General features: G+C 37.6%; 2 protein-coding genes and 2 pseudogenes across 7 annotated transcripts; 3 read left to right on the forward strand and 1 right to left on the reverse strand.

Moving 5' to 3' along the window:
• Positions 1–2,077: 2,077 nt before the first annotated feature.
• PGR (progesterone receptor) lies at positions 2,078–107,995 on the forward strand (the record flags this gene model as incomplete). 2 transcript variants are annotated; one of them, XM_081240798.1, is made up of 8 exons in its annotated part: positions 2,078–3,711; positions 4,957–5,108; positions 38,827–38,943; positions 79,897–80,202; positions 89,592–89,736; positions 91,219–91,349; positions 104,997–105,154; positions 107,795–107,995. In XM_081240798.1, 8 exons carry the CDS (start codon positions 2,078–2,080, stop codon positions 107,948–107,950), a joined length of 2,799 nt encoding a protein of 932 aa, XP_081096924.1. In that variant the 3' UTR covers positions 107,951–107,995. The 2 variants fall into 2 exon arrangements, with proteins under 2 accessions (XP_081096924.1, XP_081096925.1); XM_081240799.1 differs by lacking the exon at positions 79,897–80,202.
• A 38,644-nt stretch (positions 107,996–146,639) lies between these two features.
• Positions 146,640–446,664, reverse strand: ARHGAP42 (Rho GTPase activating protein 42; the record flags this gene model as incomplete). Of its 3 annotated transcripts, XM_081238751.1 has the most annotated exons (25): positions 446,036–446,664; positions 375,720–375,815; positions 349,581–349,642; positions 277,250–277,321; positions 267,564–267,629; positions 228,473–228,574; positions 218,636–218,746; positions 208,918–209,022; positions 206,779–206,908; positions 200,399–200,499; positions 198,590–198,699; positions 196,189–196,267; positions 193,061–193,100; positions 174,167–174,229; positions 173,146–173,220; positions 172,424–172,508; positions 171,764–171,822; positions 168,932–169,037; positions 164,168–164,327; positions 162,822–162,966; positions 161,174–161,554; positions 160,637–160,793; positions 158,638–158,700; positions 148,550–148,629; positions 146,640–148,184 (listed from the first exon to the last, which is right to left on the reverse strand). In XM_081238751.1, the coding sequence occupies exons 1-25, from the start codon at positions 446,187–446,189 to the stop codon at positions 148,096–148,098; spliced, it is 2,691 nt and encodes an 896-aa protein (XP_081094877.1). In that variant the 5' UTR covers positions 446,190–446,664. The 3 variants fall into 3 exon arrangements, with proteins under 3 accessions (XP_081094877.1, XP_081094878.1, XP_081094879.1); XM_081238752.1 differs by lacking the exon at positions 267,564–267,629; XM_081238753.1 differs by lacking the exons at positions 146,640–148,184; positions 148,550–148,629; positions 158,638–158,700; ... (3 more) ...; positions 164,168–164,327; positions 267,564–267,629 and having other exon boundaries at positions 168,928–169,037.
• On the forward strand, positions 364,641–365,735 carry LOC308620056 (importin subunit alpha-8-like; annotated as a pseudogene). Its single transcript has one exon. The product of its transcript is annotated as an importin subunit alpha-8-like (transcript).
• A 74,589-nt stretch (positions 446,665–521,253) lies between the features above and the next one.
• LOC308620751 (elongation factor 1-alpha, oocyte form-like) lies at positions 521,254–523,409 on the forward strand (annotated as a pseudogene). The gene is made up of 5 exons: positions 521,254–521,394; positions 521,587–521,778; positions 522,314–522,595; positions 522,732–522,887; positions 523,179–523,409. The product of its transcript is annotated as an elongation factor 1-alpha, oocyte form-like (transcript).
• Positions 523,410–576,716: the final 53,307 nt, after the last annotated feature.

The following is a 576,716-nucleotide window of genomic DNA, read 5'->3' on the forward strand; positions in this document are numbered from 1 at the left end:
ATATGAGTTATATCCAGTAAAGCATGTTAAGTGGTTTAAAATAGATGGGAAAAGGGAAAGCCCCAAAGCAACAATAACAGTATTAATAATAATAAATTAGTTCATCTCTCTAGCCTTATCCTCTTCCATGCCCACATTTACTCTATGCTCTATCCATAATGGCCTCCTTGCAGTCCCCATATTATGTCTTCCTATTTGATGTCCTGTGAACATACTATATCTGCTTTCTGGAGTTCTCTTCACCCCTCCTCTACCTGCCTAACTCCTTTATATTTAAAATTAGTCGGTCAGAGTAAGCTAATGGCTGGAAAAATGGATTCCAAAATCCAATGGCCTAACATGATAAAATTTATTTCTCACTCATGTAGACCCTCCCCAGGTGATTCAGGGATCCAGGATTCTTACCTCTAGTATCTCTGCCCATCCTGGAGTCTTGGAGTCTTCCAGTGTATTCTCTAAACCTAGCTGAGAGAATCTGTAGGGCATCATTACAGATAGAACTTAGAGGAATTTTCCAAATGATTAATTCACTTTTGAACATGGTATATTTAAGATGATGTCAGGATACCCAACGGTCTTGGGTTCAGCACAGAGATCATTAGCTTATAACTCTGCATCTCAAATATATTGCACTACTCCCCCCTCTCTCTACCATATCTTCAGGAGGCAGGAGGTGATCTGCTTAAAAAACTCAAAGATTATTTTAAAGAATAAGAATGCTGAGGGGAGAAAAATACAATTTAACATCTCTATTGAGGAATTTACGATGTAGCACAGGATATAAGCTGCAGCTAAAGAAAACTTTCCTTAAAGTGCTATTTGTTAAAAGTTGGAATGCATTCCTTAGGACAAATCAAAGTGTGACACACAACATCCAAACTTCCTGTACACGTAGGTAAGTGTTATCAACTATCTATCTCCCACTCCCAAATTTCTCTGCCACATTGAGGACTGTTCACGAGGAGCAGGACATGTTGGTTGTAGCAAGAGAAATTTGAAAATACTCACTTTTATGGTCATCCTTGATACGTTTATTCTAAAAAATAATACACATAGCCAAATATTTTCCTCTATGTAAAATCTTTACAAAACTGAAATCCCGAGAATTCAGCTTCTGATAGAATCCATTCGTTTTTCCAGTTAGATTGGGCATAATTCTTAATTGGTCGTACACAATCTAATATGCTTATGAAGTTCCATCCCACAGTACCTGTTATTCAGACTAGCGGTTGTAAATACCAGCTCCACAATTTCAGATCTGGTCCATAATTGGGGCAGGGAGGGACTTTGGGCGGGGCCTCCAGATAGGGAGGAGGCGTTGTTAGAAAGCGGTGGGGCTAGTCTACTGGCTGTCACTACTCCAGTTAAGCCTAGTAATATTTGAGTAAGCGAGGGTCTGGTGTGTGAGCAGCATTCTCAGTGAGAAGTTTCCCTTGGCATTTGAGTGGACTCTGCAACTATAGGCGTTTCGTCCCCCCGGACTGCCGAGAAATGTGAGAGCTGCAGAGATGGTTGTCGTCAGCTATAGGGAGCCGGCAGAAACAAGGCTGTTCCTGAGAATGGGCTCTGCCGAGAGGGCAAAGTAGCCCCAGGGTTTTAGTGAGAAGGAAAGTGGAATGCAGTCGGGGATTGGGAGCAACATGGCACTGAAGCGGGAGAAAGAGTCGAGAGAGAGAGCCGCTTTGCATCGCTTTCGAAGCCGCCGCCACTCGAGTGCCGACTTGTGAGTACTCTGCGTCTCCTGTCCGCAGACTGAAGTCGGGGAACTCTCTTGGAGAACTCTCCCAGTTAGGAAGCAAGATCCCTACAACTGCCTTCGCCTGCTCTCCCCACCTGCCTACGGAGCAACTGCCACCCCTCCCCTGCCTACCGGACCGAGGGCAAGGGCAGCTGATCGGTGCCGCCCCCTTCCGACCCAGGAGGTGGAGATTTCACGCCCCGTCTCCACCGTCCGGTCCAGCCAAATTCAACACCTATTTCCTCCCCCCGCTGCTCTTGTACTTCTGACACCCCCTCGTCCTTCCCCTATCCCTCCTCCCCAGAGACAGGGGAGGAGAAAAGGGGAGTCCGGGTCGTCATGACTGAGCGGAAGGCAAAGGATCCCCGGGCTCCCCACGTGGCGGGCAGAGCGCCCTCCCCGACCCAGGTCGGATCCCCTCTGCTGGGACGCCGGGACACAGGCCCCTATCAGGCGAGCGAGACCTCGGACGCGTCGCCTGCAGCCTCGGTCATACCCCTCTCCCTGGACGGGCTGCTCTTCCCTCGGCCCTGCCAGGGTCAAGACCCAGACGGGAAGACTCAGGACCAGCAGTCGCTGTCAGACGTGGAGGGGGCGTATTCCAGAATTGAAGCCACAGAGGGTGCTGGAGGTGGCACCTCTAGACCCCCAGAAAAGGACAGCGGACTGCTGGACAGTGTCTTGGACACGCTACTGGCGCCTTCGGTTCCTGGGCAGAGCCACGCCAGCCCGCCCGTCTGCGAGGCCACCAGCCCTTGGTGCCTCTTTAGCCCAGAGCTCCCCCAAGACGCCCGGACTGCCCCTGCCACCCAGGGGGTATTGACCACGCTCATGAGCCGACCAGAAGGCAAGGCTGGTGACAGCTCCGGGACGGCAGCTGCCCAGAAAGTGCTGCCCAGGGGCCTGGCACCGTCCCGGCAGCTGCTGCCCCCGACGGCCGGGAGCCATCACTGGCCCGGGGCCGCAGTGAAGCCCTCTCCGCAGCCCGCTGTGGTGGAGGTGGAGGAGGAGGATGCCTCCGAGTCCGAGGGCTCCTTGGGTCCGCCTCTGAAGGGCAAAGCCCGGCCTGCGGGAGGCCCGGCGGCCGGAGGAGGAGCCGCGACCGCTGCTCCAGGGTCGGCCGCAGGAGGCGTCGCCCTGGTCCCCAAGGAAGATTCCCGCTTCACGGCGCCCAGGGTCGCCCTGGCGGAGCACGACGCGCCAGCGGCGCCCGGGCGCTCCCCGCTGGCCACTACGGTGATGGATTTTATCCACGTGCCCATCCTGCCGCTCAACTCGGCCTTCCTGGCCGCCCGCACCCGGCAGCTGCTAGAGGGGGATAGCTATGACGGCGGGGCCACGGCAGTCAGCGCCTTTGCCCCGCCGCGGGGCCCGCCCTCGGCCTCGTCCGCCCAGGTCGCGTCCGGCGACTTCCCCGACTGCGCGTACCAGCCCGACGCCGAGCCCAAGGACGACGCATTCCCGCTCTATGGAGACTTCCAGCCGCCCGCCCTGAAGATCAAGGAGGAGGAGGAAGGCGCCGAGGCCGCCGCGCGCTCCCCGCGGCCGTACCTGGTGGCGGGTGCCAACCCCGCCGTCTTCCCGGATTTCCCGCTGGCGCCGCCGGCGCTGCCTACGCGAGCGCCGTCGTCCAGACCCGGGGAAGGGGCGGCCGCCGCCGCACCTGTCGGTGCGTCTGTCTCGTCCGCGTCCTCGTCGGGCTCGACCCTGGAGTGCATCCTGTACAAGGCGGAGGGCGCGCCGCCCCAGCAGGGCCCGTTCGCCCCGCCACCCTGCAAGGGGCCGGGCGCGGGCGCCTGCCTGCTGCCGCGGGACGGCCTGCCGTCCACCTCGGCCTCGGCCGCCGCCGCCGGGGCGGCCCCAGCGCTCTACCCGCCGCTCGGCCTCAACGGGCTCCCGCAGCTCGGCTACCAGGCCGCGGTGCTCAAGGAGGGCCTGCCGCAGGTCTACCAGCCCTATCTCAACTATCTGAGGTGAGGGCCCGGGGCGGGGCGCGCCCGGCGCGTCGCGAGAGTAGCGGTGCGGCCGCTGCCCGCCGCCAGCTCCCGGCCCTCAGCGCCCGGCTCCGGCTCCGGCTCCGGCTCCCCCGAGTGGCCGCGAGGGGTGGGTGGCCGGGGCGGGGTACAGCACAGGTTGGCTTCCTTTTCCTTACCTCTTCTCCTCATTTTTTGGGGGGACACCAAGGGGGCGCAGAATATGCTGTTTCTGGAGCGTACCTCCCCGAAAATATGTTTCTACACTTTTCAGATCTGCGCGATCCCAAGACGAGACCAGCCGTGATTTCTAAAAGTGCAGCGTCACTCTAGGTCCGCTGTAGCCCCGCGGAGCGGAAGGGGTGCGGCGAGTCGGGGGCCTTATAAAATGCTTTTCTTCGTAGAAGGACAATTACTGGGAATGTCTGTCTTGGAGAGGAGACATTAACGCCCCGTTCTCCCGGGAGGGGTGGCACTGGATGTTGGGTAGCGGGCCAGAACCCAAAGCAGAACGGTCTCAGGGGTCTGGACACTCAACCGCTTCATTTTCATACGAATCTCAAGATTAAAATTAATTTATGTGTAATATGTTTACATTACGGATTGAAACATCAATCACTGCAGTACCTTGTATTCTAATATTGTGTCGAGTTCGCTGCAACTTTTTTTCACACAGGTTTTTAAAAACATTTTAATTTACCTACGGGAGTAATGGAATTTTAAAGAAAAAAGAAAAAATGCTCTCGGTTTGGAATCTTGTGTTGTGAATAGTCAAAACAGTGGCAGTATACTGAACAATACTTTAAAATGACAAACACATATTCTTGTTTAATTACAGAGTTGAGTTTTAAAAACTCAGTAGCATCACTAAGTATGATTGTACTCTTAAAGCAAAACCACGTTTGTCGTTACCGAGCGTACAAGGTCATAGCATTTGATTTGTCAGAGACTGAATTGATTCTCTATAAGGAGTTTTGTAGAAAGATTTTTTTCTGGATATAAAATTATATATTAATTATTTATTATTCTTTCGTGTTGGTGCTCCTGATGAAAGGCTAATAACTTTGCCAGTCTGATGAATCCAGTAACAGGTAGTACATCAAGTTTAGTTTGCATGTCTTTCAAGTGTATTCGGTTCTATTTTCTAAAAACCCTTTCACTCTGTCAATTCTGGGTTAAGAAAACTTTAGTATTAGATAGTGGTGCACCTAAAAATAAATGGAGTACTTTGTTTTGCATTTCAAGGCCGGATTCAGAAGCCAGCCAGAGCCCACAGTACAGCTTCGAATCATTACCTCAGAAGATTTGTTTAATCTGTGGGGATGAAGCATCAGGCTGTCATTATGGTGTCCTTACCTGTGGGAGCTGTAAGGTCTTCTTTAAAAGGGCAATGGAAGGTAGGCTCCTTTCCCCGATCCTTTCTTGTTGGTTTAATTGTAAATGGAGACCATCTAATATTTTATAGATTTCAATCAGCCCTCGCTTCCTCTAAGAAATGGTGATATTTTCGTATAACTTATATGATGATGTTTTAACAATATATTTTTATTTATAATACTCCGTATTGAATGGGGTTGGATATTATAATTGCATACTATTTGACTAACGCTTTTAATATTAGACACAAGTCATACTAATCTTGGGAACAATGCGAACATTGTTCATTAACTATTTAACTTTAAAGAAACAGATTTGTTCTGATTGTATTTTTACATTTCTATCATATATATTATATATAATATATACCAAATTAAAATTTTCTTTCAAAAGAAAAACGGTAAAAGTTGTCAAAAGTCTATATGTACATATATATGATGCAGTTACAAATTTTCCTACATGATTTTGGCTTTTCCCTACATGCATGTTTATTTAATAATTATATAATGGTAATTCTAAACAAAGTTTAAAAGTTCCCTTTTTGTTTAGTATATTTTTGTAAGTGTATAGGAAATAGGTGTAAACAGCTTAAAGCAAAAGAAAAATTTAGACATCACAGTTATATAATTTCTGAAGAAGTATTTTCCTTTAAGTAAGGCTTTCATGTTTTTAAAATCATCTAAATTACATATTTACCTAATGATTTTGGATTGACTTGCATAGTGTATTTCAGACTTGAACTTTCATAGAATATATGTTTTAATTTCTCTTTCTATCTACACTAAACTCTAAGCAGCCAAACACATTTATATCTGAAGACAGAAATACATTTAAACATCATTTCACATTTGAATTCTAGCAATAAGTGTATTTTATAACAAGCTGACATGAGTTTAGGGTTCTCTCTGGAGTTCTGATATCACACCTACACAAGGAACCAAAAATCTGAATGTCTGCTTTTTTGCTTCCTGTTTGTGAGTTCTCTAATTTCAAGAGCCCTCTACTTATGAGCAGGAAAGGAGGGAGTGGGGAATTTTTACCTTAAGGGAGAGTTCAAAGGAGTTGACATGCATATTTAATACACATTTTAACCAAAAGAATATTAACCCAAAAGACATTTAACAAAAAAATTCACTATCCCTGTGGATAGCTAACATATAATTCTTTACAACTGCTATGCCCTTTTGATGAAAATGATTCCCAACTATTTATTAATGGTATGTGTACCCCTCCTACTGAAATTAATTCTTCATAAAAAAGAATCGCTTTGTGTATTTCTAGAACATGATTGTTTTCCCCAAAGAATGAATGTATTTAACTGATGTTGAACATATGTATTCAGTTTCAGGGGGTTTTAATTGCATTTTAAATTAGTTGAGGTACTGTGACAAGAGGTTATGTGAGAAAACGGGACAACTGACAGTAGCCTTAACTTTCCAACTGACATCATTTAGTCATAGTTAGAGTTTGAAGTCCTTTGTGTGGAAGAGTCAATTCTCCAGTGCGTAATTGGAATTACTATTCCCATCTGACTTTGGTTCTGGTTTCTTGAACATTCCCCCCTGCATTAATACGACTTTCTTTATGCTTACAGTCTCCTTAGTCTAATTCTTAAGTGAATGACCCCCTTGGAGTCCTCTAAAAGCCAGTTTATTCTAGCCCAGCTCCCTCATTTTACAGATACACAAGTCCCAAAGACATAATGAGTTTCTAAAGAGCATACAACTAGTCGGTAGCTGATTGCTACTCAACACAGGTTAGATTTTCTTTAATTGCAATGCTTATAAATCAGAGATGGTATGCAAAAGTAGATATATGACAAATGCTACTTCATTCTTGAAAGTTACTTCAAAAGTGCATATAGCACCAAGAATAATTAAAATATGAATGCTTTCACATCATTATTATCAGAATAGCATCCTAAACGTAAAGGAAGTCTTCCCAAATTTACTCTTAGAAAGCAGTTGTTGGACCACTACTGTTGGCGTGGTTCTGTTTTAGTTTTGAGTGATAGAAACGAAGTACCTTTATTCAGCAATATTTACAAAGAGGAGCTCAAGATAGATGTTGGTAAATCATTCATTTGGCTATTAAAGGACAAGTAAGATTATTGATCTCTGGACACTAAGGAGAGCTTGTAAGTGTGTATGTTCAAGGAAGAGTGAAGAGATTAAGATTAGACTGACTAAGACTCGAAGATTCATATTAGAAAATTATTAGAGTTAAAGATTAGGAAGTTTGATTGCCAGTGCTTGCTTGAATCAGTGATTTAAGGCAAGAAAAGAGAATGTTCTGGGAGTTTTCAAGAGTGAGAAAGATGAGGAGGAGAATTTTTGTAATTGGAGAAAAATACCAGGTTTGAAATCTTAAAGTAGGGCTGTGTGATAAGCTGCTTCAAGGTAGAACTATGTGTAGATGCCAATATGTCCAGAAATCGAAAGTCAATAGTCAAAAATATGGATATGAATGTTACCAAGGGTAATGGTAATACTGGCATTCGAGAGTGCTTTCCATGTGCCAGTGACTAAGTGTTTTATGGGTCTTAACTCATTTAAGCCTTATAATGTAGACATTATTATTACTTTCAATTTACAAATGAGGAAACTGAGGTTCAGAGATGTTAAATTGCCTTAATCACAGTTCAGAAGTGGTGGAGTAGGATTCAAATCCAAGGGGTGTGACTCCAGAATCTGTGCCCTCCACCACTATACTTCCGTTCTCATAATAGGAAATTCAGTTTAAATTCCAAAAAGAAACAATAGAGGGTTGGAAGAAAAAATGTGAGTCAAGTGATAAAACATCTAGGTAGGTAAAAATGAATCCTAATGGAGAATTCAAGATCAAGGGTGATTAGAAGTGTGTGACATAAATGGATGGGTGATACTAACTCCACATTTAAGGCAACAATGAGAAGACACAGTTAGGGGCCAAGAGGCAGTTTCCCCACCTTTCCTCCAAGTTAGAAGTGGGAGACAATAATGCCTATAAAGAAGTCACCCGGGAAAACTGGATTTCCCTTGGTATGAGACAGAAAAGAGAAGAGGCAGAGAAGAAAGATACCACTGAGGAAGTAGGGGTATGGGGTGGGGAGAAATGACCTCTCTTAAGCTGAGGGAAAAAAAATGAATTAGACAAAAAGTAATTGGATGAATAGCCCATTGCATTCCTTTACTAATACTAGGACTGAACCAGGAAGTGGTCAGAAATTGCCTTAATACCTTTCAAGGAGAAGTCATAATGACCTGCCAGTCCTATAAATGCAGGCTACTGGCCTTGTATTAAGAAGGAAAAGATCATTTCTCACTGGCTTACCTCTGTATGCACTGTGACTGGCTCAGTGCTAGGAATATACTAAATATTCAGAATATAACTGTTTGCTAAATGAATCAGTCATAACAGATGATGCCAAGCTATTATTCTTTGCATGTTTTACACTGTGACAGCATTTGTAGTGAATACATTTGATGGAATATGGTTGGGAAATATTGTAATACAGTTGAAACATACTATTTAGAAGATACTAGGCTAAGTAGGTATTGATGGATTTTTAATTATATTACATTGTTAGCCTCATTTTTTCTATCTTTATTGAGGTACAACTGACAAATAAAATTGTAAGATTATTTAAAGTGTACAATGTGATGATTTGGTGTATATGTGCATGGTAAAAGAAATTCCCCCCATCAAGTTAATTAATGTATCTATCACCTCACTTATTTGCCTTTCTTTTTGGCAAGAACGTTTAAGTTCTACTCTCCTAGCAAATTTCAATTATACGGTACTGTACAATGTTATCTATTATAGTCACGATATTATACATTAGACCCTCAGACCTTATTTATTTACCTTATACCTGAAAGTTTGTATCATTTTACCAATCTCTCCCTATTTCCCCATCCTACAGCCTCTGGTAACCACTTCTCTGCTCTCTGTTTCTATGAATTCAACTTATTTTTTTGATTCCACATGTAACTGATACCATGTGGTATTTGTCTTTCTCTGTCTGTCTTATTTCACTTAGCATAATTTACTCTATGTTTATCTAATTTTTTGTTCATGTATTAATTAACCAAATATTTATTGAGCACCTGCTGTATGCCAGGCACTATGCTAGGTGCTAGTTGAAAAGCAGTAAAACAGGACAGACCTAACTGGCTGCAGCACTAGTGGAGTTTTTAGTGTAGTGGAGGGAAGGGACATTCTATCAATTAGCATGCAGATATCAAGTTATAGATGTGCTAAATGAATGGGTTATGCCTGGACAGCTAGAGAATTGACCCTTCTGACAGAAGCTGGGGATGGTGGGAAAAGTCTTTTGGAATTAGAAAGACACCATCATAAGCAGACCACAGAAGGAACTGAACAGAAATGAAGTATTTTTTAAGAAAAACATATTTCTTTCTGAAGTTGAGTAGAGTTGGTGTCATAGTCTAAAAATGAAAACTGACTTGGTAGCATCTTTCTCCCTGGTATGGCTTCCAAAACAGAAACAATGAGCATTCAAACTTTTTAAAGGTTTTATTATTTTTTAGAGCAATTTTAGGTTTACAGCAAAATTGAGAGGAAGGTACAGAGATTTCCCATGTACCTCCTGCCATGACTCATACATAGCTTCCCCTATTATCACAGTCCTCCACTAGAGTGGTACAACTGATGAACCTACATCAACACGTCACAATCACTAAAAGTCCATAGTTTACATTAGGGTTCATTCTTGGTTTTGTAACATTCCTTGGGTTTGGACAAATGTATAATGACATGTATCCATGGTTAGAGTATCATACAGAGTATTTTTGCTGAGCTTCCAAATCCTCTGTGCTCTGCCTATTCGTCCCTTCCTCCTCCCCAACTCCTGTCAACCACTAATATTTATATTGTCACCATAGTATTTTGCCTTTTCCAGAATGTCATATAGTTGGAATCATACAGTAGGAAGTCTTTTCAAATTAGGTTTTTCCCTTAGCAATATGCATTTAACCTTCTTCCATGTGAAAAACTCATTTCTTTTTAGTGCTGTATAACATTCCATTGTCTGGTTATTCCATAGTTTATTTATCCATTCACCTACTAAAGGGCATCTTGGTTGCTTCCAGGTTTTGCCAATTACAAATAAAGCTGCTATAAAGATCTGTCTGCAGGTATTTGTGTGCACATCAATTTTCAACTCCTTAGGGCAAATAGCAAGGAGTGCAATTGCTTGGTAAGAGTATGTTTAGTTTTGTAAGAAACCACCAAATTGTCTTCCAAAGTGGCTGTACCATTTTACAGTCCCACTCTCAATAAATGAGAGTTCCTCTTGTTTCACGTCCTTGCCAGCATTTGTGTTTCTCAGTGCTTTAGATTTTGGCCATTCTAATAGGTGTGTAGTGGTAGCTCATTATTGTTTTGACTTAAATTTCCCTGATGACATATTATGTGAAGTATGTTCTCATATGCTTATTTGACATCTGTATATCTTCTTTGGTGAAGTGTTTGTTAAGGTCTTTGGCCTATTTTTTGTTTTCTTTCTGTTGAGTTTTAAGAGGGTTTTTTGTTCTTTGGGTTTTTTTTAATATATTTTGGATAACAGGCTTTATCAGATAGGTATCTTGCAAATATTTTGTCCCACTCTGTCTCTTTATCCTCTTGGCAGTGTCTTTCACATAGCAGAAAATTTTACTTTTAATGATATTTGGTTTCTCAGTTCTTTCTTTCCTGGATTATGACTTTGGTATTATATCTAAAAATTTATCACCAAACTCAAGGTCATCTGGATTTGTCCCTATGTTATCTTTCTTTTAGGAGTTTTATTGTTTTACATTTTATATTTAGTTCTGTGATACATTTTGAGTGGATTTTTGTAAAGGGTGTAATGTCTGTGTCTAGATTCACTTTTTTGCATATAGGTATCCAGTTATTCTAACACTACTTGTTGAAGAAACTGTCCTTTCTCCATTGTATTGCCTTTACTCCTTTGTTAAAGATAAGTTGACTATATTTATGTGGTTTTATTTTTAGGCTTTCTATTCTGTTCCATCTATCTATTAGTCTGTTCCTTCACCAATACCACAATGTCTTGATTATTGTAGCTTTATCATAAATCTTAAAGTCAGGTAGTGTCAGTCCTCCAACTTCAGTATTGTGTTTCCTACCTTGGATCTTTTGCCTCTCCATATAAACTTTAGAATCTTTTGTTAATATCCATAACATGGCCTTCTGGGATTTTGATTGGGCTTATATCTGTAGATCATTTTGGGAAGAACTGACATCTTGACAATATTGAATCTTCCTATCCATGAACATGGAATATCTCCCCATTTATTTAGTTCTTTTAGCCCATTTATTAGAGTTTTATGGTTTTCCCCATATAAACCTTATACATATTTTGTTACATTTATACCTAAGTACTTCATTTTGGGGGGTGCTACTGTAAATGTATTGTTTTTAATTTAAAATTTCACTTATTCATTTCTGGTACGTAGGAAAGAAACTGACTTTTGTATATTAGTCTTGTATCCTGTGACCCTGCTATAATTGCTTTTTTCTTCCAGGAGTTGTTCTGTCAATTCTTTGTGGATTTTCTACATAGAAGAACATATCATCTGCAAACAAAGACAGTCTTATCTTTTTCTTCCCAATGAGTATATCTCTTATATTCTTTTTTTGTCCTATTGCATTTGTAGGACTCCCACTACAGTGTTGAAAATGAGTGATGAGAGGAGATATCTTTGGCTTGTTCCTAATCTAATGGAAAGTCTTCTAGCTTCTCACCATTAAGTGTGACATTAGCTGTAGGTTTTTTGTAGATATTTTTATCAAGTTGAGAAAGTTCCTCTCTATTTCTAGTTCGCTAATAGATTTTTCATGAGTGATTGTTGGGTTTTGTCGAATGCTTTTTCTGCATCTGTTGATATGATCAAGTGATTTTTCTTTTTTAGCTTGTTAATGTGATGGAACACATTAATTTTCAAATGTTGAACCAGTCTTGCATACTTGGGTTGAATCCCATTTGGTCATGATGTACAATTCATTTTTATACTTTTTTGGATTTGATTTGCTAAGATTTTGTTGAGGTTTTTTGCATCTATATTCGTGAGAGATATTAGTCTATAGTTTTCTTTTCTTGTAATGTCTTTGTCTAGTTTTGTATTCGTATAATGCTGGCCTTATAGAATGAGTTAGGAAGCATTCTCTCTGTTTTCATCTCTGAAAGAGAATGTAGAGAATTGGTATAATTTCTTCCTTAAATCTTTGGTAGAATTCCTCATTGAACCCATCTGGGCATGGTGCTTTCTGTTTTGGAAAGTTATTAGTTATTGATTCAAATTCCTTAGTAGCTAAAGGCCTATTCAGATTGTCTGTTTTTTCTCATGTGAGTTTTGGCAGATTGTGACTCTCAAAGCATTGGTCCATTTCATCTAGGTTATCAAGTTTGTAAGCATAGAGTTGTTCATGGTATTCTTTATTGTTCAGTTAATGTCCATAGAATCTATAGTGATGTCTCCTCTTTCATTTCTGATATTAGTAATTTGTGTCCTCTCTCTCTTTTTGTTAGTTATCCTCTCTAGAGGCTTATTGATTTTATTGATCTTTTCAGAGAACCAGCTTTTGGTTTTGTTTATTTTCTTTATTCATTTCCTCTTTTCAATTTCATTGATTTCTGATCTAATTTATTATTTCTTTTCTTCTACTCATTTGGCTTAATTTACTCTTTTTTTCTAGTTTCCTAAGGTGAAAGTTTAGAAGATAGACCTTAGATCTTTTTTTATTTCCTAATATAATATTTAATGCAAAATATTTTCTTTTCTAATATATTTAATGCTAAAAATTTCCCTCCAAGCACTGCTTTTGATGTATACCACAGATTTTGATATTTGTGTTTTCATTTTCATTTAGTTCAAAATACTTTTAAATTTCTCTTGAGATTTCTTCTTTGAATCATGTGTTATTTAAAGTGTGTTGTTAAATCCCCATGTACTTTGAAATTTTCCAGTTGTCTTTCTTTTATTGATTTCTAGTTTAGTTTCTTTGTGGTATAAGAACAGACGTTGAATGCTTTCTGTTCTCTAAAGTTGTTAAGGTATGTTTTGTGGCCTAGTGTTATGGTGTGTTTTATGTGGCTTATCTTGATGAATATTTCACGTGAGCTTGAGAAGAAGGTGTATTCTGCTGTGTTGGATGAAGTAGTCTATAGATGTCAATTATGTCTAGTTGTTGTTGTTGAGTTCAACTATGTCCTTACTGATTTTGTGCTTGCTGGATCTATTTCCAATAGAGAGGTGTTGAAGTGGCTAACAATAATAGTGGACTCATCTATTTCTCCTTGCAGTTCTATCATTTTTACCTCACAAAATTTTGATGATATGTTGTTAGATGCATACACATTAAGAAGTGTTATGTCATCTTGGAAAATTGGCCCCTTTATCATTATATATTGCCCCTCTTTATTCCTAATAACTTTCCTTGCTTTGAAGTCTCCTTTGTTTGTTAAAATTGTTTTTTGGACAAACTCATGAATTATTTTTGCTGTCTTTAGAGCTCTGTAGTGCTTTCTCCATCTTTTTTAGTCCACAACATTATCCAACAATCCCTTCCACCATAATTTCTTTGATTTATATTTGGGCTCTTGAGAAGACAATTTGCCAATAATCTTATTTAATTTAACCTTCTCTCCATAAAGTCAACCCTATGGCAGTTTTCCTGTTACTCTAACAGTAAACGTGTAGTAATTCACTGGACTTCACTTCTAAACTCTATAAATAATAATAAATACTATTATTAATAGATAATAATTTGGATAATTTATTCTCAAGCAGCAGGTCTCTCAGTTTAATATTTAGCCTGAGTAGTAAGCTTGTTTTAAGCACAATTTTGCATTATGATCCATTGATATAATCCTCCACTTTACTGAAAAAGAAATGGTGAGAAAGATGGCTTTTGGTATCATCAGCTCAATATTTGGTTATGTAGGGTTCTTAATCCTACTGCAAGAACATGAAGGGGAAGTATTTGTATGAAGACATCCATGCCAATGCTAACAGATAGTGCCCTTGTCCAGCCTTTAAGTTATTGTACTTTAAGTATTCAAGTAATGCAACAATACATTCTCCTTAAAAAAAATCGAAACATCACCAATGAGACTTAAATTCTCTTTAACAATACCTCTAATCTGTTCCCTTCCCTACCATTCTGCTATACCTCTATCTCAGTTTTTTACAATTTTGTGTATATGTGTGTAATATGTTGGTTTAGATATGTTGATACATAAATGGTATCATATATCACAACTTGTGCATCACTCCTCATTTTTTTCATGAAACAATGACTTGAAGCCGTGTATGTTGATATATATTCCTAGCTTGTTCTTTTAACTATTACATAATACTTTATAAGATGAAAATCCTCTTAGCATTGCCATTACTTGAGTAAGCACTTTTTGTTCTTGTCTGCTTGGGTACATGCCTTGCTCCTCCTTCTAGAATATACTTAAGTATTTTGATACTCTAAAATAAATCTAAATGAATTAAATGATTAGCTTGCTTCATGCTGCTAAAATGATTTAATTCATTAATTTATTCACTCTACATACATGTATTGATACTTACTGCATTTAAAAGTTACTTGTACTGGAAATACAAAGATGAATGTGTATGCAGTCCATGTCTTTGACATGTACAAAACCAAGAAGAAAACAAAAACAAAAATCCTGTCAATCAATTAGTGAACATGAGAGTATATTGATATGAGTTATGCCAAAGCCATGCATGATCCACCCTAGGGTTCAGTTAGAGAAATCTAGAAGGATTGGAGTTTTTTCCACTATTATATCCTAATGTTGTGTGAGAAGCTTATTCATTAACAAACACTGTACTTACACTTGATTATGACCACCACTGTTCTGAGTGCTTTACTATATTAAGTCATTTAATTCCTCCAAAAGTCCCATAAGGTGGAGGTACTCTCATTATTTGTACTTCACCAGTGAGTATACAGAAAGGTCACTACACAGTGTAGGGACCAAGATTCAAACACAGGGCATCTGACTCCAACTTCTGTGTTTTGTGTGCTTCTACACTGTCTCTCCAGATTGTTTTGTACTTGAACAAATATTAATTATTTTATAATTTTTCAAACAAAAACATGATATTTTATGGGGGACTGGTTTTCAAGTTTTGCTCCTTAACTCAGTCCCATTCATTCTTAGCCCAGAAGAGCTCTGCTTTTGTCTGTTTACTTGGATGACTCTTCCACTTAAGATTTTATTTGAACAAAGAATTCTCTGACAACATTTTCGTTAAATACCACTGCATTATGACAGGAAACCCTCAGGCCGCAGTCAAGTGTTTATTCTGGTACTTGAGCCAATCCTACACAGTTTCTTGACTCTATTTGCTGAAAACTTTTTGACATCTGTGCAAAGAGAGGATGAACATTTGGTCAAGATTTCAAATCTAACTCTTCAGTATTCTAACAGAATATCAACATTGTCACATGGAAATCACATCTGAGTTATAGAGCTCTATCTTTTGTCAGCAAAACAAAGTAACTGCAGGAAATCTTTCAGCAATAACTTCTTTAAAGGACTGGTTGAAATAATTGATACTTAAGACAGAGACTCCAAAACAGGCACACACATTTTTTACTTGCCTGGATTTTTAAGTTTTATCCTCATTTACAACATTAGAAAATCACATATTCTTTCATCTTCCATACCTACCTAATTTGTGGAAGGGTAGATGAACACAATCTCTTTCTTGTTGCTAGATGACCTTCATGTAATAAACTACATAATGCATACTTCACCAAATTTATCAGCCTATTGTGTTTTCCTTTTTACTTTGACTTCTACAAAGCAAAGAAGTAAATTTTCATGCTCAATTTTTTAAAAATGTAATTAACTTAGGTTTCTGGTTTCATTCACAACTGCTACTACAGCCTTTGGTGTTATGTACTTTATACAACATTTTAAGAAATTGTATAATCTTTTTTGAAACACAGTACTCAATCATTATTTCTTAAGGGAAAAAATACTTCCTATGTTATTTTTCTCTTGTATGACGCAGTGAATTATTTACGAAATTGAATAAAAAAGTAGTGAGTATGGACAATGAGCTCAATATTGTGGTATAATATTTGTAGGAGACATAAAAATTAAAGTGTGAAAATAATGGTTATTATTTATTAAATGTTTACTAAATTTAGGCACTCTCCTAGTTTTTTTTACATGTACTAACTTATTTAACCCTCAGAACAATCCTCTCAGGCAGGTTCTGTTTTCCTCATTTTACAGATAAGGTTCATTGAGTTAGTGAAAAGTAGAGCAGAACTCAATTCCTGGAGCTCATGCTCTTACTCTTTCCTGAGTCCTTGTGGCCTGTACAGTAGAAGGTACAGTCCTTGATTTCAAGGAGCTTGTGGGCAGCCTACAGTTTAGTGTCTGTTTAAATTCTTTGATGCAGACTTGGAATGCTGAAGTGCATTGGGGAAGAAGGTACCAATATCTATCATTACTGACGGCCTGTGTAATAGAAATCATGCTAAATGCTGTATATTCATTATCTCTCTTCTTATCCCCACTTTTTACGTATCTGAACAGAGACTCACGAGTTAAGTAACTTACCAAAACTAGTAGGTAATGCTGGAAGAGCTTATTTATTTTGTCCTGTAATAGTTAGAAAAGGTGATTTATTGGAAATACTAGGATATTGATATTCACAACCTTTAAAAAATAGATAAAGGTTAGGAGTTAAGAAGCTTTCATTTTCAGATGGGTTATTCAATAAATGGTCTTGGAACTACTGGCTTATTATACAAAAGAAAAATTTCAGGTGGGTCAACAATTTAAGTGTTGGTTTTTTAAGGAAAAAATTCAAAAGCATGGAAAGAAAAGATGGAGGTATGTATTTATAATATTGGAATGGCAAAACTTTCTAATATTGACATGAAGTCCAGAATTCAAAATCAAATTTGGTCCATTTTGCTACATAAATAAATTTCAAACTTTTTCTATAAGGCAAAAAGCAAAGTCAAGGGACAAATTGTAAAACTATTTGTAACACATGTATAAATCAAAAGAATGTTATGCTAAAATGCAGAATGTTCTTACAAACCTTTGTTCTTACAAAGAAAAAAAGATGAACAGCCAAAAAGAAAAAGGAACAGAAGATATGAAGGCAATTCACAAAACATAGGCTATAGAGGGATGAAAAATGTTCAATGTGCTAATAATTATTACTGATTAAAATAATAGTGGGCATGCCAACAATCAGATTGATAAAACAATGAATAATGGCCATTTGAAAGTTGGAGGGCAATTTGATATTATCTAAAAGTATTCATCACTTTGGCCCAACAATTCTACTCCTAGAAACTCGTCCTTAAAAGAACTCTAGAAATGTGTAGAAATACCTCTAGGTAGATTTTGAGTACCACATTATTTGCAATACTGAGAAAATGAAAACAGTTCAAATGTCTGCTAATAGATTAAGAAATTATGATATACCCTTGCAATAAAATACACTGTGACATTAAAAAGAATGAGCTAGCTGTCTATATTTCAGATTGAAAAGGCATCTTAAATATATGATTTTGTGAAAAAGCAAGTAACAATATCATTTGGGGCAAAAATAATTTCACCCTTTTGATATTACTATATATAGAAAACTATATGAAAAAAATACACCAAACTGCTTACTGTTGGGATATGATATGGTGATATGTTTTGTTCTTTAAGCAAGAATTTCCTGAAGAGGCCACTCTTGCACATCTACCTAGTGCCTGACTTCTCTCCACACTAGCTCTACCTAGCATGAGCTGGGCTCTGCTCCCATTGTGCTATCTAGTGGCAGTAATGCACCACTTTTTACCTTCAGGCACCCAAGGAAATTGAAAGAGACCAACAAAAGGTGACACTTAAGGCAGAAATATTCAGGAGGAAAGCCTGTGGTCTCCCTGCATCATGAATTAAGGAATTCAGCCTGACTATATGGAGCTAAGAACTGACTGAGGCCCACAATTCCTCATCATGATCTCAGTATCCAAAAAGACCTGCAAACAAAAGTTTTGTTTTAGTCCCTTATCAGTAATTACCTGATCTGACCTGACCTGAATTCATTTGGCAGCAGAACCTGACCCAAATTCATATTTTATGGGCTGTGTGAATATTCATACATTTTTCTGCATAAGTATTAATGTGTTTCATTATGAAGTTTTGCTCAACTATCTAAAATCTAAACAATTTTGAATTCTGAAACATATCCTCAAAAGGTTTTAGCGAGGAGATTTGGACATGTTCTAAGAAGTATATTCATAGATGTTTTGAACACAGTGTCTGCTGGAGTTTTGCAATGTAGCAGCCCTGAAAATTACAATAAATATTTACTAAACAATTATTGATATTTATTCTTCCTATACTTTTACTACCACGCTGGGTCCTGCAGAAGGCTGCAAAAGATAAATAAAGTATAATACCTAACCTCACAGAATTTTTTTTTTTTTTTTTTTTTTTGTGATACACGGGCCTCTCACTGTTGTGGCCTCTCCTGTTGCTGAGCACAGGCTCCGTATGCACAGGCTCAACAACTCGGGCCCAGCCAACGCAGGCCCAGCCGCTCCACAGCATGTGGGATCTTCCCGGACTGGGGCACGAACCTGTGTCCCCTGCATCGGCAGGCGGACTCTCAACCACTGTGCCACCAGGGAAGCCCTCACAGAATTTTTAATTCCATCAGGGAGATAAGACAACCTCATAAGTGTAACATAGGTAACATAAACTGAATGTGGTTTGGATTTCGAGGGGAACAAAGATTATAATTAATTAGGGAGACCAAAATGTGTTTTGTGGGGAAGATAGCACATTAGATGGACTGCTGAGAATGCATTATTTTGATAGCAAGAGTTGTAATAATGGCTGTTACAAACAAAAAGTATGAGCAGAAGCACAATTCGGCTAAAGCATGGAGCATGGTCAGGAATACAAGAATCTTTTGTCATTATATATAACATTTTAATGGTTTTATCCCTGGGATGATTGCTTTCATGAGATTTTCAAAGGGAGATTTTCAGAGGGATCAGTGACACTCTCCAAAAAAGTTAGGTACCACTGCGATAGAGGAATGGTGAGAATTATTATTAAACAGAAGGTTGGAAAAATGTGGAATGACAAAATGTGTTGTTCGGCAGTTAACTGAGCAGAGAATGAGATACCCCTAAAAATTTTTGAGCACTGTAGTGACATATTCCAATATGTAGCTTAGGAAATTTAATATGTCAGCAGTGTATAGGAAGGATTGAGGTGGGGAAGCTATAAACCCATGAGAACAGTCTGGAGATGATACATTAAGGAACTGAGCCAGGATGGTTGCCCAGAAAAATGGCTTCAGTGGGTAGATGGGAGCCAAGATTAACCAAAGCTTCACAGATGAATTTTTTGGGGAAAAAAAGGTAGATAGAGGAACCCAGACCTAAAGAAAGAGAAAGTACATGATTATTTTATGAAGTAAAGGAGTGATGTTGAAAGTTGTGTTTAGAGAGGATTATCCTCAGAGCACCATGCAAAATGGATTTGAACAGAGGTTATATGCCTTTGAGTCAGAGGGAACACCTGTGGAGCTGATAAATAGATTATGAGATGTAGTTTAATTTCAAATTGTATATATTATATGCTACATAATGTACTTGCCAGGATCTTGAAATAATATAATCTTTTGTGCACAGCATAACTTCTGAGAATTGAGACATTCTGGTCTATAAATTCACTTATTTGTTCATTTATTCATTTATAAACAAAAACATGTATTCAGTGACTTCTTTGTGCCAGGATTTATAGTAGATATTGAAACTCAGAAATGAATGTCAAGTTTGTAACCTAGGGAGAAACAAATAGAAATACATTATTAAATACAGTCTAGTAATATTTAGGGGAGGTATGAACTACGAATTGTAGAAGCATAGGACAGTGGGCAGCTAACTCTGGTGTCTAGTGACTGGGGACAGAGGGGAGCAGTATGAATCTTGTGTAAGCATTGGCTGAACATATTCAATTTTTAAAATCTTTATAATTTCAAAGGTTGTGGCAGCTTTTGAGTTGTTAACAGTAGAGACCACGGTGGTTGATCTTTGATTAAGCAGAGCACTTTAGCGAATGTTTCTTTATGCAAAGGTCAGTCCAGAGCAAACTTGGGGTTGGGGGAGATGAACATGTGAAGAACTGAACCTCTCTGTGTACAAGTAGAATATTAAGAGGGTTGTCAGCTGGCAGCTGGTGCAAGAGGTAGGAAATAGAGAGAGGGCCTAACGACAGAGTAAAGGGCTAGGGTACAAACAGAAATAAATGCCTGTGAGAAATTCCTTGTTATAGGGGATGTTTGATAAATCCCTAGGAATGATAATGTCTGGCGGCAAATTTAGCATTATTTACTGACTTGTGTTTTCATTACCTCCAGCTACCCTGAAACCTTAAGTGAACTTTCACTTTACTTAATCACTGTATCTTCCTGTTGCTTTGGGGAAATGAAGGAAGGTGGTGATATCCAGTATGTGTGGCAAGGAGCCCAGAAAGAATGTACTGCAGAAAGAGCCACGAGCATTTATTAGGGCTGGAGTGAGCCATTTTTCCCCAAATATACTAGACCGCCAGTTTTCTAATATGATGCACCCACCCCAGGGGCTGTGCATTGAGATGTGTGAAGGAAATGTTATTTATTATTATTCAAAAATAAGAAATGAATCATTGATATCAATGGTATCTGTCCTGGCATGCTCTTTCAAAGCATACATCAGAGGCTTTTGGAGTGCAAGGCCTCCTAATGGAGGTGCCTAAGTTCCATGGTGCAGAGGTGTTGACGAATGCAAATTCCCACCTTAATTTATGCTTCCAGTATGGCAAATTACTGCAGCTTACCTGGATCTGCAAATAAACCACAGATTAAAGATAATACCAATTAATTAAGCACAGTGAACAAGAAAAATGGCAGGGCTGGAATCTCCCTAACTCCAGTAATAGTTCCTCAGATGTAGAGCTCTAGACAATATAGTCAGGGCTGTCACGAAATTGAAAAAATTAGAATTTATCAAGACAACAATTTGAAATATGGATTTATATACATTATCATAAAAAATGAACCTTGCTCTAAGAATATGTTTTGCTAGAGATCTTGGCTAATAACTGTGTGAAGCCATCATTGTAAAATAGGCATTAAAAATTTAGTATTCAGAACCTGAGGACAACCTGTACAAATTTTTAGCAATGTTTAAGGTCATGCAATACTCAATTTAGTCATTCACAAATTGCATCTAACCTAATGAAAAATGTTTAGAAGCCTCCTTTGAGAGTTTCTAAGGAAAAACTCACATACACAGGTTTTTGCTGTTCTTCCTACTATAGAATAAATGACTGAAATAGTACATCTAAAACAAAACAAAAAATACATGTAAAATAACTGAGTGGCCAGCTAAAATGCATTCAGCAAATACTTTTGGAAAATATATAGAAAACATTGCTCAAGATTTTAAAAAAATATATTAGAAAAATTACGGTGTGGGAGGTTTATTAGACAAAAGAAAGAACACAGAGTTTCACAGGTCTTGGCTGGTATTACAATGAGTTACTGCCAGAAGGTAATCACTAAAAAATTCAATGTAGTAAACTTTGCAGTTGTGTTACTCGAGGCTAATGAAATGATTGGATCTCAAGCAGTCCACTGTGCAGTCCAAATGCATCTAATCTCAATTGTTATTTTTACACCATGCTTAAACCAATGGTTTAAAACTAGTGCCTTTACACCAATGGAAAAGATTCTGGATCTCATGGGCAGAGAGTCCAGGAAATCTGGTTGGTTAGTGCCCATTTTGTTGGTCTACCTAGGGCGACTAGTACATATCAAGGTTGATGCAGTTGCCTGCCTTTTCTCTGCCCAGGCTCACTCTCCTCTTGATTTTTAAGAATAGGAGATGGCTGGAGGACAGGAGCTGTCTGAGAGTTAATCTGAGTTAACATTATCTCATTATCACTAGCTGCCTTATGATGGGATTTTACTGGTTGCTAGGTTTTATTTCAAGAATGAAGTATACAGAGAAAGTGGTTTTGATGAGTCTGTAAAGCAAAGATGGAGTCTCAATAGTAACTGCCTTCTTTACTAAATGAATGTTTTATGGAAAGGCTGCATAAACCACTGATAGGATTTTTGCGGTGATATTTAAAAAAAGGTTCAAGTTAAGGTTACAGGTAACATCATTTATGAAATTCATTTACTGCTTCCTTCATAGGTAAGGTATATGTTGCAGCAAATAAGTGGGAATTTTAAGTGAACAAAGCTCTGAAAGATGTCATTACTGTGGCAGATTTTTAACACAAGGCCCTTAAGATACAGTAGAATCATAACAATACTTTGCAACATAGTGAAGCGTGACAATGAAAATCTTTTACCACACAATGGTTTTCTCATTACACAGTACTTTAAAGGAGTTGTCAGGTTTAAAGATAAGCTACATATTTTCCTTTATAAAAGTATATGTGTTCCAAATTGCTGATGTTTCCTATGATAACAAGTGTTTCAATAGTATGCTACTTAGCAGAAGGGACACTTCATCTGCCCCTTCAAGTTAAAGACAATGTTTTGGATAGAAAAACAGAAGTGACTCCCTTTTGCAAGACCGCTTTGTGATGTAGAGAGCATTTTGAAAATCAGTTGTCTGTAGATGATTCTGTTATTTGATTTTGTTGTGAAGGCATCATGAGTACATTATAGATAAAAAGTTTCATAAGTACATACATTTGGAAATAGAATTTTCTAACTTCTTAAAAAATATCTTCCAGGGTGTCAATGGTTATTATATTTAGTAGTAATAGTGACATTTATATAACACTTATTACATACCAGGAACTTGGTTAAATGCATTACATGAAGCACAAGGTCGTTCACTCACTTGGACAGGCAAATAGTGAATAAATGGCAAAGCTGAGATTGGAACCCAGAGAACCTTCTCTCTTATCCATTTTGTTTCTTCTTATCCATTATTTAGTGACTCTTCGTCCTAACTATTTGTAACAAAAACTAATTTACATTAGGGAGGGTAAAAATTTGCTATCTGAATTTCAGGGGAAAAGAAACTTTGCAAAATTGGTAGGTAGGATTGAAAAAATGAATATTTGACTAAATAACCTGTCCTGCAAACAGTCCATTCATGGTTTCTGGATGACTGTCTTCCACCTTCTCCTTCTTCTCAGCCTTCCAACACTCTCCCATCCTCACTTTCAGCTGATGACCTGGCTTCCTAACTTTCTAAGAAAACTTCCAGAAACTGCTACCATCCCATGTACTCCTGGTGGCATCTAACCCATAATTGACTTTTCCTCCTGTTACTAGGGATCTGCACTCCTCCCCAAGGCCAGCCTTCTGCCCTTGTGCATTAGGTCCAGTCTTCTCCTGTTGACTCGAGGGCAGGCTCTAGCAACTTTTCTCCTCCCTGAATCATTTTTTCTCCTCTCTCATTGATCATTCTCATCAGCATGTAAACATGCTATTATTTCTCCCATCTTAAAATAAAATAAAACCAAAATACTTCTGTTGATTTTCTCAGCCTTCAGCTACCAACCATTTCTCTACTCCTTTTGCAGCCAAACTCCTCCAAAATTTTTTTTCTCCTATTCTCTCTTAAGCCTAAATCAATCAGTCTTTTGTCTCTTACACTTACTTCACCAAGACTTCCCTTGTCAAGATTACCACATTGCGAAATCTGGCAGGCAATGCTTAGTCCCATCCTACTTGATCTATTGGTGGCATTTGACAGTTGATCGCTCCACCTTCCTGGAAATGCTTTCTTCACTTGGCTTTCAGGACAGGACGCTCTTGATTTTCCTCACTTGTTCCTGTTCAATCTCCTCTTCTCCTTTAGCATTTAACATTGGAGGGCCCAGTGCTCAGTATTTGGAACCCGTCCTTTCTGTTTTTATACTTACTTCCTCAGAGAGCTAATCTAGTCTCATGACTTTAGATAAATCATCCATATCCTAATCACACCCAAATTTTTATCTCTAGTCCAGACTTTTCTGCTGAACTCTAGACTCATATATCTGGCTGTCAACTTGATATCTTCACAGATGACTACTGAACATCTTGAACTATTCTGTCCAAAAGTTATCTCCTAATTTACTTTGGATTTTGTTTGGTAAGCCAGTGTTCCTCCCATTTTGGTCTTCAAACCTTTCTGCCTGGGAATCAGTACCTGGAGTACTGGTTTAAAATGCAGATTTCTGAGCCTCAACCCAGATATGCTGAATCAAAATGTCTAGGAAAAGAACTCAGAAATCTGCATTTCAGTGACCTGCTCAGCTTCTTCTTATGCATAGTGAAGTACTGCTTTACTCAGAAGGGCAGCCAGAGTCTTTAATCTGGGAGGTAGCAAGATCAGCTTCGTTTTTGAGAAGATAACTATAGAAGCAATGGTGAAGATGGGCAAAAAGTTATGTCAGGAGGGCAGTTCTAAGATGATTTAAAATACTATTTGATCTAGATCAGGGGCCTTTACCTTTGCTGAGAAGCTACTTTTCATTCCCTGAAGCAGTGAAGTCAAAGTGTAGAAGGCAGATGGGCAGTTGCCCCTACCAAAAATACTCCCTTCTCCAGGAAGAATTCTAAAAAATGTGAGAGGAAAAGGAGCTAGTGTTACCAAGTCCAGGCTCGATCTGCTCACTGCACAACAGGCCAATAAATTGGGAGATGAGGTATTGAGGCAAGGAATAGTGACTTTATTTGGAAAGCCAGGTGTCTGAGAAGATGTTGGACTAGCATCCTAGAGTACCATCTTATCGGGGTCACCATGCTAGTTTCTTTTATAGAACAGAGAGGGGAAGAGGTGAGGAAGTAAAGTTAAAAAGTCCCCAGGTCTTGCAAAATATCTCCTGGTTTTGGCCAGCCTTGGGGAGGGCATGTGTTAATTTCTTATTTTCTGCAGCCATTCACAGGTGGGCAGGGTCAGGGTGTTTCCCTGTGAGCTGAACAAAGGCACTTTAGTTAACATTCAGGCAGAGGGTCAGGGTTCCCGGAGGCAGGACATTATGTATGCCTATAGCTATAGACAGAACAAAAGCAATGGAAAACAAAGGTCAAAGTAAAAGAAACAGATCCAACATGGAGTCAGACCTTGTTCTTCCCTGCTATAGAAGGGTGGAGACTCTTTGTGTCTTTATTCTATACCAGAAACAATAGTAGAAACATGGTACTGTTTCCATTATCTCCTTTAATTCTCAGTTAGGAGTTGTTTGAGGAGTTACTATTACCATCCCCACTCTGCCAATATGAGAATTGAGAAAGGGAGGGAAGATAACTTGCTAAGGTCACCCAGCCAGTTAGTAGTAGAGCTGGTTCTGCCAGACTCCAAAAACTAACCACACCATTCAGCACTATTTGAAGTAAGACACGATTAAGAGATTGATCATAAAACTCTTAACAATCTGGTAGTAGTACAGTCATATATTTGGGGGCCTAGACCCAAAAAACAAGTAGGAAAATGCTAATTAATTGTCCATATAATCCTAGTTTTTTACAAAGCCAATTTCAGGTGAGACTGGGGTGACTCCAGAGAATTATAACAGAATCTTAAGTGACTTGATATGCCTAAACAGAAATTTGAACATAATAATGAAGTTGAACAATGATAAATTCAGGATTACTATACTCAAGAGAAAAAATAAACTATAAAAATATGAGGGAAAGAAGCATTTACATGTGTGTAAAGAGTCATAATCTGGCATCAGAGCGGTACAGTGATTTAAACAACCTTGTTGACATAGAGTTTTGTGATTTTTTTTCATATTTTTTATTGATATATAGATGACTTAAATACCTCCTTTCTCAGTAGTATGTGAAATTTTCTTAAGGTCAAATAATTGTGTGACTTTTAAAAATTTTGTATGTAATCCCTTACCGCCCCTAAATGCCTACAGGTTTTCTAAATAGATAATTAAAAGTACCAGGTGTAACTAATTGGATGCTGCATACAATTTAGTGTTTTACAACTTTAAAGATAAGTGGATAATTAGGAGAGAGTTCAGAACAGATCTGGAGGCATCATTTTGTTTATAAAGAGAGCAGTAGAACTAGCCTCAGGAAGAATGGATGAGAAGCTGTTACACAGTCAGAAAGAATTTAAATTTAAAAGTGATGAAGAGAAGAAAGAAGAGGAAACAATTTTGAATAGTAGCATTGAGGCCTTTAAAAAATTAAATATTGGAATGTCACTTGGTAAGATTCTGTAAACTATTTAGTTCCTTTTTCAGATTATATCCAGAATCTGATCTCTTATCACCACCTCCACTGACCACTTGGTTTCAAGCCACAATTATTCTCCTTTGGATTTATTTCAACAGCCTCTTAACTGGTCTCATTTCTACTCTTGTCCTTATAGAGTCTATATTCAACCTAGAAGCCAAACTGATACTGTTAAAATTTAAGCCAGATCATGTAAGTCCTCTACTCAAAACTCTGCAATGGCACTGTATTTCTTTCAGAGAAAAAACAAAGTTCTTACAGTGCTCTCCAAGGCTCTAAAGGATCTGAGCCCCGTTACACTCTGACCTTCCTCTCCACTACGATTCTCCCTGACTGAGGCAGCTCTAACCTTACCAGTTTCCTCAGACAATCCAAGCCAACTCTCAGGATGTTGGCAATTGGCTCTTTCCATTCTAATTTCATTTCTTGACACTCTGCACTCATCCAACTCATTCTAACTTCCAGCTTCAGTGAACGTCCTGGAACAAACTTTGGTGACTTCCAATCTCTCATTTAACAGTCACATTCCTCCACTAGAGTGTTTCAAGTTGTTTAACACCTCTATCAGTAATACATAGATTTAACTTTAGGAAAAAGCTTATTTAAAATTGATCTGCTAAAAGAAACAGAAGAAAAATTTGGGTAATAATCTGCTTTCAGTTATTAAGACAAAAGATGACAGTGTCTGCAAAACAACAATGAATTTCATAGGAAAGAACTAGATGAGATGAAAATGTAGCTGGATGAGATAAGAAAATGCCACAGTAAGATCCAAAAATGTAATAGCAGATTTAAACTCTGTATTGGAATCCATAAAGAGCAGAAGATAAAATCAGTTATGTAGAGTTCATATTTAAAGAGTTATTTCACAATGAAGGAAAAATGGCAAATAGGTAAAAATTTCAACCTGTGATTTATTGTTTTGACTATGTAGTACTCTGTGTGCTATTTTATCTAATTTAGCTCATTTGATCCATATAACAGACTTTTATAGTGTTTATTTCCATTTTATAGGTGGGAAAACTATGATAATTTTCTTAAGGTGTAGCTAGTGATGGAACTAGAATTTGAGTGGAAGTCTATTTGACTATAAGGCATATGGTCTTATCACTGTGTTGTTGAATAACAGATATGATGAATAGAGAGCAGATATCCAACCTATAAATAATCAGTGTTTCTGAAAAATAAACTAAAAAACAAGTTAAACCAAATTATTAACTGATTATGAAAAGTAGGCTCCTGGGATTTTATCATCGTCACCTAGAATAATGCCAAGACATGGAAGATATTCAATAAGTATTTGTTTACTGAACTATCATAATTACTACCTATTAAGCATTTATCCTATGTTTGTCATAGTGGTATGTGTTAACACGTTATTTTATTCAACTCTCAAATAGCTTTTTATCTATTATATTATAGGTGTGGAAAATGAAGCACCAAGAAGTTAAATGATTTATTCAAGGATTTATAGTTAATAGGTGATAGAACTTGGATGACAGAAGTAGATTAAATAGTTAAATAAAAATTTTATTCTGTACATCAAAATAGCTCACTCTGCCCCAAACAGATATAACGTAAAAAGCTCTACCTTTGCATATATTGAAAAAGTTTTTCATTTTACATAGAAAAAATACAGGCTCCATGAGTTTAAACAAGAAAAAAATAACTGGTTAACTATCAGGAAATAAAAATTGGGCCGACGTTAGACTTCCTATTTGAAGCACTAAATTCTGGGATATTGCCATCAAGCTGAGTTGCTATTCTTGGGTGAAGGCAACATACATTCTCACATATGTGAAATTGGATCCCTGGGGTGCCCTCTGGTTCAGGATGAAGCTTAGCAACACTCTTGTTTAAGAGATGGAAGGTGCCTTTCTCTGGCCCTTGCTACATGCCAGGGTGATGTAACTCTCCAGAGCAGCCCTTGCAAGTGCCACGCTCATGTCTGGCGTCCAGTACAGGTGTCTCTGTTCTCAAAGAACATATTCTGTGCCCTCTTTGTTCCCAGCCTGAACCTCGTATATCTACTCTATCTTTAGGTATTTCCATGTATCTTACTAGCCATTTCCCCTTGGGAAAATTAAATACCTGTGTCATGTCTATTTTATTTATAAGGATTACATGAAATAAACCAGTTAAGTTCCTAGTGCACTTACCCATAGTGTGGGTCGATAAAATTTTGTCTCGGGCTTCCCTGGTGGCGCAGTCGTTAAGAGTCCGCCTGCCGATGCAGGGGACATAGGTTCATGCCCCGGTCCAGGAAGACCCCACATGCCGCGGAGCAGCTGGGCCCGTGAGCCATGGCCGCTGAGGCTGCGCGTCCAGAGCCTGTGCTCCGCAACGGGAGAGGCCACAACAGTGAGAGGCCCGAGTACCGCAAAAAAAAAAAAAAAAAAAAAAAAAAGTCTCCTTCCTTCTCCCCCTCCCCCCACACCTTTTTTCTTCACTTTACTCAAGAACCTTTGAATCTTACATTAAGATACTTTAAAATTTACTGGTTCATGATCGTCCAGCTTTTTCCACACTCTGTCAGATATTCATTATTCCCCCCTCTCTTCACCCTGGTTTTATATGACCAGCCCCTGTTTGGCTAATAGGAAAAACTGGTCCAAACCTTTATCTCATTCTGTATGGGTCTTCAGTATACTTTGCTTCTAGAAAATTCGAAAGAATACTGGTAAATGAATATCTGTACTCAACTATTTGCAAGTAAGTTGCAGACATAGTATTTCACCTCTCAAGATTTCAAAAATGTGCTCCTAAGGACAATAACAATATAACCACAATATTATTATCACACCACAAAGTATAACATTGGTATAATAATTTTATCTAATATATAGCTAGTATTCAAATTTTCCCAGTTGTTCCCAAAATGTCCCATATAGATTGTTTTTTCATGCAGGATCCAATCAAGAACTATGTATTTCATTAAGTCTTTAATCTAAAAAGATCTTCCACCTTTTTTTTTTCTCTTTCAGAACTTTAACATTTTTAAGGAGTCCAGGCCAGCTGTTGTAGAAATTTTCACAGTCTGGATTTGTCTGATTTTTTTTCCACATGATTAGATTCAGATTAAATATTTTGAGAAGTGTCATACATAGACCAGTGGTTCTCAAGCATTCTGGTCTCATAATCTTTTTACATGCCTAAAAATTATGGAGAACCGAAAGAGTTTTTGTTATGTGGATTATATCTATCAATATTTGTCATATTAGAATTAAAACCGATAATTTTAAAAACATTTTTTATTAACTGACTTAAAAAATAGCAAACCCATGAGATGTTAATTTTCCAAACCAAAAAAATTTAATGACAACAGTGACATAGTTTTACATTTTTAAGTCATTTTAATGTCTGCCTTAATAGAATGCAGCTGTGTCTCATACCTTCATCTACATTTAATCTGTTGCAATATGTTGTTTTGGTTGAAGCATATAAAGAAGACATGGCATCACACAGATATGTAATGGGAAAATGGAGGAGTTTTTTAACTGTCTTTTCATACTTCACAGGTGGTGGTGATTTCCTTAGAGATTGCAAAAGGGTTACATTCTACTTCTATTATTCCTTCTAATTTTATGAGCTATAAAATCTTTTATTCTTTCTCTCTTCCAAAAGGCAATTTAGTAATCTTAAAATTTATACTGGAAGACCTATTAGTTGCTTAATTATTTCTTTTTAATTTTCAACTTTCAAAGTAATGAGTTTATTCCCTAGCAATCTCCAGTAGTTTCCAGTGAGTTCATTTTGTACTCATGGCTTTTCATATAGTCAATGTGCTTTAATCACTTAAACTATATATAGTCAATGTGTTTTAATCACTTAAACTAAATTATTTTTGATGTAGAAATTGTCTTATCTTTGGTCAATGTGGCTTTGACACATTTCATTAACTCTCAATAACATGAAACTCTGTCACAACAAAGTATCCCAGTCCTGCATAAGCCACTTCTCCAAGGAGCCCTGGTTGCTTTCAGATGAAAATGATATTAGACCTGACGATCAGTCTGGATCCTAGTGTTTATTGCTGCTATGGTTGTTTTTGCTTCTGGGCATTTTCAGTGGACAGACCTAGAAAATACATCTTTTTGAAAAAGCGGGGCAATCATGAGTTAACACCAAGATATCTCAGGCTTGGCACTGTTACTATTTTGGGCCAGTTAATTCTTTATTGTGGGGATTATCCTGTGCATTGTAGGATGTTTAGCAACATCCCTGGCCTCTCCTCAGTAGCACCTAACCCCTCAGGTGTGTAAAACAAAAGTGTCCCCAGACATTGTGAAATGTCCCAGAGTGGAGGTGGGGAATGGAGGCAAAATTGCCTCTGTTTGAGAACCACTGGTTTACACTTACATTTCTAATAACATTAAAATAGTTCCCTGATTGTTTTAGACACACACACACATACATTTTTTTTCAAAATACCAATATTAGTATGACCTTTATTCTTCCATCCTCTGCATGAAATCTTAGTCCAATCATATAGTAGTTTTTAATCAGAAGAACAATCTTATCTCAGGATCAAAATGTGCAGGCCAGCAATACAGTAAAAATTACAAACTCTCATCTAATTTAGGATTTCTTCTTTGCCCCAGCTCAGCACTGCTTGGGGCCTGGTGTCTGAAGCCTGCAGGGAAGAAAGAACAAGATCACCTCCTTCTCACCCTGCTCACATGCATTAAGACCGATTAGCAGCTGATTTTGGCCTTTTCAGGGCTAAGGCATGGGAAGAGGGGTTGAAGGGAAAGGCACAGTTGTGCACGGCAGGTACATACATGACTGTCACTGGAGTTCTCTGTGTTTGGTGGATGTTTGTAGTTGACTCTTTCTCTGGCAAGATACTTTGGTAGGATTCTTGGGGATATTTCACTGGGAAGCCCCAACTGTAATCCTGCAATGCAGGTGATGCCTCTCTTCTTTTCTTGACTCCTTAGCCTCTGGACTTCCAGTGGTCAGCCCTATTCAGACTCCCTCTGTTGGACCACAATGCCTTCTAAGCTGTCCTCATAGGTGGAACCATTTTAAAAAAGAAAGAAGGAAATTTTTTATTGACATAAATAGCTTCAGAAGAGTGCTCAAATTAAAGGTGTAGATCTTAATGAATTATCACTAAGCAAACCATGGAAACCTTGTTACCATCACCCAGGTCAAAAAAATTTTCAAATCATTAGCTTTCCAAAAGTCCCCTTGCACCCCTTCTAATCACTCCCTAAAAGTAACTACCATCCTGGCTTCTAACATCATAGATAGTTTTAACTGTTTTGGAACTTTATATTAATGGAGTCATACATCTTCCTGTGTCTAATTCTTTCATGTAACATTATACTCATAGAGTCCATTCACATTTTTGCATGGGCTAGACATTCATTCTCATTACTGTATGATGCACTGAATGAGCAAAATAGAGTTTGTTTATACTTTATGCTGTAGATGATCATTTGGGTTGTTTTTAATTTGGGACTATTTATGAACACTGTTTCTATAAATATTCTGGTACAATTTTTTTATATGTGCATACCTATCCTTACAAGATAAGTTTTGTATGTGCCTCTCTGAGGATCCTGGGAATTTCACTGGTGCTGGACCAGTATTTGTTCCATGGCGCAGGTTTATACACCGTGTGGTAGTGAAAATCATCTCCCATAAAGACCAAGATTTTTGTTTTTTTGTTTGTTTGCTGTTTTTAGTCATGGATAATAACTCCTCTCCCAAGTCAAAGTTTTGGACAGATTCCTGGCTTTGATGAAATATTCTTTAAAAAATATTTTTAAAATATTCTTGGTAGTGTTTTTGAGCACTATTTTCATGAATAAGACAGCCTTTAGAGAGTCTCCATTTTGCGCAAACTTCAGTTCCTGCCCCTTTCTCCCATTAAGCCTGATGTCACATATCCCAAACACTCGTGGGCTTCAAACCCCAGCTCTTGGCTCCTAGATCCTATATCTGCATCTGAAATGTTTTTGCATTACTGCAAAGTTCACTCAAGTTTACCCCTCTGGCTTTCATATCTTTCTTTATCCTGACTTGTGAAATTCCCTTCCTTCCTCCCTCCCTCCCTCCCTCCCTTCCTTCCTTTGCTCTTCCTTGACTGTAATTTGACAGCATGCTTCTACCATAGTTTATCCACTATTTGTGTATTTGTGGTGGAAAGAGTGTTCTCGTTTGCACTAGCTTATATTATCACCTCAAGCCCAAATTTTGGTGGGTTATATCATACTTTTTCTTCTTTGCTCCTTTATCTGTTGAACATATACTCATTTCTCCTGTCATTTTGCTACATATTTACCTCTCCTTTTCATAAAAAGCCATGAAAAATTGTAACTTCTAGCAAACTAAATTGAAATGTGTTCACTTGTGCTCGGAGAGGCAACACAAATACTATAGATTTCTTATTTTAAAGGTAAATTTCTTTCTAGTTTATAATAGATTCATTTCAATTAAAATGGAATTATATTTGTCCTGTATCTAAAATTTTTGTACATCACTAGACAAATAAAATGATCATATTTTAATAGTGCTAATCACATTTTAATAGTGCTTTTATTTTCACAGAATATGATTTTTTAAATAATAGTAACACTTGGAGTTATATTAAAATGTTAAATATAGAGACCAATTAGAAACAGTATATAAATATAAACATTCAATAATCCCTATTTTACATTGTTAAACATACGTTTTTTCAGAGATAGTTTAAAATATTTATGTTTTTGCAAAGTTAGATATTAAAAATAAGCTTGTTAAAGGCTCTACATGTAACTTATTGTTTACTGGTATAAAAAGGCAAGGAATTTACTGAAATAAAAGGCATTCTGTAAGAAAAATAAATGTTGAAAGGTGGTAAATAAAAGTCTGGAGCAAGTGATTTTTATGACAATAAGTGAAATATTATTATAGATCTTATATTGTTGATTATAAATATATTTATGACTGTTGGTGAAATAATCCATATAATTAGGTTTACATGTATTCAACAAACATTTACCAAACTCTTATTAGACACAAGGATCTAAAGACCTAGTTTCTACTCTCACAGAGTGTAGGGGAAACAGGCACACAACATTTATAAGAGGAAGATATGGAATGTGCAGTTGCACAACAGAAGAAAATCCACACCTTTCTAGGATCAGTCAGTTAAGACCAGAATTGAAAGATGAGTAAGAGTTTGCCAAGCAGATAAATTTGGAAAAGGGAGGAGAGTCATAGAGACATTAGAGAGTTTGGGGAAATACAATGATGTTGTACAGTGTAGTACAACTGGAGCATAAAGAAAATAAGAGAGTAAGTAATTAAAAAGAAAAGACATAATAGTTAGTACTCACCTTTCACTTTTCCCACCATAAAGATGGTAAGAGGTTTTCCAAGGAGAAAGAAAAAATGGTGCTCTATTACAGACTTCAGGTCGTAGTTCTCTGGTTTTCAACAGGGGCAAATGCTGTATATATTAAGAGGGAGATGTAGATAGTATCTCTTAGTTGGGTAAACTCTTCTATTGTTGATCATTATGCCCCTCTTTCTCTTTGTGGTGACCCATAGCTTATAAATACTCCTGAATGTCTTGTAACTCCTGAGGGTGATGGTGTAGGTAGACAGCAAGGACGTTAGAAAGTAGAATGCATAGAGTAGTTTAATACAGTGACTTTTTATAGACTCATTGTATAGCGACAATGTTATGTTGGACTGTGGAGAAGCAGCAATATGCAATTTGAACCATCAATCTGTGACTTACGAGAAATCAGCAAGTGGATCTGGACGTGGATGGGTTTTTCAAAGCCAGGATATAAATTTGGGACTACTGTCTGAAGAAAACTGGTAGCAACATACATTATGTTGGATTTGCACCCACCAGAGTTTAGTATTTTGCAGACTTCCCGGATAATTTTGTAACAGAGCCAATGCTTTTAGGTGTGAACTTTCTTCATCTGCATATACAGCCAGGTACTTGGTGGATTGATGCATGTGATGGAGTGCTCCTTTCTACATCCCTTGCCTTCTTGGTGGCTCTGAGTCCAGGCCAAGTGTTGTGGTAGGAGGCAGGCCTGGGCCCCATGCCAGCTTATTTTAGTCATCTCTAGTTGGGATTGGCTGGCTGCAACATTTCTTAAGCCAAAAGATCTCTTAGAGAAGATTAACCTCTAACTATACCCCCTATATTCACTTGCATGATGCTGTAGCTGCTTTGCAGTTTCGATAGCCCAAAATTAGTGTTAAATGTAACCATAGCTTAGAGTGGACTGAGCGTCCAGATTTCATTGCCATTCCATTCTTTATATGAATCTATGTTGATATGAGTCATGCCAATTCCTCAAGGTAGTGACTTCATGCTGGTAGCTTTAATTACCAGAGATATTCCTTCCCATCAAACATCAAATCTTGAAATGCTTATCATTTTTGCCCCCAAGAGTTATAAGGATTGCATTCTAGATGGTAACTATAATTTCTTTATTTACACTTAAATATATATTTCAATTTATATAGAACTTGTTATCAATCCTTTCACACCAGACTTCTTCTCTCATGCATTCTCTATTATAACTCATCTATTGTTGGCTAGGTTACATCTTTAGGAATCTCTTTAGGAAGAGTAGTATATCAGGGCCTTATTTCCTGATTTTATGCATATTTGAGAATGTCTTTCAGTTGCCTTTAAAAGCGAATAACTTGGCTAGGTACAAAATTCTTGGGTCATATCTAGAACGGATCTACCTGTATTTGGCATTTAAGGATGTGATAATAATCATAATTGTAGTAGACAGTCATTAAGTACTTGCTATATACCAGACTATTCTAAGCTCTTACATGAGCTCATTTAGTCCCTAAATGTGGCCCAAGGTACTAACATTATCTTCCTTTTACTTGCCATAGGTCACCAAGCTAATAAGTAGTGAGGTTGAATTTCAAACTTAAGCAGTATTGCTCCAAAGTTCATACTCTTAACTTCCTATACAACTTCTTGGGTTAATTAAGCTAAAATGTCTAGTTGTGTGACCTTAAGCATGTTACTTAACTTATCTGTGCCTCAGTTAATTTTATAAAATGGGAGTAATAATACCTCCCAAGATTGTTGTGATGATTAAATGAGTTAATATATGCAAATAGATTGTAACAGTGCCTAGCACATAGTAAGTGCTTAGTAATTGTCTGTTGTTATTATTATTAGCTTACAGATTGTAGGTTTCAGATATGAGCTTTGAACAAGCAATCTGACTTCAGTAACTACTCTTCAGCACTGCAGTGTCAGCAGTTAAGATGGCATTTCAATTAATTGGGGAAAAGGGATTATTCAAAAACCAGTGTTGGGACATACTCAATAAACACTAAATATTTGTTGAATTAATGAGGATTTTGTAAAAGTGTATATATATTTACTTAACAAATGTTAACAAATAGATGTTAAATACCTTCTAGGTCTGTATAAGCAGACTGGAAGAAAACACAAAAATGAAAATAGTTGCATGATAATGAGATTGTAGATGATTTTCTGTTTTGAATTTCCTTAATTTGTTACAAAATTTCTCTGATGAGACAATTTATGAAATGAACAATTTGACCAGATAATCACTAAATTCTTTTTCATATATTTTAAGTTGAGGTACCTACAGAGAGGTAGTTGGAATGTCAGAGCTCAGGATGAGATTTTGGAGCCATGCAGAGATGAGACTACCCACCTAGTGTGTACAGTGGAGTACAACGTATAAGGAATAGACAAAGGAAGAGGGATCAGCAGTGGGAACTTAAACTGAACTGTTGTAAAGAAGATGAAAAGTCAGAAGAGACATGCTTCAAATAAAATGGGGGACAGTTGTGGAGAGAAATCACCCACGACAAATTGTACAGAAAGTCAAGGAAGAATTCACTGTATTTAGGAATGAAGAAATCTTTGACGACGTTACTCCACTTTATAAGAACAGTGAATGTATAAGCCAAATTACAGTATGCTGAGGAGTAAAGGAAATTGAATAAAGACTGCAAATGTAGATGACTTTTTCAACAACTTAGATGACAAAGAAAGGGATGAAGTCAAGGAGACTTTAGAGTGAGACAGTTTTTTTTTTTTCCTTGATGCTGGAATTTTTGAAATGGAAAAACTTGAGGAGAAAGGAGGGCATCATTGGAGGGGCAGAAAATAAAGATTTTAGGAGAGAAAGGGGGAAATGGATGGTGAAGATTTGAAAGCAGGTAGGAAAGAATGGTTTCAGGAACAGACTGAGTGCCCTCTAATGGGGACTCTTTGAAACACTGAAAGGAGTGCTGTTGTAAATCATTTAAGAAACAGAAATGAGAAAACTCAGCAGCATTGCAGCTGTTGATGGTTCAGGATTTTTTTCTGGATATTCATGACAGAGGAGTAGAGAGTAGAACAGCCTCCCTTCAAGCAACAATTACATCTCTGACACTGTTTGTTTAAGTTTGTTCTCTGGATAGCATGGAAAATCTTGCTTTCTATTGTCTGTTCTCTCATTCCTGGAATAAACCCCACTTGATCATGGTGTATGATCCTTTTAATGTGCTGTTGGATTCTGTTTGCTAGTATTTTGTTGAGGATTTTTGCATCTATGTTCATCAGTGATATTGGCCTGTAGTTTTCTTTCTTTGTGACATCCTTGCCTGGTTTTGGTATCAAGGTGATGGTGGCCTCGTAGAATGAGTTTGGGAGTGTTCCTTCCTCTGAAATTGTTTGGAAGAGTTTGAGAAGGATGGGTGTTAGCTCTTCTCTAAATGTTTGATAGAATTCGCCTGTGAAGCCATCTGGTCCTGGGCTTTTGTTTGTTGGAAGATTTTTAATCACAGTTTCAATTTCAGTGCTTGTGATTGGTCTATTCATATTTTCTATTTCTTCCTGAGTCAGTCTTGGCAGGTTGTGCATTTCTAAGAATTTGTCCATTTCTTCCAGGTTATCCATTTTATTGGCATAGAGTTGCTTGTTCTCTCTTCTTGTGAGAAATCAGTGTAGAGTCTAGATAAATGATGATAGATCAATAGATAAATAGATAGATAAGCTTACACACACTTTTACTTCCACACTCACACCTGCAGCCTGCAAATATAACTTGTGGAAAAAAATTAAACCATAGTTAGATCAGAAAGTAGCATGCAGTACATTCTGCTCATCTAGAGGGCATGGATGTGAAGCTTCATAACTGCCCTTTATTAGGAGGAAAGCTCAATGCCCAGGACTCCTAAACAAGAGAATGAACAGTAGTATGTGAGAATGCATGAATATAAGTTTGTGGAGGAATACATTTTTAAGAAAAGACTATCTGTTCTTATCCAAAAATGCCCCAGGTCAAGAACCATTTTGTTATTAGCTATCCCATAGACATGGCCTTTTTGCCATTCGCCATTGGAGCATAACCTTTTCCCTGCTCAGTTAAGCACACATTTAAGGTACCTCTGTGTTCCTGTATTACAAACTTTGGCCAAAAGAGTGGATCTGATTTTAATGTAGACTAATATAAAATACTATAGGAAAATTCCATAATTTTTAAAATTATTTTTTATGTTTAAGTATGCTGATGATGTTAAAAGTCTCACAGTCTGTTTCATAGGAATTTTTTGGAAAATAAGAAGTGCCAAAGCAGTAAATTTTCTAGTTAATAAATATTTACATGTTTAAGCTGAAATTTTTTTTTTCATTTTTGTTTAAGTAAGTTAGATTGCTCCATGCCTTATTAAATATAACATATTTTTGGTTTAAATAATCATCATCGTTGAATATTAAATTCTTATTCCAGACTTTTTGAAGGGTATAAGTGGTTTCCCCTACACAAAATGACCCCAGGATCACGTTTTACCCTTATTTTTTTATAATTCTTCTGTCCTCTTCTTAATTGAATTCTTCTCATTGTTTTAAATATTTCTCCCTTTGTCATTATTTCTATTATCCTGTTTTCTAATTTGTAGCCAAAATAAACCAGACAATAAAGTCAGTACAGTTAATGACATTTTTTTTACATGCTCTTCAAATTCATGAGGTCCTTTAAGAGTGAGCTAGCTCCAGGATTTTAAGAATTAAACACACAGGTTTTATAAAAAGCCTATTACAGAGACGTCTTTAATTGTCTGTATCTGTTTTCTTGAAGGTTTATATGTCAAAAAGAAAAGGTTTTACTAGAACTTGCCTATCTTAACACACTAATGCTTATCAGCCACATATAGCTAATCTTTAAATAACAATGATCTAAGAGAATTCTGATGCTGACGTCATTAGTAAGATGCACAGAAATTTTTTACAAAATATTTTAAAGGAGTCCTATAATTGGTTTCTAAGCTGTATTTCCCCTCATTTAGGCTCCTGAAGGCATGGGTAAAGTATTAAGCAAGTTTGGAGCATTACCAGCATTCAGCTATTCAAGCAAGAGGCTGGCTGAGACAGTCATGCACTTGCTAATGTGCACCTCTCCTCTTTTTCAGTTGTCACTGCATAAACTTTCCAGCGGTCTTTAGATATTATAAAAATAATTTTTACTTTTTTGTTTTTTAGGGCAGCATAACTACTTATGTGCTGGAAGAAACGACTGCATTGTTGATAAAATCCGCAGAAAAAACTGCCCAGCATGTCGCCTTAGAAAGTGCTGTCAGGCTGGCATGGTTCTTGGAGGTAATGATGATGTTTTCATCAATAACATACTGTCTGATATTTACATTATACGACGGTGGGTCAGAAAATCCTAGTTTTCTTATTTCTGTCTTGATTATTGGTGTCTGGATGAAGCAATCAATACCATCTCATTAATGCTGTGGATTTCCAGCATGTTGAAGTTTGTTATAGAGAAGTAGTAAACATCCATTTGTCTATAATGCCTATAAGAAGATGTTGTGGGATGTTCACCAACCTCTCACTAAGTGACATGGTTGGAGTTTAGGCTCTGCTACTCACTGCCTATGCAGTCTTGAGTAAGTCACCAACCCTTTCTGAGCATCAGTCTCTTTGTCTATAAAATGAGAATAATGAAGTCTCTTCCAGCTCAAAAACTGACTCCATGAATTGGTTAAGTATATTAATCTCCATCCCTTCCTCTCTCTATCAACCCCTCCCTTTCTATTTCCCTCCCCCATTCCCTTTAAGTAACTAGACATTGCACACTCACACTTACTGGGCACTATTTTAAGTTCTGGCAGTGTTAGCAGCAAACAAAATGGACCAAATCCCTGTCTTCATGGAGCTTACACTCTGGGGGGAGGAGCAATAAATACATATGTCAAATGATGATAAGTGTTGTGGAATGTGTTATGAAGGGTCAGTTAATGGGGAGTATCGGAGGAGAATCACTCCTGAGCCCTTTACTCTGATTAATATTTTCATTTTATTTAGTCATTTCCTAAAACAATAATGTCTCTGAAATCCTGAGTTGGATGTTGTAGTTATAATTTTCCTAACACAGGTTTAAAAAATTCGTAAGTATTTAAATATATATTCAGTATACCACCTAACACAGATCATGTACCGTAAATGGTATGTGTTACCTTCTGAGAAGGAGTGTATGAGACCAATATGTTTTGAATGCCCACTGTGTTAAGCACCCTGCTTCGTTCTGTCTTTGCTGCCTGTGAACATGATACAGTCTAATCAGTAATAAAATAATTATCAAACAGAACAGTAGGTGATTTAAGAGAAGTTCCAAACATTACTATGCAAGTATAGCAAAAGAATGAATTAATTCTATCTGAGGGAGTTGGCAAAAGCTTCAGAGAGGAGGCTTTCAAAGAGTGAATAGAAACTTTATAAGTGGAAAAGGAGAAAGGTATTTACAATGAAAAACAATGCATTCAGTGATGATTTTTCTGGAAAGTCAACTGTTTACTGGGAACAGCAAGAAATGAAGCTTGAAAACTATCTTGGGCCAGCTGGGATCTGGAGTTTGAACTCTATTCTGTATGCAGTGGAAAGAGTGATCTTTCTAATAAACCATCTGTGGACCATCCATGGGATAAAGCCCAGATTTCTAAATGCAGCACATGGGCCCTTTCATCACCTAGCAACTGCTCTCTCTTTTTTTAAGCCCTACTTTTTCTAAGCCCCACCAATCCTTGGGGAACCCAACACTCCAGTCACCAACTTTCACCAGTCTTTGCGCACATTTGACTTTTTCCTGCACCGTTCTCCTTTCACTCCTTGTGAACTGTAACATATCCTTCATATTAAGCTCAAGTGTCACAATTTTTGTGAAATCTTCCCATCACATCACCCCAGTCAGTGCAGGGGCAGGGGTTTTGTGGGGACACAGTTCAAAGTAGTGCTTTTCATATCTGGAGAGGTTGAAAGCCCTTGAGCCAGCCTGGATTGGACCTTGCCCTGATTGTACTTACTTCAGCATTCCTACCCTTGCAATGCAAGGTTGACCAAAGTGGAAGTCATGAGACCCAGCCACCCTACCCCAGCCCACATGAGGCACCAAGAATTCACTCTCTTCCCATAGCTTCTTGTATACTCTCGTTATAGTACTCACCTCATTGCTTTATAACTGTTTACTGGTATCCCATTCAAGGATTTTCTCCTAATCCAAGATGGAATTGTTTGCAAGCAGGAATTTCATTTTGGTGTTTTACCACCAAAGTACTTGTTTAAGAAGTGCTCACTAAAGATTTGTGACTATTATTTTTTTCGTTTCTTTTTATGGCTGAGTAATATTCCATTGTATATATGTGCCACATCTTCTTTATCCATTCATCCGATGATGGACACTTAGGTTGTTTCCATCTCCGGGCTATTGTGAATAGAGCTACAATGAACATTTTGGTACATGACTCTTTTTGAATTATGGTTTTCTCAGGGTATATGCCTAGTAGTGGCATTGCTGGGTCATATGGTAGTTCTATTTTTAGTTTTTTAAGGAACCTCCATACTGTTCTCCATAGTGGCTGTACCAATTCACATTCCCACCAGCAGTGCAAGAGTGTTCCCTTTTCTCCACACCCTCTCCAGCATTTGTTGTTTCTAGATTTCTTGATGATGGCCATTCTGACTGGTGTGAGATGATATCTCATTGTACTTTTGATTTGCATTTCTCTAATGATTAATGATGTTGAGCATTCTTTCATGTGTTTGTTGGCAGTCTGTATATCTTCTTTGGAGAAATGCCTATTTAAGTCTTCTGCCCATTTTTGGATTGGGTTGTTTGTTTTTTTGCTATTGAGCTGCATGACTATTATTTTGAAGTCATTTGAAGTTCAGGTCTCTATACATTCTTGAACATGAAGTCCAACTGTAGTCATTTCCAGGACACAAGAAAGAGTGTTTGGAGGAGACAAAGGGGATATGGTCTAATGTAGTGTTTTTCACTTTGAGGAAGCGTGCAAGCCCTTGAAGCAGTCTTCCATTCCATGATTGCATTTATTTTAATGGTCTTACTATTATAATGGAAACGTGATTTAAGATGGACCAAAGTAAAAATGATGAGACACCCAGCCACTGAGAAATTTGGGTTTGTTCAGAAGAGAAACTTGTGTTCCAGCCATCAACAAGACAGATGCTCAGTAAGAAATAGAGTAACAAGGAGAAGAGAACTTCAGAGAAGACTCAGAACTGGGATGAAAGGGGAGGATGTCCATTCCAGGGACATAGTCTAAAGTAGTATCAGAGCAGGGTCAGCAGCAAGACCACAGAGTTGTTGTAGTTGACTTCAGCCCCAGCCTCAGAGATTAGAAAGAGAAATAGGCAAAAATATGAGCATATTGTCCTTAATTTTCTTGTGTTCCCATCACGTTTGCAAGGTTCTCTGTTACCATCCTGTGTCTCAGTTCTCCTGAAATCTTATGGATTTTTCTCCCCTTGCATAATTTGTTTCAATCAGTAAACTACCTTTTATTGCTGGTGACCATAAAGTTTATCATTGAAATCAGGATACAGCTGAGAATAAAATGGAGCATAGGAATAATTAAACTAGTATAACAGATGTAATCCGAAACTGTCCCAGGCTATCTGGAACACAGGGCAAGTCCCCCATTTTTCCAATTAGAAGATGCAGATGTGTCCTGACTAAAATGAATACGTAAACTTCTGGGAATGTAGCTGAAATAATCGAGTGTTTACTTATATAATATTTCATTTATTATTTTAGTTAAACACAAATATTTTAATTACATACAAAAATCTATTGATTTTCTACTCTCACATTTTATAAACAGTTTTATACCAACTAATTTCACAAACCTTTGGCAGCAGGACCTTTGCTCCAGTAGAGCCATTTTTTAAGTCAGCTAATCATTTCCCAGAGTTCATCAGCATTTTATCTAAAATGTTTGATAGGTAGCACTTCTTGAATTCATATACAGTAATAATAATATAATTGGAAATCTATCCTAAGACAAAAATACCTATTCATATAACATAACAGTTTTAATGATTGTCCTCTAAGAGTTTTTTTTTTTGGCGATTTCCCCATAAAATAAACACTTGCTGTATTATTTAATTGTGGAATATATCAAGCCTCCCAAAATATTAAATGAATAAACACCTATGTGTCCATCACTCAATTTTTAATATCAGATCATTTTTCATATTTTCTTCATTTTTGTTGTATTTTATAAGGAATAAGACATTACAGGCATTTTGAAACTTTTGATTTGTCCTTCCCTAAACCCATTAAGTTCATTTCTTATTCACAGATAACCAATATGCTGAATTATTGCTCAACATATTCATACTTGTAATTCTTGTATATGAATTCTTGAGTAATGCAGTACAGTACTGAATATTTCTAAACTTTATATACATGACATTACACTGTACATGTACTTCTTCAATTTGCTTTTTCACTCCATGTTGTGTTTTTGAGATTTGTTCATATTTGTACATGTAGCTAGGGTTACATTTTAACTTCTCTATGATACTTCATTTTACAAACATTCCATGGTGCTTTTCACTTTCTTCTATTAATGGATATTTATTTCTAATTTTTCATAATTATAAAATATGCAGCAATAAACATTCTTGTACCTGTATCTTTATGCATATATTTGAGAAGTTCTCTAGGCTGTATATCTAGAAAGGAATTAAGTCTTGTTCACTAAGATATTATGTACCTTCAAACTTACTAAATGTTACCTAATCACCAAATTACCCTCTAGAGTCTTTGCTTCCACCACTGTTTGAGAGTTCTTGTTATTATGCATCTACCTGTACTTGGTATTTTCAGACTTAAAAAATTTTCTAATTCGATGGTCATAAAATTTGTATCCAATTTCAGTTTAATTTTTGTGTCCTGGATTAGTGGTGAAAGCAAATATTGCTATCTTTACTGGCCATTTATATTTCCTGTTCCATGAATTAGCTGTTCATATTTATTGGCCATTTTTCAACTGGATTGTTTGTCTTTTTTCTTATTGATCCATACAACTTACCTCTATACTCTCTACACTAGTCCTTTGCAATCTAAGTCTTAAATTTTTCCTTATTTATGATGTCTTTTTTCTAATTTTTATATAATCACGTGTCAGTATTCTCCCTTTATATCTCTTAACCCTGAAATCATACAGATAATCTACTAAAAATCATCTAAAGTCTTATAAGTCTGTTTTTCACACTCATGTCCTTAACCTACCTACAAGTATCTTCTTAGGTAGGGAGGCAAGAATAAAACCTTATTTTCTATATGGATGACCAGTTGCCAGAGTACATTTATTGACACATTGTCTTCAATATGTTTTTGATAGTTCACTCCTGTAGAAGTAAAAATGTTCTCAGCCTTCACCCCCAACTCAGGTCTATTTATAAGCAAATTATACATATGTGCTACTATCAAATTATATTATATATTAGTGATGCTTAATTTCTTTTTATTTCCTTACTGAAAATATAAAAAGTAATTGTAATATTTTCTGACAGTACTCCAATTACAAATTCCACTGGAATTTGTAATCCATTTCTGTTATATATCTAATTTCCTTATGTGTTTGCTTTTCTTTCTGGCTCCTCTGTTCTGTTCCATTGTATATACCTGCACCACTATCACACACTCTGAAATATTACAGGTATCTAGCTGCATATTGATACCTGGTAGAATAAGTCTCCGTAAGTTACACTTCTTCCAAATTGTTGGCTTTTGTTGTCCCTCTAAATTGTTCTTTTAAAATAATGCTTAAAAGGTTTATTCATAATGGTATCTAACACTTAAAACCATGAGTTCTTACCCCTGGGAATTAGCTAGATATCAAAATTCTTTGCCTCTTTTTTTTTCCATCAGATAACCTTTACAATCCTGTGGTCAGCATCACACGCTGAGAAATAGCATAGTGGTGCATTTAATTATTTCATAAGTAGGTTTGCACAGAGGTTTATTAGAAAGAAGCTGGCAGCACACCCTGATATGTTGCAGTCCTGATGTTGTTCTTCCTGGGATAGTCAGTGGTAAGAGTCTGCAAGTCAGTAACCTAACTCATGGAAACCAGGAAGAAGGTAGTCAATTTATTGGACTAGATACTAATTGCTAGTCCTGTAATAAATTTCTGAAGTAAGGGGGAGTGTACTTGTGGTCTACTGAGAATTACAACTTATTTTAAAAGACGATCGATAAGAGTTGCTTAAGGTTCAATTCTTCAATAATTAGAAGAGTTTCACCGAAGTAATAATTGCCTATACACTACTGAAAGTAGAGTCCATGTTCTCTTTCTCCCTTGTTTCCTTCCATCTTTCCTTCCTTTTTTCTTTCCTTCTTCATGTTTGTCACTTTTCTTAGGTTTCTCATTTCTAATAGAGTCCATTTGAATAACAAAAGATGTAACAGAAGAGAACGTTGACTATTGTAAATCATGCTGCAATGAGCATAGGAGTGCATATATCTTTTCAAGTAAGTATTTTTATTTTCTTCAGGTAAATACCCAGAAGTGGCATTGCTGGATAGTATGGTAGTTCTATTTTAGTTTATTTGAACACCTTCATACTGTTTTCCACAGTGGCTGTACCAATTTACATTCCCACCAACAGTGCATAAAGGTTCCCTTTTCTCCATATCCTTACCAACACTTGTTATTTCTTGTCTTTTTGATGATAGCCATCCTGACAGGTGCGAGGAGATATCTCACTGCGGTTTTGATTTTCATTTCCCTGATATTAGTGATGTTGAGCACCTTTTCGTGGCCATCTGTATGTCTTCTTTGGAAAAATGCCTATTCAGATCCTCTACCTATTTTTTAATTGGATACATGATTTGCAAATATTTTCTCCCTTTCAGGTAGTTGCCTTTTCATTGAAACATTATTTACAATAGCTACAACATGGAAACAACCTAAACTGTCCACTGGTGGGTGAATGGATAAAGAATATGTGGTGTATATTATATATATATACAATGGAACATTATTCAACAATAAAAAGGTGGAATCTTACCATTTTTGGCAACATGGATGTCATGGGACTTAAGGGTATTATTCTAAGTGAACTAAGTCAGACAGAGAAAGACAAATACTGTATAATCTCACTTATATGTGGACCCTAAAAAAAATGAGCTCAAAGATACAGAGGACAAATTGTTTGATGACAGAGGCAGGGGATGGGGGAGGGTGAAATGAATGAAAATGGCCAAAAGGTACAAACTTCCAGTTATGAAATAAATAAGTTATGGATATGTAATGTACAGCTTGGTGACTATAGCTCATAATACTGTATTGTATATTTGAAAGATTCTAAGAGAGTAGATCTTAAAAGTTCTTATCACAAAAAAAAAAATAGTTCCACAAATAATGAATCACCATGTGGTACGTCTAAAACTAATGTAATGTTATATGTCTATTTTATCTCATTAAAAAAAAGAGAGAGAACATTGAAAAACTTTTAAAAGAGTTAATAACCTTATGGTAGAATGTCAGAGATCAGAAATATTAATGTTTTTGACATGGCATGACATAGATTTACAGATAGTTCTTATTTGCTTCAGCAGCTATGTTCTGATTATGAGAATTATGTTTGAGTTATTTGGTCTCTTAGTTATGTATGATTCTTGTTTTTAATGACTCACTTCCCTTACCTTCACCAGGTCACAGTGAACTTTTGCATTTTGTTCATTGCTGTACAGTACTGAGTAGGAAAGAGAGTTCACTCTAAAGGATGGTAATATATCTTCTAATTTAGGTGTTCTGCTTCTAACTTATTTCCTTTAGAAAACATTTTGTGTAATGACTCAGAAAAACGTTTTTCTGAAATGAATACAGCTCTGTATTTTGTATTTGTGGTAAAAATGCTAAACTATTATAAAATAATTTCAAAAATAAGTAGCTTTCTACATAAAGGAGTGATTAAATGCATAGTTATATTTGCTGATTTTTTTTAAAGCTGGAGACTATTTTTATGGGTTTGTTTTTGTTTTGTTGGTAGAGAGCCTTATCCTCAAATTTTAAAAGGTTATGTTAGAAAGCAGTTTCTCTCTGACCTCCTCCTACACCTAGATTGGCCTCATTCTCTGGGCAAAGATAATAACTTTCTGGGCTGCAGAGTACAGGTTGTATGGTAAAGTTGGGTTTTTTTTTCTTTTTCTTTTTCTTTTTCCTCCTCCTACACTTGAAGACAACAAAGTCTCAATTTCTTTTCTGAAGAATTCCAAAATTCTTGAATTTGGGACACTTAACACCACCTTTTCTGGAAGTATAGATGCCTACTCTCTGCCTTTAATTACTATAAAAAATGAAATCTGCCCTCTCGAATGAAGGAATTGCTGTGGGTGATGCCTGCCACCTATCTCTTTAGAACTCTCCTGGTCTTCCTCTTATGAGCACCTCCTTTTCCAACCAAGCCCTCGTGTTTGCATCAGCACCCCCCAGATACAGTATCTCTCACACTGCTCCCCCACTCTACTGCATTGAAACCTGCAGCTAAATAATGTATTCTGGTCACTGTCTGATTGTTCACCCTAAACGCCATCCCATACACACTCGATAAGGATATTCCTTAGAATATTTATTCTCACTTCTTTGCTTGAAGTTTTATGGGAGTTTTCAGGGACTGCTTTTATGGCTGCCATCCTGAACTGTTCAATTGTATCTATCAGTATCTACTATTCTCTAGACACACAAAAAGTCAGGATTGAAGGGAACAAAGATTCCCTTCCACTTGCAGTCTGATTTGTTTGAAAGATGGAGGTGTTTACTCTTTTAAAAACAATTCTAGGGCTTCCCTGGTGGCGCAGTGGTTGAGGCTGCCTGCCGATGCAGGGGACACGGGGTTCGTGCTCCGGTCTGGGAAGATCCCACATGCCGCGGAGCGGCTAGACCCGTGAGCCCTGTCTGCTGAGCCTGCGCGTCTGGAGCCTGTGCTCTGCAACGGGAGAGGCCACAGCAGTGAGAGGCCCGCATACGGCAAAAAAATAAATAAATTAATTAATTAATTAAATTAAATAAAAACAACTCTAATATACTTGTTGGCAAGTACCTATTTTAATTTTATAGCTCCTATTCTCTAGTATTTTTTGAAGTATTTTGATATGGGAACTAGAATTAGATTCTGAAAAAGGGAAAGCAAGCTAAGTCAGTGCTGTAAGGGGTTGTGAGAGCATAGTCCCATCAGTTGTGTGAACTGATCCCAGCAACATCATCCTTTTGCTAATCCAAAGTAACAACATGTATCTAGACATAACCTAATATTGGAATAGTTGCCTGTAAGTTCACCCTAATTACAGCAATGCTTATTATGATTCTCATAATGTCAAAGGATTTGCACTATTACTTAATTGTCTGCTGAGCTTTACCCTCTATTTCCCCATTTGATTCTCAGAAAGCTTTCTGGCTGCCATGAAACTTACATTTCAGTATCCAACATAACATTCTTCTTTTGCTTCTCTGCAACAGGTCCAGTATTATCTCATGAGCACTTTATGTCTCCATTCAATATAAAATATTTTTGCCAAAAATAAAAAAAATAGCAGAAAGAGAGGCCATGGCAAAGTAAACAGCACTCATTTCAGAACATAATCTAGAAATACTACTCATTATTATTTTATTCAGTCTAATATGTTTACGTACACGTTTAACTATTTGCTTGATTTATTTTCCTAACTCAGTGCTTCATTCAGTTTCTTTATTTTTGAAATAAACTTTTTATTTCTTCTGTGGGAATTTGTTAAAGTCATTTTTTCCACAGAAAATATCTTTATTTCAGTTTTTTGTTTTTTTGTTTTTTGTTTTTTGGGTTTTTTTTCTTTTTCTTTTTGGTTTTTGGTTTGTTTGTTTGCAGTACGTGGGCCTCTCACTGTTGTGGCCTCTCCCGTTGCGGAGCACAGGCTCCGGACGTGCAGGCTCAGCGGCCATGGCTCACGGGCCCAGCCGCTCCGCGGCATGTGGGATCTTCCCGGACTGGGGCATGAACCCATGTCCTCTGCATCGGCAGGCGGACTCTCAACCACTGCGCCACCAGAGAAGACCCAGTTTTATTTTTGAATAATAATTTTGCTGGTTATAAAATTTGGGGTTGACTTTTTTTTCCCTCTACACCTTAACAGTGTCAGTCTACTGTCTTCCAGCTTGTATCATTTTTCCGAGAATTCTCCTGTATATCTAATATTTGTTTCTTTGAGGTAATATTTTCTCTATATTTGTAGAAAATGTTTTTATACTCGGTTCTTCAATTTCTCTGTAACATAACTAAGTTATAAATTTGGTTTTATTTGTTCTGCTTGGAAATCATTGTGATTTCTAAATCTGAGAATCAATGTCTTTTATAAATTCCAGGAGCATTAAAACCATCCCAGTATTCTTCAAATATTGCTTCCCTCCTCATTGCCTCTTCCTCCCTCCAGACCACCTGTTAGACGTGTATTAGACTAGCGCCTTTATCTTCCATATCTCTTTATCCTTTCTAACATTTCCTGTATCATTACCTTTCTGTGCTATGTTCTGTGAATTTCATCAGTTCTGTCTTCCAGTTCACCATTCTTTCATTTTAGTGATGGTAGTTTTTTTAAACATTCTACTTGGTTCTTTTATAAATGTGTCTATTTCTTTTTACTAGCTTTTCCATTTCTTGTGTTTTCATCCCTTATCATATATCTTTAATAATTATAAAATACCTATTGCAAATATTTGTATTCAATAATTTCAAGGTCTCATAACTCATGATTTGGTTTTGCCATTCTGGTGTGGTGGTTTAAAAATATCCCTGATCATTTATAGGGTTTCCCAATGATTCTGGTATAAATACTCGCCTACAGTAAATTTCAGGCTGCCAATGGTTTGAACAACTGACTCTCAAAATTCCTGAACACTTAACAATAAGTTTTCACAAGCCAGTATGAGTCAAATCCAGAACACTATTCATTCTTTCTGCTACTTCTCACTCATTGTGTCCTTTGTGATTTTAATGTGGTTATAAACTCATGTTTGGCAGAGTTTAATTTTTTTGTAAAAACCTATGTGGCCTTAATTGAGGGAGTTTCTCTCCAGAGAGAATTTTCATTTTATTCTTCCAGTTAACAGAGGGATTTCATCAGTGAAGGACCACTTTTCATATTCACTTTTTGCCTCTGGGTTTCCCATACCTTACAGATAGAATAATTTCAAGCTGCATATCTGGGTGAGGGAGGCCTATGATTAAAAATGATCAAAGAAGAATTTTTTCACATAATGAGCCAAGGATGAAACAGACATGCTTCCTTTTCATGTCCTTTTGTCAGGGGATAAAGATGTTCTTCATTTTGGACTCCTTGATGTTTTGCTGACTTTTTGAGGAGCTTAGATATACATTTAAAATAATCTTGGTTATGTTTTGTCCATCATTTTTAGGTGTTCTGGAGAATATTTATGTTATTTAATTTTCTACATTTCCAATAAGAGAAGTTTATATAAAATTTTTATGCCAATTATAATCAAATACATTAACTACACCTTAAAATTTTTAATTTTATCAACAGTTAGAAAAGGATTTTCAAAACACCTCTAAGAGATAGTATAACATTGTAATGAAGAGTAAGAGTATAGAGTCAGAACAAGTGGGGTTTTATTTTAATTTCCCCACTAATAGCTGCTGGACCTCAGGCACAGACATCTTTTATACCTCTTTATTTTCTTTTCTATTATGACCACATAATGAGAGTTATTATGAGGGTACATAAAATGATACATCTAAAGCATACAGCACAGTGGCTGGCATATAAAAATTTCTTAGTGGTACCTTAAAATATCCTTTATTCATAACATCATTTAATACAGACTCTATCATTGGCAGACTAAAGGTTTAACTAATGCAAAACAGATTCTTGTATCTTCTAAAAGTGTTTCATTATTTCTTTGCAAGAAGCATTGAAAAATCAGTGCAGGTATCTTGGAATTGAAATTAATTTACACAGTCATAGCTACTAGAGGTATTTAGTTAACATAATAGTTATTAAATAGTTATTGTATATACTTATTATCTCAAACCATGTTTCCCATGGGAACATAATCTGAAAGGAATGGTATATGTTTTCACATGGGAGAAAAATTTTCTGAATGATTGAAAATATTCATTAATTGAAGATTTTTTGTTTTGGTTGTTTTCCTTTAGAGGAGAATGTTCTATTTATTTTGATTTTTAGAATTGCTTTGATAAGCTGCTTGGGATAGAGCTGTGACCCTAGGAGCATGCTGGGTTACAAAAGATATTTGCTGATTTTATCCATCAAAGGCAAAGAGGAGAATTTGTGTGGCTTAAGATGAAGAGAAGGAGGTGGGAGAAGTGAGGTGAAAAAGGGAGGTGAAAGTGAGATGCTTACTGTGTGTACTACTTCCCTTGGCCTCCCAAATCTTCATGAAAATCCTATTACAGCACGGTAAATGTGTATATGGCCCTTCTCCCTCAAATCTGTGTATAATGTTGTTGTCTTTTTTTTTATTGAAGTGCAGTTGATTTACAATATCGTGTTATTTTCAGGTGATATAGCAAAGTGATTCAGTTATATGTATTTTTTCAGATTATCTTCCATTATAGGTTATTACAAGATGATGAATATAGTTCCCTGTGCTACACAGTAAATCCTTGTTGCTTATTTATTTTATGTACAGTAGTTTGTATCTGTTAATCTCATACTCCTAATTTATTCCTCTCTCCCTCCCTTTCCCCTTTGATAACCATAAGTTTGTTTTCTGTGCCTGTAAGTCTGCTTCTGTTTTGTATTTAGATTCATTTGTATTATTTTTTAGATTCCACATTTAAATGATATCATATAATATTTGTCTTTCTCTGACTTACTTCAATTAGTATGATATTCTCTAGGTCCATCCACATTGCTGCAAATGGCAATATTTCATTCCTTTTAGGGCTGAGTAGTATTCCATTGTGTACCACATCTTCTTTATCTATTCATCTGTTGAATGACATTTAGTCTGCTTCCATGTTTTGGCTGTTGTAAATAGTGTTGCTCTGAACATTGGGGTGTATGGATTTTTTTTAAATTAGGGTTTTTATCTTCTGACAAGAGCTTAATATCCAAAATATACAAGCAGCTCATATAACTCAATATCAAAAAAAAAAACAATCCAATCAAAAAAGGGCAGAAGACCTAAATAGACACTTCTCCATGATGGCCAACAAGCACATAAAAAGATGCTCAACATTGCTAATTATTAGAGAAATGCACATCAGAGCCACAAAGAGATATCACCTCATACTGGTCAGAAGGCTATCATCAAAAAGTCTACAAATAATAAATGCTGGAGAGGGTGTGGAGGAAAGGGAACCCTCTTACTCTGTTGGTTGGAATGAAATTGGTACAGTCACTATGGAAAACAGTATGGAGGTTTTTTAAAAAACTTAAAGCCACTAGGTGATCCATCAATCCCATTCCTGGGCATATAATGCCATTGTCTGTAGGCTTCTAAGTTAACTGAAAATAAATCTGACATTCCAATTTATTGTCCTTTGTTGAGACCTGCTTCTTTTGCCTGAATGTGTTTCTTAATCCTTGATTTTCAGTAACTTCATCAAGATTTAGCTCTCGCTTAATCTATTAATTTTCTTGAAACAAAGTAAGCCCCTTTTGATCTGAAAATTCAAGTCTTATATGTTAGCAAAGTATTCTCTTAATATTACTTCCAAATAATTTTTTCTGTTTCATGTCTTCTTTCTCTTTTTCATGGTCCCTAATAATAATCTGTACGTTGGCTCTCTGTTTTCTTCTGTCGTCCACACCAATCTTCTTTTCTTTATTCACATTTTAATCCTTTTAAACTTCATTTGACAATTTTTCTCAAAATGTCAGTCCAAACTTCATGTCCATGGTTTAGTATTTACACTAGCAGTTCTCCTTTCTTATTCTTATAATAAGGATTTAAAATCTACAATGACTTTATTTTTTTAATTTTTTAAATTTAAGAATAGTTGATGTACAATACTATGTAAGTTACAGGTGTACAGTGTAGTTATTCACAATTTTTAAAGCTTATACTCCATTTACAGTTAATATAAAAATTGGCAATATTACCCATGTTGTGCAATATATCCTTATAGGTTTTTTTTAAATATCTTTATTGAAGTATAATAGTTTTACAATGTTGTGTTATTTCCTACTGTACAACAAAGTGAATCATCTATGTATACATATATCCCCATATACCCTCCCTCTTAAGCCTCCTTCCCACCCTCCATATCCCACCCCTAGGTCATCATAAAACACTGAGCTGATCTCCCTGTGCTATGCAGCAGCTTCCCACTAGCCATCCATTTTCCATTTGATAGTATACATATGTCAATGCTACTCTGTCACTTCGTGCCAGCTTCCCCTTCCCCCACTGTGTCCTCAAATCCAATCTTGATGTCTGCGTCTTTATTCCTGCCCTGCCACTAGGTTCATCAGTACTGTTTTTTATACATTGCATATATATGTGTTAGCATAGAGTATTTGTTTATCTCATTCTGACTTACTTCACTCTGTATGACATAGTCTATGTCCATCCACCTCATTACAAATAACTCAGTTTTTTTCTTTTTATGACTGAGTAATATTCCATTGTATATATATGCCACAACTTCTTTATCCATTCATCTGTCGATGGACATTTGGGTTGCTTCCATGTTCTGGCTATTGTAAATAGTGCTGCAATGAACATTGTGGTACATGTCTCTTTTTGAATTGTGGTTGTCTCAGGGTATATGCCCAGTAGTGGGATTGCTGGGTCATACGGTAGTTCTATTTTTAATTTTTAAGGAACCTCCATACTGTTCTCCATAGTGGCTGTATCAATTTACATTCCCACGAACAGTGCAAGGGGGTTCCCTTTTCTCCACACCCTCTCCAGCATTTATTGTTTCTAGATTGTTTGATGATGGCCATTCTGACCAGTGTGAGGAGATACCTCATTGTGGTTTTGATTTGCATTTCTCTAACCATTAGTGATGTTGAGCATCTTTTCATGTGTTTGTTGACAGTCGGTATGTCTTCTTTGAAGAAATGTCTGTTTATGTCTTCCACCCATTTTTGGATTGGGTTGGTTTTTTTTTTATATATATTGAGCTGCATGAGTTGCTTGTATACTTTGGTGATGAGTCCTTTGTCAGTTGCTTCGTTTACAAATGTTTTCTACCATTCTGAGGGTTTTTTTGTCTTGTTTATGGTTTCCTTTGCTGTGCAAAAGCTTTTGAGTTTCATTAGGTCCCATTTGTTTATTTTTGTTTTTATTTCCATTTTCTTTTCTCCATTGTCTATTCTTGTCTCCTTTATCTTTTATTTTCTCCATTGTATATTCTTGCCTCCTTTATCAAAGATAAGGTCACCATATGTGCGTGGGTGTATCTCTGTGCTTTCTATCCTGTTCCATTGATCTATATTTCTGGTTTTGTGCCAGTACCATACTGTCTTGATTACTGTAGCTTTGTAGTATAGTAAGAAGTCAGGGAACCTGATTCCTCCAGCTCATGTTTCGTTCTCAAGATTGCTTTGGCTATTCGGGATTTTCTGTGTTTCCATACATATTGTGAAATTTTTTGTTCTAGTTCTATGAAAAATGCCATGGGTAATTTGACAGGGATTACAATGAATCTGTAGATTGCTTCTGGTAGTATAATCATTTTCACAATGATAATTCTTCCAATCCAAGAATATGGTATATCTCTCCATCTGTTTGTATCATCTTTGATTTCTTTCATCAGTGTCTTACAGTTTTCTGCATACAAGTCTTTTCCTCCTTATGTAGGTTTATTCCTAGGTATTTTAGTCTTTTCATTGCAGTGGTAAATGGGAGTATCTCCTTAATTTACCTTTCAGATTATTCATTGTTAGTGTGTAGGAATGCAAGAGATTTCTGTGCATTAATTTTGTATCCTGCTCCTTTACAAAATTCGTTGATTAGCTCTAGTAGTTTTCTGGTGGAATCCTTAGGATTTTCTATGTATAGTATCATGTCTTTTTTTTTAATATTTTGCTTTATAACAAATTTAATCAGTTATACATATACATATGTTTCCATATCCCCTCCCTTTTGCGTCTCCCTCCCACCCTCCCTATCCCACCCCTCCAGGCGGTCACAAAGCACCGAGCTGATCTCCCTGTGCTATGCGGCTGCTTCCCACTAGCTATCTACCTTACGTTTGGTAGTGTATATATGTCCATGCCGCTCTTTCACTTTGTCACAGCTTACCCTTCCCCCTCCCCATATCCTCAAGTCCATTCTCTAGTAGGTCTGTGTCTTTATTCCTGTCTTACCCCTATGTTCTTCATGACATTTTTTTTTCTTAAATTCCATATATATGTGTTAGCATACAGTATTTGTCTTTCTCTTTCTGACTTACTTCACTCTGTATGACAGACTCTAGGTCTATCCACGTCATTACAAATAGCTCAATTTCATTTCTTTTTATGGCTGAGTAATATTCCATTGTATATATGTGCCACATCTTCTTTATCCATTCATCCGATGATGGACACTTAGGTTGTTTCCATCTCCGGGCTATTGTAAACAGGGCTGCTATGAACATTTTGGTACATGTCTCTTTTTGAATTATGGTTTTCTCAGGGTATATGCCCAGTAGTGGGATTGCTGGGTCATATGGTAGTTCTATTTGTAGTTTTTTAAGGAACCTCCATACTGTTCTCCATAGGGGCTGTACCAATTCACATTCCCACCAGCAGTGCAAGAGTGTTCCCTTTTTTCCACACCCTCTCCAGCATTTATTGTTTCTAGATTTTTTGATGATGGCCATTCTGACTGGTGTGAGATGATATCTCATTGTACTTTTGATTTGCATTTCTCTAATGAGTAAAGATGTTGAGCATCCTTTCATGTGTTTGTTGGCAGTCTGTATATCTTCTGTGGAGAAATGTCTATTTAGGTCTTCTGCCCATTTTTGGATTGGGTTGTTTGTTTTTTTGTTATTGAGCTGCATGAGCTGCTTATAAATTTTGGAGATTAATCCTTTGTCAGTTGCTTCATTTGCAAATATTTTCTCCCATTCTGAGGGTTGTCTTTTGGTCTTGTTTATGGTTTCCTTCGCTGTGCAAAAGCTTTGAAGTTTCATTAGGTCCCATGTGTTTATTTTTGTCTTTATTTCCATTTCTCTAGGAGGTGGGTCAAAAAGGATCTTGCTGTGATTTATGTCATAGAGTGTTCTGCCTATGTTTTCCTCTAAGAGTTTTATAGTTTCTGGCCTTACATTTAGGTCTTTAATCCATTTTGAGCTTATTTTTGTGTATGGTGTTAGGGAGTGATCTAATCTCATACTTTTACATGTCCCTATCCAGTTTTCCCAGCACCACTTATTGAAGAGACTGTCCTTTCTCCACTGTACATTCCTGCCTCCTTTATCAAAGATAAGGTGACCATATGTGCGTGGGTTTAACTCTGGGCTTTCTATCCTGTTCCATTGATCTATCTTTCTGTTTTTGTGCCAGTACCATACTGTCTTGATTACTGTAGCTTTGTAGTATAGTCTGAAGTCAGGGAGCCTGATTCCTCCAGCTCCATGTTTCGTTCTCAAGATTGCTTTGGCTATTCGGGGTCTTTTGTGTTTCCATACAAATTGTGAAATTTTTTGTTCTAGTTCTGTGAAAAATGCCAGTGGTAGTTTGATAGGGATTGCATTGAATCTGTAGATTGCCTTGGGTAGTAGAGTCATTTTCACAATGTTGATTCTTCTAATCGAAGAACATGGTACATCTCTCCATCTATTTGTGTCATCTTTAATTTCTTTCATCAGTGTCTTATAATTTTCTGCATACAGGTCTTTTGTCTCCTTAGGTAGGTTTATTCCTAGATATTTTATTCTTTTTGTTGCAATGGTAAATGGGAGTGTTTCCTTGATTTCACTTTCAGATTTTTCATCACTAGTGTACAGGAATGCCACAGATTTCTGTGCATTAATTTTGTATCCTGCAACTTTACCAAATTCATTGATTAGCTCTAGTAGTTTTCTGGTAGCATCTTTAGGATTCTCTATGTATAGTATCATGTCATCTGCAAACAGTGACAGCTTTACTTCTTCTTTTCCAATTTGGATTCCTTTTATTTCCTTTTCTTCTCTGATTGCTGTGGCTAAAACTTCCAAAACTAGGTTGAATAAGAGTGGTGAGAGTGGGCAACCTTGTCTTGTTCCTGATCTTAGTGGAAATGGTTTCAGTTTTTCACCATTGAGGACGATGCTGGCTGTGGGTTTGTCATATATGGCCTTTATTATGTTGAGGAAAGTTCCCTCTATGCCTACTTTCTGCAGGGTTTTTATCATAAATGGGTGTTGAATTTTGTCGAAAGCTTTCTCTGCATCTATTGAGATGATCATATGGTTTTTCTCCTTCAATTTGTTAATATGGTGTATCACGTTGATTGATTTGCATATATTGAAGAATCCTTGCATTCCTGGAGTAAACCCCACTTGATCATGGTGTATGATCCTTTTAATGTGCTGTTGGATTCTGTTTACTAGTATTTTGTTGAGGATTTTTGCATCTATGTTCATCAGTGATATTGGCCTGGAGTTTTCTTTCTTTGTGACATCCTTGCCTGGTTTTGGTATCAAGGTGATGGTGGCCTCGTAGAATGAGTTTAGGAGTGTTCCTCCCTCTGCTATATTTTGGAAGAATTTGAGAAGGATAGGTGTTAGCTCTTCTCTAAATGCTTGATAGAATTCGCCTGTGAAGCCATCTGGTCCTGGGCTTTTGTTTGTTGGAAGATTTTTTATCACAGTTTCAATTTCAGTGCTTGTGATTGGTCTGTTCGTATTTTCTATTTCTTCCTGATTCAGTCTTGGCAGGTTGTGCATTTCTAAGAATTTGTCCATTTCTTCCAGGTTGTCCATTTTATTGGCATAGAGTTGCTTATAGTAATCTCTCCTGATCTTTTGTATTTCTGCAGTGTCATTTGTTACTTCTCCTTTTTCATTTCTAATCCTATTGATTTGAGTCTTCTCCCTTTTTTTCTTGATGAGTCTGGCTAATGGTTTATCAATTTTGTTTATCTTCTCAAAGAACCAGCTTTTAGTTTTATTGATCTTTGCTATCGTTTCCTTCATTTCTTTTTCATTTATTTCTGATCTGATTTTTATGATTTCTTTCCTTCTGCTAACTTTGGGATGTTTTTGTTCTTCTTTCTCTAATTGCTTTAGGTGCAAGGTTAGGTTGTTTATTCGAGATGTTTCCTGTTTCTTAAGGTGGGATTGTATTGCTATAAACTTCCCTCTTAGAACTGCTTTTGCTGCATCCCATAGGTTTTGGGTCGTCGTGTCTCCATTGTCATTTGTTTCTAGGTATTTTTTAATTTCCTCTTTGATTTCTTCAGTGATCACTTTGTTATTAAGTAGTGTATTGTTTAGCCTCCATGTGTTTGTATTTTTTTACAGCTCTTTTCCTGTCATTGATATCTAGTCTCATAGCATTGTGGTCGGAAAAGATACTTGATACAATTTCAATATTCTTAAATTTACCAAGGCTTGATTTGTGACCCAAGATATGATCTATCCTGGAGAATGTTCCATGAGCACTTGAGAAAAATGTGTATTCTGTTGTTTTTGGATGGAATGTCCTATAAATATCAATTAAGTCCATCTTGTTTAATGTATCATTTAAAGCTTGTGTTTCCTTATTTATTTTCATTTTGGATGATCTGTCCATTGGTGAATGTGGGGTGTTAAAGTCCCCTACTATGAGTGTGTTACTGTCGATATCCCCTTTTATGGCTGTTAGTATTTGCCTTATGTATTGAGGTGCTCCTATGTTGGGTGCATAAATATTTACAATTGTTATGTCTTCTTCTTGGATCGATCCCTTGATCATTATGTAGTGTCCTTCTTTGTCTCTTCTAGTAGTCTTTATTTTAAAGTCTATTTTGTTTGATATGAGAATTGCTACTCCAGCTTTCTTTTGGTTTCCATTTACATGGAATATCTTTTTCCATCCCCTTACTTTCAGTCTGTATGTGTCTCTAGGTCTGAAGTGGGTCTCTTGTAGACAGCATATATATGGGTCTTGTTTTTGTATCCATTCAGCCAATCTGTATCTTTTGGTGGGAGCATTTAGTCCATTTACATTTAAGGTAATTATCGATATGTATGTTCCTCTTCCCATTTTCTTAATTGTTTTGCGTTCGTTATTGTAGGTCTTTTACTTCTGTTGTGTTTCTTGCCTAGAGAAGTTCCTTTAGCATTTGTTGTAAAGCTGTTTTGGTGGTGCTGAACTCTCTCAGCTTTTGCTTGTCTGTAAAGGTTTTAATTTCTCCATCAAATCTGACTGAGATCCTTGCTGGGTAGAGTAATCTTGGTTGCAGGTTTTTCTCCTTCATCACTTTAATTATGTCCTGCCACTCCCTTCTGGCTTGTAGAGTTTCTGCTGAGAGATCAGCTGTTAACCTGATGGCGATTCCCTTGTGTGTTATTTGTTGTTTTTCCCTTGCTGCTTTTAATATGATTTCTTTGTGTTTAATTTTTGACAGTTTGATTAATATGTGTCTTGGCGTATTTCTCCTTGGATTTATTCTGTATGGGACTCTCTGTGCCTCCTGGACTTGATTAACTATTTCCTTTCCCATATTAGGGAAGTTTTCAACTATAATCTCTTCAAATATTTTCTCAGTCCCTTTCTTTTTCTCTTCTTCTTCTGGAACCCCTATAATTCGAATGTTGGTGCGTTTAATGTTGTCCCAGAGGTCTCTGAGACTGTCCTCTGTTCTTTTCATTCATTTTTCTTTATTTTGCTCTGCAGCAGTTATTTCCACTATTTTATCTTCCACCTCACTTATCCGTTCTTCTGCCTCAGTTATTCTGCTATTGATCCCATCTAGAGTATTTTTTATTTCATTTATTGTGTTTTTAATCGATGCTTGGTTCATCTTTAGTTCTTCTAGGTCCTTGTTAACTGTTTCTTGCATTTTGTGTATTCTATTTCCAAGATTTTGGATCTGGGAAATAGAATCTTGGATCATCTTTACCATCATTATTCTGAATTCTTTTTCAGGTAGACTGCCTATTACCTCTTCATTTGTTAGATCTGGTGGGTTTTTATCTTGCTCCTTCTCCTGCTGTGTGTTTTTCTGTCTTCTCATTTTGCTTATGTTACTGTGTTTGGGGTCTCCTTTTTGCAGGCTGCAGTTTCGTAGTTCCCGTTGTTTTTGGTGTCTGTCCCCAGTGGCTAAGGATGGTTTAGTGGGTTGTGTAAGCTTCCTGGTGGAGGGGACTAGTGCCTGTGTTCTGGTGGATGAGGCTGGATCTTGTCTTTCTGGTGGACAGGTCCACGTCTGGTGGTGTGTTTTGGGGTGTCTGCGGACTCTTTATGATTTTAGGCCACCTCTCTGCTAATGGGTGGCGTTGTGTTCCTGTCTTGCTAGTTGTTTGGCCTAGGGTGTCCAGCACTGTAGCTTGCTGGTCGTCGAGTGAAGCTGGGTGCTGGTGTTGAGATGGAGATCTCTGGAAGATTTTTGCCATTTGATATTATGTGGAGCTGGGAAGTCTCTTGTGGACCATTGTCCTGAAGTTGGCTCTCCCACCTCAGAGGCACAGCACTGACTCCGGGCTCCTAAATTTGGGATGATGTGTTGTCTATTCATGTATTCCACAGATGCAGGGTACATCAAGTTGATTGTGGAGCTTTAATCCGCTGCTTCTGAGGCTGCTGGGAGAGGTTTCCCTTTCTCTTCTTTGTTCTCACAGCTCCTGGGTCTCAGCTTTGGATTTGGCCCCGCCTCTGCATGTAGGTCACTGGAGGTAAATGGGAGTGTCTCCTTAATTTATCTTTCAGATTGTTCATTGTTAGTGTGTAGGAATGTAAGAGATTTCTGTGCATTAATTTTGTATCCTGCTACTTTACAAAATTCGTTGATTAGCTCTAGTAGTTTTCTGGTGGCATCCTTAGGATTTTCTATGTATAGTATCATGTCACCTGCAAACAGTGACAGTTTTATTTCTTCTTTTCCCCTTTGGATTCCTTTTATTTCTTTTTCTGCTCTGATTGCCATAGCTAAAACTTTCAAAACTATGTTGAATGATAGTGGTGAGAGTGGGAGCCCTTGTCTTCTTCCTGATCTTAGAGGAAATTTTTTCAGTTTTTCACCATTGAGAATGATGTTGGCTGTGGGTTTGTCATATATGGACTTTATTATGTTATAGGTTCCCTCTATGCCCACTTTCTGTATAGTTTTTATCATAAATGGGTGTTGGGTTTCGCCAAAAGATTTTTCTGCATCTCTTGTGATTATCATATGGTTTTTATCCTTCAGTTTGTTAATATGGTGTATCACACTTATTGATTTTCGTATATTGAAGAATCCTTGCATTCCTGAGATAAACCCCACTTGATCATGGTGTATGATCCTTTTAATGTGCTGTTGGATTCTGTTTGCTAGTATTTTGTTGAGGATTTTTGCATCTGTGTTCATCAGTGATATTGGCCAGCAGTTTTCTTTGTGACAACTTTGTCTGGTTTTGGTATCAGGGTGATGGTGGCCTGGTGGAATGTATTTGGAGTATTCCTCCCTCTGCTATATTTTGGAAGCATTTGAGAAGGTAGGTTTTAGCTCTTTTGTAAATGTTCAATAGAATTTGCCTGTGAAGCGATCTGGCCCTGGGCTTTTGTTTGTTGGAAGATTTTTTATCAGTTTCAATTTCAGTGCCTGTGATTTGTCTGTTCATATTATCTGTTTCTTCCTGGTTGAGTCTTGGAAGATTGTACTTTTCTAAGAATTTGTCCATTTCTTCCAGGTTGTTCATTTTATTGGCATACAGTTGCTTGTAGTAGTCTGTCTGATCCTTTGTATTTCTGCCATGTCAGTTGTTACTTCTCCTTTTTCATTTCTAATTCTGTTGATTTGAGTCTTCTCCCTTTTTATCCCAGTGAGTCTGGCTAGCAGTTTATCAATTTTATTTATCTTCTCAAAGAACCATCTTTTAGTTTTATTGATCTTTGCTATCATTTCCTTCATTTTTTTCATTTATTTCTGATCTGATCTTTATGATTTCTTTCCTTCTGTTAACTTTGGGTTTTTTTGTTGTTGTTCTTCTTCTTCTTTCTCTAATTGTTTTAGGTGTAAGGTTAGGTTGCTTATTTGAGATTTTTCTTGTTTCTTGAGGTAGGACTGTATTGCTATAAGCTTCCCTCTTAGAACTGCTTTTGCTGCATCCTGTAGGTTTTGGGTCATTGTATATTCATTGTCATTTGTTTCTAGGTATTTTTTTATTTCCTCTTTGATTTCTTCAGTAATCTCTTGGTTGTTTAGTAGTGTATATTTTAGCCTCCATGTGTTTATTTTCTTTACAATTTTTTTCCTGTAACTGATATCTAGTCTCATAGCATTGTAGTCAGAAAAGATGCTTGATATGATTTCAATTTTCTTAAATTTACTGAGGCTTGATTTGTAACCCAAGATATGATCTATCCTGGAGAATGTTCCATGTGCCTTTGATAAGAAAGTGTATTCTGTTGTTTTTGGATGGGATATCCTATAAATATCAGTTAGGTCCATCTGGTCAAATGAGTCATTTAAAATTAGTTTTTCCTTATTCATTTTGTGTTTGGGTGATCTGTCCATTGGTGTAAGTGGGGTGTTAAAATCTCCTACTATTTTTGTGTTATTGTCAATTTCTCCTTTTATGGCTGTTAGTATTTGCCTTATGTATTGAGGTTCTCCTATGTTGGGTGCACAGGTATTTACAATTGTTATACCCTCTTCTTGGATTGATCCCTTGATCATTATATAGTATCCTTCCTTGTCTCTTATAGTAGTCTTTATTCTAAAGTCTATTTTGTCTGATATGAGTATTGCTCCTCCAGCTTTCTTTTGATTTCCATTTTCAGGGAATATCTTTTTCCATCCCCTCACTTTCAGTCTGTATGTGTTCCTAGGTCTGAAGTGGGTCTCTTGTAGACAGCATATACACAGGTCTTATTTTTGTATGCATCGGCCTGTCTGTGTCTTTTGGTTGGGGCATTTAATCTGTCTACATTCCTGGTTATTATCGATATGTATGTTCCTATTACCATTTTCTTAATTGTTTTAGGTTTATTTTTGTAGGGCTTTTCCTTCTCTTGTGTTTCCTGCCTAGAGAAGTTCCTTTAGCATTTGTTGTAAAGGTGGTTTAGTGGTGCTGAATTCTCTTAACTTTTGCTTGTCTCTAAAGCTTTTGATTTCTCTGTTGAATCTGAATGAGATCCTTGCTGTAGAGTAATCTTGGTTGTAGTTTTTTCCCTTTCATTACTTTAAATATATCTTACCACTCCCTTCTTGCCTATAGAGTTTCTGCTTAAAGATCAGCTGTTAATGTTATGGGGATTCCCTTGTATGTTATTTGTTTCTTTTCCCTTGCTGCTTTTAATATTTTTTTCTTTCTGTTTAATTTTTGTTAGTTTGATTAATATCTGTCTCGGCATGTTTCTCCTTTGGTTTATCCTGTATGGGGCTCTCTGCTCTTACTGGACTTGATTGACTATTTCCTTTCCCTTTTGGGGGAAGTTTTCAACTATAAACTCTTCAGATATTTTCTCAGACCCTTTCTTTTTTTTCTTCTTTTTCTGGCGCCCCTGTAAGTTGAACACTGGTGCACTTAATGTTGTCCCAGAAGTCTCTGAAACTGTCCTCCATTCTTTTCATCCTTTTTTCTTTATTCTGCTCTGCAGCAGTTATTTCCACCATTCTATCTTCCAGCTCACTTATCCGTTCTTCTGCCTCAGTTATTCTGCTATTGATTCCTTCTAGAATATTTTTAATTTCAATTTTGTGTTGTTCATTACTGTTTGTTTGCTCTTTAGTTCTTCTCGGTCCTTGTTAAACGTTTCTAGTATTTCCTCTATTCTATTATTGAGATTTTGGATCATGTTTACTATCACTACTCTGAATTCTTTTTCAGGTAATTGGCCTATTTACTCTTCATTTATTTGGTCTTGTGGGTTTTTATCTTGCTCTTTTGCCTGCAAGATATTCCTCTGTCTTCTCATTTTGACTAATTTACAGCATTTGAGGTCTCCTTTCTTTAGGCTGCGGGGTTGTAGTTCCTCTTGCTTCTGTTCTCTGCCCCTGGTGGTGAGGTTGGTTCAGTGGCTTGCATAGGCTTTCTGATGGAAGAGACTGGTGCCTGCATTATAGTGGCTGAAACTGAGTTTGTGCCCTCTGATAAGCAGGGCTGTGTCAGGTGGTATGTTTTGTGGTGTCTGTGAGCTTAGTATGACTTTAGGTAGTCTGTGTGCTGTTGAATGGGTTTGTGTTCCTATCCTGTTTGTTGTTTCGTGTAAGGCATCCAGTGCTGGGAACAGTGGGCAGTTGAGTGGAGCTCCGTCTTGGATTCAGATAGAGGTCTCTGTGAGAGCTTTTGGTTATTAATCTTCACTGGGGCTAGGCATTCTCTAGTGGCCCAGAGTCCTGGACTTTGTGCTCCCACCCCAGAACCTCAGGCCCAACTTCTGGTCGAGGAACCAAGACCCCAGAAGTCTCTCATCCAAGCAATAAAGGGAATTAAAAGGAAAGAAAAGACTAACAAAACCCCAGACAAATGGTAAAAAGTAAAATCAAGCAAACAAAAACAAGAGCAAGGAAATACACATGCACACAAAAGAAATAAAAACAGAACCAAATAAGTAGAAAGGCAAGAGAACAACCAGACAAACAAAAGAACCCAAGAATGAAATCAAACAATTAAAAAGAAAACTGACAAAAAAACAAAACCAAAAAACAAAACCAAAGCAGGGTGCCAAGAGGAGAATGAAGCAAAGAAAGAAAACAGACAAAAATGATTAAAAAAATATAAAGAAAAACAGAAAAGAGTAAGGGGAAGGAAGACAGAACAACAGAAAAGCAATGTAGAAATAGAAATTAAAGTAATACAATAGAAAATATATTAAAGAAAAGGAAAAAAATATATACAAAACCCCAAAGAAATGGTAAAAACAAAATCAAACAAAAACAAGGAAACACACACATAAGAGAAACAAAAACAGAACCAAATAAAACAGAAAGCAAGAGAACAACCAGAGAAGTAGAAGAACTCAAAAACCAAATCAAACAATTAGATTAAAACTAACAAAAACACATAACCTAAAAACAAACCAAAGCAAAGTGCCAACTGAAGAATAAAGCAAGGAAATATAACAAGCCAATACACATGATTAAAGAAAAATAATAATAAAATAAATTAAAAAGGGAAAAAACACAGGACAACAGAAAAGCAAAGTAGAAATGGAAACATAAGAAAAATAAAAAATATATTAAAGAAAAAGAAGAAGAAAAAAATAAGGGAAAAGAACACAGAACAACAAAAAAGCAAAGTAAATATAGAAATATATCAAAAAAAATTAAAAATATGTTACAAAACACGGAGGTCATAAAAGACTAAATAAAAAAATACGAAAATAACAGGCAAACAAATTAAAAGAAAGAAAAAAACAAAGAAAGAAAAAAATCCAGAACCAACAAAAGAATGAATCAAAACATAATAAAATTAATAGTAATAATTATGTTTCCCTGGGGTCTCCACTTTAAGTGTCCTTGCACACACCGTGATCCACAGCCCACCTCTGTCTCGCCAAAAGGCCCTCCTCTGCCTCTGGGCTGGTCTCTGGACCTGCTCTGGGCCCTGTGGGCATCACTTAGACTCTGATCTGACCCAATTCCTGCGTGTGCTTGCCCCCAAAGTCCACAGCTGCCAGAACTAGACCATTTTCATTTGTGGGAACACTCATTGTCTGCTCAGATATTCCATAGACACAGGGTCTACGTATCTGATCACGAGGATTTAATCTGCAACTTGTACAGCTGATGGAAAGATTTTCAATCTTCTTCCTTAGTCGCCCCATCCCTGGAGTTCAGCTTTGGTTTTATTCCCATCTCTGCGTGTGGTCCACCCACAGGAGTCTGGTCCTGAGTCTGCCTTAGAGTTCTTGGGTCTGTCTCAGTGAGGACAGGGAGCAGAGGTGGTATGATGCTTGGATAACGGGAGCCCCTGTGGCACCAAATGCGCAGGGAAGCTTGTGGCCACAGGTGCAAGAGGTATTGCCCAAGTGAGGGCCTTTTCTGGTGCCCGGCATAAAGCATGTGAGAGCCAGCCCTGACCATGCTTTTTTTTTTTTTTTTTTAATTGCCTTGCAGCTGGCGCATGATGGCCAGCTCTGAGGGGGCTTTTTTTATTGCTCAGCAGCTGGCGCCAGTGTGTGGGGAGAGATAGGTTACAATAGTCGTTCCTCCCCTTGCCTGTGACTCAGCAGTAGTGCCCCGCTTCCATGGCAGTCCGGTCTTCGTCCACAGACATTCCCTGCTGCGGATTTCCTCCCTCCCATCCCCTCAGTCCATCTCCCCACAGCCAACAGCAGTTCTTGCTCCAGGCTTGTTCTCTAATCCCCATGCTCTAGCTCCCAAGCCTCTTGCACTCCTGTGAACTCACATCCCAGTCTGGGGCACGTAGGGCCATGGTACAGGCCTTCTGTATATTTCTCACTCTGTTCCATCTGCCACAGATTGGCTGCTTCACCCTCTTCCAAAAGCCTCAAATTCTTCCCTTCTGTCCCAATCGATTTCCCCTTCAGAGAGGGGGCTTCCCAGAATTCGGGAATCTCTTCTCTGCTTCATTTCCCCTGGCCCTGGGTGCAAGTCTCATTCTGCTTCCTCTACTCCTCCTTCTCCCTTCTTTTTTCCATCCTACCCAGTTATGCAGGGATCTTTGTAGTCCTTTCTGGTGTCCAAGGTCTTCTGCTAGTGTTCAGCCGGTGTTCTGTGAGAAATGTTACATCTATAGGTGTATTCTTGATGCATCTGTGGAGAGAGATGAACTCCATGTCCTCCTCTCTTTTGCCATCTTGAATCTTCTATAGTTTATTTTATACATACTAGTTTGTACCTCTTAATCTCCTATCCCTATGTTGCTCCTCCACCCTTTCCTCTCCCTACTGGTAACCATCAGTTTGTTCTCCATACCTGTGAGTCAGCTTCTTTTTTGCCATATTCACTAGTTTGTTGTATTTTTTAGATTCCACATATAAGTGATATCATGCAGTATTTGTCTTTCTATGACTTATTTCACTTAGTATGATACCCTCCAAGTCCATCCATGTTGCTGCAAATGACAATATTTCATTTTTTATGACTGAGTAATATTCCATTGTATATATATACCACATCTTTTTAATCCATTCATTTGTTGATGGGCACTTAAGTTGCTTTCATATCTTGGCAATTATAAGTAATGCTGCTATGAACATTAGGGTGCATGTACCCTTTCAAATTAGTGTTTTGTTGGGATTTTTTTCAGATATATACTCAGGAGTGGAATTGCTGGGTCATATGGTAGTTCTATTTTTAGTTTTTTGAGAGAAGTTCATACTGTTTTCCACAGTGGCTGCACCAATTTACATCCCCACCAAGAGTGTACAAGGGTTCCCTTTTCTCCACATCCTTGCCAGAATTTGTTACTTGTGTTCTGTTTGTTGATAGCCATTCTGACAGATTTGAGATGATACCTCATTGTGGTTTTGATTTGTATTACTACAATGATTAGCGATGTTGAGCATCTTTTTATGTTCCTATTGTACATCTGTGTTTCCTCTTTGGAAAAATGTCTATTCAGTTATTCTGTCCATTTCTTAATGGGGTTGTTTGTTTTTGATGATGAGTTGTATAAGCTGTTTATATATGTTGGATATTAACCCCTTATCAGTCAAATCATTTGCACATATTTTCTCCTGTTCAGTTGGTTGTCTTTTCATTTGGTTTATGGTTTCCTTTGCTGTGCAAAAGCTTTTAAGTTTAATTAGGTCCCATTTGTTTATTTTTGCTTTTATTTCCTTTGCTTTAGGAGACAGATCCAAAAAATATTGCTATGATTTTTGTCCAAGAGTGTTCTGCCTATGTTTTCTCATGAGTTTTAGGGTTTCTGGTCTAACATTTAGGTCTTTAATCCATTTTGAGTTTATTTTTGTATATGGTGTTAGAGAATGTTCTAATTTAATTCTTTTAGATGTAGGTGTCCAGTTTTCCCAGCACCACTTATTGAAGTGAGTGTATTTTCTCCATTGTATACTCTTGCCTCCTTTGTCATAGATTAATTGACCAAATTGCGTGGGTTTATTTCTGGGCTCTCTATTCTATTCCATTGATCTCTGTGTCTTTTTTTGTGCCAGTACCATGCTGTTTTGATTATTGTATATTTGTAGTGTAGTCTAAACTCAGGGAGCATGATTCTTCCAGCTCTGTTCTTTCTCAAGATTGTTTTGGCTATTTGGGGTCTTTTGTGTTTCCATACAAATTTTTAAAATATCTTCTAGTTCTGTGAAAAATGCCATTGACATTTTGATAGGGATTGCATTGAATCTGTAGATTACCTTGGGTAGTATGGTCCTTTTAACAATATTAATGCTTCTAACCCAAGAACATGGTATATCTTTCCATCTGTTTGTGTCATCATCAATTTCTTTCATCAGTGTTTTATAGTTTTCTGAGTACAGGTCTTTTACTTCCTTAGGTAGGTTTTTTCCTAGGTATTTCATTCTTTTTGATGCTATGGTAAATCAGATTGTTTCCTTAGTTTCTGTTTCTGATAGTTTCTTGTTAGTGTGTAAAAATGAAACATATTTTTGTATATTAATTTTCTTTATTTAAAATTTTTTTTCTGCCACCTCCCATTTTATCTTATTCTTTTTTGTAATTTATTTCATCTTTTATTTAATGTTGTGTTTCTCTTCTTTGATTTCTTGAAACTTAGATGCCACTTTATCTTTGAAATACAGTTGAAAGGATTGCTTCAGGCCATTTCCTACAACAATTCTTACTCTAATTTGTATTCATCTGATTTTTTATTTTACATTCTCTTTTTATCATTTCTAAAAATATTTTTGCTTAAATTCTGTACAATATGCCTACTACTTACTACACATTTAAGTCTATATAATTCTATCTTGGCCTGCTATTGGACTTAGTAATTGTTATCTGGTTCCCCTCATCTTCCTTCCTTGTTTGATTATCCCTTTATAATTTGAGCTAGAAGACATGAAATCTCAGCTATTTGATTTGGTATGGAAAGAGGGAAACAGTGGTTGGGGACATAAATGTAACTTTGAAAGGTGTCCACAGCTGGCTTGCAGGCATTTGTGAACCCAGACATTCACTATGTAATATACTAGACCTTCTGCACTAGATTATGTCTTTTACTAAAGGGAAATTCCACTTAGATTTATTCCTATTATTCAAGAAGTGGAAGTAATATTGCAGGAAGCCAGATTATTGTTCAAGCCTTTGTGGCAAAAAAGTTTTTTTGTTGCTGTGCAATTATTATTCAACAGAATGATTGAGTATTACTATATACAAGGGACTGTGCTATCATCAAGGAGCTTATGTTTTCGTTGAGGACAGACGTAATTACCAAAATAATTATATAACATAAAATACTGTAGCCTGATAGAAGATGATAAATGTAAAGAAGAAAAATAAAACAGGGAAGCAGGTTTGAAGATGTTATGGTAAGTGTACATTTGTCTCTGCTCAGTCAAATATGATCAGTAACTCCAAAATAATTCCCAGTTTTCCATTACTTCTCTCTCCTCTACCTCTTGTCTGGTCTTCAAATTTAGAAGACCAGGTCATGGGGTAAAAGTAGTTGGTGTGACCACACGGTCCTTATTCCATGCCATCCTTTTACCTTTCTATTATGAATATGGACTTAAGGACTTATGTTCTTTGCTTTCCCTGTAGCCTTCACATGTGCCAAGTGAAGTGCCTCTCACCCACCACTTTTAACTTACATTAAGGTGTACTACATGGATTTTGTAAATGTTCCTGGGTTCTGCATTCTATTCTGTTGATCCATATATTCATTCCAATAAACTATTAATAATTCAATATTTTGGTTTAATATCATGTTTGGATTATGGTAATATTATTATAAATTTTAATACATAGCATGGCATATATTAAAATCACAGTTTCTCTTTTAACAAAATTCTCTTGGCTACTCTAACACACATTTATTCTTCTCAATGAACAGTAAAACTATCGATTCTAATTCCAAAAAACATTGGATTCTGATTGAAACAGTATAAAAGTTATGTATTAATTTGAGCAGGATTGACACTTTAAGGTTTCCAATTCAGGAACATATGTCTTTTCCTTAATTCAAATTTTTGTTTTGTGTCCTGTGACAGCATTTTACAGTTTTAATACAGGTCCCATGCTTTTCTTCAATATATTCTTGAGTATTTTATAAATTTCATATATGTTGTGGTAGAATATCTTCTATTTTTCAAGTGGTAATTATTAGAAGTGGTAAACCTAGTGATTTTTATAAACTTATGTTCTTTCTAGCCATGTAACTAAATTATCCCAATACATGGATAGGTTATTAGTAATCCTTTGAGTTTTCTAGATATATAGTCATTTTATCTGAAAATAAAGTATTTCATTATTAATATAATGTTTGCTGTTGGGTTTTGATAAAGTCTTTATATCTTTATCTCTTTATTTTGCTTTGAGGTTTGCTAAAGTAATGATGACTCCTAATGTGGCTTGCAGGATCTTAGTTCCCTGACCAGGGATCGAACCTGTGCCCCCTGCAGTGGAAGCGGGTAGTCCTGACCACTGGACCACCAGGAAATTCCTGACTGTGGAATTAACGAAAAGCCTTTACATTAGTTTCCTACTGCTGCTGTAATAAATTACACAAATTTAGTGTCTTAAAACAACACAAATTTATTATCTTACAATTCTAGAAGTCAAGGTCCCAATGGACTAAAATCAAGGTGTCAGCAGGACTGCATCCTTTTGGAGGCTCCAGGGAAAAATCCATATCCTGGCATTTTCCAGCTTTAGAGGCTGCCCAAATTCTTTGGTTCATAGTTCCCATCGATGTTCAAAGTGAACAACAGTCAAGTCTTTGTCAATATGCCATTTCTCTTAATCTGAATCTTTTGCTTCCCTCTTCCCACAAGTACCCTTGTGATTCCATTAGGTCCACCACGGTAATGCAGGATACTCTTATGTGTAATGTCAGCTGATTAGCAACTTTAATTCCATCTGCAACTTTAATTTTCCTTTGATATCCAATGTAACATATTTACAGGTTCCTGAGATTATAACCTGGACATCTTTGAGGAGCAATTGTTCTGCCTTTCACAGCCTTTTTATCATCTCGTGATAAAAATCATGTGATTTTTTTCCCCTTTGATCTGATATGATGAATTATGGTGGTATATATTCAATGTTTAACCATACTTTTCTTAGAACAAGCTCTACTGAGACATAGTATAGGGTTCTGTTTTTAATTCTGCAGAATTCAACTTGCTGATGGCTTATTTAGAATTTTTAGCTATATAATCATAATTCAGTTTAATCTTTATTTCTAATATGATGTCTTTAAGGTTAAGGTTGCTTCATAAAATCTACAGGGAAGGTTTTGAGTTTTTCCTCTACTTAAAGATGGTATCAGAATTTTTTTGTTGATAAAGAAGATAAGACTTAGGCTGTGAAACTGGTATCAGAGCCAATTTTAGTAATTTATATTCTAGTATAAAACTCTCCATTACCTGAATTATCAAATTTATTTCAGGAGAGTTGCACTTAATATTTTTTTCTTGTTCTTCTAATTATTTTAGTATATGTAATTATATCTCCTTTACGATACATCGTATGATACATTTTTCTCCTTTTATTTATGGTTTATTTGACCTTTTCTTTATTATTAATGTCTTAACTGAATGCTTATTTATCTCATTTGCTTTCCGTCTTTTTCCACAACCAAATTATATACTCCTATGTGTATATTTTTTTATATTTGACTGCATTCCATGTTTTTTTTTAATATTTATTTATTTATTGGCTGTGTCATGTCTTAGTTATGGCACGCAGGATTTTTCATTGTGGCACGCGGGCTCTTTGCTTCTTTGTGGTGCACGGGTTTCTCTCCAGTTGTGGCATGTGGGCTCCAGAGTGCTTGGGCTCTGTAGTTGCAGCATGCGGGCTGTCTAGTTGTGGCATGAAGGCTCTCTAGTTGTGGCATGCGGGCTTAGTTGCCCTGCGGCATGTGGCATTAGTTCCCCAACAAGGGATCAAACCAGCGTCCCCTGCATTGCAAGACAGATTCTCAACCACTGGACCACCAGGGAAGTCCCCATGGGTTTTGATTTGAAGTGTTGTCTTCTTTTTGTTAATGTCTAGACAATTAATAACTTTTACATTAATTTCCTCTTTGATCAAGGACTTAATTAGAAAAGTGTGAAGTGCCAAGTTAATTAATTAATTCTGATTTTTAATTTTGATATTTTTAATGATAATATTTAATTTTTAATGATATTTAAGAATATAGTAAGCTTTCATTTTTTTAACAATTTATTAAGGATTCCCTGTATATATTTTATTTTTTAAATTCTCTATATCTGTGCTTATTAATTATCCTATTTACATACAAAATTTGAAAGTAATATATAGGTATTCCTACTTTGTGTTTTTATCAAGTTTTTCTTATTTGAGGATTTTTCTGTTTTAATTATTTGACTATTATGTTGTTTGCTATTAAAGGCATATACTTATATCATCTTTGAGGGCAGAGTACCTTTTATCCTTTCTTAATATCCCTACTTTGTCTCATTTTAATATCTTTGGACTTGAATTCTGTTTTATCTGTTATTATATTGTTACTCTGCTTGCCACATTTTGTATTTTCCTGGTTCACCTTTCTCATCTTTTAATTTTCAGCTTATTTTCCTATGTTTTTATTGTGTTTCTCGCATAAACTACAAACAGAATTTTGTAACCCAAGCTGACCTTCTTTGATGTCAACAGGGAAATTTAGTCCATTAATATTTGTTGATATAATCAGTATATAAAATTTTTATTTCTTCCAACACATTTTCGGTTCAGTGTGTGTGATACTTCCTCATTATTACCTCTTTTCCCTTTTCTTACTTTGCTGGCTTGGTCATATTTCTTTTCATTTAATTTTCCCCATTCAGTCCTCCTTGTTAAATTGGAAGTTTTACTCTGCTTTTCCATTTTGCTAGTGCTTACATTCCCATCCTGATGTCATAATTAAATCTATATTTCTCTTTTATTATATCAGAATTAAACAGTAACTATGACTGATCATTTCACCAATTTTATTAACACATACTAAAGAAGTTCAGAAACTGTCTTCCCTCTCCTCTCCAGTTTTTTTGCTAAAATAGTTCAGAATTTTTACTATTAGGCTATATTTAAGCTGTCATTTCTAATATGTCTCTTCTCTCTCAAGAACATTTCTTAACACTTGTCTGATAAATTCCTACTCATAGGAACATCATCCATTCAGATTCAGTCATATATACTGTAAGAATAATTATGCAATACTTTATCCTTTCTTTGCATGTTGTTTGAATGTCATATTCTTTCAGTTTTTCCAGGAAACTTCTAGCTTGAATTTAGGGTCCTTCATTCCCTTGTATAATTCTTAGGTTTTCTGATTTTCTATGTGTCTCTTAACAATATTCTTGTTTGTTTTGACTTTGAAGGCTACTACATACAGTTTAGCTATAAACATTCTTGCACATGTCTCCTGGTGTTCATGTGCAAGAGTTTCTGTAATCAAGGTATGCCCTGATTATAATATATGTTCATCTTGACTTTACTAGATAATGCCAAATTGTTTTCAATGTAGTTTTACCAGTTCACACCCCATATCAGCTCTGTATGAAAGTTCCTTTTTGTGTGTCTTTGCCATTCTGGATAGGTTGTATTTCATGGTGGTCTTAATTTGCATTTCTCTGGTTACTAATGAGATCAATTGTATTTTCTTGCCTATTTCTATTTTTCTTCCTCTATAAAATGTCTTTTCATGTCTTTTTTTTTATTTATAAGAATTCTTTGTATATTCTGGGTATATATGTTACAAATATCTAATTATAGGATGAGAAAGAACAGCCTATGTGATAAAGTGGTATTTGGGCATAAATTGAAATGAAATGAAGAACAAATCTTGCAAATATTTAGGGAAAGATCATTTCAGGCAAGGGAAACAGAGTAAAGGCCTGAGGTAGTAACATATTCAACAAGTTCCAAGAACATGGGCATCATTATGGATGGAGCTGGGGAGACTGTAAGAGAGACTGTCTGTGCAAGATTATGTTGGGCCTTGTAGAGCTTGGTAAAGAATTTGGACTTCATTCTAAATAGGCTGACTAGTCACTGAGAGTCTTGAGCCAGGAGTAAAATAATCTGTAGTTTTTAAAGGCTCACTCAGCTGGGTAGTGAATAGACTGTGGAAGTACAAGGATGAAGGCTGGGAAATCAGCCAGCACATGTAGCAATAATACAGCTCTGATCATGGTGGCTTAAATTATGGTGGAAGCAGTGGAAATGAGGAGAAATGATTGGATTTGGGTTATAATTTCATGGCATCCACCAGGATTTGCTGATGAATTGGATATGAAGTGACAGAATAAGTGAAGTATCAAGGATGACACCAGAGTTTTTGTCCAGAGCAAGAGTGTAAATGAAGTTAAAAGATGGAAGCTGCAGTTTTGGGGCAAGTGTATCAAAGTTTTGTTTTAAACATATTAAGTTTTGGGGGGTATTATTAGACATACAAGTAGAGATACTGAATAGACAATTAGATAGTTAAGTCTAGAGTTCCCAGAAAAAGTTGAGGCAGGAGTTATAAATTTGTAATCATTCCATATCTATGTGACATTAAAGATATAAGAGTAGATGCTAACACCTATAAAGAGAGTGTAGCTATCTAAGAGAAGTCTGAGGACTGAGCTCTGGAACTCCAAGATTTAGAAGTCAAGAAGATATAAAGAGCAAGCCTGAGAGACTAAAGGAGTGGCCACAAGAGTGAGTTATGTGGAAGCCAAGAGAATAGATGAAGGAAATGATGAACTGTGTCAAGTACAACTGATGGTTTGATTAAGATAAGTACTGAGTATTGACCATTGTATTTTGACCAGTGGAAATTATTGTTGCCCTTGCCAAGAACAATTTTATTGGAGTAGGGAGAAAAACCTGACTGGAATGGGTTCAAGGGAGAATGGGAGGAGAGGAGGTAGAGAGAGTAATTTCTCATCATAGGATGGATTGTGCATAAGAGGGACTATCAGAGGATGCAGACAAGAGGGCAGACGATTTCAGAGAAAAGTCATTGAGTAGGTGAGAAGGAATAAGATTTAGTGCTGAAATGGTAAGAGCATAGGCAGTTCATGCATTGTAACAGGAGGGAAGCAGAGTATAGGCGTACCAATATTATACATTGATTACGAAGAAAATGTTCTCCAGATGGATCTCCTCTTTCCCTAAGCCTCAAAAAATCAGTTCCTCTGCATCTGATACCATCTTCAAAATGATGTCCATCAGGTTGAATGAAAGACAACTATTAAGTCCTTCTCCCCATCTTCTTTCTTATACCCCCATGCCCACCGCTTGCATCTGAACCTGTCTTCCCTCCTTCTCACAAAACAATGAAAGCTTCTGAAGATACATGCAGCGGGGTGGTAGAATAGTGGTGGGAGGTGGTTACTGGGCCCACACACCTAGTCTCTACTTAGGTTACCAAACCACCAGGTGCTGTTATTTTTCAGAAGTACATGAGTAACATTGCAATAGAGTCATTCTAAATTTTTACTGAATTCTGAGTACTTTTTGCCATTATCTAGTTAATCAATCAACAATTATATAAGATTCTATAGATCTGTTTGTTATATTATTTAAAGGTGATTTTTATACATGAAGACTAGGAATCATTTCTTTGAAAGACTACCTTATATAAAATCCAGCATATCAGAAAAAAGAAATCACATTGCTGTTCACAGTATCTTTTTAGTACTCTTCCTGTGATATTCCTTTTTCAAGATCTATGTTAAGTCAAAATAATAACTTCAATAGCTCAACAAATATTTATTAATATTTATAATAACTTCAATAGCTCAACAAATATTAATAAATATTGTGTGGTATTATCTTACTCTTTATTTGTTTGTGGGCCCTCTCTGTCTTCCCACCAGAATATAAGCCCCATGAAAGCAGATACCTTGTTTGATTATTCAGAGCTGTAGTTTCAGGACCTTATCATACAAGTCCACTGTATGATAGATGGTTTGGAAAGCTTCAGATCTACACTGGTAAATAAAAGAGAACGGGCCCCTATCCTCATGGGGCAATTAGCCTAGCAGAGGAGGAGGCTGTGTGCTCTGAAGGAAACAAATGCAGCAATAGAGAATAACTACAGAAAGACATAATAATGTATTCTTTCATTCATTCAGCAGAGACTTATTGAGGCACTGCCGGACACTGGAGAGAATATACAAAGCTGACAAAGAGGTGGTATCTTCTCTGAAGGTCACTGTCAAGAACAGGGGAACTTTTTCATTAACCCTCTTCTTCTCTTAACATTATCTTCCCTTGGGGACTCTGATTTGTATCTACAAATGTGTATGTGGTTACAAAAATTATATATCTAAATTTTAATCTATTTCATCCTCTTTGGGGCTCTGGACCTTAACTTAAAGTTGCCAGTTGTGGTAGCAATAAAGGAAAACAATACTTTTTATATTTTACTCTATGATGAAACAAAGGCAATTTAAAATTAAGATTGGTGCAGATGTACATGTGTCTTTACAGTTCCTATTTTATATAATGTCAAGAGGAGTTAAGTTTAACTGTATTTTTAATAACAGCTAGTTTTTTTATGTAACTTGCTAAGAGAAAAATCAGTGACTGCATGCTAGACAATGGAACTAATGAGGTCCAAATCATAGGCTTGATCTCAAATGCAAACCTCATAGAGAAAAATATTCTAAAGTAGTGTTTTCCAAACTGTTAATCTCATGAGATACTAGCAGGTTTTTCATCAAGTGAAAAAGACAGATATACTTGGAAAACACTATATATTAATATTATTCTCTTAGAGATCCATAATCCATACAACGTATTGAAGGTTCTGAGATACAGTACTAAGTAAGGTAAGGATATCACTTTAACTTTTCTAATACAGCATTGCTTAAACATATGTGACCATAGAAGCCTTTGTCGTTCGTTTGTTTGCTTGGGTTTTGGAGGGAGGAGAAAATAAGTGATTAGGAACACTTTTTAATATCAGAAAATGCGAACTAAATGAAGTTATAGTTTCCCTTCCTCTCTCAATTCTTTCTAATCAAGTTCCAAAAGTCACAGCTAACATTAGTGAGTGTCTGCTATATGCCAAGCACCACATACTTTTACACATTATTTTACCTAGGCTAATGGTGATATTGTGAGGTAAATGCCCTGTTTAATAGGTGAGTAAACTGATACTTGGATAAATAAAATAATCCACTCCAGATATAATGTTTCTAAATGATAGGATTCATACCCAGATATGGCCAACCCAAAGTTCATTTTTCCCCCATGTCACATGTTCATAAGCTGTAGATAAATGGAAGAATTATTACATCTCTTAAAATGTATTTTGGGAAGACCAAACATATTCATTGTAGGGGATGGAGGGTAGAGGTGGCAAGATTGTAACAATTTAGCACTTTAGGAAAACATCTCTTAATAATACTTTACATTTATTCGGTTCTTTAAGTTAATTCTCCTGGTGTGCAAAGTTCTCCTTTGACATACACTGCTTGATTAGCTCCAGAAGAGTCATTAGCCTGCAGATTTAGAGAAATAAAGGCTATGTGAAGGGGCAGCAGCGTGGTCTAGTGGAAAGACCATAGTCTTTCCCTGACCGTTCTATTTAATGTCCTGTTCCCTCAAGTCACTCTCTGTTACATTACACGTTTCACTCAGAGTGCATACTATTGTGTGGTATTATCTTACTCTTTATTTGTTTGTGGGCCCTCTCTGTCTCCCCACCAGAATATAAGCCCCATGAAAGCAGATACCTTGTTTGATTACTCAGAGTTTCAGGACCTTAAACGGTGCCTGGTACATGAAACCACTCAATCAGTGTTTTATGAGTAAGTAAAAGAAAGAATAAAATAAATTAACCCTTGATTAATATCTCTGCTTTGGCATTTATTATCTCTATAAATTTGGCCAATTACTTAGCTTCTATAAACCTATTCCTCATCTTTAAAATGGAAATGCTAGTGTTTAGTTCAAACCCTTGAGCTGCAAGTTAAATTACATAAGATAGATATGTAAATGATCTAGTTCAATTGTAATTCATCCTTCAACTTTGCTTTTATCACATGTCCCCCCTTTTTTTCACTGGGACTCATGAAAAGACTGGATCACAAGTAGAAATGTGAACATTTCTATATTAATTCAAACTGCATTATATATAATCAGCATATTAGGAAATTGGAATTTATTTGGGGTGTAAGACTTTTTACACTGAACAAAATGTAAAACATTTGCTTTAGTTTTCAGTAAGATTCCATGGTTTCATAGTGTAATCAAATCCTGATAAAACCAGAACTGAAAGGGCATAAAAAAGAGAAAAGGGGTTAAAGTAAATGAAAAAGAAAACCATTTTGGAGTTATTATTGGGGAGGGAAGGGGCTGATAGGATGTATGTCTTATTTTCTGTTAACCACAGTATTTTAGGATTGGAAGGAATCAACCTTTGTGCTCTTTCCCACAATCTCTTGCCTAGACCTCTTTTCCAGAATCCCACCAAATGACCATGAAGTCCCTGCCTGAAACGTCAGAGAGATTGTTTGAGAAAAAGTTTGGACTTCAGAGTCTACATAATCCAAGCTCTATCACTCTAACATTGGGCATGCCATCTTCTTGACTCTTCATTTTCCCAATTTACAAATGGAATTAATAATACCTATTTGTTGTGAGGCATAAATGATACATATATAAAATTCCTGACATATAGTAGATACTCCACAAATATTACTTCCCTTCACTCTGGTAACTCATTCTTTCCCCAGGAAACTTGTTTGAACCATCTCCTTAAACATTTCTGGATCCTTTCTATATATTGACCCCTGGCATTTTTTTCTCTGTCACCTATCCATTCTAACACAACTTTAGAGGGGGGTGGTTTATAGAACAAGTGTAATCCTTTTTCTTTATGACAGTACTTGAGCTCAGAAATCACAAAGGCAAATGCTTGCAGAGACCAGGCAGGTATCTTAATTGGGCAGAGTGACCTGATTTAAGAAAATTGACCAATGGCCTACTACCAGTTTGTGGTGGGAACAGGGACGTGTTGGAGTGTCTGTCTGTGCCCCATTCAAAAGCAGCAGCTGTAGCTTGGCTTTAACAGATTGTCGCCACCCAGATAATTCAGAGATGCTTTCATAACTCTGAGAAGAATTGTGTGAGCCAAACAAAACATGTCTATGAGCCAGAACAGGGATTAGGTCCAGCAAACTACAGTCTCTGCTCAGATGATTGCAAAGCATTATCAAGCCTTCCTTAGCCTTTTTTCCTGGCTTAAACAGCACAGACACTTGATACTGTTAAGTAGCCCATGCCTGTCATAGAGCAGGTGGGAACTGGAGTCCAGCCTGCCCTCTGATCACCCCAAGGCACCTGGGAACCAGCAGTGGCCCAGTTGTACATCTTGGTCTCCTTCAACCACTCCTCATGAGGCAGATTTCTACTCATCTCCCTGTCAGACTGTTTTTCTTCCTAACACACGACAATTCAGCAAAATAGAAATTCTAGAAATTGTCCAGAAATACAAATGTGGCCTGACCAGCACGAGATGTAGACTCTCTCCTTCCTTAATTTAGAAATTAGATTCTTAACTTTGGGTCCTTATATCTCATAATAGTCCATGTATTGATTTCAAGGAATTTCAAATGATCACGAGCCCACTGAAATTGTGCACAAGATTTTGTGGGGTTTGCATATGTATATGCATATCTTTTAACAGATTCTTAAAAGAATAAAACTCAAAAGGAGATTCAACATCTACTAAACACTATGTTTTAATTATGTAGTCTGTAGCATTAACTTTGGGAAGGCAGTCCTGTCAGAATATTGACCAACACTGAGCTTGGTTTCTGCTAAAAGCCATTTGTCTTTTCTACATGTTACTGCGAAGCTCCATAACCTTGCATGGGATACTGGTGTAATTACCCACACCCATCAGCCCAGTGAATGCTGGTGTAATTAATTCTTTAATCCAAGTCTGAGACCTAACATTTTTACTTATTGTATCTCATTTTATGAGATAGATGCCAAAGCCTATAATGCTATAATTTTAAGAATTAAGAAAAATCATTCTCTGCTGGAATATTTAGTTTCTATGTATTTATATTACCTTCCTTTCTTTTCTTTTTTTTTTCCTTCTCTGTAGGTCGAAAGTTTAAAAAGTTCAATAAAGTTAGAGTTATGAGAGCACTAGATGCCGTTGCTCTCTCACAGCCGGTGGGCATTCCAAATGAAAGCCAAGCCCTAAGCCAGAGAATCACTTTTTCACCAAATCAAGACTTACAGTTGGTCCCCCCACTGATCAACTTGCTCATGAGCATTGAACCAGATGTGGTCTATGCAGGACACGACAACACCAAACCTGATACCTCCAGTTCTTTGCTGACAAGTCTGAATCAGCTAGGCGAGAGACAACTTCTTTCAGTAGTCAAGTGGTCTAAGTTACTGCCAGGTAATAATTATTTGTATATAATAGCATGTAATAAAAACTTTACTATGGCTTTTTACTAGTGGGTGGTTAAATAAAACAGTCTGTGCAATAAATTAAATATAGTGTAAACAGGGTGTTTTAGTATGTGTTTCAGCAGTTCAAAATATTTATCTAGGACCGTATATTATATGCTACTTGTCTAGGACCCTACAGTGTGCTGTGGAAATACAAAAGACATAGATAACATTTTGAGTCTTGTTGATGAATCAAGAATTACATAATGAAATAGTTAAGGATTAGCATAAATCAATATGTTAAACCAAAGATAATATAATAGTTCAGAAAAAAGACAAACTGACCATCTTCTTAGAAATGTCTAGTTCATTCCAAATCCTAATTTAACCAACCTCACATGGTTGAAAATAAAACTGAATGTACCTATTCATATAACAAATCAAAATAGTATTGAGTATAGCAGAGTATCTAAAGTCAATTAAGAAATAAAATTCCTAAACATAAACAAATAATTTGGACATAGAGAAACCTCCAGTCACTATTTTCTCGAATTTATACCTAGACAGTGAGAATTTGGATTATATCATCATGATAGGATTTCAGTCACTTTATTTATAAGCTACTTTTGCTCTCTCAGCACAGCTCCATAGGAGCCAAGCAGTTGAAAGAGCTTACAGGGGTGCAGTTCTCACCTGGCTAAACCTTAGAGTGCAAAGCCAAGAGAATACATGGGTAGTAATTACTTGTGGAAGCATTAATCCCATAATTAGAAATAGAACATTTTTGATCTTTGTGTCCTTTTCCAAAGTTACTTTCTCTTCACACCAATAATATCCTTATACTCCTTTAGACCAGTTTATTTTTCCAACATCTGATCAAGAATTAAACATAGTATGCCATTTTAGTCTCCAAGTAAATTTAATAGTCTTTTTAAAAAAGAATTCATTTCCCAATTTGCCTTAATATTATTTCTCAGTTATTATTCTACCTGAAAGGTTTAAAATACTATAGATGAATTGTTATTGAAAATTCAAGGTTACATGAGACAGAAAGAAAAATAGATTCCTGTTTGTTGAATCTTTTAAAAAATACATGTTGAGCAAAGTTAATTAGATTCACTATTCTAAGATAAAGTAAAATCAAAAATCACAGTGCCCAGGTTCTTATTAGCTTCATTCTTGCTGAAAAGCCTTGGACAGGTAATATTTTTTTCCACTAGGAAAGTTCTGAATGTCTTTTTTTAAGTTACTGTGGTTATCAAATTTGATAGATCTTTATTAAATTAAAATATTACAATAACATTGGCGAACATTTTCTGTTTAAAAATATGAGTGTTTATGTGTTTAAACTTTTCTGTTTATCTATGATTTGGAAAAGGTTATTTCTTTGATGTTTATTGATATAGTTTATATTTCTTTTGTTTGCATTTTGTACGTTCTCTATTGTTTAAAAAGATTCTACTGTCATTGGCAAAGTTAGAAAATAACCAGTCATAATTCCAACTATAATTTATTCATTTTGGGAAAAAAGCTAAGTGAGCTTCTTAAATTGAAACACTATTATCTCTCTAGATTTTTGATCCCCACACACCCTCAAAAAGAGTGAGAGAAAATTTTTACATTGTATTTGGTGGCAACATTTTTAATGTTACAAAATGTAATTTGTGTGTAAGTAAACAAGAACGATGGCATCCCCAGTATTACATGTACTGTTTTCACTAACTGTATAATAAGGGAAACATTAGGATTATTAAAGTATTGTGTGGTCCATGGTCTTTCAAATCATATTTTCATGGTGTGAATTCTGGGAATAACTCGAATGAATGCTGAAAATAATCAGTGAACTAGAGTGACTATATCAACCTCTGTGAAAGGACTCTGAAGGACATATATATATATATATATATATATATATATATATATATATATATATATATATATATATATATATATATATATATATATATATATATACAAAGTAATCTGGTATATCATTAGCTACTCAAAAACTTTCAGTTGACTTTAAATCAGAGTACAGTTTTTATTTACTTGATTCACTCAGTAAATGTCTGTTGCATACTTCCTGTGTGCAAGACTTAACAATTAAACAGTGGTGTTAGAAAGAGAAGCCAGAAGGCTGAGCACATGGTGTGAATGCATTTTGGTACAGCACATCCTAGCATCTGGTCATCAGTTTTATACATAAGAGAAACTTATTTTATCCATTCACTCACATGTTACTGGTCTGTGAAAGATGGCCTTGGTTAAATGAAGCTTATTAGTAGTCAGTTTACTTATTTACAGTGAAAAAAAAGATGCTGCTAGGAAAACATGTAGGTAGATCAGGTAATTCTTTCACAATAAGAAAGTGTAGTTGGGAAGTCAGCTTATGATCAGATTTCAGGCCCTCTGAAGCATAAAAGGAGAAAAATCTGCCTTGAAGATCTAGGTGAAAGGAATCATGGTCCTAAACTAAACAGGGACAACACTTCTTCACAGGATCATATGTTCTCTGGTTAAGCTCATTTGAATAGCAGACCTGTAGGAATTTGAAATTAAAATACTGTATATAATAAATGTTTGCTCAAGAACTAAAACTTGTAGATTATATGTGTTTATCCAAATAAACCAATGTCCTTTAACTTTGCCAAGAAATAAGATAATATTAAAAATTTCTCAGGAGAATAAAAAGATCAGATGCAGAATGATAATCATTACCAAGGTGACAGCATGCATGAGGGCCTCAAGGCATGTATCTGCAGGTCCCTGAGAGGATTTATGTAGCCTGGTCAGGGATTCTCATTTCATCTTTGTCTATGCTCTTCTTTTATCTTAGACCTGTTACAATAATTGCATTGTATTTAACATTGTTCCCATAGTATTTCAGAGATATCTTTGTTTCTATTTAATGGAGACTTGCAAGATACTTTAGCCTCATGACAGTACATTTACAAGTGATCTCTTAGGATACATTGCCTTTGACATATTGTACCTATACATGAATGATTTCACATTGACATTTAGCTATAATTTCAGTCGGTAATGCTTTCTTATTTGAAACTTGAAGCAACACAATATTTACAAAATTTAAAAAATGAACAAGGCATATTCCCTCTGTTAAGGAACATTCAATCCAACGGAATATAAGACACCCAAACAACTATACAGTTGACCCTAGTACAATGTGGGAGCTAGGGACACTGATCCTCCAAGCAGTCAAAAGTCCACATGTAACTTTACAGTGAGCCCAGTTCTGCATCCACAGATTCAGCCAACTGTGGATCATGTAGTACTATAGTATTGAAAAAAATCCTGGGTGAGTGGACCCAGTTCAAACCCATGTTGTTCAAAGGTCAACTATAGAAGTATGTGAAAGTGGCATAAGATAACAGATGTTTTAAAATGGGGACAGAAGAACATTTTTGGCTTCAGGGACAAGAGAAGGATTCAGAGACAAGGTATCAGTTAAAGTACACCGTGAAGGAGAAATGAGACTCTGATAAATCGTGATTAAGACGAGAAAGCATTCTGGATAGAAGGAATAGTGTGGCTGGTGGTGTAAAATAAGGAAGTCATGAGGTATGCTTGGTGAACAATGAATTAGACCAGCATAAGAATGGTTCTCAATCTTTTCAGGTGTGAAGGTCCCTTAGTAACATAAAAAATGTCATCATACCTTCCCCCACGGCATAGTAATTAAAACTTTTAATAGCTGTTGATTGAGAAAAAATACATTTGTGCATATGGTTTCTCAAACACTACTGGCCTCCTGGGGGTTTCATCATCCAAGTATTAAGAAACCACTGGCAATAAAGTTATATTGGGGAGAGTGGCAGAAAGTAAATTTAGAGGCATACATTATGGGCTGAGTCAGGGTAGGCTTTGGAAGTTAAATCATTGAGTACTCATTCCCAGTCCAATTTCATCTTTAAATATTCTTCATCCTGTGTATTAATACATTGTAGCAGAATTGATGTGACAGAGATGTTTGGGAGAAATATTTCCTTTTTATAAACGTTGTCTTGATTCTTCTATTTAGTTGGTGAAAAAAATCTATTCAGGTCAATGCTTTGACATTTTTAAACATACCTTACTTCTTGGTCTCAGCTAGCCAGACTACTTGCAATCATCAATATCAGAGGACTCGAACAGTCCTTTGTCTGGTTTTCTGCCTTTGAAGCATGCCAAAATATCTTTTGAGTCAGTGATAGCCATTGCATGTGTGACAAAAGATTTTTTTCTCTCGCCCCAAATCAAATGAATAAATTAAATTACTTTCCCCAACAAAGTGATAGAAAAGAAATGAGATTAGCCTTCTAAGAGTAAAGTCAGGCTTTGATAATACTTTATGAAGACTTTAAAAAATGATTTTTCTGATATCCTATTCCACTGACATTACTATTGCCAATGTCACCAAAATGTTTTACTTATCAAATAAAATGAATACTTGCAGCCCTTAACATGTTTCACATGCCTCTGGGGCCATTGACAAAGTAACCGTGTCTTACCGAAACTCTTCCTTTGGTGTTCATCACTTGCCTTCCAGGCAGATATGTTTCTCTCAATTTACGTATCTCCTGTTTCCTTTGTGGATTTGTTCTGCCACTCACACCATGAATTTAGCATTTCCTGGTTCCATCTTATATTCCAGTAGCTTCTCAGTCTGCAAGGCGGGATGTGCTCACTCATGGCCTTGTTTTCAACTACCACTATATTCCGATGACTCCTAATTACATAGTACCAACCCAGACCCTCTACGGAACTACTGGACAATATATTTCTACTGCTTATTGCACATTTCCACCTGAATGAACTTCCAAGCCAATATGACCTTCTGCTCTGTGAGCCTCAGGCCTTTTTCTGTATCTTGAAATGGCACCTCAGACAGAATCTTGATTATAACCCTTGGCTTACTTTTCTCCTGTCTAATTAGTTATCAAATTCTGTCAACTCTGCTTATTATAGATATGATTCATTATCCACGATATTTACAGTGCTACTGCCTTGAGCTAGTTTAGGTCCTCGTCATTTTTTCCTAGATTTCGGTCGTAGACCCCTGACTGACACTACTACCACAGTTTCACACTACCCCCAAACCATCCTCAATTCTGTCACCAGAATCATCATCAAAGCATCAGCAAGGCAATTATAATCAATTATGTTATTCCCTTCCCTTTACAGAACAAAGCCAGACTTCTTAGCCTTAGTACCCCAGGCCCTTCTGTGATCTGCCTCCTGAGTTTGCACATTTTCTCTCACTCTCCCACTTCAAGCACCTCTAAGCTTCAATTCCCACAAAGCTCTTTGCTCGATTTCCTGCCTTTCTTCGTCCATATTGTTTTCCCTACCTGGAGGCCCTTCTTTTCTCCTACATCTTCCCTGGCTAGTCCCTAACTAGCCTTCAGGATGCTAATCAACCTTCCCCTAGAAAGATTTTCCTGCGCCTTCCCAGAATGAAGCCAAAGGCCCCTTTTCTCTCCGAGTGCTTCACCCTTGCCTTTGTCAACCACACCACTGTCACGCTTGAGTGGTAATTATGTTCTACTTATCTGTCTGTCTCACAGACTACAAGTGTTAAAGGCAGAAACAGCATCTTTCTAATCCTTATGCTGAGTTGCAGATATAATGCTTCATCTCAAACAGGTGCTTAAAGAATATTTATAGAAATTTAAATTTTGGAATTGGTATGAAAGAACTATGCTACCTTAAATCATTACCCATCAAGTCCTTATTCATAATGTCTTCAAACTTATGTTGGTGATTACATTTATTGTGCTGAAGCTATTTTGTGTTCCTTAAAGTTCATGCTTTGTGTCATAAGGTGCTGAGGTAGTTAGTGCTCTACCCTTGTTGTAGATTAACTATTTCAGTATGAGACAGTTTTTAGAGGAGCACAGCCTGTATATTTTATTGAAACTCTGGAATTAAGCCAGGAGAACCTAGAAGGTCATATACGCCATGTGTTACTGTACACTTTCTTTTCAGTTTTTTCTTAGGCATTAAGGATTGGACAGCTTGTGACAAATTATCAAGTCAAGTCACTTTAAAGGAAAGGGCATTTTTCTTTACTACTTGTTGAACACAATTACGGGTCATCCATCACTTCTCTGTGTGAAGGTTTTCATTTTGATCCTCATCTCAAATGTACTGAGTTTACCTGATCATTATCATCAATGGGAATTTGATCTCAGTGTTCCCGTCTTTGTTTCAGTATAAAGTAATGAATGATATTACAGTTAATGGTAAAAAAAAAAATTGCACTTCTGTACCAAATATGTTCAAGTCAATTTAACATTGTACATTTATCTCAGATAAGCCCTCTAAAAGGGGGAGTAAATAAAGCTATTTTCTGAGTTGTTTTCCATTCTGTTAAATAGAAAGAATATACTTTCTGCTATAAATATTGGTAATTTCATAAGTTTTAAGTTATTTCAGCAAGATTTGCTTTTATATTATAATATACTAAAAATAGACCAAGTCTATATGTGCCTCCCTTGAGGGTGTCTTGCTTTGCAAAAATTAGCAAAGTTTATTTATTTCTTATCAAATGATCCTAAACTTGGTGGAAGAACTAATTACTATTACTATAAAATATTCAGTTTACAAGTGGCATTTCTGTATTAGATCTATTGTATTGGCTGACTCATAATTTTTTTAAAAAAACCAGAGAAGTTAAATATATAAACATGAACTTCAAGATGCATATATGACATATGAAAATAAAAAGAGAATTATGAAAATTGCATGCCAAATTTTTCTTGGCTAGTTATTTAGGGAGTCTTTCTACACCTGAATAAATCAGGATGTAAGCAATAAACACCAACTCTATTAATTTTAAAAAACAAAAACAAAATACCTCTGGCTATCAAAAACAAAACAAGGATGAATTGGGAGATTGGGACTGACATATATATACTAATATGTATAAAATAGATAACTAATAAGAACCTGCTGTATAGCACACAGGGAACTCCACTTCGCTGTACTAACAGCGAATGTTGTGTAGAAACTAACACAACATTGTAAAACAACTACAACCCCCCCCACAAAAAAACAGTTGAGCTTCACAAAAAACAAAAAGAAAAAATGAATTTTCTGAAAAGACATCAGGGGTTCACTGAATAGAAGCTAGAGGACAAGTCTGGAGAGTAGGCAGAAACCAAGGCATCTCTGGAGGGCCAATTAACAAATCACAAATGTCCCCACTGGATCCCACTGTCGTTAGGCACTACCACCATCACAAGTAAAGCCTAACCATATGTTAATCTTTGTTTTACTATTTTTTGCTTCAAAGTCCAGGTAGTAGGTGTTCCACAGATCAAACCTAGATCACAAGCCCAGGGAAAGAGGCCTTAGCCAACTTCCTTGATGGGAAAGTTGGGTACTTGCTCTCACAAAACTACAATCAATGGGAAACTCTATTTGCATAGAGGAAAAAAGGGAGGGAGAGAAGGAGGCAGGGGAGAAAGTGAAACACTGAAAAGTCACCCTCCCCCCAAAAAAGGGGCAAATATCTGCTATGGTACCATTATTTATGAATATGTGCTAGGGTTGTTTTTGGTTCATCTGAGACTAAGAATTTCTAGGAAGGGAATAGCAGTCTTCCTACTATTCACATGAAGTCGGGACTATCTGGAACGTATGGAGAGAAGATAGATAGCCTTTTCTGCTACCTGCCTTGAGGTAGTTAACTGAATCAGGAAATAAACTTCTTTTGCCCTTGAGATCTAAGGAATTAAGTTTTGCTTTGGTTTCTCTTTTGAAATAGGCCATTTGTAAGTGGACTTCAGTGAGAGTTTTTGAAGGAATAGACACTATTTAAAAAGCTGTACAGAAAGTGCTTGAGGTTCCTACCAAAACACTTGTTTTTCTTTATACCTTTAATGAAATATTTCATTCACTTTTATTGTTTCAGGTACACATAAATTAAATTTTATATCTTTTGCTCCAATAACTCCTCATACCTCTAATTCATATGTATATGGATATTCCATCAGTCCCTCAAACAGGTCCAAAAATTACTATTTTTTCTCTAGGCTGTTTCTCCTCCTTTATTTTGTCTCAGTAATGCTGTTATCATCACCCACCATTCAAGTAAAAAAACTGAAAGATCTATTTGACTCCCTCTTTCTCCTACCTATGTACTACCATTTGCCAGATTTCTTTGATTTTACTCTTTAAACATTTCTCTGATGCACTCTACCTTCTCTACTCCTACCTGTTGACTTATTTCAGGCTTTTACCATCTCTCACCTGGACTTTGGCCATAGCTCCCAATTTCTCTCCCTGACCTCAGACCTTTTCCCTTGAATCCATCCTCCACATGGCTATCAATGAGCTGTGCATAATATAAATCAGGCTATAACACTCCCATTGCTCCTTAATAGGAATACAAGACCATCCACGATCTGACCCCAGCCCATGCCTCCAAACACCTCTTTACCCCTCCCTCCTTTAAGCCCATCAGTGCTGAGCTGGTCATCTTCCCCCAAGTGGGCAAAAAGAGAATTAGAAAGAGATGGAGAGAAAACTTTGACTATGTAAATGAAGATACACTTGCCTTTTCCCTGCCATCCTTCCTCTGCCACCAACACCAGAGAAAGGTCTAAAAGAGGGAGGTTGTGAGTTGTGAAAGACCAGAGTATTCACACCACACACACACACACACACACACACACACACACACAGACTCTAAACCTCTTAAACCATATGGGAGTTTAAAATGAGGCTGGATTAAGCTTCAGAAGCAAAAGTGACCAGAAAACTATGGAATCTACCCAAAATTTAATTAAGGATTGTTAAAGAAAAACTAGATGTAGCATAATTGAAAGCAGTGATTTTACAAAATAAAACCAATTTATGTTTAAATCCCAAAGAATTAAGATTCCTCAACCAACTGACTCTATTCTGTTCAGGCATTATTTCTGTTTGGGGGCAATTTTCCTGATCTCCCTATTGCCTGGTGTATTCCCTCTTACCTTCTCTATCACAGTACTTATGTGCTTAACTCTCCTGTTGAGTTGCAAGCTTCTTTTAAGGGCAACGGTTGTGTCTTACTCATCTTCATAGCCCCAACATTTTACCACAGTTCCTGGCACACAATTGGCTCTCAATAAATGTGTTGCATGAATGAATGATAGATGTTTGATTTAATTAATGAATTCCCAGAAATGCTTAATCACAGTGACTAATTTTAATAAATTCCAGAGTCTCTTCTTCTTTTTAGTGTTTCAGACTCTATTATTATTTCCTGCTTTTTTTTTTTGTAAATATATTGAGATTGAAAACATTATATCACATTACCCTACTTACATCTATTTTCAAATTTTTATTTATTTTTAAGGTTTTTGACAAAGTGATTTTTGTGATCATTTTATATGTAAATTTATTTTGTAGGTTTTCGAAACTTACATATTGATGACCAGATAACTCTCATCCAGTATTCTTGGATGAGCTTAATGGTATTTGGACTAGGATGGAGATCTTATAAGCATGTCAGTGGACAGATGCTGTATTTTGCACCTGATCTAATACTAAATGAGTAAGTAGTAACTTGACATTTGTTGTTATTGTTATCAAAAGTATATATGTAGGATAATCTTGAAAATTACATGTCAATAGATGATCATACATCTAGTGTCCTAAATAATAAAATTTTCCTGAAAAGTTTCTTAGAACTACCTCGGGATATAGCTTTAAATGACAACATTAATAAAATTTTATTATTTTATCAGTGATGTGACATTTGGAGTTTTTTTCTTTTACTTCAATAGTTGTCACAAATCAAAAATTTTTAAACTTCAAAAATGTATCAAGAAATATACTTAAAGACAAAAGTGAATATTTAGTTTATCCAATTAAAATTTTTACATTGGTAGTAATGAAGATAATGAATTAAATGAGGAATATTTTTGCATGAAAGTATTGACTTACCTTCAAAAAGTAAAAATATTATCTCTCTTCCTAGAGGAAAAATTAGACTGGTAATTTATTTAAAATATTGAAAGATAAATATTGAAATTGAATTCAATTTGCTTCATTATATTGGAATTACTGTAATTAACTTTCTACATGTAACCTTAAACTGAGTAAGAATATTTTCATGAAAATATTTATACTGTCCTAATGGTGCATGCTGACTCAGAATTATATAACATGATAATTTATATTTGGATAAGTCTTTACAGATTACAGGTAACTTTCATATATTTTATTCCATTTTTTCCTACAATCCCTTGAAGTTGGTAAGGAATCAGCACCCTTTATTTCACAGTCCAGGAAACTGAGGCAGATGAGATTGCATAATTTGTCAAAGAATCTTAGCTCTTCTGAGTCAAAATCTAGTTTTTTTCCCGCTATTCCTGTTCACTTCTTTGACTAGCACAAATATTACAAAACAGTACAGAGTTGAAAAAATGCCTTCTTAAGTAAATTTTCTCAACATTCAGAATTTGTTTGTCTTGTCAATTATTTAATGCTTGTTAATGTTGTCTTTTCTATATCACCATACATTTCCTCTAGAATAGTTCACAGTGTAACTATTTTATACTGGATACTCTAAACTGAGTGCACTGAACTATTCTATACTATTCAATTTCTGTGAATTGAATTCACTCTCCCATTAGATTGCACACAAAATTTTATTTGTGTTTTTCACAGGAAAAAATCAGTAAATAAAGTATTTCCTGAGTGTTCCTCAGCACCACATTTTCAACTCCCACAACTTTGCTCTCCTTTCTTGGTTTAGGTTTTTTAAATGTGATAATAAAAGTGAGAAACAGCATTAATCTTAGTTAATGTATATTTAATATAATTTTCTAACTTCAAAAATCCAGTATTGTGACTAAATTTAGAAGACATTTAAAATTCCAAATATTGAGTTTGTTTATAAAAAGTCATTTTCAATAAGTCAGTTAATTACTAAATCTCATAATCTCTGATACATTACATAAACTGGCTAAGCTACTCTGTGTGTTTTTTTTTTCCTGTTGCTTTTTCTTTTGTGTGTTGTGTGTGGTGCAAGACAGCGGATGAAAGAATCATCATTCTATTCATTATGCCTTACCATGTGGCAGATCCCACAGGAGTTTGTGAAGCTTCAAGTTAGCCAAGAAGAGTTCCTCTGTATGAAAGTACTGCTACTTCTTAATACAAGTGAGTGAGCATAAGTAACTTAATACAAGATATTTCTTAATTTTTAATTCATTAGGAAAGTTTCAAACAACAATATGATTATATAATTACACATGAGCTATGAATCTTAGATAATAACTGCAAAAGAGAAACATCCATAGACTATAATAATATTACTTCATATTTCTCAGGTTTTACCTATCAATCACCTAATATTAAAATAGCCTATCAATTAAGCCAGTTTCTATCCTTTTTAGGTAAAACATAATTAAATGACTTTTTCATATTCATCCAATTAGATATTATAAACTAATTAATATTGCATAAATACAAACTATGCTTCCCTACGTCCCCACCTCACAGAGGATTTACTCTGTAAAATGCACAATTTTATTTGTAACTATTCTCTTTATGTCAGGATAGGCTAACGGTTATAACACATAACTGCAAAGATCAGTAGTATAGTACAATAGCAGTTTATTTATTACTCACAGTCAGTCCAGTGGGTTGGCAAGAAAACCCAGGCTCCTTACATCCAGGGGCTCTACCCTTTTCATCACCTTGGAGTCCTCCATTGGATCTGACTAGAAGATGAGCACTGCGTAAGAAAAGGTTTAGAGATGAGACCTTGAACTGTCTGCCACCCACATTCTATGGCTCACCTTAACTGCAGGAGAGGCTGGAAAATGCACCCTAGTTGCATACCCTGAAGAAAAAGGAAATGTTGTACTATAGAACAGCATTGGTAACCAGAAGAATGGGTAGATATCCATTCATTCTTTAATACACAAAGAACACATGCACCTCTGTTTCAGTGGATCCCCAAGGGTCTGGGAGGGAAATTTTTTTTTAATTTCTTCTAACTTTTACCCTTTTCTGTGGCATTTCCATGCACAGGTAGACTCAGCCTTTGAATGTCTGATCTGGCCCTTCCTTCACTCATAGTGATTTGAAAGGAAACCACAGAAAGCTAAGGCCTTAGGTAGAAAGTGAGCCAATAGTCTCTCATCAATGATTGTGCAGAGACTTCCTTCTAATGGCATAAATCTCGAATGGTGGGGCTGGGGAGTATATCAAGAGGAAAAGCAGAAAAGCTGAACTCTTAAGAAGAAAGTTTACCTCATGAACTCTATGTCCAGATACAGATTAATACAGGATCTAAGGATCCATAGCCTTATCCCCCACCCTTGCAAACCCTATCTGGAGCATAGCCCTGCAAGCCTAATTTGATGAAAAAGCATAAAAGGGGTTAAGGGAATTGATATGGGACTGGCCAAGAGAGTCAACTGGAATAAATGTAATAATACAGCAGTTAATGCCTGTCATTCTTTTCTTGACAGTAATGAATCCAATAACAGATATATCACAGGTAGTCCTAGATCTCCCAAATTAGTTGAAATCATTAACATAATTCTGTAATTATGGCTAGGCTACATTATGCTGGGGACCAAACAACCCTAAATCTCAGTAGGTTATCAAAAAAAATTTTTTTAAGTATTTATTCTTCTTACTATATTTCCAATGCAGATCTACAGGGAGGCTCATTGTCATCACTCAGGTGTTCCAGGCCAGTGGAGGCTACATCTTGATGCATGCTTCCATAATCACTAGAGCAGTGGTAAGGAAAGGGAGTGGTAAGGGAAGGAAGGGAGATACATATGACTTCCCCTCACATACCATAGAAGGCAAGGTTTTTGGCCACTTGCAACTTCAAGAAAAGGGAAAATTATATATTTAGGAATAGTACTATACATAATATATATATATATATATATATATATGTTATTATATGTAATTGTGTAATAAAATTTGCACAAATTTTAATGTGATTTTTGAGGAGAGACTTGGCAAAGTTATTGAAAATTCATCCTTAAGTCTTAAAAAATAGATAAGTATTACAAAAATCTGGGAGCAGAGAGATAATTAGAAAGCTACAATAATTAATAGAGTGTGGAAGAGAAATACATACACTGAATTAGTCAAGTCAGACTAGTATATACTAGAACTTAATATGCTGCATGGAAACATGACAGATCTTTGAGCATGGAACAAATAAATATTGTTGAGAAAAGTAGCTTTATATTTGGGGGAAACTTAGTTTGGATATTTAGTTCAAATTGTATCCTAAAATAAATGGCACATAATTATAAGGACCTTAATTGTTAAAAAGTAGCTAAAAGGAATATAAATGATTTAGAAATCTCAAATAAGGAATGCCTTTTAAAAAATAAATGCAATAGGAAAGTTGGCAAAGAAAAAGTTTAATGATTTGATGAGAATTTAAACCTCCCATTTGCCATTAAAAATTAAAATACAGATATCCAGGAAAATATGGCTGTTTGAACACACACTTTTACCATTGTTCCTAATAAAACTACATAAAAAATTAGTCAAGGGACTTCTTTAAGAAATAAAATAAAAGGGAAAGAAAATGAAAGAAAAATCAATAGCAATAAAATTCTGCAAGCCAGCAAGTAGAACTAATTTAGCATACCTGAGAAGATGGATTCTAAGCCTGAAGTAAGAAAAGTCAAAAAGCACCTTGACTTGCATCACTGAATCTCTAACATGTTTTGCAATTAGTGACAACAATGATTTTGTTTTTTGAAATGAGAATGAAAGTGGAATTTAAAACACCAAGTTCTGTTGAAAGTCTGTTTCCAAATATCACCCAACCATGCAATTGTTCTTCTGCAACTAAGGCAGAGATTGTAGGTTTATTCCCTGAAGAGGCCATAACAGAAGGCAGCTGGATTGGTGAACTGCAGGCACTGATGAGGGTGAGGGGTTCGATAGTGGAAACAAATTAAGTATATACTAAATGTTGAGACACCATCCTTGAAACCCACCTGTCTTCTGGAACACCGTCATCCAAGTTTCTATTCTCCAGATAGGAAAATGAAAGATTCTTCTCTAAAGAATGTGTTTAGCTGGAAAGAAAAAGAACTAAATATGCTTATAGCAAGAGGTTCTCTTTGAAATAGCTTAGCCAGATTGCCCTGTACTAAAGCTCACAGTCAATAAGCACTATCCATTCAAACAGAGCTATCAATCAGCTTTTTAATTTTCTACTCTAGAATATAAATAAACAACCAAGGCATCTGGGGAAGGCGTTTGATATCAAAGACAAAGACAAAAAAAAAAACAAAAAAAACTTGGAGGAAACAGAAACCATGTAGGGAGATGAGAACTTCAAAATAATTTAAAAGCCATCCTTCTTTAGAAAGATAAAAGAGCATATTCCAACCATAAAACAATGACTGGATACCTAAAAAAGGAATAACACAAAGAAAGAAAAGAGCTCTTGGAAATTTATATATATATATATATATATATATATATATATATATATATAAAATTTAAAAGTGAGTACTGCCATTGGATGACAGAGTTGAAAAACCTCTCAAAAGTAGAGCAAAAAAACAAAAAAAAAACAAAAAAAAAGAAAAATCACAGTTCAGAAGGAAGCCCAAATATAGAAAGAGAATAACAAAACATTAGAAAAAGAAACAGATATAAACATTAAGGGAATGTCTTTTCAGCAAATGGTATATGGAAAATTTCATTCAAAAAAATTAAGTTGTACCCTTACCTTATACTATATACAAAAATTAACTTGTCATTTTGGAGGGAGGTGGTCAAGATAATGGAGTAGGAAGAATATGAACTCACCTCCTCCCACAGACACACCAAAATTACAGCTATTTTTAGAGCAGATATCTATGAGAACAACCTGAAGATTATCAGAAAAGATTTTCCATAACAAAAGAGATAAATAAGGAAGCACAATGACTCAGGTAGGAGAAGTGGAAACATAGTATAGTCAGGACCCACATCCCTGGGTCAGCAACCCACAAATAGAAGAAATATCACAATTGTAGAGGTCCATTCAAAGAAGCAAGGGGTATGAGTCCTATATTAGGCTCCCCAGCTCTGGGTCCTGCAGCAAGAAGATGAGTCCCCAGAATATCTAGCTTTGAAAACCAGTGGGGCTTACGTTTGAGAGAGCTGGAAAGCTATAAGAAACAGAGGTGCTGCTTTTAAAAAACATATGCAAAATCTCGCATACTCCCAAGTCCTAGCATAATGTCAGTAGTCTGAAAGGAGCCTGGGTCGGACCCACTTGCTGATCTTGGAGAGCCCCCCAGGAAGGCAGGAGGCAACTGGGACTACCCCTAGAAACAAAGATGCTGGTGGCAGCCATTTTGGGGAGCTCATTCTACCATGATAACACAGGCGCTGGCAAACATCATTTTGGAATCTTCTCTCTGGATTAGCACAGGGGGCTTACCTGTCCTCCAGAAAGCAGGTACCAACCCCAAGCCACCCTGGGCTGCCCAGCTACACAGGGACCCAGCCCTGCCTGCCAGTGAGCCTGTAGCCACCACATGAGGCAGGGACTCACAGGGAACCAGCCCTCCCTACCAGTGCACCCACATTTGTCAGCCCCACCACAACAGAAGGACACACACAGTCCACATACTAGAGAATATAGCTCTGGTGGCCAGAGGGGAACATACTGCTGGGTCCCTAGAATGTCTCATTCATAAGGCCAGTTCTCCAAGATTGGGAAATGTAACGAACCTACATAACACATAGAAACAAACACAGAGAGTTGGGCAGAATGAGAATAAAGAGGAATATGTTCCAAACAGAAAAACAAAACAAAATCTCTGAAAAAGAACCAAATGAATTGGAGATAAGCAATCTACCCACCCTCCACCCCCCAAAAAAAGAGTTCAAGGTAATGATTGTAAAGATGCTCATGAACACAGTGAGAATTCCAACAAAGAGTTAAAAAATACAAAGAACCAATCAGAGCTGAAGAATACTATAACTGAAATAAAAAATACACTAGAAAGAAAGAATAGATTAGATGATACGGAGGAATGGATCAGTGATCTGGAAGATGAAGTAGTGTATATCCCCCAAACTGAACAGAAAAAAGAAAAATGAACTTTAAAAAATGAGGATAGTTTAAGAGACCTCTGGGGCAATATCAAGCATACTAATATTTGTATTACACAGTCCCAGAAAGAGAGAAGAGAGAGAAAGGGGTCAAGATCTTAAGAAATAATAGCTGGAAGAATTCATTAACCTGAGGAAGGAAACAGACATCCAGATCCAGGAAGCACAAAAACTATAAATAAGATGGACCCAAAGAGGTCCACACCAAGCCACATGATACTTAAAATGACAAAAATTAAAGATAAAGACAGAATCTTAAAAGCAGCAAGAAAAAGAACCAGCTAGTTATGTACAAGGGAACTTCCTTAAGACCATCTGCTAACTTTTCAGCAGAAACTTTGCAAGCAAGAAGAGAGTGGCATGATACATTCAAAGTGATGAAAGGAAAAAACCTACAACCAAGAATACTCTACCTAGCAAGGATATCATTCAGATTTAAAGGAAAGAAAAAGAATTTCACAGACGAGCAAAACCTAGAAGAGTTCAATACCAATAAACCAGCTTGACAAAAAATGTCAAAGAGACTCTGCTAAGCAGAAAAGAAAGGCCACAACTAGAAATATGAAACTATGAAAGGAAAATTCTTACCAGTAAAGACAGACATACAGTAAAGGTAGTAGATCACCACTTGTAAAGCTAGTAAATGGTTAAAAGACAAAAGTAGTAAAATCATCTATATACAATAAGTAGTTAAGGGATACACACATTAAAAAGGTATAAAATACCACCTAAATACATGAAGCAAATAATAACAAACAAAAAGGGAGAAATTGACAGTAATACAATAATACTAGGGGACTTTAACACCCCACTTACATCAATGTACAGAAAATCCAGACAGAAAGTCAATACGAAACATGGGCCTTAGATGAAACATTAGACTAGATGGACTTAATAGATATCTACAGAACATTCCATTAAAAAAACAAGAGTATACACATACTTTTCAAGTCCACATGGAACGTTGTCCAAGATAGATCTCATGCTAGGCCACAAAACAAGTCTCAATAAATTTAAGAAAAATGAAATCATATTAAGTGTCTATTCTGAACACAATGGTATGAGACTAGAAATCAACTACAAGGAAAAGAACTGGAAAAAATTACAGGGAGTCTAAACAATATGCTTCTAAACAACCAATGGTCACTGAAGAAATTGAGAGAAAATAAAAACATACCTTGAGACAAATGAAAGCGGAAAACAAATTGTTCCGGAATCTATGGGACACAGCCAAAGCAGTTCCAAGAGGGAAATTTATAACAATACAGGCCTACCTCAAGAAACAACAACAACAACAACAAAAAACAAATGAACAATCTAATCTACACCTAAAGGAACTAGAAAAAGAAGAGCAAACAAAACCCAAACTTAGTAGAAGAAAAGAAAGATCAGAGCAGAAATAAATGAAACAGAGATGAAAAAACAGTAGAAAATATCAATTAAGCTAAAAGCTGTTTCTTTAAAAAGATAAACAAAATTAATAAAACTTTAGCCAGAATCACCAAGAAAAAATGGAAGAGGGCCCATAAAAATAAAATCAGAATTGAAAAAGAAATTACAACTGTCACCACAGAAATACAAAGATTGTAAGAGGTTAGTGCAATATGTACCAATTAGCACAAATATGCCAATAAAATGGACAACCTAGAAGAAATGGATACATTGCTAGAAATGTGCAATCTCTGGGATTGAAATATGTACACTATTGATACTATGTGTAAAATAGATAACTAATGAGAACCTATTGTATAGCACAGGCAACTCTACTCAGTGCTCTGTGGTGACCTAAATGAGAAGGAAATCCAAAAAAGTGGGGATATATGTATACCTGCAGCTGATTCACTTTGCTGTACAGTATAAACTAACACAGTATTGTAAAGCAACTATACTCCAATAAAAAAATAAAGATAAATTTTTTAAAAACCTAAAAACAAAAACAAAAATTAAATGTACAATCTCTAAGAGTAAATTAGGAAGAAATAGAAAATATGGACAGAATGATTACTGTTAATGAAATTGAATCAATTATCCAAAAACTCCCAACAAACAATAGTCGAGGACCAGATGGCTTCACAGGCGAATTTTACCGGTATTATTCTCAAGTATTTAAAAAAAATTAAATAGGCCAGCATTCTATGAGGCCAGCATCACCTTGATACCAAAACCAGACAAAGATACCACAAAAAAAGAAAACTACAGGCCAATGATGAACGTAGATGCAAAAACGCTCAGCAAAGTATTAGCAAACTGAATTCAGTCATACATTAAAAGGATAATGCACCATGATGAGGTGGGATTTATCCTGGGGATGCAAGGAAGCTTCAGTATGTGCAAATCAATCAATATAATGAACCAAATTAAAGAATAAAATCCATATGATCATCTCAATAGATGCTGATAAAGCTCTGAAAAAATTCAACATCCATTTATGATAAAAACTCTTAACAAAATGGGTGTGGTGGGAACAGATCTCAACATAATAAAGGCCATATATGACAAACCCTCAGCCACTGTCATACTCAGTGGTGAAATCTGAAAGCATTTTCTCTGAGATCAGGAACAAGACAAAGATGCTCACTTTCATCACTTTTATTCAACATAGTATTGGAAGTTCTAGCCACAGTGTCAGACAAGAAAGCAATAAATACCATCCATACTGGAAAAGAAGAAGTAAAACTGCCACTGTTTGCAGATGACATGATACTATATGTAGAAAATCCTAAAGATGCTACCCAAAACTATTTAAACTAATAAATGATTTCAATAAAGTTGTAGGAGAGAAAATTAATATACAGAAATATGTTGCACTTCCATACACTTATAATAAACTATCAGGAGAAATTAATAAACAATTCCATTTATAATTGCATCAAAAAGAATAAAATACCTAGGAATAAATCTAACCAAAGAGATAAAAGGCAAGTAATCTAAAAACTTCAAGACATTGGTGAAAGAAATTGAAGATGACACAAACAAATGGAAAGATAGACCATGCTCATGGATTGGAAGAATTAACGTTGTTAAAATGATCATACTGCCCAAGGCTATCTATAGATTCAGTGCAAACCCTACCAAAATACTACAGGCATTTTCCACAGAACTAGAAAAAATAATTGTAAAATATGTGTGGAAACACATAGTCTTATGTGAATAGCCAAAGCAATTTTGAAAAAGAAGAATGAAGCTAGAGCTATCAAGAGCCCTGATTTCAAACTATACTACAAAGCTACAGTAATCAAAGCACTATGGTGTTGGCACAAAAACAGACACATAGATCAATGAAACACAATTGAGAGCCTAGAAATAAACCCATACTTGTAAGATCAACTAATCTAAGACAAAGGAGGCAAGAATATACAATGAAGATACAGTCTCTTCAATAAATGGTGTTGAGAAAAATGGACAGCTACATGCAAAAGAATTAAACTGGACTACTTTCTCACACCATGTACAAAAGTAAATTTCAAATCGGTTACAGACTTAAATGTAAGACCTGACACCATAAAATTCCTACAGTATGTTTTACTGCCTATGTTTGGCAGTATGCTCTTTGACATTGGTCTTAGCAATATTCTTTGGATCTATCTCCTCAGGCAAGGCCAACAAAAGTAAAAATAAACAAATGGGACTACATCAAACTAAAGAACTTTGCAAGGTGAAGGAAACTATCAGCAAAATGTAAAAGCATCTTACTGAATGGGAGAAGATATTCGCAAATTCTATATTTGATAAGGAGTTAGTATCCAAAATGTACAAAGAACTCATACAACTCAATATCAAAAAACAAACAACCTGATTAAAAAATGGGCAGAAGACCTGAAGAGACATTTTTCCAAAGAAGATACTCAGATGGCCAACAGATACATGAAAAGATGCTCAATGTCCCTAATCATCAAGGAAATACAAATCAAAACCACAATGAGATACTACTTCACACCTGTCAGAATGGCTTATTGTTAAAAAAGCAACAAATAACAAATGTTGGCGAGAATGTGGAGAACAGGGAACCCTTGTGCACCATTGGTAGCATTGTAAGTTGGTACAGCCACTATGATAAATAGTATGTAAGTTCTTCAAAAAATTAAAAATAGAATTGCCATATGGTCCAGCAATTTCACTTCTGGGTATTTACCTGAAGGAAACAAAAACACTAATTTGGAAAGATATATGCATACCACTGTTCATTGCAGCACTATTTATAATAGCTAAGATGTCCACTGATAAATAAATGGATAAAGAAGATGTGGTATATATATATATATATATATATATATATATATATATATATATATATGGCAATATATAATGGAATGTTACTCAGCCATGAAAAAAGAAATCTTGCCATTTGCAACAACATGGATGGATGTAGAGGGTATTGTGCTAAGTGAAATAATTCAGAGAAAGACAAATATTATGTGATCTCACTTACATGTGGAATCTAAAAAACAAAACAAACAAAACAAAATGAAAATAGACTCATAGATACTGAGAACAAATAGGTGGTTGCCAGAGGGGAGGGGATAGGGGGCAAAATAGGTGAAGGGGATTAAGAGGTAAAAACCTCCAATTACAAAATAAATAAGCCAAGGCATGTAATATATGGCATAAGGAATATTGCCAGTAATATAATAACTTTGTAAGTAATAACTTTGTATTGGGACAGATGTTTTCTATACTGATTGTGGTGATCATTTCATAATGTATGCAAATGTCAAATCATTATGTAGTACACCTGAAATTAATATATTGTACATCAACTATATTTCAACAAATATTTTAATTAACTTGAAATAAATCAAAGAACTAAATCTAAGAGCTAAAACTATGAAACCCTTAGAAGAAAACATAGAGGGCAAGTTTTGTGACATTGGATTTTGCAGTGATTTCTTGGATATAACACCCAAAACACAGGCAACAAAAGAAAAAGATAAATAGACTTTATCAAAATTTAAAGCCTCTGTGTATCAAAGGACACAACACAAAGAAAAGGCAATCCATTGAATTGGTGAAAATATTGAAAATCCTATGTCTGCTAAGGTAAAAGTATTAATATCCAGATGACATAAAGAACCTCTACAATTCAACAATAAAAAATTAAACCAATTCAAAAATAAATAAAAGTCTTGATAGACATTTCTCAAAAGAAGGTTTACAAACAACCATTAAAATGCTCAGCATCACTAGTCACTAGAGAAACACAAATAAAAAACACAATTAGATACCACTTCACGCCCATCAATATGGTTACTTACTCTCAGTAAAACAAAAAATTATACTAGAAAAGAAAAGAAATCATAGTAAATGTTATATGACTTGACTGTAGTAGCATTTTGCATAGCTAAAATAGTAAACACTGAATATTGATCTAACCAATATTATGAAAATGATATTAGGAAGAGGAGGAATAGGAAGTTCTACGTGTGTGAGTGTGTTTGTGGTGTGGGGGTAATAGTAGATCTGGAATATGGAAATAGAGCTACAGCCCCATTTTCCATACTGGAAAGTCAAAAGTTAAAAATAAAAACTCAAGGAGCAGCTCTATAAGGATGTTATTAAAAGCTATGGAAGGAAAGATCAAAAGAAATAGTTGCAATAATTGAAAGTGTTTGCCTCTGGAGCATGGCAAAATCTGGATTGCCTGGGCAGTACTCTTTGGCCTAATAAAGTTACAAAACTGATTAAATACTTTAAAACTAGGCTTTAAACCACAGACTGAGAAGAATATTTAAAATACAGCTTAGATCACTATAAACGAATACAAAACAGAAAAAAAAATCACTAAAAAGCTTAAGAAAATTGTTCAACCTCACTAATAATTAGAGAAGTGAAGATGAGATGGTATTTTATTTTTCTCTATACAAAGCAAAGATTACCTAAAATGAAAATAATCAGTACAAAGCACACAACAGTTAACTAGTAAGAAGTAGTTTAGAAATGTATATTATCAGTGTTAAGACAGGTAATATCTTTTACTCTAGTAATTCTACTTCTAAGAATATATCCATAAAAAATAAGACATTCATCATAAGTATTGTTTAGATTAGTAAAATATTCCAAATGTCAAATGATAAAACAATTAAATAAATTGTATGTCCTACACATTTTTGTGATATGAAATTTTATGTGAGAATTAAAACATTCATTTTTGAAGAATTTTGAATGATATAAGTAAATGTTCTCAATATAATATTAGGAAATGTCCTGAAATACTGGATTGTAGAATCTCAAGTGACTTGTAATTTTCCATGTATTTTCTGTATTTTCTAAAATTTTTCCAATGAATACACATTATTTTTAAATTAGCTAAACCAAAAATAAGTATTCTTTTTTTTAAAGTATTCTTATCTAAAATAGCATCTGGCTAACTGCCCTTCCCTTACTCTCTCCCACTTGCCACTAATATATTTACAAGAACTCCTAAAAACCCACATGTGGAATCAATAAGAATCTGAGAGAAAATTCTCCAATCATGTAATGCTGGGTGTAATAATTAAGAAAACAATTAATGTAAAGAGCTCAAAGGAAATAGAAATTTTTTGGAGAGCTGGTTCATCATAGATCTGAAATCTAGGGAAGAGAGTAGGAGAGGAGGATAATTTTCAGAGATATCCCAGAAGCATAAGATGAGAGCCTAGTGATTAGATTATCATATCCTAGGAGCATATTGTTAGTGTTGATACTGAAAGAATGAGGCAGTGTGGAATTAGGCCCGCTTCTTTTGTAAAGAGAATAATTGGTTCAAGTCTGGTCCTAAACACTTAGATGGATAGAGTGAGGGTTTTGGGTTACTAGTTTTCTAACTCTTTAAAGCCCAATGAAAAGACAGTGCTTCCGTAATCAGAAGAAAAAATAATTTTATAGTCATGTTTAAGAGTGAGGGAGATTTAGGGCTTCCCTGGTTGCGCAGTGGTTGAGAGTCCGCCTGCCGATGCAGGGGACGCAGGTTCATGCCTCGGTCTGGGAAGATCCCACATGCCGCGGAGTGGCTGGGCCCGTGAGTCATGGCCTCTGCCTGCGCGTCCGGAGCCTGTGCTCTGCAACGGGAGAGGCCACGACAGTGAGAGGCCCGCGTACCGCAAAAAAAAAAAAAAAAAAGAGTGAGGGAGATTTGAGGATTGGTTGGGAAGTGTAAAAAGAGTTATGGATGTTTAAAATAGCTGCTATAGGGATTTCCCTGGTGGTCCAGTGGTTAGGACTCTGAGCTTCCAATGCAGGGGGCATGGAACTAAGATCCCACATGCCATGTGTTGCATCCAAAAAAAAAAAAATTTTTTTTTAAGTAATAAAAGGTTAAAATGGTAAATTAAAAAAAAATAGCTGCCATATGAAGTAAAGGGACAAGATCATAGATACATATAGCATATACATACAAATGTATGTACAATAGTTAAGTTTTCAATTGGAGCAAAAATCTCATATTGCCAAGATTACCTTTCTAAATCCCTTTTATACTCAGGATGTGAGCTGTTGAAAACTCAAAACCAAAGAATTAACTTTTGGTTTCTATCAGTTTGTTATCTGCGGCCGTCTTTTTTCCAAGGGAAGTGGAAGTCAAGGTCTGATTCGGGTAGAGGGAATAAAGTAGGAGTTTTTGAAAAAGGATTATTTATTTCCCTTTGCTGGACACGTAAGGTTGGCCTTGCTCAAATGAAATACACTTCTCTATAGAAATACTGCTAAGGGTCAAGATCATAAATCCAGAGATTATGTGATTTTTCTTTCAGCAATCTGGATGTAGTTGCAGAAAAAGTCAGAAACTTCACTTCAGTTTGAAGATTTGTTTGTAGGACAAGTGAGACCAAAGTAAAAGGAAACAAGGAAATTGGGAGTTCTGGTAATAGAGTTGCTAAAGAAATCAACCAGGACATCTCAGACAAGCGACAGCAGAAGGACCGAAAAGATTTAAGAGAAAAGCAATAGGTAAATTGACTATGTAGTGGAAACAACAGAACTCGTCATAAGAGTAGGAAGTTGTGCCCAACATTTGGATGTATGAATTAAAGATTTCAGAGGTAGATATATGAATTACCAGTTAACATCATAATAGGAATGAGAGGCATTCTCAGTAAAATCAACGACAAAATAGGGGTATTTACCATTACTATTATTTTTTAATATTGTTCTGGAAGTCTTAAACAATGCATTGAACCATGAAGCAGAAATGAGAGCTACAACTGTTGGAAAGGAGAAAATGAAGCTATTATTTGAATATAGTATTGTTTTATACCAAAAAAAAAACCAAACAAAAGCTGTTAGATTTAAAAATATAAATAAATGAATAAGTAAAATAGAGTAAAACCAAGTGGCTGAATATAAGAGAAAATTCAAATATCAATGGCTTTCTCTCATATCAGCAGGAAGGGGACAAAGACAAAAAAGATCCAGCATACATGTAGTTGTAAACTAAATCAAACTAAGTATTTTAGACAGGAATGTAGAATAATGTCAGGTGCTCTTTTGAGCAAATGCTAATAGCTCTAAAATATGTAAGCTGAAATGTTCTTTAACTTACCTAGTTGTTCTTATCATATTCTTCAAAAGAACTATGAGTTTACATGGTCTAAAACTTTTCCTATTTAAGATGTTTTTATCTAGAGTTGCAAATCAAAATAAATCATTATAGAGCTCAGAAATTTAATTATAAACTGCTAGTGTCATCTTTTTTAAACATAACTGCCACTTGTGATTATCTTCTTACAGTTCCTTTGGAAGGACTAAGAAGTCAAAGCCAGTTTGAAGAGATGAGATCAAGCTACATTAGAGAGCTCATCAAGGCAATTGGTTTGAGGCAAAAAGGAGTTGTCCCTAGCTCACAGCGTTTCTACCAACTTACAAAACTTCTTGATAACTTGCATGATGTAAGTATTTTGTTTTCTAGAATATTAATGACTTTCTGAATTATATCTATAACTTCTTAAATGTGAAATATAAATTTTACTTCATGTGTTTTCTTCAAATTTATATTTGTACTTACATTTTAAAAACCTGCATCATACTGCTCAGAATTTATATTATGCTTTTTTCATTTTCAATGTAGATCACCCAAATATCCTTTTACTAGTATTTGTATAATTTGAGAGTAATTTAATGGTTGATAGGAATTGTGATACATTTTTCTGAATATGCTCTCAAATGTTTTTGTCTTAAGCTAGAAAAGATTTTATGTATACAGGAAAAGCAAAGATATGGATGTGGAGAATAAGACTCTCATACCATTTTGGATGGAGTTATAAGTCAGTAACAATGCTAATGGACAATCTGACAGCATGTAGCAGTAGTTAAAGTTTGTGTGATTTTCAAATTCCCACTTTTTAGGACTTATCTTAAATAAATAATTAGACAAGTATTTAAGATATGTATGCATAATTGCCTATACAAGAGGAAAAAAACCCTAGAAATACCTGACACCAAAACTGGGTAAATAAAATAAGATATATGGGGTTAGTCGAGACATATTGCATACAAGTTTTTATCACTACTGTGTTCAGAAACCACACTAAAATAACAACAAAGCATAAAAAACTTTCTACTCACCAGGTCAAATTTGAGGCCTCACACTGAATATGAACTGACAGCCAAGATTATTAGCCATTTAGATAAAGCCTCTAAAATGTAAGGCAGAGAGAAAAATAAACAGAAAAAAATGTAACTTAAAGAAAACAGCAAGAGTGCAGAAAATAGAAGAAAGCTTCAAAAAATTAAGATATTCCGAGAAATAAGATGATGTTGCATCCATGAAACAAGAATAGAAAACATTTAGACAGGAACATTTAGCAAGAAAACACTTTTGGATAATTAAAGAAGAGCAGAAATTAAAAATTCAATATAAATATAAAACTCAGGAAATATAAATCTCAGGAAAACCAAGAAAAAAATAACAAAAAAGATAAAGATATGAAAGAGTAGAGAGATAGCAAATTTAGGGGATTAATCCATGGGGTTCCATTCTCCAGTTAGTAGTAATTTCCAGAAGATAGAAGAGAGAAAATCAAGGTGAGGAAATTATGTAAGAAATCATAAAAGAAAAGTTGCTAGAGCTGAAGGATATGAGTTTTCTGAGTGTAAGGGCCCAGTATACAGGCACAGCACAACTGAACCAAGGCACATTGTAAAATTTCAGCACACCTGGAATAAAGAGGGTATCATAAAATATACCAATGAAAAAAGAAATAAGTCACATCAAATCATCAGGATTCAGAATGATGTCAGAGTTCTCAATAGCAGTACTGGAACCCAGAAAACAATGGAGCAATACCTTCAGAATTTTCAAGGAAAGAAAAATCTTCAACAAGTTTTTTTACCAGCCAAACCATCAAACAAATATGATGGCATCATAAAAGTATTTTCAGACTTGCAAGATCTCATAGAGATTACCTCAAATACAAACTTTCTCAAGGGCACCTGCAGGGTTTCTTACAACAAAACACTGGAGTAAGCCAAAGTAGAAGATTCAACCCAAGAGAGATGCAAAGGGGTGTCCCAGCACACTAACTAATGCAGAGGATTTCAGGACACTAATACCAAGAAAAAAATGGAAATGAGCTATTACCAATTGCATGAACATATTGAAGTGGGTCTTTACAATCCTGTCAGAAATTTTGACTATGACTTTGTGATATAGAAATAAAAAGGAACAGAAACATAAGGTGATTAGCCCTAGCAAAATTAAAGTAAGTCATATAAGAAAGAAAATGTAATCCAGTAGGAAAAAAAATCTTTGTAATATAAATGTTGGATATCGATTTAGCCAAAAATTGAGATATAACTATATAGAGAATGGAGGGAAGAGAAAGTGTGTGTAGTTGAAGAGGGGGGTGTATAGTACAAGACAGCTAAATCCTCATTTAATAGAAAATTAATCAATAATGTAAACTTTGGAAAATAAAATTTATTAGAAATACACAGGTAAATATCAAATGACACAGGCTAAAGAAGTTTAAAGTGGTTACATCTGTGTTGTTGCTGCTGTTGTTTTTGTTGCTATAGGTCTTCCAGTACTAGCTGACTTTCAAAATTATGTACGTGAATTACTTTGACAAAATTAAAATTAGATTAAAATGGATTATGCTGGGTTGTTTGTACTGAAATAGAAGAGTCTATATATTGTCTATATGTTGTTATATGAAAAAGCTGGATTAAGAAATAGACTATACAATAATTTCATTTATGGAAATATATATGCATGTGTGTATATTATGTGTATACCTGAGTATGTATTAAAATAAACCTTGGAATATACCAAAATGTGCACACTGGTTATCCTGTGGGATTACAGAATACTTTCATTTCTTTAAATCTTTCTATATATTAGGATATTTTGTCATGAATATGTAATATTTTACATATTATGCTAGAAAGTGGAAGGAGATGTTTTCAGTTTGGTAAGAAAAAAACATCTTAAGTATTTCTATTATTAGAAAAATAAGCTGCCATGTTTGTATAGTATATGAATATATTATTTTTCTTATATGTTTCTTATCCATTTGTTAAATCAACAGCTTGTCAAACAACTTCATCTGTACTGCTTGAATACATTTATCCAGTCCCGGGCACTGAGTGTTGAATTTCCAGAAATGATGTCTGAGGTTATTGCTGCACAATTACCCAAGATCTTGGCAGGGATGGTGAAACCTCTTCTCTTTCATAAAAAGTGAATGCCGTTTTTATCTTTAAAAAATTAAATTTTGTCTGTTTTTGTTTTGGTCAGGATTATGAGGTCTCGAGTTTCTACAACGTTCTTCTCAAAGCCTTACATTTATAACATATTGTACTGTGTAAATTTCAGATAAAAGTTGTGAGGTTTAATTGATTTCCTTTATAAAGCATAATTTGAATTTTTAGTGTTTTCGTGTACCCATATTTTAGAGTTTACAAGATTGAAAAAGTATTAGGTTGATTGTTAAAGTTAATCTTATTCATATCATTTCATACCATTTAGGTGAGATTTTTAACTTTCACATATAACAAATCTTAGAGAAAAAAAATCTTATACATAAAAATAAAAAGTTATTATATGTTCTTTCTATATAGCTCCCTTTGGCTCCCTAATTATAGTTACAAAAATGAAACCTTAAAATGGTATGCAAAATTCTGTCTATATGAGTGTATATACATTTTCATGAGAAGGAAATTTATAACCTTAATCAGATTCTCCAAAGTGTTTTTAATGCAAAAAATATACAGAAAAAGAGTTTAAAATTCTTCAAATAGATTGATGCTCCTCAAACTAGGATAACCAGCTTATATGTTAAGACTGTTTCCCAGATTGGAAACACAAATCTCTAAGAAAGTTATTAAGGAGAGCCATAGCATTATGACAAGAGCATTATGGTTTTTGTAGTATTTCACTAATCTTTTTTGGGGAATTGTCCTGTAATAAGGTATTCTGTATCAAAATAGGAAGTAGGAAGTCAGAGAGTCTGTGGCCTAACTCCACTCCTTACATCTAGGGCGTGTGGAAAGTCACTTAGCCTTACTGAGTCTCACCTTTAATATTGGTGTAATAATAACTTTCCAGTAGAATGTTCCTTTTGGTGAGAGCTTCTTATTCACTTCTCAAATCAAAGAAGAAAGGAAGGAAGGCAAGCAGGGAGGGAGGAAAGGTGGGAAGAAAAAAAAAAGGAGGGAAGAAAAAAAAAGAGAGAAATATTACTCTCTTTCTCCACTCAGTAGGACATATTGGACAAATCACAGTTAAAAATTTTTGAGTGTCTCTGATCCAATCTAAGAGATATTTCAGGAAACACTAGAAACTGGCTGAAAATAATACAACCAATTACAATAACTAGAAAACCCACAGTTCACATTGTTATATGAGCTGAAAATATCCCTTTAGGAGACAAACAAGAGTTCTTTTCTGAGGTGTCACTGGAGATCCATTAAAAAATATACACACACATATACATAAAACAGGAAGAACCACTGGTAAAAGTCAAAACCTATAACTTTTTTTCCTAGATAAAATAATTTATACCAATTTTAAGCATATATATAATTTTTAACAGCTTGGAGAAACTAGTACACAATTCTTTTTTGAAATTTCTTTAAAATTGGACGTTACCTTACAAATAAAACATCCTACCGTATGCAGATTAATAGTTGTTAATGAGAAAATCAAAGAAACTCTGAAAACAATATAGAAAACATTTACTGAAGAGTCTGATTTCTTAATGCATTTTTAAATTACCCATTCCCTTCAGCTGATAAATACTTGCAGTTTACCAAGGGAAAGTAATGTAGAATAATCTTAATGAATAGTAATATGACCCCTAAAACAAGATAAAGTGATTTCATCTGATCAAAAAAATTGGCATGATAATGTTACCATAAGCGTTTCTTGCCAATAACTTCTTCAATTTTCAAAATGAATTAACTATAGAGCATGTGTAAACAGTGAATCCTCACAAGGGATGTGAAATAGGGATTAAAACAGGTTCCAGCCAGGGACCTTGGCTTGGGTTCTTTAGGTCTATGTGGCAAATAGATAATATACAAATTTTATAATGCTTGGTTATAACTTTCAATAAGAGTTTAACCCAAGAATTCCCAATAGTCTTAACATTAGTATAAAAATGGTCTGTTCCTTAGTATGTCTACCTACATGTCTTTTTCTGTGACTACATATGTATTATAATAGGCTGTGGACTGCTCTTTAGTCCTTCAAAGTCTTAAACACACAAACTCATTCTGTCTCCATTTTCCAGGCCAAAGTTATTTTCCTAAAAAGGTCTAATTTTGCTATTACCTCACGTGAAAATGTTCACTGACTTCCAGTCACCTACTGCAGTGCTTCTCAACTATAGCTGCACATTACAGTCTCCAGGGGAGCTTTTTAACAATACCCTTTCCTGGGCTCCATCCTCAGAGATTATATTTTAATTGGTCCACTCTTCTTATTAATGCAGGCACATGGTAGTCACTCTGAAATGGTGTTGAATCATCAATTTCTGTAACTTTGCTCTCTTTATTTTCCTTTGTCACACATTCATCTTATGTTCCAGCCACACAAATCTTTTTACCACCAATCTTCTGCCTTAATTTCCTCCCTTTGATACCAGTCCTATCTCAACCTTCAAGACTCAGCCAAACATTACTTCTGTCGTGTGTTCCCTGCATCTTCCAGATAGTGACTTGTTTCCTCCTAAGGATCTGCGTGTATTTTGTGCACATCTGGATCTCAATAGTGGGTTATTCTGTATTGTTACTCTACTACTAGTCTGAGAGCCACTTTGAGATAGGACAATAGCGTTCCTCGGCTGGGAGTTGAATGACATGTTCTCTGGGTTTGGTATCGCCATGGATCTCTCTTTCTTTTGTTACATCCGGGCATATTTCTGTACGCATGGCTTTATCACGTTCTCTTTCCATGCTCCCTAACTTCATCTCGTTAAATTTTCCAACTTGCCTTCCTACTTTTTGAGCTCTCTCCTTGTACTGACTATAACATCGGAGAATATAAGTACATTATTTGTTTATTAATAACACACTTTATGCTCCCTGTTCTAAATTTTAAAACGGAATGGCGTATTAGTTCCCTCCCTAAGAAAAATTCCACAAACACAATTGTTTCTTATGTTTAAGTAGCCCTAAATTGTTTTGTATTATAAACCTCAGTATACAAATTTTCTCATCTCTGATTTCATTCAATAAATATTTATTGAGTGCCTGCTGTTAGCACAAGAAAACCTAGATGTCTAAATACTAGGATTTAATATTTCAGGTTAAGGTTTAAAAAATGAAAGAAAGCTTTTGGAAAAGAACATGACATCACCAAATGGAAGATATCTAGCCTCTAAATCTTTTTCTCTACAAATTCCTGCCAACTAATGTCTCCATCGCTATGTAGTAGCCATAACCTTTATCTTAATTTTATAGGTCATGTTCTTTCTGGTGGCTCTAAAGTGAGATTAAATCATAAGAAGACAGGTTATATATCAGAAAATACTTGAAGGGTACTGAAATAGATTATTGAGTTAATAAAAATATTTCCCTTAAAAAGGTTTGAGAAGCCATTTGAGTCTGAAGCAATTATACCTCCAGTGTCAGTTGTTACATAACAATTGTGTTTTTATTAAAAAACATGGCACTTTTATATTGGTCAGTAACATTATTTTTCACATTTAACATTAAAATAATTTGTTGCAACACAGATAACATGCAAATATGGTGGTCAATATGTTTTCTACAAAAACAATGCCTTTCAAATAGCCATACCAGGTCAAACTGTAACTTCTAAATTATCCACAGCTACAGTGATATATTTGACAATGAGTACCGTGTAGAGAGCTGAACCAGGCCTGCACTCCATTTCTCTGCCATTTAGTACCTGGATGAGCTTGAGCAAGTCATTAACCTCTCTGATTAAACCTGCCTTGCTAATTGTTTTGTGATTAAAGGAAATGAAAATGAAAAAGTGTACAGGTGTTCAGAAATAGTAACTGCTATTATTATGTTTTCATTAAGCCATAGTTCTGGTTATGATTTTATCAAATTAATCTGGTATATTCTATAGTGAAACCAAGGAATCTAGAAAATTAAGTTGCCTTATTGCTATCTGATGTACATATTAATATTTAATATATTTGATTTGAAATTAGAGCTCAAAAGTCTTCAATTAATTTTTTCCTCTGAAAAAATATAGTCTTTTGAGTTTGAGGCCTGCTTTATCAAAAATCTAAAGAGCCTATCACCCTTTGATTATAATATTAAGAGTAATAGTACTGATTTTGACCTTTTAAAAAAGTATTTCTTTAAAATATAGAAAGCTTGACTAAAGCCCTTCCAAAAATCTATGCTATATACTACATGCTTAGATGATTTTTACTATGGTACTAATTCTTCAAAAAGGAACAATGGGCCTAGAAATCATGATAAAGTCATCAACTCCCAAAATAACTTTCTATCCTTAAGACTATGGTATAAAATTCCCAGGAGAGATCTGTATGTCTGCCTTGATCTTGCATTCCTTTGGTGAGATAGCTATTAAATTTCTAGAGTTTTTTCTGTGCACACCTGAGCAATTTCTCTCATGTACATTTACCCTTTACACACCAGATTTCAGGATAGAATATGAATCCTTTTAAGTATCTTTACAATCTCCAGAGCATTATGTATAAGCACTCAAAATTTAAAAAAAAAATTGTTTTTAAATTTAAAGATACCTCATTTTTATACTCAAGAATTCAACAACCATGTCTCTACTGATAAAGTTAAATGGACAAGTAGACAACCCAAAAATGGGCATAACTATCTTTTCCTCAAAGTATGCCTTTTAAATACCCATTGGTTAGGGGGAATTTTCACATCTCAAATTTTACAGGAAATATATAGCCAGAAAATCTCACAAGTTTGCCAAGTCCTAAATTGCTTATCCACACTAGACTAAATCATGTAATGATTTTAATGAAGAGAAAATTGCTTGATTTCTGTGGTTTTGCTGTATTTTCCTTACTCAATGTTTAGTGAAAAGACAGTCTCTGTCTCCATCTAGCATCTATTATCTATTTAATGTACCATTATTCCATACTCCCTGGTCCTTTTCAAATCCAAAAATTGAATAAAAAGCAGTAAAATTAATGACTACTTACTTCATATTATGGAATCCAATCCAGCCTGGCTTGGTCTACATCCATAGTATGAATCAGGAATGTGAACTGGGCCAAGGTAATTGCATTCAGGTTGGATCACATCCCCATATAAGTTCAGGAAAAGTCCCTACAGACCATCAGTTACTTGGGGCCAATAAAACCTGTACCTCCAGAGTTAGGCATGAAACAGGGTGGGTTAAAAATTTGGAAAAAAAAAAGCCAAGAGTATTGTTCTTTAATTATTTTAATAATTAATTTCTTTAATTAATTCCTTAATAATTATTAATTTTCTTTAATAGTTCCTTCCTGTCATTAGAGAAGATTTGAGAATTTGGAGGGCATTGATGATAAGTTAAATAGCAGCAGTTCATAGTAGCAGTGATTTAACATGTACATTACCTAAGTATCCTATAGCCAAAGCAAAGACAAGTACAAAGGGATCTGCTCCTCTTCTTGGAGTTGATCACATTCCAAGGCATTGCTCCGGGCACTTGCCTGGAGGCTGCGCCTAGGCTTGTCCACAGCCCTGTGCAGCTGTGGAGTTTGGAAGAGTATTACAGGACTGCTGGATTAGTCCCAAAATGTCAACCTCATTTTCAGTTTACTGGCTCTTGTTGCTTTATGTCATGCTGACCTTACTGTTAAACACGTGTTTGTTTGCTTTCTTTCCACTCACGGAGAGAAGGGGAAAGCATTACTTTTAGCTAGTTGAAAGCTTTAACTGACAAAAGACTTTCAGAGAAATGTGAATTAAGCAGCTAAGAAAGCTTACCCTGTCCCTTGCTTTAAAGAAAATGAAATTGTTAACTGCAGTGTGACATCAGTATCACGGTCAACATTTAGATATATTTGAGCAAAATATTTAAATGGTATTGTAAATAGTTGTTAAGGCAGGCATACACTGTAGCTTATTTTTATAATTTTTTGAAATTGCTCTTAATACATCAAATCCTAATATATCCAATTTAGCAAACATAACTTATTCTAAATGAAACCTACTTAAATGTTTTCCTCTTGTCAATTATATATAAAGCTTAACATCTCTTTTTCTATGAAATTTACTTAACTGCGAGAGGTTTTTGTTGTTGTTATGAATTATTTATCGAAAGGAGTGTTTTAAAACTTTTTGCCATTAGTCTTTTACTAACCCCCTCCCTCAGAAAAGCTTATATTTTAAAGTATCTCCCCACTAAACTGTATTCCTGTTAAGAAATAGTTGCTTTGTTTTCTTCATGGTTTACTATTCAAAGACATATCAGGGTTGCTGAGTAGCATATCAGTTATGTCCACACTGATTTGATGGGTTTTGTGCAGCTTTAACTTGGTAAATTAAAAATTGGTTTTAAAAATATATAGTAACAAAATAATCAATGGACATGTATCATACTAAGGGCTCTAAAATTCATGAGAAACACCAAAAGTTTTATGTAGAGTTAATATAATCATATCATATTCTCGTCAAAACAGAGATAAGCGGCTCTGTTTGTTCTCATAGGGTAAAAATAGTATCCAAAATTTACTTAAAATGGTTAAGTCCTATATTTAATATAATTGGGGGTAGAAAGAGATTTTCACATAGCAGTCTTTAGAACCCATCACTTTAACCAATGAAGTATCTTCTTATGGCCTGAGTATTATGTGCATTTTAACTTTTTCTGATACATGCACAACCACAAGAAAAGTCAGGGCAAAGAGTTTTAAAAAAAGCTTTTCATTGGAATTTGGGAAAAAAAAAAACAGAAAAAAATATAAAAGTTCTTCATATTTTCCAAGGAGTAAATATAACTTACAAAAGTGAAATGGAGAACTTCTCTAAACAGTAGCTTAAATATTTTCCCTTGATTAGTGAGCAAACAATAATGCTAATGATACAAAAACACGGTGATTATCTACAGTGATAACAATGCTAAATGTTAGAGAAATAATCACGCAGTATCCAAGCATATAAAACATAAATTATGCTCACAGGCTTGTTTTTTGCTTTTTAAGAAAGATGTCCATTTTCTAATTTGAGGCTACATAGTTTAGAAAAAAATCACTGATCTCTAAGTTTCTGTTTAGCTGTCAATCAATTAGGTGTCTTAACACTTAAAAAAGCAGGGAGAGAAAGAGGAGGGGGAGAATGAGAGGGAGAGAGAGACAAAAAAGAGAAAGAAAGAGAAAAAGAGGGAAGGGAGGGAAGAATTAAAGAGGGAAGGAAGGAAGAAAGGAAAGAAGGAAGGAAGGAAGGGGGAAGGGAGGGAGGAAAAAGGTTAGGACCAAATTATCCATTTCAACTCTGAAACTACAAACTTTTTATTAATAGCTTATATCAACATAAAGTAGCTGACTCTCAGTTATCTATGTTAACAGAAGGAAAAAAAGCCCTGAAAACAACAACAAAAAATTGTGGGTTTTTTGCAAAGTTGAAAAGTCTTACTTTAGGAGTCATTTTTTTACATTTATTTATCTTTTTCATGAGTCATTTTATCCTTCAGCAACTAGTTACAAAGCATTATTGTGTGGTATGCCAGTCATTTAACCAGATTGTGAAGATAAGCAATGAAAACATTAGACAGCAATCTTACATTCTCTGAGTTTACAGTTGGATGGGAACTAGATACAGGTAGATAGAGAGTTACAATATTGTATGTCGAATGTCATGGTAGAGGAAGTACAGGGAGCCACTGGAGCACCTAAGAGGGGCACCTAGCTTGAATTTAAGAGTGGACAAAGGCATCTTGGAAAAAGGTCTAAGCTATGATCTAAAAGTGGTTTAATAATTAGCTAAGCATGCGGAATCAGAAAATGCCAAAGGCAGGAAGAGAAGAGCATTCCAAACAGTAGGTAACATCATATGCACAGACCTGATGGTGAGAGAGAGTATGGCGTGGGGGCTGATGATGAGGCTGAAGCAAACAAGGTCCAGGTCATTAATGGTCTTGTAAACCATGTTAAACTGTGTAGGCTTGATTCCTGTTTAAGCAGGAGAGCGGCATAATTCAGATTGGTGTATAAGAAAACTCACCCTCACTGCAATATGGAGAAGAGAGCTGGAGATGGGTAATACTGGAGGCAGAGAGAACATTTTTTAGGAAGTTGCAGTATTCTGGCGGAAAATGATGGTCATAAACATGAAGAGTTGGGGGTGATGATCACCTCCTCCCTAGTTTTCTAGAGGTTTTAAAAAAACATAACTTAGAAGTATTGACAGAATTTATGGAAATAGGTGAAATGTGCCATATAAATTGTCAAACACAAGGTCAGATGCCTATTTATTCTGCTGCTGTGTTGAAATTTCAAAATTTTCATCAATAAAGACAATAAAAACTAAGAAATTTAGTTTACCAAGTTCTAGAATCCTATCTACTCAAACAATCTCTACCCATAATATATCTACAGCTTTCAGTTTCCAAGAGCCTTATTTTGAATTACCTCATTCAGTTTCCATCAAGGGCTGTTCTTCCTTTTCACTTCCACTAATCAATGACAGATAGGAAGAGAAAGATGCTAATGTGCAGGCAGTGGCAGTGGGAAGGGGTCTTCTTTCTCCTGGTCCTCACTGGCCTTGCCAGTCCCTTGCCATGGCTCATCATAAGAACCCACTGCTATCACCTCATGTTTAAGTCACTGGCTCATAAACGCATCTGTTCTCTCTTCTCCAGTATTACAGGGTGCTAGGACTTGTCTGACTTTGTATCTTCCATTCCTTGCTGGCTCAGCCTATCCTTCTTAGGCCCAGCTGCTTTCCCCATCTGGCTTCCATGTGTGGTCACCTTGCCCCTTCAGGAGAGCCAGGGCTCACTACCTGCCTTCTAAGCCACCGTCCAGCTGGCACCATGCTGAATCCAAGCTTCTCTGAGATGCGTGTAGACATTACAGCGTCACAAAAGCCACAGTGTTTTTGGACCTCCCCTTACTTGTTTAGATGTTCTGCTGCCTATCTCACTTCCTTCAAAACTGGGACACTGTCATCTGATTTTCCTACCCTTCCTCTTCCTTCTTCTGAATCACAGAAGCCTCTCACTTCCTCTTCCTGTCTGTTGGAGTCTTCCCCTGGGTCTTTGAGTTTCCTTCATCTATTCCTAGGAACTCTCTCTTTTTGAGTCCACCTCTGAAGGAGATCTTTGAGATTTAGAAGACCATTTTTTTTCCTCTTGAGAAAGTCCCATTCTCCAGACTTGTGTTGCTCTAGATTTCAAAGACCAATTGTGGAAACACAAGCTAAACGTCAACTTCCTTTAAGCATTTCTGCTGTAACAATTCGAATTCTCCTTGGAGCAACATGGATGCTTCTAACTGACTAGGAAAAGGGTCAGGTGTCAAAAAGAAAAACACAAAGATGAATATTTTTCAATAACTATATTCTTTGGATGAGCTTTGGGAATTCACACGAAGTTATCTGTCAAGAGGATGAGACTCCCCCTGTGTATGCCTAACAGCTCTGGTACTGGCTGGTGACAAAGACATAGCTATAAAATTTATGGGATAATGGACTGGTAACAACATCACCACATACTTATTTTCAATCTAATGCTTTGTACTTCACCTGAAATATTTAGTAGACTTATTTGCACATAGTAGATTTTTACATTTTGTTATATTGAAATTGATGAAATATTCAGTTATCCTCTTTACTCCTTGATAGTAAAACTAGTGTAATATTTGGCAAGAGGTGCAGAGAATCATCATTTTCCTCTCTCAAGACCCACCCCCCTTTTGGTTCCCATTGCTTCTATCCTATTTTTAGTACATAGTAGGGTCCTAAGTTAATACACTAGACTTACACCTTTAAAGATATTTAGCCCCTATATACACCTTGAGTCCAGTTTCACACACCTAGCTCCTCATTTTTAAGTGGAGAAGACAATGTTTGAAATTTATCTGAGGTTTTTGCAGAAAGGGTGAGACTCTTCTTTGTATGCCTGGCACTGGTTCCCTGGTGGTGGTTAGGTGACAAATGCAAAGCCATAAAAATTAGGTGAAGTGGTCACCTAACAATATCGTTACATACTTATTTTCAATCTAATGTTCAAAATTCCATCTTTGTTTTTAAAACTGAAAGAGGACTTCAGAAAAAATATTTCATGATTCACATGAAAAAACTGAGTCAGTCTGCTCCATTTGACAGGTGTCTGACATTAAATTGGCTGGTAGTTTGAAGTGAATCATCTTCAAATAATATGTTCTCTTAAAAACAATTTACCACTAATTCTTATTATTCTTATTACTACTCTGTGTGATAACAAAAAATAAACATTTCTATATATGTCTTTATTAATGAATTAGAGCACCCAAAACCTCAATACAATTATATACAAGGTGCATAAGAATCATCAGTACATTCTTCTTTACCAGTCACTTTAAATTTATAATCAACATTTCAGATTGTGCAGTAATGTATGTGGCATATGGTGAGATCATATAGATAGTTCCGTGACTGTGTGTACATTTTAATGAAGCAAGGACTGATTCTCAGACAATTAAATTCAATCCAACTAATTGTTCGTGAAGACAAAATACACTCAACTGTTTTCTAATAAGATTCAATAATGCAGTGTTTTGGTTACTCACAATGGTAAAGTAAAAGTTTTGATATTTATTATACAAATATTATCTATCTTCATACAAAATTTAATGCAGTTAACATTAAAGTGAAAAGGAATGTAATCTGATTGTTAACAAAGTATTTCAGACAATTACTGTACATTTGGCTTCATTATTATGAATATCATTTAATATAGCACTGGAAATATGCAAATGTTCTCCTTTGGTAAATAAGTGCCTAGAGTATATAAGGAACTGTACTAAGCCTTTTGCAACACAAAGAGTAGAACAGATTTCTTGCTTTTAAGTTCCAGAAGTTAAGATGCCAGATGTTGTTTGAAAAGTCGACATACTTCTTTCTTATTCAGTCACCTACATTTGGAGTAGACTTGGAGAAACAAAATAGTTTTATTGAATTATTTGTCCATGAACATGTTCCTATAACATAAAAAAAGATTTCATTTATTCTCTCTTTTTTTTTTTTTTTTTGTGGTATGCGGGCCTCTCACTGTTGTGGCCTCTCCCGTTGCGGAGCACAGGCTCCGGACTCGCAGGCTCAGCGGCCATGGCTCACGGGCCCAGCCGCTCCGCGGCATGTGGGATCCCTCCCGAACCAGGGCACGAACCCATGTCCCCTGCATCGGCAGGCGGACTCTCACCCACTGCGCCACCAGGGAAGCCCATTTATTCTGTTTTAACACTGTATTTTCAGTTTTAAAATTAAACATATCCCCATATTCAGATTTACAAACTTAAATGATGTTGAGGAACTTCATATTTGTCTATAAAACCATATGCTATATTTTTATAAATATCTGATTTTTGTAGTTGATGAAGTTTTTCTAACTTACATTTAAGTTAACTTTTTTTTTTTTTTTTTTGCCGTACACGGGCTTCTTACTGTTGTGGCCTCTCCCGTTGCGGAGCACAGGCTCCGGACGCGCAGGCCCAGCGGCCATGGCTCACGGGCCCAGCCGCTCCGTGGCATGTGGGATCTTCCTGGACCGGGGCACGAACCCGTGTCCCCTGCATCTGCAGGTGGACTCTCAACCACTGCGCCACCAGGGAAGCCCTCAACCTACTTTTTAAAAGCAACATTTTATGTAAGTGGTAGAATATTATATTACCTGATCAGATGAGGTCAAATTTCATCTTATAAATGATCTATTTCAAACAAGTAGAATACTTTAACTTTATAAAATGCAGAGATCTGTCATCAGTTATTTGTGAGCAGTTTAGAATTCATAAGTTTAAACAACTATGAAAAGCAAACTTTTGATTCTGAATTAAATCAACTGCCCATAATTATGCTGTGATATGAGAAGTAGTTTACCGTAGTATTGAATAGCAAATGTTCCGGAGCCAGACACTCTCAGTCTGATTCCAGGCTGCACCACTTGCCAACTACTTCATGTCTCTGCTTCAGTTTCCTTCTTGTGAAATGGACACAGTATTGTATCTCTCTCATAGGATGTTATGAGGATTAAATGAGTTAGTATAAATAAAGTACTTGGAGTAGTGCCTGGCATGGTATGCACTATCTAGGTGTTTTGCCCAACTTAAATGGCTTTTTCTTTAATAGACAGATGATTAAGGGTACAGAGGACATTTAGATTTTTATCTTACATAAACTCCTCAACAACAGTAATTTTTAATTTTTTAGGTCATGTGAAATTCAGTAGTGTGGTACACATCAAAGTAAATTTTTTCAACAAATGAGATTAAGGATGGGCTTTTACAAGTGAAATGTGATCAGATATAAATCAATAAAATTATCAGTCTAAGTAGCCACAATTCTTCAATTCTCATACCTGAGACAGTTTCCCATATGAGGCAGATTGGACTAATCAAATCTGTATTATTTTTGTAGAACCAGACTAACAGCTTCTTTTTCTCCCCCCAATAAGTAATTTTCCCCAATATGTAGGAAAAGAAAAAACTTCTGAATTTCTTACATTTGCTTACTAAAACAATAATATTGGAAAATCTATTCATAAAATAGCTAAGTTTAGCTTTAACTTAAAATCTAAGATTTTATTCTTTCGGCATTAAAGGACTTCAATATTGCTTACATCTCAAAAATTACTATGGAACAAAAAAGTAAGGTCCTTATTTTGTGTAGTCCTTCTTCTGTCACATGAAGAACATCCTGAAAATTTTAAATATTCCATTTTTTTCCAAATAACACTTGAGTCAGATTTGTGAATGAAATATGTTTAAAAGGGGAATAAAATAAAATCCAACATTAACTATTTTTTTACCATTGTATGTAGTAAGGTAGGTAGTGTATTTCATGACCTGCCTAGTGTATTTTATTTTTTTTCCTATGGCAGAAGCTAGCTATCACTTATTTTCATTGATTTTTCACATTTTAAGATCATAAAACCAGGATGCATCTTATAATTCATGCTATCTTACAATGCCATTGGCCAAGTTGAAGTCATACACAATTGTGTGAAAATCTTCCTTTGACACCTCCTCATAAAGTCAGAAAACATCCCTAGCATCAATGAAATACAGTATGAGTATATATTCAATTCTTCATTCATAGAATCCCACTGCTTCTACTTCTTTTAATCTGTGTTGATATCAGTTCCTATTTATTTAGACCAGTATTCAATATGCATTCAATAAAAGCAGTTTTTTTAGCTTCTACTTATTTGAGTAGCTACTATGTACCAGGTCTTGCACTAGGGAGGAGCTTTACATATATTATCTCTAGCTCTTACTGTAATCTTTGCAAGCTAAATATTATGAGTTCCATTTTACAGAAGAGAAAATAGAGGTTCAGAGTAGTTCAGTAAATTTGAAAAACAATTTCTTGCACTATTGCTCTTACAAAAAGAAAAGGAGATTCTGTCACATTTTTCCAAATTAATTTAATTTTCCTGGCATACATATTAAATCTTTTGATTTAATTTGAGAAATTTGAGTTTTTATTTGAGAAATGAAGAAACTTTAAAAATCCTTATTAATAGATGTGCTGCTGTCTGTTTAAGCCTCATGAATGTGAATTGGCTTTGGCATTCTTAACAGAACTATAAAAAGCTCCTGGGGGAAAAACATCAATTTTTCTGAGGAAACCAAAATAAAAATAGCACTAATTTCCCAACATTATAGCCCCTGCTAAGGAATTCATTAAATATCATAAGAAACTCCACTCCTCCCCTACTAAATTTATGACTAAAGATTTGAATCAGATTTAATTACTGAAAAAAAATGTATGTATGTATGTGTGTGTGTATGTATGTATATATATATATATACATACATACACACAGAGAGAGAGAGAGAGAGAGAGAGAGAGAGAGATTTTTGTTCAAGCAATTCACTGACATGGTCTGTACAGTTCTAAAAACGGGTCTTTTTATTGACAGAAAATTATTTTGGATTAAACAGTTAACTGATAGCTTCTAGGTCTATAAAAATTACCAGAATACAGTGCCTTTTGATATATATATATGTATATATATATATATATATATACATATATATATATATATATGTATGTATCTCTTAAAGAAACTACACCTTAAAATCTTACTCAAAGTGAAATTAGGGAGTATTATATAAAGTATACATTCTTGAAAGTCAAAGTTTCTCTGATCTGTAGTCTCAGGGTGGCTCCAAGTGCCTTGGCAAGGAGTGTTTTTTAATGGTTGGAATTTTGAGGATAAATTCACATTCTCAATATTTCCATTATTATATTTATTAAATGGTTCTGATAAAATCAATGCCTTAGTGCCTCTTCTATTTCAAATATCTTTATGTTTTAATCCTTATGTACCAGAAAGTTAAGGTAAATAATCATCTAATCCTTATTTAAAAGTAAGATAGATATAGACACAAAATATTTCTGTTGAAAAATACTTAAAGTTGGACCATGTGCTAGGCAAAGAGAAAAAAATGTGGTAAATACAAAATTACTCATAGAATTCATATCTAAATTCTGAAATGAATTCTTCCTTAATTTATTAAGACAGTTTTAGCAGAACTACACAATGGAATTGTTTCCTTTAAATAAGATTTAAATCAGACCAACCTGGATGATACAGAATAGAGGAAATGTTTTTACTTGTCAGATTTATTTTGATCTTCACAAATCTTACACATTTCCTAATAACAACAATGATTTAAAGATGTACTGTTCTTGCTGAAACATTACAGAGTTATGAATAATTTATCAAAGGAAAGAATAATTTAAAGAATTTGAATCAATGTCAAAAAAACTGTTAGATTTTTGTGAAATTTTTTATAATTTACCAGCAAACCATTATTACAGTTATTCAAGTTCCTAAATGGCACTTAAATTATTGAAATTATGCATAGTAAGAGAAACATATTACCTAAATTTCCACAAAATGTGAGAAAATATAGAAAAGGGGGAAAATCTATAAATTATGCAACAAAATTTAAGCTGAGGGGAGTATTACTATGTGATATTCACATTAGTTGAGCCAGAGTATTTGTATCTAGCTTGGTCAAATTTCTGAATTCTGGTGGAAGTATATTTGTTTATTTGTTAAAGGATAATTACCACTAAGAATTTCTAAAAATTAAAAAAAAAACAATAATGACCTGATTGATAAAAGGTAAGCATGGAGGTAGAGTGAACCAGAACATGCATACCTGTGCATCTCATAGACAGAGATTGCCTAAGCACCAATTTCAAATAGTTGTTAATATTACCCAACTACATGTAGAAAAACAAACAGCAATACTGTACTTAGTTTTAAGACAGGTTTGACACTTCTCTGAAATGTAATGCTTTGTGATCTTAATCTGTGTTCAATTCTCTGAATCTCAATTTCTTCAATTATCTAGCAGAGAATATTTCAACAAAGAGCTTTGCTTTTAAAGGAGATATGGGGCGGGGGCTGTGACGGGGCGGGGGAGAGGCATGGACGTGTATACACTGCCGGGCGTGGGGTGGATGGTTGGTGGGGGGTGGCCGCGTGGCGCGGGGGGATCGGCTCGGTGCTTTGTGGCCGCCTGGAGGGGTGGGATGGGGAGGGTGGGAGGGAGGGAGACGCAGGAGGGAGGGGATGTGGGAACAGATGTATATGTATGACTGATTCACTTTGTTGTAAAGCAGAGACTAATAAAAAAATAAATAAATAAATAAAATAAAATAAAGGAGATAATGCCTATAAAATTCTTCTGCACACTATAAAACGCTATACAGACATATTTTCCTAAGAAATAGGTAAGTACATGCTAAAAATCCTTAATAGTTACAACATATATTCTACAATGTAGGTAGTTAACATTAATAAATTAATCTTGGTGACCAAGTATGATTTTTAATAACCAAAAGATAGTAAACTCACTGATATAGCTCCTTATTTGTTGAAAAGCCATAAAAAAATGAAAACCCTCCACCTGCAAATTAGAATGCTGTTCTGGCAAAGAAGCACATGAGAGAAGGCAGTTTGTGTGGAAGCCCATCTGAAGGCTGGGCTCCCCGAGTCCTCTCTGGGCCTTCAGCCTGCTCCCTCTCTGCAGAAGGAGAGCTTGCTGTCCATGTAGACCACTCCCTGTGACAGGCAATCGTTGAGGGGCTGCTTCTTGAAAAAAATATGTCAAAAGTGGTCGTTTGCACATCCCCGTGAATTTTTCCTCCTTCTAAATAGAGAATCATGTTCATGACTACTATTTAAAAGACCTTCATTTTAAAGAATATTTTATGAAAATAAAATTATTCCATGTTTAAAGTTCATGTATACTTAAAAAAATCTTCTCTACAAGTAGCTCAGTTAATAGAATGTTTTCTGAATAACAAATATGTTTTTGCAGTGAGGAAACTGGCCCAAGTAGAGGTGATCTGGGGACAGGAAGAGGTTATTGTTTGTTTCTAAATTATCTGATTTAGCTATCTGGGATTCGTGTCTGGTGGTTTATTTTACTTTTGCTATGGAGCTACAAAATATATTTCTTCCTAAAACTAAGAAAATGCTGAAATTACATTCAGAGGTTATTCATACTTTACATCATTTTCATATTTTTAAAAACTTTCTTGCATAGAATTAAGTTGCATATATCATATGGAGCTATAGTTCTTTAACTTACTGCAATCTCAAGTTATCGATACTTAAGTAGGGCTTACATTGAAATTATTCTGGGATATGAAATGTCTCTTCTTAACTCTGCATGCATGCATGCATGAGTGCAAGCTCATGTACACAGCAATCTAGAGAAAGATGTAGCTAAGTCGCTCTTACAAGAGAACAAAGGTTATCGGTGTAGGCTAAAATATAGGGGAAAGAGTTTGGAAGTTTGAATGAAAAAACGTGCGTTCCAAACTGTACTCTAACACTTCTTTATTGAGCCAGTGTGAGTTACCTAACCTATGTGAATCTCATTTTTCCTTTCTGAAAAATGAGGGCACATGATATATAGGTATTTCAAAAAGTTTGGAATTTATAGTACTATTCATTTCATTTTAGACTCTTTAACTTTGCCTTGTCTTTATATTGAAATCTGGACAACAGTAGTTCAATCTAACTTTTAACAGATTTTTATTTAATTTAGTCTATAAAGTCTTAGTGGTTGTCTTTGTTTAACCTCATGAAATTTGAACTTGAGTGTTTCCATTTAATTTCTGAAAAATGAAAGGACCATTTACTCTCTTTTTATTTCCTACATATCTATCAATAATCTGAAAATTATGGTACTTACAAATATTCTCCAGAGTTATTTTACCCTCTCAGTTATGAAATTGGATAACTATAGTATATAACACTAATGAATCTTAAAATGTTGATTTGTGATACTTTCAAATCTAATGTTATTTTACTGCATTAAAACTTATTTTTCTGTACTCTATTTTCAGTAAATTTTAATTATCTTTGAAACAGCAATTTTTGTTTTATATGCAAAAACAATGTTCCTTTTGTCTTCCTTTCCATCTCCTCTCTACACGTTCCCTTTAATAACACCTTCATTCTGAAAAACAAATTATTTTTTCCATTATACTTTCTTGAAGTTGAATTTAACATTATAATTTAAAGTGTTAATTTTCATTTTAATTCTTCCCAGTTATATTCATATAATCCTATTGTTATAATGGCTCAAAATAATAAGCAAATAGCTTCAAACCATACCCCAAGGATAAATGGTTTAAATGGAAATATGGAAGTTGTTTTATTAAGTCAAAATTAATTGTGAAATAATTTCAATTGAAGATTAACAGTGTGCATGATAAATGTAAAAATTAGTTATTTAAAAATCATCTTCAAAATATGTATTTCAAATTAATAGTATCTTCTGTATTAATTTGAAAGTCATTATGTTTTAATTGTTCTCCGAATCAGTATATTTTTCTATATGGGATTTTTGAATGACATGAAAAGAACATGTACCTCTAGAAGATGTATAAGTTATTTCATCTTATAATAAACAGCAATTTATCATTTAAAACATTACTGTTAAAATTCATTGTTAGTGCTGATATATTTTATTCACTTCTGCATATCGAATTCATTATTTTCACCACATTCCAAACATCACAATCTAGTATCTAAATTGATCCTCTTACTCAGATGTATGATGCACTTGAATTATCTTTTTGCTTATAAATATGTTTCTTCCTTTGTTTTTTTTCCTCTCATTATACTATTTAAACTGATTTAAAGTAAAAATATGTTCAGAGACTCATAGGATGTTAGAGTTACACCAGCCTTTAAAACTCCTCTGGTCCATGGGTTCTGTAATTGTGGTTCAAGGACTGGCTTTGAGGCAGCTTAAATCCCAATACAGTCTGTGTATAGTATTAGTGTCTGTGTGTACATATGTTTTCCCTTGCTTTCATTAACTTTTTAGAGGGCTCAACAACAACAACAACAAAACTTGTTAGGAAACAAATCAATTCCACCACCTCACTTTACAAATAAAGAGTCTGAGACTCCAGAGAGCATGCAACTCATCCAAGGTCACAGAGGTTGTGAATGTAAGAGTTGGAGCCATGTGCTGATTTGTAGGTTGACCACAGAATGTTATTGATCAGGTAGAACTCTCAACAGAAGTGGATTTTCAGCTCACATAGAGGCTAGTAAATTGTGGGTTCCCCTTAATTTTGTTTGCATAGAATTGAAGATGTAGGTTTTCATCTAAATGTTTGCTCCAGTGATCTTTAAAATAGAATCCGATTTTAATGAATGAAGACCTAAATGGGCTTAAAATGGTTAGGGAGAATGAAATAGAAAACATTTCTTCAGACCAACTAAGGACCTGAAAAATGACAAGAAGGAATGTCCCTCACTGTTCCCAAGGCATTAACCAACATACATCAAGGTTGTATCATGTGCCATTCAAGAACTTAGAGGGTTATCAAAGTAGAAGGCAATGTCCACCCACAATTAAATCATGATCTTATTAGAGCTGAAGAATATTGCACACATGATAAAAATGCAAGGAAATTTAAGCCATATTATAAGTAAATCTTAAATCACAGGTTTCAATTCTAGTGTTATAGTTCAGAGAAGAGAGAGAGGCTAGTGTAGCCCAAAGGAATCTAATCTGGAGCTGGGTCTATTGGGGTTGGATAGGTTGACAAAAAAGGAAATAGCAAGTCAAAGTTATAGCACGAAACTCTTCATAGTTGCAAACTTTCTTCAGACAAAGTCTTTGGAAACCAAGGGAGATGAAAAAGCCAATAAAAACAGAAAAAGTGCTTGAGTGTCAATTTGAGAACTTTATATTATAAAAGCAACAATTTAGTGAATTTAGCAAGGAAGAGTGGGCTTAAGACATGTATCTGAAGTAGGAAAACTACCATGGTTTGACAGTGTCATTAAAAAATGTTAAATACATAAGAAAAATAGGAAAGATTATTGAAAGAGAAAACTTAGAACTTGAAAAAACTTAAACTGTAATATCACATGAAAAATGCCACAATAAAAAATAAATAAATCTTGTCCCCACAGTTATCTGCAAGGGACTTTCATTTAGGAATTATTTAAGAACTAATTCTTTCTCAAAACTCTGTTGCTGCTATTATGACTTATTTTTATGTTTCTTTTCCAAATAAAAATTTCAACATCTGAGGAACTGAAACTAAAGTATATCAACAGAGCAGCAACTCACTTTATGAGGGCAGCCTACCCAAAGAGAGACAGAAAAAGAGAGTGAACACATGCTGGTGGGTGGGGGGAGGGGAGGGTGGGTTAGTCCCATAGCAGATTGTGGTCCCTTATATGGTCATATTTGATTCACTGCCAGGAACAGCAATTGAAAGAAAATGTAACAAATCAGCTTCTCAATTACATTAACAAAGGTTTCAGCTTCCTATGTACAGTACTTTTAAGGCTCCTCTGTGTTCTAGCTCTGAAGGTCAATGAGCATTCCCATGAATCTTTGTGTGTTTATATCAAAAGTACAACGTGAACTTTGGCAAAAGAGGTGGCTCTGGGTTAGTTGGGCTTTTTAGGTAGCTACTGTAAATACAATTGAAAGCTAGCTAATTTTACACTATTGCTAAAGAATTAAAGAACACATTTGTAAATGGCATCCAAAGACTCAGAAGTGATCCCGGAGAGAGTTGTGAAAGTAGAGATTTCTCTTTTGCACCCATAACTGCTCTTAGTTTTCTCCCATCTTCCTTAGGGCACCTTCCACATGTCTGCAGGGTCCTTGTGAACTCAGTCAGCCCCAGGCTACACTAGCCTCCCCCAGGCCAACTATTTGCTGCAGAACTGTACCTGTCCACACTCACTCCCTGCAAACCCACTTTCAGAGAACTGCCTCATTAGGAAGCAGCTGATCAATCAATAATCTAAGAAGCAAATAAATAAAAGAATACACCTTTTGTGACATCTATTTCATAAAGGAAAACATGTCTTATTCATAGGAAGTGGTGTGATTTCTGTTATCAGGCACAGGCCTCTGGGAGAGAGGTTTTTTGGGCGGTGAGGTCTTGGAATTTAGGTTAATAAAAAGGTATTTTTGAAAGTATTAAATTTTTTGTAGATGAGGGTGACTATGGCTAGAAATAGTTCGAGAGTAATTAAGGTCTAATGTCTCTCCAATTACAGCTATGAGAGAAGATGTAAATATTTTCCAATGAGACATAAACTGTTGCACAAGTGGGTCCTGATAACACTTCTACATAAATGTGTATTTATTTCTTAGGGGTCTGTTTGAGATTTGGAGAGATAAATAAGGCAGTAAATGTGTTAGAGTCCACAATTCATGTTTATTGTTGGAAGTGTCCAAACATTTTACAAATAACAGGCTTTAGGGCAGAAAAGGACTGGCACCATTCCTCTTTGCCCTTTAAGTAAAGAACTTAAAACTTTAAGAAGTTAAAGTTTAACGTCAAACCTTGTTTCTTCACCCTTGACAGATTTGTGGGTATTATGAGTTGGGTTTTGAAGGGACCAGATATAGTTCAGAGTGAATCAGTACTCAGCTCAGAGTTCCATGGGCCTGGCCAGCATCTACCATCTGCTCTGTCTATCCCTGGAGGTTTTGGTGCGCTCTGATTTTTTTCATTCTTCTTAGAAGGTCAAAAAGAAGTGCCTCAATTAGAAATATGCTTTTTAAGTTAATTCAAGGAATACTTGCATTCTGTTACATAAAAGAAAGTTTTAGCATATATCAATTGCCCATGTGACTAGGCAAATTGTACAACTAAGACATACTAAATTAAGTATAATTCTTAAGTTTAAAACAGGTAAAGAGAAATAAGAATGATGAAATCAATGGTAACAATCTCCTGTGAGTGTCAGAATACTTAAGTTATCTACACTTTGCCATTGACATTTACTGTGTCCTCCTCTGCTTTGCTATTTGTCTTTTAAAGCTTTTTTTATCTTTTAAGGATTGAATGGAAATCTCCTTTCCTATGATGATTTTCCTAATCCTTTTAGGAAGAAACAATCTCACCTTCCTAGGAAGACCTTTCTTTTTTTCTTTTCTTTTTTTTTTTTTTTTTTTGCGTTACGCTGGCCTCTCACTGTTATGGCCTCTCCCGTTGCGGAGCACAGGCTCGGGACTCGCAGGCTCAGCGGCCATGGCTTGTGGGCTTAGTCGCTCTGCGGAATGTGGGATCTTCCCAGACCGGGGCACAAACCCGCGTCCCCTGCATCGGCAGGCGGACTCTCAACCACTGCGCCACCAGGGAAGCTCGAAAGACCTTTTTAAATATGGCAGCCAAAGGAAGTTGACACAGAAGACTAAAGAACACTAGAGAGGTTTTGCTGAGAGCCAGAGGGCAAACGCTCCTTAGTTTTGCTTCTAACCATCACTGACTCTGCTAAAATATCACATGAAATATCTATTAAGCTCTATGGAAAGGCCGTAGTAAACAAGATTCTTAGCTTGGGTAAGAATTTTATAAATTTAAAGAAATTTAAAATCCAAATATTTGAAGATGTTCCTTCCTACCTCATACTATTTCTTCTAGCTTTCTATAAGCATTATATTTCCCATAGGATTACTCTTTCATCCTTAACAAGGCTCAGATACCTTGGAGGTTTAAAGCAACAGAAATAAAAATGAAATACGCATTAAATCTTATAATGCAATATGAAAAAGAATATATATGTATAACTGGATCACTTTGCCATGCAACAGAAATTAACACTACATTGTAAATCAACTATAAAATCAAAAAAAAAAAGAAAAAATCTTATATTGAAATAGAAGCAGTAATTCAACTTATGCCCCTAAATAATACCTATGGATTCTTATACCATTAGAATAAAACTTTAATTTAGCATGCCTTCTTCACTTGTTTCAAACTGCAACTAAAATATTAATAATCCTTCATATTTGAATTGAACTCTACCATTTGAAAAGCTTCCACAATCACTGTCTCATGTGCATTATCTCATCTGGAAAAACATCCCTGATAGAAAGCAGGCATTTATTACTACTACATTTTTGAAGCACAGAAAAGAAAGCTCAGAGAGATATTATGCTTCATCCAATGGTAACTAGCTGAGCTTGAGAAGGAAATGTGGTTTCAGCCACTCTCTTGGTCCATTTCCCTCCCCTTTTTTAGCTCCATGTTTGCTTAAGGTTAGGCTAGCCTCCTCTTTGTTACAGCGGGTCAGTTTGGAGAACAATCAGAATTCTCCATTCTTAACATTTGTAGAGATGCTGGCTGCCAGTCAGGCTGTCTACTACAGAGATTTAATTTTTAAATTTAAATTGTTTTCTAGAATTTTTTGAAAACAATGTTAAAAGCTTTGAACAAGTATACCTAGTAGTGTTGTTTTCTTACCCCATTAAATAAAAGTTTTGAAAGTCTGGTATTTAAAACTATGTTCATTAATCCTTGCTATCCCACCCAGCAGTGCTAGCAACATGGAAGGGTTTTTCATTTTCGTTTTTTTTTTTTTTTTTTTTGGCCACAGGATCTTGATTCCCCAGCCAGGGATCTAACCGTGCTCCTTCAGTGGAAGCACAAAGCCTTAACCTCTGGACCACCAGGGAAGTCCCAGAAGGTTTTTATTTAGTATTTTTGATCCTCCACCTGAGAATGCATACCTATTAAATTTGTATCTTGTAATGCATTTTTAAGCCAAATCACTGGATACAACCAAGAAACCCAGTACACTAGCCCAGTTCTGGCATCACGATGAAGAGGAAAATTATCATCAGTCTTGGAAACTATTCCTTACCTAGGGCTAAAAGAAGCTTCCCATGAGAGGCACCGGTTATGAAGAAAAATAAAGGCTTTTAAGCTTATTGTACTTTTTGTTGTTGCAGTTTCTTAAATTTGTTCCACATCTGTCAAACTTAGATAATATTTTTCTTTCTGGGATTGATATAAGAAAAAAAATAATAGCTACTATTTATTAAGGACCACTTCATGTAATATTAATAATCCATGAGGTATCTTATTAGTGTTCCCATGTTACAAGTTAGAATATTAAGGTTTAGAAAATCAGGATTCATCCAGAAAGTGCAACTTCAAGTTTAACCACAAGTCTCACTGCCTCCTGTAAGGCAATTATACTGACGTAGAGTAAAACCGTCAATACAGGTGACACTAACAAGAGGAAAAAAAATTCAAGCAGAATTCTATGAAAATGTACAGATATAGAAGTCCTTATCCAGAGAACAGAAAGTTCCTATGTTTTTCTTTTTTATTATTGATCCCTTCACCTATCCTTGTATGAAGAAAGAAACGAGCAGCTTACATAGTTTCTTCTCATGAGTCGGAAGGGTCCCAGAATCTACACACTTGAAATGGAATTACTAAAAAATATAGACTAGCATAGGGCCTAGGACAGAGTCAGCACCTAATAGGTCTGGTGCTTTTTATCTTTGCAGTGGCTACTCTCCACCCCATAACTGCTCCAGTCCTACTCAGAAACAAGCAATTCCACACCATGAGGAATTTTTAGTTTTGAAGAGTTGATTCTAATAGATTTAATCTATGTTTTAAGAAGCATTTGCCAAATCCCACCTTAGCATAAATATGTGGCCTCCCTCACCAGAACAAAGAAGCAGCAGAGGAAATTAAATTCTTCCCTCTCCCCCACTGCCCCCAAGATGATGCTCTTAATAATAAAACAAAAAATAGAGATAAGGATTAAGATGTTCAGGCAATAAGATTTCAATGAAGTATGTTTCATATTCGCAAAGACCTAATGGTATTGATAATGATTGGTCCTAAACCTAAGGATCTCAGACTAAAAGATGCTGGACATTGGGTAAAAAATTCAAGTTTTTTTCTGAGGCCCCAATAAGCCTATTTTAGATGACCTTTTAAAATGTTCATGTTCTTGGCCACTTCCTGGTCACCTCCAATCATCCTTACCTCACACACAAAACCAATATTTCCTTGGCCCACTCATTGTTCCAATGAGATAACGAAACTTTTCCTCAACACCTTTAGATTCTGCTGAGTTCTCCTGTTTTTTTGCAGCTGTCTGCATTCAACTCTGCCAAGAAGACTTTTTATTTTTTTTTAATGGATCCTCTCTGTTTACTTGTAAGGCAAATGAGGAAGCTGTGTTGCCTACAAGAGCCTCAGACATTGGTTAAGAGTTTCTACATCCAAGAGGACGTATTCTTCAGCCAGAAGAAAAGAACAGAAAAATTAAAGCCTTCCCCTAAATTTACTGAACCCAAAGATCACAAACTGGTATCCCACTAGCTACATCCAAAATTGTGTTGTTTGGTCCAATAAATCTTTTAACCTTCTGAAATACCTGCCAACATTTTGAAAGCAAGGGATTACACACAAACACCCAGATTTCGGCATCTCTCAAAAAATCAGAAAAGCTAAGCCTACATTTGTGCATAACAACAATCAGTTTGAGCTTAATAGGTCTGTGCCTTTTAACGACAACACTCTAAATCATCACAGCCTTACTTGGCTTACTTTGCACTTTTATATTACTTGCCTGAATTGTAAGTTCGACTATAAGAACCCTGCTAACCCATGCTGTCTTGACCATATAGCTGTCGGATGATTCTGTCTTTCATCTCTTAAATTTTGCTGAGGAGTATTGTGGGAGGAGAAGTACACTGTTTTATAAAAGTCTCATAACAAACTATACGATAGATAGTTATTACCTCTATGTTTTCTGATGGAGAAACTGATGCTTACAGATAAGAGTTGCACAAAATTATACAACTAAGTCCATGGCTTAACGAGGATTCCAACCAGGTTTTCTAACCCCAAGCCCAGCCTCATCTCCAGTAAACTATAATTCCTATTGACCAGCAAAGCTATAAGAACCAAATGTCCACAAGAATCAACATGTATCCTGACATACAATTTATATTTAGAAATTAGCAGGGCTTCCCTGGTGGCACAGTGGTTGAGAGTCCACCTGCCGATGCAGGGGACACGGGTTCGTGCCCCAGTCCGGGAAGATCCCACATGCCGCGGAGTGGCTGGGCCCATGAGCCATGGCCGCTGAGTCTGTGCGTGAAAGAAATTAGGGAGCTGAAATGTTCTGTAAAGCGAAGGAGGAATTAGGTCTTCCTTGACAAGGAGTGAACTGAGGCTTTGCACAACTGCATAGAGAAACACTGGACTGGGAGCTGGGGGAGACAGGGGTGCAGACCCCTCTACGACACTCACTCACAGGGTCACGTGAAAAGGTCTCCTGTTCATTCTGTGCCTCATGTGTGCTCAACATTTTATCACAGAGTCTGGACATAAGTGGCAGCATCCCTTGTTCAGAGCCTGTCACCGCTGTCACTCTGCTCCCCCTAACTGGTCTCTTCCTTCTCCCTCATCTCCATTGTCCCATCGTCTACATTTTCTGACTCCCACATTTCCCTGGTTTTTCTGCCATAACTCCATTTTGTCCATCTGAAGTAGAGCAGCCCGCTGGAAAGTGAGTGTTTAGAGATGGATAGAGAGAAAGCACTTATTATAGAGAATGCACTGTATCTAGATGAAGGGTGTTGCTATGGGCCATTTGCTGCAATGCATAACTTTTAAAGCAGATTCATCATATTCTTATGGAATCATGAACAAAACTCATTATTCACAAAACATTCATTTTTAAGGTTTACAAGTCTGTATTATATAGTCAGATTGGTGATTTCAGCCATTGAACATATAAATGGGGAGAAGATGACTCAGTGAAGGTCTGAAATGAGTACATTTATAAATCATACATATATATGGTAAGTCATATCTCACAAACACAGAGCCTTCTATATCAGGGTTTCTGGTTCCTTCCAAGACATGGGTGAAATTAACAGTACTCAGCCACCATGTATGTTAAGTACAGCATTTCTCCATGATTGATATTCTTCAGTTCTGCAAATGATTTGGGTTAGTAAAATGATGAGGAGGAAGGTATTTCATTTGGCTGACTGTAACTGAAACTCTACTACAGTGTCTAACCAAATACAAATACAGGTTTTTTCCTCAAAAAACAGCACAATTTGGAATTAGGTTCCATGATGATATAAACGCCCCAGGCTCTTTCTTGCTTTCACTTTTTAAAAAAAATTATTTATTTATTTATTTATTTATTTATTTATTTATTTATTTATGGCTGCATTGGGTCTTTGTTGCTGTGTGTGGCCTTCCTCTAGTTGCCTCGAGTGGGGGTTCCTCTTTGTTGTGGTGCGCGGGTTTCTCATTGCGGTGGCTTCTCTTGTTGCCGAGCAGGGCCTCTAGGCGCGTGGGCTTCAGTAGCTGTGGCCCACAGCTTAGTTGCTCCGAGGCATGTGGGATCTTCCCAGATCAGGGCTCAAAACCATGATCCTTACATTGGCAGGTGGATTCTTAACCACTGCACCACCAGGGAAGCCCCTTGCTTTCACTTTTATGGATGCAAAATAGTTGCTTCACCCCCAGGCTCTCATCCATTTCCCAGGCAGGAGGAATAAGAAGTGAAATCATGAGGAAGAATAGGGTAGCACTTATTCCAAAAAAAACCCCAAAACTTTCACAGAAATTTCCCATTTATAACTTTACTTACATCTCAGTGGCAGAAACTGTATCAGATAATCTTCATATTGCACAGGAATTCACGAAATACAGTTCTTCAACTGGGCATATTGTCACTTTAAATGAAGTCTAAATTTCATTAAGGAAGGAGGAAGACCAGATTTGGGGTAGGCAACTTATACAGAACTCCTTCCCTGGGCCCACAGAATGTGGTTTCCTGGAGCTCAGTCTAGTGGAGCACAAACAGGTAATGGGCAGATGCAGCCAAGGTATTATATGCTGTGATGAAATCATAATTCAGGTCTCAATACACACTCCTGAATGGAGAAGATCCAGAGTCCATTTCCTGAATTTAACCCACATGGAAGGCATATGTACTCAGCTGACGGACACAGCTCTTCTTTATCTGCGAGGATTACACTTGCTAGTGACAAACTCCCCAAGCTGAGTAGCCAATCACACCTACTTCCAACTACTCCCTTCCTTGGTAGCACTTTGACCTCATGGAAGCTACTAAGGAAGCCCCTGGGCTGATGGCCCTGTGTTTCTCCTCCTGGCATCACTGCTTCCAAGATCTGTAGGCCAGCAGAAACCGAATGTATTAGTTATCATACAAATGCGGACACATGCAACAGAGGACAAAGGATTTAAACAAAGTACAACTTTCTCTTTCATGTAACAAGCAGATGGTCTAGGAGGATGACAGTTCTGTTCTATGAGGTCATGTGGGACCCAGACTTTTATCTTGTTGCTCCATCCACACTTTCTGTGTGGTACAAAATCACTCATCTTCCAAGAAGCAGGATGAAGGAACAAGGTGAAGAAGAGCTTGCCTCCTAGCTTTAAGAACCAAAAGGAAGCAGTAATTACTTATTCTCTTATCACTTTTGTTGGAACTTAGCCACATGGCCACACATAACACCAAAGGAAGATGTAATCTTCCTTTTGAGCTGCTATGTCGCTAGCTAAAAAACTGGGGTTCCTATTACTGTGAGAGAAAGGAGAACATTGAGAGCCCTGGAAAACAACTGACAGGGTTCACCATACTCATGTACAAAGCAGAGGAACTCAGGGATTCTCATTGCTATGGTCCCATAATTATTGTTTCGATTATCTATAGTTAGACTGTGCCAAAATTTGGTGGCTTAAAAGGATTCATTATTTTTCATGATTTTATGTGTCAGGACTTGGGCACGTGCGTTTTTGTGTTCACAGTTGTTTTTTGGGGTCACACAGAGCTGGCTGGAGCATGTGATGGTGCTACTCCACATGACTTCTCCCTTTCCCTCTTCAAATAATTGATTACATTAGTCCCAGCTTCTTCACAGCGCAGTGAGTGGCTGGCTTCCCCAAGCTGTCCCAAAGATGGCAAAGCACTTCTACCATATTCTATTCGTCAAGGTAAGTCATAGGCTAGCCCAGATTTAGGAGGAGGATGACTTGCTCCAGTTCTTGATGGGTGGAGAGGCATGTACTTAGAGGGAGGGAAGGAATGGGTGGTGAAGACTGTCTGCCACTTCTGGAAGACTCCTTACCACACTCACCAAACATAATTTGGAATTTTGATTCTTTCTGCTCCTCCTTTCCCTCATCCCCTACAACTGTAAAAGGCAGAAGGTAGAGGCGAGCTGGTCCTTAAGCAATTCCCCACTGTTTTCATTAAGTTTCATTATCACTAAGAAAAGCAACTCTTTGAAAGCTTTAAGGGGCATTTGGTTTATTTAAAGCAATGTTTCTCACCTAAACAGACCTTATAGCTATGTATTTATTTTTAACATATATTAAGAAAAAATGGCTAACACGTCAAAACCATACTTCATAAATATTGCCACGACAAAACTAAAAGTAAAATCTAGTAGTAAATCTAGTAGCAAAGCCCAGCTCTGCCACCTTTGGCAGTTTCACTCACTCTACAACCCCTGAGCTTTGTGCTTCACACACTAAACACTCCCTGAGTAGAGGGAAGACTGACCTGCCCCTGGAGTCCTGGAGAGGCCCACCATGGAAGAGAGAATGAGAGGGCCCTTCAGTTCTGCAACGACCAGAAAATTTTTTCTGGCACAAGGATCTTGTGAGTTCACAAAGCCGAAGAAAGGCCACCTCCTCAGCTTCTAGGTCATAACTTGGCCCCAGGCAACAGACTGACACTGGGGTCTAAATGCTCTGTAACTTCCACTGGGCCCTCATTATGACTTTCCCCTAGGTACGTCCATGGTCTCTTCGAGCATTTCCTCATGAAGTAGGCACAGCAGTAGGCTGGCCTGAGCTTTTAAGCTTAGTCAGCTGAGCCTCATTCCTTAGGTCAAGCTGTCCCCAAGTCAAATTCCACTCCCAACTTCAGAGTCGACCCTTGGTTCCGACAGACACTATTGCCACAACTTTTAGCTACTATGTACACAGCAGCATTTGCAGCACTTGGTATTCTTGGTATTGGGAGGAGAGGGGTCAACAGTGGGGCTGAGATTCGAGAGTTTGGTCGTATCTATGGACCCTCTTCCTGAGGGGAAAAACATGCATATGCACAGAAAAACTAGGGAGTTTACAGCCTCCGCATCCCCTGAATTCCATCCTTGAATCCCAGGTTAAAGTCCCTGATTTTATGGGCAGCATGAAGCAATCAGTCTCTAAGCATTGCTACTAGTCAGTGCCTGCAGGGCTCCCCAAAACAAGAATGGCTCAGGCCAGGTGTGTCTATATCACCATGCCTACCAACCATTTCCAACCACTAAATGTGCCCGAGGCTTTGGGTTACTTCTTTCAGTCTTGGTAACTTTGCCTGTTGGTAGTATTGCCGATCCTTCCCCAGCACCCTACAGACATCTGCACCACATGTGAATCCCCTAAATTACTCATTGAAAACAGTGGCCATGTCATGTCACTTCGACCTCTGGAATGAATCATTCCATTGGTCTGGCCCTGTTTGTCTTTTCTAGGGTTGATGTAACATTGCCTTCTCAGCTTGCAGGGGCCAACACACACGCAACACAACACTCAGCCTCTGTTCTGGTCTTCCTAAAGGTAAATCTGATCACATCGTTCTCCCTAAGCCCTCTGTACCACCTCAGATTGGCCCTCATGCAATCAACCCTGCTCATTTGTACCTCATCCTATCTTTCCACCATCTCATGCCAATATATCAGTGCAAGCACTCGACTTCCCAGCTACTTAGAACTAGCTTTAATCCACGAGAAACCCCAATCAACTTTAAGTCTCTGGGTCTTTGCTCCCTTCATTCCCTGTTGATGTTCCATCCTTTAAGGTCTACTTAGGACGTTTCCCTTCATATGTAAAACCTTTCACAATTTGTGCCCCTATCACACTTACCTCATTTGTACTGTTTTTAATTCATGTCTCTCTCCCTTATTGAGCTATGAACTCCTTGAGAACAAAGATCATACCTAGTTTTTTGAGCAACTAGAACAGTGCTTGGCACTATGTTAGTTGAAAGGATGAAGACATGAAAAAAGAATAAGTGCAGCTCATCCCAGCCCTCTCCCATCCTCCACTCTATTCCTTCCCTCAGCCTGTCCCCTCTATGAGCTCCTTCCTCTGTACAAGGTGCAATCCCACCTGACTGCAGAGCCCTGCTCCCTTTAGCTTCTCAGTTCAGCCATACTTAGCTGGATGATGGCATTGTGCATCCAGGTACAATCATCCATGCTTCTTTCTCTGCATCCAATCTATATAATTTTTCATCGCCTCTGCCATCTCCTGGATTCAGAATAGTGCCCTATCTCTCTACCCCGATAACACTCAATACTTACTCTTTTTAGCATTTCATTATATTACATTTCATTGACTTTTATCTGTTATCCCATTAAACCATGGTCCTCTTGCAAGGAAGAATAATATCTAATTTACTTACGTGCTCCAATGACTTGCATAGGTCCTGGTGCTCAGTGACTGTCTTTAGATACTCGTCTAAACTCCCATTTAATTGTGCTATTTCCTCTGTGAAATCCTGACAAATGGTGAGTCCTCCCGATGCACTTAAACACTATGAAGGAAAGCTGTTTTTTGAGTTCTATGTTATGAAGAGCTAGTGATAAAACTTTTTTTTAACCTTTCTATCATCTTTTTTGACTTCTTCTAAGGGGTCCTGTCTTTGACTTTTGAAATAATAAGACATAAGTCCTATCTCTTCTTGCCCTTAGATCTCCCCAAAGCCCCACTGAAAGTTCCACTATACCAGTACTTTTCATACTGCAGTGTTGATACAAATGATCTTTTGATCTCATTAAAATGCAGATTCTGCTTCAGAAGGTCTGAGATTTTGCATTTCTAAATAGCTCTTGGATGGTCTGAAGATTACAAGTGGTGCAGCAACACTCTGGTCTTAAACTATTTTCACAGAATAGGGCATGAATCCCCTCACCTCACCGTCTTCATCTTTCTTCTGGGTAAGGTTGAGTTTGCCAAACACCTCTTTCAAATATGGTGGCATTTGAAGTTTTACCACACTCCACTTGGCGTAGTAAAAAAGTGGTTCATTGTAAAGAGTACCAGATTTTAAATAAGGACACATGGGCTTGAGCCCAAGCTCTGCCACTACCAACTATTTGATCTTAGGTAAGTTGGAGAAAATAACTTTTCAGTCTGTTTTCTTTTCTTAAAAAAAAATTGGCATCCAAGAGCTACGTCCAGTAGTTGGAAGGATCAGAGGATCATGTAACAGTGTAAGGGAGACCATCAGATTTGTGGCTGTGTACCATGTTTTTGGAGCCATTATTTAACTTCTATTATTGCAGTTTAAGGTTTCACTGGTTCTTTTGCCATTTACATTGAGAGTAGCAAAATCAGCTATCAAACACCTAAAGTCTTTAATAATAATTACTATCCAGTAATGTCTACTAGGTACAAGGCACTGGGCTAGATCTTTTATACCTACTTTTCAGAAATTTTCACACACCAAAAAGAAAAATAAATTTTTTTCTTCCTTTTTTTAATAGCCAAGGCTGGCTGAATATTACTTTTTGGCTTCTGTTCCATGTGTACCCATCAGGGAAGACATCCTTCATCAGAGGATATCCTTTTCAGATAAAGTTAGACTTTTTAAAGGTCAAAGCATGGGCCAAGTTGCCCTCCCCACACATCAAAAAATTAGTGGTCAGGTCACAGCAGAGAGAGAATTCCAGGATTCTGCTGAAAACATGTAGATATGGCCCTGAGTTTTCTAATTAGCGATATGAGAGATTTAGACTAAGTCATTTCCAAATCTTGCTCTCAAAAGCCGTAAGGATTCTAGGAGATGCCAAAAGCTGTGGGCCTGGATGGGGGAAGGGAAAACATTCCCTAACACACGTAGATGCACACACTAGCAGCTTGGCTCGTATCTGTTTAACATACTGGGTTCCAAGCATAATTTATTTGAAGAAATAATTCTGCTTTCGTTGCTCCAAAAATGTTTGAGAGCCATTTGAACTGTAGTTGCTACGGCAACTTATGACTCATTCATTCTGTGAAAAATCTGCTTGTCCATAGATATGTAACTTAGTGAATATCAAAATCCATGATGAGTATTGGGAGATATATGTTATTATTTTCCTTTCTCTAGCCCAGGCTGACCCAGGGACTCTTTTTTAGTAGATTGGCTGCTGGTAATTTGGAAAGGTAGAATGTTTCAGATAACATATTTCTATTAAAAGGCAGAGTTCCGCTGAATGCCATGCTTGGCTCATTGACCCTAAACACCCAGCAGCAGCACTTGTAAGTATTCAATCAGTATTTTGGGGATTTGTGTTCCCAAGGGTATCCCATATGAAGAGGTTTCAAATGTTCTCATCTACACATTTTCTTTTTTTAATAGGAAGAATTGCTGTGTAAGAAACTTAGAAAAGATTTTTGCTTCTCGATTTTTGGCTGTGCAAAATTTCAATTTTAAGAACTCAACTTCTCTGGCCCAAGAAATTCAACTGTAAGTTTAGTGTAGCTTAATTTTCAAAATTTGGGGTTATTTTGTATTTAATGGTTTAAAAAATTGAGTTCTTCAACATCATTCCCAAATCATCCAGCTTAATCAAGTATTGACAGTTCTAGCAGTGAGAAGATCAAATCTTGTGTAATCTCTATCCTTAAGAACATACAGTGTTCATGGGGGAAGGGTATGTTTTCTCCATTATAACTCCAAGGTAGAACCATGTATTCAGAGGGTGTTAAAAAATGAATTCCACTACTCCTGGGAAAGGAGACACACACACAAAAACAACACAAGCCTACAACTGTATTCTCTAAATTCTAGAAATGTTCATATGATTGTTTTTTTGTTAACAAATTCATTCATTTAAAGAAAGGGGCTGACCCTACTGTAGAACAAGCTGTGATCTACTGCCTGGACTCAGAGATGAACAGGCAACATGTCCCACATACAGAATACAATTTAGGGGGAAACAAGCAAAAGTATTTAAATCTTGAATAAAAGTATCTTAAATTCCAAAAAGGAAATAAGGTGTCCCCAGTACATGTCACTATCTTGTGGCTACTTTTTGTTACTGTTTTAATTTTTTACATTATTAACTAAACTTTAGATTTTATTTGGACATCACCAGTTTTTCCATTTATGTCTTGTTGCCTTTCCTGGATGTAATCCAGGGGTCCAGTCTCCCAAGTCTCCTCTGATCTGTGAGTTTCTCAGTATTTTCTTGTTTTTCATGACCTTGACAATCTTGAGAAGTACTGGCCTAGTATCTATCCTGTAGAATGTCCCCAATCTGGATGTGTCAGATTTTTTTTTTTTCTCTAATGATTAGACTGGAGTTATGGATTTTGGGGAAAAAAAAACATAGAGGTGATATGCTCTTCTCATTACATCATATTACGGGGTACAAGACAACCACATGATATCACTGATAATGTTAACTTTTATGAGTCGGTTAAAATTCTGTCTGCCAGGCTTCTCCTCTGTAAAGGTACAATAGTTTTTCTGAACTTTTCTTTTTAGAAGCTAGTCATTAAGTCTAGCACATCCTCAAGTGGGGAAGGGTTAAACTCTAATCCCTAGAGGGAAGGGTAATAAAATTCTAATGGTTATTTGAAATTCTTCTCTAAAGAATATTTGCCTCTTCTCTCCTATTTGACATTTATTTATATAAATGAAATTTACTGCCATTTCTTTATATCAGTGTGGATTCATGGATATTTTATACTTTGGATTATAATCCGATTATCCAATACTACATGACTTATTTTGTTGCTCAAATCATTGCAGCTTTGCCTGTTAGGAGATGGCTTGTTTTCATTATTTCTAAAATATCATTTATAAGAGATTCCGTCTAAGTCAGTTCCTTCTAATCCAATACTCTCAAACAGTAGCTGATCTACAATGATCTCTATTACCTATCCTAACAGTTCTTTCCTGCTTAATCATACTGGAATTTATTCACATTAATACCTTTTTAGCTCAACAGGTCTTTGTCATGAATTTATTTCTTCTCCTCTTGATATCGAAGAAAGTTACAATCCATTTGAACAAATCAGGTTATATGCCCAATGGTCCTGTTACTAAGCTGTCAGGCTTAGTTTTTGCAAGGATTTGTTACACTCTAATAATCCATTTAGCAGCGCAAAATAAATACACGATTCCCTTTTCTTTAATGAAGAAAAGAAAAATTTTAGCTAGAAGTCAAACAGTGACCAAAAGGGTCATAAAACTAATAAAAATGTAAGGGGATTATTTGTATGTTGATGCTTCTTCCATGGCACATTTGTAAACTTTCACAGACTTCTTTTCAGGTAAGCCTGCATACCTGTTTTTTAGATAATTTGTTTATGGTCTGTTTGCTTCTCTTTCCTGTAGACACCTGCATTATTAACATTTTCTTGATCTTTCATAATGCCAATTTCTCGGGAAAAGGTCCAATTATCAGGATCTAAAAGTTATCAATTCTGCTATGATTTTTTTCCATTCAGCCACACCCAAAATGACCATTCACAGTACCTGAAACTTTGTTTTTTTTCTATATGAATCCAAGATAGATGCCCTCCAACACACTGGGTCTTCAAGTACAAGGACTAAATTAAAATGTGCTTACATAGTTTATTTTTAACGTAATTTAAAATACAGTGTAAACATACATTAAAGATACTGTGGCAATTTAGATATGGAATAACATGAAGTTATTTACATGTTTGTATATGTATGCGTGCATATATATACATGAAGTGCAGATAAATACAAGACACTACAAAATAAACAAAAAATTCAATATGATAATTTACTGACAATCATTTTCATCATATTTATTACTTAATTTGTTATGTTAATGGCTGCAGACAAATTCCTAATACGGAAATATGTCATCTAAATATTTAGCTTTTATATAAACTATAGTACCTCAAATTTAACAGTATATAAATAGGATTCGAATTAAAAAACAAAACAAAACAGAACAAAAAAGAACAGTCATCTTCCCTGACACACTCCTTATTTACTTGTAAAAGCTTCAGCTCAGAGTTCAAAAAGACTCTTGAAATCACAGCCCTCAATATGTGATATCTCAGCTTTTAAGCATACATCATGACTGAAGATACAAAGGCAGATATAAAATCTCTAACCGCCATATAAAAAACAATGCACAGTTTTAATCTAAGAGGCAGTGGATTCAAGTCCAGGTTGGGCTCTGGAAGGGTAAAGACCATGGGAAACATTGCCAAGAGATGGTAAAAGGGGAGAAAGTGATCATCTAATTAAGGTGGGGTAGGCACCCTCCCCAACACTGAAGGTCCTCACGTGGCCCTGAACATGACCATCGTGGATGATGGAGGATATTTATGCTTGTGATAACCGTAAATGGCCCTGCCTTTTGAGACTCCTCAGCAAGCCCACAGAATCCATTTTCTCCCTATGGCACCAAGAAAGGAATGTTCAACCTCTGAACTTGGCATCTCTCCCATGAGTGCCAAGGAAAGAGTACAACCTGTTGGGTTCCCTAAGTCATGAAACAGCTTCTAAACTTTGGTCTAGAATATGCACATCAGTTTTCTGTCTGTGGCTTGCTGTGAGTGCTATCAACTTATTTGACATCTGTTATTTAAAACAGTGAATGCAACTACCTGAAAAAAAGTGAAAAATCCTATTCGTTGATCTGATCCTCTAAAAGTCCATGTCATTCCTAAGTGTGAATTTGTCTGAGGTCACTACCACATAGATATGAGGCACAGAGATACTGGTGACAACAAACGGATACAGTGAATATGGTTAGGAGATGTGAGACTCGTTGAGAAATACCTGAATTAAGTCTGTGGATCAACGGGAGACAGGCAGGATACAGACTATTCAGAAGTTTATTCAATAGACTATTCACCTGGAAAAAGTGTTTTGATTTTGGAAGGTAACCAAACAAGGTAGGAGGAAAAAGTAAATAGCAATTTCTACCCTAAGTGGGAAACTTTTACTAAAGAGAAAAGTAACTTCTAGACAATAATCATGTCTCTGCCTTTTTCTTTACCAGGAGATATGACTTTGGGGTCCAATTCCCTGATGTTAGGACATAGTAACAGCTGCAAATTACAAATGTATTGTAAAACCAAAGAATAAAATCTCTTCCTAAATTGGTCCCCCTCCTCTAACTTCAGTCAATAGAGTACAAATCAAGATGTGGTTCTAAATAATTAAGGCATCCCAAATACATAATTGGGGGGCATACTAAAAATTGAAGTTGTTTGAAGAAAGGCTCTGAGGGACTCTTCTAAATCAGCATCCATGTGAATGATATCCTCTGCACATCAGACACGGACAGACCTGAAGATGAGGCTGGGAGTGAAGAGGTCAGCAGGTGCTGTCTCCACAGGACTGCAGGGCCAGATTTAGTTTCCTTACATCATGGTGGAGTTTTAGGAGGCATGCCACAATATGTAAAGTCAATCATCACAGAATAGGAATAAACTCCAAATCATTATGTCTCTTTTCCTACTTTTGCTATTTGAGAACCTGGATAGTTTGGGATTGTAAGGTGCATTTAAACAAAAATCTCTACCCTTCCTGAAAGAGCCATCAAATGAGCCACTGTTGGGAAGCCTGATTATGGCCATTCACAGTGCAAGGCACAGAGACCCAACACAACTGGTAAAACCACTCTCGTCTAACAAGGATAAACGGCACTTTCTCATACTTCACAGATTTAGAGGAATACAAAGGTTATTTCACTGATCAGACATTTACACACAACAGAAAAAGCCTTCAGTTAACTGACTAGTTCCTGTAAGTTGGAGGCATTACAGCACAACAAAAGTCACCTGTAATATACATAAAAGTTTTGTACTCGAGGATTTTTTCACATAACAGATGAGATGATTGACTTGGACTCATCAGTCTCACTCTCATACTGATTATACTGTCAGCAGTGATTAGGACACCCACGTTGTGTGTTTCAAAGGTGTGCATGTGGCAGTTCTAACATATCTTTACTATGTCTCTGAAAAGCTAAGGTTTCATTATTGAAACACTGTTATCATTTCAAATGTGATCCTCTTTTAGTGACTGGCGTTACCTTCTTGTGTAATTAATATTCCATGTGATTTAGAGTATATATCCTGATTTTCTCAATGCTCATAAATACTTTTTCTGTTGGAAACATTTCTAGGGAAAAGCGGCTTCAGTCTTTCCCTAGCATATGGCCATGACTTGCTTCCACACACAATCAATATGAAGAAAAAAGACTATCCTCACAAATCTGTAAGATTAAAACTTCAAACAAAAGCACAATTTGAACAAGCATTTTTGTATCTTGTTTCAAAAAAGGGACCGTATCAGGTCCCTTTATTATTACTGCCATAATATATGCCTCACGATGAGAAAGGAGAGGGGCCTCACACCCATGTCTTTAAGAGCAAATGCTTTCATTCCCCACTGAGCATCTGTGGAATTAGCTCACAGACAACTCAGAGGCAGGAACACTCTGGCCTGTGTTAATATAAAATGAAGGCTGAGATTTCTCTATGCAGCAGCAAGTGAAGTAGGACTCTGAATCACTTTTTGGAGTCAAGTTGGTCTTTGAAAGAAAATCAATTTGTCTTAAGAGGCTCTAATTTAGTAGGATGCCAGATGCTTGCAAGGGTGCTTGAACTGAGGGTGTTGTAGACTAAGGGACTGGTCCACTAGAGAGATTACCTCTGTTCCAGCAGAGGGTAGTCAGGGTGTCAGCAATGCAATTACTATTACTAAGGGCCACCAAGGATCCAGAGACCAAGAAGCTCTAGCAACACAAAATTATAGTGTAAAAAATCAACACTAGCAGGTAAAAAAAAAAAAGGAGACAAATGTATCAGATTATTTCATTATATTGCTAATTTTTACAACATTAAATATTTTTTATTCCTTTATTTCAATGCACTGATATTTTTTTCTGGTTGTGATTCTGCCTACTTTATTCTCTTTACCTTTAAATCCTAACCCATTATTCCATTTTTAATTTTAAAAGCATAAATGCTCCAAGGCATAGTTGTATACTTGTGTGTGTATAATTTAACCTATTGACTCTAGAAACGTTAATTTAAAGTAGAAGAGATTGAGATTACAGATCATAATATCACGTAAAAAGAACTGTCTACAGTCAATACCTGAGTGTCTGTACAGTGAAGAACTCTGAAGTAAGAAGTAAAATACTGTGGCCAAGGGCGCCAGTGCTGTGGCAGTTGATGGCAGGGAACCAGCTTTTTGGAATCTTGAGAAGAAAGGCTCTTTGCCATATGCAGATACGTATAGAAATAATATGAGGATTATTAAAATAGAAATAATAGAAATAATGATTGATGAATGATCAGATGTTGATGGTAAATATAAATCGATAGTAAACACCTATTTCTATGCCCTATAAATTCAGTGAAATTCCTAATAAAGGCTGTAAATTGAAAGGCATAACAGAAAATTATGTATGACTTTATTCCTGCTAAAGATGATGAAACAATTTCAATCTCTGGTTCAAAATAATTTAAGAATCTTGTACCTTTATGTTTAGATTATGTTTCAACTAAGCATAGACTTTAGAAGGCATAGTGTCCCTACCACTGTCTTAAAACAGCATCTGCATCATTTGTAGGACAATTTCTCAAAAGCCAAAATTAGATGTCAATAAAATACTTCGACACTTTACAGAGTTACAAGTAGAATTTAAGTTGTATGCCTGTGTACTGCACTTTTACATTGTTTTCCTATTACTGTAATTATACATTTGTGATACCCCTATAATGCTACTAGCAGAGGGTATGTACATATGATTTATCAGTATTTATATGTTAATGGAATAAAATTTCATAAAATCTCAAAGTTATAAAGATAGTTTTACACATCCTCTAAACCAGGGGTCAGCAAACCATGACCCATGAGTCAAATCTGGCCTGTCACCTGTTTGTGTATGGCCCATCAGCTAAAAACATTTCTATTTTTAAATGGAATTTTAAAAGTCAAAGAAGCTTAATACTTCATGACACGTGATACTCATGATTTTCAGTGTCCTGAAAGAAAGCGGTATTGGTACACAGCCACAGCCGTTTACATGTTGTCTATGGCTGCTTTTTGCTGCAATGGCACAGTGGAGTAGTGTGATGGAGACCACATGACCTGTTAAGCCCAAAATATTTATTATCAGGCCCTTACAGAAATAGTTTGCTGAATCCTGCTCTAAGCCCAGAGAAGGCATTTGGAATGCTGGATAGAATGTTTACAGTGGAATCAGTGTATGGCCTAATTTGGTTTCATTTACAGACATCATATACATTACTCATTACTGCTTTTGAATATTATCATCTACTTGGTAAACAAATAAAAATAAACCTATGTTAAAAAAACTCCTTATTTCCTTGAAATGTTTAGGACCAGCAAAACAATCATATATAAAAGCAGTATATTTTTAAGAAAAATAATAAATGAACGATTTAAATTACATTTTTTAGTAATGATTTCAAGGTTTCTTAGAGAACACCAGACAGTAAAGGGTAGATTTCAAAAGTCTTATAGCAGATTTCTGGTTTCCAAATTTCTGGGATATAGTACTTAACACAGTATTTGAGATTCTATAATTATTATGAAAGAGACATTGTGGAGAGTTACTTTTCCAAAAAAAAAAGCGGGGGTGGGGAGGGGAGGATAAGCTATTTTAACATATGAAACTAGCCAAAATTAAAAAGAATGGCAAACAATTTAAACATTTTTTCCCTTTCCATTAATAGGGAGCTACATAGTCTGCTGGTGTAAAACTTGGTAGAAATTGACTGTTTTCATTTTAACAGGCTGATACCCATATCTGTGTCAGATAAAATCATAGCACTTATTATTTGTTACCATGGATACCATGAAGATACTGCCATCCACTAAAAAGTATTAGAGGAAGACAACATAATTTTCTGGGACGAGTCCTGTTTTGCCTTCATAAGTTGCCTTCAACCATCCTGGTTCCACTGATGGGTACACTGGCAAAAATTAAAATACATAAAGAAATATCACTCAGTCAACATTAGCTTCAAAAAATTCTAAACACAAATGGGTAAAAATCCACATCAGATTGTATGCATATATACTCAAGCTGTCAAAACAGTGTCACAGCACCTGTAAAGCTGGAAATGCCTGTTGCATTTATGTAATCAATCACTCTCTCTCTGACACAGGGGAGGAAACTGGGGTCTAGAGGGATTTGATGTGTTCACTTGTACAGGTATGAGAGGCTGGACTTGATTCTGAGTTTCCTGGCTTCTACTTTATACTCTTTTCGCTACACCACTCCTTCCTCCTCCTCCCCATGATGATAAACTTAAGCAAAGGGAATGGGTGTACTTACCATTAGAAAATATCGCTCCCTGTGGGAAGGAAAGCTCATGGCTGTGCTCTGCTTTACAGGAGTACATGGCTTTGGCTTGGCTGAAAGAGCAAAAGACAATTTGTGAAAACCACAACGCTCAAGTATATTTATACTTAAAACTATTCTTAAAAAAAGATACTGGTTTTAGTTATAAGTGAAGCATGATGTACATAATGTGCACATGTAAGTGTGCATAAGTGCATTTCACAAAGTGAACACATTTGTGCAACCAGAGAACACTGACAGCACAACCCGAAGCCTTTCTTGTGCTTCCAGGCAATGCCCCCAAGGGTAATCACCTGACTTACAACAAACAAAATAAGCTGGTTTTAAAGAACGCTATTATTTGTTAGTATTCCACTAAATAGGCTATTTTTCAGCCCTACAGAGGTTCTTAGGTACCTTAAAGCCCTATTTGTTTATTTGCTACTTTAATTTCAGACTATCAAAGGTGAGATCCACAAATTAAAAGGTCTATAGGGTATGGTAAATAAACTAAGTGGGCATGAAATAAGAAAAACAATAGGATAAGTTGATGATAAATGGCAACCAACATCAGCCTCACTGTCAGGGAGACATGGGGACATGTCTTTGTAAATCAGAGTATATCCATCTCTTAAAAAGGGAAGCCAGCACTCAGCTCTGACATCTGTTCTCATATGGGAGTTCAGGCTCCAAGTAGCCAGATACTCTGTATTTTTAAGGGAAGCCAGAATTTCAGAGTTTTATATGAGAGTTGTTTCAAACCATCTGAGCCAACACTAAAAATGCCATCATCTGAGGAGGCTAATCAAGTCACCAATGAAGTCGCCTTTACTCTGCAACATCCAATGACCTGACTCCACCTACTTCTCACCATCTCTACCACAACCAGAGTCCGAGCTAAGATCGTTTCTGGCATAGCTCACTGAACGGCTTCCTAACTTCCTAAATCCTCTGGGCTTCCTTTTCTCTCCCCTTGCAATCCATTCTATACAGAGCAGCCAGAGGGTAGTTTGAAAGGTTTTGATGATCACATGATGATCACATGATTTCCCTGAAAACAACCCTGAACTGGTTCCCAAATCTGGCCTCCATACCATATACAATCTGGCACCTGCCAGAATTTCCTACATCTTTTGTACCTGCCTCTACTCACCTACTATACGTCAGTCACACCGGCCCTCTTTCTCCTCCCAAAACATGCCAAACCCATCCCCACCTCAGGGCTGGTTGGGCCTCGCTCTGAGATATTTTCTTGATCTTCACTCGGCTATGGCCTTCTAGTTTATCTTAAATTTCTTGAGTTTCACTGATGGCCAGGTCTTCCCTGATCACACACTGTAAAACAGCTGCTCAGGAAAGTCTCATATTCTCCAGTTTAAAGTCTGCATGGTATTCTGGTGCCATTGTTGATATTTGTTGTCTTCTCCCCCAGTTAGAATGTAACCTCTGTGAGCAATGCCTGATGCTTAATAGTAACTCAGTAAATATTTGCTGAATTAATGAGTTAAAAAAAAGGGAAGATGCTCTGGACTCTTTTTCTACAGGATAAGTCCTCTTAAAGATTCAAGGCATCTTGTCTTTCCTCCCTGAGGTCCCAATCAATACTTCATCTGCAAAGAAGCATCAGCAGTATTTGCCATCTGAGGCCCTCAAAGTAACAGTGTTACATTATGATTACATTTCTCTATTGGAGCTAGACCCTAGGTCTTATCTCTAAACTTCCAGAATGAGGCTAGGTCACTTAAACTAGGGTTCCCAAGTGGCTACCTGAAGATGGGAAAGCTTACAGAGGAAAACTATGGCCCTGCCCCCAGAGTCTATTTCATATGAGGTGAGTCTCAGGCTGTACTTTCAGAAACTTTGCTAGGAGAGTCTGCGGTAGGCACACAACACCACTTCCCAATGAAACATGGTCTAAGGAAAAATTGATGAAGTGGAGGCACCCAGAGAAGGACAAGATATTACACTAAAGAACAGCCATGTGCTCACATGTGCATGTGAACGTGTACACATGGGTGTGTTGGTTGACATGGGTTGGGGGTGCGGGGAGAGGATGCTACCAAGTTATGAAGACTTCTGAGAATCAGACTATGGTGATCTTATATAGAAATGATACTAGTTTTTCCTATAAATCTTCTAGTCAAGTATAGACATTTGATCTGATATAATTTGGTGTAACTTGATCTAATTTGATATGATATAATGTGATCTGATATCTGATATAATTGAGGGTTGCAGAGCCTCTTCTCTAAAAATATGTAAAGATTTTTTAAAAAGTCAAATTTTCTAGCAGCAGTGATTTCCACCAATAATTACTGTCTTATTACTTTGAATCATTAAGATAAATTAAGGCATGCATAAGGAAACAAATTCCAGAGTTATAGAAATGATTAAGATATAATAATCCTTGCAATGACATAATTTTTCATATACTTTAAAATGCAACCAAATTATTTATATTAATATTTCAGACATGAGTGTTCTCCTTATAGTTTTTTATGGGATTGGATGGTGAGGGAACGCAGGCAGAATAATTACATCGCTAAATAAATGGATACTGTTAAATGTGTCAAAATATACAGCACAAAATAATATCTGTCATGACTTTTCAATTACCTGTTCATGTGACTAGACAGGTATAATTTTCTTCTGCTGAGCTCTGTAACTACAGGTGTTAACTCAGCAGAGAGCTTTGATGATTTAATGTAGAATTCTGTGTCAGTGAAGTTTTCTTTCCAGGTGCTAATGCTTCTTCTTTTACTGCCTTGGTGTATTGAAGAAGATGTGAAAATAACACTGTCACCTATTGAGTCTCTGTTCACAAGATTCTAATATCCTTTGAAAAGGATTTTGAGAATCCTGCTTCCTATCGCATTGGAAAGTAAGGTAATGATGCTCGCTGTCCTGAAAGCCATTTCTTCTCTTATCATTTGGAAGATGATCTGTTCACAAGCCCTATTCCTAATTCTAAACACTGCCTAATGCTGATGAGTAGACTTAAAGGTTTGACAAGGTCAGTGTGCAAAATTCTCAATACTCATCTTAATGATAAGCAAAATAAAAAATTCGCCAAATCAAAATTGATGTAATGTTTTCTGAAGGGCCACTTAACAATGTTAAACACACATACACACTCACTCTCTCTCACACACATTTTTTGTATGCTGAGAATTTCACTTCTGAAGGGGGTAGGAATGCCCTTCTGAGGGGAGTAGGAAGATATAGTCTAAAAGGTGCCAAAGCAGTAACATACAGAAAAACTAAAAACAAACAAATCACCACAATCTAATTACTCATCAGTAGAGGATTTAATAAACAAAATACACCAAATCCAATGAATTATTAGGTAGCTACTATGAATAATGCTATAGAAGAAAACATGACATGAAAAAGTGTCAGCATGCAAGGCAAAAATTTTACAGAAAAATTAGTCATTGGCAAGACCTCCAACTGCCTATGACAATTCGCAATAAGCGCTTATAAGTAATGCAATAAATGCACATTTGCGTCTTAGTCACTGATTGGAGATTTCTTAAAATTAGTTATATTACTCTTTTCTTAAGTTTTTGCCAACAAATATGGGCTGTTTCCGGCTTGGATGTCTGAGTATTGGATTTCTCAATGCTAAAAATCTCTTACACGAGCTTGTAGAGTCAAAGTTGCTTGTGTCAAAAACAAGAATATTGCAACTCCATTAAAAATGGAGTGAAAAACTGAATAAAAAAGTCTTTTTAGGTTAAAATGTGTATTTTATCTATTTGCCCAACAATTCTGTTGAGCATGTACTTTCTTGGGCACCATGGTGGGAACAATACCATGAACACCACTTTCATGGGTCCTTTTCTGTGTTTATCACAGAGGAGCGGTTCTCAAAGTGCAGTCAAGGTAAATCTGGAAGGAGGGGTAGGTGGGACCCTGAGAGGCACTACTCTGACAGCTAATGGAATGTGTATGAGAATCCATTTATTTCCTATTATGCCAGATATTAAGGAGATCTTCAGAAATGTAAAATCATGCCAGTTCCTGAGGTCCTGGCAGTGACCATCATTAAGGGGTAGAAGCTGACTGCAGCATGGCAGGTGTACGGCAACAGCAGAGGAGGGGGCTTCTGTGTGGCCAAGCTTAGGGGAAGATAAGAAACAACTCCTGTTGTCTTAAACACATTAGAAATGTGGTCTTTGGAAGAGGGAAGAGATGGGAAGGCAAGAACCTGTTATGACTTGGGGGTAGGCACATAAACTGTCTGACTTGGTTTTACAGAAAAGGGTGACCCCCGCCTATGCTGGGGGACTTGTGATCATCCAGGGGACTTGAGTCATATAATGAGTTTGGATTTTGAAAGGAAACCTGCATATTTCCTTGGTCCATCTTCTTTATGTTGAAATGAAGGCCAAGAGAAATGAATATTATGGCAGAGTCAGGCTAAGATCTACATCTCCTGATTGATAATCTAGTGCATATCTGGTGAATCCACTTAAATATCATTTGTAAAGTCTCAAGATAATGTCACTGAAAAATCACTTCTACTATTAATAATTGTTGACTGTTAATAAGAGTGAATAATCACACCTGCTTCTTGCTATTGTCACCCATTAGTTATGAGCTTATTTTTGTTAAATAAATTCATAAACATTTAAAAATTTTCTGTTTAAATTTCTAACACAAAAAATATTAATAGATATAACCCACATAAACAAAAGCTCTTTGGAGGTCCTCAAAAATGTTTTTAGTTGTATAAGTTGTTTGAGAACCACTGTCAACAGGTAAGATTAGATGGCTGTGCAACAAAATGTGGTTATCTTAAGGTGGCAAAATGAGAGGTGGCTTTAATTCACTTTTTTAGTTTATCAGTATTCTTTATATTCCCTAAAAAAAGAAAAAATGTTATTTTTAATAACCATGGCTTCCTTTGTCTTTCTTATGTGTGTCACAGTGCTTTATCTTATGTATGTCTTACATGTGTCAGTGTGCTCTGAACCAATGACTTACAGCCTTTTAAAAACTCAAATTTGGGCTTCCCTGGTGGCGCAGTGGTTGGGAGTCCGCCTGCTGATACAGGGGACACGGGTTCATGCCACGGTCTGGGAGGATCCCACATGCCACGGAGTGGCTGGGCCCGTGAGCCGTGGCCGCTGAGCCTGCGCGTCCGGAGCCTGTGCTCCGCAACGGGAGAGGCCACAGTGGTGAGAGGCCCACGTACCGCAAAAAAATAAATAAATAAAATAAAATAAGATCAAAACTCAAATTCACTAAACGAGAAGACTTTGCTGAGCTTTGTTTTGGTGTTTTGTAATTATAAACAAAATATTGGTTTTAAATTATAATAATAGAAAATGTGATTGTTTGTAATGGGCCAGGTACTCAATTATTAATTAATTCTAATTCTCAATTCAACCTTCAGAAAATATTGGTACAGCTTGCCTAAATTATATTACTTGAAAGTGGATTTCCCCACTGCCCAAGTATAACTCACTGAGACAGAGCTGAAAGCTTTAAAGGTACTGTTTTCCACAGGCCTTTGGAATCGTGAGACAGAGCCTAGTGACATTTGGCTCTTGAGAGCAAGTTACAAGTTAAGAGAAACAAGTATAAAATAACTAATATCTGCTTAGGGTCACGCTAAGTACCATGACATTCTTCTCTATTCCAGTGGTTCTCAAACTTTTTTTTGTACCTAAGAATCACTTGGGGAAGTTGTCAAAAATACATATTCTCTGGCCCTCAGTCTCAGATACTATGGTTTACCAAGTCTGTGGCAAATTCAGGAATATTCATTTTAACAAGTCTGGCAGGTTAAGTTCCCTTGCAGAGGGGCCCTTCCCACTCCACTGAACCTGATTTCTTAAAGATTTCCCGTGACGTCTTAGAGGTTAAAACCAGTGCCCTCCTCTCATGAGCTCCTTGACTTTTTGGTAGCTTCTACCACACTGACCTTGCTTCCTCCTTGTGATGATTCCTCCACCTTCTTATTTGCCTGACCCTTAAATGAAACCATTCCTCAAAGACCAATGCCCAGCCACTTTACCTTTTGCCTCAGTAAGCCCCATCGCTGGGTAAGTGCGCCTTCATCTATACAGTATAACTGCTGTGCAGAAGTTTCTGGCATCAAACTTCATGCTCTCTCCTGGTTCCAGCTGCAGGTTTCTAACTGCCTCTCAATGGTACTCAGGCTCCTCAAACACTGGGGCCAAAATGTTCCTTGCTCCTCTACATACCCTCATAAACTAAGCTCAGGAGCTAAATTAGCAATCACTCTTTCTGACAGTCAGTCTCGAAGACTTGGAATCTTCTTTACCTGTCTCTCATTCCCAGTATCAAAGCAGTTGCTCAATCCTAGTTCTAGCCATAAAATTCTCCTTACAGTTTTTCATGCTTTTGTTAATGCCCTAATTAAGGTCTTTAAAATATCACCAGTTCCACCTTAAATGGTTCTCTTCCCTTCAACAACCTCCTTGAAAAGCCACTTGAATGATCTGATCAAGTGCATCACTGATTAGATCACCTCTTTGCTCAATGACTCTCAGAGGCTGCAGTGAATCCAGAGGTGTTATTTTTCTGTTGCTCAAGACTATCCGCTAAAATCTCCCAACTGGTCTCTTTCCCAAATGTGGCTAGTCTCTCTACCACCCACTAACAGTTCTATCATTCTTCAAGGTCCAATTCAAGAGTATCCTAAGTTCCCTAGAAGGAAAGCAAAATATGCATTGTAGGAGGTTAGTAAGGGAAATACCCTCAACTTCTGTTGTTTAGTTGTATTTAATGGTACAAAAGGATTTCAAATGACTGTTAAGAGTTAATGTTCAAGTACCAAACACATATTAATTAGAGGCTTGACGATCTTAAGCAAGCAGTTTCAATAATAATAATTTTAACAATATTAGTTATTATTGTAGAGACAGTCTATGGAGAATTTACCATGTACTTCAAATACATCACTTTGTACACTGACAACAATTTGTCAGAAACAGAATTGTGACCTTCATTTTATAGATAAAGAAAATGGATTTCCCAGAATTCTGACCAAGATGGCAGAGTAAGAGAACATGGACCTCACCTCCACCCACGAACGCATCCAAAATACATCTACATGTGGAACAATTCTCACTGAAAATGAATTGGAAACTGGCAGGAGGACTCCTGTACAACCAAGAAAGATACACATGGAATTGAGTAGGAAGGGAAGAGAAGCATTTGGGTCAGGATCTGTACCCCTGGGAGGGAACTCAGAGGAAAAGAGAGATTAGACAGGCAGAGACCTATCCTGGGAAGTGAGCGATACAAGCCCCAGGTTGGGTGCCCCAGTCCTGAGGGCCTATGTGGGGGAGAAAAGTGCCCTTGGCTGGTTGGAGGACCAGTGGTACCAACAGGAGGGCTGTGGGAAGCGTGGATTCCTCTTGGGAAGAGCACATGCACACTGGCTTTTCCCCTGGCAGGGCGGAGAGAGGTCGATCCTAGCGGCTGCTGGGTTTCTGGCAGCTGCCTCACCACATGCACCCCAGCTCAATCCCAGCCAATGCTCCAGCCCCACAGACTCCACATCACAGTGCAGCACTGGACCTGGGACAACAAGGACTAGGGAGAAGACTTGACTGTGGGATGCAGAGGTGACCCGGTGCCAGGGCAGAGCCTGGGTGGGGCAGTGGCAGCCATTGGTGGCATTTACTCAAGGAGTGCATCAGAAGCGACCCAGATCTCTGACGGTGGCTACTCCACACTCTGTGTGTGTGTGGTGGCCCCCCATACACACAGAGAGTCCGTGTGCATCCTGCCTGCCTTGCGGAACAGTTCTATGACATGGTAGGGGCAGCAGAGGTCGGGACAGTGATTGGCTGTGAGGCATGAAGGTGACTTGCACCGGAGGCTGTGTCTGAGCAGAGCCATGGGCACCTGCACAGGCAGTGCATCGGACCTCTGTCTGCAGCTGACATGAGCTGAGAGCCTGCATGGGCCCCACCTGCTTTAGCACTTCCCCCTCTGGGGCAAGGGTCCTGGTGCAGGGAGAGGGAAAAACACACACTTAAAGGGAACAGAGCCAGTTCAGGCCATACCTTCAGGGCTTCTGCTCCAGCAACGTGGAATCAGACCCTGTCCCTGGTAGGACAGTGACAGTCGCTAAGCAGAGGCAAAGCCATGCCTCACGTCCTGTGGAGGCTCTAGTCCCTCCAGCACCAGCCACACCCCCTACCAAGGTGACAGCTGTCTGCACACCCTGAGAAAAGATGTGACTTGCATCTATATCAAATCCAGCTCTTTCACCAAAGTCATTGGGCAAACACAGTCTGTATGGGGACATTCCCACATAAGATCACCCCTTGAAGACCGCAACAGGTAACTGTTTTACCTAAACTGATAAAGGCAGACAAAGTTAAGCAAAATAAAAGGGGAGGTGAAAAGTTATGACACTGTCCACAAGTGCTGCGCACTGACTGACAGAGAAGACTTAACCTTCAATGTATCATTGAGTGAGCTCTAAGTTTATGCTGACAACTATTAGAAGTGGATTTAGAGTATTTGGAATGTAAAAGCATATTGCAAATGCACAGGTTGATTGTTGAACATCTGAGTAAGCTTACTGTATAACAGAGTAATTAATTTACTGTCATATTCTGATTTACTTCATTAATATCTTGCTGTCTTAAAGGTCTTAAAAGATTATCTCTGATTCCAGTACTTGAGTTCTTAAGATTGTTTAGAGCTTCCTAATAAAAGGGCTCCATCTAGTGGATCAATTCAATCATTTAGCAAGACAGACAGAAGTAGCAAGGTTAAATCCCTTACACTAAGGCCTAACAGTAGTGACAGTCTCAGAGAGATCATGTTTGCTTTGACATGCACAGTGCTTAGTTTTCACCATGCCTTGATAAAAAGGAAGAAGGTGAAGATGCTACAGACAGAGGTAAGGTACATGCAAGTACACTGGGATTTGCTGTATAAATGCAAGGCATTGACCATCATCCTAGTAAGATACCAAAGCGGCTCTACTCTGTGGAGTTAAAAACACTAACATAGGAGCACCCTTGCTAAGCTTTGGAAAAAAACAGAGTTTGAAGGTTACTGTTATCGCTAGTAACTAGGACAAAGCCCAATATTGTGTAGGTGCTTACAAAATGTTTGCTGAGAAAGTTCACATACTTTTTTTTACATGGTCAATAAAAGTTCTATGGTTGAATAACTTCTAAAAGAACTACACGGTAATACTTCAATTATATGTGATTCCTTTCTTTCACAGCCTCAATTAGCTGGATATGGGAAGCTCAAAATTTCCTCAGTACATCCAAAAAAAAAAAATCAATGTTTGTCCTTCAAGTGTTCTCACTTATATTCTCTTTCAACAAGCATTCACTGAATACTTCCAACCTGTACTAGTTGCTGATCGTAAAAAAAGAAAAAGAAAAAGAAAAAAATGACAAATAGCAAAATACTAAGAAATTCCATTAGTTTAGACATATTCAAAATTAAAACCCAAAGTCCACTGCAGATGAGAAGAATCAATTTGGACTGAGAGAAGAGGAAGCAGGTACCTTAGAAGCAAGCACATGAAGAGCAGCAAGATATAACAATTCTTGTCCTTTTAACAATGGAGCAGAAGGTAAAATCTGGAAACCTTGAATGAAGTACTGCACTCAAACACCAGAGCCGCCTGGGGCAATCAGCTCTACAGCACCGTAGTGGCCATTAAGAATAAGCACAGTCTTTAATGCATGTTCATGAAGCTTCTTCCAGAAAAAAAGTTCTATCAACTTTTACAAGTCAAAAATACACATTTGAAAAATTTCCACAAACTGTTATCAAAGAAGTCTTTGGTATGCAAAGGGTTACGGCAACTTGTGTCTTTCAGAAAACCTCTTTGTTTAAAACCCTTCCTTTGTGAAGGTTTTAGGAACAAGGCACCGCTGTAACATTTTGACATGCTAAATGCTGTATATGGTCATGATTCCCCGTGAAGACAAGACGGCGGAGGTAGATTTGACCATCTGCAGACCTGAGGGGCAGAGCTGTCAAAGATGACCCGCCATGTCAACATAAGGCAACAATGTCACCACTATTTTATGTTTTTTACTTGAAGAGTTTTGAGAACTTACCGCCCAGAAGAAACTGACTTAAGTGAACCAACGTTTTCAAACAGTTGGGCCTTTGCTGCCACACTGAAAAATAATTTTAAAATACAGGTTTCATTAAAATCCATTAGAAAATCATGCAGCTCAAAGCGAAATTCAGGGTTATCAGTTAACCCAAACAGAAAAATTAGCTAACATTTGTCCCCAAAATTTGACTTGAATTTTAATTGTTTTAAGCTTTAATGTAGAAGAAATTTTTAGATCTAGTCTCTAGCTCACCGAGTACCAGACAGTAATAAACCTATAGCTACTTCCTCTGGGGATCTTAGTGCCTGCATTTTTTGTACCTGAGAAAACCCTGGGAGCAGAAAAAAAGGAACACTTTTTTATTGACTCCCATGGAGCCACAAGGGAAGAGTCACATGAACAAGACAAAAGAAGAACTGTTTTGTGTTCTGATAGCTAAGACAAAACTAATTCTAAAATTGTTTCATGTATTTTTAAAATATTTGAACACAGTTCCTATAAAGTGAAAAGAGAGAACTCTGAAAATATGACCAATAAATAAATTTGTTTCAAATCATGATGAGGAAAAGGCATCTATTTGAAAAGTGAGACTATTGGGTAGAGAGTGAAAAGAACTAAAACTAAGGTAACCTAGATAATTAGAAAAATTCCTATATTTACTAGAAGAGAATATAAAATTCTTTGAATGATTTTTTAAACTAGGTATTTAAAAACTGTCTTATTTCTTTAAATGACAAACTTTTTTCCCAGAGCTGAGCCATTTGATAATCTGAAGGATCATTTTACGCCTAATACAGAACATACAGTCTCTACATTTTAATTTCTACTTTATGAGTAAAAATCACAAAACAGAAGCTCTTCTCTTTCCCCCAAAAAGGATAGAGTTTATATTCTCCCATTTTCCTTGACATATTTGGCTTAAAATTTAATTTCCCTTAAGGGCTAGAACTATACACACCAGAACTAGAGCAGACAGAGTTACAAATATACCTGCCTATATTGTGGTAGCTGGATTTCTGAACATGAGAGATAACATATGTGAAACGCACTCTGAAACCAAAGGTTCTTGTCAAAGAAAGGGATGGGCATGGCATAAGAGAAATAGCACAGACTCAAGTTGGAGAACCCTGGGTTACAATCCCAGCTCTGCCACTTACTAGCTGAGTGTGTGTGGACCTTAACTTTCCAATATTAGTTCTAATTATCTCTAAAACAAGATTTATACTACCTACTGCAGAAGGACACTGTGGACCTTAAAAGAAATAACAATATGCAAGGATGCTCAGTAATAGCTCATACAGCATTTGGAAAAGCTCAGCAAAAGTCAGCAAAATAAAATGAAAGGGAGAAAAACTTTCCTCTTTGGATTCTCTTACTTGCTTTTCCAGTTTCTCATTTTCTCCTCTTTGCCCCCTTTCTGTTCTCATCTATACACCCTACCCTCTCGGCCTTTACATCTCTGGGTCATTCCTTTCAATTAGAAGCACTCCCTCTTACCTTTCATGTTCCCTGTTCTCTCGGAGTTGTTTAAATCAGTGAGTACGCAGGTAGGGGAGACATATGATGGAGAGGAGAGAAAACCAACCCTCACCAGATAGAAAGCAGCTATATTTCTAACAAAGAGAGGGAGGACCAAGGATATGGGCAGTCCCCACAGCTGAGTGGTGGATGTTTAGCTTTTACAGGAAGGCGTCTAGTTTTCAAAACCCCAAACCACTATATTATACATCTGTTTTCATGTCTTTAAATTAAGCCATAGCTCTGCTTCTAAGGAAAGTGCCTGAAGAGTCTCCCCATGAGATTTTATATGTCTATCCTAAGCGTACTAACTTTCACGTCACTTGTAAAAGAGGACAGGGTCCTGCAGAAGTTGATGGCACCCACTCCACAGACGAGCATTTGGCTGTGGGAACCCTAAGGGTTCTTTTGCACACACTCAGCCCCTGTATACCCCTGGGAGGCACAGCAAATAGCAAACAAAGGCTCTCTCACTTACACGGAGCCGGGTCGCTGGTAACCATTGCTGGAGGCAGCGTCTAGCCTTAACCTCCTGCACATTTTGGGAGGCAGGTCTGGGTTTGGCGGGGCTTTGGGCGTCTCTTTGGAACCTATGGAAGTTAAGCTTTGAATGGATCCACTGTAGCTCTTGTTTCCTAAAGAGAAAGCCCAAGAAAAAAGGCAAGGTGCTATTAGACAAAATAAGAGCCATAACACGGTCCATGCGCATAACAAAAGGAGGCATTTTTCCCTGAGCCCAAATGAGAAGGGACGGAATGTTCTCTGAGCACAGCAGCCCATCACTCTGGGAGATCACAGTCTACCGTAATTACAAAGACATCACCTCACAGAGGTGGAAAGATCCAGGGAAAATATCACAGCATACAGGAGTTTTAAAAATCCGAGCTCAGGAACAAAGCAGTTAAGCATTGTCTGTCTCCCTTCACTATTAATTTGTCCCTCCTTAACCATGCTGAACAATCCAGCAGGTGACACAGGGACAACGACATCCTGCACAGGCTCTATGCTGGCTTACCTTCCGCTGCAGAGATGGATCTGAGAGAGGAAGCTGAGGCTCTTTTCAGTCCTGAAAGCCCATAAGGCCCTTTCTTGGTCAGGTCTATGGGTGGGGACACATCCCCTGGGCTAGCGACCGAAGTGACACTCTGGCAATCTGATTCTGCATCTGTTTTGGTTGCATCTTCTCTAGAACTTGACTCAGGACTAGTCGTCCAGAGACCAAGACTTTTCTGTCCATTGGAAGGTGATGGGGATGCAATCCAAGGAATCCCTCCAGATTTCTCCCTGGGAGGGCAGGAAGCGGACTTTGTCGTGCTGTTTTGTTCAGAGGAGTGAGAGGAAAGTGACTCAATGCTCCCCATGGGTGTGCTGTCCGGGCTGCTGCTATAGGAGTCGCCTGAGCAGGGGCAGGGGTGGGAGAGAAAAGAACAGTGGCTCTCTGTTGAAACCGGCACCCCCAAACCCTTCTGTTCTCCAGCTCTCATGTGCTCCGTGGCCACCTGACCCCACTGAAGTGATAGGCCTTTACGTGCTATGGAGGACTGTTCCTCAGTTCTGGAGAAAGGCTTTAAAATATGCATTTGAACTTGGTGAACACTTTTTTCAATACTATTCAAGGGAGCTTTTATATGTGCCCTGCCCGTATGAGATAATGTTATTTCTTGAAGCATTAGTGGGCTGACCTGAATTCAGACAAAATTTGCTTCTGAAACAGGACTCACAAGTATGAAAAATAAAATTTCTTGATGATATTAAAGAAATCAATGGAAGGGGGAAATGCTGAGACATATGTCTGCCTTCTTTTACTTTTCTGATCTTAGGTGATTCTGAGTTACAATGGTATCTGAGTCCTCCTTCATTCAAAGGCACCATTAACAGTCAGCTGCAAGCTATAAGCTCCTCAAAATTTTTAAAGAAAGGATTTTTCTCCTCTTTCTGCTAAGAATGTAGCAACATAAGAAAACTGGCTATTTTAACTGGCTGTATTTTTTAATGTTTCTACAAGTACGGTATAAGAAAAAAATCAGAGAAACTGTAATAAAGTATTCAAATAGTAGATCTAAATTAAAAATTAAACACTGATTGTGGGGAAAATTGGGAGTGTGGGGAGAGGGTTGGGAGTCGAAAATAAAATGAAAATGGCCACAGTTTAACACATGCTTTGGGCTCAAGCTGCCACCCACCTTATGGTGGGGCTTGGCTCAGAATAGTAAGTTAGCGATAATGTGTGGTGTAGATTCTCTTTTTATTTCTTTTCTCTCTGTTTCAGACCCTTTGATACCCAAGAGATGATGATTTAAGAACATAATGTGAAAGGAAGAAAGAAAATGACTGCCTCAGCCAGCCTTTCTCTTGCTTTCTTCTCTATGACTTTGACAATAGGACAAAACCTGCTACGAAGTAGCACCCGATGTACTTAATCACTGTTACAGAGAAAAAGGGCATTGCGCAAACTATTTTTTCCCTTTGTATCAGGAATGAATTTGCTTGTCCAAGGTACCTTCCAACTATACTGACAGAGACTATGTAATGTGGTGGGTGGGGGGGCAGGTGTTGGGACAGCAGCACCAGTAAGAATATCTTGTATTTCTACCTAAGTACTAATAAGCTGTGATAAAGCCGAATTAATGAAGAAGGCATCTCCCTGAGGCCAGTACACTTACTATCGGGTTCTGCCAAGCACGGGGTATACCTCCCTCTGGGCTTCCGGGAGCCTGTGGAAAGGCAGATTGCACGTGTCCTTCGGGATCCAGATCGAGACTGAGGCTGAGGAAGAGGGATGCTTGGGTCTGGGGCAGTATGAAAAATCTAAGTAGAAGAAAAATGGACCGAGGTCAATACAAAGGTGAAATTGACATTTTCGTCATAAAATTGGCTTTGAGAGCTATTAAATAATCTTAGAACTATACGTTACTTCATCAACTGCATGGAAAGAGATGCTTGATACAAAAAATAAATATCCTAGAGCGTTTATAACTTTTCCATTTACACTGAGTAATGCTTCCTCTGGGTTTTCTTTTTTATTCTTCCCCATTCCCCAACAGTGAAATTCAAATTTTCTGATAATTTTAAGAAATGTGTCAAATATTAACAAAAGTCTATGTCAAGACACACTGATTCTTTTTACTATGATATTTTCTTTCACCTTCATGCTGAACATAACCTGAGGGGAAGAGGCTCGTTTTGTACCATTCCCCAGCTGAGCAGCCCCTTGCCTCTCAGGAGAAGGTGCTGGCATGCTGTTGGCCCTGAACTGTCAAGAATATGACAAGCTGCAGGCAGAGGTCTGAGCACAGCTATAGGATGCAGCCATGCACTCTTGGGTTTTAAGAGCACTTACAGTCTTAGCTAGGTACCAAGGATATCCTTCTACAGGCACTAGAAAGGAACTGGGGAAGGAGAGAGGTGCTGCCATCCTCTCACAAGGACAAGATCAGACATAAATGGATCACAATGTTTAGACCTTCAATGGCTGAGTTTGCTTAATAATCCAATCAACTTGGCTCTCCCAATTTCTCACTTTTATAGTTATTCTAAGATCTCACTCTTTTAAAGAAAGCCTCCTTAGGGATTGGATATAGAGAGTTTCAAGACTGTTTCCTGATTATTTCTTTTGTTTTATCTAAAATATTAGATCTGCTGTATAAGGAGAGTCTAACTCCAAAAAGCTTAAAAAAGTTAAAATAGACTTAACCGCAAAATGATTCTATTTTCTGAGTATGAGTAAAAAACTAATTATATAAATACTAAAGAAGAAAATCTTGACAAGTAAATAATGTCAAAAGAAAGGAAATCATTTACTTAGAGGATTTTGAGAAGCACTTAAAAACTGAACAAGGAAAAAAGAAAATCAAAGTCCTCATGAAGAAGTAATTTATACAAAATTTACAAGACTGACACCAAATAGGAATCTGAGATCACAATGTGAGGATCATAGATGATACAAATGCAAAATTTCTTCTTAGAAGCCAGATAAAATTTTATACTTTCACATGAAAATTCAGTCTACCTTTTCATAGTGCTCTATCAGAATTTCAACCACAATATTCTGAAATTTAATATTCATCATGGCAGCCACAGTTTCTTCCTGTGCTCTCATTAGAGTCGGACCAAATATGACACCAAGGTTTGAGACAGTCATGAGATTTTGCTGGCTATGTAGTGACACTCTGCAAATAAGAGGAACAAAATATTTAAGTTATATGTTTAATAATTATTAAATGTTCTCATCCACTTAACTTATGGCATAAAGTATAAACATGCCATTACAGGCTAACTTTCCCAAATAGTCAGGTTCCGCTACTCCCAACTGGCATTAGTGGGTATAGTCTAAAAAGATGTAAAAAGTTAACACTGGCCAAAGTAAAACATAATTACAAAGGTTAATCTATTGAAGGAAAAAATCTTGATTTCCTAAATTGGGTTCAATCACCCTAGAGAGATTATCAGCTCTTTGGTATTTCCTACAGTACTATACTTCTTTTAGAACAGATGGTTAAGAGTAGACTGGTTGTCAGTCATAATGGTCATCATTAAAAAGCCTGCAGATAACAAATGCTGGAGAGGGTGTGGAGAAAAGGGAACCCTCCTACACTGTGGGTGGGAGTGTAAGTTGGTATAGCCACTGTGGAAAACAGTATGGCGTTTCCTTAGAAAACTAAAAGTAGAATTACCATATGATCCAGCAATCCCATTCCTGGGCATGTAACCAGACAAAACTATAATTCAAAAAGATACATGCACCCCTATGTTCATAGCAGCATTATTCACAATAGCCAAGACATGGGAACAACCTAAATGTCCACTGATGGATGAATGGATAAAGATGTGGTACATACATACAATGGAATACTACTCAGCCATAAAGATGAATGAAACAATGCAATCTGAAGCAACATGGATGCAACTAGAAATTACAATACTAAGTGAAGTAAGTCAGAAAGAGAAAGAAAAATACCATATGATATCACTTATATGTGGAATCTAAAATATGACACAAATGAACCTATCTATGAAACAGAAACAGAATCATGGACATAGAGAACAGACTGGTGGTTGCCAAGGGGGAGGGGGTTGGAGGAGGGATGGAGTGGAAGGTTGGGGTTAGCAGATGTAAGCTTTTATATAGAGAATGGATAAACAACAAGGTCTTCCTGTATAGCACAGAGAACTATAGTCAATATCCTGTGATAAACCATAATGGAAAAAAAAAAAAATATATATATATATATATATATATATATATATATAACTGAATAACTGTGTTGTATAGCAGTAATTAACACAACATTGTAAATCAACTATATTACTTCAATAAAAAAAATTTTTTTTTAAAGTAGAGAAAAGGAGTAGACTGGTTGTAATTATATTCGGATTCACTAAACATATATTGAGAACCTACTGCCAGGCATTTTCATAGATAATATTGTACTTAATCCTCCCAGGAAGTCAGTTATTTTCTATTGTACAGATTTTTCAAAGAGAAGCTCCTTAAGTAAAAATGATGTACCTGAGGTCACAGAAAATTAGGAACAGAGATTTTGTTTCAAATCGGGTCTCCTGACTTCAAGTCAAGAGTACCCCTGTGCTCCCCACATAAGATGACTGGTTAGGGCATGTTTCCATCCTACTTCCCTTCTATCCATCCACCATCCACCATCCATCCAAAACTTCCCTAAGTGCCTCCCTAGTGCTGAGCACTGGGCTAGGCAAACAGTAAGACAAGGAGATATGGTAGCATCAGTGCTGGCCTGAAAATGAAAATAAAATGAAAGGGCTCTGATAGTACTGACCTTAGAAAAGTAATCCCAGTAAACTCTCAAAAATGACTTTGACTAGTTAACTGATTTAATTTGGAAATTGGATGCATTAATAGGAAATCTCATTTATTTAACCAGTCTCCTAGGTTAACCACTGCCTTTTCTATCTTACTCCCAGCCAGGTTGTTAGAATATAAAGTTCTAGGAAGGAACACAAGATAATGTTTATATCTGATTGAGTATGCACACTAACTTCATTCTAGAAACAAAAGTAAAATTTTATGAGGAGTCTAGGATTCTGGATTATCCATGCAAATTTTGGCAAAGGACAGGAAGAGCTGACTGTCCCACTGACTGAATTTTCCCCTTGTGCCCAAGACAGCACTAGCTAAGAAGGTTCTTGGTTAGTATAAGAATTTCATTCCAAGTTTCCTTTTTATACAACCAAATATCATATTAATTGCTTAATATGTATTAGAGAGTCTACTAAGTCATCTGTAAAGGCAGTGAGCCTGTCTGTATTTAAAGCTTGGGTCCTTCCAACTTGGAAGCTGGGTGCAATCAGTCACATTATTTAATACCTCTCTCTAGGCTTCAGTTCCCTCATCTATAAAGTATAAGAATGACAATCCTTAGAGCAGTGTTGAGAGAATTAAATAAAATGAGTTAAATTGAATAAAATATGGTCTTAAAATAACATTCTTCCCTGTAATTAAATTGACTCTAGGTACTCTTGATGTACTCTAAAATGTAAGAGTTCCTGGTAACATAAGCACCCTAGAATATGACTGAATTAAGCTCACTGGGAAAAAATTTAGAAATCATAAAAAAAACTGGTCTGTTTTGAAAAGGAGAGTTAATGACTATGGTGTTCAGAAGATAAAATATTTTGATCACCTATTTTCTCTTCATTGAATTTCCCTTCTGCTGAGCTAGTCAGTCAGTACAGACCCTTATCATTCCACATTTCAGCCAGTTCTGGAACTCATTTCCTCAACTTTTGTACAAAGCAGATTCCACAGATGTCCTTGTTTTAAAGATAAAGTATTCTCAGAAATACATCAATTATTTATACCATGTCTCAGAGCTAATTAATGGAGATTTGGAATCAGTCATTGGTCCTTTAGGCCAATGACCAATCCAGGTCACTGATCTTAAATTCTCTTTCCGTAAGTCAATAAGTTGGCCAGGGACCAAGAGTGTTATTAGTTTACTTAAGTAAGTCATTGGTGATGTGAGCACACATTCTACTGCTGCTGCTCAGACAGTGGAGACTGACTTTTTACAGATTCAAGAAAGAGCCAGGAATGGTGGTGAAGGTTGGGCTGAAGAATTTTAAGTACTCTTCAGTGCCTAGACATTCTCTCTCTGCTATTTCCTGTATCACATTCATAATTAAAGGTGAAACTTGTGTTCATCTAACATTCTGAATAATTAAGCAAAAACATTTTATGTGAAACTCATGAAACTTTAAAGGTACATTTTAAAAGGCTTTGCTAAAAAATTAGCTTGAATACAGCAAGAGAATGCCCACTAAATACAGTATGGATAAGTTTCATGAAGAGGTCACAGAACTCAAAAACATAATCGAAGACTATGTAATTCTGACCAAGGATAGTGAGTCCCTATTCATTAGCTAAAAGAGGTGTTGATATGGGCAACAGTTAAAAATGAACTTGAAATGAAGTCATTCCTAGTGGATTTTCTTCTTATTTCAAGGAGGGTAAATTCATATTATCTCAAAGTCTGCAAGTTAAGATGAGACTGATTAATGTACATCCCTGTTTCAAATGTGCATGGCTCAAATTAGGATACATTGGGTTACTACTTGTAGCAAACAAGGAAGGATTAATCATTTGATTGTGAATCGTGGTACTCATTAAGACAAAAAAAGTTCCTATTTGTAAATGAGGCTAGAAGGGAATTTTTAAGTAAGTTTAAAACCTGAATTTGGACTTTTGTTTCCAGCAGCATGGTTAACAAACTTCTTGATTAAATGTGTGTGTGTGTGTGTGTGTGTGTGTGTGTGTGTGTGAATCAAGATAGATCTGTGATGGCTAAAGTTACGTGTCAAATTTTCTAGGCTGCAGTACCCTGATATTTGGTGAAACATAATTCTAGATATTTCTGTGAAAGTACTTTTAGATGACATTAACCTTAAAATCAGTAGGCTTTGAGTAAAGCAGACAACTGTCCATAACATGGGTGGGCCTCATCCAACATCAGTTCAAGGTCTTAAGAGAAAAAGACTGAGGTCCCTGAGGAAGAAGGAATTGTGCCTCAGACTGCCTTGGATTCAAGCTGCAACATTAACTATTCTCTGGGTCTCCAGCCTGCCTTGAAATCAGCCTCTGCAATTGTTTAGCCAATTCCTTGCAATCAATCAAGCTCTCTCTTATACATATGTGTGTGTGTATGTGTATATATATACATATATGCATATATGTGTGTATATATATACATACACACAAACAATATCCTATTGGCTCCGTTTCTCTGGAGAAACTTGACTAATACAATATCTATTTATCAAGATTTTTAAATACATAGATGAACTAACAGCAGAGTTAGAAAGATCTTCAGAGACCGACAGATACTATGAATCTGGAGAAGGAAGCTAACATTCAAGTGGCAGTTTGACCTGGTACAACCTGGTGACCCTAGTAGAATAGAGAACTGGTCTTCAAACTTTGGGCTTACAATGCATCTAAAAGAACTGGGAAAGAGCTATATACCCCTTCATATATTTTTAAGTTGACATGAAAATTTCCATCATTAGTATAATGGTTGCAAGGATATAATTATTTGCATGTCGTAAACATACACAGGTACACACACACACGTATAGACGTGTCTTAAAAACAAACTGCCACATCATTTTTTAAGCACATTCAATGGACTCTGATTATAATAGCAAGGTTATAGCTCCATCACACTCTTTAAAAAGACATGAACATGCTTAAGTTTAATAGATGAACAAGTAATTAAGTGAACAATATAAGTCAGAGAATTACTTGACCAGGTGCTTTATTAAGATGTCCAGCATCTCTCTGTTTTTCTCTGGCAATTTGTGCACCAATGCATGTACAGCCTCCACCCGGTAGTTTTGGTCATCAGACTCTGTAACATAAAAAAGGTTGCAAATGTTCAAATTTTAATTGTATTAAGATGCATACATAAACATTAGTAATTAAAGTATCATAACCACTTCCACCCATTGTGCCTTATAAGCACTGCTTCACATGGTAAGTATTACCACTATCATTTCCTAAGGCTTAGAGACGTTGAGTAATTTGTCCATGGTCTGCAATCAGAAAGTAGAGAAGTCGAACCCAGTTCTATCTAATCCAGACGTGTGTTCTTAGCCCCTGAGCTGTATACTTCCATACAACCATAATTCATCTCCTCCTTGGGTTTTGCTACACAAGGATAGAATAAAACCTTTAGCTGGGGGCTTCCCTAGTGGTGCAGTGGTTGAGAGTCCGCCTGCCAATGAAGGGGACACAGGTTCGTGCCCCGGTCTGGGAAGATCCCCCATGCGGCGGAGCGGCTGGGCCTGTGAGCCATTGCTGCTGGGCCTGCGCGTCTGGAGCCTGTGCTCCGCAATGGGAGAGGCCACAACAGTGAGAGGCCCGCGTACCGCAAAAAAAAAACCTTTAGCAACGTGAGTGATCACAGCAGTTGTTGCAAATGGCCTAATGTGCCAGTTACTACAATACACTCTAACACACTGAAACCTCCAAGTGACTCCATCAAACCAGAGGAAGCAGGTATTCCTTTCCAAATTTTATAGATCCAAAGATGGCAGGGAGTTATTTTTGTGAGGTGTCAGGATTATTGCACAAACAAAGGCCTGGTAGATTTTTAAGCCCACACTGATAATGGTAAATCTGAAAAGCAAAAAATCATCTAAAGCAAGTCTAGCCTACAAGGCAAAAACCAAGATGTTGACAAGTCTTCTAGAGAAACTTCTAATGCTTCAGAACAAGGAATCTATTTAATAGTCTCTTACTATAATAAACAGATTCTGGGTTGACTGCTCACCCTGCCAAGCCCTTTCTTCAGAAAGTGCCCAACACATAGGGTTTATATTTTGGAACCTTCATCTCTTCTGGGCACAGCTATTTGTACATGAGGTAAGGAAAGAGCCTGGCTTTGGTTGGGCCAAACATGAAGTTTCTCCCAGGTGTTGGAATGGAGACACCAAAACTGATCTGCCTGCTGGATACATGGAAAGGCACATCATGTAAAACCAGGCAGAAAGCCAAGAAAAATCTGTCTGGAAGCGAAGATAAGAATGAGGCAGATATGCAGCAAAGAATAAAAATAAGAGACCCTCCAAAAAGAGCTGGGAGGATGGGCAGAGAAACATCTATTTCCTACTCTGAGGTTCCTGGTTGCAGGCCATGGAAGGCAGGACCCATCCTCTGCCAAGGAGTTCTGAGGGACTCCCCTTAGTCTCTGAATAACTCCCCCTTTTTCCTGAGCTGGATTTCTCTTGCTTGAACCCAAATAATACCTAATTTTATGATCCTTGACCCAGACAAAAGATAAATTCTTATACATAAGACATATTTTAATTATCATGGTAGTGAATAATATGATCATTATTTGTCACAGAAGTGAAGAAAAAAAATCTTGTGACCAAATGTTTGCATCAGAACAACCAGCTCATTGAGCCATTCTAGCTAAGTGGATCAAACACCGTTTTCTATAAAACTAAATTTTTGTAAGAAAGTGTTCTAGGTTAAGGGTCAAAAAAGCTGGCTCGTAGTCTTGATATTGCTATGAATTTACCAGTGTCCTTGGACAAAGTCACCTGCCCCCTCTGGGTCCTGATTTCCTAGTTAATAAAATGAGGTTGGATTATATATTTTCTAAGGTCTTGTTCTTCTTACAAAGACAGATTTCTATAAAGAGGATGTAGAGTGCAGAGCTTTTTTTTTTTTTTTTTTTTTTCAGGAGAAAGCTAAGTAGTACAGATGTTTATGAGATCATGTGGTCAGTCATGTACACTGGACTGAAAACCAAGATCATTCAGCTTTACCTGACACTTCTGTCAGTAGACAATATTTCCTGTGACATTACAATGTATGGTAAACTAATGCAGCTGATTTCTTTCTTAGACTGTGAAAAATACTCTTGTTACAGTCATACCTCATACATCCTAACAATGAAATGCCAACTCCTAACTGTTACAACTTGTTGTGATGGGCTCAGATGGCGACCTGGCACTTTGAGCCCAATGTTTTACAAGTACACACTTCTAACTTCTCAGGTTACATGATTGTCACTGGCCCCTTCCCCTCCCTCCCAATTTTGAATTAAGCCTATCTATTCATATCACATTATAGCAGTCACAGATCTAAAGATACAACATAAATATCTGATCATCATCAAGAAATATAAAAAGAGAGAAAAGGTGCTTGCTGCCTGCCAAAAATATCTGACCCTTTCTCCAGATTTAGGAACACAGCATGTGAGTATGTGTATAGTGGAAGCACTGGCACAACTGACTGTACAGATTTGTGGTCTTGTTTATTTAACCATGAAATTGCTCTTGTAAGAAACTGACACTCACCAATCAAGTAAAATGTAATTCGAATAATTCCTCACAGCTCTTTCTAATTACATCATACTCGCCACCCCAATAAGGTCTTATTAAGTAACAAAGTATTTTAGTTCACTCTGTGATTTCTTATAACCATATTGTAAATTATTAACTATGAGAATGACAGTTTCTTAAGCAATAGACAGGCAAATGTTAACTAGCAGGTTTAAACTTACACCTCTAATACAGCATAAAACCACATCATTTATAATGCATCCAGTGGAAATGTACTTACTAACAGCAACAATAAAATCTTTGTGTAATTTGTAAGTCATCAGTGGTTCTGCGAGGCACCTACAACAGAGAATGAAGCAAATTTTAGAATGGCAGTATCTTCTGATTTCCCCTGACCTTTCAGTGCTTCTTTAAGAACTGGGTAATTAGGCGTATGATGAAGTCCTAGCAGGGAGTCTACAGGTAGTTCTAAAATGCAGACCTCAAAGATACTGACGCCCCTGAGCACTTCTTGCCACCACTGTATTAAAATGGGAGGCTGGGAGACAATTTTTTTTTTTTAACTTTGTGAGAACTATTGGACCATAGGAGCAAAATCCCTCTCAGATATGGGGGCAATAGTTTAAAACATTTTTTTTCAAATTCAACTTGTGGTGTCTTAAAAAAATACATGAAAACCCAAATTCAAATCTAACATGAAACAAATTATTATTTAGTATTCATAAATTACTGCAGCCTTTTAAGTGTATTGCTTGAACAAGCACATATAAGTTCCAGAACACTAAACATAATCATTACCACCCTGTGCTATTCCACCTTAAGTGAAGGAACTGTGCTAAGGAGTGAAGCTAAGAAACAGGGGCTCCCTGGGATCCGTGGTGACTGCCCAAGAGGGTGACTGAGAAACCACAGCACAGCGGCAAGAGTTAAGCCCCCTCACCTGAGGTAGTTTTTCAGCCCACTTGTTATTGTCTTATTATCCCACAGTTCAATATCAATGTCCATATCAGGAGGGGATTTGGGAGCTGAAAAGAATTAAAATAAGATGTTTAAACCATGCAATTCAAAACGTCACTCACACAGTTAAGAAAATGGATACTAACATAAGTAGGTCACAGAGAGAGGCATGTATTTCTTAGAATGCCAATGGAGTTAACTTTAGGATTGTTGTTTGCATGAGTTGGTGCAAAGCTCACTCTGACACTGAACCTCAAAGATTTCTTATGGAATATAGTTTTTCAAATCAGATGTTTGCTAATTGCTAACATCACAGCACACTTACTATGTATTAGGCTTACAAATAAGGAGGTGAAGGCATAGAGAGGTTAAGCAAATTACCCAAGGTCACAAAGCTTTTAACTGGCCCAGTTAAGATTCCAAGTCAGGCAATCTGAATCCCAGCATCCATAAATCTTATTGTACCTCTAGCTAATCAAAGGATACTTGAGGAAAAGTCCAATATTATAAAAAGGGCCCCTTCTCAAATTCTGATTGTTCATCTATTACAATGGACATTAAAAGCTGAATACAAATATTAATTTTAAATATGACTTGAAAATACTCAAAGATAAGCAATAATCTAGATCTCAAAGAAACCTATGGTTTGAATTTTCTTTAAGAATGCAAAAATTAAGTAAGTAACTGGCTTCATCCAAAACTTACAAAATGTGGTATTCATGAGTTTCTGAACTTTGGAGTTCACTCCTCCTATTCGGTAAAGACCTAAAATGGTGATGCCTAATGAGAAGGAAAAATCACAAGAAAATGGCTTAAGACACAGCTTCTGAAGTACAGAATGTTAAAAACTCAGATATATGCTTACACAAATCTGAAAGCTATGAATCCAATTTTACAGTCTAACTTCAGCAAACCTACCCTGGAAACACCCATCAGACATATATTTCTTAGGGCAGACATTGAACAGTGATTTGAAAGTCTATGAAGAGCTTCAAAATAGCAAAGTACACCTGCTTATTCACCACTACTTGAATATAAAAAAGCATCCAAGATGGAAAGGGATGATCAGTATTTCTCATACTCTGTTTCCTCAGTCACAGAGTCCTGCATGTTGAACAGTTTGATAGAATTGATAGCTTCACTTTAAAGGTGAGGAAACAGATTCAGAGATTTTAGGGAACCTACTTAACTTCTCAAAACTTCTAAGTGACAGCACCACAATTTGAATCTAAGTTTAAAGAACTCCAAAGCCCAATAGGAGGTTTTGCTGTAGACAAGTTTTCCAGGAAGTAAAAGGCAACTGGAGAGGACTTCAGGACCGAGGTCATAACTAGAATGCGGAAAGCTGCTGAAATTGTGACAATGACTAAAATCACTCTGAGATATAATGTAGGGAAAGAGGAGAGCTGAATTCAAGCTCCTTAGGAATCTTACCTTCCTAAAGCTTGAAAAAAAAAAAAAAACACAACAGAGTCCATCAATAAGAAGTAAAGTGAGGCTATATTATGGAAATTCATTAAAAAACAAGTATGTCTGTAGTATGATTTTGGTAAACTGAAGTTCAAAGTACAGTTACTTTGAACTGTATGTGGTTGTATAACTTATAATTCATATATTACTTAAAATAAATCTCCTGTTAATAACTAAGTACATCCTTATTCTGAGCAGTTTCTATGTAAGAAGGGACCACACAACAGTAACAGTGTACCCATCAGGCAACACTGACCTCTCGTTTCCACAGCTTGAATGCATTTTCTCACAAAGTTGAACCCTGCTTCATTTAAGTACACTGAAAGTAAAAGAAAATCATATTAAGTGTTTATGTTGAACTTGCATTCCTGCTTCAGTTGGCTCTGTAGTTTCATGGTTTGATGGCACAGGGGTTGTTACTGAATTTATCAAATATTTTGGTTAGCATATTAATTTTTATTTGGGAGTAGAAGTGAAGGAGGGAGGTTCACATTCACCAACGTTTTTTATATCAACTTGCTTCATTAGAAACATAGATCTAATAATAATTATATTATTAGATATAATTAATAATTATATTACATAGCTATTCACATATTTTTTCCCATGAGATTCTCAAAACAACATTATGAGGTAGAGAGAAAGCTTTGCAATCTTAAGATGGTTCACCAAGTTGCTGAAAACTGCTTTTCTTTGTTCTAAGATCTAGAGCCACATTTTAACTCAGGTCTCCTGAATTCAAGTTCAATGTTCTATTCTATTGCATTTTTTTTTTTTTTTTTTTTTTTTTGCAGTACGCGGGCCTCTCACTGTTGTGGCCTCTCCCGTCGCGGAGCACAGGCGCCGGACGCGCAGGCCCAGCGGCCATGGCTCACGGGGCCCAGCCGCTCCGCGGCATGTGGGATCTTCCCGGACCGGGGCACGAACCCGTGTCCCCTGCATCGGCAGGCGGACTCTCAACCACTGCGCCACCAGGGAGGCCCTCTATTGCATTTTGAATCATATTCAAAATAATTCAAAATATGCTTAGTAAGTCTGCTAAAAATCCCCGAAAGATCCTCCATTATGAAATAGCAATTTATTTTCATTGCTTTTTGACAGATTTTCTTTAGATTTTTCAAATTTTCTTAAGGTTTGGGGCCAGATCAAGTTAGATTACTTGTTTTGAGAGAAAGGATTTAAAAATACCAAATAACACTCAGAGGAAAAATTTAAAAATTTTTTGATACTATAATAAAATTTTTCATCAGATGTGGTGTACATATTATATTTCTTAATATTCCCAAATCATAGTATATGAAGACAATTCAAACCAATAAAAAATTAAAACTGGTTTCCATTTAAAGATGGTAGATTAAATACATCCATGTAACTACACAGATTCACAGACAAAAAAATATATATCAAAAAATTATGCTAAAAAAATAGGTGCCAGGAAAGACAAAAAACTTGGAAGAAATCCTAGACAACGAAAATCACTGAAACTGAATTGACTGAAAAGTTTGAGAAATCTGAGATTAGAAATGAGAAATCAAAAAAATAGAAGTACTACAATGCAATATCACCCCATACCTGTCAGAATGGCTGTCATCAAAAAAACAAAAGAACAAAAACACAAGTAACAACTGTTGCCAAGGATGTAAAGAAAAGAAAATCCTTGTATACTGTTGGTAGGAATGTAAACTAGTGCAGCCACTGTGGAGAACAGTATGGAGGTTTCTCAAAAAACTAAAAATAGAACTAGCATATGACTCAGCAATCCCACTCCTGGGTATATATCCAAAAAAACCCAAAATATTAATTCAAAAAGGTACATGTATCCCAATGTTCACTGCAGCATTATTTACAATTGCCAAGATATGGAAACAACCTAAGTGTCCATCAGCAGATGAATGGATAAAGAAGATGTGGTATATATACACACAATGGAATACTACTCAGACATAAAAAAGAATAGCAGCAATTGGGTATTATGCTAAGTGAAACAAGTCAGAGAGAGAAAGACAAATCCTGTATGATATCACTTATATGTGGAATCTAAAAAATACAACAAACTAGTGAATATAACAAAAAAGAAGCAGACTCACAGATATAGAGAACAAACTAGTTGCTACCAGTGGGGGAGGAGTGGGAGGTACAAACTATTGGATGTAAGATAGGCTCAAGTGTGTATTGTACAAAATGGGGAATATAGCCAAAATTTTGTAATAATTTTGTAAATGGAAAGTAACCTTTAAAAATTGTATAAAATTTTTTTAAATATTAAAAAAATCTAGAGGCACTGACTTGGTAGAATATTTATTATATGTTGTTAGGCCAAAAAATGTAATCTATAGGACAATACAACCCAATTTCTTAAAACATAAAATTTGAGGGTATGAATGTTTCTATTTTCCTAGGAAAAAGCTCTAGAAAGATCATGAAAATTGCAAGTAAGAAAGAAAAGGACAGAAGGTAGAAATTGTCGTTTTTATTCATTGGATTTTGTAACTATTTTATATATCTTTTAAATTAGTTTTTAGAAATAAAAAATAGATTTAAACATGTAAAAATGCCAAAACTAAAATATATATTGCTACCAATACAAATTGGCTTATTTATTTGTGTGTCCCCAGTGCCCTAGATGTCAAGGGAACAGAACTCAGTGAATGCTTTGGGTGAACTCAACATACAAGAATGAATGGCCATTAATCAAGCATCTTTCTAGAGCTGACTACCTACATGAGAGGGGAGCTTCTTTGGGCACCAAGAAGGGATTGCTTACTTCCAATAACCCAAAGTGCCAAGCACAGCATTATAGTGTGAATACATTCAGATAATTTAAAATATTTATTGAACATAGGAAAAAAACAGGTAGAATGGAGAAGTAAGGAATCAATTATTAATTTTCATTTTTAATAACAGAAACTGAGCCAAAAAATGTAACCCTGGTAAAAATTATACACTAGCATTTTTGTGTCATTTAAAACTGCAAGTTCCTGACATTTATAACATTTGGTTCTTGAGGTCACATTTTTCAACTTTTCAATAAAAAGTATTAAAAGAAAGAGAAATCCACTTTTTAAAAATTTCAGTAAAACCTGCCCTTGGCTAAATGAACAAAAATAACTGTGATATATAAAAGCAGATTTTCTTTAAATATCCATTTTGAGAAAAATAAGTAATAGCCAGGCTATATCTTGAAGGTATACTGGGATATTTTGTGGCAATAACCCATTCTATCCTAGTAAACCAGTATCACAGGCTAATTATGAAGAAGAAAATCTTACAAACATTCAGTCTGACTGCCAGGTCATTCCATGGGTGCCACTGTCCTGATGTGTCCCATGGACCTTGTGTTTTAGCTCTCTTCACGTGAGTAAATAAAACATTATCGATCAATTCAGAAATGTGAAAAAATACACTGTGTTGGCAAAAATAAGCATGCATTTTTGTTTTGTTTCCTTTGAACATCCTTTTCTATTGCCTGAAAGAGTATAAAGAGGTTCCGTGGTGCAGAGGTAGCACCCAGCTTTGCTTAGAGCCAGGCAAACCTGGGATGGATCTCAGCTCTACTATTTACTGCTGTGTGGATGGAAGTGTGCCTATTAACTTTTATGAACTCTAGTTCTTTCATCTATAAAATGAGGGAAATAACAATACCTATGTTAAAGGGTTGTAGTAAGATGAAGACAAAATCCACATGAAACACTGAAGAGTGGAAAACAATGGAAAAAACCTAATCAGATGCTAGTTTCCTTCCCCATGTGCTCCTATCCACACATCACTGAGAAACAGAAGAAGAAACAGTAAAAAAAAAAAAAAAAGGGGGGTCAGTCACTAGTACTAACCAGATGAAAGAAACAGTAGTTACTCTCCCATTTAGCAGCTGTATTACTGGACACAGTTTTAGTCTCTCTCATCCTCAGATTCCTCTACTGTACAGTAAGGATAATAGTACTATTGTGTTCACAGGGCTATTCACAGATGAAATACGTTAACATTTGCAAAGCTCCTAGAATAGTACTTGGAATATACTAAGTGGTGCAGAAGTGTTGGCTGTTATCATCATCATCATCATTATTGGCTAGAGGAGAATATAAAATCTACATATGTCAATCACATGTATTCTTCGGGCCTGGCTGAAGTCACGGGGGCTTGAGGTACTATGTGCCAAAAGTGTTATTTTTCAGAGGCATACTATATTACTTATTTTTAAAATATTTGGGGCCAGGGCAATGGTCTATTTTTTTTAATATAAATTTATTTATTTATTTTTGGCTGCGTTGGGTCTTTGTTGCTGCGCATGGGCTTTCTCTAGTTGTGGTGAGCAGGGTGTACTCTTCGTTGTGGTGCGCAGACTTCTCATTGTGGTGTCTTCTCTTGTTGCGGAGCACAGGCTCTAGGCGCACAGGCTTCAGTTGTTGTGGCATGCGGGCCTCAGCAGTTGTGGCTCACGGGCTCTAGAGCACAGGCTCAGTAGTTGTGGCACACGGGCTTAGTTGCTCCATGGCATGTGGGATCTTCCCAGACCAGGGATCGAACCCATGTACCCTGCATTGGCAGGGGAATTCTTAACCCCTGCACCACCAGGGAAGCCCACAATGATCTATTTCTTTAAAAAAATGGAGATCAGGCATAAACCACTCAGGCCCTGTGAATCTAGCTGACCACTGAAGAGACAACAAGTTGGATATTCACATATATGTCCCTATACTCTCATTAAACTTCAATAATCACAATGAACAAACACATCCTCTCATTGGAAGGGAACTGTAGTAGCCTGGGATTACTGTTCACTCATATTTGCTGCTCCTTCCTGCAGGAAGATTATGTTTCTCAGCTCCCTCTAAGACAGACTTGGTCATATGATATGCACTAGCCAACGAAATATGAATGGAAGTCACAAATGTCATTATCCATCAGCTAGGAACAGCTGGTATGTATTGTGGAAGCCTGCCATTTTTTTCCCCCCTCTGGTACAAGATCATCAATGTTACAGAGAAAAGGTACTACATGAGCTTGGGTTTTAGAGTAAAAATTATGTATAAGAGAATCACAGCTGACCTGAATGGACATATCGCATATTCAAGAGATGAACCTTTATTGTGGTTAAGTCTCTGAGACCACAGCATAACCTGGCCAGTTCTGATTTAATCATGTATAACCTAAACAGATTATTATGGCAGAAAGGACTAAATGGAATAAAGCCAATCCCACACACTTCGCTTTTCCTCGCTTAACTGGTATTTATCCGAGTTTCTGGCTACTGATTTGTCAATTCATATAAAAAGGCAGCACCCCTTCATGGCTGCCTTACAGACTACTGATCAACAGTGCCTTCATGCAAGCACTCAGCAGCTTCTGCTGAGGTCTGAGGAGAAGGCGATATGGCTTAAATAGGCTTTAGCACCCTCTGTCTCCCAGTGAGTGATGGAGGAGGAAGTCACAAGGAGTGGTGCTTCTGAGGGAAGTCAGGGACAAACACATTCGGTAAAGGAAACCTTTCCACCTTCCAAAGCCATGAAGGGGTTACTACACTTAGTATGCTAGTGCTAATGAAAATTCAGCAAAAATAGGTCTCTATAGCTTAAAAAAGAAAACCTGGGAACTCCTTAATGTTCAAATGAGAAGTCAGTGGAAGGGGTTCTTACTAAATAAAATCACACCATTAAAAGCTGATAATTTATCCTGATTCTTTCTTTAGTGGAGGGCAAGTACTCCTGCTGCAGCGGTAGAGAGGGGAGCATATCCGTCTGTCTGTAGTATGAGCTACTGAATCAGGGCTCAGTGCCTGGCCCAGAGCAGGCAGACAACATGTGCTTACTGATCCATAGCTGGCTAGTTATTGGTTTGTAGCTGGCTTGCTCAAGTACCCTCTCTGGCTTCTACAAGGGTTAGAGCTTATCAGCTAACAGGAGTTGCTTTTGTCAACTCCTCTCCAGGGCTCTTACCCCAGCCCAGTATCTCTCTGTAGAGAGGACCAGAGGGTTATGCAGAATAAAACTACCACAAATTCCCAGGAATTGGAATCTTACAATATTAATGATACCTGGCCTTTGGGGGTAAAGAAGAAGATTGGCTAAGGTAAAGAACTTAATTTATTCGATCAAAAGTTAGATAGAAACATTCCTATTTCCCTCCAGCAACTATTCAGGGCTAAAGTTTTTATTGAAACTCAAGTAAAGTTTCCATAAGGCAGTTTAGCAGCACAAAAGCTATTAATCTCAACAGAATTCAAACAGCCGTGAGGAGGAAAAAAAAGAAAGAATTGTTTTCCATGCAGCTAACAAAGCAAAAGTCCTTGTACCTTCAATTTCCTAGTAATTAAAAACCCAGCATGTCCTTACAGATGTAATCTACTTGGCCTTACAATACATTCTCAGGGTTGACAAAACAAAGCAGCACTTGTCTTTAATTTCCAATTCACATTTCTAGTCTGCCATTTCAGATTAAAAGGCCCCTATCACAGACAACTAATATCATACTATACATGGCTTGAAAGAAACAGGAAAAGAAGATGAGTGCATTTAATGGCGTTTGTGGTTCCCACAGGACATTTTCTTTTTTCCCTAAAGGTAGCAGTTAACTCTCCACAGCCCCAGCCCAAACTATTTTCTCTTCCTGCTCTGCCCATGAAGAAGACTTGAGCTCTGACCCTCTTCCTGGGTCTCAGTGATGGAAACAGAACTATATTTGCTCAGTGGCCTTGGGGAGAAGAACTGAGCTATCTAAATAGCAGTAGGAAGTGCCAAAACATTTGTGACAGATGGCACTTGCCAAGGATAAGAATGCGTTCACTTTTTCTGTTTGTTGCTGGGGAGAAGACATTCCCTGGGCACACAAGGGAAAAGCCACTGAAACACAGAGTGGTAGAAATTTGGAGTTGTTGGGAAATTATAAAATTATCCTCTAGTCCAATCCCTTTGATTTTGTACATGAGAACTGAATGTTAGGAGACTTTACCACTACACAGCTGAGTGGTGACTTTTAATAGAAGAAACATCATTTGAAAGAACTTCCTTTTTCTTATTCACAATGATTGGAATAAAGTAGTTCCAAAATGGAGTATCGTTGAACTGAATTGCATGAGAGAATGAGAACTAGAAACCTTTCCTTTCGCAATTCCCAATTTCTCCAGACCTAGGGTAGAGGGACCAGCTGAAAAGCCACCAAATCAAATGTATGTATGAGTGGGGACAAGGCTCAGGGCACCAAGAGACAATGCCAGAGAAACAAGCCTAGGAAAAAAAGGCAACTGCCTCTGTCCCTGTTAACAACTAGTCCCATGATGAAAGTCTCACGACAGAAAAGGTCTCTCAAGACAGATAACTTGCTTCTTTGAAAAATGAGCTCAAATGACGGAATTATATTTTCAATGGCACGGCTTGAGGAACAGTTTAGTTCTAATCTTTTTTTTTTTTTTAGTTCTAATCTTAATTGAGTGATAATCTGTGTAGTAAGCACTCTCAAAATAAATCCATTCCCAAAGTCTTATAATTTCAAGAAAAGGGTACTGTGGTATATTTTACAACCAGAAAAGTATCTGTGGATTTAATATACTGTAACTGACCAATGCTCTAGCTTTTTAACTTGATGCATTTTTCATAAAGACGAGTCAAATCTTCCTTCTCTACTAAATTATGCTAGTCTCATTTACAGCACCTAGATTCTAAAAATGGTAAATTAAGAGTAACCACAAAGTAGGGAGACTTTTTCAGGTTAGGCTTGTAAAGAGTCTCATTACAGTCACAGCACAGTTTCACTCTCCATTGAACAGCATATGTTCTCTGTATATTCACAGTATGGCCTTATTTTAGGACACTAGATAGTTCTTCATCTGTCTGTTGCTTTTAGGGTTTTCAGTGAAAGCACAGACTACTCCCAATTGCTGACATTCAAAACAGTTTTTTATCTGAGTTTTATATTTTACCACCCTAAGCTTGATTGTTATCTTCCACAGTTCAAAAACACACATGCCCAGCAAAACTGAGTTTCCAAAGAATAACAGGAATAATTTAAGATAAGTGGAATCCATCTGAATTACCAAGGCTATAAAGAAGCACTTCTCAAGATGGCAAATGAATCAAGGCTGGTACTGGTTTCAAATACCAACTGTGAGAGAAGTTACAGACTAAAATTGACATAACGCCACCTTGGGGGAGAGTCAGATGTCAAAAAGGGACATAGATCTCAGAAAACAAAATGATGTGTAGAAAAATGATGGAAGGGGCAAACATAAGGAAGACACAAGCTGCTGAACTCATAACATAATGAACTCGCATGATTTATTCAAGATCAGAGAAAGAGGTTTGAGAACTTCACAATCACTGGCATATAATTTTGAACTGAAACAAATAAAATTCTGAACCTATTACTAGGAAGAAAACATGATGCTACTCTTAATAGGATCAAGTACTTGAATCTGGAATACTGTTTAGCATAAAAATATGTCTTAGGAGTCATTAAATCACTGGAAAAATAGTGGCTGATAAGACACATGATAAAAGAGAAAGGGGTAAAATTACAGCCTGAGGAAGAGATTCAAAAGTACATTAATAAATTTTAGGCCTTGATATAGTAGATCGTTCAAAATTATATGCAAAAAGATTAAATTCTGAGGACTTGGAAAGGCACTTCATTGCATGTTGGATTGAAAATGTTTAGAAAGCCTTCCTCACACAAATTGGCAATACCAAAAAGTCCACCCCACAGCAAGGGGGAGCTTAGTTGTAGAAGGTACAATCAATCCTGTGCCTCTACTAGTCAGAGTTTCTTTTATTGGTGGCATTTGCCATAGTCTTGACTTTTAAAACAGAGTACTGATTCTGTTCAGGTAAGCAAATATGAATCTCCAAGAATGTGTAAAAACAACCCAAAACAAGTGTAATTTTGGATAACTTGGCTTTATACCAACGTAGCAAGACCTTTTGAAATGACTATGCAATTTCACATGTAACTTTTTAGAACATTTAGAATACTTAAAAAGATGTTATTTTCTGCATTTATAAGCAAATTTACTAGACTACAAAAGATGCCTGGTGTTTAGGAAGATTATATTTTGCCAGAATCACAAATTTGTCTCATTAGGGTGTTGAGTTTGAGAGAATGAAATTTACTAGTTTTTTTTTTTTTTTTTTTTCCTTTTTTTTTGGTACGTGGGCCTCTCACTGTTGTGGCCACTCCCGTTGCAGAACGCAGGCTCCGGACGCTCAGGCTCAGCGGCCATGGCTCACAGGCCCAGCCGCTCCGCGGCATGTGGGGTCCTCCCGGACCGGGGCACGAACCCGTGTCCCCTGCATCGGCAGGCGGACTCCCAACCACTGCGCCACCAGGGAAGCCCTACTAGTTTTATATTTATAATTTGACATGTCTGTAGAAGCTTGTTTGATTAAATGTATAAGTGGGAGAATTTTATCAAATTTATGGAAAAATAAAGAAGTGAAAATGACTTACTTTTAAAATTAGTACATTTATAAAAAAGAGCTGTATGTTGATTAAAAATAGGATTAAAGAAAAATTATGGCTTAAGACAAAATAATAAAAATAAAACTCAAAAATAGGTTTAAGATTTATAACTTCAAGTACTACCTATTAATAGAGCAAAGGTAATTTAAAGATTCTTTTCATGATCAAAATCTCCCCCTAGGCAATAAAAGCCTAATGGCACTGAGTAAGAATAAGAGCAAATATGTGCTGAGCACACATCTCAGGGAAGGCCTGCATGGAGAACTATGGAGAAGAGATGGAATCTGTCACCAGGAGTTCAGGGAACTGGGTGGAAATCTGATACATCATATCAAGAGACAGAATGTGATAAATCATACAAACACATGGACTCTCAGACACCTATTTCTCTGAAACACGTATCAATTTATAATTACACATGGTGGTATAGTGATGTTTCAGGTGCCTAAGACTATAGGAAAGCTGATTTCCAGAAGAGTGAGTCTTTACTACAAGAAGCCCAAACTCCCTCCATCACAGCATAAGTACATTTGATAACTTTCTCAGTCAAATTACCTAGTTATGATAAAAACCCTAGTTCCAAGCTGCATTAAGTATCAAATATATTCTGATTGACTTGACCACGTCCCCATTCAAAACCTCTATTCAATATCTTATGTATATATTCATTTGTTTTTCAGGAAGGATTTGTCTTTGAGTAGGTTCATTTGAAATTGAAAGGACTATCTTTATACTGGATATGAACAATGAAACCAATGTTAGAAAACACATTTCAAACTCTACTCAAATGCAAATTACACAACAGATTACTTTTTAGGTAATTGTTTAGAATGAACATTCAGTACTTACAAACCTCTTATCGCTTGGTTAATGTTTCCTTGATTAGATAAAAGTGGGCAATTAAAGATTTTATACTAATCACTCTGATTGGCAAAAAAGAAAGGAACACAAGAATAAAAACTGGAAATATTATTTTAACTCTTTAACATTAAAGGTATTTTAAATTATGCATTTTCTTTTGATAATTTCTGAAATTAATCACTAGGAAGCATTTCATCCAGGTAAAATGATAAGCTTTTGCATGCACTCAATATTTATTACTTTCAAATGAGTGCTTTCCCAGTTTTTATTGTTACTCCATTCTAACTTGTATTTTAATAACAATCCAAAAGTCAGGCTTATTAAGGCTGTTTTAAAAATAAATTTAGACATCATGGAAGTCAATTGAATTAAATAAAATTTGAAAGTGCTTTAAAGGATATACACATAACCTTAGAAACATATAAAATTTGATTTTAAATGTCAAATAATTTGTATATGTAAATTACATATGAAGATACCCTAAACTAACCAAGGATTAAAACTGGCAGATGACTAAAAAGGATTCAGAATATGATGGAAAATACATAAAATGTGTTCATTCAAAATGGTTTGACACAAATTCAGTAATAATACAGCCACAACATGTGTTCCTACATATCCCATGTGTTATGACAATGTCCTTATACTTCACAGTCTTGGGCACAATCCCCTAAAATTAGCAGTGTTCATATCTTCAGTTTTGTAAATTGGAGCAGAGAAAATAAGATAAAGAAACCCTCTATTGCCATTAAAAAAAATCAAACAAAATATCAATTGCCTCAAATCCCTTTCTGGGATAAAGCAGGGTACATACTTATAAGTATTAAACACCAAATAAATAAAATAATTTTGGTTACTAAAAAGCCCAGTAGTTAGTGGTTTTAACATGAGAAACTTTGAATGAAAATTTCAGATTTGCTGAGTACCATCAGATCAAAGGTGTACTACTATGATTTTTCCAGAGTTAACTTTTAATATCACATTAATACCTCTGTGATAAAAATAACTACATGATGGGGGTTGGTTTACAATGCCAGCATAGGAAGATCCTGAATTCACCTTCTCCCATGGACACACCAAATCTACAACTACATATGGATCTGAAAAAGACCTGAAAACTAGCTAAACAGCACCTCCACAACAAAGGATAAAAGGAACAAATCAAGATGGGTAGGAGAGTCAGAAGCGCAGTCTCACCAAAAACCTCACCTCTGGCACAGCAACTCACAAGCACAAGGGATCTCACAAATATGGAACTTCTCCCTGAGGAGCTAGGGGTTCGTGCCCCACATCAGGTACCCCACCCAACCCTTACAACCTGCACTGGAGAGATGAGTGCCCAACACTTTTGGCTTTGAAAACCAACAAAAGGATGTGGGGACAGAAAAGTTTGCTCTTAAAGGGCTCACGTGCAGACTCATTCACCTCAGGACCCAGTGCAAAACCAAGTTTGAAAAGCTCCTAGACCATACATGAAGGAGATTCATTAGCTAAGATTAAAGGGTCTACAGAGGTCTTTGGGACTTTCTCCTGGGACAGAGGTGCTGGTGAGCACCATTTTTGTGCTCTCACTTTACACTGCTAGAGTTAAAGGACTTGACTTGCCTCCACACTCTCCTCTGGTTCCCCTGAAGCCAGGGGGCCTTACCCCACCCTCACGTGTCCCTGTAGTTCTGCTGCAGCCCGTTATCTCACACTGCTCCCATGTGTTCCTGTGGCCTTGAGGCAGGAGATAGATGGGCCCCAGGCTGAGCAGCTGGAGTTTGTCCTCTATGGACAGATACTCCAAGATGAAGACAATAACAGGAGGGAGGAGAAGCTGAGCCCTGCCCCAATAAGAAATAAAGAGACCACATATTCTTCATTCTTGAAGTCAAGGAGATCTTCCTGACTATACATGCACAGAAAGGCTCCTTGGAGGTCAAAAGGGAGGGGGTGTCACTCCATAGTAAGTGATGTCAACCTACACATAGGCCTCTTTGCTAGAATCCATCTTGGCTAAGAGATGCGTGCGCACACATGGGAGGATCTTGAGATAAACCAAATACGGATTCAGAGCCAGGCAAAACAAGATGATTGGCCAGAAGAAATGCCCCATATAAGTGATTCAAAGTACCAAGAGGGTGCGACTCTCTCTGAGTCTGCCTGAGTCTATTCACATGTACCTTTCTGCCTCCTAATAAACATTTTACTTGTTTCACTACTTTCTGTTTCTTTGTGGGAATTCAAGGCCAGGGGCTTTGTCACTGGCCACTGTCCCTCATGGTCCAGTCGCTAGGATTCAGCACTCTCACTGCCACGGCCTGACTTCAATCTCTGGTTGGGCAACTGAAATTCTGCTTCAAGCCGCTGCAGGCTGAGGCCACCCAAGATCAGCCTCACTGTGACCATCATGTGCTTCTGCAGCACCACGGCAGCCAGCAGTCCCAACCCAGACTCTCCTGTGGCCCACTGAAGCCAGCAGGCACATGCATTCCACGTATGAGACAGCCTTTGAGCACCTGGTTATGGTGTCTAGGGAGGCTTGCATTTCTGGGCCTTATGGCTCTGAAATAATTGAGGAGATAGTTCATGGTATGGAACCACCTCTAAGACACTGACAGCATACTGAAACACACCCCCAGACTTCCTGTGAAAAAGCCCTATTTACTTGTCCCAGAGCTTAAGCCTGAGGGGAAGGCTGCAAGTTTACCACACATCTAGAAGCTATGGAGGAGCTCTGGGGGAATATAGACTGGGGGATGCCACCTTTGCACTATCCCTTGGCCTCATGACAGATCACCTGTACCTCCCAGAGAGGAGTTTATACACTCATTTGGAGCCCTGTCTTTTGCAACTGTCACCAAGGGGACACCTCCAAATCACCTGGTCTTGAGGCCAGTAGGGAGTTACAACCATGGTCACACAATACTATATATATATATGTGTTCTTTAAAAGCTGCTACCTGAGGGTCTTCATTCCAAACAGCCTGAAACTAGGTGTGGAATTAGATCCCTCCCTTTGGAACACTGATAGGTCTTGGCACGACCTCTGGGACTTATCAAGAAAAAAGTTAAACTGCTTAGATAATTACAAATGTTCCAGAGACAACAAACACTTAGGGCAGGGTTGAAAAATCAGGTTCATCTCCTACACAGGGCCACTCCTTCAAGACTGGGAGAGGTAACTGTATTGCCTAATATGTAGAAACAAACACAGAGAGATAAGCAAAATGAGAAAACAGAGGAATATGTCCCAACAAAAGAAAATATAAAAATCCAGGAAAAAAACCTTGCTGAAATGGAGGTAATTTACCTGCTAAAGAGTTTAAAGTAATGGACATAGAGATGCTTACTGACCTCTTGGAAGAAAAGATGAACACAATGAGAACTTCCACAAAGAGACAGAAAATAAAAGTAAGTACCAAAAATAAATCACGGAGCTGAAGAATACTGTAACTGAAAAGAAAAGTACACTAGAGGGTTTCAATAGCAGACTAGATGAAGCAGAAGGGATCAGCAACCTGGAAGACAGGACAGTGGAATTCGTCCTAACAGATCAGAAGGAAAAAAAAAAAAAAAGATTACTTAAGAGACCTATGGTGAAACATCAAGAGGAATAACATTCTCATTGTAGGGGCCCCAGAAGGAGAATAGAGAGAAAAAGGGGAAGAAAATTTATTTGAAGAAATAATGGCTAAAAACATCCCTAATTGGGGGAAAGAAACAGACATTGAAGTCTAGAAAGCACAGAGAATTCCAAATAAGACGAACCCAAAGAGATCCAAAACAAGCACATTATAATTAAAATGTCAAAAGTTAAAGACAAGGAGAGAATCATAAAAGAAGCAAGAGAAAAACAACTTGTTACATATAAAGGAAGTCCCATAGATTAACAGCTGATCATTCAGCAAAAAATTTAAAGTCCAGAAGGGAATGGCACAATATATTCAAAGTGTTAAAAAGAAAAAACTTTCAACCAAAAATATTCTACTGGCAAGGTTATCACTCAGAACCGAAGGAGAGATAAAGAGTTTTCTACAAAAGCAAAAGCTAAAGGAGATCATCAACACAAAATCTGCCTTACAAGAAATGTTAAAGGGACTTCTTCAAGACGAAAAAAAAAGGTATTAAATAGTAACAAGAAAACATAAAAAAGTCAAAATCTCATGGGTAAAGGCAAATATATAGTAAAGTTAGTGGATTAACCATTTATAAAGCTAGTATAAAGGTTAAAAGACAAAAGTAGTAAAGTTAACTGTAACTATAATAATTAAGGGATACAAAAACAAGATGTAAATATAACATCAAAAACATAAAATGAGGGTGGGAGAAGTAAAAATGTACAGTTTTTAGAATGTGTCCAAACTTAAGTTGCTATCAGCTTATAACAGAGTACTACACACACACACACACACGTAGTTTTTCTATATATGAACCTCATGGAAACCACAAACCAAAAACTTATAGTAGATACACTAAAGATAATGAGAAAGAAATCTATACACAACATGAAAGAAAGTCATCAAACCACAAAGGAAGAGAGCAAGAAAAGAAAGAAAGGAACAGAGAAGAACTATAAAAACAGCCAGAAAACAAGTTGCAAAATGGCAATAAGTACATACTTGTTAATAACTACTTTAAATTTAAATGGACAAAATTTTCCAATCAAAAGCCATAGAGTGGCTGAATGGATTAAAAAGCAGGACACAATTATATGTTGCCTACAAGAGATTCAGTTCAGATGTAAGGACACAAGCAGGGTGAAAGTGAAGGGATGAAAAAAGAAAAGGAAACAAAACAAAAACAAAAGGAAAACTGGTGTAGCTATGCTTATATCAGACAAAACAGACTTTAAAACAAAGACTGTAATAAAAGACAAAGAAGGGCATTACAGAATGATAAAGGAGTCAATACAACAAGAGGTTATAACATTTTAAAATATATATGAAACAACATAGGAGCACCTTAATATAGAAAGCAGATATTACCAGACCTAAGGGGAGAACCTGACAGCAATACAATAATAGTAGGGGACTTTAACACCCTACTTCCATCAGTGGACAGAAAATAAGGAAACACTGGCCTTAAACAGCATATTAGACAAGGTATACTTAATAGACACATATAGAACATACCACCCAAAAGCAGCAGAATACACATTCTTCTCAAGTGCACATGGAACATTCTCCAGGATAGATTACATTTTATGCCACAAAGCAAATCTCAATAAATTTAAGAAGACTGAAATCATATAAAACATCTTTTACAACCACAATGGTACGAAACTAGACCTACAAGAAGAAAACTGGAAAAATCACAAATACGTGGAGATTAAATAACATGCTACTGAACAACCAATGGGTCAATGAAGAAATCCGAGGGGAAATCAATAAATAATATGAACAATGAAAATGGAAATACAACATTCCAAAATCTATGGGACAAAGCAAAAGCCGTTTAAGAGGGAAGTTTATAGCAATACAGGCCTACCTAAAGAAAAAAGACAAATCTCAAACAATCTAACTTTAAACCTAAAGTAAGTAGAAAAAGAAGAATGAAGTCCAAAGGTAGTAGAAGGAAGAAAATAATAAAGATCAGTGTGAAAATAAATAAAACAGAGACTAAAAAAATATTTTAAAAAATCAATGAAAACAAGAGCTAGTTATTTGAAAAGATAAACAAAATGGACAAATCTTTAGCTAGACTAACCAAGAATAAAAGAGAGAGGGCTCAAATAAGTAAAGTCAAAAATGAAAGAGGAGAAACTACAACCGATACCAGAGAAACACAAAGGATCATGAGGGACTACTAAGCACAATTATATGCCAACAAATTGGATAACCTAGAATATAGAAACATACCAACTTCCAAGACTTAATTATAAAGAAATAAAATATCTGAATAGACTAATTATTAGTAAAGAGATTTCAAAAAATCCCAACAAACAAAAGTACAGGATCAGAGTGTCACCCATGGATTCTATCAAACATCCAAAGACTAAATACCTATCCTTCTCAAAATCATCCAAAAACTGAAGAAGAGGGAACATTTCCAAACTCATTTTATGTGGCCAGCATTATCCTGATACCAAAATCAGACAAGGGCACCACAAAAAAGAAAATTATAGGCCAATACCCCTGATGAAAATAGATGTAAAAATCTTCAACAGGGGCTTCCCTGGTGGCGCAGTGGTTGAGAGTCTGCCTGCCGATGCAGGGGACACGGGTTCGTGCCCCGGTCTGGGAGGATCCCACGTGCTGCAGAGCGGCTGGGCCTGTGAGCCACGGCCGCTGGGCCTGCGCGTCCGGAGCCTGTGTTCCGCGGCGGGGGAGGCCATGGCAGTGAGAGGCCCGCGTACCGCAAAAAAAAAAAAAAAAAAAAAAAAAAAAAATCTTCAACAAAATATTAGCAAACTGAATTCAACAATATATAAAAAGAATCATACAACATGATCAAGTGAGACTTATTCAAAGGATGCAAGGCTAGTTCAACATCCACAAATCAATAAACATGATACATACATTTACAAAATGCAGAATAAAAAACGATATGATCATTTCCATAGATGTAGAGAAAGCATTTGACAAAATTCAACTTCTAGTTATGATAAAAACTCTCAACACAGTGGGTATAGAGGGAACATACATTGACATAATAAAGGCCATATATGATAAGTCCACAGGCAATATCATATTCAATGGTGAAAAGCTGAAAGCTTTTCCTTTAAGATTAGGAACTATAGAAGGATGTCAACTCTCACTACTTTTATTCAACATAATATTGGAAGTCCTAGACACAGAAATTAGGCTTAAAAAAAAGAAATAAAAGGAATCCCAATTGAAAAGGAAGAAGAAAAAATGTCACTATTTGCACATGACACGATACTGTATAGAGAAAACAAACTATAGACTCCACCCAAAAAACCTCTTAGAACTAATAAATGAATTCAGTAAAGTTGCAGGATACAAAATCAATATACAGAAATCTGTTGCATTTTTATACACTAATTACAAAATATCAGAAAAGGTAACTAGGAAAACAATCCTATTTACAACTGCATCAAAAAGAGTAAAATACCCAGTAATAAATTTAACCAAGGAGGTGAAAGATGTACATTGAAAACTCTAAGACACTGATGAAAGAAATTTAAGATGACACAAACAAATGGAAAGGTATACCATGCTTATGAATTGGAAAAATGAGTATCATTAAAATGACTGTACTACCCAAGGCAATCTGTGGATTCAATGCAATCCCTATCATTTATCACAGAAGTAGAACTAATAATTCTAAAATTATATGGAACCATGAAAGACCCTGAATAGACAAAAGAATCATGAGAAAAACAAACCAAAAAAAAAGGTCAAAAAAAAAAAAGGTGAGGGTATCAAACTCCCTGATTTCAAACTGAACTATAAAGTTATAGTAATCAATACAGTATGGTATTGGCATAAAAACAGATGCATAAATCAATGGAACAGAGTAGAGGGCCCAGAAATAAACCCACATATATATGAATAAATAATTTATGACAAAGGAGTCAAGAATATACAGTGGGAAAAAGACAGTCTCTTCAATAAATGGTGCTGGGAAAACTGGACAGACACATGCAAAGAAATGAATCTAGACCACTATCTTATTCCACACACAAAAATAACTCAAAATGGATTAAAACTTAAAATAGTCCTGAATCAATAAAACTTTTAGAAGAAAACATAGGCAATAAGCTCCTTGATATCAGTGTTGGCATGGAATTTTTGAATCTGACCCCAAAAGCAAAGGCAACAAAAGCAAAAATAAACAAGTGGGACTACATCAAACAGAAAAGCTTCTGCACAGCAAAGGAAACCATCAGCAAAATGTAGTGGTGACCTACTGAATGGGAGAAAATATTTGCAAATCATATATGATAAGGAGTTAATATCCAAAATATATAAAGAATTCAAAAACTCAATAGCGAAAAAAAATTTGATTAAATAATGGGCAGAGGATCTATGTAGATATTTTTTCCAAAACACATACAGATGGCCCACAGGCACATGAAAAGATGTTCAACACCACTAATCATCAGAGAAATGCAAATCAAAACCGCAATGAAATATCACCTCCCACCTGCTATAATGGCTATCATCAAAAAGACAAGAAATAACAAGTTTCGTAGAGGATGTGGAGAGAAGAGAAACTCTGTACACTATTGGTGGGAAAGTATATTGGTGCAGCCACTATGGAAAATAGTACAAAGGTACTTCGAAGTTTAAGAGCAGAACTACCATATGATCCAGCTATTCTACTTCTGGGTATTTATCCAAAGAAAATGAAAACACTAATTCAAAAAGATATATCCACTGCTATGTTCATTGCAGCATTATTTACAATAGCCAAGATACGGATATAACCTAAATTTCCATTGGTGGAGGACCGGATAAAGAAGACATGCTATATATACACAGTGGACTACAACTCAGCCGCAAAAAAGGAAACTTTGGCATTTGCAAAAACATGGAGGGACCTCAAAGGTATTATGCTAAGTGAAATAAGTCAGAGAAAGACAAATACCATATGATTTTACTTATACGTGGAATATACAAAACAAAACAAACAAACAAAGAAAATGAAACCAAACTCAGATATAGAGAACAGATTCATGGTTATCAGAGGGAAGGGGGTTGGAGGTTGGGTGAAATGGGTGAAGGGGGACAATTGTATGGTGACAGATGGTACTAGACTTATTGCAGTAACACTTCACAGTGTATACAAAGATTAAATTACTATGTTGTACACCTGAAACTAATATTTTATGGTACTTCAACTAAAAAAAATTTATGTGATAACATTTGAAATAATTATTAGAATGACTTACTTTCTTCTTTCTTGCTAATAATCGCAGGCAGAGTATAAATCTAAAAAACAAAGGAAGTCAGTCAGTTACTTGCAATTAATGACCCAGCACAGAAGATTACCAGGGTGATATTGGTACTGTCATACACAAAGGGAGTGTCTTGATTTCAAGGTCTTACAACTACTGTGTCCACAATGCCATCTCCCCAGCCTGACTTCCAATCTTGCCTCCCACTCCTTTCCATCCCTGGCTGTCCTGCCCTGGGCAAAGTTTTACCTCTTTCCCTCTGATCTAAGCATCTCATTCTATTCTCCAAAATGATGCATAATTTCCCTTCTTCAGGAAGTATCTCATGATGGATTTCACCTGATTGTTCCTTCCTTAAATTATCTGCTTAGTGTTTTTTTCTCAGTGTGTACAATCCTAACTTGTACTTGTTGAGCTATCACACTGTCTTCTAAATTTCTTCTAGGTCAGGGCTTGCCCCTCAACTGTTAGTGGTAAAGAACCAAGTTCCTTTGTTTTAAATTTTTGATCTGTCGCTGACTGACATTTTTATAAATTACAATAAAATTTAAAGGCAATACACATAATAAAGAATAGATGCAGAGTCCAAATTTTTTATTATTAAATTCAACAGATGTAAAATGACTTCTCATTGCTATAAAATTTTCCAGATGCTTAATCATAATCTCTGCACTCATCTTATTGTAGCCTGGTAACGGTTTGTAGGATGGACTCAGTCTGGGGACCGCACTTTGTGTAGCTCTGTTGTTGCATAGGTACTTTTCAGAAGAATGGTCACAGGTTCTCTGCCATTTAAAAGACAGTTTTCAAGGGACAGGCTGGTGCATCCTATTTGCTCTGTGTGCTCATCCCTCTAATCATTTATTGCAGTGTTCTTCACAAAAGTCATCAATTATTTATTCCCTTTTTTATATAAGTCTCCCTGATAATTTTAAGTAAATTATGTCAACATCAAAATAACTATTATAAAAGTGGGGATCTGGATAGAGGGAAAATGTCAAGCCACAAACAGTTTTAGCGAAGGAGACTTATAAACAATGGTCTAGGACCAGGATTAGTTCTTTCCCTGAAACTTGTTCATCATGCTGATCATAAAGCCTAGCACAGGCCTTGCAGAGTGGGCACTCAAGAATTATTAACTATATAAAATAATCTAATCAATGTAGCCAAATTAATGATTATAAGTAATTTTTTAAAAGTAATTTTAGGGTTTTTTTTTTTTTTGCTTTATAACAAATTTAATCAGTTATACATATACATATGTTTCCATATCCCCTCCCTTTTGCGTCTCCCTCCCACCCTCCCTATCCCACCCCTCCAGGCGGTCACAAAGCACCGAGCTGATCTCCATGTGCTATGCGGCTGCTTCCCACTAGCTATCTACCTTACGTTTGGTAGTGTATATATGTCCATGCCGCTCTTTCACTTTGTCACAGCTTACCCTTCCCCCTCCCCATATCCTCAAGTCCATTCTCTAGTAGGTCTGTGTCTTTATTCCTGTCTTACCCCTATGTTCTTCATGACATTTTTTTTTCTTAAATTCCATATATATGTGTTAGCATACAGTATTTGTCTTTCTCTTTCTGACTTACTTGACTCTGTATGACAGACTCTAGGTCTATCCACCTCATTACAAATAGCTCAATTTCATTTCTTTTTATGGCTCAGTAATATTCCATTGTATATATGTGCCACATCTTCATTATCCATTCATCCGATGATGGACACTTAGGTTGTTTCCATCTCCGGGCTATTGTAAATAGGGCTGCTATGAACATTTTGGTACATGTCTCTTTTTGAATTATGGTTTTCTCAGGGTATATGCCCAGTAGTGGGATTGCTGGGTCATATGGTAGTTCTATTTGTAGTTTTTTAAGGAACCTCCATACTGTTCTCCATAGTGGCTGTACCAGTTCACATTCCCACCAGCAGTGCAAGAGTGTTCCCTTTTCTCCCCACCCTCTCCAGCATTTATTGTTTGTAGGTTTTTTGATAATGGCCATTCTGACTGGTGTGAGATGATATCTCATTGTAGTTTCAATTTGCATTTCTCTAATGATTAATGGTGTTGAGCATTCTTTCATGCGTTTGTTGGCAGTCTGTATATCTTCCTTGGAGAAATGTCTATTTAGGTCTTCTGCCCATTTTTGGATTGGATTGTTTGTTTTTTTGCTATTGAGCTGCATGAGCTGCTTGTAAATTTTGGAGATTAATCCCTTGTCAGTTGCTTCATTTGCAAATATTTTCTCCCATTCTGAGGGTTGTCTGTTGGTCTTGTTTATGGTTTCCTTTGCTGTGCAAAAGCTCTGACATTTCATTAGGTCCCATTTGTTTATTTTTCTTTTTATTTCCATTTCTCTAGGAGGTGGGTCAAAAAGGATCTTGCTGTGATTTATGTCATAGAGTGTTCTGCCTTTGCTGTTATGTTTTCTTTGACTTTCTGTCTTGCCTTCTCCCCCTGTGCTCTTCTTTAGGCCCAAACTTTATCACTTCTGTCTCTGTTTTATCCTACTTTAATCATATGAAGAAGTTACCCCTCTTCTCACTTGTTAAAAGGAGCAAATTAAAGTCTCTTGTACTTGTTTTATATCCCCAACCTCTCCCAACCTCCCAAACAAAAAGAAAAAAAAAAAAAGAAAGAGCAATTGTATAAAGCTCCCTGATCGCAGAAACAGTGAATAAGGTTTTATTCAGCTTTACATCCCCAGAAGCTCTTATTACAGTGACTTGCAAGGGGTAACTTACGTTTAATTAGCTCTTGGATTACATTTGAAGGCCTCGGTTTGGCCAGATAACAAAGTTCACAATAAACATCACAGTATAGATTATAATCTGGTCTCTATAAATCTACTCTTTTCTTAGTTATAATGATCATTTGCATGTAATGCTTTAAATGTTTAAATGTTTTAAATTAGTCCTGGAAGTCCCCTGGGGAAATGAATTCAGAAGTTGGTGTTATGTGCCAGTGATGCAACACTAGGAAAACAGTAAGAGTCTCTACTCCTCTGATTTGCTATTTTAATATTTTCAAATACACTATAGGCATATAAAACTTTTTTCAGATGTACTTTCCAATTATTAGAACAATAAAATCTAAATTACAGAAAATGTCATATTCCTACCGGTTCCTTCCCATCCATGGCTTCAAGCCAGAGTTTCCGATTAGCTTCTGAAAAGGCTTGCAATGTGATGATTCCGTGCCTATTAAAAAATATTTTATATATTCAATTTACTACTTTTATGCCTTTACACATTTATTATTTTTTAAAAATTCTTAGCTAACTTTAAAAGTAAAATTTGAAGAAAAAGCAGGAAAGAGAAAAAAGAAATGAAAAGAGAAGATAGGAAAGAGAAAAAAAAGAAGGAATTTAAAAAATGAAATCAATAAGTGTTTTAGGTATAAGACTATCTGAAGGAGCTTAGGCTCATACTATTTCCCCTGAAATGACCAAAAAGGATGAAAAGCTACATTCACAGAAGTTCAAAAGCACCGAAACATTCCACAGTATGAGAATGATTAAGATTATGACCCAACGTGGTACAACTAGTCACTAAAAATAATTACAATGAGTATATAGCAATATGGAAAGCCTTATACTCTAACTAGTCAATTATTAAGAAGACACTAAAACCAAAGAGTTTACATAACAATGATCACAATATTACAATTAATATGTATAAAAACAACTCTCTCCCATGCACCCATTCTGAGATAGCTACTTGAGGATGTGCTTCAAGAAAAAAGCAAGCAAAGGGAGGAAGGAAACCAAATATAAGAGAGAGAAAAATAGAAAATTCAGAAAAAAGTGAAATTAATCTAATTAATTGTGCAGGCTGTCAATAAGATAAACAGAAAAGTAGAGGGTTCTGTGAAAAGGTACATGAAGAAGGAAATTTCATTTAAATATTGCATTGTTAAAAGCCTGGAGTGAGTTAAAACTGTGATAAAGGCATATATCTCTATGTAAACAGGAAAACAGCTCATTAGACTGATAGGAAAAGGGAAAATGTATTATAAAGATCAAGGTAATTTTATCTTGGAGAATTTAAGGCAGTGTAAAACACAAATAATAACAATCATCAATACTTGTTGGCTGTTTATTATGTGCCAAGCACTGTGTTATAAGTATGTCTCCTTTATTATCTCATTTATTCCTCACAACAACCCTTTGATGTGGGTACTGATTATCCTTGTTTTACAGATGAAACAACTAAAGCACAGAGTTTAACAGTGTGCTCCAAGGATATATCTAGAAAGTGTCGAAAAAAAGAAAAGAGAAATCACTAACATGTTGGTATTTATCTACATAGAAAAACCAGAAGTTCCTGCCACAAAACTATTAAAACCAAGAGTTCAACAACTGTACTGGATATAGATTGATATATAAAAAAAATTAATAGCCTTTCTCTATGGCAATCTTAACCATAAAACAAAAAAAGTTTCTACTAAAGAATTTTATTCAAATTTAAATAAAAAGAATATACCCAAAAACAAATCTGAAAAAAATATATATGTAAAAGATATGTAAAATTCTTGGGAGAGTTCAACTCACCATTGATTAATTTATTGAAATTTAATAACTTTAATGGAACTCCAGTCAAAAATCCCAAAGGATGTTTTGGAGAGAAAGGGAAACTTAATAAGCAGATCTATAAAGCATAAGAACACAGGGCCAAAATAGTTAACACTATTTTAAAGAAGCATAAGAACAAGGCCATGCCCTACTAAATAGTTAACAAGCTATCGTACATAAGCTATAGTATATAACAGTGTATATAGTATGTCAGGGTATATATACAGTGTACACACACACACACACACACACACACACACACACACACAGCTAGAGATATTCAGAAAAGCATGGTGGTAATGCAGGGGAAGAAAAATAGATTATGGAATGCAACAGAGATCAAGAAACATACTCCTCCTTATTTTGTTTCTATTCTACTTGCATTGAAACAATAAAGGAACAGAGTTAAATAATTCCACTAGATGATAAGCCTGAATGCACAACCTTTATGTCTCTCCCAATATTCTGTGGCTAAGAATGCCCAGAACAGTGTTGTGTACATGGTAGGCACTGATTTTCACTGGCTAAAGGAAGCTTATGGAATTTGCAGTTGTGTCTTATTATTCCTTGCGAACAAGGCCACTAGATTTCAAAACCATACAAAAAGGCTGACCCAGGAGCCATGAACAATGCTGTCAGGTTTCTTCATTTTGATGGGGACCTCAGTCCACAATATGCACTTTCCCCTAAGGCAGTCATCTTTATTGATTTTCCAGATTCTTCTCTGAGTGATGTTACCCTTTGGTAGCACTCTGTGTCTGATTTATTTTTTTGAAAGCATCATGCAATACTTATTTGTTGAATAAACAAGTGAAAGAATGAAATAAACATATACATTGTCTTTAAAAAAGAGACTGAAAAACAAGCACTTTATGCTGTTTCATATTTACATCTATACATAGAAAGAAACAAATAGATTATTAAAAAATGTAAAGTGAAAAGTTCAAACCTTTCGACCACTTCTATGTCAAAGCAGAATCGTTTATCAATTGAATCTGTCTTTCGTCGGATACAGGATTTTAATTTAAACATTTCTGGTGAGCTAGTAACAAGGCCATTCTGAAACAAGAAGTGGAGCACATTACTGACATGATGACAAGGTGAACTGAAATATATTAAATACACCACCTAAAGTTTCCATATTAAAATGACAACTTAGAGTACAGTTTATGTATAAAGATCGTAATCACACCCTGCTTCTATAAATACAAAGACTTCTGCCTAATGTTAACTGCCCAACTGTAATACACCAAACCACTTATTAATAAATTAATCACATATACATGTTTTATTCAAAGAATTCTGTGACATGCCTGTCTAGTACCCTTCAACATATTTACTTATAATGTTAAATTATACTATAATATGTGTGTGTGTGTTTGTATTGGAGCCGTAGAGTATTAAATGATAGCTGGCTCAAAACCTCAAGAGAGCTACCAAAATAATAAAGTTCTAGTAGATACTTGCTATAATGCTATTACTATCATGCATACCACGTGATTCCCCTGCTGGTAACCAACTAATAGTCTGCTGCTAAAACTAAACTAAACCTCTTTTGACAGGATCCAACATAGGCTCAATTCACAATTCTCTTCTATACCTGAAATGCCAGTCAATTTTAAGGGGAATATTTACCTAATGCCTGGTTAATTCTATTGTCTCTGGTTGCAAATCTCTCTTATTAATAGAACTCTGGCTTGATCTATTTATTATTAGCTCACGGACTGTCACATAAACTGACTTTTGGGCAATATCTTTTCTTATGAAACTTTTAGAGTAGAAACTAGGCATGATTATAGCATTTAATAACTTCTTGTGAGGGTAGCAATCTAAGGTTTCTTTTTCTCTGGTATGTTCTCCTTTATTTTATGTCTCTTACTTTGAATTATTAGACTCTAATGAATGCCCAAGCACAATAAGTTTCAGTTGATGTATTTGAGTATGTGTCTAAGTTAGATCAACGTTTACCTCTGCCATGATCTACACCACAAATTAGCTGAGTAAGTCACTTACTTTCTATTGTCTTTATTTTTTAATCAGGTAAAATGAGGCTAGCCTAAATAATCTTTAGGATAACTCCCAGCTCTAGGATTCTTAGATGACGGTTCAATTACTTAATTCACAGGTCCAATTGTTTGCCATATTCATATCTTAACTCACAAAAAGAGTGTACCCTACATGCAATAAAGGCGTTGTATTCTGTAGCACTTCTGCATATAAGGTACACTTTGTTCTGTACTGTTCACTACCCATGCGAGACATTCAGTGACTGATTTACTTTAGGGGTAAATAAGCACTGATTGATTTCTTCTGAGAAACTTTGTTGGCCAGCATTTCAGTAAGTAGTACACAGTGCAGAAAAGGAAGTGGCATGCGGGGGCAAACCCGGGCTCCGACAAGAGACCACCTGGAAGAAAGATGCAGACGCCATGAGCCTGGACCAGCCACTGACAGTCTCTATGGGCTGCTGGCCAACCAACAACGCAAACAACTCTGCTGCCAGGGATAGGAGATGACACCTACCAAGGTGTCCCTACATTTAATATAACTGCTTATAAACATTCCATGGCCAAAATAAAAGAAAAATCCTGGGCAATCTTTTTAAGTCTTCAAGGTCACTAAAGCGAGAGAAAAATTTTTGACTTTTCAATTTTTAAAAATTGTGAACACGTTTATTAGAAAAATAAGCACACATGATTTTTGTTTGTTTTGCTTCCATTACTTAAATAACAAGTTCAATTAAAAAACAACAACTCACCATTTTCCCACTGGATTTCATTTCTGAAACACTCATTGTAAATGTTTTACTTCCTTTATCATATGTACAATAATGTTTAATCCATGTAAAACCAAGTGGTCCTAGTGTAAGGAAACAAATATTACAGATTGTTAATAAATGATCTGTATCTAAGTTTGTACAGTTTTCGATGCTATGAAACACAACGGAGTATTTCCATAGACCATGCAAGTTGGGAATGTTTACTGTGAGTGAGAAAGGCTAGTCTGGAGCAAGAGTGGTGTAGGGTAGTATCTTGCAGCCAAACAACTTGGCTTTATTTACAGTACTGACACTCACTCTGTAAACTCAAGAGTTACTTTAGATCTGAACTTCAGTTATCTCATCTGTAAAAGCGGTATACTTGCATCCTGTAGAGGTAGGAAGAATGAGAAATGACAGTCTGAGGTACTATAACAGGTCTCCTTACTTCTATCTTTGTCCTCTATTTTTGAAACTGCCAGAAATACCCTGCTAAAAATTTAGCCAGGTCATTTCACCCCTTTGTTCAAAACCCTCCAGTCGTTTCCCACATTACCCCAGACAAAAACCAAAGGCCCCACATGATCTGGCTCCTCAGGATTGATCTCACTGCCTTTTGCTTCATATACTCTACTCCAGCTACACTGGCCCCCTTGCTGATCTCGGTACTCAGTGAATGCATTTCTGCCCCAGGGCATTTGCACTTAACTGGACTACTTTTCCTTCAGATAGCTGCATGACAATGTCACTTCTTTCAGGTCTTTTCCTAAATGTCACCTTTATAAAATGGCCTTTTCTGTAGAGATAGCTAACGTCACAACACCCTCACCTTGATATTTCTTATCTCTCTTTCTTGTTTTAACTTTATTTCTTCACTTTACACTGATATGACTAACATTTTACTAATTCACCCAATTTATTGTCTGTCTCCATCATTAAGGCTCTATGAGAACAGGAACAAGTAATGTTCTGCTGACTAGTATATTCTTAATCCTTAGAACAGGGCCAGACATACAGTTGCTCCTCAATAAAGATTTGTTAAGTGAATGAAGGAATGAATCACTCATCTTTCTCTAAGACATTACTGACCATAGAGTTATTTCCTCTTAACACTAATCTGAAAAAAAGTGGATTCAAATTACTCTTTAAAATGAAAATAATTTCTACCATTTATATTAAAAGCTGTATATGTAAACTGCTCATTTTCTTTTTCCCCATAAACACAATCTTGCTGTTGTGTGCAACCCTTTCCCACAGTGTGCCACTTAATCATCCAGTAGTCTTAAAAACTGTTTAATGCTGCTTCACCAGGGCACAGGGATGCACCATAAGTTCAATTGTTTCATGACCCAGGTAGAAAACCTTCAGCTTTTCCCCAGGGAAGCCAATTATCCTGCACCCAAATGCCGTAGAGGGCTGAGTGGGTTGAAAATGGAGTCTGTTTCCTATAGCTTCTTCATGTAGGGTCCCATTTGGCTTAACACCTGGATCTCTCTAGCAACAATTATGTACAATGTTATTGCTGGCTTGGTTTTACAACCATATATCCAAAAGCAAGAAATTGAATTGTAAAAATGCACCACTTGAGAAAAGTGTTTCATGAGCCATTTGAATTTTTTTCTATAATAATAGTGCCCTTGGTGTCATGTTTAGCTTTAATACTTAAACCACTCCAGATTTTAAAATTATGGGGTGCAGCTATATACTTGATAATCACAAAGGATTACTGCAATTAACTTCAATTCTGTTTTGGGACCATTTCACACTATAATACTTAACAATACTTGTTGATAACTCTGTTATGTGTGGTGTAAAACACTTACAGGCTTAGAGCTGATTAGTGAAAAGTGGCTGGATAGAAATCCTTATAGTGACTTTACTACTTAGGAAGCGATTTATGAAGCAATATTAACTGTAATTTTTAAATAAAGCTGCTGCAACACTCTGATGACATTTTAGACCCAAGGAGTTTTTTCCTGCCTCCATCTTAAGTTCAGAACCTCATGCATTTAATCTTCAAGTGTGCTGCACATACATGCTGCTTTCTTTAAAGTTGCCTGGCACCAGGCCAGGGCAGACGTTCTTAGGCAAGCAATTCTGAAGTCCCTAAAAAAAGGGACTGGGTAAATAGAATTTATTATAGCTCTAAAGTTGCAAAACAAAACATGTTTAATTATCTTACCCAGTGATCATCTGAGGTTGCTGAGATGATGTCTGTGGAATGGGAGGGAATTAACATTCACTGAATACCTACTAAGTGCCAAAATTTTATCTAGGAACTTTTAAAGTCAGACATTATAAAGTACATTTTACATAAAAGAAAATAAAACTTAAGAGCTGCAGATGGTGCTACTTTCTTCATCAATAGGGCATGTGATTGGAGTTGTTCTTTTCAGAGGAATGATATTTTTCAGGAGTTGTCTTAAGAATTAAATGAGACAAATATAAATTACACAGAACAGTAAGGGCTCCTAGAAGCACAGTGGTATTATTATGCACCACTACTGATAACAGAGACATTTTACATACACTATCTCTAATCCCTGCAATATTATTATGAGACAGATATAAATACCCCTCTTTTATAAATGAGGAGACTGAGCTCAGAAAGTTGCCTACCCAGAATCACCCAGTTAACAGGTAGCATAAAATTCCAACATAGTTCTGTCTGACTCTGGACCCCATGCTCTTCCTGGTTAAACTGGAGTCTACTAGAACGTAATTTAATGTTTGCCTAGAGGTGGGTAACATACAAACCACATATCCAGATAAAGTGGAATGCTATGTCTAAACAGCAATAATCTGCTACTACCCCATTACATCCATCTCCATTTATCACTCAATTTACAGCTCTGATATTTACTACTGATCACTGGTTGCTAGTTGTGTGAGTTAATCTTGTGCCTTCCATTACAGAATAAACACCCTGAAGCCATATTCTTCATCTCATTTTCTGTTCCCCACAGGACTTATTCAGTGATAGCAAGAGTACAATCAATATGTCTTAGTGAACTGGTCAGATTTCCTTAATATAAATGCTTTCAAAGATTCCAAGTAGAAAGGGGCTTTGAATACTTGTCCCTTATAGAAAAATAATTGCAACAGCATATAAATCCATTCATTTTTTTCTTTTTAAATCCCTAGGCAAGGGGAAGAGGGGTGGATGGTAAGTGGGAATTAAAGGAGGGAGGGATTATATTGGGGCATAAGAACACTTTTGATGGTGATGAATATATTCACTATGTTGATTGTGGTGATGGCCTCACAGGTGCATACATATGGCAAAAGTGATCAAATTGTACTTTTTAAATATGTGAAATTTGATGCATGCCAAGTGTACCTCACTAAAGCTATAAAAATAACACAGGCAGAGATAGAGAAAAATGGAGATGGAAGCTGTCGTGGGAGCAGGAAGACAACATCATAAGAGAGGATGCTAAAAATAGAGGAGCCCAACTGTGAGAGCCTCAAATGCCATGCATGGCCAGGGCCATCACAGGAGAGGCACAACCAAGCAAGCACTGCAGGGAGCTGCTGGAAGCTCTCTGAGAATGGACTGAGATGGACAAGCCTGGATGTGAAAAGAGAACAGTTAGGAGGTCACTGCAAGACTGTGGACATGGAGAGAAGGTGTGGGTTCAAAGTTAATCGACAAGATAAATGGACAGACTTGGTCCCAGGCTACAGAGAGACACCAGAGTTGAAGATTTACCTGAGTTTTGTGGTCTGAGAGTAGATGTTATCATTTAGAGGGACAGGAGCTCTCAGAAAAAAAGGTCAGTGCCACAAAGGGCTTTAAGATCAGTTCAGCCTGACCCAGAGGAGAAGTCAGGTATCTTAGAACAAAAGATACCAACATCAGACAGGTGCATAAAACACTGCATTTTGTCCACCCATCCAGCCCTGAAATTATTAAAGGAACTATGCTTTTATTTTAATTTTTTTTTAAATCTTTATTGGAGTATAATTGCTTTACAATGGTGTGTTAGTTTCTGCTTTATAACAAAGTGAATCAGTTATACATATACATATGTCCCCATATTTCTTCCCTCTTGCATCTCCCTCCCTCCCACCCTCCCTATCTCACCCCTCTAGGTGGTCACAAAGCACTGAGCTGATCTCCCCGTGCTATGCGGCTGCTTCCCACTAGCTACCTATTTTACATTTGGTAGTGTATATATGTCCATGCCACTCTCTCACTTTGTCCCAGCTTACCCTTCCCCCTCCCCGTATCCTCAAGTCCATTCTCTAGTAGGTCTGTGACTATTCCTGTCTTGCCCCTAGGCTCTCCATGAACTTTTTTTTTCTTTTTTTTTAAGATTTCATAAACATGTGTTATCATACGGTATTTGTTTTTCTCTTTCTGACTTACTTCACTCTGTATGACAGACTCTAGGTCCATCCACCTCACTACAAATAACTCAATTTTGTTTATTTTTATGGCTGAGTAATATTCCATTGTATATATGTGCGATATCTTCTTTATCCATTCATCTGTTGATGGACACTTAGGTTGCTTCCATGCCCTGACTATTGTAAATAGAGCTGCAATGCACATTTTGGTACATGACTCTTTTTGAATTATGGTTTTCTCAGGGTATATGCCCAGTAGTGGGATTGCTGGGTCATATGGTAGGAACTATGCTTTTCGTTTGATCCAAATGTCCAACAGCTGTGGAGTGGGTAAGCAAACCACGGCACCATCCAACGGATAAACTACCAAGTAGCAACTGAGCAGGGCATGTTTGAAGGTTATGTACACAAGAATTTTGCTAGGTAATCCAAAGCTTTTTTGTTTAGAACAAGATATTGTATACTCACAAAGCTTTCAGCAACTATGTTAACAATGTGGGGGGGGGAACCTCAAGAAATAAAGTATTATTGAGTTAAAATGAATAAAAACTCTTCAGGCAAGAGCATGGCACCTCCTCTACCAGATGTTTGAACAGGCCTCACTATCCACAAATTCTTCCACTCAGCAAAATGTGAGCTCCCCTCCAGGTACCCTCACAGTGAGGCTCTCAAATATGGAATAATTATTCAGTATTCAAACATTTCCTTAGAGTCCTGAGTCAAATCCATATACTGTATATATGACAAAAGAATCGGTCTTTTTCAAGAAATTTTGGTAAAACCTATTTATGATATTCTAATTAGAGAATAGATAGGCAGGTAATCAGATTTACCATTTTAACATCTGAAAGCAGCAGACTGGTCAAAGGTAGATAATTACGAGAGAGAGAAGGTCCTGGAACCGGACCTCCTGAGCCAGCAGCCCTCTACCACCTATGTAGTAATAAATGTTTGCCAAGATAACTGGATCAAACTGTTATTTGCTTGCATATTGCTAAGGAACAAATGAGCATCACCTAGGCATGTAAAATATAAAATATGTTGGCATTTTAGTGATTATTTTGCATCATGTCCAAAAAATTTTCACAGTCAATCCAACATCTACAGCTTCTGCATCTCAAACCCTTTAACTATAATGTCTTCTAACCAAAACAACTACATTGATCTATTGTCTACGGATAGGGAGACTTGGAGCAGTGCTACTGCATGTGGTCTTTGAGTCCCATATGTGAGAAAAAGTACAGGAAGTGAGAATAAGCATTTCAAAACTTGCAGAGCAATTTGAGGTTACAGCAAAATCCAAGCAGGTGATTTTGTGTTTTACGAGGACACTGGTCCATGATGCACTAGAAATAAAAAACAACTGTTCCTTTAGCACAAACAGTAAGAGTGCTTTAGGGCATTCTGGTTTGAAATAGAGAGTTAATTTAGTCACACTCGTTCCACTTTATGACAAGAAAGGACCCTAGTTATACAAGTTTGAAGGGCTTTTTATTAATTTTTGTGAGAAAAACTTTCTTAGTGTGAGGCAATTATAGTAGTGTTCTATTGGGTCTGATGCTTATTTCCTAACTTCAGGAAGCAAAGAGTGCCAGTTTGACATTACATAATTGCCAATTTTACTCCTGAAAACTGTCAGAGCACAGAATTAAATGAAATAATGCTGCTGAAGGGGAAAACTGTTACCAAAGTCACCAAGATGATTCATCTGATAAAGGCTTGGATTTTTAATTCTCCATGAAACTTTAAATTGAGATTAGATATCATAATTAAATTCTAAACCTGAACTCATGTTACTATATCATCATGAAAAGTGTAAGTTCCAAGTTCAATAACATACCAACTTAGAGAATCTGTGGAAGAACTTCCACACCTAGGTGGCAGTGGTTGGCAGAGCAGACTAAGCAGGATAAAGCTGTCAGGAATTTCAGTCTTCCTACTTGATGGAAAAGAAACTAACCAACTCACATCTCACAGAAACAGAATGTTAATCATAAGAGACATTAACTTCTGTCTTTGCAACTCACGTTTCTCCTGGACATAAAGGTAGCCTTCCATCGTCCACTGGCTGGGTGGTCTGTAATCTTGACTGGCAGATTTCATCCTTTGCATCAACCGCTCTACCTCTTGTCGCGTACTTTCAAAATTATTCCTTGTCTTAAGTAAACAGAAACAACGATTTCCTTCATTGTTTTCTACCAGTTTTGAGGAAACTCCAGCCTAAAGTTTCAAAACTGCAAATGGTGCAAAGGATAACCTCGATTCTTTCAGGACTGTTCACCATATTCACAACCCTCTCCGTTGAATCCTATGCTCTAATTTTGAATTACTTTAGTGAAATTTTGCTGAATGACCTTCTGCATGTTTCTCTTTGAATCTCCGTGTGTGTGTGTGTGTGTGTGTGTGTGTGTGTGTGTGTGTGTTTCGTCCAATTTCCCACTTAACATTACCCAGGGGACAACTTACAGTTTTACAAATACACAATACTAATTAAATAGAGTTCTATATGCCATAATACCTAAGGTAAAAAGGAAGATACACAGGGACTTAATTTCTTTTGGGGATTAAAATAAATCCACATACTTTTCATATATGTGGCACTTAACCAAGAAAGAAGTTCATCACTTTTATTCCAAACACTTTTTTGAAGACATATCACTTAGCTTGTTTTTCAGAAATCCTAATATAGTTATCAAGAAGTCAGTGCATAAATTAACTCATAAAAATGAATAGGTTTCCAAGTTCTAACTTCTTCTATTGTAAGAAATAGCTTATTTACATCATAGCAAGTTTACTTAAGGGAAGACATAGAAAGCATAAGGCTTTTCTCTATGAAAATCAATTTTGTATTCAGGCCACATTATCTCAACAATATTCATTTGGAAACATAAAAATCATCACCACCCAGCTCTAAGATTTTGTTATGGCCCCTACTAAAAGACCTGAATCTCAAAGTAAGTTAAGAAAGTTTTCTTAATTGCCACTTTTGCCACTTTTCCCTTTTAAACATAAGGATCAGAATTTTTTCTAATACTTTACCTGTCTCCTGTTCTCAAATCCCAGGAATCTTACTGTAATTGCATTTAATATGGAAATAAATAATGAAATACTTTGGATTTTATAATTTTCCCTTTTAATATTTACTGAAAAAGTCCAAATGCATTCCATATTGAAAAACAATGGAATGAATTGAACGTGAAATCGATTCTGCTAGAAAATCTAGGTTAAATAAAAAGCTAAACTCGAAACACAGGTGGAATAAATCCAATCACATATTTCTCATGGGACACTCCAATTCCTTATTTCTATTTGCTGAACATCTTCATAATGGCAAGAATCAGGTAAGGAGTGAAAGGCAGGCTTTTTATAGAAAATTAAGTGAAACCTTCACAAATTATTTTAGCTATAGAGTACTAGACAGGGTTTCAGAAATAACTTTTCATTTATACAAAATCCTCAACAATTAAGATTTTGTTGTCATATTTGATAATGCAGAAATGGATTGGCTAACTTTTTTTAAAAGTGTAACTGGTGTTCAGCGTACGTAAGTCAGAATTTGTCTAACTATGCAATCAGATATTAAAAGGATTGGAGAACTTTACAAAATAAACCCTGACAGAAATAGATAGGATGTTTGTAAATAATTCTCCCTGTAGCTTTAAAGCAGCTATTATGAATGCTTCAAAACCACATTTAAGTTTATTTTTACAAAACATTAAATATCAGCTATATAATAGTACAACTTCAGGGAGGAAAGGGACAGAGTGTGAAAGTCCGCCTGTTCATTTCACAAATATAGAAATTCTGCCCTCTCAGGAAATACAACTTGCCTAGGGTCACCCAGTAAAATAATGAAAACACTAGATAAAGGCAAAAGCTTCCAATATTTCTGCACCTCAGATATTTTTATTTTTATGAAATTTTCCAGTACATATTTTTGTAACTCTAAAGAGTTAATAAGATTTACTCTTTCCTGGCATACTTTCAACCAGCAATTATAGAAAAAAAAATTAATAAACTTATTAAGTGGTTTTTCTAAACGAGTGAGGTTTTTTGTACTTAGATAAGTTTTTAAAAGATTCCAAGGTTCAATTTGGTCATAACTCAGTTGCCCTGGGATCATCTTATTCACTAAGGAGAGGCAGTGAGAACAGGTATAGTCTTACGTTCTGCAAGTTGAACTGCAGCTGTTGTTTATATGGTGCAAATTCCTGGGCGAGTTCATATCCCTCGTGGTAAAAAGTAAATAAACCCTGAAGGAATGACAAAAGCTGCAAAAATAAAGAGATACAAAAGAAACCATGAAAACATGTTGTTTTAAAAATGATGATCAAATATAATAAATTAGAGAAATTATATTTCATTCTAATCTCGCAAGCTAACAAATTTTGAATCTCCTTAGCTAAGTAGGCACTAGAATTATGGATGTGAAACAGAAGACATGGAAGTTAAATTTTCTTTTTGGTAGATGTGATTTAATATTTAAGTCTTGTCATGGACAGGTGTCAAGTCAAGTTAAGTACTCTAATCTTCCAATGCACTGACGAAATATCCAGGAGAGAACATTAATGGGGATAAAGACCAAAGGAACATAGAAGAGATTCTAACCAAAATAGGGAGGTCAAATATATGCAGATGTGAGGAAGACTAAACCAGTAAATTAGAGATAAAAGTACCCAATGAAAGGAATAAGGATGGCCAGATGAAATTAAGAAAAATATCACAAGGTGGCAGTACTGGTTTGGGTATTAAACAGACAACACTTAAGCAAGCAGCAGGAAGAACTCAAAACAGAGGGAAGAGTTGAGCAAAAACATGGAGCTAGATACAGATCTTTCACGTAAGAGCTAGAGTAAAATCTCCTTTAGAAAAGCACAATTTCTATGATCCTAGCCTTCTAATCCCAAATTCATGTGCGCTTATTTATGATGTTCTTATTTGTAAAGCAAGAGCAGCTCTCCATAGAGTTACAGGACACAGCTGTTTATATGAAATGTTATAACTGAAAAATAATTTACTTAAATTCTTTCATTTAATTCACTGGGATTTTATTCCACAGACATGTCCACCAATTCAATCTCATCCACAACTTCTTCCTACAATAAAGTTAGAAAATACTTTTGAGAAGTGGCTAATGTTTTTCTAATTCAAATAGCATAATATGTCTGTAAACTATTATTTTAAATTAAGGAAGAAACACAATTTGAAACCATTTTCATATGTGAATAACGTCCCGTCATTTCCTCTGTCTGGGGAAGAAGGAGGATTCAGCTAAGCATCAACTGGTATGGATGTGTGTTATGATTTCCAACAGTTAAATACTGATTCTACAATGACCTAATGCTCTTCTTCCTATAACAAGTCAACTTCTTACAAAATTATGTTCGTTTTGGAAAGCATATACTTTCAAATTGGTTTTAAGTTGTTATATATATATATATATATATATATATATATATATATATATATATATATATATATATATATATATATATATATATATATATATATAATTTTTTTTTTTTTTTTTTGCGGTATGTGGGCCTCTCACTGTTGTGGCCTCTCCCGTTGTGGAGCACAGGCTCCGGACGTGCAGGCTCAGCGGCCATGGCTCACGGGCCCAGCCGCTCCGCGGCATGTGGGATCCTCCCGGACCGGGGCACGAACCTGCGTCCCCTGCATCGGCAGGCAGACTCTCAACCGCTGCGCCACCAGGGAAGCCCTTAAGTTGTTATATTTTAAAGAATTTCCTTCACTTGTTCAACAGTTCCTGATAATATGTCAAAATGTATTGTTTGCAAATTTTAGAACTATTTTACACTGTCAATTTTACATCAATAATTATTATCAAAACTAAAGTTCAATAGCTTATCCTTTACTAAAAGGATGCTATATTTGTTATATTACCCAATAATTTAAGATATATAGTTTGCACATACTGTGGCCCAATTAAAAAGAACTGTATCTTAAAATAGGATTAAAATTACCTTTAATTAACAGGCTTGGATATGTAGATTTAGAGATTTTCAGAGACAAAATAAGAAAATACTTTTGAAGTATTTAGGCCTTCTAAATATCTGAATAATAGTTTATGAAGTTGTTGGAAGGAGTATTGTTTAATTTTTTAATGTCTATAATTAGCCCACAATTAAACTGTCTTATTAGGAACTGGATGCCATAAAAGAAAGATACTATTCTAATATCATGCTAAGTACAAAGAATCTAACTTATAAAGAAGATACTTTAATAATGTCTGCAATAAATATTCCTATGAAACACCCAATTCCCTGAGATCCATCTCCTATTGGCAACTTCTGGTAAAATTCAGATTCACTTAGTAGCAAACAAATATGTTTTAATCTCACAATGCATGCTGAGCACCCACTAGGAACAGTACAATTCTTTGGGAGGTACAGAAAAGTTATATACAAAGAACCACCTATCTTTTACTTTTGTTCCACATCTACTTTGGAAGTAGCATCTGGGAAAGTTTAATAAAGACAGCATGTATGAAGTAACTGCCTCTAGATGGTAGCAAAGTTAAATGTTTCTTAGGTTTGAATATATACTCATTCATTTCATCCTCAGTAAATTCCATGATGTTAAATTAAGGAAACTTAATAGGACAGCCTGACAATCTTTAAGAATTGCATCTCCCACGTGTCATTTTCTCTGTTCAATGTGCCTGAGTCGGTGGAGTGGTGGGAAAAAGACTACTGTCTCAGCTTACCTTAAAATAAACCTAACTTTTAAATAACAATAATCACTACAAACTACTAGATAGACAGATTAGGTTTTAATATTAAGAAAGGCACTTTTATCATCAGGACAAACTCATATAGCATTTCATTATTCCCAAGGGCTTTAGAATCAAATGACTCCTCCACTCCAAAAACCTGACCAAATGTAAAAACTGATACTGCCTTTATAGATAATCATTTAGCAAAACCCATTACAAGTCAGTAAGGGAACAACTATTCATAATTTCCCAGCCCATTAATCACCAGGTTTCAAGCCTTAAGGGCTCACAGTTACCAGTGATACTGTGAATAGCAAAGTGAAAAAAGGTGTCAGGGTTTAGCATGGGAGTGAGGGGCAGACCTCCGAAGCAATTTGGAGTAATTCCAGTAATTCCAGATGACTGCTGTCCAAACTGAGCAGCACTGGGATAATCAACACAGTGTGATATTGGAACAAGGACAGACATATAAATCAGTGGAGGAGAACTGAGAGTCTAGAAGTAAACCCATACATCTACGGTCAACTTATTTTCCACAAGGGTGCCAAGACCATACAGTGGATAAAGAATAGTCTTTTCAACAAAGAATTCTTGGACCACTGGATAGCCACATGCAAAAGAATAGAGTTGGACACCTATGTCACACCACAGACAAAAACGAATTAAAACTGGGTGAACCGAACGGTATGTGTATTATTATACAACCCAATAAGGCTGTTTTTTTAAAAAAAAAAACAAAACAAACACTTATACACAGAGCACTAAAAGAGATCAAAATCTTATACAGATGTTTACATTTGGCCACTGAAATCTCTAAGAAGATTGGAAAAGTAGGGCTAAGGCAAGGCATCAATTTTCGTCCTGTACAGGTGTCCGGCCTGCAAGTTACTGCTGTAGTCTTTGCTATTCTTTCCTTGGAGGAAACAGAAACATGTTAGAGGACAGCTTCAGAATGACTACAGAGTGCTTTAAGTCTAATGCATGGGCGCTCAGAGGAGTTTATTGAATGGAAATGAAAAAGTATCAAAATCTAACCCAATAAATGAGAAAACTGAAGAAAAAAAAGAGTCAAGGATGGAAAGTGGTCAGTCAACTGTGGCTTAGGGAGACAACTTTTAAAAGAGGGTGATGAAAGAAGGATGGGGGAACAAATGAATGAATGAATAGATATGTACATAGGTTCAATTAATTTAAAAAGCCAAAATTTTTTGAAGTCATGGCTATATACTGCCTCAGCAGTAAAGTCTCACTGGAGTTCCTGAAGGTAAGAATTTCTAAGATCTCAAGGGGATGGAATTCAGATGAAGTAGCAGTAGGGAGAGGTAAAATTCTGTGGTAAAGGAACAAAAACAAGGAAGAACAGTCAGCTTATCTTTTCAACTAAATGGGAATGAAGAAGGTAATGTGGCCATTGATGTGATTAAGCCCAGCAGAAGCTACGTTTAGAACAGGCTTTTACATGATGGATTTTTTTTTTTTTTGGTTAGTTTCTTTTTTAATTTTTTTTTAATTTTTAATTTTTAAATTTATTTAAAAAATTTTATTGGAGTATAGTTCATTTACAATGTTGTGCTAGTTTCAGGTATAGAGCAAAGTGAATCAGTTTTACACATACATATATCCACTTTTTTAGATTCTTTCCCATATATGAAGTACAAGGGATGAGTTAGCCAAACACATAGAATGCTTTTTTCTTACTTTTCCAAAATTCTATTCACTATCTAACTGCTATTATAAATTTCAGATGTTCAATGACAGTATCTAGAACTAAATCCAAAAACCAACACAGTTTTTATTTAAAAATATACGAGCTGAGGAGAGCTTTATTGTTTCATTTTTATAGAATGATTGCACTTAGGTTTTTCAGCAGGATACAAATGTAACCTTTAGTCCTACAGTGTTTTTCTTTTTTTAAATGACATTATCTTATAGACTCACTTTAATTTACCCTAAATTAAATTTTCTACATTAAGGCTAATCAATCATATTGAAAAAGAACACAAAAGGTTTGACTTTCAAGACCTGAAAGTCTATATACTATCTGATAGTCTTTTTTAACTTAGCAAGTAGCTGGTGTTCAGTCTCAAAATTATTCAAACTTTTTTAGAGAACCCACAAAGCATTTTATAGTATACTTCATGATATAATAAGTTAAAAAACTAAAGCATGTTAACTAAATTACCTGAAATTTTCTTCAGAAAATGATTTAAAATTAAATTCAGCAGAATAAGGGAAGAGGATCAAAAGTGTGCTTTAGTTTATATTTAATAGTTTATTTTCATTTATCATATGAATTTTAAACATAATTCAAAAAGACTAAAATGAAGTCTAAAAAATACTCTAAAATGAAAATGTTATTACGGAATTTAAAATTAAAAATTAAAAAAAACATGTAAAGCTTTATCTGGCTTTGAAGCCACACTAATAAATGATTCATCAATACTGTTTTCATACCTAGTAATAACAGTCCATGTGAGAGCTCACACTAGCTGATACCTTGCTGATGTTAATAACGGATCAGGCAATTACTCTATGCATTACCTGCGTCGGTTGAGACTCATCACAGTCCTGGGAACTACATACAAATTTTATCCCTGATTGACAGATAAAAACCTGAGGCACACAGAATTTGAAAAGTGTGCCAAATTTACAGTTATTAAGACTGAAGCCAAATTCCATCTTATTGTCACTCAGCCGTTATACTTTTCTGTCTCTACATGGAAGGTGGCCAGTCACCTGTGGCCTGGGAAGACAACTTAAAACAGGATGATGAAAGAAGGATGGAAGAACAGGTGAATGAATGGACAGGTATGTGCCCTGGCTCAAGTACCTTTACCAAAGTAAAGGTCAATCTCTTACTTACTTTTTCTAATTTTAAGGAATCAAAATAGCTTTATAATCCAATTTTCTCGGGTCATCCATTTTATTTGGTCAGAGCAAGTACTAAGAAGAACTAATTTTTGTAATCAAGTAGCCATTAAGGCAGTATAGGTGGTACAAAACTGTAACTTCAGACTTGCATTCTCGATTCCTGGTTCTCCCCCTCTTTAGGTTTGTGACCTCAGGCAACTAATAATCTTTCTGTGACTTAACTTCCTCATCTGGAAGGATAACAACTACCAGTAATAAAGCCGTGGTGGGGTTCATGTGGGAGAACACAGAAAACATGGGACACATAGTAGTGGCTCACAAACATTAGTCCCAACTAAGTACGCTCAAAGGCTATAATCAAAACATACACCAACTGCAGCTGAATGAACCATAAAGAAGTTGTCATAAAAAGATTCTTTTGGTTTTCTGAACCAAAAACTTTCATGTCCCAAAACAGACTTCTGAGACACTGGGGTTAAACTCTCTTAGGTAGGTTGTTCATGTTCAGCTACTTCTCAAGCTTTTTCAATCCCTCAAAATTCTCAGAAGCTCTGGGCAACTCTGAGAAGTAGGAGGATCTTACGGTCAAGAGTCAGGAGATGATGTTTCTCTCTTGCTGATCTCTTTTCCCCCATTACAGACCTGAACTCAAATATCTTTTTGGCAAATCTGAGAGGTTACAGCTAGGACTGCTGGACAGAAATATAATGTGAACCACAAATGCAAACCAATGTGAAATTTTTAACTTTCTGGTAGTCACAAGAAATTTAAACCAAGTGAAATTTAATATTTTGATACAATGCATTCAAAAGATTATCATTTCAACATGTAATCAATATAGAAGAGGTTTTAATGATATTTCAAATGCTTTTTTAAAAATTTTTTGTACTAAAGCCTTTTCAATCTAGTATCTATTTCACACTTGGAGCACATCTTAATCTACACTAGTCTCATTTCAAGGGTTTGATAGACATACACAAGTAGTTGCTACCATACTGGGTAGTACGTGTCTAAAATCATGAGTTAGCTACCATCACTTTCTAAATAAAATATCATAGATAAACAGAGGGGAAAAAAGGCCATTAAAATCATATAGCTAATGGAGAACTGAGTTTAAAAAGCTGGCTTTCTGTACACTTCAAAAATAATTTATAAAAAATATATAAATGCCCCCTCTTTTTTCCTGTATTAGACCTAGATTCTCCTTAGAATAATGACACTGTAGGAACATCTATTCCTAATATTATCTGAATATTCTGTAGAAGTTTTATCGTAAGTACAAATTGACCCTTAAACAATTTGGGAATTAAGGACGCCTACACACACACACACACACACACACATAACCTTTGCAACTCTGTATATAATTTTACAGTCCTGCCTTGGTACGTTCTGCATCTTCAGACTCAACCAACCAGCATATTGTGTAGTACTGCGGTATTTACTGAAAAACATCCAAATATAAGTGGGATCCACAAAGTTAAACTCATGTTGTTCAAAGATCAACTGTTGTAGGATCTTGACATTAATTGAAACAATGTAAAATTATCTCAAATGATCATCACAAAGTAAGAATATTATTTAATGGGAATCACCAGGACTATTTATATTTTCTACTTGATATCATACAATCTGTATGAGATTAGTTGCATCCCTAAAGTATTTTGCTTTACTCTGATGCATAAATCTCAGCTAAACTAGCATAGACTGCTTCATTTCTGCAGTATAAAATTTTATGCAACAGGAATTGGATTTCTGCAGAAAAAACCCTGCAAAGATATTAAAGTATCCTCATGTTCTTTTATGTTTATAGCTCCTCCAGGCTTTGTTTTTGAAATTTTGAAAGCTTTTTTTCCTGCAAATTGATTTGTAAATGCATAACCTAAAGAGCAACATGCCCATGTTCTATTGCTCTTGTTTCTATTCTTCTCAACATTGGGGTGGAAATTAAGTAAAACCCCGTGGATGAGACTTTGCGGCTGGAAATGAGAAGGAGACTAAACTGACAGTACTATTTCGTTTGGCCAGACATTCTAATAGGAAAAATCCAGCAGCCAGGAAAATATTTTGGAAGAAGGACAAATTTAACATTGACCTTGATTGTGGTGTCAACAGAAAGGCATGCATTACAGAAGACTTATCAGACCATCCCAGTTCGGGATGCAGTAGAGGGAGAGAAGAAAACACATTTCAATTGAAGGACAATTTCCATTTCTCTTCCTATATTATCACAGGAATTCATAAATTCTTATCATTACTTCTGTGACCTATGAGCAAACAATTTTACAACCTTTTCTTTATATACCTGATGTCATCTTACAGAATGGTCTAGTTCACTGTTCCCAGACAAGATGGGCTATAAAAGAGGCTCAGATGGGGAAATAGGCTACCTGCATACCTCTCCAGAGAGAGAGAGGTACTACAGATGTAAAAGGATTATTACAGGTGCAAGGAAGAACCGAAGAGAAGATGAGCACAGTATCTGAAGGGAATGGGAACAGGTAATGAAGGAGTATGAAGGAAAACCATCAGAATTAATGGGGGCATTCTAACAAAGAGCTAAAATTCAGAAATTCCAAGAGGCAGGCCATAAGGAGGAAGTTTGCCAGCAAGGAGAGAGGTTTCAAAAACCATGACAGACTTCAGAGACAGAACTTATTACTCCATGAGAAGAGGAGTAGGAATTGTAAGCATTAGTCATCTTCGTTGACTAGGGCTTATTAGGCTGACCAGTTGTCCATGAACCCCAGATGAGTTTCGGAGAGCCCCCCCCCCCCCAAAATTTAATCAGATCCTCAAAGCATCTGCTAAATAAGAGGTTATCAATTCACCCTAAGGACTTAGCTCTTTGGCAAACAGAACTTGGAGTCAGGGCTGTCATCCCAAATAGAGGGTTAAAGTTAAATCCCTGAGCCTGTGGTGTGGCCTCTGGTTCCTTAAATCCTTCTAGCTGAAGGGCTCGCCTTAGAAACTTGCCAAGTGTCCAGTAGAAAGTCAGGTGGCTACAGCTGAGGGAGAGGAGTGAAGCAGAGGTGCTGGGAGCCAGGCAGGGGCTGATGACTCTTCCCAGACTCTGCTCTGTCTATTTCTCAGCATCTTTAGGGAATCACTGATGGGTTTTCATCAGGAAATAAAATTTTCAAATATATTTTGAAATGGATCTTCCCTTTTCCATGCCACCTCCACTAAAATAGGAATAGGGTATTTTATTTCCCATTATAAATAGATTTTTTATAAACTGACCTAGGAAGAAAAGTATGGCTTAAATTATATATTTGATTTCTTACATATTTTATGATTGCTACTCCATCATCACATGGGAACTGAGCACTATCTTGGCTATAGAACTTACACGTATTCATCATAGATGATACCTCATGAAGATGCCTACTCAGGCAATATTGTAGCATATTAGGGTATTACTTGGGAAAAAATGCTAAGAAAATGAAGCAAGCTTATAAAGACCAGTCACCTGTTCTTTTTCTATAATGCAGTTTACATTAGGGAATCCATTATTTTTTTAAACTGACTTAGGAAAATAAATGACTTCAGTGGAAAGTCAGGCAGGTCCCAGCCTTGCAAGGAAGCAGGGTGGAACAAAGGAAGAAATACAGCCTTACCTCTTCTCCCTTCAACTAAAGGTTTGGTAAATGGGTCACTTTGGTGGTGAGGTATATTCCCTTAGGTATATGTAATATACACGTCTTAATTTTTAATTTTAGGTTTTTTAAATCAATAGGCTATTCTTAGAGCAGTTTTAGGTTTATAGAAAAATTGAGCAGAAATTATAGAATTCATAATATGTATAAAATAGATAACTAATAAGACCCTGCTCTATAAAAAATAAATAAATAAAATAAAATTTAAAAATTCAAAAAAAAAAGAAATTATGGAGTTCACATACACACCCTTGGCGCCTACCCAAACAGAGTTCCCATTATTAACATCTTGCGTCAGTGTGGTACATTGGTTACAAGTGATAACCCAATATTGACATATTATTATTAAAGTTCATAGTTTACATTACAGTTCACTCTTGGTATTGTACATGTTATGAGTTTTGACAAATGTATAATGAATAACATGTATCCACCATTACAGTGTCCTATAGATTAGTTTCATTGCCCTAAAGTGCTCTGTGCTAAACCTACTCACCCTCCTCCACTCCTCTCTCTCCTTTTATTTTTAAAAAACATAATTTTCAACAGAAAAAATGCAAATTTTGTTTCAGAGATGAACTGTACCTACTATTTTATAAGGAAAATATATCTTACCGGTTCGACAAATTCAAACTTCTTTTTTTCTTGAACCTCTTGAATTTTAAAGACATATTCTAGTGATGCCTCATAGAAGTTTTGATGCTCTCGGTCAATCTGTGTATCTGCCTAAAAAGCACAAAAAAGGCAAATCATGATGCAGGGAGCGATTACTGAAGGTTCTCTGTTAGAGAGGAACTCAAATCCTGTTTTACTCTAAAATAATTTTTAAAATATTAAGTCCTTCAAAAAGTTTGAATATAGCAATTATTATGTCTTGGGAATACAGAGGCTAGGAAAACATAGTCATTGCCCTCAAGAGCTTATAGTGTTTCGAATGGGAAGAAAAATGCACATACACACACACACAGAGAGCAAGCACATAACATTCATTAAAAAATTATTATAAAAGGGGCATGTAAAAATATATGAAAATCTATGGGAATCACAAGAAAGAGACAAATTCTGGGAGAAAATGATGGTGTTCTGAGTTGAATCTTAAGATAAATAACTGGCCGTGAAGAGTCAAAGATAAAAATGAGGTCACTCCCATGAAAAAGTAAAAAGGCATGAAAGAGTCTGACAGAGTTTGCTTTCAGAGTAAGTAAGTGGAAGGAAGGAGGGAGAAGCAAGGCTGGAATCACACTATAAAAGATCATGAAAACTGCATAATGTTTGGATTTAATTGAGGAAGAATCATCTGAGATTATTTTTGTGTATGGTGTTAGGGAGTGTTCTAATTTCATTCTTTTACATGTAACTGTCCAGTTTTCCCAGCACCACTTATTGAAGAGGCTGTCTTTTCTCCACTATATATCCTTGCCTCCTTTATCAAAAATAAGGTGACCATATGTGCATGGCTTTATCTCTGGGCTTTCTATCCTGTTCCATTGATCTATATTTCTGTTTTTGTGCCAGTCCCACACTGTCTTGATGACTGTAGCTTTGTAGTACAGTCTGAAGTTCGGGAGCCTGATTCCTCCAGCTCCATTTTCCTTTCTCAAGATTGCTTTGGCTATTTGGGGTCTTTTGTGTTTCCATGCAAATTGTGAAATTTTCTGTTCTAGTTCTGTGAAAAATGCCATTGGTAGTTTGATAGGGATTTCATTGAATCTGTAGATAGCTTTGAGTAGTATACACCACCAAATGTAAATTAGATAGCTATTGGGAAGCAGCCACATAGCACAGGGAGATCAGCTTGGTGCTTTGTGACCACCTAGATGGGTGGGAGAGGGAGGATGGGAGGGAGATGCAAGAGGGAGGAGATATGGGGATATATGTATATGTATAGCTGATTCACTTTGTTATAAAGCAGAAACTAACATACCACTGTAAAGCAATTATACTCTAATAAAGATGTTAAAAAAATCATCTGAGAATATTAAACAGCAGAGCCACATATTAGGTAAACTCTTACAGAGATAATACTGGTAACAGAGCCCCCAAATGCAAAGGTTCCAAGCAATGAATCATGCTCCATCAATACCATGCACATTCTCTTCCCACTTCTATGCCCACCATCGTCCTTGGATGCTGTCTTTAAAACTGACTTTGGTTTAGTAGGGAGGCATGATTTTACTTTCGTTGCCCAGCTACACACTCCTCACTGCCATCTGAGATTACTAAAAGCAGATGAAAAGAATGGCCTCTCTGGAATACCAAGTATCTGCCAAGAACAACTTGGGAATAGGACGTTGTTTTGTAGCCATTTTACAATGATAATTTAACAAACAAAAGCTTAAAGAAAGATAAAATTAGGATTGCTGGCTTAGCATAGCATCTTAAAACTTCATTTGAAAGAAAGACCTTTAAAAATAATTATATATACTTACTACTTGCTATGCAATTATTTATATAATTTAAAATGGCCCAATATTATAAGCAACTCAGTAGGGATTTTTAAACTTGAGAATTTCAAGTTTATAAACGAATATACGAGAAGAACACATAAATCAGGTAAGAAATTTGGACCAGAAGCTTCTCAGTGCGCAAAGTCATTATTCCACACAAATCATATATATTTTCTTTTTACCATTGCTTAGAGGAACACACTATGTATAGAACAAATGGTAAGGGGGCACAGGTGGTGGTATGCTAACAAATGTTTAAAAGTTGGCTCTCTTGTAGGTGGGGGAGGGTGTCTGATTTGCAGTATTTGCTGTTTTCTCTGGTAAAATATTCCCAAAAGAGCCAGTTCCAAATCACAAACACAACATCACTGAACGAGTGACGAGAAAGAGATGAAAAAGTCAGCTTTCCAAGAGAAAGCTTCAGTACACCATTGGGTGTAAAGGATGCAAGAATAATTTCAGTCTCAGAGATAATAGTCTATTCCACAAGTTATTTCTGAAGCTTTCATTTACTTTAAAAGATAGTCTTTGTGTCAACTAGTACACAGGAACAAACTAGAATGTTGAGACATCTTGGAGCCTAAAATGATTATTTCTGGTCAACAAAGCTGTGCAGAAAAAGTTAGCAGAGCAGGCATGAATACTATCCACTGAAAGGCCTGCTTACCAGGTTGGCCCTTGGCTGGCATATGGGAATGTGGATTTTGGGAGGGTTCCCACCAGCCTAACTGATAAGAGTAGTTCACTATGCTGAAACTGTGCAAACAGTATGGTTTATTTGGAACACCTTTCTTTCTGGGAGTCTGGAATTTGGGTACATGACGAGCAGAGGGTGCCTATACGACCAGCCCCCAATAAAGACCATGGGCACTCAGTCTATGAGTTTCTAGTAGACCACATTTCACACATGTTGTCACAACTCATTGCTGGGGGAATTAAGTCCTATGTGTCTCCACTGGGAGAGGATTCTTGGAATTTTGTGCCTGGTTTCCCCTAGACTTCAACAACTAAATTCAGTATACCGAATCTGCTTTGAAAGGTCATCTAGAATGCACAGTGCTAAAAGAATACAATAGCTTAATTCTTTTCTTCCGTACAAGATTTAGAAAGACATTCTTTTACCTCAGACGAATTCCTTTAGTACTCAAGCTCATAGTGTGTAGCAGACACTTACTTACATACCCACTAGCAGCTGTCATGTATTTTGTACTGCAGAAGTAGAATAACTATGTAATTTATTGTCTAAACTTTTAAAACTGAAAGGGAGTAGTAATTATTCCAGAACAACAGGTATAAGCTGTTATTTATGTGGCAAAGTCATCCTAGTATGAAACCAAGTTAATTACATAAGACAACCACATAGTTCTGCAGGTACCTAACTTCTTCCCTAACCACAATAAGCTGTCTCAATTCAAAATAGAGGAAAAAGGCTCAGGTGATACTTGTTGAATCGTTCCCAGAGGAGAAAGGATTTAAGCTGGATGCTGAAGAATGGAGAGGTTAGACTACATGGAGATAAAAGCAGAGTTTCGGTGAGGGAATAAAGTCAGGAGAAGTTATGTTTCGGTAGATAGATTGAAAGGGTTGGTTTGAAACAGTCAGAAATGAGAATTGAGGCAAAATAGGGAGAATGAGTGCAAATGTCATCCTATAAACCACGCAAAAGCTTGAGGAGGGTGTGGACAAGATCAGAGGTGAACTTCAAGAAGATTAAAGTGAGGACAGGGTAGAATGTGTTGATTCAATGGTAAAGCTGGGTGCATGTGAGTATAAGGAGAGCTCTTATTTGATAAGGGTAAAGGTGTTTGGTATATCCTAGAAAGAGAAGTTGAAGGATGTGGGTGTGAGAAGCAAGGGGGAAAAGAAAAGTCATAGATAATTTTGACACAAGAAATAATACCAGCATTAACAGAATTAAAGAAGTGAGAAGCCAATTTGAGAAAATGTGTGAGATTTCACATGTGTCACTAAGGTGTTGTAGTCTGAAGTCCTGGTAACCAGTCAGTGGACAGTGCAAAGGTGGTCAGGTATGATGGTGGGAGATACTCGCCGAGATGTTACAGACAATATGGAAGGAGCAGAGCTAGCAGGGACACAAACTGAAGGATAAGAATAGAGCTATAAGGTAGAACCTGAGGGATTCCCTTCACTCACGAGGTGGGAAGAAGAGGAACCTTTTGAAAGTGTATTTAGTGATAGATGGAAACCCAAACTCTGGGTTCCTAAAAGGAATCCCTTTACTTTTTTCCTAACTATAAAAGTAATACATATTCATTACTATAAGTTTATTCATTATTCATTATTATAACAGGAAAATGTAAAAATTAAAATTGCAGCCCCACTATCAATATTTTGATGTGTAACATGCACACAAACACAAACTTACTTTAAAAAACCTGAATAACAGTGTACATCCTGGTTTAAATCCTGTTTTTTTTTTTTTTTTTTTTTTTTTTTCCCCTCTTAGGCCAAACAATATTTCCAAATGTCTTTAAATGATTTTCCAAATAAAACTTTTCACAGCCATATCAATTCCATTTTTGGCCAGGCTATATTTGTATATTTATCCCAATTACTCTTTTGTGCCATTTCAGATGTTTCTAAAATTTGCATTGTGAATAACTCTTGGATCAACATATTTACACAATTTATTTTTATGCTCATTTCTGATCATTTCTTTAGGGCGAATTTCTATCAATAAAATCACTTCAACTATCTTGTACATAAAACATTGATTGAAATATGATGTCAAATTTACCTCAAAAGTTATTGAATGATTTCATATTCCCACCAGAAAAGGAAATGTGTGCTCAGTTTCCCATACCGTCACTAACAATGGATATTATATTATTTTAAGAAAATAAAATAACATGCTGCTACTATTATTAAATTGCACTTTTTAATACATGTGACATTGAAACTTACAATATTCATTATGGTTTATATTTCTCCTTTGATGAAGTGCCCTTTCATATTCTTACCCCATTTTTTCCACTAAAGTCTTTATCTTTTTCACATTGATTTGCAAACACATCTTATATATAAGAGATGGTTATCCTGTGTCATATATTGTATAAATTTCCTAACACTTTGCCTTTTAATTTGATTGAATTTTTTTTGAAATAGATTACTTTCATGCATTCTGGTCTTTCTACATTTCCTTTATGATCTCTTCCTCTGATTTTATGCTTAGAAAGAAATTATCCATTCACATATCAAATATTACTTCTTTTCATCTACTGTAAAGCCCATAATTTTTTTTTTTTTTTTTTTTTTGGTACGCGGGCCTCTCACTGTTGTGGCCTCTCCTGCCACGGAGCACAGGCTCTGGATGCGCAGGCTCAGCGGCCATGGCTCACGGGCCCAGCCACTCCGCAGCATGTGGGATCTTCCTGGACCGGGGCACGAACCCGTGTCCCCTGCATCGGCAGGCGGACTCTCAACTACTGTGCCACCAGGGAAGCCCCTAAAGCCCATAATTTTGACGAGTCTGTTTCCAATTCTGTTTACTCCAGTGGTCCATCTAATTGATGGCCTTGGAGCTTTACCAACACAAGCTGACCCCTAATTCAGTCCTGGTAATGTGCAGTCACTTATTTTCCATGAGCAAAATGAACAAAGAGTCAGCTGTGCCAGTGAGAAGGCACAGAGGGGTTTTTCTGAGAACTTAATAGGCTTGGTGCTGACAGAAGGACCAGAGCTGCTCTGGAAGGGAACAGATGACTTTTAATGCCATGTTACAGAATTAAATACATGTGTGGCAGCATCGCCCTATAACTGGTTTGACTCCTGGAAGGATAGAGGAATAAATAAAAAGCAAGCTACGTTTTTCCTTGTCTACATTATATGTTCTGAGGAGTTTCTCTGCACAATATCTGTGTTGTATTCCATTGTGGGCTGTGCCTCCTGGAAAAAAAGTGTGTGTGTGGTGGGGAGCAAGTGGAGAATGTTACTAACCGTGTTATGTTTTTCTATGTTTTTCTAAGTACAAAACCAGAACGAATATTCTATCATAGCTCAAGGGATTGAGGGCAACTAACAAGTATTAAATATTGAGCTAGGTTGTCAGGGAAAATTAAAGCATAAACTCTAGAGGACTTGAAAATTATGATAAAGTTAACATTTTCTTGATGGTTTAAGCAATGTCTTATCTAAGGGTGGCCTCTCATATTTACCAAGAACCTGATAACCCTTTAGAGACTCTAAAAACTACCCTTGATTTTGAGGCAGTTGATTTTTTTAAAAATTAATTTGTATTGGAGTATAGTTGCTTTACAATGTGGTGTTAGCTTCTACTGCACAGCCAAGTGAATCAGCCATACATACACATATATCCCCTCTCTTTTGGATTTTCCTCCCATTTAGGTCACCACAGTGCACTAAGTAGAGTTCCTTGAGCCATATACTATGTTCCCCACAGTTGTCTATTTTATATATAGTATCAATAGTGCATATGTGTCAATCCCAACCTCCCAATTCCTCCCACCCCACACTTTTCTCCCTTGGAATCCATAATTTGTTCTCTACGTCTGTGTCTCTATTTCTGCTTCGCAAATAAGGTCATCTATACCATTTTTCTAGATTGCACAGATATGCGTTAATATATGATATTTGTTTTTCTCTTTCTGACTTACTTCGCTCTGAATAAAACTCTCTAGGTCCATCCACATCTCTACAAATGACCCAATTTTGTTCCTTTTTATGGCTGAGTAATATTCCATTGTATATATGTTCCACAACTTCTTTATCCATTCCTCTGTTGATGGACATTTAGGTGGCTTCCATGTCCTGGCTATTGTAAATAGTGCTGCTATGAACACTGGGGTGCATGTGTCTTTTTGAATTATCGTTTTCTCTGGGTATGTGCCCAGTAGTGGGACTGCTGGGTCATAAGGTAGTTCTATTTTTAGTTTTTTAAGAAACGTCCATACTGTTTTCCATAGTGGCTGTATCAATTTACATTCCCACCAAGAGTGCAAGAGGGTTCCCTTTTCTCCACACCCTCTCCAGCATTTACTGTTTGTAGATTTTTTGATGATGCCCATTCTTACCGGTGTGAGGTGATACCTCACTGTAGTTTTGATTTGCATTTCGGTAATCATTAGTGATGCCGAGCATCTTTTCATGTGCCTCTTGGTCATCTGTTTGTCTTCTTTGGAGGAATGTCTATTTAGGTCTTCCACCCGTTTTCTGATTGGGTTTTTTGTTTTTTTGATATTGGGTTGCATGAGCTGTTTGTATATTTTGGAGATTCTTTTTTTTTTAACATCTTCATTGGAGTATAATTGCTTTACAATGGTGTGTTAGTTTCTGCTTTATAACAAAGTGAATCAGCTATATGTATACATATATCCCCATATCTCCTCCCTCTTGCGCCTCCCTCCCACCCCCCCATCCCACCCCTCTAGGTTGTCACAAAGCACAAAGCTGAGCTCCCTGTGCTATGTGGCTGATCCCCACTAGCTATCTATTTTAAGTTTGGTAGTGTATATATGTCAATGTTACTCTCTCAGTTCGTCCCAGCTTACCCTTCCCCATCCCCCTCTCCTCAAGTCCATTCTCTACATCTGGATCTTTATTCCTGCCCTGCCCCAAGGTTCTTCAGAACCATTTTTTTTTTAAGATTCCATATATATGTGTTAGCATACGGTATTTGTCTTTCTCTTTCTGACTTACTTCACTCTGTATGACAGACTCTAGGTCCATCCACCTCACTACAAATAACTCCATTTCGTTTCTTTTTATGGCTGAGTAATATTCCATTGTATATACATGACACATCTTCTTTATCCATTCATCTGTCAATGGACACTTAGGTTGCTTCCATGACCTGGTTATTGTAAATAGAGCTGCAATGAACATTGTGGTACATGACTCTTTTTGAATTATGGTTTTTTCAAGGTATATGCCCAATAGTGGGACTGCTGGGTCGTATGGTAGTTCTATTTTTAGTCTTTTAAGGAACCTCCATACTGTTCTCCATAGTGGCTGTATCAATTTACATTCCCACCAACAGTGCAAGAGGGTTCCCTTTTCTCCACACCCTCTCCAGCATTTATTGCTTATAGATTTTTTGATATGGCCATTCTGACTGGTGTGAGGTGATATCTCATTGTAGTTTTGATTTGCATTTCTCTAATGATTAGTGATGTTGAGCATTCTTTCATGTGTTTGTTGGCAATCTGTGTACATTCTCTGGAGGAATGTCTATTTAGGTCTTCTACCCATTTTTGGAGTGGGTTGTTTGTTTTTTCGATATTGAGTTGCATGAGCTGCTTGTACATTTTGGAAATTAATCCTCTGTGAGTTGTTTCATTTGCAAATATTTTCTCCCATTCTGAGGGTTGTTTCTTCGTCTTGTTTATGGTTTCCTTTGCTGTGCAAAAGCTTTTAGGTTTCATTAGGTCCCATTTGTTTATTTTTGTTTTTATTTTCATTACTCTAGGAGGTTGGTCAAAAAAGATCTTGTTGTGATTTATGTCAAAGAGTGTTCTGAGGCAGTCAATTTTTAAAATGGTACTTGGTCATGGCCTTTGGTACGTGATGGTGACAATTAGGGGAGCACTTTCTACTTCTTCTACATACGGCATTCTCTCTTAGGTTTATTCTAATGCAATGTTTAAAGAGATATGTGAATATTTAAGAAGTTTGGAATATGTGAACATAATATTAAATAACAACATAGTACTTCATAAGATTAAATGTGTCCATGAAAATTAAAAATATAATTTTCCTTAATAACAGATTTTTCTCCATTTCACTTTAGTCCCAAAACCTTTCCATAGGCCCACAGATGTATATTAAATTGTCCTATTTTAACAGCAGGTGTTAATAACAAGATATTCACTATAATGAACACATATTTAAATAACAAAACTTCCCAACATTGAACATTTTTAAGTGAAGAAATTCAATTCCCTCTATGGGAACATAAGAGTATAGAAAAAAGGAATCAGAAGCAACCCTCTCATGCCTTTTGGACTACTATTCCACTGCACTTGAACTCTAACTCGTCAAGCATGCTTTATGGCTGAATATGGAGGTCAGGGAAAGAAGAATAGGAATAAGGAGGGCAGAGGACCAGACTGAACTTGAAAAACAGTTCAGGAAGGGAGGTGGCTTTGCTAGAGGATCAGGAGGAGGCATTTGAAAGAGGTTCCCCACCACAGTCCCTAGAAGTACAGAAAGGAGAGGAAGAAGAGATGAAAGGAGGCTCAGCACAGTACAAGATTCCCTATGAAGGGCTGGAGAGCAGTGATGAGCTGTAGGGGAACTAGCTCAACAACTCCCAGTTCAGCTCTGAGACACACCACTGTACACTGGGGGAATGACGGATGGCGTGTCAAGATTTGGTTGCTGCCAAGATGAAAGACGTGAGAGCCTTTTTTTAAAAAAACATATCTCATCACTATTCCTCAGTAAAAGGACTATTCAGTTTGACTAATTATAGTTGAAACACTACCAATGAGAAGAAATTTTCAGAAAAAAGGAAGAAATGGATTTCTTATATGCATACACTGTACATGTTAGTATATGCATATAAGGAATGTTGACTGTTGACTTGTTCTTTCAGAAAATTGACATAAAATAATGGAGATTTTAAAACATGTAGCTGTATATGTATCTTTTTTCCCCTTAATGCTGATGCAACACCTTAAAAACAGGTATTTTTAACTTAATATAAATGCTATAACATGAATTTGGTAGGTCCTGCTATTTAAAATATGCCCAAGAAGAAGAAAAAGAAATAGCCTTGTTTCACTCTTTCTCATTATTGAAGGAAATATTAATCTTTCTCCTAGAACTGTTAACATTAAATATCACAAGTCATGTAAAATGCTCAGCACAGTGCCTGTCTGTAGTAAGTGCTCAATTAACTTAAACATACTTATTATCATTATTTTATTAAAGAGGAGCAGATTCTGAGATAAAGTCTACTTTTCAAACTTTGGACTTCACATGACAATGCTAATGCCCTTTCCACATTTCATTTGGAAAAACTTACCTCCTGCAAATGAGACTCCTTTTTCTTTGCAGACAAATTTAAATGCTTGTCAAGAATAGAATAGTATTTTTCACTCTCCTTGTCAAATTTCTTCTTTCCATCCTAGGAGATCACAAAAACAACAAAACATTCAAATTAGACAAGAAAACCTTGATTTCCACCATCCCTATCAAACATCCACTGAAATTATTTAATAAAGATTTAGTGAGCTTCAGATATGTGCAAAACTTGATGAAGTAGAGTAGGAAGAAGGATGTGAAACAAAATCATTTGAGTATGTATTCTGCTCTCAAAGAAGTTCATGAAACTATAGTATGGAGGGGGCAGGTTGCCTAAAGTAGAATCCCTTTGAACACTTTATAACTGATTCTCAGCAAGAAATTCTGACCTGGGATAGGACCAAGAGAAAACATCTCTTTTAGGCTTTTTGATGATTCAGATGAGTTAATATACAACCAGTTTAGAGAACCACTTGCATACTCTTCTCAAGGAATCATATTTCCCAGCCACAAAAAAACGATGCCTCTTACTGAGCTCGGCCCACCAGAGAAACAGTCAGCTCTACCCACCACCAGTCCCTCTCATCAGGAAACTTACACAAGCCTCTTAGATAGCCTCATCCACCAGAGGACAGACAGCAGAATCAAGAAGAATTACAATCCTGCAGCCTGTGGAACAACAACCACATTCATAGAAAGATAGACAAGATGAAAAGGCAGAGGGCTATGTACCAGATGAAGGAACAGGATAAAACCCCAGAAAAACAACTAAATGAAGTGAAGATAGGCAACATTCCAGAAAAAGAATTCAGAATAATGATAGTGAAGATGATTCAGGACCTCGGAAAAAGAATGGAGGCAAAGATCGAGAAGATGCAAGAAATGTTTAACAAAGATCTAGATGAATTAAAGAACAAACAGAGATGAACAATACAATAACTGAAATGATAACTACACTAGAAGGAGTCAATAGCAGAATAACTGAGGCAGAAGAACAGATAAGTGACCTGGAAGACAGAATGGTGGAATTCACTGCTGTGGAACAGAATAAAGAAAAAAAGAATGAAAAGAAATGAAGACAGCCTAAGAGACCTCTGGGACAACAGTAAATGCAACAATATTCACATTATAGTGGTCGCAGAAGGAGAAGAGAGAGAGAAAGGACCAGAGAAAATATTTGAAGAGATTATAGTTGAAAACTTCCCTAACATGGGAAAGGAAATAGCCACCCAAGTCCAGGAAGTGCAGCGAGTCCCATATAGGAAAAACCCAAGGAGAAACACATAGTAATCAAACTGGCAAAAATTAAAGACAAAGAAAAATTATTGAAAGCAGCAAGGGAAAAATGACAAATAACATACAAGGGAACACCTAAAAGGTTAACAGGTGATTTCCCAGCAGAAACTCTAAAAGCCAGAAGGGAGTGGCATGATATACTTAAAGTAATGAAAGGGAAGAACCTACAACCAAGATTACTCTACCCGGCTAGTATCTCATTCTGATTTGAAGGAGAAATCAAAAGCTTTACAGACAAGCAAAAGCCAAGAGAATTCAGCACCAGCAAACCAGCTCTACAACAAATGCTAAAGGAACTTCTCTAAGTGGGAAACACAAGAGAAGAAAAGGACCTACAAAAACAAACTGAAAATAATTAAGAAAATGGTCATAGGAACATACATATCAATAATTACCTTAAACATGAATGGATTAAATGCTCCAACCAAAAGACACAGGCTTGCTGAATGGATACATAAACAAGACCCATATATATGCTGTCTACAAGAGACCCACTTCAGACCTAGGGACACATACAGACTAAAAGTGAGGGGATGGAAAAAGATATTCCATGCAAATGGAAATCAAAAGAAAGCTGGAGTAGCTATACTCATATCAGATAAAATAGACTCTAAAATAAACAGTGTTACAAGAGACAAGCAAGGACACTACATAATGATCAAGGGATCAATCCAAGAAGAAGATAAAACAATTATAAATATATATGCACCCAACATAGGAGCACCTCAATACATAAGGCAACTGCTAACAGCTATAAAAGAGGGAATCGACAGTAACACAATAAAAGTGAGGGACATCAATACCTCACTTATACCAATGGACAGATCATCCAAACAGAAAATTAATAAGGAAACACAAGCTTTAAATGACACAATAGACCAGAGAGATTTAATTGATATTATAGGACATTCCACCCAAAAACAGCAGATTACACTTTCTTCTCAAGTACGCACAGAACATTCTCCAGGATAGATCACATCTTGGGTCACAAATCAAGGTTCAGTAAATTTAAGAAAATTGAAATCATAGCAAGCATCTTTTCTGACCACAATGCTATGAGATTAGAAATGAATTACAGGGAAAAAAACATAAAAAGCACAGACACATGGAGGCTAAACAATACATTACTAAATAACCAAGAGATCACTGAAGAAATCAAAGAGGAAATCGAAAAATACCTAGAGACAAATGACAATGAAAACACGATGATCCAAAACCTATGGGATGCAGCAAAAGCAGTTCTAAGAGGGAAGTTTATAGCTATACAAGCCTACCTCAAGAAACAAGAAACATCTCAAATCAACAATCTAACCTTACACCTAAAGGAACTAGAGAAAGAAGAACAAACAAAACCCAAAGTTAGCAGAAGGAAAGAAACCATAAAGATCAGAGCACAAATAAATGAAATAGAAACAAAGAAAACAAAAGCAAAGATCAATAAAACTAAAAGCTGGTTCTTTGAGAAGATAAACAAAATTTATAAACCATTAGCCAGACTCATGAAGAAAAAGAGGGAGAGGACTCAAATCAATAAAATTAGAAATGAAAAAGGAGAAGTTACAAGAGACACCACAGAAATACAAAGCATCCTAAGAGACTACTACAAGCAACTGTATGGCAATAAAATGGACAACGTGGAAGAAATGGACAAATTCTTAGAAAGGTATAACCTTCCAAGACTGAACCAGGAAGAAATCGAAAATATGAACAGACCAATCACAAGCAATGAAATTCAAACTGTGATTAAAAATCTTCCAACAGGGCTTCCCTGGTGGCGCAGTGGTTGAGAGTTCGCCTGCCGATGCAGGGGACACGGGTTCATGCCACGGTCTGGGAAAATACCACATGCTGTGGAGCGGCTAGGCCCGTGAGCCATGGCCGCTGAGCCTGCACATCTGGAGCCTGTGCTCCGCAATGGGAGAGGCCACAACAGTGAGAGGCCCGCCTACTGCAAAAAAAAAAAAAAAAAATCTTCTAACAAACAAAAGTCCAGGACCAGGTGGCTTCAGAGGTGAATTCTAACAAACATTTAGAGAAGAGCTAACTCCCATGCTTCTCAAACTCTTCCAAAAAATTGCAGAGGAAGGAACACTCCCAAACTCATTCTATGAGGCCACCATCACCTGATACCAAAACCACACAAAGATACTACAAAAAAAGAAAATTACAGACCAAAATCACTAATGAATATAGATGCAAAAATCCTCAACAAAATACTAGCAAACAGAATCCAACAACACATTAAAAGGATCATACACCATGATCAAGTGGGATTTATCCTAGGGATGCAAGGATTCTTCCATATACACAAATCAATCAATGTGATACCCCATATTAAAAACTGAAGAAGAAAAACCATATGATCATCTCAATAGATGCAGAAAAAGCTTTTGACAGAATTCAAAACCCACTTATGATAAAAACTCTCCAGAAAGCGGGCATAGAGGGAAACTACCTCAACATAATGAAAGCCATATATGACAAACCCACAGCAAACATCATTCTCAATGGTGAAAAACTGAAAGCATTTCCTCTAAGATCAGGAACAAGACAAGGATGTCCACTCTCACCACTATTATTCAACATAGTTTTGGAAGTCCTAGCCATGGCAATCAGAGAAGAAAAAGAAATAAAAGGAATCCAAACTGGAAAAGAAGAAGTAAAACTGTCACTGTTTGCAGATGACATAATACTATACATAGAGAATCCTAAAAATGTCACCAGAAAACTACTAGAGCTAATCAGTGAATTTGGTAAAGTAGCAGGATACAAAATTAATGCTCAGAAATCTCTTGCATTCCTATACACTAATGATGAAAAATCTGAAAGAGAAATTAAGGGAACACTCCATTTTACCATTGCAACAAAAAGAATAAAATATCTAGGAATAAACCTACCTAGGGAGACAAAAGACCTGTATGCAGAAAACTATAAGACACTGATGAAAGAAATTAAAGATGATACCAACAGATGGAGAGATATACTATGTTCTTGGATTGGAAGAATCAACATTGTGAAAATGACTATACCACCCAAAGCAACCTACAGATTCAATGCAATCCCTATCAAATTACCAATGGCATTTTTTACAGAACTAGAACAAAAAATCTTAAAATTTATATGGAGACACAAAAGACCCTGAATAGCCAAGGCAGTCTTGAGGGAAAAACACAGAGCTGGAGACTCCCTGACTTTGGACTATACTACAAAGCTGCAGTAATCAAGACAATATTGTACTGGCACAAAAACAGAGACATAGATCAATGGAACAAGATAGAAAGCCCAGAGATAAACCCACACACCTATGGTCAACTAATCTATGACAAAGGAGGCAAGGATATACAATGGAGAAAAGACAGTCTCTTCAATAAGTAGTGCTGGGAAAACTGGACAGCTACATGTAAAAGAATGAAATTAGAACACTCCCTAACACCATACACAAAAATAAACTCAAAATGGATTCGAGACCTAAATGTAAGACTGGACACTATAAAACTCTTAGAGGAAAACATAGGAAGAACACTCTTTGACATAAATCACAGCAAGATCTTTTTTTGATCCACCTCCTAGAGTAATGGAAATAAAAACAAAAATAAACAAATGGGACGTAATGAAATTTAAAAGCTTTTGCACAGCAAAGGAAACCATAAACAAGACGAAGAAACAACCCTCAGAATGGGAGAAAATATTTGCAAACAAATCAATGATCAAAGGATTAATCTCCAAAATATATAAACAGCTCATGCAGCTCAATATTAAAGAAACAAACAACGCAATCCAAAAATGGGCAAAAGACCTAAATAGACATTTCTCCAAAGAAGACATACAAATGGCCCAGAAGCACATGAAAAGCTGCTCAACATCACTAATTATTAGAGAAATGCAAATCAAAACTACAATGAGGTATCACCTCACACTAGTTAGAATGGGCATCATCAGAAAATCTACAAACAACAAATGCTGGAGAGGGTGTGGAGAAAAGGGAACCCTCTTGCACTGTTGGTGGGAATGTAAACTGATACAGCCACTATGGAGAACAGTATGGAGGTTCCTTAAAAAACTAAAAATAGAATTACCACATGATCCAGCAATCCCACTACTGGGCATATACCCAGAGAAAACCATAATTCAAATAGACACATGCACCCCAATGTTCACTGCAGCACTATTTCCAATAACCAGATAATGGAAGCAACCTAAATGCCCATCGACAGACGAATGGATAAAGAAGTTGCGGTATATATATACAATGGAATATTACTCAGCCATAAAAAGGAATGAAACTGAGTCATTTTTTGAGATGTCGATGGATCTAGAGAGTGTCATACAGAGTGAAGTAAGTCAGAAAGAGAAAAACAAATATCATATATTAACACATGTATGCGGAACCTAGAAAAATGGTACAGATGAACCGGTTTGTAGGGCAGAAGTTGAGACACAAATGTAGAGAACAAACGTATGGACACCAAGAGGGGAAAACCGCAGTGGGGTGGGGATGGCGGTGTGCTGAATTGGGTGATTGGGATTGATATGTATACACTAATGTGTATAAAATTGATGACTAATAAGAAGCTGCTGTATAAAAAATAAATTAAATAATATATATTAAAAAAAAGATGCCTGATATTTCGTACAACTCATTTTTGACAAGAAGGAAAATAGACCTTCAAAACCTGGTAGGGTGAAATAATTAGAACAGTTCAGTCAAGTCAAAAGGATTAGCAACATCTGTGTCATATATTCAACAGAACTCTAATAGCTGACCTTTGCATATCCCTAAAATGACACTGTTCTGTAGGGGAGCTGTAACCAGGCTAGTCTTTTGTGGAGGTGGAGGATACTTTACCTTTCATCCTCTGGCATACTTTTATAGAAATCCAAATGGAATAAAACGTTAAAGAGAACAGGACATGCCTGGGCATATAATCTTCTTCAACTATAAATGTGTTATCCACCAGGTATGTCATTTCCATCCATGGGTCCATATGAAATAAATACTAGGTGATCACACTCATAAATTTTATTGGCTAAAGAAGTACTATTCCTTGCTTTTATTTCAGTGTCTCTTGAAGTGCAATAGCTGGACCACCTTAATCAGAGTCGAGTATTTTAAAGCCTATTAAAAATGTAGATTCTTATTTCCCTCATATAGAGATTCAGACATTGTTATTTTTAACAAGCTCTGTGATTATTATGCATAATGCTTTGCTTCATTATTTGCATATGTATTTGGAGGAGATTAATTAAAAATGATGGATGGATGGATGAGGAGAGGAGAGGAGAGGAAGGGAGTTGGGGAGTAAGGGAAGAAGAAAGGAGAAGAGGCACAGGCCTCTGACTTGTCTTTCTGAGGACCCTGAGGGTGTCAGATCCAGGTTAATACATCCACAGAATTCCATTTTGATCCACTGGCACTCTAAACTTTTTATCTCCTCAATTATATTTCCAGGAACCCATCATAACCTAGTTGCATAGAAACTTAACTGGTAAAATGGCATTAAATGGAAAGACCAAGTAGGGTTCTGCTGTAAAGGTTCTAGTCACTTTTGGACCTTTGAAGAAGTACTGGTATGTCTGTGCATTACAGTATTATACCTGTAAATGAAGAGGGGGGGAATCAACATCTTCAAAGCATTTTTATTATTTAAGGAGAAAATGTGGCTCTACTAGAAGAAACAAAATTGAAAAATAAAAAGTGGCATTCCCATCCAAAAAAGGTCTTTTGAGGAATTCACACAACAAAATGTACAGGAGAGAACCCAAAAGAAAGCAGAGAAGTCCAAGGTTTAGGATGGGAGGAGCTTGTCCTGTCCACGGTTGAAACAGATACCTGGGTGAACATTCCATTGTTTGAGCAGTGAACGTTACTCTTTAATCTGGCATTTCATGCCCATAACTGACCTGCCCAAGCAATTTCTCCAAAAGTCTCTCTCATTAGCCCTTTTGAGCTCCTATTCTTTTTTCTCTGCAGGCCATCTCCTCTCTGATACAAATGCTTACTTCTTCCAACATCCACATATTCAAGTTAGATCGACTCCCAGCATCCAGCTTAAATAGACCTCATTCACATGTCCCCTCCATCAACTCTCTCTCCCTTTTAGATGCTCATATAGCTTTATATATGAGTTTCTTATGGTGTTCATGTCCTACATTGTAGCAGGGAAATTTATGCATGTATCTTCCCATCATTAAAACTGAAAATTTGAGAGAGTGCTCAATAAATATCTAATGAACAAGTGAAATTATTCCTCTTATAACACGGCACCACAGTCCCTCACAAACATTCCATTTGATCAAAAACCCAATATCCATGATATAAGGGACACTTCTGCACAAATGGCCTTAACTCAGTCCCAGTGATACATGAATACTGGGGGGCACCCAGCTGCCTTACAATGTAGTACACAAAACTGACTCACTTTCATCTTACAATAGGGGGCTTAAAATTTCTCACTGTGCATAGAAGAAACTATTTGGGGGAAAAGAGAACACAGCTGTGGTGACTACACTTGCATCTTTGTTTTTCAGTCAGTGTTTGATGGTGTTTTGGGAAATGTTAATTCCGTGCCAACACATCAGCATTCCTGGCAATACAAAAATCGTTCCCAGAAGCACTTCCTGAACTCTTATTCAAACCCTGGCCCTTCACACCACCAGGCCCGGGAAAAGGATTTACTCAAAGGGTCCCATGATGTAGACAACAAAAACACACTCAGTTCTAGCATAAAATTAAAGAGCTGAGTTGAAAGAGTAGGCTACATGAAGGACAACTATAATCTAAGGAAGCATGTTCTTGAAAGCCAAGAGCACTTCTTGCAACTCACATCTCCCCCCAAAAGCTGTGATTTACTGCTCGTGTAAGTCAAGTCTTATTTGGCCTTAGTAACTTAATACTACACAGCTACCTCCTGTCTTTTGTGTTACTTGTTGTGGATATCAAGTGAAGAATTTTCTCTGAAACCAGTGCTGCAGAAGGAAGGGAAAATAACACACAAATCTTTACTAAACACTGTATGTGATCGATGTCTTCTTATTGTCATAGCATGACTCAGAAAAAGGGAGACTATGTCACAATGGTACGACATTTTCTATAAACCCACAGTAAGTACATTTGAACTAGGTAATCATGTAAAATGAAATCATATATATGTGTAAAATATGTTTGTATGTGTGTGTGTGTGCTATAAAATCTTAAAATATACCATCAAAAATGGCAAATTAATCCTCAAACCCAACTACAGTTGCAAAAGTGTAAGATAAGTTCAAGGTCTTCAATCAATTTGTGTTCCAAGCTACACTGTATTTACTCTGAGCACATGATCACATTATCACTTAGCTTCTAAGATTAGCAACTGTGGTCATGCCACACCTTCACTGCATACCCTGAAGTAAGGAACAGGAAGAGAACTCCAAGTGTCAGTCTTACTCTTAAAGTTGTTGTATATGACAAAAAAGTCAAATATTCATATAAACTATAGGTCTCTCACAAAAATAAAAAGTGTTAAATTATACACAACTGTTAAAATCAAGGCCTAATCAATGTCTTGCATTGACCACAAGAGGGTACCAAAGGTGAAAAATAGACTCTACCACAACATTTAGAAAATCACAAAGAGAAATTCTCAAAGCTTATCTAATTGCATTTTTTTTCTATAAAAGACTAACACAAAGCTTTGTTTAAACGGCTCTTAGCAACCTTTATTTTAACGTTACCATGATCAAAAATTTTTTAAAATAGAGGAAATGAAAAAGTATTTTCTATATTCCTTTTTTTAAAAATGGAGCACATATTTAGGATTTATGCATCTGAATTTTAAGACAACTTCAAGGTTGTAATTGCCACTCAGGATATTGAAAAATTTCCCATGCAACTATTTAAGTCAACATGTTAGCATAACCATCAGCTAAATAAGCATTATACATATATTTTGAAAATCCTTCGAGTGAATGCATAGTAGTAGAAATAGTAATACGAAGAGTAATAATAAATACTGATAGCTAAATTTCTATTCCAGAAAAATGTGTAATTCTTATAAACTGGCACCATGCTAGGCACTGAGAGGAAAAGATAGAGCCCTAACTACCAATCCCGGCTAGACTTCTTTCTCCTCTGATAGTGGGACTTCCTCACTGCTCAGAACAGCAGCCTATGACACTACCATTTCTAAGTCTGAGAATGGCCAGATGCTTGGATATTCCACCCACTTGCTACCCACATAGGAGTTTCCTGAGGTCCAAGAGATGCCTGGTATCCAGAAGCCCAGGTTGTTGAGAATCCTAGTATAGCTTTCACAGCAATGTCCCGCCTCTGGGTAACTGCACCCAACCATTCCCAGTCTCCCAAGCCATTCCCCACCAAGTCCTTCCTCCTCAATCTGCTGAAATACAGACATTCCCAAAGGGCTCCTTCCTGGGTAGTTGCACCAGCACAATCCATTATATCTGCCCCATTCCAATTATCTCACCACTACCACATCCAGGTGATCAGATTCATAGGAGCCAAAGGTTTCATATTTGCCTTTATAATGAACTTACAAATTGGAAAGATAGAAAAACAAACAGATATATGGAATTTAAGAAAAAAAAATGTCATGAAGAACCTAGGGGTAAGACGGGAATAAAGACACAGACCTACTAGAGAATGGACTTGAGGATATGGGGAGGGGGAAAGGTAAGCTGTGACAAAGTGAGAGAGTGGCATGGACATATATACACTACCAAACGTAAAATAGATAGCTAGTGGGAAGCAGCCGCATAGCACAGGGAGATCAGCTCGGTGCTTTGTGACTACCTGGAGGGGTGGGATAGGGAGGGTGGGAGGGAGGGAGACGCAAGAGGGAAGAGATATGGGAACATATGTATATGTATAACTGATTCACTTTGTTATAAAGCAGAAACTAACACACCATTGTAAAGCAATTATACTCCAATAAAGATGTAAAATAAATAAATAAATAAATAATAAAAAAGAATTAAAAAATAAAAAAATATATATATATGTGAAAGATATGAAGGAATAACACAGAAGAAGAAAGCCAAAAGAGTAACAAACATATAAAGAACTTTTCAAACTCATTAGTTCTTAAGAGAAAAGCAAATTAAAATATTAAGATATGACATTATATCTATCAGCTATTGATTGGCAAGAGTTAGAAAGCTGAATAACATTACACGTTGAGTGAATGTAGAGACACAGGAACCCTTCTATATGGTGCGACTGTAGAGAAGTACAGCCTTTCCAAAGAGAAATTCAACATTTCTAAGTGGCATATATGTGTGCCCTAAAAACCAGCTTCTGGTGTACATCCTGAAAAGATCCTCACAGAAAAGTCCATAAGGAAACACAAATGAGGATCTGTGAAAACAGGAAGATAGCCAGGGTATTTATTGGTGGACATAAATGAATTAGAAGCATAACATGAAGTGGTAGGCATGAAGTAAATATTACATGTGGATGGATCTTAAAACACAATTCTGAGTGAAAACCACAAAGCACAAAATAGATAAATATCACAAAATCATTTATGTAAATTAAAGAGCCATGCATAGAAAAATAATACCAATTTTGTTAAGAACATAAGACAAAAAATACACATTGAACTTATGAGAACGGTTGCTATATAAATATGAAAATGTGAATGAGGTATAAGTAAATGAATAAAACAAGAAATCTATGAATTAAAAAAGAAAATAGATGAAAAAAGATAAGAAAAATTAGAAGCTTAATCATGAAACCCAACATCTGACTAACAGAACTACTGAAAGAAAAAAATGTATGGAGGGAATGACCAAAAAAATAATTCATGAAAATTTCCAGAACTGATAAAAAAGTATCCATGTTGAAATGACACAATATATACAAGGCGCAATAAATGAGAAAATATTACAAAACCATGAATAAAAACCAAAGCCTAAAAACAGAGGTCAAATAAAAATCATCAGAAATCAATAATGAATCCACAGAAACATCCCAGGAAGTTGTAAAACAAAGGTGCAGTGCCTTCAAAATTCTCAGGAATAATGAATTCTGACCTAGATTTCTATATCCAAATTGTCAATCTAGATTGAGGGTAGAATAAAACTATTTACAAACACACAAGGTCTCAAAAGTTTTACTGTACTATTGTACTGTACTATTATTATACATTCTTCTCAAGCTCGCATGGAATGTTCACCAACACAGACTACATTCTGGGCCATAAAACACATCTTAGCAAATTTAAAAGAATAGAAATCATTCTCAGAGCACAGTGGAATTAAGTTGGAAATCAACAACATAAAGATAGCTGGAAAATCACAAAATACTTAGACATTAAACAACACACTTCTAAATGACACATAGGTTAAAGAGGAAATCTGAAGAGAGATTAAAAACATTTTAAACTAAATGAAAATTAAACATTAATATTTCTGGATGCAGCAGAATCAATGCTTATAGGGAAAATTATAGCACTGAAAAACATTAAAGGTAATAAATGGATGAAATGGGGAAAATGGGAAGAAAGAAGACAACAGACAAAAGGCACAGAAGCAGAGGAGGTACTTATAATGCTACTTTAGACTTTAGGAGAGATAGAGAATGCTACTGAATGTTTTTGATGATTTTTGATTGTTCATCAATCCTCTTGTGGATTGTGTAAAGACAGAAGATTGCGATCAAGAGGGTGGATAGTGTCTGGAGTGGCTATAATCTTATGGGATCTGGCATGACATCACGGATAAACCTAAAGTTACACAACTCTGCACACTCCAGGCAGGATGTTTGGAAAATTACCCTGAGTGAGTTTAGGGATTTCCTAATTAAAAGTAATCCAAAGCTTTTCTTCATGCCCGACATTCAAATTTCTCTTCTTCTTGGATGACAGAGGACTTGGAGAATGAAATAAAAATCTCAGTCACAAAATTCAAAAACTATTGATAACATGGAAGGAGAACAAACATGGGGACAAAAGACTGACACCATGACAGAGAATGCTCATGATAAGTACTGCATCTGACTGAGACAAAGAGAGGTGCTTTTCCTTAACTCCCAAAGTGAAAGCCACAGCAAGTGGAAATTAATTTTTCATATTATATTAATATTATACTTTTTTTAATCCAAAGTTCCTAGGAAACAGAGCCTGAGGCAAAGTTTGCCTGCTACAACTAGCATACAACCTTGTGGAGCAACAGTAGAGAAAAAGGGAACAGACAGGAAAGGAGGAAAGAAAATACAAGTGTTTATTACTGAATGAACCGCAGAAACAGGAGGAAAAACAGCCAGTTGCTCAGACAATAAGGTACATCTCCATTCAGGTTTTACAAAACCAAAACACCTCAGTACATTTCCATTGGGTAAGCAAGGATTTATCTGCCCGTTTCTCCCATAAGTGGTCAACATTTGCTCCATGGGACAGGAACTCTCCTGAGTTCTTTCAGATTGTCATCTGGCACTCCAGCAGTTGTGGGAGAGGCCAGAGCCCAGGGTCCGCCCTCGTACTCTATCAAGAGTCCATATGTGATGAGGAACAGCCAATGAGCCACTGAGCCTGTGCACCACAGCTGCTGCAACTCCCACTGAAGTAGGGTGATGGGGGTCTGGCTGGAGCCAAGCCCTGATCATGTGTGAGGAATAAGAAGTGACAATCCTAGGCCACAGTTATCTTCTGAGCAAACGCTAAGGGCCTGGGAAGGGCATAAACTGGGCCTAATACCAATACACACATTCCTGAGATATGGATTTAAGATTTTATCTTGCTGAGTTTGCTATCTTTATGATTTTTGATAATAAAAGTATAACATTTTCAAGGGATTTTCAGATTCATTCACAACCTTGTTCTCTTGAGCCGATTTTGTACATTCAATATCATAGGGCTTCCAAGAAGATCACATTTATAAATAGGAAATAAATAATGTGTTATCACGATTCCCATGCTATACAGTGGAAAAATGAGGTTCATGGAAATTAACTATAGGCCACTCAACCAGCAAAAGGGTGGAGTCCAGACTAAAACACAAGACCTTTCTCAAATCAGCATAAATAGCACAACTGCTTAGTTTTAACATTTTAAAGGAAAATGACCCCCATCCTCCAAAGGGTTGAAGTGCCTTGGTCAATATCAAAGAATTACTCACATGAGCCAAAGCTTGGAACAGCCCTCTCCTGTATATAAGCTCATGGAATTCTTTATTTCTACTGCTTTTATCAAAAGCCTTTTTTGGCAGAGTGCCATCCATTTCCACAGTAATAGAACCCCTAAATTGTAGCAGGGCACACAGCCGCCAAGAATAAAGAATACATTTCCCAATCTCCGAGCAAGGAGATGTGTCCATGTGAATACGTTTTGTTCACAGAGTATGAGCAGAAGCATTGGGGGGCCAGCTTCCAGAAGCCTTCCAAAAATGTCTGGTGCTCCTCCTTCAACCTTTTCTCCCACAAGAACATGCTCTGATCTTCTACTGCGGAATGCCCTTTCTGCTCAATTCCTCTGCCCTGCCTTCCTTGACTTTCAACATTAGGTTAACCTCAGAGGTTAACCTCTCTTTATGAGAACAAGTTATCATTGCAGGTATTTCTGTCTAAAGTCTAATTTCTACAGACCGAAGGGCTTCCCAGGATAAAGATGACAGGAAAGAGAAGGAGAGAGAGAGAGAGAGAGAGAGAGAGAGAGAGTGTGTGTGTGTGAGAGAGAGAGAGAGAGAGAGAAATTGATTTTGATTGACTTATTCAGCCCAACATGTTAATAGTGTGGAGGCTGAGAAATCTTGGACTAGACTGTAAGCTAACATGGTATTTCCCACATGAAAAAAGGCTCAATGTGTAACTGCTGAACGAATGAATTATAATCAGCTAATTCTGTAAACACTGTCACACAGTCATAGCTATTCTCTGGATTTTATCACCAAATGTATTACCTTGGACATGTTAACAATTCTAGGGCCTTGGTCATCTTATCTGTCACCTAATAGTTGGATTAAATGACTTCAGCTTAAACATTATGGAAGCAAGTAGAGTATAAAGTAGTTAACTACTTAAAGCACAAACATGGTTATTTCTCTGGCATTGCTCTACATAAGCTTTTCCTAGGTACACCCACCATAAGAAATACCTCAGAGGGATGGCCATTGGTGGTGTGGCTCTGCCAGTTGGCAAACAACCCCTGATACAAAAAGATAAATATCAACAGTCAGTAAGGTAGGGATTAGTAAGAAATAACTACTCTTTCACTTTCAGCAAGTATTGATACAATCTTAGCTACTCCTTGGTCTTATTTAGTTTGGGGTTTTAGATTCAGTCCTCAAAATGTCACACTAACTGCTAAGAACAATGAAAAGCTTAAAGGAAGGAGACAAAGCACCAAAGGTTGCCAGCACTGAAAACAGTCAACTTGGTAGTTAAATGTGGAGGTTGGATGGTATTGCTACCAGTTGGCTACTTTCAAGCCACACAACTTAAGCCACAAACTTAAGAACAAATCTCAATTTTCATTCACAAAAATACACTTAATTTTTTTTTTTTTTACTCTACTGTGCTAGTTCAGCATTCAGTGCTGTTTGTACCTGAAGTTTAAACAGCTACATATCACTTTTGCTTTATAAACAAGAAGTCTCTCTGTTTCATCATATAAACATGATGAGAACACTTGTGAGATATAGTCTGTGTAGTCTAGAGTCACTGTCTTGCCTCTAGTGACGTTGCCAAAGTTATCACTCCTACAGGTCCCTGAAGTCTAGACTGTTTATAACGATGCCAACTGAGGGAGGGCTGGTCAAACCTAATCCTGTTAAATTCCGTGAAGGAATATTTGTCAGGATACATTTAGACACTTCTTCAGATTGTAAGACTAGAAGTGTGGATAACTGAAAAATCTTTTCTTTTCACTGGAATGCAATCATGCTAAAATTCAAAATAGTCACTCACAAACAATGGTTAATTCTTTCTTATTTATCAAAGAATACCAGAGAAAAACAAAAAAGATTTTGGTTAGTAAAAGGTGGGCTTAACTCCTAGGCATGGAGTGATTCACTATTTCTCAAGAAATAGTTAATAAATGTTTTTAATTATGATCTTAGTCCAGCTTTGAGACTTAAAACAACCAAGTTGTGAAAATGAACAATGGAGAGAAGCTAAAATAAAATTTTCCCCAAAGTGTATATAGAGCTTGACTTAAGAAATAGGATTATTCTTTATTAGGGAATTTACCAAATACAATTAGCAAAAATAATTCTTAAAAGTTTAGTACTGTGGCTACAAAACCTTCAGAATTAATTAACATGAATAATTTGTATTATTCTTTCTTCCAACTATTAACATGCCAAACAATATAAATATTTAGGTATTCTGATTTTCATAGATTTAAATAAATTTCCAAAGACACTTTCTCAAAGGAAGTTAAAATTTATGCCAAAGGATATAATTTTCTTTCAGTTAATTAAATTAAAAGAGTAGCCATCTGTGCTGTTTGTCAATTATTTGTGATTCTAAGTTTTCCTTCAACTTAATTCTTTATTAATTCTTTATTTATGTCCTTTGGGTCATTCACTGTGGTCATTTCAAATAAGTGAAAAGGAAAGTTTTAGCCCAACCTAATCTATTTTGTATATTATTAACAATACTCTTAGAGTTAATTAGAAAGTTCATTTCAATGCAAGGGCTAAGAATAGGGGTTATCTATTTGTTCTTTCCTAGAGTCCAAATATTCTCTCTCCTTATCACAAGTCTTGAACCACAAGTTCAATAAATTTATTTAAGCTGAGTAAAATTAATTTAGAACAGCATAAAAGCGAAATTTAAGACCCTAAGACTCAAAAAGCCCTAATTTAATCCCATAAAGAAACACGCACACACATGCTCCTAAATGTTTCTCTAAAGAGCAGTGCTGGTTGAATAAGGATTCTGTCATTCCTCATAAAATGATCCTTCAACCCTCCACGGAAGCACATTATTCGAATGCTCCTGGCATTCTGATGAACACATGATGAGCACGAGGAGGGAAATCTAAGGTGAAGGAAATAATTTACAAGTTCTTTTAGTTGCTTGTAAAATCTGAGTATTTCACATGGAGACCACCTGTTCTCTGAGTATTTCACACGGTATTCCACCAGTTGAGGAAACAGCAGAAGGAAATGGACTAAATTTGAGATAGTTAGGTTAGTCATAGGGAAGAATTTTTAAACTACTTAGTATATCTGACGATGCTGGTAGACAAGAGGTCATAACAACTAACAAATATGACCAAGTGGGCCAGACATCTTCCTGAGAGCTCCGTCACTGGATTTACACGGAAAGCCAGAAATAAAAAGTGCTTCTGTTTTACGGGCAGACAGAAATCAACAGCTAACTTGACAGTACATGGGAACTATTGTGACTGACTAGAAACCTGTCATTTTAAGACTTTTCTAGAAAGAGGTATAAGGCCTTCTTTGTGAATATTTTCTTCTTCATTTGGTTCTAGACAGATGTCATATATAATAAGTCACTCTATAAAAGTGACTTCTTTTTATCCTACTTTCTAAACACAGAACTAAGACACCAGATTTTACAGTGTGAATTAGGGATAAGCCTACAGCACTACTTTGTTAGAGCCTGAATCCATCAGTATAACACAACTTACCAACTAGTAAAGAGAATCTTCAAGCAACAGACTGCTATCGGTTATAATCTGACACAGATCAGGAGCCACTGAGTACCTGTTTTCGGAGCAACAGATTACTCCCAGGACACAGCTCACTTGCCCCAACTGTGCAAGTTCAAAAATACATACAGTGAAAGGCATATCTTTCGGGGACTTTGATTGTTGCAACTTGTTCAGCGTCTGCCCACATTACACAGGGCTTTCCTTCAGGGTATTTTATTATATATATTTTTTCTTTAGTGCTTTTCTCTGGGAATGATCTAAGAAAGGCTATCTCCTACAAACACCCTGATTTATTCATTCAATTAATACTGAACACTCTAAGGACAAACATGAGCAAGACATACTGTCTATGCTCAAGGCCCTCATAGTCTAGTGGGGGAGAGAGACAAAGCAAAGCAAAGACAATAAAATGCATTAGTCAGACAAAGGGGACCAGTGCATGACATGGGTCAGGACCAAAAATTATTAAACTACTTCCAAGTTCAAAAAGGCCATTTGGGAGGTAAATTATGGTTGTCAAAGAATAAAATTTCTACACATCCTGATAGGTTTTAGACCCTAGACCCCATGCTTTATATCATTCATAAAGTTTTATTTGGGTGGAGGTTGAGGGGCAGAGAAAGATCAGATTTATTTTAAGTGAGATTCCTCTGGTAGCAAAATGAAGGAAGCATTTGAGAGGGGAAGTATAGCCAAGAAATAATTGAGGCCTGAATTTAAAAAGAATGTATAGGAATAAGTACAAAGGTATCAATTCAGGAAATCATTCATGACTTGGTGACTATATGGACATGAGGGGTGACGGCAGGTGTGAAGGACGACAAAGCTAGAAAAAACAGGAATGTGCCTATGGTTATTCTAAGAACTAGGACAGGGAAACCTGCCATTCTTTCAGACTGCTCCCTTTCCCTAAACATCCACATCTAGACATCCTGCCTATGATTTCTGCCTCCAAAATGTATTTCAAAACTTCCATTTCTAGATTTCAAACTCACTGCAATTACTTAGGGCCCTGAGGTCTCCCAGCTAAACTATGTTAATTAACACCTACCTGGTCTTCCTGCAGATGGTGTTCCTTGTCCCTACTGGTTATCTATATCTGAGTTAGAATATTTAATCTAAAACACAGTTCTTACTATCAGGTTTCCCTAGGTACATTTTCCAAAAACTACAGAAAAAAAGTCCACTCTCAGCAAAGCAAACAAGACCTTTGGTAATGCAGCACTAACATATCTCTTTGATCTCATCTCCAACACTTCCAACTCCATATTTTATGTTCTAGTAACACCAGCATTTCTGAAGTTCTTCCCACAAACATTATGACCTCTTGCTTGCTTTGCCTATGCTCTCTGTTCTGTCCGAAAGGCCCTTCTTCCTTGGTTAACTCTCACTCATCTCTCAAGACTCACCCCAGGCATCACCTTTTCAGAGATCAGACTTCCACATTAGATCAAGTGCTTTTTGTGTCTCCAAAGCACTCCGTACCTACATATACCTCTAACTCAGCATTTATCATGACATATACATAAACTGTCTCTATCTCATCCATCAGTAGTTGCTGACTTTGAGTTATTTCCTACAACTTAACGCATCTTTGCTCCTTCAAGTCTAAGAAAAATGTCTACCTGCTATAAAAAAGGTTAGTAAATGTTTTTAGACCTAAGGATCTGAAGACTATATATAAATAGTGTCAGCTGGGGGATGGGGGGGTGGGGAGAGACAAGAACAAGAAAATATGAGGAACTTGCTATAGGCTACACACACTTTTGTTCCTGATTCTTCTGTGAATAAAAGCCCTAAGAAACACTTGCTTGGAACTAAAATAAAGTCATATTTTTCATAATGCTTTCTTTTTGGGGGGTTGAGAGTTGTGATATCATGATTTATAATAAGAAATATATAGTTGGTCTTCATTCCCATTTCTGGCACAGGGCTTCTAAATAACCCTTGGAATTTCCCAAGCCCTAAGAATGATAAATATGTCTTGATATTCATAACACATCCCTTTTGTCCACACCTGAGTTTAAGTTAATAAGGTGACATCTGAAAAGCCCCAAAGGATGGGGCTGGTTGCCAATGGAGCCAGCCATGTGATTAGAGGGTTGGAACTTTCAGTCCCACCTCCTTCTCCCTACCCCCACCTTTGGGTCGGGGACAGGGACTGGAGCTTCATCAGTTCAATCACCAATGGCCAATGAGGTAATGAAGTCTCCATAAACCTCACAACTACAGGGTTTGGATAGCTTCAGGACTGGTGAACATGTGGAGGTTCTGGGAGAGCACGGAAACTCTGTACCCATTCCCACATGCCTTGCCCTACCCATCTCTTCCACCTGGCTGTTCCTGAGTTGTATCCTTTTATAATAAACTAATAATCTAGTAAGTACAATGTTTCTTTGAGTTCTGTAAGCTGCTCTAGCCAATTAATCAAACCCAAGGAGGGAGTTGTGGGAACCTCCCATCTATAGTTAGTCAGTCAGAAGCATAGGTGACAACCTGAACTTGCCATTGGCGTCTGGAGATTGGGGTCAGGGTGGAAAATGCAGATTTGCAGGACTGGACCCTTAACCTGTGGGATCTAACACTATTCTGCAGGTAGTGTAAGAATTAATTGCTTGGTGGTATAGGAAAAATACACAAATCAGAAGAGTGCTATCTCTTATCATCTGTCTCATATGACTCAGAAGAATCAGCTACTGGATTCATCCAGAAAATAACCCAAAAGCCAGGAAGTAGTTGTGGATAAGGGAGAGACACCAGCACTCATCTACCTTGTCTGCCTTGAGATGCTAAGAGAGCCCTCTCATTATCAACCACAACATCCCCCTTGGAGAGAACCTCAGTGATGTCTTGACATGGCTGTGAAACAGGTGCAGCTGTCAAACACTGGGAGCTCTTCCTTGAAAAACACACTGTCTTCCACCCATCCCCAGAAGACTTCTAGATACTAGATTATTTTAGCTAGTATCCTTGATAACGGGGTATCCCATTCCTCAGCAATAAAGTTTATGAGAGACTAAAATCTACCTAAAATTAATAAAATACTAGGTCTTTGTCATAGGCACAGAGCACAAGCATAGTTCAGGTGGCATTTAAACAAATTTTTTATTTCAAAAACATTAATTAAAAAATATTACATAAAAACAGTACATTATATCTATACCACATAATGTAACAGATTATGAGCACAGCCTTTAGTGATAGTCATACAGTCTGCTTCCAAATCCTGATTCCACCACTTAATATCTATGGAAGCCTTAACAGGTTATATTACTTTTCAGTTTTCCTCATCTGTATAATAGAAATAACAATAGTGCTACCTAATGAAGTCCTTAAAAGAATTAACTGAGGTAATATCTTGTAAATTACTTACAAAACTACAGTTCACAGCACATAATTAATACTCAGTCCTCATGGAACTTATAGGATAATATACAAGGTTATCAAAAAGCAATTAAACCTTGAAACCATGAAAGGACACAAATATAAAAGAACTTTCAAAAGATCATGGGCCTGAAAGTTTGGGGAAGTAAAACACCAAGAGTCAGGTGCTGGCTGCACAAAGCTGTTTTAGACCATGAAGGGACATCAGTGGAGGCAAAAACATGGACCTTCATAAGAAATGGCTTATGATGGCAGAGTAGGAAGAGCCTTAACTTACCTCCTACCACTATCTATGAGAATCACCTGAAGACTAGCAGAAAAGGTGTTACACAACAAAAGATGCACAGATGAAGTCACAATGAGATAGGCAGGAGGGACAGAGACATGGTCTAGTCAGCACCTACAGTCCCAGGTCAGTGACCCACAAATGGGTGAGATAGCACAACAGCAGAGGTCCTCCCCAAGGAGCAAGGGGTCCGAGCCCAACATTATGCTCTGCAGCTGAGGGCTCCTGCACAAAGAAGACAGACCCAGAATGCCTCCTTTTGAAAACTATCGGGGGTTATGTTCAGGAGAGTCAGAAGGCTATGGGAAACAGAGTCCCCACTCTTAAATGACACACACAAAATCTCACACACTCCAAGTCCTAATGCAGAAGCAGTAGTTGAAAGGCACCTAGGTCAGACCCACTTGCTAATCTTGCCTCCTGGAGAGGCAGGAGGCAGCTGGAACTCCCTCTGGGGACAGAGAAGCTGGTGGCAGGCATTTTGGGGATCATGTTCTACTGTGTTAACCCATCAGAGGCAAGTACCGTTTTAGAATCCTCCTTCAAGTCTATTAGTGTGGGGTTCAGCCCCACCCACCAGTGCACCCTCAGCAACCACATGAGGTAGAGCCTTGCAGCTGGGGGGTGGGGGGAGACCCTGCCAACCAGCACACCCACAGCAGTCATCCCCAGCACAGCAGAAGGGTGCACACAGCCCACACAGAGGACAAACCTGGAGCTCTGGTGGCCAGAGAGGAATGTTCTGCTGGGCCCCATAGAACATATCCCACATAAAGCCAATGATCCAAGATCTGGAGATATATATAACACACCTATCTAATATATAGAAATAAACATGGAGAGTTAAACAAATTGAGGAGATGGAAAAATATGTTCCCAATGAAAGAAAAAGAGAAAAACCTCAGAAAATGAATTAAACAAAGTGGAGATAAACAACCTACTCAATGAAGAGCTTAAGGTAATGATTACAAAGATGCTGACCAAACTGGGGAGAAGAATGGGTGAACACAATGAGAATTTCAACAAAGATTTAGAAAACATAAAAAAGAACCAATTAGAGCTAAAGGATACAATAATGAAATAAAAAGGGCACTAAAAGGAATCAACAACATTAGATTAGATAAGGCAGAAGAATGGATCAGCCAACTGGAAAACAGAATACTGAAAATCACCCAAGCTGAACAGAAAAAAAAAAAAAATGAGGCTAGTTTAAAAGACTTCTTGGACAACATCAAGTGAAGTAACATATGCATTATAGCAGTCTCAGAAAGAGAAGAGAGAAATGGGCAGAGGACTTATTTGAAAAGATAATAGTTGAAACTTCCCTAACCTGGGAAAGGAAACTGACAGCTAGGCCCATTAAGTATAGAAAGTCCCAAAAAAGATCAATCCAGAGAGGTCCACACCAAGACACACTGTAAATAAAATGACAAAAACTAAAGACAAAGAGAGAATATTAAAAGCAGCAAGGGAAAAGCAACAAGTTATGTGCAAGGGAACTCCCATAAGACTATAGACTGACTTTTCAGCAGAAACTGTGGAGATCAGAACAGACTGACAAGCTATATTAAAGTGATGAAGAGAAAAAAACCTACAACCAAGATTACTTTACCCAGCAAGGTTATCATTCAGAATTGAAGGAGAGATAGTTTATAGACAAGCAAACACTAAAAAGAGTTCATCACCACCAAACCAGCCTTACAAAAAATGTTAAAGGGATTTCTCTAAGCAGGAAAAAAAAAAAAAAAGGCCACAAGCAGAAATGAGAAAATTATAAAAAGAAAAATATCACTGGTAAAGGCACACATACAGTAAATGTAGTGAGTCAACCACTTATAAAGCAAGTAGGAAGGTTAAAAGAAAAAAAGTAGTAACATTATGTATAAACACAATGGATAGATAAAGGATACAGGAAATAAAGATGTAAAATGTGATGCCAAAAACATAAACATATGTGGAGAGGAGGTAAAAAGGTAGGGCTGTTAAAATGCATTCAAACCCCAAAGATCTAAACTTAAAATAGACACACACACACATATAGAGTTATATGTGAGCCTCATGGTAACCATAAACCCAAAATAGATACACAAAAAAGAAAGAAAAAGGAATGCAAGCATAACACTAAATACAGTTATCAAATCACAAGGGAGAAGAGCAAAAGAATTCAGGAACAGAGAAGAACTACAAAACAACCAGAAAACAATTAACAAAATGGCAATAGTCCATACCTATCACTTACCTTAGTGTGCATATGTTAATACCAAACTTCTAATTTATCCTTGCCCCTTCTTTCCCCTTGGTAACCATAAGTTTGTTTTCTATGTCTGTGGGTCTATTTCTGATTTGTATATAAGTTCATTTGTATCACTTTTTTGTTAGATTCTACATATAAGCAATATCATATGATATTTGTCTTTGTCTGGCTTACTTCACTTAGTAGGATAATCTCTAGGTCCATCCATATTGCTGCAAATGGCATTATTTCATTCTTTTTTATGGCTGAGTAATATTCCACTGTATATATGTACCACATCTTCTTTATCCATTCATCTGTCCATGGACATTTAGTTTGCTTCCATGTCTTGGCTACTGTAAATAGTGCTGCAATGAACACTGGGATGCATTTATCTTTTTGACTTATAGTTTTCTCTGGGTATATGCCCAGGAGTGGGATTGCTGAGTCATATGGTAGTTCTATTTTTAGTTTTTTAAGGAACCCTACTGTTCTCCATAGTGGTTGTACCAATTTACATTCCCACCCAGAGCCGATCACTTACTTTAAATATAAGTGCATTAAATGATACTATCAAAAGACATACAAGCTGATGGATTAAAAAAAAAAAATATATATATATATATATATATATAATATGTATATATGCCACCTATAAGAGACTCACTACAGATCTACAGATATATACAAACTGAAAGTGAGGAATTAAAAAAGTGATTCCATGCAAATGGAAATGGGAAGAAAGCTGGGGCAGCAATACTTACCTCAGATGAAAGAGACTTCAAAACAAAGAGACAAAGAAGGCATTACATAATGATAAAGGGGTTAATCCAAGACAATAAAGACATTTATGTACCCATCATAAGATCACCTAAATACATAAAGCAAATATTAACAGATAAAGGAAGAAACTGATAGTAACACAATAAGACTGGGGGACTTTAACACTACACTTACATCAATGGACAGATTATTCAGACAGAAAATCAATAAGAAAACACTGACCTTAAATGACACCTTAGACCTGATCAACTTAATAGATATTTTCTGTAGAACATGCCATCTAAAAACGTTTCATGCAGAATCACATTCTTTTCAAGTACACATGGAACATTCTCCAGCATAGATCACATGCTAGGCCACAAAACAAGTCTCAATAAATTTAAGAAGATTGAAATCATAACATGCCTCTTTTTTACCACAGTGGTATGAGACAGGAAAATGATTATAGGGAAAAAAAAAACTGGAAAAAGCACAAGCACCTGGAGTCTAAAGGATATGCTATTAAACAACCAATGGGTCACTGAAGAAATCAAGAGAAAATTTTAAATACCTTGAAAGAAAAAAAGAAAAAAAAATACCTTGAGACAAATGAAAATAAAATAGAAACACAGTGTTCCAAAATCTATGGGATGCAGCAAATGCAGTTCTAAGAAGGACATTTATAGTGATACAGTCCTACATCAGGAAACAAAGAAACAAAACAATCTAAAATAAACAAACTAAACTTACACCTAAAGGAACTAAAAAAGGAACAAATAAGACAGAATATGACAAGCCCACAACGAACATAATACTCAACCATAAAAAGCTCAAAGTATTTCCTCTAAGACTGGAAACAGATAAGAGTGTCCAGTCTGACCACTTTTATTCAGCATTGTATGAAATTTCTAACCACAGCAATCAGAGAAGAAAAAGAAAGAAAAGAAATCCAAAGAAGGAAGATGTAACAACTGTCATTATTTGCAGATAACACGATACTAGGTATAGACAACCCTAAAGACAACACCAAAAAAGTCTTAGAACTAATGAATAAATTTAGTAAAGTTGCAGGATACAAAATTAACATACAGAAATCTTCTGTGTTTCTATACGTAAATAATGAACTATCAGAAAGAGAAATTATGAAAACAATCCCATTTACAATTGCATCGAAGGAATAAAATACCTAGTAATAAACCAAGGAAGTAAATGACCTGTACAATAAAAATTGCTGAACAAAACTGAAGACAATATAAATTAATGGAAATCTATTCTGTTTGCATGGATTGGAAAAAATATTGTTAAAATATCCATATTACCCAAGGCAAGCAACAGATACAATGCAAACTCTATCAAAATACCAATGGCATTTTTCACAGGATCAGAGGCAAGAATATACAATGGGAAATAGCCTCTTCAATAAATGGTGCTGGGGAAAATGGTCAAATACATGTAAAAGAATGAAAGTGAACCAATTTCTCACACCATATAATAAATAAATTCAAAATGGATTAAAGGCTTAAATATAAGGCCTGAAATCATAAAACTTCTAGAAGAAAACATAGGCAGTACACTCTTTGACATTGGTCTTACCAATATATATATATATTTGAATCTGTCTCCTCAGGCAGAGCAAAATAAAGAAATGGGACTAGATCAAACTAAGTAGCTTTTTCACAGTGAAGGAAACCATCAGTAAAATGAAAAGGCAGCCAAATGAATGGGAGAAGATATCTGCAAATGATGTTATCGGATTAGGGGCAATATCCAAAATATAAAAAGAACTCATACAGCTCAGTATAAAAAAATAATAATAATAATCTGACTTTAAAATGGGCAAATCTAAACAGACATTTTTCCAAAGAAGACATATAGATGGCCAACAGACACATGAAAAGATGCTCAACATCACTAATCATCAGGGAAACGCAAATCAAAACCTCAATGAGATATCATCTCACACCTGTTATGATGGCTATTATCAAAAAGACAACAAATAACAAGTGTTGGTGAGGATGTGGAGAAAAGGGAGCCTATGGAATTGTTGTTGGTAATGTAAATTGGTTTAGCCCCTATGGAAAACAGTATGGATGTTCCTCAAAAATTAAAAATAGAACTACCATATGATCAAGCAATTTCACATCTGAGTATTTACCTGAAGAAAACAAAAACTCTAATTCAAAAAAATATATTCACACAAATGTTCACTGCCGCACTACCTACAATAGCCAAGATATGGAAGCACCCTAAGTGTCCATTAATACATGAATGGATAAAGAAGACAGTCAGAAAACACCAAGCTTTTAGCCTGCCAGCTATGGTAAAGTCCTAAAAGCTGGTCTTGGCTGTCTGCTGCTAGACCCAGATCCAAGAAATTTAACTCTAAAGAATGGTTAGGACGTGGAAAAATGGACAAGGAAGGATAAGAATTAAGTCAAGGAAATAAGGAAAGCAGCATGCGTAGATGAATTAACAAGGTGTACTGCCAGAAGTGAGAGAGGACTGAAGAGAACGTAGAAACTTTGTCAGGACTAGTCTGACTTTCGTCTTCCAGAAAAAAGAAAAAAAAAAAAGTTTCCCATCTTTAAACATCTATAGGTTAATAGTAAAACAGCAGTGGATTAAATCATAAAGCCAGAGTGTAGACGAGACCACTTATTAAATGTGCTAAGATAGGAAAAGTCACTTAACCTCTTTGATCTTCACTTTCCTCATTTTTTCCAACACATTCAATGACCTCAGTGATTCATTAAGTATTCATTGAACACTTACTATGTCCTCTCATTGTGCTATTTAAGACATGGTTTTATTTCGAAGATCTACCTTCAAGTCGAGGAGAGAATTCAGTACATATATTTCCACAATGCAAAGCAGAAATTACTACAGTAAATACCATAATAGAAATTTTGATAAAGTGCTTTGGACCCCAGAGGATGAAAGACTGGCTTCTGCTGTGGTGATGCTAGAAGCCTTATTGGGAAAAAAAGGTGAGAAAATACATGTGAAAACACCACACCCAACAGATTTTAATACATTATAAAAATAAGGTGACATTTGAACTACACCACCAATACCACTGTGACCATCACCACTGTTATTTTACCAGCACCCTTCCTCATATCAGGGAGAATATGCTCTTGCTTATTCTACAATGTTACATGTTCTTCAAGAACCCTACTAAATCCTTCTTCCTCTATAAAGAATATTAGAATCAATTATTTTTATGATTCTAAAAGGTAAGTTACCTGGAATATTATTTTAAGCCTTTTTATGAAGAAACAAAAAATTGGTTCCTTTTGGTCAACAGAATCATTTTAAGTGCCATGAAACTAATGGTAATTTACTTTTTTCCACAGGCACTTAAAATATATCTTAATAACTGACCAAAAAATGTTGGAGCTGGAAGGAAAAATAATATGTACATTTACAAAAAAACGTGCACACGCCCCCCAGACATATTCACAACATTCCCCACTTTGTTTTAGGTCAACTATTCCACTCTTCTCCATGCAACACTTCATAAAATCCCACTTTTCTCTAACATATAAGTCTAAATCATCATTTTGAGGGCACTTTACAAAGATTGAAATAATCATTTATGGACAAATAGTTTGTTGCAGGCTGCAGATACATGTCAAGCTAAATTATGGAAAAGCATTAAAAAAGGAAAGGCTGTTTTTCATGGCAGTCAAAGACAGTGAAACTCTAAATGATGGGTGTGCCATTAAACCCCATGGTGAGATGTACCTTCTTATCTAAAATGCTCCTATGTCTCTCTGTCTTTACGCTTTTCACCTGAGGAAGGTTCTATTGCTCTGAAAACAGCTTAAAAAAAGAAAAGAAAAAAAAAAGAAATGAAAAAGCATTTTTAAATAAAATGTAGGGCTTGAGGGGATAACAAAGAGCATTTTTGTAAACCACATTGCTGTCAGATGGGTTCTCCAGAACCATGCCTGGATAGAGAGAGATGTGAACTGTGATGTGGTGACACGGGCCGAGGCTCACAAGGTGTGGCACTCTGGAGCTAGAATGATCTGTTCCAAGTGTCCTGAAGTGAGCTTTCTGCACCTTTTCATCCCTGCCCCTAACAACCACTGGATGTGGGCTGCCTGAATGTGGCCTGATTCAGGAGAGATGAGCCAGCTGGGAAGGAGCTGACAGCTGCGGGCTGTCTGCTCACTACAGCACTCCAACAGCAGGGTCAGCAAGTTCTCGCCTAAAGGGGGATCTGGGTGGTGGATCTCTGTGTCCACCACTTAACTTCACACAATTATACTGCAACACAGCTCACATGTTAGTCAGACAAATGCTTCAAATGAAATAATTAAAACTACCATATAAGAACAGCAGGAATTTTTGAGCTAGAAAGGCCCAGAGAAATTATCTAAACTCTTCATTTCAAAAGGTAGGAAACAAAGAGAAAAGGGTTCAAGGGGTTTGGATGAAGGTTAGGAGACAGATCTGATCTCTGATGGGATAAATATCTGATGGAACATCATGGAGAACAGAATTAGACTCCATCAGTTTTATGTTAGCCTGAAGAAGGGAAGCTATGGAGATCCAGAGGAACTTCACAAGAGCTTGGACTGCACAGCTGAAGGGCAAGAACAATCTCTTACTCATTATTGTGTGTCCAGTACTCAGAACAAGACTGGGCCCATAACAGATATGAAATGTTCAATGAGGAAGAACTTCCGCACAAAGCTGTGAACAGCTGAAATGGATGGCCTCAGAGGAGTTTCTCTCTCACTGGCCTGAGTATAAGACAGGGTAACTACTAAGTGGAGGGGTTGTAAAGGGCTGTGGCAGACAGGTAGTTGGACTACATGTTAAGATCCCCACTTGGGAGCTGCTATGACTCAAAATCCAAGTCTCCTAATTTCTAATTAGTGCTTTTCTTTTAAACTACCCAATTTAACAAAGTACAGAAAGAAATCACCTTCATTTTAAATCAAGGATAGCCTACATAAAGTCTAAACCCTAACTGAGTGTTCTGCCCACTGTAATTTATTTCTTCTCAAAGAAGTTAAACTGTTATTGCAATCTCACAACTACAATCTTATTGTTAATTTGGCTTTAGGTGGGTCAGCTAGTAAAAAAAGATACACTCATGAATAGCCATTTCCTATGATTAATTTTCAATATAATGTATCAATTATTGCAACAATATGTAACCCCCAAACAGTGACGTGGGCTTCACTGTGCTGTGTAAAATTAGGTCAGATACAAAAGCAAATTCTTTGTGATCATTATTAAAAAATTAGAAGGAATAAAGAGTTACTTCCAGAAGTCTTGCGATAATTTCTAAACCAAGGAATAGCAAAAGGAAGCATCTTTCTAAAAATTTACAAAATTAAGCAATCAGAGAACTCTAGAGTTTGAAGAAAACTAAGAGGTCATTTAGTTCAACCGTATAAAGAAATGTATTATTCCATATTCCCTACAGATGGTTAGTCAGCCCCTGCAGGAACCTTTTCCCTCACTATTTTTCAAGAAAGTCTGTTCCCTGTAGGATAGCTATGCTTTTTGGATTAAAATAAATCACAAGAAAAATGCTTGTTTTGAAAAAGGACAAGCTGGAAATAGGGTCATTATAATAGAAAAGAATAATAACTAACAGTTGAATAATACTTCAGATTTCCCAAAACATTTCACATTAGAAAATTCATTTGATTCTTTCGAAGTACAAAGAGATGGTTATGAAATGTATTCTTTGATACTAAATTTCCCAGAGTTACTCAACTTTAAAGTCTTAGAATAAAAAACGCAGACGTCAGCTAATGATCTGGGAACATGCAGGAGATGCCACCCATTGAAAGAGGTAAGTAAAAGCTCAACTTGTCCTCTTGGCTTTAAACTTACTCCACTGAGAATTGTTTAAATCACAATGCTACTGGAGAAGAACAATGCACTTATTTTCCCAACATACTTTATTTGTTCTTTTTGTAGAAATTCAAAAAGGATTTACATTTGGTAATTTGAACTCTGTCTATATACATTTATAATTTCATTTTGGTTCCAGCCATCTTATCCAATTTAAAAATATGTTATCAATTCTTGCAGTTGCATTTATTCATGGGCAACAAAATTATAAAAATCCAATCTGAATTTGACAATTACGGTTTTAGACAATGCGCTTTTAACTCTATTTATTAAAATTGACCCAAGTACTTATATATGATAAGTCAACAACAAGATGTGTTAAAGAAGTTAATAGAAATGTGGTTTTGGGAAAAAAAAAAAAACTATGAATTGGAGTTTACAGAGCCAATTTTGAATTTAAATATACTCAGGCTCAAAAACAAAGGGTTTTTTTTTTTTTAAGTGGAAGGTAGGACAAAAGCATTTGATATTCCAGTGAAAATAATGGGATTGATTTAAACTGATTGGATGAGAAATGGAATTTTACTCTTGCTTTGCACAAGTTTTAAGGCAACAGGGCAAGTGATATATAAATAACCTAAGGAAACTGTTGACATGAAAGATTCTGTAAGATTCTATAGGGAATCAACTTGGGATAACATAACCAATATACTTAGCTCCCTAATCTTTCTGGCACCAAAAGAGACAGTGAGGCCCAATCTCTGAATTGTTTAACTTAATTTGCCTCGAAGCCCTGTCAGGCATAAGGAAAATAGCTGCTGTTTACTTTTCTTAAGCTTATATGACAGGGCACAGCCAAAGAACCCGAGTGTTTGAGTCGATCAGAATCCACATCCTAACTCCACTACTTTATAAATTCCGCCTCATATTTCTATGACCAAACCAGGCCATCTTTGGGTGCTGCCAGATCTAATCTGGCAACTGTTGTATCTGCCACATACTCAGTGAGGAAAGAAAAGTACTCTGAGGTAAAGTAACACCGACACTCAGGCTCGTGGCCAGGGAGAAGCAGGCAGGGAGAACTGGCTGCGTTTGAATCTGTGATGACACCCAAATGACACACAGTCCAAAAATTTCCTATTTTTCATTGTCATATGACCACCCAGTCTCTCAGTCTACTCTGGCATTTTTAAAATTCACTGCTTTCAGCATTGTTCCTGGGGTGGGGCCTTGCAGCAGAATTCAGCTCCCTTTGTACCATAAGAAAACTGCACATGTCTCCTGAATCCAGAAATTGCTTTATCTGATTATTAGTTCTCTAGAGGTAAGTGCCCAGAAAGGATTTGGAGATACTCTGAAATATGAACAATAAAATTCACTGAAGTCAATGGAAAAAAAAAAATTGAGAGAGGTAGGACAGGGGGACAGAATCTAAATTAAATAGCAAGCAAAATGCTTTAAATCTGTTTTGTTTCACCAATAACTTTCATTTTCATTTTTGTGACTACATCATCAAGTGATTCCATTTTGGCATCTATTTAACATTTTTGTACCACTTAGCTAGCTAATACTAAATGATTACTTTCAATGTCTTTTGAGTTCATTAAGCTTATAGGATTTTTTATGAAGATGAATTTCTAGCTTTGAAATGTTAGCCCCTAAAAATAAATACAACAGAGTGAGAGAAAGAAGCCCACACCAAAGCCTTGGATCGGATTTGGGGATATTTAGAGTAAAAGGACATATGTGGCATATTTTAAACTACTACTACCACCAACAAAAACCTTACTGCTTTTAAAACAAGTTTTAAGTTTTAATTACTATGGTTGTTATAAATTTTGCTGAAACAATAACTTGAGCAATTTATAGTAACTAGAGAAAACCAGCTGATACCAATCCCAGGTTGGTAGATTTTACCTTATCATCAAGGGACTAAACAACTAACTACACGTTATATCCTATAATGAGGATATAGTGGAAAGACCACACATAATGGTGTGATTAAATAGTACCAAGAGAATAAAAGGAAAGGGAGAGTGCAGGAGTGGAAATAGCCACTAAGTTCTCATTCTAATTATGCCTAAAGTAGTATAACTCATACAATAAATTTTAAGGATGAGAACCATGCACAAATTATTGTCATAAATGTTAAATTACTAGCATCAAAATGTTCAGTATTGTACAGACATGATAAACTACCCTGGATATTACATTCTAAAAATATACTGCAATTGGAGAACCACACTCACCTCTAGGGCTATTCAGGCACCTCACAAAGACCCACAGGGAGTCCTACCTTCCTTCCTGTAGACCCCAGTGACTAAGCCTGTCCCTTGCTCTGGTCTTACTAAGTATTTTTATTAACAATCTTCTTTACATGGTTTCCCAAATTCAACATCCAGCCCACTAGTCTTCAGAATTTTGCCATTAATGAGCCAACAGACATAATATATCAATACCAACATTTATACTGTGTTGCTCTGTGCCAGGCTCAGGAGATATCAAACTGAATAATCTGTCTTCCAGGCTCTCACTTGAGAGATGAAGGTGGGCATGTAGGAGGATAAATTACAGCCCTGCTCCGAGGCTGTGTGCTGAGCAGGACAAGGGTTCAATGACTACTAAAGCCCACAGACCCCAGGCTAAGAGGCGATCTTGTAATTTAAACCTAAAAGATTTTTGTTTTAGATTTTAACCCTTTTTTGCCAGATGATTTTCTCACCTGTAAGCCATAATGAGGACAGAGAGGAAACGGTAAAAGTGGAAGGAGACCCGAAGTAAGCTAGAAGAGAGGAGGAAGAGGTGATTATCAACAGTAAAGAAAAGCAGGGAAGGAAAAGCTCCAGGGTACAGCCAGGGAAGGAGGAGAGAAATCAAAACCAACCAAATGTCATCAGCTCAATCTGACAGGAATATGACAAAGTAGAGGATGTATTGATAATTGGGGGTCTGAGGGTAGAAGATGGGAATCAGACTAAAAGGAATGATGATACCAAAGTTTGCAATCTTCTGCCCCAGGAAGAAAAAACCCACAGACACTGGTGAGCACTTACTATCTTCAAAAAAACCAAAAAAAAGCAAACAAACAAACAAAAAAACCAACTCTTCTTTGAAGGAGTTTACAATTACAATCCAGCCAAAGATGATAGTGGTATAAGCAAAGAAGTTCACATATGTGCAGAACTGACTGACAGTTAAGCACAGAAGCAGGGAGAAATAATTCTTTCATAGTTCTCTATTGGGTCATCTCTCTGAAGCCAATTAAGTACTGCAAAACACAGGGATAATCCCCAACACAGAGAGGACCTCTTCAGAGCTGTTTTATTTATTTATTTATTTATTCATTTATTGGCTACGTTGGGTCTTTGTTGCTGCGCACGGGCTTTCTCTAGTTGTGGCGAGTGGGGGCTACTCTTCATTGCAGTGCGTGGGCTTCTCACTGTGGTGGCTTTTCTTGTTGCAGGGCACGGGCTCTAGGCGTGCGGGCTTCAGTAGTTGTGGCACGCAGGCTTAGTAGCTGTGGCACATGGGCTTAGTTGATCTGCAGCATGTGGGATCCTCCCAAACCAGGGCTTGAACCCATGTCCCCTGCATATTGGCATGAGGATTCTTAACCACTGCACCACCAGGAAAGTCCTCTCAACAAGAGATCTTGTTACAATGAAGCTATTAATTCAACAAGTCTGGATTGGGACCAAAGATTGTGGATTTCTATTAATGTCCTAGTTTATGCCGCTGGGCAGCAGTTTGAATGACAAGAATATGGAGAACCCTTTCTCTCCTGCTAAAAAATAGAAAATTGATGATGGGGCAGAGAGGATAAGCCAGATTATATAAATACAATCTAAAAGGAGACAGTTTAAAATGAGGCCAAGGAAAAGCTGGAATTAGTCCATTGCTTGGAATGGAATGAATGGAAATTGACATTTATTCAGCATCAATTTCGTACTAGGCACCTTCACACACATTAATGCTCACAAACCCTGGGAAGAATAGGCATCACTTTTTGTTACCATGAATGTTTAGGAACTGTCCTAAAGTCATCAAGTTCACATACTCCTGGCAGAGCCAGGAGTCAAACCAAGGTTTATCTGACTCAAAAGCCTGTGCTTTTTCCTCTAAAACAACTGACTCTGAAAAGCCAAATTCAGGATACAACCAATCCCGAGGCAGGAATTTTAAGGAGAAGCCACACAAAGCTGTAGGCTTTGTTTTCTAAACATGAAGTCCCATGGAGTAACTAAAGGAAATGCAATTAACAGATTCCATCCTAAAATTCTAATGTGCAGAGTAAACTTACACAAGTGTACACAGTAAAGCATAGTAAAGCCAAAAAGTAAACACAAATTTGCTTCCCAAAGGAGTCTTGTTCTTCAAGGTAAACATTAAAACCAAAATTCCCCAAAGCCTAAGTAAGGTAAACAACATAGTAGACCAGAAAATACATATAGAAAATTTATAAAGTGTCAATGTATTTGAGTTTTAATTTTCAAAGTAGAATACTGTTCTTTCAGATTTGATTTAGTCCACAGCACATCAAGAAAAACTAAACAAATACCATTTAACACTCTAATTCTAGTGGATAAAAAAATACAAGAATCTGGCTTAAAGAGACAGTACATCTCACAATGAGCTCACCAGCATTACCAGCTGGGACCAGTTAAAAACATTTACCAAATAAGGCAAGTTTTTTCAATGCTTAAAATCTTTCTACAGTGAGCTCACTTCACTTCTCACTGGGTTTCTTCAGTAATTGTAGAGGTCATCTCTCCAACTCAGAGCCAGTAAATCACCAGGCTCTCAATGCAAACATGGGCTCCATGGTCTCTGGAGAGCATTCGGTTTGGCTTCATTTTATTACCGACTGTCTACAGAAGAAAAAGATGCAAAATCTACTCTAAAGGCAGAACAGTAGGAAGCTGTATTAAGCAAAATCTATTCATAAAGTCAGAGGGAGTTGATTACCACTGTGAATAAAAATGGCAGACCTTACTTTAATATATTCGTCCACTTGAAAAACATGCTTCTTGTTATCTAGTGCTGAGTCTATACAAACATATCCACAAATTTTAATAATTTTGGTTAAATGAGTCATCTGCAAAATCCTCCCATTTTTTTTTCCATTTTTAATTGACTGCTTTTGTATAGTGTAGGAACTGTGCACATGGACAAAACAAGGTTAAATCTATGATGAAGTTTACCACATTTTTACTTAAAAAACACTGTTAGGAGGAAGGTTGTCCACCCTATTTAACAGTTCAAGTTGTGACTTGAAACCTAAACAAAAGCATGTAATTGTAAGTGGTTTTGACTTGGCCTTCTCTTAGGTATTTAAATACATTCTCCTTCAGAGGTAAAAAGGACTCTTCATCTTCTTCTTGTAAATGGCTTGTGTGCCAAACACTAGCCATAAACTGAGAATATATATTTGGCTTCAAAGGTAAAAGATTTCCATAAAGATAAATATACTTCAAATAAAAATTCTGGTGTTTGTGTTACAAATATGACTTTTAGTCACTAATCTGCTAAAGGTCACACCCAAGTTTATCTTTTTATAAATTCTGTGGTTTTCCAACATAGGAAGCCAAATCATCAAACTCATGTTAACTCTGTGATAAAAGAGAAGATCCTGTTTTTCTGTTTTTTTGTTTTTTTATTGAAGTATATTTGATTTACAATGCTGTGTTAGTTTCAGATGTACAGCACAGTGTTTTAGTTTATATATATATATATATATATATATATATATGTATATGTATATATATATGTATATATATATATATATATATTCTTTTTCAGATTATTTTCCCATATAGGTTATTACAAAATATTAAGTATAGTTCCCTGTACTATACAGTAGGTCCTTGTTGGTTATCTATTTTATACATAGTAGTGTTTAAATGTTAATCCCAAACTCCTAAGTTATCCCTCCCCACTCTTTCCCCTTTGGTTACCATAGTTTGTTTTCTAGGTCTGTGGGTCTATTTCTATTTTGTAAATGAGTTCATTTGTATCACTTTTTATAGATTCCATATATAAGTGATCTCATATGGTATTTGTCTTTCTCCATCTGATTTACTTCACTTAGTATGATAATCTCTAGGTCCATCCATGTTGCTACAAATGGCATTATCTCATTTTTTATGGCTGAATAATATTCCATTGTATATATGTACCACATCTTCTTTATCCATTCATCTGTTGATGGACATTTAGGTTGCTTCCATGTCTTGGCTATTGTAAACAGTGCTGCAATGAACACTGGGGTGTATGTAGATTTTCAAATTATGGTTTTCTCCAGAAGGTCCTGTTTGAATGAAGACCTAAGAGACTGCAGAGGTAAAAAGTGGAAATATGTTTCAGGCCTTAGACCAAGAATTACAAACTGCTTTCTGCAAGGGACCAGATAATAAATATTTTATTCTTTGTGGGCCACATGGTCTCTGACACAACTATCCAGCTCTGCTGTTGTAAAGTGAGAGTGCCATAGAAAACACAAATGGGCAATGCTGTGTTCTAATAAAACTTTATTTATGGGCACTAAAATCTGAATTTCACATAATATTCACTTATCAAAAAATATTACCCTTCTTTTAATTTTTCAAAAGCCATTTAAAAATGTAAAACCACTTGTAGTTTGTGGGCCACACAAAAGCAGACAGTGGGCCAGATTTGGCCTAGTTTGCTAATCCTTAAACATAAGGCATAAAAATTAATATTCTCAGCTCAGGAAAGGAAACAAAGGACACTTTCCATTCTTCAGGGTGGAAAATATCGTGAGGTAGAAGAGAATGGAGGCACCTGGGTCTTCACTGTGATATTGCTCTGAACTGGTGCTGGTGCGTAAGAACTGGCAAATACACCCCACAGGAGAATGGGCTCATTCCCTCCTATGCCTCCCTTCCTTGAGGATCTTGGTAACAGCAGAATTCACAGATAGGGAGATAAGCCTCTCATACCCAAAGGGAAGGACAGAAGTAAATTTAAAAAGTAAGGATGTGGTAGACTGGAGAACTATACTGACCTAAAAGAAAAGCATTACAATAGCAGAAGCTGCTGAATCAAAGCAGAAAATGAGAAAGACAGTGCTGGAAAGAAACTGGAGGGTTAACAAAGAGGCTCCTCTGTGAACTCCATGGAAAAGACCAGGACTCCAGAGGTTTATAATGTGCTGGAGGGTAATCAGTGGGAGTTTAGAGTCAAAGACCTTTGTGATCTTACACAGGCCTGAGGTTGTCTACTCTCGTGTCCTCCTGCTGGGCTGATTTTCCATTTACCAAGTTTTGTATGGCTGGCAGGTACACAGAAATGATTGGATCCTCTGATGGTAAAACAAAAATTTATCCTGAACATTCTACTGTACATATTGATGAATTATAGACTGGTAGCTGGTCTCTCTGATTCCAGCCATTCACAATGCCCATAAACTACCTTCTTGAAATACAGATTCAAGACTCAACTGGCCACATGAGAATAGTATCATGATTAGGAACATGTGTTTTAGAGCCCAACTGCCTGGGTTCAATCCCTGCTTTGTTACATACTAGCTGCCTAATCCTAGGCAAATTAGATTACCCTCTCTGTGGCTCAGTTTACTCATTGGTAAGAAGAGTGTGAAAATAATAGCCCCTAACTCATAGGGTTGTTGTAAAGACTAAACAAAAAGTATGCATGTGAGCTGCCTAGAAAACTGTCTGACATATATGATGAATATCTATTATATCCTGATAATCATCATGATTATCATTAACCAAAAAAACTCCTTGGTGCAGCTCAAAACTCCCCATTATTCTGCCCCAGCTGGTATTTTTCACTAATTTGCTAATTAGTGGAAGTTTCACTAATTTTCACTAGTTAGTCTTTTTCACTAATTTCACTGCCCCATTTTTCACTAATTTGCCCATGTCTTCCATTTGCATACGCACACTAAGCTCTAGCCCAATATTTATTCACACTATGGGTTCTGACATACTGGTTAATTATGCAATCAATTTCATGGGTTATAACCAGCATTTGTTTTAATGAAATAGATTAGAATAGAATACAATAGAAAATACCAGATTACATCACATGTAGTAATAGAAGTATATTAGCACATATACTCAGTGAATTGTGATATAAAGTTCATTTCTTAATGCGGTTCATGTTTTTGCTGTCGCTGTTAAAAAAGGCTAAACGCAACAGCTCTAATCACACTATATATCAAGCTTCTAAGCCACATCACAAATTTTTTTATGTCACTATGACTTTTCTTTTGCCTGGGATGCTATTTTCCCTTACACTGACTGGAAAATTTCTGCCAGCCTTTAAATTGCACCTGCTGAATGTTGAAACTTCATAAAAGTCTTTGCCAGCCTCCCCAGTTAAGCAGAATAAATTGTTTCTTCCACTATGCTTATATAAGACTACAGGCATATTTCAGATATACCACTAAACCCATTCCATCTTAATTATCTGTTTCCCTGCGACTTCCTCTTCTATTCTGTGAACTCCACGAAGGCAAGCATCATATTTTATTTTTGCGTCCGCAAGACTGAACACCGTGCCTAGTATAAAGCAGATCAACACCATGCAGTTGAATGTTTTCATATCAGTGACTTAAGGCAAGATGACTGATGGCATGCTCATCAGATTTCTAATGACTCAGAGCCTGGAAAGGAGGATGAGGTAGTAGAGAACTTGTCAATATATTAGATGATAAAATCTACATGCCAAAAGACCTCATGACTTTGGAATGAAGTAACTGAAACATATTATGTCTCACCGTCAAATCCAAAAAGTCTACCAGGCAAGCATGGAATCAAAGAGCTCCAGCTTAAGAGATGCTGAGATTTTACTTTGACCTGAATAAACAATGTGACATGAACAGTGAAAAGGTAAATAATTTCATCGGTCAATATTGATACTTTTTTAAAATGTAGTAACCAGACACTCTTTGGGGCTTCATGTTCAGTTCCCACTGCCAAATTTTTAACAAGAACACTGAAAAATTGAAGCTGTTTATAGAAAACAAGAGTTTTGTAAGTTAGAAGTATCATATTAAAAAAAAAACCCTAAACTTAACAGGGACGTTGAACAAATTCAGATGCTTTCTGACAAATACTGTCCCGGGTAACTTTGACATTTGGCACCCAGTAAATTTTTTTTTTTTTTTTTTTTTTTTTTGCTGAACTAGACATGAAAATGTTCTGTATTTCCAATGTAACAAAAGGTTTTAATTAATTTTTTAGGGGAAGTAGTCTGAGATTCTTCATAATTTTTAAATCTGTATACATTTCCTAAATATTTAACACACTGATTCATAGTCTTTAGAGGGTTTCTAATTACTTCAAGGTGTACTACAAAGTTTTAATTCCAATTTGATATACATAAAATATAGGTGATGGCAATAGAAACAGACCAATAAAGCACCATTAAAAGTCAAGTGCTGGCATAACTCATTTGCAAAACACCCAGAGAATAGATTACAAGTTGTAAAAATTAGTATTCTATAAAAATGATTTGGAAAATCTTTCATCTTTCATTTTCTTTCTTAGCTCACCCTGATAATAAACTCTGATATTTTTCTGTTTTTCTTTTTCTCACAACAAACAAGCAACTATTACATTATAAAATCAAATACAGGATAGCTTAGGTCACTGATGGTAGTCATTTTATCAGAGCTCTGTAGTTAACATCAAATGGTGCTTACTATAGACCGACATATTCCTGACGCTTGAAACAGACTTCTGTCTGTATTTGCAAGTTGGTCTGAATTCTAAAATGTAAACATAAAATAAAATGTTTCCAGTTTTATTGAGTTCTCGTTTGAGTTTTCCACAGAAGTCAAAATATGAAGTTTCCTAAATGTTTCAGAATATTTCCAACCACTTAAATATGAAAAAAAAAAAGTAAGTCACTGATAGCCTCCCAATCATCTCAAGGACCACTGGGAAGGCAGTAATCCTGAACAAAGAAGGTATAAGTAAAAATAGCAACATGTACAGCATGCTCAGAACCAACATATATATGGTGAAATGGATTTGAGGCATAAACTCTCAAGTAGGAAGCTCTTCTGCAGCAGGGCAACCAGCAGATGAGGTAGAGGAAAGAATGTATCTACAAATAAAAACACCAAGTCTCAGAACCAAGGAAACCACCTTGTTATCTGGAGAAGATACAAAGTTCACTAGGGAAATGTGCTCTGTGCAGGTGGAACTCTTGAACTCCTCACTGTTGTCTCTGTTAGAAGCAAGAGACCTAGAAAATTTTCATTAGTTAGTTTCTCCCTCTACCAGGTTAACCCTAAGTAACTGGATTTGCTACAGAGAAACCTTCATGACAAGGAAACAGGTTCTATTCTCACTGAAGAAGGCTGACCACCTAAGAATGAAAAGAATCTTAACTGTACAGCGGATTTCACTCTCCAGATCTCTGGGCATTGATTTCAACAGTGATGCTCCTTAGTGAGACTCCACTGTATTTTTTCAATTCCTATTTATGTATGGCACTTATAAACTGTGTGAAAATTTTTAAAAATTATATATTTGACCTCAAAATTTAGCATAAGGATCTTCTCTAAAAATACAATTTGTGGGGAAGCTTAAAATGTTTCTTAAGTATCAGTCTTCAGGCATATAATAATCAACATAAATAACATAAGAATAATTAGGAAGGAAAATAGTGATAACCTTATTTACAATTTATTGTAATCAAATTATAAGAGCATTGTTCTTATCTGAGCAATTAGTAGTCACTTAATAAAGTTATAATAATCTACATATGTATGTAAACACAATACACATTTAATACATACTGATGTAATATATATAATTAAATTGTTCAGCAAAGTGGTTTTTGGGTTACATCCTTATCCAGAAGTCCAACTCTATGTGAGGCTCAGCTTTTCCAATGACTGTCAGGTTCTGAAATATATATAAGAACATGATACCCTCTTAATTTTCAGAGCATGTGGAGACATTGAATGGTACCACCTGTCAAGCATACAGATTACTACTGACTCACTGTCTCCAAGGAATGTGATCTGGTTTGTTTTTCTAGTGGTGGCAATGGGGTCAATTAGGGCTGATATTTGCCTCATAAGAATGCTGTAAGGGATGGTGAAAATACACAATAAACTACAAAAGAAAAAAAAAGGTTTACATTCCCATGATGGAGTCAGGTGCCAAACAACTGAATTAGGTATCAGAATGCCTGGATTCGAGTCCCAGATAGAACACATGTGCACATCTGGGTTGTTGGCAATATCACTTGACCTTTCTGGGTCTCAGAGAGTCATCTGAAGAATGACAATACTTCCAATTTTGTTAGACTGTTATAAGTAATAGTGCCCCATAGACTGTATAGTGTTATTAAATTATAGGTAATGTATATCTAAGGCCCTCTTGCTTGGTAGCCCTGTGAACCACTCTATCTAAATATTTAGCAATCAACTTGCATCTGTCTCTGTCCATGAAAAAAAATAAGGCAAACTAACCTATATGAACAATGACCTTACTTTTACTGCAGTACGTTGATTAATGCTGACAGAAAGGATATAATAGCAGTAATTATTATTAATTATAAAATAAGAGCAATTAACATCCTAGTACTTATGTGGAACAAATTATGCTGAGCAATTTATATGAAATGTCAAATTATGCTATCATATTAATTCTATGATGATGGTTCTATTATTGTCTCCATTTTTCTGATAGCGAAACTTTAAAAAGTATTTAATTATCCAAGTTCACATTTCCTATAAGTACTAAGTGCCAGGTTTTGATTTCAAATTTGTATGACTACACAGAACTGGCTGCTAAACAATGAAAAGACATTATTTTGCTCTCTAAATGAGCTAACCAGACAATTTTCTCTGAGAACAGAGAAAAGGAATTAGCATTTCTTGAGCACCAAACATGTGGTGGTGCTACGAAAGTACTCTATAGGCTTGATCTCATTTCTGTTTAAAATCTAACTCTACTCCTTACTAGTCATGTGACCTCGGCCCATTTACTTAACTTCTCTGCATCTCATTTTATTTATCTATAAAATGAGTTTTAGCAGTTTTCTTATCTAATACGTTGGTTGTGAGGATTAAATGAGTTTACACGTAACGTGCTTAGGGCAGTATCTGGTTAACTATTATAAAGAGTAACTATTATCATTTAAAATGTGATCAAATAACAAAATCAGTAATTCTACAACTCTATATAACATAATAGAGTCTACTGATAGAAGGCACAATAAAAGGATTCATAAGTAGTCTCAAAACAACTATCAAATGGTTTCTAGTTCACCCAGAGAATTCAGTACCAACTACAGTCATTGCCAGAGAATATCTGTCTAAGAGAGAGACTCAGCTCAGTGACCATCAGCAACATATGAAAAACCAATCCTGACCATTCTCTGTAGGACCTGTTGAAAACAGGAGGAAAGTAAGGTCATTTAAATCCATACTCTGATCCTATAAACCACTTTCTTTTGTTTTTTTAATTAATTTTTATTGGAGTATAGTTGATTTACAATGTTGTGTTGGTTTCTGCTATACAGCAAAGTGAATCAGTTATACATATACATATATCCACTTTTTTTAAGATTCTTTTCCCATATAGGTCATTACAGAGTATTGAATAGAGTTCCCTGTGCTATACAGTAGGTTCTTATTAGTTATCTATTTTATATATAGTAGTGTGTATATGTCAATGCCAATCTCCCAATTTACCCCTCCCCCCTTCTCCTATGGTAACCATATGTTGGCCACTGAACTGAGTTATTCACCTAATTTAATGGATAATAAATACTTTGGACTCATGATGAGAACAATCCAAAAGGGAATTCCCTGGTGGTCCAGTGCCCCCTGCAGTAGAAGCCCGGAGTCCTAATGACTGGACCGCCAGATAATTCCCTTTTGGATTGTTCTCATCATGAGTCCAAAGAATTTATTACGCATTAAATTAGATGAATAACTCGCTTTAGTGGTAAACTCTTTTAAATTTGAAATAAGTATCTGTAATTCTTCTAGATTCCCTAAACCATTTGTATATTTCAGACAACAAATTAGAATGCAGCCATTTTTCACATGAAGGAAATTTTAAGGTTGTAAAAGGAATTAATTGTGATACTTAGCCACAGATTTCTTTAGGTAGGATACGCTAAAATTACTATTCTTTAACATGCCTTGCCGTGTAATTAACAAATGTTCAGAGGCAGAACCAAACTCTATTATGGACAGAACACAGGGACAAGAATTATCCAGTCCTACTGTAGTTTTCAATAGAAATCAACATAAAGAAAATCAAGTTCTATTTTTACATGACTAATACTGTATCATTTATTTTTGTTTTAAAACCATGGAAGAATGTTCACATGATTTCCAGTAAGGTCTAAGTGAAAATGAAAACCAGTCTTAAAAACATTTCCCATAGAAATGAAAATGTACCTTTTAACTTTAACGGGTAGTATTTCTCAAGTCTCTTATCTAATAAAACCAGCCCATGCTAACTGCATACTGTGTGCTGAGGAATTTTTTTTTTTTTTAGAAGAAATATGGACTTTAATGAAGATTCTTTCCCTTTGGTATAAGTGAGACCTGTGAAAACATCCAAACAAAAAGAAAAGAAAAAAAAAAGGGAGGTGAGGATTCAGATAGTCCACGGTCCCGTATCCACAAGGCCTAATGACAGAGCAGAGCTGGTTCCTCTGTCCTTGCAGCAGGACCGCCCTGGAGAAGGGATTCAGTTAACTGCAGGTTTTAAGTGTCCCCAGCCCCCCAGCCCCCTGCCCCGTGTGAAACTAACACTCATTCAGCCAAACTTCTGCCTCCCAGCCTCTCGGTGGGAGGTCCGAGTTTCTCTAGTCCTAGCTCACACTCGAATTCTCTCGGCCTCTGGTCTCTCTAGTAGAAAAGAGGATGCTACTGGTCCCAACTGCCTCAAAGGCCAGGGTGAGGAAAAATAAATGTAATCGATTAGTAGCATTTTGTGCTCAGGAATAAGCTATGGAAAACAAATTAGGAAAGTAAATCTACAGCCCTAAAATATATGCATATAAAATAAACAACAAATGCAGTTCCAAATCTACCGATAGTATCTGGGGATTGTCTACTGCTTTAGAGTCTCAATGCCCCTGGTCCCACCTCCACAAAATCCACCTAGGATGACACTTCAGTCATACCCCACCACTCCAGCAGGGGGAGGCAAGGCAGAGGCTACAGGGGGAAGGGCTATACTTTGGCTCTGGAGTATAACATGCATGCAACATGGGAGGGGTGGGCTTACCAAATGTATATATGGACCCCCTGGGGTGAAGGCCCAGCCAGGAGACACTGAGCAAGGGAGGGGTCCATCTCCCCCCTGGCTGGAAGGGGGCTCTGAGGCAATCTCTAAGGGTTGCATATCCCCGGGGAGAGGGGACAGCTGCCAAGCACCCCCATCCTCGACTTCAAGGGCCCAAGAATTCTTTGCATAAAATATCTTCAGACCTAGCAGATGGTCAAAGGCACAAAGTTTAAACGCTGGGAGAGAGGGTTGTTGAGAGAGGTCTGTGGGGTACCCTGAGCCCAGGGGTAGACTAAAGGTGTGATTCATTCCCCCTTCCCTGGAAGGGTGATTGCTCCATTGAGTCTATCAACACAGGACATTTTCCATTACAAGGAGGCATACTGCCCAGGCCTGTGCTGGGGAATTTTTAAATCAAGACAGATACATTAAATAGGTTGGATTCAAAGTGGGCAAGTGTGGGCTTATTTACAACATTTTTATCATTAAGATATTTCACACCAAAACATTTGTTTGCTAAAAGTAGAGAAAAAAATATTTCACAAAAGAGTATTCTAAAGAGCATGGAGTAGTCAAAAGACAGCTGGTCTGAGGAACTGAGCTCTGGTCCCCACTCTGCCCCCAGCTGGCTACTCAGTCCGTTTATATGTGGAAAATGAGCCACTGGTCACCCAGATTTCTCCCTAATGTATTTGTTTTTGACTAGGAACTCGGGTATGAAGTTCTACCAATATTTTCGTGTCAGCCAGTTTATGCAGGAACGCGTGTGGAAACTGCAGATATGACGTACAGTTCATTCTCTCTGGGGGCAAGGAGGACGCTTCCAATACAATGAAATATAGCTGTTAATATATACAAAAAAGTGTGAAAACAAGTTATAACTCACCTTGCTCTATAATAATGCTGCTCTAGGCATATTCATATTGTGGAAATTCTAGCTGGCATTATTCATTCGGAATACCTATGTTCCACTCATTTCTAGAATTTAAGTCAGCAGTGTATGAAGAGATGAATTAAAGAAACCAAACATTCACTTCTATGTCTGACACATGTAATAGGTCAGGCCTGCAATACAATTTCATTCTGCATACAGCCTCAGACTAAGAATCTTTAAATAAATACATTCTTGACAAGTGTTTATGGATAATTCTTCTAATCTTTAGCTATTCACAAAGCAGGACCCATCTCTTCTGTCCTTCAGTTCAACAACCCCATCATTAATCTTTTCTAATGCCTCTCACAGATGTAGTGTTTTTTTTCCCACAACTGTAACTCGCTCAGGGCCTTGCTTTCCACAGCAAAGTATCAGGTGTCTCAAAGCTCAAGTGTGTCTCAAAAAACACACTTTAACAAAGGAAATGTTTGAGATCCATGGACTTTGCCCACTTCGGTTAAATAGGATCATCTGAGTGTGAGGAGAGGGCCACTCTGACTCAGTTGTTTTCTACTAGGTCCAAGCTGAGGAGGTCCTGACTGCAGTGGACCTTAACTGACACTCCTGCCTTCTAGCTGACTCATCAGCCTGAACACACTTGTGGGAAACCTCCACTGTCAAGACTGTGAAAAGTGTAAGAGTGTCATTTGTAGAATTAACTTTATTTACCAAGTAAGAAAATATCTAAGTAAAACAGGAAGTAAAGCCATAGGGAAAAAAAAAAAAAAGGCAACATTTTCAAGCTTTTTATTCCTACCAAGATGTTTCTGCAATAACAGAAAAAAAGAAAATTGACCTATACAAATATTGCAGAAGAGAATGCCTGCTTTCTGGTCACTTTACTAAACAAGGATCACTTAGCAGCTGAGAAACGATATACTACTAAGAGCCATCAGGCAAATAAAATACACAGAATCACTGCCACCAAGAGGCCCAGTACAACCATATTTATGCTCAAGATTACATCTGAATTAATTCAACTACAAGTTCAACCTCCCAACGAGTAGGCAAGGTCATAGAACGCTGCTGTGTGTCCCCAGCTGATCTGTCCAGCAATTGAGATACTTAAAAAATAAAATAAAATGGGTGTAATTGCTCATGCTACTGCAACTGTAGCTAACCTAAACCTGCAAATAAGAATCTATACACATATGAAATTTACTATTTTAAATGGGCCAAAAAGTTGGAATATTCTGTGCAAGGGAACAAATTCTTCACAAAGGTTTTTAACTTCATAAAAATATCACTGATGAAGTGAAATATGGTAAATTGAGGCTTTGAAGGAAAATGGCTTGATTTCAGATCCATAGTCTGATTTCCCAGCTCTGTGAAATGGTGCATGCTGGTGACCTCATCATTTTCCTCACTGTAAAGCTGATGTAACACCTGTACTCACCACTAAGTGCTTGTGAGGACTTAATCAGGTCACAGATGTAATAGCTCAGTGAAATCTATCCGACAGTATAGATCTCAAGAAAGATCAGCTATTATTCTGGTTTTTTTTTTTTTTTTTTTTTTTGCGGTTCGCGGGCCTCTCACTGTGTGGTCTCTCCCGTTGCGGAACACAGGCTCCAGACTCGCAGACTCAGCGGCCATGGCTCACGGGCCCAGCCACTCCGCGGCATGTGGGATCTTCCCGGACCAGGGCACGAACCCGTGTCCGCTGCATCGGCAGGCGGACTAGCTATTATTATTCTTGAAAAGACTTCTTCTTGCTCTGAGAACCACATTCTTGTATTTTCTTCCTTCTTCTGCTTCTTCCTTCTCAGCCTCCTTATCTGTCTTTCTTTCTTTCCAAACATCAAATGTTGAGAGTTCTCAGATTATATAGAATTTAGGTCCTCTTCTCAATCTACTCTTTCCCAGGGGGATCTAATCTATCTCCATGATTTTAATTATCACCTAGAGGACAATTCCCAAACATATTTCTAATTCAGATCTGAACATACACCTGCTAACTCACCATCTCCATTTGGATGACTCAGAGAAACCTTGAATTCATTCATGGCAAACCATCTTTGCCATCCTAACATAAATGTTCCCTATCCCAGTAAGTGGCTCCAAAAAACACCCAATTTTACAACACAGAACCCTGGGAGTCATCACTGAAATGTCCTGTTGCTCACTTCCTAGTATGTAACCCATTTCCCTACCCTTTCCATTTTACCTCTGAAATACATCCCGTTGTCTCCACAGCCAGTGTTCCCTTCTGAATCCAAAATAACTGTCCTTTAACTCCCAAGCATGGTTTCCCTCAAGCAGTCCTGCTTCCTCCAATCCATGCATGGCATGCAACTAGAGTGATATTTTAAAATATCAAAATATTTTATAATATTTTGATCAAATATAATCACTCCTCTACCTACAACTTTTCTTTATCTTATCAGTGAATAAGAGCAGAATAACGAGTAAATACAAAGGCGTGCACATGTCCTCTATATTCTGAACCCATTAAAACTTTTTCCACTGAAATGCTAGGCTCTTTCCTTCTTCAAGGTCTTTATTCATACCTACTCTGTTCCCTATTCTGGAGTGTAAAGAAGGTTCCTCCCTTGCTGCCCCTGTATCTCCATTTCTAGCTATTTCTTTCTCATCATTTAGTTCTCTGCTTAACCAATACTTCCACCAGAAGGCATTGCTTGGTTCTCTGGACAAGGTCAGTTCCATTAATTATACTCTCACAAAGCACCCTGCACTTCTGTATCACAATCCTCAGTGCATTTGTAAATACACAAAAGATAATAAATGACACAAGAGCAGGGAGCTTGTCTGTCTTGTTTACAATTGTATCCCTTAATCTTATCAAACACCATACTTGCCACAAGTGGGTCAACCAAGATATTGATAAATGTTTGCTGAATTAACACAGAAATGGTTCTGGTTTAGTTCTTGACTTGATAATGGCTCATAATTGGTGGAGAAATGCACATAAAACTCTGATTCAAGGCAGACTGTGATAGCTTTTTACAGGAAATAAGCATAAGGACTACTTGATTCTGTAAGAAAAAAATATCAATTCTGGAAGGGGAGAATATGAGGAAAGACCCACATAAAGGAAGGCTTCTTTCTGGTGCTGGAATATAAGGGACCATGGAGAACTAGCAAGACTTCAACAAGTTAAGGGTAAGAAATATTCCAAGGAGGGGAAAAGTTTGGGCAAAGCCATTAGTAGAGCCAGGATATATATAGAGACTAGTGAACAGACAGTTGTACCAGATGAGGGAGGTATACTGAAACGTAGAAAGTGGCCACACTGTGAAAAAATTTCATTATCGAGATTAAACTGTCTTTCTCAGAGACAACCACTGACGGTTTCATTATTGAAGAAAAACTGTTAAACATGGCAAAAATTTGTTAACAGATTAGGGTGGGGACGTAGAGACCAACTAGTAGGCTATTTCAATATTTCAGACAGAAGGGAGGAGAATAGAGGAGAAATATTCCCTCAGGAGAATGAAAGCACTGCTCAAAGAGGGAAAAGGTATGTCATTGACTAATTAGAAAACCAAATCAGAGAAAGGATAGGGGAAGTATGACAGATGACGGGTTCTATTTTGGAAACCCAAATTTTATGTCCTTACATGATGCTGAGAAGGTAGTTAAACATGGATCTAAGAAAGAGAATGCAAGTAAATTTCAGAAATTATTAGGCTCAGGGAAATTTTAATTGATCCATAACCAATTAAACATTAATGCAAAGGCCTGACAAAGATATCTAAAGTTTTCCACAAACACTTTATATTATATTCTTAATATTTACATTTATATTCTTAATATTTTTATTAAGAATTAAAAATACAAAAAATAATAAAAGGTCTTTTATAATTACTACCTTAATTTTCAATATACATACCTCGTGCCTAATTTTATTGTATACAGATGTTAGGAAAACTCCTCATATTTTTACCATAATTTCACCGCCTTTAAAACAGTTAATTTCCTACCATTGTTGGGATGGGAGGAACCCATTTATGCTGACTTTTTCTCTATTCAGTAGAAGAATAATATCTTTTCTGTGTTTAAAAGAATTCCAGTCTTTGTAATAGGCTCTGTGCAAAAATTTTAAATGACGTACGGAAGTTTTAAAAGCTCATTCTACTTTCAAAAATGTTAACATCTGAAATTACGTCTGTCATCTTTAATTATTAGGAGAATATCCAAAGAATAATAAAATGCAACACTTACTTTTGCTGCACCTATTTGTTCTTTGCGAAATTTCTCAAGTGGCGCAATTAATACATCATTAGCATTTTGAATCTGAAATCAAAAATGCAAATACATTAAATTCTGTATAATTCATGCAAACAATATTGAAATAAAGATGGCTCCTTTATTCCACTTATTTAAATAAACAGCTTTTCTTCTCCTTAGCTTCTATAAATGAAATAAAAATACCTCACATGTTATATAGTCTTTTTCTAGTTTATAATTAAGTTGTTTTCACAAATTATTTCACTTCATCCTAACAATAATGTGAATAATGTGAAAGCACGTACTCATGGTGAGATCTTAAAAATTTAAATTTCATATTCTAAAATTTAACTATAAAATAGCACATCAGCTACTAAATTTTAAAATACCTTTAATTATACTGGTTTAATGTAGTCAGTTCAAGCATCATTTTAAAACTGAGCCATATAAGAGCTCTTCCATCTTGCCACTAGATGTTATAATTCTACAGCTGCAAAATAAAATAAGACTTATTTTCTCCCTGTTTAATTAGATTCCTTACACTTGGGATTTGCCTGAATGCTCTCATTTCACACTGTTCACATTTCATTTCAATGAACAGTATTTTAGCCCAAAACTGCAAATTCGGTTTTATTTAAATTTTAAAACAGATAAATCTTTAAATTGATCTGCAAGAATATGGTGAGGGTGTTCGAGGTGGGGAGGGGGCAGTGACTGGATACGAGGAGACAGACATTTCTAAGGATAGCAGTATGCTGGAAGGAAATCTTGATTTTTAAAAAATTCCTTTAGAAAGCATTAAAATTAAACATAGGATCTTAAATGTTCTCACCCCAAAAAGAAATAGTAACAATGTGACAAGATTGAGATATTAGCTAATGCCATCGGTGGTAATCATTTTACAATACATAAATGTATCAAATCAACATGTTGTACACTTTAAACTTACACAATGTTATGTGTAAATTATATCTCAATAAAGCTGAGGGGGAAAAGGTAGGCCCAGTTAATAAGATTATCATTCATTCTACCACTGTGATAATAACATGACTTACTACATAATTAGCAAATGTTAAGATGAAAGAAAAATCTATTTTTCAGATAGGTCACTATTTAAAAATAGGTTAGAGACTTCCGGGTAAGATGGCGGAAGAGTAAGACGCGGAGATCACCTTCCTCCCCACGGATACACCAGAAATACAGCTACACGTGGAACAACTCCTACAGAACACCTACTGAATGCTGGCAGAAGACCCCAGACCTCCCAAAAGGCAAGAAACTCCCCACATACCTGGGTAGGGCAAAGCGGAGAGATTCCCGCACAGAGGATCGGTGCCGAGCGGCACTCACCAGCCCGAGAGGCTTGTCTGCTCGCCCGCCAGGGTGGGCGGCGCTGGAAGCTGAGGCTCGGGCTTCAGTCAGAGCGCAGGGAAAGGACTGGGGTTGGCGGCGAGAACTCAGCCTGAAGGGGGCTAATGTGCCACAGCTAGCCGGCAGGGAGTCCGGGAAAACTCTGGAGCTGCCGAAGAGGCAAGAGACTTTTTCTGCCCTCTTGGTTTCCTGGTGCGCGAGGAGAGGGGATTAAGAGCGCTGCTTAAAGGGGCTCCACAGACGGGCGCAAGTCGCGACTGAAAGCGCGGAGCCCAGTGACGGGCGTGGGACGCTGGGGCTGCTGCTGCCGCCGCCAAGAAGCCTGTGTGCGAGCGCAGGTCACTGTCCACACCACCCTTCCGGGAGCCTGTGCAGCCCGCCACTGCTGGGGTCCCGGGATCCAGGGGCGGCTTCCCTGGGAGAACGCACGGCGCGCCTCGGGCTGGTGCAACGTCACGCCGACCTCTGCCGCTGCAGGCTCGCCCCGCACTCCGTGCCCCGCCCTCCCGCCCGGCCTGAGTGAGCCAGAGTCCCCGAAGAGGCTGCTCCTTTAACCCTGTCCTGTCTGAGCGAAGAACAGACGCCCTCCGGCGACCTACACGCAGAGGTGGGGCCAAATCCAAAGCTGAGACCCAGGAGCTGTGAGAACAAAGAAGAGAAAGGGAAACCTCTCCCAGCAGCCTCAGAAGCAGCGGATTAAAGCTCCACAATCAACTTGATGTACCCTGCATCTGTGGAATACATGAATAGACAACACATCATCCCAAATTGAGGAGCCAGGAGTCAGTGCTGTGCCTCTGAGGTGGGAGAGCCAACTTCAGGACACTGGTCCACAAGAGACCTCCCAGCTCCACATAATATCAAACGGCGAAAATCTTCTAGAGATCTCCATCTCAACACCAGCACCCAGCTTCACTCAACGACCAGCAAGCTACAGTGCTGGACACCCTATGCCAAACAACTAGCAAGACAGGAACACAACGCCACCCATTAGCAGAGAGGTGGCCTAAAATCATAAAAAGTCCGCAGACACCCCAAAACACACCACCAGACGTGGACCTGCACACCAGAAAGACAAGATCCAGCCTCATTCACCAGAACACAGGCACTACTACCTTCCACCAGGAAGCCTACACAACCCACTAAACCAACCTTAGCCACTGGGAACAGACACCAAAAACAACGGGAACTACGAACCTGCAGCCTGCAAAAAGGAGACCCCAAACACAGTAACATAAGCAAAATGAGAAGACAGCAAAACACACAGCAGGAGAAGGAACAAGATAAAAACCCACCAGACCTAACAAATGAAGAGGTAATAGGCAGTCTACCTGAAAAAGAATTCAGAATAATGATGGTAAAGATGATCCAAGATTCTATTTCCCAGATCCAAAATCTTGGAAATAGAATAGACAAAATGCAAGAAACAGTTAGCAAGGACCTAGAAGAACAAAAGATGAATCAAGCATCGATTAAAAACACAATACATGAAATAAAAAATACTCTAGATGGGATCAATAGCAGAATAACTGAGGCAGAAGAACGGATAAGTGAGGTGGAAGATAAAATAGTGGAAATAACTGCTGCAGAGCAAAATAAAGAAAAAAGAATGAAAAGAACAGAGGACAGTCTCAGAGACCTCTGGGACAACATTAAACGCACCAACATTCGAATTATAGGGGTTCCAGAAGAAGAAGAGAAAAAGAAAGGGACTGAGAAAATATTTGAAGAGATTATAGTTGAAAACTTCCCTAATATGGGAAAGGAAATAGTTAATCAAGTCCAGGAGGCACAGAGAGTCCCATACAGAATAAATCCAAGGAGAAATACGCCAAGACACATATTAATCAAACTGTCAAAAATTAAACACAAAGAAATCATATTAAAAGCAGCAAGGCAAAAACAACAAATAACACACAAGGGAATCCCCATCAGGATAACAGCTGATCTCTCAGCAGAAACTCTACAAGCCAGAAGGGAGTGGCAGGACATAATTAAAGTGATGAAGGAGAAAAACCTGCAACCAAGATTACTCTACCCAGCAAGGATCTCATTCAGATTTGATGGAGAAATTAAAACGTTTACAGACAAGCAAAAGCTGAGAGAGTTCAGCACCACCAAACCAGCTTTACAACAAATGCTAAAGGAACTTCTCTAGGCAAGAAACACAACAGAAGGAAAAGACCTACAATAACGAACCCAAAACAATTAAGAAAATGGGAATAGGAACATACATATCGATAATTACCTTAAATGTAAATGGACTAAATGCTCCCACCAAAAGACACAGATTGGCTGAATGGATACAAAAACAAGACCCATATATATGCTGTCTACAAGAGACCCACTTCAGACCTAGAGACACATACAGACTGAAAGTAAGGGGATGGAAAAAGATATTCCATGCAAATGGAAACCAAAAGAAAGCTGGAGTAGCAATTCTCATATCAGACAAAATAGACTTTAAAATAAAGACTACTAGAAGAGACAAAGAAGGACACTACATAATGATCAAGGGATCGATCCAAGAAGAAGATATAACAATTGTAAATATTTATGCACCCAACATAGGAGCACCTCAATACATAAGGCAAATACTAACAGCCATAAAAGGAGAAATCGACAGTAACACACTCATAGTAGGGGACTTTAACACCCCACTTTCACCAATGGACAGATCATCCAAAATGAAAATAAATAAGGAAACTCAAGCTTTAAGTGATACATTAAACAAGATGGACTTAATATTTATAGGACACTCCATCCAAAAACAACAGAATAAACATTTTTCTCAAGTGCTCAAGGAACATTCTCCAGGATAGATTATATCTTGGGTCACAAATCAAGCCTTGGTAAATTTAAGAAAATTGAAATTGTATCAAGTGTCTTTTCTGACCACAATGCTATGAGACTAGATATCAATTACAGGAAAAGAGCTGTAAAAAATACAAACACATGGAGGCTAAACAACACACTACTTAATAACGAAGTGATCACTGAAGAAATCAAAGAGGAAATTAAAAAATACCTAGAAACAAATGACAATGGAGACACGACGACCCAAAACCTATGGGATGCAGCAAAAGCAGTTCTAAGAGGGAAGTTTATAGCAATACAATCCCACCTTAAGAAACAGGAAACATCTCGAATAAACAACCTAACCTTGCACCTAAAGCAATTAGAGAAAGAAGAACAAAAACATCCCAAAGTTAGCAGAAGGAAAGAAATCATAAAAATCAGATCAGAAATAAATGAAAAAGAAATGAAGGAAACGATAGCAAAGATCAATAAAACTAAAAGCTGGTTCTTTGAGAAGATAAACAAAATTGATAAACCATTAGCCAGACTCATCAAGAAAAGAAGGGAGAAGACTCAAATCAATAGAATTAGAAATGAAAAAGGAGAAGTAACAACTGACACTGCAGAAATACAAAAGATCATGAGAGATTACTACAAGCAACTCTATGCCCATAAAATGGACAACCTGGAAGAGATGGACAAATTCTTAGAAATGCACAACCTGCCAAGACTGACTCAGGAAGAAATAGAAAATATGAATAGACCAATCACAAGCACCGAAATTGAAACTGTGATTAAAAATCTTCCATCAAACAAAAGCCCAGGACCAGATGGCTTCACAGGCGAATTCTATCAAACATTTAGAGAAGAGCTAACACCCATCCTTCTCAAACTCTTCCAAACAATATCAGAGGAAGGAACACTCCCAAACTCATACTACGAGACCACCATCACCTTGATACCAAAACCAGGCAAGGATGTCACAAAGAAAGAAAACTACAGGCCAATATCACTGATGAACATAGATGCAAAAATCCTCAACAAAATACTAGCAAACAGAATCCAACAGCACATTAAAAGGATCATACACCATGATCAAGTGGGGTTTATTCCAGGAATGCAAGGATTCTTCAATATACGCAAATCAATCAATGTGATACACCATATTAACAAGTTGAAGGAGAAAAACCATATGATCATCTCAATAGATGCAGAGAAAGCTTTTGACAAAATTCAACACCCATTTATGATAAAAACCCTGCAGAAAGTAGGCATAGAGGGAACTTTCCTCAACATCATAAAGGCCATATATGACAAACCCACAGCCAACATTGTCCTCAATGGTGAAAAACTGAAACCATTTCCACTAAGATCAGGAACAAGACAAGGCTGCCCACTCTCACCACTCTTATTCAATATAGTTTTGGAAGTTTTAGCCACAGCAATCAGAGAAGAAAAGGAAATAAAAGGAATCCAAATTGGAAAAGAAGAAGTAAAGCTGTCACTGTTTGAAGATGACATGATACTATACATAGAGAATCCTAAAGATGCTACCGAAAAACTACTAGAGCTAATCAATGAATTTGGTAAAGTAGCAGGATACAAAATTAATGTACAGAAATCTCTGGCATTCCTGTACACTAGTGATGAAAAATTTGAAAATGAAATCAAGAAAACACTCCCATTTACCATTGCAACAAAAAGAATAAAATATCTAGGAATAAACCTACCTAAGGAGACAAAAGACCTGTATGCAGAAAATTATAAGACACTGATGAAAGAAATTAAAGATGATACAAATAGATGGAGAGATATACCATGCTCCTGGATTGGAAGAATCAATATTGTGAAAATGACTCTACTACCCAAAGCAATCTACAGATTCAATGCAATCCCTATCAAACTACCACTGGCATTTTTCACAGAACTAGAACAAAAAATTTCAAAATTTGTTTGGAAAAACAAAAGACCCCGAATAGCCAAAGCAATCTTGAGAACGAAAAACGGAGCTGGAGGAATCAGGCTCCCTGACTTCAGACTATACTACAAAGCTACAGTAATCAAGACAGTGTGGTACTGGCATAAAAACAGAAAGATAGATCAGTGGATCAGGATAGAAAGCCCAGAGATAAACCCAGGCACATATGGCCAACTTATCTTTGATAAAGGAGGCAGGAATGTACAGTGGAGAAAGGACAGCCTCTTCAATAAGTGGTGCTGGGAAAACTGGACAGGGACATGTAAAAGTTTGAGATTAGATCATTCCCTAACACCATACACAAAAATAAGCTCAAAATGGATTAAAGACTTAAATGTAAGGCCAGAAACTATCAAACTCTTAGAGGAAAACATAGGTAGAACACTCTATGCCATAAATCACAGCAAGATCCTTTTGGACCCACCTCCTAGAGAAATGGAAATAAAAACAAAGATAAACAAATGGGACCTAATGAAACTTCAAAGCTTTTGCACAGCAAAGGAAACCATAAACAAGACCAAAAGACAACCCTCAGAATGGGAGAAAATATTTGCAAATGAAGCAACTGACAAAGGATTAATCTCCAAAATTTATAAACAGCTCATGCAGCTCAATAGCAAAAAAACAAACAACCCAATCCAAAAATGGGCAGAAGACTTAAATAGGCATTTCTCCAAAGAAGATATACAGACTGCCAACAAACACATGAAAGAATGCTCAACATCATTAATCATTAGAGAAATGCAAATCAAAACTACAATGAGATATCATCTCACACCAGTCAGAATGGCCATCATCAAGAAATCTAGAAACAATAAATGCTGGAGAGGGTGTGGAGAAAAGGGAACACTCTTGCACTGCTGGTGGGAATGTGAATTGGTACAGCCACTATGGAGAACAGTATGGAGGTTCCTTAAAAAACTAAAAATAGAACTACCATATGACCCAGCAATCCCACTACTAGGCATATACCCTGAGAAAACCATAATTCCAAAAGAGACATGTACCAAAATGTTCATTGCAGCTCTATTCACAATAGCCCGGAGCTGGAAACAACCTAAGTGTCCATCATCGGATGAATGGATAAAGAAGATGTGGCTCATATATACAACGGAATATTACTCAGCCATAAAAAGAAACGAAACTGAGCTATTTGTAATGAGGTGGATAGACCTAGAGTCTGTCATACAGAGTGAAGTAAGTCAGAAAGAGAAAGACAAATACCGTATGCTAACACATATATACGGAATTAAAAAAAAAAAAAAAAGTCATGAAGGACCTAGGGGCAAAACGGGAATAAAGACACAGACCTACTAGAGCATGGACTTGAGGATATGGGGAGGGGGAAGGGTAAGCTGTGACAAAGCGAAAGAGAGGCATGGACATATATACACTACCAAATGTAAGGTAGATAGATAATGGGAAGCAGCCGCAGAGCACAGGGAGATCAGCTCGGTGCTTTGTGACCGCCTGGAGGGGTGGGATGGGGAGGGTGGGAGGGAGGGAGATGCATGAGGGAAGGGATGTGGGAACAGATATATATGTATGACTGATTCACTTTGTTATAAAGCAGAAACTAATTAAAAAAAAAAAAAGAAATTTTCAACTTAAAAAAAATAAATAAATAAATAAAAATAGGTTAAAGAGTACATAGGAGTTCCTTGTATTCTTATAATTTTTTTTTTTTTTTTTTTTATCCATTTTTTTTTAAGTTTATTTATTCATTTTTTTAATTAGTTTCTGCTTTATAACAAAGTGAATCAGTCATACATATACATCTGTTCCCACATCCCTTCCCTCATGCATCTCCCTCCCTCCCACCCTCCCCATCCCACCCCTCCAGGCGGTCACAAAGCACCGAGCTGATCTCCCTGTGCTCTGCGGCTGCTTCCCACTATCTATCTACCTGACGTTTGGTAGTGTATACACGTCCATGCCTCTCTTTCGCCTTGTCACAGCCCACCCTTCCCCCTCCCCATATCCTCAAGTCCATTCTCAAGTAGGTCTGCGTCTTCATTCCCGTTTTGCCCCTAGGTTCTTCATGACATTTTTTTTTTAAATTCCGTATATATGTGTTAGCATACGGTATTTGTCTTTCTCTTTCTGACTAACTTCACTCTGTATGACAGACTCTAGGTCTATCCACCTCATTACAAATAGCTCAGTTTCGTTTCTTTTTATGGCTGAGTAATATTCCATTGTATATATGTGCCACATCTTCTTTATCCATTCATCCGATGATGGACACTTAGGTTGTTTCCAGCTCCGGGCTATTGTGAATAGAGCTGCAATGAACATTTTGGTACATGTCTCTTTTGGAATTATGGTTTTCTCAGGGTATATGCCCAGTAGTGGGATTGCTGGGTCATATGGTAGTTCTATTTGTAGTTTTTTAAGGAACCTCCATACCGTTCTCCATAGTGGCTGTACCAATTCACATTCCCACCAGCAGTGCAAGAGTGTTCCCTTTTCTCCACACCCTCTCCAGCATTTATTGTTTCTAGATTTCTCTTTTTTTTTTTTTTAATTAGTTTCTGCTTTATAACAAAGTGAATCAGTCATACATATACATCTGTTCCCACATCCCTTCCCTCATGCATCTCCCTCCCTCCCACCCTTCCCATCCCACCCCTCCAGGCGGTCACAAAGCACCGAGCTGATCTCCCTGTGCTCTGCGGCTGCTTCCCACTATCTATCTACCTTACGTTTGGTAGTGTATATATGTCCATGCCTCTCTTTCGCTTTGTCACAGCTTACCCTTCCCCCTCCCCATATCCTCAAGTCCATTCTCAAGTAGGTCTGTGTCTTTATTCTCGTTTTGCCCCTAGGTTCTTCATGACATTTTTTTTTTAAATTCCGTATATATGTGTTAGCATACGGTATTTGTCTTTCTCTTTCTGACTAACTTCACTCTGTATGACAGACTCTAGGTCTATCCACCTCATTACAAATAGCTCAGTTTCGTTTCTTTTTATGGCTGAGTAATATTCCATTGTATATATGTGCCACATCTTCTTTATCCATTCATCCGATGATGGACACTTAGGTTGTTTCCAGCTCCGGGCTATTGTGAATAGAGCTGCAATGAACATTTTGGTACATGTCTCTTTTGGAATTATGGTTTTCTCAGGGTATATGCCCAGTAGTGGGATTGCTGGGTCATATGGTAGTTCTATTTGTAGTTTTTTATCTTCTTATAATTTTTCTGTAAGTTTGAAATTATATCAAAATTTTAAAATTTCAATAAAAGGGTTTTACTTTCACTTATTTTCACTAAACTGGTTATTCTCTAGTCAAATTATGGAATTTATCTCTTAAATTCCATAATCTAAATACACAAAGATAGTATACACAAAAATAAAAACTAAAGTAGTAATGCCTTCCATGATTCTGTCATTCTCCAATTTGCAGAAAAATGAGATGACCTCTTGAAAAGAGGACCTGAAATCCTCTACTGTGAAAACATACAAAGTAGATCAATAGTCAAAATTCTTCCCAAGACACTGAGGGCAACTGTAGATACCGCTGACATCCATTACCTACTTCCCATTTGTGAGCTCAAGACAGGCATCCCTCCAGATACACTGTGCAGGCATTGCATCTTACTACAGAGAGATGATTGGAAACAGTAGCAAAGTAGCTCACTTTAAATTCTCACTCTCTAAATCCTCTTTGCCCTCATGAAACTCCAAATACATTTAAACACACACATATATATTTCTACAGATTTTACAGAGGTAATAAATAGCTGATTCTGCCTTTAAAGTTTGCATAAGGGGAAAGACAATGTCATGGACACTTTAGTGTACTTTGGAAAAATAGCAACAATAAAGGCTAATGGTCACTGAATGTTTACTTTATGCTGGAAACCAGCATGATCTAATGTATTTAAAGTTAATGAACTTAAACAGGGAGGTATGCCTCAATGGTGAAAACTCCAACAATGAGGGTGAATAACAAGATATGCAGCGCAGCACTTAAGAATTTAAAATCAAGAATGCCTGAGTTTAAACCCAGTTCTATTGCTTATGAGCTGCTATTTAACCATTCTGAGCATCAGCTGCATCACCTATCCAACAGCTTGGTTCTAAGGATGAAGATAATAAATGTAAAACACTTAGCTCAGTGCCTTACATCTAGTTAAGTATTAAAAGTTTAAGGCTTTTAATATGTCCAAATAAACATAGATAATGTATCTCATTCTGTAATTATATACCTGATACACTTCTTTATCTTAATCTTCTGTGCCACCCTTTTGGTTGAAGTGCATCTATGTGTACAAAATGAGAAGGTATTTTCCCATGAAAGTCACAAAAGGCAGATGGCCTAGACTCTCCTACATTCAATCACTAAGTATTTATATACGTGCCAAGCACACTGCTGAGCTGTGTGGGGAAGGGAAAAAATTAAGACATGGGCTAAACCTTCCAGAAAGTTGATGTCTACTTGTGAAGAGGGAAAAAATTATTCATCCCACAAGTATTTAATGCTCATAAAGCCCTGCTAAAATTTTCAGAAAAACTGAGACAAACCTGATTACATTGAGAATGATAAACTATGCAGAATTCCTCATAAATATGTCAGAATTTTGACAACAGGAAAGATCCATGAGAACTAAATAAGTCAAGGTAGTATTTGCATAGTGGATGTGAATTAGAAGTGGATATGAATTGGATACACCAAAGAGAAAAAATATCCTAGGAACAGGAAACACCATGAAAAAGGCAAGGGGGGGGTGTAAAACTAAGCATGGAATGTGAGAAGGGGGAATGCAGTGCAGGAAAAGAAACTATTTATTACACGCTCATTAAGAGTCCATCCCAATTGTGAGTGCATTGACCAAGTTACAGGCCTTCAGTTAACTTTTTAAAAATGGGAATGGCACAATGAATATAAAGTACATTGGACAGTTTTGGCACATAGCAGTTTCCATGTGTTATTAATTAATAACATTATCTAACTGGGGAAAAGCATGTACATTATTAGTAGGAAACTTAACTGGAATAAGTATGGAAAGGATACCCATAATCTAGGCAAAGTAACCTGAACATGGAATCACTGCTGGTTTCTAAAAAGAAGATTAATGTAAAAACTTGTTCTAGGAAGTAATATGTGGGATACTTGAGAATGAAGATATAAAGACAAGACATGCAAGCTGAATGGCTGGGAGAAGAACATAAGTTTGAAGTGATAACTAGATCAGGTGGCTACGGTGTTGACAGATGGGTAGAAGGGAACTGCAGAGGCAGGTGTTTAAAAAAAAAAAAAAATTAAAAGGACCCAGAAGGAGAGGAATCAAAGGTGAAACTAAGTTTTCTGCCTCAGGCACTGGAACTATGGCACCACATTAAGAACTAGGATAAATGAGGTAGGGAGTATGTTTGGTAGAGAAAGAATAAAGACAATGGATTTCACTTTGGACCTATTACGTCTGATGCCATGGGAAGACTCAAAAGAAATATTGCAGCAGAGTATTCCACCTCAAAATAGCAGAACTAATCAATATGAATAAATGGTTTTTTATTGGGAAGGGAAAAATTAGAAAAGAGAGTGGATGCGGGGATTTCCCTGGTGGTGCAGTTGTTAAGATCCACCTGCCAATACAGGGGACATGGGTTCAAGCCCTGGTCCGGGAAAATTCCACATGCTGCGGAGCAACTAAGCCCATGTGCCACAACTACTGAGCCTGTGCCCTAGAGCCTGCGAGTCACAACTACTGAGCCTGTGTGCTGCAGCTACTGAAGCCCACACGCCTACGGCCTGTGCACCACAACAAGAGAAGCCATTGCAATGAGAAGCCCAGGCACCAAAATGAAGAGTAGCCCCCACTCACCGCAACTAGAGAAAACCCATGCACAGCAATGAAGACCCAACACAACCAAAAAAAAAAAAAAAAAAGAGAGAGAGAGCGAATGTATGCAGATCTGTATACTAAGACAGTGGCATTCACATTCATATCCAATAGTTTAAATCTCTGCCACAACTCTTATGTGGCTGTTATGTAAGTATGGCCTAGGAATAAAACAAAACTTGAGGATATAAACTTGAACCAAATGTGATCATTAACAACCACGCAATGGGGCAAGTATTACTTCCCATCTCTATTTCTTCCATATTTCTTCATTTTTTTCTCTTGTTTTTGGACTTGCTCAATTTTTTTCTCTTTCTTCTCTCTACTCTCATTCTATTAATGTGACATTGAAGGAATAAAACATAAATTCCAGAGGTACTAAACAGAAAAAAATGGAGGGGGAGAAAAACATCCAATGGAGTGATAGAGATAACAAGAGAGATGATTTGTTGAGTGTTTAATGTGTGCCAAGTACTATGCTAAGCCCTTCACAATATTGAGATTAAAGCTGATTTTATGTGAGTAACGAAGTTCAAAACCTAAAAATCATCTGGAATATATTAAGAATATGAGTGTTAAAGTTAGACCCAGATCCATTTTGAATCTCGGCACCTAAACTGCTAAGACTTGATGTCTTCATCCCTATACCTTTTAAGGTTTTTATAAAAATCAAAGGGAAAATATATGTATTTTTTAAATAACAAGCACAGATTTGGCATATGGCAGGCTTTCGATAAATGTTTGTTTCTTCACAGAATTCACAATGTCAACTATGTGTTCAGAACCTTCCTAAGCAGTCTGAGAATGTCCCAAGATGATTTAAAATGTAGTTATTCAAAAGGTAGAAATTGAAATCCAAATTAATTTAACAGAACAGAGACCCATTCAGAGTATCCATCTACAGTGGTAGACAACACAGGAACCTAAATTTTTCCATAAACCATAATAACATATGTGTGGTTTTACATCTGAAATATGATGCTTCTTTTGTATGCAGTCGATGGGCTGTTGTTCACATCATGTGAATCTAAATTCAAGAGATCAAAATGGAAATGTCAACACTCAAAGGGTACAAAGTGGATTTACAACCCGATCTGGCTGCTTCTGACCCTCATCTTTGTACACCCCCCAGGGAACACATGCCTTTCATCCCTACACACTGGTCAATCACAGGGGTGAAATGCTTCAAATCTGAAGTAATCCAAGTGTGAAGTAAAGAAGGTATCTAAATTTTTGTTAGTTACTGTTATTACTGCATAATAAAGGAAAATAACATACAAAATGCTAGAAAACCATAACTAAAAATGTGAATCTGGGGTACAACTCTGGTGAGTTAACTTTCACAAGGTTTAAAAAAGAATCCAGAGAAATGCAGTTCTGGCTCATATGGAACTCTTTCTCCCCAGATTTACGCAAGAGGCTTGATAAAACTCCTTCCAGAAGGTAATTCTGGGGGGTGAGAGGGATGGGAATCAAGTCACAGAGTTCAGGAGATTCAGGCTCCCATAATATTTGTGGAATGTGTTACTTTGCATGACCTCACTAAGAGGCTTTAGGAAAAATACAAAAGGAATTTTAATACTCTCACTAGATATTGATAATATAAGTTCTTGAAAAAGGTCATATTTCAGTAATTAAGGCACAATTAACTATTATCTATTTTATAATTCTTAATCATTACCTAAACCTTGGGTTTAGACAGCTTATTTTTATAGATATTGGTCCATTTTTAAATTCAAAAATAATTACCAGCTATTTCACTTATTTTTCGCAGCAGAGAAGCAAATCTGATACTGGGTAAGACTTTACAATACTGCATTTACTGGGTAGACACACTTTAACTGTGGGTGTATTACATTAAACCAGGCATTTAAGCTTGCTGCTGCTTTTCTTTCGCTATTTCAAGCGGTTCTAATAAACAGCCACAAGGGAGTGCTCATAAATAGCTCAAAAGTAATGGCTAGAAATGTTTTTATGTGGTTAGGAGAATGATTATCCAAACATGTTTGGGTTTTTTTTCCCTCCAAGTATACATGAATTATTATTTTCTATAGACCGTGAATTTTCAAGTGCTGTCCTATAGGAATTTTCAATGCTTGCTTTTCACTGCTGAGAACCTTACCATAACTTATTTGTCCAAGGAAGTGAGTAGTGATGGAATAAAACAAATCTGAAAAGCAATTCTTACACTTTTACTTTCTCTCCCCCCTCCACGTTTTGGTTAAACTTGAGTGTTGTTGGGGTACCAGTCACAGATCATCACAAATCAATGATTATAGTGTCCCACCAGGATGTAAGATTACAATTCTGTACCTCAAACTATCAAAGCTCTGAAAGACTCCAGGTTTTGAAGAGAAGATTTAATGATTTTCTGCAGTGCTATCAAAAGCAACTGTTTGAGGCTACAACAGAACAAGTTATTTACAGAAATAAAATATGGATGATGTAGCTCACTGCAAAAACAATTTCCTGTTGAGATGCCTATTATAGCCAATCCACGCAAAGGGGAAAGATCACAAAGGTATGCAAATAATGAGTAGAGTGAACACAGTCAATATGGAAGACACCTATAAATAGTCTCTGAGGTAAGACTGGATCATTTTCCCATTGGTATTTGCAACTGGAAAATCAGATCAGAGTCCTAATTTGGGATTACAGGTAAGTATCTCTCCTCTGCCTGTTCCAATCCCCGTCCTATTGCCCCCTCCTTTTAGATGAAGTTCTGGCAAGTGGTCTAGGGATAGCCCGAGGCTCACGCTGAGACTGGTCAAGTTAACTCTCCACTACCTCACAAGAGTCAGTCCTCTAAGTCAGCAAACCCACGGCTCTTCTAAACTAGAACTCAAAACCCAAATCTCACAGAAAGTGTGAAGGATAGACATATGAACAAGACTTTCACATAATAAGTACTATGACGTTAAAACTAAATGCATTTTACTTTATATCCTTTAATGTGAGCAGCAAAGTACTCTGAAAAACCATGTCTTCATCTTTAAAAAAAAATGTAAGGTTATCTGGGTACCATAGTAATCCATTTAATTCCTACTTGAACGTCACTTATTACTTCAATATTGGATGTTTTGATTCTCTCTATTAAGTCGGTGTTCCATTATGAATCCTCCTTCAATGGACCTCATCTATTTAGATCCAACTCACTTATATTTAATATTAGTTTCATCTTTACTTTTACCAGTAATAATACTTTTCTTATAGGAATATACTTAGGAAAAGAAATTTAAGTTTTTGGAGAATGGTGCTATATGAATCCCATCTTTTATTTCAGAAAATAAGTAGAAGTACACTCTCCAGGAGAGTGCATGGATTTGTATTTAATTCTCGAATATTCCCATGAAAACTGTGCAATCTCAGTCAAGTTACTCAAACTCGCCATGTCTGTTTCCCTTTCTACAGAATAGAGATGATAACATGCCTTTATCTCATAGCCTGTTTACAAAGATTTTTACATTCTATGTATAATGATCGTAAGAGCTTATTAATACAAAGTTGTACTTGCTTCCTACTAAATTCATTCTTTTTGAGTAGGTCAATTGTAATACAATATCACTTTTTAAAATGACTTAGGATGTTGCTATTGGAGTTTTATATAAAAGAGTGAAATCGCACCAGCACATACTGGATGTCAAGGCTTCTTAAATGGAACTCACCAGTTCCTAGGCCAAATAGCAAGCAGTCCTCTCTGCTTCTAGAACTTACGACTGTCCCGAATATAACTCAAAGTAAAGTTAACTCCTCTGCCGTTGCGGAGCACTGGCTCCGGACGCGCAGGCTCAGCGGCCATGGCTCACGGACCTTGCCGCTCTGCTGCATGTGTGGGATCCTCCCGGACCGGGGCATGAACCCGCGTCCCCTGCATCGGCAGGCGGACTCTCAACCACTGCGCTAGTAGGGAAGCCCTAACTCTTTTTTAATAAAACCATCTATACTCATAAGATGAGGGAGCAGAAGAGCATTCATCCAAGAAGAAACTGACCATTTTTATAGAATCTACCTGAGAAAGAAGAGGAGAGGGGTAAATTGTAAAATTTCATACAACCCACTGTGATCTAATAATGTCATTAACTCTAGGTTGTACCAAATTAAATTCTCTGAATACTGAGTTATTTGGACTAGAAAGGTAAGTTATTTTTCTTAGATTTTTTTGTCACTCTTAAACTACTTTTGCTTTATCTCTTCTTACCCAACAATCACTAGTGGGAGGTTAAACTAAGAATAATTTTACAGCATTCAAGCATTGTGGAAAACATGTGTAAACAGCAGATCTAACCATAACATACTGCCTCCTCACAAACTTGTGTCTACTTATTGCCATCCTGATTACTACCTTTGTAACTATAATAATGGAGGCTTAAAAAAAAAAAAAAGGCAAAAAAGAAGGTCAAACTATATTTCAGCTGTAAATAACAAGATATGTGAAGGGTCAAATTAAAACGGACATCTTGGGCTTCCCTGGTGGCACAGTGGTTGAGAGTCCGCCTGCCGATGCAGAGGACACGGGTTCGTGCCTCGGTCCAGGAGAACCCCACATGCCGTGGAGCGGCTGGTCCCGTGAGCCACGGCCGCTGAGCCTGCTCGTCCGGAGCCTGTGCTCCGCAGCGGGAGAGACCACGACAGTGAGAAACCCGCGTACCGCAAAAACAAACAAAAAACAAAACGGACATCTTAAAAAACAGTTAAAACAGTTACTCCAAACATCCTGCACATACTTTCATTGTAACAAATACTTTTCTTTTGATTTTGATCAAAAAGTATGCATTTAGGATAACACTTTTATATACTATATGGTTGCATTACCTCAAAGGTCATACAAGGAAAATGTTGAGGTTAAATCTACCTTTGAGAACACAGGCTCCAAATAATATAAGAAATGCTGCGGGCTTCCCTGGTGGCGCAGTGGTTGAGAGTCCGCCTGCCGATGCAGGGGACACGGGTTCGTGCCCCGGTCCGGGAGGATCCCCCATGCCGTGGAGCGGCTGGGCCCGTGAGCCATGGCCGCTGAGCCTGCGCGTCCGGAGCCTGTGTTCCGCAACGGGAGAGGCCACAACAGTGAGAGGCCCGTGTACCGCAAAAAAAAAAAAAAAAAGAAAGAAAGAAATTCTGCAACCTCACTTGTTTCAACGTGTTAAATAATTGCTCCTCCTTCTGAAAAACATCACGCAAAGAAACTGGTGAAGTTACTTCTGCCAGTCCTCTACCTTTGGACATTCTCAGGATCTCCTGAACTTGCACACCTCTGGTGGCATTGCTACTAGATTCCAGTGATGCCCTTAAGGGTGTTAACCCTATAGGAGATGGCCAAAGATGTTCCTGTAACACAGCTGTCCCATTTATATCAGTGTCCTTGTGCTGATGGGAATATAGCCCCTCCCCCTCCCCCACTTTAAAAATCAGAAACCCTGTATATCCTGAGCTGAGACAACTATAGCCACAATGAAGATTTTTTTCTTCCAGGTTAATCCCCGAGCTTAGAAGGGTCAAAGTGGCTTTATGTGTGAGGGCAGGGGGAGGGAGCCTCAACAAATTGATAATTTATGTAATTCAGTGTTTATCACCTCCTCTTTTAATACTGCCTATTCTTGCTAATTTTCCTCTACCCTTCTCAGTATTCACTACTAAAAATATCCTTGGAGAGAGAAATTAGAATCATGCATCTTTTGAAAATTCTTCATTTGTGAATTTAAGCAAACTTCTAAGAGTCTTTACAAGTTTATAAAAGATGAAAATTCATTAAATAAATTCACAGTCACAGTTAATTTACAGCAATTACGTTTTAGTAGCTAGAGGTTAATGTATTTTAATCATAATTGCTCAGTATTTACATAATAGAAGATTGCTAAAGCCTTAAGGAAGATTTAAGATATCCCAGTGTATATGCAATTTCTTAAATTTCTTATTGCAGCTTTGCAATAACAGGAGGGCTGGAAGACAAAGGAGGAGGGGAGAGAGGAGAGAAGGGAGGAAGGAGTTTGAAGCAGGATAAAGCTGCATATAAACAAAGCCAAGACTGACCTAACCAAAACAAGGAGTGATTGAGAAAGATTAGGACTTTGGGCTGTGGGCCAGTGCTGTGCTGGAGCGAGCACACGGGGCAGGCTCACAGTGGCTCCTGGGATCCATTACGTGGCATCTCTTCCCAACCTGCATTCAGCAACTTGGGCCAAAATCATCTGAGGTGAAGATTTCTACACCATGGAAATCAGCAAGCATTACAAATCAGGGTTTTTTATACACATGTACACACACCCCTACCTGAGTGCTGGCAGTTAACTTTTTACCAGCACATCACAGCTTAGAGCTAAACATGTAGTTTGAAGGCACCAATACTGAAGCATAAACAATGGCAAAGAGTGCTAACTATACAAGATTTCTTTTATCTAGTTATTAAAGCATCTCCTCTTTAAAACATGTATATGTGGGCTTATAAGATTTCCAATTTAGTATGTCTTTCTCAAAACCTAAAAGATTGAACTCATTTGTACTTCTTTACACTTAAACTTACTTTTACACAAAGCAAGGCTTTTGCATTTCCTGGCTTCCACAGCAACACCTTGAACAAACTTCTACTATAACAGTGATGACAAATAGTTTACACTTCCCAAGTTTCTCTAAGTGACAGCAGGTTTCTGTAGTGCTGGCTTGAGAAGATTCTGAAGCTGAACCTGGGCACTGAAGGGTGATCACAAAATGCTGGCTATAAACATCTCCTGCTAACAAGAGTGGCAGTACTCATGCCGCAGGTTATTTATATATCTATCTGTCCAGCCCTGTAAAGGTAGAGATAATGTCTTATTGACTTTTTAATAGTCATTGCCCAGCAAAGTGCTTTGACATAGTGGAAACTCAACATACTACTGCTAAATTGATGAATAAAGTTATTTCTGGTAACGTAATTGGTACCTGCAATGAGTTGCTGTAACAAATACTGTTCCTCATACTATTACTAAGGATGACAACCTACCTATAGGAAACTAAATATTTTTGAAAATAAGAAAAGTATTTCTGTAAAATGTACTCTGATATATGCTGTGTAATATAGGTAGTAATCTATAACTATATGGGTAGCAATCTGAAGCTAAGCTCATCACTATTATCTTTAGAAAAAAATTCAGTCACGGAAAAACAAATAACTATTAACTTACAATGACTTCTTATATTCACACAAGGTTCTTTACTTATAAATTAGTTTTGCAAAGAAAAAAAAATGCAACACTGTACTTCAAGTCGAAACACCACAGAGGGCAGATTAGTATCATACAAACTGCCATAGTGGGCTAAAACGGAAAGAGCAGTAACTCCTCAAAAATAAGAGATGCAGGGCTTCCCTGGTGGTGCAGCTGTTGAGAGTCCGCCTGCCGATGCAGGGGACACGGGTTCGTGCCCCGATCCGGGAGGATCCCACATGCCGCGGAGTGGCTGGGCCTGTGAGCCATGGCCGCTGAGCCTGCGCATCCGGAGCCTGTGCTCCGCAACGGGAGAGGCCACAACAGTGAGAGGACCGTGTACCGCAAAAAAATAAAAATAAAAAGAGATGCAGGGCTTCCCTGGTGGCGCAGTGGTTGGGAGTCCGCCTGCCGATGCAGGGGACACGGGTTCGTGCCCCGATCCGGGAGGATCCCACATGCCGCAGAGCGGCTAGGCCCATGAGCCATGGCGGCTGAGCCTGCGCGTCCGGAGCCTGTGCTCCGCAAGGGGAGAGACCACAACAGTGAGAGGCCCGCGTACCGCAAAAAAAAAAAAAAAAAAAAAAAAAAAGAGATGCAAATCACCTTCCAAATTCTTCCTACTCCTCCTTCCTTAAGGTTGGTTACACTTGTGTGATGAACTGAAAACTTGAGAAAGAAAACCATATGGCTCTGTTAAATTTTCGTTGGAAAACAGGACAGGGGTTTGAGCAGGGGAGTATGTTACAGAACACAGGCTGAAAGCATAGAGGAGAAAAGCAAACCGGTCACTCCCATCAGGTAAATGGGGAAATGGATTCTAGAGCACACACATAACAGTAATTTGTGAACACTTACCATGGGCCAAGGGAGTTCTCCTTCAGTCCTCCCAACAGCTCCATAAAAAAGTAAATACTATTTTTATTATTTCCACTTCATAGTTAAGGAAACTGAGACCCAAAGAGGATAAGTAACTCACCCAAGGTCACAAATGGCTGGTAGGTTGCAAGGCCACACCATGAACCCAAGCAGTCTGACTCTAGAGTTGGTATTTCTAATCACTCTACTATATATACCACATTATACATTCTCAGACAATAAGAATACACTGCAGGACCAAAATTAAGTCTTGCCCCCAAATAAAGTTACATGAAATATGAGTAAGGCTGTCATTAAAGAAAAGAAAAAACAAACAAACAAAAAAGAGCTATAGTGTTAGAGCAATGAGATAATTATTTTCCTATTTTCTAATTTCTAAACTCTGAAATGTAGATATATTATTTTCACTATTACAAATCTTTTTTGGAAAACGATAAACACTTTTTATTGCATCCCCAAACAGTTTCACTATTGTGCTGATGTCATATTTATGTGTGTGATAAAAGGTCAAGCTAAGTTGAATAATAATGATTTTCCTGGCTCATGAAATGCTAAGTTGTAATAATGTAACACTGAGGTAAGAATCAGCATAGACAGAGGGAAGATTAGGAAGAGATTTCTGCAATTATTAACTTAAAATAGGAGCTTTTCCCCCACAGAATTCTATCCAACTAAAGTTTGGGAAATGAGAAAAAAGGGGTATTCTTTCAGAAACATAATCATAATAGTACTGCCTTTTCCTAGTTCACTTTCCCTGGTACAACCCTTACTTGGGATGTTTATGTCACATACTATCTTGATATAAATAAACACAGGAAATACTGTAATTGGGACTTGAACAGTTAAGAAACAACAGCACCAGAAACTAATACACACACAGTATATCTTTCCTATAAACTACCCCTGTAGCAACTGCTTGAATGTGACTATTTTAAGGATTTCTGGGGGCTGGGGGAAGAGAAAATAATCTTCTGAAATAAATAATTCCTTAATTGAATAAAACAACAAATTTAATCACAGTGCTGTTAAAAATAAAACCAGAAAAAATTGATTAAAAGAGAAAACTTTAGAGCTTTAATACAGAATTACAGAAGTCCATGAGTACTCAAAAGTTATCTAAGTCCTACAATTTAGCAAACAAGAGATATGATTTATTTTGCAAACATTTTCTTTTAAACTTTCCCAGGCATTTGAGCACAGGCTCTTAGTCATAGCTAAGAATTACTTCCCAAATAAGTTCCATATGTTATAACTCTCCTTCCTGGTCTTTTCCAAAGCCAGATCTGGTCATAAACTATGAGCTAGTTTACCACACTGTACAGCTGTCAAAAACTTTTCTTACCCAATGAAGTAAAGAACCTCATTCAGCCCTTTCTGTGAGGTCTTATATCATGTGAAATACGAGGGCTATGTCAATACTAGAGAAATTCCCTTTACAACACATGGCAAATATAAAAAAAAAAAAATACACTTTTCCTTATCTGTGAAAAGTATGTCCCAATAGAAAACACCGTCATTTAATAAATCATTAACATCTGACCTCTCCGGGCTTACCCTCAGGCTATGGCTTGAATTACATTCGGTTCATAGAACTGGGTAAAAGGATGTTTAAGATTCTTTTCCAGAAAATAAAGCTTGAAACTACTTTCCTTCCTGACAGCAGCAGACAGCCTGAGACCTTCAGACTCTAGAGCATTTAAGATGACACGCAGAGCCTAATACAATGCAAAGCAGTAATGCTATGTTAATGAGACACATGAAAAGGTATGGGAAAAAATCTCTTGCTTCTCTCTTTTTCTGCTCCCTCTTAAAAAATTAAGAGATACTATACTTAGTGGAGAACAAAAGTTTGCACCTCAGATGCCCAGTTTACACAAACAACAAGACAGATGCTGCTGGTAAAACCCTACTTCTTATCTCAACATTACCCAGATTCCCAAACAGAAGCCCGACAGGACAATCCCCGTCACTTTGCCGACAATAACATACTGTTTGTAAATTTCTGCTTCTAGTAATTCCTAACATATTCTACTATACGACCAGAGTTAAGGCATATTTTAATTAATCTAAAAATTAATGAATCTGAAAATGTTGGATGAGAAAATACACTGTCAAATAATTCAGGAATTCTAATAAAGCTGGACTGTATATTACAACTATCAAAAGAAAAATAGCTTTGCATATACCAACGTAAAGACACAAAGCTAATGAAATCAGTACCCGAAAGCTTCTACCCCATCCCTACTAAGCATATCGTCATGAGATCATCTAGGTGTATCTTTAGGTCATCTTCAATGGCCTTTTGACCTCATCAGCTTTCAAGAATTCCCTTGCAGAGTAAAAGAAGCAAAGACAGACTCAACTAACTTACCTTTATCTTACATTTCAAGATAAGAGATAACTCTACATCCTATCCATGGGTGACCTAGTGTAGCTTCATGCCTCAAATATTACAAGAAGAGATGGCTTATAAATCTTGTCTCCAGCCCAGACATTTCTGCTAAGCTCCCTATCTGTAAACCAAGTGTCTGTCCCATTCCCACAGGCACCTCAAAAACACACCCCCAAGACAGGGCCCAACCTTCTCTACTCTCTCTATTTGTCTCCTCTCAGTGAATGGCACCAAATTCAGCCAGCTGCCCCATCATCCTAGCCTGCAGCCTCTTCACCTTCCACATCCAATCCATGGTCTCCCCATGGCCTCAGCACGCATCCCACCACCTCTTCCCAAGATTACAGCAATATCCACCTTACACATCTCTCAGCACCCAGTATCGAAATCCACTCATTTTTAATTTTCCACACAGCTGCCAGAATCGTTTCTATAAATTAAAAAAGAGTATGTCAATCTCCAGCTTTTATCATCTCTCCACAATCTTCAATATAAAAGACCTTCCTTTAGCCCACTATCCCAAGATCCTTAATGAAGGGGCCCCTCCCAAGCTCCTGATAACCTTTTCTGTGGCCACTCCCCCATGGGAAGTCTTGTCTTTACCACACAGCATGACTTACAAGCCCTAGATCACACTGTGACCTTTTCGAAAGTTATCTTTCCCTAGTTCACTTGTTCCATTCACTATCTAAATGTCTCTTAGGTATACTTTAAACCTCAGCCCAAGTGTCACATCCTTGGTAAGCTTTCACTAATATTCCAAGTGTAAGGTGTTTTCTTTTGTTTTTTATTGAAGTACAGTTAATTTACAATGTTGTGTAGGTTTCAGGTATATAGCACAGTGATTCAATTATACACACACACACATATATAGTCTTTTTCAGATTCTTTTCCCCCTAAGTTATTACAAAATACTGAGTATAGTTCCCAGTGCTATATAGTAGGTCTTTGTTGGTTATCTATTTTATATATAGGAGTGTGTATATGTTAATCCCAAGCTCCTAATTTATCCCCTACCTTCCCCTTTGGTAACCATAAGTTTGTTTTCTATGTCTGTGGGTCTATTTCTATTTTGTAAATAAGTTCATTTGTATCATTTTTTTAGATCCCACATACAAGCGATATCATATGACATTTGTCTTTCTCTGCCTGGCTTACTTAACTTAGTATGATCATCTCTAAGTCCAACCATGTTGCTGCAAATGGCATTCTTTCATTCTTTTTTACGGCTGAGTAATATTCCGCTGTATGTTTTAAGGGCCTTCTTCAAACTCCCACAGGACTGGGATCATACCACTATCTCAGCAGATCACAGAACACTGCAGGCCACCCTGTGCCAGTCTGTCTTCCCAACCAAATTATGAGTATTTCTGAGGAAATTCCTATGCCTCCCGCTTTCACTTGTGTATCCTTGAGATCCTAGAGTAGTATCTGAGGGATACTGTTACAGGCCAAAAAGCATTTCTTGGTACAAGCCCACTGGGGTGGGGGAGCAGGTGGGGAAAGGAGCTAGAAATTAGAGAATAGAAAACGCCAAGATCAAACTGAAGTAAGATGAACAATGCTGGACTTTGCATTCATGCAAACTAAATGTAATTTTCCTATTCATATACTAGTTTTGGTCTCAAATAATAGTCCATTCATTCATACACTAGTTGAGTGTGAAGTGTTCTGAAACCACTGAAGAAGGGGAAAATGGAAGTATATGGATATCAATATTAAGGACCCTCCACCTTTGTCTCTTTGGGGACAAATGAGGATTTTAACAGATAATGAAGGTAGCCTACCTTCTACTTGGGCATGCCAGATTATAGATATTTCCACTATATATGCAATCAAAGGCTAATCACATCAGTAAATTTTCATTTCTACTTTTAAAAGGTGAATGGATAAGATTAACTTCTCTAATTTATTCCGATTCTTTATTTACTCTAGTTACCATTTTGGAAATAAATCTTGAATAAGTGCTGGGGATAGGGGAGGGAGAACAGGCAAGCTGAATGCTATTTGGCAAACCAAGCTATCCCTAGATGTTTCTTAGGGATGAATAAGCAATGCCTGCTGTCTTATCACTGGAAGATGCCTTGCTACCCTGTGCCAAGACTTCAATTAGGCTTATCAACACCCTTGAAAGAATGAGGAATGAAAAACAGAGCTTCTTGCAGCCTTTGAGCTTACCAGCCAGGGAGCACACTACATCAATAAGGTACTAAATTACATTACTGTGTTACAGTTAGAGCACTTAGGCCAAAAGGCAAAAATAAGGGCAAGCTAGTCAAATTGTGAAGTGGATAAAATTTGTTTTCAGAAACTTCTACCTCTTCAGTTGCCACTACAGAGGCTTTATTTGGCCTTTATTCCAGTGTGTTTATTCAGGTCACATACCACCACCCCCTTTCTCTCCCCCTTGAGCCCCTCACCAAAGACTATACTCCCAGGGAACCTGATAAATATTTACAACCATTACCACAATCGTTGGCCCATCAACAAAGTCTCATTACTTCTATGGCTTCTTTCATTAAGACCTTTCTCCATGCTTCCTAACAACAAGTAAATCTTACTCACTGACAAGTGCTAATCTTCTTCTTGTACTCTGAAAGCTATCTGACCTTGGGAAATGTAAGACAGCATGACAATCCAATGGTGAGGATTTCAATGCCATGGATGGTCCATTGAGAATTGGGCCGATGAAAAACTAGTTGCCTTCTATATCTACACGTGTGGCAAAATGTGAATAGGTTGTGTCCAAAATAATGACAACTTTATTGCAGACTAGGCTAATTTCCAGATAACCTGGTAATAATGCTTCCCTTCTTGGTTTACATATATAGATGATAGTGAATATAGGATTAACAGGTACATACCCAATGAAGCTTATTGTCCAACCAGAAGCAACGTATAAACTATTCTTCATAACTTTTCAGGTGAGAATTTAAAATTAATCACAAATGAATTGCTTGTAAACCAAACCTAGAAGTTTCTGATGATTTAGTTTAAAATACTTCAATCATTAGGCTGTAATTCATGACTTAATATCTGAACTCAAATGGTTTTCAAGCAAATATTTACTATGAAATACAAAGGCCCTGCTCTTGTGATACTATTATATTATAATTCAGAATGACAGGCAAATAAACAAAAAATAAATAAGATAAAATCAGATAATGATAGGAGCCAGGAGGAAAACTTAAAAAGTTGATGTGACAGAAAACTATGGCACTGGAGATATGAATTTAAACTGAGTGGTAAGCAAAAGACTCAATGAAGAGGCACATTGGGACTAAGGCATGAATTACAGTAACTACTCACCCCCTAACTTCCACTCAAAGATCTAGAAAAAGAGTTCCAGGCAGGGAGAACAGCAAGCGCAAACATCCTAAAACAGAAGTATGCTTGATATGTTGATGGAAGGAGAAGACCAGCATGACTAAAGCATGTGGTTTTCATACCACAGTATGAAATTTTAATTTTATTCTATATTAGCTATCACAGAAATACAGAATGTGATAAAATGACAAGGGATGCAAATTATATTCTAAATAGAATTCCCATTTGTACTATTACATTCCATTACTATCGATGAAAGTATTGTACCTCTTGGGGTTTTTAAAACTACTGTCACTGCAAAGAAGACTGAAATCCACTGAGAGTTGAAGGGAAGTTCTGGCCCCAAATTGAACTTAACTCCTGCACAAACCAAAATGCAACAACAACAACAACAACAAAAAAACCTATGGAAAAACCCTTTGGTATTAACTGCCAAGAACTTCCCATCAAATAAACCCAAATACTCATAGCTTTTATCTATGACTACACAGACAAGGTTAAAGCAACTGCTTCCTAGCGTGAAAGAAAGGGGATTTTTGTATCTGAATTAACCTGAGTGGTAACCTCCATTTATCACATTCAATGTTATTTAATTATAAAGTACATGTCTGTATACACAAAAGTGTGTATATCTTGATTTGTCAAGAGACTATATTTCATGGCATATCTACAAGTTGAATCTGTTTTTCACATGTCAAGGTTAAAGTAGATTGAAAATAATCTAGAGCTAAGGGGCAGCACTGAGATAATCATACCTACTATTGTCCCTTTTAGAAGGAGATTTAAGCCCTAAGAGGTTAAAACTGAACAAATATTTAATAGTATTGAATAGATCCAAGACTAACACAGTGCCTTTTTCCCATTGAACTCAAATGAACTCATGTCTGTACTCACCCAGTGATCACTTATTAACATTTTAAATACAAATCTGGGGATAATTTTAAACACTATTCTACATTATCAAGAAGCAATTAGGTACCTCATCAGAGATAGACAGCTTTACACAAAAATATTAGAATCCTAAAAGACAAATGCTTCAGCTACCCTGCTTTAAAATAATCCTTCTTTTTTAAAAAAAATTTTTATTAAACCATTCCAACTGGCAGCATATGAGAGAGAGAGAGAAAAAAAAAGAAAGAGGGAGAGAGAGAGAGAGAAAGGTGATCCAGGTCATATTTTCTCTTCTTGACATGTTCTAAAATCAACTTACTTAGTCAAAGAAGTTTTCAGAAATTTGCATTAAATATTAAATGTTTAGTATTATTATGAGCATTATAAAGATAGATAATTCCAATGTATATACTTTATTTATTGAATACCAAAGGCCCTCTATTATTTGTGAAAAAAGTGGGAAGTCTTGAGTGGTCTCTTGAGCCACCCATGGGAGGAAATGCTCAAGAGATAGACGAACATTTTCAAACCCGGTCTCCTCTTTGAAAATCCCTGCACTAGAAAGACACTGTCATTGACAGAAGTGTGACAGTGGCCTCCAATGAGCTGAGACAAAGACAAAGGGACAACAGCTTTGTGACAGTTCTTTGCAAGGGCTGCATGTCTGTTTTCCAGGAAATGTAAGAAACATTTAACTATTTTAAGAGATTGTGGAGGGCATGTTTAATCCATGCATTCAATATATGCTTTCAGAAGTTCTTTCCTACTTTCTAACACTGTTACTTCATAACTTAACAATGTAAAATTTAAATTTACAAATTTAAAATTAGTTCATATTTTTTACTTCTGATTTAACTTATGGTCTACAAAGTAGAAACTAAGGCCTCTGGGCCACATAGCACATCTAAAAGGATGCTCTGGCATTGTATTGTCTTTATAGGTGAGGTCTGGAAAATCATTCTAGCCCCTTAGTTTGCTCCTTAAGAATCACCAATTGTTTGACATAAAACTGAACACATCGCCTATTATCAGTTAGTCTTTATGGTAATGGCTCACATGGTGTCAACTCCATCCTTGGGCAATGGTACTTCTGCTCTGTGCCATCTCAGGACCGTATTCCAAATATCCTCGAGTTACTCCTTTCTATTTTCTTTATAGTAGATCCCGTCAAGAGTGTTTCTGGCTAGCCAAGGAGTGGAATAGTATGTTTACTCCAATTAACCAGGGAATGACAACTCCAAAACTGCTGTGTTCAGAGTCACTCATATTCACCTTTATTGACTACAGAGAAAGTTCAGGTTACTTTGATTTAAGATAAAGGATCCTTGTCTTCCCTTAACAATTTATCTGAATGACCATAAAATATCAATGAAGTAGATTTAGGATTTGCAGATACTGCTACATCTCAGGAACACAAATGTCGTAAATAATAATAATGGCTAGCCTAGAGTTGTCAGTCACTCTCCATTTCATTCCATAAGAACTGAGTTAGCACATACTACCTGTTTACCACACCTTACTAGATACTAAGAAATGTGAGGTTACTATGCTATAGTTGTGTTCTGTAGATGATATGCAGGATGCATGCTAGAACATATAATACATGTAAGTAGTATATAACACATGTCCTAGACAAGGTTATAATTTCACTGAGACACTAGGAAAACCATGAGAGAGTGCTTCAAAACAGTGAATGTTGGTGCAAGACTAAATAATAAAAAAGAGATGGAGATCAGGATGGCTTCCAAGGAACTGAGCTGGGCCATTAATGAAAACCCTATATTTCTGCTCCTGTCAATGACTGATCACTCAACAGTTGATCCTCAATGAAGACTGAAGAGTTGTGTATCCTATAAACAGTCTAAATGCATCTCTTTTTTTTCCCTATACTATCATGTTCTAAAACAGAATCATCAAACATCTTGCAAAGATGCTAAAATATAGCAAGAGAAAACAATTTTAAAACAGGGTTAAAAATAAAGCAAAAGGAGAACAAGGATGGGAAGAGGAAATAGTGATATGAAACAGGTGAACAGAATGTGTGCCCGGGGTCCTGTAAGAGAACTCAAGAAGGCTTAAACATTACAGCAGTACATAAGTAGAAGAGTACCAAAGCTCCATCCTTTGATTTTTATGGTGCCATGAGCTAATGTTTAATGCTTACCACCTTTGCATTACCCAAATGATAACATGAAAATTATTAAATGTTCTTTCTGTTGAGCACTACTTCTTTAGTGTTTCTTTTTGTAAACTGATTGAGAGGCATGAAAAATATTCCTTGTTAGAATCATTAAGAGACATTCAACTCGGTGGATGAAAATTTGATGAGAAACAGGACGTCTACACACACAGTCTTCCCTCACAAAGAACTTACTAATTCCAAGGAGGGAATACAGTGAGAAGCAGAGCAGATGCCATGTTAATCAAGAGATCAAAGTTTACAACAACAGTAAAGAGACAAAGTACCTAATTCCTGCCAAAAATTCACTACTTGAATTTATTCATAAGGAAACACCAGACAAACCCAAATTGAGGGACATTCTACAAAGTAGCTAGTCTAAACTTTTCAAAAATGTCAATGTCATGAAAAACAAAAAAGACGGAGGAACAATTCCAGATGGTCATGTTCAAGGTCAAGAAAAAATTTCTCTAAAGGGCATTATTGTGACAGTTAGCAACATTTCAAAAAAGTCTACGGTAACAGTGTTCTATCAGTGTTAAATTTCCTGATTTGAATAATTATACTCTAGTGACATAAGTGAATGTCTCTGTCTTAGGAAATAAACACTTAAGTATTTACGGGTTTAAAAAAAAAAGCATGGTGGTGGCAACTCACTCTCAAGAGAAAGAGTACTAAAGCAAATTTGGCAAAATGCTAGTAACTGGTGAATTTTGGTGACAGGTAAATGGAGATTTTTGTGCTATTCTTGAAAATCATCTATAAAATTTAAATTATTTCAAAATAAAAAGTTAAAGATTTTTAATAGTTGAGAATGCAAATATGAGAAACAGAAAATTTTGAACACTCTTCTCTTCCTCATAATATATTTCTATATTTCCACAAACCAAAAATATTTTCCTACAACCAATCATTTAGTCGTGATATATCTACCTCCACAGAATAGAAAATAGAAAGTAATCAGTAACATTCAAATCATACAAAAGGGACAGACTGAAAATAATAGTGAGGTGTTTTAAGTTACAGAGGATATATATTTAGTGGGATTTTTTTAATGTATGGCTATTTTGAGGTCTTTCATTTTGCTTAACTAAAAAAAAAACTTATATGTATCAAATCAGGTTTGTATTTAAAAGAGAATACTAATCACTCTACAACAAACAAAAAGAGCCTAAATACACAAAAAGTTTTACAAAGTCACCATTCATGGTAACATTTATCTATAATTTTAATTTATTAGGAAAGGCAGAGAGAACATTGAAACATAAATTCCTACTCATTTAAACTAGACATTTTCCAACTATACTTCACATTTCTTTAACTCAGAGTTCTCCTAACAGCATAAATATTGCACAGTAAATTTCAGACCTAAACACTGACATTTAACTTAGCAAAAGGGCTGATTGTCCATGATGGAAAGTTTGTGTTCTACCTTTAAAAGGTCTGCATAATGTAAAATTCTAATCTTCCCTCAGAAACCACTAACCAATCCACTGTTTTATACTGCCTATAAAATTCCATTAGTATCAGAAACTAAAAGTTGACCTGTGAACAATTTAGGAAAAAGATATGGACTATGAAATTAGAAGATTAAACTCTAATAATTGGCTGAATGATCTGGGCAAATCACTAGAACTTTCTGAGGCTCAGTTTCTTCATCTATTAAAGGATGAGATTTAAAACTAATTTCTCATCAGTCATTTTCAAAGCTCTAGTGATTTGTCACTCTTTCTTAAATATGCTCTTATCTGCTATTTTTGTCTTGGTTTTGATGAATGACCCAAAATCTCACAGAAAGAATTCTTCATTTGGCAACCTTTAAAACCACACTAACTAGATAATTACAGGTGTAGGGTGAGCTTGGAACTCCATGATTAACCATACAATGAGAAACATTCAAACACACTGGTGAAATTCAAAGTCAGATCTATTCCTACCAAATACTGGCTTAAGCCAAGGAGGAAGGAAAGAGCAATTAGAAATCTGACAGAATATATATATAAATACAGAATATATATACAAATATGTACCATAATAGTTATAACCAAATGAAAACTAAGTATTTAATTGAGATAAAAATAAAGTATAGATATAAGCATATAATTAAGATGATCTAAATCACACTGCTTCTGGGATATTCTCAGATATACATAATATAACACATACTATGGTTATGATAGGTACTATTACCATGAGTTTCCCATTCAACGTCTTTGTTGTACTTGAGAATCTATGTTAATCAGCTCAAATCTTCCATGAAATGAGTCTGGTCAAAAGAAAAAACTTATTTTAAGGAAAGTTACGATGCAAAGAAGTATTTAAGAATAAAAAGCACCACCATCACAAAACTCATTTAAGAATATGATGAGGCACCAATTCAAGATCACCTTGGGTCTTAGTAAGGTGATATAATCAAGAATCTTTAGGATTAGATTAGAAGATTACAATGTCCATGTATACCTGTGAATAAAGGGAATGTACACACCGACTATAAAATGGTAGAAAATCATTTAAATTCCTTTGAAACTCAATAATAAATGCAAAGCTGGAGGTCTCTTGGAGGATATTAAGAGGGAACAGCAAACCACGGAAGAAGAGGGATTTCAAGGTTGATTTCCTCACTTTTTTATCCAAACACCTTGGGGACAGGGGCTTCCCACTTAAACAGTATAAAATACATAGACGTAAAGATGAACCTCTATACTAGTTGACACATTTCGGATTTTTCATGAAAGTGTACAATCTAATGTTAAATATTATTTCACTCAGATAAGGTATTTTGTTTATGAAACTGGGTGAATGAAGTCATCCAAAAATTAGTTGATAAGTCTTTAGAAAGTTTAAAACCAAGGTTTCTAGACAGGAAGACCCACTCAAGAGTTGAGAATAATCACTTTGGTATACTGGATCCAGGACCCAAATAAAGTCCTCAAAAGCTCCCTGTCTGAAGTGGAGGGGTGGCCAAGCGCACATTTACTGCCTCCTGCTCCTAGCCTTCCTCTCCCATCACTTTGTTTACATCTTGGTCATAGCATTTCTCATCCTCTATTTTAGTTCATTTGTTCCAGTTTGTCTAGATCTCTGCCCATTTCCTTTTTGCTACTAATGATGCCTCCAGTACTAATGGATGTTTCTTCATGGTGTGAGCTTGAACTTTTGATCCTCAGTATTGCCTTAGCTTTCACTATTTGAATCCTCCTGTGTCTTTTCAACCTGCTGTTCATATCCCTTGGCTTTGCTTGAGTACCTAATGACAACTCCCAGGTTTGATTTCTGTAGTTGTCTCAATCTACAGACTGAAGCCATATCTCAACCCAGACACTTGCCCTGGATTTGGCCACAAATAGCCCAGTATATACTGTAGGGATCAAAAGAACATAGGCAGACTAAGTTTTGCTCCATATAAAGGAAATTTTCTACTGTTCATAGAGAACCTGCCCCAAAAGGAATGCTCTGGGTCTAGAGAGTATACAGCAAAGAACTATGAGAGCTGATTCTGGAATAGACAGACCTGGGTTCAAACCCAATTCCTCTGCTGTCTACAGCTACTTTAACCTCCCTAAGCCTAAATTTTTTCCGCTGTAGAATGGGAAAAATAATCACCTTAATAAAACATTATGTCACATAGCTGTAAATGATGACTTGAGAGTTTTAAATGAGATTAAATGTAAAGGGCAAAGATAATGCTTACCATATAGAAAGCACCGACCTGGTCCACCAGTAGAAATTGTATATATCACTTTATTTTTCCAAACCTAAGCTTTTATTACGAGCCCTTGAAACAACATCATATGTAAGAAACTATCACAATATCCTAATGATACTTAACATCGGTTCTTTAAATATCTACCTCTCTCATTTTAAAACATGTCTTCAAATTAACACTCCTCCCATCAAAAGGTGAAACCCACAGCTACATGCAAAAGAATGAAACTATTACACCAAACACAAAAATCAATCAAAATAAGTAACAGACTTAAATGTAAGAAGTGAAACCATAAAACTCCCAGAAGAAAAGATAGGGGTAAGCTCCTTAACATCAGTCTTGGCAATGATGTTTTGTATTTGACACTAAAAGCAAAGGCAACAAAAGCAAAAATAGACACGTGGAACTGCATCAAACTAAAAAGCTTCTGCACAGCAAAGGAGACCATTAACAAAATGTAAAGGAAACCTACCAAATTGGAGCAAATATATGTAAATCATATATATCTGATAAGGAGTTAATATCCAAAATATATAAAGGACTTAATGCAACAGCAAAAAAAAAAAAAAAAAAAATCCGAGTAACAAAGGGCACAAGATCTGAATAGATGTTGTTCCAAAGAAAACTTATGGATGGTCAATAGGTGCATGAAAAGGTGTTCAACATCACTAATTATCATGGAAATGCAAATCTAAACCACAATGAGTTTATTACTTTCCATCTGTTAGAATGGCTACTATCAGAAAACATGAAATAACAAGTGTTGGCAAGGATATGGAGAAAGGGGAACTCTTGTGCACTGTTGCTGGGAATGTAAATTGGTACAGCCATTATGGAAAACAGTATGGAGGTTCCCCAAAATTTTAAAATAGAACTATCATTAGATCCAGCAATCCCACTTCTGGGTATTTATCCAAAGGAAATGAAAACAGGAACTTGAAATATATCTAACCCCCATGTTCACTGCAGCATTGTTTACAATAGACAATATATGGAAAAAACCTAAGTGTCCACTGATGGATGAATGGATTTTTTTTAAATGTGATACACACACACACACACACACACACACACACACACACACACACACACACAGAGGAATATCATTCAGCCATGAAAAAGAAGGAAATCTTGAGGGCATGGACATCCCTGAGGGCATTAGTGAAATAAATCAGACAGAGAAAGACAAATACCATGTGATCTCACTTACATGTGGAATCTTAAAAAAAAAAAAAAAAAATGGTGGATACAGAGAACAGATTGGTGATTGCCAGAGGCAGTGGGTGAGAGGCGGGCAAAACAGGTCAAGGGAGTCAAAAGGTACAAACTTCCAGTTATAAAATAAATAAGTCCTAGGGATGTAATGTACAGCATGGTGACTATAGTTAGTAATACTGTATTATATATTTGAAAGTTGCTAAAGGAGTAGATCTTAAAAGTTCTCATCATAAGAAAAAAAAATATTTGTAACTATGTAAGGTGATGGTTGTTAACTAGATTTATTGTGGTGATCATTTCACAATATACACAAATATTGAACCATTATGTGGTACACTCAAGCTAATATAACGCTATCTGTCAATGATCTCAATTAAAGAATAACAAAAAACAAACAACATCAACAATAACAACAAAAATTATACCATGGTTGTTCAAAGGATTAAGGATAGGGTTGTCCCTCTTTCCCTCCACTTTATTTTCTCTACTTTTCCTGTTTCATATTTCTTATGAAAGCAGCCACACTCCCCCATCTATTGCCTGAAAATGACAGGAGATTTATTTGCCCACAAACTAAATCCATTCACAAACCTGCTCTCATTCAACCCAGAGAATTACCTTCAAAGCACTTTAAAAAGATTTATTCCAACAAGAACCTTCGTAAGTTGCTGGCAGAAATGCAGATGGTATAGCCACTTTGAAAAACAAGCATTTTGTTAAAAAATTAAACATACATTTATCATATACCCCAGCAACCTCACACCTAGATGTATACTCAAGAGAAATGAAAACATATGTCCACATAAAAACCTGTACACAAATGTTCATAGCAGCATTATTCAGAATAGCCAAAGAGCAGAAAACAACTCAAATGTCCATCAGCTGGTGAATGGTTTAATAATATATATGCTATGTCCATACAATGGAATACTATTCAGCAATAAAAATAAATGAAATACTGATTCATGTTACAACATGGATGAACCTCAAAAACATTGTGCTAAGTGAAAAAAAGCCAAAAACAAATTACATGTAATATATGATTCCATTTATATGAAATATCCCAAAAAAGCAAATGTAGAAAGACAGAAAGTAGATTAAGTGATTGCCTGGGACTGTGAGTTAACTGCAAATGGGCATGCGGAATTCTACTATGGTCATGAAATGTTCCAAAACTGGATTGTGCTAATACCTGCACACTGCATAAATTCACTGAAAAAAAACATTGAATTATTTAGTTAAAATGAGTTAATTTTATGGTATGTAAATTACACCCCAATAAAGTTGTAAGGAAAAAACTGTGCCATGTATATACTGTCTAAAAACAAGGTTTACTCCATTCCTACTGCATTCAAAGCCTGGTTAAGTGCAGTGACATAGTCCCTATACTCAACAAACTTTAAATATAATAGAATGTTAACACTTAAAATAAAAAAACAAATAAGCTTTAAAAAGAAAGAAAGAAAGATGAAACCCAATTCCCTACCTCTTGAATATGGCTGGTCTAAGTGACTCACTTCTGCTATAAATAAAGAAGTAATAGTGCATTCTGACTTCCGGGACTAGGTCAAACAAGGCAATACAGCTTCTTCCTGGCTCTTTTTTCACTTGGGACATGAACTTTGGAAGTCCTGATTCTACATGTAAGAAGTCTGACTACCCTAAAGGACCATGTTGAAGAGACAACGGAGAGAAAGCAATGCCCAAGGAACCCAATGCCAGCCTCCTATTGAGTCATTCCAGCATCAACCAGAAGACATGTGAATGAGCCTTCAGATGACTGCAGCTCCCAGCCTTCAAGTCACCCCAGCAGACACGGAGTAGAACAGTTGATGAGCTGTCCCCACTGAACCCTACCCAAATTGCAGATTCGTGAGTAAAAAAAATGGCCCAGTTTCTGGCCACTAATTGAGTTGGTTTGTTACACAGCATTGAAAAATCAGGACATTATCTTATCCATATCTTAAAATATTGGCCAGTGCCTATAAGACACTTAGCGTAAATAAAGTAACATTCTCTAAGAAAGTATTCAAACTCCCTAAAGCTAAGAACTTTCAGCAACAGGTTGGTCCTGTCTGTTCCAATAAAAATGTACAAATCTCAATTTCCATTCTGGATAATAACTTTATTTTCAATGTTGAATTTTACAGCAGAGATAAAGCATTAAGAGTTAAAATAAAGCATTAAGAGTTAAAAGACCTTTGGCAAAAAAGAGTAGATATTCAGACAACTTAGGATGTAGAAGTATGCAAAAAGAGAGTTAGATTTTTGTCAGCAGCCTGTATCCTGTAAAGGATATAAAACCCACATTCTAGTCAGCTGTGATGCCAATCAAGCACCACATTTCCCTCCTGGTAAACTGAAAAGGAACCCAGTTCGCTGCTCAGCATACCATTCAGAAGCCTTCCACATCATATATCACAATCAATTGCGTGGATTCGGGTCCAGTCTTTTTTTAGTGAAAGGAATTTATTACCAACAGATTTACTTCCTTCCCATCCACATCCTGTGCCCCTGCAGTGCCCAGGAGGGCATCACATCTGGTCGAGCTAACTTTTTCAAAAGAGCAGGGAAGAGGAGAGAGAGGAAACCGTACCAATCAGAGAATATAATCAATAGCCTGTGAGAAATCAAACTGAAGAGTTCACTGCAACAGTGCATAAAAGTTTGTCAGACATTCTAGTAAACAAAACTCTTACCTAAACTTTCCAATCATAAGAGAATTCATGACTCTTATGTACTACAAGATCCTAAAAGATTTTGTCCACCTACTGTGTTAGACGGATTTTATTCTAACAATTGTATCAGTTATGAGGTTTTAAAGGCAAGAGATGGAAAACCCAATTCAAAGTGGTTTAAATGACACAAAGATATCTGTCCATAAAACAGGAGACACAGGGATAGGAGAAGCTTCAGGTTTAGCTAATCCAGAAAGACTAGGACATCATCAAAGATTCAGGCTTTTCCAGTCTCTCCATTTCATTGCCCAGAATGTCGGCTTCATCCACAGCTCCCTGTAGGAGAGCCATCAGGAGACTAAGACCTTCCTTGTTTGGGTCTAGCAGAGTAAAGAGAATGCCTCTGCCCACAAAATTAAACCCAAATCCTGTCATTTGCCCAACTATGCCAGCTGAGGCTGTGTGGCTAATGGGGGGATGTCATATGCTGAATGGCCTGGCCATGAGCTCATAAAGCCATCTGGGGCAAGAGGGCCAGATTGCCATGATGGGCTTAGAGCTGGAGCTGCACAGGGTGAAATGGACCTAATGGAAGCAAGAGACCAACTTCCAAGTCCACTAAAATTCATATCATCTGTTAAATGGTCTATTTTATCAATTAGAAAAAAGAGATTCTTCAGTTTCCAAGCAGATTTTGTTCTAAAAGTTCACCTCATGTCAGTTTTGATCTTAAAGTATGATTAGGGCATATAGGACATAGAATGCATTTTCCCACTGAAGTCATATATTTCCCATGTGCTCAAATTAGTTCTTGGTACACTTAAACCATTTATAGTTGACGTATTTAAGCTGGGAATGCCTCTTTCCCTCTTTTCCCAGTGGATCAGAAAAAAACAGAGACTCACCACCTATAGGTTATCATGCCCTGGCACCAGGGGGGTAGAAACAAGGAACTCTCCACAAGCAACCATCAGTAAGAGCACAAAGATCTCCAGAAGGAACCCATATTCCACAGTAGCAGCAGCTCAGATGGCAGGAGGGTGAGCTTCCCGAAGGCCATCTGTGCTTGCAGAATACTTGTCAGTCACTGACATAAAAATGTTTTATCTTGGATTTAAAAACAAAAAAAGAAACCTATTAATTAGTTTTTCTAGTACAATGCTATAATGCCCTAATAATGTGGATGATTCCTTTTAAATTAAGTCAGTTCTGTGTTTTTAATATTTTTATGTGTGCTCCTTTCAAGAACTCATGTATTTAAAACATCATGTGTTTAAAACCTTGTTTAATGATCCAATGATGATTTTCATGAGAACACAGACAACAGTAAGCAGAGCTACCCCTTAGGGGGTACACTTCCCCATTTAATCCTCAAAACAGCCTTGCAAGGTAGGTGGCACTGATCCTCGCTCGCACACATGGAAACTCAGGCTTGGGGCACTTTGGTAATGTGCCCAAATTCACATGATTAGAACATAGAGGAAAAAGGATTCCACTGTAGCAGATATGATTCCAAAATGCAAACACAGAAAATTCTAACTAATAAATTTGCAAGCACTTTATTAAATCAGGTCAAATTATCTTTTAAAAAACTGTTTAAAGTATGACCCGTTTCCCCTATTTCCCTTGCCCCATACATTACTCATGATATTTTGAGAAGGGAAAAAAAAAATTATGTTCCAAGAATGTTTCCCTCCATTTTTTCCCTTTGGTTCTGAAATAGTAACCTGTGGTGCCCACTGACGTTGCTTTAAGCAGGATGTTGACCTTGCCAGAGCTGACAAATTGTGCACCTGGACACCATTTCCCCAAAATGCCAAGATGATAGTTCACCGTATGACATTATTGTTATGGTTGGCACTAAACCACATAGGTAACTGGTTTGTTCTGTTCACTAAAAGCTGAAATTCTACCCAAGCAACAATTTGACAAGAATGTTGGTATCAAAGATGATTTGAGATGTTATTCTCTAGATCAGGTGTTCTCAGACTTTAAGATGCACAAGTAACACCTGGGAATCTTGTTAAAATGCTGGTTCTTATTCAGTAGGTCCAGGCCATGCCTGAGATTCTGCATTTCTAACACGTCCTCAGTTGACTCTGATGCTGCTGCACCATAGTCCACGCTTTCAGTAGCAATCATTCAGTTCACTGCAGAAAAAGAAAAGCATGGGCTCTTCAAACTGCAGTCATAGCTTGTCAATATTAATCTTAAATGGCATGGTATCCTTTTCTAAACTGCTATTATCAAATTTGAATTTTTACTTAGCATCTTCCTGAATTTGTTGCTGCCTCACGGTCAGCACTTTCCAAAGAGCACTCAGTATAATGCTGGTCAATCTTGGGCAATGTTAGATACTACACACTCTTCTTGATGAGACACAGTGTACATGCATATTTAAAACTGAGAGGTACTCTAGTACAAAAATAAAAGCTTGTACTAGATTTCTGAGTACAGACTGTATGGTAGTAATTTCTCGAATGTGTCCCTGACTCAGCTTGGAGGGCCTGAAATAAAAAGAGCTCTAAGTAAAACCCATGAAAGCTCTTCCACTGAACTTTGCAAAGCACTGAGGAAACAAAACAAAACTTCTTTGGGATCCTTTTAGAGGGTGCAACACAAAGGGAGAAAAGTCTCACCTGCATGCTTTGTCAATGACTACAAATCAGCTCTGGTCAAGTGAGAAGTCTGGATTGATCATGTCAAATACAACAACTGGTACCCTAAACATGGAATGGCATGTTAAGAGCCAGCTGACTTTTACCTCCCATTGTCCCTCTAGATCTGCTCAGTGGGAACAGTCCTTCACTCGCTCTCACGATGAGACTTTGGACAGTCCCCAGGTCTTTTCTGGACATTCAGGAGATGAAAGTCTCTAAATCTCCTACCCACCCACTCCACACTGGTGCAGGGGAGAACTATGTTCTGTGAAGGGTAAATCCTAGCTGGCTTCTTTTCTTTTCCACATACCTCATTTCCCCTTTACTCCTTCCTGTCTTTCCAGGATTACTGTGGGTTACTGGGAAGGAAAATTCTCACTTGATACTTAACAACAAAGGATTCTTGTTCTCTGGCCAGGGAAGCGGCTAACACCAACTCACTCTTGTGGGTATTTATATAGGTTCTTTAGAAACTCACTCCCCTAAGCCCCTCTAACTATGGCTTCCCTAATGCGGCAGTGTCTCTCCTTTGGCTAGCCACTCCTGACCCTTATCAGCTGCCAAACCCAGGAATATACCCCACAGTCTCTTACTAATGGGTCCCCTACCCTGTTGGCATGATCCCTTTTTTAAATGACCACAGGTAAACATTTCTACCCTGGGTTCCCCAACAGGTCCTTGGCATTCACACATTTTTGACATGCCACCAATTAGAAATACGGTCACTCCCTTAGAGGATCAGCTGTCTGTTCCATGTGTTACAGGCTACATCAACTTCCTAAAGGATGAGTTAGGCATCAGACCACTATGCGCCCCCATAACTACAGGAAAATCGTACCAAGATTCATTTCTTCCCATGACAGTCCCCTATCACTCTATGTAAAGATGTAAGACTCACAGCAAAGCTCATCCAAAGAATCCTTCTCACAAAATCCTCTCTCCATAGCCAAACTCGTTTATCCATGTGGAATATAAGAACTGTGTAATTAGTTTTTGCAAGCTTCCTTTGAAAATCTGTAGCTTGGTCTTTTATCTCACCTCTGGATAGGGCATCAATAGCAAAATATTTTTCCCAGCTTAGCAACAGGAAGAATTGCCCACCCCAGAGAGGCAGTGGTGACATCAGCAGGAGCCATTTCTCTGCAAATGTATGAGACAGTCTTGAGGATTCCTGAAAAGTACTAGGTGAGAAAAGGAACTTGAGAGTCTGGAAATCATGTAATCTGAGGATTGGGGCAGTAAACCAGTAAAACACGAGTTATTACTGTTAATATACTTTTATTAATACTCAAAAGCTGGTAAGAACTATACAAATTCAGTTTATTGGAATACAAGATGATAAATTCTTAATTATAGACATCAGTGAAGGCCACAAATTGTCTAAATTTACATCTATTTGGTCTTGAGTATTACATGATTCAGCGTAATTATCAATTACTTTCTAATGATATTGTGCCTAGGATAACACTAAGGTTAATTTGGGTGTCCAGAGTATATGCCTCGAGCTGAGGGGCAATGAGCAGAAAGGGAGTAAATATATTCAGAAGCACTCTGAGTTAACAGGGTTGGTCAGTTTAGAATTTCAAAATCAAACTACAGAAAGGCCACAAAATGAGTAACATACATATTCAATAACCATCTGATTCATGTGTTTCCCCAACAGGAAATTATAGGATGTATTCTACACCAAGCCACAAAAATATTTTCTTAAAATTATTTGCACAGAATAATTAAAACCCTGGCATAAATGTTAGGTGGATTCCTTCAATGCCATGCTCTCAAAAATACATTGAATGAGAGAGAGAGAGAGAGAGACAGAGAATGGAGAGAGAGAAGAGAGAGGAGTTTGAAAGAAACAACCTTTCAGCAGCTAGAATAAACATAACTCATCCATCACTTAGACTCATTAATCCTGGATGTAAGCTTCTAATGTAGAGATCAAAGACTCTAGTGAAATGAAACATCTGACAACAACAGGATCTCAGTCACTGCATGGTTTTCCTCATCGTATTATATGCTGAGCTCTCTAGCAATCTTGAGCAATTCAAAACAAATAAATAAACACAAAAGACTCTTTTCAAAAATAGCTGCCTAAATTGAAGGCACAAAACACATGCACACTGAATGTGGGTACATGCCCACACAAGCTGGACTTGTAAAGAGTGCAACGAAAGAATGAAAAACAGAAGAACTCTGGGAGTGGCACTTGCAAAGAGATTTAAGGAGCATGCTGTTTAACAGATACATGGCACCCTTACTTCATCCATGCAGAAAAGGACAGCATACACAGCCAACACCGCATGAGAGAAGAGAGAAGAGGAAGCACCATCTCTCTACCCCAGAATCACACAGCCAGATGCCATGATCCAACCATTTTTTACAAATTAGGAATTAAAGGAATAGTAAAAGTGTTTTTATTTGGATAGCTGATATAAAAGAAACATTTTAATGCCATTACATTTAATGGTTTTAGAGTTAACATTTTCCAAATACTAAATGGGAAAATTTCAATTGCCCTATGAAGTTAAATTACAGTTGTGTTCACCCTTTATATGATTAAATGAGTATGCCCTCTTTTCATAAACTTATCAGAATTAACTTCCAACTGGATAAGAAACAAGGTATCATATGAGAAACAAACACAAAACATAATATGAACACAAAATATCATTTAAAATCTGAGCTTACACTATTTAACGATTATTAAATGAGAGTAGTTAGCCCACATTAGTTGATTAATTACAGAGTATTTCAATTTTCCAGGAGAATTCTCCAAAATTCTTAATTGTATGAAAACAAGGCACTTCCATTACTATTATTTTCAGAGTTACATCATTTCTTGTGATTAATGTGCAATACCCCCAATCCTATTAACTGTTTTCCTTTGTTTCTCGATTAGTTCATTCACACAAATATTCACTCATCTAAATGACTGAGCCCAGCTGTGCTATGTGCTAAGGCTCCTGAAACACATAATATAGCTTCAAGGAGCCTATAGCTTAGAATGGGAAACAAATAAATAAGCAATGACTGCAAAACAAAACGAAACCTACAACAGAGGTACATGTTATTCAAAACGTCTCATATTTCAAACTGCTTTCATAGACGTTAAGTTTCTATATAACTCATGAAGTAGGGAGGGAAAGTATTTAAAATCTCAATATTAAAGATCACGGACTCCAAAATTCAATCTTTCATCCGCAATTATATAGCTGATTAGTGGCAGAGTCTCAGCTAAATTAATGGAAGCCGAGACTTACATTATATGTTATTTTCTCTATACCAAGCTGCATCTCACAGTTCCTGAAGATCTGACAAAAAGTCACCATCGGACCCACAACTAGTTATTGAATTCATGTGCTTCCTAGATCTGCATTCATACTGGAAAGTATAGCAGCTAGTGCAATAGTCTCTGTTCTGATCCTCTGAAATTTTAATGACTCTCTGTCCTTTCATTCTCATTTCTAAACTGTGTCTCTTAACCTTTCTTGTCATCCCCTTTCAGTGGAAAGGACTTGAGTTGTTAGTAGCCTCCAAATGAAAAACAATGAGGGCAACCCTAAAGTAAGCACCATTAAACTTAAACTTGGGGGAAAAAAAGGGCCAGGGGCAGACCACACAATCTATGTAAGCATGTACATTTAGAGATATGGCCACCTACCGGATGAATAACAACTGTATGTTATCCTGGGAGATTTCTCACAGACAGACATTCCGCAAGCTTTACTTCCAAAGGCTACAATGCTCCCCTCACCCTGCCTGTCTTCATATATGCTTACTGTGTAAAAGCACAAACAAATTGTCTTAATTACAACAAACTAATAAACTAGTGGTTAAATCCTTGGCCAAATGATGCCCTTATTTTTTCAGCAATGCTTTATTTATTGAAAAACCTTTGCTTTAGAATTTTGCTTCTGAAATTGCCATCAGGATAGCACATTCTTTTCAAATACCCTCAAAAATGACATTTATAAACTTTAAATGTGGGTGTGGTTTTTGGGAAAAAAAATAACTGTTATTAGAGGCAATTCCTTGTTTTGACCAATGACCTCATCATAGGACCAAATGTGGAGCTTCTCAAAGGAGGATAGTTCTTAGGAAGACAAATAAATAATAGTATATATCCTATAACCTAATAATCACAATATTTTATCTTGACCATCTGCAAGATTCATGAGTGAAGAGTTAATAAAAGAGGCTTTTTCCAGTTAGAAAAATATCTCAGACTTCACTGGTTGTTGCTTAGTTCAAGGGCTTGCAGAACACTCCAAAGAAAATATTCCCTCTAGTAATACTTGGATTAAAATGGTGATTTGGGTATTTTGGCCAATGAAGACACTAGGGAATTGCAGGCCTCAATTAGACACAGTCTTTGTAATATAAAGCTGAAACATAGGTAGTGTTAGTTTCTCAATCACATAAATTTGGTGGAGGGATGCCAACTAAAGAAGAAAATCTACTAACACACTCTCTACACTAACTCTAGTTATGAAGATGGCTCTGAAATATCCTTTTCCTCAGGAGCCTCTGGAGGAAGAAGTGGTCCACTCTCAATTCAGAGAAGCCTGGGGAAAAGGTAGAACAAAAGAGACAACCCTGCAAGCTGTCCTTCAGGGCAAGATCTCTAGTATGTTTTCTAATAAAACAAACCAAATTAAATGAAGCAAACTGTGTTCCTTGACCTAAAAGGGATAACTTGGTTTCTAATTCTTTCTTCATCCAAAAGATTTTAGTGTGAACCTACCCACTGTCTGGGCTTCCAAGCTTAATATCTATATTTATTTTGCCATATTATAGTTTCCGGACAGAAAAATAGAGCTTTGAGACAGTATGGTACAGAGGGAAGGTAACCAGACTGAAAGAGTTGGAAAACTGACGACTCTAGTCATTGCACTAACCCCCATCCCATTAATAAATTCTTATGTACAGACATCAGTGAAGCCCACAAATTGTCCAAATTTACATCTATTTGGGCTTGAGTATTCTATAACCCCCATCTGCTGTGTGACTGTCACCTGTTTGGGTGCCAGGCTCCTTCACTATCAAATGAACTACCAGTTGGCACTCCACTTCAAAAAGCATCTTTAACCCTCATTCACTTTTGGCTAACAAAGCAACTCACAGTTTTTGTATCATAGACTGTTATGCACAGCTGAATGTGTTAATTCATTCTTGGAGGATAGTTTCTGTTCCTATTAAATTATCTAAAGATTTTCTCACCCTTTGGTCACAAGTAATTACCTCTGTCAACTGCAAAACTTACAGATCTTTTTGGGGGAAAGACTGTGCACACTGTAGAGTGAGACCACATAGTCCACATGGGCACAGAGCTAATAAGCATTTTATAATGATGGATGATTGCTCTCCTCAAAGCACCTGCAAGTCCTTCAGATTAAATCACTACAGTCTACAAACAGTGTAGAAATAATACAATCACTGCCACCATGACTGAGGAAATTGAGGGATAAAGAGTTTTTAGAAAGAGATTTGGTAAGTATTAAAAAAAAAAAAAGAAAAGCAATGGAATTATGGAAAATGACACTGAAATAAATAGAAATCAGTTTTATTACTATTATAAAACTTGATGTACCTACTCACCACTGACCCCTATAATCCACCAGTGATTCAACAGAAATTTATCTGGGCAATAATGATAGAAAAATAGATGACAAAAAACACTGAAAAATACTTAACAATCAGAAATTCTTAAGTTTTTCTAAAGAGACACCCTAAAATTTGTAAATGATTTAAGGTTATGCTTTGAGGAAACTTCAATTTTATTCCAGGGCCAAATTACTGAAAATATTTTTGTTCTGGACAAGTAGTAAATTGTGTAGCCTCAACTCAGAGAGTATCAAATACCACACTCTAGATAGAGGTTGTGACCCTGCCTAAATCCTGTGGAAGGATTATCTTCTAGGCAAATGGTTGAAAAAATCTTGCCTAATTGAATGTTTTACTCATGCATTTCTCTGCACTTCCAAGGACACTCACTGGATATTCACCATCAGAAGCGTATCTATCTAGATGAAGAAAACAGAAAAATACAATTCCTGCTCTGGAAATTATTTAAATCTAGAGTCATCAGGAATAATCCCATCAGTTGCCACTGGAGCATATGGTTTACATTAAAGTAAAATAAGAATGAATACACAAACACATTGCTCAAATGACTTCAGTTGTCATAATAAAAGTATTGTTTCAAACTGTGTTGGAGGGAAAAGAAATGTAAATATATAGGAAGGGAGTATTAATAGAAAAATAAGATAGTGAAAAGGATAACCAAGTTGAGTTTTAAAAAGGCAATAAAAGAGAAAGATGTCACCACATGCTCTTAAGTTCCTGCTTACTCAGGGCGTTGGTTCCTCCCACCTAAAAGAGCCTAGAATCTACCTGCTCTTTTCAAACCAAAATCCTACCCAGTCCTGGTCACCACAAGGTCTGGTTACTTCATTCCATTCCATCTCTCTCCAGCTCCGAGATCCCATTTGTACTTACACAGTTCAACAAGTGTTTTCTAAATGTTGCATGATTACACTTTTCTTGGTAACTGGACAGTAAGCCATACTACAAGGTTAAGTCAAATCCTTTTCTTATATCTCCCCTGAGGGCTGGAAAGGGAAGCACTTAATTTTTTTTTAATTATAATAAAAATTTTAAAAACCGGATAACTGGCAATTAATCAAAAAGAGTTCTCTTCCAAAACATAGACAGCCCATACACTGGTTACAGCCTAGTACAGGAAATCATAAACTAAACCTTTATGGCAGACTTGAAACACCCTAAGGACATCATACTATGACTTTGGTCTTCATCTGTTTCTGGCTTACCCTATCATAACTCTCCCCACTTCAAATTATCCAATAACCTCACAAGCAGCTCAGAAGTCAGAGTGAAAGTGGTGTCTTTACAAATAAAGAGATATCTGCAAAATTAGGCAAAAGAAGTTATATACACACTCCTTTGGTAATTAACAGGTGTTGTCTAGGGACCATGATTGTGAATATGAAACTCAAGACTTCATTGTGGCTTTAGTGCTTTATCACATCTACTGCCAACAAGAATTACAGCAGCACTACTAGCAGATTAGGATCCTGCACCAAAAATTATCAATGAAAAACTGAGAAATCATATAAAAATACACAAATATTAATATTCAAAAGGAAATGGGCAATGCCAAGGACAGAAAAGCACTACTGTGCTGCTAAACTCAAAAGGAATATTCTTTAGTCAAAAACTCCTGAATATCAGAAAAAAAAAGCAGCTCACCAGCTTAAAAATCAAGTCATTCATATTCTGTCCTTAATCCCCTTCATTATTCTATATTTGGATACAGATTTGAAAAACTCCCTAGTAATTGGATTTTATTTGACAAATAATGATATAGCCTTAATGTAGCAGGCACTGATCTAAGAAACTTTGAAAATATTAATTCAGTTATTCCTACACTGGTAGGATTCTTATCCTATTCCTAATGGGGAAACTGAATCATAGAAATATATGTGCCTGAGGTCACACACAGCTAATGATACAGAGCAGATCCAGGGTCCACTCATTTCAAACTCTGTGCTCTTAACCATTACATTATGTTGCTTTTCCTAAAATATCCCAAGCTAAACTCAACACATTCCCCACCCTCCCCAATCCAGCATTCCCTACACATGCAATGACATCCTCATCCTCTAAGTAACCTACTACCATGTCCATCTCTTCCACCTCCACTGCCCTTTACCCACCGCACCCCCCCTTCACAATCAGGAGCTGTCCCTTAAATTCTATTTCCACTCACCAATTGCTTCCATCCCTTATTCTCCATCTCTACTCGTAGAATTATCATTTAGGACCTCACTTCTTCTTAGCATTAATACAATAGCCTTATAACTAATTTGGCCTGCTTCTGGTCTTCTATGATCTGTTCTAAATACTACCAATAAAATTGACTTATTCAGTATGCACTTATCAATCCAGGTCCCTTGCTAAGTGTTGTGAATACAAAAATGAATCAAAGCCCTATTACAGAGGGAGTGACAATACAGGTCTTCCAGCTCTGATCGTGCAACCTGAAAATACTCACTGAAGCTCTACTGTCTGCTGAACTATGTCCAAACTCCTTATCTGTCTTCCAGGTTTTCCATAATATGAATTTTTTTTCTACCCTTTCACACAAACCAAGTTTTTCCTATTAAAGCCACCTATATTTTGGACTTACCTAGTGGTCCAGTGGTTAAGACTTCACTTCCACTGCAGGGGGTGCAGGTTCAACCCCTGGTCAGTAAAGTTCTGCATGCTGCATGGTACCGCAAAAAAAAAAAAAAAAAAAAAGCCACCAATATTTTGACATCCCCCTGCATTTGCTCGTGTTCTCTTTCCTATCACAATGCCATCTCTGCCATTTCCATCTAATCTAGCTGAAATCCTACCCAAATACCACACCTCAGCTTTCTCAGATATTCCCAACCAGACAATGGCTCCCCTTGGACCAAAGAAACTTAGCACCTTGAAACACATAGGACATATCCTTGTGCCTTGCATTCTCCTGTTTGCAAACAAACTCTGATTTACAAAGAACGTTTAAGTTTATCCCTTGGGATGAATACCTTCTCTGATACTCACTGCAAGAAGAGCTAGCTCATGGGCTTCCCTGGTGGCGCAGTGGTTGAGAGTCCGCCTTCCGATGCAGGGGGCACAAGTTCATGCCCCGGTCTGGGAGGATCCCACATGCCGCAGAGCGGCTGGGCCCGTGAGCCATGGCCGCTGAGCCTGCACGTCCGGAGCCTGTGCTCCACAACGGGAGAGGCCACAACAGTGAGAGGCCCCGCGTACCGCAAAAAAAAAAAAAAAAAAGAAGAGCTAGCTCAGCTGAACAGTCCTTTCTCCCTATACTTCACGCTTCTTGGCATTCCCTTCCCTCCTCTACCCTTCTCCTCCATCTGCTGTTGCTGGTGTATTTCACTTAAGACCTGGTGCAAATGCTGTCTCCTCCACACAGCCTTTCCAAATCCCTCCAGCTAGAAGTAACCTCTCCCTCCTCTGAGTTCCCATAACATTTTACCTGTGCATCTCTTCTAGCATTCACCATCTGGTACATCATTGACACTATTTAGGTACATCTTCACCAGTAACTTAGCACCTCTCAAGAGCAGACACTCGCCTTGCTCATTTCCTACCTGCTTATCAACTGATGACCTCTGTGCTGTGATAATGATAATGGGTGGATAACAGGTAATTGGTGATTGCATTACACGTGTTGGTCCTGGTCAAGAAGCTAACATAATTAAAGAAAGTGAACCAGATAACTCCAGAGGAGGCAGGATGGTAGGAGCAGGCCAGACTCTACTGGAGCCAACAGGAAATTTTGCAACTTATGAAATTATTGTTTCAGAAAAGCAGTAAATAGGAAGAAATCAAAGTTCCTGACATGCCAAGCTGGAACTCTGATGACAGCCCTACAGACAGATGGCTACAATCTTGGTTTGGCTGTATGTAGCCATTCACTGAAGACCTCACACAAGGCCCTGAGAATTGAATGGCTGGAGAAGCAGTCTTCCGTGTGGTTTAGAGATGCACTTCTGGATACAGGTTAAATTTTCAGTTCTGCTACTTATAAACATCAACAGTAGGTAGGCCTCAATTTTTCCATGTATAAAGTCGGATAATACTAGAACTTAGTTCATACAGTGAATGTGAGGATTAAATAAGTGTATGTAAGCAAAGTGCTTAACAGTGTCTGGCATATAAGAAGGGGTTAAGCAACATTAGTTACTATATAAATATGTAAAAACTTTTATTTGACTTTAAGAAATTTACAATCAAGTTGGAGAAGATAATATTTGCCAAAACACTTCACCTGAATTCAATTTGGCAACCATTTCCTGAACTGCAACTTGTTATACAAGATACAACACTAGGTACTAAAGAGAGTAAAGATAAGAAGCTGAGAATGTATAAGTCTAGGAGACAAGACCAATAAGCACTCCCAATTAACTATAATAAGTCAGATCATGTAAGGAATACCTACTAGATACACTAGAAATGGCTCCCCAGTAAATACCTAATCCACTGGTTCTCAACTGGGGACATCTGGCAATGTCTGGAGACATCTTGGCTTGTTCAACTGGAGGTGTTGGGGCAGACGTCTGCTACTGGCATTTAGTAGAGGACAGAGATGCTGCTGTACATCCTACAATGCTCCAGTCCATCCTCAACACAAGGAATCGTTCTGCCCAATATGTCAACACTGTCAGCTCAAGAATCCCTACTCTCCTCCAACTGTAAATGACTCTGCTCTGGAGTTCCAGGTCCCGTATCTCTACCCACTGCCTGATTCACTTCTGATGAGACGGGTTTCCTGAGGCTTTGGGAGTGTGGCACTCTGCCAGTATTGTGTAATGGTTGTTTCTCTTGCAGGCTTATGGTCCCTTTGTTCTGGGTCTACGCTTCCACATGTCACCCCATGCCCAACCAGGCCATGATCAGATCTATGAAGCTGCCTAAACTCCCAGTTTTATCATCCCCCACTGTGGCATCTCAGCCCCATTCAAGCTCCAGTTATAACAACAAGGAGGTCTTCATGAAAATATCAAACTATTTTAATTTTTATAGCCTGCTTTTTGGAGCTGGCAGTAAAACCTTTTAAACCTTTGCCTGAAAAGAATAAAAGGTAAAGTAAATTACTGTTACCTAACTGTTGCCAATTAAAATAATGAAGCTTCAAATAACTGAACTATCCATTGAATAAACATACTTTAGATTAGACTCTTGTTTCCACAATGATCATTGTTCTTGATGATTTGACAACTTATAACAGACTAAAAAAAATTTTTTTTGATGTTTTGACACTGTCTGCCCTATCACAAAGCATGCTCTCCATCAGTGTCTTCTGAAAGAGTCAACATTTCCTGCTGCTTTAAAACATTCACTAACTGTTAACCTTGTAAATTCACGGATATAAAGCATATATCCTCACCCACCACAACCACATCTAAAAGCAAACTTAAACCCTAAAGTTGTCCCACCCATTAGGATGGCTACTATCAAAAAAACAGAAAGCAGCAAGTGTTAGGGTAGATGTTAGGCAGGATGCAGAGAAACTGGAACCCTTGTGCACTGTTGGTGGGAATGTAAAATGGTGTAGCCACTATGGGAAACAATATGGTGGTTCCTCAAAAAATTAAAAAGGATTGAAGGCAGGGTCTTAAAGAGAAATTTACACACTATATTCATTTTAGCATTATTTACAATAGTCAAAAGGTGGAAGCAACCCAAGTATCCATCAACAGATAGATGGAAAAACAAAATGTGGCATATACATACAATGGAATATTATTCAGCCTTAAAAAAGGAAAAATTCTGACATGCTACAACATGGACAAATGTTGAGGACGTTATGCTAAGTGAAAAAAGCAATTATGTGTCTTTTACCACAATTAAAACATCACAAAGTTGTTAATATTTAATGTATCACTTCTAGGAATCATTAACTCAAAATCCTCTCCATATTTACAGTTTTGTCAATTATACCTGATCTCTTGATTAACTCCCTGCATAATCTCAACTGCAAAACAGTGGATTTAAATATCATCTATGCACTGACGATTTCAAAATCTGGCCCTGACCTCTCCCCTGACTCCTAACTCAACAGCTCTAGCTGACTAATAATTAACATGTCTGAAATAAAATTCTTGAGAACACCCACCACACCTGTTCCCCTCATGATCACTACATCCCAGGAGCCTGTCAACTAAAAAATTACTCACAACCTAAAAGGTGAGATATGTTTTATTCAGTGGGAATTTTTAGGACTTCAAGACAGGGAGGCAGAAAGCATCTCAAGTAACCCTGAAAGAACTGCTCTGAGGAGGTGAGGAGGAGCCAGGATATATAGGAGTTTTGCAACAAAGGGCAGGTAGTCTGAATGTCAAAAGATTATTGTTAACTAAAGAAAACCAGACATCTCAAGTCAAGGAATTCAGCACTTTTCTATGTATGGGAAGATGTGAGAGTCTAGGCTCACTGAAATCATTCTTTAGATATGTACCTCAGCTACCTGGGGCCAGTATCCTGTGTTTTCATATCCTGAGTTTCCTCAGGGCTCAACATAGGGAGTGGCTGCAGTCTGACAGCTGCTAGATGGCGGGTATTCTTTTCTGTCCCGAGTTCCCTCAGGGCTCACTGCCTCACCCCCAGCTGGTGGCTGCAATCACCAACTGTGAGATTGTGACATCCTTTGTTTACTGATATGGCAGGCAATATTCCCTTTCTCAATCCCATCAGGCCAAAAACCTTAGGTAAGTGGTTTTCAATAGGTCAACTCTGACCCTCAGGATATAAAATGTCTGAAGGCATTTTTCACTATCATAACTTGGAAGGAAGGGGAGGGGGTACATCAAGAGTTATAGAGGCCAAGGATCTCACTAAACACCCTACAATGCACAGGACAGACTTCCATAACAAAAATTTATCTGGCCCAAAATGTCAATAGCGCTGGGGTGGAGAAACCCTGCCTCTGAAGCATAGTTGCCTCCTCTCTGTCAAGTAGTATGTGATCAAGCAGCGAATCCTGTTATATCGCCTACAAAATAAGCCCAGAATCTGATTACTTCCACTGCTTTCAACCTGGTGCACATCACCATGGTCTCCAACGTAATGACATAACTAAAATAGCCTCCTGACTGGTATCTCCCCAGTTAGGAGACAACCATCCAACCATGTCCTCTACACTCTATAAAAACAGTCAGGTAATCCCTTAAAATTCTAAATCAGTTCAAGTCACTCCTCTACTGAAAGACCCTTCCACAGAGCAACAGTCCAATCTCTCCCAAGGCCCTACCTACGCTTCACATTCCCCCACGCCACCCCATCCCACTGCCCCTCTTCCCACTTTCCCATTTGTTCCTATGCTTTAACCACATTGGCCTCGTTCCTCAAACACCCCAAACACTCTCCAGCCTCAGGGTCTTTGCACTTGCTGTTGAGTTGTTTGAGCTACCTTAAGAGCACTTCCACCAGAGATCTGCAGGACTAACTGCTCTTTCTTTTGTCTGGTCTCTGATTAAATGACACGTAATCACTGAGGCTTTCTCTGATACCCTACATTAAAACACATCTACATCCCCCCTACATCCTCCTTTACACTCCTTTGTCCAGAGCACCTATTACCATCTGATAATGTCAACTGCAAGACAGAAACTCTTTTTGCCCATACCTATATTCTCAGCTCCAGGAGAAGAAAATCAATATTTGTTGAATAAATGAGTGCTATCTTTCCCAACTATTTCAATGTAAAGAATTACAGAAGTTTTGTTTTGTAAATAAAAAAAAGAAACCATGCTATGTAGACTGGTCTACCACCTGCTTTGCTTATAGAGGTACCCAAATTCTACTATTGACAGCTTCAATTTTTTAGCATAAGATATTAAGCAAAATCTGGCTTAACCTACCACAAATGTGTTCACTATATGATGGCTTGTTCTTTCATATGAAATTGATGAGATATCAGATCACTTCAGGTGTAATTCTTTTTTTTTTTCAATATAAGCTCCATAAATGAGGTAGTGAACTTGGAGACTAGTCATTGGCTATGTCTAGCAGAGCATACAGTCAGAGAAGACAATCAAAATCAAAAACATTTAAAGCATATATATCACCTATGCCATGGATTCCCAAATTTCAGTCACTCATATACTACTTCCACAATTTTGGCCAGATCAATGTCCTCCATTTTTCCGTATAAACTGACCCCACTTCTTTTACTAAGCTTCCTGAAGAGCAATAATTTCCGTTAAATTCAGAGTTGTCCTTTATTCAATACACATTAAAATGAAACTACTAAAATGTAAGTTGTTCATTCATATAATGCTTAATATCTAACACATTGCTGGTAGTTTCCATTTTACACTCTGGGAAACAGAACATTCTTATTTTATAAAAAGGAAAACACAATCCTGAGAAGCTTAGTGTTTTACTTGATGTCAACAATTAATTGGAATCATGACTTTCCCAACTTCGTGTTGTTTTCACTCAGTAGGGAATGTACATTTTATTTGCATCGCCTAAATAGTATTCTGTTATGTGTAGTAAGTAGAAATTATACTGTGGATGAAACATAAAGTGAACAAAAATAAAAGTGTCAGATCTGTGGGGATATTTTATTTTGCCATGAGACACTTAAACAGAAACACAATAATTACTGTGTAGAGCACTCTTCTGCCACCAACTTGGTTAGGAATGGTTATACAAATGAAGAGTACAGCAGTTTCACAAAAAGCAGTGTTTCTGTTGTTGAAAATATCTCAGATCCAAAGGTTTCACAGAAGTTTGGAAATATGATTAAAGTAAGGTCTTCATAGGGTGACCACATTTCCAAATGAAAAACGGAAATACACTATCTTCAGGACTAGCCTGTGGTTCACCACTACACTAAGTAAAAAGTTAATCAAATTGCTTAAGTTAGATGGTTACAGTAAAGCTCTCTTGTCTAGTATAGTTGGGAGAAAAAGTAATGTTGGTTAAAATCATTCTTCTTAACTGACTCACTGTATTGTTTTTTTCTATAAAGCATCATAATTTCACACATAAAAGTCCTGTACATACTTTGTAGAGTTATTCTTAAGTATCTTATTCTTTCATTGCAATTTTGAGATGGTGTACAAAAATATAATTCACATATATCTACCAAGCTGGCTAGACTCTTATTTCTAAATAAATTCGCTGTAGATTATTTAAGATGTTCTTTGTGGGAAAAGCACATCAATAGATTATAGAATGAAGGAAAGAAAATTAAGTCTTATATCTTCTATAACTCTGGTTTTATTTTACTACATAGACTAGGTGCCCTCCAAAACGATATTGAATTTAAGTAGTAGTAGTGTATATCCCTGCCTGACTCCTGATTTTTAAAGTGAATGTTTCTAACGTTTGGATGGTGAATATTATATCTTGTAAGTCCTATAAAATTTCAGACACATACACACACAAAAACAAATTTCAGACACAATTCACTATCATAGTATTCTGCTCAAATGACAATGTTAACTGGAAATGTCTTAAGGCCATTACCATGCTATAATAGACGAGGTGGGTAATTATCTAAAGCACAGTAATTTCCTCATTTCTGAAAACAGGACTCATATTTAGAAGAACACATACAACATACTCAGTCCCCTTGGTCTTGGTGATTGGTCAAGGGTCTTTAAATGATATTGATTGGGCCAATCAGAGTCTTTTTAATTTTTTTTTTTTTATGTTTACCAATGGAAACTAGACAGGCCTTCTCTAGAAACAATGTCTGTGAGGTATGGAGGCAGTGTTTATGACTCTCCACGTGGAAGAAGCCAACTGAGAGAATGAAGTTGACAAGCAAATGAAAGTCAGAGACAAAAAAGCCCTCTCTTTTGAAAGAGTTGATGATTCTAGCTGTTCCCGAATCCTGCATGCAACACAGCCCTTCCCACAGATGAATGAGACAGCCCAGTGTCTTCCCAGTCAATGTGCTGTTTGCCTTGCAAACAAGTGTCCTGGTGACACACAAATAGCAGATCCCATCCTGAAGTGACACAAAGCATCTTGATAAGAATCCACTAAGAGTCCGACTTTTGTCTTCAAATGATGAGTCCTGATTCTAGGACAAATGGCAAGTTTATGAATTTGCAGTTATTTTTAATTAGTATTATAACTTAAAGTAAAATGTAATAAGCTATTTTACTATGATTTTACAAAATGTTACCATTGGGAGAAACTGGCTAAAGAATACACAGGATTCCTCTGTATGTATGTGAATTTATAATTATCTCAAAATAAAGAAAAGTTTAAAAAAGCTTTCAGTCTCTTTTATCTTGATGGTAATTAAATGTGCAATTTCTCCTGTAGAGCATGAACAATATGACTGTGGTTTAATCGTAAAGACAAAAACATTTTGCTCACTGAAGAACACCCCAACTTCTTATTTCTGAATTCCTGGTTGGTCTGTCAGCTGATATCTCTGAACTACAGATAGCTTTGTCACATCATTTTAAATTTCCCCTCATGCTTATCTTTTACCGCTGTTTTTCAAGTCTAACTTACGTCTACATAGGTTTATTTTCTTTGCCCTTTAAAATTAAATGCCCCATCCAGATATTAAATCTTCGGGATATGGTGACAAAATGACTTTATATATTTACTATTTATGGTATCAAAGTATCTTTGTGTTTCTTAACTATCAAAAAACAAATCAAGGGACTTCCCAGGTGGTCCAGTGGTAAACAATCTGCCTTACAATGCAGGGGACGCAGGTTAGATCCCTGGTCAGGGAACTAAGATCCCACATACAGATGGGCAACTAAGCCCGTGCACCACAACTACTGAGCTTGTGCGCCTCAACTAGAGCCTGCATGCCGCAAACTACAGAGCCCACGCCCCCTGGAGCCTGCGGGCCACAACTAGAGAAGAGAAAACCTGCTTGCCACAACTAGAGAAGAGAAAACCCGCCTGCCACAACTAGAGAGAAGACTTCGCACCACAATGAAGAGCCTGCACACCAGTGAAAGATCCCGTGTGCCTCAACAAAGATCCTGCGTGCTGCAACTAAGACCCAATGCAGCCAAAAATAAATAAAATAAGTCAATAAATAATAAATCTTAAAAATAAAAACAAATTAAAACATGGTTTATAAATGTAGTAAAGACTAACACATACCCAACAGTATCAATGAAATACGATGACCAACACCACAGAATAAATGTATTTTTGAAAATATGATATGCAATTATAAGACTCCAAAGTAAAGCCTATACAGCTGGGGTCAATGGCAAAGGCAGGAAGATGGAAGAACTAGAGATGGGAAGCACAGGTGCTGTGTCCAGTAGCAGACTCTTGCAGCCACAAGCAACAAAAACCTAACACCCAGGGCTTCCCTGGTGGCGCAGTGGTTGAGAGTCCGCCTGCCAATGCAGGGGACACGGGTTCGTGCCCCGGTCCGGGAGGATCCCATGTGTCACGGAGTGGCTGGGCCCATGAGCCATGGCCACTGAGCCTGCGTGTCCGGAGCCTGTGCTCCGCAACGGGAGAGGCCACAACAGTGAGAGGCCTGCATACCGCAAAAAAAAAAAAAAAAACCAAACCTAACACCCAAAGATTCATGCCAAAGTAGCAAAACTGAAAAGGAAATTTTCAATACAGTTTATGTCTTGACAGGAAAAAAAAAGTGAAAGTTCTTTATTCACGTATCCTATTTTAGATTGACTGCTTTTAAAATAGCACTATCTGGTGGAAAAGTTCCCCTAAATCCTTCCATACAGTCAAGGTTAATCTTAAAAATATAAAGGGGTCTTTGGAAATAGGAAAATATAAAGACTGTATGATTACTGCCACATTTCCATTTACAAATCTTTAAATCTAACAACTTGATATACACCCATGAAATACCAGCTGTGAGAATGGCATCAACCAAAAGAAAAAAAAAATTATGCCCAAATGTTAATGAAGCTGGTATACCTAAATACAAATATATTTCAAAATGAGTGTCATCTCAGTTCCCTCTGCTGACTGCTAGCCAAGACAGCAGAACTGAAACAGGAGGGAAGGGGGCAGGGCACAACCTTTAAAAGAATGACACAGCCGTAGGACATGACAAAAACTGTTTAGAGCCAACTAGGTCCAAGATGGTGGAATATTCAACTTCCAGTGGACCTTGAGCCTCATTATACACTCAATGTAATACATTAGCATATGCTAAATGACACACCCACCAGCACCATGACAGTTCTGAGGCTAACCATGAAAGGCCAAAAATGGATGGTGGCCTGATTCCTGGAAATCTCCACCCATTCCCCAAAATAACTGGCATAATCCTCCCAATTATTAGCCTATGAAATTACCTGGCCCATGAAAACTAACCACGCCATATTTAGGAGCTCTCTCACCTTCTGAGATGGCTCACACTCTGCCTGTGGAGTGTGTTTCTCCCAAGGCCTCTCACCTTCTGAGATGGCCCACACTCTGTGGAGTGTGTTTCTCTAAATAAATCCACTTCTTACCTATCACTTCCTCTCCAAATTCCTTCACAATGAAGCAAGAACCTCAAATTCACCGGGAACGTAACTTAGAATAGCATACAAACCTTAATTTAACTACAGAAGGTACAAGCTGCTTTCCTTCTTCTGCAAGAGCTGGTACGGAACATAACAATCAAGTCTCAAGTTTTCTCTTTTATCCCCTTTCCTATACTCTAGGGTAGAGGCATGAATGAGCAGGGAAATGGCTCAAAGGCAGCCTGTCAGGACAGTTTCACTGTCTGACCAATACACTAGATCTATTCAAAGATCATTTCAGAATTTTGACAGACATTTCTAGTCATCATTGTGTCCTAAGACTTTTTCAGTTACAGAATCAAAAGACATAATTCACAAATATGAACACTTTGAGGTATTTTCTGAAACCCTAGCAATTACCCTATTAAAGGTCTTCACACAAAATTAGCAAATTTTACTCAAAGAAAGTTTATTTCTCTTTTAGACTTAACCATAATGAATTAAGTAAACAATCTGAGAAATGGCAAATAGGAAACTGTGATAACTTTCAAAACCACTTTTTCTTTTTCTGTAAAGGAGTATGCATTATTCTAAATTTTGGACAACCAAGACGGTTTTCAGAACAGCTAATATACACAAGGGGAAAAAAAAAAAAAAACACCAGATCAGGCCTCTGTCCTCAAGGAGTTTAAAATTTAAATAAAAAAAAGAGAAGACACAGGATGTAACAGAACAATGGGCTGAAGTCCAAAGACCTAAAACTGAGTCCTACTCAATTTGATTCTGTCACTTAGTGGTATGTATCACCTTGAGTAACTCATCTAGATTCTGAGCTCAGTTTCAGATTGTTGGAGGATAAAATAAAAATATATAGGGCTTCCCTGGTGGCGCAGTGGTTGAGAGTGCGCCTGCCGATGCAGGGGACACGGGTTCGTGCCCCGGTCCGGGAAGATCCCACATGCCGCGGAGCTGCTGGGCCCGTGAGTCATGGCCGCTGAGGCTGCGCATCCGGAGCCTGTGCTCCACAACGGGAGAGGCCACAACAGTGAGAGGCCCGCGTACCGCAAAAAAAAAAAAAAAAAATATATATATATATATATATATATATATATATATATATATATATATATATAAAGCGCTTTGCACACTCTAAAATCTACAAATCAATACTAGGACTATTACCAATAAAAAATAAAACACACTATCATTGCAGTCATGATGAATTGTATGTGACCTGCCATCTCTGAATCCTACCTTTTCATATTTCACCAAATAACTGAAAATCAGGGAAATCATGGGAAGCCTCTGGAATTCAATAAATGTGAAAAATCAGAACTTTGTACATGTAGAACATTGAGATTTTTTTTTTAATTTCAGGTGAAATCATTGTATAAAAATGCTGATATGGGGACTTCCCTGGTGGTCCAGTGGTTAAGACCCCACACTTCCACTGCAGGGGGCACGGCTTTGATCCCTGGTCAGGGAACTAAGATCCCACATGCGGCACAGCGTGGCCAAAAAAAAAAAAATTAATTAAAAAAAGAAAAATGTTGGTATGTAGGCCAGCATACCTAAAGTTTGCTTCTAATAAATGTTAACCTAAGACATACCAGAAACATAATCTATACTCATACATGTGGAATGTTGGCATACTGTGCATTATTTACCTGAGATAATAGAAACTGGATTACTTCACAGATAATTGGACTTAAGCGTATAACAGTATCAATGCCAGAAACTCAGAGATTAATCAATATCATCTGACAGCATATGTGCAATGCAAAAATCTATGGCAAATTTTCCATTAAACAAAGGAAAATCTTTCATTGAGAGAAATAAGGACATGTAATTTTCTCAACATTTAAAATATTCTCCAATTTCATGAATTCTTGGTTCAAAGGAGTGGGGAGAGACTTTAGGTTCTCACATGCCAAAATTTGATGAGAGAATTGTCAATGGATTAATGAATTAAGTTTTTGCTGAAATGTATGCCTGTTTAAATATAAAGAAATTTAAAAATCTAATTTCAAAACGTGTAATGCCTGTGATCTTCCCTAATTTTTCTAAGATACTGAAATAATACACCTACAGCACTTAATAGAGCATTTCACATACTATATTAATAATATGTTTGCTATTGTTATGCAATTTTTTGTTTTAAAAGTCTTAGTTTGTAATAGTATGAATTATGTGGAGGCTCTGGAGCGCAACAGCCTGGGATTAAACCCTTGAGTACCACTTATTACTATGTGCCTTTGAGTTTGCTCCTCTTTAAAATGGATCTATTAATAGCATACACCTGAGAGGGTTGCTGTGCAGATTAAATTAGGTAAAAATATAAACAATTGTAGCAGTGCCTGGTACCTTGAAAATGCTCAGGGTCAGTTGTTATTTTGTATAGCAGTGCTTCACAATAGAAATATAATGCAAACCACGTAATAACTAACACATCTCAGGTGCTAAATAGCCACAGATGACTAGTGTCTAATGTAACAGACATCACAGATATGTTTCTTTAAATCTCTTAAGACTCATATAAGAGACTGAAATCTTATATCAATAATCAAGTAATTTATGTTTGACACATTTTTTCTTTTTTTAATACAGATCTAAAACTATTTTGATTTTATCCCTCATTAAACCTTTATATAGTACTGATTATGCTTTTAAAAAAAGTATAATAACAACAACAAAAAAGTATAACGAAGGAAAGCAGAGGTTTCAGAACTCTTAAAAAGGAAGTAATTATTAAGGTTACACATTTCGCCTCCTAGTACCTCATCTTTTTGTTGTTGTTGTTGTTATTCCAAAGTAATGCCCAGACACCTAGCCTATTTCAGGAAAGTACTTTCATTGCCCAAGGATAAAAAAGACAAACATGGGCACTGAATAGAAAGAATATAAATCCTGAGAAACCTGAAGTGAAATTTGTAACTTTACACAAGTCAAATGTGAATGTTAAATGTCATGGGTAATAACAGTAAAAATAAGAGGTTTCTAGTATTAATCAAAATGAAAACTATAAGAAACAAGTTCATCTACATAAATTCTTCACAATAAACACAAGCTAAAATATTCTGAAGTTCTGGCTTCCTTAATTAGAGACAAAGATTAAAAAAATTCTACTTTGCTATGCACACATACCCACACCCAAAACAAACAAACAAACAACATACATGCACACCAAAAGTTTTTTTTGTCAAGGTCAGGGACTCTGAGTACCCAGAAAGTGAGGGCCCAGGGGCTAGGGTGGATGAGCAGCATAGGGTAAACAGATAATTTGGAGCCTCTATCCTAAAGAAGGCTACAGCCTCTGGTCCACATACTGTAAGTTTCTATTTATTATTGCCCTACATCTCCATGATAGTCTAGTGAATAAATGGGACTTCCAGCAAGCTGTCCAAACAGCTCTCCCGTGGTTCTCTTACTGATCCAAATCTCCTTTGTTGATTCTACCTCATCTGACCAAACTCTGGACTCCGCACCTCAGGGCTTGACCCTCCCACCTTTTCTGTCTGCATACTCACAGACTGGGTGATCTCATACATTCCCACAGCTTTAAATACTCTCAACATGTTGACAATGTCTAAATTTATATCTCTAGTTCCATCTGCTCCCCTGAACTCCAGACTCATACATATACCCAGATGCTCCCTCAACAAGTCTACTTGGATATCCAGTAAACACCTAAATAGATTCAAATTTTAACTATTTCTCCCTCATCTCCTTCTTCATCCCAATAAATGGCAACATATTCTACCAGGTGCATTATTTTTCTTTTTAGCACTTACCTCCCTCAGACATAATTTGTTTAAATGTCTGTTTCTCCCCAGTAGAATGCAAGCTGCATGAGAGCAGGTATTTCTGTCAAAGAAATACCAAAGGGGACTCATTTAAACTGTATGGAAAGTGCAAGCCCCCAGGAGATATAGAAGGTGAAGTTTGAAGGACAAAATGGAACCAATCATGAGAGGATATAGATCAGGATGTTCAAGGCAGAAGAAATGACAAATGCAAAGGTCTAAATCCAAAAGAAGCTTGTAGAGACACACTGAGAGCAGAAAGAAAGCCCAGGGAGATGGAGAATAGGGAACTAGAGGCAGAGTATCAAGAAGGGAGGAATGAGGGGTGAAGTACGGTTCCAGGGCTTCAGGGAGAGGGGGATGTCAGGTCCAAAGGCCTGGAGGCAAAAGGGAGGCAAATTCAGTATTTCAATAGAAATAACAAAGGAGAAGCTACCAAGATCTCTTCCAGAAGGCCTCAACTGACCATTTCATGCTTCTCCAGAGGGTTCTCTTGATATGTTAATATTTGTTCAAATTAATTTTGAACAGCATGGGCTAAGCGGTAGCATTTGCACAGCCCAGTCAGCTATGATCTGAAGTACAATAGAGCAGTTCCTGTGGAGAAACGGAAACTGAAGAGACCTTACCACCAAGTTTATATGGCTTAGAAGCCTCTGTCTACATTGGGGACCGTCTCAGAATCTTTCCACCTTGACACCCAACTTATGACATCTCTAATCAAAAGCATGGACGTGCTGCATTCCATGGGGAAAAACCCTAACATTTCCAATAAAGATGCACTTTTTAAAAAAAGCCTCTATCACTAATCAATACCATATCCCGACTGCAAGTAATAAGCATTTTACTAAGGCCATTACAAAGGGCTATTAAATTATTTCTTCTATTTGTCTTGTTTAAAGACTGTTCTCTATTAGTCCCTTGATGGCAAGTGTCAATTGACATCTTGGAAAATGTCAAATCATGGAAGATGGGTTTTTGAGTGAGAAGTATGACAGGATAAACTATACCCTCATAAGTGTCTGAAATAGATATTTTCAAACTTACTCTGGGTCACTTTTTTGTTGCATTAAAACTATGCATTTTCGGGCTTTCCTGATGGCGCAGTGGTTGAGAGTCCGCCTGCCGATGCAGGGGACACAGGTTCGTGCCCTGGTGTGGGAAGATCGCACATGCCGCGGAGCAGCTGGGCCCATGAGCCATGGCCGCTGAGCCTGCGCATCCGGAGCCTGTGCTCCTTAACAGTGAGAGGCCCGCGTACCAAAAACAAAACAAAACAAAACAAAAAAAAACTATGCATTTTCAGTTGGCTTTAGCAGAGTTTGTTTTCAAAAACTCAATACTTAAAGTTAGTGAAGAGCAAAGAGGAAGTTCCATTTCTAAAAATCAATGTTTCTTTAGGCTCTTTCTCTGCAAATAGACTTTACGTTACCCAGATGATGTACTCAGTATGGTAAATCATTGGAAGCAAGAGAATTTGTTTAAACTGTTGTGTCCTTCTTCATCTTCCTGAGATTTTATTTTTGTTTAGTCGCTGTTCTGACATGCTTAGGTTTTGGTTGAATTCAATTGAAATACAAGGTCATGATTTATCACTAAAAACAGAATGATTAATTGACTTTATAATCAGTTATAGAACTCTTTTACACTTTCCTAGTACACTTAAAATATTCTACTTCCTAGACTTCCGGGTAAGATGGCGGAAGAGTAAGACGCGGAGATCACCTTCCTCCCCACGGATACATCAGAAATACAGCTACACGTGGAACAACTCCTACAGAACACCTACTGAACGCTGGCAGAAGACCCCAGACCTCCCAAAAGGCAAGAAACTCCCCACGTACCTGGGTAGGGCAAAGCGGAGAGATCCCCGCACAAAGGATCGGTGCCAAGCGGCACTCACCAGCCCGAGAGGCTTGTCTGCTCGCCCGCCGGGGTGGGCGGCACTGGAAGCTGAGGCTCGGGCTTCGGTCAGAGCGCAGGGAGAGGACTGGGGGTGGCGGCGAGAACTCAGCCTGAAGGGGGCTAATGTGCCACAGCTAGCCGGGAGGGAGTAGGGGAAAACTCTGGAGCTGCCGAAGAGGCAAGAGACTTTTTCTGCCCTCTTGGTTTCCTGGTGCGCGAGGAGAGGGGATTAAGAGCGCTGCTTAAAGGGGCTCCACAGACGGGCGCAAGTCGCGACTGAAAGCGCGGAGCCCAGTGACGGGCGTGGGACGCTGGGGCTGCTGCTGCCGCCGCCAAGAAGCCTGTGTGCGAGCGCAGGTCACTGTCCACATCGCCCTTCCGGGAGCCTGTGCAGCCCGCCACTGCCGGGGTCCCGGGATCCAGGGGCGGCTTCCCTGGGAGAACGCACGGCGCGCCTCGGGCTGGTGCAACGTCACGCCTACCTCTGCCACTGCAGGCTCGCCCCGCACTCCGTGCCCCTCCCTCCCGCCCGGCCTGAGTGAGCCAGAGTCCCCGAAGAGGCTGCTCCTTTAACCCTGTCCTGTCTGAGCGAAGAACAGACGCCCTCCGGCGACCTACACGCAGAGGTGGGGCCAAATCCAAAGCTGAGACCCAGGAGCTGTGAGAACAAAGAAGAGAAAGGGAAACCTCTCCCAGCAGCCTCAGAAGCATCAGATTAAAGCTCCACAATCAACTTGATGTACCCTGCATCTGTGGAATACATGAATAGACAACAAATCATCCCAAATTGAGGAGCCAGGAGTCAGTGCTGTGCCTCTGAGGTGGGAGAGCCAACTTCAGGACACTGGTCCACAAGAGACCTCCCAGCTCCACATAATATCAAACGGCGAAAATCTTCCAGAGATCTCCATCTCAACACCAGCACCCAGCTTCACTCAACGACCAGCAAGCTACAGTGCTGGACACCCTATGCCAAACAGCTAGCAAGACAGGAACACAACGCCACCCATTAGCAGAGAGGTGGCCTAAAATCATAAAGAGTCCGCAGACACCCCAAAACACACCACCAGACGTGGACCTGCCCACCAGAAAGACAAGATCCAGCCTCATCCACCAGAACACAGGCACTAGTCCCCTCCACCAGGAAGCCTACACAACCCACTAAACCAACCTTAGCCACTGGGGACAGACACCAAAAACAACGGGAACTACGAACCTGCAGCCTGCAAAAAGGAGACCCCAAACACAGTAACATAAGCAAAATGAGAAGACAGAAAAACACACAGCAGGAGAAGGAGCAAGATAAAAACCCACCAGACCTAACAAACGAAGAGGTAATAGGCAGTCTACCTGAAAAAGAATTCAGAATAATGATAGTAAAGATGATCCAAGATTCTATTTCCAAGATCCAAAATCTTGGAAATAGAATAGACAAAATGCAAGAAACAGTTAACAAGGACCTAGAAGAACTAAAGATGAATCAAGCATCGATTAAAAACACAATACATGAAATAAAAAATACTCTAGATGGGATCAGTAGCAGAATAACTGAGGCAGAAGGACGGATAAGTGAGGTGGAAGAGAAAATAGTGGAAATAACTGCTGCAGAGCAAAATAAAGAAAAAAGAATGAAAAGAACAGAGGACAGTCTCAGAGACCTCTGGGACAACATTAAATGCACCAACATTCGAATTATAGGGGTTCCAGAAGAAGAAGAGAAAAAGAAAGGGACTGAGAAAATATTTGAAGAGATTATAGTTGAAAACTTCCCTAATATGGGAAAGGAAATAGTTAATCAAGTCCAGGAGGCACAGAGAGTCCCATACAGAATAAATCCAAGGAGAAATACGCCAAGACACATATTAATCAAACTGTCAAAAATTAAACACAAAGAAATCATATTAAAAGCAGCAAGGCAAAAACAACAAATAACACACAAGGGAATCCCCATCAGGATAACAGCTGATCTCTCAGCAGAAACTCTACAAGCCAGAAGGGAGTGGCAGGACATAAATAAAGTGATGAAGGAGAAAAACCTGCAACCAAGATTACTCTACCCAGCAAGGATCTCATTCAGATTTGATGGAGAAATTAAAACGTTTACAGACAAGCAAAAGCTGAGAGAGTTCAGCACCACCAAACCAGCTTTACAACAAATGCTAAAGGAACTTCTCTAGGCAAGAAACACAACAGAAGGAAAAGACCTACAATAACGAACCCAAAACAATTAAGAAAATGGGAATAGGAACATACATATCGATAATTACCTTAAATGTAAATGGACTAAATGCTCCCACCAAAAGACACAGATTGGCTGAATGGATACAAAAACAAGACCCATATATATGCTGTCTACAAGAGACCCACTTCAGACCTAGAGACACATACAGACTGAAAGTAAGGGGATGGAAAAAGATATTCCATGCAAATGGAAACCAAAAGAAAGCTGGAGTAGCAATTCTCATATCAGACAAAATAGACTTTAAAATAAAGACTACTAGAAGAGACAAAGAAGGACACTACATAATGATCAAGGGATCGATCCAAGAAGAAGATATAACAATTGTAAATATTTATGCACCCAACATAGGAGCACCTCAATACATAAGGCAAATACTAACAGCCATAAAAGGAGAAATCGACAGTAACACACTCATAGTAGGGGACTTTAACACCCCACTTTCACCAATGGACAGATCATCCAAAATGAAAATAAATAAGGAAACACAAGCTTTAAATGATACATTAAACAAGATGGACTTAATTGATATTTATAGGACATTCCATCCAAAAACAACAGAATACACATTTTTCTCAAGTGCTCATGGAACATTCTCCAGGATAGATCATATCTTGGGTCACAAATCAAGCCTTGGTAAATTTAAGAATATTGAAATTGTATCAAGTATCTTTTCTGACCACAATGCTATGAGACTAGATATCAATTACAGGAAAAGAGCTGTAAAAAATACAAACACATGGAGGCTAAACAATACACTACTTAATAACGAAGTGATCACTGAAGAAATCAAAGGGGAAATTAAAAAATACCTAGAAACAAATGACAATGGAGACACGACGACCCAAAACCTATGGGATGCAGCAAAAGCAGTTCTAAGAGGGAAGTTTATAGCAATACAATCCCACCTTAAGAAACAGGAAACATCTCGAATAAACAACCTAACCTTGCACCTAAAGCAATTAGAGAAAGAAGAACAAAAACATCCCAAAGTTAGCAGAAGGAAAGAAATCATAAAAATCAGATCAGAAATAAATGAAAAAGAAATGAAGGAAACGATAGCAAAGATCAATAAAACTAAAAGTTGGTTCTTTGAGAAGATAAACAAAATTGATAAACCATTAGCCAGACTCATCAGGAAAAGAAGGGAGAAGACTCAAATCAATAGAATTAGAAATGAAAAAGGAGAAGTAACAACTGACACTGCAGAAATACAAAAGATAATGAGAGATTACTATAAGCAACTCTAGGCCAATAAAATGGACAACCTGGAAGAAATGGACAAATTCTTAGAAATGCACAACCTGCCAAGACTGAATCAGGAAGAAATAGAAAATATGAACAGACCAATCACAAGCACTGAAAGTGAAACTGTGATAAAAAATCTTCCAACAAACAAAAGCCCAGGACCAGATGGCTTCACAGGCAAATTCTATCAAGCATTTAGAGAGGAGCTAACACCTATCCTTCTCAAACTCTTCCAAAATATAGCAGAGGGAGGAACACTCCCAAACTCATTCTACGAGGCCACCATCACTCTGATACCAAAACCAGACAAGGATGTCACAAAGAAAGAAAACTACAGGCCAATATCACTGATGAACATAGATGCAAAAATCCTCAACAAAATACTAGCAAACAGAATCCAACAGCACATTAAAAGGATCATACACCATGATCAAGTGGGGTTTATTCCAGGAATGCAAGGATTCTTCAATATACGCAAATCAATCAACGTGATACACCATATTAACAAATTGAAGGAGAAAAACCATATGATCATCTCAATAGATGCAGAGAAAGCTTTCGACAAAATTCAACACCCATTTAAGATAAAAACCCTGCAGAAAGCATGCATAGAGGGAACTTTCCTCAACATAATAAAGGCCATATATGACAAACCCACAGCCAGCATCGTCCTCAATGGTGAAAAACTGAAACCATTTCCACTAAGATCAGGAACAAGACAAGGTTGCCCACTCTCACCACTCTTATTCAACCTAGTTTTGGAAGTTTTAGCCACAGCAATCAGAGAAGAAAAGGAAATAAAAGGAATCCAAATTGGAAAAGAAGAAGTAAAGCTGACACTGTTTGCAGATGACATGATACTATACATAGAGAATCCTAAAGATGCTACCAGAAAACTACTAGAGCTAATCAATGAATTTGGTAAAGTTGCAGGATACAAAATTAATGCACAGAAATCTCTGGCATTCCTATATACTAATGATGAAAAATCTGAAAGTGAAATCAAGGAAACACTCCCATTTACCATTGCAACAAAAAGAATAAAATATCTAGGAATAAACCTACCTAAGGAGACAAAAGACCTGTATGCAGAAAATTATAAGACACTGATGAAAGAAATTAAAGATGATACAAATAGATGGAGAGATGTACCATGTGCTTGGATTGGAAGAATCAACATTGTGAAAATGACTCTACTACCCAAAGCAATCTACAGATTCAATGCAATCCCTATCAAACTACCACTGGCATTTTTCACAGAACTAGAACAAAAAATTTTACAATTTGTATGGAAACACAAAAGACCCCGAATAGCCAAAGCAATCTTGAGAACAAAAAATGGAGCTGGAGGAATCAGGCTCCCTGACTTCAGACTATACTACAAAGCTACAGTAATCAAGACAGTATGGTACTGGCATAAAAACAGAAAGATAGATCAATGGAACAGGATAGAAAGCCCAGAGATAAACCCACGGACATATGGTCACCTTATCTTTGATAAAGGAGGCAGGAATGTACAGTGGAGAAAGGACAGTCTCTTCAATAAGTGGTGCTGGGAAAACTGGATAGGGACATGTAAAAGTATGAGATTAGATCACTCCCTAACACCATACACAAAAATAAGCTCAAAATGGATTAAAGACCTAAATGTAAGGCCAGATACTATCAAACTCTTAGAGGAAAACATAGGCAGAACACTCTATGACATAAATCACAGCAAGATCCTTTTTGACCCACCTCCTAGAGAAATGGAAATGAAGACAAAAATAAACACATGGGACCTAATGAAACTTAAAAGCTTTTGCACAGCAAAGGAAACCATAAACAAGACCAAAAGACAACCCTCAGAATGGGAGAAAATATTTGCAAATGAAGCAACTGACAAAGGATTAATCTCCAAAATTTGTAAGCAGCTCATGCAGCTCAATAACAAAAAACAAACAACCCAATTCAAAAATGGGCAGAAGACCTAAATAGACATTTCTCCACAGAAGATATACAGACTGCCAACAAACACATGAAAGGATGCTCAACATCTTTACTCATTAGAGAAATGCAAATCAAAACTACAATGAGATATCATCTCACACCAGTCAGAATGGCCATCATCAAAAAATCTAGAAACAATAAATGCTGGAGAGGGTGTGGAAAAAAGGGAACACTCTTGCACTGCTGGTGGGAATGTGAATTGGTACAGCCACTATGGAGAACGGTATGGAGGTTCCTTAAAAAACTACAAATAGAACTACCATATGACCCAGCAATCCCACTACTGGGCATATACCCTGAGAAAACCATAATTCAGAAAGAGACATGTACCAAAATGTTCATAGCAGCCCTATTTACAATAGCCCGGAGGTGGAAACAACCTAAGTGTCCATCATCGGATGAATGGGTAAAGAAGATGTGGCACATATATACAATGGAATATTACTCAGCCATAAAAAGAAATGAAATTGAGCTATTTGTAATGAGGTGGATGGACCTGGAGTCTGTCATACAGAGTGAAGTAAGTCAGAAAGAGAAAGACAAATACTGTATGCTGACACATATATATGGAATTTAAGAAAAAAAAATGTCATGAAGAACATAGGGTAAGACAGGAATAAAGACACAGACCTACTAGAGAATGGACTTGAGGATATGGGGAGGGGGAAGGGTAAGCTGTGACAAAGTGAGAGAGAGGCATGGACATATATACACTACCAAACGTCAGGTAGATAGCTAGTGGGAAGCAGCCGCATAGCACAGGGAGATCAGCTCGGTGCTTTGTGACCCTCTGGAGGGGTGGGATAGGGAGGGTGGGAGGGTGACGCAAAAGGGAGGGGATATGGGAACATATGTATATGTATAACTGATTAAATTTGTTATAAAGCAAAAAATAAAAAATAAAATATTCTACTTCCTAAATGAAGCACTACTTTTTAAAATACAATTTTTTTGCACAAAATCCATTACCAGCTGTATCTTCAGTTATGGTAACACCAAATGACTGGAAGTGTTGATTAAATACTCCAATATTTAGATTTGTGTGTTTAAATTATTACTTTTATATAATCTTTGTGGAAATGCAATCCATTAGTCTTTCATCTATAGAGATTTTTCTTCATTATTTTGCATTCTTTATCTCAGACCTTCTCTGAAACAACAGGTAAGGCAATCAAAACCCACAGTATGACTTCATTCATGAATGTAGAATTCCCTCCTTGTTCCAACATGAGAAATATGGCTAAGGGCAGAAATGAAGATCCTTGAATCACTATGAGCTGGTGGGCCAATCTCCATCTCCATTGCTTATGAAACACTCTACCACATTCCTCAGCCACTTCTTGGTTTTTGGCCTTTATCCTGTTATCATATTGGATGATCTCAACATCCTGCTCATAAAATATCCAAACTTCAGAGCTCAGCTTTCCCAATTTCTAGGGTCTTTCTCCCTGCTCAGCCACACCTTAACTTTATCACTATCTAAAGGAGCTCCATTGCCAAGTTCACTGTGTTTCAACTGCCACTCCTGATCACAATGTCCTTGTCCTTAGAATATTCTGTGTTCCTAGATAACCTTCATTATAGGTAAGCAGTCATGAGTGCCCTCTTTGCTTCCTAAGGCTATCAGCATCCTCCTGCCTCAGTCATCGCTGTATTCAATCAGGACCCATTTTCATATCATACAAATCCACGTCCCTGTAATCCAACACCAGGTCTTCTGTGCCAACCACCTACCTGAATCTGACCTCCCAACTGTTCTTACCACTCACAATCCAGGGCTCTGGGTATTGTTAAAAAAAATCCATGAAAACATGGTTATCAATCTTTCCTGGACATATTCATGATGTTTAACTTCAATGGCCCTTTATCCCTGACCAGGAGTCCCTTATCTCTTGTAGAACCTGATCCTGGCTGTTCTCAACTGTTTCTACAATCTCCTCTCACAGCAGATGACCACTCCTTCCTCACACTGTTATCCATCTGTCCAACCAACCAATTTACTGTCCAAAGTTCTATGTTTCAACCAATCCTCTCTTTTGTCCCAGCACAGAAGAGCTTTTCCCTTGGTGCCTCCAGGCCTCTCCTCAGTGCTAGAAGAACATTCTCTTGGCTCTTTTCCTCCTGCAAGCTACAACACACTTTCCCATACTCTTATACATTTTCTACAATTATAGCCCATGCTAGTTGACTCATTGCTCTCCTGAACTATTTGCACAGGACGTGAATCACTCAACCCAGAACCCTAACTAACACGGGAGTTAGAGGCACAGTGGAAAATCCACATGTAACTGATAGTCAGCCCTCCATATCCACGGATTCAGCCAACAGTAAATTGTGTAGCACTGTAGTATTTACTACCGAAAAAAAATCTCCGTATACCTAGACCCATGCAGTTCCATCCCATGTTGTCCAAGGGTCAACTGTATTCTCCCGGTTCTCATGCCATTTCCAACTCTTTATTTTCACTTCTCTTTAACCACTCTTTCCCACTTCCATCATCAGCTCGTCTTCTGGGCCATATGTGCACATACCACCCACATCTCCCCATGGAACCTGCACTTCTATTGTATAGAAGTTTATGAAGGCTTATGTATAAAGCACTTAAAAGTGTCAAGTCACCCCCACAGAAAACCACCCCAGAGAGGGTCAGTCTCCCACAGTGGCTCATCTGTATCTAGAACAGATCACATTGTATAGCTATCTCTCTGATACTGGGACCAGACCTATGGTAGGCTGATGTTTCCTAAGAAAACATGGTCACCCCTCTCCACAACATTTCTTCCTTACCTAATATGTCTCCCACATGGCCACCAAATTAATCTCTCCTAAATCCCATATTGATCCTCTCATTCTTCTATCAAAAACTTCTAGCAATTTTCTCACAGCTTATAACAAAGACCAAAACTTCTTAGCCTGGCTCTTAAACGCCACATACACCCAAAACTACCAACCAATCTTCTACTGATAACTTCTAAGAGCCCTCTGCCTTATTCTACAAATATACACAGTACTTTCTCCCACCTGTGGCCTCCGCTCAAGCTCACTTATATAACTGCCATGTCTTAGTTCTGTGATTCTCCCTCAGCTCAGGCAATGTTCCCCAGGAGTCAGGGCCTCCTTAACGGCACCCTCCTCAAATTCCTCTTCCTCATCTATGGAGCAAAATGACACCAAACTGCTGTGTTCCTAGCCCATTCAGTCCACAAGCCAAGCACTTTATTTTTGTGTATATATAACTCCCCAACAGGATCGTGAAGCCAGTGATATCAAAGATGATGTTTTAAATGTCTGTAACCCTCACTGTAACTGACAACCAACATCTTTACCACCATCAGCATTTATTTATAATGTGCCAGGTGCTGCTACAAATGCTTTACAATGATCTTGTGCGATATATACTACTATTTTTTCCATATGCGAATGGGCAGCCTGGGTCATAGACAGGGGCCTACACAGAACTTTGAACACAATGGGTACAAAATTATATCTGTGAGTGGATAAGTGTATTACTAATAACCATGCTCTGATACTGTCACATAAGTTAATGTGTCAACGTAGAATGCTTTCCCATTCTTCCCAGCCCAGCAAAATCCTCTGAGTCTTCAAGACCCAATTCAAATGTCACCTTTTCAAGAAAGTCCCCTGCTAACACCCTGGCAAAGTTAGTTGCTCCTTCCAAAAAAACTGTCTTTAATACTTGTAATGTGTCTTCATTATAACACTAAGGTTATTTAGAAGACTGCTCAGTTAGAATGGGTTTCTTCATGGCAGTTTGTTAATTCTCAGAACAACTAAATGGAAAGTAAAATGAATGTAATTTATATCTGCTGACCAAATGAAACAAAAAGAAATGGTAGATCTTATTAGCAATATTTGATCATCATACTCACAAATCTTTTCTGTCACATTCAGTACATGTATCAAGTTATAAAATCTGGTATGGCTAAATCTAATTCAGAAGGTCTATTTTTTCTTTTAACATGTCCAAACAAAGCATTATTCTTAAGAAATGGAGAAGAGACTTACCAGTCTTCTCCTTTCTTCTTCTACTGCGATGAGTAGTCTTGCAAATTCTTTTAGTGACTGAGCTATTTAGAAGATAAGTTTAAAAAAAAAAAAAAAGCATTAACCTCTTTACATTGCTGATATCCAATTGCACAAGAATAAACATTACAATAAAGATACTTATGAATTTGTATATATTCTGTGGTTTTATGTTTTTATAAGCAGGAAACAGTATATACAATAGGATTTCAATGACTAACAGCTATATACAAGAGATGTTTGTGTGCTACAAATTGAAGCTTAGCACATATCAAGTATAATATTTTTTCTTCAAAGGCACTACGGGAATATAGTTTATATATTTAATAAATAAAATTTACACATTAGTAAACAAAAGTGTAGTACTGGAATCACTTCTAAACAGAATCCTACAAATAACAAATTCATTAAATCTATAAGAAACAATAAATCCAGTACTAAGATGTACTTAGTAGCAGCCAGTAATGCAAAGTCTCCCACTGACTTCTTTCTTGAAGCTCAACACATATATACTTAAAAACAGATTCTGTATTCTGTATTACTGTATCACTCCCATATCCAAGGTAATTTAGACGTTTGCTAGTCAGAATGGTCAGAGGACCACCAGCATCAGCATTTTGGGAGCTTGTTAGAAATACAGATGCTCAGGCCCCAGCCCAGAATCTGCATTTTAACAGTATCCCCAGTTGATCCCTTTGCACATTAAAGTTGAGAAGCACTGCCTTAGAAAACTATCTGAACCTCTATTGTTGAGGCTTGGGAAGTGTTCAGGAACTTTGGGAGGACAAACGAAAAAATAAGTAAATAGGGAGTTACAATAGCATATTCTTTAAAAATGCACAGTGCCACACAGTAAACTGTGAAAGATTAATTCATCCACATCGATTTCTGTAACTTATACTTAATGTGAATTATTAACTAAAGTTGGAATGTTTGGATTACAAAACTAACAAAAGAAATAAGGTGAATGCAAATTTTATTTTGATTTAAGCCTTGAACCTTCCCTTCTATGTCCTTATTCTTTAGGCTCCTACCTCTTCCTTCATCCATACTAAGATTGAAAACATCCTGTGAGACCAGAAGTCTAGTAAGTCTGGCATAAAGTCTACAATAAAGGGAGGTGAGTGAGAACAACACATCAAGAGTCTTACCAACAAAACTTATTAAGAAAGAGAAAGAATATTTTCCATTTAAGAATTTAAAATTACAATCTTGGATTTTTCTTCTCTCTTTCCAAAACCACTAGGCTTACACTAACTAAGCTGGTTTGAAATTCTATTCCTATGATTACTTCCCACTGTATTTTATTCAGTTACCAAAACAGAAATCAAAGGATTACCTGGGAGACTCACATTAATCTCATAAACACAGTAATGGCCTTAAAGTAAGTGGAACTTTTCTAAAGTGCTTAAAAATGTGATTTTAATTTCTGCAGAAATAACTATCATTGCTACATTACAACCCAGTTTTGACAACAATAAGTTGAAGAAAAAAACATTTTACAAATAGATAGAAGATTTTAACTGGAGTGTGCTATAGCATATTATATGTTTGTACTTTCGGTAAAGACATATCGAGTCATCATTCTGGCAGCTATCTACTGCCACTGAAGATCTGTTGATGAGCCTGGAAAAAGTCAACAAAGCTTTGAATGATGGAAGGTAATGTTAACATGCCTGCAGAGACAGAAGACAAATATGTCATTCTGGGCTACAGAAGGAGAGGCAACAGGTACTCCTGAGGTGAGAAAATAAGAGGAGATGTAAATAGAAAGAGTACACTAGTTGAAAGTCTGTATAAGAAGCACTTTAACCCCAGATTTTTAACTTAACACCGCCCAACCTTTTTAATAAATATCAAAACAAAAACAAAATACCTTACTCTCATATGCTTCCTTTTATCAGAAGCTATTGGTTAACACACTCTCACAAAACTTGGGAACAAAACATGAAAAGAAAACATGAAATCTAGAAAAGCAAAGAAGCAAATGGAATTCTCAGGACAACACAGAACTATTCTAGGACAACAGTTGTGCCAAAGGTCCAGAGAGGCTCTTGTCTACACTGGAGCAATAGGTTAGAAGCTCCAGGAAATGTCTGCAGAGAAAGAAAAATAGAACTGATCAATATCCTGATGTGTCTAAATGTAATGAGAGGAAATTTACACTCCTTTTTTTTAAAGAAAACTCAAAGGCAATTATAGCTAGTGAGCAAAAATATTCAGGGGGAAAAAATTCCAGAAGTTCCAAAAAAGCAAAATTTGAATTTGCTGCGTGCCACAAATATTTACGTGGTATTTACATTGTATTAGGTATTGTAAGTAATCTAGAGATGACTGAAAGTAATATGGGAGGATATGCATAGGTTATATAGGTTATATGCAAATACTACAGGATTTTATATTAAGGACTTGAGCATTTGTGGATTCTGAAAGCCAGGGGGTACGGGAACCAATCCCCTGCAAATACCAAGGGACAAGTGAATTAACTCCTGGGAAAACAAAGTTATAAAATAACACATCAAAATAATTGAAATAACTGAGTTGTGAGTAATATGTACAAAATCACTGATATAAACATTAAAAATTGAATTCATTTTGCCAAAATGAAGTTTTAACTCTATTGAGAGAAAGGGAAAGGAGCATGTTAGATACTATGAACTCAAGACATAGTGTGAAAACACTATGAAGTGGAAGGATGGTACCTAAAACTAAAAAACAAAACCACAACAACAAGAAAAACTCAAGAAGTAGCAAGGTAATCATGGTCTTGAAAGAAACTGAGGAATGGCTAAAAGTTCAAAGTGGTCTTGAGACAGGAAAGAAGGGAGCAGGGCACAACTCTTAAAAGAATGACACAGCCATTAGGAAGAACAGGATAGGACAAAAACTGGTTAGAACCCATTAGGCCCAAGATGGCAGAAGACTGGACTTCCAGTAGACCTTGAGCCTCATTATACACTCACTGTAATACTTAGCATATGCTAAATGACACACCCACAGGTGTCATAACCATAAAAGACCAAAAAATGGGTGGTGGCATAATTCCTGGAAATCTCCGCCCCCTCTCCACAATAGTTAGAATAATCCTCCCCCCTTCCTTAGCCTATGAAATTACCCAGGCCATAAAAACTAACCTCCCCGTATTTCGGGGCTGTTCTCGCTTTCTTAGACAGACCACATTCTGCCTATGGAATGTCTATCTCTCTAAATAAACTTGCTTTCACTTTACTATGGCTCACTCTTGAATTCTTTTCTGCGCAAAGCCAAGGACCCTCACTTGGTGGTGCATCCCAGGGACTTGCCCAAGACCTGGGACATGACCATCCTATGATACCCCACTATCCTGCAACAGTCTTTCTGAGGAATTAAGTGGCAGGGACTGGTAGAAAAGGAGATTGCTAGTTTTTGTAAAGCCTAAAAAAGAATCTATAATTTTTTAAACAAATAATGAAAAACACTTTATTTTCCTATTAGCCTACACCCTAGGAGGGCACAGACCACATATTATTAATTTTCTCAAAGGGTAAATAAATATCTAGCACAGAGAAGCCTGTCAGCAGGTATTTTTGAAATAAATGAGATTATAACTTGATTTTAGACTGACGTGGGTATACTAGAACCTTCCAGTTGATCAACCCAGAAAATGTTCACTGGCCTACGTAGCAGCGCCCTAGTGGTCTCAGGGAGTATTTTACGATGATGACTTCAGAAGTCCAAAGGTTTCCCCAAGGTAACTGCTACTCCAAAATTGTGGTGTTGCCTTAAATCAGATTTTGGTTACAAGGAAGGAAACTCAAAGTTCTCATTTTGCTGTTGTACCTCTTTGTCCAAAACTTAATGGCCATTTTCTGCTTTACTTGAATGGTTTTCTGGTCTGTTTCCCTTATAAATACTATTTATAGACTCAGTATGACAATAGTAGATTATAATGAGGAAGTCTGGGGAGAAATTTTAACATTTGCAAAAGCAACTGCATGTCTGGTTCCTCACAACGAAAACGACTCTCCTTCCAGCAGTTTTCTGGGTCAGCCCCAATTTGACAGTAACTTTTGTCCCCTCTTTTTCTTTGGTTGATTTTTCAGGGAAATGACTTCAAAAAAACTAAGATTGTTCTCTTTAAATATTATAGTCCTAGTTCTATAAAAGCATACTATGTTTCTTGGTCCAAATGAAGCTTTCAGATTCATCATTTGTTCTATAAGAAAAGAAACAGTCAGGAACACTAAATAATTTATTTCATGAATTAGGGACAGTGGCCTACTAACTTTTTAAACCCATATCTAATGTTTTTCCCTAAATATTTTTCTTTATAATGATGTCAAAGTATCACATTAATAGTTTACTAAGCACAACATAAGGAAAGAAAACAGAAATTAACAATCCTATAACGCAAGTATAAAATAATTCAAGGTATTATCACATAAATTGGGTTTTAGGAGAAAGAGCAGATGGATAGCCAGTCACTTCCCTGCCTGCCCCACCCTCAAAGTCTAACAGGTACCTCTGACACAAATCAGGCAGATCCAAGCTGCTTAGTTAGTGTTCCCCAGCAGTACTCTAGAGATTAGAAGCCAGTATTAGAATCTCTGGTGCATGAGACCCACAAATGCCTTAAGAGGCCATGAAAACTAGAGGGAGTCTATTCTCCACCAGACCTTGGGCACAAAACATATACAAAATGACTCCCTCGGCACTCATCACAGGGCCTTATACAAAATGGCTATGGATTTTGTGACCGTGAGCCATTTTTTCTAAGACTTTGCTTAAGCAAAATCTGAAAACATTTTTTATTACATGCAAATTTCTGATACCCGAATATTTTCTCTTATAATCCATTATTTGTGATGTTCCATATTTTATTTATTAATATTCACATAAATAAAAACCACTGCATTATCCGATTTGGGGGGTCCAGACTAACACTGAATGTAACAGCTGGTCCTGCAATGATAGGTCTTGACAATACCTAGGTGGTATGACAGGAGTTTGATTTAGTGAGAGTAATATTCCAAAAACAATACTTAATACACAGTGGGCTTTCAATAGATGAATTTAACAATACATTCCCACCATCTATTTGCTCTATAAGGAGAAACACACCAACTCTTATTCTAGACTTCATAAAATATTATGAAAAGGATAGGCCAGATACTTTGGAAAATTATGTTAGCTATCCACATTCTTGCCACCTGCATGAAACTTTCCTGGCTGTATTTGCCAGTAATAATCTTTCCCCTTCCTGACCATCTGGACCATGAGATTACTGGAGAGCAATCAAAATGTAGCTTTATACATAAATTTTAACTTTCCAAAAAATTATCGAGGTCAAGACCACTGCTATAGGTTTCCTTTTTACCTCCACAATGTGATATTGGAAAAATACTTTTGGAACAAAAGAAATCTATTATTCAGATGCATTTATGACGGGTCCCAAGAGCATAAACATTCACAAAGACAACAGTTGAATTATACCTAGATAGTGAAGAAGTACGATAATGGCTTCTGTATTTACCAATATCGTAAATTCTGAAACATTCCTGAACTGTATAAAATATCTATTTCCTAACAATTTTTTCAGCAGGCTTAAATTCATCCTACTATTTCTAACTGTGGAAAATCTGTTTAGTGTCTGGAAGTAAGAATGAGCGAGAATAAAGAAAACTATTCCCTGTTCATTGTTGATATAATTCCACAACCTTAAGTACTAAGCATTATATACTATTAAATGTTTCAGCAATTGAACAGCCTGGGCTTTACAGATTTCACAACTATAAGAGCTGAAAAAGCATGTCTCTCTTGCATCTAACCAACATTTATATCATAGTCAGACAATGATGTGCTAAATATTTCTCCTAGGAGTCTTTCCTCAACCTAAACAGCATAAACACATACTCAAAAAAAAAAAGTATAGATCACAAATCCAGTGACATATACAATTATGTCCACAACACGTTTTTTTCACTTTATTAGAGTGAGCAAATCACTTACGAAGTTCAGATATGCTGATGAATAGAGGAGAACTGGGTTAGCAGTAGGATTTAGACTTGATTAAATCTCAAGGAAAACACGAAAACCTGTAAAAGTCTATAAAAGCCAGATTGAACCAATGCAATCATATTTTATAATTCCAGATGATGCCCCAACAGTCGCTTGACTTTTCTATTTGGGTGTGAGTAGGCTCTGTCAAGCTTTTTCTCTGGCACTGACTTTTCATGAAGAATAGGAGCAAGGCAGTAAAACATCAGTACTGAACTGAGGATCTGAGCCAGAGCAGGTGAATCCATCATATCCTTCTAGGCCACATGGAGAATTATTAGAATAGAATCAACCTACATAGCCATGGGACACCCAGCATTACACTACAAAAGCGTGCAATGATCTAACAGGGTATCACAACAGCAGCTCAGGCCTGCAACTTCCACTGAGAGTTTTAATTCTCTGAACACTAAAAAGATCAAAGGTAGCATACTGGCTGAAGTATCCAGTGGAAAGTTTTGGTTCAGGAACAATTTAACCCATAAACAAAGCAGGCAGCACAGTCAGCTTGTGGCATGCCTGAATAATAAATACTATTTCTACAAAACAGTGATATAAAAATTGACACCAACTCTCCCACCAGATATTGCAAGTCTTTGGTAACAATTAATATCCCTACTGAGGGGCTGTCCACTATGTCTGCAATAATGTCATTATTTGCAACCACAAACTCTAGTTATTAGTTTCCAAAAGCCACAACATCAGATAAGATTTTTCCACTCTATTTGTGGCTTCAAGCTCCATGGATGCCTAGTTGCAAAGCCAATAAATTGCTTCCTAAACCAACAGGAAAAAAAAAAAAAAAAAAAGTCACAGGCCCACTGTGGAATGCCGGCTGGTCACTGTAATACACCCTAGTACTCAGAGGAACTGATCTTTCTTCTAGAGCTTCACAGCCCAGCCCGGTGGAATCCAAGGTCTCACGAAAACACAGGCAAATTTAGTTCACTTTGAGGTAACTAAACTGGGTTCTCCACAATGTCCTCCAGGTGGTCAGTCTTTTTTTTTTTTTCATTGCCAAACAAATCAAAAAGCAAGATTAATCTTGAAAACAAGCCCCTGAAAACTTGCATTTAATTTTTTTTATATCCTACCAATGCATCATTGTGTAGCATTGTATTCAGGTGAATTAGGTTTCAGTAAATATGAGATGTATCAAGTTGGAAGAGCATATTAGATATTATTTTGGTAATAAAAGGTTGATATTATAGCATAGTTTTCTAATTAAGCATTAAAGAACAATAAGAAATGCACAACTTGCAAATGAAAACAGTCGTAAAATTAAACTTTTATCCAGTTAGGATAAAACTCTGCAGAGTTAGGAACTGCCTTGTTTCTGCTTCGTCACTTGTTCCATACTGCCATCAGCTATGCTACAATCTGTCTGTCCAGTACTTGGATGCCAGTGTAGACTCTGAACAGGACACAGGAACAGAATCCTCACTTTGGAAGCCACTGGCTTAATATCAAGTGATCTCTTTCTGCTTTCTCTTGTCCCTGTTCATCCTCTAACCATATTAGCCAGATTCATTGCAGGGGGTTCTAACCAGTAATATGTCTCCTTTTAAATTCCCAACTCCTATTCCTAGTGCCTCCCTCCATACCTGGGTTCTCATATTCCTTGGGTCCCTAAGCACTAACCTGTGCTAGACTTTAATCTGATCTATCAAAGTGGGTCCCAACATTGACTGCCACTGTACATTTGGGCTGAGATTCAGAACTTGTGGCCAAAATGTCAATCTTTCATTCTTCTGGTCTAACTAGATACTCAGTCTGGTTTATCTTATCCTCATTGGCGTAATAACTGGACTCAAAAGAAGAAAGATACCATTTGTAAGCCAGGGGCTTCACCTATAAAAGAAAGCTACCACTACTACTATTCTTACAGATTGATAACTACTAAAAGTGAGGAGAATTATGATTCCAAGAAGAAAGTCACAGTGGATGCACAGAAATAATTCTAGACTATATGTCTCATGATTTTCCTTCATATACTCTCTCTGAACAGGGATAGGACCTTTCAGTAATATCTGCTTTGAAACTGCCAAACTACCGGGTAGTTTGAGAATTCTAGTATTATCTCTATATATAGACAGATAGGTAGATTTAGATATAGATGTATAGACTGGGCTTGTTATTTTATATAGATATAGATATAAAGTATATAACAATTCACATAAGGCCAAGTTTTGACAAATGAATACATGCAAATACAGAAAGGCGGCCTTTCAATTTTACACAATTCCAAAATTTGATTCCAGCTGGTTTCTCCCAAGACTTCATCCCACTACTCATTACTTGAAATAAATTTCATCTGAATTCTAGTTAAATTTTTTTTTACTATGAAATTTTATGTTGATGCAATAAGTACTGTTGTGCAAAACATCGTCTACAAGCCACATATATTTAATTTTCTTTCCAAGCACACATATTAATTAGAAAATGAAGAACTGTTGTGCTATTCTGATGTTGCTTTTTTTTAGTTTTTGTTTTGTTTTGTGGTGTTTAACCTGTTTCCCAAAGCCAAAACAACTCCCAATTCAGAAACCATTTTCCCAAGATGTAAACCACTCCCACTTCGGAGCGCCTCTGCCAAGAGGTAGAGATGTTACATAAACTGTTTCATCTAATGCCCACCCAATGATATGAGGTACTGAAGTGTTACCTTCATTTTGCAGATGAGAAAAAGGTCAATCAGCTTGGGTAGCTTGCCCCATGATCTCACAGCTAGTAAGTGGAGAAGCAAGTATTCAGTTTTGAATGTTTGATTCCAAAGTCTATTCTCTCCCAGCAAACCATTATTGCAAAAGGAGGGGAGTGGATAAAAGGTAGTGCCAGCCTACTACCCAGCTCCATTACAGAAAAGAAGAGGCTTATCATCTTTAAAGGCAAACAGAGCCAGAACTATTTGTGCTCAGAGGATAATTAGGCGCCAAGTATCCTGCCTTAAAGGGAACAATCAGTAATTTGCTGCTAACAAACAAGCATTTACACCAAGTACACCCCCATCCCCATCCTTACTGCCATTAGGAACTGACCTCCCAACACTTCTTCACATTCCACAAAGGCTGAAGCACCCCATTCATACTCCTCCTCTGCACCCAATGCTCCTGCCACCACCCTACTGAAGCTTCAACATCCGTTTCCTTGTCCAATATGCAGCCTCTCTCTTCCACAACCTCTTAACCTCTAATGACCTTCCCTCTTCTGTAATTCACACACCCACAAGGACACGAAGAGTTCAAGCAATCTAACCCCTCTGCTTCTGCTTCTTGGCAACCCTTTTATTCAACTCTAGTTTACTCCTAATCTTATTTCCCACAGTGGCCATCTAAAAAGAATTTTCTCCTTTCTCAAGAACCCAGCCCCAAACTTCCCTCACTCACACCAGATGGCCTGGCCTACTGCTTTTCTGATCAACATGGTCTCCATTCTTTTCAACTTGCCTGTCTCAGAGGAGGGGCCCTCTTCCTCTCAAAAGCTAACAACTCCCCAAGAAGCTTCTAATCTCACCCTTTTCCAACTCCATCTCCATTTTTTTCTCTCCCGCTCTTATTTCCACCGGCACTCTTCTCTCCTCACAAGCCATTTCTCCTTCTCCTCGTCTACAAACTTACTCCAGTGGACTCCCATCCTCATGAAGGAGGAAGACAGGAAGACCTGGGAGTGGGGAAGAAGGAGCTTTGGTACCCGCACCAGCATGGTGCACAGCTCTTTAATCCTCACAACACCCTACGAGGCGCTCACAAGTAAAACACCCAAATCTTCTATCACCATTCTCCTACTTTTCAAATAATGAAACTGACATGTAGAGGTTAAATAATATGCAAGGTCATAGAGGTAATGACTGGCAGAGCTGACCTCTGAACTCAAATTAGCTCACCTGAAATTTATATACACTTTCCCTCTATTCTAGGCACAGTCCCACAACCCCACCTCACTATTCTAAATTTAACAAATCTGATTATATATCCTGGGAATTTCTACTAGGAATTTTGTCTGAATCTCAAAACTTAACATGTACCAAAACTTAACTCATAATTCTGCTCCACCCCCAGGTACCCTAGCCACATATAAACATATAAATGGGTCCCTAACACCATTCTCCTAGTAACTCGAGTGATGGATTATCCTCAGTCCTTCCTTCCACAGATTCAATTGCCAAATGCTGTTGATCTCTCTCCTCTACCCTTCTTCCATACCCACGTAAGGGTATCACTTCATCTTTGCTGTACTATTCAACAGCCTAGTTATTGGTTTCCCAGTTCCTATGGCTCCAGCTCACCCTACGTAGTAATGGTCAGAATAAAGTTCCTAAAGGGCACCTTTGATTGTGTCATTATCCAACTCAAAAACTGAATGAGTAAATAAAGTCAGAAGTCCATATTGCAAATGATTTGGGGCCTCCATGATGTGGCCCCAAAGTACCTTTCCAACTGTGTTAGCTTGAGATGTTACTACTTCTGATCTCTTAGTACTTTGAAGCTACTAACATTCCTATAGTATCCCATTTCCATGTCTTTCCTTTAACTACTGGGTTGGCCAAAAGGTTCTTTCATTGTTTTCCCGTAAGATGGCTCTAGTAGCACTTAGTTGTCTTTAACTTCATTTGAAACAATTTTGTTAGATTTTATGTGACAGCTGTCATATCAGAGTGCATTTTAAAAAAGACTTATCAAAACTGGTGAATTTTTGTGTAGCCATTTTAATACTGAATATGGAAGAAAAAAAGCAACATTTTTGGCATACTGTGCTTTATTATTTCAAGAAAGGTGAAAATACAACTGAAATGCAAAAAAGATTTGTGCACTGTATGGAGAGGGTGCAGTGGCTGATCGAATGTGTCAAAAGAGGTATGCGAAGTTTCATGCTGGAGATTTCTCACTGGATGATGCTCCATGGTCAGGTAGACCAGTTGAAGTTAATAGCGATCAAATCAAGGCATTAATTGAGAACAATCAACGTTATACCACGCAGGAGATAGCCGACATACTCAAAATACCCAAATCAAGCACTGAAAATCATTTGCACCAGCTTGGTTATGTTCATCGCTTTGATGTTTGGGTTCCACGTAAGTTAAGCAAGAAAAACCTTCTTAACTGTATTTCCACATGTGATTCTCTACTGAAACATAATGAAAACGTTCCATTTTTAAAACAAATTGTGATGGGTGATGAAAAGTGGATACTCTACAATAATGTGGAACAGAAGAGATTGTGGGGCAAGCAAAATGAACCACCACAAACCACACCAAAGGCCAGTATTCATCCGAAGAAGGTGATATTGTGTATATGGTGGGGTTGGAAGGGAGTCCTCTATTATGAGCTTCTTCTGGAAAACCAAACGATTAATTCCAACAAGTACTGCTCCCAGTTAGACCAACTGAAAGCAGCACTTGACGAAAAGCATCCAGAATTAGTCAACAGAAAACACATAATCTTCCATCAGGATAACGCAAGACTGTATGTTTCTTTGATGACCAGGCAAAAACTGTTACAGCTTGGCTGGGAAGTTCTGATTCATCCACCGTATTCACCAAACATTGAAACTTTGGATTTCCATTTATTTAGGTCTTTACAAAATTCTCTTAGTGGAAAAAAATTTCAATCCCCCGGAAGACTGTAAAAGGCACTTGGAACAGTTTTTTGCTCAAAAAGATAAAAAGTTTTGGGAAGATGGAATTATGAAGTTGCCTGAAAAATGGCAGAAGGTAGTGGAACAAAAGTGTGAATACATTGTTCAATAAAGTTCTTGGTGAAAATGAAATATGTGTCTTTTATTTTTACTTAAAAACCAAAGGCACTTTTTGGCTAACCCAATACATTTCCTAAGCTGTATCTTACCTAGACATTGGGACTCAGCTCAAATAACATCCTCTTTTTAAGCATCTTCTGATGTCCCTTCTCCAGCTTTGGTGCTCTCACAGCATTTCTGTTCTTACTACTCTATCTAAAGCACTCAGCACATTCTCCTGAGTAATATAGTGATGATATCATAAAGCTATTTTTGGACCCCCTTCTATTAATAAGGGTACAAGAAGATCTTATTCATGTTGCATGTACCAAATTACCCATAAGGTTCTTTGCACTCAGAAGATATTATTAGTAGAGAATTCCAGAGAATCCAAAGTCAACATGAACTAAATGACACCTTATATGGGATTTTAATTTGAAAAGTTGATTTTTTCCTTCATCCCTGAGTAATCTGCACAGCATCTACACTGGCCCATAAACACTATCACTCATTCTAAGATAGATAGATAGATAGATAAATAGATAGATAGACCAATTTGTTCTGCATAAACCAAAACCTTTTTTCAGGCTGTGAAGGAAAAATGGGGCAACAATGACCAGGTTTCCCCGCAAACACATGGCTTCTATAGCCTCAGTGGCTCCACTGGAAAATGCTAGGCATCAAGGATCTGGTGACCCACAAAGCACTCCTCTGGAACAGACCTTTTCCCAGTTTTAGTACCTTCCCCAGTTGTGCCTCCCTCCCTCAGTATAAAGCACAAGTATATTGTTTAGAGTAGCACTTTTTCCCAGGCTGCATCAGACAACACGAATCTCCATAAAATGAAAGGCTCCTAATGTCTCAACCCAGAGGATTCTACCTTAGTTCAGGTCTGGGGGTGAGCCCAAGAATCAAAATTTTAAGGCTCCCCATACTTGATTCTGATGCTAGGCAGCTTGGCAACTGCTGACTTTGTGGCGGGGGTGGGGGGGGAGGAATGCATGCTCTTTGTGTGAGGAATTAAGAGTTAAAAACACATTTAAATAGAAAACAGTAGATACGCGTGAGTGTGTGTGTAATTGTTTAAAATAAGATTTGTAAGAATGCTCCTTGCCTGAAGCACATCTGTACTTTCAATGGCAGAAGTAGTTACTTGTGGCCCTCTTGGTAATGGAAGAAACAGAACACTATGTCTGAGTCCTAAGAATCAAGCAGAACCCGAAAGCTCTTCTCTCCACAGCCCTCCGAATCATGACTCAGCAACTATCCTGAATTCTCTCAATGACTGAGAAATTACTCTGAATTAAGCTGTTTTTTCCCAGCCACATATTCCTTGATAACTATCCAAGGCAAGCTTTTCTTTCTTTTGTAGGCCTGTTATTCAACTATTTTCTTGCTTTCCTCCTCCCCCACCGCAAGGCTGTCTCCATTGCTCATATGCTGTCCTTGCCTTTTGCCAGTGAGTTTTCGTTAGTCTCTGGGTGCCCACGTCCTGCCTCCTAACTCACTTATTCCAGATACAGTCTCCAGGACTATTGCCTTTCTGGTCCAAACCTTTTGATGTCAAAATTGAAACTGTACTTTTATTATTTCACTCATATTTAAAAATGTTCTCTCTTGGTCCATTAAAAAAAATGCTGATGGACCTAGAGTCTCTCATACAGAGTGAAGTAAGTCAGAAAGAGAAAGACAAATACCGTATGCTAACACATATATATGGAATCTAAGAAAAAAAAAATGTCATGAAGAACCTAGGGGTAAGACGGGAATAAAGACACAAACCTACTAGAGAATGGACTTGAGGATATGGGGAGGGGGAAGGGTAAGCTGTGACAAAGTGAGAGAGTGGCATGGGCATATATACACTACCAAACATAAAATAGGTAGCTAGTGGGAAGCAGCCACATAGCACAGGGACATCAGCTCGGTGCTTTGTGACCACCTAGAGGGATGGGATAGGGAGGGTGGGAGGGAGGGAGACGCAAGAGGGAAGAGATATGGGAACATATGTATATGTATAACTGATTCACTTTGTTATAAAGCACAAACTAACACACGATTGTAAAGCAATTATACTCCAATAAAGATGGAAAAAAAATGCTGATGAAGGCAATCCTTGACTCAACTCTGAACTGGCAAAGACTTCCATGCTATAATTCATCACATATATTGTATCCAGAATAAACCTCCTAAAGGGCTACTTCAATCACAAGCCTCAAGTGTCTCCTGAGGACATGTAAAGTAAACTTGAGACTAAGTGGCAAGCCCTCTGCGATATTCTGTGGCTCCCAATCCTTGTACTCCAGCTAAGAAGATACCTTTACACCTTTTGCACCAAATGGTTTCAAATCCAGAAATAGGTCAATGTTTACATAGTCGTATAAATTTGATTGATCACACAGGGAATGGAGGGTAAAATGAGGTTCATTTTATAAGCAGTTTACAGTAATACCACTCTTTTGAAATTAGATATCTGTATATTAAAAATACTAAAGAAAAATTTTAACTAATCTCCCTTCTTTTTGTATCTCTATAGCACTTATGGTCTAATAATATAAAATGAAGTTATGTATTTTATCGTCTAACTCCTCTGACTAATGGCAAACCCATTAGGGTGGGGATTTTTTTTTTTTTTCTGTTTTGCACATGATGTGTCTTCAGCACCCAATGGTGTCTAACAAATCACAAGTGCTTTATTGAATGAATGAACAAGTAAACTCAAAGTTCTGACCCAGGAGCCAGGTGATCAAGGTTCTAATACTTGTGTGACTTTAGAAAATCATTTCACCTGCATCTAAATCAAAATGACAGATTTAGCTCCCATGTTCTCCAAGGTCTCTTTCTACTCTACGATACTAAACTTGCAATTCTATGAAACCAGGCCAACATTTCTGTCAGAAGTAGCTCTTTCTGATAATTCAAAAAAACAAAACAGACAAGCAAAAAAAACAACAGACTGTGCAACTTCTCATCTTCCCACCTCCACATGTACATAAAGAAGGTACATGAATTATCCTAGAACTAAAGAAATGCAGCTCCCCAATACAAAGATAGAAACTACTCCACACCAAGAAGACAACTGTGACACAGTACTATCTTCAAAAGCTGTTTTCAAAGTGGATGCAGAATTTACATGATATTCAACATGGGTGGATGAACTCTATTAAACAAAGCAGGAAATTAACCAACAAAGGTAGAAACTATGCACCTACCACACACATGGGCCACGGCTTACCTTTCTGATACCTAATATTTACCAATATGCAATAAAACATGTTTCTGTTCCTGAAGTCATCCCTTCATCCCCGTTTGCAGCTCGAGGCAGCCTGGGCTCTGACCAATATTGCCTCGGGGACTTCAGAGCTGACTCGCGCCGTTGTGGAAGGAGCGGCCATCCAGCCCTTGGTTGAGCTCCTGTCTTCCACTCATATGACTGTGTGTGAACAGGCAGTGTGGGCCCTTGGTAACATAACAGATGATGGACCAGAATTCAGAGACAACATTATCTCAAGTGATGCCATTCCACATCTGCTGACCCTGGTTTCATCAAGTATACCAGTCACATTCCTGTGCAACATCGCGTGGACCTTGTCCAACCTGTGCTGGAACAAGAACCCGTACCCTTCCGATCACACAGTGAAGCAGATGTTGCCCACCCTCTTCCACCCACTATGGCACCCAGACGGAGAGGTCCTCTCGGACAGCTGCTGGGCCCTGTCCTACCTCAACGATGGCTGCGATGCACATATCAGCCAAGTGGTGGACACAGGGGTCCTACCCAGGCTGGTCGACTCATGAGCAGCTCAGAACTCAAGGTCTTGACCCCCTCTCTCTGCACAGTGGGGAACATTGTGTCACGGGGACGGACCACCAGACCCAGCTGGCCCTGGACACGGCCATCGTGGCTGTGTGGCCCCAGCTCCTCACACACCCCCGTTCCTCCATCCAGAAGGAGGCAGCCTGGGCCGTAAGTGATGTGGCTGCGGGGCCCCGCCAGCACATCCAGCATCTGATAGCTTGCAGTGCGCTGCCTCCCTTGGTGGCTGTTCCAGAAAATGGAGAATTTAAAGCCCAGTAAGAGGCTGTCTGGACAGTGGCTAACTTCACAACTGGGGGCACCGTGGACCAGTTGATCCAGCTTGTCCAGGCTGGAGTCTTGGAGCCTCTAATAAATCTTCTCACCATCCCAGACACCAAAATTGTTATCATCAACCTCAACGTCCTCTTTTTATCCTCCAGGAAGAAGAAAGTGGCACAACCTTACCCGCCCGGGACCAAGGTCGTGAATTCTTAAAGCACTTAACAAACACATACCAAAGCTCCACAACTCCTAAACCAGGGACCAGACCCAAAGAGTCACTTCTTTAAGAACCCCTTCCCCTTGGTGTACCACAGGTATAAAGCTTTTAAAACTGAATGATAATAAAATTTTCCACACTTTCACCTCCATCTAACAACAACAACAAAAAATGGCATGTGTGAAGGTTATGGGCAGGTAGACAAGACCTAATAGGCCATAATAGGGATGTGGAATTTCAACCTGAAGACAATGAGAAGCCATTTCAGGGCATTAATCAGAGAAATGACCTCATCTTTGCATTTTAAAAAGATTACTCTGACTGCCTTTGGAAGAAGGCTGCCCCAGATGAGATTTTCTTACAAGGTGGAACTTGGCCATATCTCTGGGTTTGTGCCCAGGAGAAAATGGGGCATGGGTAGCTTGATTTTATAATGTAACCTATGGATACCTGGTTTGTTTATTTGTTTGTTTTAATACACTTGCATTGACCCACAGAACCACAGTTGGAGTACATCTCTTTTATTTTAGGTATGAATAGAATGGCGTTGGTAAAATTGGAATCATATGGTTAGTTTATAAATTTAAGCCTGAAGCATGGCATACTCTTGATGACACTTTTGTCATAATTTTTTGCATAATAACAAAGCCCCAACTGAATTTTCCTCTTTAATACACTTTAGCCTATTGCTCTTATAGAAGAGCAAAAAATCTATCGTATTCGCCTTCAATGAGTCAAGGCTGCCTCATGCACCTATAAAATGCACCATATTTTATACAGTAGATTCTCCATGAGTCAGACGACTCAACTTTTTCACCTCTCTACAGATGACCACGAATGACCACAAAAGTGCCAGGAGTACTGATTTGGGGGACACCAACAAATTGTAGAGGAAGCAAATTTGCAAATACAGAATCTGTGGATAATGAGAATCAACTGTATATTCCTGCAACCCAAGTTATATTGGGCCAGAGCATTTATTTCATTGTCTAATCATTTTGTTGAATGTTTTTGAGCTCTTATAAGTCACTAACCATAGATAAAATTCTCTTTTCACTCTCTATCCACTCACCCTGAAATAAGCCTTTTTTAAGGCATGTTATCCCTGAAGGAAGGATATTGCTACCATCTTATTCTTTAGTCTGTACACTCCATGAGGGCAAAAGCTTTGACTACTCTTTTCACCACCAGGTCCCTGGGGACTGGCACAGAGCTTGTCACCTAACAAATAGTCAATAAACATTGAATAATAAACTAAAGAATATTACAATATTTAGCTCTGGTTTGAAACATTTACAAATATTAAGATATTTGTTCTAAATCATTCTCAATTATATGCAATGGCATATAATGCAATGGCATATATATGTGTGTGTCTGTGTTTGTGTATTTATATATAAATACAGTTGGCTCTCTGTATCCAGTTCTGCATCCTCAGATTCAACCAACTGTGAATTAAAAATACTTGGGAAAAAAAATTCCAGAAAGTTTCAAAAAGCAAAACTTGAATTTTCCACATGCTGGCAACTATTTATATAGCACTTATATCATATTTATAACTATTTACATAGCATTTATATTGCATTAGGTATTATAAGTAAGCAAGAGATGATTTAAAGTATATACAAGAGGACTGTGTAGGTTATATGCAAATACCACACCACTTTACATAAGGGACTTGAGCATCTAAGGATTTCGCTATCCATGAAAGCTCCTGAAACCAATCTGCTGTGGATATCGAGGGATGACTATATATGAACTATTTTCCCTCTCAAAATTTAGTTTATTACCATACTGAAAAGAATCATTCTAGATGTACCCAAATATTTACATTTTATTTTTTAATATATGACTCTAAAATTTTATTTATGCACCTTAAAGTGATTTGTTTCTAGAAACGTTTACTAGGTTTTCCAGGGGGACTATCTATGCAACAGATATTTACTAAGCTTCTGCTACAAATAAGGTGCTAAAGAATTTTGCAGGAATAGAAATGTGAGAAAACTTTCTGACCTCAGACACCATATAATTTACTGGAGGAGTAAGAGACTGATTTCTCTGTGAAAAAGACAGCCACTTTTTGTTCAGCAAAACAAATCACAAAAGACAGAAAGGGGTTTCAGGGGATTAACGTATATCGATAAACTAAAAGGCAATTTTTTTTCTTTGAGATGTGACTTTTAACATGATAAGTTTCTGAATTTTTTTTTTAACTTCAGATTCTGGAAAAACAATCTAAACCTTTGAACTTCAAATTAAATCAAATAAAGTTCTTTAAAATACAGAGATAATATGATGAGAACATATCTCTCAAGTGGTGTGTTTTTTTAAAGAGAGGAACTCCACCTGAAATGTGCAACTTTCCCAGCTGTTTCAATCCTTAATTGTGGGTGGTTTCTGTGTGGGTGCAAAAATAAGGGTGGTAAAAGAAAATGGAAAACAATAATTCAACTGTCCAACTGAGAGCCATAAAAAGTCAAATATGCTTCCTCTACAGAGTTCAAAAGAAAATGTTATTTATATAAACAATTTAGGCATTTGGAAATGTTCCACTTTAATAGAGGACTTCCTGATTTATATAACCACATTTAAGTGGGTTGTAATGAGGGTTCGTAATAACGGATGGATTTTCTTTTGATTCAGCAAATGAGAAGGTAATTTGTTTCCTAGAATTTAATAAAATCACAGGTCTTTTTTTTCAAGAGTTCAGTTGTGGTTGGTAATGGCATTGCGTCTGGTTTGCTAACTTTTTCCTAAGAGATGCCCAAGAAGAGTCTCATGGCCACACTCTACCTTATGCATCCTAATATCATCAGACAAATGGTAGTAGTGATCTGTATGGATGAGTATCTGTAGCTCATAACTGAATTCTGAAGAAAATCTTTACAGAAGCATTTTCAATTTAATAGCTTAATAGTTGAATTTTATTAGTTTAACTTGAAGAAAATAGGTGTGTTTTTTTCTTAGCTAAAATAATTTATGATTGTTTAAGTGCATTTCCTGGGGTGTATAAATATATTAGTTCTTTTTAACCTGAAATACAGGTTACTATCTCTCAAAGTATTTCTATTCTATAAAGGAATCCCTTCAAAACACACAAAGCAAACTGTTTGCCATACTTCTCACACTAGACCATATTCTTATTTATCACTTGGAAAACTGGATCAAATACTACCTTTCCATTAGACCTAACAGATGCATCCTTGAAGTGAATGAATTTATTTGGTAAAAGATTTATGCACTTTCCCCCAGTAATTCCTCTAACAAAGAAAATGAAAAAAATTTTTCAACCACTCCCTTGAAAAATGTCTTCTACTTCACACCCTCTGAGCAAGCATCAGTGGTCACTCTCAGGCTTCTGTCTAGGCGATTTCACTTAACCACTGTATTACACTGATGCACACCCAGCTTCAGAGAGGTAATCTAACAACAAATATTTGCACCTGGGCAAAGCACTGTTTGCTCAGGAAGATTCAATAAAGTCCCTGTGAGTTAAAATGTCACTATTTTAAATTAATTTCCTATAGTCTCACCTTTCAACATATTTTCCAAAAGAACAGAAAAGAATTCAAAGCATAAGGCACATTCCAGCCAATGCAGTATACAAAACTTGGTTCGGTTTGAGTTACCATCCGTCAATCTGTACACATAAGATTTGTAAGGGTTTAAAAAAAAAGACATAACATGCTCTTCATTCTAAGAACTATTAAGCACTAACCATTGTTATTGCTATGTGTGCATATCTGTATTCAAAACAGAGTAAATACCTGAACACAAATACATGAGTTAAGTCAGAACTATCTGTACAATTATCAATATTATGAAATATATTTTGATCTGAATGACCTACTTCATGGACCCATTTCTCCACTCAGAGTTGGGAGCCATAACCTTAGTTGACAAGTGCTTGTATGTAGCCTGTCTCTACCACAGGAATTTTCTGTTTAGGTATGTCTAAAGGAATAAGTCCCCACCTAGAATATTTACTAGCAAACTGACTCTTCTTCTTGGTAAATGTTTAATCTCTTGAGTGCAAAGTTCACATTGTCCAAGACTTTCCTGAGCACTACAATAGGCCATCACACAACATCACTAGCCAAGCTATTTATGGAAAACCACAACTGGACTTTCCAATGGTTTCCAAGATTACATAGAATGAATGAGCTTTGCCTCATATTAATGACTAATATTTTTATTGGCACCGGTTCAGCGTGACTAACAATATCTGATTTTGTTTTTAATGTAGACTTTTTTTTCCACTAGACAAGTTTATTAAAATTTCTAAACAAAAAGCAATATTCATAAGAAGTATAAACTACTATGTAAATAAGCTACAAGGATATATTGTACAGCACAGGGAATATAGCCAGTATTTTATAATAACTGGAGTATAATCTATAAAAATTTTTAATCACTATGTCATACACCTAAAACTAATATAATATCATAAATCAACTATACCTCAATATAAAAAAAGCAATATTATAAAAATACATGCAAGGATAGTCAATAACTGACAGGTGTATTTACATAAACTCCATATAATTTATTTTCACTTCTCCATACATGAGGTCACAAGTGACAGAAAGAGATGAGCTTAAGCTTTAAAAAAAAAAAAAAAAAAAACCTTTAAAGCACAGCAATGAGCACTGAGCAATTAGTGTGTGCCAGGCTCTATACTCCTTCTCTGCCTCCTCTTGTTTAACTGTTCCATGAATCCTATGAAGTAGGCTATTCTCATACTTTTCCAATGATGAACCTGAAGCTTAGGGAAGTTAATTATCTGAAATTACTTGACTAGTGTGTGGTGAAGCTGAGATTTTAACTTCCGTCTGATTCCAAAGCCATGCTCTTAGAAAGCAAATGACGAACATACATTTACATTATCTGTTCTAAGAAAAATTGTGTTCTTTAGTGTTAAAAATTATGAAAATCACTGAGAGTGTTTCTCCACAAATCTACTTATTATTATTGTCTCACTTACCCTCCTTTTTTAAATATCTATTTATTTGGCTGTGCCAGGTCTTAGTTGCAGCACACAGGATCTTTAGTTGTGGCACACAGGATAATGTAGACTTTTTTTTAAGACTTGGTTAAAAGTGATTTCAAATTATAGGCACTAAATATGCATAACAAAAACCACAGCCTCAGACAGATTCACAGTAATATCTTTGAGCTTCTACTTGTTCGAATGAACTACTGTAAAGAGTTTTCAAAAGAATAGTGTTTTATTTTCTGTAGAGATAGTTTTTTATTTCCTACTAGTAAGGTTTTAGGGCTGGTCACATGACATTAGCAATTCCCACACACATACCAGGATTAATGCAGTAGGTATTGTCTTTTGTATAATTATGGTTAAACAATGGTACATTTTGTTTCCAGTCTACCCATGTAAATTTATTATTGGAGGAGGCCTGAATCTTATACCAGTTTGTAAGCATTCTTTTCCCCTCCATCACCAATTTCTAACCCCCAAGCATCCAGCCACTCAATTCCTAACTTACTCCTAACACAATGTCTTTACTCAGTCCAGAAAAATGAAGTAGTATAAAAAGTGGGCAGTTAGAACAGCTGTGGTAAGTTAAGTTGGATGGCCTCCCACTGGGCCAGCGCTGTGGCAGGCAGATAAAAGGAAGCAATCAAAAGTTCACAGGCAGCTCAATCATCCTTAGAGGAGGGAGGAGCAACGGCCTCTTGCTGCTGTAGGATGGAAACGAAGTGCTCGAAGGAGAGTACAGGATGCTGCCCTGCTTGGAACTTCAGTTCTGGAAACAACTGACCTGCTCCCTGAGCCACAGGCATTCCCCACTGGGTCCCAGACAACTAATCCCATTTTGCTTCCTTCCAAGCCAGCACTGTCTCACTGGCACCAAAAAACAAGCAAACAACCCGGCTAGCACAAGGCCAGAAGGGTGGGAGCAGATGGGGACAGCTGAAGAGTGGAGCTGATTTACAGGACAGACACAGGCTTACGTTCCTAACAAACTCCCGGAACAGCTTCCACAAGTTGAGTCATCACACTGATATAGTAACAGAACCCTCTTTTCCTTACTTTGCTCAAAATCTGTTTTTTGCCCTATTCCACCGTAAGCACACTGAAAACAGACATCTTACTCATCTTCCACCCCCCTCCCACCACCATAACTTATATGCAGAAAGTTTGCTAATGCCTTGACTTTACAAGTTATTTTGTTTTGTTTTCTTTTTTTTTTTTTTTTATAAATATATTTATTTCAATCTCTTTCCAGCTGTTAACCAGTATATGTGTAGGTTTATTAAGGGATATAAGAAACACTTTTAATTTTATTTATTTATTTTATTTTTGGCTGTGTTGGGTCTTCGTTTCTGTGCGAGGGCTTTCTCTAGTTGCGGCAAGTGGGGGCCACTCTTCATCGCGGTGCACGGGCCTCTCACTGTCACGGCCTCTCTTGTTGCGGAGCACAGGCTCCAGACGCGCAGGCTCAGTAGTGTGGCTCACGGGCCTAGTTGCTCCGCGGCATGTGGGACCTTCCCAGACCAGGGCTCGAACCCCTGTCCCCTGCATTGGCAGGCAGATTCTCAACCACTGCGCCACCAGGGAAGCCCTACAAGTTATTTTGCACTGACACTGCTCCCTTATAAAAGATGAGCTTTTTTTGTAAGTCATCATCTTCAGTGGTTACCTCAATGTTAAGTCTCAAGGCTACTCTGGCTGAGAGTATTATGGCTATTATTCAGTGCTAAGAGTCACAGCTGTCCCTACTTCATTCCTCTTATTAAATCAGAGGAATAAAGAAGAAGCTGAAACTGGGGCTTCAACAAGCTATTTTTTTTTAACTTTTCATTTTATATTGGAGTATAGCCAATTAACAATGCTGTGATAGTTTCAGGGGCTCAGCAAAGCAACTCAGGGGAACATATACATGTATCCATTCTCCCTCAAACTCCAATCTAGGCTGCCACATAACATTGAGCAGAGTTCCCTGTGCTATACAGTAGGTCTTTATTGGTTTAAAGACAGCTGAAACTTTGTATCTTCCCCTGTGGAACTGAAGCTAATGAAGGCAGGTAAGGATAGTTCTTGCACTCCATCCACGCCAGCCTTACCCATTATTCTCAGGGATACATTCTTAGATCACTGTCCTTGGTACAACAGCTTGCGTTAACCTCACAATTCCTCCATGTTTGGAATGATTATTCAAAGTCTTCTACTATTTCTTTATTATATACATAGTTATTTTTAACTATTTACAGTGCATTTGGGGGCTCAGTAAAAGGATAAAAAGTGCTGGATGGTGAGGATATGGGAATATATCTATATTTTTACATTAGTTGTTACAGAAATAATTTTTGTTTATAAATCTCTGTCCTCTAAGTTAGGTTTTCCTAACAAAGCATTGGTGTTTAAATCAAATTCCCAATAGGAGTTAAATAAGTCTCCTGATTTAAAAGTAGCGAGCCATAACATCTACCCCTATATAGTATTCACCCTCCACTCCCCAACCCTGGATTTAATTCCTCAAAGCCCTGAAAGCATTAGAACTTAATATTCAGTGCCTATCGTAAGCTTTCACATACTGATCAACTCACACCTTTCCAATCTAATCTGCAAGAGCCGCAACAGTAACATCCATCTAGACAAAGTGGAAAGAGAGAAACAGAGCAAAGTTGAGATACCAAGTTAACCACAACGGGGGGAAATCGCCTACCATCCATCTACCTGCAAGGTCAAAGAGCATAATGATTAAAAACGATAACCTCTGCCATTACTCCGTGTGGCTTCAAGAACGAATTTTAAGTAAGAAGCTTAAAGGAAATTGTGAAATATGCAGAAATATATTTATTGCACTGTTAAAATGTAAAAGACCAACTAGAAGCAGTCTGAGTGTACCAAAGAGATTATTTCATAAATTCATGTACATGAACCTATGGAATATTTTAAAATCATAAAATTATTAAAAATTACAATATCTATAAAAACCCAGAAGTATTTGCTAGGATCCTCTTTATAAAGGAGAAGTAACAAATTATATACAATATGTAGTTATATGTAGTAAAACTATATTAATTATATTAGAAAAAGATACACATAAGTGAAAAAGATAAGTTTATAAGGAAAATTATATCATTTATACAACAATTTAACCAAAGGTTTACCATGAGTCAGACCCTGGGTCAGGTGCTAAAATGAAATGATTGAAAGAAAAAAAAAGAAAAAGATCTGGCCTCTGCCTTCTTGGATTTTACAGTCTCATTACTAAGTGAAAATAACTGCTGTTATGTGAGTATGTGGTTGTTCTTTCTTTCTTCTAAATAATAATGCTACTATTTTAGTATTTTAGTAATATAACCAAGGCTTTTGTCTGGTGAGATGTATTCCAAAGCCAATGTTGGGGGCTAGACATTTATGACACAAACGTCATGAAATGGCACACAGGATGACTGTTCCAGCTGTCAGTGTCACGTGATCACTGATGCTGGCCTTCCGCATGTGTCCTGTAAAGAGGAGGAAGTCACACTGACTGAGGCCCATGTGGCAGCCCTCTCCCTCCTTCCTAGGGGCTCCCTACCTACACCTCAGCCAAGTCAGGCTCAGCCGCCTCTCCCCACAGACCTGAGGGCGTATAGAGCCCCTCACGATCCCAAGACCAGCCACCTCCACACTCCCTCAGCATACCTAACACTCCTAAAGGAGCAGACAAATCAAGCAACCACCTGGCACAGCGGCACAGCTCCTCTGAAAGAGGCCAGCTGGGCCATGTGACGACTGCACAACACGAACCCCACACCAGAAACAGCTTGTGTGAGGACTGTGCACGTGATTTCTCCAGACGGAACTTTTGTGAATGTAACAAGCTAAAGCTGCACAACGAATCAGAAACTCATTCAGCTTATCTTCTCCTGAGAGCTCTTTCCTTTCACAGCTAGGTTTGGACCTGATACTTTAGGTTTTCGAAAACAATAAAAATGTATTTTTTAGAAATACATATATAACTGACAAAACTATATAAGAAAAAGAACAGGCAGAGGAAGGAGAGGAATATGATTGTGGAGAGGCATGTCAGGGATTCCAAAGCCCTGCTACTCAAAGAGAGGTCTGTGGACTACTGACACTGACATCACCTTCAAGTGTGTTAGAAACACAGAATCACACACTCCACTCATAGTCTGCACTTAATGAGATCTCCAGGTGTATCATATACACATTTAAGTTTGGGAGTCACTATTCTAAATGCTTGTAATATTCTATTTTTACCTGGAAGGTAAGTACACTTGGTATATTATTCTCTAAAATGTACGCACATATTTTATACAGTCTTCTGATTGCGTGACTCTAATCCAGCCTACAAACGGACCTCATGTCTACAAACTGGCAAGTAGGGATTGTTAAAATGTGGGGAAAAGAATGCTACATGAATCTGATCTTCAAACAGTAAAAACTCAGATACAGATGAAACCTGAGACCACATAACCCAACCTCTTCACTTATGGGAAATGAAACCATCTGATTCAGGAAGGGGTATACCTCCACCAGGGTCAGATTGCTAAATATCTGTGGCAAAATCAGATGAGGGCTCAAGTCTCCTGATCTCCAGGAATGTTCTGTGTCCTACACTAATACTGGTTAATACATCCTGACTGATTTTTTTTTCTTTATAAACAAATACTGAAGTTAAAAGAGAAATCAGTATTAAGTTTTTTAAAAAAGTAAGCTAATTCTTAAACCAGTACCTTGTACATTGGCAGATGACCAATATGTATTTGTCTGAATGAATGATTCACTTTGAGGCAAAGGAAAACAGTGTTATCCACATCTTCTCAAAGGGCTGAGCTGAATTATAGAATGGTAAAGTAATTTCCTTATGGAAAAAACCACAGAGCTCAATTTTAAAACAATTCATAATACTCTCCTCCACAGAAACCAAAAAAATCGCCCTTATGCTTTTATCAAAGTCAGAATATTTGACATATTTGGTATTTGGGTGTGTGAATCTGTTTGATTTCAATCAAGTCATTATCTGAAGTAAGACTTTTAAAATTATTACTTAGAATATTGAAAAATATCACAACTCACCAATACTAATTTCATCATCTGTTTCAGCATCACCAATACATTCAAACTGGAAATCTTGCAGTGACTGGGAAAATTTCTGTACTGCCATAGACAGATCTGTAATTAAAAGTTTAAAAAAAAAATCATAATTTGAAGGTACAATACCATGGAATACTCAAGAGTTTCCACATGTATTTACATAACTTTGCTGCTAATGCTATATTAACCAGAACCTTTTAAAATACCAGCTTGACAAATTTAAGCAGAATTTAAAGAGACTACTAGAGAAATACTTTAGGGATTAGATCTGCTCTGCTTCCAAAGCAGATTTGCCCCTTTAAGAAAGTTTTGGTGCCAATTGTGTATTATCTGGAAGCCAATTTCCCAAAGCCTTTATCAAAGAATTACCATTCATTCCCTATAAATGGAACACTTATTTAAAAAAGAAGAAGAAGAAGAAGAAGGAATGCTACCAAGGTTACTGGTGGGAAAAAAAAAGAAAAGTAGCGAACCTTTGATTAGAAAGGGTCACCGATGTTATTCTATACAGACAGGGAATGTGGAACAGATAGGGAATGTGTTTTTACCAATAAACACATTCTCATTCTAAGGTGAAAGGCCACGAGAAAAGTTGTTTACGAATAACCTTGTGATTTATAGGAGACCTCAAGCTAAACATACTCCTCAGTCCTGACTTCAGTCTGAACAAATTCCAGAGAGTGACTAAATCCAGAAGAAGAATTCTTACTTAATCATGGAGAGAATAAAGAAAAGCCCAGAATAATGAGAAGTAAATTCCTGGTAGGCAACAGCCTAGGATGCAACCTAACAGTGACTAAGAATGCAGACTCTGGAGCCAAGGTGGCCTGGGTTGAAATCCAAGTCCTACCATTTACTCATTATGTGACCTTGGGCAAATTTTTTTAACTCCTCTGGGCCTCTACTCCCTCATCTGTAAAGAGTGAATAACAGTAGTATAACCACTTTATAGAGCTGTTTTGAGGACTAAGTAAGGTAACATTTGCAAAGCATTTAGAACAGAATCTGGCACTTAATAAGCACTATTTATGTTTGTTAAATAAAATTATATCAATCTGACAGCACAGCATCAGGGAAGCTTTAGAGGTCCCACCTCTCAGAGCTACTGTGATCTACCATGCTAACCCTTCACAGAAGTCTATGCCTGTAGGAAACACATTTTTATGGAAGTCTGTCTACACTTTATTTAATGTTATCTCCCATCATTCAATTCTGATACCTCGAATCCTTAACATTTAATTCAAGCAATAGGACTTGACAAAGACTCTCTCCTTGACCAATCTTCAGTCAGGCTCCTCTGAGCTGTCTTCTTGACTATACCTCTACTTTGGCTCTCTGTCCTCACTGGGCCTACATAGACCAGTTTTAGCAAAAATCCTGCCAAGTCAGTTTAGAGAATATCTAAACTGATATCTCATCAAATTCCCCATCCCCCACCTTTGATGCTTAAGCCCTTGACCTGCCTTCACCAAGAATCCTCTAAACATTTACATCTTCTCCTCTTAGTAACTTTCCATCCACTGACAGCCCCCCCAGCCCCGCCACCCAACATGCTCCTCGGCTATAAATCCGCATTTTTTCTTGTTGCATTCAGGGTGGAGCCTGAACTCTCTCCCCTATTGTGACACTCTCGACACCTACCGCATCTGACCTGAATAAAGTCCTCCTTACGATTTTAACTAGCATCAGAATCATTTTTCTTTAAGAGAACAATTATGGCCCGATGCCTAGACGTGACACCAGGACTTAATGTGGTAACCCACCACTCATGAAACTGCAAGCCCAGGTACCAATCACAGTAAGCACCCATGAGTGAATAGGTCTCCAAACAAGGTCACTTACTGCACCATGTGAATCAAGAACTCACCAACACCCTCACCAACAGGAATTCTGAAGACCACAGGTCTTGAGCCTCAAAGAGGCTTTTAACACACACGCGCACACACACACACACACACAAAGACAGATTTTTTTAAATCTTGTTTGAAAAAATAAATTGTGCTCTGGAAAGAGGGTATTACTACTCACAGACTAACACCTCTTCCCAAAAGAGGGGTGGAACTTTGGTGCCAGCTGCACATTCTACTTAAGAGGTACTTTGGATTTAGGAGAATAGAAAGGTCTATCAGCTTAAGAATGGTTCTGCTTTGGGCTCTCAGGAAGAAAGATGAAAAGAGCCTCCTTAGTGGGTTGTTAGTCAATGAGAAAAACAAAGGCTTCATCAGAACTAGACTTCACCAGTTGGCTGTGAGGCCCTAGACAAATCATTCATCCTTCACAAGACCTGTTTTTCTTACCTATGGAACAGAGAAGGAATACTCATCTCACAGGTTGTTATAAAAACTAAATGAAGTTTGTGCCTGGTACAGCCTAGGCAACTTAATAAATGGCATCAGTTGTTACCATTCAAGCCCAGCTCAAAAGGTGGGAAAGTTGACTGGCCTTCCAGACAAAAGGGACCCATGCATGCAAAAGTATGCATTTATCTGACATTGCATAGCTCTGGCTAAGGGTAAAGAAATCATAACACCTATATCAAATGTTATGAGAAGACAAAAAAAAAAAAAAATCAGACTATTAGGATAATTTTTAAGCCAAGCTGTGTGCAGGTACTCTCCGTGAGAAAGGGGAAAAACATTCCATTTAACGTTTATTTTTCCATGTACAATATACAGGCCTTATGCTAAACTGGATTTGAAGTCACAGATGGAATTCCTAAAGCAGAGTGGGGGTAGTAGGTAATATGGGTGGATCAGGAACAGGAATCCTGTAACAGATAGCCTTCCTTCTCTCCCCTCATCACCACAAGTTCCTCTGAGTTTCCCTTCAAACTCAAGGAGGTACCTGGAAGCTTTGTCCTAGGGCAGGGGTCCCCAACCCCCAGGCCAGGACTGGTAGTGGTCCGTGGCATGTTAGGAACCAGGCTGCACAGCAGGAGGTGAGGGGCGGGTGAGCAAGCGAAGCTTCATCTGTATTTACAGCCGCTCCCCATCACTCCCATTAATCTCCTGAGCTCCGCCTCCTGTCAGATCAGTGGCGGCATTGGATTCTCATAGGAGCTCGAACCCTACTGTGAACTGTGCACGCGAGGGATTTAGGCTGCGCACTCCTTATGAGAATCTAATGCCTGATGATCTGGCTGGGAGAGGCTGCAAATACAGATTATCATTAGCAGAGAGGTTTGACTGCACAGAGACCATAATAAATCATTTGCTTGCAGACTCATATCAAAGCCCTATCACTGAGTGGCAAGTGAAAACAAGCTCAGGGCTGCCACTGATTCTGCATTATGGTGAGGTATATAATTATTTCATTATATATTACGATGTAATAATAATAGAAATAAAAAGTACACAATAAGTATAACGTGCTTGAATCATCCTGAAACCATCCCCCCGACCCCGGTCTGTGGAAAAATTGTCTTCCATGAAACCGGTCCCTGGTGCCAAAAAGGCTGGGGACCGCTGTCCTAGGGAACTCCTGACATAAAACCCCACAACCAAACATTTCTTCCTAGACCATTCTTTGCTTCCCATGGCCTTGCTCCTTGACTGAGAAAGGTAAGCTGTTTTGTCCTTTCACAGAGATCTCAGTGAGTACACTGTAAAAATTCCCATCCCTGAACAAGAACACAGGAGCCCACTGTCCATAGAGCCAAGGGATCGAGTATGAGCTCTAGTGGCAGATGAAATGGGTTAGCTTCCCACTTCTACCAACCAGTGGCATGATCATGGGCAGCCTTCATAACCACTCTGTACCTCATCTGTTAAGTGGAACAGAACCCATCTCTCAGGGTTATTGGGAGGAGTAAACGAGTTAATATAGATGAAGCATTTAGAACAGTGTCTGACATACAGCTAAGCACTTAAAACGTGTTGGCTGTTTCCCTGTTGAAAGTCTCAGAAAAGAAAGGAAAAGGGAAAATTTCAGGAATGAAGGTGGCAGCTGTTAGGCCTTAGACAACCTTGGAAAGTGCTCAATAAAACAGTCTGTTGGGGCTTCCCTGGTGGCGCAGTGGTTGAGAGTCTGCCTGCCGATGCAAGGGACACGGGTTCGTGCCCCGGTCCGGGAAGATCCCACATGCTGCGGAGTGGCTGGGCCCGTGAGACATGGCCACTGAGCCTGCGCGTCCGGAGCCTGTGTTCCACGGCGGGAGAGGCCACAACAGTGAGAGGCCCACGTACCACAAAAAAAAAAAAAAAGAAAAGAAAATATGGTTCTCAACTAGTTCAGATAATCCCCAAAATAAAGGGGAAGTTCGAAAAACGACTTATTTTCAACTTCAAGTGTCTGAGTTCTTGATTTTCCTTTTGTTTGTTCTCATTTTCCGAAAACCAAAATAATGATGAGGTCAAAAATGTGACCAAAGTAAAGAACTTATGATATTTTCTGGCAGTCATATGAAGCAATCTGAAAAATGAGGAATCCAGTTCACACTTGTAATTTTGGCTCCATCTCCCACTGAGTGCAATTCTGAACTAGAAAGAGCAACACCTTTCACTGACTTATAACTCCATGGAACACACCCTTCCCTAATTGTCTAAGATTTCTAAACAATGGTGAGATGCACAAAAGAGAAGTACTGGTACTAAATCCTTGTAAATAAAATTGATTCACATCCAGTTATATAGACCTTGAATTTAAAACCTAATTCAGTTCTTAAAGTTTCCTGTTGAATTTTAAAGTATCAAATTGTGTAATGATAGAATCTACATTTCTCTTAAATACAAAAAGAAAGATCAACTGTATAAAGCATGACAAGCAGGGAATCTAGCATAGGCAAGACAGTCTCTTTCTCCCTATTTCTACTCAACTATTAGAACATGAAGACAAACAAGGAAAAAAATCCCAGTCGGAGCCACCCTGGCTATATTCAAGGTGAAGGTAGAGGAGTAACATTTACTAGGGGTCAAAGTTGTACATAGTAAAGATGCTGCAAGTATCACTCATATCATCTCCTTTCTATTTACCTAATGAGTTAAGCATAGGGTGTCTTCACAGGTATTCACATTATAACTTGGAAGAATTACAGTAGGCTTTAATTAGTCAGCAATGTTTTTATATCAAAGAGTTAACCCGTAGCACCCACGATTAAATGATGCTAATGAAGCACTAAAACTTCATTTCATTAGAAACACTTCAACCTCATTAGAGAAATAAAAAACACTTAGTAAATATTTAATTACAACTCTTCTTACACACAGACTTAAGAGCTAGAGTTACCTGTTACTTTAGAAGTGTTAATGGAATTACTTGTACAATGTTAGCTATATTTATCTCAGAACAAGTACAACCAGCCAGTCCATTGGTCTAAGGCAGTTTTTCTTGAAATCTAGTTGCTCTGGGATGAGATTTTACAGTGCAGAAGGAACACAGGATGAAGCCATGGGAATACAAAGGTAAGAACAGAATATATCCTTCCCTCAAAAGGGCACAGTCCTATAGGGACATGAGGTATGTAAATAAATCATATCAGAGGACAATGGATAAAGTATCCGACAGAGGCTAATAATAACATCACCGCAGATAGTACTTACTATGTGCCTGATACTTATCCAAGAACTTAATGTAAACTAAAACCATTAATCTTCACAACAGCCTCATGAAGTAGATACCATCACTCTCATTTTACAGATGAAGGAACTGAGGCACAGAGAGGTTAAATGACATCCCCAAGGTTGCTCAAGCTAGTAAATAACAGCAAGAATTTCGACCCAGGGAGCCTGGCTCCAGAGTCGCCACTTAACCACACTGCCAGATGGCTCTGTGCACAGAGGTAACAAATAAGAAGGCACAATCAGTCCAGCTGGAGTGCATGGGGGATGGCTCCTTAGAGGATTCAATGAAGACAAGAACTTGAAAGACGTGACAACACACCAGGCGAGGCCACATTAACAAAATGTCCAAAAGCTTTCAAAAGGCAGCTTCTACCTACATATCCAAACACCTCTATCGTGACTCATATCAAGCTGAGTACCACCAGCAACAGACCATCCAGTCTCTTGTACCTATTTTATATTGTTATTCCACCTCCTTAGGATAGACTCTTCTCCCAAGTTCTCTTTCAAGATCTCTCTCTCTCATGTCCCCATTTCCTCCAAAAAGGTCTGCCTGATCCCTTTCAATGTGGCATTATCGCCTCCTGTATACCTCCTACTACATGTTGTGACGCTCTTGCTGTGCTTTCTCTATTTTACCTTTTATCAAGTTATTCATAAACCTAGGTTATCCACCTTATTTTAAATAGTGTTTTAAAGGTAGAAAACTTTATCATCAATGAATACTACCCAAGTATCCACTACCATATCTTGTATACAATTAGAGCTCAACTGTTGAAACCATTAATTTCTGCAAGGTGTATAAATACTTAAGCCTTCCAGATGTAAAACATGAGTTATCCACTTTCCAATACAAGAAGCTTTCATATACATTCACAATAACGATAGCAACGGTGTCAGTAAGATGTTTTACTCTTTCAAAGTTCTTATGTATTTTTCTTAATTCTCACACAAAGCTATGAGGGCTGAAGCTCTGAAAAGTTAGGTAATAACTTAATTTGCCCAGAGTCTAAGAGCTCGACTCCAACCTGGACTGCTTCCCAAATTGGATGTTCTTTCTACTACATACCATAGCTACTTCCCAAAGAGTAATAAGCATTAAAACCAGGGAGCATGTGACCTTTAGACAACATCTAATTAATCCCTTACCTGCTGTATAAAATCTAAGATAGTAAGACTCTCTGTACTGAGCTATATGAGAGTGAGCTAGTATGCTTATTAGCCTGGAATAAGCTACCAGCAAACATATATTAGATGGTCTAAAAGTCAAAGGAAATGCACATTCTTTCTTGTACTTTCTAGTGCCACAAGATAACTGAATAATGTTCTAGGTGTTAAGCTTCTTAAAGGTAGATATATATTCTTCATCTCTCTTCACCATTAGTGCCCAAAAGAAAGCAGACAGAAAAGAGAACAAAGGGACCAGGAAGAGAAAAGTGTACACCAACTACCAATGCATTCATAACATGAGAATCCACCATAGATAAATTACTGAAAAGCTTATGGTACTGGGAACATGAATATCACTGCAAGCCTTAATAATAAACAAACCATACATTATATAGGAGAATACATCAAGGAATTACCAAATAAGCCTTGGCTTTTAATACCTGCAGTTATGCTTTTAATGTTCTCTCAGAGAGCTACAAATGTCAGATTGTTAGATGGAGAAAAGTCAGAGGAAAAGAACACTGGGTTTGTGGCAAAGTGTAAGAAAGAAACACAATAAGAACTTCTTGTCAGTCAGAATCATTCCTATGGCTCTTATTTGAACAAAGTTTGAAAATGCCTACTTTGCTATTTTCTATTTTACATAAATGGCTAGAAAATCATGGTTATCCAATATTATTAAAGAAAGTCTTCCTAAAGAAGGTCCAAGACAAAGCTTGGTACTAGTAATCACTCAATAAATATATGTTGAGGTGAAGTGAAATTAAGTGAGTGACTTGTAATAATGGAATCAAGGAATTCTCTTTCCTTGAAGCCCTAGAGAAACACTGCCGTGTCCATGGGAGGTGAATGGAGACAGAATCACCAGAGGGCAATGGGGCACTGATGCTATTCTTCATCCCTCTGGAAATGCAAAAGGCACAGACTACACTAGGTCACTAAATAAACTTGTTGTATTCTAGGATGGAACAACATGATTGTTTTGGCATGGTAAAACAAATTAGCCTAGCTTTAGACAGCCTCATTCATTTCCACACCAGATATGCATTCAGGGTTTATGTGAGGGATGTGCTCAGATAGGGGAAAAACATCCTTCCTTAGAATCAATCATTCTTTCATGTCATGGACTAAGTGTGCACAAGACTCAGACAGTCATGGACAGCAATCCACCACTTACTGAAATATGGCTTAGAGCAAGCACTTAGCTTCTCTAAATCTCAGGTTCCTCATGTACCAAAGGAAGATACTAATCCCTTATAAAACTGCCATGAATATTACATGAAATGGACTTAGCACAGTGCCTGGTACAGAACAGAAACTTGAAATTCTGGTTCTCAACAAATGTTAACTATTAAACCACTATTTATTATGATGGCAAATGCAGAATATGAAATATTTTCATTGTAAGCATAACATATTTAATCTGTGTATTAAATTACTATCTTCAGGAGAGGTTCAGTGAAAATAAATAGTGGTACTGGCCTCTGATGAAGACCAAGCAGTTTGTAATCCTATAAATGGTATGTGTCTGGCAAGCAGTTCCAGAAGATTCCAGCCTAAAAACAACAAACAGGAACCAACACTTGGCCAGATTTTATCCATAGTTTCTATAAAGCTACAAATTCCATAAAAATTAAAAACGAAAAACCACAAAGACTTCACTATTGCTACAACCCAAGTTAAAAATAGAAAGTTGAAAGGATGAAATAAATCACCCATCTTCCTACCCTGGGGGAAAAACTTGCGGGGGGTGGGTGGCAGGGGGAAGGGGAGGCAAAGGAAACAATGGCACACTGCAGTTTCTCTGGATTTTCTTCCTGCCTCAATAAGCTTTCCTTTGAGATTTCTCTTCCTCATACTCTTTCCTTCAGGAACGATAAACCTATCTTTAGCCACCTTGTTTTAGCTCAATACATGTTTTCTTTTAAAAAGTACTACTTATGTAGGCAACTCCTAAGTGGAGATTTAAGTTTGGATGCTGGAATTCCAAACAAAATTTTATAAAATATCCCATTTGACTTTTTTGATTTAACTAAAAAATATTGAGTTATCCAGCATGGAGGACCTTGCAGGTTTCCTAGGCTTCTCAGCAACACTGGTTATGGCCTGGCATGCTTTCCTGGACTTCCTGGTCTACCTTCCCACTCATGACGTCTTCCTTAGTCCAATCATTGTTTTCTGGGCACTTACAACTTATGCCCTTATTAACAGATTTGGTAATGGAAAGTGTTTAGTGTTCTAGCTTCACTTCTAGCCCTCTTTTCTCTTGACTACCTGAACTATCTCTCTGCCCAAGATAATGACTCTGGAAGAGCATTTTGTGTTACCTTATCTTTCATGTCACCTATCAGCCTATTTCCAGCCCTTAAAACTTACTTCCCTTTTCCATCAGCTCCTTCTTGATATCATATGACAAACACATTTCTGATAAAATCATGATTTGACTAGTTTAATCTCCTTTTTAAAGCATCACACTAAATTATTACCTACTAGGCAAGTCAAGCATATCATCTTTCCTCTATGTTTTTTAGGCCATCTTTTTTCTCAAACTGGTCTTTGTACCTTCAATGTTCCAGCCAAACAAAACAATCTAAACTTCTGTTCTCCCAGCATCCACAGAGTCATTCTTCATGTTGGAAACAGCCCTTTGTCTCTGCTGTGACCTTCAATTGCCTTCAAATGAATTAGTACTCACAGTTCCACTGTGAAGCTGGATTATACTTTACAAGAGCAGCTGGCTATACTTGAGGATGGTACCTGGAGCTTCCTTTAGTTCTTTTAAAATAGATTTAAGACCTGCCTCTTTCTAGATTAATCTGAAAGCCCCACCCTAAATAATCCACCCAGGGCAACACATTTGCTGATTTACAGATACCAAATACTGACATGCCTTATGGCACACAGCAGTGTGCCAGGAGTTCAGAAAGCCATGAATACTTTCAGTGTATCTTCCGGTGCCACAACATTTATTAGAAAACTAAAGAGGAGGAAGTGAAGTAGTTTTATCCTGTTTTACATTTTTTTTAAATGCCAGTATAGCAGAATTTATATCAATTAACTTGTATCTTGTTACTTCCATTGAGGCAGCCAGTTTGGGTCATGTTTCCAGACTACTGAGAGTACATTTTCCCCCTCATCTGATAGAAAATTCTGTGAAGTACTATCCTACTGTAATCTAGCTCCTTTTTGAATGTCTACTGACATACCCTACATTATAATTTTATTATATTATATATTTATTTGTGTGTAAGTCCCATTACCCTCATCAAACATTAAGCCTGTGATGGGCAGAGAACCTCTCTAGTCTTTACTGCCTCCAGCATAGGGCCTTGAAAATAAGGGGCTGTCAAATAGAATAGAATGCAAAAATTCAGAGTATTTACAAGGGGTAAAGTAAGGCCTTTCTAGGACTGGCAAAGAGCAATTAGAGATAAAAAGCCAGGTGGTTAGACTCAGACCCGGATCTAGCTATAAAAGGTGCTATGGGAAGAGAGGAGCCCCAGCAAACAAACACACTTGAGGATCTGGACATCAAGTCAAGTAGATGAGATCAGAGGGCCACAGGGAATGGCTAAAAGATTCTTTCATTTAGGATCTGTTGGTTAGCTTTGCAAAAACCAAAGCAGTGGAAGCTGACAGAAGCAGCCTAGGTATTCTAGGTGCTAACCTAAAATCTCAGTATTGCTTTAGAATAAACCCACCTCTAAAAATTATTCTGGTAATCTAATCAAGCTCAATGGAGAGAGCATCCAGTTTAAAAACAAACAAACAAACAAACAAACAAATCTAAAAGTTCCACAAACTTAAGTCACTACAGAGAAAGCTAGTCTAGGTTTTTATTTCCTTGCATCATCTTCTAATATAAAGAAGTCTCATTTAAAAAAATAATAAAGCAAGGATTTTGGTGTCAAACAGACTACCAGTTTTGCTATGTGGGCAAGTTACTTAAGCTCTTCAAGTTTCAATTTACCTGTTTGTAAAATGAGGATAATAGTAATATACCTACTTCATAAGATTGTTGTAGTGACCAAATGAAATCATGCATGTAAAGTACATAGTAAGAGCCTGGCAAATTAGCATAATTATAACTGCTATTATTTTTAAGGAGGAAATCATTGGCTAGAAAGACACGCTATTCTTGTCTCTTGGTTACTACTCCTATGTTAAGCTTACCTCTCAGGACCTAAAATGATACCTACCATTATATGATGGCACCAAATTTAATGCAGCCAAAGTGCCTGCCAACCAAGGAAACACTCAAGTGATACCAAACATTATTACAGTCAACTGTCTCTATTCCAAAAGGTAATTTATCATTTACTTAAGTGCATTTTCCCATCAGCAGTTTAGCATCATGCACCATTAAAAAAATTTATACCACACTCATATTGCCTCTGATGAAACTTCAAAGTATCATTCCAGTGGTTAACAGATATCTGCATTCCAGCATTCCCTAAGAAAACACTGCTAGACTCAGTAATGAAATCTGCTTAACCAAGCAAAGAAACAATCTAACATACATGAACCTCCAAAAATATTCTAAGTTCAATTTAAATGAAGTGATGAGCTTAGAATGTGGGTATAGCATAAGTGGCCAGCTATGTTTTTGTTGTTGTTGTTGTTTTGCTGCATTGGGTCTTCGTTGCTGCGCGTGGGGCTTTCTCTAGTTGCGGTGAGCGGGGGCTACTCTTCGTTGCGTTGCACGGGCTTCTCGTTGCAGTGGCTTCTCTTGTTGCGTGCAGAGCACAGGCTCTAGGCGCGCGGGCTTCAGTAGTTGTAGCATGCAGGCTCGGTAGTTGTGTCTCACGGGCTCTAGAGTGCAGTCTCAGTAGTTGTGGCGCACGGGCTTAGTTGCTCCGAGGCATGTGGGATTTTCCCGGACCAGGGCTCGAACCCGTGTCCCCTGCACTGGCAGGCGGATTCTTAACCACTGCGCCACCAGGGAAGCCCTGGCTATGTTTATTGTGACCACATATTTGGGTTTTCACTATTGCATTTTTATTTATTTATTTTCTTTGGCCAAACTACAGCATATATATATATATATATACATATATATACATATATATATATATATATATACATATATCACGTAATATGGCTATCCATGAACAGTAATGGTGGCAAAATAATTTTTTCACATAGCAGCATGACTAACATCCTCTTAAAGCTTGGAAATATTTTATAATGAATAGTAATTGAAAGCCGAATACATAAGCCTCTGTCTTGGACAAGATGTGGAAGTATGCTGGCATCATGCCTTGTTCTTCCAAAGAGAACAGAAAAAAACAACACTGCAAAACAAGGTTGAGCCTGGGCTGCCAGGGAAGTAAGGGCACAAAGACCATTATTCTCCATTTACACAATGTTTTTTGTAAGTTGTTTTCAATAAACTTGCTATCCCACATGTCTACAGACTTCATTTTTCTGCTGTCCTACCTCATGTTGAAATATTAAAACAATGTTTCAGGATATTTCAGGAAAACTTGCATTTTAACAGTGTAGTTTCCATTTTGTACCTTTGAGCCAACACCCCATCCCATGTTTAAGGTACCACAATAGAGATAATTTTGTTGGGATACATTATTTTATTGCTTTTTTGAGTTCCAAGTGTTCTGCTTTTAATAAAATGACTTACTATAGCCACCTCACTGTCTTAAATACAAATGATGAAATTTTTCAAGTCATATTTGTACTCCTTATCTCACTAGAAACCTACTGGGCAAACAGACTGAGTAGATAATTACCTACATTCTACAGATGAGAAAACTAAGGTGCAAGCAATAGAATCAGAGCTGGAATCTTAATCTCCCATGTCTAGGCCAACCCTCCTCTTTCTATAACTTCTTAAATAAATAATCCTCTTACACCTACAATTCTACCATACTGGGGTTAGCTCAGTAGTAAAAATTAAAAAAAAAATTTTTTTTTTACCAGACCATTTGCAGTTTTCTTCTTATCATTTCCTCACTTCAAAAAACATCCTCATTCTTATGGATCTTACTGTATCTCCATTATGTAACTAGTTTAACTGTTGGTAAAAATGTTTTAAGTGGCTTTGAAGAAGATACTTTAAACTTATGATACAATTTTTTTTTTTTTTTTTTTTTTTGCGGTACGCGGGCCTGTCACTGTTTTGGCCTCCCCGTTGCGGAGCACAGGCTGCGGACGCGCAGGCTCAGGGGCCATGGCTCACGAGCCCAGCCGCCCCGGACCGGGGCACGAACCCGTGTCCCCTTCATCAGCAGGCGGACTCTCAACCACCGCGCCACCAGGGGAGCCCCTTATGATACATTTTATTTTTATTTAGGGGTGATTGATTATACTCATCGAAAAACATGAAGATAAATCTCAACCTTTTATTCCAAAAACTAAAACTCATTCACCTAAATACCATGCTGTTTGAGTTGCCAACATGCATGCAAAACCATCTGTACAGAGTCAGCAACTGCCTGCTGTGATTCTGAATAGCTGAGACTTTTATTTAGCAATCAGAACTGAGGAATTCCAACTGTGTCAACTTGTGCAACTATGTCTGGCTTTAGAGCTTCCCACACTCTGGGAGACAGATTGTCTCTAATTATTTTATTGCTGCAAAAAAAGGGACTTTTCATAGAAATTATACACATAATTTATGTCAGGCTTTTACCAGACAGCATGCAGTCAACCCATGATTAGGCCATCCTTCAATTTAAAACTTAAATATATATGTGGCTTGCAACTCTTCTTACCTGGTATTTTTTATTTACTTCAGAACTTATTAGTTCCTCAGCTACTAAAATTTTAAGATGATTTACCATAGTTCATACATTCTAAGCTGCTAAACTGTAAGCCCCCTACCCAATATTAGAGATATTAATATAAAAACTACAACGTTGGCTCCCTGAGTCCCAGTATATCTTTATATTTTATATTTTGTCCAGTCATACTGAACAATGGCATCTTTTGCAGCATCTGAATTGTCAAGTAAAGAAAAGCATTATCCCTAACCTCAAGGAGCTAATAACCCGACAAAACAAAAAGCACACAGTGCATTGCCTCGATTGCCTTTTCCTATCTTTGAATGCCACAAAAACCTAACACCAGGAAAAGCCTGTTTCAGAAATATTTGATCTCTGTTGTCCCTAACCATTATGAGAGTGGGAAATAAGAAATCAGCTCTCTCTAGCTTAGCTTCTCATTCTTTTTTTTTTTTTTTTTTTTTTTGCGGTACGTGGGCCTGTCACTGTTGTGACCTCTCCTGTTGCGGAGCACAGGCTCCGGACGTGCAGGCTCAGTGGCCATGGCTCACGGGCCCAGCCGCTCCGCAGCATGTGGGATCTTCCCGGACCGGGGCACGAATCCGTGTTCCCTGCATCAGCAGGCGGACTCTCAACCACTGCTCCACCAGGGAAGCCCAGCTTCTCATTCTTTTGACATATAAAGGGCCTGAAGCCTTGAAGCCACCCGGTCCCTTGGGCTTGTTTCTGGGCTCCAAGCCTAAAATAAGGGCTGAAGGGGGCTTCTATCAGCTGTGTGCTCATGAAAGCCACCTGAGACCATCAGAAATGCTGTAACCGTGGGATTGTGGGCAGTATTTCAACAAGGGCTCTCCAGATAATGAACAAGACAGTCAGGCACCATAGACTCTCTGTATTTTCAGAACGAAAATTCATGAAAGAGATACACAACCAAGAAATGAAATTGTGTATACAGTTTCTGTTTGCTCCACATGCACCCTGACCTTAAATTTTTAAGTATAAAAAATTCTCTATAATCTAAGACTCACATTCAGTTCCAATGCCATGCAGTTTAGAGAGGCAGCCCACTGTGATTCAAGGTCAGCGACCTTGATGGTAAATGAAGTAATGTTTGTGCATTAGTTACAGAAGGCTGGGCACAGGTAAGTACTGTCTTCAGCTGATTAATTTAGTAACTTCAGCTACATCAGAATAGTGAAGAATATAACCTAGACTTCTCTCTGAGAATCCCTAGAAATCATGCCTATGAGTGACTAAAATCTGCTACTATAGCAACATTGCAAAGTTACACTGAATATCAAACTAACAACATCTAACTTATTAGATCATTTCAATTAAATTAAATGGTGTATTTCTTCAATCACAACCCCTCAAAGCAAAAGAGTAAAGAAGTATTGGCCGAGTAGAAGTCCTTAAGGTTTTAGCTTTACTGAATTGTAAACCTGATAAATAATCAGCATATCAATTACATATAAATGCAAACAAATCTTTGTGCTTTGAACTTGCACCTTGGAGAAACTGTCTGCTTAAGTAAAGGTAAATTTTAAGCCTGCATGAGTTGCAACTGCAATGAATCCTCAGTTAAGTACAAGTGAATGAGTTTCTTATCGAAAATGTTATGATGCAATAGATGAAAAAAATAACAAAGTGGTTCATTTTATCAAAACTTTCCCACAGAGGCTCATTTAGTCAATCAAAAGGTATGTATTAACTTCCTTATCTATGAAACTTCTACATTACTTACTCTACAAGATCCCACTTCCTTTCACCCAGACACTTTGGTAAGTAAAAACTGGAGTGATTTGGAATGTCAAACTGATCCATGACTACTAAAGATTAGTGAACAAACTGCAGAATTATAGACACTGAAGAAACTACTTTCTCTAACCCCAGTCAAGTAACTCTGAGAAGAGTTTGTCAACTTGCAAATCACTTAATTGAGAATCACCTCCAGATTCTAAAGGCGGTACAAGATGAGTGATAATAGTATACCAGCTAGTTAAAAATCACTAAAATAAATGAGAATTTACTTAAATGTTTTTCCCTCAGGTTAAGAGGAAATTGGTTCTTAATGTTCACAGCAGCACTATTTACAAGGACAAGGAAGCAACCTAAATGTCCATCAACAGAGGTATGGATAAAGAAGATGTGGTACATATATACAATGGAATATTATTCAGCCATTAAAAGGAATGAAATTGGGTCATTTGTAGAGATGTGGATGGACCTAAAGAGTGCCATACAGAGTGAAGTAAGTCAGAAAGAGAAAAACAAATATTGTATAATAATACATATATGTGGAATCTAGATGGTATGGATGATCTTATTTGCAAAGCAGAAATAGAGACACAGATGTAAAGAACAAATGTATAGGTACCAAGGGGGAAAGGGGTGGGGTGGGAGGAACTGGGAGACTGGGATTGACACATATACATTTCTGATACTATGTATAAAGTAGACAACTGATGGGAACATACTGTATAGCACAGGGAACTCTACCTAATGCACTGTGGTAACCTAAATGGGAGGGAAGTCCAAAAGAGAGGGGATATCTGTATGTGTATGGCTGATTCATTTTGCTGTGCAGTGGAGGCTAACATAACACTGTAAAGCGACCATACTCCAATAAAAATTAAAAAAAAAAAAGAAATTGGTTCTTGAATTATCTAAATATAGCCTCCCTCCCTCCCTCACTCCCTTCGGGTCTTCAAATGTCACCTTCTCAGTAAGGCCTTCTCCTGTAACTATCCAAACCTATAGCCACCCCTACAGAACATGAACTTGAGCACACACACAAACTTATAATAACCTCCCTAATTTACTTTTTCAGTAGCATTTTCACCATCTGACCTATGACATATGTCTTCGGATTTATAATTTTTTTAACTGAGGTAACACTGGTTTATAACACTGGTTTCTTGTATACATTATATTTCAACTTCTGTATACACTACAGTGTGCTCACCACTCAAAATTTAGTTTCTATCCATCACCATACAATTGACCTCTTTTATGCATTTCACCCTCCCCCGACCTCCTATCCCTTCTGGTAACCACTACTCTATTGTCTGTATCTATGTGTTTGTTTTCATTTTGCTTGTTCATTTATTTTGTTTATTTTTTTTATATTCCACAAGTGAAATCATTATTTGTCTTTCTCTGACTTATTTCATTTAGTATATTACTTTCAAGGTCCATCTATGTTTTTTCAAGTGGCAAGATTTCATATTTTTCTTTTTATGACTGAGTAGTATTCCATTGTGTGTGTGTGTGTGTGTGTGTGTATATACACATACCATATCTTCTTTATCCATTCATCTGTCATGGGCACTTAGCTTGTTTCCATACCTTACCTACTGTGATTAATGCTGTGATGAACACTGAGATATATGTATCTTTTCAAATTAGTATTTTTGTATTCTTTGGATAAATACTCAGAAGTGGAATAGCTGGATCACATGGCAGTTCTATTCTTCATAATTTTTTGAAGAATCTCTATACTGTTTTCCATAGTGGCTGTACTAATTTACATTCCCACCAAGAATGCATGTCCACATCCTCCCCAATACTTGCTATTTCTTGCCTTTTTGATAATAGCCTATAAGCATGAGATAATATCTTCTTGTGGTTTTGATTTGCATTTTCCTAATAATTTGTGACCTTGAACATCTTTTCATGTGCTTTGCATCTTCTTTGGAAAAAATGTCTCTTCAGATCCTCTCCCCATTTTTGAATCACATTGTTTGTTTTTTTGTTGTTGAGTTGTATGAATTATTTGTATTTTTTTGGATATTAACCCCTTATCAGATAAACAATTTGCAAATATCTTCTCCCATTCAGTAGGTTTTCTTTTCATTTATTTTTACAAGTTGAAAATACAATTTTTATTTATTTGTGGGGTGGGTGTATGGGTTCTTGTGCTCAACATTTTTTAAATTTTTTATTTTATATTGGAGCATAGTTGATTAACAATGTTGTGTTAGTTTCAGGTGTACAGCAAAGTGATTCAGTTATACATATACATATACCTATTCTTTTTTAGATTCTTTTTCACTATAGGTTATTACAAAATATTGAGTATAGTTCCCTGTGCTATACAGTAGGTCCTGTTGGTTATCCATTTTAAATATAGCAGTGTGTACATGTCAGTCCCAAACTCCCTAACTATCCCTTCCCCCCAGCCTTCCCCCCAGTAACCATAAGTTCCTTCTCTAAGTCTGTGAGTCTGTTTCTGTTTTGTAAGTAAGTTCATTTGTATCATTTATTTTAGATTCTGCATATCAGCACTATCATATGATTTTTCTCTTCTCTGACTTACTTCACTCAGTAGACAATCTCTAGGTCCATCCATGTTGCTGCAGATGGCATTTTTTCATTCTTTTTAATGACTAATATTCCATTGTATATATGTACCACATCTTCTTTATCCATTCCTGTTTCATTTTACTGATGGTTTTCTTTGCTGTGTAGAAGTTTTTAGTTTGATGGAGTCCCATTTGTTTATTGTTGCTTTTGTTTACCTTGCTTGAGGAGACATATCTAAAAATATACTGCTTATACCTACACCAAAGAACATACTGCCTATGTTTTCTTCTAGTTTTATAGTTTCAGATATTAAAGTCTTTAAATCCATTTTGAGTTAATTTTTGTGTATGGTGTAAGAGAGTGGTCTAACTTCATTCTTTTGCATGAGTCTGTTCAGTTATGCATATACCATTTATTGAAGAAACTATCCTTTCTCCATTGTATATTCTTTGCTCCTTTGTCATAAATTAATTGTGTGGCTTTATTTCTGGGGTCTTCTGTTGAATTGATTTGTGTGTCTGTGTTTATGTCAATACCATGTTGCTTTTTGGTTTTGTTTGTTTGTTTTAAAGATTAGTATATATATATTTTTTAATTCTTGGTATTTATTTATTTATTTATTTATTTATTTATTTGGCTGTGTTGGGTCTTAGTTGCAGCACGTGGGACCTGCGTTGCGGCATGTGGGGTCCTTCGCTGTGGTGCACAGGCCCCTCGTTGCTGCATGTGGGCTTCTCTCTAGTTATGGCACAGAGCATGTGGGCTCAGTAGCTGTGGTGCACAGGCTTAGTTGCCCTGCAGCATATGGGATCTTAGTTCCCTGACCAGGGATCGAACCGGCATCCGCTGAACCGGAAGGGAGATTCTTAACCACTGGGCTACCAAGTAAGTCCCAATACCATGCTGTTTTTATTACTACAGTTTTCTAGTATAATTTGAAATCAGGGAGTATGGTACCTCTGGCTTTGAACATTTTTCTCAGGATTATTTTGGCTATTTAAGATCTTTAATAGTTCTGTATAAATTTTAGGACTTTTTAAAATTCTAGTTCTCTGAAAAATGACATTGGGATTTTGATAGGGACTGCACTGAACCTGCAGATTGCTTTGGATACTAGGGACATTTTAACAATGCTAATTCTTCCAATCCATGAGCACAAAATATCTTTCCATTTCTTTGTGTCTTAAATTCTGTTCAATAATGTCTTATAGTTTTCAGTGTACAAGTTTCTCACCTCCTTGGTTAAATTTATTCCTAGTTATTTTATTCTTTTTGTTCCAACTATAAGTAAGATTATATTCTTAATTTTTTTGATAGTTCCAATGTTAGTGTATAGAAATGCAACAGATTTTTGTACACTGATTTTGTACCCTGCAACTTTACTGTATTCATTTATTATTTCTAATAGGTTATTGGTGGAGTCTTTAGGGTTTTCTATGAATAAAATATCATCTGCAAACAGTGAAAATTTTACCTCCTTTCCAATTTAGATGCCTTTGTTTCTTTTTCTTGCCTAACTGCTCCTGCTAGGACTTCTAATACTATGTTGAATTAGAATGGCGAGAATGGGCATCCTTGTATTGTTCCTGATATCAGAGGAGTAGCTTTCAGTTTTCCACTACTGAGTATAATGTTAGCAGTGGGCTTATCATATATTGCCTTTATGATGTTGAGGTGCGTTCCTTCTATATCCATTTTATTTTGTTATCATAAATAGGTGTTGAATCTTGTCAAATATTTGGTTTGCTTATATTTTATTGAGGATTTCTGCATCTCTGTTCACCAGAGATTTTGGCCTAGAATTTTCTTTTTTGTGTTGTTCTTGACTGGTTTTGATATCAGGGTAATGTCCTCATTAAATGAGTTAGGAAATGTTCCAATTTTTTTGAAAGAGTTTGAGAAGGACAGGTATTAAATCTTTGAATGTTTGGCAGAATTTGCCTGTGAAGCCATTGGTCCTGGAATTTTGGTGGTGGGGGGGAGATTTTCGGTTACTGCTTTCAGTCTCCATACTAGTGAATGGTCTATTCAGATTTTCCATTCATGATTCAATCTTAGAAAACTGTATGATGCTAAGAATGTGTCCATTTCATTGAGGTTGTCCAATATGTTGGTATATAGCTATTCATAATATTCTCTTATAATCCTCTGTATTTCTGTGGTATCCATTGAAATTTCTCCTCTTTTGTTTCTGATTTTACTTCTCTGATCCTTTTTTCTTTTTTCTTAGTGAGTCCAGCTAAAGGTTTGTCAATTTTGTTTACCTTTTCAAAGAACTAGATCTTAGTTTCACTGATCTTTTCTACTGTCTTATTAGTCTCTTATTTCATTTATTTCCACTCTTATCTTTATTAGTTCCTTTCTTCTGCTGACTTTGGGCTTTGCTTGTCCTTCTTTTTCTAGTTCCTTATGGTGTAAGGTTAGATTGTTTATTTAAGATTTTCCTTGTTTCTTGAGATAGGCCTGTATTGCTATAAATCTCCCTCTTAGTGCCACTTTTGCTGCATCCCACAGATTTTGGTGTGTCATATTTTCATTTTCGTTTATCTTCAGAAATTTTCTGATGTCTTTATTGACCCAATAGTTGTTGGTAGCATGTTGTTTAGTTTCCAAATATTTGTGATTTTTCCACCTTTCTTGTTATAGTTGATTTCTAGTTTCATAGAAACTAGTGTGTTCAGAAAAGATGCTTGATATTTCAACTTTCTTAAATTTATTGAGACTTGTTTTGTATCCAACATATGGTCTATCCTTGAGAATGTCCCATGTGCACTTGAGAAGGATGTGTATTCTGCTGCATTTGGATGAAATGTCTGTATAAATCTATTAAGCCCATGTGGTTTCATCTAAGGTCACTATTTCCTCATTGACTTTCTATCTGGATAATCTATGCATTGATGTAAGTAGGGTGTTGAAGTCCCCTATTATTAATGTGTTACTGTAAATTTCTCCCTTTTGGTCTGTTAATAATTCCTTATATATTTTGGTGCTCCTATGTTAAGTGCATATATATTAATAAGTTATATCTTCTTGATGAATTGTTCCTTTTATCATTATATATCCATCTTTGTCTCCTGTTACCTTTTTCGCCTTGAAGTTACCTTGAAGCCTATTTTGTCTATGGCTATGTCTACACCTGCTTTTTTTGACTGTCATTTGTATGGAGTACCATCTTCCATCTCTTCACTTAGAGCTTCTCTGAGTCTCCTGGACCCAGCATATAGTTGGGTCTTGTTTTTCAATCCATCCAGCTACTCTGTGTCTTTTGATTGGTGAATTCAATCCATTTACATTTCAGGTGATTACTGATAGATAAGGTCTTAGTATTACCATTTTATATTTTTTGTTTTCTGGTTGCTCTACATCTCCATTGTTTCTTTCCTTGTGTTTCTGTCTGCCATTTTAGTTTGATGGTATTCTGTGATATTTTTCCAGGTTCCCCTCTTCTTGATGTTTAATGTCTCTTCTCTAGATTTATGTTTTTTGTTTACCATGAGGTTTGTATAAAATGTCTTATAGATATGATCCTTTTTCTGCACACAGCATCTTATCTTCATTTGTCTATATGGGTTCCATCTTTTCCCTCTTCCCCTTTTATGTTGTCTCAAATTACCCTTTTTTATGTTGTGAGTTTGTTACCAAATTGAAGTATCTATGGTTATTTTTACTGTTTTACATTTAACCTTTATGTTATAATTAAGCGTTTAACAACCTAATCCGATAGAGTTGCAATTTTCTGACTTTGTCTATTTACCACCTTATTCAAAGTTTTGTGTACTTTTGCCTTTTCATTTTAGGTAGAAGAGTGCCTTTCAACATTTCTTGCAAGGCAGGTCTAGTGGTGATGAACTACCTCAGATTTTGTTTGTCTGGAAAAGCCTTTATTTTTCCTTCATATCTGAATGATAACTTTGCTGGATGGAGTATTATTAGCTGACAGTTTTTATCTTTCAATATTTTTAAAAATATCATTCTACTCACTCCTGACCTGTAGAGTTTCTGCTGAAAAATCTGCTGATAGCCTAATGGGGGTTCCTTTGTAGGTTACTGTCTTTTCTTTTTTTCCTAGCTGCCTTTAAAATTTTTTCTCTGCCATTGACTTGTGAAAGTCTTAATATAATGTGTTTTGGAGAAGGTCTTTTTGCATTGAGGTAATTAGGTGGTCTCTTATTAGCATCATGGACTTGTATATCCAGTTCCTTCCCCAGATTTGGGAAGTTCTCATCTATTAAACAAACTCTCTGCTTCCTGCTTCTTTTCTCCTTCTGGGATACCCACTACCCTTATGGTGCCCCTCCTAATGAAGATGAATAGTTCTCATAGAATTTCTCCATTTTTTTTAGCTCTTAGCCCTGTCTACTCTTCTACCTGTATCATTTCTAGATTTCTGTCTTTGAGTTCACTGATTCTCTCTTCCATATGGTCTTCTCTGTTTCCAATACTATGTTCATCTCATTTATTGAGTTTTTCAGCTCCAGAATTCTGTTTCTTTTTTAAAACTTTTAATGTCTTTGGTAAAGTATTCCTTCTGTTTATTAGTTTTACTTCTGAAGTCACTGAACTACCTGAGTTTTTTTGTAGCTCACTGAGTTTCTTCATGACAGCTATCTTGAATTTTCTATATCACAATAGTATGACTTTAAGTGTGGTTTCTAGGAAATTATCATTTTCTTTTCTGTGATACCAAGGCACTGTGGTTTTTCGCGGTGCTTGATGAGTTGTTCCTCTGGCCAGTGCATTTGAAGTAGCAAACACCTTTCTTCTTCAGGTAAAGCTTTTTTTACTTGTTTCTAACAACTCAACAGGTTAGTAATTAGAAGCCTCTCTTTTGTTTTTCAGTAGGTGGCACTATAGCACAGGTTTTTGGTTTCTCTTACCTGACTGCCTCTGGTTATATTTGAGAATGTGCATTTTCCACCCTCCACTGCCTCTTGTCATCTGGTGCCCTCGTTGTCACTGCTTGCGCCTCCAGGGTCGCTAGTGCCTTTGTTGCTGCCAGTGTTGCCATTTTTGCTGGCATTGCTGCCTGGGCACCAAAATGGCAGGCACCTCCACCATGTCCAGGGTGGTCTGGGTCACAGGCTCTGCTACCATGGGCAGGGGCAGCCAGTGTCATGGGCACCTCTGCTGCACACAGGGTTTTAGGGTTCGCAGGTACTGGTGCTGCAGGCAGAGGGCCTGGAGTCACAGGCACCTCTGTGGCTGGAGGGACAGGGTTGCAGGCTCTGCTGCCCCCTCATTCCCTGTGGCCATGGGTGCCACTGCAGCCAGCAAGCTGGAGTTGTCCACACTGCCTCCCCAGCTGCTACCAGTGGAGTTCTCTGGGGCTCTGGGCCCAGCCAGCATGGCCAGGATCACAGGCACCACCTCCACTCTTCCCCCAGTTCCACCTCCTCTATGTGTTCCAGTCCACCTACCTTTAGATGTACAGATGTGTGGAACTACCTGGTGCCCTGGTGTATTGGGCAGAGGAACCTTTGTTGAGTTATGGATGTTTTACTGGTTGTAGATTGAAGGGAAGAGACAAAGAAAGCGTCTCATACTGCCATGATGCTGACCTGACCAATAACATTTTATTCATTGATTTGTCTCCCCCAGTTAAAATTAATTTCTATGAAAGCACAAAATTTTGCCTTTTTTGTTCACTGTTCAACAAATACATCTGGGCCTGGTACATAAAAGATATTTATTTTTGCATAAACAGTTGAAACAATAAAAGCATATAATAAGACCCTCTAATAGTGCCCCCCCCCTTTTTTTTTTTTTTTTTTTTTTTGCGTTACACAGGCCTCTCACTGTTGTGGCCTTTCCCGTTGCTCAGCACAGGCTCTGGATGTGCAGGCTCAGCGGCCATGGCTCACGGGCCCAGCTGCTCCGCGGCATGTGGGATCTTCCCGGACCAGGGCACGAACCCATGTCCCTTGCATTGGCAGGCAGACTCTCAACCACTGCGCCACCAGGGAAGCCCTAATAGTGCCCTTTTTAAAACTGGGTATGTATATACTGTAGTGGAGTAACACAGGATAAGCATAACACTTTGGGGTTTTTTGTTTGTTTGTTTGTTTTTTAATGAAAACAAATGCATAGTGTGGAATAGAGTTTAAAAAAAAATACACTCAAAAGCAAGTTTGGGGCTTCCCTGGTGGCGCAGTGGTTGAGAGTCCGCCTGCCGATGCAGGGGACATGGGTTCGTGTCCCAGTCTGGGAAGATCCCACATGCCGCAGAGCGGCTAGGCCCGTGAGCCATGGCCGCTGAGCCTGCGCGTCCGGAGCCTGTGCTCCGCAACGAGAGAGGCCACAACAGTGAGAGCCCCGCGTACTGCAAAAAAAAAAAAAAAAAAAAAAAATCAAGTTTGGCTTGTGATAGGAAGAATGGAGCTATTTAGTCATGTAGGGAAACAGTAGTAGGTGTTTAGAATGGGGTAATATTGTGAGAATGTATGGAAAGTAATACTCTGAAACTAAAACTTGACCAACAGAAACAATTACATTTTGTTAATACACCTGAAAAGAAATAAATGTCTCCCAGTTATGTATCCTGCTATTAAGGAATTTTCTTTAAAGCTAATTTGAATCAAGTAATCAAAGACTAAAATTTTCAGTTTATTTCCTACACGTATGGAATAGAACTTAGCCAGGGAAAAAGGATAGTGAGGAATTGACAAAAAGAGGGACATGGCTGAACTCAAATTTCCTTAAGGTACCAGTTGGTTTCTGAGATGAAATAGGCCATCCTCATTTGACTACACCTTTTTTACATCATAAGGTTAGCACTTGTTACATGAAAGATCTTTTATTTAGTCTTTCTTCCCCCACTAAAGATTTTACACTTCTTTGTTTTCTAGGTCAGTGCTCAGTTTTAATACCAAATTGAGGAATAATTCTTTAATGTTCCTCCACAATCTACTAGTGCCCTTGTTTACAATGACTGTATTTATCCAAATAAACTACTATGGCTAAGTGCTCCAAGAACCTTACCAATTTGATGAGAATGATTTTTTTGAAAGTCCCCCAAATCAGCCAACTTAAATTTCATTTATACTTATTTTATCATGTGGTTATAAGTAGTTCTAAAGGGAATTAACTCAAGGTTAAAGATTTAGAATTAAAATGCTCATCCAACACAACAAACATTTATGCCTCATGAGACTTAAAAATATGTAGACTTTGGATTATTACTCACACATAACTGGACAGAGTGTCAGAAGTCAAGGGTTGTAGTCCCAGTTCTACCGGCATTAATTACTACATGACCCTGAGTGACTACTAGGCAATTACTTCTCTGGGCCTAAGGAGGGGGAACCTCAGTGTGGCATGTAACAAGTGCTCAGTAATTCAACCAAGAAGACTTTCTAATTAATAGGATCCGTGGTTTCAAATGATAGAACATGTTCCTTCCAAAGGAACCTCAAAGCCCTTCAAATATATTACCATCACCAACCACAGTTTACATGCCTGAAACCTCAGCTATACACAGCACTGAAAAGTAGAGCCCTCGGAATCTCACACTCCACTGCTCCTGCACTGTGTTCCTGCAGGACAGTCAACTGCAAACTGTAGTTACTGAATGAGACGTTATGGTCATTTCAGTCCCAAAGCCAGCTTCCTGTCAAACTTTCCAAAGAAATGAAGGAAGACACTGATTCTAGTTCAACGATGATAATCAGTTAACATTATAAACACAAAGGCCTACCTACTAAGTTATACAAAAAATAAGACCTTCTCTCTCATCCAGGAGTTAATAGCCTGGTAGAGAATAAGCAGATTATTTTCATTAATAGGATTGGTGTGATGAAAGTATTTGACTCACAGTGAGAAAGAAGCAGAAGGAGATGGTTTGAAGCATGAGTTTGAGCCTGCTTAGGGAAACAAAAGGGAAGAAGACCAGCTATAATTTTAGGACAACTACCCTTCACTTTTTGTTTCCTGAGAAGATCACTAAGATTTCCTCTAAAGTTTATCTTTTCTTAATCCTCAAAAAAAATAAAAAGATTGTAAGTCTCAGATTAAAGCAGACCACCTGGTGGATTTCCTTCTAAGCCTGGGCATCCCAGAACTGCACCCTGCAGTCACTAGTACAAATGCAAAGTAATTCATGTTCTAAACTTGGTTAAGGAAAAAATGACATTTTCAGCTTAAAAGAAGGACTTCCCATACTAAGTTGTTTTATCAAAATTAATCTCTACTTTCATAATGGAACAGCGCAGGGAAAAAAGTCTTCCACAAGAGAAACCTGCTTTCCAGGCAGCATTTCAGGGACACGGGTCCTCTAACACTTTCATTCAGGCTCAGAGCTGTTAATTGGTGTGGCCATAATTCAGATTCCTAGTAACTGAGACAGGACAAGGAAGCTAAACCTTCAGTGTTCTTCAGTTCAGGCTAGGGCCTGCAGAGAGCAGCCAAGGGATGTGTAAAGGTCAGTGACACAGCGGATATGCCGGAACAGGAAACGGTCCACTGTGGAGTTTCCCGTATCCCACACTCCTCTCACACACACTTAACCCTCACGCCCTGCAGCTATTGAGAAGGCATCACATCTCACTATCTATAAGAACAAGGCTCCTTCTTCCCTCTCTTATAACGTGTACTCCACAAAGTGGCCCATAGTCCATCAAATAAACCTGCCTGCTTTCCACCTAAGCCCAGGGAGGCGGAATGAGGCCTCATGTCATTGCTCCAGGAAAAACTACACTTTATACAGAACCCTGACAGCTTCTGTCTCCTTAGGACAGTGGAAATAAAGTATCACCACAAGTATTCCATTTACTCTACATATATATTGTTTTTAAATAATACAATAAGTTCCCAAATCTGGGTCAGGCTCAGGGTCAGGGTTAGGGTCAGGGCTAGGGTTAGGCTCAGGGTCAGGGTCAGGGTCAGTGTTAGGGTTGCAGGAATCTTCCCTGGAGCAGCAAAGTCTGACACTGGAAGAAGCAGATGGGCAGCTACCAGGAGCAGGTATTACCCAACCCTTTCTCTTGCACTTTCTGGTCTCAGACACTTTCACTTTCTGGACCATTCATATATAAATTCTGTCTTCTAGGTTTTTTTCCTGCCCACCCTCCATTCACTTGCCTGTAGACCATAAAGCTCCTGGATAATGTTTGCAGCTTGAACAGTATTATCATCAAATGGCAAAGAATAGTACTTTAGCATCAAACAGTTTTAAATCCTAGTTCCATGACTGACTAGCTTTTTGTTATCTTGAGCAAATTACTTAACCTTTTCTATGCGGTCTCAATTTTCTATATATAATAAAAGAATGCTATTGCCTATTTCACTGTGTTAGCGGGAAGTTTAGAAAACTGGTGTTTTTCAAACAAATATGTTTCTCTCCCCTCTATTCCAAAGGAAGAAATGCATCATATATCACACTTCATCACGAGGTGGAGGGTGGAATGGACTGTGACCAGCATAACCTGGTCTTTTAAAAACTTATATATTCATGATAAATGTCATGGAACAAGGTAATCTAAAGTATGTGTTAGCAATTAGATTTCATTGTCAGCAGCAAAACTTCCAGAAATAATACAAAAGGATGTACAGGCACACACATACAAACTAGCTTTAGTGAGTCCAAAATTAGAGGGAAAAAACAGACAGACACTAGTCAACCTGTAGCTTCCAGGATTATACCAAGTAACTTATTCTTTTTTAAATTTTCTATACACATGCAATATATAACACACAAAATGTTTTCACAGATATTTACTGCTCTAGGTAAAAGCCTTCCCTACTCGTGTTGTAAAAAGCTGCAGCTGGACTATGGGTCAGATGGCACTCAGCAGTTTTGTGTGTGTTGGGGGTGGGGTGTGTCAGGAATGAGTGTGGTTATCAAGGCATTTCTAAGTAGGGAACCCTTGGAACAACATTAGAGTAAAGGTCATGGGAAAAGAAGTTTTGCTCACCCTACTTCCTGGCAGCATTTTCCGTACACAAGCCACAAGCAACTCATGTTTACAAGATGGAACAAGAAAAGAGGGGCATATTAGATGAAGGGGGCCAGGGGAGTCAACACATACATACACACAGATTGTAAATTATGTATGCTTTTTGAATTTTTATTTTAAAATTCCAGAAAGAGGTTAAAAGACTTACATACTTCACTGTGCAAAATATCCTTAATGCTTTAATAAACTGAATTAAGTTAGAATATTTTTATTAGTGTCAATCACACAAATGAAACTCAATTAGGAAGAAAACAATCATGATATATCTATTTTATCCTTCTCAGCAAAAAATGCAATTTGAATTATTTTTCAGAATCATAGAAAAAATATTTCTCAGGATTTCAAACTTTCAAACCTAGAGTTCTTCATGTTAAACCAAGATTGTTTAAGAAGTTGAATGTATCCTGAAATAGATGTAAAATTCAAGAGCATTTTATTTACCGTAGGTCAACAGTTCCTCACTTTTTAATCACCTTGCTAAAAGTCACAGACAAAAGATAACCAGTTAACAAATCTCAAATTATACAACTAATACAATCTACCTCTTTTTTAAAAAGAGGAGTCTAAGACAATTCAACCTAAGGGAGGAATAAGCCACTGCCAAATCTATATATTTCTATTTTGTGTTTCCTTGTCTTAATCCAGGAATTCTGGAAAAGTATCAGCACTTTTCAAAAATATCTCAAACTAGGTCTGGGTATTACAAGCAACTTTTTTCTTAAATTCTGAAGTACATGCTTTCTTTATAACTATGGATTTACCAAGGAAAGTATCTTCCTGATTGCCTCTATGCTTGAGTGTTATGAAACTAAACAGTCAGACAAAATATGAGGAACTGACCTTGGCATGAAATGTAACAGGCAGAGTTTTTTGGGTTTTTTTTTCTCCTCTGCTTCTTCTTAAAAAGAAAACAAAATATCCAAACTTGAAACGTAATAATACAGATTTCTGCATGTTCACTTTACTTGTAACATAATATTTCCACTCTGTATTTATCTTTGGTAGTTACTAGTAGCAGCAGTTTACCAGCTTCACACATATTACTCTCATGGATAAAAATCAAAACCTCTCCTTATACAAAAAAAAAGATAAAATGTCCATAAGCAATGTTCTGATTGAACCACAAAATGAAAAGAAAAAAAAAATCCATTAGAATTACTGAGTTACACTCGTTTTATATCTTTAAGCTAATGTCAGATCCTTTGCATGGATACTCTTTTAAACCTAAAACAAAGTTGACACTTAGCTGTTAGATTCAGACTTAAACATTTCCCTCACTAATCACAGTACTGTGAGGTCCTGAACAGACTGCATCTCTGAAGTATCAGCACCTAGCCCCTTCTTGTTATTTCAATGGCTTTCAGCTCTTTCTACACTTGATGCCAGTCTACATTAAAGAAATGCCTCTTTCCCACTCACTCCCAATTATTAATATTCAAGATGAAGAGAGAAAACATAGGTAAACAATTGCCTCTGAAGCACTGTAATTATAATCAAATCAATATTTGACAGCTATAAATTACAGGCTACCCCAATATCTCTACAACTAAACAATTTCTCTAAGCACATAAAATCATTTCTTACAGCAAATATTCTCCTAACTCCCCATCAAGACATCCAAGAACAATTCCAGTACAGAAACAGAGTCCTCTTTTGACATCTAGCATCTGCCTACTATGTGCAAGACACTAGAAGCGAGTCTAATATGATTTCTCTCTCACCTTTAAAGAGTTTATAATCTAATTAGAAAGAAATGGTCACAGGAGTACTTTCTGAGGAAGAAGAAGGAAAAGGGACCTGAATGGGTAAAAAGTGAATGACTGAAACACTAATGTGAGGATCCAGACACCAGTGTCCACTACAGTGCTAGAGTATGGGCCCCTTTTAAATCCTCACCCAGCAGGTTGGTCAGTATAAGTCCATTACCATTTAGTACTAATAATAAGTGTTTCAATAAAGATTATTTTTTCTGCTGTAAGTTTTACAGAAAGTAGAGCTTATTCATTCAACAAATAATCAAACATCTACTCAGGGCCAGTCACTGGGCCTGGTATAGAACTAGGTGCTAACAGTAAATAGTGAACAAAACCACGACAGGCCAAGATGTCTAAGCCTAGTAGAACAGGCCACTTAGGACAACTGTCAAGGTACTGAATGATAGGACACCAATATGTTCACTAATAGGGAGGCACACAAAAGTTTTAAAGAACAAGCTCAGGTTAGAATTAAAATGATAGATGAAACATATAGTAATAGTAATAATGACAGCAATAACAGCAACCAAGCATAAGAATCCCTGGCCAGATGGTGCTAATACCATCTCATTCTATCTTCACATCAACCCTACAAAAGCCTCCACAATAATCATCTTCATTTCACAGATGCAGAAACCGACCCTGGGAGAGGTTAAAGGACTTGCCTCGTTTGTGAGCATCTAGGGACAGGGGAGGCAGGGGGCTCTTGCATAACCATAAGGCTATTCTCATTTATAACAAAATTAATAATGATTCTTTAATATCATAGAAAGCTAGTCCACATTCAAATTTCTCCAATTACTTTAAGATTTGTTTCCTACTTGCTTACAAATAAGGATCCTAGCAAAATCTACTCATTGCATTCACTTAAATTTCTTAAATCCCTTTTTATATAGAATAGTTCCCTGTTCACTTTTTCCTTCTTTTCCCAAGACACTGACTCTTGACTAAATTGTAGGATGTCCCAGTTTCTGGATTCAGCTGAGTGCTTCCTCTAAGTGTTGTTGAGTTTGCTACTCTATCCCTGGTGTTTTGTGGAGTCAGGAAGTTATATGTAAAGGCTTAATCAAAGGTAGAAGGAAAACCAGAACAAGTGTGCTTCTCCTGCCCCTTTTTCCTTTTTTAACAGAGAAAAAAAAAGTTTATGTATGCCAAACTGACATAACATTTTTATTGAAAAGAGACAAACTGTTTAGATATAGCAATAAAAATCCAGATCCTTTTAGAGAAATTATGTTCTCTCCAGATCTAAGTATTTAAAATCACCCTATTTCCTACAAAAGGTACTACACAAAATTTTGCTGTTTGTTTGTTTGTTCTTGTTTTTGTTTTAATATTAACTGAGAAAGCAAGAAGAAAAGAATTGCTAGAAAAACACACACACTCAAAGATCCCTTCCCAGGCTGTGACTCTTTCTGTACAACCCAATCTCAGTCTATCACATTTGATAACATGGTAGTAGCAACTCCACAGTTTATCTACCAGCCATCATCTGTGTGCCCAGGGCCCCATGATTTCTCAACCCAGGTTTATTCCAGGAAGGCAGCTCAGGGGATTTCCACCCAGTTTTCCCTCTCACCAGAGCCATCTTCAAGTGATAATCAGGAAGCCCTCGGCGTGGATCCACAAGAAGGAAATTATGAGGTGACTGTGGAAAATGGAGAAGTAGAAGAACAAAAAAAGCTCACAAAGCTCCACAAAATGAGCGTTCTCTATCCCTATTCCTTGCTCAAATCCACTGAGGCCACGGGTTTCAAAAACAAAATCAAACCTTGGGTTAACTGCAATATGTCCTCTCCCATTGTCCTACTCTACATGGTTCCCAGGAGAAATGGTTGGCCATGACTTTTTAGAAAAATATGTCCCAACTCTGAAAACTAACCTTCTCTTTCTACCGTTTTCCTTTACTTTTTTGATTTCTGAACACTGTATGTATGGCCTTTCCACATTACCTATGTAAAGAAAGACTCAATAATATATGAAACAACACTTAAATGGTGTAAGATACTGTCCTATCACTGACTTTTCTTTACCCATTTCCTCTTTACCCAGTTCTTTCTTATTTCTAAACTTTAAAAGCCCCTGAAAGACTGGATTCCATGCAGATTTCTCCCTGAATAAGGAATGAAAGAAAAAATGACTGTAAAGTAACTTTGCATTAGAGTCATTTTTGGCATTTCATCTTCCAGAGTTTAGCAAGCCTCTGAAAAGGTCAGAGACAAAAAGGGGGATTCCACTCACTAAGAGAGACCAAAGTAGGAAAAGGGGCAGGAACTCATTTGATCTGGCAATGGCTTAGCATTAAACCCCAAACACAAAAATTGAAAGGAATCATTTTTTAAAAAGTATTTACAAGAGAAAATCAGAGCAAGATGGGAAGCTAGAGATTGTTTTGTCAGGCCTAACTCTTCACCTCACAGTGAGGATATGGAGCCCAAATGGTCAGGAGGAAAGTTTCACATCCAGTGTTTTGTTTTGTTTTTTTTTCAACTATTTCACACTGTCATTAATGTGTATTTCTATCCCACTTCTGTGAGCCAACTACCTCTTTATACTGATGAACTCAATACATTAAATGAAAAGTTTCTATGTGGTTTCATATCACACTGGAACCTGCAAAAATTAGAAAATGGAAAACTTCAGTCGATTCTGCTACAATGTCTTTCTGTAATGTAAATTAAGTTATTCATGATTAATAGATAAGGCATGACATAAAAGTCACACTGGTTTGAGTGTGATTTTTTTTTTCCAACACAATGACATTTTGAAGACATCAGGGACAGGCTTTTTCACAATTAAAAAGTGTTTTACCTATATAGAAGGACTTTACTGCAGAAGAGCTTTCCTTTGGCTCAAAAATAGGTGGATTTGGTTGATTCAATATCCACTATACTTCCCACAGAATTAAGCTATTTGGTGAAGCTGCACGTGCAGATTCTGAGTGCTTATATTAAAAACAAAAATTAAGGAAGTCAACGTTATGGAGCAAATTTTTTTTTTTTTTTTCAGTACTTGGGCCTCTCACTGTTGTGGCCTCTCCTGTTGCGGGGCACAGGCTCCAGACGCGCAGGCTCAGCGGCCATGGCTCACGGGCCTAGCCGCTCCGCGGCATGTGGGATCTTCCCGGACCGGGGCACGAACCCGTGTCCTCTGCATCGGCAGGCAGACTCTCAACCACTGCGCCACCAGGGAAGCCCTGGAGCAGATTTTTCTGAAGGAAGCAGGAGCCCCAGAGTTTAAGGCTGCATGGGAGCTACTGGTGCTGGGTACAAATGTCAGTGTAATTCTACTGGTATTTTTATCAGAACACTTTGTTTTTCTTGATGCTCTAGTTAAAGTGGCAGAGGCTTTTAATTATGTGCCCTTAACTCAATTTATTCCCAGTAAGTCCTGATATTTGCAGGTGTGTGTGTGTGTGTGTGTGTGCAATATCCGAAGATGGTAAGCTTTTTTCAGAAATACATATGTCTCATTATGGCAGAAACACTTGTGTGTGAGAAAAAGCAAACTCACAAGATATTCAGGTTTCACAGATCCATCAGAAGTATGCAAAATCAGGGACTTCCCTGGTGGTGCAGTGGTTGAGGGTCCGCCTGTCAGTGCAGGGGACGCGGGTTCGGGCCCTGGACCAGGAGGATCCCACATGCCGCGGAGCAACTGGGCCCGTGCACCACGGCCGGTGAGCCTGCGCTCTAGAGCCTGTGAGCCACAACTGCTGAGCTCGCACGCCTAGAGCCCGTGTTCCGCAGCAAGAGAGGCCACCGCAGTGAGAAGCCCGCACGCAGCAACAAAGACCCAATGCAGCCAAAAATTAATTAATTTTTTTTTAAGGTATGCAAAATCAAACTACCCTTTTGTACTGCACATCTGTTTGAGAACTATTTACTGTCCTGACTATACTCTCTTATATAGTCTAAGTCAGCAGTCCCCAACCTTTTTGGCACCAGGGACCAGTTTCGTGGAAGACAATTATTCCACAGACAGGCGTCGGGGGGGATAGTTCAGGCAGTAATGCGAGTGATGGGGAGCAATGGGGAGCGGCAGATGAAGCTTCACTCACTCGCTGGCCGCTCACCTCCTGCTGTGAGGCCTGGTTCTTAACAGGCCATGGCCTGGTAGCGGTCCACAGCCCAGATGTTAGGGACCCCTGGTCTAAGTGCTTCTCAAACTTTCATGTGCATTTGGATCACCTTGTCAAACACAGATCTTGATTTCGTAGGCTTACCGAAGGTCCTGATGAGCTCAGTACATTAAATAGAAGCTGTCAGGATGCTGCTGGTCCATGGACCACACTTTGAGCAGCAAGACTCTAGGAAACACTACTATTCCCTGGCATTAAGTTGACATCATACTGCATGATTTACTTTTTTTTTTTTTTTTAATTTAGGGCCAAGCACTTTCTGAACATTTCTTCCAACACACATTACCAGGAAAGACAGAGATAGAGGGAGAGATAATTAAAGCGAAAGTACATTTTATCCACAGATGCACTTTTGGCAGCATATAAAAAAAAAATTGGTGAATCAATAAAACTCATTTCAGCAGACAATTCTATGTCTACACTATTAGGAAATTTTTTTATCTTCTATGAACAAGTTATATACTATTTAATAAATACCTTTTTGAAATTTAAGCTTTTTTGTTTAGAGCACAATAAAAAAATGGATACTTCAATCATAGTCAAAATTGAATAGGATATAATATTTACTATTGTGTTTTTAAAATTAGAACTTACTTGAGGACAAATGTCAGACTCAAGATAAATCCACAGGCCTCACTACACTCCATGAATTTCATGTTCATGAAATTGGCCTCAGTGATGATTTTAAATATTGAGAATTAAGGTGTCATCTTGCAATTTCTCTGTTCTCAAGCATTACCTTATTAAACAAAAACTTTACTGCATAATCCAGCTATTACACTTATATGATAGTACAAAAAAATAGCTGTTACACTTATATGATAGCTGTTACACTTATATGATAGCTGTTACACTTATATGATAGTACAAAAAAATTCATGGAATTTGATATGTTCTAAAAGTAAATGCTTTTGTGATCAAGTGTGTGTGTGAGACCTAGGGAAGAGAGAGGGTGGGGGAAGGGACCATGGAGAGAGAGGAAGGCAGAGCCAGAGGAGATGGAAATTATATCCACATATTTTATGACCTTCAAATGTATTCAGGCCTGCTCCTTTAAAACCGGAAATTCAGCCCCATTTTCCCTTTTCACCTTCCTCTTAGTCTCAGCAGAGGTTAAAAATCAGATAGCTAAATAAAGCATTCCATATTGCATTAAATCCTTTGGTTTAATGACAAAGATCATTTAAAAAAAAAAGAACAATACTAAAACCTTTGCTTTTGCTGCAATAGTTTCTTTACTACTTAAGGGGTTTTCTGGAAACCACTGTGTGTGAATCTAATTTTTGTAAATAAAGTTCATTTTAAACATATAAGGAGAGCTTGGGATTCTTAGGGATTCTTTTTCTTAATCTCAGTCTATGGGATCCCACTCACCAATCCATTCATAGACAAAGTATGTACTTAGAATTTGGATTTACTCTATAGTGCTGTAGACACAAAACACCTTTAATAAGTGAATAAATTTAAGCTAACATTTACTGAGCACTTGCTATGTGCTAAGCACTTTGCCAAGGGCTTTATAAGAAATCTTACATACTCATGACAACCTTATGAGTTAAGTGCTTTCACTCCATGTCATAGATAAGGAAACTGAGGCTTGGATATATTAAGTAACTTGCCACAAGTCACCTGGCTAGTAAGAGTGTGAACCTAAATCTGAATCCAGCAGTCAGACTACAGAATCAGAGCTCTTAACTGCTATTTTTACACTTAGTTTGTACAAACTGAGTGCATGCTAAATCCCAAGCTTACATGTGTATGTGTTACATTGGATTTGTGGTGAAATTAAATATTTCATTATCAGTAAAATGAAGTTTGTGAATAAGTTAATCTGACAACATTTGGGGGTCAGCTAATTAACATAATAAGTGTCCTAAGTGAATCAACATCTTGATGTTAGATAATTCATATATAAAGTACCTCTCAAGATTTTAGGGCCACCATAAAAAAGATTAGAGATTATTTTTCCATTGGTAACATTGCTGCTTCAGGTAAGTGTCTGATTTGCAGAGGAGTAAAAGCTCCTCATCTTATGAATAAGGAATAAAACACTCACTATGCCACAGGCCCAGCTCTCCACATCTAGAGCCTCTTGGCTTGTCTCCACATCAGAGATTCTGGCCACTTAAGCTGATCACAGGACCTACCGATCTTGTCCCAAGAATGTCCTAGCATCTGATTTAGAGAAAAAGTCTCACCCAAGAAGTCGACCATTGTAACTGAGGGACCTATATGAGGAATTCCCCCAGCCAAACGTGGCTGTTTGCTCTTACTTGTGATTAAAGGCCCACAGTTTTGGCTAAATTTGGTCTGAGGCAATATACCTCCTGGTAAAAAGATTATAGACTCTACCTGCTTCTAACCAATGAAAGCTATTCAATCATCATCCATTCAACATTTATTGAGCACTGTCTCAGCTACTGGGATTCAGAAGTAAGCAAGAGATAAAACGCCCTGCCCTCATGGAACTTACCTTCTAATGGAAAGATAACATGAAATAAAATGCACAGTGTGTTAGCTGGTGATAACTGCTACATGGGAGGGCAGAGAAAGGTGGGCGGAGCTGGGTGAGACAAGGAAGTTATTCAACTTTAAGATGGTAAGGGAAGAGTCTCTCTGAGTAAGCGACTTCTGAACAAAGATCTGATGAAATACAATATTCACCAAGTAGAACCGGGCATTCACATAACTACTAACTGAACTGGGCAGCTGGCTACACGAAGATTCATTTCTCGCCAGTGATTTATTTAGAGACTCAGCAAAAGCCAGCTCTACGCACCCAGTGGCCCAAACAGACAACTCCCACCCATACCTGCTCCCAATGCCCTCAAAGTGGCCCACAAAAGCCAGTCTCACCAAGTTCAAGAACCCATTTCTCAGAAACAGCACCTTCCATTGACCAGAGCTGGACATCCAGCAAAATGAAAAGATCTTCCCAGTTATTTAGAATCACTAGAATAAAATTCTTTAGTCTTGACTTCAAACTTTTAAAAGTACACAAATATGTAAATCTAGGTTATATTGTAAGTCAAAGCATCACTCCTTATTTTAAAGAGTATTTAAAAAGTCATTATACTGAAAGGTGAAAAAATATTGAAAGACTGCACAAAAATATACAGAAAAAAAGAGTAAAAATAAACTATTATTTAAGCAACCCACTTCAAGGAAAAAAACGCAATTCAAAATTTCCAATTTATTTGACATTGCCTATGTCAGCATTTGCATGAGATTTAATCAAAGACATATGCCATTCTGATAGTCCTTGAGAGGAAAGGAATTCAAGCTTTGACGTGCATCTTCAGTGTTTCTTAAAAATCTCCTTGTGAGAAAGCAGCACTGGCTTTCCAGCTGTAATTAAATTCCAGCCTAAAGAGGCCATTCTTGGTCAGAGGATATCTCTGCACTCACTCACACATTCAGCAGCATTAATACACAAGGTTTAACAGCCACAAGTACCTCTGAGGTCAAATGCAAGACAGCTGATCTTCTCCTAAAGATTATTCAGCTGCAAATGCACAGCAGCGAGCAGAAAGATGTACTGCAGAGAGCAAACCCATGACTCAGTTTCAAGCTTCTCTCCCTGCTGTGCACTTGATGAAGGAAATCATGACACCCACGTGGAAAACGCAGCTACACAATCCACAGTATATCAGACCTTCCTGAAGTAGAAAATTACCACCCCATGTATTCGGTCACATTAATCTTATTTGAAATTTAGATGACAAACTTACTAATCGGGGACTTTACAGACTTTATAAACCCTGTCTTGATATTTAAATAATAATTAATAAATACAATTCTCATAAAGGTAAAAGCTACCTCCATTCACTGTATAATGAGAGGAAGGGGAAAGTAAACCTCAATGAAATGCACTTGAAAAAACTCTAGGCCCTTACTCTCTAAAGTACCTTTTTACATGTGTAGTATGTCGTTAAAAAGTGAAAACTGAACTTTTTTTCTGCAGTGTAAGCGGGTCCAGGCCAAGGCACACCTGGCAAGAGAGATGACTCCAGACAAAAAGAAAAGGAAGGTGTAAACAACTGAATAGAGGAACTATCGTTCCTCGGATCGTCCCCCAGCTCGGAAGCTGGGGGCCAAGAGTCCCAGTAACCTCCCCGGCAACCTCTGCTGTACATCAGCAGAAACCAGTGTCATACTATGTTCGTGCGCTCACACCCGGCATCAAGAGATTCACCTAGTAGACCCCGTGCTAAATAGGAACGAAAGTAAACTATTTTGGAAATGTCAGTTAAATTACTACTTTTTGAAAGTTAGCTTCATTTATCTATAAAATTGAGGTGCACAGACACTTCGTTTTCTCTCAGTGATGAGTAAACTGACATGAAGCATGTCTAGAGGATGACGACAAGGCATAGCAGACTCTCTTCATAGGCTAGAAATGTAACTTCAGTCTAATCCTTCCCTTGACTACATGAGCATTGGGCATATTCTCCAAAACCAGACCAAATTCACAACAGGGGCACAATCTCCTAAACTGGTAGTAGCCATGATTTTCTTGTGCTTTAATTTTCAACTTCTTGATGCACAGGTTTCCTTTTGCCTCTTGAAATGTGGATATATATTTGCTAATATCTGTTAAATGCCAAGATTCAGGGTTTACCCTTACTCAGTAAGTTTGTCATGTCATCTAAAAGTTACCAAACATCCTTTGGGCACTATACTAATGATGTAAATACAGGTCTATTTTTTGTTACAGTTAGCATACAATTAAATGGTTTGGCTAACTAAAAGAAACCCCCAACACTTTATTTTCTGACTCTATTACTGGAGGTAGGAAAAATATAAAGAAAGTTGCTCATATAATTTCACTTATCCAAAATGTATTTAGACTTACTATGTGCCACACACTGTTAAAGATAGTTTTCTATTTCTATAGAGCTTAGATGAGGAAAACAAAAGTAAACAATCTCAATGCATGTTCTAAGTGCTATCACTGACAACTACTCCCACAGAGGGGAGAGGGAGAAGAGGGCAACTCTGTGTTCTTCAATGTCACTGTTTCTCTCCTAAATCATCTTTATCCCTCTCAACAAAAGCGCTTCTAGCCACTGAATCCGTGACTAAATTGGAAAGCTCTGAACTCTTACCCATGGTCTTCCATGTCTCTGTCCAATCACCACCCAATATGGGTTGCTCCACCCCTACACCTACAGCAGATGGAAACCCAGGTGCAGCCTTTATAGCAGCCTTGTTGACAGAGGTATCAATGCATGTGGTTTTCCCAGAAGGGAACAAAATTTATCTACTAAGCCCAGGTATATTTTAGCAATCACTAGCATATATCAACCAGTACAATAAATGTTAATGGTTTTCAAGGTTTGCTGCACAAAACTGTTTCAAATCAAGCTATTTATTTCAAAAACAGAAAGAGAAACTTTTCAGAATAAAACAATAATAAATTTATCTTAGCCTTCCTTTCTTTCATCTATGGCTCTTCAAACACATGACAGCAGGCAGGAACTCATTCTCACTGATCCCTGTGAAGAACAGAGGAATTATAACCAACATGCACTTAAATCATGCCCCTAAACTGACAAAACAATTCTGCAGCATTCCTCAACTTTCAGCCCCTCTAGGACCACCTACACCTCCCCGATGGAATGATGACTTCAAACTGAGCAAGGTCAGATGAATGCCAAATGAAGCCCAGCTGGCACAGATATAATCCTAAACAAAAGCACCACGGAGAAGTTCACCCAGCTGAGCTCAGCCACTTAAGAGAAAGTAATTCCAATCATCTCCACAACAATGGAGATGGCAGCAGCTTAATCAGCAAGGAGCTGAAATTGGCAGGGCTTCCCTGGTGAGGTCCTACAATGACTTTTTGGTAGAGGTCCATGTAAATTACAGATATAGAAATAGAGCTCTCCAAATAATAATGCTTTCTTTCACAAATAAATTCCATTTTCCTTAAGAGTAAAAAAAGTTTTGGTCCTTTTTTCATCTGCATGACACAGTAGTTCTAAACAAAACAGTAGCTGCCATTGCACTTACTAGCTTACGTTCACTAAAAATGCACACACAAAAAAGATATCTTTTACCCAAAACAATTATGTGGCACACACCTGAGTTTGGGTTTTATTACTACTGTTGAATAGTAGTGAACATTTAATGAGTACTTGCTGTGTGACACTGACTTAATTACTTTACCTCCATCATGTCATTTAATCAACTTAACCCATCAGCATCATCAGTATCTCCACATTTAATAGAAAACAGAGCCAGGAACTTTAAGGGGTTGTATTTCAATTCCCTTGCCTTAACCATCAGGCTTGGGAGATACTTTCTCAAGTGGGCAGAACCAGAAAGCTTGCTCACTACTCTATGATCTACAGAGTACATCACTTTAACCTGTAATGTAAGAAATCTTTTATTTTCTACCCCTTAATTCAGCCTGCAGTTAATTCTCTGTTCTATTAAATTGTAAATAATTAATCAATCATTTGGTCAACAATCTGGACAAACTGTTTAGAAAACTTGGAGAAAGAAACTTGGGAAAGGGAACTTAGTTCTTAGCACTTTGGATTCTAATTTTAGCACTTTGATACTGTGGTGAGTTTCCCTGATTTAGGGCCTCTAAATTTGTCTATAGGAACCAGCTCTGCTGCCAAAGTGATGTATCCACCTCCTCAATTCATAGCTCCCACTACTTCTATAACCCAGCAATTAACCCTGGATAATGACATCCCTTAATTTTCTATTTATGCTTACCTAACTTGTCTGTTGTGCCTTAACGTTTCATTTTTACTTCAATCTCATACCATAACAAGCAGCTGGCTCTCAAATATTTGATGCCTCCTACTCATTCATATATTATGCTTCTGCTTACACTTTATAATGGAAGACTCAATGGTACACTTTTACCTTCTTCTGAAAATGAAACATGCATATAATAGTTTAAAGAGAATTACTTAATTCTGTAACATCCACTAGGATATATATTAAACAAGCAATAGATACACATTTACATATAGGACACACTCAGAAGTGAAACACTGGCAAAAAAATTTTAAAGTAGCAAACACTTGGGCATATTGGAAGGCTACAATTTCATTATGTGGTCCCTCTCAGGGTAAGTGAACGAATGGACAAGAAGCAGTCCCACCTTTACTATATTTCCACAATTTCTATTTTTGCATACTATACTGTTATGTGGAAGAATGGCAGTATAAACAATACACAGACAAGATTTCACTTACAAATGAAAATAAAAGGAAACAGACAATTAAGCACTTATGTATGTCATGCTGATAAAAATATAGTGCTCCCTACCCAGTTAACTATTATTTATTTAAAATCCAGTTAGTCTATTGTCTGCATACTCATAGTGTTTGTTTACTGCAAAATGAACTGAATGAAAAAGGTAATTTAATGTTACTTTTAATATTTAATGTTAATAATTAATTTTACCTTTAACATTTAATATTAGTAGAAAAAGACCACTAACCTAAAATTCTGTATCCAGTTTATCTTTCAAAAGTGAAACAGAAATAAAGACTTTCTCAAACAAAAAGTGAGGAATTGTGTCATCAGTTGACCTGCCTTGCAAAAAGTGTTAGAAGTTCTTTAGTCCTACATAAAAGAAACAGAAGAAATAAACGTAATTTTTTTTTCCTTTTTTTTCTTAATTCACCTAATAAATAACGAGTTTTTATCCATTAGGTGATAATGTATTGGTTAATTACAGCATACAGAGAAGTAAAATGAATGACAGCAATGTTATAAAGGAGAGGAGGAAGGAATTGGGAATACCCAGAATACAGGTGACTGCACTGTGAGTGATGTGGTATAGTATTATTTGAAAGTGGACCTGTATTAGTTGTAAATGTAAATATATTGCAGATTCCAGAGCAAACACTTTAAAAATAATAAAAAGAAATATAATGGTATGTAAGAGAGGAGAGCAAATGGAATCATATAAAATCCCCAAATATTTGGAGATTAAACAACACATTTCTAAATAACACATGAGTCTCAGAAGTCACAAGAGGAATTTTTAAATATTTTCAACTAAATGAAAATGAAATAACTTATTAAAAACTGTGGAAAGCAATGCTTTGAGGGAAATTTATAGCATTGAACACAAATATTAGAGAAGAAGAAGATCTGAAATCAATAATCTAAGCTTACACCTTAGGAAACTAGAGATATGAAGAGCAATACAAGCCTAAAGCAAGCAGAAAACGCAAAATAATAAATAGTATAACAAAACCCAATAAAATTAGAAACAGTATAGCAATAGAGGGAAAACAAAAATCAATAAAATGAAAAGCTGTTTCTTTTTTTAAAGGACCAATAAAACTACTAAACCTCGAGCCAGGCTAACTGAGAGAGAGAGAGAGAGAGAGAGAGGAAGAGAGAGAGAGATGACACAAATTACCATATTAGAAATAAAATTAGGGTCATCACTATTAATAACATGGACATTAAAAGGATAATTAAAGAATAATATTGTATGAACAACTCTATACCTTCAAATTTGGTAATTTAGATGAGGTTCACCAATTCCTTGAAAGACACAAATTACCAAAACTCACACAAGGAGAAACAGATTATCTGAATAGACCTATAGATACTAAAGAAAGTGAATCAATAATTTAAAATCTACCAAAAAAAAGCACCATGCCTAGGTGGTTTCACTGGTATATTCTACTAAACATTTAAGAAAGAAATAATAACAATTCTCTACAAGTTCTTCCAGAAAACAGAAGCTGAAAGAATACTTCCCGAGTCATTCCATGAGTCCAACACTACCATAAAACCAAAATTAGACAAAGATATAACAAGAAAGGAAAACTACTTATCTCGTGGATATAGATGCAAAAATCCTCAACAAAATATTAGAAAACTGAATCCAACAATTATAAAACAACCACTTGGGATTTATCCTAGGTATATAAGACTGGTTCAATATTTGAAAGTCAATTAATGTAATCCATTACATCAACACTCTGAAAGAAAAAAAAAATCATATGATCATATCAACAGATGTGGAAAAAGCATGTGATGAAGTCCAACACACATTCATAATAAAAACTCTCAGTAAATTAGGAATAGCGGGGAACTCCCTCAACTTGATTTAAAAAAAAAAAAAAATCTAAAAGAAACCTACTGCTAAAATCATACTTAGGTGAGAAACTTAAAGGCTTTCCCCCAAGATTGGAAAGAAGGCAAGGATGTTCCCTCTTACCATTCTTGAATATCATGTTAGGAATCCTAGCTAATGCAATAATACAAGGAAAGGAAATGAAAAGTATACAGATAGAAAAGAAATAAAACTGTTTTCGTTCATAGGTGACATGACTATCTATGTAGAATGTCCCAAATAATCAACAAAAAGACTCTTACAACTAATAAGAAATTATAGCAAAATTGCAGGATACAAGGTTAATATATAAAAATCAGTTGTTTTCCCATATACCAGCAAAGAACAATTAGAATTTAAAATTAAAAATAATATTTACATTAGCCCCAAAAAGTGAAATATTGAGCTTTAAATCTAACAAAATATGTACAAGATCTAAATGAAGAAAACCACAATACTCTGATGAAAGACATCAAAGAAGATCTTAATAAATGGAGAGATATTCCATGTTCATGGATAGGAAGACTGAATATCATCAAGATGTCAATTCTTCCCGACTTGGTCTATAGAATCAATACAATCCTAAACAAAAATCTCGGCAAGTAACTTTGTCTAACGGATTCTAAAGCTTATATGGAAAGGCAACAGACCCAGAATAACCAACAAAGTATCAAAAGAGAAAAACAAAGTCAGAGGACTGAAACTAGCCAACTTCAAGACTTAGTATAAAGCTACAGTAATCGAGACTATGGCCTTAGCAAAAGACAGATCAGTGGAACAGTACAGAGAGCCCAGAATAGATCCACAAAAGTAAACTCAAATGATATTTGACAAAGTAGCAAAGGAAATTCAATGGAAAAAGAACAGCCTTTTCAACAAATGAGGCTCAAACAACTGGACATCCATACACCAAAAAAAAAAAAAAAAAAAGGAATCTAGACATAGATCTTACACGCTTTGCAAAAATTAACTCAAAATCCATCCTAGATCTAAATGTAAAACTACAAAACTCCTAGAAGATAACACAGGAGAAAATGTGGATGACTTTGGCTTTGGCAATGATGTTTTAGATCCAACACCAAAAGCACAATCCATGAAAAAAATTGATAAGTTAAACTTCATTAAAATTAAAAACTCTGCTCTGGGGCTTCCCTGGTGGCGCAGTGGTTGACAGTCCACCTGCCGATGCAGGGGACACGGGTTCGTGCCCTGGTCTGGGAAGATCCCACATGCCGCGGAGCGGCTAGGCCCGTGAGCCATGGCCGCTGAGCCTGCGCGTCTGGAGCCTGTGCTCCGCAATGGGAGAGGCCACAGCAGTGAGAGGCCCGCGTACCGCAAAAAAAAAAAAAAAAAAAAAACTCTGCTCTGTGAAAGACACTGTTAGGAGAATAAAAAGATAAGCCGCAGACTAGGAGAAAATATTCGCAAAACACATATGTGATAAAGAACTTGTATCTAAAATATACAAAGAACTCTTAAATCTCAACACAAGAAAACAAACCCACTAAAAAAAATGGGCCAAAGATCCCGACACCTCACCAAAGAAGATACACAGGTGGCCAACAAACACATGAAAAAAAAAAAAAAAGCCTCCACATTATATGTCACAGGAAACTGTAACTTACAACAAGATGCCACTACATACCTATCAGAATGACCAAAATCCAAGACACTGACAACACCAGGTGCTGGAAAGAATGTGAAGCAATAGGAACACTCACTTATTCATTACTGGTGAGAATGCAAAGTGGTTCAGCAACTTTGGAAGATATTGATAGTTTGGCAGTTTCTTACATAACTAAATGTACTCTTAACATACAATCCAGCAATTACACTCCTTCATATTTACCCAAAGGAGATGAAAACTTATGTCCACACAAAAACCTGCACACATGTGTTTACAGCAGTTTTATTATAACTGTCAAAACTTAGGAGCAACCAAGATGTCCTTAGGTAGGTAAATGGATAAACAAACTGTAGCAAACTCATACAATGGTCTAATTATTTAGCAATAAAAAGAAAGGAGCTATCAAGCCACAGGAAAACATGGAAGGACCTTAATGCATATTGCTAAGTGAAAGAAGCCAATCTGAAAAGGCTATATATAACATTCTAGACAAGGCAAAACCACAGAGGCAGTAAAAAGATCAGTGGTTGCCAGGGGTTTGGGAGAAAAGAAGAGAGGGTTTTATTAAGAGATGCACAGGGCATATTTTAGATCTGTGAAACTACTCTGCCTGATACTATAATGGTGAATAAATGACATTATGCATTTGTCAAAATCCTTAGACCCATACAACATAAAGAGTGAATGCTAATGTAAACTATGGTCCTCAGGTAATAATAATATCAATACTTGTCCATTCATTCTAATACAAGTACCACACTAATGCAAGATGTTAATAATAGGGGCAACTGCATATGTGCGTAGATGTTGGGAAAGGGTGAGTAATATGGGAACTCTATGATTACGTGTTCAGTTTTTTGTAAATAGCTTTTTTAAAAATGTGTATAGAAACTGAATGATAAGTATATGGTTGTTGATTATAATAGTCTCTCTAATTTTGAGTGTGTTTGAAATGTTTATAGTAAAAATCACTAAAAAAAACTAACAAAATCCTAGTTAGAAGACCATCCATATTTATATTTTAAATTGTTAAAAGTAATATGTGCTCAATGAATATTAGATATTCAAAAAATAAACAATGTTACCGCAAACAATGGTCAGATAAAATTAACATAAAAAGTCCACATTTCAAGTTTTTTGGATTTTTTGGTTTGTTTTTTCAAAAATTCTTCAAGATCAAGAATCTAGGCATGTTTGTACTTTTATAAATGTGTAATTTTCAACTTGGGCTTTTTTTCCTCACAAGAACAAAACCAGTTATATTATTATTAAAAACTATTACTATTATTACATAAGCAATATGGAAACATTAAAGAAAAATGGGAAAATACCCCAAAATAACTATATTCCCAACATCAGAACAATTATTTGTATGAATTATCTTCCAGATTTTTTCCCAACATTATTAACTGTTACACAGTAACAATTTAAATATGGAATCCCTTAAGGCCAACCTAAACTTTCCACTCACTTTACCTTTTAAGTAAAATAATCCATTTAATTTTATCAGATCATCTACTTGCTGTGCACTCAGTAACAGGCTGGTGAACTGAATTAAGGGGTGATTTGTTTAGATTTCCCAGACTCACATATACCAGATCATCTTACTTTATGGTTAGCAACCATGGTGTGACCCCTGGGGTAGGTCCCCAGCACGTGCAGGTTCCAGTTTAGGAAAACCATGCTATAGGGTCCATCACAACCGGAGCATGGAGACCACTCCCCCACTGAGAGACAGATGAGGAACAATTATCTTGCTCCAAAGCAACGATTCCAGGGCTATAAATGTTGACTACAGCACCAAGCCAACTGGGGCGTGATGACTCATCTGACAGCAGACACTGCACCAGCCAATGCATCATAGGAGGCAAGGGTGGGGGTGAATCTATGGCCTAGAATAGTGCCTGGGATGCAGAAGTAATAAAAAACTTTGCTGACCGGCTTTCTCTGCTTCTTTTTCTTTTCTCAAGCACCTGTCTCTACTGAGTGTAAGAGATGGCTTCATTTTTCTTCTTTGTAAAATGACAGATTTAGAATGTGCAATATCTGAATGACAGGCAGAGCTGGTAGAGCCAAGAGTGTCCCTTCGCTGCCAGTTTCACCGTCTGTTAGTCTGAGCCTGCCCACACACATGCACATGTGCGTGACACACACACACACACAGAGAAAGAAGAGAAAGGAGGAGAGGAGAGAGGGAGGCAGAGATATGGGTGAGGCTCCCTGTGAGCAAATACCAGAAGCTGGAGCATATGGCTATGTTTGCAGCACAGACCTGACCTCCAGCCTGCTGCAAAGTGCAGGCAGACACAGAAGCTAAGGAAAATGCTAATATGATGCCCAGAGAAGGCCAGCTACGGCTTCTACTGGACTTGACCACTTAAGTTCCTCTGAATCAATCTGTTTGTCTGCCTAGACTTTTCCTCTGTTGCCAGGCAGACCGATGTTAATTAATTATCACGGCCAAAACTTCCAACTGATATCTAAGTGGTCATATCCTGCAGTCATGGCCTTAATCTGCAATAAAATCTACCTAACTTGAAACTATCATTGAATATTCAATTGTTTTCTTTTTTTTTTTTAAGGAACATTTATTTATTTATTATTTATTGGCTGCACTGGGTCTTCGTTGCTGCACGCGGGCTTTCTCTAGTTGCAGCGAGCAGGGGTTACTCTTCGTTGCGGTGCAGGGGCTTCTCATTGCGGTGGCTTCTCTTGTTGTGGAGCGCGAACTCTAGGTGCGCAGGCTTCAGTAGTTGTGGCACGTGGGCTCAGCAGTTGTGGCTGACGGGCTGTAGAGAGCAGGCTCAGTAGTTGTGGCGCACAGGCTTAATTGCTCCGTGGCATGTGGGATCTTCCCGGACCAGGGATCGAACCCGCATCCCCTGCATTGGCAGGCTGATTCTTAACCACTGTGCCACCAGGGAAGTCCTATTCAATTGTTTTCTGACAATATTTAACATGGCTGGTATTTCAGCAAAAAGAAAAGGACGATATCCAATGGAAGCAAGAAATCTGAGTTCATTTAGCTGTGCCCTGACATTTTTTAAGTTTACCCAGCACCATGTACTTATTCTTAGTTTTTCATTTAATTTTGAGGATTTTTCCAATACTTTTTCAGTAATATTGGTTTTCTTTCTTTCCTTTCAATCTATTAAGGAATCACAGTATTCAGTAAGTCACATAAATAAAAAATGTGCAGTGAAGCATCACAACTTCCCCTAACTTCCTCATTTACAAACACCACTCATTAAATAATTTAAAGCTTGAATCAAGTAACATAGGATCTATCAAATGCAATGCATATTTAAATAAGTTATTTCAAATAAAATACTGAACCATTACTTGCACAAGAAATTAATTTACATGACAGTTTACTCAACATAGGATTCAATTTAATTCACATTTTTTGATAATTTGTGCACTCAATATATAAACATATCCCTACTATGCACCACATAGTAGATGATTCCAGTTTCATCAAATTCTTATTCTTCAGAGACTCATTTGTATTTTCCTTTTTGAAATCCATTTTTAAATGTCCTACCTATATGTAACTTTAATTTTTTTACTCTTGATATATTGAAACTTTGTCTAATTTATTTATTATCCTCAGCTAACCTTATAAGATGCCCTGTGCTGTTTCAAACTCGCTCACTTAGTTAAATCCTCCTTTTTCTAACAACCAAGTTATGCTCCTCCAAAACTCTGAAATATTCTCAATAGAACAAAATAAAAAGACATTGTTTCTTTCAGAAGTATAGGAGTTCACGTAGAAAATATCTGCTTTCAAGGACTAGATAAATTCTCTTTCTTGAACTTCATGTCAGTTGCCTCACAGGACCCATGCGATGTGCCACTTGCCAAATAACCCCGTGACCTCAAAACATCTCCGTGGCACCAGAGAATTTATCTTCCCCATGCACCTGCCCACTCACCTGCCCAAAGAAAACTTAATCAGCCTTCACCACATACATCTTAGACAGACACAACCTAATTCATCAAATGACATACTCATTTTGTTTTACAGTTCTTGAAAAAACACTGATTTTTTTTTTTTACATTTTTGACCCTGACTCACAGTAAGAACTGTTTAACTATCCAATATTGTCTACTCATTCATGCATATCTATAACACAGAAACAAGTTTCATTAAACAATATTTTCCCTTAATACATTCAATACACTGTGATGTCTTATTTATTCTATTTTTTCTCCTAATACTACTTCAACTCACCAAATCCATTTCAAGATCTAGGATCACAATCCACAGTCTGAAAACTAATGGAATATTTGAATATATAATATCCTACGTGAGTGAAGTTGAGTGCCAGGGTAGCACTCAAGGCAGCTCTGTGAAGAGTAAATACTAAATCCACATCAAGCATGAATTATGTTTCCTTCCCTGCTTGCGAGAAACAAAACCAGGACTGCTTCTCCATGATTTCCTTTTTTGAACTTGTCCTCTACATAACCTAGAATCATACTGAGATGATAAATGTTTAGTGATATTTGTTATTCAACAGATGTCTAAGCTGCTGAAATCCCCCATGAATACTTAATCCTGAACTTGAAGTACCTCAAGAGCTCATCCTGGAATTTTCCTCCCTAGCCCTCCTTCAGTTCAGGGGCTCTGCACTGATACCCATTGTCCCTCTCTCTTTGCTTATTTAATATTTCTTGTTGCTCTCCATTCAACACATTCATTCTCAAAATAACCTTGAGACAGTTATCTTCCCCCTAATGAAACACACTTTAACCCCAAAGGACATAAACCCATAAAAATATGGTTCTATTTCATGTCATAGGAGTAAGTCAGGAGAAAGAACTGATGCTTCAGAAATCAACAGTTAGCACCAGTTAGAATGGGCATCATCAGAAAATCTACAAACAACAAATGCTGGAGAGGGTGTGGAGAAAAGGGAACCCTCTTGCACTGTTGGTGGGAATGTAAATTGATACAGCCACTATGGAGAACAGTATGGAGGTCCCTTAAAAAACTAAAAATAGAATTACCATACGACCTAACAATCCCACTTCTGGGCATATACCCAGAGAAAACCATAATTCAAAAAGACACATGCACCCCAATGTTCACTGCAGCACTAGTTACGATAGCCAGGTATGGAAGCAACCTAAGTGTCCATCGACAGATGAATGGATAAAGAAGATGTGGTACATATATACAATGGAATATTACTCAGCCAGAAAAAGGAATGAAATTGGGTCATTTGTAGAGACGTGGATGGACCTAGAGACCGTCATACAGAGTGAAGTCAGAAAGAGAAAAACAAATACCATATATTAACACATATATGTGGAATCTAGAAAAACGGTACAGATGAACCGGTTTGCAAGGCAGAAATAGACACAGATGTAGAGAACAAATGTATGGACACCAAGGGGGGAAAGTGGTGGGGGGGATGGTGATGGTGGTGGGATGAATTGGGAGATTGGGATTGACAGATATACACTAATATGTATAAAATAGATAACTAATAAGAACCTGCTGTATAAAAAATAAATAAATAAATAAATTATGATCACTTCCAAAAAAAAAAAATCAACAGTTAGTAAATTCACTAACTAGAAAACTTCTACCAGTTTATTTCTTTTTTTTTTTTAAAGGGATTTTATTTTTATTTATTTATTTTTTTGTGGTACGCAGGCCTCTCACTGTTGTGGCCTTTCCCGTTGTGGAACACAGGCTCCGGACACACAGGCCCAGCGGCCATGGCCCACTGGCCCAGCCGCTCCACGGCATGTGGGATCTTCCCGGACCGGGGCACGAACCCGCGTCCCCTGCATCGGCAGGTGGACTCTCAACCACTGCGCCACCAGGGAAGCCCCCAGTTTATTTCTTAAGTACTCAATTTCATCATCTTCATTAATTACCTATAGCATTTCTTTGACCCAGGATCCATCAACTTTTTTCACTTACTTATATATAATTAAATGCTGGTTTCTTAATTATCTAAGCTTTAAAACATCCTTTGCAATGCACCACAAACAAGTTTTAACTAAAATTCTGCTTTGCTGGTCATGGCCTGTGTTCAACATCTGATTCCACACCACCCAAGAACCCAGCTCAGTTCACGAAACAGAAACTGCAGTGAATCAAAATATGGGTGGGATAGGAAGGGTGGGAGGGAGACTCAAGAGGGAGGGGATACGGGGATATATGTATACTTATAGCTGATTCACTATGTTGTACAGCAGAAACTAACACACCACTGTAAAGCAATTATACTCCAATAAAGACATTAAAATATATAAACAAATAAATAAATAAATAACATAAAATAAAAATTAAAAAAAATACAGGGTAGGCACGGTCCCCATGGAGCTTACATCTAGTGGACTCTCTTAGCTTGGTTACCTTTCAAAGACATTCACAGTATGTCCACAGTAAGTGGACATAAAATTCAATTCTCTGTTCATCCCTTGAAGTGTTTTTATAAACTTTAGCAGATTTGGGAAAATAAAATGCCATTAACAAAAACCTTTTCACGTTGCAGCATTTAAGAACTGACGTCACAGGTAAATACATTTTAATCCTCTTTAAGCAAATCATTGCATAGTCTCTCCAGATCATTTAAAACCTCTGCTAAAAAGATTGCGTCTATTTCCACAAAAACAGGATTTCAGAAATCTTTGCATCATCTGCACACTATGGTTACTCATGATTTAAATAACAGAATGCACAGGATACTGATCCCAAAACCATACCTGTTCAGAGTGGCCAGACAGAGCCGATTAGCCAAAATACTTGCCTTAGATTATTTTTTCTTTTTCATTAAAAAAAAAGAATAGGTAAGACAACTGTGGCATAACTTTAATAGAAAGGATGACTAATAAATACAATGAAATTCAAATCACATTAAAAGTACAAACCCATGGATTACTAAAGTTAATAGAATGCAACAAATTTGCTCAAATTTAAGCTTGGCGCAGAAAGGCAATGAATACAGCAGACCACTTACGGTAATACTTCCAAAGGAACAAATTTTTGCAGATTCCCTAAAGAAATCCCGAAAGTATAGCCAATAAATAGTTGATGTTTTATTATTCCAAATTCTTCTCAACTAAATGCTTTAAAATTTCCAAGAATTTTTTAGCAGATACTAAAGAGAACCAAATTATCATTTTATTGTTATCCTGTAAATGATAATTTGGATTTACTTTAAAATACTATGTTCCTAGAACAATGCTTGTTCACAGTAGGTGATTAATAGTTATCTGACAAATGAATGGATTTAACTATCAAGTTTTCTCTTTTTAACCTTGACCCATATGCCCCAATATTTGTTACCTCAGAAATGATAAGGTCACATTTTCCTCCAAGGGATTTTCACAGGACTGAATTTGCTTCTTATAGTTTATAAAACATTACAAAAGAAATGAAACTCACCATGGGTTCTGTTGCTTAAACCATTACCAGAAATATATTCTCAACATTTTTAAAAGCTAAATCTGGGCTTCCCTGGTGGTGCAGTGGTTGAGAGTCCGCCTGCCAATGCAAGGGACACGGGTTCGAGCCCCGGTCCGGGAAGATCCCACATGCCACGGAGCAGCTGGGCCTGTGAGCCATGGCCACTGAGCCTGCGCGTCCGGAGCTGTGCTCCGCAATGGGAGAGGCCACAACAGTGAGAGGCCTGCGTACCGCAAAAAAAAAAAAAGCTAAATCTGTTTTCCAGGAGAACCCTTATTGTTACTAATACTAGTTATAGTTTAACAGAACTCCAGGTACAATTATTTGTCCATGAAAACAGTGTGCTTACCTCTACCAAACAAAACAGCCCAGGCCTGGGTATGTGTATTTTATGATAGCCTCAGTATGCTATTTTTAAAGGAATAAAAAGAGAAACTGCTCAAAGACAACTGGATAAACGAAGAGAAAGCAAATTAAATAGCCAGCAATTGGAGGGTGGGAAAGCAGGTAGGGAAAGGATGTTAGGCCTATAAATTAAAGAAGTTGCTGGCAAATTATTTACAGGGAATTGTTAATGGATTGGAAAGAAATGTAGTTAAAGAGTAAAGAATAGATTTATCTCAGCTTCTACCTCTTCAACTCTCAGAAATTGGCTGGAGCTTGAGAGCTCGTGGCCTCCCACTCTACGTCCCCTTCCACCCCACTGGAAAACAGTGAGCACACCTGGAATCACAGCTGCAAAGCCCTAGGAACGGGGGCGGGGGGGTGGGGAGCGACTCTCCAACACCTCCCACTAGGTTCTCACTAACTTCCTTTTCCCCACTACTGGAGGCAGGGAAGAAAGGGCTGGGGAATCTCTCTCATATCACCACCCTAGTATGTTTACATACAGGCATTTCTTTTTTTTTTTTTTTTTTTTTGCGGTGCGCAGGCCTCACACTGCTGTGGCCTCTCCCGTTGTGGAGCACAGGCTCCGGACGCGCAGGCTCAGCAGCCATGGCTCACGGGTCCAGCCGCTCCGCGGCATGTGGGACCTTCCCGGCCCGGGGCACGAACCCATGTGCCCTGCATTGGCAGGCGGACTCTCAACCACTGCGCCACTAGGGAAGCCCCAGGCATTTCTTTTTTGTACTAAGTTTTATAGCAAGCCTATTTTTCCCTCATACAATGACAAAAGCAGTACACATTTCTGTACCTTGTTTTTCTCTTAGATTTATATCCTAAGGGTTCTGTTTAATTGGCTAGTTAAGTCATTACTGTCAAAGTATACGGAATTAGTTGTTACTGCTAATTATTTTCTATTGTAAGTAAATTTTCATTATTGTCATGGGTTGGGACCACGTTTCCCCAATTGCATGCAGTACCACAACAAACTCATGGGGGCGCTGTGAGTCACTGAAACGAGAGAAACACAGCTGACGTACCTTACATCAAATTGGTTAGAAGTGGGTCATGGGCAAGGGGAAATGGGTTACCATGAGTGACTCAACAAATCAGGATTTATCCCTGATCTGGGGCGAGGATTGTGTTCCAGAATAAACTCAAGGTTCTTATAGAAAGAAAGAGTCCAGACACTGTGTGGGAAATCAATATTACCCACTACAGGAAAAGTACCATAATTGGGATCACTGTAGCTGTGGGTATAAATCCTTTAAGGTTCTTGAAACACATTACTAATTTACACTGCTATCAGCAGCATAATGAAAGAGTCTTAGTACACCCTAATTAGCATAAGGCATTTAAAAAAATATTTTGGCTAATTTGATAGAAAATGGATACCTTACTCATATTCATTTGCATTTCTGTGACCCCTGGTAAAGGTTAACAGCTGTATTTATCCTTAAGCTAATCAACTGTCCTGTGTCTAATGCTCACTTATCTACAGGCCTCCTCACCTTCTTCCCCCTTTTATCTTATAGATACAAACCATTTGGTTTCGGTTATACATGCATCACCAATTTACGTTTATTGAGAAAAAGTTCTTGCTGTACAATATGAACATCTACATTCAAGAGGAAGGAAGAGTTAAGGGAACTCTGAAAGACTAAGCAGAAAAAGTTAGCAAACTGATGAAGGTTTGTAAGAGAATATGGCTCCACAGAAGCCAAGGGAGAAGCAGCTTCAGGAAGCAAGGAGTGGCTGGCAGGGTCAAATATACCACAGTCCAGTAAAAATGACAACCACAGTGTCCTTTGGATTTGACAAGTGGTCACTAGAGTTCTAAGCTTCAGAATATATCAGTGTTAAATTTCCACAAGCTCAACATAAGCAGGTATTCATTCAACAGTCACCTGGCCACAAATACGTACCAGGGAGAGTACTAGACATAAAGAAAGAGACAGAGACCACAGTTTAGAGGAACCTGGATTGGAATGTGTGCACATGCACAATTTGAGGGGGGCTGGAGCAGGAGGGGTAAATTTAACAAGCGGTCAGAAAGACCACCTAAAGCCAAAAGATGCCCTAAGGAATGAGTTTCTCCCTCTAACTAATTTAATAAGTAACTCCTTTAAAAAGTACAGTGTTTATAACATATAAAAGATGAAGTAATGTATAATTCAAATAAACTAATAATTTAGGACCCGAAAAGAAACATACAAGAACTAAGTTGTCCATGTTAAGAAAAAGAAGCAATCTAAATGTCTGAGCCTGAAGAAGCTTTAAAAATAGTTATTTCTGATTTCTGGTTAAGTTCAGTGGATGCCACAGCTGTGCTCCAATGACAGAATATGTTGGGGCTCCCCAAACTCGTGTCACAATGTATATATCACAGGCTTCATTTCAGGACAACAGATGAATGCAGATTTTAGGCAGGAAAAATTCTTTAAAAGATGAAAGTCTTATTCGATCACATAGCTGATACATGATCCAATTTCCTTTGGGTGAACTGCGGCAAACTGCAGATGTTTCTTTACTCAAAATGGAACCCACTCTGGTTTCACTTACATTTCATATGTAGACTGTTTTAAATTACTTACGCATAAGTATCACCTTCACCTGAGAACTTTTAGCCATAAATATGCTTAGAATAAAAATATGCAGAAGCAAGGAAAATATCTGATATAATGGTATTAATTTATATATAAATGGTATATATGTTATTACTGTATATTTTTAAGTGTGTTCATGTGGACATGGAAGGCTAAATGAAAAACAGTTTATCATCATAGAAAGGCACTGAAAATGTTTCCCATTTTAAACATTTTTTATATTGAGATTACTTCATTTTTTCTGCTAAATGTTATAATGTGTTGATAACATCAACCATTTGCTGATTTCTGTGTGCCAGGCACTATGCTAGGTATATCTCACAAGATACTTAAGCCTCATGAAAAAAAGTAAGGATTATTATTATTATCCCCATTATAAAAATGAGGAAACCATGGCTTAAGAAGGAGAGTGACTTACTAGGGCCACTCAGCATACAAGCACGCGCACACACACACACGCACGCGCACACACACACACTCACTCACTCAATATCTAATACAGTATCGAGTGCCTGAAGTGTGGTAGGTGACCACTAAGTGTTTCCTGAATAGTTCTGACTGGATGAAGAATGGACATCCAGATTCTTAGATGAGATCCTTATGCTGTGTTGACTGCTATAATGGAGGCATGTGCAAGTCACTCTGTGAAACAGAGAAAGGGTGTCTAGAGGAAACAAAGGGTACACATGGTACCCACTAAGTCCTAACACCAAGCAGTAATAACCCACACACCACACAATATCAGCAGCATGCCCTCAGTAAATGTGAGCCCAGAAAAGCTGGGGCTCTGTCTGTTCCGTATTTCCAGGGCCTAGAGCAGTATCAGACATACAGCAAGTGCTAAATAAATATGCTGAATGAATATGTGAATAAACGTTCCATTTCCTCTTTCTTCTCCACACCTCTTCTGGCCCATCACATTATGTTCTTTATATTTTCTCCTTGTTTTCTCCTCTCTACTCTTCTTGCCACTCTTTGCACATATGTAAAAATTGTTATTATCCTGTATTTACATTATGAGATTTTTAAATACTTATCCATCTATAATGAAAATTAAAAGAACACGGAATGTTTCCTCCTTAAATATCCACCAAATCATTCTGTTTTCTCTAATAAAACATAAGGGCCATATCTGAATTTGTTATGGGAAGTTATAACTTTGCTTTAAATATACATTTAGCTTTCAAAGTGCTTTCCATCATAAGAATGTAACATATATGCTTATAAACCTATTAAATTTCTATTTATAATGGGAAGTTCCAACACAGAGTTACCATATGACCCAAAAATTCCACACCAAGGGATATATCCAAGAGAATAAAAACATATGTCCACACAAAAACAGGTATATGAATGTTTATAGCATTACTCCTAATAGCAAAAAAAAAAAAAAAGAAACAACCAAAATGTCCATCAACTCATTGGAGTTAAACTCATTTGTTTATCCAACTCAATGAATAAACAAAATGTGGTGGTATATTCACACAACTGAATACTTGGCAATGAAAAGGAATAAAGTACCAATACATGCTAAAATACAGGTGAACCTTGAAAACATACTAAGTGAAAGAAGTCAGTCACAAAAGGCCACAGACTGTATAATTCCATTTACACAAAAAGCCCAGAGCAGACAAATCACAGAAACAGATAGTATAGTAGTAGCAGTTGCCAGGGGCTAGGGAAGAGAGAGAATAAGGAGTGACAGCTAATGGGTGTGGGGTTTCTTTTAGGGCAATGAAACTATTCTAAAATTACATAGTAGTTCCAAAATATATATTAAAAACAAACTCATGCAACTCAATAGCACAAAAAGATAAAAATAAAAATCTGACTTAAAAATGAGCAGAGAAGCCGAATAGACGTTTTTCCAAAGAAGATGTACAAGTGGCCAAGAGGTACATGAAAAGGTGCTCAACATCACTGATCACTGGGGAAATGCAAATCAAAACCACCTCATCAAAAACCATCAAAAAGAGGAGAGATAGGGGGCTTCCATGGTGGTGCAGTGGTTGAGAGTCCGCTTGCCAATGCAGGGGACACGGGTTCGTGCCCCAGTCTGGGAAGATCCCACATGCCGCGGAGCGGCTGGGCCCGTGAGCCATGGCCGCTGAGCCTGAGCGTCCGAAGCCTGTGCTCTGCAACGGGAGAGGCCACAAGAGTGAGAGGCCCGCGTACCGGGAAAAAAAAAAGAGGAGAGATAACAAGTATTGGTGAGAATGTGGAGAAAAGGAAACCCTTGGGCACTGTTGGTGGGAATGTAAATTGGTTAAGCCACTATGGAGGTTCCTCAAAAAATTAAAAATAGAACTACCATATGATCTAGCAATCCCACTTCTGGGTATATATCCAAAGGAAACGAAAACAATATATCAAAGAGATATCTGCACTCCCATTTCCACTGCAGCATTATTTACAGTCACCAAGATATGAAAAAACCTAGTTGTCCATCAATGGCTGAATGGACAAAGAATATACATACACACAATGGAATATTATCAGCCATGGGAAAGAAGGAAATCCTGCCATTTGCGACAACACGGATGAACAGAGAGAGCATTATGTTAAGTGGAATAAGCCAAACAGAGAAAGGCAAATACTGCATGGTATCACTTATACGTAAAGAAAAAAAAAAAAAATCAAACTCATAGAAGCAGAAAGTAAATTGGTGGTTGCCAGGGGCTAGAGGGTAGGAGAAATACGGAGAGGTTGGAGAAGGGATACAAACTTTTAGCTATTAGATGAATAAAGTAGGAGAATATAACATAAAACAGAGTGACTATAGTTAGTAACACTGTATTATACAAGTGAAATTTGCTAAGAGAGTTGAACTTAAATGGTCTCACCAAAAAATAAAAAATAAATAAATATGCAAGATGATGGATAAGTTAACTAGCTGGCAGGAATCCTTTGGAATTCTTTTACAATGTGTACGTATATCAAATCACTAGTATGTACACCTTGTCAATTATACCTCAATAAAGCTGAAAAAAATTTTAATAAAATTAGACAATGGTGATAGTTGCACAACTCTGTAAACATAAGAAAAACCAATGGATTGTACACTTTTAAAAGGATGAATTTTATGGCAGTGAACTATACCTCAATAATGTTATTTAAAAAGTGAATGACATTTTTAAAAGAAGGCATTTCCATACAATTAAAATCAACACTTTGAAATGGCATCTGGAAAATAACACATGCAATGCTTTGTTACAAATAGGAAACAACATAAATTGTCTGTGCAATTACACTTTCTTAGAAACATCTCTTGTACTTGAGCCTAACATATTGCCGTCACTGCTGAAGAGAAAATTCATTTTTTAATACACATATTAATTCTTTGAATAAGCCTGCTCTAATCAATCTCATTCTGGTAAATCTACATCCTATGCTACCAGTTTTTTCACTAAGATATTTATCTTCATATAGAAAGTTTTGGAATTGGTTTCAATATTAAATGGAGTGACAACCTGGGGATTTCTGCATCTCTAAACATTAGTTTGACACAACTTCCTACCTATAAGTTCAGTCATGTAATGGGCATTGACAAAAAATGTATCATATGTCCAGCTCCAGATCCCAAAGACCTGGTACTAACTCTTTCAGAGCTGACTTTCTAGAGAGAAAAACAGGCAAATAATCAAATCAGCATGATGATCACCATGTTTTTTACAAAATCACAAAATCTCTGATGTGGAAAAGTCCTTAAAAAGCTAGCTACACCATTCCATGGAAGCAATGGCTTACCCCCGCTGCAAGTTACGTGCATGGTACCAAGTAATGACACATGGCCCACGTCCACAGCTCTCTCACATCAACATTAAATCCAGTGCTCTCTCAACATATATTGTACATCTGTCCTGGCAAGGTAAAGATTTTGCTTAGAAAAGCCACCTCACATTCTTTTTTGAATAAAATATGGTGGCAGTTGTTGTTCATAATTTGGTCTCAACATTAGCTAGAAATTAGATGAGAAAATTAATATTTAATATCAAGTATCATACATTATGCTAAATACTTTACATGTGTTATCTTATTTAATGCTGCAAATATGCATATGAAATAAATATTACTTCCATATTACAGACAAGGAAAAGCACAAAAGAAGCCAAGTGACTTGCTCACAGCCATGTAGCTAATAAGTGACAGCACTGGGATTGAAAAGCATTGCTCTGATTCTGAAGCCCAGGCTCTTTCTACTACACCAGGTTGACTGCTGTTAAGGTTAAATCTTCAATGAACCTACTTAACATTAAAATGTTCTAATGATTAAAGATTAAACATTATCAGCACTGCGCATGTGTGAATAACACTAAACTTAGCTGAAGATCAACCCCTCTGTTTCTTTTATTTTTTTTATTTTTTTTATTTATTTATTTATTTATTTTTTTGCGGTACGCGGGCCTCTCACTGTTGTGGCCTCTCCCGTTGCGGAGCACAGGCTCCGGATGCGCAGGCTCAGCGGCCATGGCTCACGGGCCCAGCTGCTCCGCAGCATGTGGGATCTTCCCAGACCAGGGCACGAACCCGCGTCCCCTGCATCGGCAGGCGGACTCTCAACCACTGCGCCACCAGGGAAGCCCCCTCTGTTTCTTTAAACCAGATTTAATGTTCAGATTATTTGGATAAGTTGGGATTACTTTAAAGTAACATATGTTCTGACAGAAATGCAAAACACAATCTCAAACAAGAAACAAGTCAGCCTAAGCTGTAACTTAAGGACTTAAAGTGGGAAGAGTATCTTGCAACTGACATCTTGCTTCTCCTCTCTCCTCCCCTCATCAGTGGGTGTGACAAAACATCACGCTCAGCCAGTCACAAATACTCACTGAATTCTAGTTTCCATTAGAGCAGTCTGAGGCGCCAAGGCAATTATGGGAAAAAAAAAAAAAAAAAAAAAAACATGCATCCAACAGTTTAAACCTGACAAATCTGAAAGTTCTCACTCACTTGCTACTACTATCCCTTGTTCAGGCTTATTCAGGATCTCTATTTTCTTTCTTTATCCCCTGAAGACTGGGCTTTTTCAGCCCTTGCTTTACTTTCCAAACTGTCCCTAAAGTCCAGACTTCCTGTTCATCATTCCCTACTTGCCCCAGCCGCAGGGTAGAGCTTCCCTTAAGCTCACAGATCGCTTAAGAAAAAAAATTTTTTTTAATAATCTATTTTAACTTTAGGGTACCACCTAGATATACTCTCCTGGCAATTCTGACAAGAATTCAATCACACCACCTTTCCTGGATCAACCAGCTTACAGGTTCAATTCAATTTTCTCACTGAGCCAACTGAATTTCCTCTTCAATACCTAATTCAATGTTCTTTTTTTCCCATAACTCCCTGCTCCCAGATCCTCCAGCAACACCCTACCAGTCTTATCATTTTCTTTTCTCACCAATAATCACTAGGATGATCTCACCACAAACATGACATTTACAAAACATCTGTGCAGCATAAGAAACACCTCAGAAAGCACTCTTCTAAGCCACTGTCTGCCTTCAATGCAGAAATCAATGTGGAAAAAAGATCTCTCATCTGCATTTTGGCCTGTTATACTACGTGAAATTACCCAAGTATTTATTTCACTTCTGACAAGTCCAAGTTACGACCGTCACTTTCAACAAGTTTTATAGACCGCTGACCTAAGCCAGTAGAATCAAAGTACCGGCAGATACATCAATAAAGTCTCAAAATCTACACTGCCGATTCAGGATTATCCCTAAATGGCAGCCCAATGCTTCCTTGTTCCTTGGTTCCCAGATCATAATAGATAATTATTTATCTGTTTAAAAGTAAAAAGCTAAATCAAAACCATGCCACATCTCCTAATCACTTCCTACCAAACAGACTTAATTTGGGGGACAAACAAACGCATGCTTTAGCATTCTATTAAAGCATTTCCACCTCAATCATCTTGTCTGTGGAGTATGATAGTAACACTGACAAGAACCTGTTAAAGTTAAGCCTTGAAAAAAAGCTGAAGTTATCTGGATTACAAAGATCCTGCCTAAAGCAAATGAAAATAATGTTCCATTTTTAAATTATTTTATTATGCATTTTGTCCATTGGCCCACATGAAAACCCTACAACGAATATACAGCAAATGCTACTCCCACTGTTTATGAAAATAGGGTCTAGGACAAATGGCTTGTACCCATGCCACTAGTTAGTGGCAGCAGCAGGACTAGAATGAAGTTCTACCTCCTGATGCTCTCTGCTGTCCCCTGGATTACCCAGTCCTAAAAGTCAGTACAACCAGGCCAGAGCAGTTACATTTGAAGCCTGATGGGAGAAATATTAAAGAACAAACTTGCAGTCCCCATTCCCTGGCTCATTCACTCCACAGATAATGAAAATCCTCCTCCATATAATGTTCTTAGTAAAATGTAAACTGGTTCATGTTCACAATTACTGAGTATCCACAATGCAGTCAGATTAGAATACAGATAACCTTGGCACCTAGAAGTTTATATTCAAAAGACTAAGTAAAATCTAATAAACAGAGACACACAGTGAGTACTCTCTGTGACTGCAGAGGCATAGACAGGAGTAAAACAGCTACAAGGCAAAGGACTGTCTTAGACTGCTGACAACACCACAAGCTAGTAGAGGCAAAAAAGATCCTCCCTTAGGGCCTTCAGAGGGAGCATGGCCCTGCCGACACCTTGACTTTGGATTTTGGCCTCCAGAACTGTGAGAGAATAAATTTCTGTCATTTTAAGCTACAAAAAAAAATTATTTCATATCTACATACATACATACATATATACATAAACACAGAGACACACACACTGAAGGCGTATTAAGGCAGGCAGAGAACATCACATTTAAGATACTGTGAGCACAGAATTGCAGGACTAACCAAATGTTAGGATCTGGGTGGAATGAAAAAAACACCAGCTTAAAAATGGGGTTTAGGACTTCCCTGGTGGCGCAGTGGTTGAGAGTCCGCCTGCCGATGCAGGGGACACGGGTTCGTGCCCCGGTCCGGGAAGATCCCACATGCCGCGGAGCGGCTGGGCCCGTGACGAGCCGTGGCCGCTGAGCCTGCGCGTCCGGAGCCTGTGCTCCGCAATGGGAGAGGCCACAACAGTGAGAGGTCCGCGTCCCGCAAAAAAAAAAAAAAAAAAAATGGGGTTTAAAAACTGGAGAAGAAGGAAACTGGAAGCATTAGAAAGACTCGGCTGTTTCTCTCTAAGATGAGCAGGTGGATGAGGATATAACTGAACAAATGAGAACACAAAGAGAACAAGCTGCAGGAGGAAGGACTTTGTCTTGACACACTGAATCTGAGGGGCCCGCAGCACATCCAGGTGGTGATAGGTAGCAGGCTGGTGAAAATCAGACGCAGAGCTCAGGAAAAGGAGGTCAGAGCTGATGCCCTGGCAGCAGATGCTATCACAAAGCAAACAGTAAAAGGACTCAGAAGGAATCCTTGCACACTACCAATATTTGAGAGAAGGATAGAAGAAATAAGGAAGAGAGATTCAACAACAGTGCCTACTGAGAAAGAGGTGCCATGACGCCTCTGGGATCCAGAGGAAGTAATAACGTTAAAAAAGGGTCACGTGAGGAAAACCAGGATTGCTATGCAGTCACTACAAGCCTGCGAAAGTCCCTTCCTATCACCTATGTTGACATCATTTTTTCAGGAGTACACAACTTTCTCAAATCTTCTCCAAATGGTGTACCCCTTAAAAATTCACACCTATTATCTCTTATGTTGACAATTTTTAATTGTCCCTCATATTTTCGGCAACCAACTTTTAAAACAACTGGAATCTCTTATTCCTTTGATTCTCAGTGTCACATAATAATTTTTTCATAGACGGCACAAAAAAGTCTGAAACAAGTTCCAAAACCACAATATTTTAATTGCTTTCACAACTCACTTTGATCTGCTTCTCCTTGCTAATCTCTCCCACCACTCCTTTTGTATTTGTTTTGTTTTGTTTTGTTTGGGGCCGTATCTTTCATTCAGACATTTTAAGGAATAAAAAATTAAATAAATGAAAAAGAGAAAATTCTCAAAGTAAAATCAATTTACACAGTTTCCATTTGAAAGGGGATAAATACACTATACAGAATACTCATTTCATGTATCACAAACACGAATCAGTTTTCTAAATTAAATCATCACTCTTCCTGTGTACTAAAGAGAGAACTGAAGCTGGGTCTTTCATTTGGATAAACTCCAGTATATGTGTACACATGAGGGAATACTTTTGGCATGTCTTTCATAAACTAGCAAGCAGTATGGCTTTTTAGATTTGCGTGAGGAAATACAGAAATTCCACTACTGAGAAATGTGTCTGACTTCCAAATGAAAGGGGTCATTTTGTGTCTACCCAAAGTAAAGTCAAGTTTACTTTCCCTGAGTAAAGTGAAGTTTCAGGGAAAGTACTATCAGTGTAGCAAGGTTATGTCAATTGTGCATTTCTTCCCAATAATTTCATACCACCCAACATTGAGAATCACCCCAGGATGGTTCCTCATCCTTCACAAAATACAAGATGCTCGCCATTATACCTGATAATCACCCAAATCAGATAAACCAACAACATAAAAAATGTCATGTTTTGGCATTTTAAAAATGGTATTAGGCATAGAGACATTTACCACAAAATCTAAACATTGGAAGTGAAAAATCTGTAATACTTAATATAAAATAATCTACAAAGAGTTAACTGTTAGTCTTATCCTAGCCTTTTCCCATCATGTTCCATGTAAAAATTACAATTAGACAAATTACTCTCAAATGAAAGGTTCAAAATCCTAGAAAAGTAGGGCTTATTTTTTCTTCTTTTATGCATACACTCCTCTGCAACGAAGGAAAAAGGCTGGAAAAACTGACAGATTATCAGCTACTGTATGGTACCTTACTATTCCACAATTCACTTTTTCTAAAACAAATCACTTTCCTTACACAGAGTATTGTACGTGCGTGTTTTGCTGTAACACTTTCTTCAGCATTATAACAGGGTTCTTGATTATAAAATCAGAAAACTGCAGATATGAACAATGGCATGTTCTGATGAACCAAACCTTCCGGTTAGCTGTAATCCTACAGAGAAGGCTCCACAGTACCAGAAATATCCAGGCCACGTTTAAATCCACCTGGCCAAAAACAAAACCATTAAAGTAACCACATTTCTATTGTCTGTCCTGCTATCATCCTGCCCCAAGGGCCATTAAGATTAACAAATATTATGGAAGTCACTACACTTATACGAAACCCAGCCATGAAACTCAGAATATGGCAGCTGCAAAAGATGAAGCACAGACTCCTTGAACTAGAGAGCCAGGTGCTCGGCAACTGGTTTTCATTTTCAGGATGAAAGTCAGCAAGAAGCAGGTAGCAAGTCCTTGGTTGGTAAGGCCAGATCCACTTGAGATACATTCTGAGGAGGATTAGATGCTGGGCAGAGATTCAGCAGGCTGGAGGAAAAAGGAAGACTGGCAGAGCTGCAAACTGAACCGGGTGGGCAGCAGGTGCAGCCATGGTGAAGCTGGCACCTGCCAAGATGCTGAAATGAGCAGAAATGACCATCCAGACAAGACAGCGGGGATGGCTGGGGCCAGAACAGGTGGCAACCACAGCTCTGGCAAGAAACAATATTCAGGAAAGAGATTCAAGACTAAGTAACCCCCTTTCCTTCACCCTTTCTCATCTGTCCATAATAAACATTTCATTGGTGCATAATATTTACTGAATGTGGCTTAATAGCCTGAAAACTTTAATATTTTTCTTTATAAATCCAGAGAAAAGATTACCACTCTACATATACATTACTTGAATAAAATTACACTTGGCACCAAAGCAATACTGAATGTAAGCTTTATTATTTTTTTTCTTATATAATTGGAGAAATGCTTCTTAAGCATCATCATGAACACGATTAACATTGTGCTCTAAGAAATGTTAATAATTGAAAGCATGTTTGTTAAAGCAGCTTTTCAGTGACTTCAAAGTTTCGTGGTTACCTGAGTTTTCTGCATGCTCAGAGTATCTTGATCATAACTGTCATAGGAAGCAGTGTAAAAGGTGGTTATTGCTAAGCCATTCTCCTCCAAGAGACAGAAAACATGTTCTGTTCTCCCAGCAACCCACTCCTTTCTAACAGGACAACCCCTCAATTACTGTCTGTGGAAAAAGGAAATCCAATGGAAATAAAGATACTGTTAAAGGGTACCAATTAAGCTCATGTAGACAATCAGAGAGAGGTAGACGGTAGTACTCAGCCAGCCCAATTTAATTCCACTTTGATGGGCGCCAAGGCTCCCATTTAAATTAACACAAGTCTAACTGCTCTTACTCATACATGTCTCTGAAGAAGAACCTTAAAGCACCACATTCCTCATCTACCAGTTCCTAAATTAATTACAGTTCATTTGAAAGATACAATTATTTCTGCTCATTTAACTCAAATTCTAATGAATAACTATAAGAACCAAATGAATAGTGGAAGTAACTACACATCCACACCTGTGACTAGGCTGCCCAGCTAAACAAGCAAAACAACATTAGTGGAATAAGCAACGGTGAAGTAGCTCTTGCAGGGTAAACAAGAATCTACAGTGAGTTCCGGTAAACCAAATAAAACCTAGGTGCAAATTAAAATACCAAAAATAGCCTAAAACAATAGTAGTTCTCACTAAAAGCTGAAGGATGACCAAGTAAATAGTGCAATAACTACATAAGAAAGTCTTTCAAATTCCTTAAACTTGTCATTGTTCCTCCCTTTTATTTAACTCCTTCCCTGTGCCATCAAAAACTGGTAGCAAAGTGGACCCTGAACACACACAAAATAGAGACGGGCTTAAAGTGCAACACAGCAAATGGAAGGCAGGAGTACCTCACCCTTTCCAAGATAGTTCAATGTGGCCTTGGCATTTAGGGTTATCTTTCATACTAAACAACTACTTTATCCCCAGATCACAAGTGCACCATGACAATATACTTCCAACTGAGGTCTGTGGCCACAGAGAGTAGACACCTTTAAGAAACTATGTGCTTCCCAAATGAACTTATCTATGAAACAGACTCACAGACACAGAGAACAGACTTGTGGTTGCTGGGGGTGGGGGGGTGGATTAGGAATTTGGGATTAGCAGATGCAAACTACTATATAGAGAATGAATAAACAACAAGGTTCTACTGTATAGCACAGGGAACTATATTCAATATCCTGTGATAAAACATAATGGAGAGAATATGAAAAAGAATGTATACGTATGACTGAAACACTTTGCTGTACAGCAGAAAGTAACATAACATTGCAAACCAACTATACTTGAATAAAATAAACTGTGTGCTTCCTCTTGCTAATGTCTTAATTAACTGCATATTCTACATCAATTTATGAGTGACCAGCTTCTACCACTCAAATAGGTGCCCTTCTTATTTGTGTCATGGATCGCTAGTGCCAGGAACAACTGCTTTAAGACCAGAGGCCACCCAACCAAGAAATAAAGTTTGTGAGAGAGACAAGGCCATGATCAGGACAAGCTGATTCTGAAGAACTGTACTTTCAATCAGGAAAACGAGAAAATGAATCATCAACACACACAAGATATTATCAAGTCTTTATATGAGAGAAAATGTCATTTCAGCAAAATAACATCATCCATTGGCTAAATGTAGTTTAAAAGTTTTGAATTGGTTTCACAGTATTATTTATATTTAATGTGTAAACTGATTTGTTTTTAAGATTGCATGAATAAGCATAAGAATTATAGTTTCATGCAGGTATATTTTTAACTACATAATGAATAAAATTATATTAGAGTCCACTAACTCTTTTTTTCTTTGAAAGAAGTCCAGCCATACAAGGTTGAGAAACACTCTCCTAAAGGTAGAGGAAATACCTGGCCAATTCCACCTTAAGGTAATGAGAGGAAGTGGACAGTGATAAGAAAGGAGGGATGGCCAAGATGCTGCTGGGCAGGTGGGAGAAAAGAATGTGGACATGCTTAGGCTCTCTCCACCCAAACAATTCCATCAATTAGACTCAATGAGTAAAATTCCATTTCTGCCTTTTTTTCCCCCTCTTTTTCTCTTCTTTTCTTGGGAGGGACGGTCTGTCTATTCTTGTAAAGACAAAGCTCTACTCAACGATGGTTCTTTGAATTCAAAAGTATAAAAAGAGAAAGTAAAGGGGGAATTATATGAGAAAGCCATTTTGAAATGTTTCTTTGGATATAATCTATAAAAGGAGAAAATTAATAAGCAAAACTAGCCTATAATTTCACAACCCAAATTTTAAGACTGGTACCTGTTAAAGGAACAAAGTTCATAGAGTGACATTTGATAAAAAGGGTGGAGATTGTGAGTCATACAGCATGAACTAGAACCCAATTCACCTGTATCATATATTCTCAAATACCACACACCAAATGTCTATATGGCATGTAACAAAATGAACAAATAATCCTACTGGTAAGATTTTTATAGAAGCTCCCTTATTTTACAGGAAAGGTAGGACCCAGAGATTAAGTTATTTGCTAATTATCACAGAGCATTTGACAGCACCAGAACTTAAACTCAGGTCTACGTTAAGTCACTATGTTAACTCACTTAGTTAACTGTCACCCATTTTCGCAGAGTGGATATGAATGTGAAATGCAATAATTCATCTTAAAAATATGGTAAGTATTGGGCTTCCCTGGTGGCGCAGTGGTTGAGAGTCTGCCTGCCGATGCAAGGGACACGGGTTCGTGGCCCAGTCCGGGAGGATCCCACATGCCACGGAGCAGCTGGGCTCGTGAGCCATGGCCGCTGAGCCTGTGCTCCGCAACGGGAGATGCCACAACAGTGAGAGGCCCGTGCACCACAAAAAAAAAAAAAAAAAAAAAAAAATATGGTAAGTATCCTACATATATTATTTAAAATTCAAAGTTATTGTTGTTTAAAATTATTTAGAATTTTAAAATTTAAAATTCAAAGTCAAGGTCCTCATTTATACGTATCCTTCAAAGTACTCTACTAAAGAAATGCACATCCTGAACAAAAGATTAAGGAGCATATGTGACTCCTACTGGAACAGTTAAGCATGTATTACCCAAGAGAGCATGCCAAGACTTTCACCAGAAAAGTTATTAACTAGGTTGGAAATAATATAAGATGCTTAGAAATGCAATGATGATTGTCAGCTCAGGAAAGTCTTATTAAGAAACCATTAACTATAAATGAAAATGAAAGCAAAGTGCTACAAATAAATCTGAAATGGATAATGGATACACTTATTGAAACAGCACGTATGGAGAAAGGAAAGGCATAGTTTAAGGTTAGGGAAAGTGAAGGCTTCCTAGGGCAGAAAGGAAAAACAGTCAGAAGGGGCAGGACTGGGGGAAGGAGGGCTCCTTGGTGGATCTTTGGGATAGAATTAAGCTGGCTTCAAGTCCTTTAGACACACTCCGATCCTCCTACAGGAGCAGCTTCAGAGAGCAGGCATTTAGCAGCTGCAGCCTAGCCTCAGAGCATCCTCCCCAAGGGACAGAAGGTCGCTTGGTGGGAAGAAAGCAGCACCATCATGTGAATTCAAGGGTTTCTCAGCTCCAGATCTTTCCCATTTGGAAGCTAATGTTGGGAATTCGGTTAACAAGGAATAAAACGTTTTCTTTCTACTACAAGAGAAGTAATAATCAAATGTTAGTTAATGTAATGTACTCTCATCACAAACCTAAGAATCCTAGAAAGACAGGTTGTATACTTAAGCGTACAAGTTCAAATTCATGAGGCAGGGTCTGTGTGTTCAAGGAACTTACACTCTCCAGACTTCTTCACTTATGAATGGAAGAACAAACCTATAAATATGGGAATCACCTGATTTTTGCAAGGTTCGATTCAATCGTAGTAAAGTTCATAACATTACTAGTAAAACAATGCACATTTCAGAGGTTTTATCACAGCTATGTGTTTTCAACTTTTGAAGCAACAGAACCGATCTCCAGCAGAGCAAGAGGAAAATGTCATTTGTAGACCATATGGTAGCTCCAGCAAGAGTCAGCCTGGCATTCAACACTGAGATGGGGAAACTCTTTTTGAAAAGGCATCATGCTCCCTACGACGCAGAGGCTAGTCCAGAGACCTCAAGTGGGATTTGCAAATCAGAAAGAAGGAGAGTTCACATTTGTGTATACATAAGATGGACAGAACTGCAGATAAACCAGTAGTTTTCACAAATCAGTAAATACTATCATTATCAGTTGCCTCAAATTCAGAAATTAAGTGAATGTAGACATAGAACATTATTTCCTTTACCCTGGTTAAGTAACACAAGTGATAAGTAGATGTTTTCACATTTGGGAGGGTAAAATAAAAAGCATTTGGGAGCACACTAATTTCAAGACATTTTGCTAAGATTCAACCTTAGTACGAATACATACTTCCAAATAGAGATCAGATGCTAATGTTGTCTTAGTTTCAGACACATGCACATGTCCATCATGTTGTTACTGACCTTGCACTTGACATATCAATGATGCTTCCCCTACCTATGTCCTGGGAAATGCTAGATGGGTCACCCAAAGGCCTCTCCACCTTAACAAAAATATCTCGCTCACCTATGGGAGGCCAGAATTTCCAGGGGTTCGTTACAGAGGCTTTCAGAAACTTTTATTAAAGTGCAAATAGGTCCTGGGGAAGGTAACTAAACAAATTAAGCCTTATCATTTAGTCAGTCAACTCTGTAAGAGAAACTCTAGAGTTTCTTTTACTAAGACTCTCATAGGTCCTAGTAATTGAAAATGAAGATCCAGGGGACGCAGGAAGTACAGAAAATCTGAACAGGAGGTGTGTGGGAAAGGAGGTGGGAGAATCTCCTAAAGGCAGTCTTTACTTACTATAGATCATCAGAAGTTCTGATTGGTCTTTAGCCACTGAACTCTCCTCCCCAGTGACTGGACCAACACCAGTTACAATGCAAACCAAAAATTAAGACGCACAAAAATCTTGTAAAGAGATAAGATCCACTGGTGCCGCTCTGTCTTCATCTTACTAAATCGCAAAGCTACAAATCTATATATGTTTTTAAAAGGCCAATTCAATGACTGATTGTGCCCAATGAAGTGCCACTGAGGTACGTAAGAAATTAATCATTTTCTCTGAATATCACTAAAACTAGCTTCATTTTTATCTTTACGATAAACTCTCGAATCCCTCCTTAAGGACTTTTCTTTAAAGTGTTCAAACTAGGCACAGTAAAGTTACAAAAAAGACCAATAGTCCCCAACATTTTTCTAGGAGCGTTATACAAAAAGATGACTTTGAACAACTTTCCTCAGGATATACTCCGGGGTCTAGTAGAGAGAGACCTTTCCCTTCTCTGTAGACTTGGGAGTAAATAAGTCAAGAACACCTACGAACAAACTTTGTTGGTCACCAGCAGGGGAGCTCTTCAGCTTTTGTCCCCAAACCCATTCAAACAAAAGAAGCTTCTCTTCCTCCAACACACCCCTCAGACCCACACCCCGGGGGGACTCTCCAGATCCCCGCGCCCTCTCCACCCATTCCCCGCCGGGGGAACTTACTCCTCAGCGCCCCGATGAGCAGAGAGCCGTCCTTAATGAGCTCTTTGATGAACTTGTTGGTTCGCTCCAGCTCAATCTCGTGACACTGCAGGCGCTCCCTGAAATCCGGGCTGTCCAAGTAGGAGTCGCTGAACTCCAGAGTCGGCAGCCCCATGGCACAGGCACTGCCAGCGGCCGCCGAGGACACGTCCGGGCCGGCGGTCAGGGCGGGGACAGCCGGCGACCGCGGCCGGCTCCGGGGACGCGCGATCGCGGGGAACTAGCCGGGACGCAAGGGGACGCGCAGGGGAAACGGGTCCCGCGCGCCGCGCCGCCTGCGCGGGGCTCCGCGGCGCGCGGACGCCTCCGGGCTCAGGCTTCTTCCCCGGAGGCGAGGCGAGCGCACACGCGCGAGGCGGGCCGAGGCGCGGGTCCGCTCAGGTCGTTGTCACCCGGACGCATCGTCGCCGAGAGCACGGAGGCCGCGGAGGCTCAGGGCCGCGGCCGGAGCAGGAAAGTTCTCTCACGGCGCGCAGACACTTCCGGCAGCTCCGCTCTCCTGCTCCCTTGACAGTCGTTTGCGCTGGGAGTCAGAAGCGCCCAGCCGCCCCTCCGGCCGGGCCGGGGAAACCCTCCCCCTCGCTGGACGCAGGCTCAGAGCGCACGCAGACCCGGCCGGGCTCGGAGACCCTCCTCCCGCCGCGGCGCTCCCAGCCCGCGCCGCCCCGCCCCTCCTCCCGTTTATCCTCCTGCCCCCGCCCGTCCGCACTTAGCTCCCGGGCGCCGCTCAGTTGCCGCGCGACAGCGCTCCTGCCTGCGCCCGGGGATTAACTCTGCCCCTCCTGGGCGGCCGCTCCCCCTAGCCCGCGGTGACACTTCGGGGTCCGCCACCCCACAAAATGATCTCCAACTCCCAACATGCCTCCCTACCCCTGCCTCACCACCCACTCCCTGTAATTCTCTGGGACAGAAGCCAACGTTAACTTTCTCTAAAGTTTGAAGCCTGGTTGGAAGATGCTACTTTCGAGAGTTAGTTTAGATTTTGCTTCGCAAGTCTGCACTGAATGCATATATATTCCAGGTTGAAAAGTTTTACTTTTTCCCACCGTTCACTGCATTGATCCTAGAAAGTCAGGTTTTTTATATTCAAAACGAAAAGCTACATAGGCCTAAGGCTGTTTGTTGTTGTTTTTCTTAGTTGCTGTGAAGGTGGGAAGATTTTAGGTCGTTTTTATTCCCCAAACAAGCACCTCGGACTTAGGTGTTCCTCTTGTAGAAGAATAACTATTTGTATCACAATACAACTTTTTATCGTCACCTTGATAGAATTGCCCCAAAAGCATGGAGCTTTTCAAACTGTTGAAGTTGGCTGAAGTTCCAAATGAATAGTTACTTCATACCAAGAGGCAGTTATCCCTCTGGTAGAGGATCACCTAATAAATTTCTGTTCTCTCAAAACCTTGACAGCAAAAGAAACTGCTGCTTTACATCTAGTCCTGCCATCATCTATAGGATTTCTGAGAACTCAGTTATTTTTCTTAAGGATCTGCTTTTAATTTCTATGTTTTCATTGCTTCGTCCTTTTGAACCATCTGTTAAAAAAAACTCTTCTACAGATCATGGGAAAAATTCCATTAAAGTGCTTTACATTTTTCCCAATTAAGTTTCAGAATCTGTCAAGACTTTTAGGTTTTTTTTTTTTAAGTACACATGAACATTTAAAAATAGCATGGAAACCTTAAACCAAGACTGATAAGATGATGTAAACAGTATATTTGATAGCTTTCATTTTATTTTCTTCTGAGCCAGGGAAGTTGGACTTTAACCTTCCATCTATATTTACATCATTAGACCTCAAAATATTGGCAGAATGGCCGATTACCACTAGAGTCCTCTTCACTTTTAGTGTCTGTCTTGTGTCTGTCAGTTAAATACGCCTCATTTGGGAAGGTGGGGTGGGGTGGAGGGCAATAATGCTATTTGTTAGTTGATGGAATGATAGAAGCTGCAGTGGTGCAGTTTTTCACCTAAGGTGATTTTACATCTATTCATCACACAGCCTGAAAGACAAAAAATTAGGCCAAACAAGTAGTTCCCTTTCAACTTTTGCCATGTTGCTGTTACAAGCAACTAAATCCAATACCAATTGCTGAGATATGAAACAGGATAAAATATAACAATCTCTTCCTGTTTTTCATTAAATGGAAGTCCTGTGATTAATTCTTTAAAAATGCAACATTCTTTGATAAGTTTCATTTAGTAAGTTGGATTTCAATTTTCATTCTTTCTATAAAAGTTTTATATGTCAGGACAGATTTATTCTAGATTCTAAGATATAAATTATCATTTACCCATTCATGTATGTAATTGCATGTTTTATGCCTACTGTATACATTATTAGGATCTGGGCAGAGAAGCAATTTATATGGAAAGATAAATCAAAGCATTGTGCCTGACCTCAAGCAGTTCTCGGAATAAAAAACAGAGAATGAGTATCTGTATATCACATGAGGCAGAATATGCTATGTTACAGAGCCTCACACAGACATTGGACCAATAATCACTGATGCCGTTATCAGTATGTTTCCACTCAGACCTATCACTGCATTTACATGGGGTTAGGATATTTCCTCCTAACCTCCAACATTTAGCCTCTAAAGTTTAGTATGTTATAATGGACTTTCTCCCTTGTAGGTCCTTTCAGAGTTACTCATGACTTATTCTTGTGAATCATACTTTAATTATACCTGCTAGTCAGGCTTTCTCTTATGCCACATTAACCCAGACACTCGAGAGACACCAGAAATGGTTTTGCTTTAAGGTGGATTTATGGTCAGTTTTGAACTGTTGTTTTCATGCTTTATTTCCCTACCATAATAATGGAACTAGATTCTTTCTAAAAGAATAGCCTTTCTAAAAAAAAAGAGTGTCCATACTTGCAAGTTCTTTTTCATAAGAAATTTTAATTGATTGAAATGTAACCTCTCCAAAAATTTCTGCTTCATAGTATGTGGCCCTGTCAGCTGCATGGTGAGTTTCACAAATACTATTGGCTGACACACTCTTTGGCAAGGTTACTGGCACAGAGAAATGTCTGTTTGCTTGTTTAATTCTGAAATGGGGTGTGCGGGGCTTTGTTTATTTTAAAGAGCAAAATAGTGAGGTGAGGTTAGTAAACTAATATATGTTTGTAAATCTGACTAAAACATTTTTCTTGACCTATATCATGTCTGGCACTTAAGCCTGGTGCTTAATTTGTATTCAGTAAGTGTCACTGTTGGATTATTATTTTTTTTCAATTAGTTTTGTAGACATAGGCCTCCCAGACTCAGATATTCTGAGGCTAAATTCAGGCCTGGTAAGAGATGACAAAACAGAAGGCGAATGCACCTAAGGAGACTAAACGTACCCTTCAGTACCCTTCCATGGTGAGAAGGCCTTGTCACTGTCCCTGTTTGCATTTCACCCTGGGTGTTATCTTTCTCTTTTCTCAAAGATACTCCTTGAACATGGGTTTTGTATCATTCTAATTCAACTTTTTGTCACATCTAGAAATACAACATTGAATCCAAATGAGCAAAACACGATTCAATTTTTTAACAATTTTTTGTTGTGATAAAATATATAACATAAAATTTACCATTTTAACCATTTTTAAGTGTACATTTCAGTGTCATTAAGTATTTTGTTGTGCAACTAGCACCACCATCCAACTCCAGAACATTTTTATCTTCTCCAACTGAAACTCTATTCCCCTTCAACAACAACTTCCCATACCCCTCTTTCCCCAGCCCCTGGTCAGCACAATTTTATTTTCTGTCTCTATGAATTTGACTTCTCTAAGTGCCTCATACAAGCAAAATCACACAATATTTGCCTTTTGTGTCTGGTTTATTTCACTTAAATAATTTCATTATTAATTAGAGAAGCAAAGAAGACATAAGAATCAATTAGTGGAAGCAGCAAGTCAAGACCACCAACTAAGGGAGCAGGAATAACTGCAGACGGTAGAATTTGTCCCATGTGACACTATGACTTCTAAAGTACCTTCTAGAGCTAAGATTTTATTATGATGACAGATTTCTGAAGAACAGGCTGAAGGAAAAGAACAGAATTCTAAGTATGAAAGCATCATGGACTAACTACATTTACGAGGGAGAAGAAACAGAGAGAGAGAGAGAGGGAGGGAGAAATTGATTTAACTGAGGAAAGTTTTTTGGTATTTTGTTTTGTTTGTTTTGTTTTAGGTATAGATTTCAATTTCCATTTAGTATTGCCCCCTTGTGGCAAACCATGATGTTTGCTGACAAAAATTGTCAAAGCTGTAAAGAAAGCAAAACCTAAGGGGACTAAAATGTCCTGCGCACCTCCATGTGCTGGGTTTGATGCACAGAGTGCTTTCATATATCGCAGGGTGCTATGTGTATCACCTCATCTAAGCTTCTCCACAAGTCTGTGAAATAGGTATTGTTTAAGGACTGCAAGCCTCATTTTTAAGAGGTGAGGAAATTATGACTGAAAGTGGTTAAATAGATAGAAGGTACTGGAGTTGGGATTTCAACCCAAGTCTATCTAGTTCCAAAGGCCATGCTTAAAAGAACCAAATGCACTCAACAAAGAGTTTTAGGCATCAGTTATACGCCTGTGCTGCTGCAGATGCTGAGAATACAGGGGTAAGCAAAAACTCACCTTATTCCTGCTATAAACTTTCAGCCTAGTGAATTATAGTAGATACATTAATTAAATGGTTGCACAAACGCCATTTATTAGCTATGTGATTTAGGGAGTTTCACCTTTCAGGCTTTCTGTCTTCCCAAAATATAAAATAATCTTATATTTTTATATAAATTTATATAATTTTTAAAATATTTATTTATTTATTTGTTTGTTTGTTTTTGGCTGTGTTGGGTCTTCGTTACTGCGCACAGGCTTTCTCTAGTTGCAGTGAGTGGGGGCTACTCTTAGTTGCGGTGCGCGGGCTTCTCATTGCAGTGGCTTCTCTTGTTGTGGAGCACAGGCTCTAGGTGCGCGAGCCTCAGTAGCTGTGGCACATGGGCTCAGTAGTTGTGGCTCGTGGACTCTAGAGCGCAGGCTCAGCAATTGTGGCACACGGGCCCAGTTTCTCCGCGGCACGTGGGATCCTCCCAGACCAGGGCTCGAACCCGTGTTCCCTGCATTGGCAGGCAGATTCTTAACCACTGTGCCACCAGGGAAGTCCTATATAATATAATTAATAGATAATAATTATTATTTATTAATAATGATAATGTCTATTATGTATTAAGCACTTGCAATGTGCCAGTCACTGTCCTAACCTCTTTACATTTGTTGTTTCACGTAGGTCCCTTTTAGCTCTATACCTGAGATACTGCTGTGCCTCAGAACTAGGATGGGGAATCTCCTCCACACTTTCCATAAGAATTAACTATGGGTAGAGTGTTTTTGACATTTTGCCCATGTGTAGTCGGGAACCTACCGCTGTTCGGAAGAGGACGTTTTGAACCTCCTTAGCTCTCACACTGTGGATTCCACAGCGACCACCAGGCACGCAGGAAGGAAGGAAGCTTTGACTGAGCAGCTACAGTGCCCCTGAGCCCACTTGGCCTATCACTCCTCACCCTAACTTGGGAGGTAAGAATTTTATAATGAAGATGAGGACGCTGAGGCAGAAAACCCACAAACAACAAATCAACCCTCCAGGATAAACAGAGCTGTCTCTGACTCCAAGACCACACGACCATGAGCATCTCTGTTAAGACACCACATATGCATTTGTGATCATTTTTGTATAGCTCTTCCTCCACACTTACATCCTCTGTTTTTAGACTCTAAACTTTTAGACCATGTCTTATTCTTGGTATCTCTTGCACTTCACATGCTAGCAGCCCACAGAGGACACCTAACAAATGTTTTGAACCCCTGATCGTCTTCTAAAACTAATTTCTTGGCTTTTCTGGTAGAGGCGCCTGAACAGATCTGTAGAGACACAGAGAAAGCGTCCTCCCATTTGGCTTGGAGGGCTCTCTCAGCATGAAAGGCAGCATGGAGCTCATTATCCGTGCTTCCTGGCCACCAGCGTGTCTGTGCTCCCACTGCTGCCCCCCAGCCCACTGTAACAGGCCCTAGCTAAGGCACTGAAAAAAGTGAAGAAGAAAATAACAAGCGCAGAAGAAGCTAAGGAAACTAACTCAAATAAATGACTCCACACCCAGCAAGGAAAAGTCATAACTCAATCAGAGTGAAGCACACTAATGAGTGTGATAAGAAGGATAATTGAAAAAGAACAGGCCCACCGTCTCCATAGTTTGAGCATTTCAAACTCAAAGACCAAATCTGCAACCGTAGTCACAGTGGCAACTTCCTTTATGAGAAATAAAATGCAAGCTATTATCCCTGAAAATGTACGTTCACTTACATTCTGTCAGTCTGAATTGTATCTGATAATGGAATTAGAAAATTTTACAAAATTATATATAATAATGACAAAAAGTTATTTTTTCAGAAGGGGTGAGTTCTTATTTTTACATTTATTAGAGAATTCTTTTTTTTCCCCTCCTGCTGCCAGTTTATTAAACTTTTATTGAGACAGACATGACTTACAGAGATTAGCTTTAGTTTACTCAATAAATAAAAGTAGTCTAACTGGTCTCAATTTCACATAATGCTGCAGCACATATAGCCGTTCTAATCCTTTCCTCTGTGATCTTTTGAAGAATGCTTCAAAGATTTGTGAAGCTCTCTGAACTGTGTTACATTATGGTGTCAAGCAGAACAACATTTACCATATAGTGAAAATCTCGTTGGTATGAGAGACAAATATCTGATGAGTTATTGTAACTTTTCTAAACTTGCTTTTCCACCTAAACTTTGTATTATAAAAATTTTCAAACATACAAAACGTTGAAAAAAGTAACACTATGTATATATATAGTTGGTTGGGATGCTCAAACCATCTGTATATATGTAAAATTAGGAGAGAGAAACAAATCTGGCAAAATGTGGACATTTTTTGAATATAGGTAGAGAGCATGTAGGTATCTATTATACACAAAGTTATAATATATATAATCTATTTATCTATCTATAATATCTAAATATTAAACATGTTTTATGTACTGTATATAATAGATGTCTAGATATAGATATAACAATATAATATGTACATATGTAATATATGTATATATTTTTTCTGAAACGTTTAAAGTAAATATTAGACATCTTGACACATGTATCACCAAAGAAAAATGACATTCTCCAACATAATTAAAACTTAAAGAAAATACATGATAAAAAAGTCATCAAATATCTCATTGTTCCAAAAACGTTCTCTGTAGCTTAAGAAAAAAGCAAAACAGGATCTAACCAACGTTCCAAACTCAGTCTTAAGTGGCCCATGTAACTGCAAAGTACCATTTTGGAGGGCAGAAAACAAGCTCATCAATCATCATTTCACTAATTCAGAATTTGAAACAGCTGAGCCTAGATTATATGAGGTTTCCCTTCACACTGTACAGAAGAAACTGTTCGCTAATCAAATTAGTGGAATAAGACTGTTGAAGAGAACCATTCCAAAATCCCTAAGCCCCTAAATTTGTCACTGGGGGCTTCTAGGAGAGGACTGCCGCAGGGAAAGAGAATGCTACACAAAATGCACTGTCTGACAGAGTGTGTGATCAGTAAATATTTTTTGACTAAATTAATGAATGAAATACTGGGGACTTAAGACAAACAACATCAACATTACCTGGGAACTGGTTAGAAGTGCAAATTTGGGGACTCCACCCTCCTTCTCTGAAATCCAAAACTCCAGGTGGGACCTGGCATCTGTATTTTAACAAACTCTCCAGGTAATATTGATGCTGGCTAAAGTTTGACAACAGCTGATCTAGAACGATTCCTAGTAGGTGTCAAGATGGAAGAGGAGTCTCAGAAAACGGAGTGGAGGACATAGCTTAGCCTTGGGAGAAAAGGTAAGTGAAATGACAAGCAGATGCTTACCTTTTTGGAACAATGGGATATTTGATGATATTTTTTATCATATATTTTCTTTAAGTTTTAATTATGTTGGAGAATGTTATCATTAACATCAATTTAATGGACCAACATTTAAAAAATTTCCCTGTTTAGATCTTCAATCTTCTACCTAGACAAAATCTTTCTGAATCTGAACAGTTGAATAAATTTATACCCTAAACTTATAAAATGGCCAATCATAAGTTCTCTTAAGTATTCTAGTATTTTCATAAATTTTTGTAAAATTTCAATTTAATTCTGCAAGTCAATTGAAGTTTCTAAATTGAAGTTATTTTTGAAAACCAAATTTCGTAAATATTACAAGTATATAAAATATCAAACTACTTTTTACCTGAAAATATAATACTATAGTTTTGATTCTTTTAAATCTTTCTCAATGTACTAAATGTTAAATTTCCTTGGGGTTAAAAGATACATTTAGCACTTAGGAACACTGTTATCGTCTCAGTTGACTGAGGTTATTTAGGTCAGATAGTTCAGCTATGATGCTGACTAGATTCTTGTTCAGAACTAGAATGGGACTCTGGATAATCTCTTTCATAGCCACTGTGTCATTCTTCCATAACTCAAGTAGGTGGCCATGAGCCATGAAACTGAATTGAAATTATTCACACTATATCAGTGGCTTTCCATATTTTTGACTCAACTCATATAAAAAGAAATGAATACATTTCATATGATACAGGTATATTACATATATAAGTATATATTTTATTTTTTTAAACAATTGCTCATTCCAACCCACAAAATAGATTCCATGATACATTAGTAAGAAACATTTCCCATTTACGAAAAGTTCCACACTACTTCTTTTTTTGTGTCCATTCAAAAACGTCTTCACTGCCTATCCAGAGTGATCACTTAAATTGAATTTGCATTTTAGGACTCTGTTATGGGCTGAACTTTGTCACCTCCAAATTCATACATTGAAACCCTAGCTTCCAGTGTGAGTGTATCAGAGATAGTCTTTAAAAAGGTTAAATAGGTCAACTCTATAGAACTGGTGTCCTTAAAAAAGAGGAAGAAACACATTTCTTTTCACCATGTGAAGACACAGGAAGAAGGCAGCCATCTGAGCCAAAAACAGAGGTTTCACAAGAAACCAAACCCTGTGGGAACTTTGATCTTAGGCTTTCCAGCTTCCATGAGCTGTGAGAAAGTAAACTTCTCGTTTTTAAGTCACCTAATCTATGGTATTTTGTTATGGCAGCCTAAGCAGTCTAGGAGAGACTCTATTAAAAACATGTAAATGCAAAAATTAACTTAATGGGATTCTTAATGGAATACATTTTCTTATATTTTGGGGGCTTACAACTCTTAAAAAGATATCTGATTGAATTGTGGGTATTTCATGTAAACTAATCTGACTTGCAATCATAATTCATGAGGCTATTTTACAAGTGTTCATCTGTGTCTAAACTCTTATGCTGCATTGTGCCTATTTTTAAAACCATAGAGAGGTGTCAGTTTGGGGGAATGTGTATAGTGTGAGTAACCACCCTGGGAGGGAAATCAGCTCATCCAAAACATCAATGTAGATGAGTCTGGGGTTGACAGGAATCGGGTGAAATCCTGGGAAATGGAACAGGCAGGAGTCATGTGGTTCATCCAATTTCTTCAATACAGAGCAGTTCTCTAACTGAGGAGAAAGATGGAGGCAACATGAGAAAATTCTCTGGGTCAGGAGTAGACTCAGCATAGTGATCCAAGGTAACACTTTAGGTGTCTTAAGTTATTCCTTAAACACGAACAGGGCCACCCTCCAGGTTCTCACAGCTTACTCTCTGGGGAAACAGAAGACTTTATAAACATTTACCACTGATGCATCTGCCATACCATCCAGCTGGGTTCCATTTGTTCTGGAGGAGAGGCCAAGAACGCACAGAAAAAAATGGGACTAGGCAGGAAAGACAGATGTAGCTAGGTGACAGGATGAGTTTCTTTTCCTGACCCATCCCTTCTCCTGGGGGGAAAACTTAGGTAAGACAGGGAAGGGAGGACCTTTTTTTCCACAGTGACTCCCTGGATTAGGTTTAAGGTCAGTATCAGCATGAAACAGGTATGTTGGTATCTTGCCTTGTAGATGCTTCACTCAGAAGGTAGACAGATGACTCAGGACCTGAATGATCTGACTTTTCCTTTCATGCTGGGGCTGAGGACAGTTAAAGAGGGAATAAACATATTGAAAGAGTGCACTTGACAAGGATGGGAGAACAGAGAGGAGGGGCTTCCAGGATATCCTTGCGGCTCAGGGGGACTCTTCGGTGACTGAGGGTGACAACAGAAAAAGTGTAAGACGGTTGTGCACCATTCTTAGAAACCATGTGCATCTGTTGGTGAGATTTTATTTCTGATAATAGTTTCTTTCTGCCCTTCCAGAGGGTAAGTAGTGGCTGATTTATGTATTGTACAAAGGAGACTGCTACTTTGTACAATGAAGACAGCTACTGATTAGCCTTCTCTAAATCAGGAAAAAGTGTTACCTAACATTACATTTTTTTTCTCAAATAAGAAACAAAAATCACAGTTCTCTTCTAAGCCATTTCAGGGCACCTTCAAAAATGAGAAAAACAATTAGTAGCTGAATCATTTCTTTAAAAAGACATCTATTCCTGTTAATGTATGAGGCAAGACCCTTAACTGTGACAATATGGAAAGAATCATAATTTTGTTCAAGGATCAAACTAAAGTAGTTATTTCATAAACACCAAGAATCTATTTTAATATATAGATTATATGGCAAAGCAAGGCAATAATTTAAAATTCCACATCTTCTCCATAAATTATTCCCTGATGATTCTGTTTGCAGTTGCCTTCACTCCTCCCAAATCTACATGCCCAGGGAGACCTTTGTCGCAGCTGCCCACTGGACATCTCCACAGCAGGTATTCCAAAGTTACCACAAGCCCAATATGTACACTTTGTTATACTTAATCCTTTTTCCTTAACCTGCCCTTGGAATTGCTTTTCCTGCCTTAGTTGGCTGAGAAAGAAACTTGACATGCAATCAGTCACCAAGCTACTTCCTTGCTATCTGTGGTACCCACCCCCTCCTCTGGAGTCCCAGTTTCAACCCTAGGTCAACCCTCGTTGCCTGGACAATTAAAATAAGCTCTTAGCTTGTCTCCACGGCTCCAGTCAGCCGTCCTTTAATCCATGATTGCAGCCAGAGTAATCTTTCTAAAAGTGCAAATCTCATCATTCTCTCCAGGGCTTAAAATCCTTCAGTGGCTCCTCATTGATTAACAGATAGAGTCCAAACTCCTTAGTTTGCCACACCAGCCTCTGTTATCTCTCCAGCCTTATTGGTTGCCATATCTTTTGCCCCTGGAATTATGCTTCAGTCAAGCTGGATTTCTTTAAATTCCACTAATGGGCTAGCAAGAGAGACCATCAGGAGGTCAAGAGGTCTCTATGAGAAGTTTTCTCTTTTGTGTTTTAATTCTGACAATTATCTTCAAAAACAATATAAGCATATTTTGAATCATCTAGAGTAGTGCTTTTCAAACTTTAGTGTGTCCAGGAATCACCTGGAGATCCTGTAAAGGGGCTGTCTCTGATTCAGTAAGTCCTGTGTGGCCCAAGGCAGTTCTAACAAGCTCCTAGGCAATGCCAGTGTTGTTACACTTTGGACCACATTTTGAGCAATAAGGGTCTAGAGTGATCACTTTCTAAGTGAATACGACCACAAAATTGTCTCATTGTCATGAATTAATGAATAAAGAGGAGAGGTAGACTTAATATTTTTAGTGACACATTCATTACAACTGAAGAACAAGTGATGTCACAGCTTGCTGTATGAATAAAGATCTGGCAATGGTTCTAGTAAAAAAAAAAAAAGTGTTGAAAGAACTGAATCATCATTTTGCACAAAGTAGTATATAGTAACGTCAGCCTCGAAAGATTCACAGCAATCAAGACAATGTTGTCCCAGTAAAAAAATATCACTTATACCATTCAATTGATATTGTTATTTGGAACGGTATTACTTTTGTATTTTTCTTTATAATTAATTTGTCCATCTGTTTTGGTTTTATAATTATATAGTATCTATAAACATTAAGGTTTATACTTAGTGTTATGTCTCCACTTAAGAAAACAACTTAATTTGACTTTAGGGTACAATAGAAATTTTATGAGTTCTAAATACTATGCAAGTTTGAGAAACAGTGAACTAAGCCAAGTCATGCCTCTTTGCCTTTGCTCCTGCTGTCACCTCTGCCTGGAGTCCCTTCCCTAATCCCTTGCAAACCTTGCTACCCTTCCATGTCCACTTAGCAAACAGCTACTTTTCCTTATGGCTCCTTTTCAGAGACCCGTGGTCAATGTCTTATTACAACTGTGCCTTATTCTAATCTCTTTCACAAAGTCTGTAACATACTGCTACACACTTGGCTGGAAGTGTTTGCTTATTTTGTTGACTGTCTCTTCTATCCCAAGAAAAAAATCTTGTCTTTGTTTTCTTTGTATTTGTCCAATGCTTGGCACATAACACTTGCTCAATAAATGTTTTTTGAATGCATGAATGGATACTAAACTTGTCTTGCTTCTTCCTAGAGAGAAAGAAAGAATATACAAGAGTATATCAACATACCATGTGTTCACATTTGTGGGTGAGAAATTAAAGGTATAAAATAATTGCAATATTCTTCTACATGTAATTTGCTTTCAACATGGCAATTCAAAAGCCTTGTTTCCTAGAGTATCTGCTGAAAGTCTGTATTTTCACTAATTTTTCAGAGATCTGCTTGTGGAGGTCAAAGCCTAGAGAGATTTAAAATAATGCAAAAAGAACATTGTGATTACATTTTGGTGACACATCACCAGATCTAAAAATAGAATGGAAAGACTGAAAAATCTTTACTCAAACTTCTAGCCAAAGTATGGTTAAACATTATGGGTGAGCTGGAACTCTGGCTAACTTTCAGCTTCCAGTTATGAAGGATAAATTCTGCAGCCCATAGAGACTCCTGGCCCCAACTTCCTTGTGTTTTGATTTTCTCATTCAGTTTTGGTTAGCACCTTCACTGGAGCTGGAAGAAGGAGTGAAGCTCAGTTTGCCTTTAAGGACAGGACAATGCCTGACATACGTTTGCCTTTATTTGATAGCGAAACTGATTTTCTGACCTATATATAGCAAGAGGCCTACTTCCTAATAAGACCCTCTCTAAATTAAACAGGATGATAGTGTGAGGTTGAGGTTGGGATGAGGAACTAAAAAACACAAAATGGGGGACTTCCCTGGTGGCGCAGTGGTTAAGAATCTGCCTGCCAATGCCCAGGACATGGGTTCAATCCCTGGTCCGGGAAGATCCCACATGCCGCAGAGCAACTAAGCCCATGTGCCACAACTACTGAGCCTGCATGCCACAATTACTGAAGCCCGCGCGCCTAGAGCCCGTGCTCTGCAACAAGAGAAGCCACCACAATGAGAAGCCTGCACACTGCAACAAAGAGTAGCCCCTGCTCGCCACAACTAGAGAAAGCCCACGCACAGCAACAAAGACCCAACGCAGCCATAAATAAATAAATTAGTTAACTAATTAATTTTTTAAAAAAACACACAAAATGGGTTTCACCCATTTCTATCCCTAATGTACAAATATGACTATAGTGCTATGCAAATACTGTTGGAGAGAATGGCTCTGATGGAACAAAGTTGGGCTGGCACAGCACAGAGCTAGATTTTTATTTTATGTGTATAGCTGCTGCCATGTCATTATCAGAACAATATCCTTTTGATCCCAGAGCCATAGAAACTTGTACAGCTCAGTGGTTTTGGAGTATAATTAATTCATTTATGGCTTCAATTGGACATTTCTCTACTTAGAATAAATAATCTAAGGGGATTTCTCTTCCAACTCCTTTGGAATTAGTATTTTACTCTCTAGTATTATCAAAGTGTACACTAAGCTCATCATGATTTTCTTACCTCTTCCTGGACTCCTCTTCCTGGAATGTCCCTCTCCATCTGTGGTGGTTAATTTTATGTCAACTTGACTTGGCTAAAGGATGCCCAGATAGCTGGTAAGACATTATTTATGAGTTTGTTTATGAGGGTATTTCCAGAAGAGATGAGCATTTGAATTGGTGAACTCAGAAAAGCAGATGACCCTTGCCAATGTGGGTGAACATCATTCAATCCACTGAGGGCCCTAATAGAACAAAACATTGGGGGAAGGGTAAACTTGCTCTCTCCGTTTGAGCTGGGGCATTCATCTTCTCCTACCCCTTGGACTTTTGTGCTCCTGGTTCTCGAGTCTTTGGGCTCTGTTGAAACTTATACCGTTGCTCCCTCTCTTTCCCTCCTCCTTCCCCTTCTCAGGTCTTTAACCTCAGACTGAATTACACCACAGGCTCTCCTGATTTTCCAGCTTGCAGATGGCAGATTGTGGGACTTCTCAGTCTCCTAATCAAGTGAGCCAATTCCTATAATAAGTTTCCATGTATGTCCTACTGGTTCTCTTTCCCTGGAGAAACCTAATACACCAACCAAGGAAAAATAATTTTTTCAGAACCCTGCCCAGATATTACTTCCTCAGAAAACTTCCCAACTATCCCCAGGGAGAATTACTCAATTTCTCCTCTGGGCTAGTTTGACGTCTTATATGGGCTTCATGGGGGTACTTAATATACAACATTATGTTTGTTGACCTGATCTAAACAGGGAAGGAATAGATAAATGTAGACATGTGGAATATTAAACCCATGCTACAGTGGAAAGAGCACTTGATTAGGAGTCAGAAGAAGTGGTATCAAACCCTCTTCCTCCATATAGCCAAATAGCGAAATTTCTCTTTCATACATCTTACACATTGGGCTTCCACAGTTGATTTTCTCTTTGGGAGTAGAATATTAGTCAGTTTGTATGGCTACTCTCTCACCCCATTCCTGTCACACAGCGAGTGTGTCTTCAAATATTCATTAACTTGAGCTAAATTAGACATGGCATTCTTGTTATTTCACCAACACTGTCATCTGTGTTTCATACATAGGACCTTGGTGCAAAATTGCAGGCCCTTTTCCATTAGGTAAAGAGGAAAACACACAGAACGAAAACAGATTTGTCCTATTTATTTGCTGATGTGTCAGAAAATTGTTCAACCCACATGTCAGAGGAGAAGGGTTATTTAACATCACTGTGTATTTTACTGTCTAACATTGTACTTGTAATGGAATTGAGTGAGCCTTCCAGACTTTATTTTCCTTGATGTCTTTGCTCTACCTGTGCACTGTGTTCATTTCCAAACAGACTCCTATTCTGGGAATCCCATTTTTGAGATAGATCTCTAAACCACAATCGGCATTCTGAACATCTTAAATGCCTACGCACTAACCACAACTGTTTGTTTATCCGCTATTACAACAGGGACAAATATAGTCACTAATTTTTGCCTTTTAAGTTAACAACCCAATTTAATACTTGGGAGGAGGAAGAAAGCCATCATAGTCATAGAAGAAACAAAGTTACAAAATATCATAGCAATCTGTGTTCTTCGAATATTCACACTGAAGACTAAAACAATATTTATACAACATTATTTAAGGGAATAGGAGAAATTCTATGGTAGACAGTCTTCTTGGTTTTTTCTAAATGATTGCTTGTTTGGGAAGATTCTGAAATTTTCATCAAGTGGTATGGTTCATCAGAGCTGTTTGAATTTTCTTTATCCATATGCTATTGCCAGAAATTCAGAGTGATCTTTAGGAGGGTAGTTCCCCCCTTATTTTTGGTTATGGGATATGATTGCAGACCATGTTATGAGGATGTTCATATTTACCAAGTGACGCCCACATGGTACTGTCCTGACTATATTTCTCTGACATGAATTTCTCCTCATGATAATTTGGCAGGCTGTCATCCTTGAACAGTAGTTATACCTTAACGTTGGTACACATCTTTATATTTGCATACTTTGTCTCACTTAATCCTTTTTATTAGTCTCAACTTTTTAAGTTACAAGTGATAAAAACCATTCTGAACTAGTAAAGCATTTAAAAGGGGATCTCATTTGGAGGGTAAGGCTTACTTGAAAACCTCAGGGGTAGATCTGACTTTAAACATGGCAGGACTAAAGGGTCTAACTGTATAACTCTCAGGTCAGCTTTTCTCTCTGCTAACTCAAAGTCACCTAACTTTAACTTCACATGTTTCTTTGCATTTGTTATCCTAGAGGAGAGATTCTCTTTGTGCCTTCATAGAGCAAAGCTCAAAGAAGGACTCCAGTCGGCCTTTTGTAGGTCATGTGCCCCTCTCTGGGATCAGTCACAGTGGAGAGAAGGTTGAGTTATTCTGATTGGCCAGGTTGTTGTCACTTAATAAACTTGTGGTCTGGAGATTGGTGGGGCTCTGGGAATTAACCATTTATCAGAACTACATGGGGTAGAAAGGTTCAGTTCCCTGAGGGCAAAAGGGTTGCTGGGAATTTGATGATAGATGTCCACTCCGTTATCATGAGTACTAGGAGAGATATTGTTTTTCCTATTTTAGAGGCTCAGAGAGATTGATTTGCTAAAATTCATGCAGCTGGTAAGTAGCTAAACTAAATCTTCTAATCTATTTTGTTCCTTTTGCTGATCTTCAGATAAGAGAACACATTAACCACTTAAAAAATTCTTCTCTATGGAAGGGACATAGATAGGCACATAAAATTACCATTTCAAAGTAAAAGAAATTTGCTGCACTTTATGACCTATGAAGAAATCTGGAATATTTTGCAAGTGGTTTCAAACAACAACAAAAGGGCATTTTAACTATAGTACAGCATTGTAAAAACAAAATACAAAAATGTACAAAAATTTTGCTGTAACTTTTTTTACTTATTGGAAATAACAGTCTGTAAAAAAAATTATAATTTCAAGTTTTACTGTTGGTATCATTTCAAAATAAACTTGAAAAAAACACCACCAGAAAAAAAAGCCCCTTTTAAAAAATAATACAATGTGCTTTTAAAAATACTATTGCAAAAAATCTACAAACAATAAATTCTGGAGAGGGCGTGGAGAAAAGGGAACCCTCTTGCACTGTTGGTAGGAATGTAAATTGATACAGCCACTATGGAGAACAGTATGGAAGTTCCTTAAAAAACTAAAAATAGAACTACCATATGACCCAGCAATCCCACTACTGGGCATATACCCTGAGAAAACCATAATTCAAAAAGAGTCACGTACCACAATGTTCATTGCAGCACTATTTACAATAGCCAGGACACGGAAGCAACCTAAGTGTCCATCGACAGATGAGTGGATAAAGAAGATATGGCACATATATACAATGGAATATTACTCAGCCATAAAAAGAAATGAAATTGAATTATTTGTAGTGAGTTGGATGGACCTAGAGTCTGTCCTACAGAGTGAAGTAAGTCAGAAAGAGAAAAACAAATACCATATGCTATCACATATATATGGAATCTAAAAAAAAAAAAAAAAAAAAAAAACGGTCTGAGGAACCTCGGGGCAGGATAGGAATAAAGATGCAGATGTAGAGAATTGACTTGAGGACACAGGGAGGGGGAAGGGTAAGCTGGCACGAAGTGAGAGAGTAGCCTGACATATATACACTACTAAATGTAAAATAGATAGCTAGTGGGAAGCAGCTGCATAGCACAGGGAGATCAGCTGGGGCTTTGTGACCACCTAGAGGGGTGGGATAGGGAGGGTGGGAGGGAAATGCAAGAAGGAGGGGATATGGGGATATATGTATACGTATAGCTGATTCACTTTGTTGTACAGCAGAAACTAACACAACATTGTAAAGCAATTATACTCCAATAAGGTTGTTTAAAAAAATACCATTGCATTGATCTCACTTTCCCATAAATATTCTTCTGGGATATCTAGGTGAGATGGCAGAGAGTTGGGTCAAAATGACACAGGGGAAAGGGCACAACCAGGTAAAGAAAGCAGCTTTTTTTTAAAGGGTAGCTTCATGCAAGTCTGGTGACAGAGGAAGCCCAGGATCAGGAGAACAAAGGCAATAATAGAGGTCAAACAGTCTGGTCAAAAAGCTTAGTGTGTACACCTGACTTGTATTTTGTCTGCTCCTGGAGACAAAGAAGGAACCCAGTGGATTCATCTTTCCCAAATCCTAGAATTTCCAAAGCCTAATTATGAAGAAAGATTTATTCAAATTTAGCAATTGATTATTGTATAATTTCATCATTAAGTTTTCTTGCTTTATAAAGTTCTCTAACAAGCATAAGAAGCATCAAGATAACCCCTCAAAGAATTTGGAAGTTAAAAATAAAAACTGCAAAAATCATTGATAGAAATTTTGTGAAGAAAATAATTAAGAAGAACACCAGTATTAGATTGGACTGAAGAGAAAACAAACTCCAATCCCTGCAGAGGGCTTACAATGTTAGATTGTAAGAAAAATGAGTTAGATTTTATGGAGAACTTTATTAAATAAGATAACCAAGATAAATTGTAGGTATATAGTTGTAGGGAAGCAAATCCCTGTATCATATATCTTGAGGTCTGACCAAGAAAAAAAAAATGACCATAACTTAGAAATATTCCGTATGCATAAAGGTTTTTTAACCACATAATTAAGAGGCTTCTCAAAAATAACCTAGTACTTAAAATAGTCTTGTGGCTTCTTACTATGAAGATGGGACAATGTTTTTGGTGTTAAGAAAAACGGGCACTGGAGAATTAAAAAATGCTACACATGTTTAAAATAAACACTATTTTCAAAATCAGTTGGGGAAGAAATACACTGACCCCCTGTTGTCTGTAGAGATTGGACAAGGTCTATAAATTTATATTCAACGATAAATAACAGATGTGTTGGTTTCAATGTTTTTAAATATTTTCAAAATATCTATGAATATAACTTTAAAAAAAGGAGTGGACGTTTTATAATAATCTTGCTTATTTCATCTTTTATTTATCAGTCTTTCCAAAATATTTCTGAAATATCTTACATTTTAGTAGCTAATGGTAGTCTTTGCCAATTCTTGTGTAAATCAGATCAGTTTTTGTTTTCAGACCAGCAGGAGGGAAAAACAACAGTGTCAGAAGTTTTTTAAAAAGTTGATCATCTCACTCTCATCCTTGGATTCTTATTTTCATTCTGGTACCGCCAGAGAGTTCTTTGGTTCCTAAAGCAACGCTGCTCATTCTGGCACCTGGGTAGCGGCTGACCTATGAGCACATCAAGTGACTCACCTGGAAGGGCCCAAGGGAAAAGCATTGGCAGAGGATCCTGATAAATATGCTCACCTGTTGCTCAGTGCTTCCTTTATTGATAAACTTTCAACTCACCGACTTTCAGGTAGGAGCAAAAGATTCCTGATCCCTCCTGGAACACAGTGTTGACCATCATTTGTATAAATCACCAGGGACTAACAAAAGCTAAACTCTCATACGCTTCTTGGTATTTCACCTTTTTGAAAATAGAGGAGTTTCTCTATTTCCTAAGTGATGCAGGGAGAAGAGCTTATGTGTAACAAGGATTGTTTGAGGAACTGGACGATAGTGTGGCAGCTGTACCCTCCCTATTCACTCTATAAACCATCTTAGAGCTATGCTGAGAAGATTGCATTCAATTTTGCAAAACTGGAAAACCTTTCAAGCCTCAGCTCATAAACAAACATGCTGACACTGACATTTGTTTCCAACTTAGGTGAAAACTTACAGGGACTCGGACTTTAGCAGTAGAAGCAGCTATTTTAAGAACAAGAGCCTACTAATTTTTGCAAAGAAAATATATGCTTATTGCTAGATCCTACAACAGCTACAAACTTGTTTCCTTATTGTCTTGTTTGGTAAGTAGGTCTTGCCTCAATTATGATTCTGTAGTCTTTGCTCCAGATTCACGTAAAGACTGGTATCAAGGAAAATGATGCTTTATTTCTAGCTGTCCTCTGTATCTCTGTGCTTCTATTTCACCATCCATAAAAACATTTCAACATTTCATGGAGGGTAGCCAATTTCAAACATATTTCAGGGCTCAGACTTAAGAAGCTATACACATTTAAAAATTATTTTTATGGGCCTTACCATTTGGCATTCTTTTTCATTTTAACAATTTTCATGAGAGCTTAAACGTAATAACGCATTTCATATAATAACGCTTAATTATTATTATCTACTATTTATCCAACGATCTCATGGTAGCTTATAAACACTAATTAATTGAGATTTACAAAACCCTGTGAAGTTCCAAGTACAATGGCCAGGTTTGGTTTAACCAATTATTTCTCTAAATGCTGCTTTGAAGTCTTTGAATGTTTAACTAGTGATTATAACTCATGTTGCTCTCTGGGAAACTGGAAGTAGACTCATTTTTATCTTGTTCCCATGGTTTTCAAATTAAGTTTTTATTCATGATTTGTGGAATGAGCCAGAGAAAATTTGACTAAGTAATTTTGACTTAGAGTTGAAACTATATCTTTAAGAATTTTCAGATCAGTGAGAAAGCTATGTTGACATCTTCAGTCTGCTACAACTGTAGTAGTGACATACCTCATTATTCCTGCTCCACAGCAGTCAGCCTTTGAGGCTTCAAACTCTGGCTCACAGAGTACCCTGATCTCACAAAGATTTTATCGTGAGCCTGTCTCCTCCTTTTAACACTTTCCCTGCTTCTCTCTTTTGACCTCTGTCTCAAACTTAAAGTATAGAATACAACTATGAGCTGCTTACCCAACGTCCGAGGGTCCTCTAAGTATGTAACTTAAAGAATTAATTTCACCTGCTTAAATTTTTTTCTATGAGAAATGCAGACAAAATAATACGTATCCTACTATTTCTCAACATTGTGGCCGTTACAAAGTGAGATAATATATATGTATATATATAGTTCTTTTTTGGACTCCCTGCGTGGTTTATATCCACTCAACAAATATTTATTCAGTACCTATTATGTACCATGCTATGTTCAAAGGGCTGAACAAAGTAGTGAGCAAACAAACTAAAAAATAAACAAATAATTGTTGTTCTCATGGTGCATATATTCTAGTGGGCAGGGGGAAATAAGTAAAAATATATAATGTATTATATGGTGGTAAATATTATGGAGAATCCTGATTCAATACAAGTTCTACTACTGATGAGCTATGTAGCCTTGGGAAAATTAGTTGACCTCACTATACCTCAGTTTTCAAATCTGTGAAATGGAGAAAAGAATACTACTTACATTATAGGATTGTTTTGAGAATTTATACCCATCTTATCAAAAATCATCCAGTTTGATATTCTAGTAATATTTAATAAATTCCAATACATTTTACAGTCATTATGATAACAAGAAAACAAAGAGACTTTCTATGCAAACAGCTAGTATTTCTTAGACATGTTATTTGAACCCAGATGGTCTGACTTAAGGTTCCTGTGCTTAACTATTGGCCTACATTACCTCCACCAATAATAATAGCTAAGAGCTTCACATGTGTAACCTCATTTAATTCACACAAGAACTTTATAAAACAATAAAAATAATGTTCCCACTTTACAGGGCCCTCCAAGCTGCAGAGTTACCATCACAGCTGGGTAGAATTATCTTCTAAGGGACCTGAGTGGCAGCTCTGCAGGGCATTTCCTCCAAGCCTCAGGTGCCAATTACATCAACCTTTTCTGTTTGTATCCCTTGCCACTGAGGTGACAGAGCTTCCTGAAATTGCTAGCTATATGTTACCTTAGTGTCCTCCTTTCACATTTTCAATTATCCAATGACAATTTAATCAATTCCTTTGAATAAAATGTCTCTGTTAAAATGGATGGACAAAGAATGAATAGATAAAGAAGATGTGGTACATATATACAATGGAATATTACTCAGCCATAAAAAAGAATGAAGTAATGCCATTTGCAGCAACATGGATGGACCTACAGAGGATCATACTAAGTGAAGTAAGCCAGACAAAGACAAATATCATATGATATCACTTATATGTGGAATCTTAAAAAAAGAAGATGCAAATGGACTTATTTACAAAACAGAAATAGACACACAGACATAGAAAACAAACTTATGGTTACCAAAGGGGAAAGAGGTGGGGGAGGGATAAATTAGGACTTTGGGATTAATGTATATACACTACTATATATAAAATAGATAAACAAGGACCTACTGTATAGCACAGGGAGCTCTACTCAATATTTTGTAATAACCTATAAAGGAAAATAATCTGAAAAAGAATATATATATATATATATATACATATATGTGTGTATATATATGTGTATATATATATATATATATATATATATATATATATATATATAATAGAATCACTGTGCTGTACACCTGAAACACAACAGGTAACACAACATTGTAAAGCAACTATACTTATATATATAAGTATATATATATATATATACTTATATATATACATATATATATATATACTTATATATATATATATGTATACAATGTCTGTTTAAATACCTACTGTGGGTTTTTTTCTTGCTTTGACTCAGGCTGATTCTGTACTTGGTACCAAAAGTTGTTCCTCAAAATCTCACAAAGATGGAACTTGGGGATTGGCTCAGTCATGTCCTTGGTCTTGAATTCAGGGCTCAATTACTTGTCCATAAGAAAGGATATACTGTGTTAGTAATCCATGGCATGCATTGCCAAGTGCCATCATAATTAAGTTTTTACCTGTAGTTGACTGTGATGAAGTGCTAACTCAAGCAAGTGTCCCACACTTTCTAACATAATAGTCATTTACATGATTTATTTACCCCTATACACGGGGTAGTTTTCAATTTTTCATTATGATGATACCCTAATAAGCATATATATGTTACATCAATATGTGTCATATATTTATCTTTTTTCATTAGTGTACTTGATAATATAAGTATTTCTTTAGAATAAATCATTAAGAGCAATGGCTAATAATGTTGATAGGTTATTTCTGGCTGGGGAATTATGGATTATTTTTATTTTCTCCTTTATAATATTCTGCATTTCTGGTTTCCTTTCCAATAAGAATTGTTTAATGATGAGAAAAAATGAAGTTATCCCCTGTTCCCCAATTAATGCCATTAATTTTGCCACTATCACAGCATGAGTTTTACTGTGCTGTGATTTAGTGAGGTTTATAGCAACTGTCAACTGTATAATAATCAAAATAAGTCATTAAGTCAGCTGAACTAATCACTATGGTTAATTTGTTTGATTAATTCTTTCTCCTCAAGGATGAAAGTAATTTTCAGGTAATCTAAAAGTAACTCAGAAAATCATAGCATCTCTAGGTTGGAAAGGACTGTAAAATGTCCTAAAGAAGACTTTAATTTTAATATTAAAATATATATAATGTCTATAATTTAATAAGCACTTAAATATTTAATATGCTAAACATTAGGAAATCCTCAAGGCTTTCTAGTCTTCTCACTCTGCTCTTTTCCTTGGAAAACTCATCCAAAACAAAAGCTTCAGTTATCAACTATAAAGCTGGCACCATTCAAAATTTTATCTGTAGCCTAGAAATTCTCTGATCTCCATATAGGTTTTTAGAAAAATCAAGAATAAAGATTTTCATTGGAGGAAACAGGATATAGATTGTATATATAATAAAATTGGATCAAGATTAGAGGCAGGACATCACTATATATCCAGCACCTGCAGAGGTAGAAATGGATACCCAATTTGCAGGTGGAATGGAGGAGGAGAACAGGATATGACCTCAGATGGGGTCCAGGCAAATAGATCTCATTTAATCCACTTATAATTGGGTGCATGGTTGGGCATCAGATGGAGAACTCACTATCAGGATGTTGCCTAACTCACTGATGAACAGTACCAGGGAGGCTCCTGAAAGCCAAATCAAAGCATGGAACCCAGACAAAGCCTACAGAACAGTGTCTCTCCTTGAGCAAGCACTGTGTATTGCCAAGAAGAATTGCATTGGTTGTTTGATTCTTCTTCCCCCTTTACAAAAGTCCAGGGTCCTCAAACACACCAAATCATCAGTGAAAGTAAGAATGGAAAGCCCCAGCACCAGTACTGGGCAGGGGCAGAGTGGAAACCCTTTGTACAATATTCCCCACTTTGGTGAATGAAATCTGGTTGGACAAGCTAAAAAATTAGGAATACTACAAAAACATTCTTGGATAACTATCACTCACATTCTTCAAACGTTAACAGTTTACTACATTTGCTCTCTTTCTTTGTACACACACATACACAGAGACACTTTTTATTTCTGTGTCCTTTAAGAGTAAGTTGTATACAAGATGACAATTCACCCCAAATACCTAGGTCATTATTTGCTAAAATCACAGGAATTCTTCCACATTAAAGCAGAGTATTATCAAAATCAGGAAATTACCATTAATACAATATTACCTAATCCACAGACTTTATTCAGATTTCCTCTAAGGCCTTAATAATGTCCTTTATAAAAAATAATCCAAGATCATGTATCAGTATTGTATTCAGTTGTCATTTCTCTTTAGTCTCCTTTAATCTGAACTATTTTTTGAGTCTTTCTTCATATTTCATAACATTGATTTTTTGAAGACATTAGGTTTTTTTTATTGTGGTAAAATAATATAGCAAATTTTACCATCTTAATCATTTTTAAGTGGTTCAGTAGTGTTAAGTATATTCATATGGTTGTGCAACAGACCTCTAGAATTTTTTCATCTTGTAAAACTGAAACACTATACTTGTTAAACACTAATTCCCCTTCCCCTCCTCTCTGAAGCCCTTGTCAACCACATTTCTACTTTCTGTTTCTATTATTTTGACTACTTTAGATACCTCATATTAGTGGAATCATTCCATATGTTTGTCCTTTTGTGACTGGTTTATTTCACTTAGCATAATGTCCTTGAGGTCCATTCATATTGTGGCATGTGACAGAATTTCCTTCTTTTTTGAGACTACATAATATTCCAGTTATCCATTGATAGACATTTGGTCGCTTCTACCTCTTGGCTATTGTGAATAAGGCTGCAATGAACATGGGTGTGCAAATGTCTCTTCAAGATCCTGCTTTGAATTATTTTCAGTATACTCCCAGAAGTGGGACTGCTGGATTATATCATTATTCTATTTTTAATTTTGAGGGGAACCTTCTTACTATTTTTTATAATGGCTGCACCATTTTGCATTCCCCAAAACAGTGACCAAAAGTTCCAATTTCTCACATCCTCTTCAATACTACTTATTTCTTATACTTTTGATAGTGGTCATTCTAATAGATGTGAGGTGATATCTTATGTGTTATTGATTTGCATTTCTCTTATGATTAGTGATGTTGAGCATCTTTTGATATACTTGTTGGCCATTTGTATAACTTCTTTGGAGAAGTTATATTATTCAAGTCATTTGGATTATTTGGTTTTATGTTGTTGAGTTGTAAGAGTTCCTTATATATTCCGGATAAAAACGCTTATCAGGTATATGATTTGCAAGTATTTTGTCCCATTCTATAGGTTGACATTTCACTCTATTGATTCTTTCCTTTGGTGTACAGACATTTTTAAGTTTGATGAAGTCACGTTTGTTGATTTTTTTCTTTTGCTGTTTGTGCTTTTGGTGTCATATCCAAAATCTAATGTTAAATCTAAAGTCTTGAAGCTTTTTCTCTGTTTTCTTCTAGGAGTTTTATAGTTTTAGGTCTTATGTTTAGGTCTTCAATCCATTTTGAGTCTTTTTTTTTTTTGTATATGATACATGGTTAAGTATCCAAATTCTTTCTTTTGAATGTGAATATCCATTTTTCTCAACACTGTTACATAGGAATTTCACAGAAGGGATAATGGTCTCTTCTCATTCAATTCATTCATTTCTGATAATAATTTTAATCGTTTGGTCAAGGGTGATGTCTGCCAGGTTATAGGAGTCATCACTTGACAAGTTGTTTTCTTTCTTTCTCTATGTCCAGTGCATGACTTCCTCATGTGGATTTTACTATCTAAATATGTATTGAATTCATGTATTTTTCTTCTGCGTTTTTGATCCAATCGCACTGACCTTCACTGTCTCAAATATGCTTTTCTTTTTGCTGGGAGCCCCTTTTCTCACCATCTTGTTCCTTTGTTCTCTTTGTTTGTTTGGTCTTTGTTCTGATCTCACCTTAAGCAGGACTACATCTGGGAGGCCTCCCCTGACCCTCCAGAACAGCTCAGGCCTTTCATTTTACATTCTCATAGCACTGTATGCCTCTACTTCACAGGAACGTAGTAAATTTAGATTTGTTTGTGTAATTCTGAATAAACATCTATCTATCTCCTTGATAACTGGCAAATTCAATGTCAGCAGAATTTGTTGCTTGCCTTTGTGCCAGCATGAAATGTTTGGCTCATAGCAATCATAAATAATAGTCTAGTAATAGTCATAATAATGATAACATCAATGTTGGGTATTTACTATTTGCCAGTAACTCCACTAAGTTTTCACCATCTGCATTATCTCAGAAAAGCAAATGTGAATAAAATATAGTTCATGAAAACAAGTTCTTTGAATGTTATTGAATTTTCCATTTACATAATCTTGTATAAATTATATAATTGTATGTCTGCTTTTGGTAACTTATTAAATAGGTAAAACATATTATTAACTGCAATAAGGGATCTACCAAAAAACTGCAATTTCACAGAGAAAACTGTATAAATAGTAGCCAGTACTTCTTTAAAATAATCTTTGTGTTGAAACACATATTTTTTTCTGCATTTGTAAACTTATAAAACTCAAACTGTGTGAAGGATTCTTTTTAAACAATAATCTGGTGCCATTAGCAGCAGAATGTACAGTGAAGATATTATGAATTCACAGTGGAAAGTAAACCAGGCTCCTTATTTTTAAATGAATGAAATTGGAAAAAGAAAGAAGTCATTCCCCAAATAATCACACTATGGATTAAATGTCATACCTACCAGTGTTTATTGGCCAAATCTTCCTTTGAAGTCTTTGACTCCCATCACCAATGGCATTCTTTGGTTTTAACTGTTGTGCCTGTGGTTTTGTCTACTAAAGGTCAACTGGAGAACATTTGCTTTGGACAACCTTCATAAGGATGAACAGACTAGATTTACTTTATCTGCCTTTTAATTACAAATCATATGCATGCAATTTTGAGATCTACAAGAGCATCTACAGGGCCCCCAGAAGAGGAGGTTGTTGTCTTGCTGCTTTAGAATTTGTTTGCAGTAATTGTCATTAACTTGCAATTTAATTAATGGTGTGTGTTGCTTGGATTGAAGCCGTAAAGAGTTAATTTTTTTAGCACATGTTGTACTAAGGATGAATAGTGAAAGTTTGCTCATATACCTATAATTTATAAAAGAAAAAAAAGACGTATGTCTAGAGTTCAAATAGTCAAACATCAAAGTATTTGCTAAGATCAGCTCATTGAGTGAATTTTTCATTACTGGAAAAATTTAGGTGTTCCATGTTCTTGTAGATACAGAGAGTAGTCTGGTTATCTACATAAACTAAGAGCTGCCTGAATTTGCCTTGTTTTAGAATCTGGTTTAACCTCCTTGTCCTTTTAAAGAGACTGAAAAAATCTTGGCAATATCAGGGCACAAGCCTGGATTGTGGGGACCAAGGTTCCCTTTAGGGTGTGTGTACAAACTATTTAATGGAATTAGGGGGAAATTCTTTTATCTATGAACCTGACTGAATAATATTTTATGATTAACCAGAACAAGAAGGAGAAATTGAAGTGCAGCCAGTTGATTCAAAATAGAAGTGATATTGTAGCTCAATTGCTGGGAGCAAATAAACTAAGAAGCATCTTTATGGTACACAAAATAAATATTAAAAGAAAAAGAAAAACGGACAACGAAGAAGAAGCATTGTGTGCTATATGTCTGAATTAGAGAGTAAAGAAAAAGTTGACTTTTTTTTTCTTACCATGTAAGTAGTCATAAATGTTACAGAAAACACAGAGGCAAAAAGTAAAAACATACATATATATCATATATCTTTAATACACACATGCACATATACTTATTTTTTTACAAAAAATGGAATCCAACTGTACATAGTGTGTATTAAATTGCTTTTGCCACTCAACTTTATATCACTAATCTCTTTCTGCAATTTAAAATATTCATCTATAAGGCTTGTTTTAAAATTAATTTTTAAAGCAGCATAACCCTTTTATTATATAGTCAGGTTTTACATTACATTTTGAAAAAAGCATAACTGATCTGATTTAATTAGAAAAGGGGCCGTAATCCACAAGATGGCAACCCCATAGCTCCAGGACAAGTTCCTACAGCACAGTCCCCATCATCATTTCAAATGCTGAAGAGTATCCCACAATATTGCCACATCATGATTTATCAAACATATTCAATATTGCTGAGCGTCATGTTGCTCCCAGTATTTCCTAATCAAGTACAGAGCTGCAAACAATATCAATGTGGCCGATTTACGTGCACATCTATGATTGTTTCTTTGGAGTGATTTCTTGAAAGTGGAATTCCAGGGTGAAAAGTTTTATATTTTTTAAAAGGTTTTTAAATATAGATTGCCAAGTTGTTCCCCAGGAAGGACTTTAAAAAAAAAATCAATATATTGTCCCAACAATAATGTTGGAGAGTTTAATTTCACCGAAACATTGTCAAAACATCACTGGAATGATAAAAAGAATGAAGTATTGCTACATGCTAAAATGTATGAACCTTGAAAACACAATGCTTAGTGAAAGCATTCACAAAAGACCTCATGTTGTGTAATTCCATTTATGTGAAATATCCAAAATAGGCAAATCCATAGAGACAGAAAGTAGATTAGTGATTACCAGGAGCTTGGGGGAACAAGGAATGGAGAGTGACTGTTAATGGACTTGTGGTTTCTTTCGGGAAAAATGAACATGCACTAAAATTAGACAGTGGTGATAATTGCACAACTCTGTGAATATATTGAAACCACTGTATTGTGAACTTTAAAATGGTGACATTTATCTCAATAAAGCTATTTTTTTAAGTTATTAGAAAACTTGACCAGTGAAAGAAAAAATGGTAGCTATGGTAAATGGCTTTCAATTAATAGTGATATTGTACTTTTCTTTTTCCATACGTATTGGTCCTTTATATTTCTTTGATGAGTTATTTGTTGTGTTTCTCATTCTTTTCTTTTAAAAAGTAATCAAACTTTTCTTAATGATTTGTGTATTTCCTTATGAAGAAGGATAATATCTGTCTTTTAATATGTAACTATCTAAATACGAAAGAGAAAACCTTTAATATACTATTTTTAAATTTAATATTCTGGGCACCATGACACCTATTTCATATCAGTGAGAGGCTGAAACAGGGTTTTAATACCTTAATTTAATTCTATAATCCCTGTAATTTTGATAATTCTTTGGGAAATAAAAAGCAAAAGCTACTGATTCTATCTAAATTAGTTTCAGTGCTACAGGTAGTCACAGCCTGTAGCAGCTGCCATTTGCTCAACCCCTAAATTAAGTATCAAATGTACCTGTAGAAGGAGCACAACCTGGCAAGTGCCCTAACAACATATATCAGTTCATAACACACTTTGGAAGAGTAGAAAATGAAGAAAACAGTTGATGGCACTAAATGGAAGATGTGTCATTGGTTACTTTATGATGAGGTGACACTTACTTGCATACTTCAGGGTAAATTAATCAAGAACTAAAAATTCATGAGCTTCCTGCTGAGAAAAATATTCATTGGGTAGAGTAAAAAATGAAAAAAAGTAGCATTATTTCAAAAGTGCTATTTTGAAGCACTGAAATCCAAATTTTACCTTGCATTTGTAAGAAACATCACTAATGGTTGAAGGAAAAAATCAGCACTACCACGGTAAATGTATGCATCAATTATAAAATTCATCACAATTTTAGAAATGCTAAATTGTGAAAGGTATGACTTAGTATTGTGGATATGTGGTGATTCTGTGCTTTTTGATGTGAAAGAGGTTGTGAGCATCCAACTGGTAGGAGATTTTGGCTACCTAAATGAACATTAAATCCTTTTATCTCTTAGTGTCAAAAGTTCATTTTCAACAATGGAGCCCCGAAAATGGAGCATTACATGCAAATGATGATTATAACTAAGAAAAGAGTAGAATTATAGAGACCAGATTCTAATCTATACTGTGATGTTTATTGTGAACTTTGTTATCTGACCAAACCGAGGCCTTCAAATGTAATTCAAGAGCTAATTAAACGTAAGTTACCCCTTGCAAGTCACTGTAATAAGAGCTTCTGGGGATGTAAAGCTGAATAAAACCTTATTCACTGTTTCTGCGATCAGGGAGCTTTATACAATTGCTCTTTCTTCTTTTTTTTTCTTTTTGTTTGGGAGGTTGGGAGAGGTTGGGGATATAAAACAAGTACAAGAGACTTTAATTTGCTCCTTTTAACAAGTGAGAAGAGGGGTAACTTCTTCATATGATTAAAGTAGGATAAAACAGAGACAGAAGTGATAAAGTTTGGGCCTAAAGAAGAGCACAGGGGGAGAAGGCAAGACAGAAAGTCAAAGAAAACATAACAGCAGAGGCAGAACACTCTATGACATAAATCACAGCAAGATCCTTTTTGACCCACCTCCTAGAGAAATGGAAATAAAAACAAAAATAAACAAATGGGACCTAATGAAATGTCAAAGCTTTTGCACAGCAAAGGAAAGCATAAACAAGACCAACAGACAACCCTCAGAATGGGAGAAAATATTTGCAAATGAAGCAACTGACAAGGGATTAATCTCCAAAATTTACAAGCAGCTCATGCAGCTCAATAGCAAAAAAACAAACAATCCAATCCAAAAATGGGCAGAAGACCTAAATAGACATTTCTCCAAGGAAGATATACAGACTGCCAACAAACACATGAAAGAATGCTCAACACCATTAATCATTAGAGAAATGCAAATTGAAACTACAATGAGATATCATCTCACACCAGTCAGAATGGCCATTATCAAAAAACCTACAAATAATAAATGCTGGAGAGGGTGGGGAGAAAAGGGAACACTCTTGCACTGCTGGTGGGAATGTGAACTGGTACAGCCACTATGGAGAACAGTATGGAGGTTCCTTAAAAAACTACAAATAGAACTACCATATGACCCAGCAATCCCACTACTGGGCATATACCCTGAGAAAACCATAATTCAAAAAGAGTCATGTACCAAAATGTTCATTGCAGCTCTATTTACAATAGCCAGGAAATGGAAACAATCTAAGTGTCCATCATCAGATGAATGGATAAAGAAGATGTGGCACATATATATAATGGAATATTACTCAGCCATAAAAAGAAACAAAACTGAGCTATTTGTAATGAGGTGGATGGACCTGGAGTCTGTCATACAGAGTGAAGTAAGTCAGAAAGAGAAAGACAAATACTGTATGCTAACACATATATATGGAATTTAAGGGGGAAAAAAAGTCATGAAGAACCTAGGGGTAAGACAGGAATAAAGACACAGACCTACTAGAGAATGGATTTGAGGATATGGGGAGGGGGAAGAGTAAGCTGTGACAAAGCGAGAGAGTGGCATGGACATATATACACTACCAAACTTAAAATAGATAGCTAGTGGGAAGCAGCCACATGGCACAGGGAGATCAACTCAGTGCTTTGTGACCACCTAGAGGGGTGGGATAGGGACAGTGGGAGGGAGAGAGATGGAAGAGGGAAAAGATATGGGAACATATGTACATGTATAACTTATTCACTTTGTTATAAAGCAGAAACTAACACACCATTGTAAAGCAATTATACTCCAATAAAGATGTAAAAAAAAAAAAAGAAAGAAAGATGTTGGAGATAGGGCCACATGAGGACTTCTAGGTCAGGGGTTGTTTGACAGGCTCTGAGTCACATGAGAGCAGAGGCAGCCTTTGCAGTGGGAAAATTGATGATGCATCACAGCACAAACGAACAACCCTCTCGAAGATTGGATCACGTGTTGAGAATGCTGAAGAACAAGAGTACGCAGGCTCCCGAGGAAGCCCTGTGGTGATGAAGGGAGCCTGCTTCTGGGAAAGCAGTCAGAATAGTGTAGGAAGTTCGTAAGTAAACACATTTTACAGACTCAGTTAAAAATGTGTTTATTTAACACCTCTCATCTAAGGACCTAGGGATGTTTTACTGATATTTACATTGATAGCTCACTTGTATTCCCCAAGACACGAATAAAATTAGAATGATTTTGAGATCTGTTTCTTGTCCTGCAGTTTCTTGGAATTTATTTCCTTCAAAAGAGAGATACTATAGACTTAGGGTTATGTTAACAATAGCAAGATAACAGTAGAGAGAATAGAATTTTAGATTCTTTCTAATTCCAAATTGCATAAAATGGCAGGCCATGAACAGGTTTGGTAACTTTTAGCTTTGTAACACACCTCTGACGTGGGGAGAACAGAACTTTCATACAGGGACTCTGTGAGGTTTTTTATTTTTTTATTTTTATTTTTTACATCTTTATCGGAGTATAATTGCTTTACAATGGTGTGTTAGTTTCTGCTTTATAACAAAGTGAATCAGTTATACATATATATATGTTCCCATATCTCTTCCCTCTTGCGTGTCGCTCCCTCCCACCCTCCGTATCCCACCCCTCCAGGCGGTCACAAAGCACGGAGCTTATCTCCCTGTGCTATATGGCTGCTTCCCACTAGCTATCTATTTTATGTTTGGTAGTGTATATATGTCCACGCCACTGTCTCACTTTGTCACAGCTTACCCTTCCCCCTCCCCATATCCTCAAGTCCATTCTCTAGTAGGTCTGTGTCTTTATTCCTGTCTTACCCCTAGGTTCTTCATGACATTTTTTTCTTAAATTCCATATATATGTGTTAGCATACGGTATTTGTCTTTCTCTTTCTGACTTACTTCACTCTGTGAGGTTTTGATGAAAGGCAATGAGATCGTATCTGTGCTTTGCATTTCTTAAAAGTGGTACAGGGTATTCATGCATAAGTACTGCACAGTTTTAATTTTTTACAAGACTATAATAAATATGGAATAAAGTGAGGCATGAGTTTCTAAGACCAGAATTTGATCCATTTTCTTTGGAAACAATTTTATCCAAGATTTGACATATTTCTTCTACTATTTTTTTTGTTTTCTCAACTCTTCTTGTAACTTCTCAGAAGAAACTCTGCTTACAATTAACATAGGAGTTTTAACAAATTTCTCAGGAATTGGGATTTGAAAATAAAAGATAATAATGTATATGAGTCTAGAAAGATATATGCAAAAATGTTTTGCTTATGTATAATTTCTAACTTTGCCATAATACATATGTATATTTATTCCTAATACCATAACCACTACAAAGAAGAAAAATTGAGATTGAAGGACAAAAAATGACCATGATGGAAGACTACATTCATAATTTTTTTGTTAAAGTGTATCTTTCCTATGAAGAGCCTGATCTCATATAGGAGAAACTTCCCATGTAAAAACTCATTCTTGAGCTATCAGGATGTATGAAAACAACAGATGGTACCAGAACAGTGAGAGATAGAAGATGGGAGAAAGAGGAAGGAGAGGAGGAATAAGAACATACAAACATGGGAAACTCAGCTGACAGCAGGCAAGCACAGAGGTCCAAGTGCAAGTTGGTAGGAGACAATAGGGCTATGGAACTTGATAGGATTTTAGAGACCGTTGAGTTCCATCCCTTACTTTTTTGTGAAGAAACTGCAAGCCAGAGAGTTGCAGTTTGCCAATAGTCCCAGAGCCTGCTCTGTCTCAGCACTGAGCTCTCAATCATTCTTCTATACTATGCGGGTCTCTTCCTGGTCTCAACTTGTGACAGGAAACCTTTCCCCATGCAAGCACGAATTAACAATCCTTAACTGTGAACTTTTCTTTTTCTAAAATAATTGAAAAGAGTCACAAGGAAAAATTAAAGAAGTCTGTAAATGACAAAATCCCAAAGATTGAAGATAATGCTATACAATATCATCTCCCTTCTTTATTTCTCTTGTGATTAATGTGTCAACCCCTTAGCAAGATCTCTCATTTCTTTTAATCTCATCTTGTTTTTTCAGTAGGAGGAAAATTTGTAATGTGATTCAGTGTGCTCTTATCTCCTGGGTTTGAATCCTAGACTCTAGAAATATGTGTGCGACCTTGAACTATTTACAAAATGCCTTTGTGCCTCAATTTTCCCATCTGTAAAATGAGGATGATAAAATTATATTGACTCCCATGGTGGTTGAGAGAATTCAATGGTTTGTTTAAAAGAGTGAAAATGAAATGCTTAGAACAGGGCTGACACTTGAAGTGCTCAGCAATTTTAGTGATTATTATTATTTCAATCTCTATTCCTTTGAGTGTTCTTGCCTCTGCTACAAATGCCCAATTCAGCTTTCACATCTCAGTTCCTCTAGAAGCTTTACCAGACTTTCACAGGCTGCCTTGGATAACTTCTCTTTTGAGCTTGTGCACACGTCCATTAGAGCAATTATACTGAGTGGTATAACAGAAAACAATATATAAAACTCATAATTTAAACCTAAAATGATTTGTAGCCACTTTTGCTTAAGGGCCTCCACTGAATTTGGTAGATCTGAATGGGAAAATAAATATCCATGCTATTCTTTTCTCTTGTAAGGAAGCTCAGGACAGATATTTCAAGATCCCTGAGAGATTATCAGGGCTGCTCAAAGGATGGAGAACTGTTATTTGGCAAGGCTCTTAATTAAAAATGGTCCCTGGGTTTGCAAAGGTAGATTCTGAGACAGGTGTTAGTGGTTGTGCTGGTAGGGAGGGGTCGGAGACTTACATTGCCTTGTTTTTGGTAGTCAAATTGAGTACAAAGGGGGAAGCTTGTCCTCAAAAGTTCAGGATAAGCGGGATATCAGAGGCTTTTGAGGTCTATGGGGTCTGAGCAGCATTACAATCTAAAACACAACCTAGTGATGTCAACTATTTACACAAATGCTGTGAATTAGTAATGTGTACATGTGAATGAAGGAAAGGGTCTCAGTTCTATGGCTGGGTTAGTCTGGTCAAGTTCTGGCTCCCCAAATATCACTAACATGATCTGTTGACAAGACAAAGCTGAGTTTATTGCTTAACACAGTGAGGAAGCACCCCACCTTGACAGAGCTTTGGCACTACCTTGGAGTAGGTAAAGCAAGGTCAGAATTTATGGAGAACTGGAAGTTTGGTTCAGTGTGAAAGTGTGGACAGTGAAAAGATGGAATTCAACTCAAGAAGGTGCTTGGAGCTAAAGGTTACTAGGAAAAGAGGAAGCTACTCCCAGAATTCTCAAAAGACTAGAAGAGACACAGGGTTGAAAATATGGAGTAGGCTTTGGGTCACTTAATCTTTGGCCTTCAGCAGTATGTCTTCCACTTCACCACTGGCCAAGGTCAACAATGACTCTGAAGACCTTCAAGATGGCAGAGGAGTTAGAAGTGGAGATCAACTTCCTCCTCATAAATATGTCAACAATACATCTACATGTGGAACAAATCCTACAGAACACCTACTGAATGCTGGCAGAAGACCTCAGACTTCCCAAAAGGAAAGAAAATCCCCATGTAGCTGGGTAGGGCAAAAGAAAAAAGAAAAACAGAGAAAAAAGAATAGGGGTGGGACCCGTACCTCTTGGAGGGAGCTGTGAAGGAGGAAAAGTTTCCACATATTAAGGAGCCCCTTCACTGTTGGGCACAGGGGGTGGACGGAGGGGAAGATTTGGAGCCACAAAGGAGAGCACAGCAACAGGGGTGCAGAGGACAAAGTGGAGAGATTTCCACACAAAGGATCAGTGCCAACCAGCACTCACCAGCCTGAGAGTCTTGTCTGCTCACACGCTGGGGTGGGTGGGGGCTGGGAGCTGAAGCTCGGGTTTCGGAGGTCAGACTGCAGGAAGAGGACTGGGGTTGGCTGCGTGAAGACAGCCTGAGGGGGCTAGTGTGCCACAGCTAGCTGGGATGGAGTCTGTGAAAAAGTCTGGATCTGCTGGAGAGGCAAGAAACCTTTGTTTCAGGGTGCATGAGGAGAGGGGATTCCTTCCCAGTGTGCCCACAGAAGGCAGAGCACCGCCTAAGTAAGCTCCAGAAATGGGCACGAGATGTGGCTATTAGCTCAGACCCTAGAGACAGGGATGAACCATGAACGCTGCTGCCACTGCCACCAAGAATCCTATGTGCAATCACAGGTCACTATCAACACTGTCCTGGGAGCCTGTGCAGCACTCCACTGCCAGGGTCCCATGATCCAGGCATAACGTCCCCAGGAGAACACAAGGCACACCACAGGCTGTTGCAACATCATGCCAGCCTCTGCTGCCTCAGGCTCACCCTGTGTTCCAGTTATGACTACTGTACCCCTCCCTCCCCCTGGCCTGAGTGAGCAAGAGAGCCCTAATCAGCCGCTGCTTTAACCCCTTCTTGTCTGGGCAGGGAACAGATGCCTGAGGGCAGCCTACATGCAGAGGTGGGGCCAAAAGCAAAGCTGAACCCCAGGAGCTGTGTGAACAAAGAAGAGAAAGGGAAATTTCTCTGTGCAGCCTCAGGAGCAGTGTATTAAATCCCCACAGTCAACTTGATAAACCCTGCATATGAAGAATATCTGAATAGACAATGAATATTCCCAAAATTGGGGTGGTGGACTATGGGAGCAACTGTAGACTTCAGGTTTGCTTTCTTCGTCTAATTTATTTCTGGTTTTATGTTTATCTTAGTATAGTATTTAGGGCTTATTATCATTGGTGGATTTGTTTATTGGTTTGGTTGCTCTCTTCTTTTTTTTAAATATATATATATATATATATTTTAACTTTTCCTCTTTTATCAGTGTGTATGCGTATGCTTCTTTGTCTGATTTTGTCTGTATAGGTTTGCTTTTACCACTTGTCCTAGGGTTCTCTCTGTTTGTTTTTTTTGTTTGTTTTGTTTTGTTTTTCTCTCTTCCTTTTCTTCTGAGTCATATGACTGGCAGGGTCTTGGTGCTCTGGCAAGGTGTTTGGCCTGACCCTCTGAGGTGGGAGGGCTGAGTCCAGGACATTGGACCACAAGAAACCGCCTGGCCCCATGTAATATCAGTTGGTGATAGATCTCCCAGAGAGCTTTGTCTCAACGCTAAGACCCACCTCCACCCAATGGCCAGCAAGCTCCAGTGCTGGACGCCCCATGCCAAACAACTAACACGAGAGGAACACAACCCTATGCATTAGCAGAGAGGCTGTCTAAAGTTATACGAAGTTCGCAAACATTCCAAAAACACCACCAGACGTGGCCCTGCTCACCAGAAGGACAAGATATGGCCCCACCCACAAAACCACAGGCACCAGACCCATTCACTAGGGAGCCTATACAAGCCTCTAAACCAACCTCACCCACTGGGGGCAGACACCATAAATAATGGGAACTATGAACCTGCAGCCTGTGAAAAAGAGACCCCAAACACAGTAAGTTAAGTAAACTGAGAAGACCAAGAAATATGCAGCAGATGAAGGAACAAGGTAAAAACACATCAGACCAAACAAATGAAGAGGAAATAAGCAGTTTACCTGAAAAAGAGTTCAGAGTAATGATAGTAAAGATGATCCAAAATCTCGGAAATAGGACGGAGAAAATACAAGAAACATTTAACAAGGATCTACAAGAACTAAAGAGCAAACAAACAATGATGAACAACACAATAAATGAAATTAAAAATACTACAGAAGGAACCAATAGCAGAATAAATGAGGCAGAAGACTGGATAAGTGACCTGGAAGATAAAATAGTGGAAAAAACTGCCACAGAGCAGAATAAAGAAAAAAAAAATGAAAAGAATTGCTGACAGTCTCAGAGACCTCTGGGAAAACATTAAACACACCAACATTCGAATTATAAGGGTCCCAGAAAAAGAAGAGAAAAAGAAAGGGACTGAGAAAATATTTGAAGAGATTATAGTTGAAAACATCCCTAACATGGGAAAGGAAATAGTCAATCAAGTCCAGGAAGCACAGAAAGTCCATACAGGATAAATCTAAGGAGAAATATTCCAAGACACATATTAATCAAACTATAAATACAAAGAAAAAATATTAAAAGCAGCAAGAGAAAAGCAACAAATAACATACAAGGGAATACCCATAAGGTTAACAGCTGATCTTTCAGCAGAAACTCTTCAAGCCAGAAGGGATTGGCAGGACATATTTAAAGTGATGAAAGGGGAAAACCTACAACCAAGGCTACTCTAACCAGCAAGGATCTCATTCAGATTCGAAGGAGAAATTAAAACCTTTACAGATAAGCAAAAGTCAAGAGAATTCAGCACCACCAAACCAGCTTTACAACAAATGCTAAAGGAACTTCTCTAGGCAGGAAACACAAGAGAAGGTAAAGACTTACAATAACAAACCCCCCAAAATGAAGAAAATGGTAATAGGAGCATACATATTGATAATTACCTTAAATGTAAATGGATTAAGTGTTCCAACAAAAGACACAGAATGGCTGAATAGATACAAAAACAAGACCCATATATATGCTGTCTATAAGAGACCCACTTCAGACCTAGGGACACATACAGACTGAAAGTGAGGGGCTGGAAAAAGATATTCCATACAAATGGAAAACAAAAGAAAGCTGGAGTAGCAATTCTCATATCAGACAAAATAGACTTTAAAATATAGACTATTACAAGAGGTAAAGAAGGACACTACATAATGATCAAGGGGTCAATCCAAGAAGAATATATAACAGTTGTAAATATTTATGCACCCAACATAGGAGCACCTCTATACAAAAGGAAAATGCTAACAGCCATAAAAGGGGAAATTGACAGTAACACAATAATAGTAAGGGATTTTAACACCCCACTTTCACCAAAGGACAGACCATCCCAAATGAAAATAAATAAGGAAACACTAGCTTTAAAAGACACATTAGAACAGATAGAATTAATTAATATTTATAGGACAATCCAACCAAAAACAACAGAATACACTTTCTTCTCAAGTGCTCATGGAACATTCTCCAGGATAGATCATATCTTGTGTCACAAATCAAGCTTTGGTAAATTTAAGGAAATTGAAATCATATCAAGCATCTTTTCTGACCACAGTGCTATGAAACTTGATAACAATTACAGGAAAAAAATGTAAAAAATACAAACACATGGAGGCTAAACATAACACTACTAAATAACCAAGAGATCACTGAAGAAATCAAAGAGAAAATCAAAATATACCTAGAAATAAATGACAATGAAAACAGGATGACCCACAACAGATGGGATGCAGCAAAAGCAGTTCTAAGATGGAGGCTTATAGCAATACAATCCTACCTCAAGAAACAAAAAAACCTCAAATAAACAATCTAATCTTACACCTAAAGGAATTAGAGGAAGAAAAACAAACAAAACCCTAGAGTTAACAGAAGGAAATAATTTATAAAATACAAATTAGAAATAAATGAAAAAGAAATGAAGGAAGGAAACGATAGCAAAGATCAATAAAACTAAAAGCTGGTTCTTTGAGAAGATAAACAAAATTGATAAACCATTAGCCAGACTCATCAAGAAAAAAAGGGAGAAGACTCAAATCAATAGAATTAGAAATGAAAAAGGAGAAATAACAACTGACACTGCAGAAATACAAAGGATCATGAGGGATTACTACAAGCAACTATATGCCAATAAAATGGACAACCTGGAAGAAATGGACAAATTCTTAGAAAAGTACAAACTTCCAAGACTGAACCAGGAAGAAATAGAAAATATGAACAGATGAATCAAAAGCACTGAAATTGAAACTGTGATTAAAAATCTTCCAGCAGGGCTTCCCTGGTGGTGCAGTGGCTGGGAGTCCGCCTGCCGATGCAGGGGACACGAGTTCATGCCCCGGTCCGGGAAGATCCCACATGCCGCAGAGAGGCTAGGCCCGTGAGCCATGGCTGCTGAGCCTGCACGTCCAGAGCCTGTGCTCCGCAACGGGAGAGGCCACAGCAGTGAGAGGCCTGTGTACCGCAAAAAAAAAAAAAAAAAAAAAAAAATTAGAAATATCTTCCAACAGATTGGGATTCACATGTATACAGTGATGTGTATAAAATGGATGACTAATAAGAACCTACTGTATATAAAAAAAAATCTTCCAACAAACAAAAGCCCAGGACCAGATAGCTTCACAGATGAATTCTATCAAACATTTAGAGAAGAGTTAACACCTACCCTTCTCAAACTCTTCCAAAATACAACAGAGGGAGGAACACTCCCAAACATTCTATGAGACCACCATCAGCCTTGTACCAAAACCAGACAAAGATGTTACAAACAAAAAAGATAACTACAGACCAATATCACTGATGAACGTAGATGCAAAAATCCTCAACAAAATATTAGCAAACAGAATCCAGCAGCACATTAAAAGGATCATACACCATGATCAAGTGGGGTTTATCCCAGAAGTGCAAGAGTTCTTCAATATATGGAAATCAATCAATGTGATACACCATATTAACAAACTGAAGGAAAAAAACCATATGATAATCTCAAATGCAGAAGAAAAATCTTTCAAAAAAATTCAACACCCATTTATGATAAAAACTCTCCAGAAAGTAGGCATAGAGGGAACCTACTTCAACACAATAAATGCCATATATGACAAACCCACAGCTAACATCATTCTCAATGGTGAAAAACTGAAACCATTTCTCTAAGATCAGGAGCAAGACAAGGTTGCCCACTCTCACCACTATTATTCCACAGAGTTCTGGAAGTTTTAGCCACAGCAATCAGAGAAGAAAAAAAATAAAATAAAAGGAATCCTAATCAGAGAAGAAGAAGTAAAATTGTCACTGTTTGCAGATGACATGATACTATACACAAGGAATCCTAAAGATGCCACCAGAAAACTACTAGAGCTAATCAGTGAATTTGGTAAAGTAGCAGGATACAAAATTAATGCATAGAAATCTCTTGCATTCCTATACACTAATGATGAAAACCCTGAAAGAGAAATTAAGGGAACACTCCCATTTACCATTGCAACAAAAAGAATAAAATATCTAGGAATAAACCTAGCTAAGGAGACAAAAAACCTGTATGCAGAAAACTATAAGACACTGATGAAAGAAATTAAAGATGATACAAACAGATGGAGAGATATACCATGTTCTTGGATTGGAAGACTCAACATTGTGAAATGACGATACTACCCAAAGCAATCTACAGATTCAATGCAATCCCTATCAAACTACCAATGGCATTTTTCACAGAGCTAGAACAAAAAATTTCACAATTTGTATGGAAACACAAAAGACCCCGAATAGCAAAAGCAATCTTGAGAAAGAAAAACAGAACTGGAGGAGTCAGGCTCCCTGACTTCAGACTATACTACAAAGATACAGTAATCAAGACAGTATGATACTGGAAGAAAAACAGAAATATAGATCAGTGGAACAGGATAGAAAACCCAGAGAAAAACCCATGCACATATGGTCACCTTATCTTTGACAAAGGAGGCAGGCATATACAGTGGATAAAAGACAGCCTCTTCAAGAAGTGTTGCTGGGAAAACTGGACAGCTACATGTAAAAGAATGAAATTAGAACACTTCCTAACACCATACACAAAAATAAACTCTTAATGGATTAAAGACCTAAAGGTAAGGCCAGACACTGTCAGACTCTTAGAGGAAAACATAGGCAGGACACTCTATGACATAAATCACAGCAAGATCCTTTTTGACCCACCTCATAGAGAAATGGAAATAAAAACAAAAATAAACAAATGGGACCTAATGAAACTTAAAAACTTTTGCACAACAAAGGAAACCATGAACAAGATGAAAAGACCACCTTCAGAATGGGAGAAAATATTTGCAAATGAAGCAACTGACAAAGGATTAGTCTCCAAAACATACAAGCATCTCATGCAGCTTAATATCAAAAAAAAAAAAATACAAACAACCCAATCCAAAAATGGGCAGAAGACCTAAATAGACATTTCTCCAAAGAAGATATACAGATTGCCAAAAAACACATGAAAGAATGCTGAACATCACTAATCATTAGAGAAATGCAAATCAAAACTACAATGAGGTATCCCCTCACAGCAGTCAGAATGTTCATCATCAAAAAACCCACAAACAATAAATGCTGGAAGGGGTATGGAGAAAAGGGAACCCTCTTGCACGGTTGGTGAGAATGTAAATTGATACAGCCACTATGGAAAACAGTATGGAGGTTTCTTAAAAAACTACAAATAGAACTACCATATGACCCAGCAATCCCACTACTGGGCATATACCCTGAAAAAACCATAATTCAAAAAGAGTCATGTGCCACAATGTTCATTGCAACACTATTTATAATAGCTGAATTGGAAGTAACCTAAATGTCCATTGACAGATGAACGGATAAAGAAGATGTGGCACATATATATAATGGAATGTTACTCTGCCCTCAGAGGGAGTGAAATTGAGTTATTTGCAGTGAGGTGGAATGATCTAGAGTTTGTCATGCAGAGTGAAGTAAGTCAGAAAGACAAAAACAAATACTATGTGCTAACTAATATATATGGAATCTAAAAAATAAATATGGTTCTGAGGAATTTCAGGGCAGGACAGGAATAAAGATTCAGACATAGATAATGGACTTGTGGACACGAGGATGGGGAAGGGTAAGCTGGGACAAAGTGAAAGAGTAGCATTGACATATATACACTACCGAATGTAAAATAGATAGCTAGTGGGAAGCAGCTGCATAGCACAGGGAGATCACCTTGGTGCTTTGTGACCACCTAGAGGGGTGGGATAGGGAGAGTGGGAGGGAGATACAAGAGGGAGGGGATATGGGTATATATGTATACATATAACTGATTCACTTTGTTATACAGCAGAAACTAACACAATATTGTAAAGCAATTATACTCTAATAAAGATGTTAAAAAAAAAAAATTGACTCTGCAATTACCAGACCCAACAAGCTCTTTTCAGGGGTCAACTGATTGTCACCCTTATTGCTGTTGCTGTGGAGGTAGCAGGAAACCTTCCATCTCTCAGGTGAACTCCCACTGCCATGTCCAGTTGGCCTCCTCTTTCATCAGACCTTCCATAACTTGCAGTCAAAGACTTCTTCTGAGGCTCCTCTACACTTTCTTGGAAAATATTGAGCATTAACTTGGAGTACAAGGTGGTTCCTGATGGACCCTTGTGCTTTTTTTACCTCTCCAGCCTCCTCACTTGGTGAGTTTTATTCCTTGACCCTGTTTTCAACTGCACAGAACACTGCCAACCTCTCTGCTTAGAAAGTACCCTCCTAGTCTTCCCCCTTCTGATTAATGACACTTGTCTTTCAAAACGCTAACTCATGTTCCTTCTCTTAAAACTGTTTTTTAATACTGGTGAAATTGGTAATATTTAAAGTACTGAACTTAACAGCTGGTACACATGGGCACTAATGAATCAAAACAGACACTGAATGGAAACAACGTGACGTTCAATATAATGCATGTTCTCTGTCCCCTGAACCAAGCACACATATTCTTACGTTTATCTATACCCAAGGCCATCTTTCCCCCAGACTGTAAGTCTCATGATAGTATGGACCGTATTATCCATTTCTTTATTTCCAGAACCTAGCCGTAGTAAAGGCACACAGTGATTCCTAATGTTTACTGACACTAAAAATATGAAATATCAGAGATTCAATGCAGGCTTGCCCCCCCCCAAAAAAAAGATATTCAAACATTTACCAAAGTGAGTATGACAGAGGTTAAGTAATTTTCTTGTATTCCCATAGGTCCTATGTCGATACGAAACCAAAATAGCCTATCTCACAGCTGAGTCAGCAACTTCTTTGTGTAGGTTAAGGGACTGTGGCTGTAAGGAGCATAGGTCACCATTCCCTCCTTTCTCCAACACATTGTGGCATCCAACCAGATAACCTGGGTCCTCCACTTATAAGTGCAACCCACTCATTTCTTCCTTAGTTCTTTCATTGCTTTGTTTCTTAGTTCCTCCTCCCTTCCTTAAATATTCTTTGAAAAATATTTTCAATGAATTTATGCTTAGATATATGTTTTAAAATATAGTGAAAGCAGGAATTCAAACAGATACTTGTACACCAGCATATTAGCCAGAAGGTAGAAACATCCCAAATGTTCATCAACAAATAAATAGAGTGTGTACTACAATAAAATATTATTTAGCCATAAAAAAGAATGAATTTCTGATGTATGCTACAACAGTTATAAATTTTAAAAAATTATGTTAAGTGAAATAAGTCAGACATAAATTTTATGATTCCATTGATACAAGCTACCTAGAATAGGTAAATTCAAAGAGACAGAAAGTGAAATAGAGATTACCAGGGGCGGGGGGGAGGTGGGTATGGAAAGTTATTATTTAATGGGTATAGAGTTTCTGTTTGGGATGATGAAAAAGTTCTGGAAATGAAAAGTAGTAATGATTGCACAGCCTTGTGAATATACTAATGCCACTGAGTTGTACATTTTAAAATGTCAAATTTTATGATATGTATATTTTACCACAATTAAAAGATACTACTATAAGGCATGTAATAAGAACTAGCTGCCTCCCTCCATGTACCTTCCCATCTTCCAATTCCAATCCCTAGAGTTAACCATTTGTTACTCTGTTTTCTTCTATATTTCTCAATATTTGTACTTTCAATCCTTGATTTATCACTTTTTGACTAATTTGACTAATAAATTATATCTAATTATTTCTTATTATTGCAAATGAGGATTTGGCTCTCATAATCTTCCCACTTTTGAGTCCCATCTTCTCAATAGTGCTTGCCTATGTTTCTTTTTTCTGTGTGTTTTGTCCACTCTTTTCCACATTGGAACTTGAATACTGCTGTTAAAAGACTAGTATCATGTGTTCTTGACACACAAGACTCAGCCCTGGTGCACAGTGTGTGGCGATGGAGGCCAGGCTACTCTCTACAGAGTATGCTTGTCCCTGCTTGGACTGCAATGTTGTCCTGAATATCTACTCACTTGTCTGATGACCTGGTAGCCAAGCTCAGAGCAGTTCTCTTATTTTCATGGCTGGACCCTAATATGTATATTCCCACCTGCAGGTTTTGGTTGGGTCCTGCTTCCAAAAGACCAATCTCTTAAATTCTAATGCTGTACCCTGTATGACTTCAATTGGTCTCACTGCCTAGAGATGTCTGCTGCTGTGGTATGCTCTCCAGAATGAATTCCCATGGATTAGATAGTAGATAAAATCAAAGACAAGTTCACCATGACTCTTTGTACCCTGTAATTAATTTTATTTCATGTCCCCAGCCCTCAGCTTCCTGGTACTTTCTGCCTTCCCTTTGGACAATGTTCCAAAGTGACTCATAGTTAAGCCTTCCGACGTCATGACAGGCAGCCTTTGGAGCCAACCCAAAGCAAAGCAAAACAGAACATCTTCCTTTCCCAGAGATCCAGGGGATGAAACTGGGAACTTGGGCTAGGCTCGGAAAAAAAAAATAATACATTCACAGGAGAACACTGTGCCATGAAGGTGGGGCTCCTGGAGGAAGTAGATGGCTAGAATAGGACAGAAACAAACAATAGCTAGGATTAAAAATAGAAGTTCTGGATTTGAGTACTTGAACCTCAGCTTTTTCTTCTGTAGTAATAATATCTGTCATACTTTCCTCACAGGGTTACTATAAACAGTGAGTTAAATGATACATGTGAATGTGTTGTAGCAGGTGTGAATCACAGTCCCAAATGTCAAGGGGCAAGAAATTTAACATTATTTTTTCATTGCAAGCTCCATTCCCTCTAATAGCAGAAACTTCATTTTGGTCAGTTTGCGGTTCTTCCACTTCCTTTCCTTTGCTTGCAACTGAGCTCCATGAGATTCATTTTGGATTATTAAATCAATTATCTGAAGACGTACCACAGGCAAGACTCTTAAAATTTAAAAAAAAGATTTGTTCTTTTTCACAAAGAAATATGAAGTCCAGTACTTTGCTCCTTTTTAAAACTTTACCTTGAATCCTTTGTGGTTCATGAAGATATCTGAGTTTCTCTTGCAGAAAATGTCCCATGGATTATCTTGCAGGCTGTGACTTTCTAACTCTACCACATAGAATGCGATGTGAATAGGATGGCAAACTTGCGTAGTGCATCTGTGTGAAACACATTTTATTTTTTGATGTTCATTTTACCCTTTATGCGTTCCAACAGAGATGCACTCTTATGGTATATACGAGAATTTCTTTTTTTTTTTTTTGTATATTTTTTAAATTTTTTAAATTAGTTTCTGCTTTATAACAAAGTGAATCAGTCATACATATACATCTGTTCCCACATCCCTTCCCTCATGCATCTCCCTCCCTCCCACCCCCCCCATCCCACCCCTCCAGGCGGTCACAAAGCACCAAGCTGATCTCCCTGTGCTCTGTGGCTGCTTCCCACTATCTATCTACCTTACGTTTCGTAGTGTATATATGTCCATGCCTCTCTTTCGCTTTGTCACAGCATACCCTTCCCCCTCCCCATATCCTCAAGTCCATTCTCAAGTAGGTCTGTGTCTTTATTCCCGTTTTGCCCCTAGGTCCTTCATGACTTTTTTTTTTTTCTTAAATTCCGTATATATGTGTTAGCATACGGTATTTGTCTTTCTCTTTCTGACTTACTTCACTCTGTATGACAGACTCTAGGTCTATCCACCTCATTACAAATAGCTCAGTTTCGTTTCTTTTCATGGCTGAGTAATATTCCATTGTATATAGGTGCCACATCTTCTTTATCCATTCATCCGATGATGGACACTTAGGTTGTTTCCAGCTCCGGGCTATTGTGAATAGAGATGCAATGAACATTTTGGTACATGTCTCTTTTGGAATTAGGGTTTTCTCAGGGTATATGCCTAGTAGTGGGATTGCTGGGTCATATGGTAGTTCTACTTTTAGTTTTTTAAGAAACCTCCATACTGTTCTCCATAGTGGCTGTACCAATTCACATTCCCACCAGCAGTGCAAGAGTGTTCCCTTTTCTCCACACCCTCTCCAGCATTTATTGTTTCTAGATTTCTTGATGATGGCCATTCTGACTGGTGTGAGATGATATCTCATTGTAGTTTTGATTTGCATTTCTCTAATGATTAATGATGTTGAGCATTCTTTCATGTGTTTGTTGGCAGTCTGTATATCTTCTTTGGAGAAATGCCTATTTAAGTCTTCTGCCCATTTTTGGATTGGGTTGTTTGTTTTTTTGCTATTGAGCTGCATGAGCTGTTTATAAATTTTGGAGATTAATCCTTTGTCAGTTGCTTCATTTGCAAATATTTTCTCCCATTCTGAGGGTTGTCTTTTGGTCTTGTTTATGGTTTCCTTTGCTGTGCAAAAGCTTTTAAGTTTCATTAGGTCCCATTTGTTTATCTTTGTTTTTATTTCCATTTCTCTAGGAGGTGGGTCCAAAAGGATCTTGCTGTGATTTATGTCATAGAGTGTTCTACCTATGTTTTCCTCTAAGAGTTTGATAGTTTCTGGCCTTATATTTAAGTCTTTAATCCATTTTGAGCTTATTTTTGTGTATGGTGTTAGGGAATGATCTAATCTCAAACTTTTACATGTCCCTGTCCAGTTTTCCCAGCACCATTTATTGAAGAGGCTGTCCTTTCTCCACTGTACATTCCTGCCTCCTTTATCAAAGATAAGTTGGCCATATGTGCGTGGGTTTATCTCTGGGCTTTCTATCCTGATCCACTGATCTATCTTTCTGTTTTTATGCCAGTACCACACTGTCTTGATTACTGTAGCTTTGTAGTATAGTCTGAAGTCAGGGAGCCTGATTCCTCCAGCTCCGTTTTTCGTTCTCAAGATTGCTTTGGCTATTCGGGGTCTTTTGTTTTTCCAAACAAATTTTGAAATTTTTTGTTCTAGTTCTGTGAAAAATGCCAGTGGTAGTTTGATAGGGATTGCATTGAATCTGTAGATTGCTTTGGGTAGTAGAGTCATTTTCACAATATTGATTCTTCCAATCCAGGAACATGGTATATCTCTCCATCTATTTGTATCATCTTTAATTTCTTTCATCACTGTCTTATAATTTCCTGTTTTTTTTTTTCTTTGCGGTATGCGGGCCTCTCACTGTTGTGGCCTGTCCCGTTGCAGAGCACAGGCTCCGGACGCGCAGGCTCAGCGGCCACGGCTCACGGGCCCAGCCGCTCCGCGGCATGTGGGATCTTCCCAGACAGGGGCACGAACCCGTGTCCCCTGCATCGGCAGGCGGACTCTCAACCACTGCGCCACCAGGGAAGCCCTGTCTTATAATTTTCTGCATACAGGTCTTTTGTCTCCTTAGGTAGGTTTATTCCTAGATATTTTATTCTTTTTGTTGCAATGGTAAATGGGAGTGTTTTCTTGATTTCATTTTCAGATTTTTCATCATTAGTGTACAGGAATGCCAGAGATTTCTGTACATTAATTTTGTATCCTGCTACTTTACCAAATTCATTGATTAGCTCTAGTAGTTTTTCGATAGCATCTTTAGGATTCTCTATGTATACTATCATGTCATCTGCAAACAGTGACAGCTTTACTTCTTCTTTTCCAATTTGGATTCCTTTTATTTCCTTTTCTTCTCTGATTGCTGTGGCTAAAACTTCCAAAACCATGTTGAATAAGAGTGGTGAGAGTGGGCAGCCTTGTCTTGTTCCTGATCTTATTGGAAATGGTTTCAGTTTTTCACCATTGAGGACAATGTTGGCTGTGAGTTTGTCATATATGGCCTTTATTATGTTGAGGAAAGTTCCCTCTATGCCTACTTTCTGCAGGGTTTTTATCATAAATGGGTGTTGAAATTTGTCGAAAGCTTTCTCTGCATCTATTGAGATGATCATATGGTTTTTCTCCTTCAACTTGTTAATATGGTGTATTACATTGATTGATTTGCGTATATTGAAGAATCCTTGCATTCCTGGAATAAACCCCACTTAATCATGGTGTATGATCCTTTTAATGTGCTGTTGGATTCTGTTTGCTAGTATTTTGTTGAGGATTTTTGCATCTATGTTCATCAGTGATATTGGCCTGTAGTTTTCTTTCTTTGTGACATCCTTGCCTGGTTTTGGTATCAAGGTGATGTCGGCCTCGTAGAATGAGTTTGGGAGTGTTCCTTCCTCTGATATTGTTTGGAAGAGTTTGAGAAGGATGGGTGTTAGCTCTTCTCTAAATGTTTGATAGAATTCGCCTGTGAAGCCATGTGGTCCTGGGCTTTTGTTTGATGGAAGATTTTTAATCACAGTTTCAATTTCAGTGCTTGTGATTGGTCTATTCATATTTTCTGTTTCTTCCTGAGTCAGTCTTGGCAGGTTGTGCATTTCTAAGAATTTGTCCATCTCTTCCAGGTTGTCCATTTTATGGGCATAGAGTTGCTTGTAGTAATCTCTCATGATCTTTTGTATTTCTGCAGTGTCAGTTGTTACTTCTTTTTCATTTCTAATTCTATTGATTTGAGTCTTCTCCCTTCTTTTCTTGATGAGTCTGGCTAATGGTTTATCAATTTTCTTTATCTTCTCAAAGAACCAGCTTTTAGTTTTATTGATCTTTGCTATCGTCTCCTTCATTTCTTTTTCATTTATTTCTGATCTGATTTTTATGATTTCTTTCCTTTTGCTAACTTTGGGATGTTTTTGTTCTTCTTTCTCTAATTGCTTTAGGTGCAAGGTTAGGTTGTTTATTCGAGATGTTTCCTGTTTCTTAAGGTGGGATTGTATTGCTATAAACTTCCCTCTTAGAACTGCTTTTGCTGCATCCCATAGGTTTTGGGTCGTCGTGTCTCCATTGTCATTTGTTTCTAGGTATTTTTTAATTTCCTCTTTGATTTCTTCAGTGATCACTTCGTTATTAAGTAGTGTGTTGTTTAGCCTCCATGTGTTTGTATTTTTTACAGCTCTTTTCCTGTAATTGATATCTAGTCTCATAGCATTGTGGTCAGAAAAGACACTTGATACAATTTCAATTTTCTTAAATTTACCAAGGCTTGATTTGTGACCCAAGATATGATCTATCCTGGAGAATGTTCCATGAGCACTTGAGAAAAATGTGTATTCTGTTGTTTTTGGATGGAATGTCCTATAAATATCAATTAAGTCCATCTTGTTTAATGTATCATTTAAAGCTTGTGTTTCCTTATTTATTTGCATTTTGGAAGATCTGTCCATTGGTGAAAGTGGGGTGTTAAAGTCCCCTACTATGAGTGTGTTACTGTCGATTTCTCCTTTTATGGCTGTTAGTATTTGCCTTATGTATTGAGGTGCTCCTATGTTGGGTGCATAAATATTTACAATTGTTATATCTTCTTCTTGGATCGATCCCTTTATCGTTATGTAGTGTCCTTCCTTGTCTCTTCTAGTAGTCTTTATTTTAAAGTCTATTTTCTCTGATATGAGAATTGCTACTCCAGCTTTCTTTTGGTTTCCATTTGCATGGAATATCTTTTTCCATCCCCTTACTTTCAGTCTGTATGTGTCTCTAGGTCTGAAGTGGGTCTCTTGTAGACAGCATATATATGGGTCTTGTTTTTGTATCCATTCAGCCAATCTGTGTCTTTTGGTGGGAGCATTTAGTCCATTTACATTTAAGGTAATTATTGATATGTATGTTCCTATTCCCATTTTCTTAATTGTTTTGGGTTCGTTATTGTAGGTCTTTTCCTTCTGTTGTGTTTCTTGCCTAGAGAAGTTCCTTTAGCATTTGTTGTAAAGCTGGTTTGGTGGTGCTGAACTCTCTCAGCTTTTGCTTGTCTGTAAACGTTTTAATTTCTCCATCAAATCTGAATGAGATCCTTGCTGGGTAGAGTAATCTTGGTTGCAGGTTTTTCTCCTTCATCACTTTAATTATGTCCTGCCACTCCCTTCTGGCTTGTAGAGTTTCTGCTGAGAGATCAGCTGTTATCCTGATGGGGATTCCCTTGTGTGTTATTTGTTGTTTTTGCCTTGCTGCTTTTAATATGATTTCTTTGTGCTTAAGTTTTGACAGTTTGATTAATATGTGTCTTGGCGTATTTCTCCTTGGATTTATTCTGTATGGGACTCTCTGTGCTTCCTGGACTTGATTAACTATTTCCTTTCCCATATTAGGGAATTTTTCAACTATAATCTCTTCAAATATTTTCTCAGTCCCTTTCTTTTTCTCTTCTTCTTCTGGAACCCCTATAATTCGAATGTTGGTGCGTTTAATGTTGTCCCAGAGGTCTCTGAGACTGTCCTCTGTTCTTTTCATTCTTTTTTCTTTATTTTGCTCTGCAGCAGTATTTCCACTATTTTATCTTCCACCTCACTTATCCGTTCTTCTGCCTCAGTTATTCTGCTATTGATCCCATCTAGAGTATTTTTTATTTCATTTATTGTGTTTTTAATCGATGCTTGATTCATCTTTAGTTCTTCTAGGTCCTTGTTAACTGTTTCTTGCATTTTGTCTATTCTATTTCCAAGATTTTGGATCTGGGAAATAGAATATTGGAGCATCTTTACCATCATTATTCTGAATTCTTTTTCAGGTAGACTGCCTATTACCTCTTCATTTGTTAGGTCTGGTGGGTTTTTATCTTGTTCCTTCTCCTGCTGTGTGTTTTTCTGTCTTCTCATTTTGCTTATGTTACTGTGTTTGGGGTCTCCTTTTTGCAGGCTGCAGGTTCGTAGTTCCCGTTGTTTTTGGTGTCTGTCCCCAGTGGCTAAGGTTGGTTTAGTGAGTTGTGTAGGCTTCCTGGTGGAAGGTACTAGTGCCTGTGTTCTGGTGAATGAGGCTGGATCTTGTCTTTCTGGTGGGCAGGTCCACGTCTGGTGGTGTGTTTTGGGGTGTGTGCGGACTTTTTATGATTTTAGGCCTCCTCTCTGCTAATGGGTGGCGTTCTGTTCCTGTCTTGCTAGCTGTTTGGCATAGGGTGTCCAGCACTGTAGCTTGCCGGTCGTTGAGTGAAGCTGGGTGCTGGTGTTGAGATGGAGATCTCTGGAAGATTTTCGCCGTTTGATATTATGTGGAGCTGGGAGGTCTCTTGTGGACCAGTGTCCTGAAGTTGGCTCTCCCACCTCAGAGGCACAGCACTGACTCCTGGCTCCTCAATTTGGGATGATTTGTTGTCTATTCATGTATTCCACAGATGCAGGGTACATCAAGTTGATTGTGGAGCTTTAATCCGCTGCTTCTGAGGCTGCTGGGAGAGGTTTCCCTTTCTCTTCTTTGTTCTCACAGCTCCTGGGTCTCAGCTTTGGATTTGGCCCCGCCTCTGCGTGTAGGTCGCCGGAGGGCGTCTGTTCTTCGCTCAGACAGGACAGGGTTAAAGGAGCAGCCTCTTCGGGGACTCTGGCTCACTCAGGCCGGGCGGGAGGGCGGGGCACGGAGTGCGGGGCGAGCCTGCAGCGGCAGAGGTCGGCGTGACGTTGCACCAGCCCGAGGCGCGCTGTGCGTTCTCCCCGGGAAGCCGCCCCTGGATCCCGGGACCCCGTCAGTGGCGGGCTGCACAGGCTCCCGGAAGGGCGGTGTGGACAGTGACCTGCGCTCGCACACAGGCTTCTTGGCGGCGGCAGCAGCAGCCCCAGCGTCCCACGCCCGTCACTGGGCTCCGCGCTTTCAGTGGTGACTCGCGCCCGTTTGTGGAGCCCCTTTAAGCAGCGCTCTTAATCCCCTCTCCTCGCGCACCAGGAAACCAAGAGGGAAGAAAAAGTCTCTTGCCTCTTCGGCAGCTCCCGAGTTTTCCCGGACTCCCTTCCGGCTAGCTGTGGCACATTAGCCCCCTTCAGGCTGAGTTCTCGCCGCCAGCCCCAGTCCTTTCCCTGCGCTCTGACCGAAGCCCGAGCCTCAGCTTCCAGCGCCGCCCGCCCTGGCGGGCGAGCAGACAAGCCTCTCGGGCTGGTGAGTGCTGCTCGGCACCGATCCTCTGTGCAGGAATCTCTCCGCTTTGCCCTACCCAGGTATGTGGGGAGTTTCTTGCCTTTTGGGAGGTCTGGGGTCTTCTGCCAGCATTCAGTAGGTGTTCTGTAGGAGTTGTTCCACCTGTAGCTGTGTTTCTGGTGTATCCATGGGGAGGAAGGTGATCTCCGCGTCTTACTCTTCCGCCATCTTACCCGGAAGTCCTATACGAGAATTTCACAAATACAATTGTGATTTATGAAGGCTGTCATTATAGAGAAAGGAACATGTATTAAAAATAATGTCATTCAGGAGTACTATTTCTAGGCATTGCTCTAATTAGTTATTCACATGCCTAGCTAGTTCTGTGAGTGACATACAATATTCTGAGTGTAACTTACAATATTCAATAAATGTACTCTGAATGCATGAATGAATCAATGAATAAAGATTAAAAAAAAGGTGATATGAAATCACAGTTAAATTTGTTCTCTGGTGGCTTAGTGGCAATTGCCTCAGCTCCCCACACCCCACCTCCACCTCCACCACTAATGAAAAGTTGGATCTCTTTCGAGTATCTGCTCAAAGTTGATTGTCTGAGACACAGTAATCTCCTGGCCCTCTTCTGATCTGTTTTCCAGGCTGGACCACCTGCTTGCAACACCTTCCTGGCTTCTGCCCTCTCCAGACAGCTTGTCCCATTCTTCAGAGAGCTTTTGGAATTGTGCAGCTCCAGATGGCTGAGAATGCAGGAGGTGGCTTTCCAGAAAGGGGAGGGTCCTGGAGGATGGCCAGAAGTGATTAATTTAGTAACTGAGGTGACTAGAGGGAGGCACCTGGAGATCTGAGGGTATTGGAGACTGTGGGGGGCAAGTCAGCAAAGGTCTTAAAGCAGAAGGAGAGGCTCTATAATTTAACCCAAAGGTGACTGGGAATTTCCTGAGTACTTCCTGAGAGCAATTAAGTCACGTGAGTTATTGTCTGCCTCAATTCTCACATATGAGAACGAGCAGCCTGGCTGGAGCTGCTCTCTCTTTTTCTTGTTCTTTATTATCTCACTGACCTTCTAATTTATATATATGTCACTGTCTGGATAAAAGCATTTCTAGTAGCCCTTCTTTCCCTAAAGGCTATGCATTCACGGCTCAACTGTGACTGGCAATTCCCAACCCGTGTGTCTTTATCTTCCTACAGGAACATATGTGTGCTGCAATTTCCAAAATCCTTTGGTCTTCAGACAGAACCCCACCTCTCTGCCACTGTTTCATCTACTGAAGACTACTCTCTTCATTTCTCCAGTTGCTAAGTTTTCCCCTCCCTTAAAGATTCCTCTCAAGCTTCAGCTACTCTCCACATCTTGGTGATCTGTTTTCTAGGCTTGGAACACCTCCAAACCAACTAATCTTTGCACCTAACGTGCTTCATTACCTAAGTCCTGACAGCTATCGTATTGACCTTCATATTTTGTGAATAAAGTCGTTTCCCTATAACAAGAGACAAATTTATTTTAGAAAAATGAGAAAATGAACACAAATGAAAAGAAGAAAATTGAGATCAACTTTAATTTCATCATTTTGTAAAACTGCTTCTTCTCATGTAAAAGTATTTTATGGATTCTCCACAAAATAGTTGCACTTTTAGTATCTTGATTGAACACATACATAATGAACACAAAACTCATATGATATCAGCAGTGCTTTTAAATAAATTAATAATTTCTTTTCATAATGATATTACCCATATTTTTGGAAAAATAGTAGTACATATATGACAGAATAGGTTGCCTAGGTTGCATTTTGAGTTTGGTAACACCTATTTTCAGGGTCCTCTCTGTATTCTGGATTGACAAGCTTCCTTCTTTTTATGCAATATTATGTCATTGAGTTAGAGATTTGTAAACTCTAAAGAACTAGGCAAGCATTTAAACACGTATGTCTCTGTAACATTTGCATAGTCATGCATATATTTACACATTTTAAATGTTATATATAATGTATATTATGTCACACTTGTGTAATCTATGTAAAAATCACATGGCTGAACTACCAGTGAAGGTCACTGTTTTTCAGGTGGATGCACCAGAATTACATAATTGTTGATGCTCTTGATGTTTTTGAATGCCTAGCAATAGAGTAGCAGAAGACTGTTTTTAAAAAAAATTAGTATTTTTGTGCAAGGAATGCCTTGCATGCTAAAATGGTTTCCTTTTGTCCCCGGAAAACTGTGTAATCCTGTCCAAAATGTCCCTTTTTTTGTGAACTCGGGCCTATAGACAGCATAATCTCTCCATGGTAACCCTCTGGGGACAGGGTGGGTGAGAGGCAGCTATACCACGTGTCAGGTCAATCTGAGATGCACAGCAGAGCTGAGGTTAGAGGAAATAGACGCTATGGCTTGGATGCTTCTCCTTGGAGTGAAGGGGAGACCCAGTGCAATAGCAAAGTTGGGATTTCAGTAAAAGCTTAACTCTAAATTGGGCTTTGGAAATATGACGACCACACTACCCAACCAGTAAATCTATGCTGCCTTGGGCTTGCCATGTTTGACCACTTTGTGGGGATGTGTACACTAATTTGAATGCCAGCAGGAGAATAGAATAGTTCCAGTTACTAAAACAAAAGTCTGCCATAATAACACCTAACACCACCCCTTGTAGTGCCTAGAGGTTGTAGATACCAGTAAGAATAAGCAAGTGAGAAAGTCAGAGAAGATGAATGCAAAACAGTGATCCTGGCTCCAGGAAAGTAATCCATAAAGCAGATAATTGAGAGTTTAGTCTAATCCTTTATAGAGCTGCCTTCTTTCAGATTTTCTCATTACATAAATTGCTCAACAGGATTAAACTAAGCACTTTCAAAGCTCCATTAACATATTCAATCTGTGAAGTTACTGTTAATGCTTTAAGGGATAACTTACTAAATTGTTAAGTCTTCATGGCAGAAAAAAAAACAATAATGAAGCTATTACAAGTCCTTAAGATTGTAATAAGTAGCACATATGTATGTTTGGAGGATCTGCTTAATTGATGTCAGTTTACCTTCTCTAAGAGAAATAATTTTGGTTTCTGAGAAAAAGGAGGAGACAAAAGGAGACAACCACGAATGTGATTCTTTGCCTCTAGAAAATTCCCCTGTCTTCTCTGTCTGGATACTATGTTATTTTAGTTCTCCTGAGTAGCTCAGTATCTCTAAAAATTTGTTCCATAGAAAAGTAATTCCATAAGGTGATCTTTAAAAAAGTTTCCTTAATCAAATAGATTTGGGAGATGCTGCATACTATGTCATTGTCTTGGAAATTAATAATTCACACTAGCATATTAACCATCTTAAAATTTTTGTATGTTAAAGAACTCTATTTAACTTTTTTAATAGCTCATTTCTAAAACTTATATAATGGAATAATATTAAAAAATACTTACAGATGTTTATCCATACCTGTAAATATTGCTGCTCCAAGGTCCCCACCTTTTGAAGCAATGAGTTTTGGGGTTTCAGAGGAAAGGGGGGTTGAACTAGAATGATAAAGGCATTATTCAATTCTGACTGTCAAATAAAATATGCTTTGGACACCTAGGAAGGCAGTAGTCATGGGCAGCAGGCTTTGTTGAAAGTTGAGATTCCTATATGCCACAGGTAGAGAACTCTAAAGAGATGATATAAGGTAGTCCTTGCTTCAGGGAAGAAAGCCTGAGTCTTCTGAATGTAGGAGTGTGAGAAGAAGAGAGTCAAAGGGAAGAGGAACACTTGTGTACAATGGTTTCACTTTTAGACTAAGATCTTGTGGCAGAAGATTGCTAGGTAAATCTTCCATGAGGAAAAGTCAAAGCAGAGTGTCTTGTACATCATTTCTGGGTAAGAACTCTGGGAGAACATCATTAACCAATGGTACCGACTGGAGGGTTGGCATTAGAGTAAAAATAGCAGTGTGGTACATTCCTGTAGCCATGGAGTCCAGGTTAACAACTTTGAACCTCTTTTAGTTCCCAAATGGCATAGAAATATCCCAGGAATTTTTACAAGACCTATGGGAGAAGAGGAAAATAGCTGAGTAGAGAGCCAGTAAGCTTACTGCTGAAGATGAGTGAGGCAAACCACTGTACAAGATGAACCATCTCAGAGGTCAAGGGAGGAGACTTGCCAGCAAGAGGTCTGATCAAGGACACAGTGGAGGTTTTCAGAGTTATCTTTACTAATTAGAGTAAGGTGAGGTTTAGTCAGCAAGTGAAGCCCCCTGGGTCCTGACTAAGCCAAGAGGCCAGGTCTTGTGTCGACCAGCTGTAGACATCTTCAGTGGCTACTAAGAGGCTGACCAGTGACTGAGAATACAAGAGACATCTTTGAGGAAGATTAGAGAAACCAGAAGACAATAAGAGAACCTCCTGTTTTTCACTGCCATTAGGTAGGTAAAAAGTGATGTGGATTTACAACATATGACAGCTTCTGTGGTATAAATATACCAGGCCTGATTTTAAACTACCAACATGATATCACCAAATACAGAGTTGGGAAGAGATGTGTATAATTGCCTCAGACTTCATGTAAACCCCACTTTTATGCATAAAGTATACCTGGATGCTAAGTTGAGAAGGGGTGGGGGAGGAAATAAGAGCCTGAAAGAACATTTATCTAAAGAGACTCAGATCCATACTGTTAATGGCCAGTTAATGTTCTTTCCATCCCTGCTCCTCCCAAGCTACTTAGTTGAGTGGAAGATTATAAAAAATAATAATATTGGGAAAAATCTACATATTTTGCACATCAAAGTGTTAAATTTTTTAACACGCTCTATTATTTGAGCACAGAATGGTTTTCTACGTCTGGGTTACCAATTTGTGAATCACTACTCTTAACTACTCTGTCCTCATCAATCACTGATTTCTCTTCTTCCCATAAAGAGAGGCAAAAAAAAAAAAATAGAAAAGATCAATGAAACAAAGAGCAGGTTTTTGAAAAGATAAACAAAATTGATAAACCTTTTGCCAGGTTCATCAAGAAAAAAGAGGATGAAAATGAGCAAAATAAGAAAAGAAAGAGGAGAAATAACAACAGAGATACAGAGATACAAAAAATCATGAGAATATTATGAACAGTTATATGCCAGCAAATTGGACAACCTATAAGAAATTGACAAATTTCTAGGAGCATACAACTTTCCAAGACTGAATCAGGAAGAAACAGGCAATCTGAACAGATGAATTACTAGTAGTGAAATTGAATTTGCAATTAAAAAAAAAAAAACTCTCAGCAAATAAAAGTTCAGGACTGGACATCTTCCAAGGGGAATTCTACTAAAAATTTAAGGAAAGTTCATACCTATCCTTTTCAAAATATTCCAAAAAATTATAGAGGAGGGAACACCCAAATTCATTCTATGAGACCACAATTACCCTGATACCAAAACCAGACACAGACACTCCAAAAAAGGAAATTATAGGCCAATATCTCTGATGAATATAAACACAAAAATTCTCAATAAGATATTAGCAAACCAAATTCAACAATATATAAAAAGGATCATACACCATGATCAAGTGGGATTTATTCCAGGATGCAAGGATGGTTCAACATTCAGAAATCAATCGCCACACTAACAAAAGGAAGGATAAAAATCACATGATCATCTCAATAGAAGTAGAAAAAGCATTTGACAAAATTCAACATTGATTCATGGTGAAAACTCTCATCAAAGTTGGTGTGAGGGATATATTTCAATATAGGAAAGGCCATTTGTGACAAACCCACAGCTAACATCATACTCAATGGTGGAAAGCTGAAAGCCTTTCTCTAAAATCAGGAACAAGACAAGAATGCTCACTCTCACCACTTTTATTTAACATAGTATTGAAAGTACTAGTCACAGCAATCAGACAAGAAAAAATATATAAAAGGTATCCAATGGGGAAGGAAGAAGTAAAAATGTCACTATTTGCAGATGACATGATATTATGTATGGAAATCCCTAAAGTCTCCACCAAAAAACTATTAAAACTAATAAATGAATTCAAAGAAGTTGTAGAATACAGATTAATATACAGAAATCTGTTGTATTTCTATATACTAATAACAAACTATCAGAAAGAGAAAGCAAGAAAACAATCCCATTTAAAATTATATCAAAAAGTATAAAATACTTAGGAATAAACTTAACCAAGGAGGTGAAAGACCTATACTCTAAAAACTGTGAAACATTGATGAAGGAAATTGAAGGTGATACAAATAAATGAAAAGAGATTTGTGTTCATGGATTGGAAGAATTAATATTGTTAAAATATGCATCTTACCAAAAGCAATCTACAGATTTAATGCTATTGTTATCAAAATACCAATGACATTTTTCGCAGGTTTAGAACAAATATTCCTAAAATTTATAGGGAACTACAAAGACCCTAAATAGTCAAAGCATTCTTGAGAAAAAGGAACAAAGCTGGATGTATTAATATCACACTCCTTGTCTTTAGACTGTACAACAAATTACAGTAATCAAAAAGAAGATGTGGTGTACACACATACGCACACCCACACAATGGAATATTACTCAGCCATAAAAATGAAATTCTGCTACTTGCAACAAGGTGAATGTGTATAGAGGTTATTATGCTTAGTGAAATAATTCAGACAGAGAAAGACACTCTACGTTATCATTTATACATGGAATCTATAAAATAAGACAAATGAACGAATATAATAAAACTGAAACAGACTCAAATGACATAGAGAACCAACTAGTGGTTACCAGTGGGGAGAGGAAAGAGGGATGGGCAAGATTGGGTAGGGGATTAAGAGATACAAACTACTTTGTATAAAATAAATAAGGGCAAAGATATATTGCACAGGAAAAACATAAATTAAATTAAATATTTTGGGCTCAGGCTCAAAAGTTGGTTTCATGACTCAGGTTTGCTTTCCTCTTGGTTCTCTACTATAATTCTTTATATATATACTGTATGTAATATATTAAAATATATATAACATATAAATATATAAAACTGTATACATATGTAAATTTGTGAGTCTTTATCTGCAGTGTGACACCATCTCTAATGCTCAGCCAAATCATGTCTTATTCACTTCCCCTTGGTTCTCTGTCATCCCATCTAGCAATATATTCATAACCAAAGCTAGTATTTTCACTGCTCTCAAGTCAATCTCCACTTTCCCTACTTAATTTTCCAGTATTCTTGGAATCATCCTTTTTCCTTCTATTTACACTCACTTCTAAGTAATGTGTCTTTCACTTTTTACCCTTATGTTTTACTCTCATTGCCACAGCCCTAGTTCAAACATTCAAGACTTCACATCTAAATAATCAGAATAGTCTCTTTGTATAATGATTTTTGTTTTATTTTGAAGACATATCTTTTGTAAATATTTAATATAGTTTACCATAAAATATAGTTAAACAAAAATAAACAAACAAGCTAAAAATAAGCCCAAAATTCCACTGCTCTATTTGTTAAATAGGATTTGTTTAATCCCATTTAACCAACACTATTTGTTAGACCTTTTGGTCAGTCTTTTCCCAAGTGTTGTGAACATGTGTGTGTGTGTGGGTGGGGGAGTGAGAGAGAGGTACTGTGCTAGGCACTTTACATATAGAATATCCTTAATTATTCAGAAAATTCCATGAGGTAAATATGATTATTCTCTTCTTACAGATGAATAAACTGGGACTTGGAGAGTCCTGCAAAATTATGGAGCTGGTTAAGTGGAGGAACAAAAGAAGTCAGATAAATCCCCAAACCTGTGCCCTTAACACTATATTATAACACAACCATGAGAACACATTGTACACACAATAAATGTGACTATTTTTAATGCTAAATATGCATTTTATAAACATGGAATCATAGTATGCATATTACATCTAACCAACTTTTAAATTATATAATATAATTTCAATTTTTATATCAAACATATATTTAAATTTTTAACAATATCCCATTGAATGGCTGTAACATACTTCATTTATCTCTCTCCATTGATAGATATTTCATTATTTCCCTTTTTGCACTATGAGAAAGAAATTTCAGTAAATATTTGTGAGCATACATCTTTATGGATGATGTAATTACAAGTATTTTTTATGTTTATGTGAAATTCTCAATATTGAACACATATATATAGTGTGGATTAGCACCAAAGGGGGCAAGAGAATGAGGGGAAGCCATCGCCAGGGGCCAGGCCTGCTGCTGCTGTATTCTCATGGACCACAAAGGAGGGTGAGAGTTCTAAATTCAAACCTGGCCTTTTAGGCCCCATGATGTAATAGTTTTAAAAGTTTTAAGAAAGCAGAAGAAGAAAGAAAACAATCCCAGCCTAGTGGTTGCCTAATCTGTGCTTGAACACTTGCAGAAGCAAGGAGCTTACTATTTTTCCACAACTCCCAATTCAGTTCATGTCTGTCTTTAACATTTTGGGGGCCCAAGGCAAGAAGCTCATATATTATGTGCCTAAATATTTAAAATAAATCCTTCAAGCTAAAAAAAAAAGTTATGTTTTTTTTTTCTACTCTTGGCACCATCCCATACTATGAGGTACCTGGTCTGTATGTGTGTGGACATCTTGCCCACAAGTCTGAAGTCTGCATATTCCCCCTTTGGAACCCCCAGACTTGGATGCACACACAGGCTTGGGTGCATATATTAAAAAGGAAACTCTTAGAAAAGGTTTGAGAGTATGCATAAGGATGAGATTATTTCCAACTGGTGGAATAGTTTCATGAAAGAAGGGCATTTAAGCTATTAACTCCCACAGGTGAAAATGGGAAAGAAGAGAGGAAGTATGTGTGAGGTGTGGGCAGAAGCAAAGGAGTGAGTGAATGCTGGTATGAGTGAGAAAGTGTGGTGAGGAAGCTGGTAGGGATTTTGTAAGACAAAGACCTATGGTAGGTTAGGAGGACCTAAAATGATGTAAGGAGGTGGAACTTTATCTTATAGGTAGAGGCAAATTACTAAATTTGTGAGCATGGAAGTGACATAGTTGATTAGATCTGTATTTTAGGCCACCAACTTCAGTAGCAAAATTGAAGGTGAATTGTAGGTATAGATCAGTAGAGAAACTGAATAGTCCTTCAAATTTCCTGCCTCTGAATTTTTCCTCACAATGTTCCCTCACAGTAATGGAATAAAAATTATTACTTCCTAGGCAGTCAGTCATGAAGTGTGGAAAGACAAATGGTGAGTTTAATGTTGGTCCATAGGTCTACCATCATGCAGCCCATATAGCAGAGGACTAGTAGCAGTATCCCAGCAGACACTTGCCTTCAGAAAGATGTCCCGTTCTGTTAGTGTAGAACCCATACAATGTCTTAAAAGATTTTGGTTTTCTGGAGTTTTGGCAATAGGTTTGTTTGGTGTGTGTGTGTGTGTGTGTGGTATTAAATACACAAATGCTGAAAACCTGAACCCTATTTGCTATTTACAGTCTGGAGAGGGGCAGAGAGCAATGGGTCACCTGTATGTTTCTGTACTGAAGAAGCTGATAAAAAGCAGAGAGAGAAAAGATAAAGACAGTTACCTCTGGGATCTAATTTGGGAATCTGAAGAACATTGCGAAACAAAATCTGTGTACACACAGGGAAAGTAAAATATCTAGCAATTATACTCTGTTACTCTAGGCATAATTGTGGACTTTCAAAAGTACATATTATTTATAAGGAACACTATAATTATAATCATTCCATGAAATACATTATTTCCTGGACTACCTGTAATAGCTCCTTTGAGGCTGTCTGTGGAAGGCCAAATTATTGTTCTAATTTTGGTATGTTGGTTACGGCACAGAGGTGAGGGTTGGTGGCAGTCATCACTGGCTGTCAAACATGAACAGTCACATGCTGTGAGAAAATGGTTTTTTTTAGGGTGAAGTTCAGATATTGCACATAAAGCTTCTTAGTTTAAAAAAGGCGTGTGACTTGGGTTTGTTGTCTTATCTATTTACTTTGTGAAATTGAATGTAAAGCTGTTAAAGATTTAGGTATTGCCCTCCTCAGTCTCCGTTCTTATAGTTGATGACATCAGCGACACCATTTCCTTTTATCTTTGCTCTGATTATCCAGTCCTTCCTTCTGCCTCACAGCTTTTCCTGCTGGCCTCTTCCTCTCTATCTTCTGTTTGTCATACTTCCTGACTGCTCACAAAGGAAGATCAAAGAAAGCTGACCATCAAGAGACTTGGGTTTTTATAATCTCAGCTCTGCCACTTAGTTAGTGGCATAACTTTGGGCAAATCCTATTACCTTCCTTATCTTAAGTTTCCTTCATCAATACAAAGTGGAGTAAGAAATAGATGACCTCCCAGGTACTCTTCAACTCTGACATTTGTGACTCTAACAAACCCAGGATGTAATTATTATAACAGTAGTAAGAGATATAACTAAAGAAAAACTGTTCAAAAATATGAAGTGCTTTTGTGGTAATACTACAGAGACATCATGAATGCTGCAAAACACTCCATGTGAATTAATTTTCTTATATTTTTATGAGGTTTTTTCTCCCCCAACCCAAAAACTATTTGTCAATGGAGAAATGTACTCTGTTTTTTCCTTTAATCACCATGCAGTACTATATTCAAATTTAAGGATGCTCTGTCCATTAATAATATATGCTAACATTTCTTGTGGAAGAATATTCTGAGATCTAGTTGCTACTGCACTTACTAAATCCCGTGGATAACTGATTGGTTATATAACAGACTCTGTTCTACATCAAATAATGAATGAAGAACAGTTATCCAGAAATTAAACATTTTGCAGAGCATCAATTACTACAAAGGAACTGAGATTTGAAAGCCGAGACCTGAGTTTCAGTCCTGGATTCAAGAATTCTTAGTTTGTGCCCAAATCCAATTGGGTCCAAGTGACTCAAAATCTTAGCATTATTTTACTCTTGTCACAGAAAATATTCTTGAAAGACAATGTGATGTAATTTCTAGCCAGGCAATAGAGTAATAGCAGTATTCATGAAAAGCAAAAGGTATTTTAGAAAATAAAATACCTGTTTCTGTTATTAAGTAGAAATCACAGTTGAATTTGTGATCAAGGGAGTTATATTTGGCAAATATAACTCCTGGTTAATGAGATTCAGACCAGAATGATTGGGAGCAGAAATAAAGTCAGAAGCCATTTGAAGGAGGGAAAAGAGGAGCAATGAGCATCGTATTAGAATATATAACTTCGAGGTGGTAGCAAAAGTTATTTCTGGACATGTCTGATAGGAAATTGAAAATAAAGCCTAACGGTATATGTTGAGGTACTATTTGTGCAGAAATTATAACTGAAGCCTTATTAGTAGAGCTCTGAGAGAGAGAGTATAAAGTACAGATTTTCAGACTTTAGTGGGAATAAGAATATCTTGGAGTTGGTGGTTCTGACCTCAGAGATTCTGATTCAGTGGGCTTAGGATGGGACAAAGAAATCCATATATTCCACTAGCACCCCAAGGATTTTGATGCAGATAGTCTGTTCCCTATACTTTAGGGCAGTGGGTTTCAAACTTTAACTTGCATCAGAATTACCTGGAGGGCTTGTTAAACCACAGATTGCTGGGCCTCACGCCTAAGGATTCTGATGCAGTAGACCATGGGGCCAGGCAAATTACCATTCTAACAAGGCAAATGCTTATGCTACTGGTCTGGGGACCACATTTTGAGAATGCCTACCTTAGAATGATTTCACTGACATATAGATATTAAAAGAGGTTCAAGAACAGACTTCTGGAAAATAATCACTTTCACGGGCAGCAGAAAGAAGAACTGGTGCACAGTTATAAACCCAGAGAAAAGCACCATAGGAGTAAGCTGGCTCAAAGATGCAAGTGAGTGAGGGACTAAAAAAAGGAGCAAGGGTCTGGAACTCTCTAAAAGGATGTGGCTAAGTCATAGGAAGAGTGAGCTTGCAAAATGAAGGCCATGTCACTTGGCAGGACATGGTGAAGTAAGAGGACTTTGAGCTCACCTCCCTCATGAACACATCAAAACTATAACTACACATAGAGCAACTCTTGCTGAAATTGACCTGAAGACTAGCAGACTGGCTCCTCTACAACCAAGGCTGTAAAGAAAGAATCACATTGGGTTTGGTAGGAGGACAGGAGACGTGATCTAGATGGGACCTGCACCCCTAGAGGCGGGTGATATCACAGGCTCATGGATCCTCCCTGGGGAGCATGGGGTTCAAGCCACACATTGGGCATGCCAGCCCTGGGGTCTGACACCAGGAAGACAAGCCCCTTAGTTGGTTTGAAAACCAGAGGGGCTTATGAGAGAGTTGTAAGAAACCCAGAATCTGTTCTTGGAGAGTGTGCACACAGTCTTGCTTACTCCTGGGAACACTGTGGAGGCTACAGATTGAAAACTGCCTGGTGTTCTGGCCTGATTACCAGGATTACCCAGTATGCCCTCCAGCCCACACTGGGTTCCTGCTCCTGCATCTCCTCTCTGGCACTGATCCCCACTAAGGTGGAGGCAGCCATTGCCAAGGAGAGTGTGCACACTTGGAGGGAACAGAACTGTTTTGGGCCCTGACCCTGCCTCTGACCAGGGCAGAGGCAGATATTGCCAGAGCAGGAGTCTGTGTACAGACGTGGGAGGGAGTGGAACCAGCTCCAGGGTAGAGGTTGCCACTGCAGGTGTGTGCATATGTGTGCAGACTTGGGAACATGTGGAAACAGCTGAGTAGTATGACTCCAGCCCCTTCAGTCCCGACCCAGTCTCTAACCAAGGTGGCATACCTGGGAAAAAGTAAAACCAGTGCAAAAGTGCAGCCCCAAGACCTCAGACTCCAGCCATACCCTCAATCATCATAGAGATGGCTCTTATATCTGGGAGAAACCCAACTCCCTCAGTGCTCCTGCTCTAGCCCCTTGGGCCCTGACCCCACCCCCAATAAGACAGTGACTGCCATTGAGCCTAGAAGAAGCCCAGGCTCACACCTGGCTTTGGCTTCAGCCCCTCTGAATCTAGCCCTACCTCCCAGCAAGGTGATGGGTGCCAGATAACCCAAGGGGAAGGCACAGCCTGTGTTCATTTCAGATCCAGATCTCCCACCAAAGCCACTGGGCACACATAGACTGCAAAGGGATGTTCCCACACAAGGATTTGCCTTCAAAGACTGGGATAGATAACTGTTTCACCTAATTTTGTAGAGACAGAGAAGGTTAAACAAAATGAGAAGACAGAAGAATATGTTTCAAATGAAAGAACAAGGAAAAAACCCTGAAAAACCCTAATGAAAAAGAGATAAATAGTTTACCTGATAAAGAGTTGAAAGCAATAATAATAAGAATGAGAAATGAGAAATGACTTTGGGAAAACAGTAGATGAACAAATGATAATTTCAAAGGAGAACTAGAAAATATAAAAAAGAACAAAACAGAGCTGAAGAATATAATAATGGAACTGAAAAATACAGTAGAAGGAATTAACAGCAGATTAGGTGATACAGAACACTTAAGCAATCTGGAAGACAGAATAGTGAAAATCACCTAATCAGAATAGCAAAAAGAAAAACAAATAATAAAAAAAAGAGGATCATTTAAGGGACCTCTGGGACAACATCAAGCATACTAACATTTGTATTATAAGGGTTCCAGAAGAAGAGAGAAAGAAAGGGGCAGGAAATATATTTGATGAAATTATGGTTGAAAACTTCCTAAACCCAAAGAAGGAAACAGATATCAAGGTACAGGAAGCAAGGAGAATCCCAAACAAGATGAACCCAAAGAAACCCACAGGAAGATAAAGATAATGATAAATATAAAGACTTTTAAAGGCGGCAAGAAAAAATAAAGAGTCACATGCAAGGGAACCCCCATAAGGCTATCAACTGATTTTTCGACAAAAACTTTGCAAGCCAGAAGGGACTGGCATGATATATTCAAAGTGATGAAAGGAAAAACCTGCAACCTAGGATACTCTACCCAGCAAGATTTTCATTGAAGGAGACATAATGAGCTTCTCAGACAAGTAAAAACTACAGGAGTTCATCAATACTAAACCCATCTTGAGTCTTCTCTAAGTGGAAAAGAAAAGGTTACAACAAGAAATAAGAAATTATAGGAAGGGAAAAATCCCACAAGTAAGGGCAAGTATATGGTAAAGGAAGTGGTTCAACCACTTAAATAAGCTAGTACAAAGGTTAAAAGACAAAAATTATAAAATCAACTATAACTACAATGAACAGTTAAGGGATAGGCTTGAAGATGTAAAATATGACATCAAAAACACAAAATGTGGGGAGAGGAGTAAAAATGTAGATCTTTTAGAGTGTGTTTGAACTTAAATGACCTCCAGTTTAAAACAAGTAGATATAGTTATAGGTCACCATATATGAACCCATAGTAAATACAAATCAAAAACCTACAAAAGACACACAGAAACTAGAGAGAAAGGAATACAAGCATACCACTAAAGAAAATCACCAAACCACAAGGAAAGAAATGAACAGAAGAAGAAAAGAACAGAGAACTATAAAAACAACCATAAAACAAATAACAAAATGGCACTAAGTACATTCCTATCAATAATGACTTTAAATGTCAATGGACTACATGCTCCAATCAAAAGACATAGGGTGGCTGATTGGATAGAAAAAACAAGACCCAAGACCCATCTATATGCCGCTTATAAGAGACTCACTTCAGAGCTAAAGACTCACGCATACTGAAAGTGAGGTAATGGGAAAAGATATTTCATGCAAATGGAAACAAATGGGAGATATATATATATATATATATACAATGGAAAATTATTGAGCCATAAAAAGAATGAATTTTTGCCATTTGCAACAACATGGATGGACCTGGAGGGTATTATGCTTAGTGAAGTAAGTTGGACAGAGAAAGACAAATACTTCATGCTTCTACTTATATGTGGAATCTAAAAAATGAAGCAAATGGAGAAATACAACAAAACAGAAACAGACTCCTGGATACAGAGAACAAACTAGTGGTTACCAGTGGGAAGAGGGGTTGGGGGAAGCCCAGGATTGGGGAAGGTGATTAAGAGGTACAAACTACTAGGTATAAAATCAATAAGATACAAGGGTGTAATGTACAGCACAGAGAATATAGCCAGTATTTTATAATAATTTTAAATGGAGTATAACCTATAAAATATTGATCCATTATGTTATACACCTGAAATTAACATAAAATTGTAAATCAACTATACTTCAATTAAAAAATTTGAGAAAATATGCTCAACATCACTAATTATTAGGCAAATGCTAATCAAACTAAAAATAAGATACTGTAACATACCTAAAGTAGATCTTAAATTTAAAAAATTAAAAACACCAAGCATTCACATGGAGGTGGATCATTTGGAGCTCTCATACGTTGCTGGTGACAATGTAAGACAGCATAACCATTTTGGAAAGCTGTATTTCAGCTCCTTATAAAGTTAAACATGTACGTACTGTATGACCCCCACAAAAACCTATACATGAATATTTACAGCAGCTTTGCTTATAATAGTTAAAAAATGGAAAACAGTAGCTATCATTCCACAAGTGCTTAGAAAAACTAAGGTACATCCATATGATGGAATACTGTGCAACAATAAAAAGAATGGACTTTAGATTCATGCATAAACATGGATGAATCTGAGATGCATCGTGCCAAATGAAAGAACTCAGGCCTGAAAGGCTAGATGGTGTGTGATTCCAATTATATGACATTCTGCAAAAGGAAAACTATAGGGAGGAAAACAAGTAAATGATGCTTGGAGCCATGGGGTGGGCAGAAGAGTTGTCTTTAAAGGAGTAGCATAGGAGAATTTGGAGTTGGGGTTTAGAACTCTTCCATATGGAACTGTGGTGGTAAAAACATGACTCTATACACTTGTCAATCCTTTAGATGTATACACCACAAAAATCAACAACTATTTACTGCACATTAATAGAAAATCAACAAGGATGTGAATAAAGATGGAATATAGACTGTGCAGAAAAATGAAGGCCATAGCTACTTAACTGGATGTCAAAAAAGGATGTCAAGATCAGAAAAATAAAGAGAGGGGAGAAATCTTCAACTCCTCATTCCATTGAAAAGTCCTTGCTTTCTTTCCTTTCTCTGGTGCACTTGTCCTGCAAAATACCATTACATGTTTGGTCAGCCCCCATACATGGCTATTGAGTGCCTCAAAGTAACTAAAACCTTTTCAGAATAAAGGTATTCAACCCCATGTATTGTCCTATTTTTCCCAGCTAAACTCTCTTTCACATTTCTCATATTCCCAAAACCCATTTTTGAAATTACCTAGCATTTTCACCATATCTCTCAATACTCTCAGCAGATAATCTGGTGACCTCTTTCAATGTCTTGAGCCTTGATCCTTTCCTTTTATTTGCCAATGTATGGAATAATTAGTTGGTTCTCTATCATCCTCCAAAAGTGTACACTGAGGTTGTTTTTAGCGTGATCCTGAACTCAGGGATTTAAAAATATTTTATTATGTTTTTATCCATTAAATTATTGTTCTTTTTGATACTCAAATATTCTCAATTTTGGTCAGTAGGAAATATTTCAAACTGGACCCTTATCCTGCTTGTACAACCTCAGTAATCACCGATAGCTCTTTTGCTTTCCACTACGACAAACTTTCCAGATCCATATTGTATATATCTTGTCTGAGACTGGGATTCAGCCATTTGTTCAAGAAGCCTTTACTAACTTTAATTTTTAAAAAAGTTACAAGCTGGGAATTGCAGGGTGTTCAGAATTACAGGGTGTTTTCTATTCTCTTTTTGAAGCACTCTCCTTTTGTTTCCAATACATTACTCTCTTCTAATTTTTCTTTAACTTACCTGAATGATTCTTCTCAGTCTTTATAAATGTTGATTTCCCACACAATCTCAACATACACACACTCTCCAGGTGATCATATCCATTCCTCTAATCTACATAAACTACAACCTTATGACAATATTTTTCAATCTAAGCTATCAGCAAGGGTCTCTCTTATAAACTCTCTATTCCTCATTACATTTCTTCATTCATTTTTCTTTTTAAAAATCCCTCCCTTACACCTTGACCACCCTGTGTCCCCTCTATATCTGTTAATGTCACTCCACCACAACCCATGCAGATTTTCAAGCCAAAATCTAGGGGCCCTTGTGGAGTCCCCCTCTTTTTCTCATTTACCACTTGCAGCCCATTACTGAGTCCTGTCAATATTAACCACTACCAGAGTGGACCACAACACCCTAACCTCCAGAAGTATTCAGCACCTCCTAATGGATATTGTGCCTTGACTCTTGGACCCTCTTCAGTCTACTTTCAGCAGAGCAGCTGGCAGAATTTTAAAAAACGCTTAGACATGTTACTAATCTCAGCCTAAAACCCAAGGCTTACCATCACATTTAGAATAAAACCCAACCCTTTATCATGGCCTTCCTGGCCTCTGTTTACTTCTCAGCTGTGATCTCTCCACTTGTTCACACTTTGCCAACCAAATGGCTGTGTCTATTCCTTAGACACACCAGGTTCATTCTTCACTCTGAGTCTTCACTCTTTCCAATAACTCTCCTGAGAATGTACTCCCCTATCACATCCCTTATTTCTAATAGCTCTCTTAGCAGTTTCCTTCATCCATCTGGAATTTATTGCAAATGTTTATTAAATAATAGAATGAATAAATGGATAGAGCTGAATAAATCAATATTTCTTTCTTCAATTTTGTTCTCCTTCAAAAATCTTCAATTCTGATGTCAGAATGAGATCAAGTACCAGGAGTAAAGGGAGAGGAAAGAAACAAGAACTTGAAGGTAGGAAATGCTTAGTATAGTTATTGCAGTTCAAGTACTAGAAAATTCAATGAAGAACATGTAGAAGTAACCTGGCATCTCTGTTGGAGTCTTATGTGAATATTAAACTTTAGATTGTTAACAATAACAAGGACACATGATATTTAGATCTATAGCCTAGGCAGTTTTAATTGACATGGAGACACGCTACTGAAATGCCTATGCTCCTAAGATTGTACCAAATTTTCACTTAGAGTTCTGTGATGTGAGACTTGAAAATTTGTGAAAAGAAATGAAAAAAACACTATTTTCATATATGTGTGATATGGTTTTCCTTAACTAACTATAAGAAACAATGATTTCAGGGAATTTTACAGCACTTAACAGTTTTGTTCTACTGTCTTTTGGCCTCCATTATTTCTGATGAGAAATTAGTAGGCATTCAAATTGTTGTCCCTTAATGTAATGTATAATTTTTCTCTAGATGCTTTCATGGTATTTTTACTTTTGATTATTTTTTTTAACAGTGTGACTATGATGTGCCTAAGCATATGGTTTTCATTGCACTTATTCTACTTGGGGTTCACTGAGCTTTTTGAATCCATAAATATATCATTAACAAAATTTGAGAATTTTAAATCTATTATTTCTTCAAATATTTTTTTCTGCCATATTCTCTCCTTTCCTTCTGGGACATCAATTACACATATGTTAGATCCTTTGTTATATTCCTATAAATCCTGATCATTTGGTTTCATTATTTTTTCCCTCTGTTACTCAGATTGGATGATTTCATTGATCTATCTTTAAGTTCACTGATCCTTTCTGCTATGTATTCATTCAGCTTTCAGCCCATCTACCGATTTATTATTCACATTTCATGTTTTTTCATTTTAGAATGAAAAACCTGATTTTATTTTATAGTTTCTATTTCTTTGCTGATATTTCCTGTCTTCTTATTCATCACAAGCATGTTTTCCCTTACTTCACTGAGCAGAGTTACAACAGCAGGCATAAAAGCTTTGTCTACTAATTCTAACACAGAGGTTATCTTGGGATTAGTTTCTGTTCATTGTCTTTTCTCTTGAGAATTGTTGATATTTTCTTGGTTCTTCATTTGTAAAGTGATTTGGCATTATATTCTAGACATTCTGAATATTATGTGTGGTGGCTCCAAATTCTGTTACTTTCTTATGAGGAATGTTTATTTTTTGTTTGTTGGATGTTTGTTTGTTTAGACAATTAACTTGTTTGGACTCAAACTGAAAACTCTTTCTCTCGGGTGGAAGCTCCAATTTAAATTATATTCCCTTATCCTTAGCTGGGTGGCTTCTGGTTGCATGGTTCAGGGGCTACCAGAGATTTGGGCACAGTTATATAGAGAAGCTGAGGGTCCTCTCTATTTATCTCTCTTTTCCAGAAGTCCCCCTTCACTGTCAAGTTGCTGTAGTATCTTAAATTCTTTCTTCTAGTTCTTCAGTCTACAAGGACTATCTATGGGTTTTAATAAATACTTTTAGTAACACCACTAGGCACTGACTACCTGCACTCTCAGGTTAAAAGTCATAAAAACAGGAAACTCACCATGGTAGATTCCTTTCCCTTTGTCCAAGTGATGATTTCCCTCTTCCTTATGGTCAATCTCCAGTAATTTCAGGTACATTTTTGTCTGTTTATTTGTTTTATTTTGTTTTGTTTTTGCACTGAGTTTATAGTTGGTATCTTCAGGAGACTCAGTATGATAGAGGTGTATTTAGCTATCCTGGCAGTGCAGTTTTAAAGAATATTCTTTTAGGGATAAGGTTTACTTAAAATTTTAGTATTTTTGATATCAAACTGCTAAAATACATTTAAACGAGAGATAATAGTTAGTGTCTATTATTATCCAAAATCAAAGTCTTTTTTTTCCCTTCAAGGTTTTGCTTGGACTTTTAGAATGAAAGATTATAGAATCGTTTCATAGTTTATCCTTTTCTGTAACTTATTATATGCGACTTTCATTACTTGGTTTTATTCAGTGACTATTTTGCATGGGCATAGTTTTTGGCCATGGATATACATTGAAGGGTAAATTAGAATATCTACCCTTAAGAAACTCTGTTTAATAGAGGAGACCAAATACATCAACAAGTATTGTAACAGAGGTATTAACTGCTATATCATAGATAGGTCCAAAATGCTTTGGGAACACATGGAAAGGTAAAATTAGCTTTGCTTGTAGAGTAGGTGTGGAGGGACCAAGGAAAACACCATAGGAAAGATAAGATTTATAAACTGAGCCTTGAAAGTTTATAAGAGCTCACAGGTAGTTCAAACAGCGAGATAGATATATATATGTATATACGCACATGCATACATACTGAGGGTCAAAAGCCATGAAGGTCAAAAGCCTTTTAATGATGCTGTGCACACTATGTAGCTATAAATTTAATTAATTTGATACCATAATTGACATTTCAGGAGAGAATGTAATTTCATTAGGGAAGGCAATGATTTCTTTAATTCATTTTGAAAAACTTTTAATTTTGAAATATTATAGATTTATAGGAAGCTGCAAAGATAGTACAAAGAGTTTCTGTGTATTCTTCACCCATTTTCTCCCAATAGTCACATCACACATAATTATAGTACAATATAAAAACCAGGAATTTAATATTGGTATAATGTATGTGTATAGCTCTATGCCATTTTAACACAAGTATAGATTTGTGTAGCCACCACAGGATCAAGATAACAGAATCATTACTTCACCACAAAGACTTCCCTCATGCAACCCCTTTATTATCACATGCACCCGCCCCCTCCAACTATCCTTAACCTCTGAAATCCACTAATCTCTTTTCCATCTTTATAATTTTTTCATCTTGAGAATGTTATATAAGTAGAATCACCTTATGTGACCTTATGAGACTGGCTTTTTTCACTCAGCACAATGCCCTTGAGATCTAACCAAGTTGTTGCAAGTATCTATATTTATTGCTGTGTTTTTCTCTCAACATTACTCTAGCTGCATTCCTAAATGTGGATAAGTTGGGTTCTCATTTTCATTAAATTCAATATATATTTTTATGTCCCTTTAAACTTCTTTCTGAACCCATGGGTTATTTTGATTCCAAGTGTTTGCAGGTTTTCCTGTAACCTTTCCATTACTGATACTGATTTAATTCCATTGCATTCAGAGAACATACTCTGTATGATTCCAATTCTTTTAAAATTTGTTGAGGTATCTTTTATGACTCAAGATAGGGTCTGTTTTGGTAGATGGTCCATGGGTGCTTGAAAAGAATATTTGTTCTTCTGTTGTTGGGTACAGTGTTCAATAAAGGTCTCTTAGCTCCTGTTAGCTGATATCTTTGTTGAGTTCTTCTCTAGTCTTGTTGATTTCTAATTGTTCCATCAATTACTGAGGGAGGGAGTTTAAAGTCTCTAACTGTAACTATGACTTTATATCTCCTTTCACATCTATCAGTTTTTTTTTAAATTGAAGTATAGGTGATTTACAGTGTTGTGTTAGTTTCAGGTGTGCTGCAAAGTGATTCTTTTTCAGATTCTTTTCCATTGTAAGCTATTACAAGATATTGACTTTAATTCTCTGTGCTCAGCAGTAAATCCTTATTGTTTATCTATTTTATATACAATAGGGTGTATCTCTTAATCCCAAACTCCTAATTAATCCCTTCCTCCCCATCTCCTTTCCCTTTTGGAAGCCATAAGTTTGTCTTCTATGTTTGTGAGTCTGTTTCTGTTTTGTAAATATGCTCATTTGTATCACCTTTTTAGATTCCGTATATAAGTGATGTCATATGATTTTTGTCCTACTCTGTCTTCCTTACTTCAATTAGTATGGTAATCTCTAGGTCCATCCATGTTGCTGCCAATGAGATTATATCATTCTTTTTTATGGTTGAGTAATAGTCCATTGTGTAGATCTCAATCTCTCTCTCTCTCTCTCTATCTATATATCACTATATACATTTCACATCTTCTTTACCCATTCATCTGTTTAGGTTACTTCCATATCCTTGGCTATTGTAAATAGTGCTGCTGTCAACATTGGTCACCTACCCTCTCTTCATCCAAATATCCAATCCATCAAGGAAGAAGTCTGTGAAATTGAGCTTGAGGGTAGAGAATGGTATTTCCTAAATCAGTTTTGGCTCTGGGCATTAGATGTGGGTGGAACCAGAAGGAGGGTCCAGTGTTAGGTTTATAAAAGGAGGAAGCAAGACATCTTGATGTTAACTACCATCACATTTGCCACAGTTCTTGCTGGGTCGACTTCATTCGTTCTTCCCTAGAGGTAGGGACTTGCAGGGGGCAGGGGAAAAGCTGAAAGTATGGAATGTCAGGGCTTCTTGTGCAAAAAGTGGGTCAGGAGTGGGGGTGGGGTGGGGGGATGGGAGGAATGGGGGATGGCTAAGCCCCCACATGTTCTGGGGAAGGCCCACACAGGAGAAAGATGGTTGGGCCAGGACTATGTACTTGGAAGTACCGGCTATGCCCCTGGGACCCTGACCCTTACCGGGGTGTGAGCCTGGCAAGTTGGTTTTACTTTTCAGTTGACACTACCCTGTTGTAGGCTCTGGGCTAGGCCATGAAGTGGGGAGGGGGGTGCTTGGCATGAGCGAGGTGGAGGGGAGGATAGGAGACAGGGGGTCTGCCTGGAATGCTTTGGCCTCACCCACCTCGTGCTCCAGTTTAACAGTGACTGAAGGAAGGAACCCGCCACCATGGGCAAAGAGAAGAGCCATATCACTATCATCAGCCATTTGGACTCTGGCAACTCCACCACCACCACCAGGCATCTCATCTACAAGTGTGGAGGGATCGACAAGAGGACCATTGAGAAGTTTGAGCAGGAGGCAGTGGAGGTAAGGCACCCGCGGTGCCTGTGTCTAGGACTGGCGGGGAGCTGGAGGAAGGATGTCCAGCTTCTGGGTGGGTCTGGTGGCAGAGCATGGACAGTAGGGTGCGTTGTCAGGTCTAAGGAACTGCTGAAGTTGCCAGGCTAGACCCCTCTGCTCACCATCGATGCTGCTCTACTCACTGCCATCCCTCTGTAGACGGGTAAGTGCTCCTTCAAGTACACCTGGGTGCAGGACAAACTGAAGGCAGAGAAGGCAGAGAGAGAGAGCAGTGGCAATGCCATCAACATCTCCCTGTGGAATTCTGAGACAAGCAAGTACTACATCACCATCATTGATGCCCCGGACCACAGGGACTTCATCAAGAACATGATCACGGGCACCACCCAAGTAAAGCAGCCCATGTTCCCAGGGGCATCCCTATGGGGGGAGGGGCAGTAGAGGGAGGGAGGAGAGGTTCGGAACGGGAGGAAACTTAGGCTTTATTTCTGGGACTTGGGGAAGGTCAGTATCATAAGCCTTAGAAGGTTTTCCTCACCCCACATCAATCATCAATTCTGAAAGAACTGGAGGAGGACAGACCCTAATGAGGAGGCTCAGACACCGTCCCCCTTTCAGGCTGGGGCAGGGACCAAGTTTTCTGACACCCAGACAAGTAGGTCACTTGGGGTCCGGGAGGAAGGAACTAAAACCTCATGTGTGGGACTGGGTGAGAGTTTAACTGGAAGGTGGGACCTCTGTGCACAGCAGCAACCAAGGGATCCACGAATTTGTCCCTTTCTGGAGAGTGTCCCAAGCCATTCCCTACATTCCCGGAGCTTTACCAAGGGGCTTGGGCCTGCCCGAAGCTCTAACATCTTCCCAGCCGGTCCGGGGCTCCCTCCCCTAACTAACCCCTTGACCCCGTGATGTCTGTGTCCTGCAGGCTGACTGCGCAGTGTTCATTGTGGCCGGCTGCTGGGCGAGTTCTAGGCGGGCATCTCCAAGCAGGGGCAGACCCTCAAGCATGGGCTTCTGGCCTTCACCTTGGGCGTGAAGCAGCTGATCGTGCCCGACAACAAGATGGACTCCACCGAGCCCACCTACAGCTCTGCGCGCTTCCAGGAGATCACGAAGGAAGTGAGCGCCTACATCAAGAAGATAGGCCTCAGCGGTCTTTGTGACCATCTAGGGCTGGCACAGCGACATGCTGGAGCCCAGCACCAACGTAAGTGCGGGCTGGGTCTGTGGGTAGCTGGGCGGGTGGGCAGCTGGAGCGGGTCCTGGTCCTGGTCCTGGGGTGGGTGCCCAGGTAGCCACGCCCCAGGCTCACCTCTCTTTGCTCTGCATCCTCATCCCCACAGATGCCTTGGTTCAAGGGCTGGAAGGTTGAGTGAAAGGAGGGCAGCACCACCAGGGTGACTCTGCTGGAAGCTCTGGACTCCACCCTCCCTCCCACTTGCCCATTCATCAAGCCCCTGAGGCTGCCTCTGCAAGACTTGTACAAGATTGGAGGTGAGGTGACAGGGCTTCTATAGGAATGATGGAGTTGAATGAGCTCCGGTGTGTGATTTGCCAGGGTTCAGATCCTGACTTGTGAGCTGGGATAAAGTACCAAAGCCCCCAGCATTTCCAGTTTATCTGATACACAGCATAAATAGCCAGTCATCAGATTCAGCACTTCCTACCAGTGCTGCAGGTGACCTTGGTCCTTGATCCCAAGAACCAAGGGACCTCCCAGGAAGCCAGTTCTCATTGGTTGGGTCTAGAATTGTTGTGACTGCCTGCCCTTCTCCTACTGCACTGGTATTGGCACTGTGCTCATGGGCCGTGTGGAGACCAGCTTCATGAAACACGCATGGTGGTCATCTTTCCTCCAGCAATGTCACCACTGAGGTCAAGTCTGTGGAGATGCACCACGAGGCCCTGCCTGAGGCCCTGCCTGGTGACAATGTGGGCTTTAACATGAAGAATGTGTCCCTGAAGGACATGGCGACATGGCCAGAGACAGCAAGAACGACCCCCCAGATGGAGGCCCATAGGCTTTGCGGTGCAGCTAAGTGCCTGGGGAAGTCAAGGGCCTTGGCGCTCCTCAGTGGTGGAAGTGCTTGTTAGGAATTAGTCCTGAGGGTCTTCCCTGGTGGTCCAGTGGCTAAGGCTCAGGCTCCCAATGTAGGGGGTCTGGTTGGATCCCTGGTCAAGGAACTAGATCTCACATACTTCTAACTAAAGTTCCCAACATGCTACGAAAATAAAGTTCTATTTTAAGGCCCATAGACTTTGAAGTGTTTTCCTACGCAGGGCTCTATCCCATCCTTCTCCCGTTTGCCTCAAATGTAAAACGATATTACAATGGCATAGTGTCAATAGGTTAGTCCAACACTACCATGTCTGTCCCTCTCACCCACCCTCTCTTTAATATGTATTTTTTAAACTAAAGTATAGTTGATTTACAGTATTGTGTTAGTTCAGGTGTGCAGAAAAGTGATTCTGTTCTCTCTGTAGATCTATCTAACTATATCTGTATCTATTCATTTTCAGATTATTTTCCATTACAGGTTATTACAAGATATTGACTATAGTTCCTTGTGCTATGCAGTAGGCCTTTGCTATTTATCTATTTTATATATAGTTGTATGTATCTGTTAACCCCAAACACCTAATTTATTCCCCCCCACCCCCACTTTTCCCTTTGGTAACCATAAGTTTGTTTTCTATGTCTGTGAGTCTGTTTCTGTTTTGTAAACATGTTCATTTGTATCATTTTTTTTAGACTCTACATATAAGTAATGTCATATGATGTTTGTTTTTCTCTGTCTGACTTCCTTCATCTTAGTATGAAAATGTCTAGATCTATTCCTGTCCTCTCCTCCTCTTCATTCTGTTCCTGACCAGCATGCCCCTCCCCACTTATAATGGAAAAGAATCTGAAAAAGAATATATATACATATATATACATAGACATATGTATATATATACATATATACATATATATCTGAATCACGTTGCTGTACACCTGAAACTAACACAACACTGTAAATCACCTATACTTCAATTTTTTAAAACAACTGATAGATATGAAAGGAGATATAGACAAGTCACACTTATTGTTAGAGAATTTAATCCCTCTCCCTCAGTAACTGATGGAACAATTAGACAGAAATCAACAAGACTAGATAAGAGCTCAACAAAGATATCAGCTAACAGGAGCTAAGAGACCTTTACTGAACACTGTACTCAACAACAGAAGAACAAATATTCTTTTCAAGCACCCATGGGCCATCTACCAAAACAGACCCCATCCTGAGTCATAAAAGATACCTCAACAAATTTTAAAAGAATTGGAATCATACAGAGTATGTTCTCTGAATGCAATGGAATTAAATCAATATCAGTAACAGAAAGGTTACAGGAAAACCTACAAACACTTGGAATCAAAATAATCCATGGGTTCAGAAAGAAGTCTAAAGGGACATAAAAATATATATTGAATTTAATGAAAATGAAAACCCAGTTTATCAACATTTAGGAATGCAGCTAGAGTAATGTTGAGAGAGAAACATACAGCAATATATATAGGTACTTGCAATAATTTGGTTGGATCTCAAGGGCATTGTGTTGAGTGAAAAAAGCCAGCCTCATAAGGTCACATAAGGTGATTCTGCTTATATAACATTCTCAAGATGAAAAAATTATAAAGATGGAAAAGAGATTAGTGGATTTCAGAGGTTAGGGACAGTTGGAAGGGGCGGGTGCATGTGATAATAAAGGGGTTGCATGAAGGAGGTCTTTGTGGTGAGGTAATGGTTCTGTTATCTTGATCCTGTGGTGGCTACACAAATCTATACTTGTGTTAAAATGGCATAGAGCTATACACATACATTATACCAATATTAAATTCCTGGTTTTTATATTGTACTATAATTATGTGTGATGTGACCATTGAGAGAAGATGGGTGAAGAATACACAGAAACTCTTTGTACTATCTTTGCAGCTTCCTATAAATCTATAATATTTCAAAATTAAAAGTTTTTCAAAATGAATTAAAGAAATCATTGCCTTCCCTAATGAAATCACATTCTCTCCTGAAATGTCAATTATGGTATCAAATTAATTAAATTTATAGCTACATAGTGTGCACAGCATCATTAAAAGGCTTTTGACCTTCATGGCTTTTGACCCTCAGTATGTATGCATGTGCGTATATACATATATATATCTATCTCGCTGTTTGAACTACCTGTGAGCTCTTATAAACTTTCAAGGCTCAGTTTATAAATCCTATCTTTCCTATGGTGTTTTCCTTGGTCCCTCCACACCTACTCTACAAGCAAAGCTAATTTTACCTTTCCATGTGTTCCCAAAGCATTTTGGACCTATCTATGATATAGCAGTTAATACCTCTGTTTCAATACTTGTTGATGTATTTGGTCTCCTCTATTAAACAGAGTTTCTTAAGGGTAGATATTCTAATTTACCCTTCAATGTATATCCATGGCCAAAAACTATGCCCATGCAAAATAGTCACTGAATAAAACCAAGTAATGAAAGTCGCATATAGTAAGTTACAGAAAAGGATAAACTATGAAACGATTCTATAATCTTTCATTCTAAAAGTCCAAGCAAGGTCTTAAAGGGAAAAAAAAAGACTTTGATTTTGGATAATAGTAGATAGACATTAAGTCTTATCTCTCATTTAAATGTATTTTAGCAGTTTGATATCAAAAATACTAAAATTTTAAGTAAACTTTATTCCTAAAAGAATATTCTTTAAAACTCCACTGCCAGGGGGCTTCCCTGGTGGTGCAGTGGTTGAGAGTCCGCCTGCCGATGCAGGGGACACGGGTTCGTGACCCGGTCTGGGAAGATCCCACATGCCACGGAGCAACTAAGCCCGTGAGCCACAACTACTGAGCCTGCACGTCTGGAGCCTGTGCTCCGCAACGGGAGAGGCCGCAACAGTGAGAGGCCCGCGCACAGCGATGAAGAGTGGCCCCCGCTCGCCGCAACTGGAGAAAGCCCTCACACAGAAACAAAGACCCAACACAGCCATAAATAAATAAATAAATAAATTTAAAAAAAAAACAAACTGCACTGCCAGGATAGCTAAATACACCTCTATCATACTGAGTCTCCTGAAGATACCAACTATAAACTCAGTGCAAAAACAAAACAAAATAAAACAAATAAACAGACAAAAATGTACCTGAAATTACTGGAGATTGACCATAAGGAAGAGGGAAATCATCACTTGGACAAAGGGAAAGGAATCTACCATGGTGAGTTTCCTGTTTTTATGACTTTTAACCTGAGAGTGCAGGTAGTCAGTGCCTAGTGGTGTTACTAAAAGTATTTATTAAAACCCATAGATAGTCCTTGTAGACTGAAGAACTAGAAGAAAGAATTTAAGATACTACAGCAACTGGATAGTGAAGGGGGAATTCTAGAACGGACAGATAATCAGAAGACAACCCAATAGCCAAAGCAATCTTGAGAAAGATGAACAAGCTGGAAGCGTCACATTTCTTGATTTCATACATATTACAAGGCTATAGTTATCAAAACAGTATAGTACTGGCATAAAAACAGACAGATCAGTGGAACAACAGAGAGCCCAGAAATAAATCAGTAGTCATGCATGACTTTGAGCGGTTCAAGAATTCAGTTAAGGAAGTATCTGAAAATGTTGTGGAAATAAGAAGAGAACTAGAATTAGAATTGGATTCTACAAGTGTGACTGTATTCCTGCATTCTCATGTTACAACTTTAACGAATGTGGAGTTGCTTGTTATAGATGCACAAAGAAAGTGGTTTCTTGACACAGAATCTAATCCTGGTGGGATGCTGAAGATGGCTGAAATAATAACAAAACATGTAGAATATAACATAAACTTAAGTTGATAAAGCAGTGGTTGAGAAAATTTACTCCATTTTTGAAAGAAATTCTACTTTGGGAAAAATCCTATCAAGCAGCACTGTATGCTCCAGAGACATTGATCGTGAAAGGAAGAGTCAATCAATGCAGCAAACTTCACTGCTGTCTTAGTTTTAGAAACTGCCACAGCCACTCTAGCCTTCAGCAAACACCACCGTGATTAGTCAGCAGCCCTCAACGTCAAGGAAAGACCCACCACCAGCAGAAATATTACAACTTGCTGAAGGCTCAGCTGATAGCATTTTTTAGCAATAAAGTTTGTTGTTAAATTAAGGTATGTACACTGTTTAGACAATGTTATTGCACACTTAATAGACTACAGTATAGTATAAATATAACTTTTATATTCACTGGGCAAAAACTTTGTGTGACTCACTTTATTGTAATATTTACTTTGTTGCTGTGGTCTGGAAACTGAACCCATAATATCTCCAAGGTATTCCTGTATTTTGCATATAATATCCAGAGTTTTTAGCTGTACTTAATGAAAGGAATAGCAAAGTGTACATTTGCTCCATTTTTGTGGAAGGTGAAGTCTAAGAATTTTCTAATCCACTTTTTCTGAATAGGTAGTTTATTAACATGACACAAACTCCAACAAAGTATAACAAATTATATCATAAAATGTCTCTTTTTTCTTGTTCTTCTGCCATATTTCTACTCTACCTCTGCTCATAGTTTCCTTTTTATCCCTTCAGAGTTCTTTATGCTTATATGAGGAAATGATAAATACAGATTATTTTTATTCCACATTTTTTTTTTTTTGCGGTACATGGGCCTCTCACTGTTGTGGCCTCTCCCGTTGCAGAGCACAGGCTCCAGACGCGTGGGCTCAGCGGCCATGCCGCTCCGTGGCATGTGGGATCTTCCCGGACCGGGGCACGAACACGTGTCCCCTGCATCAGCAGGCAGACTCTCAACCACTGCGCCATCACATAAAAGGTGGTCTAATATATACACTGTACTGATCCTTTTACTCCCCTCTCCATTTACCTATATATTTCAGAGACCATTTTATATCAAGGACATAAAGAGCTTTCTTGTTCTTTTTTTTAAAAAAAAATTAATTAATGTATTTTTGTCTGCGTTGGGTCTTCATTGCTGCATGTGGGTTTTCTCTAGTTGAGGCGAGCAGGGGCTACTCTTCGCTGTGGTGCATAGGCTTCTCATTGCAGTGGCTTCTCTTGTTGTGGAGCACGAGCTCTAGTTGCCTGGGCTTCAGTAGTTGCAATGTGCGGGCTCAGTTCTTGTGGCTCGCAGGCTCTAGAGTGCAGGCTCAGTAGTTGTGGCGCACAGGCTTAGTTGCTCCACAGCATGTGGGATCTTCCCGGACCAGGGCTGCTCAAACCCATCCGGGAAGCAGATTCTTAACCACTGTGCCATCAGGGAACTCCTCTTGTTCTTTTTTATAGTTCCAGAGATTTCTACTGTATTAGTAGAAGACAGTGTTTTAATGGTATTTTCTAAATTATGTTGGTAAATTGTGAATTTCCTCAGAAGTATTAATATCTTTTTATAATGCATTACCTACCAGTGTTTATTCTGAGTTAAACTGTCAGATGTTTGGGAAAGTTGGAGCCAGCTTGTGTGTTTTTCTTTCTAGAATTGCTTACATGTAATATGTTTATTTTGAAGATTAAAACATTTGTCATATATATATATATATATATATATATATATATATATATATATATATATATATATATATATTTGTATACTGTGTTTTCCAGATGATCTCAGGGATTCCATGATTCTGACATCTTAGGAGAAAAAGAAAAACGCCAAGTCTAATTATGGGAGTTAGAGAAGCGTTTAGTGTTTCTAATTGCAAGAAAGTGCTATGCAAGATTTGGATGTTTTCTTTCTACTTTCAGAAGAATGCCAGTAGATGTAGGCTTTCCCTAGGCTCTCTTCCCTGTTCCAAAGTCATGGCTCATGGATCCTACAGTCAAGTGCTGTCCATCTAAACCAATGTTGTGATTTGTATGAGGTCTTTGGCGAAAACAGTTTTACAAGATTTGCCAGCTCACATGAATTAGTCCAACCTAACCACCTGGTAAGAAATTAGAAGCTTCTGATTGAAACATAAAAAAAGCAGTTCACTTGCCACAGATAGGGAAACTGCAAAGAAGGAAATTAAAAGAGGTTTTGAGAATTTTTCTTCAGAGAAGAGTTCTCTTTTTAGGTTTCTTGGCATCATTTTCACAGGTTTTACTGTGATTGCTGCCTGTGAGACTTACTTACCCCTCCCACCCGATGGGAGAAAGGAAAGAATCAAGATTGTAACTTTCCCTCCTATTTCTACAATTACCATAAGGAGTTAATGGTATAACTGGAGGTAGCTGAATCAGAGTATAAGGATTTGTTTTATTTTAATGCAGTCATATTGGTAAGTCAAATGGTTACTAGAGAGTATGGTACAAGGTAGCCATCAATAAACATTACTAAATAAATAATGTCAAGGAAATTAAGCAAGCTGCTTTGAAAGTATCAACTTCGATCTTAACTGGCTCAAGACACTTGTAGCTGACATACAATTTTTTTCACTTTTTGTTTTTATTAAAGAAATTAAGGCTTTTGCTGAGGGAAGGTGATCCTAGCCCCAACTCAGCGATAAATCCTAATTAGCCCAAGCCAGTCACTTGCCCGTGTTTGTCCTAGCAATAGGCATGTGATATAATTTTGACAAGTGAAATATAAAAGGGAGTGTTATTGGTTTTATTTTGTTGTTGTTTTTTTGTTGTTGTAGTTCGTTTTTTTGAAAAAGGTTTCTCTACATAAAAAGAAATCCTTAGGAAAAAACAGGCTTTCCTATTCCTGGAAATGTGTCAGCTATTTTGTCTGATCTTGACTGAAGACAAAGCCAGTTCTCTGAGGATGGCAGAGTGGCAAATGGGAAGAATTCAAGACCTTGATAATGTTATCAAGCCTAGAATTTACCAAATCTGGAGCCTTGTTATATTCCATTTATGTGACATAATGAATTCTCTATATTTTAAAAATTATTGTAATTTGCATTTTCTTTTATTTACAAACAAAAGCATACTAACTGATAAAATATCTTAATGTGCTACATTTGAACAAAAGAGCAGTGATAATTCATTTGTGAAAGTGCATGCACTCAAACACACATTGGTCATGCAGATTTGTGAAAATCTCAGTTGACTAAATTTCCATTTGATAATTCCATTTCTCCCCTGAAGAAATGTGGATTTTGAACTAATGTACAATTATTTGATAAATATAATGTTACAAGTTCAGAAGTTACTTACAAATTTGGAGAATGAAAGACATACTATTACATTATTTTACAATCCTCTGGATATTTCTGAATTACCAAACAGTATAACTTACTTTCAAGAAAATCTGAAAGAGTTGAAGGAGATCTCTTTTCAGACTTTTCAGACCAAGTTTATGAATGCTTGGGTTACACTGGAGTTTCTGACTATGTGATAAAATCCTGAGATTTGTTTGAACCAATTTGCTCTCTGAAAGTATATTTTCTTATGAATTTACAGAACTCAAAATTGAGTGCTACTGATGTAAATCTGAAACCAGAATTGAGTTCTGACCCATGAACATTTCTGTAGTTCCCCAGAAGAGTTCAGTTCAGTCTGTTAAATATCACCATTCTTAATGATTAACCATGGCTGATCAATGACTTTTGAGGGTGGCAGCAGTCTTTTCTAAGAAGTCTTCCTTGTTGAAATTACAGCATATTACTTTTAAGTCAGTATACCTTTTCAGCAGCCTTGGAAATTTCACAGCCATTAAATCAAGGTATGATTTAATTCTATAGGGGTTTGTATTGAAAAGTTGAAATTGAGGAAGCAGCAATCAAGGTGGCCATGATATTAGATAGACAATAAACATTTGCATAGAGAACCAGAGATAGGAAAAATGCCTTTAGTCATATTATTCATTACAAAAAGCAAAGAAATGACAAGCATCTTATTGACATTGTAGAGGAGAAGTTTATAAAATTTCCTGGTGAGGAGGAAGGTCAAGATGGCAGAGTAGAAGGACGTGATCTCACTCCCTCTTGCAAGAACACTGGAATCACAACTAACTGCTGAACAATCATTGACAGGAAGACACTGGAACTCACCAAAAAAAGATACCCCACATCCAAAGACAAAGGAGAAGCCACAGTGACATGGTAGAAGGGGTGCAATCACAATAAAATCAAATCCCATAACTGCTGGATGGGTGACTCACAAGCTGCAGAACACTTATACCACAGAGGCCCACCCACTGGAGTGAAGGTTCTGAGCCCCATGTCAGGCTTCCCAACCTGGGGGTCTGGAAATGAGAGGAGGAATTCCTAGAGAATCAGACTTAGCTAGTGGGAAGTGGGATTTGATTGCAGGACTCTGACAGAACTGGGGGAAACAGAGATTCCACTCTTGGAGGACACACACAAAGTAGTGTGAGCATTGGGACCCAGGGGAAGGAGCAGTGACCCCATAGGAGACTGAACCAGACCTACCTGCTAGTGTTGGAGGGGTTTCTGCAGAGGCAGAGGATGGCTGCATCTCACCGTGTGGACAAGGACACTGGGGGTAGAGATCCTGGGAAGTACACCTTGATGTGAGCCCTCCCAGAGTCCTCCATTAGCCCCACCAAAGAACCCCAGTAGGCTCCAGTGTTGGGTTGCCTCAGGCCAAACACAAACAGGGATGGAACCCATCCCCACCCATCAGCAGATAAGTGGATTAAAGTTTTACTGAGCTCTGCCCACCAGATCAACAGCCAGCTCTACCCACCACCAGGTCCTCCCATCAGGGAACTTGCACAAGCCTCTTAGATAGCCTCATCCACCAGAGGGCAGACAGCAGAAACAAGAAGTACTACAATCCTGAAGCCTGTGGAACAAAAATCACATACACAGAAAGATAGACAAGATGAAAAGACAGAGGGCTATGTACCAGATGAAGGAACAAGATAAAACTCCAGAAAAACAATTAAATGAAGTGGAGATAGGCAACCTTCCAGAAAAAGAATTTAGAATAATGATAGTGAAGATGATCCAGGACGATGGAAAAAGAAAGGAGGCAAAGGGAGAAGATGCAAGAAATGTTTAACAAAGATCTAGATGAATTAAAGAACAAAGAGAGATTAACAATACAATAACTGAAATGAAAACTACACTAGAAGGAATCAATAGCAGAACTAAGGCAGAAGAACGGATAAGTGATCTGGAAGACAGAATGGTGGAATTCACTGCTGTGTAAAAGAATAAAGAAAAAAGAATGAAAAGAAATGAAGACAGCCTAAGAGACCTCTGGCACAACATTAAACGCAACAACGTTCACATTTTAGGGGTCCCATAAGGAGAAGAGAGAGAGAAAGGACCCGAGAAAATATTTGAAGAGATTGTAGTCGAAAACTTCCCTAACATGGGAAAGGAAATAGGAACCCAAGTCCAGGAAGCTCAGAGAGTCCCATACAGGATAAACCCAAGGAGAACCACACGGAGACGCATAGTAATCAAATTGGCAAAAATTAAAGGCAAAGAAAAATTATTGAAAGCAGCAAGAGAAGAATGACAAGTAACATAAAAGGGAACTCCCATAAGGTTAACAGCTGATTTCTCAGCAGAAACTCTACAAGCCAGAAGGGAGTGGCATGACATATTTAAAGTGATGAAAGGGAAAAACCTACAACCAAGATTACTCTACCCAGAAATGATCTCATTCAGATTTGATGGAAAAATCAAAAGCTTTACAGACAAGCAAAAGCTAAGAGAATTCAGCACCACCAAACCAGCTCTACAACAAATGCTAAAGGAACTTCTCTAAGTGGGAAACACAAGAGAAGAAAAAGACCTACAAAACAAACCCAAAACAATTACGAAAATGGTAATAGGAATATACACATCGATAATTACCTTAAACGTGAATGGATTAAAAGTTCCAACCAAAAGACACAGGCTTGCTGAAAGGATACAAAAACAAGACCCGTATATATGCTGTCTACAAGAGACCCACTTCAGACCTAGGGACACATACAGACTGAAAGTGAGGGAATGGAAAAACATATTCCATGCAAATGGAAATCAAAAGAAAGCTGGAGTAGCAATACTCATATCAGATAAAATAGACTTTAAAATAAAGAATGTTACAAGAGACAAGGAAAGACAGTACATAATGATCAAGGGATTGATCCAGGAAGAAGATTATAAATTATAAATATATATACAATTATATTGTATATATAAGTTATATATACAATTATAAATATATACACACCCAACATAGGAGCACCTCAATACATAAGGCAACTGCTAACAGCTATAAAAGAGGAAATTGACAGTAACACAATAACAGTAGGGGACTTTAACACCTCACCTACACCAATGGACAGATCATCCAAACAGAAAATTAATAAGGAAACACAAGCTTTAAATGACACAATAGACCAGACAGATTGAATTGATATTTATAAGACATTCCATCCAAAAACAGCAAATTACACTTTCTTCTCAAGTGCCCATGGAACATTATCCAGGATAGATCACATCTTGGGTCACAAATCAAGCCACAATAAATTTAAGAAAATTGAAATCATATCAAGCATCTTTTCTGACCACAATGCTATGAGATTAGAAATCAACTACAGGGAAAAAAAATGTAAAAAACACAAACACATGGAGGCTAAGCAATATGTTACTAAGTAACCAAGAAATCACTGAAGAAATCAAAGAGGAAATCAAAAAATACCTAGAGACAAATGACAATGAAAACACGATGATCCAAAACATATGGGATTCAGCAAAAGCAGTTCTAAGAGGGAAGTTTATAGCTATACAAGCCTATCACAGGAAACAAGAAACATCTCAAATAAACAATCTAACCTTACACCTAAAAGAACTAGAGAAAGAAGAACAAACAAAACCCAAAGTTAGCAGGAGGAAAGAAATCATAAAGATCAGAGCAGAAATAAATGAAATAGAAACAAGAAAACAATAGCAAAGATCAATAAAACTAAAGGCTGGTTCGTTGAGAAGATAAACAAAATTGATAAACCATTAGTCAGACTCATCAGAAAAATGAGGGAGAGGACTCAAATCAATAAAATTAGAAATGAAAAAGGAGAAGTTACAACAGACACCAGAGAAGTACAAAGCATCCTAAGAGACTACTACAAGCAACTCTATGCCAATAAAATGGACAACGTGGAAGAAATGGACAAATCCTTAGAAAGATATAACCTTTCAAGACTGAACCAGGAAGAAATAGAAAGTATGAACGGACCAATCACAAGTAATGAAATTGAAAATGTGATAAAAAATCTTCCAACAAACAAAAGTCCAGGATCTGATGGCTTCACAGGTGAATTCTATCAAACATTTAGAGAGGAGCTAACACCCATCCTTCTCAAACTCTTCCAAAAAATTACAGAGGAAGGAACATTCCCAACCTCATTCTATGAGGCCACCGTCACCCTAATATCAAAACCAAAGATACTACAAAAAAGGGAAAATTACAGACCAATATCACTGATGAATATAGATGCAAAAATCCTCACCAGAATACTAGCAAACAGAATCCAACAACACATTAAAAGGATCATACACCATGATCAAGTGGGATTTATCCCAAGGATTCAAGAATTCTTCAATATATGCAAATCAATCACTGTGATACACCATATTAACAAGTTGAAGAATAAAAACCATATGATCATCTCAATAGATGTAGAAAGAGCTTTTGAGAAAATTCAACACACTTTATGATAAAAACTCTCTAGAAAGTGGGCATAGAGGGAACCTACCTCAACATAATAAAGGCCATATATGGCAAACCCACAGCAAACATCATTCTCAATGGTGAAAAACTGAAAGCATTTCCTCTAAAATCAGGAACAAGACAAGGATGTTCACTCTCACCACTATTATTCAACATAGTTTTGGAAGTCCTAGCCACAGCAAACTGAGAAGAAAAAGAAATAAAAGGAATCCAAATTGGAGAAGAAGAAGTAAAACTGTCACTGTTTGCAGATGACATGATACTGTATGTAAAGAATCCTAAAGATGCCACCAGAAAACTACTAGAGCTAATCAATGAATTTGGTAAAGTTGCAGGATACAAAATTAGTGCACAGAAATCCCTTGCATTCCTATACACTAATGATGAAAAATCTGAAAGAGAAATTAAGGAAACATTCTCATTTACCATTGCAACTAAAAGAATAGAATACCTAGGAATAAACCGAGCTGGGGAGACAAAAGACCTGTATGCAGAAAACTGTAAGACACTGATGAAAGAAATTAAAGATGATACCAACGGATGGAGAGATATACCATGTTCTTGGATTGGAAGAATCAATATTGTGAAAATGACTATACTACCCAAAGCAATCTACAGATTCAATGCAAATTACCTATCAAATTACCAATGCAAATTCAATGCAAATTACCTATCAAATTACCAATGGCATTTTTTACAGAACTGGAACAAATAATCTTAAAATTTGTATGGAGACAAAAAAGACCCCGAATAGCCAAAGCAGTCTTGAGGGAAAAAAAAATGGAGCTGGAGGAATCAGACTCCCTGAATTCAGACTATACTACAAAGCTACAGTAATCAAGACAATATGGTACTGGCACAAAACTAGAAACATATATCAATGGAACAAGATAGAAAGCCCAGAGATAAACCCACGCACCTATGGTCAACTAATCTATGACAAAGGAGGCAAGGATATACAATGGAGAAAAGACAGTCTCTTCAATAAGTGGTGCTGGGAAAACTGGACAGCTACATGTAAAAGAATGAAATTAGAACACTCCCTAACACCATACACAAAAATAAACTCAAAATGGTTTAGAGACCTAAATGTAAGACTGGACACCATAAAACTCTTAAAGGAATACATAGGAAGAACACTCTTTGACATAAATCACAGGAAGATCTTTTTTTGATCCACCTCCTAGAGTAATGGAAATAAAAACAAAAATAAACAAATGGGACCTAATGAAGCTTAGCTTTTGCACAGCAAAGGAAACCATAAACAAGATGAAAAGACAGCCCTCAGAATGGGAGAAAATATTTTCAAATGAATCAACAGACAAAGGATTAATCTCCAAATTATATGAACAGCTCCTGCAGCTTAATAGTAAAAAAAACAAACAACACAATCAAAAAATGCGCAGAACACCTAAATAGACATTTCTCCAAAGAAGACATACAGATGGCCAAGAAGCACCTGAAAAGCTCCTCAACATCACTAATTATTAGAGAAATGCAAATCCAAACTACAATGAGGTATCACCTCACACCAGTTAGAATGTGAATCATCAGAAAATCTACGAACAACAAATGCTAGAGAGGGTGTGGAGAAAAGGGAACCCTCTTGCACTGTTGGTGGGAATGTAAATTGATACAGCCACTATGGAGAACAGTATAGAGGTTCCTTTAAAAACTAAAAATAGGATTACCATATGACTCAGCAATGCGACTACTGGGCATATACCCAGAGAAAACCATAATTCAAAATGACACATTCACCCCAATGTTCATTGCAGCACTATTTACAATAGCCAGGTCATGGAAGCAAACTAAATGCCGATTGACAGATGAATGCATAAAGAATATGTGGTACATATATACAATGGAATATTGCTCAGCCCTAAAAAGGAACAAAATTGGGTCATTTGTAGACATGTGGATGGATCTAGAGACTGTCATACAGAGTGAAGTATATCAGAAAGAAAAAATCAAATATCATATATTAATGCATATATGTAGAACCTAGAAAAATGATACTGATGAACCAGTTTTTAGGGCAGAAATTGAGACACAGATGTAGAGAACAAACATATGGACACCAAGGGGGGAAAGCGGCGGTGGGGTGGTGATAGTGGTGTGATGAATTGGACGATTGGGATTGACATGTATACACTGATGTGTATAAAATGGATGACTAATAAGAACCTGATGTATAAAAAAATAAATAAAATTAAATTTAAAATTCAAAAAAAATTTCCTTGTAACTGAAATGATAGATAATAATTAATTTTGATGTTTCCATTGTTAGTAATTTGTTATATAAAATAGTGTAATTGATTGTTTTATTCAATATGTAGTCTATATTAATTTATTTGAATAAATGTTTTCATATTTGTATGTCTATAAATCACTTTAACAAAAACAGTTGTGATTTTGTTTCTTTAACCCTCTTTTCCATCATCTTTTGTCTTCTTCAACCTTGAGGTTTTCAGGAATCTAACTTTTCTAATTTGGAAATGTCTGCTGTATATTTACTTTTTTGGGAGTACAGTTCTCATATTACTGCTAAAAAATCCATTTCTTTGAATAACTTTAAAAAATAAAAATTTTCATGGAGAATGTATGTATACATATGTTCCACTTTTGGAAAAATTGGACTTTGCAAAAATCTTTTAGCAAATGCCACCTGAGATATTGTGATATAATAAATACATATTTGGTTTCTGTCCCTAGCTCCTGGCACAGCACTCCTAAAACACTTGACATTTCCTGAATGATAAAGATGAGAGGAGCATGTTTGTTATTTAATAATAAGCCCCTTTTAACCATACCTGAATTTATGCTAATGAGGTGATTAAAGATGGAGCTTGTTTGCCAGAGGAACCAGCCTTGTGCCTGGAAGATTAGAACTTTCAGTTCCATCCCCTGAGTTAATCACCAACAGCCAGTGATTTAATCAATCATGCCTACATAATAGAAACTCCATAAATACCCTAAACAGAGGAGTTTGGAGAGCTCCCACGTTCCAGGAGAGTGGTGCACCCCAAAGTCCATGGGGACAGAAACTCCTGTACTCAGGACCCTTCTGGACCTTACCCTATATACCTTTTCATATGACTGTTCATTTGAATCCTTTATTATAAACCAGTAACAGTAAATAAACTGGTAATAAGTAAAGTGTTTTCCTGAGTTTTTTGAGTTATTATAGTAAATTACTGAACCTGAGGATGGGGTCATGGGGACCCCCAATTAGTAGCCAAGCCAGATAGAAGTGTGCTTAACCTGGGGAACCCAGTACTTGCAGTTGGTGCTTGAAGTGGGGATCAGTCTTGTGAGACTGAGCCCTTAACCTGTCTGCACTAAGTCTGGGGAGTTTCAGAATGAATTAAATTGTAGGCCATCTAGTTGGTGTCCTTAGAGAACTGGATAATCTCTTGGTGTGGAAAACCCACATTTGGCATCAACAGTGTTGTGAGTAGAAAAATAGCTATATATACATATATATTATACATATATAAAATAAAAATATACATATTTTTTACCTTTACCTGGAGATCTCATTGGAACCACAAATATAATATTCCTATAGCCAAAGCTCATCATTTGTGTTCCTGAAAACCACTACCCTACCTGATATTTCTATCTCTTCAACATTCTTTTCATGGTGATCCAGATTTAAAACCTGAGGCATTTTTGTTTTCCCTTTGCCTCCAGTGTATAATCTGCTTCCAAAATGTATTTTCTGCTTCAGGTGGTATTTTAAGTCAATCAAACACCAAGCATTTATTAAGCCCCTCCTTATATTCATTAGCATGCTAGCTATATTGGGGGAAACAAAAGAAACATTAAATTTGTTGCAACAAAAGCAACAGAAGGTCACACCCAGGTGGTCTCACCAATTTCTTTATCTGCTGGAATAAGAAGCACCAGTTTTAACTCATCCAGCCAGTAGTCACCATGTGCATAGATATGACACCATTTCTATTCAGTGGTGCTTAGGAATTAGATGCCTAATTTGTCAGAGGAATTTGTTGCAAGAATCTCAGCACTTTGAAAATGAGCTCAAAGTGTAACAAGAAATCACAGCTCAAAATAACCCACACAGGATCATCCATTATTACATGAAGTATGTACTCATTTCATAGAGTCTAGATGTTAGATTAGGGACCTTCTTTGCTCCGCCTGAGAAGACAGTCAAGAGTATGGATACGAATATGATCACTCCTCCAGCCATGCCTCTTCCCCAAGAAAGCTCAGATTGGGTACATGGAATGCCTTAATTTTTGCATCCAGTATCTGTTATGGACCATTATTTCAAAACTATCACTCACCAAATCTCTTTTCAAATGAATTTGTAGTATTCTTACCAATTACAATACTTATGCCATTAACTGCAGCCTTTACAGGTGATCAGAATTCAGGGTGATGATTACCAGGATAGAGACAACTGGTGAGATTCATGGGATCACATAAGACTGGCACCTTCTGTTTGAGGCTCTGGGACAGAGCAGAGTGGGGATCAAGCTAGATGTTGTAGAGGAGATAACATCTGAATTGACTCTTATGAAACAAGTGTGAATCCTACTCAGTTGAAAGAGATTAGAAAGAGCAATTTAGGCAGAGTGTGTAGAACCTGTAAAAGCTTGAAGATATGAGCGAGCATGACACTTTCATAGTACTGTAAATTATGATATGGAGTATGGTATACAAAGTGGGGGAGGGGAGTATAAATGAGGCTGGACTGAACTGGGTGTCACAGGCCAGAGCATGATATGCCATGTTTAAGAGTTCATGAAGGCCATAGGTAATCTGTAAATGATTTAATGAAGGGATGCGACACCATTATATCTATATCTATCTTATACATATCTATCTATATCTATATTTTCAGTAGACTTTAAAATAATGGATTGTTAGAGGCCAAGACAAGAAACAGAGAGTGCAAGAGTGCAATTAGGAGGCAGCTGCAATAATCCAAGTGAAGTAATGAGTATTAAATAACTGCAGTGTCATTGAAAATGGAGAGAATGGAGGATTCAAGAGGATGGTGGTTCAAGGAGCACAGGAAATGAGAGATTTTGGTTCCTGATTTAGGCAATGAGAAAACAGTGCTGTAACTTAGGGTATAAATAGCTGATGGAAGGGCCCTGCCCAATTTAGCATGACCAGATTTTCAGAGGGGCAGTTAAGGAAATTGATGAGGTAAGGCTCCTGGATTTGATGGCCACTAGAGAATTTCAAGAGAGCGACCTAAGTGAAGTGAGGGGGGAATGTAAGCCAAATTATAAGAGCTTCAAAGAGTGAGGAAGTGGAAAATCTCGTTTGACCAGTTTTATTTTTAGACTTTTGGCAGAGAGAGGACAGTGAAAAATGATGGCTGATAGAAGGAATAACAAGGTGAAGGGAAGCTTTGTAATTAATTAAAAAATTATAAATGAGATCTAAGCATGTTTTTAGACTGAGAGGAAGTAGGGAGAGATTGGAGACCAAAGAAGAATTAGAACAATTAAAGAAAGAAGGGTCCAGAAGAGCTAGAAAAAAAATGGAGACAATAATAAAAATGGTGGGTTTGGTTTTGGGAACAATGACTGTGAATGAATCCTTTTCTCTAAGACAAGAGAGAAGGAAAAGTTGATGTGAGAAAGATAAAAGGAGTTTTATATGGAAAGGAGAGTGTAAGTACGGAAGAATTTAGAGGGGGAGTGACAAGAAGTCCCAGCAGCTCATGTGAACAGTGGCCAACTCCTGGGGATGCAGTTCATGCTCATGGAAATGGTTTGGTATAGCAGTTGAGGGGATAAGACTCGGAGTCAGTGAGTGATGACTGACAGCAATGCAAGCATGAGCAAGCGCTCATTTGGTATCAGTTAACATGAATTCATAGAAAACCTCTTAGTTTGATTTCAAAAACCCTTTTCAGAGTTCAGCTGGCTGTTAGGGAAAGAAATACAAGGGGAAGACCGAGAGAGCAATTTGACAGTAGCCTCCTTCCTTCTCATTTCTCATGTCTTGAATCCACTCTACATAATGTGTTTCTCAACTCATTCATGTTTTCCAAGTTTATCAGCAGATTTGTCTCGACAGTTGGTCACAGTGCTCACCAGTAGAATGCATTTGTGATGGGCATGGAGAAGCACAGGGTGGTAGGTAAGCCAGAGAGTGCTGGACAAGGAATCTTCTACATCCCAGCCACATCAATGGGCTTACTCTTTCCTGGATGGAAAACATTTGCTTTTTCCTGCCTGTACACCTTTGCTCTGCCTCTCTCCCAGAATTTCCTTCTTTTTACCATCTGAACATAGTTAAGATCCACCTCAAATGCTCCCTTTGGAAGTATTCTCTGGTCACTTCACTGAGAATAGATCTCTCATTTCTGAATGTACTATGAAGAACTTTCATGGACTTCATCAGGTTTTATATCAATTCATTTATTGTTTGCATGTGTACCACCCTCATTCAGTTTGTGTGATCCTCAGACAGAGCAGCCATGTTTAAAATTCTTTTGTATCTTAGACCAGAGACTATCACAGAATAATTGCTCAATAATATTTATTTAAAAAAATACAAAATAAACAAAGGAGAACTACCAAATGATATCTTTGAGTTGTAATGGAATAGTGAAAAGACCATGAGTTTAAAGCTAGGCAGCCTTAAATTTAAAAACTGTTTGTAATCAGATTACTAGCTCTGTGATCTCAGACTAGCTACTTAACCTCTCTGAATTTAACTATAAAGTGGGGATAATAACTGTTTTTACCAACTTGTTAGGAAAATTAGAAAAGATGTAATCATCGGGCAAAAACTTGATAGTAAAGTAAAGCTACCTCAGTAAAGAGGTAGCTAATATTGCTATTATTTGCTTTATGCTTTGTTCTTTTATTCTTAAAACTTAAGTAACAGAGTTGCAAAGACCCACATATACACTCTATAGCTTAAATAGTAACAAGAGGAAGCCAGAAACAAACTATTGACATGCTTTAAACTGAACTGGAAGAAACCCAGGACATTCTGTTTATACTCTGGTCTTGGATCTAGTTAGCAACTGACCACAGCTGCTGGATGGATGCACTATAAGAACACCAGGTGCTCCCAACCTCACTGCTCGGTGCAAGTGCTTATCCAGGGGTCCATACTAACAACTCGAAAATGGCTTCATGCACAGATGGTCTAGGCTTCACTTCATTTAGTTTGTATAGTTGACCACAGCCAATCTGTCACAGGGAATAATCCTACCCTAACCAGATGGAGGGATCAATTCACCAAGTATTGTCTCTTTCTCATCTCTAACAACTATAATAAGATGAAGTAATCTTTCTATTCGGCAAACATCTTTTACACTAACAATAAATATCATGGTTACTCTGGAGGAATTCTTTGCTCAGGAGCTCTGGAATTAGTACATGTGTTGTTGGATGAGCAGCAGGGAACTGAAGTCTGCCACCCAAAGTGAAAACAGGCCACAGTGCAAGAGCAACCGCTGGGGTAAATGGATGCGTGCATTCAGGGAACCGCAAGGTTGCCAAGGAGAAATGCACTGTGAGGGGCTATTTAGAATAGAGCAAGTATCTTAGGAAGAGTAAAAAGTATCCAATTCTATTTTGCCAGACATCTTTTGTAAATATCTTTCCATCCAGGGATGAAAGATTATATGCAAACAAGTATGCCAATAACTCTTTTCAACAAACACTTCTCTAAACTTGGCTAAGAAACTTAACATTGTCAAGGAATTTGTTGCAAATGGTGTGCTTCTCTTTGCTAATATCAAACAGTCCTGAGCTGGCTAAACCATGCTCTTCTCAGTCACATTCTGGGAAGGTGTGTGGGTAGTGCTGTGGGTGCAGCAAGCTTTGTAACTAGACTACTGGAGCCAGTAGTAATAATCTGGGTGGCAGGTTCTGATGGTGCTTTAGGCATTTCCAAAAGGTCATCCTCTGGGCTCCCTCCTTCCCAGGCTCATGTCCTGACCCTCTTTTGCATATTCTCTGCTTCAGTTATTCTCAGCTCCTTGCAGTACCTACAGTAGGCTATGCTCCTACTTTCCCCTCCAGCTCCTCTCTGTATGCTGTTTCCTGTGCCTGGACACACCTGCTGTATTTTTCCTCCTGGGTCATTCTTAGTTTTCCTTCAGGTCTCAGAAATGCACTGTCATGGGATGTCAAATCCCTCCCTTTAGAAAGTTTTCCCAGAATACATCCTAAGATACCTGTCCTCTGTTCTCCTCTACCACCTGGTATTTCCCCAAACATAGCACAAGTCACATTACATATGATGGTTATCTGCTTATTTGTCTGTCTCCCCATCAGTCTAAAACTCCTTAGAGGCAGATGCTGGATCTCGTTCATAGTTAAATTCTCAGTGCCCAGCAAGTTACTTGGGACATCATGGGTGACCAGTAATTGTTTGTTTAACAAATGAATGAATAAATAAATAATTGTACTCCCCAACAGCCTAAGAATACCAAAAGTTGAAATAATGTGTTGGCATAATGGTAAAGAAATCAGCCATGAAGGAGGTGAAACAAAAATTTTGGTGGAAATGTTTTACTTTTTTTTTTTTTTTTTTTTTTTTTTTGCGGTACGCGGGCCTCTCACTGCTGTGGTCTCTCCCGTTGCGGAGCACAGGCTCTGGACGCGCAGGCACAGCGGCCATGGCTCACGGGCCCAGCCTCTCCGCGGCATGTGGGATCTTATGTTTTACTTTTAAAAAATAGTTCACTTTAAGAGAAGCTTAATTTACAGAAATAATTCAAGAACAATACAAAGAACTTTTATGTACTGACCCATTTGAGAGTAAATTGTTGATTGGATGCCTCATCTCCAAATATTGTATTGTGTATTTTTTTTAAAAAAGGGCATTTTCCAACTCAAAACACAATACAGAGAATCAAAAAATTAACTTGATAAATAAGCTACCAGGATATATTGCCCAGCACAGGGAATGTAGCCAGTATTTTATAATAACTTTAAATGGGGTATAATCTATAAAAACTTTGAATCACTATATTGTACACCTGAAACTAATATAATACTGAAAACCAACTGTACTTCAATAAAAAAATAAAATAGAAAGCTAAGTTGGATTACCATCTAATCCTCAGGTCCCCTTCTAGTGCCACAAATTATCCAAAAGCCCAGTCTAGTCCAGAATCACAGGTTACATTTAGTCATTACATCTCCTTAGTCTCCTTCAGTCTGGAGCAGCCCTTCAGTCTTTTCTTGACTTCCATGACCTTGAGATTTCCAAAGATTTGCAGGTCACTTTTTAAAATCAAATTAAATTTATTTAAAAAATAATATCTTCCATTCTGGATGTGGCAGACATTTTTCATGATTAAGTTAAGATTAGATTGGCAGGAATATCAGAGAAATGATGCTGAATTATTATCTTTGCATTTTATCAGATGGCACATGATTTTGACTTGTCCCATTATTGGTGATGCTCATTACTTGAGCAAGGTGATGTCTGCTAGGCTTCTCTACTGTAAATTTACTCCCCCCTGCCCCCGCTCCCAGCATGCCCTCCCACCCCCCCTCCTTGAAATTAATAAGAACTTCTTGGAGAGTTACTTTGAAACAATGTAATATCTTGTTTCTCAACAAACTTTCCATGTCTGCCTATCTGTCTGTCAGTATAGTTTTCTATCTTCTTTTGTAGACTAAAATTCATTGCTATAATTTATTTGGATGCAAAAAGAGACCATATTTGGCCAATGGGAGCACTTTAAAGCTGACTTTTGTGTACTTTTGACATATCCACATCACTCTTGGAGCATTTCTGTACTTTCTGGCATAGGAAGATATCTAGGCTCATCTTATAATTTCCTTGCTGCAGTCCTGGAATCAGTCATTTCTCCATGGAGCCCTGTTTCATTTTAAAGGTTTATGGTGTTTATGATATGATAGCCTTTATTCTAGGGGTATTATTTATGCTAGGTGTGCTCATTGCCATTGGGTCCTGCTGCTCCTATACTCTCTTAGTGGACAGATCTAAGGAATTTATAAAAATTCCAGTTATATTACATCTACATTTATTTACATATCTATATTATTGAAAACAATGAGTTCACAGTGATATCTCCAATTTCAATCTAACACCATAGCATTCTGTCTCATTATCTTCTTTTCCATATTTGTAACTCACTTTTACAACACTGAGAATCCTGGCTCCCATTATCCTAAATATGCTTACTTAATTGATCCTTATCCCCTGTATGTAACCAACCTCCCATCTCTAACGCCACATTCCTCTCGTACAGACACCTTCTTTATACTTCTTGAGCTCTGACGTCCCTTGGGTCACTACTGTTGCTATCTCCTCCCATGTTGTAGCAGGATTGGTCAGTATAATGAATAGAATATGTGACAAGTGATGGTATGTCAACTCCAAGGCTAGATCATTAAAAAAACAATTCCTTGGCTTCTGCCTCTCTCTTTTGGATCATTTGCTCTGGGGAGAGGCCCACATAGTCAGGAACTGTGGTCTCCAGCCAACAGTCATAGTAGTGAGCCATCTTCAGAGTAAATCCTTCTGCTCCAGTTGAGCCTTCAGATGGCTGCAGTACTGGTCCTCAACTTGACAATAATATCATGAGAAACTCGGAGCCAGAACCACCTAGGTAAGCTGCTCCTAAATTCCTAACCCTCAGAAACTGAGAGATAAATAAATATCCATTGTTTTAAGCCACTAAGTTTTGGTTAATTTGTTATGCAGCAGTTGGTAACAAATACAACATGTTAATAGGGTGACTAAATCTCCTGCTTTGCCTTTAATGTTCCTGACTTTAGCACTGAAAGTCCCGTGTCTTGGGAAATCTCTCAGTTCTGGGCAAATCAAGACAGTTGATCATTTTACAGGTTAGCCATAATACAAAGTACATTCACACTGTAATAATTCATCATGACACAGAGTCATGAGTTAATGTGCATGACAGATAGCAATAGCTTAATCACCAGTGTAGTTAATATCATCTTTAAAATGAAATAAGTAAAGCAGATGTATCCTAAATCCCTTCCCAGCCCAAAATTAATCCTGTGACTTAAGTTTTTGAGTGGTGGTTGTAAAAATGATTCCAAAAAATTGGTAAGCTGAGGGTAGTCAGTAAATTTTAATACTAAAGCTTCATCACTGAAATAAGGGGAATGTCTTGCATCAATTCATGGCCCACAGAAGAGTCTCTGAAACCATGGGATTTTTAATCTAACTCTTGCCTGACTCAAAAAGATTTAGGTCCCTTTTTTTCTCTGTAGTCTATGTGGGATTTTCCAAAAACACAAATTAACAGTCCTAATCACCTGTCACTTAAACAAAAGAAGATTTATTATTTTTATCCAAAGAACAAATTATTACCTAGCCCAGCAGAAGCTTTGTGTGAAACTGCCCTTTTGTATGTGTGTGTGTATGTGTGTGTGTGTGTGTGTGAGACTCCTTACACACTTTAATATTGAAAAGGACTCTTATTTTCCCCTAGAAATCCTAGCAACTTCAAAAATAGATAGTGGCTGAGGGTTCCATGGGGGAGCAGAGGGCACTTGTACAATCTGAGGAATCTGAGCACGGGCACAGTGGGCCTTCCTGGAGGAGAAATACTGGATGAGGGACAAAGAGGATGAAGAAGCTTAAAAGAGGCCCAATGGGTCATAATTAACACAGAGAGTGGGGATATAGCTATCATTTTCTCTGAAGACGGCTGTGTGGAGACCTGGGGCAATGAAATGATGCTGTTCATGGCTGAGTAGTTCCAGTCTAACATTCAACAGAGGTTCTGCAAAGCCTTGGAGAGCAGAGATAACCATCATAGTAGCCAAGGAGATGCCCGAATTCTTCCCAGTTTGCACTAGATCTTTCCTGAATTTCATGTTTTTTTTTTTGTTTATTTATTTATTTATTTATTTTTTTTTTTAATTAGTTTCTGCTTTATAACAAAGTGAATCAGTCATACATATACATCTGTTCCCACATCCCTTCCCCCATGCATCTCCCTCCCTCCCACCCTCCCCATCCCACCCCTCCAGGCGGTCACAAAGCACCGAGCTGATCTCCCCGTGCTCTGAGGCTGCTTCCCACCACCTATCTACCCCACGTTTGGTAGTGTATATATGTCCATGCCTCTCCTTCGCTTTGTCACAGCTTACCCTCCCCCCTCCCCACATCCTCAAGTCCACTCTCAAGCAGGTCTGTGTCTTCATTCCCGTTCTACCCCTAGGTTCTTCATGACATTCCTTTTTTTAAAAATTCCGTATATATGTGTTAGCATACGGTATTTGTCTTTCTCTTTCTGACTAACTTCACTCTGTATGACAGACTCTAGGTCTATCCACCTCATTACAAATAGCTCAGTTTCGTTTCCTTTTATGGCTGAGTAATATTCCATTGTATATATGTGCCACATCTTCTTTATCCATTCATCCGATGATGGACACTTAGGTTGTTTCCAGCTCTGGGCTATTGTGAATAGAGCTGCAATGAACATTTTGGTACATGTCTCTTTTTGAATTATGGTTTTCTCAGGGTATATGCCCAGTAGTGGGATTGCTGGGTCATATGGTAGTTCTATTTGTAGTTTTTTAAGGAACCTCCATACCGTTCTCCATAGTGGCTGTACCAATTCACATTCCCACCAGCAGTGCAAGAGTGTTCCCTTTTCTCCACACCCTCTCCAGCATTTATTGTTTCTAGATTTCTTGATGATGGCCATTCTGACTGGTGTGAGATGATATCTCATTGTAGTTTTGATTTGCATTTCTCTAATGATTAATGATGTTGAGCATTCTTTCATGTGTTTGTTGGCAGTCTGTATATCTTCTTTGGAGAAATGCCTATTTAAGTCTTCTGCCCATTTTTGGATTGGGTTGTCTGTTTTTTTGCTATTGAGCTGCATGAGCTGTTTATAAATTTTGGAGATTAATCCTTTGTCAGTTGCTTCATTTGCAAATATTTTCTCCCATTCTGAGGGTTGTCTTTTGGTCTTGTTTATGGTTTCCTTTGCTGTGCAAAAGCTTTTAAGTTTCATTAGGTCCCATTTGTTTATCTTTGTTTTTATTTCCATTTCTCTAGGAGGTGGGTCCAAAAGGATCTTGCTGTGATTTATGTCATAGAGTGTTCTACCTATGTTTTCCTCTAAGAGTTTGATAGTTTCTGGCCTTACATTTAAGTCTTTAATCCATTTTGAGCTTATTTTTGTGTATGGTGCTAGGGAATGATCTAATCTCAAACTTTTACATGTCCCTGTCCAGTTTTCCCAGCACCACTTATTGAAGAGGCTGTCCTTTCTCCACTGTACATTCCTGGCTCCTTTATCAAAGATAAGTTGGCCATATGTGCGTGGGTTTATCTCTGGGCTTTCTATCCTGATCCACTGATCTATCTTTCTGTTTTTATGCCAGTACCAGACTGTCTTAATTACTGTAGCTTTGTAGTATAGTCTGAAGTCAGGGAGCCTGATTCCTCCAGCTCCGTTTTTCGTTCTCAAGATTGCTTTAGCTATTCGGGGCCTTTTGTTTTTCCAAACAAATTTTGAAATTTTTTGTTCTAGTTCTGTGAAAAATGCCAGTGGTAGTTTGATAGGGATTGCATTGAATCTGTAGATTGCTTTGGGTAGTAGAGTTATTTTCACAATATTGATTCTTCCAATCCAGGAGCATGGTATATCTCTCCATCTATTTGTATCATCTTTAATTTCTTTCATCAGTGTCTTATAGTTTTCTGCATACAGGTCTTTTGTCTCCTTAGGTAGGTTTATTCCCAGATATTTTATTCTTTTTGTTGCGATGGTAAATGGGAGTGTTTTCTTGATTTCATTTTCAGATTTGTCATCATTAGTGTACAGGAATGCCAGAGATTTCTGTACATTAATTTTATATCCTGCTACTTTACCAAATTCATTGATTAGCTCTAGTAGTTTTTCGGTAGCATCTTTAGGATTCTCTATGTATACTATCATGTCATCTGCAAACAGTGACAGCTTTACTTCTTCTTTTCCAATTTGGATTCCTTTTATTTCCTTTTCTTCTCTGATTGCTGTGGCTAAAACTTCCAAAACCATGTTGAATAAGAGTGGTGAGAGTGGGCAGCCTTGTCTTGTTCCTGATCTTAGTGGAAATGGTTTCAGTTTTTCACCATTGAGGACAATGTTGGCTGTGGGTTTGTCATATATGGCCTTTATTATGTTGAGGAAAGATCCCTCTATACCTACTTTCTGCAGGGTTTTTATCATAAATGGGTGTTGAATTTTGTCGAAAGCTTTCTCTGCATCTATTGAGATGATCATATGGTTTTTCTCCTTCAACTTGTTAATATGGTGTATTACATTGATTGATTTGCGTATATTGAAGAATCCTTGCATTCCTGGGATAAACCCCACTTGATCATGGTGTATGATCCTTTTAATGTGCTGTTGGATTCTGTTTGCTAGTATTTTGTTGAGGATTTTTGCATCTATGTTCATCAGTGATATTGGCCTGTAGTTTTCTTTCTTTGTGACATCCTTGCCTGGTTTTGGTATCAAGGTGATGTCGGCCTCGTAGAATGAGTTTGGGAGTGTTCCTCCCTCTGCTATATTTTGGAAGAGTTTGAGAAGGATAGGTGTTAGCTCTTCTCTAAATGTTTGATAGAATTCACCTGTGAAGCCATCTGGTCCTGGGCTTTTGTTTGATGGAAGATTTTTAATCACAGTTTCAATTTCAGTGCTTGTGATTGGTCTATTCATATTTTCTATTTCTTCCTGAGTCAGTCTTGGCAGGCTGTGCATTTCTAAGAATGTGTCCATTTCTTCCAGGTTGTCCATTTTATTGGAATAGAGTTGCTTATAGTAATCTCTCATAATCTTTTGTATTTCTGCAGTGTCAGTTGTTACTTCTCCTTTTTCATTTCTAATTCTATTGATTTGAGTCTTCTCCCTTTTTTTCTTGATGAGTCTGGCTAATGGTTTGTCAATTTTGTTTATCTTCTCAAAGAACCAGCTTTTAGTTTGGTTGATCTTTGCTATCGTTTCCTTCATTTCTTTTTCATTTATTTCTGATCTGATCTTTATGATTTCTTTCCTTCTGCTAGCTTTGGGGTATTTTTGTTCTTCTTTCTCTAATTGCTTTAGGTGCAGGGTCAGGTTGTTTACTCGAAATGCTTCCTGTTTCTTAAGGTGGGATTGTATTGCTATAAACTTCCCCCTTAGAACTGCTTTTGCTGCGTCCCATAGGTTTTGGGTCGTCGTGTCTCCATTGTCATTTGTTTCTAGGTATTTTTTTTATTTCCTCTTTGATTTCTTCAGTGATCACTTCGTTATTGAGTAGTGTATTGTTTAGCCTCCATGTGTTTGTATTTTTTACACATCTTTTCCTGTAATTGATGTCTAGTCTCATAGCATTGTGGTCGGAGAAGATACTTGATACAATTTCAATTTTCTTAAAATTACCGAGGCTTGATTTGTGACCCAAGATATGATCTATCCTGGAGAATGTTCCATGAGCACTTGAGAAAAATGTGTATTCTGTTGTTTTTGGATGGAATGTCCTATAAATATCAACTAAGTCCATCTCGTTTAATGTATCATTTAAAGCTTGTGTTTCCTTATTTATTTTCATTTTGGATGATCTGTCCATTGGTGAAAGTGGGGTGTTAAAGTCCCCTACTATGATTGTGTTACTGTCGATTTCCCCTTTTATGGCTGTTAGTATTTGCCTTATGTATTGAGGTGCTCCTATGTTGGGTGCATAAATATTTACAATTGTTATCTCTTATTCTTGGATCGATCCCTTTATCGTTATGTAGTGTCCTTCCTTGTCTCTTCTAATAGTCTTTATTTTAAAGTCTATTTTGTCTGATATAAGAATTGCTACTCCAGCTTTCTTTTGATTTCCATTTGCATGGAATATCTTTTTCCATCCCTTTACTTTCAATCTGTATGTGTCTCTAGGTCTGAAGTGGGTCTCTTGTAGACAGCATATATATGGGTCTTGTTTTTGTATCCATTCAGCCACTCTGTGTCTTTTGGTGGGAGCATTTAGTCCATTTACATTTAAGGTAATTATTGATATGTATGTTCCTATTCCCATGTCCTTAATTGCTTTGGGTTCGTTATTGTAGGTATATTCCTTCTGTTGTGTTTCTTGCCTATAGACGTTCCTTTAGCATTTGTTGTAAAGCTGGTTTGGTGGTGCTGAACTCTCTCAGCTTTTGCTTGTCTGTAAACGTTTTAATTTCTCCATCAAATCTGAATGAGATCCTTGCTGGGTAGAGTAATCTAGGTTGCAGGTTTCTCTCCTTCATCACTTTAATTATGTCCTGCCACTCCCTTCTGGCTTGTAGGGTTTCTGCTGAGAGATCAGCTGTTAACCTGATGGGGATTCCCTTGTGTGTTATTTGTTGTTTTTGCCTTGCTGCTTTTAATATGATTTCTTTGTGTTTAATTTTTGACAGTTTGATTAATATGTGTCTTGGTGTATTTCTCCTTGGATTTATTCTGTATGGGACTCTCTGTGCCTCCTGGACTTGATTAACTATTTCCTTTCTCATATTGGGGAAGTTTTCAACTATAATCTCTTCAAATATTTTCTCAGTCCCTTTCTTTTTCTCTTCTTCTTCTGGAACCCCTATAATTCGAATGTTGGTGCGTTTAATGTTGTCCCAGAGGTCTCTGAGACTGTCCTCTGTTCTTTTCATTCTTTTTTCTTTATTTTGCTCTGCATCAGTTATTTCCACTATTTTATCTTCCACCTCACTTATCCGTTCTTCTGCCTCAGTTATTCTGCTATTGATCCCATCTAGAGTATTTTTCATTTCATTTATTGTGTTTTTAATCGATGCTTGATTCATCTTTAGTTCTTCTAGGTCCTTGTTAACTGTTTCTTGCATGTTGTCTATTCTATTTCCAAGATTATGGATCTTGGAAATAGAATCTTGGATCAGCTTTACTATCATTATTCTGAATTCTTTTTCAGGTGGACTGCCTATTACCTCTTCATTTGTTAGGTCTGGTAGGTGTTTATCTTGCTCCTTCACCTGCTTTGTGTTTTTCTGCCTTCTCATTTTGCTTATGTTACTGTGTTTGGGGTCTCCTTTTTGCCGGCTGCAGATTCGTAGTTCCCGTTGTTTTTGGTGTCTGACCCCAGTGGCTAAGGTTGTTTCAGTAGGTTGTGTAGGCTTCCTGGTGGGGGGGACTAATTCCTGTGCTCTGGTGGTTGAGGCTCGATCTTGTCTTTCTGGTGGACAGGTCCACGTCTGGTGGTGTGTTTTGGGGTGCCTATGGCCTTATTATGTTTTTAGGTAGCCTCTCTGCTAATGGGTGGGGTTGTGTTCCTGCCTTGCTAGTTGCTTGGCATAGGGTGACCCGCACTGTAGCTTGCTGGTCGTTGACTGAAGCTGGGTGCTGGTGTTGGGATGGAGATCTCTGGGAGATTTTCGCTGCTTGATATTATGTGGAGCTGGGAGGTCTCTTGTGGACCCGTGTCCTGAAGTTGGCTCTCCCACTTCAGAGGCACAGCACTGGCTCCTGGCTGCAGCACCAAGAGCCTTTCATCCACCCGGCTCAGAATAACAGGGAGAAAAAGTAGAAAGAAAGAATTAGTAGAAGAAAGAAAGAGGGAAAGAAAGGAAGAAGGGAAGAAAGGAAGGAAGGAAGGAAGGAAGAAAGAAAGGAGGGAGGGAGGGAGGAAGGATGGAAAGAAAGAAGGAAAGAAAGGAGGGATGGGGGAGGAAGGAAAGGAAGAAAGACAGGAGGGAGGGAGGAAGGAAAGAAAAAGAAAGTGGAAAGAAGAAGGGTGGGAGGGAGGAAAGAAAAAGGAAGAAGGAAAGGAGGAGCGGAGGGATGAAGGGAGAGTAGGAAAAAAAGAAAGAGCAGGTAAAGTAAAATAGAATAAAGTATGAAATATAGTAGCGTTATTAAAATTAGAAAGCAATTATTGAAAAAAAAAAAAAAACCGGACCGATAGAACCCTGGGACATATGGTGGAAGCAAAGCTATACAGAGAGAATCTTACACAGAAGATTACACATACACATTCACAAAAAGAGAGCAGGGGGAAAAATAAAAAATCTTGCTCTCCAAGTCCACCTCCTCAATTTGGGATAATTCATTGTAAAAAGAGGAAAAGGGCGAGAAGTCTGAAATCTTGCTAAGTCCACCTCCTTAATTTGGAATAATTCGTTGTAAAAAGAGGAAAAGGGGGGAAAGTCTTAAATCTTGTCCTCAAAGTCCACTTCCTCAATTTGGGATGATTCGCTGTCCATTCATGCACTCCACAGACGCAGGGCACATCAAATGGACCGTGGAGCTTTAATCCGCTGCCTCCGAGGCTGCACAGAGAGATTTCCCTGCCTCTGCTCTCACAGCTCCCGGGTCTCAGCCTTGGACCTGGCCCCGCCTCTGCGCGTAGGTCGCCGGAGGGCGTCCGTTCTTCGCTCAGACAGGACGGGTTTAAAGGAGCCGCTGATTCGGGGGCTCTGGCTCACTCAGGCAGAGGGGAGGGAGGGGCGCGCAGTGTGGGGCGGGCCTGCGGCGGCAGAGGCCGGCGTGACGTTGCAGCAGCCCGTGGCGCTCCGTGCGCTTTCCCGGGAAAGCCGTCCCCGGGTCTCGGGGACTGCGGCAGTGGCGGGGTGCACAGGCCCCCCGGAAGGCGGGGCGGACAGTGACCCGCGCTCGCACACAGGCCCCGCGGCGGCGGCGGCAGCGGCGGCGGCGGCCCACGCCCGTCTCCGAGGTCCGTGCCTTACCCGCGGCTCGTGCCTGTCTCCGGCGCTTCCCCAAGCAGCCCTCTTAATGCCCTCTCCTCGCGCACCAGGAAACAAAAGGGAAAAAAGTCTCTTGCCTCTTCAGCAGCTCCAGACCCTTTCCCCGGACTCCCTCCGGGCTAGCCGTGGTGCACTAACCCCTTCAGGCTCTCTTCCTGCCGCCAGCCCCAGTCCTCTCCCTGCGCTCCGACTGAAAGCCGATACCCGAGCCTCAGCTCCCAGCCCCGCCCGCCACGGCGGCCGAGCAGACAAGCCTCTCGGGCTGGTGTGTGCCTGAGGGCACCGGTCCTCTGTGCCAGAATCTCTCCGCTTTGCCCTCCGCACCCCTGTTGCTGTGCTCTCCTCCGCTACTCCGAAGCTTTCCCCCTCCGCCACCTGCAGTCTCCGCCCGCGAAGGGGCTTGTAGTGTGTAGAAACCTTCCCCCCTTCACGGCTCCCTCCCACTGGTGCAGGTCCCGTCCCTATCCTATTGTCTCTGTTTATTCTTTTTTTCTTTTGCCCTACCCAGGTATGTGGGGAGCTTCTTGCCTTTTGGGAGGTCTGAGGTCTTCTGTCAGCGTTCAGTAGGTGTTCTGTAGGAGTTGTTCTACGTGTAGATGGATTTCTGATGTATCTGTGGGGAGGAAGGTGATCTCCGCGTCTTACTCTTCCGCCATCTTCCTCCGGGGCCGAATTTCATGTTTATATTGTGTCCTTTTGGGGTACTATGTGGTACAGAGGACAAGGGCAAGCACAAGAGGATAAAAATGGATCTTCTGATATGGTTGTTTTAAAATATGTTAATAAATTCTCCAAGCTTATGGGCCTCTCATAAGCTTCCTCATCCTCTTTGTCCCTCATCCAATATTTCTGCTCCAGAAAGGTCCACTCCATGCAAAAGGTGGAACCCAATCCCAAGAGGATTTGCTTCTCATGAATAGACTGGTGGAAGTGAAGATGCATGACTATTGAGACTATATTGTAATAGTCATTGTGGCCTTCTCCATGCTCTCTCTTGGATCACTAGTTCTTTGAGTCATAAGGACACTCAAGCAACCTTACAGAGAAGTCCATATGGTGAGGAATTGAGCCTACCTGCCAACAATCAGCAAGGAACTAGACTGAGCATCCTGCTAACAACCATGTGAATGAGCCACCTTGAAGCAGATCCTCTAGCTCCAGTCAAGCTGTTAGATGACCGCAGCTCTGACCAGCATCTCAACCACAACCTCATGAGAGGCCCTGAGGCAGAATCATACAGCTAAGCAACTCTCAGATTCCTGGTCCAGAGAAGCTGTGAAACAATACATGTTCATAATTCTTAAAAATCACTAAATTTTAGAGGAATTTGTTATGCGGCAATAGGTAACTAGTGTATCTGCCAATCTAGAGGTTGAAACTTAGGCTTGTTTTAATAAAGTTTGGTGCAATAAAGGAATATGACTCTACTTACCCTCTGAGTAGAATATCATGTGGACCCAGTACAACAGGGATTTTAAACATAATGGGAAATGGTAATATACACCCCAGCTTGTGGCCTGTGTAGGCTACCAGGGCCTTTCTAAACATTTCCTCTTCTGCCCTGCTCCCTGGTTGCTAGGAGTCTGGTCTCTGGGGACTGGTATTCTGAAGGTGGTGAACCCTGGAATCATCATGTTGTTTCAGGACCTATGACTATATTCAGTTATGACAAGCCAATATAAAAAAGCTGGTCTGTGGAGACAAGAAGAAAAAATGGAGCTGAGATTATTTGCCTCCTCAGAGAGGGGAGAAGTATCTACATGAGGACCTGAGTTTTCAGGAGGACCGAGTATATTTTCTGCATTTGAGTTCTATGAGATTCTACTCTATCCTTTCAATTGCTCTATTTATAAATATTTGAGCTAGTTTGAATAGTTTCATCTTCCTAGCAACCAAATGATCTCTGTAAGAGAACATTCCAGGGCCTTGTTGTTGATCCCTTGTAACAGAAGCAATTGCCCTCGGGGTCATATTTTCCGCAAGGCTAGTTCTTATAACACAAGATTGGACAATATATATGGAACTATTCTTATAGAAATAACTATTTTTATAGCAAGCTAACACCTAACAAGCAAGACATTCTTGGAGGGCTTCAGGGTATAAGTCCAAGGTAAAGAACAGTCATTTCATAGCTGAGTTTAAAGACAATAGAAATATGCTCCTTTCTTGAGTCAAATGTGTTCTAAGCAATCAAATTCTGGTGAAAATGAATTATTTCAACCAAAAATGATTTAAAGACCATATAAGATATTTCCAAATAATCAAAATGTCTCCGGATTTTCTCATCTAAACTTCAACAAATATTTGAGACATGATAATATGAAGTACCTATAACAATTTCAGGGATTATTACAATTAAAAATAAATAAGATTCAAGAAAACAAAAAAGAATATCAACTGTTTTAGCCCCAGAATAAAAAGCCCGTGAATAGTTTCACCAGGAACTGAAAGCTCTCTGAGCTGTGCCACATTTATTCTTCGTTGTTAGGTGAGCAAATGTCATTTTGCAAAGGCAGAGTGCATTAGATAGACATTTACTGGCAATCTTCCAGAAAAAAAAAATACCCCTTATGGGTGGAAATTCAACATTGCTAAGGTTGCTGTTCAAAAACAGAGTCATTTGCAGGGTGAAAGACTTGCCTTTACCACCCACATTCCAAATACAAGCTGGTGATTTCTCAAAGGTTTTGTTTACTGGTTCAATCATGACTTGATTCAGGCCCCTGGGAATTCCCCATTGGCAGCTTCAATTGCAAAATTTAATTTTAGTTCAGAGATGATTTAAATAAAAACTGAATGTTCAGGTTGTCAACATATGAACATATAGAAAGAGAAGCACACACACACACACACACAATTTTAATAGGAAGATATTGCTATACTTCTGGTAAAATTTAGTTAAAAATAATTCTTCTGCTCAAAAATTCCCTTTGCTAAAGACAAAAAATAATTTCACAGTACACTTATTGGACAATTTTGAAAAAATCTTAGGTGGAGATTTTAGAGGTCAGAGCATGGATGGGAAGCAAAAGATCGTTCAATCAAATGATTTCTTTCTAAAAATGTTAAGGAATCTCATCGGAGGCTCTAAACGAAGCAGTCTGGTTTCTTACCAAAATGCCCGCGCCCATTTAGAATGCTGAGTAGATATATTAGCTTTACACTTTTGGAGATCTGGGTGGGATGGAAGAACACAGTGGCATTTGGGGTTTGGCAAAACCTCTGAAATTATTTTTCAAACACTTTAGGTTTGGCAAAGGCAGATTGGATTTTGCCAAATGCTTTTTCCTTACTTTGGAACTCAAGTGTACTTCAAGGAAAATTTAATCCATATGCTTCTGATTTACTTAAGTCATCAAATTATTGTCTTGAAACAATGGATTAATGCTCAAGAAAGTCTTTTGAACAATTTCATGAAATTGTTGTAAATCTCCCTGCACTCCATTCCAATTACTTTGCCCTGAATGTCAGTGCATGTGATGTCAGGATTAAATCAAGCAACAATTTTGGAAACTTTACATTTGTTTCCTAGTTAGAACCCTGCGAGTATGAGGTGTGTTGACCTAAAATTAAAAGATTACCTGTTATTTCTCCAGCCAAAAATGGGTTTCTTTGGGATCAGCAAAGAATTGCAATTTGGGGTCTGCAAACATGGCAAGCCATGTGCAAGCCCCCATATGGCAAGGGAAGGAGAATGCTTTTATAGAGGGGAAAAGGAAGCTGGGGAGGGCTGTAGTAAGCAGAGAGTCCATGGCTTTTCATTGGTTGAGTCCTTGTCAGCAAAGAGGAATCTTTCTTCTTCCTGTTGGGCTCTGGGAGAGCTCCCCCTTCTAGTCTCCCAACTGTTTTTAATTGAGGCTTCTGTTTATTTTTTACAGGTGGTTCTAAGATAAGCCAAAAATACAGCTTATTGTCACTGGATAATATGATTACAGAATTATACAATTTTTGAGGTCAATCTTTACCTCTGCAAGATTACTTTTTGCATTCTTCTGAGCCAACAATCACCCAACCTCTGTAGCAACGCACAGCAGGAAATGGTCCCTTCTAGCATTGGATAACTCTAAATGCAGGCTTTTTTTTTTTTTTTTCTTCTTAATTCATGATTAAAGTTCACAGTAGGTGAAGTGGTTATTATCCAGGGAGATTATACCATGGTGACCTGGGAAATGTCAGCTGTCCTTGGCATCATTTCTCGAGGCTTAGGCTAGACTCTTTGCTTGTGTTCTACAGGCACTGCAAATCCCAAACGTTGTGAACTGATCTAATTTCTATATCCAAACCTACTTTTTATTCCTATCTTTTCTGGCTCAAAGAATGGTTCCAGACTCTCTCCTCTGAGCATTCTTCAGGCAAAGCCTACCCTTCACCTCGTCTAGCAAGGGAACTCAATCAACAAGCATTTATTGAGTGCTACTTTGGTTAGCAAATGAAAAGGGATGAAGCCAAAAGGAGAAAGGTCAAATGGATATTGAATGCATACGCCAAGTTCTGTTCTGTTCTGAGTTTAAATGGCAAAGTGAGACTGGTCAGAGCTCTGAGGTAGAAGTGTTTTCTGGTAATGTCTGGCCAAACAGAGGCAGGGGACGGCCATAGTTCTAAACCATTTGATAAGATCATTATCGAGATTATGATAACAGCATGTCCTCAACAGACCCAGAGGCATTCAGAGGTTTTTTTCATTAAACATTTTTTTCAGTGAGCCTCAAATTCTGTGATAGATTTTTGGTCATGTTGTTGTCGTTAAAAAGTACTGATTTTAAAAACTAATAGCTTAAAACTGTCACACACAAAACAAATGGTTCACAAAGCATTCTCCTTTCCTTCTAAAGGTTTTACATGCATTGTTATCTCTAACCAGTTTTCACTATTAAACTTAAATGGCCAATTCAGACAAACTGAGACTGTTCTTCCACCACTGATCAAGACTGGGGTGGCAGGTATTGGGGATAATATTCATTTAGTTTTCTGAGCTTTCTGGGCAGACTTGGTGACCTTGCCTGCTCCAGCTGCCTTCTTGTCCACTGACTTGATGACACCCACAGTAACTATCTGTCTCGTCACGAATAGCATAAATTTCTTGGGCTATATGACTATTACCTTATTCATTGGAAAGTGACTTTTGTGTAGGAGAACAAAAAATTGTAGGGGGATTGACTTGGATAGGGACAATGGTCTAATTTAGGGGATGGCACAAGGTGGGGATGAATGGACTACCTGGGTTAAGAGAACCAGACCATGAGGTTGGTTCATCTCCTGGCTGTGAGGGGTCTTGTGATGAGCACACAGCATGCAGTTCTCAAATAAACCTGTCCTCATGCTTGTAGTCAAGAGAGTCCTATCATTCTCTGTAGTACACAGATGTCTGACCAAACACTATGCTATGAGTTCTTGGTGCTAAGAAGTATGTGTCAGGTATGCATAACTTTATAATTTTCTTTAGAACATTCAAGAAAGCAAATGATATAATAATAAGTATGTGACAGGACAGAGTATAATGGGTGCTTCTAGCAGAGGAAACTGTGATTAGAATGATGAGGAAAGGTTTACCAGAGGAGATGGCAGATGATTTGAGTCTGGAAAGACAGCTAGGAGTAATTCCAGTAAGAAAATGAAGGGGGACACATAGAAGGATATACCTGGCACAGGTACTGTTCAGAAGACAGACATGCAGGTCCGGAATTGTTACCATATGGGTGGCTTTTGCAGTCAGAGAAGAAAATGTCCTCTTTCTGGAAGAATATATATGGTGGAAAGAGAGCTAAAGACAGTCCAGTGTCAGAGTTTTCTGCCTGGTGTAATATGGCACTGATTTTCCATGAGATACTGATCCCCTCACATTAGGGAAGCTGAGTGGGATTAACAGTATTCAGAGTCCCTGGGCAGGTTGCCTCTAGATGTGGCAGACATTTTTGGGGATCCTCAGTGGGATGCTTGAACATAGCATTCTTGTAACATGTTGCAGTCTTGAAGTTTTCTAGCATGATGAGCGTTTTCTGTAACTTTCATTGTTGCAAAAATCAGAATATTGTCAAGGATGTAATCTACCACCTCAATGTCTATTTTAGAGTGGAGGTACCCAACTATGGCATTTCTGGAGCAATTGATGGTCTAGGTACCCAAGAAGCCCTAAATGTAGACAACTGAGTGAGATGGAAGGTAAGAGGGTGGTAGGAAGGCTAGACAGGGTGGTAGGTGCAGCTCCAGGTGGTGGCCCCAAGTCTCTGACTTCACGTACAATGGATAGGTCTGTTAGTTTGTGGCCAGGGTGGTAACCAAAGTATCTGTAATACTGCAAGTACTTCAGATAAGGATTGTCACCATTTTGAAATCCTTGATATGAAAAAGTTCAGTCAATCAGATTAGAAATTCGTTCATATTTTTACAAGAAATTTTAACATTACATTTGTCAAGGAAAGAAATGGAAGAACTATTAGATTCTGGAAATATGATGTCAACTGCTGTAAACATTTGAATAGTTATCAAAATTAAGAAAATATTTTTATCACCTACTTGAGCGAACAAAGTTTCTTGTTGATGGTAACTTATCAAAAGTATGAAGAAATTACCACTATAAAGCCTTGACAAGAAATTGTGAGTAGCCATTTCAAGAATAAAAAATTAAAAAAAATGGAACTTCAAAAAATTCAGTATTTAATATATTTCTAATTCTTTTTTTTTCTTATTACAAATTATACAATATAAAGAGAAGACAATTACTTTTTTCATCAATACCATTTAGATACTTCCATATAGTGTCCAATTTATCCCAGAATATTGTAGAAATAGTTTCATTATCCATGTATATTATGAGGTAGCAAAGGTTGGAAGGTACTGACTTGGGAATACCAACATCTAAGGCATGAGTAAAAAAATAGTCCATGACGGAAGTCGAGAAAGACTGGCCAAAGAATGGGTATCAAATAAAGAGAGAGTGATATCAGGGAAGCCAAGGAAGTAAGTGAGTGTGGTTCACAGTGTCATAATGCATAGAGAAGTTAGATGAGATGAGAAAACCCCTCTCTACTTAGCAATGAAGAGATAATTGATGATCTCAATGAAAACAGTGTCAGTGTGGTTCCCGGGCCCGATGTGGTTTGTAACAGGTTAAGGAGTGAAGGGAAGTTAGGATGTAGAGGTGATAAAATATTCATCACTCTTTCAGGAAGCTCTACTTGGAAAACATGGAAGGATGGCAGCTAGAGGGAGAACCATCAGAACCAATAAGAACCATAGAACCAATAAGAATTGTGAGGTTTTCCCTCACAGAACTGGAAAAGAGAATACAGTCATGAGTTGACATAAAAGCCAATTGAAAGAGAGTGGTTATAGCTATAGGCAAGGGGCTGGGTGGTGGGGATAAGTAATGGAACAGTCTCTGAGGAGTAAGAGATCAGAGTACAGGGAAGAGGGTTAGCCTCCAGCACAAGGCGCACACTTTTCTTGGAACTTGTAGGAGTAGAGATTAATGAGTTGTTCTCACGATGTGGCTACAAATAGTTGAGGGCATACAAAACACATAGTTTTGATTTTTCTTACTGTATTAGGAGGTTAATTTAACCTAGGAGAAGAAAACTTGAGAAGAGTGCTTAAGTTTGAAGAAACTATGGCTGGAGACTTGTTTTCATAATGGTGCTAACCTGAACAATTGGGTGATTTTCTCCAGCCATGTTCAGCAGATCTAATAGTAGAGAAGACAGATGGTAGGGCTGATCCAAGATTGAGAGTTTGCAGAACGGCCACAGTGGATAAGCTAGGTGGCTGGAACGACGAATGTGCTGGGAGGATGGTTGAAAAGACAAACCACAGCGTTTGGGCAACAAAGGGAGGAAGTGAAGCAACTTGAAATGTCCAGGGTAGTAGTGAGACGAGGCATAAACCAGGCTTCACAGTATTCAAAGAATGAAGGGGGAGAAGAGGTCTTTTGCACTGTTTGAGGGGGCTTAGAGGCTTTTATTTCCAATGAAATGAAGATTCTGCAGACACAGGGGAAAGCCTTGGGGATGGCTAAAGAGCAATGGAAAGAAAAACAAGAGTGAGGAAGCACAAGGCAGGCAGTAAGAGGAAAGAAGAGAGGATGCCGGAGGTTTGCTTCTGAGGTGTTGTAGGAGGTCTAGGATCGTAGGCACGGGAGGGATCAGTCTAGATGTCCAGGAGGGAAAGAAGGATAAGCTGCAGACCAAGGGGCCCCAGGAGGCTGCTGTGGCCTTCCCTCGGGTCCTAAACAGAATATGGTAAGGAAACATTTGGTCCCTCAAGAGGTGGAACTGGAGAGGGCGACAGTGATGAGAGTTCAGCCTGAGGGGCCACCTGCTCAGGGGGTCACTCATCCTTTAAACCTTATCTCAAAGCTCGACTCCTCAAGGGTGCTCTCTCTCCCCCTCAGGTAGTGAGTAAACATGTGGCCAGGAAGGACACTGGGCGAAGAAATAGGATGCAGCAATGCGCTGGAGTAGGAAGCAGTTCTACCTTTGTGTTGTCTCAGTTTCACCTTCCAGGAAGTGTTCTGGACAAAAGAATCTTGAATCACAGTCAGCAGGTCCAGCTAGAGCACCCCATGACACTGGGAACACTGCCACGTGCAAACCCAGTGAAACTCCCAGAGTCTAGCCTCTCGCCTGCAGGCCAGTCCAACTAAAACACTGCTTTGGCTCAAAAGAAAAAGGCATGTTACCATCCAACTTTGCCACTTGAAATGAAACTAGAAAAACATCCTCAGAATAGAAGTAAGTCTTGATTCACCCTTTTTTTTCCTGAAGGAGTTAAGGTTTTAATTACTATATTATTTCTGTCCTAAATCTGATCCAATAATGGAATTATATGATTTTTGATTATTTACAGGTTTGATGCTGTAGGTAACATTCATTTTGCCATAATTGTGTGAATTGATTTGATGAAGAGGAAGTGCTCATTTTGGGGGAAATGCTATTTGGAACATCTTTTTCAGAAATAGGATAACCCATAATGGCATTACGAACCTTATTTTTAAAAGCTGTGAGACATAGTATAACACATGTTTTTAATTATAGGCCTTTAAAATATTTTTTATATAAAAATGGAATTTTGTTTTTATCAGATGCTTTACTTAATTTTGTTTAAAACAGTTGACAGCACTGAGAAAATGATGGGGAGAGGAAGGGGAAAGAAGTAGATTGACTATTTGTAGTTTGATATTATGTATTTAAATAATAACTCTGCCATACATTTCATTCCATCTCTTGACCCTGCCCAGTCTTCTGCTCATCACTATTCTGGTTCCCTTCCTTTTACTCCAGAGGGCAAGGAACATATCTGGTATGTTGTGGTAACGTTTTCCTACACACTATGAAAGATCTAGGCCTTCTGCCCAGAAAAATGCTTATAGGCGCTCATGGGCGCACACACACACACACACACACACACACACAAATTTCAGGAGACGCAGGCATTCTGCATCCACTCTACCCCCTCAAAGCTCATCCTTAGGCTCCCAAATTAAGTCCCCCTACTCTATAAAGGGACATTCAGTACAGAACACCAGTCAATGCCAGGGGCTGCCTCTATTATCTCTATATCCCTGAGGTGCCTAATGCCTTCCCTGGCATGGAGAAGGCATTCAATCATGTTTGATGAGCTACACTACAAGAAAGTCATGTTATTTCAACTAAGAGTGTGTAGGGAAGAAGGTGGGAGTCTTGAGCCTTGGGTTGTTAGGTGAGAACTGGGGTACAGGGAAGGCTGTCAGAACAAAGGTAGGATGACTATTGAAGTTTAGCACTTGTTTTCTCTTAAATCTCAGCCAGCCAATTAAGTAGACTGGTAAAGAAGCATTCTTTGGTTAAAGAAAGAAATCCTAAATTTCTGAAGCTGCACTGTGTTGATCGTAAGAAAAAGTTGGATAATCTCAGAAACCAGACTAACTTCTAAAGAATGATGGGGGTAAAAGAAATATTTAAAGGAGTGTTGAGACACAGAGTAAACCACAGAGGTGCCAGCTTGATGACTACTACTGTCAATATTTTCTAGGTGAAGCTTTCCCCCCTTGCTTTTATAGAGCAAAGCAAAGCTCCCAAAGCAGTGGGTTTAGGACACAGTTGCTGCCTGTATTGTTCCCTCCTAGACAGTGGCACGAGGTCACTTATTCCACGGTACTCTCCTATATCTCCTGGAGGACCAGAAATCAGGCTGCATTTGTGTGGCATTTCCACCCAGAGAGGTTCAATCACTGTCACAGTCAGAGAGAGCTCTGGACTGCTTTCTCTGCAGCCTGTTTCAGCTGGAGCTGGTGTGCTCAACTCTTGCCAGAAACGAATTCCTGATGTAGAGGACTAAAATAAAACTGCCTGTGAAAAGCTAGTTTATGCATTGAGACAGAGACATAGCTCTAGCTGCAATTATATTTACAGGGGAAAAAAATAAACAACAGAATAGATCATCAAATAACACTCTCTCCTTCTTTCTTCCCAGCCCAGCTTTCATTCTCTTTTGTGCTCAACCAGGATCTCTTTGTGGGTAGTTTATTTTGTCAAAGAAGCTGTTTGGTCAACTTGGAATATATCAGCTGAAAACAAATCTATTTGATCTGGAGAAGAGTGTCAAGAACACTTTGTCTTTAATCTGAAAAAATGGCTGCTGAGATGATAGTTACCATGGGGACAGAGGAAAGACATCATAATTTCGGTGTCTTCTATCACTTTTCACTTGGATTCCACTTAAAACAAGGTCAGCTTCTCATCCACACACCAGTTGAAGGTCAAAAATCACTCCAGATTTTTTTTTTTTTTTTTTTTTTACTGCTTCCCAAATATAGCCCTGATGTGTCAGTTTAGGACAAAAGAAGGTGAAACCTTCTTGTAGGTTCTTTCCCTCTAGGAGATTCTGAGGGAGGAATCTGTTTTGTGACTCTCTTGGTAGGCAGGGTACACATGATACTGATCTACTAAAGCAGACCATTTTACAGCTGAGAGGAAAATAGCTATAAACTCTCCACCTCAGTTTGCTGGATTATTTCATCCTCTGTCATGATACAAATATCGATGATGTTAGAGAGAGAAGCTTGGTCCGAGATATTATACCCTTATCAAAATATGTACTCATTATTGTTAAATCACAGATTGATAAAATATGATCTAAATCGTTGTCAGTAATCAGGATTTGGTTTTCCTTTGGCTTAGTTTTTCCCATCTGTTTTAGGTTTTGTGGTTGCCTTTCCAGTTCTGAGTAAATGTAATAAAAAAAGATTAAGAAAATAAAAACACAATATGATTTGTGAATCTCATCCAGTTCAACCCTCTAAATAAATAGATTTTTTAGGAAATCAAAACTGAGTATGATATTGTGCTTGAGACTCATGTATTAAATACCCAAACCAGTATGCAGACAAAATGAACATATTTCATTCTTTTTTTTAAACATCCTTTTTTTTTTTTTTTTAATTATTTCTTTATTTATTTTTGGCTGTGTTGGGTCTTCATTTCTGTGCATGGGCTTTCTCTAGTTGCGGCGAGCGGAGGCCACTCTTCATCATGGTGCACGGGCCTCTCACTGTTGCGGCCTCCCTTGTTGCGGAGCACAAGCTCCAGACGAGCAGGCTCAGTAGTTGTGGCTCATGGGCTTAGTTGCTCTGCGGCATATGGGATCTTCCCAGACCAGGGCTCGAACCCGTGTCCCCTGCATTGGCAGGCAGATTCTCAACCACTGCACCACCAGGGAAGCCCCATATTTCATTCTTGAATGCCATGTTCAACAGAAAAAAGTGATTATTCCACCCCACCCTGATACTCTGTAACAATGACAATAACAGAAAAAGAGAAGGAAAGAAAGAAAGAAAAGAGAAAGAAAGAAAGAAAGGAAGGGAGAGAGGGATGGAGGGAGGGAAGGAGGAAAGAAAGAAGGAAGGAAGGAAGGAAGGAAAGGAGGAAGGAAGAAAGCAAGCAAGAAACTCAGCCATGAGGGGAAAAGAACAAAAATATATTGGTTAGAGTGGCCAAGAGCTTGGAGCCTAGTTCTTGTGTGTAACCATCAACCCTCCTCTTGATCCAGAGGATCCTAATATTCTCCTCCACCAGATTTCATCTATCATGACACAGTGAAAGCATGTGCTCTCTGTGTCATATTGGTCACCCCCAACTTGGGACTATGGAGTCTGTTCTAACGATAGTTCAGAAAAATTGTGTGCCAACTGTGGTATCAAGTACATTATAGGCATTATCTTTGGTCCTCCCAGCAGACCTCTATGGTAGGCTGTGTCAGTAATATTACTGCATTATTGAGGGAAAAATCAGAGCTTGGAGAGCTTGGGTCATAGAGTTAGTAAGAGTATGGAACAGGATTTGAAACCACACTTGCATGTCAGCCCTTATCCTTTAGCCTAGATCTCTGTAGTGTGAGCTAGGCACCAACCAGGAAAAGAAAACTACCTGGAAGGGCTGGAGCTGTCCCTCCTTGGTTTGTTTGTGCTGTACATGCCCTATCAGCACACTGATTATTATAGTCCATCTCCTCATCTGTCTACTTGTCTATCTCTTCTACTAGACAAGCTCCTTGACAGTGAATCCAGAACACTGACAATGCCTGACCCACAGGAGGTACTTAAAACATTGGGTGAAATATGCTAAAAATGATTACATGCTGGGGATTTATAATAATAATTGAGACCAGTCTTGCATAGCTAATTCTGCATTCTTTTCCAGATATTCAATAGTTTGTTTATAACTGGGTACCAACTTTTAAAATGTAGGCAGGTGTAGTTGAAAATACAATTTGATGCATTTTGCCATTATTATACTTGGTATTTGCAAATTTAATTCTAATTACAGAATTAACTTGCATTGTATTGAAAAGAAAAGGAAGTGTTTTAATTTAACATTTTAGTAAGAAGTGTATGCATATTTATAACTTTATTATAAAACTATCATCAAGCAATTTTTGAATATCTAGGCCAAGAAAAAACATTTAGTTTTTTTGATGGAAGATGTAGTCTTATTTTAATAGAGGCTTGTTTTACTCACAGCAATGTATTGTACCTAGCTTGGTTCTCAGATGCCCTCTAGTGGTGATAAATAGTAAGTAAATAATAAAGTAGTTGAAAATAAAATGCATTTATCTGGTAATGACTACTTTACAATCAGTAACCACATCTGTTTTGACATATTATATAGATCAAACATAACAAAAAAGATAGAATATTTGCTTTGTTTTACCAGGTTAAGGTAACAGCTTTAAAAATATCTCATAGTATTAAAAAATACTAGTAAAAGAATACACACACAATGAATAAATAAGGGATAGAGAATAATGAAACAAATGTGTGTGTACCTAGGACCTGGCTTAAGAAATAGAAAAGAAGAACACTCAGTATTTGTTTGATTTAAAAGGCCATTGTCATTCCATGATGTCGTACTACACTCAGCCCTCTGTGTCTTCAAGTTCCCCATCCATGGATTTTGAGCTGCGGTTGGTTGAACTTGCAGATATGGAGGGTCAACTGTCCTATGTCATTTTATATAAGGGACTTGATTTTGGTATCCGTGGAGGAAGGGTGTGTGTGTGTGTGTGTGTGTGTGTGTGTGTGTGTGTGCATGCCCTGGAATTAATCCTTCTCACCAAGGGTCGACTGTATATCCCAAGAAGCAAAACAAGAAAACCCATCCCCATGTGAATAATATCATCCCTCAGCCTCATTAACAAACATGCTGTAGCCAGCTGATCAAAGTAGTAGGTTTTAGGAGGAAAAAGAAAGCAAGCATCCATAATGCCTTGTACCTAGTTAGCACTCAAGAAATAATTATTTATTTGTTTTGTACTTAGTAAACCATCTTCTGCTAATAAGCCTTGATTTTTGGAATCTTTTAAAAGATATCCGGGGTGGGGGGGACAAGGATTTTATCATTGAGAAAATTTAATACTATCTATCTGCTTTTAAATTATTTTAAATCATTCCCAGAAGAAACTTTCATTTACATTCTAAAAACAGAAACAAGATAACTGTTTTAAATGTCTACTGGTATAAAACTCATACAGTATTACTATCAGGATCATGTCTCATGACTCTATCAATTTAGACTACTTATGATTCAGAAATAATTTATTATTTTTAAACATATTGGAAATGGATATGAAACTCTGTTATCTTAAATTTGTATAGCACCAAAGTATATTTCAATGGTCAACATCTCAAATGGAGTCTGATGACAATGTCTACTTCATAAAGAGAAAAAGTAGTTTTGAAACATTCAGAAACATACAGATGCAACTCAGCATGCTTTTCCCACAAGATGTCACTATGGTACCAAGAAATATAATCATAGATGTATATATCTGTCTGTTATTTTGTTTTTAAAAAACAAACAGTTAGAAAAGATCTGTCCATAAGTATTTGATACTCAAATTGAGCACACACAGGAAATAAGTGAATTCATAGATATCCAATATCTACTATATATATATATATATACACACACATATACATGTATACATGTATACACATATACATGTACACATATGTATATATATGTATATGTGAAAACAAACATATTTGTTTGGATACATACTGAAACATTAACTATATGCATCCAAAGAATAGTATAAAACTGATAATACAAAACAAGGGCTGTATTCAAGATTATTCATTCTTTTACAAATACTCTAAAAGTACCTAGCATGTCACTCATAACATGACTCTTCTCACCAAGTATGCGATACACTCATGGCTACTTACAGATTGAGTTTACATCTTCATGTGCATGTGTGATGGTTAAAAGATGAGGGAGGGTGGGAGGGAGACGCAAGGGGGAGGAGATTTGGGGATATATGTATATGTATAGCTGATTCACTTTGTTATAAAGCAGAAACTAACACACCATTGTACAGCAATTATACTCCAATAAAGATGTTAAAAAAAAAAGAATACTGAGTGATTTCTGAAGATGGACAACTGGCAAATTTACACCTGTCCTTTGTTTCTGCTTTATGTGAGCTAGAGTTTAAGAGCCAAGAAGTCAGAAAGAGCAGAGTTCAAAACCTAGCTCAGTCAACCGTATATCCTCTGCCCAGTTAATTCACCTCCTGAGTCTGCTTTCTTATTTATAAAATGGGTATAGTTATATCTATCTCATTAAGGTTGCTATGACAGTAAATTGAGACAATGCATGTAATACACCTAGCACAGAAGGGATTACTTAATAAATAATAGCAGTGATTATTAATTTCAAAAGGGAAATAATCAGAATCACATTTTATTTTTTTGATCACAGGCCATAGCATATGAAAGGCCTGAGCTTTAGTCACAGATGTGAAATGCTTATGTAATAAAATTCAAGCAGATCTATAAAAATTTAAACACTTGTAATAACTGACATTCCATAATAGCCTCTAATAACAGTTTTGTTTGCTAAACCCAACTATATGTTTGAAGAGTAAATAGAGGTCTGGCCTTGCTTTTTGGAATGACTCCCTTCTGCTGGTGACAGTAATTGAAATTTTCCTTAACTTTGGCAGCTGCACATAGTTAAACATCATTTGGCCAATTGTTAGGCAACCTGTAGGGTTTCTTATCCTCTTGTGTTAGTCCCCCTGTGTAGCATTGTATTATTCTCCTATTTTTAAGCCTTCCATAGCTCCCCAAGGCTCTGAGGACAAAGTACAAACATGACAGTCATCTGCAGCTTGCCCAGTTGGTTGAATCAGCCTCAGATGTCCTAGGCTAGATATTCTCACAAGCAGCTCATCAGCCACACTTTATAAATGAGGAGTCTGGATGCTGGAGACTGAAATGACTTGCCCAAAGGAATACTACTCCTAAATGGATGAGCTAAGACTAGAAACCAAATGTCTCATTGGCCCCATCTCTGGCTGAGGAGGACTCCTAATCCCAGAAGAGCAAGGATTATCTTCTTCAACTAAGTGCTGTTAAATACCTAGGCCAGGCTGGGATGGTGGAGGACAGCAGGGTACTTACTTTTCCAAAGCAGTCAACTTTTACCAAATAGTGAGAAGGTGTTTCAAGGGCCATAAGAAAGACATCTTTTTGTTTGATATCTCTTATTTATTTCTAACTTTATTTTTCTCTAAAATTTAAAATTTAACTAGGCAAAATAAATAATACTATATTGCTAATCATTTCTGCCAGGCTAACTGGCCTGTGGGCCACTCTGAGGTCCAGTCTTACCCTGCCAAGTGAGGACTCTGGGCTTCATTAGAAGTATTTATAGTAGTTATAACAGTATTGACAGTAGACCTTTGCTACTCAAAAGCATGGTCTGCTGGTCAGCCGCACCCATATCACCTGAAAGCTTGTTGGAAATGCAGAATCCCAGGCCCCACCCAGATCTTTTGAATTGAAATCTGCATTTTCACCAGGTTGCCAAACGACTGGTGTATATATCCAAGTTTGAGGAGCACCATCTTTAGCACTATATGAAACAGTATTCCTCATGGAAACTATTCTCTTTAGAGTCCTTCTTGATGATCTGGCTTGGTTGCCCAAGGGAAAAACTGGTTAGGTCCTTGGCATAGTTATTGATACTTCTTTGAAATTCCACAAATGATACTTTCCTTCTCCTTTCTTAGAATTTTATTGACTCTAGTTTGTCTGACAAGAAGTTAGTTTTTAAAAAATGGACAAATAGTTTGGCTTCCTCTTTTAATTGTAAAAGAGACATTTTTTTCTTTAGAGGAAATTTGGATGACACATTTTGAAAGAAGAGAATAAACCATCGATTCAACCATCTCTGTATATTGCCTTCCATATGTATATATACATATATATATTTAATATTTTGAATAAGTAATGCAGTCATACGGTTCAAAAAGTATGAAAATATATATAATAAAATCTTTTGCCCATTTAGGTATTGGGTTGGCCAAAAAGTTCCTTCAGTTTTTAAGTAAAAATAAAAGACACATTTTTCATTTTCACCAAGAACTTTGTTGAAAAACATATCCATCGTTTTGTTCCACTACCTTCTGCCATTTTTCAGGCAACTTCATAATTCGACCTTCCCAAAACATTTTATCATTTTGAGCAAAGAACTGTTCCAGGTGCCTTTTATAATCTTCCAAGGAATTGAAATTTTTTTCCATTAAGAGAATTTTGTAAAGACCTAAATAAATGGAAATCCGAAGGTGCAATGTCTGGTGAATATAATGGATGAATCAGAACTTCCCAGCCAAGCTGTAAAATTTTTTGCTTAGTCATCAAAAAACATGCAGTCTTGTGTTATCCTGATGGAAGATTTATGCGTTTTCTGTTGACTAATTCCGGATGCTTTTCATCGAGTGCTGCTTTCAGTTGGTCTAATTGGGAGCAGTACTTATTGGAATTAATCGTTTGGTTTTCCGGAAGGAGCTCATAATAGAGGACTCCCTTCCAATCCCACCATATATACAACATCACCTTCTCTGGATGAAGACCGGCCTTTGGTGTGGTTGGTGGTGGTTCATTTTGCTTACACCACGATCTCTTCCATTTTACATTATGGTACAGTATCCACTTTTCATTGCCCATCACAGTTTGTTTAAAAATCAGAATGTTGGGCTTCCCTGGTGGCGCAGTGGTTGAGAGTCCACCTGCCGATGCAGGGGACATGGGTTCGTGCCCTGGTCCGGGAAGATCCCACATGCCATGGAGCGGCTAGGCCCGTGAGCCATGCCCGTTGAGCCTGCGCGTCCGGAGCCTGTGCCCCACAATGGGAGAGGCCACAATAGTGAGAGGCCCGCGTACTGCAAAAAAAAAAAAATAATAATAATAATTAATTAAAGATAAATAAATAAACAGAATGTTTTTGTTACACTTAAGTAGAGAATCACATGGGGATATACAGTCAAGAAGGATTTTTTTGATTAACTTATGTGGAACCCAAACATCAAAGTGATGAACATAACCAAGCTGGTGCAAATGATTTTCAGTGCTTGATTTGGATATTTTGAGTATGTCGGCTATGGCTATCTCTCACATGGTATAACGCTGATTGTTCTCAATGTCTCGATTTCATTGCTATCAACTTCAACTGCTCTACCCGACTGTGGAGCATTGTCCAGCGAGAAATCTCTAGCATGAAACTTTGCAAACCACTTTTGACACCTTCGATCAGTCACAGCACCTTCTCTATGCACTGCACAAATCTTTTTTTTTTTTTACATTTCTGTTGCATTTCTACCTTTCTTGAAATAATAAAGCATAATATATGGGAAATGTTGCTTTTTTTCTTCCATCTTAAATATTAAAATGACTACACAAAAATTCACCAATTTTGATAAGTTTTTTTTTAAATGCACGCTGTTATGACAGCTGTCACAAAGTTGTTTCGAATGAAGTTAATGACAACTAAACGCCACTAGAGCCATCTTATGGGAAAACTGAACGAAGCTTTTGGCCAAACCTTTACTATATTTGCTCAGTTCCACCCCTAACTCCAATAGATAACTACTCATTAATTTTTTGTGTATCCTTCAACAGATATTTTAAAATATAGTCACAAAAATATTATGTGCATACTTTCTCCATTTTATCACAAATGATAGCTTTATTACACAGTTCTGCACCTTAGGCTTATGTTTTTACATTTTGTAAATTGCATTTCACTTCATAGTTTACAATCAGCATTTCCTATGTTTTTACAGAGTTTTCATAAATGTCATTGAAAATGGCCACACAGAAGTTCGCTGTTGTGTATTTACAATAATTTACTTAAACAGTAGGGGTTACCGTTGCACAGTTTGGTCCTTTCCTCTCCCCCCTCTTCTATTGAAAATAACTTTATGATAAAAATCTCTGTGCATAGAGTTATTACCACCCAATGAGTACTGGGGGAGCTTGGGTAGATACACCCAACGACTGCTGCTGAGAGCCCAGAGCAGCCCATATTCTTTCCCTTCCTTAGTCTTGTAGTTCAATTCCTTTTCAGTTTTAGGGATTACTCTGTAGCCTACTAATATAATCTCTCTTTTCTCTTAATATATAAAGAGGCATTTACAGCTTGCAGCAAATAAAGCTTAACTAATACATAAAACAATGGGAAAGAGAGAGATTATTCTTCCATCTGTCAGAGTGTTAATCCCATATTTGATAGTAAAGGAATGGGATTACCTAATGAGGCAAGTAGAAATGAAAAACAGACAAAAAGAACCCAAACTCAACTAACACTGAGGAAATGGCAAAGGAACATCCATGGGAAATGAACATCATAGAGGAGTTAGTTCTTGCTACAGGAGGGAAAACGATTGTAAACAGAGAAGTCTTTCATTGAAAAGGTTTCTTGAAAGTCTGGGGAACTCAAACAGCTGAGGAAACACAGATTGTCAGGGAGGAGTGCATGGTCTACCTTCCATCTCTGAAGCAACAGGCTAGGAAAGTATCAAACAGAAGAAAGTCCTTGTCAGAAATTTTTTGAGACTGATTCACTAACCAGAGCAAACTCCTAGTGCTGTAGTTTATCTCCAGGCAAATTCTAGAGCAGGAGGCAGCCAACCACTGCAGTGTAAAGAGACAAGAAAGGTTTGGGAAATACATAGAGAAAAACACGATTCTGGGACTGTTGGGGAATGTCCGTTCTTATGGTGGGGTAGGTGAGGATAGCAAGAGCGAGTTAATTCTGTCTGGGGTGGTGGAGGGGTGAGGGGTGGAGTTATTCTCTTCCAATCCAATCCAATCCCATCCAATCCAATCCTATCCAATATTAATTTCAGCCTCAGAGAATCAGTCGACCAGGGGTTAGAGGAAATTTGAAGCCTCAATTATTTGTGATGGATCCCAAAAGGAAAGAGGTCTTAGAAAAGACCTGAGGACTGGAGGGGTATATATATATATATATATATATATATATATATATATATATATATATATATATATATATATATATATATATATATATATATACTAGAATACTGAAATAGCAGAACTTGTATTATGCAATCTTTTTTTTTTAAACATCCTTATTGGAGTATAATTGCTTTACAATGTTGTGTTATTTTCTGCTGTATAACAAAGTGAATCAGCTATACGTATACATATATCCCCATATCCCCTCCCTCTTGCATCCCTTGCCTCCCACCCTCCCTATCCCACTCCTCTAGGTGGTCACAAAGCACAGAACTGATCTCCCTGTGCTATGCCGCTACTTCCCACTAGCTATCTATTTTACACTTGGTAGTGTATATATGTCCATTCCACCCTCTCACTTCATCCCAGCTTACCCTTCCCCCTCCCCGTGTCCTCAAGTCCATTCACTACATCTGTGTCTTTATTCCTGTCCTGCCTCTAGGTTCTTCAGAACCATTTTTTCTTTTTTTAAGCTATCACTGTGCTCTCTCATTCTCTTACATGGTCCATAGGAAATCTGCAACTTTGATGCTTCATAAATGGGGTTCACTTACTCTCAAAATATTTCCAGAGAATGAACTGTTATAGGTCAACCCAACTAGCATCTCACTCTTTGGATTCCTTAGTCATGAGTAGGATACCAATACCATGTTTACCAAACTCATAGCAGATATATTTAATTCCAGAAGTCTTCACTGGGCTCCAGGGAAAGGAAACTCCATTCTTTCCATGGGTAGGGAAAGTTCTCACAAAATCTTTTCTTACCTCTTATTCCAACTCTTGATAGGCTGAAGGTGTGTAGTTAGCTAAGGGCTATAAAGCTGACCACTTGTTTTGTAATTCATAGTTTGGTGGTCTTGCACCAACACTTTTATATATGGTGTGATTAAAATAGTTAACTTTTAGTCATTTTTCATAATTGATAGGCACACACATATGTAACTAGTTCATGTTCAAATTCACATCAGTTTTAGAGTTGCTTTGTAATGTTGAAGATACTGAGAAACTTGTGTGATATGCTATTCTAGGAACAACACAGCCTAGAAGGGTCTTGAATTTTCTTGAATTTCATTTTTATGCCAAAGGGATTGCATAGTCTTGAAGATTTAAGCTTTCAGGTTGGAAGTATATTTTATTTTCCTAGGAAAGTTCAATACTATTTTCTAGAGGAATAAGGAAATGAAATGTCACAAGTGAGGAAACAATTTAGGTTGGGAATTGTGTATGTATGTGTAAGTTGCTGGATGTCTATGAAACAAATCTGTGTGGGAAAATGTCATTTTGGGATTATATTTTTATGTTGTGGGAAGGAGAGAGATGAATAATTGACCCTTGCCATTTTAGTTTCCACTGGTTTCTCCTGCAAGTAGAGAAAATGCATGAATACTAAATGGACACATAAAACTGCTCCTTGGTAGATGTGGATGATATTCTAAAGGGACACATTTAAAGAACATCCTCCAAGTCTCTTATTTATTCTGAAGCCCCTAAGCATGTCTCAGGGCAGGTCTACAGTATTATCAGGTACAGTTTTACACAGCTCTCTGTAATTGCTCTTTTGCTGTTTTAACCCTGAGTGAACCTCGCTTTGAGCAAACCTCCTATACAATTCAGCTTGAGCAAGTTTTTAAATTGTGGTTGGAATATTATTTTTTTAATACTAAACAACTTTTCAGTTTACAAAAGTGTCACTGTAAATTTTTTCTAATATTAAATCTTCAGTGTAGTTTTAAAAAATAAATTTATACCAGTTGGTCTAAACAACATATTTTTAGTAGCCTGGAGTTTTCTCAGAGGACACTAAGGGTATACACAGTATAGAGGAGCCCCCAGCATCTGATGGACAGTGGAAGACACTAGACAGGGAGAATGGATGCAGACATATTCCTGAATACACCTGAGGCCAGCCCTGCCTTTGAGGGCTGTAGAAGTAGCTGGGGGGATGTTAGGGATCCTGTGTCAACAGGTAGGGGATGTGAGTCAAAAATATTTGCTTATTAATGTTAATATCCTCTCACTTTTTCTCACAGACAAAGGGTGAGTGTGGAGGAGGAACTGGGGATATTTAGGACATGTGTCTTAAGGAGTTTCTTTTCCTCTGAGCCTTGTTTGTCTAACAGGATCACTTACCTTTAAAAACAGGTCCAGATTTGGCAGCTTGGTCAGGATCTAATGGCAGCACATAAATGAATAGCAAGATGAGTCTGGCACAGGGAGCCCCAGAAGAACAAGCCATGTCTTGTTCTAGCATAAAAAGTGGGCAAAAAAGTAAATGTTCACGTGGACTTCTTGAAGATGGGGACAATGTCCTCACGAGTGGCCATTCAATAAATGTTGCTTAATAAAAGAAGGACTGAATCAAAGGACAGGCAGCAGGGAGTCTGCTAAGATGTCAGCCCTAACTCTGATGTAGAGCATCAATTTCTCAGAACATGAGCTCTTGGAGGGCAGAGCCCACCTGTGTGGCTTTTAGCCTCTCCCTCCCCTCCCTGCCTCCCTCCTACCTGAAAGTACCGAGGAAGGATTGTATATCCACTCCCAGCCTAGTAAATGATTGTCTGGGATGATCAAATTAGAGTCATTATAAATGTCTGAGAAATATGGCTGGTACCATTTTATTTTGAATATTAAGAATTACATGAGACATATATGTGCAATTTATAAAGAGTGGAAAATAAATGTTAAAAAGAAGAAAATAATCCACTATGGCACTAATCAGCAATAGCAAGATAGATAACTGTACAAAAATGGGATCACACTGTACATATTTTTTGTGTCTTGTTTTTTTCCCTATGTGACAAACTATGAAGATCTTTTTTTTGTGGTGTGATTTTAAAAGTGCTCTATTAATGTAATGCCTATCTCTTATGCTCTACTTTAACCAAGATTAATCAGCTACACATTTTTTAAACTAAACTTGGTAGTTTCCGCCCTGCTTCTAATGAATCACTACCATTCATTAGAAGATCCAGCAAACTGTGTCAGTTCTGCATGTGATACAGTAAAGAAATGGGCTCATCTAAAGAGGGAAGTTAAGTTTAAAAATCCAGCTAACAGTACACAAAAGTGTGGCAAAAACTCAAGGAAAAGCTGAGTTTCAGCGGCAAGAGAGTGAGGCATCGTGGAGAACATGGCACAGCCACAAACATCCCCTCCCTTCCA

The sequence above is a fragment of the Mesoplodon bidens genome (genome assembly GCF_964165515.1).
Source record: "Mesoplodon bidens genome assembly, chromosome: 7".
In the NCBI taxonomy this organism is placed as follows: Eukaryota; Metazoa; Chordata; class Mammalia; order Artiodactyla; family Ziphiidae; genus Mesoplodon; species Mesoplodon bidens.